This window comes from Camelus dromedarius, chromosome 2 (genome assembly GCF_036321535.1).
Source record: "Camelus dromedarius isolate mCamDro1 chromosome 2, mCamDro1.pat, whole genome shotgun sequence".
Lineage (NCBI taxonomy): Eukaryota > Metazoa > Chordata > Mammalia > Artiodactyla > Camelidae > Camelus > Camelus dromedarius.
In genome coordinates this window covers 106,308,289-106,835,699 of record NC_087437.1, presented here as the reverse complement: position 1 = coordinate 106,835,699, position 527,411 = coordinate 106,308,289, and the positions used below count along the sequence as shown (strand labels likewise).

The 527,411-nt window shown below is 39.5% G+C and overlaps 1 protein-coding gene, 1 long non-coding RNA gene and 2 other non-coding genes across 11 annotated transcripts; 2 read left to right on the top strand and 2 right to left on the bottom strand.

Moving 5' to 3' along the window:
• Positions 1–76,702: 76,702 nt before the first annotated feature.
• On the bottom strand, positions 76,703–76,775 carry TRNAS-AGA (transfer RNA serine (anticodon AGA)). The gene has a single exon. It is a non-coding gene; the product is annotated as a tRNA-Ser (tRNA).
• A 28,323-nt stretch (positions 76,776–105,098) lies between these two features.
• LOC105086806 (uncharacterized) lies at positions 105,099–204,248 on the bottom strand. Of its 3 annotated transcripts, none has more exons than XR_836956.3 (6): positions 204,140–204,248; positions 203,755–203,859; positions 201,864–201,925; positions 173,953–174,036; positions 155,241–155,423; positions 148,437–149,622 (listed from the first exon to the last, which is right to left on the bottom strand). It is a non-coding gene; the product is annotated as an uncharacterized LOC105086806 (long non-coding RNA). The 3 variants fall into 3 exon arrangements; XR_010384875.1 differs by having other exon boundaries at positions 203,755–203,856; XR_010384876.1 differs by lacking the exons at positions 148,437–149,622; positions 155,241–155,423 and adding an exon at positions 105,099–105,505.
• Positions 204,249–204,388: 140 nt separating this feature from the next.
• Positions 204,389–463,665, top strand: APP (amyloid beta precursor protein). Of its 6 annotated transcripts, XM_010977390.3 has the most exons (18): positions 204,419–204,624; positions 260,042–260,209; positions 278,311–278,440; positions 310,189–310,301; positions 312,229–312,422; positions 347,184–347,386; positions 364,437–364,604; positions 366,896–366,952; positions 378,822–378,955; positions 384,919–384,993; positions 385,709–385,867; positions 403,746–403,874; positions 404,749–404,848; positions 437,432–437,653; positions 445,202–445,255; positions 451,883–451,983; positions 454,730–454,876; positions 462,697–463,665. In XM_010977390.3, exons 1-18 carry the CDS (start codon positions 204,568–204,570, stop codon positions 462,796–462,798), a joined length of 2,313 nt encoding a protein of 770 aa, XP_010975692.1. In that variant the 5' UTR covers positions 204,419–204,567; the 3' UTR covers positions 462,799–463,665. The 6 variants fall into 6 exon arrangements, with proteins under 6 accessions (XP_031314131.1, XP_031314139.1, XP_031314152.1 ...); XM_031458271.2 differs by lacking the exon at positions 366,896–366,952 and having other exon boundaries at positions 204,389–204,624; XM_031458262.2 differs by lacking the exon at positions 445,202–445,255.
• On the top strand, positions 413,870–413,975 carry LOC116155890 (U6 spliceosomal RNA). Its single transcript, XR_004139793.1, has one exon. It is a non-coding gene; the product is annotated as a U6 spliceosomal RNA (small nuclear RNA).
• Positions 463,666–527,411: the final 63,746 nt, after the last annotated feature.

Genomic DNA, 527,411 nt, shown 5'->3' with positions numbered 1-527,411 from the left:
GAATAACATAAGGATGACAGCCTCTAGAACTGTGCCGTCCAACACATTAGCCTCCAGCTACATATGGTTATGGAAATTTAAATGAATTTAAGTTAGAATAAATCACAAATTTAATTCCTCAATCTCCCTGGCCACATTTCAAGTGCTACATCGCCTCATGTGGCCAGTGGCTACCTTACCGGGCAAGGCTGCTCTAGAAAAATCCTCATTGAATAGGCAGCAGGCAGGAGTTGAAGAAAAAGGCCAGGAGAAACTGAAGACTTTGTTGGTTAATTGTAACATCCTTCAGAAATGTGTGTGAAGGGGCCATCGCTATGGAAGCAAGGCTGTGATCTCCATGAGAACCCGTGAGCAGTGAGAGGCCCAGCCACGCTCTCATCAGAACCAGGGATGGGGAAGCTATCGCAAGAGTGGATGGGCTGACGGTGGAGGAGAGACCCTGGACCTGGCCTGGGAGTTGGTCAGTCAGGCCCACAGTCTGTTCTGAGTCTAATCAACTTTGCAGCCACCCTACTCAGCTCTAGAAGCCATTCCAGGGACATCCAGAGCCACCCGCATCATCCTAAGATGCAGCACTGAGATGTTCTCCCCCGTTGTTTCAAGCAGCACTCACTGCTCATCCACTTACTCCAACATGTCCTTGTTTAGCCAAACCCATTTTGCCAACTTTTGGCTGTAGCTGAGGTAGCGTCTGGCACACATCAGATGAGACTGAGCCCATCCAATAATGGAACTCTGGGTGCTATTATTTTATTTTTTAACTTAATTTAAACAACCCAACAACAGAACACCAAAATCACATGAGCAACTTGCTCATCACCACTCATCTCTAAGGACGACTAAATCCTCAACCAGAACTTGTCAGAAATGTGCAGGACTTCTTTTCTGATGACAGGCACAAGCTCTAAGGAATGTGGCTAAACTTATAAGTTCTGTGCTCTTCCAGTGCAGCCCACTGTGTGGGATGGTTCAGTCTAAACTGAGTCAGGACCTCCAAAAAGGAAAGTGACATAATGAGCTTTAAAAAGGATTGACAGGTGAATCTGTCTCTGTCCCAGCCACTGCCTCTTATGACTGGTTAATGCAAAGGACAAAACTAAGGCTTCAAAGTAAGTTTTCACAACCTCCATTTTGTGCAAAATATGCAAATGATGCCACCCTTGCCAGGATGTGGCAATGATTAAAAACATACACGTAGAACACCTGTCATAAAGATTCCATCTGGACTGGGGACTCAGAAAGACACCAATGTAAGTACATAATCTCTTACCTACCCTCGTGCCCCCATCCTAAGCTTTACCACTTCTGTAAGCAGATGTACTAGTTAGCTGTTGCTGTGTAACAAATTACCTGAAAACTTAGTGGCTTGAAATACAGTGCTTATTATCTTGGTTTCTGTAGGCCCAGGATCTAGGCCCAGCTTAGCTGGCCCCTCAGCTCAGAGACTCTCACAGGCTGCAGTCATCTCAATGTGCAACTGAGGAGAGACCTGCCTCCAAGCTCACTCACAAGCATGGCCATTGACAGGAGTCTGTTCCTTAAAGGGTTTGGACTGAGGGCTTCCTTTACTCACTGGCTGTTGGCCACTCCCAGTTCCTTACCATATGGTCCTCTCCACAGGGCGACTCAAAATATGTCAGCTTGCTTCCCTAGTGCAAGCCAGCAACAATAGCCACAGAGTGAAAGAGTGTGCTAGCAAAACTTAGCGCTAGCAAGCGGGGGGTCACAGACTCCAAACCCTATCTAGGAAGTGACATCTCATCACTTTAGTCATGTCCCATTCCGTGGAATCAGGTCCCTAGGTCCAATCCTGCACAAAAGAGCTTTCCACCAAGGCACACATACCAGGAAGTGAGAGCATTAGGGGCCATCTTGGTAGCCGGCCCACCACAGCAGGGATATTTGACCTCCGTCCCTTTCAAGTCCAATATTTGGAGTTTAGGCAATCTTCCTTCTAACAGGAGTATACCAACACAACAGCTGAAAGAATCCCAGGGCCACGCTTGGCTGTGATCAAATTGCTTTTAGTGACCTGGCAGGGGCAGGAGGGAGCCAGCCACCCTCAGGGGCCCGTGCCAACTGGCTGAGTGTCACATTCCTAAGGAAAACTGGAAGGAGACTCTGCGTTTGCCTTTCTCATGAACTTCATTTATGAGCTGCACTAAAACCCATCACAGTTGGACAGGCAGTGAAGTAAACCATACCACATTCCTTATGGGCAAGTCTTAACGTAGCCCCGGTTCTAACCTTTGTTTCGACTTTGTTCCAAAATATTTAATCTGCATCAAGGAAAGAATTCCAAGACAAGTTTCCAGATGAGTGTTCCGTGGATCACATTGCTACCTAATCTCACCCTGAATACCTTCACTAAAAACGAGAAACAAACCCCAAGAATGCTGGGAGCTGAAGAAACACATGCTGGGAATGTTTGCCTTCTGTGGATGTGTTCTGGAATAATTGGTTTAAAAACAATTATTCACAATTAGAGTCTTCAGTTCCTATTTCTGCTTGCTCCCCTCCTCATACCCCAGTCGTGAGCAGCTTTTGAGTCTGCGCTGCCTGCCATTTCTTAGTGAAGAGGAGGCAGAGGAATCATTTTCTGAATCACGTCTGGTAGGGCATGGTCCAGGGGATAAGAGACCTCATATTGTTTCCATGGCCGGAAAGATGGATCATTTAATTTTTTCTGACTAAAGTCAAAGAGCACCAAGTGATCGATTTTTTCATTTTTGCATCTTATGGTAAGTTAATATCTTCATTATCATATATCTCATGTATTATTTGCTCTGTTGACTGGAAACAACTTGCAAGAAGTTCAGAAGAATGAAATCATCGAAGTTCAATTCCTTCTGTTTTGCCTGTGAAAATGCATTTGGAGACTCACCCCCTGGGTCTCTCACCGCCACCTGAACACACAGGACAAACTCCCTCATCTCCTTGCTTGGGGGTAGTCTTCTCAGTTCTGTGAAACCCCTGCTCATCCTTCCAGATGTAGCTGAAGGGCTTATACTTGGAGGAGAGGTCTGATAATTCCAGTAGCTGGAATTAATCGATTCTCACCTCTGCCCCTTTTTATACCAATCTTTGTACTCAAGGACTGTCTCTTGCACATCTGTAGTCCCCAGGGGGTATGCATACGATATTTGGAACATGGAATAAAAGACTGAATATATTAGTTCAGCAAATAATATCTGACATTAAAGAAAGTTAAAATAATTAAAGAATTAGAGGAAGAGAGTTTACAGTGAGTAGCACATTCTAAGTGGAGGCCATAAGTCAAGATATGGGTCAGGGAACTGGACAAAAGATTACAGTTTCATGTTTGTTTGTTTTTTTTAACTGAAGTATATAGTTGGTTTACAATGTTGTGTTAATTTCTGGTGTACAGCATAACGTTTCAGTGATACATATATATTCCTTTTCATTATAAGTTATTATAAGATATTGAATATAGTACCCTGTGCTGTACAGTAGGACCTTGTTATTTATATGGTTTTGTGAAGAATTTCCTATAATTCCAACTGTACAAGATCTTCTGCCAAAGCTCAGTAGGTGTTCTGCGAGAATGGTTCCACATGTAGATGTATCTTTGATGCATTTGTGGGAGAGGGCGAGCTCCTCATCCTTCTTCTCCGCCATCTTGAAGCCCCTCCTCCTATAGTTCCGTGGTTTTTAATTGATGATACATGTCAATCCAGCTACAGTCGGGCTGTGTTGTTAAGCACAGTGTTAACACATGTTGGCTCAAGTCAATGAACCTGCTCATCTTGTCTGACTCAGTGGAAACAAGACAACGTGCCAGTTTGGGAGAGGCACTTTCATAATTCTTCAGATTAAAATTGAGCTTCTCATTTTTTACATAAAAAGAATACCAACCAAATTTCAGAAAAGACTTGCCTCATAAATCACATTTCCAAAGAATGGCCTCTAATGTACTTTAGACCTCAGAAGCAGTGTGCAAAGGATTCACTAAGGGCATTTTTACTAACATAAGATGCCACACTTTTCACATCACAGTTTCTTCAAGGTATGCTGAAAAAAAAAACAGTGAATATTCTGAAATGAAACAAACAAACAAAAAACCCCAAAATTACTGGAAACGGATAATAAAATGGCCGCCAGCTTTTGTGCTATTACTATTTAATATATATAGAGAACAGTGGGTTTATCCAAGTTCTGAAAAGCAGTAATACCATTGTAAAAAAAAAAAAAGATTCTCAATGGAATCCTCCCTGAAAATGTTACCTTAAATCATAATAATAACAATACTTTTTTTCTGGGGGGCGGGGGTTGGTGTCAGGCACTGTTGTAAGCACTTTTCATTTAATTACATTTACTTTTCCAGTCCCACAGTGTAGGTATTATTATCTGCATTTTGCAGAAACAATAGATGTATCTTCATAGTCCTAAAAAATATCTTCCAGTGAGAATAAACTTTTAATGCTGCAAAGAAATATATCCATATCTATCCTTTGCTTGTAAGAGCTCCATGTGGTAGCCTTGGAGCTGATCACAGAGGCTGCCTTTTCATGGCTTTGAGTTCCAAGAGGATGACAGTACAAGTCTGAACAATCTTGATGACTCATCTCCTTCACTTTGTCCTTCTGTTGCAAGTCATCACTTAGTCTCCATCAGTTCCAGTGTTTATATACACTGTGGCTGAGAGAGAGAGTGACAGGACCCTTTCATTTCTGATACAACACCTGGTCCCAGCAGACACGTCCACCCAATTATCTCCCAGGTCATGGCTTATTCACCTGCATGGAAACCACAATGAATTTTCTGTGGATGCTCTATATTTCTTTTTGACCAAGACAAAGGCATGAGTCAATATTTATGGAAAAGGGATAAAGGAAGGGGGACATCTGAAAAATGACTTGAACTGTTAACTAATTTGAAGGGATGGTCATGAATATTGGTAAGCATGAATAAAAACTGTAAAAATTAGTGTCTACACTGCATACGTCTCATAGTCCTATGGAATTGGTTGTTGGTTTTCTGTTACACATTTTTTTTAGAAACTCAAGATCTCTGCAGAATTTTAAAAGAAAAAAATACATACAAGCAAGAAAACATTAGACAGTGATGATATGTTTGGATAGTTAGGGAAGGATTTTTAAATGAGAAAAGGCAATAATAACCCTCCAGATCATGCTGCATAAAAAGCAGAGGTCTACAGTAATCAAGAAATAAAACAATTTTTGCCCAGCACATAGCTATATCTGTATGAATGTCAAAATTGAAATATTTATGAAGTTTGTGTTTCTCCAGGCCATAATAATCTAATTAAAGCTATTTCCCCATCTTGGGCCTCATTTGCTACTGTAGGACTTCCAGACTCCTGCAAAGTACAACCTGTAACTATATATGGGAGTCCCCAGAGGATACTTCGTATGGCCTTTCAGTTACCAGGTTGCATCTTCCAGTTTTTCCCCAGCTTCCCTGTACTGTTGTTACTGGCTAGACATCTGCCAGCTGCTAGACTGCAGGAAGGTCACTTGGCACTGCCGTGCTGCTGAGGACCAAGGTTAAGATCTGTAAGTCGGTTCGCTGGGCGCAGCCATCAGAATTTCTATTGTTCCAGGAGCTGCCATGTTGCAACGTCACTACCCACTACTGCAGTGGCAGAGCTATCCTGGGGAAAGACCCTGGTGCTGTGTCTGCCTCTGGATGTGGTTGAAAGCTATCAGCCCCAGGTGCCATCAGAATTAGGACAGACACACATCCTGGGGCTGGGGCCACGGAAAAGGTAGAGTCTCCCGTGTGCCAGAGCTTCCTGTGTTCTCTCCATCCCAAGAAAATTTTGCACTCTGAGCTGAGAGGGAAAACATCTTCTTTTACTGAAGACATGAGGCTCAAAGCAGCCATACTTCATGTTCCCAACATCTCAGGGGCTATTTTGTGAAAATAGTTTTTTTCTGTTTTGATCTCACGTCTTCTCCCCGCCCTCAAACTTAGACCTAGATCTATAAGGAAAGGACAGATTTTAGGACAAATTCTAGTGATAGACATTGTGCTTTTATTATAACAAGAAATCCCACTCTCCTCTGAAGACTGAGACATTTATGGGAACATAACTCTGGCTCTTTCCTCCTTTAAGATGAACTTTACCCAGGAGACTGCATGATCTCTCATAGGAATGAAGTCTTGGTGGACATGCTCTACCACTCATCCTTTCAGACGTGTCAGAGCGAACAGTTTAAGCTCAACATGGGCACCTGCCTTCTGCATTACCTACAAAATACCGTGATTTCCATGACTAGCCCATTTCTCCTTGTAAAGAATAAGCAGCCAGAAAGCAGTTACTTACTAAGGACTCTTTGCATTAAATCTTTCTGTACTGCCTACCCTCCCCCCTACCCCTCTGCATACAGTCTCTACCCTTCTCCCCTCTATCAATGCCCCAGGAGTCTACACTGTGTGGACTGCATCAGTGAGCAGTAGGCAAGTGATTGCCTACTGGGCTTCTGGCTGAGTCTGGCCAATAGGGAGCCCACCAGGATACCAGAAGGAAAACAGAGAATAAGGAGGAGGCATTTACTTGGGGTACTTCTTTGGGCTGTGTCTCTTAAACATGTCTCAATTCCCATGGGATGCCTTGCCCAAACAGCTGTTTCTGTTAGCTCCCCCTTCTGACCCATTCAGGTCTAGGACTGATAAAGTTCCCCAGGGATACCAGCTCAGGGGTACTGCACTGTCCCTTTTAGTTTCCCTATACTTATCTATGCATTTCACTAAACCCTCTTCAAATTATCCAGCTTGAGTGAGCCATTAGTTTCATGTTCTGATTGAAAAACTCATTCTTAAACCAAAAATACCTGCATATGAGTCATTAAATGTGTTAAAATAGACCAGAATCTCTTCTCAACTGCTCTGGGTTTCATTACATATTTATTTGGGAAAGCAAGCAGGAGACCTGGGTCCTGGTCTCAGCTTTACCACTAACCAGCTTCAGGGCAGTGAAGAATTCTCCAGGGTCATTATTTTCTTCAAAACAAAGTGAAGGTGTTAGACTAAATGATTTCTAAGATCATTTCTAGCTTTGTGATCCCATGAGGGACTAATAATGTGGCAGCTTTCAAGAATGAATAAGCCAACAAAAAGAACTGCATAGACTCAGAGATACAAGTCACTACAGGAATATTTTTATGTAACATCCGTATTTCTTAGGTGAGGAAACAAACACAGAAAAGAAAAGAAACTTGTCCAATGTCACTGGTAATGAGCCAACTTGTTGGTGGCAACCAATAGGACCCGAAAGTCCTTTTTTTAATTCATTATAGTATGCCACTTCTCTACATGGTTGCTGGTCCAGGTTCTTATTACTAGCCTCTTTCCAACCTCAGGGCCTTTGCGCATGCTCACCCCAGTTTGTTTGTTTGTTTCATTGTTCAGATCTCAGTTTAAATACCAAAGTATAAGATAAGGCTTCCTTAACAGCCTGATCTGAGTAAGTCTCCAATTATTCCATACCATTAATCTGCATTACTATTTCCTGTATGCTGTCTTCACAGCACTCACTCCAAAATGTATTTAACACTGTTTACTTGTTTCAGTTCTGTCCCCTTTCTCTGCTAGACTGTAAGCTCCCTGAGACCGCGGGCATGTCTGTTTAATGCATAACTCTGTACCTGGCACCCAGTAAAATGCCTGGAGGCATTCAATAAAAAGTATACATTGAATTTATAATTGAATGTCATTTACAAAACTGCAAACTAGGGTACAGAATGTAGTTGCCCAGGTGTTCTCAGAAGAGTAAAGTTAGGTGTAAGTCCAAAGTTCTTAAATTTGAAGGGATCATCTCAAGAAATGACCTCCCTCCCTCAAGTCTCCTTTTCTACACCACCTCCCCAGTGGCCATGAATCATGGTAGGAGAGGAAGCAGCAGACTTGAGGCTCACACCAGTTAACACAGGTGAAGCAGACATGATCTTCACCTAGACATAAGGGCTTACAGGACCAGTAGGAGACAAAACACAGCCATGTACGTGCTTTATCTAAAGTCAGGCTCATAGCTGAAGGCATCACCACCACCCTTGGGGCCCAAGGGGTCTCTGGAACAACATGATAGATAGCATTTCCCTTGACACAGTGCCTAAGGAGATGCTGCTGGCGTTTAGCGTATGCAAAAGGCAATCACGTAAAACAAAGAACTGTCCTGCTCCAAAGGCCACAAGGGCCAACATTTCTCCCCAGATTTTATTTCCTCGGGCACCTCAGGGTCAATCCAAAAGATAAAAAGATACTAACTACTATATATAAAATAGATAAACAACGAGGTGTGTGTATAGCACAGGGAACTATATTCAATACCTTGTATGGCTTATAATGAAAAAGAATATAAAAAGGAATATATACATATATATATATATGTATAAATGAGTCGCTATGCTGTGCACCAGAAATTAACACAACTTTGTAAATTGGCTTTTGAATAAAAAAAGAAAATCTTAAAAAAAATCCACAATTACATGAAGTATCATTAATTTTGAAATGTTTTGGATAGTTATGGCCTCAGCCACATGCCATTAGCAGTGAATTGCTCAGCTGACTGTGCTGGTCTGAGGAACAAGGAAGTATTAATAAATGTTCCACCTCCATTCTCTTTTTCAAACTTCAGAGATGGGTGGTTAAATAGCAGGAACGTCTCAAGTAGTATCTTGGTCTCTCTTGCAGTTTTGCTCTGACAGCTATGTTTCACCCAAGTAGGGGACACGTGTTGCTGCCTCCCAGCGATGGATGCAAATATCTATTGTTCAAGTCAGGAGATATTTTTGCCTGACAGCAAACTGCATTGTATTCAGAGCTAAGCTGCGTTTTATTATTGGTGAAGAGGTAAGTGGTAACTTGAGGAAGTGCAAGTTGTTGGAATGTAAACAAATTGATATCATAGGTGTTCTTTTTATGAACTCCATTTGTTAGGGAAAAATCCAATCAGGCAGCTCCGTTTTCATGTCATCAGGCTTGACGTATGTCTTTGGAAACAGTGACAGTGGCTTTTTACGCGTCCTGGGCATGGATTTAAACAAGTCAGGTCCTGTAACTGTGAGACATGACTGAAATTAAAATATTAGAGGCAACTTCTCTACTTATATAAGGAGAACAAAACAGAAAATTACTAAAATGGGTCAACTGATCTAGTGACATCTCTAGGACTAGATTTAAAAATAAAATAAAATTGGTAGATTTCAAAGGAAACAGATGATAACCTCTTCCTTGCAAGCTGCCAAAAAGTAAGCCTGGTAATCTGTTTTAGAATTATTCATTCATGCATTTGGGTATGTTTTCAATCAACAGATATATTTTTTTTTATTGCAAACCTATTTTGTGCCAGACACTAAATGCTGGGTCGATAGCAATGAAGAAAACGGACAAGGTCCCCTGACTCCTAGGGATTACAGCATTCTCTGTTTACTGTACACGAAAAATACCAGTCACTACAAAATCCATTTATTAAATTCAAATGTAGGAAGTGCTGTGAAGACACATCAGTCCAAGATGCAACCTTAGAAGTCATTAATCTTGAACCCCATTATCTCAAACATGGGAATGCTGAAGCAGAAGGGGAAGTGACTTGGCTGAGTATAGACAGAGGAGGCCCCAGGCCGGTGGCTCGCACCAGGTAACACAGAGGGTGTAGACCGGATTTCCTCTACCCATAAGGCTGACAGGGCCACTGAAAGGGAAATACAGCTGTGTACGTGCTTCAGCTATAGTCAGGCTTAAAGCCCATGTCATCTAAAGATTCTTCCTTAAGGACATTTGTCTCCTAAACCTGAGAGTTTTCCTTTTTTATTATTTTAATGTGACCAACATGGTCTGTTTTCATTTAGTTTTGTTTATTAAACCTACTGGTTATAGATCTGTGATTTGTTTGCTTGTCGGTTAGTTGGTTGGTTGGTTAGCTTTAGCAAGGCTTAATTACTTTACAGTTGTAAAAAGCCCTTTGTAGAAGCCAATCTGAAAAAGTTACCTACTGAATGATTCCAACTATGGGATACTCTGGAAATGGCAAAACTATGGAGACAGTAAAAGGATCAGAGGTTGGCAGGGGTTGTGGGGGAGGGAGGATGAGCCGGCAGAGCACAGAGGATTTTTAGGGCAATGAAACACTCTGTGATACCATAGTGATGGACACATGTCATTACACATTCATCAAAGCCCATAAATGTGCAACATCGAGAGTGACCCCTAATGGAAACTATGGAGTCTGGGTGATAACGACGTGCCCGTATTAGCAGCAACTGCACTGCTTTGGTGTGGGAGCCTGACAGTGGGAAGTCTGTGCGCGTGCAGGGGCAGGGAGTATGTGGGAAATCTCAGTACCATCCCTTAGATTTTGCCGTGAACCTAAAACTATTCTAAAAAATAGTCTATTTTTTTAAGTCCTTTATAAAGACACAAATCATCAGTTCAGTAAACAAGGAGGAGACAAGGAGTGCTCTCTACGTCTACCTTTACTAATATGCCTTCATTCGTTCAACAGACCTTGACGGCACACCTACTATGTGCCAGTCATGATTCTAGGTACTGAGGATTTACCAGGGGACAAAAACTGCATGGAGCTTCACTCTCAGGGGGAGAAAGGATAGAAAATAGAAATAAATAAATAGTGTGTCAACTGTGGAAAAGCTCTAAAGACAATAAGCAAGGTCAAAGGACAGAGAAAGACAGAGTTGGGGAGCAACAGGCTGTTTTTGGTTTTTGTTGTTATTATTGTTGTTTTTTGATGGGAAGATCAGGGGACTCTTGATTCAATGCCATTTAAGTAGAAATTGTAAAGAAGTGAGGGACTGAGGCTTGCAAATATTCAGGGCAAGAGTGTAGCAGGAAGAGAAAGGAGACAAAGCTAAGAATCTGGGATGGGAGAGCACTCAACCTGTTTGAGGAAGAGCCCGGAGGCCACAGTGCCTGGAGCCAGAGAGAGCAAGAGGGAGATAAGGTCACATGAATATCAAAACAGATCCAGTAAAACCTCAGCCATGGGAAAGAGTCTGGATTTCATTCTGCACGAAATGGAAATCACTGGAAGACTCTGAGGCATTAATGTTACTATAATGCAAGTGTTTAATTCAAATGTCAAAATAGTGTAATATATGTTTGCTGTACTATTTAACACTTGTATATTGCTCTTCAGATTCCAGTGCTCTCATCTGAGTAACTGCATTCGTATCCTCCTATGGGTATTTAGTTGGGGGGGGGGGTTGGTGAGGGAGAGACATATGGATTAAGGCAAATATGCAAATACACAGCCTGAGACTATTCCAAATTAAGCCATGGTCATCTGTACCGTTGTAGAATGTATTAATTTATCAGCCCAGCCCTTTACCTAGCACACCCCTAATGGGTATCAGTAGACTGCAGAAGGTAAAGTAAATTTTGGAACTTGGGTCACTGTGGTGGATCTTGAGGGGGCAGAGAGCACAGCTGGGTTGTTGCGGGGGGAGTTGGGAGTGGCTTACAGAGAGGTGGTTCTGGAATAAAATTAGGAGCGGGGTTCCATGACCTTTTTTTTTTTTTTTTTTTTTTTTAAACTCCAGAATGTCCCCTAGTGCCTGGAGAATACTGGTCAGGTTCTACCCAGCCCTTCTTAGCCTGCCCACCAGAGGCACATCCAGAGATAAAAATATCCTAGCACAAGAGTACGTGTCACAAGCCCTTTCCATTTAAAAAGCCCTTAGGTCTTCACTCCAAAATGTCCTGCCACCAGATTAATAGTTTCCTGGACTGGAGAATCCAGTTACTCATGTGGTCCTGTCTTTCTGAATGTTTATTATCTCTATGACACTACACAAAACCACACAGCCAATGCCATCCTTTTTATGGCCAGTAGGTATGGACAAGAAGGGTTGGGTCAGATGACTAGGAGTATGAGGACTTATAAGTCAGTGGTTCTTATGAATGTCCTTATAGACTGTTATACCGGGGGTTTTTTGCCAGAACTGACATGGAACATCTAACTGACATGTACTTCCTAAAGGTATTGTAATTTACAGAGTATATTAATATCCTTTGTGCATGCTTTGGGTAGAGATGAAGTAAAAATGGGAAATATTATTTTACTATACTTCCCTCTAAAATGAATTTAAGATGTGTGTACATTTCCAGAAGTAGAAATTTTTAATTTATTGCTATGAATTTTTAGTAGTCTTTACATTTCCAATGAGTAATTTGGCGTGTGTGTCTGAAGTACATTTAAGTGTTCATAATAGCAGATGGATATGGAAGTGATGTCAAAACCAAGAGAATCCATCATATATTTGTGAATATAAATCACTTTGCATCCCCAAATTAATCCATTACAAAATAATATTTACAAACCAATCAAATATCTCTTATGTCAATTACCAGATTTCAATCCCTGAACTACATTAAGGTGACAGTGTTTTTTATTATAAGATTAGCGCTTTCCTTGAGTCAATAATTCATGACATTTTCCAGCTTCCTCTCAAAGCTCTCTTCATAAGATGAATCAAAGGAATGAAGACAAATGTGGACATTTTAAAGAAAACTGCTATCTCTGCATTCGAACTTCTTTTTTCTAAAATAATAATGCTGCCTCCTAACTCAGAGCCAACACGTGATGAACTATGGATTGAATAACTATATTCTAGTGAAGCAATGCCATTTGATTTCTGACTTTTTAAATTTCCTGTTTTATACTTCTGAGCACCATGAAGGAATGCACGAGCTCTTCAATATATAGAGAATAAAAATTATTTGAACTGAATATTGAAATTACCAGATCACTTAGTTTCCTAAGATGTAGCTGATCAAAACTAGAATATTCTACTTTCCTTGAAAAGACGGAAGAGGTGAGAAGGGAGTTTAAAAAGCTCTAAAATGCTCTGTGTGTATATATATAATTTTATGTATATATATATATATATATATATATATGGAGAAAAAGAGAGAGACATCTTATGGTTCTGTTTTCTGGAGAACACTGACCAACATACTAATACTACCGCACAGTGAAAGGAGAAGTTCCATATGGTGCTAGGATACTGTAAGTGTTCAATAAATTTTGCTTTCTTACCTCATTACCCATCCCTCTCCCATAAAAAATGTTATAGGGAGTCTATTCCCTATAAGGCAAGTTCTGAAAGCCAACTGGCTTTATCCTCTAGGCTAGAATCAGGGATGGAGGCAGAGGGAGAGAAAGTCAAAAGGGAGGGGCTCTCCCACGAGGGCTGGAATTGTCTGGGACAAAACAATTGAAGTCCAGTGTGTCATTAGCTGCCACTTGGCCCAGATCCCAGATCCAGCCCTAGGCTGGGTGTCACTCCACCAGAGGAGAATGCTCTATGCCCGGCGGGAGTCATTTTAAATGAGAGCTGTGGGCCTGGTTTTTGGAAATCATTTCACATCAAACCCAGAACCAAACTGTGTTTCATTTGGGCTCTGGCACCTAAAAAGCATGTGGAGAAAAAAGAATTCAAAAATAACTCCATCAGAGGAAGCACTACAAAATGAGGCTAAGGTTTTTCTCTGTCCCTGGATGTGATTAAAAAAATTATGCAATACCTGAACTGCCATCACCACTCTTTATCAGAATTTCTAAGGGAGAAACTTAAACCAAGGTCAAGTGAGTTGTAAAGTTGACACTGTTCTCAAAAGATAAACTAATAGAGTCTTATTTCTCAATAACCAGACAATACAATTTGCTCTCATCTCTCTCTGGAATCCCTGACAACCTCCTACTATAAGTTAAACTGATTTCACCTGGGAATATGTTGCATTGCATGATCATTGCTTAAGTGGACACAATCACAAACTTCCACAGTCAAGCTAAACCAATTCAAGACTCTAAAATTTTGGTGGTCTTCAAAACGCATTGGAAAGCTATTTCCAAAGATATGTGTCTAGTAAAGATGTGGGGTACAGGTGCACTCATACCCAATCAGAGTGGTAATTGGACAGATCTTCCTGGACAGCAGTTAGGCAATATACACCAAAATGCCAAATGTGCATATCTTTTTTTTAAATTTACTTTATTTTTTTACTGGAGATATTAGACATTGAACCCAGGACCTTGGACATGCTAAACATCCCCTCTACCATGGAGCTATACGTGCCTGCCGCCACACGTGCACATCTTTTGATTTCATGTTTTTACTCTGAGGAAATGGTCTAAAAGAAATAATAGAACAAAATGCAAAGATGTACACATGAGAATCATAACTGCAATGTTGACTAGAACATAAAGCAATATAATTATGAATCAAGAACCTAAATGCAGAATGATCATTCACACAGGAAATACTCTACAAATACCACAAGTGAATCATGCAAAGCTGTTTTCTGTCCACATTATACTGGTAGAAAAAGGAAGATTTAGAGTGTGCTGCCATTTTGCTTTTAACAAAAATACTATCTGCATATAAAATCCAGAAGAATATATACAAAAAAGATTAAAAAGTACTGTCTTTGGATTGTTAGATGTAAGGGTAGTACTATATTTTCTTTCTTCTTATTTTTTACTTTCACGGTAAATAGCCCATTGATTTTTATAATCAGGAAGTGATGATTATTTAAAAATTTACTATATATAAGTTAATATAAAATTTGTTTTCACATATGTTAAGGAAAGTTTTTAATTTTTTGAGATTCAGAAAGTTGGTCAATAATTCTTTTTTTTAAACTTTTTTTATTGAGTTAGAGTCATTTTACAATGTTGTGTTAAATTACAGTGTAGAGCACAATTTTTCAGTTATACATGAACCTTATACACAGAAAACTAGAAAACACTGATTAAGGAAATTAAAGAAGACTTAAAATAATGGAAAGATACCCCATGCTCCTGGATTGGAAGAATCAATAATTCTTAATGTAAGGCATAAGCAGAAGTGGATTTTTTTTCTTGATTCAAACAAAACAGAATTGTCTGAAATCCAAGGAAAACACAATATTTAAATGCTCAAAAATCCTGCAAATTAGAATATGGCTGAGATTCGTGGTAACTATAGAATAAGTATGTTTATCAGTGTCTCTAAATCACTGGAAAAGCATGAGTGGCTTGTCAATGAATGACTTAAGTATCGTGAGGATGGATTCCAAGCTCTGTCTATCACTGCCTCTATTAAGAACAAGTTGACAAAGCTTTCGTTATCCTCTCAGCTGGAGCTATTCCTTCATTGTAATTTTGTGTAGCAGTTTCTCGCTGGGCATTTTTCCACTGATTCTCCAAACAAGCCCATCTTAAAACTACACTCCACCCAGAGTATGGATTAACATGCATTCAGTGATAAAGAGAGATCACTCATTTTTGAGGAGGAATGAGGTGTAGGACAGGGAAACATATAGTATTTATTCTACCAAGACAACAAACTAAAGGGAGTAAACTGATTTTCTGTTCAAGGACTCACATACGTATAGAGAGGTGTGATGAACCCAGTTGCTTCTACGTTGTATGAAGGGGTGACCAGAAAATAAGTATAAATAATAAAATTAATAAATAATCGTAGATAATAAAATTGGACAATAGGTAAGGCTGATGATCCTGGCATCCTCTGGCTGTGCCAGTTTTAATCCTTGAGTTTCTGCATAGGTGGGAGGCGTGGAGGAGGCAGGGCAGGGTGGGAAATGAATCTGGAGGACTCAGAACAAGGGTCTATTTAGCAACTGGTATAAAATTATCCATATTTTAACCCTGCTGCAGCCCTACATAATCTGTGGATGCAGATTTGTAGTACTGAGACTAGCTCTAGAAATGATGCCCTAAATCAGGGTTTCCCTACGTGTATTCCCTTAAGCCAGTGGTCCTAAAATGTGGGTGTTTTTGACACCCTGCCCCTGTGAGGACATTTGGCAATTTCTGGAGACAACCTGAGGAGGCAGCTACCAGCATTTAGCAGGTAGTGGCCACGAATGCTGCTAACCATCTTATAGCCCCACAATAAAGAATTGTCTCACCCAAAATGTCAATCATGCTGAAGCTGAGAAACACTGCTTTAAGCACTGTATATAAAAATTATAATAAAGTTTCTAATAATATTCTTTGACTGAGTTAATCGGATGCAATGACATTTGCCACTTCTGAAAATGATGAGTAAAAGAATGGCCATTTCAAATTACTTTTTCCTCCTGGAAATCTTCAGCCACTTCTGGAGTTCCAAAATTCTGGACATGATACCATCTTTAGGTGATTTTCATCCTGTGGATTTGCAGAAGGCAAACTCACAGAAAGATTTCAAAGTCTTTTGATACAGTAGGGGTCTAAGTGAAAAAATAGAGCATGGAACAGCAACTTTCAACAAGAGCAAAAATTTGAACATTTCTACCATGAATTTCTCCTGCAAAAACTTACTAGGTTGCACAAGTGTGAATGTACTTACTGACATTGAATTGTACACTTAAAAATGGTTAAAATGGATATGATATCACTCATACGTGGAATCTAAAAAAAAGAACACTATGAACTCATCTACAAAACAGAAAGAGACTCGCAGACATAGTAAACAATATTATGGCTATCAGGGAAAGGGGATGGGAGGGGATAAATTTGTGAGTTTGAGATTTACAAATGTTAGCCACTATATGTAAAAATAAATTTAAAAAATTTCTGCTGTGTAGCACAGGGGACTATGTTCAATATCTTGTAATAACCTTAAATGAAAAAAATATGAAAATGAATATATGCATGTATGTATGCCTGACTGGGACACTGTGCTGTACACCAGAAATTGACACATTGTAATTGACAATACTCCAATAAAATTTTTTTTTAATTTCAAAAAATGATTAAAATGATAACTTTTATATTGTGTGTATTTTAACACACACACACGCCCACTAGGAAAGCCTATTAGAAAATCAATTCATGGAGTGAAAATTCTCAAGATGAGTCTCTAGAATTATAGGAATTTATTAAAATCTGAATCCACCCTAGAATCTCAGTATCAACAAATGTTTCTTGACTTTTATTTAAATCAGATGGGCCGTCCATACTCAAACCAAAATGATATGTGTGTTGGACATCTCTTATGCCTTTTCTCTGGTCCTCTTGGCTCAACTGTTTTACTGCGAACTGTGGGTCAGGAACCACCTCAGGGAGCCTGACAGCACCCCTCCCCAGCTGTGCCACCCGCCTGTCTCTCTCTGCCCTGGGGTTCTCTGGGACACCATCAGAAGCCCACTCAGCCATTCTGATGCATGCACAATCTGGGGGTATGAGAGTGTTAACACCACATGGAAAATCAGGCCACTTTGAGGTACATTCTACATAGCTCGTGACAGGGTCCCCAGCATACAGTCTCTCTGTAGCTACAGATGTATATTTTTGTGTATGCAGCGTAGAAGCTATCAGGGAGGAAATGCAAGGAACTAATGACACTGTTGTTTCCGGGAAATGAAACTGGGTGGCTGAAGGGCAGGGGTGAAAAGAGAATTTCCAACAAATATTTTTCTATGCCTTTTGAATTTTAAACCATGTGCATATATTGCTTCTTTAAGAATTAAATAAAATTCAAATTTAAATAAAATTATCCTTCACTCATGGTAGGACATCTTACTTGTTGTGAGAAGACCTAAGTGTTCAGATTATTCCAGTCCTACAGATTAGGGGGAAAAATAGATGAGATGTGCCATGGTTGTCACAGTGAGAAATTACAGATTATCTGCCCAGAAAGGGAGCTTTCTATAGAGAAAATAGCATTCATAGTGCAGAAAGCACTCCTCATATTATCTTGGTCACATTGTAGACAGTACTTGTCAGAAATGTTGGAATGAAATTGTTGGCTAGAAGATACTTCTAGTGACTTCAAATTGGTTATATATCAAAAGTAGTGGAAAGATGTGTATCATACATCAGACTACTAAACTAACTGACAAAGACATTTTACTTTTCTGTGATATTTTAGCAGAAGTCTTGGTCTAGAAGCACATTCAGGTGAATCCAGACAAATTTTGCGAGATCACTTCAGAGGAAGAATTCCTTGATTTTGGTAGACTCCTTCTCAAAATGGCCCCACGTGCTTCTAGCGTCATATCAAACTGTGACTGCAAAGTAGATTTTCATATCACAAAATATGAAACTCTGCATACCTTCCTTAAGTCTATTATAAACTTCCTTTAATAATGGTCTCTGCTGTGCTTTAAATAAGCCTGTTTTCTAGGAAGATTAATCAATGACATTCCAAAAAATCAGCTCGCCTAGTGAATTCAATTTTCTACTCACATAAACTTGATTTACAGTGAAAACTTTCAGTGATCTTTTTTGTGCATAAAACACAATTATCATATTTTATATTACTTTTGATAATTTTCTTGCAAACTACGATTCTTCCACTTTTATACATGGGAATACTGAGGCTAGAAGATGGGTTTGGCTTGCCTACCTCGCACAGTGCAACAGCAAAAGAAAATTTATAAAAGCTTCGAATCTCCATTGTGTCCACACAAAGAAGGCGCTTCTCAGTTGCAAAGGCTAAATCACAAGCTGAGTTTTCCCTCGTTTCTTTTTGGGCTTTACTGACGAGACAGGAATTTATTCTTGGTAAGATTATGAAATCAAATACTAGTTGGATCAAGTTCAGGAAAATGATAAAATTACGATTAAACTAGGCATTCTTCAGCACAACAGAAAAGCTGCAGAAGCACCACACAATGTGGCTACTTTAAAAAATTACACTATTGGTTGCTGTCCCCAGTGTTTGCTCAAAATAATTCATGAGAAATACTATCACAATCTAGGAGAAAAGATAATTAAGGTTGCCTGCTGGCACTGCCTTACATAATATAATCTGTTTATTCAGAAGCTCCACTTTGTCTTCCAAGGGCTGATTCAGGAGCTTCGTAATCTGACAAGATATGTTTTATTATATGTTCCTTTGTAATGAATATTGGAATAGTTAATGTAGGGACTGACTCTTTATTGAAAACAATATATTACAAAGAAAAACTTACTCTGTCTGAGAAAGCAATTTCCCAGTTCCAGCGTGGGCTTATTAACCATCTAAATTTGATCTTCTCATGAAGTTAATTTTTAATTGTCTTCAACAAGTACATGCAAGGTCTTTTATACCAGAAAAAAAGTAGGTGACTATTTTAAGCTAAATACTTATTAAGTAGCAAAAGCAATGACCCTTACTTAGTTTGTACTTAATAGGCCTACTATTTACTGAAGCCTGAAACTCTGGTTATTGCCATATATATAACATTGAACTTGGTGCTTGTGTAAGAGCATGACAGAGGTGACATTAACTAAATTAAAAGAGAGAAAATTCTGCATGAGAGATTATCGACTCATCATCAAGGGACATTTTAGAGCTGCCTGGAGACTTTCAATATTAAGGTTAGCTTCTGGGGTAGTTCCGAACATATTCCCTAGAGTTCTAAGGATGAACCGTTCAGTTTTGAAACATCAGTTTCCCCTCCTATAACTGAGGTTATTATGGGAGAATATATATGTTAGTCCCAGATATGTAGTTTCTGGACCCCTGATAAATATTTTCTTTCTTCACCAATTCTAAAAATCTATAGTTTTCCTGGGAGCAATGAGTGATTTTCTGGACTTGGTTTTGGTTTTTTCCACAAAAATAGTGCCTACTCAACTCCAAAGTAGTCAAGGTATCGTTTGGGCAAATAATTCAGCCAGTTCAACCCAGTTTAAGTCTGTGATGCCAGTAAACAAAACCAGAATCATTGGTGATGATATTTAATGATTTAACCTGTCATTTGGTAATTGTATAGGCTCAAAAGCACAAATATTAATTTACATTTTCAACTTTAACCCAGATCAAATTTAGCCTCAACCCAACCTTGAACAGGGCCAGATGAAACACCGAGGAGCTATTTCAAGGATAATATTCTAGTGTACATTTTAAGGAGTAAAGCATCTGGGCTGATTTTTCTCCAAAACTCACCTGAAGCACCTTTAAAATACGAATTCATCTTATTCATGCACCTGTTCAAAACATTCTTCTGCTAGTGACTCTCAGCAGCAGACAATCTCCCCAGGAGCTCCTCTGGGCATGTTCGACATGACGGACCTGCCAATGAATGGAGTGAAAAATGACAGGCTGACCCTTCAGCTGAAATCGATCTGTTCCTTCAAACTTCGAAGCTTAAAGAGTTATTCATCATTGTCACTCTCTCTGCAGGTATGGAATTCTCTTGTAAGAGTTTACAGGGTCGAAGCTTTGCTCGCTGGGCAGTACTCTGTTTCTTTTCCTATTGCAGGGATGCAAGGCCTGAATATGACTTACAGTCCGGGCAGTAACCCAAATGACAACATGTAGGAAAGACTAAATTGACCCCAGAGCTAAGTATCCATCACAGAGATTTACAGTAGGACCACAAAGATATCCAGTAGCCAAGAAGCACTGCTAGACTCACTGAATTCATTGTGTTCTTCATTTAAACCCACCTAAAAACTTGAGATTAAAACAATGTTTTATACTCCAGGGATGATGGTAATGTTATTCATGCTATTAGTAGTAACAGTAATAATTGTCATAGAAACATTACAACCAATCTCTTCAGAGTTCTATGGTACACCCTACCAGAAGCTTCTGCAGAAGGCTGACTGAATTTAACTGAAGAAAGAACCACTAGCTGATGTATGGTAATGGCTCCTTTTTGGGCATCCAGTTTTATCATGATATAACTGACATACAGTATCGTGTAAGTTTAAGGTGTACAGCATAATGACTTGACTTTCATATATTGTGAAATGATTTCCAAATAAATTTAGTTAACATCTATCATCTCATATAGATACAAAAAAGAAAGAAGAAAAAGAAATTTTTTTCCTTGCACTGAGAACTCTTAGGATCTTTCTTAAAGGCTCTTGATAAGAGGAAAAAAGGAAGAATCTTTAGGTGATGCAGAAAAAAATGATGAGGCCAAGCAAAGAATTTAGACTCAAGAAGATGTTCATAGCAGCACTATTTACAATAGCCAAGACATGAAGCAACCTAAATGTCCATCGACAGATGACTGAATAAAGAAGTTTTGGTACGTATATACAATGGAACACTACTAAGTCATAACAAAGAATAAAATAATGCCATTTGCAGCAACATGGATGGACCTGGAGATTATCATACTAAGTGAAATAAGTCAGAAATGGAAAGAAAAATACCATATGATATCACTTATATGTGTAATCTAAAAAAAATATGACACAAATGAACTTATTTACAAAACAGAAACAGATTCACATATATAGAAAACAAACTTATGGTTACCAGGAGAAAAGAGGAGGTGGAGGGATAAATTGGGAGTTTGGGGTCTGCAGATACTATTGATATAAAATAGATAAACAACAAGGTCCTACTATATAACACGGAACTATATTCAAACTTTGTAATAGCCTATAATGAAAAAGAATATGAAAAGGAATATATATACATATATATAATATATATTACTAAATCATTATGCTGTACACCAGAAATTAACACAACATTGTAAACCGACTATACTTCAATTTAAAAAAAAAAAAAAAGGAAAGAAAAATGTGTGTCCTTAAGTAGCTACACAAACCTGAGTTATTTATCTGATATTCCTGGCTCTCAATTTTATCATTCACAAAGTGAAAGATTAAATGACATCTAATTTCCAACTCAGTTTTGAAATTCTAAGATTCTCTGATGAATATGTCAGGAAAAAGTGAACATTAATTTCTCATCAAAATTACTATAAGCCCACATTTCACATTTTGTATAAGGATATTTTTTTTCATATTTAACCCTAAGCAACATTTTAGGAGGCATTTGACCAAGACTATATCACACACACACATCTTCATAGGGTGACAAGCAGTGAAAAACAGGACTGCTTCAGTTTTACAGTTCAGAGGCCCATGTCCCAGGAATCCCCTCTGTCCCAGGCAAACCGGGAGGGCTTGTCACCCTCAGTCACCACAATACGATACCAGTCACTCCCTCCCGCCACCTCCACAGCTCCCTTCTCCTACAGGAATTAATTCCTTCAATTCTCAGATTCAGTTCCAACTAGTTACTGATTCAATCTCCACCAAGAAAGATTTTGTATAAGGAACTATAGTCTAGAATTGTCTTGGTTCTATTTCTCAGCTGCCATTTAACGAGTCTGGGAAAGCCTTGGCTAGCTGCTTGCCCACGGAGAATTTATTCCTGTATCGGTCTGAAACCCTGCTATAACAACCTGACGTCTTATCTATGGCCTTGACGATTTACCATGCCCTGCTCCCAGTCCCATGTGAGAGCTGTATCTGCTATGTGTATTCCTTAATAAAGGCTAAGAGTCCTTTTCTGAACCAGTTCAACTTTCCACCTGATAGTGAGCTCCACTACTTTGTTCATTTCTATGCAAAACTCTCAGACTGGCTGCCCTCTCACTATTCCAAACACTCCTGAAACAAAACCTAGGCCAGCTCAGATCAAGCTGAGATGGCCGTAATCCTAGGAGCACCATCATTTATACCAATAGTTCCCTGTGCAGCCCTCCCTGGTTCCCCTCCTCAATCCTGGCTTTCCCATTCTCTCACTAGCTTGCATTGCTGGAGGTTCCAGGTTGAGGAAAGGGGCTCCAGTCCAAATTCCAGCTGAGCTCACCCACCGTGGGATATGGCCCTATCACTCTAAACATGGCATTTTTAATATTCCAGTCCTTCAGCTTGAATGTACTGTTGAAGGGACAGCTGATGCTAACGCCGGAGGCTCTGCTCCTCTCCCACGCTGGTATCAGCTCTGTCTCCATGCTGCTAGAGCGCAGCTATGGAAAGGATGAAGTCAGTGAGAGAAGGAGCTTGCTATCCCATCTCAATCTCTTCAAATAATTGATGGCCAACTAGAATTTCATGTAATTTTTAAAATGTACAGAGATTAAATTCTTTCAACACAGAAAAAGTGTTCCTTGGGAAAGTATCAGAGCCCTCAGTTTTAAATGATGTCTTCAAAGGATACTGGCTTGGAATCAGGTCTGCTAGTAGTTATCCGTCAATAATCCAACCAGAAGTGTTGTCTGAATCAAATTCACTCTTCCTGGAGGAGCTCTTCAAAGCTGAGAGGCAAGACCCAGGAATAATGAGCACTGGCTGCGTGGGCAACTAAGGACCCCACCACCACCTCCTACCTAAGGGTTAGGTGGTGGCCATCTGGCACCCCTTAGGAAAATAAGATCCTCACTCTAAGCTGAGACATGGACCTCACAAAAGCACAGCCAGATGTGGGGAGGAGAGAAAAGGCACGGCAGTAAGTTCTTCCCTTCCCCAAGAGCTGTTTCAGAGGATGGGACTCAAGTGTCTCAAAAAGGAGGCAGATCTTAAACAGCACAAAAGACCTGTGCTTGCTGCCTGCTGCACAGGGAAAGTCATACAGATTGGGAAATCTGGGGTGGAACAGGAGGCAGAAACAGGGGCACATGAAGTAGCAAAGAGAGGTGAGCAGTCCTGGGGCAGGAGGCCAAGGGCTGCTGGAGTCAGAAACTGCTGACGGAGCAGGCTTGGCAGCAACCCTGGAAAGGGCAGCGGAGCAGAAGAGAGAGACCAAGGGAACCAACAGAGTCAGAGCAGCCACAGCTGAGTCAGGGCAGAGCTGAGTTCTGTCTGGACAAGATAAAGCCAGACTGGGACCCAAAGAGGTGTCACAGAGGTGACTCACTAATGCGACAGGTGGAGACGGGGACCAGTGGGCCGGCTTGCCCGTGATGACTTTACTCTTCAAACTCTTGACAAAAGGCACGTGGCGTCAAGTTCTCGTTCCAGCTTTCCTTCACCGAGATCACCACTTTTTTAATTGAAGTATAATCAGTTTACAAAGTTGTTGGTTTCTGGTTTACAGAATAATGCTTCAGTCATACAGGTACATACATATATTCCTTTTCATATTTTCATTATAGGTTCTTACAAGATATTGAATAAATTTCCCTGTGCTATACAGTGGAAACTTGTTTATTTTATATATAGTAGTTAGTATCTGCAAATCTTGAACTCTTAATTAATCCCTTTTCCCACCCCTTTTTAAATGCCAGAAAAGTCAGTGTGTAGAACCACGCCAGTGGTCAACCAGATATTTAAGTAGTAAATTAATACACATCTGAAATGTGTACAGTCAGGGATCATGGAGGAAAGAAGTGGTTACAATGACTTGCACCTACTGAAAATTTACACAGCATCTGGGGGTGATGAAATCAGCCAAATTCACCTTGCACAACAGCTCTCACCACTCCCACTGGATTTCAGGTGTGTAAGACAGACAACAGGACAGGCAGTCAGCTTAGAAAGGGACAGAGTGTTTCTCTACTAATCTTCCAATTCTACCCCCTACCCCAAAGGAAAACTACATTGGGATAAGAAAGCCTGAATAAATAGTTAAGAAGCCAAAGGTCAAGATAAGGATGGGCCACCCGTAAATTATAAAATCTTGGACATTGCCTAAATGTTCAGGAACTCAACTTCTGCATGTGTAAAATGAGGGTGATAATGGTGCCTTCTCAGCCATATCATAAATGTGAAACAAAATGGAATTTCACATGAATGGGGTCAGGTATAATAAATGGGCACTACAGTGATGACTTTATAAGATAATAGGAGAGGCATTTTTTATTTCCATTTCATTTCCTCTCTTCCTGGTTTGTCTTTTTAATTTCCCTACCTGAACATACAGGGAATATTCTAATTCCAGACTGAACAGCTTTCTAATTATCATAAAATAAGATGAAGTACAGAGAAGCCAAAAGGAATTTGGAATAGCAGGCTCATCAGAAAAGCTGTTTATTAAAGGAATTGTTAGATAAGGTCTGCATCCTAATCACTGACAGAAGATCAGCATCAGCTTGATGGCACAAGACACTGTCAACAGTCCTTCCTCTGTGTTCGCCTCCCAACCCTTCCCACATTATGCATTTTATTCTGCTCGCCCTCCAAAATGGTATCACTTTCCTGATTTTGAGCCAAGTAAGTCTTCTTGCCCTTGTGTATAGAATTTAAAGTCACTCGATTATACATAGAAACAGCATTAAAATAAACTTTATTTTAAAATGTTTATGTAATACAGTGACAATTCCATTATTTGTCAAAGCCCTCAGGACCTCAGATGGATATTCTATTTCTTCTAAAAAATGTCCAAATTTCCCTCTTTTTATCAGGTTACTAACTATATTGGATGAGAACCTGCCTTACTTATTTCATTTTAATTTGATTCCCTGCGTAAAGACCCCATCTCCAAATAAGGAGATACGGAGGGTTAGGACTCTGATACATCTTTTTGCGGAGGGGGGATATAATTTAACCCAAAGCACGTGGCTTATACATCTGCCACAACTCACAGAAGTCTACACTTAAAGCATGCATTATATTGTATATAAATTATACTTCTATAAAGTCAAGTTTAGAGAAGTTTGACATCTATGAACATTTTGACATGTAAAATGCATATTATGGAATAGAACACGCTCTCTTCTCTGAGTACAACAGTGTATACTATTTTCTGACAGCTTAACCCATACCTTTTCTGAGCTCTGGCTCTCCTCACACTCAGTTCTTATTATGCTCTGTGTAAAACGCAGAGAAGAAGAAGAGTTGAACACAATCACCACAGAAAGGGAAGGACAGAATTTCACGTCCAAGAAAGTCAAACTCCAATTTCTTTGTATGATAAAAACACAAGAATGGAAAAGTACAATACTCCAAAATTGAATAAATCCTATTACTCATATCTATATATGTCTTTGTTGTGGATATGTAGATTTTCCAGAAATTTCTGTCATGTGGAGTTGACGTGTAAAGCTTGAAAAACACAGATAATTTTGTCTTAAATGACTCTCCACCTAGAATTTAAATATATTTGTAAAAGTTCATATCTTTGGTTAATTAAACTACACTCACATTGTTCTTTCAATTATGGAAAGTTCTTTTGCTTTAAACCTAGCTAAGTCATAGAGAAAGAATGTCAAAATCATTTTAACCTCACATAAAGCAAAGTAAAATTATTTTGCCTCATGAAATAATATTTTTAACATTAGAGGCATAGTTGTTGCAAAATTAAAAAATTATATGAAGACTGAGTAATTGGAAATATGATCTCAGTCTATCTCGTATACATACAAATATATTTGTCTTCACTCTTTCATTTATTCATTCATTTATTTGACAAAAATTTGTTGAGCATTTATTATGGGCCTGGCTCACTCCTACGAGGTTTCAAACCTAAAAATATAAGATGTTCTTTCCATTTCCTTATCAGAAATAGTCACTTAGACGGTAACAACTGTTAGAACAAGATAACTCCAGGCCATCTGTCAGATACTCATCATCACCAGAACTCTCCCTGAAGGGAGTGCAACTTTGGTTCACCCCACCAGCAGTAATTTGATTTTTCCTAGGTTCAAAGTGTTGTCCCAGACACAGCAAAGAAACAAAATAAGGTCTCTGACTCCAGGAAGCTTACATTCCACTGGAATTAAAAAATAAACAAATTAAATATGGGATGTGAGGCAGTATGGGGTTCAAAGAAGAACAATCAAGTGAAGTAGAAAGATAGCAAGTAACAGGGTGGGGGGAGTTGCTATTCAAACAAGATGGTCCCGGTAGTCCTCTCTGAATAGCTGACATTTGCACAGAGACCCGAATAAAACAATAAACAAGCCTGTGTGTATCCTGGGGGAAAGCCGCATAGCCAAAGGAAATGGCAAGGGCAAACATGTAGGTGGAAACATAGTTAGTATGTCCAAGGAACAGCAAGGAGACCAGTGTGGCCAGGGGAGCGTGACAGAAAATGAATCCAAAGGAAATGTAGAATCTCGTCTTTGTGTTTTATAGTCACAATGATGCAAAGTGTCTTGGAGGATTCTGAAATAAGAAGGGACACAATCTGACTGGCATTTCTAAAAGATCACTTTGTTTTCTGCATGCAAATTAGGCTCTGGGAGAACAACAGTAGAAAACGAGTTACAAGACTTTTGGTGGTGGTCCAAGTGAAAGCTTTGACAAGGGTGATAATGACAAAGAACTTGGAGGTGGTTGGGTTTTTGGCATATTTCAGAGAGAGAGCCAAAGGATTTACTAGTGTATTTTGGGTATAAGGAAAAGGACTGTGATGGCTGGGGCTGAGCCAGCAGGCAGAGTCTTTCACTGAAATGGGGAAGACTAGAGAGAGAAAGAAATTAGGGTTCAGCTTGAGGGCACTGTTAAGTTTGAGATGCTCAACAGACATCTAAATGGAGACATAAAATAGTTGAATACTTGAGTTGAGTTCAGGGAGAACTTGTAGCTGAAAATAAAGATTTGGGAAACACCATCCTATTGATGATTGCTAAAACCACAGGATTGCGTGAGAGCAACTGAGAAATATGAGTGTCAGCTAGAAAAGGGGAGGACCAAAGCCTGTGTCCTCAGAGTCTTATGGACCTGCAAAAGGAGGAGGAGCAGCAAAGGAGTCTGATAAGGAACGGCCATGGGAGAGGCAAAAACCCTGGAGAATGTGGGATTCAAGAAGGCAATAGAAGAAAATACATCAAGATGGAAAAAATTACCAACTGAGTCAAAAGTGGGGAGAAAACAAGGTGAGGACTAAACACTGAGGGCATGGAGATCAAGATGGTGGCTAAAAACTTGTCAATCCAGAGAGCGTTAGTGGCCTCCAGGAACAGTCTAGAGGCAACACCTGAACAGAGGAGGTGCGAGAGAGTGTGGAAGGTCATGGTAACGTAGTAACAAGTATTAGAAAACATTTTCCAAGAGTTTTGCTATAAAGAACAGAGATATGTGGCAGCAGCTGGAGGAGAAAGCTGTTCACATATTCTAGATTTTCTAATTGTAACTATAAAATAGTTTCTGTTTTACAGTCAATTTAATGTTGGTGGAGGTTTCTAAATGCACAAGTTGCTCAAATTATAAATTTTAATTTTAATAGTGGCCATAATAAAACAAATTTAAGTTTAGGTTGCACCTGTGTGGAATTGCTCATCAGGAAAAGATGCTGAGAAAGGCAAAGCAATAGTTAGTTTCATTGAAGCTCCCCAGCTCCTCAGAGTCCTTCTGCATCTCCCAGAGGACATAACCAAACACCATGCACACCGAAACTCAACAGATAGTAGTTGGACTGAATTTTACGCCACCAAATCCAGAGAAATTAAGGTTTAAAGAAATAATAAAACAAAATATCTGAGGTTTCCTGCTGCTCAGGGTTCTGCCAAGACATCTTAATGGTCATGTTCATAAAGTGTAGTACAAAGTCAAAGCAACTATGTGGGCAATTTGGATTTTTAAAAAAAATCTGTGCAAGTTAGAAAAAGGAAAGCAAATTAACCAACTAAGTAAGGGATAGATGGGGTGGGGAGGATCTCTCTACATTTTTATTTCATCATTTGTGTTCTACATACTGGAAAGGAGGAGTGAGCCCTTTCCAAACTGTGACGTTAATTCTCTGTGTAATCATTTGAGTTTCTTCTCTCTGAATGTGGCAACATTTACAAGATCATTTCCTTTAATTAAAATATTTTGGCTGTGTGCTCTGAGTTAAACAGCATCTCTCTATTCACTCAGGACTCCATCCTCAGGAAATGAGAGAGCCTCATGTCCCCAGAGTTAGGTCACCCCTCCCTGGCCTCCACACATCACTCAGAAGCCCTGAAGGGGGTATCCCAGGCCCCCACTCCTCACGACCTCTCAACATGCAGAGACTCATCACCACTCTCTGCCTTGAGGGCATCAAGATTCATCTAATTACGCTCCTTCCCACTAATTACATGCGTTATTCCAAGAAGCTCCAACTTCTAGGTGACCTTCATCTCCTGTATCCCCCACATCTCACCGTATCCCTGGGTCTTTTCCAACCCTGACTCTGCCCCTGGACCTCTTCCACTGTGCCCTCTGGAACTTGAGCCAGACAGCCTCAAAAACATCCAATTGCCTCAACTCTCCTCTGGATCTTCATTGTCCTTCTTATTCTAACAGATACCTGGATCTCCCTAAGGGCTTGCTGCCTCTCAAATCCTCTCAAGGTGGTTACTTTCTCCCACTGCCTTATACCCTCAGTGGGGAGCTTGGGAAATGTCTTCCTTGATTCTCACTTCTACACAATTCTACCCTTCCTAAAACCCCCAGCTTTGAATTCCTCTTGCATCTCAAAAACCTTAGCATCCAGCTCACTGTCATTCCCTCTTCTAAAGGACCTCTGTCTTGAATCCTAGTGATTTCATTACTCATATGAATGATGTTCCCAACATCCTGGACTCTCGACTCATCAAACACCTCTCCTCCATAATCTTGATCTGAACAGTTCCTCAACCACAGATCCCCACGGTCATAACCCAGGCCTTGTCATAATAAATAAATGCAACCCTCCTTAATTTCAATTTCAAAAATTCTGTTCTCTGACATCCAACCATCCTGCTCCAATAAAACCTTCATTCCTTTAATCCTGCCCTCTTTCCACTCATTCTCCTGGTGTCTGCCTTCTCCTCTTGACCCAAACTTAAATTCTATCTCAATCACCCTTGTGAACATGCTCAGTCTCTTTCTCCTCCTCACTTTGTAACACATTTTTAGCAAAACTTAAACCCTGGTCAAGTTCACTTCTCTACCTTCTTGACACTTGCATCTCTGAGACTAAATGTGGCGAGAGTAAAATGGGAAAAAACATGCTGGTTGGTCTCATTTTAAACTCATGACTTCCAACCCCAAGTGGGCTCTACTGCTGCCCCCAAATTATGCTCCCCTTCGTTGGACCACTCACACTCTCATTTAGTGAGTGACTAAAAGATACCTTCTCCTCTCTCCTGAATTGTTGACATTGTCCCACCCTTCTGCACTCTGAAATGATGAACTTTCTTTTCACTTCACTGAGAATATTTAAGCCATCAGAAGAGAACTTCCTGAAGTTCCCACCACCACTACGTTGACCCATCTACCATCATTGGCCCCACACACTGTAAATTTGCTCCTGACACTCTGATCTGTAATCCTTAAAGAGTGGTCCATAGGCTAGCAACACCAGTATCACCAGGGATATTAGATATGGAAATTCTCATATAGATTCAGGCTTACTGAATCAGAAACTTGGGGGTGGAGCCCAGCATTCTACCAAGTTCTAGAAATGATTCTGACACATGCTAAAACTTAGGAACCATCTGGGAAACGTCCTTTTTTACATTTTAAAAAAAGTCTTCTCCCAGAGACTCTTTAAATTTTTTGGCAGGGGGAGGAATAAAAGGTGGACATTAGGAGTTTTAAAAGCTCTTTCAAGTAGTTCTAATATGCAATTTTGAAAACCACTGCTATGAAAAACTGTCATCTGTAAGGACAGCCTCTTAATTTGATCAGTAGCGTCCACTCCTCTTGCTTCCTCAAAGACCTTTCTCTAGCAATTCTCCTCTCCTCTCTCTCTTGCATCTTTACTTTTTCTCCTCTGCTAGATCATTCCTATTTCCCTAAAACATGCTGTTCTCACTCGTTAGAAATTTTTTTTTTCTCTTGACTCCACCTGTCTCCAGTTACCGCCCTACTTTTCTACTTACCTTTACAGCAAAACACTTTTTATGAGTAGTATCTTTTTTGGTACTGTTTTGGATATAAAACTCTCTTAAGAGAACTCTATACTAATTATATCCAGTGCAGATCTTTCCATTTCCATTCTCATTGAACCCACTCGAATCTGCTTTTCCTCCCACTACTCTAGGACATCTGGACTGTCAAGAATACTAATGGCCTCCATGCAACTCGAGCCAATGGTTACGTATTAATCCTCACTGCATTTGACTTAGCCGCAGCAGCTCACGCTGCTGATCCCTCCCTCCCCCTGGAAACACTTTCCTCACTTTCTCCCTGCTGTGCTGGCAGCTCCTTCTCTGTCTCCTTTGTCAACTTCTCCGTAGTGTTGGGATGCTCCAGACCCCAGGCTTTGGTCCCTCCCTCATTTCTCTCCACACTCACTCCCTTGGTGAGCACATCTCATTTAATGAATTTAAAGGACATCTAACAATAACATCTACCAAATTTCTATCTCCTGGTAAGATATTCCTCCTAAACTCAAGACGCATAAAGCCATCTGTCTGTTCACCAAGTCCTAACAGACACCTGAAGCTCAACATGAGCAAAACCGGTCGCCGAGCCTCCCTCCAAAAACAGGGCTCCTCCTACATTCTTCACCAAATCAATCAGTGGCAACTCTGCCTTTCCAGCTTGGCATCATCGTTAGTTCACACACACACACACACATCCCATTCAGTCCATCAACCCCACTGGCTCTACTTTTAAAATGTATTTGGAAACCCACCATCCACTGCATCCACCTGTAAACAACCATCTTTCTTGCCTGAATGAGGCAGCAGCACCCTCGTTGGTCTCTCAGTTCCACCCTTGTCTCACCAGTGTCTATTCTTAACTCACCATCCAGAGAGATACCTCTAAGATGTGCCAGCTCACGTCACCTTTTCACACAGAACTCTCCAATAGTTCCTCACTTCGCTCCCGGCAAGAGCTAAGGACGTTACAATCCCCAACAGTGCCGACCAATTCCGGTCGGCTGTGTCTCGGACTCGTTTCCTGGTGCTCCTCAGTCACTGCTCTGTACTCACGGTGACGCCCTTGCTATGCCTCCTCCTCGGAGCTTGTGCGCTCTGTCTTCAGTCCGCCCCTGCGGACCCCTCTCCTCCCTTCTCAGCCCAGCTCTGTGTGTGCTCTTTAAGGATGAACTCCGTGACTGACCGCCACCATCTCCCTCGTGCTCTGCTTCCAGGTGGATTCAGCCTGTGGAGGTCACGGCAGAAGATCTGAAGGAAGGACGAGAGTGAGGCTGGAGTCTCCCCTGTTCTCTCCTTCCCGGTGCTTCCTCCCTGCAGGGCTCGCGCAGGCGCTGCATCCCTCCGCCTAAGGTCACAGCTCCCGTCAGGCGGATGTCCTCTCTCCAGGTGCCCAAACCACTCCCAGTAATCTCTCAGGCCTCGTGATGATGAAGGCGCCCCTCCATCTCCAGCTCCTGAAATCTATACTGTCCCTTGTCATTCCCTTACAGCCGGCCCACATTTTTAAAAATAATCGCTTTTTTTCAACTCTTCTCGAAACATCCAGTTTGACTGTATCATCAGTCCTCTATTCTGACTGATCCAGGGCCTTTGCACTTGCTGCTTCCTCCGCCTGCAGCGCTCTTTTCCAAGATATGTACAGCACGCACCCTCCAGCCTCTTACAAGTCTTCACTTGAATATCACCTTCTCACAATGAAATATCTCCTCGCATCTGTTAGAATGGCTATTGTCAAAAAGACAAGAAACAGGAAGTGGTGGCAGGATGTGGAGAAAGGAGAACCCTTGTGCACTGTTGGCAGGAATGTAAACTGGCCAATATGGAAAACAGTATGGAGATTCCTCAAAAAAATTTAAATACTATCATATGATCCAGCAATTCCACTCCTGAGTATTTACCCAAAGCAAAACTGAAAACATTAATTTAAAAAGATACATGCACTCCTATGTTCACTGAAGCATAATTTAAAATACCCAAGATGAAGAAGCAACCTAAGTGCCCATCAATAGATAAATGGATAAAGATGTGGAGTGTATACACACACACACACACATATACATATATATATGCATATACATGTACATACATACATATACACATATATATGCATATACATGTACATACATACATATACAATGTAAGATTACCCAGTCATAAAAAAGAATGAAATCTTTCCATTTGCAACAACATGGGTGGACCTAGAGGGTATCATATTAAGTGAAATCAGTCAGACGGAGAAAGACAAATACTGTATGATCTCACTTATGTGTGGAAACTAAGAGACAAGATGAAAGAATAAACATAAGTAAACAGAAACAGAGTCATAGCTACAAAGAACAAATAGGTAGTTGCCAGAGGGGAGGGGGCTGGGATGAGGAGAGAAATAGGTGAGAGAGATTAAAAGGTACAAGTTCCAGCTATGGAAAAATTTTTTTTCTGTTTCTTTAATATATTTATATGAGGTGATAGATGTTCACTAAACTCACTGTAAGAATCATTTCATGATGAATGTAAGTCAAATCATTATGCTGTATACCTGAAACTTATACAGTGCTGTATGCCAATTATATCTCAATACAACTGGAAGAAAAATAATAAATAAATAAATAAATAAATAAATAAATAAATAAATATAAAATTACAAAATAAAACAGAAGAAAGGAATTTCGGGGGTTTTTTTGTTTGTTTGGTTGGTTGGTTTTTAGTTTCTTCCATTTATTGCACATTTACTGGTACTAAGTTTACTGCCTGGGACTAAACACATAATGTAGTTTTTTTAAGGAATTTCAGTATTTTGAGTTAGAAGCCTGAGAATTCTGACCACACGTCGATCACATCCCTAATGGAAGGTTCTCTAAACTTCCATTTCCTTAACTCTAGAATGAGCCTAATAATACTTCTTTTGGAGGTTTGTTAGGAGAATTAAATGAGATACTGTGTAAGTAGCTCTTAAACTTTGCCTGGCACATAAAAATCATCAATAAATAAGGAAACTTTCTCTTTATTAGTATTACCTTACCATAACAATATTACGATTATTTTACCTTCTTGGTTATAATCCTAAAATTACATTCCAGAGCACCCAGAATAAGAATCCTCATTTTAGTTTCTATAAACTTCATAATCTGGCTTCTACCTACATTTAGCTTCACCTCCTTAACCACTTTCACATGCCATGTCTTCCCTAGACACACGGGACAATTGTAGTACCCAAAATATACCCTGTTGTGTCCTCAGCATACCCACATTACTGTCATCTGTATCTTGAATACCTTTATCCTTTTTATCAGCTAGAAGATTTCTATTCATTCTTTAAAACTCAGATCAAATCTCAAAATCTGCTAGGAAATGTCCCCTTTCCCCAGAGTCTCATTTATTCATGTGTATGGGAATAACCTCTTTGGTGTACCTACATCTTTGTGTAACCACATCAACATTTTATTATCTTGTTCTATTTGTGCTTCTTAGCGTGACTCTCTCTCCCCAGTCCCCTAGTCTCATATCATAAACTCCATCCATACAAGGGTCTTGTCTGTGTCTTCATCTGTTTATATGCCCTGCATAGAGCAAGTGCTCAAAACCAGTAGATGAAGGAAAGGAAGAAAGGAGGAAAGAAAAAAAAGAAAAAGGGAGGGAAGGAGAGAGGAAGGAAAGAGCAAACAGGAAAATAAGAATAAGTAGACGAAAAAAAGAAACCAAAGCTATTTCTTACTATGCTGAAGTCCCATAGTATTAGTTCTTTAGCTTCTGAAAGCTCATAGACCCCCATTTTCCTGCAGCAAGAGATGTTTTACTCTCCCAGGTGGAGGGTTCATGACGTCAGCTCCCTGCAAACAATCTCCCAGGTAGCTTTGCTTCTGTGCTCCCTATTCAATCAAATCCCTGCCTGTTTTAATCCACTGTGATCTGCAGATCTTCATCCTCACAAATGATCCTTTATTAATTCTGGAGAGATTTATCCCTTTGACTTTTTTGTAGGGCCCTTTCAATGAAGGGAACAAAAGGATAACCTGTGAAAAGAGCCAGAGAGAGGAATTTGTGTTTCACTTGCATTATTCCCCAGAAACTCAGGGATTCATTGAACAAATACATTTTGAGCACCTGCTCTTTGCCTGATAGTGCAGTACACACAGGAAATAGAAACATCAATAAGTTAAAGTCCTAGTTTGGCAAGAGCACACAGATTGGTGGATTCTTTCAACTAACATTGCTTTGAGTACCTATTGTGTGCCAGGCATTGGACTAGGTGCTGGGGAAACAGCGGTGAACAAAACAGAAGAAGTCCCTGATCTCATGGCAGTGACACCCTAGTAAAGAAAGCAAACAATAAACACTTGGGTTGCTCTGAGGATGAAAGAATGAAGAGGAACAAAAGTGAGCACAGGGAGATCAATTACCCACTTGAGGTTGATCAATCAAGAGGTGATTGTACATTTCTTGGAGTAGCGTGGGAATAATGGTAAAAAGAAAAAAAAACTATTCAATTCTGTAGTCAACTGAATCTGCTGACAGATTAAACATGAGTTATTAAAGAGAAAAATGAGTCACCCTGACATCAAGTGTACTTGGATTATGTACTTGAGAGAAGAGAGCTGCCTTGACTTGAGTTGGAAAAGTCATCAAGAGGAGTAGGTTTTTTTTTCAGTGAAATAACAACAGCAAACATTTATGCATAATCACTATACAATGTAATTGGAAAAGATGCATTGGTGTAACACCAATACAGGATGTGCTGTATTGGTGGAACTGTAACAGCGATGTAACTTACCACAGTAAGTGTTCAGAACTTCATTTTCTCCTGCATCGGAGTTAAGACAGAAGAACATTATGTATCTGAGAAAAGAACTGCTTTATTCTTCATGGATTAAGATAAAGGAACACCAATTCTTTAAGAGTATGATGCTTCTTCATGGCAGCAGAAGTTGTAGATCATGAATAATGGCTTATGTCATGGAAGTAAATGAATATTCTCCGATAGCAGAGAAAAGCATGATTAATTCCTCTCTGAAGGGACACTGGCTTATTACACATCCACCTTCATTAAATATTTAGCCTCAGTTGTAAAAACTGTGGAAAGCAAAACCCTCAGTTCATATATCAGAAGAATCAGAATGTTTCTCAAAGTTTATCATTTGTGTTTTGACCAAGGAACATTTGGTGGATTTTAGTAGTGCTTTATGTAGAATGTGTTGAGTCCTTATATTTCAATAAATAAAAATTAGCCCTTGTTTACATGGTAAAAAAAAAAGTGTTTTAAGAGGATGAACTGTGACAAATGTTACTGATGTAAAATTAAGACTGAGATTTACCTTTGAACTTGACAATTTTAAGGCACTGGTGACCATGACAAGAGCAGTTTTTAAGAAGGAATAGGGTAGAGAGCCTGACAGAAGGATGTTCAGAGAGAACACAAGGACAATAATGGGAAACATAGAATATAGAGAACTCCTAAGGTGTTTCTCCAAAAGGAGCAGTGAGATGGAGTCACAGCTGGAGGAATAGCCGGGTTGAGGGAGGGTTGTTTAGGTGGAAGATTTATAGTTCCTTTGCAAGCTAACAGAAAAGACACAAGGTGAGTAGAAATTGATGATGGAGGAGGAAAGAAGTCCTGGAGAAGTAGAAAAAAAATGGAAACTAATGATGGAATAGAGAAGTTGGATTTAGATAAAATGAGAGAGGACAGAACCACCATGGTTACTGGAGATTAAGGCATGAAAAGATGTGTTATATTTACTAATGGAACGTGTCCAATTCTCTTTTGATTGTTTTTTTTTTTTCAGTGAAATAAAAAGAAGAGATGAGACAGAAATGGGGAGGTGATGGTGGAGGCTTGGGAGAAAGCAGAATGTATGAACCAGTTAGTCACCTGGGACAGTTTTTAATTACCTCTCTATGGAATGCTTACTGCCAAAGTCCCCCATCGAAATCATGTGAACCTATGTCGTGACCACAGATCATCACTGAGAGGTGAGCTCTTGTTCTAAATTTGGTTAATTCTGCCTTCTCTATGACCACCACCTTCTAGATAGGCCTAGGAGGGAGAATCTCATACAAGATGGGCAAATACTGATTCCTTCCGTGGGAATTTTGGACCTAGATATGAGAGAGTCAATCCCTCTCTTGAAAGGCTTGGTTGGTGGAAACATAAGTCCTTATTTCATGCCATGGGAAAACACGAAGCAATATTGGTGAAGGGTGGGGGGAGGGGAAGAATAAAGTGCATAAATAACGAAGTGAGAGAGTCCTGAGTGTGTTGTTAACTCTAATTCTAGGCATTCCTGAATCCTAGACCTGGGATTGCAAGAGAATCCTTATTTACTATCCCATGTCCCTTTTAGTGCTTAACATCACTTGACTTTGGGTCTATCCTATGCAGCTGTAAGATTCCAAAATAAGCCACCTCCACCATGGCTGGCCTTGTGAATAGGCAGAATAGGTACTAAGGGTATATATAATATAAGGGATTCAGTAAAGTGTATCTTTTATTTGCAGGGGTTGGGGGGGTAATTAGGTTTATTTATTTATTTTATGTATTAATGGAGGTATTGGGGATTGAACCCAGGACCTTGTGTATGCTAGGCATACACTCTACCACTGAGCTAGACCCTCCCTCTCAAAAGTGAACCTTCTTGAGCAAAGCATCTTCCCTAATTCACCAGCTGTGGTTTACGAAATTCCACAGTGAGGGTGGAAGGGAATCGCCATTTACAGAGTTCCTTCTAGAAGTCACACCCTAAGCTGAGTGTCTTAAAAATATTATCTCATTGAGAAAGTCAGTCCTTTGGTACTGGAGAAAAGCTTATTCTTCCAGAGCCCACGGAAGAAATAGCTGTTCCTAAAACAGATCCGTACATGTCCAAAATATTATTATATATGTCACTCATTGCTCCGGCTTTAGGTGGGAATAACATTAATTATGGTGTTTAGAAATGTTAAAAAAAATTAAGATTTAATGAGAAGAAATCAGTGAGGCCAAAAAATGTGACCACTTGAACTGGAGACCAAGACATTAGGACAGAGGGCTAGGAGTGAAGTGGCAGCCACCAAGAGTACAACAGCAGACAGAGGTAAATAGGATATTTAAAGAAGAAGGAAAAAAAAAAAAGCTCTAGGCAGCTGCTAAAAGAAACACATCCAGATGGATAAAAATGTGTCTGGGAAGGAGAGAGATTGGTGCATGAAAATGCCTATTAAGGGCATCAGTTGTTGCTCAATACGTCAGCTGGGCATTCTCCACTGGATGATAAGGTTTGAAGGGATTACACGAAAACTAATGTCCTTAGTTATCAGACGTTCAAAACAGAAAGATCTGCCTGGCTTCAGCTTAGACGTCAGGGTAGAAGACAAATGTGACATGGAAAATAAACATCCATGAAAGTCAACTCTCAATCCCATGAAAAGCCTTTTATTTTCAGCTAGAATAAATAACAGGAGGCTGTATTTACTGTAATTTGGCTACCAAAACAGATATCTAATGCATATATATTTATATAATATACATATATATACAAGATACATATTGGATATCTCTTTGATTTGGTAGCTAAATTATACATATATATATATATATATATATATATATATACACTCTACCAAACATATTACTAAGGAAAAATTATGGGGAGAATTCAAGGCCAAAGTGGCAAGGTTATCATCTGGGGTGGGGAAATCCTTAGCAATGAGTTCTCTGCACGGAAAAGGATCAACAGTAGAATCCTTACTCACGCCCACCCACTTTCGGAACCAGGAACTCTACCCAATACTTAGTTTAAATCTTAGTTCTAGAATTTTTTGTTTCCCAGCAATCAGGGCCTGCTGAAGGAGAGCTGTTTACAATCTGGGAAGTGTTCATACAATTATTTGAAGCTCAGTTCTCCCTTTTCTCCCCTTTTCTTTCCCCATCTGAGTCTCATTTGAGAGATCTTTCCTCAAGCAATTCTCAATCAAGGTGTAGAAAAAAAATATTTCTGAACAGAAGGAATTGTAAGGCTTTTCAAAACAGCACATTGAAACGTGATTTGAAATGTATAACCCAAAGTTTAAAATATTGCCCTTTATTCCAGACACATAGAATGCTAGACCTGGAAATTTAAGAATCATTTCGTACAAAATGCTCATTGTGTTCATAAATAAACTAGGGCCCAGACAGCCAAAAAGATGGGGCCACAGCCACCCTGACTGGATTGCACAATTGGAAGGAAATCAGAGGGGTTCTACTCCCAGCCACAATTTCTTCTGAAATATACTTACTGAGGTTTGTGAAGAACTTTTATAAACTCCTGACAGCATTTGAATCCAGACATTAATAACTAATCTGAAGAAGATTGCTAAAAAGATGATTAATTCAAGAATCTCAACAGCACATAATCTTTATGAATGAAACTAAGTCATTCATTAAAAACTGGAAGGGGAGAGAAAATTGTAAATATCCAAAATAATGCTCTAAAGTTATCCATGTAACACATAGATGATTACCATAAAAGTTACCCCAAAATTCTATTTTTTATAGATTCATCAAAAATGACTCTGGGAAAAAAAAAAATAGTAGAACCTAGAAGAAGTGGTTCCTGACAGAGCGTATCCAACTGGTGGTCCTTTTCCATCCAAAGTGTTAGCAGAGTGCAACAGGTCTTCACCCAAGAAGACAGCTGAGAAAATACTAGACTAGCTGGACAGGTACAGCAGAACTGTGAACTTTCTCCAGTAAATTCAGGAACTGTTTTAAACAGAAAAGGCTTACTAAAACGTAAGAATAAAGGCATTGATTAAATAATAAAATGAAGTCGGTTCACTGAAGTCACTAAAGATTTGGGGGGACACTCACTCTAGTCCAGCTCCAGTGCCCCCTTCCCCACGATGGAGCAAGGCTCAGAGATGGAAGATGTCAGCTGACTGGACTGAGGTCCAGGAACTCAGGCCCGGTCTTTTCCTGAGCAATCAAGGAAGGGTGGGAAGACAGGAAACTCACTGCAGGAAGAAAGGTAAGAAATGTATGGGGGAAATGGGAATAAAGTTGCGTCAGGCACCAACAGAGAGCGCAACAAGGACACAAGTTGGGTGAGTAGGCTAGTGGGTCATCAGCAGTCCCACCCATTGGACAAGAGACCCAGTGAGGCTCAGCTGACCAGCTTGGTTCTGTCTTAAAGGCTCCTCTGATGGGGCAGCTTGGGGGCCTTAGCTTGATCCAGTGACTGTGAATCATGGGTTTCAACACAAAGCCACTTTTAACATAATGCCAAATGAAAGTAAAGAAAATGGGGTGCCTGCCCAAAGGAGCAGAAATAATGGGCCTGCTCTCCCTTCAGTGTATTAACCTTCAGGGGAGAAAAGAGCTTTAAGGACAGAGGAAGCAGCAGCTTCTCAGGCATTAAGAAGACTGAGGGAAATGGTACTGGACTGGAGCAGAGAGGAAATTATTTACCTGCCTCAGAGAGGACATTCCTGTTGTTATTGCCCCTATAAACCATCTTCACCCTTGGTTCCAAATCAGGCAGGGCTGATGGGATTTGTTGAGGCAATATATCAAATTAGTCCTGTTGAGGAAACTCTGGAGGGAGGCCTGGGGCCAAGGAGTGAAATTTATCTGAAATTTACCCTGAAATTTATCTAAGTGGCAGGATACTGAGAAGAGCAAATGGAGCTCCTAGCTGCCACTTGGACTTCAAAGCCAAAATAATGACAATTAGGAGGCTTGTGCCTTAACTTCTGGGGAAGAAAGGAAGATCCAAAGAGCAAACCAATGTCTACCCAAAGTCTTTATTCCCAGGCTTGAACTTGGGTGAAAATGGGAAAAAAAAAGTCATGAACACAATCAGAAGTTCAGAGAGTTCCAGCACCATTAGGAAACCACGTGAGGGCTATAATGATGCACACCTACACCATGCATTGGATTAAGAACACTCAAGATGAGGGGAGACCAATAGCTCAGTGGTAGAGTGCATGCTTAGCAATGCACAAGGTCCTGGGTTCAATCACCAGTACCTCCACTAAAAAAAAAAAGAGTCAAGAGTGCTCAAGACGACATAGATATAAAAGCGAATACGTTGTCTATTTAGCATCCAGGGAAAGATATTTGGCAACTTAGCGAACCCTGAAAGGCACTCAAGGGGCCCTGAGGAGCCCCCTGCAGCCTGGGTGGCTTCCCTTTCACCACCCTCAGTGTGTAGGAGGCATAAATGGTGCTTAGCAAAGCCACACAAGTCATCCAAACTTCTCAGGGTAATGCACAGTCAGCTTCAACAGACCACAGCCAAACACAGTCTACTGATTTATGTTCTTGACGGTTCACAGCGAGTTCATCTTCTTCACGTGGACTAGCTAAGTCCTCCCTCCCGCCCCATCCCCCACCAATCTCCTCTGTCTTGGGTTCCTCAGAAGGCAGACTCTAAGAGTTTAATGTGCAGAATGTTTACTCAGGAGAGCCCTGCGTTTCAACACCTGAGGAAAGAAGGAAAAGGAAGCAAGATTTGGCAGAAGTTGAGTCATGATGCAGACTCATGACAGCCTCAAGCAACCTCATGGGCAGCTCTGATGCAAGATGCCCGTTCAGAGTTGTCCTGAGCTGGGCCAAGACAGCCAGGACTTTAAACCCTTCACTGATCAGTCTTGGGATGTGGGCCATTCTGGGAATGAGGAATGGGTGTAACCCTTGGGCAGGGCAGTCCCCTGAAGGGGCTGACAGCTGAAGGCATCCTGACAGCTGGAGAAGCAAATCCTGCCTTAAAGGCAGACCAGGACAGCACGTCACAGTGTATACCACACGCTCTCCATGTGTTTTCTAAATTCGCACGGAATTCCAGGAAGCAAACACGGTATTGAAGTTGGAACCTCCCAACCTTTTCAATGCAGAAACCACAGCAGGAAAAGAAAAACTGCTAGGCATAAAAAAATACTTTGATGCCAAGCACCCTGAAGAAGTAAAGTAACAGCCTCCAGTACTGCAATTAGGAGACAAAGATTGAAAAGTTGCTCTGCTTTAAAATGATGTCTTCCCTTTGTTCCCTCCTGAGAAATGTTTACAGAGTTTCATTCAATCGGTGACTTCTTGTTGTTCTGCTATGTGCTCAGCATTGCACTAGATCTCGTGGTGGGAGATGCCACAGAGAAACACAACATGGTCTCTGTTGTGAGGATGTTATAGGTCTAGGAAGGAAAATAAACACACAAGAGTAGAGAAAGGATTCTTTTTTCTTTTAGGAGCAAAAAGCTCTAAACTACAAGCTCTTAGGAGGTCAAGGCAGCACAGCATAGCATTTCAGAGCAAATTTTTACTTAATTACAGTATGAACTTGGGCACATTATTGATGTAAGGTTGGTCAAAACATCTACATAGCTAAGGATGAGTTTCCCCATTTTTTTTACAATGGATCTACCATGCCTAGCTTATAGGTGTGTTGTGAACAGTAAATAAGGCAGGGGCTGTGAGCATATTTGGTAAGTTATGAGAAACAATGCAAATATTTGCTGCTCCTTTCATTCCTGACTTTTAGCGTATCAGAGAAGGGAGAGAAACGTTGATGAGCTGGAGAAGTTAGAGATTTCAGAGAAGGGGTCTGGAAACTTTGAGTAAGGGCTGAGAGCTGGCAGCTGTGCTGGCCCAACCTGCCCACAGCCTCTGTAATCTGTCCTGCACTATGTTGCATTTTGTTTATTTTGAATACCTTTATGGGAGGCGGGGGGCATGTCGTTCTAAACACATTCTAGGTGACGGCCAGCACACCATTCCCACTGTCTGTAGAGCCACTGATGAAAGAACACTGGGGATGGAGCTGGGACAAAAAGTCTGTCATTGAACCTGCCGCAGCATGGAGCACACCCTGGAGGAACTGAGGGCCATCGGGAGGAGGTGGGGGGAGTTTCTTGGATGGGAGGAGTCAGGGGGACTGAAGGAAGCCGGACCCAGGGGTGGACTGGAGGCTGTCAGGAGGTGGGGCTTTTCATGACTGATTAACTTATTAAGTTTTATCTAGGAGTCAGGAGGGTTAAACTGAGGTTTAGAGCTATTGTGGGTAAAGAAGTAAACAGAAGACGGGGAGGATTAGTCAGTTTTGCATTTGTTGCATGGCCCTGCCTGTCTCGTCCCCAACACGGCTGCAGTGTAGCGCTGCCTGAACAGTGTTATATGCTGTGGACATGTTTACGATCTGCTGGGAAAGTCACAACCTTGCCGCCAGCAAGGCCGTTTTTCATTTCTCATGTCTGCTGCCTCACCACATGCACACAGTGGCATCACTCTCTGGGTCTCTTTAGATACCTGAATTTGCTACTGTCACGGGCTGAACTGCGTCCCTCTAAAATTTGTATGTTGAAGCCCTAACCCAGCACCTTAGAATGGGACTGTATTTGGAGACTGGGCCTTTAGAGAGGTGAATAGGTTATGTGAGGCCTTTAGGGTGGGCCCTAATCCAATCTGACCACATCCTTATGGGAAGAGGAGATTAGGACACACAGAGAGACAACAGGGACTTGCGCCACAGGGGAGGGACCCACTGAGGACACACTGAGGCCAAGCAGAGAGGCCTCAGAAGAAACCAAATCTGCCAACACTCTGATCTTGGACTCCCAGCCTCCAGACCTGTGAGACAATAACAATGTCTGTTGTTGAAGCTCTGCCAAGTGTGGTACTTTGTTATGGTAGCTCTAGAAAAGTGACACAGCGACCCTCCCTTAACTGAGGGAGGACAACTCGTGAGGTCCGGGCTGAGAGAAGCCTGACTCTGCGGGGGGGGGGGGGGAGCCTTCGGGGAGACAATGTGAAGAGGCGTCTTGGAGGATGAGTTAGGATGTGGCAGGCAGAGGAGGAGGAAAGGGCATTCCCTACAGCGGAGACTCTGGAAGTGTGGTCCCGGGAGCAGCGGCATCTGCCTCACCTGGGAACTTGTTAGAATGCAAATCCTCAGCCCGCTTTTCACGGGGACTGAATCAGAAGCTCTGGGGTGGGGCTCAGCCATTTGTATTTAACAAGCCCTCCAAGTGACACTGATGCCGCTGGAGTGTGAAAACCACAGCCCTACAGCGGGCGTGAAGGCTCCCAAGTGTGATCATGCTTAGCTCAGTGTAGCTCATAAATACTAGTGTGACTTGGGAAGGTTTAAAAGGAGCAGTGGGAGTTGAGTTGGGTCTTGAAAGAGAAAGGGGGAGTGGTTATGAGGAGGAGGAGAAGCAGTCAAGATACAGAAGTTAATGAGTGGAAGCTCCTGCCCCTGGCTTAATCCTCAGCTTGGCACTTGAGTTCTAAACACTGCACTGCTCTAAGGTCAAAATGACCCTAAACTTAAGATGCTTAGGACCAAAAGCACATTATCCTGGATTTTCTACCAAAACAAAGCCTTAATGAAGAACTTCCTCAACATTAATCTGAAGTGGTGAAAAACACATAAAACCGTCCATCCGGAAAAGTTAAAAGTTATCAGGCAGAGAATTATGGTCATTGAAAGTGATATTTTAGAGCCAAATTAAAGAGGATGTAAAAGTTGCATTAATCGTCCAGAAGGCATCCTTTGTGTGGAATGCAGCCTCAGCTATAGGCTTTTAGTGAAATTAAATCTCTTCACACCTCGCCAAACTTGTGACTTTCCCGTAGGAGGGACTGGAGCCCACCTTCCGGAAAAAGGATGCTGCAACACTCACCTGCCAATGACTTGTGGGGGGTGGATGGGAGTGTGATGCAGAAGCTGAAGAAGAGCAAAAACCATGAACCCAGTGAAGAAAAGACAATTTCCATCGTCATACTTTGGACTTAATGAAATTTGCTGTTAGCAAGTTGAGTCATTCCAAGCTAAGATTGGAAAGTTTTAATTAGTCTTTCATTCATGCTGGGCAGTTTTTGTTCTTTGTTCTTACAGAATTGATTGAGCTGCTTTTGCTTTCCCATGCCGCATGAAAGCACCTGATTCGTGCTTTCTGCCCCCTTGACAGGGATGAGTTTGTGTCCTGTAAATCATCATCCCATTCAGTTTATTTGCTGCGACTTGGACTTCTGTGTTGACAGTGTGTGACTAACTTGCATGCTTCTGTCTCCTCCCTTCTCCATACCTTGCACAGATGTTTTCATTTATGCTTTAGCTTTTTTGGATCCCTTTATAGCATGAACTAGTTTCTTCATGTTCATTTAACTGCACCCTGAGATACTATGTATCCACATACTCAGTGGCAAAAGGCAATAGCAGATGGCTCTAAAACTGAAATAGGAGTTCTTCTGGAAACTTAAAGGGAGAGACTGTGTTCAGGGACTGGATTATGTGCATGTCACATTTTTAGTTCCCATAAGAAAAAAAGTTGACTTCCTCAAATCAGACATAGATTTGACAAAACCATTTATTCAGCAATGGCTTCCTTGCTCTTCTTCAACAGTGACATGTGATATCTGAGCATTCTCTTTCCTCACTGATAAGAAAACTATTCAAATGCCAAATATTGATTTAATTAGTTAGGTGAATTTCTATGGAGAAATAAATGCAGCTTTTTGCTCTTTCCTTTTCAGACCTATGAAATGAAGCTGACTTCTAGTGCTACAATATTTTAGTGTGATTTGAGTCTTTCAAAGATGAAACCTGGAAAATACAAATTTAAAAGAAGCCTGGTATAAACTATAGTGTTTTTTTAATCAGCACTTCTATTCACTTCCATTTTTTTTTTCATTTGCCAGCTTTCTTTCTGATTGTATCATAATAACTGTCTAGACTCTGTTCTCAACTGTGATGTATTTTAAGAGACTGTACAAATGAGGCCAGAAAAAAATAAATTAGCAGTACTGTGCATTAAAGTGCCACAGCTTAAAAACCTATGAGTAGAAGAAAAATCACTGACTACTTACATATCAGCTAAGATAGCCTGCTATCTATTCATTTCCCTCAAGGCTATAGCTTTTGATTAGAAGGTTCTTATTCACTTCGCTGTCAAAAGGCATAATAAATGATGACCTAGAACAGCATGTTCCTATGTTCCCATTTAACTTTTTGTTTTACACTAGATGCAAAAGTCTCACGGGAGTCTTGATTTGGGGTTAAGTTACAGCCATGACTATGATGGTATTAGAGAATGGTCTTAGGCATTTCTGACTTCTTTTGTGATTTGCAGGACTGCCTTAAGGCTCAAAGCCACAGTTATTAAGGTTTTACTTAAACCAACACACAGTACAATGACAACAAATAATATCAGAGACAATTCTCCCAGTCTGATGCTTAGCCAGTAGGAACCTGTATAACCATAATAAAACACTTTCCAGTGGGTTGAAAATCAGTTTATGTCCTAAGCTTCCCCCGACCCAGGGCTCCACCACTCCACCTCCAATGCCTCAGCCCCTTCTCCAGGACCTCCATCTCTTAATAACCTGACAACTAACATCTGGCCCAGTAGTGACACTCCATTCATAGTATGTTCTAATTGGCTACAATTGAGCGATAAGCAAATATGCTATACATATTCTTAATGTCATTCCTGATTAAATCTGATCAATAACCATCTCAGCTAACACATTAGTATCCAGTAAAGCCAGGTTTAAAAAATGGGGCTCAGAACAACTCTTGGATTTGTGAAATGAAAAGGAAGGAGGTAGGGGAAGCCAGCAAGGGGAATAAGAGAGGACGTATGGGGACAGGGATTCTGATGGGAAGCTTTAAAAGACTCTTAAAATTGCAAGCAAACCTCTATTTCAGCATTTTTTTTTTCAGGTCACTTTATCTATGTCAATTACCTAATTGCTCTATAGGATTTTCTGAGACAAGATGACTTACTGTGTCCTGCAATGTGATAAAAGATATATTCAGCCCCTCAAGTTAGAATTTGGGAATATTTGTGGGTGGGAAGGATTCTGCCTAAAAGCTTACTGTATTCAGTAAATGGCACCCCACCCAGATCTCCTTTGCTGGGCTGATGCACCCATCCCCCAGCAGCTGGTGTTAGTTGCCAGATGCCTCACAGATGCACCTTCTTTGGATATTCTGAGTCAGCCAAGGAGATCACCGTCGCCTGGAGATGCCTGGCAGGTTTGGTTCCACCCTCACCAGAACAGCTTGCTCCTAAGGACAGATTCTGTCCTTGCAGAACGGTTTTGTGGTACCATTCACACTCCAGAACCCCTTGTGGCATCAGGCTGAGCTAGGAGATAACCACATCTTTGCTCAGCTTCTTCGCCTGCACTATCCTGCTTTCCTTGGGTCCAAGAAGACTTCTCCTGAAAGCACTCCCTTTAAGAATCCCCATATGTCCCCACTTTGAGATAACCCAACACATTTTTTTCTTGAGGACAAACCTGAAGACTTTTTTTCCTAATTATAAATGACAAAAAAGTTATATAGACAATTTTTAGACTTTTGTCAAACAAATGTAAGGGGCATTAATAATGTTTAATTTGATCTTCTACAAATTACGCCATGAGAAATCTAAAATAGGATGTAGTTATAGTTTTTTTTTTCTGCTGCAGTGTTTTTTTTCTTTCTATTGGTCTTTCATATTTGAAATTTATGTTTTCCATTATGTTTTCCCTGTTTCTAATTATCCTGCACATACAGAGATACAAAGGAAAGTGTCAATACTTTTGTAGACCACAACTAGCCACCTTAGCTAATAGAGAAGGGATCTGGGTATGTTTGGTTTGCCCATCTAGGTCCACCCTTCTCCACCCTGTGCTAAGCCTCAAGACTTCAACTTCTGGGGACTGCACCAACACATCTCCTTGCCCTTCAATTTTCAGTTCAGCCAATGGGAGCCATGTGCCAAGGAATCGAAGGCTTAGTGAAGAATGTGGCATGAATTTTTATTCCAACAGCAACCTCCCTGCCAGGTCATTATAATTTGGTTCTGACCCCTCAACCCAAAGCCCTAATTCCTACTGGGCAGCCCTTTCCATCCAACTGCTCACTCTATGTTCCAGTAACTAACTGCTTCCCACCCCAGCCCCCTCAGAACCCCTGCTTTTGCTAGCTCTAGGGTACCACACTAACCCTGCCCACATCATTGTAAATACCCCCTTCATTACAGTCTTTTCAGTGGTCCCTTTGAGCATATGATCTTCAGACTGGACACTGGGTGAAACAATAGAGTGAAACACTGGGTGAATCCTAAGTTGGCTAACACCGGAATGAAAAACATCTTTTATTTGGGAAAAAATGCAATCTGGTTAAAAAAAAAAAAAGTAATTCCTATGGTATCTGATTACTTAAGAACTCCTACAGTCATCATTACCCATTGATTTTTTGGGGGTTATAATCATTTAATCATTCCTCTTTTCACTTATTCCATAACCAGTTGTTGATCACCAACTAAGATTGATGGCCTGTGAGCTATAGTAACCATGCAAGGCACAGAACTCTAGAGTCACGCACTCCATCATACGTTTCTCCCTGTGAACGACTTCCAGGTTACCTTTGAACAGTGACTACAGGTAATGAAAATGCTAAGGACTGGAAGGAAACATTCTGACCTCTGTTTGGGACTGAAATGAGAAAGCCTATGAATTTAAGGAGTGAAAGTGACTTGTAAGACAATTTCTCTTACAATAAGCAATTGAAGTACCACTCTGGACAGGGTTCAATGGATGAAGAGGTGATCAGCCTTTTGTATGGAAAAGTCTGTGCCCTAAAATATGCCTAGTAGCTAAGTGGATGGTCTTAAAGCTGTGCTGAAAACTGGGGTGAAAAAAAGCTGTGAGTCCCAAATGCTCTGGAAACCATTTCCCAGGCTGTCTAACCTAAGGGGCATATCATTCAACAGTGACTAAATAGTCAATTTAGTGAAAGTCAGTCAAATAAACTGTCTGATATTCTCAAGACTAAAAAAGCCAATTGTGTGACTGAATTTTTCATTTTGCAAGGCAGTCATTGCAGAAAGAATCTAAATTTTTCATATGATTGCTTTTAGAATAACACTGATATTTAATCTCTGATTTGTTCTTTCTGCTGCAGACATCTTGAAGCAGGGAAATAAATGCTGCAGGGGAAAAAAATGTCTTCAGAGCAAAAGCCTGGTTTGGGGTACCACTTACAAAATATTTCTATATTCTGCTCTGCATTCTGTATTGCTGAATTATAACTAAATACCCACTCCCAAATGTTTTCCTTTAAATAAAAGGAGCTAGGAAAATGCTTATTTCATCAAGAAAAGGTATTGAACTTAACAAAAGTATGGTGGGTGGCCATCATCCTTAACCCCTACCACCTGGCCCAGTTCGTGGCACTTCTGATTATGCTCTGCAAATTGTTAAATGACTGTAAAAGAGCAGAAGTTATTTGTAGATGGCAATAATTTCATCTATGTTTAAGAAGATGAAGAGACATTTGACAAAGATGTTGATCAGTGTAGCAAATATTTGAGAGCTGGCAGATCCATGTTACATAAATTTACTTGTAATCATATTATGTGGAGATATGTAAGCCCACATTGAAATATAAATATTTGCTGATATTTTTTGTGAAAGATGGGCTTATTTCTAGCCTATTCTTATATTCATCACACCTGCTATATGCATTCTGTAAACATCGATGGGGAATGGGAAAGCTTTATATGCTCTAGGTGCAAATTGATCTTCAAGAAGAGTAGGGGAGAGAAATAGGTCAGTGATAGAGCTCATGTTTAGCATGCATGAGGTCCTGGGTTCAATTCCTAGTACCTCTGCTGAAAGGAAGGAAGGAACGAAGAAAGAAACTTGGGAGTGAAGCAGATTGTCAGCACAGGGTCTCTGAATGCCTTGGGAGCTGAACCGTATGCCATTTATCTTGATATTCCAAACCCAGGTCAGTGCTTGGTATACACTAGACACAGTGTGCATAAACACCCATCATAAACCTTCCTGGAGTGAAGCAGTGTGTTTTGAGTTTTAGCAAAGAGTAACATTCACTGCATCTCTCTAGGGAAATAAAGTGTCAAAACAACAAATGACCTCATTTGGCAGAGTAGGAAACGGATATACTATGTGCACAATTTGACATGAAGTAACTTTGTGAGAGATAAACATAATAAGCCTGATGTATTTATCTTCCTAGAAAACCAATAGCTGCTATTTATATTCAAGACAAAAGGTTCAGTTCTTTACAGATAATCCTCAGTGGTCATCCGTGATACAGATGAATTTAGTCCACACTAAGTAGGAGAAATATCGCATCTTTATTTCTTTAAATCCACTTAATTCAACTGTGACCCATCCTACTGGAGTTCCCCCTCATGCTTGACCCCAGCCTCCAACCCTGACCCCCATGTGTACATGAGTGTGGGAACACAAACACATACGCACACACACACCCACATTTGTGTATGAGGCTCTGATGAGGCACAAATAAGAATAAAACAGAGTTCTGGGCTTTGGAAAGGTCCTTCTAAGATTCTTCAATTCTCACTCTACTTCTGCATATGCTTATCAAGGTCTCTGCAACCCGCCCCTCCGTCACACTTGGGGCACAGGGATTTGGGTGCGTCTGAGAATCAGAGGCACTCCTTTCTCGGGAGTCCTCACTTTCTCTGGTGCTCTCAGAGTGCAAGGCTTAAGTCCACAACACCAGCAGCCCATGGTCCTTTCTCCCCTTTCCATTCTGACTTAGCTCTTTCCCTGCTTCCAAAACCTCTCCCTTGTTCCTCACCAACTCCGGCACTCCATCACTTCTAAACAGCTGAGATTTTAATAGAAAACAAAAAAGAAGTTGTGGGTTTAGGAGTGCTTGTGTTTTCTGCCAGGCTAACATCATCCATGCAGCAAGAAATTTCAAAGCCTGGATCTGCCTTGAAATAGAGCAAGGGAAAAGCAGGAGTAGAACAAATACAACTGAATGTCTTAAACTGCTGCAGAACAAAGTCAAAGTGTTTGGTGAAATTCAAGGAGGCTGTAGATGGGTATTTGTAATCCCACAGTGGGCTAAAAATACAAGTTCATGAAAGATGAATTGTTAAATCCTATTTTAGAAGTTGTTTGTTAATTAATCATTATGATTTCAAAAAAATCACTTTATTTCTACTCTAAAATTCTTACAGACAATTAAGTGGTAGATTCGTGGTGAAATTGTACTCATTGTGATTTGTGAGGGTTTATCTGTGCGTGCTTCCTTATAAACTCTTACCCTGCAGTATAATTTCTCTCCAAAGGGCTTAGCTGCTTTGAGAAATAAATTTAGAACTCAGATGGGGTGTCTGTTAGATAAAACCACAGAAAGCCTAGAAAACAATTTTTTCCTAATATTTGGAATCTACCTCCAATTGGCATGATTTACCATAATTCTATTTTGAACTTGATTCAACCTCTCCGTATGTATTTCTCATGTGTGGCATATTTTGTCAAATATTTTATTTTAAATATAAAGAAAAGTTTTCTGTGAAAAAAAATTAAATCTTTTTCCCAACTCAGATGTTGGTCTAAAGCAATTTTTTAATTAATGTATAATTTTAAAATTCTTTTTACAAGATCACTAAGATTCTTTGCCTAAAAAATAAAAAAGGACCATTTGTAGTAGTTAGTAAATCACATGTATAGATGTACTTTACATTTGGAAAGAGTAATAAATACTTAAGACTGACAGGCATATCACTGTGCCATGCTACATGAGTTTGTGTGGAGTAAATTCTTCTAACATTTTGACCACCTACTATTTTTTGAGGAAAAAAAAATGCCCAAATGTAGTCACGAAGCAACCTGTTAGATACCTGTTTTCAAGGACAATTACACATACAGTATGTTTGCACATATTTACCGAGTGTTTCCAAAATGCTTTGAAACCCAAACACACTCTAGGAATTAGCACTACTCTCAAATACATCAAGGATTCTGCAGTTTCCAGGCTAATCTGGAAGGACTGGATCAACTTGACCTGTGTTTTAATGCTCCTGTGTTTAACGTGATCTGTATTTAAACTCTTTGCTGACTCTGTACACTTTGCTTTGTAGTTCCTGACCAATACTGAAGAGAAAAGGTATGGGAGGATCCCTTTTGTAAAAATTTTTTGTATGTCTTATTTGGTTAACAGATGAAGTTTGATAAAGAGTAGGAAGTCTCTACCTACATTGTTGGTAGAAATGTAATTTGGTGCAGCCATTATGAAAAACAGTATGGAGAGTCTTTAAAAAACTAAAAATAGTTACCATGTGATCCAGAAATCCCACTCCTGGGCATATACTCAGAAGAAACTATAATTCAAAAAGATACATGCACCCCAATGTTCACAGCAGCACTGTTTACAATAGCCAAGACATGGAAGCAACCTAAATGTCCATCAACAATGACTGGATAAAGAAGTTATGGTGAGATATATCTATATATTATATATATATGATGGAATATTACTCACCCATAAAAAAGAATGAAATAATGTCATTTTCAGCAATGTGGATGGACCTGGAGATCATCATACTAAGTGAAGTTAGCCAGAAAAAGAAAGAAAAATATCCTATGATGTCACTTAATATGTGGAATCTAAAAAAATGGCACAAGTGAACTTCTTTACAAAACAGAAATAGACTCACGGACATAGAAAACAAACTTACAGCTACCAGGAGGGAAAGGGTGGAGGAGGGGTAAATTAGGAGTCTAGGACAAGCAGATACAAACTACTATATATAAATAGATAAACAACAAGATCCTACTGTTTAGTACAGGAAACTATATTCAATATCTTGTAATAACTTATAATAATAAAGAGTATGAAAAAGAATATATATATATATATATATATATATATATATATATATAACTGAATCAATATGCTGTAACCCAGAAATTAACACAACATTGTAAATCAACGATACTGCAATTTAAAAAAATAGTAAGAAGTCTTCACAGGTGAGAAGGGTCTCAGTTGTGGACTCTTTCCTTGACTCTGTAACTTTTATTACTGTTTCTGAAATGGACTTCCAACCTGTTATAGATAAATCTATTTCACTGCATGACTTATAGAAGTGTTGGTCATCTTCAGGGCTTATACTGGCTGGTATGACTGGTTATTAAAATAGAAATCCTTAGAATTATCCTAAAACTCCATCCTCCACCACCCCTTCTACCACCCTTGAGTCCCACTGACCTCCCTGTACAAGCTCTATGACTGTGTCTGCTCTGATTCTTCATGGCCATCCCAACTAGTTGGTAAATATTTTTCACATTATCTAAGTTCTTTTAATTATATTTGTTCTTCTGTGCTTAGAGATAGTAAGCCAGATTTTTGGTAGGGTTACCAGAATATTTTTTGTTGAGTGAGGTGTTTTCCATTATGAAGTGAATCTTTTAATTCAAGAAAGGCATTACTTTGGAGACCCTCCTAATGTTATCAGCAGGGCAGACAGTAATTAGAAATTAGATCATGTACCTGGTGCCCTTCCACCCACAGATTCTTATGATGACCGTGGAGCTGGCGTGCTCTGCTCCGTTGTGTAACGTGTACATCTTCCCATCCCACCCTCATATACCCCACATTCAAGCTGGTTTTCTTCATTCAACTTGCCCTATCTGGGACATTCCATGTTCACTTTCACAAATTCCTCCCATCCTTTTTAGACACCCCCTCCATCCATATGGTTCTGTGCTCATCTTAAGAACTCTGCTTTTGGCATTCAAAGGAATCAACTAGCTAAACACTTCACTGCTGTTGTGATCTTTACTACTGTAATGAGAAGAAAGGACTTGCACCTGGTGAACTGTGTTTTGACTGAGACACACTGGAGGCAGGGTCCTCCCCCAAAGACACCCTCAGTCAGTGAGTCCTACAGGCCTGGGCGGGATGCTGACTCATAAAAAGCTGGCTGAACCCTGTGGGGCTTCCATTACTCATGTCTCCTTCCCATCTGTGCAGCCCTTCCTGGGAGATGAAGGCTTTTCCAAAATTGTACTTACACAGCCTGAAGGAAGCAGAAGTTTTTTCATCATTATTTAGTAAGTTTAAGAGACTGTTCACATTGCCTGCTTGCATGGGGCAAGTAAGGAAGAATAAATCAGTCTGAATGGCTGGATCAGGTCCCAGATCATTAAGTTGTGCTGGCATCTTCATTTTGCTTGGGCTCTGAAGTCACTGTTGGGGAATATTCTTTAACTCAATTAAGCTCACTCTCAAGTCCTCTTGTGTTCAATAAGATTAAACATTACTCAATGGCATATTCCTTTTGAAAAAGATTTCAAACCCCATGAACGTTAGACTCCATTTCTTCTAGCACAGTCCACCAGCCACATCACACTGCCTGATACTTCATACCTCAAATATTTAAAATCTGCTCACTATCTGCTCACTCTAATGCATCTAAGGACCCATCATGCCAAACACCATTTATCTCAGTTTATGGATTTCCTGTGAGAGAGCCCTAATATTCTGCCTCTGTCTGTATTCTAGAAGGGCATTGCTGTAGTATACTTTTCCTATTCTGATATTTAAGAAAAATCATCAGAATATACACATTTGCTAAAAATGACCCAAACCACTTGAAGGAGAAACAGTAGCCAAGAGTGTGGGGGTGGAAATGGCAAAGATGCTGCTGGTTTTCAGAAATATCAAGACCATCTGCTGTGTCAACAACATTTCTGCCACAGTCAAAACCAGCTGGGGAGAATGAAGTCTCAACGGGATGGCAGCCCCTGAGACGAGAGAAGCCAGCTGCCCACCCCCCAACCCCACGACAGAGGGAAGCTTGTTTTGGAAAGGGTTTGACAGTTAGATGAGACAGCCAGTGGGGAGCTGCAGGCCCCAACAAGGTCTGTGTCTGCAAACAAAATGTAGATCATACCACTGATGAGGGTCGTTTTGTCCTGGATATGTCTCAAGAACACATGAGTCACACATACGGCATTTATAGAAGAGAGGTGCCAAATTACTCACTGGAACATCATGTCCACACCTTGACTGGAGATGTTATGGAGCATCAATACATCTGATCTTCTGCTCTTTCTGTACTTGTCCTGGGAACGCATGAGAAAGCAGTAAAAGAGGACTGGGCACTGTGGGGTGGGGGGTTGTCTTAAGACTATTCTGAGTCATGGTACATTTGCCTACATGAAGAAGTAGTGGGTCAGATGACTCCCTAGGGGAAGTGAAGAATGCTCTCTCAAGAAAACAGTCCCCTAAGCTATGTCTCCACAGAAAACAAGTCATTTTTGTCACCATTTATTTCCTCCTGGCCACAAACGTCCATCCATCTGTCACCAAAAACTCATGATTTGGGTTTAATCCAATGGCCTCATAAAGAATGTCATAATCAAAAAAAAAAAAAAAAAAGAATGTCATCATCATTTCAAGGTAGACAAATGTAATGTGATTTAAAAAAAAAAAGTATAACAAAGACCTGCGTTAAAATCAAGTGCATCACTGAGGTCTGATAAATAAAGTAGAAAAGACATGATTCAATTTTATTTTAGTTTCAATTTTGTAGAATGCTACAGTTGGTAAGGTCTTGCCATTTATAGGTCTAATCTTTTACATTATAATAGTAGTTGCCTTTAGCTTCTTTCGAATCTGTAAAAATATAATAATAAGGACTATGTTGGAAAGCGTGTGTGTGTGTGTGAATGTTCCTCTGGCATTCAATCCAACTACTGACCAGTGTTGTTTTATTGTACTGTCCTATGGCAATGGTTTTTCAAGAAAATAAGCAAAGTGATGATCTCCATTTTAGTATATCTTAGATAAGTGCCTAAAAACTAAAATGACTTTTCCTGTGTCAAGACAGGATGGTCCACCCCCTCAATTTGACTTTATTTATACAGGTAATTCTTAGAATCACCATGGTAGCCAGTTCCCAAGACAGCTCCCTTCAATAATCCATAAGATCATTTTTATCACACTGTAGTCCAAATGTGAATCTTGCAGAGTGTTTTTTTCATGGCAGTTCATAAACATTCTATTTAATTTTTAGCTAGACTTGTCACTAACAAAGCATTTACAGTCAACGTTTGTGAGGTGGCTATCAAAACCGAATTTTGCCGCTCCATGGTGAAGATATTTATGTACTTATAAAAACAACTACTCAGATTCATTAAGTACAGCTATAAATCTTTCTCCTGCAATGGTGACTCTGCTACCTTCAAGTCTCTGTGGAAGCATAGCACTAACTCTGCCACAGGATGACTTCAGCCTGCAGGTAGACTGCTACCGAGACAGCATGATCTGGTAGCTAGAGTGTGAACAGAACCCACTCCCCTATCCTGCCCTGAGGTCCTAGGCAACCTTGAGGAAGTCATTTGAGCTTTTCTTTGCATTTTAGAGTTTCTTTCTACAACAGTGGAAAACTCCTGGCATCTACTCTCTTTGCAGGGATCATTCCAATATTGCCTTCATTTCTTCCTATTATATACATTTTTATTATTGTTTTCCTATTTAATATCCCATATGACATGACCATCCAACATTCCTGGGTAACTGTGTGATTACATCAGAGAATCAGAGGAAATTTTCACTTTGGGCAGGAAGCTGGGTTAGAAGGATTAGGCAAACCATCAAGGCCTATGAGTCTCTTTCATTTCCTGTTCTTCATTGACATTTTATCTACCATGAACTCTATTTTCTTCATAGCTTTCTTTTTTTTCCTATCTGCTCTGTGCCCCTTCATCTGTCATCTTTTAGATAGTCCACATTTGTTTTAATATTTCAAACCTCCTAAACAAAAGAAAGGGCTGCATGTTACTGAGTTCTATCATGCAGGAGATGATTTAGTCATTCAGCAAGCATGTACCAATAGCAAAGCTAGAGGACTCTCAGACAAAAGAAGGACAAAGTTGGGAGAGTTTCAAAGAGACAAATTTTGACTCAACGTAAATGTTCTTCTACTTGCTTGAATGTGAGACAGGTAGGGCAGAGAGCACTGCATTGCTAGGAAAAGGCCATATGCTGAAAAGGGGGTATTCTGGTCACCACCACCAGCTGTATACAACTACCCGAGCTGCCTGGGCTGGGCCAGCAGAATCACTGGCTTGTCCAGCAGGGTTGTCAGAACAGGCCTGATAGAATGAAGAGGTGATACCAGTAGACCCTGTTCAGCTATTGGGAAGGAGGTTCCCAGGCTACGATGTGAAGTCAGATTTCAAGGTTTCAGAACATTCTCCTGTCCTCAGCACCTCAGAAGCAGTGGCTGGAGAACCACCACATCACCACCACCACCATCACACTCACTTACAGTAAAAAGGACTGCCTAGAAATGGGGATAGTATTAGCCCCAGCGTACCTGGGTTCTGGCCCTAGAAACTGAGGTTCCAGGCAGAATAACCATGCAGACTACTGAGAAAAGAAAAAGGGGGAAAAAAGTAGCCCCTGACATCCAGCAAGTGGCCTTGCACATACAGCCAGGTCATGTTGTTTTCCTATTGGACATCAACGACCTCACAGAATACCTACACCAGACAAGGTTTACTCTGAGACCAAGATAAAGTGAGAGAAAACAATCCTACTTCATAATCTTGTCTAAGCACAGATAAAACCGAGGTCACTGTATCAACCGTAAAATCCCAAACACCCCCTCTGTTGGCCACCATGAGTGCCTCCTACTTCTTTACTAGACTGCCTTCTCTACAGAAAAGATTTCTTGATACCCGATTGTAGAATTGCCCCTGCTTTCCGACAGCATCCAATCTAGAGTGAACTTCTGCTTTCTTAGGCCCTCCCCCATATCACACAACCAAAGCCCAGGTCCTCTAAGATCCTCTAAATACCCTCTTACAGAGACACTCCCTGGTTTCCGATGGTGTGTGTTCTCCCTCACCAAAACAAGTGAAGAACCTAATTTGTCCAGTTATAGATGTGTTCCTGGTGGTCTTTGGCTGGAGAGATTGACACTGCAAAGATGGAGTCAAGACAGTTCTGAGGAATGGGCCAACATTTAGAGGATGAACATTTATTATTAAAATGGTAACATATTTCGAGTTACACAAGCAGCTGAGGTTTGCCCCAGGGTCCCGGATCTTGGAACTAGTTCTCACTATAACTGAATTCCAAACCACTCCAGAAAGTAGAGCTGATGTCACAATTCTGGCTGAAAGTGAGATCTTTAGGGAAACAGGAAACATACCTGAGCCTGCAGTGGGGAGTCAGGGGAAGAAGGAGGACAGAGGGAAGGGAGCAGAAGTTAGTGAGCTGAGCTGCTTTTTAATATTCTAAAAGTTCTGAAATGTTATAGATCAGGATCTTTACAATCAGGACTGTTAAATCTGTCAATCACTCAAAGACACATTAAAGAAAACTAAAAATAATAACATAGTTGCTTGAATCTAGGAAAACCTTAAAGAAGTCCAGTGATGGGGCCATTAATACCATACCTTTTTTATTTAGTTTATGCTCTCTTGCTTTCAGTTTGTCTCTCTTTCACACACACACCTTGTTATCAATGTATCTTGATTTTTTTCTATTTTCAAGCCTTTTATATATTTATTCCCAAGGTTAGATGTTCTAACTCATTTTATTCTCTGCTTAAAGCAGTAGTTCTCAACTTTGGTGGCTGCACATTAAAATCTCCTGGGAGCATTAAAAAAAAAATTTTGTCCAGAACATATCCCCAGATCATTTGAATTAGAATCTCTGGAGTAAAACTCTGATATCAGTTTGGTGTTTTGTTTCATTTTGTTCTTTTTCTTATGTGCAGGTGACTCCAATGTAGTCAAGATTGAGACCCACTTAGCTTTGCTAAGAGTCTCAATATTTAACTGGTGAATTCCTCTCCAAAGAAAAGGCCATTCCCTTCAACTATGTTCCTTTAGCACAACTGTTCTTAACCTGCCTGCAGACCCCACATGGAGGGGGTGGGTATTCTGACAGTGCTGGGGTAGGTTTAGTCACCTGTATTGATTCTGAAGAATAATGGAAGTTTAAGAACCACTGATCTTCCACCAGGTGCCCAGGGAGGATATTTAAAATAAGAACAGTTAACATCAACCAATCAGAATGAGCGATAGAAGTTGGGCTGGGGGTATCCAGGGAAAGAGGGTCGGAGAGACCTCCAAATGTGCCAAATATCAAATCTTAATTGCTGGATGAGGGAGAGGCACAGGGGATCCCATGAAGGGGTCTGGAAAGCCAGGACACCGAAGGGTCATTTGGGGGAGCTGTGACAGTAAACATCAACCAGTTAAGAAGCATTTTCATGTTTTAACATTTGGTGAGGGTTTCCTGTGAGTGTTACTAGGAAATCAGCCCTCCAGGGGGCTGCAGCTAGAGAAGCACCTGTCACTCTTCTATAGCAAGTATGTATATATTTGCATATTTGCTACTTGAGAACACATATCATGTGCTCAACAGATGTCTGATAAATGAATGAATGGATGAACTTTGTCCAATGCAGAGAGCCCTTTTATTCTTTCTCACAACCTTTAAAAATATTTTCTCTTTTAGGCCATAGCCACCGTCTTAGTGTCTTTATAACTGTAAAGACCATGAAGAGTTTCATGACTGCATTTTTTCATGTTGAGTATTCTGTACACTTATCATAGTTTTAGGTATTATAAGGAAGAGCAGAAAGCATAAGAGGAGGTTTCTGAGTTCCAGGTGCTTATGGATACCTGTGCCTCCAGGTTAGACCCTGCTGCCATTTCACCTTGTGGTCCTACCAGACCCTATGGAATCAGCACACAGAGGTAACATCTCCCCTGACAGCATCTCAGGTCCCATGGCTGGCTACTGGGGAAGGACATTTGGGGGCATGAAGACACTTCCTTTATCCCATTCCTTATAAATAAGTTCTTATTCATAGACACAGGAGATGAAATTTCCTGATCTATATCAAGCTGTGTTGCTTGATGTGTATTATTTTAAGAGATACCTCTTGGTCCAATTACTTAAAATAACAGTAGAAGTCAAGATCAAAACATTCAAGCATCCTAACTCCCGAATGTCATTGGTTCACATTATTCTTCTTGTCTCTCTCTTGAAGAAAATTAAACCATAAGCCACCCATAGCTAAAAAAAGCAGAAAGAAGAAATGCATTTTATTCCACAGACAGAGCCCATAGTGTGCATACATTTATACAATGAGCACACATTTTAACATTTCAGAAGTCTTATAACAGCTTATGAATTCCAAAAATGCCTTAATTTTTAAGAATCTAGGCAAACAGATTTTCATTATATTTTAAAATACGGTTTATAATATTTTATTTGGATTAAATATTTTGTATCCCCACAATGATTTATATGATACATGCATTTTAATCAGTCTTTAGGATTAATCATGATTATATTTGTTATTGTGAAATATCCACCCAAAACATGCTCTCATGGCCATACAGTGTCCAAAACAAGTGTGGCCCTGGGCTGAGACCCTAACTTTAAGGATTATTTTCTTGGTCTTTCTCCAAACCATGCTTCTGTAGATAGAATGAATATCTTGCTTTTTGTACAATGCACCCTCTCTTTAGAGGTTGTAATGCTCTTTGCTATAGTGGCATTAGATTTTTTAAATAATTAGCTAATATTTAATATAGATCCCTGAAGATAAACACTGTCCTACCTTATCAATGACCAAAATAAATCATTCGGTTTTCCACTGCACAGGAAAAGCCCATTTTCCTGTTGGTATTGGGAAACACACTGAATGACCATCATTTAATCATATCACTACAGGGTGTTATTGTATGAAGCTCTTATCATTCAGGGACTTAATTTGATGGTTCACATTCTTTATGACATATGTCTGCATAATATTAGGCTTTACTCCAGTCATTTGAATGCCCAATGGAAGCTTAATATTTTATTAAGGTCAATCCTCTGAAAATAAGATGTGAGTATAAATTTTTTTTAATGTATTCGATCTTTGGTATCTCTCTGTATTTGATTTTTGTGGACACTTGTTTCCACAGGACATGGTCGGATGAATTTGTGGCTGGAATAATACGTAAGCAGGATAATACGCTGAGAATTCTTATGAAGAGATGAAAGTTGGAATGCAAGGCCCAGCCAGCACCGACGTAGGTGAAGTTGAAAAATACTAACTCACAGAAGAGAACTGGTTCCAGGCAGAAGGAGAAAGGCATTTAAATAAAAAGAATGGAGGGTAAACTCAAGTCCAGTCCTGGCCAGCCCCACTGTGGAAGGGGCCTACATTGAGAAATCAGGACGGAATGAGGCACTGGGACTCATCCAGAATTCTAGGTGTCAACTAGTCATGTGAGACAAGAGGATCTGCCATTGGAGGCAAGGCACAGCGGGCCAAGAGCCAACAGCCAGAAGCCTGGGGCATGGACTAGAATGACATGGCAGAAGCAGACCCCCCAGCTCACCAGCTGAGATATCAGAGTAAGTCCTGCAGCCCACACCCCACCTGAACCCCAGCTGGGTCACACAAGGAAGGAAGTTACTGATGGGATTGCAGAGAGATGCTCTCATCTAGCATGTAAGGTTCCATTTATCTCTGGGCACTGGAACATCAAAAATGGCAGCCTGAGGAATATTTCCGGAACCTCTTGGCTACTCACGGAGGGAACAGCCAAGAGACATATATGAGAAATAAGTTAGAAAGGAGAATGAGAAGGATGGCCACAAGAATAATGCCAGGTCTCAGGACTCAGACTGTTGTGTACTGTTAGTAAGTCAGATCAGCTTGAGAGCACATTCACACTCTGGCAAGACCAAGTTTTCAAACGCAAATTAGCTTTCAATAAGGTTGAACCAGACTCAAAATAAATCAGTCTTAAGAAGACAAAATTTTTAATTAAAAAAAAAATAATGATAAAACCAGATGCAATGCCATTGCAGCTCACAGCTCTCAGATGCATTAACTCATTAATTTATTCATTAAGCAAACATTTGCTAGGCAAATAACATGTGGTAGGCATTGTTCTAAGCACTGGTGGACAAGATGCACAGAGCTATTCTAATGAAGTGGGGACAAAAGAACATTAACAAGAAAAATACACGATAATTCCAGATATTGATTGTCACAGGAGGAATATAGTGGGTTCATGTGATTGACATTGACTATAGAGAGGAAGTGAGAGGACTTCTTTAAACAGAAGAAATGGCCTTTTCCAGGAGGGGTAGCTTTTGACTGAGATCTGAATGGTAGAAAGGAGCTGGCAGAGGAAAGAACTTCTTCCAAGCAGAGTGAAGCAGAATTTGCTGCTTAGAGTTCAAGCACATCTAGGCATATTTGATAAACTGGTTTTCAGGTCCAAGAGATCTCAGGGTCTATAATTTCATTTGCTCATAACCTTGATGTTTGGCTCAAAGAAAGAGGAGCAATGGCCTAGAAAAATGCAATGGAAGTGTAGAGGAGGACCAAGCAGTGTCTGTTATCCAGCCTGGTCCATAGACCACCCACCATCTGAGACAAATGAACAGACCTGCTGCAGGTCAGTGATGGAGGAAGACGTTGTTTTCACAAGAGGCTCATGAGATACAAAGGAACAGGATCTAGGGGACAGAGCACATTCCAGAGTAGAGGAGGGGCATACCTCCCATTTGCAGGGGAAGCCTGGTATATTTCAGGCTCATTGTGGACAAAAGTGGAAACACCATTCTGACACCTTGAGGGATGCAGAAAGTGCAGATATCAGCATACTTATTAAAGGCACCGCTATTGCGCTGGGTGGGGAACTGCTACTCTCAAGTAACTCTGGGGAAAGGATGCTTGCCTTGGTGATTTCTATAACTATGTTCATGATCCTTCCAACACCTTGGCCTTTCAGTTCCTTGTTCCTCTTTCTGGCCCAGCCACCCACTCCCATGGTCATATCATAGATCAGCTGCCCTCACAGAGGCTGAGAAGTGGGTGAGCCTCCAATGCCCTCAGCCGATCACTTCTGGCCTCAGGACAGATTACTGAACAGTTAAGCTATAAACTGTTACCATTTTCTATGTGTATGACAACAGAAAAAAAGCTAGAAGGCAATGCCCAAGATCTTATCACTACTAATAACAGCACCCCATTCACAATCTCACCGTAACAATGACCTTTTTCCAAATCACTACCTCCCCTGGGTCCAGCCTCCTTTCTATAGTTACCTAAATCTAGAATTTTTTAAACCCCATTAGGACCTAAATGCCATTGAACCTTCCAAAATTAGTATTTGTTCAATAAATGAATGAATAGATGATGTTTTAAGCATCATCCCACCTTTCTCTGTAATCTTTCTTCTTCCCCAAGTTCATGAAATTAGGATGGGGCTATTTGTATTTTTTCACTGAGGAAAATGTGACTTTCCTGATACACATGGGACAAGAAAATTAATCTCAAATTAGAATCATAGCCTGTGGGACACAGCTTGGGAGCCAGGAAGCCCTCATAATAGCCCCACTCCACTTCTCCTACTGCTCATTATGGTTTTCAAGAAGGCATCAGGACTTGTTTTAAGGGCTCTGAGATTTTTTAAGATGTTGTTCATCACAGCTGTCAACAAAAGCAAGTATTGATGTGCTTGACTTCAAGGACAATGTGCAGCAACTGCTGATATTCTGCAAAGAGCTGTCTATGTTTTTTTTTAAAGATAAGATGTGACAGTATATTTGGGGTAAAAATCCACTCAACACGGATAGGGAAAAGTTCAGTAGTCTAGAGAATATGTTGTAATCTGCTCAGATGTCCCATTATTCCCTATCTATTATCTTCAGAAATGTATAAGTTGTTTCTTCTAAAGGTTTACATATGTATCTTCAAACTCTCCTGCTCAACTAATTTCACTGAGCTATGAAATTATAACTCTTGGCAAGACCACCAGACTTCACAACGACTGCAGCTTCCCTGCCAAGATCAATGGTCTCTGTCTGTCACCTGCCATTGACCAGAAAGCTTTCACTTCATCGCCACTTAAACGTCTGTCACTTTACCCTCATCATACCCCCACCTCTTCCGAATTACAGAGACTCCCCTCATTCTCATCACTATTTTACTTTTAATGTAGAGTCTAGACAATATATGCCTGTGGAGACAAGATGTTCTAGAAAATATTAAAAGGCATTATTGTATATCATGTGCAGCTAACTAGAATTTTTTTAAAAAGAATTTAATATATATTCATATCTCAGAGAGATATTTATATAGAGCTAAAACTATGTAAGTCTTTATGGCTGTTACTAGTGCTTTGTTCACACTTTACAACACTTATTATTGTATATTATTGTCAACCATTTAGGTGTCTGTTTCCCAACTAAACAATAAGTTCTCCAAGGGAAAGTGCCAGGTCTTATCCATATTTATATCCACAAGAATCTTGCCTAGGGCCAAACACCTAGAACAAATTGAATAACTATTTTTGAGGGGAAAAAGCTACATGAAGTTATTTAATTTTGTGTGCATGTTAATAAAAAAAAAAGAACTGGCTGTTGAGTTCTACCTTCAAGGAAGTCAATAGATGAACAGGATAAAATTCTATTTTAGGAATTTTTGAAAGAGACCTATATTTCATTGCAGAAATAGAGAAGCAGTCACAAACATGTGAATCAGTCACTCTAGAAGTGGCTTTGGAAGCTGGGCTTTGATATCGGTGGAAAAACTGTACTATCACCAAGAATAGAACAAGAGACCAGAAGTTGCCCAAAAAGCACCATGTGTAATTTATATTTGAACCACTAATCTTAATGTCAAAACATTTCTCTTCTAGTTTACAATACATATATATGTGTCCTATGTGAATGCTTCACACACACAGACACATACACACAGTCTCCCAATTCCAAGTCTAGACTTCATGTCCATTACAAAAATTATATCCAACTATACCAAGTCACCTTGAGAAGAAAAATAATTGATTACACTAGTAGAAAAAAAACTGACCATTTTAATAGCCAACTGAACCTAGTCAAATTGATAAGAACCAATTATAGGTAAACCTTGGAAATTTTGCAGGGTCTGTTCCCAACCACCACAATAAATCAAATATAGCAATAAAGCAAGTCATGTGAACTTTGTGCATATAAAAGTTATGTTTACACTATATTGTATTCTGTTAACTGTGCAATAGCATTATGTCTAAAAAGTGTACATATCTTAATTTGTCAACACTTCATTGCTAGAAAATGCTAACCATTATCTGAGCTCCAGTGAGTTACAATCTTCCCTCATGAAGGGTCTTACCTCTGTGTGATGGCTGCTAACTGATCAGGGTGGTGGTTGCTGAAGCTTGGAGTGGCTGTGGCCATTTCTCAAAATAAGACAACAATGAAATTTGCTGCATCAATGACTCTTCCTTTCAGGAGTGATTTCTCTGAAGCATGCAATGACAGTGTTTTACCCCCAGTGGAACTTCTTTTAAAATTGGAATCAATCCCTTCAAGTCCTGCCTCTAGTTTATCAATGTTTATGTAATATTCTAAATCCTTTGCTGTCATTTCAACAATCTTTACAGGATCTTCACCAGGAGTAGATTCCATCTCATGAAACCACTTTCTTTGCTCATCCGTAAGAACTAACTCTTCACCTGCTAAACATTTATCATGAGATTGCAGCAATTCAATCACATCTTCAAGCTCCACTTCCAATTCTAATTTTCCTGCTATTTCTACCACATCTGTAGTTACTTCCTCCACCAAAGTCTTGAACCCCTCAAAGTCATCCATGAGGGTGGAATCAGCTTCTTCCAAACTCCTCATAATGTTCATACTTTGACCTCTTCCCATGAATCATAAAATGTTCTTTGTGGCATCTAGAGTGGTGAGTCCTTTCCAGAAGGTTTTAAATCGACTTTGCCCATATCCAACAGAGGAATCACTATCTGCGTCAGCTATAGCCTTAAGAAATGTATTTCCATTTTTTCATTATTGACATATAATTGTATTCAATATTATGTCTCTTTCAGATGCACTACAGAGCAATTTGACATTTGCACACATTGTGAAATGATCATCACAACAAGTCTAGTAACTATCTGTCCCCATAACACAGTAGTTGCAATATTATTGACCGTATTCCTTATGCTGTATATTACATCCCTGTGGTTTATTTATTTTATAACTAAAGATTTGTACCTTTCTTTTTTTTTTAACCATTTTATTCATTTTATTCTTTTTTTTTTAAATGAAGTATAGTCAGTTACAATGTATCAATTTCTTATCTTACCCCTACACTCCTTTCCTCTGGCAAACACTGTTTTCTTTATCTATGAGTCTTTTTTCATTTTGTTTTGTTAGTTTGTTTTGGTTTTTTTAGATTCCACATATAAATGACATCATATGGTATTTGTCTTTCTCTGTTTGATTTATTTCTTTTAGCATAACAACCTCTAGAGCCATGCATGTTGTCACAACAGAAAGATTTCCTTTCTCTGGCTGAATAATATTCCATTGTGTGTGTGTGTGTCTGTGTCTGTGTGTGTGTGTGTGTGTGTATCTCGCATCTTCTATATCCATGTATACCACGAACATGGAAAATCTTTCTACTTGTTTATGTACTTTGAGAAGGATCAGTATTAACTCCTCTTTAAATGTTTGGCAGAATTCACCTGTCAAGCCATCTGGACTTTTGTTTGTTGAGAGTTTGTTTTTTTTTTTTTTAATTGCCAATTCTATTTCACATCTAGTAATTGGTCTGTTCAAATTACCTGTTTCTTCTAGACTCGGTGTTGGCATGCTGCTACGTTTCTAGAAATGTGTCCATTTCTTCTAGGTTGTCCGGTTTGTTGTCATATACAATGCTCGTAGTAGTCATTCATGATCCTTTGTATTCCTGTGCTGTTGGTTGTTGGCTTCTCTTCCATTTCTGATTCTATTTATTTGGAGTCTCTCTCTTTTTTCTTGATAAATCTGGCTAAAGGTTTATCGATTTTGTTTAGCTTTCAAAGAAGCAGCTTTTAATGTCATTGATCTTTTCTATTTATTTATTTAATTTTTAGTCTCTATTTCATTAATTCCACTCTGGCCCATTACTTTCATCCTTCTACAGACTTTAAGCTTTTTTTGCTTTTTCTACTTCCTTTAGTTGAAAGCTTGGATTGTTTATTTGAGATTTTTCTTGCTTCCTAAGTTAGGCCTGTATTGCTATAAACTTCCCTTCAGAACTGCTTTTGCTGTGCCCCATAGATTTTGAAATGTGTTTGATTCTCATTTCACTCAAGGTTTTTTTTTTAATTTCCTCTTTGACTTATTCATTGACCCACTGGTTGTGTAGTGCAAGTTGTTTACCCTCCATGTGATTATGATTTTTCCGTTTTTCTTCTTGTAATTGATTTCTAGTTTCATAATGTTTTGGTTGGAAAAGTGATTGATATGATTTCAGTCTTCTTAAATTTACTGATATTTGTTCTGTGGTGTAATGTGATATATCATGGAGAACTGTTCATGCACACTTGAAAAGAAGGTGTGTTCTGCGTTTTGGCATTGAATGTTCTGAATTTATCTACTAAGTTCCTCTGGTTTAATGTGTCATTGAAGGCCCATGTTTCCTTATTGATTTTCTTGTCTGAATGATCTGCCCATTGATGTAAGTGGGGTGTTAAAGTCCCCTGCTATTATTATTATTACTGTCCATAGCCCTCTTTATTTTTGTGAATATTTGCTTTATGTATTTAGGTGCTCCTATGTTGGGTGCATAGATATTTACAAGTGTTGGATTGATCCTTTTATCATTATGTAATGCCCTTCTTTGTTTCTTATTGCAGTCTTTGTTTAAATTCTATTTTGTCTGATATGGGCATGGTTAGCCCAGCTTTCTTTTCATTTCCATTTTCATGAAATGTCTTTTTCCATCCCTTTACTTTCAGTCTGTGTCTTAAAATCCGAAGTGAGACTCCTGGGCAGCATATATTTGGTCTTTTTTTTTCTTTGGATCCATTCAGCCACTCTATGTCTTTTGACTGGAACACTCCTTATTCCCAAAGAATCACTGATACCTGTGCATTTTGGGTCAATATGTAGGCCTTCCATCCTGAATATACTTTTCTTTTATAGTCTGCTTAGTGAAACTTGAGCAAAGCATAGTGCTACCTTCAGACTTGTTTTATCCCTCATGTCTTTTGCTAGAATAAATCACTGAGGCAATTGAAAGTTAGCAAGAACGTTTGCATTTTGGTGTTTGGGCCCCTTCATAGGTTTATGGCTTATTCTATTGCTTTTGAACTGATATTCTTACTTCTCTATTTTCTAAGTGGTGGTTATGTTCAATGCATTCATTTTGTGAGAGAATTTTCCTCCCTTCCAGAACACTTTTTGCTTCTAGCAACTTTCCTGGAAGCCAGAGAATTCCTAAAAAGTAGGTTTTTCTTAGTAGCCTAATCACAGCCAGGAAAGAAATATGCTAATGTTTTCACCATTCTTCATCTACCTCACACAATACTACACAGATTGATTTCAGTAGGAAAATCACCCCAAAAATGGAGTTGGAAATGGGGTTAGGAAAATAAGCAGCTTTTTTCTTCATTGTTTAATGTCTTCATTGATATGAAGAACAAAAATTAAACATTAAACTCCATCTTTATACTTAGCAAATACTCCTGATTTGAAATAATTCTGGTATTCATATTTTGGAATTTTATTAGTAACTAATAGTATTATAGTTTATAAAGTACATTGTATTATTCCAATCGATTATCTTGACTGATTCTTATAACAACATGCTGATTATCTTGACTGATTCTCATAACAGCATACTGAAAAGACTAAGTCAAATATTTATATTTATGTTTATAAGTTATAAGTTTAAACAACTCCTCAAGTTCCCTCACGTGCTTACTAGAGTAAAACGACAATCTGAGCCATGGTCTTTGAAATGTTTATTCTACACCACCAAGATTCATTGTTATTTGGACAAATATTCAACTAATATTAACTTATCATCTCCAAAGAAACCCACAGGCAATGTGGTAACTGTAAACACAAAGTATTTTGAAAATATACACATTCATATATGTATTCATATTTCTTCTGTAATACCTTTCAAGTCTTAGAGATTCATCCTTCCAGTGTGACATAAAATCAACCATCAAGGCATAAAGATGGTGAGCATACTTTTTTGAGGATTGCATAACGCTTCATGAAAATATTATCATACATAATTATAGATATCCTCAAAAAATATATAACACATCTTAAGAGAAGAAATGCAGAGAAATGTATTCTATTAAGTTCTAATGGTAGTACTAATAGCAGAATTTGAACTGGAAGGCGATAAGGGAAAAAGAGGAAGGAAAGAGGGAGAATATCTAACCCACTGAATTTTTCCTAAATTCTACACTTAGGGAAAGTTGAGCTCTGAATTCAACCCAGTCTGTAATGGATGGATTAAAGAGTGCGTTGGTTAAATGTATTTGGCTGTGAATAGGAAAAAAAATACAGTAGTTTAAATAATTTATTTTCATCTCACAGGAAAAAAAAATTGAAAAGGAGATGGTCCAGGGCTAGTGTATTTGTAAAATTATGTTTTCAAGGAACGAGGCTCCTTTCATATGATAGCTCTGCCATCTTTAGTATGTGACTGTTGTCTTCAGGGTCAAAAAATGACTTCTGGACTTACTGGTATCATTTGCACAATCCAAGAAGGAAAAAGGAGTGGGAAGAGAAGGCAGATGGCATCTCATAGTGAGACTGTTCTCTGTATTTCACTAGTTCTCACTTTATCACATGGCCACTTCTAGATGCAAGGGAAACTGGCCAGTCAAGTGTTCCTCTTTGAAGCCTCTATGGTATGGAAAGGCAGGGCAGGAGGGTGCTGTTGAATGAGCACCCACAGTATCTGCCATAGAATGTTAGATTTCAAGATCTTTCTAGAAGAGGAGAGCTTTAAAACAAATCCTGAAAAATAAGTCTAGAAAACAGTGAGAGAAGGGAAATCAAGACAGAGAAAAGTACAAAATGAAAATTCTGCAGGGTGAGTGTTGTTTTTCTTCCTGACATTGTAAAGCATTATATGTCAAAATGAACCCAAGTCACATTCAAGGTCGGGAAATCTCTAACAAATCCATCTGAGTGCATATTGTGTCCTTGATAAATAAATGGATGAATTGTGTGTAGCCTTGCTTCTTCTTTTGCAAATGTCAATTGCTTATTGAAGTTAAGGCTTTTGTTTCATGTTCATGTTTGAAAGTAAATTTTTGGCATTTAGCTCACTATGGTGAAAGGTAAAAGCTTGATATTATGCTCTCAATACTGATCACTAGATTTAAATCTGAAACCTATTCTTACATAAGCCATTAGTTTTAGCATTTGAAGTCTAGAGAGAAACATATTATTTGCTTGTTTTACTCCTTAATGAAGTGTTTCTAAAAAAACTTGGCCTCAAAATCTCCATTAGTTGCATCTTTCTTCACTTTACTTTTAATCTCCTTCAAAACAAATGAAATAGTAACTTAAATGTATCAAGTAAAAAAACAAGATTGAGATTTTGCAATGAACTGAACAAAACAGTTGTTTCTGTGGGATGAACCTCACCCAAATGATCTCACTTGATCTGTAGGAAATGAAGGCAGGCAATAAAAAGTTCATGACAAAGATTCACTCTCTTTCACAGGAAAAAAAATTATAGATTTGGGATCAAGTAATAATCTGAACAAGATGGAAAACTGTCTTGCTAAAAAATAAGAAAGAGAAACTGTGAGTACATAATATGCTTTAGTTCTCAACATGAAGAAAATAACACCAACTACATAATGTTCTCCATTTCAAGAAACTATAGTCCTAGAAGGTAGGTTCTGAATGCTGAACAGGAAAATGTAATGATTAAATTCCATGCAGTCTGCATCAATTGGGGCTACCACAAAGCCCCACTTTGTGGCTAGACATTTTCATAGGTATAAGACTATTATCAACAAGTATGTGTTAACAAAATGGATAACCTACAAGAAATGGATAAATTCCTAGAAACATACAACCTACCAAGACAGAGTTAAGAGTAAATAGAAAGCCTGAACAGACCAATAACAAGGAGATTGAATCTGTAATAAAAATCCTTTCAACAAAGAAAAATTCAGAGCCAGATGTCTTCATTGGTGAATTATACCAAACAGTCAGATATACCAACCCTTTTAAAATTATTCCAAAAGAAAGAACAGAACTTCCAAACTCGTTTAATAAAGCCAGCACCACCCTTATACCAAAGCCAAAGAGACCACAAGAAAAAAAAAAAAAAAAAAACTACAGGCCAATATCCCTAGTGATCATAGATGCAAAGATCTTCAATAAAATACTAAAAAACCAAATTCAACATTACATTAAAAGAATTATAGACCATGATCAAGTGGGATGTATCCCTGGGATGCAAGGATGTTTCAATATATGCAAATCAATCAATGTGATACAGCACATAACAAAATGAAAGACAAAAGTCACATGACCTTACTTCACTTAATATGATAATCTCTAGGTCCATACAAGTTGCTGCAAATGGCATTAGTTCATTTTTTATGGCTGAGTTATATTCCATTATATATATATACTATATATAATATAGTATATATAAACACACACACCACAATTCCATTGTGTATATATATAGATATATGATGGATAAAGAAGATGTGGTGTATATATTTCTGTATATGTGGCACAGATATAGATATAGATATAGATATGTATGTGTGGTGGAGATATATATATATATATATATATATATACATTTATCCATTCATCTTGTCAATGGACATTATGTTGCTTTCAAGTCTTGGCTATTGTAAATAGTGCTTTTACAAACACTGGGGTGCATATATCTTTTTGAGTTAGAGTTTTCTCCAGATACATGCACAGGAGTGGGATTGCTGGATCATATGGCAACTCTATTTTTAGTATACAGCAACATGGATGGACCTAGAGATTATCATATTAAATGAATTAAGTCAGACAAGTATCATATGATAGCATTTATATATGGAATATTTTTAAAAATGATGGAAATGAACTTATTTACAAACCAGAAATAGACTCACAGACATAGAAAATGAACTATGGTTACCAAAGGGAAAAGGATGAGGGAGGGATAAATTAGGAGTTTAGGATTAACATATACACATTACTATATATTAAATAGATACACAACAAGGACCTACTGTATAGCACAGGAAACTATATTCAATATCTTATAATAACCTATAATGGAAAAGAACTGAAAAAGAATATATATATGTATGTATAACTGAATCACTTTGCTGTACACCTGAAACTAACACATTGTAAATCAACTGTACTTCAATTAAAAACATTTTTAAATCACATGATTATCTCAATAGACACAGAAAAAGCACTTGACAAAATTTAATATCCATTCATGAAAAAAGATCTCTCAACAAAATAAGTACAGACGGAACTGTGCTTAACACAATAAAGGACATACACAAAATGGCCCACCACTAATATCATAATCAATGGTGAAACACTGGAAGCTTTTTCTCTAATATCTGGTATAAGGCAAGGCTCTCACTCACAATTCTATTCAACACATAGTTCTGGAAGTCTTGGCCAGAGGAATGAGATAAGAAAAAATAAATAAATAAAAGGCATCCAAATGAGAAAGGAAGAAGTAAGTTTATCCCTGCAGATATGATTTTATATACTGGAAACCCTAAAGACTCAACAACAATAACCAAAAAAAAAAAAAATCTGTTAGAGCTAACAAATGAATTCAGCAAACTTGCAGAATACAAAATCAGCATGCAAAAGAGAACAGTGATGTTTCTATATATGAACAACAAACTATCCAGAAAGGAAATTTAGAAAACAATTTGTAATATCAACAAAAAACAATAAAATAGTTAGGAATGAACTTAACGAAAGAAGTGAAAGATTTGTACATTTAAAACTATAAAATACTGATGAACAAAATTAAAGACATGGATAAATAGAAATATATCACACACTCTTGAACTGGAAAAATTAATATTGTTAAAAGATCTATACTACAAAAAGTGATCTACAGATTTATGGCTATCAAAATCCCAATGGCACTATTTAAAGAACAAATAAGCAAAGCAATCTTGAGCAAGAAGAACAAAGCTGGAAGCATCACACTTCCTGATTTCAAAATATATTGCAAAGCTACAAAAATCAAAACAGCATAGTACCAGCATAAAAACAAACATATAGACTAATGGAATAGAACAAAGAACCCAGAAATAAAATCTACATACTTATGATTACTGGGTCTTTGATAAGGGTGCCAAGAACACACAATGGAGAGAGAATAGTCTCTTCAATAAATGATGTCTGGAAAACTGCAACTCCATATGCAGAAGAACTAAATCGGACCTTTATCACACAACATAAAGAAAAATCAACTCAAAATGGATTAAAAACTTAAAGATAAGGCCTAAAAATATAAAACTACTAGAAGAAAACATAGAGGGAAAGCTTCTTGATACTGGACTTGGCAATGAGTTTCCAGTTATAGCACCAAAAGCACAGACAACAAAAGCAAAAATAAGCCAGTGGGATTACATTAAACTAAAAAGCTTCTGCATAGCAAAGAAAAGAATCAACAAAATAAAAAGGGAACCTACTGAATGAGAGAAAATATTTGCAGCCATATATCTGATAAGAAGTTAAAAAGCAAAATATATAATTCATACAACTCAACAGCAAAAAAAAAAAAAAAACTAATTAAAAACTAGGCAAAAAACTTGAATAAACATGTCTCAAAAGAAGACATACAAGTGACCAAAAGTACCTGAAAATCACTAATTCCTACTTAACATCACTAGTCATAAGGGAAATGCAAATCAAAACCACAATGACATATCACTCACACCTATTAAAATGTCCATTATCAGAAAGAAAAAATATAACAAGTGTGGTGAGGATGTGGATAAAAGGGAACCCTTCTACCCTGTTGGTGGAAATGTAAATTGATGCAGCCACTATGTTAAGAGGTTCCTAAAAAATTAAAAATGAAACTACTATATGATCCAGCAATTCCACTTCTGGGTATTTACCTGAAATAAGAAGAAACACTAACTCAAAAAGATATCTGCACCTCCATTTTTATTGTAGAATTATTTACAATAGCCAAGACACGAAAACAACCTAAGCATCCATTGATGAATGACTGGATAAAGAAACTGTGATATCTTTATGCAATTTAATATTATTTAGCCATTAAAAAGAGAAAAAGCCTGCCATTTGCAAGAATGTGGATGGACCTTGAAATCATGATGCTAAGTAAAATGAGTCAGACAGAGGAAGAGAAATACTGTTTGATCCCACTTATAGGTGGAATCTTGAAGGAAAAAGAAAAAAAAAAGAACTCATGGAAACAGAGAATAGATTGGTGGTTGCCAGAGCTAGGGGTGGGGGATAGTTGAAAGGGGTAAAGTAATCAAAAGGTACAAACTTTCAGTAACAAAATAACTAAGTCCTGGAGATATAATGTACAGTATAGTGACTATATTAATAATACTGTATCATATATTTGAAAGTTGCTAAGAGTAAATCTTAAAAGTTTGCATCACAGGAAAAATAACTGTAACTGTGTGGTGATGAATGTTGACTAGACTTTACTATGGTGATCATTTAGTGATATATACATATATCAAATCATTATGTGGTACACATAAAGCTAACATATTGTTGTGTCAATTATATGTTAATTTAAAAAGATAAGTATTGGTGAAGATATAAAGAAAAGGAACCCCTTGTGCACTGTCGATGGGAATATAAACTGGTGCAGCCACTATAGAAAACAGCATTGAGTTCCTCAAAAAATTAAAAATAGAACTACCATATCATCTAGCAACTACACTTCAGGATATATATCCAAAGAAAACGAAATGTGCATTTAGAAATGATACTTGCATTCCCATGTTCATTGCTGTATTACTTTAAGTAGCCAAGATATGGAAACAAACTAAGTGGTCGTGGACGGATAAACAAAGAAAGAAAATGTAGTATCTATATATGGAGGCAATACTTTTCAGTCATAAAAAAGAAGGAAATCCTGCCATTTGAGACAGCATGGATGAAACTGGAGAACATTATCCTAAGTGAAGCAAGCCAGGGACAAAAAGACAAAAACTCGATGATCTCCCTTACATGTGGAATCTAAAATAGTTGAGCTCATAAAAGCAGAGATAGAATGGTGGTTTTCAGGGGCAGGGGGTGGAGGGGGAAATGGAGAATGGAAAGATACTGATTAAAGGATATCGTTTCATTTATGCAAATGAATGAGTTCACAAGAGCTATTGTACAGCATGGTGACTACAGTTAATACTGCCACTGATTACTTGAAAATTGCTAAAAGGGTAGATTTGAAGTATTCGCAGCATAAAAAGATAGACAAAGAAACAGAGATGCAAGGAAGGTAGGAGGGAGGAGGAAATGAAGGAGAAAGGAAGGAAGGAAAGAGTTGGTAACTATGCGGGGTTATAGATATCTTAATTAGTTTGATTGTGGTGATCATTGCACAACGTATACATATATCAAAACACCAAGTTGTACTCCTTAATATACACAATTCCTGTGTGTCAATTATACCTCAATAAAGGTGAAAAAAAAAATACTACGTTCTTAAAACCAAGCTGTGTGTTAGGATAGAGTTCCCTGCCCACATCACTCTTACAGTCAGTTTGGTAGGGGAAAATCAACTGGTAGAAAAGTAGGATTAAATATTAAATGCAGAATAACCACAAGTAAAACAGGTAAACCTTTTGGTAGTAAAGCTGAGATCCAAACTGGAGGTGCACCACTTACCGAAATGCTGAATGATAATTGCAAATACTTCCTGAAGGTTTGCTGTTATTGTAGTAAGTGATGAATGTGTCCACAGCCAGCAGTCACTGTATGAAAAATGTGGTTGAGCACAAGAAGACACGTCCCTCAAGGATAATTTTTAGGGTAGCTATAAAATGATCATATCACTTCACTTCTATTTTCCACAGATTCTCAGGGGAAACTCCCTCTCTAAAAGAAGGTTATGATTTTTTGTCACCTTCCCACTGGGGATTCTCAGTATCCTGATTTGTATTTCACAAGATGCTTTAAACTAGGCAGAAAAGGTGTTGTGCAATTACTATTATTATTCCACTTCTGTTTTCATCTGTACTTATTTCTCTGTTAAGTCCATTCATGGTTTCTGTAAAAGCCAAAAGCAAAATGGTACTTAGGGGTGTTAACGAACCATTAAAAAATCACACAGAATTGCTTCTGAAGTGAAAGTAAAGTGCAACAAAAAGAAAAGACAACCTAGAAAAGAAAATCAGAATGAATACACTGATTATTTAAAGGTAAACATTCCTTTAACAGTCTCCCAAGGCGTTCTTAAATAATCGACTAGTGACCTAATTTATCAGCTTGATAGTGAGGTCTCATCAAAACCCACTTTATTTTGGTCACATCATCTTGTAGAAAAAAATATGAATAGAGCTAGCACTAGTCCCTTGAGGTACCCTGGATCTCAACAAGGGTTATTATCATTTTAAGTTCTTCACTTCCCCCTCCACTCCCCCCACACTGTTGCATACCTCATTATAGCACTCACAATTTTGCATCATGAGTGATTACGCTCTTTTCTGTTTTACCTGTTTTTCCTAAAATTCAACTGAGTAACTAACTACATCTTATTAACTTTGAATCTCTACTGTGCCTAGCAGAGTTCACAGTAAAAGAGAAGCCAATGTTCTTACACTAAATTACTCAATCGATCAAGTCTACACTAAGATGAGTGCAATTGCTTAACCAATGTCAGCTCTATCTTTCATTTAGAACCAGCTTTCTAAAATATGAAAGGCAGAAGTCAAAACTGAGGTAAAAATAAGTGCTAAATAGAAAACAGACTGAATGAGTAGCCCCTGGAATGTGTTACAGGGAGCCTGAAACCCACTGGTGGGTCAGAGAGCTCCTTCCCGTCATTACCTCTATGTTAGCACAGGCCACGTCATGTCAAGTTTGTTGATTTATGCAGCACTATATTGAAAGTTTCTTGGGCCTTATTCATCTTTGTACCCCCAGTGCCTAGCACAGTGCCTGACATAAGGTAAGTGTCCAATAAAATTAAACTACTAACATTTCCAGTCCTGGATCTTAACTTTCTGACAAAAATTAACTGCTTATTCCTAAAATAGATGAAATTTACATATTTTGACCAAGCTTTAAAAAATAGCTCTCCTTCTCTGCTCTTCTTTTGAGCGTAATGAACCCATTCAAGTTCCTATTCAATTCTCACCTCTCCCAAAAGGGATTCCTTTGAGTACTTTTTCTACTATTTTTCTCCCCCTCAGTACCTTTCTATAATTTCCCTCTATTTCTACCTGGTGAAATTAACACTATATGAATTCATCTTGTCCATCCATTTATGGTCCTCCTTTTTCACACCAGAACTTAAGTTTCCTGTGAGCGAGGTCATCATCTTCACGGTTTTCCATCGTATCCAGTATCTAGAACAACTGTGCTCAGACCTGCTCCATGTTGGAAACACAGGGAGTTTTTAAATATATTTGGTGGGGGCAGTAATTAGGTTTGTTTGTTTGTTTACTTTTTAATGGAGGCACTGGGGATTGAACCCAGGACCTCGTGCATTCTGGGAATGCACTCTACCACTGAGCTATGCCCTCCCCTCTGGAAACACAGGAAGCTTTTAAATAGATAGATGCTCAGTCCCTATTCAGAAAAATTAAACCAGATTCTCAAGAGCAAGAAACTCAAGCATCACTATTTCATCTTGGTTTAAGATTAACAAGTAATTGTAATTTGCAGCCAAGTCAGAGAACCACTGACCTAGAACATAAGGGCTTATTACTAAGTATAAGCTAAATGAGTGAGTGAATTGACTAGAACTCCATCCTCAGTGTTCAGTATCTGATGTTTATATAGGAGACGCCCTTTGCTTAATTTCAGAGCCACAGCTGGAACCTGACAAGTTGTCACGGATATGATGGATTTTAATTTAAGAATCATCCCTTTACTGCCGCTAGAAAAGCTGCTCGTAATGAGTCAGTAGCAGATTCTGTTTATTCAAGGCATTGTGTTCTGGAACCAGAATAAGTAAAGGGAATCCTCAAAAAAAAAAAAAAAATCCAAGGATAAACAATCCTGAACATGATAAATGGATGGGTGTGATAAGGGAGTTGATTAGTACAAACCAACCCATACACAGATTTTGAAAAATGGGAGATGTCAGCTACCCAGACAAAGCAAATATACAATATCCAAACACCATAACATGAAATCTTTTGAAAATATTCTTGAAAATATTTATTTTATTCTGCCTTCTCTCAATCACTAAACTCCTCTTGCAGTTCTCAGAGGAGGAAATATTTGCGATTATATCTTGCACTCTGGTGAGCTTCTCGGACTAGACAGATTTATTCCTGCATTTTGCAAGTTACTCCATCACCCATTCATACTCTGCTTCAGTCAACAGTACAGAAAACATTAAAAGTCCTATTAGCTCTGATATTTTAAAATACAGTCATGAATCTCCCTTTGGATAATTCACATTTTTCTTTAGTCCTTCCCATCAGCCATAGAATAGCCAAAATAAGAAGCTAGTGGGAAAGTTTTACCCAATGTATTGAAGGGGAACCTTTTTTTTTCTTCACAAAATTCTTGCTCCCTTCATCCTGGCTACAAATGCCTGATGCTAGATCATACGGAATTTGACAAGAATCATTTTATCCAATTTCTAAATTAAGATGCTACAAGTAATAACTAGGAACACTAGTTATTTAATAAGAACCAAAAATTCTTCAGGGTGAGTACAAACATGGAATTAACTTTGGGTAAATATTATTGGCTAAACTATTTCTTTCTAAAGTGAGAATGATTTATATGACTCTACGTAATACTCGAGAAAATAAAAGAGATAGAAAGGAATTCTATAGTTTAGATGAGATACCAACTAATTGCAATGGGTGGGTCTTATTTGGAACGCAATTTAAATAAACTGAAAACTAATTTTTAAATTCTATAAGGCAGTTGGGGAAATGTGAACTCTGATAAGGTATTTGATGATAGTAAAGAAATATCAAATTTTTGGATAATGGTATTATGTTGTATTATACTTAAGAGTCCTTTTCATACAGAGATACATATTGAAATACTGAAATATTTACCATGAGATATGTCTGAGAATTGCTTTCAAACAATATGGAAGTGGAAATGGATGAAGGTATTGATGAAATGAGGGGGGAGGGTAGAGCTCAAGTGGTAGGGCACATGCTTAGCATTTTCAAGGTCCTGGGTTCGATACCCTGTACCTCCTCTAAAAATAAATAAATAAATTACTCCCCCGCCCAAAAGTTATTGATGAAACAAGAATGGCCATATATTAATAAGTGCTGAAGTTAGATAATTGGTATATAGGGTTTATTTTACTCCTGTCTCTATATATAGACAGATATGTAAAGATATGTATATCTATCTATACTTTTTTATTATGATTGTCAAATATACATATGTATGCACAAATATGTATGTATATATTTGAAAATTCCCATAATAAAAAGTTATTTTATGGGAATTTATGGGAATTTTCAAATATATATATATTTGAATATATGTATATATGAAAATATATGTATATTTGAAAATTCCCATAATAAAAAAGTAAACAACCAAAACCAAATTAGATAATAGGAAAGACAATGATGACAACAATCAGATATTTCTTGGTGTGGCAGTGCCAGAAAAAAAACAGTAAGTAGAAAAATATGTACAACAAACTTTGATATACTTAGATTCCTTTTCCTATCACTGAGTGAAGAAGAGATTTCAGTCCAGAACCCTAGGACTCTACCCAAAGATGTTTAATTCTGAAAGTGACAAAGTCTTACTATATAGGACAGTCCCCCACATGGACTACAGAGTAAGGAAAGTAGTCCAAAGTATTCTATTTAAATGCCGTGCTATCCTGTTTAAATAGATTTCCCTTTATCAGTTACTCCTTCAGTGAATATTCTCCATCGTCTACTATGTCTCAGAGACCGTTCTAGGTGCTGGAGAGGCAACAACGAGTTAACTGTATGGTCTCTGTCCTGGGGGAGCTTACAGACTATGGCATCACAGCCACTGAATAGATAATCAAACAAATATGCAACTGGATTTGTGGTAAGTGCTGTAAAGTCACAAGATATTTATTTTATGGGGATATCTGTTATACAGAAATATAGCAAGGCCACCTGATCTCCTCTGGACGGTGGTGATGACAAGGCTTCATAGAAGAAGACTTTCCTGAGTAACATGGGAAGCCCTTGCAGGGTGTTAAGTATGTGTGACATGATCAGTTTTTCATTTTTATAAACAACTACAGCGTATCAGTAGAATACAGAAATACATAAGTCTCAGTTTTGCCCTTACTAGCTATGTCTCCTTCAACGTCCACACCTTTAAAGCGATAAAACAGTAATTTCTCAATGAGGATTGTACTGAAGATTAAATGAGATAATCCATAGGAAGTTCTCAAAAATATTACCAATTTTTAAAACAAGAGAAAGAAGATGGGAACTTGGACCAGTCTGTGAAATTCCAAACTAAAGAAAAAACACATTTTCTATTAAGTATGCCTTTTAAAAAAATCAATACTTGACTTTTAGAGGTCTGTAAAGTTATAACCAATTTTTCAAAATAAAAACAGTCAATTTTCAAACTGATGATTAATGTAAAACATTCCTATGTTAAAAGATTAGTAACACTTCTAAAAAATCTATTTTATGTTCATATGCCATGCTCATTTCTCATTTACAGGACTATCAATTCATCTCACGCTCAGTAATAACATCAAAGTATCAATCACAGCCAACATTCTCCTGATTTTATCATCAGGTTCTGTCACGTCCAGAGTCATGACAACTACAGTTTGGCCAAGTTAGGAATTCGCCTGCATTCTGACTCCTACTTAAATATCTCATCATGTAACATTCAAACAATGTTTATAATCTGCAGATTTTTTATTCTATCCTCATTACCACTGTAAAAAAATAAAATAAAACAAAACCCCCACAAGCCTACTATTCTTTGCTAACCAGTTTTAGCTACAGTGAACTTCATGGCAAGATAAAGAATTATGTTGCTCCTTTGTTTCTTAAAAATATTTGACAAAGATTACAATTGCTCCTGTAATAGCTATGTTTAGAGTTCTGTTCCCTTAATTTTTTTCCTGTGTGGTAAGTTTCAGTGTTGGTTTGTTCACACAGATCTAAAACTGAAGAGCAAAGATGGGCTGTCCTGGTCACTACTGTCCGTCACATTCACTGATACAGCGTCGCACCCACAGCACAGGCTACTTAGAAAGGAGAGAGTGTTGTCTGGAAGTGGAGGCAGTCAGCTTCTGGGGCCTGACTTTGCAGTTGATGGTTGTGTGGCTTTGGTAAACCTTTCACCGATGATGGGACTCGGATCCTATTATCAGCAAAAAATAAAGGAAGCTGACTGGACTAGGGGTTACAAATTTGGCATCTGGGGGCCAGATTTCATTGTAAGCCAAATCCATTGTTTTTTCAGCCTGCAAAATGCCAGGTGGGCAGAGCATTCACTTTGCAGTACATCACAGCCCTACTCTTTCCCTTTAATCATTTTTAAAGTAATAGACTTCGTTTTTTGAATAGTCCCATATTTACAGAAACATTGACCAGATAATAGTTAAATATTCCCTGCACACAGTTTCTCCTGTTACTACCTTCTTGCTTATGTTTCTTTTCTCTTTCTTTTTTTGAAGTATAGTTGATTGATACTGTTGTGACAGTTTCGGCTGTACAGCAGTGATATACATGTACTTTTTCAGATTCTTTTATTTACATTTCACCCTAGTCGGATCTACCTCACCTCCACAGAACTTTCCAGTGCAGGATTTAACCTTAACACCACTGACATTTTGAGCTGGCCCATTCTGTGTTGTGAGAGGCTATCCCGTGCAGTGTCGTGTGAGCATCCGTGATGTCTACTTACTAGATACCAGTAGCTACACTTCCCATTTTGGTGTGACAACCCAAATGATTTCCAGACATTGCCAAACGCTCCCTAGGAGGCCAAATCGCCCTGGGTTGAGAACCACTGCCCTAAAATGGAAAATTAAACTTTCAGAACATACAGCTAAATCCTTCTGACACCCTAGTTCGCCTGCCTGCCTGGAAAAACGTGTCGCTTTGGGAATGAAGCCTGTCCCACAATGAGCACCATGCTACACTGGCTCCAGCTGCCTGCCTTGCCCCTGTGATCTCTGGTTTCTTATTTTTCTACACTACCTCGGCCAACTACTGACAGAGCCCTGGCTATGAGCAGCTCATTGTCTTTATCCTCTTGGTATTTGTATTTGATATTTGGTATTATCTCTTCACGTGAGTTCTTTTATCTCTACTTTTAACCTGCAAGCACTTCAAAGTCAATGACTATAATTTGAGTTCCTCTTTATCTCAGACACGTCTAGAAATGGCTACAATGTAGAATTGTTGGTTCACTGATCATTTTTCAACTCACTACATTAAGGAATCTCAGTACATCAAAAGAGTTTTTGAAAAAAATCAATAATAATTGGGAACAAGAGTAAAGCAAGTTGAAGTTACCATCTTTGCCAAGTTAACAATATCACTTTAATGGAATCATAAGCTTTTATTATTCTGGATCCCTATTTAAAGGTTTATAAGGAACACCTGAGGAATTAATGTGGGGAATTATTGTTTCCCCAAAATTGATTTTTGAGTTCTCTGTAACCTTTACCCCTTGATTGTGGCAAAGATTTTTGTGTAACTACAGGACTAAGGAGGTAAATTTAAATGAAGATGGAAAATTTCACCTTTTTATATTGTTTCTTTATATTCTGGCTTACCACATTTCAGTAATGTCATCTCTGTGCACAGTGGGCATCTTTTCTGGTCTTCCCAGCACCTGTACTTGCTTCTAGCAACAGCATCCCCTGTCCTCCTTTAGGGAAGTACCCCTCCCTTATCCAAGACATGATTATGGACAAGCTGGAATTTCAGTGCTCCACTTTTAACCACATAGAGTGGACACATGGCCAAACAGCCATATTATTGTAAACTGAAAGCTCCTTCTGACAAAGCAGCCCATGAGGGAGGTTCAGAACTAATTCCTACAGACAAGTCCTTCTCCTTTTTGTTGCTAATAAGAGGAATGTAAACTTAGGACTGCTCTTGATTTCATCCAACATTATAGTTGGAAAGAATATAGCTAAGACAGAAAGAAGCAGAGATGGTTACAATTCTGCCCCCAGTTCTAGATCTGTCTCAGTGTTCAGTGACTCATCTCAACATCTGTGGTAGATTCTATTAATGTTCACCATGATCTGCTGCCCTCTCTGTAAGAGGACTCTGTCCCGTCCTCGGTCATGTCACTTGCAGTATCTCCCTGTGGGAGGTGATACTTCCCTCCCCCATTCCATTGCCTTGGCCATGTGGCTTGCTTTAACTGGCAAAATATGAGCAGAAGTAACTTATGATACATCCAAGCAGACACATTAAGAGCCACCACCTCATTCTACAATTATCTCTTTCTTCTTCCATAAGATTGAAATCAGGGCTGCTCCTTCAGTCCAGGCCCTAGAATGAGAAGGTGTGTGAAACAGAGCCACACCCAGAATGTAATATAAACAAGGAGCAAACCTTTGTTACTGTACAACAAATATTCCTTCTAATAAATCAATATTTCTCTCTCTCTCCCCCCCTCTCTCTTTCTCTTCCTCTTAGAAGATGGTTCTACCAGCTTTTTATCCCTGTATCTGGAAGCATTCTGACTAATGGGCCTATGACTAATATCTATTCATTATTCCATGACAAATACATACAATTTAGCAACGCATTTACGAAGCAAATTACCAAGGTCTCAACATGTGTGAGCAACTATACACTTAGTAAGTCTATCCTAGAAATGGTTATTCTGTCTAAAAAAGAAATTATCTTCAACATTAAACATATGCTCAGAGATGCTAAACAACTTTTCACAGTAACACTAATTTGTCTTAACACTCATATTTACATTATAGCTAATTTTAAGTCTCACATCAAATACAATAATTATAATTTCAACTCATTTTAATAATTCTTTCAATGTATTTTCACTGTTTTTAATAGTTTAGTAAATATTTAATAAGCACTTAAGAATTGTTACATTTACTTTGAACATGCAGTATTACTTGTTCCATGTTGAAATTGAAACATATTAACGTTGTCATATACGTTTAGATACATAATAAAACTTTGAAATTTCTCTATTTCCATGAGCTAATGTATTACAGACCACCAGTGCATGTCCACGTCTGGTTCTCCTTTCTTTCCTATAAACACAAGACCATTTTTCTCAACAATCCTGCAGTTAGAGCTAAATGACTAGTTCTAGTTCAATGGTTTATAACCAAGAGCAATTTTCTCCCTTACCCCCCAACCCACTTGGCCAGGGGACACTCAGTACTACTGTCTGGAGACATCTTTGGTTATCACAGCTTTAGGTGGTGTTACTGGCATCTCATGTAAGGAGCTGGGATGCTGCTACACATCCCACTAAGAACAAGACAGCCCTCCAACAACAAAAGATTATTCAGCCCCGAATGCCAATAGTGTTCTAGGTGATGAAATTTAATTGGAAGTAATTTAGGTCACTTCCAAACTGTGGCCCTCAAAAGCATCTTTTCTCTTTAGGAAGCAACTGTAGAAACCATATGTTGAAACAGAAGAACCACAAGAAGCAAATGAACTGGGTTCCTGAGTCATCAGTCACATAGATAGGAGCTGCCCTGGAGAGTTGCCTGAACCTTAGCAGTCTTGGTGTAATCATTACATAAATCTCTTTCCATCTTTAACCTTTGTTGTGTATCTGAAACAGATTTCAGAGCTCATTTGTTACTGCAGCATAATCCATCCTATCCTTACAAATGCAGCTAGTTTCACAAATTTTCACTTATGTGCATATAAATGTACCACATTTTAAAAATACCAGCTCATACCATATGCACACATCAAGTAGCCTTCAAATATAACTTATTTTCAGGCAAATACCTTTTATTATTTCAGTCATTAATAATGCTGAGGATTGAAATGACATTATTCAAGAAAGATCAGGATTTAAAGGATGTATTTTAAAGACCAGTTGGCAGTACATGAAATAATCTTCAGAATGCAGAACATAATTGTATCAGTGTGAGAAAAAGAGATCTCCTGGGTCTGAAAATGAAACTGAGAAACTATAACTTCCAGGGAGTATAGAATGTTTTTGTGCAAAAGTCATAAGAATATAAAATAAGAGGTCTGAAAACAATTTTTTTCCCTCAGCAGAGTAGACACTATGCTGCATTTCACAGTTGCCTCGCTACGGCAAGTGATGTATGTTCATAACACAGTGGACAGTGGCTTGGGAAGGGAATTCAATAAAATCTATGCTGGAGCCAAGAATACAATCCTAGGAAAATGCCTCTAGTTAATCACCTTAATCACTCCCCCTGTGTGCCAGAGAAGGGCTCGCTTGGTAACTCAGTCTTATTGTAGATTATTTGAATTAGCCAGAAGCAGTGCTACAAAGCTAAGGCTCCCAAAAATAGTTACCTGTTTTTTTCCACACTTTCCACTTTTTTCCTTTCTCAGTTAAAAGCATAATAATAATTTGTAAGGTCTTCAATTCATGCTTCAAAGCCCATAACAACCATCTTATCATGAGACAGGAAGTTGTTTAAAAAGGAACAACAAAAGGAATAAGAAATGTGAGTCCTACCGTGATGACGCCAGCGTGCAACATATTGACAAGTTCCAAAATGGCGATACTTGTAGCAACTGTGTATCCAACCTCAGATTTTCCCAATGGAGACATGTTATTGCCAAGAAGGCCATTAAAACCAAGACACATTTTTTTTTCATTCTAAAATTAATTCTATAGCATATTTCATGGATGGCTGGAGATCATTTTGATGTAAACAAGGGAAAAAATAATTTTTTCTAATAATTATTTTTCCTCTCAAATAAATTTGACCTTGTGATGATGCTTATTTTTCTAATACAGTCCAGTGGAAGTGAGACTATATGATATTCTGGGAGGCGCACTTGGCTGGTAGTTCTGGGATTCAAATTCTGATACTAAAGAACTTTCAAAACTCTAGACTGTTATGCAAATATTGCCGAGTCTCTGCCTCCACTGCAAAACACTAGGACCTCACTATCACCTAGAGAGGGAGAGAAGAAAAGTCCACAGTTGAAACACTGGATATGCAACTTTGTTGTAGGAGTAACCAACAAATTAATATATTTTGTTTAGGGTCATGTAGCGAAGAAAGCCTGGTTCACACAGAATGACTGCTTCAGAAATCCAGTCCAAAGGACGGGATGGACCAACAGGGGCATAAGTGGTGACAAGACTAGCTCCTGATGATGTTCAAGGAGGGATGACAGTCAAGTAGCTGACAGTCCAGGAAGGACGCTACAGCATCATGAAGGCAGCATCGGGGACTTGGCCTCACAGACTGGAATTCGGACTGGTTGCCAAGCACCACAGGAAACTGGAGGGCTAAAGACACAGGTTACAGACCCAACCCCACGACCTGGGCTACCTCAACAGAGGGATACACAAGCTGTCCAAACACAAAGATTACCAGGACAGGGTCTGTAATAATTATATCACATTCTACTTCCAGGTAGAACTAAAATTCTCAATCTACTCCTCACCCTAGTCAAGACCGGAAGGGATGTTTGTTGCTACTCACTTTAGAGTCAGGAAAAAGGCAATGACCGAGAAAAAATGATAACTGTATTTAGCTCCTGATATTTTTTTATCTTACATTTACAACGTGCTTGTATACTTTCCTTGGAACTTCTAATGTAACCTCTTAATCTAAATGTTATTCAATATGTAAGCACTCCAGCACTGAGCATAATTGGAGTCAGTATTATAATTTCACATTGACAGTGCATAAGAAATTAGAAATGCAAGGGTTAAAACTGAGAGAAAATATTTAGTTTTTTAGAATTGTCACCTAGTTAGAAACCAAATTAAATACTGAAATCAGTCTGTCCAAAGTACAATGTAATTACTGTATGAAACATGTTAAATTATATGACCTTTCTTTCCTGACTGCATTTAAATTGTATCCACTGGTACTAGAATTTGAAGATGGATAATGCATATTATTCATCTTTGTAATTCTTCCAGTTTTGTGACTCATAGTAGGTACTCCTTCAATTAATGTTCTCCAAAGGAATACATTTGAACCAAGGCTATGATATCAGCTTTACGACCTCAACTTTGACAGTAGGTATAACTGTACCGAAAAACGTGGCTAGTCTACCCACATGGTTGATCAATAAAGCAATAACACTTTTAACAAGTACAACACCCTCCTGGGGTTTCACAAATTCGGTTCTAATTTTATCCATTGTGAAAGTCATGGTGATTTTATTTCTAAAATACAATTATCAAACTGCAACAATAGACCTTCATGCAATTGACTGGAGTTGGATAATTCCTGCCCTTTAAGCAAGCATGAGCTCTCTGGTTTCTTCTTGACTCTGAGATCTGTGTTATTTGCTACTTGTCACTCAGTTTGAGTTGGTAGACTCAGCCTGCCCCATCCCTGTAAGGCATTTGAGTTTGCCCCAGCTATTCAGCCTGGACCAAAGAACCATCCTGCTTTATCTTGCAAGGGTCCTCTCATATAGCTCTTGATACCTCTTGCAAAGCTTTGGGAAGGACACGTGGGGCTATGACAGAGGCAGAAGACACTCACACACCCACCAGACCAACTGCCTCAACCCATGCTATCACTAGGAACAACCATTACACTGAAGATTATTCTTTTTTCATGTTTGACATGCACATATCCATGAGGTCGATATGTCACTTTTAAATACCTCGTTAGAGTGATTTCCACTAACTGTGTATTTTCACAATGCCAAATATATCAAAGATGAGTTTTTCTATTGTTCTATATCCCAACATTTTCCAAAGGTAAAAATTAGGAAAGTTTTCTTGGTATCATGATGTTATCATCATTTATCATAACTTCACAGGCTGGGTAGGTATATAGTTGCCCAACAAAACTCAAAGATAAGGTCCTTATAATAGAGAGAGATAACAGACCACTGAGAATATATTATTTTGCTGAAAGTCCTTAGTCATTCGCTAGGTTCCTTTTTCTGAATGTCCACTTTTCTCCTTCAGTGGCTTTGATTAAAATTCTGGGAATAGATGCAACTCTCTGGTAATATAGCAGGCAAAATGTAAAGCAGACCACATTAATCTGTCACTAAGCTTTAAATATTCCTTCTCTTTTCTCATACAAAATGAGCCCCATCTACCATGTGTTTTCATTCCTCCAGCTCCTTTCAGGTTATTGATCTTTGTGTTATTTCTGCAAGCACATGGAAAGGTTTTATCATGTGTCTGAGTTAAATCTATGATGCATAGAGGCTGCTCTACTCAGCTGAATGTATCTTTAATACTCTTCAAAGTGAATCTTTTAAAAAAAAATCTTCATTAAGAACTGTTTCCCGTTATAACTTCTAAAGTTACTTGATAGCCTTGCGCAGTTTTACAACATGCACTAAATATAAATGAAGAGCAAATAAAAATAAATATTACACATCAGGAGTGCTCATAAAACCACTGTGTAATTGTTCTGTCCTCTAACCAAGCCCAAGAAAGTAGAACCTAAAATACTATTTTTAATGTTCTACACTTTCTATTAAAATCTTATGACTGTTTCCAAGATAAGGCCATCTGCTTAAACCAACGTTGGGCAATTTCTCTTTTTCTCCCATTAAAACAACAAAACAACACCAGAAATCCAGAAGCTAAGCAATTTGGCTTTTTAGTAACAACATTTTTAATTAGGAAGATGAAGCATTTTAATCTTAAAAGAAAATTATTTATTCCTCAGAGGTTTATTTTTCTATAATACATAACATTGAATGTTGTGAACACATTATTTTCAACAGTCGATGGGTCTCTTGGCTCCAGGGCAGAAATACACACCATGATATTCTCACATCAAGAAACAGTTTATTCTCTTAATTACTTACAATGTTTTTTTTTTCTCTAATAACATTTATGGTGTGTTAAGAAAATAAATCAAGAACAATTTGAAAGTAGAAAAATATGAAACATTCTCTACAGAGGTCACAAAATACAACTGAATGAAAAATGGAAATCTGAGTGGCTGGGGGACTCTACCACTAATCTTGGGTGTCCAACTGCAATATAAATTATTTATTCTATTCTCTCATTATTATAATATTATTGCTATAATATTAATTATTAAATAATATAAGTATATTAATGTAAATTAATATTTAATTAATAACTGACCTACAGGAATATATAATTTATATACCCATCCAAAAGACTGTGCATTCTGATAAAAAACTATATAACAATAAGCATTTGGGGGACTAAAATTAAGATAGGAAAACTGAAGAACCGGAGTCAAAATCCACAGTGTGTATAAAGTTGAACACAAAGTATATACACAGTGTGTATGAAGTGCAGCAAGGTTTAAAGCTCTCTAGGAATAAATCAATACACAAAAAATTAAATTCTGTCCATGAAAGAGTGACTTTTCTGCCCCTAACTTGACCAAATACAGATAGAAAAAAAATTTTTTAATTCAAAAAAGGGAGGCAAATTTAAAGGGCAAAAACTTTGAAAGGTGTTTCATGAAAAAGGCTATCAAAACTGACAACAAGCATATGCTCAGCATCATTACTCAACAGGGAAGTGCAAATTAAAACCCTAAACGAGATACCACCAACCCCCTACCAGAATGACAACAACGAAAAAGGCTAACAATTGTTACGTGTTGGCAAGGACAGGGAGCAAGTGCACTGCACTCTCATAGATTGTTAGTAAGAGTGTGAATTGATACAATAAATTTGCTTCGAAATAGTACTTGATAGTATCTATTAAAACTATATGCCTACTATGACCAAATAATTCCAGTCTTACATATATATCCAAGAGAAATGAATGCATATGCCCACTAAAAAACAAAACAAAACAAGAATTCTTAGCAACTTTCTTCATTGTTACCAAAACCTAACAACACAAATGTCCATCAGCAGTAGAATAAATACATAGCAGTTAAAAGGAAAAAGAACTATTGCTTAATACAATGAATATGAAGGATGTTTAACGACAATAGTCACGAGGAAAACGACAGAATTGAGTACAACCTACGTTCTTAGAAGGTTTTTATAAAACATCTTTCTTTAAAACATTTTTAGAGTTTAATAACTGGTAAAACAAATTAGTCTTGAAAAAGTCAGAATATTTATTTTGGGAGGGAATTGTGGATAGGTGGGTTTTGATAGGATGGGACACAAGGGATCCTTCTGGTTTGCTGGACGCGTTCTGTATCTTCTTCTGGGTAGTGGTTACAGTTACACAATTTGTGTGTGTGTAGAAATTCAAAGCACATTAATATATAAACATACATGTAAAAATATATTACTTGACATTGCGATATCTTATAGGGTGTATGCTGTATACCTCAATAAAAATTAACAACTGAGGATTTTACATCTTGGTGGCAGAGGTAGGTGAAAGACTTACCAGAGTCCTCTTTTCAGTGGAGAATGCAAGAGATGAACTTCCTAATGGCTTATTTCCCTCCTCATGGTCCAGCATGAAGAACCAACAATGGAGCATTTTTATTTTCCTTAGCCTATTGGTCTCTGCTTATATGATGTGTGTATGGGTTTCCTGGGGCTGTCATAATAAACTGTCACAAATTTGATGGCTCAAAACAACAGAAATTTATTCTCTCAAAGTTCTGGAGACCGGAAGTCAGAAATCCAGGGTTGTATTCCCTCAGAAAGCTCTAGGGGAGACTCCTTCCTTGCCTCTTCCAACTTCTAGTGGCTCCAGGTGGTCCTTAACTTGTGGCTGCATCTCTCCAATCTCTACCACTGTCCTCACATGGCCTTCTCTGAGTCCTGTGTCTTTTCTTCTGATACAAGGATGTTTGTCTGTGGCCATACCATCCTGAACATGCCCCAATCCCGTCAGATACAAGGACACTTGTCATGGATTTGGGGCACACCCAGATAATCTCATCTAGATCCAGAGTGATCTAGAGACCATTAACTTAATTACATCTGCAAACATCCTCTTTCTAGATAAGGCCACATTCACAGGTTCTCGGTTTTAGGACATGGATATATCTTTTGGAGGCTACCTCAAAATTCAACCCACTAAAATGTATATAGACTAAAATGAATGCAAATTCCCATTATAATGAAGTTAAGATAATATAACATATACTCTCTAATCAGTTAAGAACAACAAAAGTGTATGTTTGCTTTGTGTTTTCCAGATACAAAAGAAGTTTTAATTTTTTTACCTGATTTGACCTTCATAATCAGACTCCATATAATAAAAAAGATTTGCTGTGGTAACAAGACTATACAGTTGACAACTGAATTTTTGCAGGGGTTGAAAATCTCCATATAACTTCTAAGTTATAGTCAGCCTTATGTATTTGCAGTTCCTCCATCTCTGCAATTCAACAAACCACAGATCATGGATACTGTAGTGCTTACTCTAGAAAAAAAAGCCATTTCAAACCTGTGCTGTTCAAGGACCAACTGTATTTATCACCTCTTCCTTTATTTAACCAACTAGAACCCTACTAGTGGGATACAGTGTTGAAAGTTTTAGTCTTAGTTCAAAACATTTAGTCTAAGCCCATTTCAAAGAAAGGGAATAGGACATTAAACTTCTAACTCATGAAGGAAAGGGTTCAAAATCACTTAAACAGTAACACCAATGTAATATGATGGCATGTGATAGAAGACAAAATTCTTCAGGTCAAACTTCCTAAGAAACAAGTTGAAACTTCTGAAGAAATAAGTTGAACAAACATAGAAATGTTTGACTGAAAATATAAAATTGGTCCCTAGCTAAAGCTAAGAAACACTGTTTTCTGTTTTCATCTTTTATGGTTGCTGACTTTGGTCCACCGTAAGCCATAATAATATATTATTTTTAAGAATTCAATACATTCACTTTTTGAATACCAAACATTCTGTCTACAAGTTTAGAAATAAGAGTGTCTTTTAGAAACATGCATTGTTTCTTTTCTTCCCCAAATTATGTTATAAATTAGCATACTTTATAGGTACTTTATATGTGCGTGATACATGTTTCTTTGTAAAACAAATTCACTACTGTAATTAAGTATCCGAATTTATATTGGTGAATATTGAGCCATTATTTACATAAAACAAATATTCTACTAACAGAGAAAAAAAAAAACCTCCTATAAGTAATTATGGGCATTGTGTATTTCAAACGTAATTCCACTTACAAAAATTTGATTTTCACACCACTATTTTTCTATGCATAGAATGGGATGCGTTTGTAGTTACTGCATAAGAAACAACTTGGCTTTCAACAACAGGGTAGGAGATATTTCCCAAACCAAATATCCTAAACTGCTCTTTTATCCTCTCAGACTTAAAAAGGGAATTTCAATTTGTTAAATAGACGCATGGAAATGGAGAACTGCCTTTTATTGTTGTGCAAAAGACAAGATTTTATGAAAATTGGTAAGAAGCATTTTCCCGCAATAGCATATTATGAGGTGTGGACTTAAAAAGGTTTTTCTATGACCAGTACTGTAATTGGGCAGATTTTGGGCTACAAATACCATGTCTGCATTAAGAGCCAGATTTTCCTAAGAGTTGACTATTGGGAGCACTTTAGATTATAGCACAAAATACTCATTGATTATTTTGCCAATGAAAATTTTAGTTCTCTTGACAATCTGATCGGTGTTTTAGAAGATGGCGTTTAAAATGGAAAGGACAGGCAGTGGGACAAGACGCAGTGAAGCAGATGCAAGGACGTAAAGGGGGAAAGCAGGCTGAGGGCGGGAACTTTCACAGAGGCCAGCAGCTGTGTCCTATCACGAGGCATTTTCCTCAAGACATCCTGGGATTCCAAATGGTCTCGCAAAATGGGGAAGGCGGCCAGAAACCAGCCTACCCGAGTTAAGAGACTACTGGTTATAGATGTAAGTTTGGAGTGAAAAGCTAACAGTATAGCAAAGTGTGCTCAAGTTTCAGGCATAACCAAGTTCAAGTGCTATGCCAACCATTTACTAGTTGTGTGACTAGTGAATAATCTGCTCCGGCATCCTGAGACTTAGTTTCCTTATCTGAGAAGCAGGGATAGAAGTGATATCTACCTGGTTAGAGTTATGCTTGGAATTTAGTGAATAGTCAATAAATGGTATTATCATTATTATTTTATTATTGCTTAGGGAGGTGATAAAGTAAGATTCAATTGATGTTTTTTGTTTGTTTTACTGGAAATATACCTGTTCTTTTTCCTCTTTATGGAAGAAGCTCTAGAAGTGAAGAACGGTGAAGTGATTCTGATGATCCCCTGGTGAGAGCCTCCACCCAAAGGAAAGAAGGTTGTCAAGAGCTAAGCAGAATATCCAGTCACCACCCGTGCAGACGAAGATATAGGGCAACTGGATGTGCATTCAGGAACCAACTGGAAGGACCAGATAAGCAGATTTGGGAAACTCAGCAGGGTTTTGAGAAGATCCTGTCTCTGTGAACTCGTAGGACTTAGAGTCTCAGCCCGGATCCACTTGCTTAGATGAACTCCTCATGCTGATGGGGCCATGGCCCTGATGCTCTGTGGCCCTGGTTCCACGATATCAAGAGGGATGACTCTGCTGGAGACCGGCTGTCATGGGCTGAATTGTGTTTTCCCCAAAACTCATACACTGAAGTCCTAACCCCAGTACCTCAGAATGGGACTGTATATGGAAATAGTCTTTAAAGAGATAATTCAATTGAAATAAGGCCATGCAGGTGGGCCTTAATTCAATATGACCAGTGTCCTTATAAGAAGAGGAATCTAAACACAGAGACAGGTAGAGGGAAGGAGATGTAAAGACAAGGGCAGAAGACCATCTAAGAGTCAAGGAGAGAAGCCTGGGACAGATCCTTCCCTCATGGCTCTCAGAAGAAACCAAACTTGCAGACACCTTGATCAAACTTCTAGCCTCCAGAAATGTGAGAAATAATTTCTATGTTTAAGCCACTCAGCTTGTGACCTTTTCATCTCTCTTCACATAATCTTAATCACACAAATACACCCATACAAACACATCCCCACAAGTTAGCCTATACAGCGGAGCAATATTTTATTGAGCAGATTCCAAGTTACAGATTTCCTTCAGAATCAGGAAAGTTTGTCATGCCTGTACACCAGTGCCCATGAGTCCCAGACAGTTGGTTCATCGTGAATGTTTTAGAGTCATCTGTACTTCTGTTCTGACACTATAACCACTGTCACTACCAAAAAGTTGGGGTCACTTCTAATTAACTAGGTGTATGTTGAAAGTACTTTTGATGGGGCCTCTAGAAGGAATGCAGTAACAGTCTGTTTTTAGCAAGAAAGAAAAAACAGTGTCACTTGTTTCTTTTATCTTACAACCAAGGTTTAAAAAAGTATGAGTTGGGTAATTAACACATATGGTTCTTAATGTAAATGTTTAAATTATAATGGTGCTTCCTTCAAATAATACACATGTCATTCCAGGCACTGTGCTGGGCATGAGGAGGGCCACTAGGCACAGGACAAGTATGATCCCTGCTTACATTAAGGAGCTTACATTCAGGTGAAGTAGACAGAAAAACAAACCAACAAAATGTCAAATAATTAGATAACTATGAATGGTGGTAGTTGTGTGAAAGAACTATGAAGAGGGAGCTAGAGAATGATAGATAGCAGAGAGTAGACATTTTAGAGGATAATCTGGAAGATCTCTCTGATGAGGTGGCCTTTCTTTCAAACTTGATAATTGGACCAACGTCATGGTAAATTCTGTTCCACGACCAGAGTCTGAACATTTCAGTTATAAGGTACAGTGCAAAAATGACAAACTTCTTCAACTAAACCCAAATTACACGCCTCGTGCCCTTCCATAAACATGATGATCTCTTGGACACTAAAAAGTTGATGTAAAAAGAAGATAAATGAGTAAAATCTGGTGCTTTGTCTTCTAGTTTTATGGAATTCCAAACTAACTGTGAACAGCTTACAGAAACAGACAAGTTCATTGGGTTCAGTCCCTGGCAAGACAGCACACAGCACTTAATCCTAGCCAGAGTATTACCTGTACATTCAAATCTACAAGAGAAATAAATTTCAGCATTCAATTGTCAGCTCTAGCCACAGAGAATGGAAACAGGGAAAGATGTACTTATCCAATGTGAGAATAACCTGAGCTCCCAAGCAGGTCAGCTGCTTTGGTAAATTTTAATAAATTACTATGTAATTTAGCCAATGGAACAGCCAAAGGTATATAATACAGAGAATTATTTCTAAGTTTTCATCAATTTCAATCTGCTCTAGTTTGGAAAATTTTCTGCATTAAACCAGCTGCGTTTTGTTTTGTTTTGTTTTGTTTTGTTTTGTAGAAAAATCATAAAATGCAGAAAAGCAGGAAGGAAAGAAAAAGCTACCCTTGTGGTAGCTCAAAGGTAATAAGGGCCCTATTTTGTCATTCCTCCCTGTGTCTACAACCTTTGTAACTCAAAGTGATCTCCCATTCTGTGCTTAGCCATTTGACCTGCTTAGGTCAACAAGATTATGATGAGTGTGACACAGACAAAGACATGAAAGGTCCTTGCATGACTGAGCTTACTTCTGCCACTACTATTAGTAGGACATGCCCCGATCAGCCCTCTTGTATCAGGAGGAGAATGAGAGACAAAAGGACCAGACTTGAGCTGCCCAGTCTTGCTACTCAAGGCCATCACAGAAGCCACCCAGACTTGGAAGAGAGCCTAGCCAAGGTCAGCAAAGCCCTTCTCAACCTACAGCTGACAGTAAACACATGAGATGAGCCCAAGCCAAGCCTGACTGGCTGACCCTGCAGACCTGGAAGCTGAATAAACACTTGTCGTATCCCACTTGTCGGACTGTTGCTGTTTATTAGGGAGAATTACTGTGACAATCAATTTTTGATACACCACCCTGAAACCGAACAATTTAACATTGCTCTAATTTTTCTTTAGCTTTTTGCATAATTTATGGGTTTACTAAAGGTTAAAGACAGCCATCTACATCAGCATAGAGCATGGTGAGTTCTGGTTTCCTAGATTTAATCATCACATCGGGCTAGCAGAGATACCAGGAGAGAAGAATCTAACTATAGCTCTGATGTTGAAAGTTCACTGTGGTAAATTAGAGCAATTTCTGATTTTCCAACCAGCAACCAGCAAGGAACAGCTCTAAGGGGTAAAAAGCAGACCATCTCATCAAGTCAAGAAAGTAAAATGGGCTAGATGTAGGGAGTGAAGCTGGAAATAGAGTTGGGTGGGGGGAAGGCATTCCAAATGGAAAGAACCGTGTGACACTTAAGGCTCTTTCCTTATAAGCATCTCTGGCCACCTTAGGTAAACAAAAGAACTTATTGGAAAGATTCTGGGTAGCTCGCAGATTCAAAAAAAAGCCAGCCTTGCAAGATTAAGTAAGGACAGGAAAGGTCACCCCGAGAGAGCTCAGTAGCAGTAACAGGTCTCTTTCGGATGCGCCCTCTAGGCCAAGTCAGTTTCAGTTACCTTTGGCTTAAGCTGCTATTCTGCTCAGAGCTGAAGACCTGGCAAAGATCATCCAAATGTGTGAGGGTTACATATGCTCCCTTTCCCCATTATTAAAATCACTTATATTAGATTGGACTCCAGCTGAGTAGAGAAATGGTCCGTTCGCATCAAGAAACAGATGTCTCCAAGAAGGTCTCTCCATCTTAGTGAGGGCTGCTCCTGGATTACCCTCAAGGAGCTCAGCAGCTGGGAGGTCTGTCTCACCATGACAACATGACTGCTTCCGAGCACGGCTCCCACCGGCCCGCAGGGCACTGGACAACGACTCAGTAAAATAGCTACTCCAAAGCACGTGGGTCTGAACAAAGGCAATGGGGACAGGATGACTGACTTGGAGAGGTGAAATGAATACGACCGTAATTCCCAAGGGGAAATTCTGTATGCCCCATTATCTTTTCCTAAAAGAGGTAAACTAAAATATAACACAAAAAGTTAAATTTAAGGATTTCAGTTTGTGTGCCAGTTCACAAGGTGCGCCAAAGTGACCCTTGTGCCATGCGAAGTTCCACGGCTGAATGTATCCGGAAATGATCCAATAGGGATAGGTGGTCAGCTAAAGCCCCCCACCACATTTGCAGGGCTCAGGGCAAGAGTACAAACAGAGGTCCCTGTTCCATCTATTTAAAGATTTTAAATCAAGTTAATAAACTGTTAAATCAAATAGGTTCTATTCTTCTGCCTTGACAAATACTCCTGCATTACAACCTGGGAGGCCAGGTTCAAATTTATAATTTTCCAGCCCTATGGGGTACTTTGCCAGAACACGGCACTTGGGAAGAGCCAGCCCCCAATCATTGGTTGCCCTGAGGCCTGCTCCGTTTTCCTTCCTACCCCAGCTCCATCCCACATGTCAAAGGCCTTCATGAGCATGCATGCAGAAATCCCAGTTCATGAATGTAAACGCATCCGCAATACACCACACCCTGCAATCAGCCTCCCCTTGGCCACACTTGGGAGCAGGGGTTTGTGTGCCAGTGTAGTTACCTCCTCCTATGATGACAGACTCTGGGGAGGCGTCTACTGAAGTGGGCCCTGTGACATGACACCAAGACCCCCTTCAATGAAAGACTCCTTTCCCCATCTTCCAGGACTGCTGCAGGCAGATAAATCATTTTTAGTTAATAGCCTCTTCAGGATCACTCAGCTACAAAAATATGCCTCCACCAAGGTCATGCTCATTCCAGGGATGACTCACATTCAACGGCGGACTGATGTGGGAGTATACAGGCCTGCCCAGCCTGGCCCGGTTCTAGCTGCAAGGCTCCCATGCAGTCAGCTAAGGCTTTTGCTAGCCCTGCAACAGAGCTCAATTTCTTCCTCTGTCCAGTCCTGCTTCCTTTCCTGAGCTTCCCCAAGGTTCCACCTCAAGGCCACTTCTTTCTAAACAAGCTGCCTGCTAAACCCTTTGGAGGGAGTCTGCTTCCTTCCCGGGGAACCCAACTTGAGCTCTGGCAGAGACAGCAGAACTAAGTTCAGTGCTGTATGAGCAGTAATTCCAGGATGCTGTGGTCCAAAAAGGCAGGGCACAGGCTCAGATGGGCACATTCCCTTCGGCCCATGAACCCTTCATCTTGTGGTGGGAGGTCCTCCAGAGCGGAGTTCTCTGAAGAACATGGCCTCGTGTAGTGGTCCTCTTGACTGGATCTAAGGGCAGCACTAATCAGCTATATCGCTTTTTAAAGGTCCTCAAATTCCCACTAACTTAATGACTTCACACAAATTTTATTCTCTTACAATTCTGGAGGTCAGAATTTCAAAACTGGTTTTATGGTGCTAAAGTCAAGGTGTTGGCAGGGCTACACTCCTGGAAACTTGAGGGGAGAACTGTTTCCTTGTCTTTTCCAACCTAGAGGTGTTGCCCTCCTCGGCTCATGGCCCCTTCCTCCAACTTCGAAAGCAGCAATGTAAGATCTCCAGATCTCTCTCTGACCCTGACACTCCTACCATGGAAACAACCCAAATGTCCACTGACAGATGACTGGATAAAGAAGATGTGGTGTATAGATATATACACAAAGGAATACTACTCAGCCATAAAAATAATAAAATAATGCCCTTTGCAGCAACATGGATGGACCTGGAGAACATCATTTTAAATGAAGTAAACCAGAAAGAAAAAGAAATCACTTATATGAGGAATCTTAAAAAAAAAAGGACACAAATGAACTTATCTACAAAACAGAAACAGACTCACAGACATAGAGAACTAACTTATGGTTACCAGGGGGTAAAGGAGGTGGGAAGGGATAAATTGGGAATTCGAAAATTGCACCTCTTGGGGAGTGATGGAAATATTAGCTACCATGATTGTGGTAGCAGTTTCATGGGTGTACACATCTATCAAAATTCATCAAATTGTACATCTGAAACATGTGTAGTGTACTGTACAGGAATCATACCATAATAAGGTGTTTTTTAAAAAAAAGGACACCTGTGATTACATTTAGGGTTCTCCCAAACAATCCAAGATAATCTTCCTATTTCAAGATCCTTAATTTAATCACACCTGCAAACTCCCTTTTGCCATGAACTATTCCATAGTCACAGGTTTAGGATTAAGATGCAGACATTTAGAAGAGAATATTATTCTGCCTACCACACTATCTTAGAGCAGGAAGTCTAAATTTTAGCTAAGTCTGCGAAGTTTACTTGTTTCAGCCACACTGGCCTCACAAAAATCCTCCACGCTCCAGGCATGCCCCCATCTTAGGGTCCATGTGGATGGAATATTTTTCCTGCAGATGTGGCTTACTTGGGTCCATGTGGATGGAATATTTTTCCTGCAGATGTGGCTTACTTCCTCACCTTCTTCCAATCTTTACTCAGATGAGACCTCCTCAATAAGGTCTCCCCTGGGAACACTATCTAAAATGACAGCCCACCCCTTCCCCTGGACATTTCCCATCTCTCTTGCTTTTTTCTCCTTGGAAGTTATGAAGACGACTCATCTGTTGTGTTCCTTTGCTGCCCACCCCATGGAACGTAGCTCCACGATGGTGGAATCTGAGTCTGTATCTCCAGCCCTCACACAGTGCTGCCTGGCATGTGGTCGCACTGAGTACAGGGCGGCTGGGTTAGTTAACGGAAGGTTCTACTGTGGAAGCGGGAAAGCCCAGCATTACTCGGGAAGAAGGGAAAGAGATGATGCCTTAGTCAGGGTTCCCCTAAGAGGACAGCCTAGGATAAGGACTGGTCACAGTTAGTTTATTTGGAAGCAGAACTTAGGAAGCAGAAATGAAGAAACAAAAGTGAGGAAAACCATCAGGTAGATGGTGCTTACTGAGGTCTCTTCTATAGGCAGCGAGAGTGGGATTCTGCCATGACCTCTGGGATGCGCTCATGAAACGCCCCCCAGAACTGATTACCTAAAAGGTAAGAGACTGGAACATTTTTCCACCTGCTGCCGTCTCCCACTGGACATGAAGCCCTCCTCTGCTCCTGGAACCTTGAGTTTCCCAACGTGAGCCAGCTGGGGGACCCGTGCACTGAAGAAGGCTCTGGGGAAGATGGCAAAGAGACAGATGCAGGTGCTTGCAGCAAGATCGGGGCAGGAACAGAAAAGTCTGAGCTTCCATGGTCTGTCCACCACAGCCGTGGTTAAAATCAGAAGAGAGCTGAGTAAATGAACACAGGCATCCAGGGCCTCTGTTTCCGATGAGGAAAACAAGCATGGGGCATGTTATTTACCACTGACTTTCGCTTAATGATGATTTCTCACTCTTGCCATATGGCTTAAAAACAATAATAATTACTAATATGTATATAGCATGCTCATACATACGTGTATATCCCAATTTCCTCATGAGGCAACTATTCTCATTAGTTTTCGAGGCTTGGAAAAAGGAAAGGAAAAAATATATCTGATGGAGCTCCCGATGTGGCAATCAGGGATAAAAAGATACAAATCATTAAAACAATCAGAGACAGTTTTGCCCAGCAAATTGATGAAGATGTTCTTAGCACTCTATTCCCCAGTGTCAACGAGAATACAATGAGATGGCACCCTAGTACTATAAAGGGAGAAACTGATACATCCCTTCTGGAGGGCAATTTGAAAGCATGCACCGAACATCATTTAAAAATATTCATTCATACGGAACACTACTCAGCCATAAAAAAAATGAAATTTTGCCATGTGCAGCAACATGGATGGACTTGGAGGGCATTATGCTAAGTGAAGTCAGTCAGACAGAAAAGGGCAAATACAGTATGATATCACTTATATGCAGAATCTTAAAAATACAACAGACTAGTGAATATAACAAAAAAGAAGCAGATTCACAGATATAAAGAGAACAAATTAGTGTTCACCAGTGGGAAGAGGGAAGGGGGCAGGGGCCATGTAGGGGTAGGGGATTAAGAGGTACAAACTATTAGGAATAAAATAAGCTACAAGGATATATATGTGTGTGTGTGTGTGTGTGTGTATACATATATATGTATATATATATATATATATGGGAACATAGCCAATATTTTATAAAACTATAAATGGAGTATAACCTTTAAACATTGTGAACCACTATATTGTACACATGTAACATTCAATATTGTACATCAACTATATTTCAATAAAAGGACAAAAAAATAGTTGTTCATGACCTCTGGTGCAGTAATTTCTTCAAAAGTGAGTAGAAAATTTTTGTGCAAAAATATCCTCTGTAGCCTTATTTTTAAGAACAAATAACTGGAAACAACTGGAATGCCACAAAACATAGGATGGTGAAATAAAATATGGTGCATCCAATGTTCTTATCCCCTGGATGCCTCAAAATTCGTGGTTTTGAACATTATCAATGACAAATTGTTAGGTGACAAAGCATCATTTAAAACTATTTATGCAGCATATGACAAATTGGTTTAGGCATAAACATATATGCATATACCATGGACAAGTATAGTCGTATGTATAGTTTTATATGCACTAATATGACTGAATAGAAAAAGCACTAGAAGGAAGTAGAACAATACATTAATAATTCTGGATAATTCTGAGTAGTTAGCAGCATAGTTACCTGAGTAGTAGTAGTTAATTCAAGGCATTTTTTTATTTTGTTATTTTTTTTTTACTTTTCAGTATGCTTTAAATTTTTAGACATAAATTCAGAAATGATTGTTTTTCTTTAAATAAATAAAAAAATTCAGTACTAGCTTTCCCCAAATTTACACCCTAATGGGAAAATCAAGACAGAATTACCATAACTTTAAAATCCTAAAAGCAGTATCAGAAATTTAGACATAAATTACATCTTAATGATTCTTTGTTTAAAGAAAGAGGATTGCTAAATGTTCTGAAGATAAATAAGATACCAAATAACGTGTATTCCTATCATTTGAACTCCTTACATTTTTTATTAACTGGTTTTTTTTTTTTTTCTGTTTTGGGGAAGACTAAGGACTAACCTTCTCTTCTAAAACTAGAATTTTAAGTAAATCAATATCAAGGAGGTAGAGTGATCAACTGAGTCCTTTTGGGGAGAAAAACTATAGATTACAGTGATTATGAAAATTCATAAGGGCAAATGAACAGCAAGGCAGCAGACTTCACATTTAGCACAGATTCCTGCCTCTAGCTACAGCATAGAGTTAACCAAGCTTCTTCACTTTGGCAAGATCACAGGGCAGTCTGTCTGCAAAATACCTCCAAGGTCAGGTGGGGTCACTGAATCAGTCAGAGTTACAGAATAAGAAGAGCCAGCCTTAAGCAAAATTGGAAAGCCAGCAAATTTTTGTCTTCTGCACTGTGCATAACACACACATGTGCAAAAATCTAACCTTCTTTGGAATTCCTCCTTCTACTCTCTGCTGCAAAGCCCCCTGCCCAGTATCTGAATACACTCTCACTCTCATCCCAGCTTTCCAGGTTAACTCAAAATAGATCGTACTGCCTTCCTAGAAGTAGCTCGAGCTGTGTGACCCTCCCACTCCTCTCCTTGTCTGTCCTCAGTCTTCAACCAATTTGGAGAACTACATTGCTCTTTAAAATAAAAAATGTAATGGCTGATGAGGCATGAAAATTGGTTATGGGGTTTTCTTCTTTCAGGCAACAGACTCAGATTAACAAAGCCCTTGCAGAGGTCATGAGTAAGAAAAAAGAATGCTGAAATGGTGAGGACTGCAAATGCTCTTGTCTGAGCGGTAACAGAAATACTCTGGGGCAGGCAAGCCTTTTGAGTCACATCATCCCAGCAATCACCCGCCCTGGTAGTGCCAAGCCTGACTGACAGTAACGTTGGCAAGCATTTTTGCAGCATTTTGTTGGAGTTAGTGGGAGCAGTAGAAAAGGACGAAGAGAACAGAGACAAGAAATGGTGCAAAAGCTTAGAATCTGAGTTGATGGAAATGCCCGAGAGACTCCACAGAAACAGAAAGTTGAATATTCAACTCCACAGATAATCAGCTGTAAAAAGCTGAGGTGTAACCTCCCTTTCCATTACCTGTGTCTTCAGTAAAGTTGGTGACTCACACAAATGCCTGTGTGCTTAAGGGTTCTCACTGGGAAAAGCTAGATGAGGAGAAGGATCAGAATTCTCTAAATGATAAAATTAGCCATTTTCTGAATTTCTTCAGCAAAATCGGTCTCTGAGACAAAAAAAGATAGGGGAAAATGTTAGTCATGCTTCTCCCTAGGAGCCTTATGTGCTAGTCAGTCTCCTTGTCTTCAGCCACCATTGGGAAGGGGAGTCTAGACAATTTCATCTGATTCAAGTTCAAGCTATCTCAAACGACAGAGAGCTACAGAAGCTAAGTTGAAACATAAGTGACATCAATGCCATCCCATAGTCGCAGAACATGGCCAAATAATGTGTCCTGACTGGGCCAGGCGTTTCCTATCAAGTCATGAGTTTCTTTGCTATGTGCTATTTTGCTTAGGTCTTCCTTGACTGTCAGTTCTACCAAAATGTATCTGAGCAAAAGTCTCTCCGAAATGGTGAACTCGGGGCAAGCTGTACCTGTTGTCATGGATATCGTCAGACAGTTTAAATATATGACTGGTCATTATGTTGTTTCTTTGTGGTCTTAACGAAGCTACAGAAAACAATTACTCAACCTGCCTACTGCTTGGCTGGTTCAAACAAACAGCACCAGCTGGTAGCACGCCAATTTTTTTTTTTTTGAGTTACAGTCATTTTATAGTGTTGTGTCAATTTCCAGTGCAGAGCACAATTTTTCAGCTATACATGAACATACATATACTCATTGTCACATTTTTTTTTGCTGTGAGCTACCACAAGATCTTGTATACACTTCCCTGTGCTATGCAGTATAATCTTGTTTATCTATTCTACATATGCCTGTCAGTATCTACAGATTTCGAAATCCCAGTCTGTCCCTTCCCACCCACCTCCCCCTTGGCAACCACAAGTTTGTATTCTATGTCTATGAATCTGTTTCTGTTTTGCATTTATGTTTTTTTTTTTTTTTAGATTCCACATATGAGCGATCTCATATGGTATTTTTCTTTCTCTTTCTGGCTTACCTCACTTAGAATGACATTCTTCAGGGACATCCATGTTGCTGCACATGGTGTTATGTTGTCGTTTTATGGCTGAATAGTATTCCATTGTAGAAATATACTACATCTTCTTTATCCAGTCATCTGTTGATGGACATTTAGGCTGTAAATATTTTTAACTCTTTCCTAGTTGGCTGCCTTTCCTCTCTCCCCTTAATCCAGATAAAATGTATCATTTTCCTGTACCTCTCAGTCCAACTGTCACCCTCTTAACTCACCAATGACTCACTTAAACCTAAGTAATAGAATGTATACATGTGTCTCCTCTACTTCTCCAAAATGCCTTGTTAGGTCAAGGACATGAATTTTACATTTGACATTGAGCTTGGCATTTAGAAAATGCTCATAATATATACTGAATAAATGAAAGGTCCTTTCCCCTTCAGGGGCTTTGCCCTTGCCCTGGAATTCTTCTCCTAAGGGCTTTTTAGATGTCTAGCACAGTCTCATCCTTAGGTCTTTGACTCAGCTGTAACTTTTTACTGACTCCTCACTACTTTCTCTAAAGCAGCCTCTGCCCTGATTACTTTCTTAATCATCACTTTGTTGATTTTCTTCATAGCAATAGTCACAATCTGTAATTACCTTATTTCTTTCTGTACAATTTCATTAATGTCTCTTATAAATTATCTGAGGGAAGGAGCCTTGTGTGTGCTGTTTACAGCTTTTTCCTCAACACCCAAAGCACAGAAGGCACCAAATTGTTGTTGAAAGGAAGGTTACCAGGTCTGGGTTGACAGTGGAGTTCTGTAGTGAAGCTTTCTGCCCAGGACACAAACTAAGACAGACCAGATACCTAGGAAGTAGTTTCTGAGTGTGATTGTGTTTTATTTCCGTGCGAGGCTTGCACTTACTTGCTGGGTGCGTGAGGTGTGACCCTTGATGTAACAGTCAATGAATCCTACCCATCGGCACACATGTCTAAACACAGAGCACCACTGCCGATGGCAAGCACATTGGCAAAGGTCCAAATTCATATTAGCGCTCCTTACAGCTGCAAAAAGAATGCTGAAGATTTTCCTTTTATACATAAATCTTTGTGGTCTTTGACTTTACTTTGTTCTGATATATTGAACATTTTTCTTCTCCCTCCCACCATCTTTTTTTTTTTTTTAAAGGAGAGAGGATTTGGTTGTTCAATCAAAATATTTCTGTCTTAAATTAAAATGTACTTAATCTTGTTCCAAACTGCCACAAGAACAGTGATGTTTTTTGGAATGAAACATATTTTCATGGGAGGATTACTTACCACTTTAAGTATTTGAATAAATTTCCCTCTAAAGCTTGGCCTGTGCACACAAGAGTTTTCAAATATCTAGGAAAGCACTTTTTTTTTTTTTCTTTCTGGAAACTTCACAGTTTATCTTGTTCTAAATTCTCTCATGTTTCCTAATCATGGGAAATCTTTTAATGAAGTAGTTAAAATTATGGATAACTTCATTATGGAAAAATTGACATTCTTCAAATTCTCTTTAGGACGAAGTTATGGTTTTGGAACATTAGTTCATTTCCCTTAAGAGCTTAACATTTCTTGATAAAGAGACTTTTTTCCCCATGAATATCTTGCTGCCTCAACTTTGTATATAATTGTTGAATAATCCATGTCAATTTCCTATCAAAAGCTAAATGTGGAAAAAATATTTTGTTGTGGCCAAACATTTTATTTCATTTCACTTTTCATGTGCAAATGTCACAAAACTGGTCAGTCAGGAAAAGTAAATTTGTTAGTATTTTTTAAATAAACCTTTATCTTCTTGAAAGTAGAAAGTAAATTATTCTGCAGGGGTTGGGGGTAAATAATGAAAAGCCATGTAGTCCAGTATAAAACAAGATTTAATGTAAACATTTGTCAGTAAATATTTCATATCAAGTAGATATTTTTGACTAATGTATTTTTGTTAATCAAATTCAGTATTTTTATCAAAACCAATTTATAAGTCTACTCACCAGTGAGAGAGAGCTTCAGTGATAAATTTTCTTGACCACTTTTCTTTTTACGTCTTATCCTTTCCATAAAGCAAGGACCCCTGAGCCTGGCCTCCAGGGTCTTCACAGTTCATCACTTGGGTCTTCATCCATCTCTCTTTTCCACACGCTATTTTGCAGGCAGGCACACTGGATGATTTGCCATCCTCAGATCAACAATATAAAACATGCAGACTTCTGTGCTTTTCAGTATGATGCTTCTTCTTTCTCCTTCCCAGCTATCCAGCCTGGATAAACAATTAATTCCTCTGTGTTTCCACGCAACTTGATACATCTACAGTTATCAAATTAATTGCTTATATATCTGTCTTCCCATATCCCCACCTCCCCAACTCCTCTGGAACAGAAATCTTTCCTTAGTCATTTTTGTGTTTCTAGTATAGAGCATAATGTTAGCATACTCTGACCTACGTAAGCATGCAAAGGTTGCCTCAACTTTGTTCATTGTTTAAATCTGCATGTATATGATTCTACTTTGTTCTGATTTTTCCAACCACTGCCAGAAAACAAGTTATTAGAGAGAGAAAGAGAGAGGGAGAATTAAAATACTTTCAGTTAATAATTGGTGATTTAAAACCGGTCAATGGAAATGATAGAATTTGTACTCCTATGTATTTTTTTTAAAACCTTATTGACTGACTCTCCTGTAACATTATCTGGGTGAGCTGTTCAATTGAATAACCACATCTTCCATCTTCTCTTTAAAACAGGGGGACATTATGTGTATTATTCTGAGAACTAAGGGAAAATATCAAGGTGGCTTACTCCTTAATAATTCTTACTAATTTAAATAATTCATATTATGTGAGGAAGCCACTGAACCAGAGTATCCTGGGAAATCAAGTGAAGAAGAGCATGTTTGCTGAAAGCCCTGATGAAAACATTAGAAAGAGGATAAATCTACACTAAGAAATGATGTGTCTATTATTAGCAACCTACGATTTATATTAAAACAGAACTGTAGACCAGATAAGCTGTCTCTCTCAGTCACCTATCATTACTTTCCACCTTTGTCTCTTTGGTACAAATGGAAAATTACATAGAATCCAGCTATTTTTATTGTAGTCAGATCTATCAATATATATATAGGCGTGATTTTTTTTATGGTTATAACTTCATCTTTGACTTCACTGGATTATAATGACACTGAGGAAAACACTGGGGCTCAGGGTTTAGCAGTGGTGTGGTAGGTAAGAGAGGTTCTTTGAGGCCATGCAAACAGACTGTCCTTGCAGCCAGTGTAGTTATGATGGAAGGTCACTCTAACTGGGACTACCATTGTTATCCATTTTCCAGCATTATTATATTTACTGAACACATAAAATATTAGAACTCCTATTTTGTGTACATATGAATGTGTACCAAGATTTCTTTTCCTAAATGTCTATTAAAATAATAAGCTGCATAACTCAAACAATCTCTCAAAACTCTCCTACCATGACATTGTATGTCTTTAAACTAAAGCAACTCTTTAAAATTCCAACAAATAATACAATAAAATAGTTTAAGAGAGAGTTAGAAGAATAGGTATAAAACACACACTAAAGTTCAGATGATGGAAAAAATTCTGTCTCAGAAATCTTAATCTTTATTCAAAAAGAAAATAAAACGTCAAAGCAATATAAATGCTACAAAGGAGCTAGCTATCATTTTTTTGTTTGTCAATATCTAGAAAGGAACAGGAATTCTACAAGGAATGATTGAAGAATATCTACCTTTTGTGAGCACACTTTCCCCGAAACATTTACCTATCCAAAGTTTTAATCCTTCCTTAAGACATTTCACATCATGTATTAAAAGAGTAGAATTTTCAAGTTATTTGAAGAATACAAAATTGAAAATATTTCAGGTTTTTTTACTGCAGAATAAGAAAATCATACTTCTATAATGGGAAATACCTTTTGTACATTCTATAACCAGCAAAGTTAGTTTCAATTTTCAGAATATTACAACACTCAACAATTTGATTTGCCTAACCTTCTTTTCAGACCAGTTTTACAGAAGACAACATTTGAAGAAGAGTGGGAAAGAAATAAGGCATGAAAGAATAAAATAATAATTTTGACTACTGGTGTACAATAGTTCTTAAGCTCAAAAAGATGCAATATTGTGCAAAGAAAGATCCACTTTACAAAGAGATCATAATGAAAGGAAAATGTTGCTAGCTTAGAGTGTGCTTATTAAAATCATAAGACTATAATCTTGTGACCTTTCTCAGAGGTGGCATTCAACACATGATGGTTGCCTCATGCTTCTTGTACACTCATCTATGTGCAAAGAGATCAAAGTGAAGCCTAAAAGTAAACAGCAAAGTGTTAGAATGTCCTAATGTGTGACGGGATCTTTTTCCCATTATGGAACCATCAAAAAGTCCTTAACCAAATTCTGGAGTTGCTCTGAGCAAAAATTATGGGATATGTGCATATACAAACACATACACCACGTAATATATTGGCCTTCATTTTCACAATGGTTTTATATTCTAAGGATTCTCAAGGTAAGAATACTATAATATTACTGCCCTGTCCTCTAGGGACCAGATGATATGGCAGTTCTGTGGGTTCTGAAACCAAAATACTCAGGTTTAAATCCTGCCTCTCCCATTCAAGGTGTATGAACTTGAAAAACTTACTTAACTCCATTTAGCAGTTTGGTCATGTATAAAATGAGGATAATACCTACTTTGTATAGTTGTTAAAATAGCACTTTAAAGAAAAACTGACAGAACTGAAAGAAGAAACAGACAAATCTGCAGGTATATTTGGAAATTTCAAAACTCCTCTCTTAAGCAGAATGGTAGTTGCCAGGGGCTGGAGGATGGGGACATGGGGTGGTATTAGTCAAAGAGTAAAAACTTTCAGTTATAAGATGAGTAAGTTGTGGAGATCTAAGGTATAGCATGGTGCCTATAGAGAACAGTACTGTATTATATTCTTGAAAATTGCTAAGAGAGTAAGTCTTAAGTGTTCTTATCACCAAAAGAAGAAAAAAGTAATTATGTGAGGTGATGGAGATTATTTCACAATATACAAGTGTATCAGATTATCACATTGTACACCTTAAACTTACACAATATGTCAGTTATATCTCAATAAAGGTAAAAAAATAACTGCTTTCTCAGCAAGCAACAGAATTAGTAGAAAGTCAGCAAGATTATAAAAGAACTGTTCAACATCAACCAACTGTCATTAAGTGACATTTATAAAACAGTCCACCCCAAAAGACCAGAATAGACATTGTTTCAAGTGCACCTGGGACAGATACAAAAATAGACTATATACTGAGTTAGAAAAGAAGCCTTAACAAATTCAAAGAATTTAAATCATACAAAGTATGTTCTCTGAAAATAATGGAATTAAACTAGAAATCAAAAACAGAACTGTACCAGGAAAAACTCCACACACTTAGAAATTAAACAACAGCAATTTAAAGTGAACAAAAATGAAAACACAATATATCAAAATTTGTGGAATGCAGCTAAAGCAGTGCTCAGAGGGAAATTTATAGCAATAAATGCTTATGTGGGCAGCCCTAGCTTTGAGTAATTCCAATATACATGAATTTCAGTTACCACAGTTTAACTAAGTAATATCAGTTCCTCAACAACACTGTTCAAACTTCAGTTACTAAAAACTAAAGATTTTTAGAATATATTTACTGTGAATAATTGCATAAAGTACAAACTTTGTTTCTAGCCCTTCAGTCCACAAATCACTATGTAAATAACAGATGAGCATTGTGATCAATGACCATTACTCCTTTCAAAGTCTGTCAATAGTTGGGGGAATCTATTATTTAGTTCATGCACAGACAGCAAAAGGTGTAGTTGTGTCAAAACCTCATTTCTCAGTTTTAAAAATCCATCTGACATTTTTAAATGTATAATTAAAAGAGGAAACTGGCCACCAAAGAAGAATGTGCAGCAAAGAAGAGAAATTAAATTTGAATCCGACATAAACAGAGTTATAGAAGAAACAGCTGGCCATGCAAATGTGGGTGGTGTTGCCCTTCAGGAGGCTCTAGACATGGAGCCAGAGGAACTCAGTGCAGGTGATCTTATTGGCAGAAACAAGGAAAGTGGTAGCAACCAAAAAGATGAAGACGTCCCAAAGGAAATGACAGTGACAAAACTTCACATTAAAGGAACAGCTGGAAATAGTTCACAACATTAGGAGCACAAAGGATAAACTGTTGGAAACCAATCCATACTTAGAAAGCAGTAAGACAAATTGTATAGATAAGATGCTTGCTCCACACAATGTAAAGTTCAAAGTACTTTCATTAAGTTTGTATAAACAAATAAAACGTTTCATGTCTCAAAAGCTATAATGTTTTAAATTACAATATATTATATGTGTTATTTTCATGGGTTACTTTTCTGATTTGCCAAATACTTATAACCAACAGTAAGAGAGTTGTTAATGTATTTACAAAAATTGTTAGCAGTCATGGAAAAATCAAACTTTTCCTCTGACTATTAAGGCTATTTTGCACCATTTCAGCTTACTTGGTCATTTCTGCAGTCCAGCTCTACCAGGCAAAGCAAGAACTGCCTGTATTACAAAAGAAGGAAAGTTACAGCTTAATAATATAATCTTCCAATTTAAGAAATTAGAGAAAGAAAAGCAAAACAAATTCAAAGCAAGCAAAGGACAAAAAAAAAAAAAAAATGTGAGAGCAGAAACAGATGAAACAGAAAAAAAAGAGAGAAAAAAAAACCCCAATGAAACCAAAAGCTTAATTTTCAAAAAGACCTCTAGCCAGAATGACAAACCAAAGAGAGAGAGAGAAATTACCAATACAAGTAATGGAAGCGAACATATCATTATATCATTACTGACCCTGAAGATACTAAAAGTATCCAAGACTGTACTACAAAACAACTCTATGCACCTAAATGCAATAACTTAGATAAAATAGAACAATTCTTGAGAAACGTAGTCAAAATGAAATACACAACCTAAATAATCTTGTATCTCTTAAAGAAATTGAATTTCTATATAAAATCCTTTTGAAAATAAAATCTACAAGCCCACATGGCTTAACTAGTAAATTATATCAAAAGTTTCAAGAAAAAAATAACAGCAATTTAATATAATCTCTTCCAGAAAATAGGAGAGAGGAGAGGACATCTCTCAACTCATTTTAGAGGCCAGTACTACCCTGATAACAAAACCAAATAAAGACAATAAGAAAACCACAGACTACTAATAACCCTCATGAAATAGACACAAAAAGATCCTCAACAAAATATTAGCAAATCAAATCCCGCAAAATATAAAACAAATAATATACACTAACCAAATGGAGTTTATGTCAGGAAAGAAAGACTGGATCAACATTCGAAAATCGATCAAGGGGGGAGGGTATAGCTCAATTGGTAGAGCACATGCTTAGCATGCACGAGGTCCTGGGCAGTACTTCCATTAAGTAAGTAAGTAAGTAAGTAAGTAAGTAAATAAATAAATAAATAAATAAAATAAAACTACCTCCCCCCTCAAAAAAATATATATAAAGAAAATCAATCAATGCAATCTACCACATTAATAGCGTAAAGAAAAAAACACATGATCATATCAATTGATCCAGAAAAAAAGACACTTGATAAAATTCAACATTCATTCATGATAAAAACCATCAGCAAACTTAGAATAGAATGAAACTTCCTCAGTCTGATAAAGGGCATCAGTGAAAAACCTACATCCACATAATATTTAATGGTGAAAGATTGAAAGCTTTCATCCTAATAGGAACAATGCAAGGTTGCCCACTCTCATCACTCCTATTCAGTATTACACTGTCAGTCCTAAGCAGAATAATAAGAGGAGAAAAAGTCGTATAGACTATAAGGAAAAAAAAAAAAACGATCTCTACTCACAGACAACATGGTATTTCCCTACATAGACAATCTCAAGGAATCTACAAAAAAAAAAGAACAAAAAACAAAAACAAAACAAAATAAAACACCTCCTAGAACTAATAAGTGAATTTAGCAAGGTCACAAGATACAAGGTGAACTTTCAAAACTCAATCACATAGTCCCATCTACTAACAATAAACAATAAGCAATCCAGAACAATATTGAAATATACACAGCTACAACAGCTGCAAAAAAAATTAAAATCTATGTTCACAGATTGCAAGGCTCAACATAGTAAAAGATGCCAACTCTTCCAAGTGGATCTACAGATAAAACACAATTACAATCAAAATCCCAGCAGGATTGTTTTGTAAATGTAGACAAGCTGATTCTAAAATTCATATGGACAAGCAAAGCCAAAGTAATTTTGAAAAAGAATAAAACTAGAAGTATCATGAATTTTAGACCTACTATAATGTTATAGTATGGTACTGGTGAAGAGATAGACACACAAGTCAGTGGAACAGAATGGAGTCCAGCTAAACCTCCACATAAATGGCCCATTAATTTTTTCTCTTTTTTCCCTATAAAAATCCTCTGTGTTCCACCTATTCATCCTTCCCTCCTCATAACTCCTAGGAACCACTGATATTTTTATTATCTCTATAGTTATAACTTTTCTAGAATGTCATATAATGGGGCTCATACAGTAAATAACATTTTCAGATTGCCTCTTTCACTTGGTAATATGCACTTGAGATTCTTCCATGTCTTTTCATGGTTTGATAGCTCATTTCATTTTAGTATCAAATAACTTTCCTTTCTATAAGTACCATAATTTATGTAACCATTCACCTTCTGAAGGATATCCTGGTTGCTTCCAAGTTTTGGCAATTATGAATGAAGCTGCTATAAACATCTACAGACATGTTTTTGAGTGGACATAAGTTTTTAACTCATTTGGGTAAATACCAAAGAGCATAGCTGCTAGATTGTAATAGTAAGAGTATTTTTAGTTTTGTAAGAAACTACCAAAATGTCTTTCCAAATGGCTGTATCATTCCACATTTCTACCAGCAATGAATGAGAGTTTCTGTTGCTCTACATCCTTTCCAACATTTAGTGTTTACAGTGTTTTTGATTTTGGTATGTAGTGGTATCTCAGTGTTGGTAGAATTTGCAACTCCCTAATAACATATGATATTGAGCATCTTTTCATATGCATATTTGCCATCTATACATCTTCTTTGATAAGGTGTCTGTTCAAGTCTTTGGTCCATTTTTTAAACCAGATTCTTCACTTTCTTATTGTTAAGTTTTAAGAGTTCTTTGTATATTTTGGATAAGAGTCCTTTATCAAATATGTCTATTGCAAATATTCTCTCCCACTCTGTGAATTTTGTTCTCATTCTCTTGAACCAGCTGATTTTTTACACAAGTGCAAAGGCAATTACATTGGGAAAAAATAGCCTTTTCAAAATGGTTGATATAATTGGACATATATATGCAAAAAAAAGTGAACCTCAATTTAAACCTCGTACCTCACACAAAAATTAACTCAAAATGAATCACAGATTTCCATAGAAATGTAAAACTATAAAACTTTTAAATAATTTTCTTCATAACTTCAATTAGGCAAAGAACCAAAAGCATGAATGCTGCCAAAAAAAAATCATAAATCAGACCTCATCAAATTAAAAAATGTTCACTCTGTGAGAGACACTATTAAGAAAATGAAAAGATAATCCATAGTCCAGGAGAAGATATTAGCAAATCATATATCTGACAAGGCTTTGTATCTAGAATATATAAAGAAATCTCTAAACTGACAAATAAGGAAACAATCTAACTTTAAAATAGTCAAAAGACTTGAATAAAGATTTCACTAAGGAGGATATACAGATGATTTGTAAGCACAAGAAAAGATGATAATTAGCCACTAGGGAAATGTAAATTAAAACCACTAGAAGGTATTGCCATACACTTGTTAGAATGGCTAAAATAAACAACACTGACAATACCAAGTGCTGACAAGGATACAGAACATCTATAACTCTTGTATACTGTTGGAGTGAAAAATGGTAAACAGCTTGGCAGTTCTTATAAAGTTATATATACTTACCATGTGCTCAAGCAGTTTCATTCCTGGGAATTTACACAAGAGAAATCAAAACTTATGTTCACACAAAAATCTGTATATGAATATTTACAGCAGACCTTCTGGTAGTCAACCAAAAACTGAGAACAATCCAAATGTCCTTCAACAGATAGATGAATAAACAAACTGTGAAACATCCACAGAATGGAAAACTACTCAGCAATAAACATTATCAATGTATGTATATCACACAACTTGGATGACTCTCAAAGACATTATGACTAGTGAAAAAAGTCAGTCCCAAAAGTTTATATATACTGTATGATTCTATTTATATGACTTTCTTTAAAACTAGATAAATTATAGTGACATAAAAGAGATCAATATTTACTAAGGATTGGGAGGAAGCAAGGGAGGGAAGGGTATAAAGGGATACCAAAAGGGAGTTTTTTAGGATGGTGAAACTGGTCTTATCTTGATTATGTTGTGATAAGACAAATCTATCATGTGTTAAAATTTATAAACCTGTACACCAAAAACAGTCAATTTTATTGTATGCTAATTTTAAATTTTAAATTAAATTTTTTTAGAAATAGCAATATATCTAGGTGAACTCATTCTAAGATGATTTTATCTTGAGATGTTGAATAGTAATTTTTTTTGTATTCTTATACATTTCTTTTCCAGTTTTATCCTGTACTATCTCTTTTGTCTCATTGCTTTTTCTTTTATTAGTACTTGTGGTGTCATTCATTCTTGTGTTACTTTAGAACTCTTTATGTTTTTATTTTAAGGAGAGTAGATATTTGGCACCAGGGAGGCATTCTTCAACTCTTATGTACATAGGAATCTGATGAGATAGATGTAAAAAAGCATATTTATTGCCCATCTCCCTCAGAAATCATTTAGAAATCTAGATTAGGTCCTTGAAAATCACCATGTGACATCAGCGTGGGAGGGTTCTACTGACCACGCTTTGAGAAGCACTGAGTTACAGGCACATGAAGCAAAAACATGAGACCATCTTTAGTTTGTTGAGTCTCTTCATGAAAAGACTCAGTTATCCTGCAAACCAGTAGAACATAAGCTCAATCTGAAGAGCTTCAGTCATTGTTACCTAGGAGTACACTTATCTTTGCCTATGGGAGTGTAAACACCAGGACTGGTATTTTAGTAATGCACCTGGCAATTTGCTAGAGATTTGATGTCTGATATAAACACTTCCCACAACTTTCACGAAAAATGGATCAAGTTTTTTCACAAGAAAAACATAATCATGGCTTGTATTTTCTCCAAAGTTATGGATTCAAATAAATTACAGATGTGCTTAACAATATGTCAAAAAACAAAGCTACACCTATAACAACATATTTGTTTAAATATTTAAATAATACACTGAACCCTATAAATGGATATACTTCTCTGTGAATGTACATATTGATATACATATATACACATACATATATATGGCATATATGCATGCAACATATACGTATGTATATGTATATACACATACATATATCTATACATAAGTGATATTGATAATAATAATAGATTCTATCAGGTATTAAGTACCTGCTGTGTACTAAGCATTGAGCTAATTGCTTTCTACTCATTTTCTTATTTCATCTTGAAGGGAGCATATTATTGTATTACCCACTTTACAGATGATAAAATCCAGGAGCCAAGAGAAGTCTCGTCTGAGGTCACACAGAAAGTCCTATGACAAGCATGTAGAAACTAAATAAATATAACTATATTGCATCATGCATTTAACCTACTAAAATGAATATACCAGCTACAGTAACAATGCACCATTTAGTTACCAATAACTCAGCTTTCCTTTAAACTTGTAAGAATTTTCTTATAATGGTTTGGAAGGCTCATATCAACAAAGTTATGCAGTAAAGTTGCAAACAATAATTTATTTGAGTTTTCCAGAAAAACTCTCTGAGGCAAGAGAACTTAAAAGCTTCTCTCAAGGTAAAAAAAATAAATAAACATTGTTCGGTTATGTGTTAACTTACATCAATTTTCTTGTTTTAATAATGTTCTACAGTTATATAAGATTTCACTCACCATAGGAAGCTGGGTGAAGGGTTGAAAGGATTCTATGCACTATTTTTACAACTTCCTAGAAGCCTATAATCATTTCAAAATAAAAAGTTAAAGTAAATAAACTTTGTGGATCCAAATATTTGAAGGCTTTCCAAAGCTAAGATATCTAAGTATGGAGAACTTACCTCATCCTTATATTAATCCTCTTTAAATCCCAAACCACAAGTTAGACACAGCTTTGGAAAAGTAAGAAGTATCTGATAGGTGTTTGTGTGTGGGGAAGAGCAGATCCAAGACCGCTAAGAGTCCTTGGCCTTGGTGCTGCTGAGTTGTTGGATCTCTTGGGATAATTGCATTTGCGAGTAACAGAGGAGCCAACACAAACTGGCTTAAACTGAAATGTACTGGCTTAGTCCAGAGAACGTTTAGGCTCCTGGTAAGGTTTGATAAGGACTCCAGTCCACAAACATACCTCTTTATTGCACCTCACTTCATTGCACTTTACAGGTACTATGTTTTTACAATTGAAAGTTGGCGGCCAACCATGCATTGAGCAAGTTTATCAGCACTATTTTTCCAACAGCATTTTCTTACTTCATGTCTCTGGGTCACATTTTGGTAATTCTCACAAGAGTTCAAACTTTTTCATTGTTGTATTTGTTGTGGTAATCTGTGATCAGTGATCTTTGATCACTATTGCAAAAAGATTGCAATTCATTGAAGGCTCAGACGATGGTTAGCTTTTTTTTTTAGCAATATAATATTTTTAATTAAGGCATGTTCATTGTTTTTAGACATAATGCTATTGCACATTTAATAAACTACAGTATAATATAAACATAACTTTTCTATGCACTGGGGAACCAAAAATTTATGTGCCTTGAATTATCATGATATTTGCTTCATTGTGGTGATCTGGAACTGAATCCACACTGTCTCCAAGGTATGCTTATAGTTGTCTGTAATTCATGGATATTTACCACCCTGGTGTGTCAGCTTTATCCTGAAACCGGCTTTCCTCATGGTAGCAAAGTATCTATAACAGCTCCAGGCCTCACATCAAGACACTACACCACTCAGAAGGAGAGAGAACTTCTGTTCTCCCAAGCTTTGAATAAATGCCATGGGCTTCACTCTGATTGGAACAACTCATCTCATGTGAACCAATCTGAACCAATCTGGGCCAATCATTGTAAACAGGGAGACGGAACTGCACTATGGGCCAGGCCAATCAGAGTCCGGTTCTAAAGCTAGAGCTCATGCCATTTATCTGGATTAGTGGCTCCTCTATCATTAAGAAGGGATGAACTGATGCTGGAGAAGCAACAATATCATCCACTGGAGATATAGTCACATTTAAACAATAGAGGCTTGCCTGCCTAATAATCACTTGAATAGTATTAACCGGAAAAATCCGTTCCTTCATTCAAATAACAGATCCATTTAATCAAGTATGCAGCGTGGAAGATATATTTTACTTAATTGGTCAGTCAATCATTTTTAAAAAACGATTAGAGAATTGAATCATTATTTCACTCTTTTAACAAGACACCTTGATAGAATGGGTATCAAAATATTGGTTAAATTTTGTATGTGTGTGTATTCAAACTATTTTTATATAGGTCTATTATTTTTCAAGGATTTTACTGGCAGTTTTCAAAGTCAATTTAAGTCACAAGTAACTTGCTCTTTTTAACAGGATTAATCAATAATCAAGTACTAATACCATCACGTTTTCTCTGCACAATGTAAATTCAACCAGTTGAAAAGCTGAGGAGAGTTGGGGAGTAAGAAAATAGTTTATTTCCTCTGCATGTTGATATATAACTGACTTATTACTACTTTCTCCCCCACCCCCAAATTTACTTGTAATTTTATCAGATCAACTGGTTATTTTGGCACCATAAAGCCACAATATATATTCAAGCTCTTGGCCCAGTAAATGAACTACAATATTATGGAAGCATTTTTCATGTGCAAATGTGCACTGTGAAGCACACCAACCTGAAAACCAACAGCAGTTTCCTCTAAAACTTGCAAATCAGCTCTTAAAATTGATCTTCTTTAACCATCTGGTCATAGTGCTAAACAACTTAGAAGAAAAACTGTCTCACATTTTTATTGGCTTGAGAAAGGGTAAAGTTTTGTTTGCAATGTTTTCCATTAATCTTGTTTTCAAAGGAACCACTAGAGAGACACTGCTATCATTACACCTGCCATGGAAAGCTCAGACACCTACTGTGCGTATATACTATTTTTGATCTAGAATTGTTCTTTTCCACATACTCCCACTTAATGTTTCACTGTTTTTCTCTTCTAGTCACATAGTTCTTTTTAAAAAGGGTTATATATACACAAAAAGACCTTTTCATTTCTTTCTTCTTTTGATTTATCATCTTATCCTGATTGATTCATGGTTATTTCCCTCCTGTATTTTAATTATAATGTGTCATCTTCTACTTGATTTTCTTCAGTTTATTTAAAGCAAAGACCATGCATATCCACTAAGTCGCTTTAACTTTTAAAATACAACATACATTTTATTTTTTTCATGATTTCTAGATCAGTATATTTTTAAATAATTGAGTGCTCTTCTTCACAAATTCACAAAAAGAAATTTTGCTCCTCTTTCTTTCAAGATTTAGTCCTCAGGGATAGCTTTGAGCTTTCCTGGAACAGAAGAAAGATCACAAGCCAATTTACTTATAGAAAAAAAAAGTATGTTAACTGAACAACTGTAAGAAGAATTGTTCAAATGTAAGATTTTAGAAATTTCAAAACCACATACCACATATTTCTCTTACCGTCTGATCTAAATGTGGCTCTGTTCCAAATTATAGTTTTTAAAAATGCAAAACTAATTTCTTAAATCAACATAATATTCTGTAGCATAAAAAAATTAGAAACAGGCCTTCAAGAAGACAATTTTCACCATCAAAGTTATTTTCCTTTAGCTATTTCCTCTTCCCTCTCCAAATATCCATGACCAAACTACAATGCGAGTTGTCTTGAAATAAAAATATATTGATTCCCAGTGACCTCTGGCAAACATTAACATCTTTTTCTTGCTTATATAATTTAACCTTTAACCAGGAAAGAAAAGAAAGGAAGAAAGGAAGGAAGAAAGGAAGGAAGAAAGGAAGGAAGGAAGGAAGGAAGGAAGGAAGGAAGGAAGGAAGGAAGGAAGGAAGGAAGGAAGGAAGGAAGAAAGGAAGAAAGGAAGAAAGGAAGAAAGGAAAGGAAGAAAGGAAGAAAGAAAGGAAGAAAGAAAGGAAGAAAGAAAGAAAGAAAGAAAGAAAGAAAGAAAGAAAGAAAGAAAGAAAGAAAGAAAGAAAGAAAGAAAGAAAGAAAATAAAGGAAATAAAGAAAGAAAGAAAGAAAGAGAAGAAAGAAGGAAGGAAGGAAGAAAGGAAGGAAGAAAGAAAGAGACGGAGGAAGGGAGGGAGGGAGGGAAAGAAAGAAAAGAAAGCTACCATTTTGCAAGGATACCTTTGTCTTATATTCTCAGGAAGACATATGCCAAATAATTTAGTAATTATATGAGTCTTCATGCTTTTTGCTCTACTGAAATAACTGTGTAGCCCAAAGACAAATGGTCTCAGAGAAGGCAAAGCTAATGGTTCTGCTGTTATGAATTCACCTCACGAGATACACCTTTACATCTGGTCACAGTGAGGAAAGGACTCTAACCATCTGTGTTCTGCACACACCATCCAACCTCAGTTGCATCTCAGGGAGAAACCACCCCACCGGACCCGCGCCCCAGCCCTGCAATGGCATCACACTGACTTGCTTTCATCCCAAACTCTGCTCCTGTTTCTACACATAACCTCTTGTTTTCCTCCAGATGTAGAAAGGAGGAAATTACAGCACCAACCTCACAGGGTTGGTATGAAGATTCAGTGAGATAATATACCAAAGATGCATGACACATAGATTTTTCTTAAAAATAAATTCCCAGTATCACTCTCTTTAAAAGATCTAGAGTAAGATTGCTTTTCTTTTAAGTCTTTTCATAATCTATATGGAGAGAGTTGAGGAGAATCTTCAAATGTCAACCATAAGGTAATTCAAAGATACTGACTCATTACAATCAACATTATTTGATTTGTTCTTTTCCATACAGCAAAGGTACACCCCTGGTGTAATAATTTAATACAGAAAAAAGCTCATGTTTTTCTTAAAAAAAAAAAAAAACCCAACTGAATACTACAATAGAAACACCTATAAAAACTTACTACCAGCCATGCATACATATTAGTCATTTAATCTTTAGAACTCTAGTACTATTATTATTATACCCATTTTAGAGATGGGAAAACTGAGTAACACAGAACTTAATTTCCCCAAGAGAACCAAGCAAAAGAATGGTAGAGCTGTGTTCTGAACCCAGCAGAATCTATGTGTTTTAACTACTATATAATGCCTCCCCATGGATGAGATTCTATAATTGGGCCATGCTATCATTAATGCCCAGCTAGTGTTTGGTTCCCACAGGATGTGAACCAGTCCTTTCCTAGGAGACACCTGCAAGGCCCCTCTTGAGATGGCAGGTTGCAGTTTCCTATCCAGATGTAAAACAGTACACTTACAACCCCGCCATTCAGCTCTAGTCCCTAAGGATTTGGCCTTGAAAACAAACATGTTTGATGATTTGAACTATCTTTATGGTTATTAATAAAAATCATCCAGAATGCATTCATGTTCCTCTTGTGCTCACAATTAAGTATGAGAACTGTTGCAAATCTGCAGAAACTTGGAGCACCTTACTCAGAAACTTCTGGCTAATGTACAAATCTACCATTTCATTGTGATGTAATTAATCAGTATCACCTGGGGATGAGAACTAGTATGCTGGATCTTGGGCTTGATTATGTTGGATTTTGAATGGCAGTTTATTCCCTAAAATCAAGTTTCCCTCATCACCTACATTTGACAGGTTTTGCGGTGATCATGGTGTGTCCCTCAGTAGCTCAAATTATGCTGTACCTCAGAAACTTACACAACATTGTAAACTGACTATATTTCAATAAAAATATATATATTCAAAAATTTAAAAATAGAATAAATTAAATTAATTAAAATTAAAATTTTATGGCAGATGCCATGGAGCGCCCCCTCCAGAACTGAGACAAGTATTCCCCAGCCGCTGCAGGTAGTGACTGCTGAGAGTTTTCAGCTGAGCCTCTCTGCAGGGGTTGTTTGTATATAAAGAGTCACCTTACCCAAATTTCTGCCGCCTCCTCTGGGTCGGTGCACATCCAATGATGCTTAATATTGAGATCTAAGGCCCCGACCTCTTTGCCTCTATCTGGGACACTCTGGGACCATCCCAGCTCCACTGCACCCCATGGGATCAGCTGAGGCCTTTGTTGGAACTGCATTAAAGTTCAACCTCACCCCCTGCTCAGTCCTCTTTCCTTCATTCTCCCAGAATTATTGATCCCAAGAACACCCGCCAGTAAATCTCCTACCACAAACCTCTGCTTCAGAATCTGCTTTCTGGGAACCTGACCTTCAACAGTTGTTTAACAAGAAAAAACCTCCAGGTCATCTGGAAAAAACATTTCCTACCTTCTGCAGACCACACTGGCCTCGTCCCCAGCCTTCCCATGATGAAAAATATTTGTATTCTGTGCCATACTGGCAGTGTCTCTGACAAGGACATTTTCTCAGGTCAATATAATTATGAAAATTGCTTCAGTCAAGGGCTGTCACTGAAGAACTTTACTATAAACTCAACACATAAGTCAACCCCATAACATCATCTAAGAAACGTCTACAATTTAATGTTGAAAAAGATAGCACGGTCTGCAAAATAAGCAGTAATAATTTTACTGGACTATTGGCTCAACCTCTGAAATTCTAATTTCTTAAGAGTGGGCAACAGTTCAATTGAAAATTATGATTTTAATGATCATAAAGTTTCATAAACCACTGATCTCAGGTAAAATACAGAGTATATTCTTCTAGAATATGCTGCTTTCCCTCCAATTCTTCAAGAGAATCCATGCAGCTCTCCAGAACCCTCCACTTTGTTTGCTCAAGATTAAGAAGTTTTCATTCCCATAAATGGAGAGATGACATCAAAGCAAGGTGTGCTCCACAGCAGAGAGCTTTGTCAATGACCGACCAATACCATAGTGTCTTTTTATATATACTAATCTTGGGCAGCTTTTTTCCCAACAGAAATAGACTTTTCTAACAAGAAAAAAAGTTCTGTTGGACAAGAGCTTAAGAACAGGCACATGCACACACACATACAAAACACAGCATCTCTTCAGCAACAAAACCTTTAGTTTTTACAAAACTACTCCAGTCTTAAAGCATTTTACTGGTAACTATGAGATGTCAAGTGGACCTATATATATGGGGCCTACATGGACCTAAACAATTTTCCAAAGAATCTAAAATATGAACCTAAGACTAAGATTAATAAATTATTATTGCATTTACCAGCCAAGCTTCCTAGAATCTATCACTTTTCACTCACTGATCACTTTTTATTGATTTAACTTTACATTTGGAGCTTCCTTTATATGAGCTCTAGATTTCTTTAGTTTTATCTCCTGTTCAAAAAAGACAAGTGATTTAAACCGAAATTGGTACTGATTTCCTCTTGTTTTACTTACAGCCAGCTGTATTTTCCAAAGATGACTGCAACAGCATCCCCCATCTTTCTCGCTTTTCTTATCATATGATCATGCCATCGCTCACATGAAGTCGGAGTGCCTATGTCACCCTTTCTTTGAAACTGGCTGCATCCTTGTGACTGTCTTATCCAAGAGTATGGCAGAAGTGACGCAATGTGACTTGTAAGGTTAGACGATAAAACTCGTGCACTTCAGCCTTGGTCTCTGGGGGTCTGCTCTTAGACCCAGTTGCCATGCTGTAAGGAAGTCCAGGCAGCCTGAGCGAGGGCACCCCTCCATCAGGGACGACTCTCTTTGAAGGCCAAAACTGGGTTAGGATCTCCCTTACATATTTTCATAATACTGTGTATCTTCTCCTACAGATCCATTCAAACAATAGCAATTAGTTACTTGAATATTTATTCATTTATAGTCAACTTCTCCCACTAGAATTTAATTTCAGGGAGACCTCAGCTGAGTCTGTCTTATTCCTGTCTCCCTTATGTCTAGAATGCCTGCCACGTAAGGTTCAGTCAACAAATGCTGATGAATTTAAAAAGGAACGAAACGGCCGAGCACCTGGCAACGTTTCACATCATCGGGTATTTGTGAATTTCAGGATAAGGTACAGCTCTTTAGAAGCTTACAAAAGGGACCGTGACTATTGCACTAAAAATTAGATGCTAATAAAGTTTAAATCTGAACAAAGCTGGGCATGCAGGAGGTGTTTATATGCACCGGCATGTTTTCAGTTATTTGGTTCCACACCCCTCTTTTTGGGAAGAACTGTCCCTTTGCAGCCTCTCACAAAGCTCCAGGGTCCCCATCGGGATGTTTCAGATGTGTCTGTGGAATGGATCACCTCATTTGCCCAGAAATGCCTCCATGTTTCTCCTTTCTTGCTCAAACCCACTATAGTGATATAGTTGTAAATGAGAGTTAGTCATGGATTTTGGTGCTACTGACATTTTGAACTGGATAATTCCTTGTTTTGCAGGGGAGGCAGGGACTGTCCTGAGTATTGTGGGATGCAGAGCAACATCCCTGGCCTCCACCCGCCAGACAGCAATAGCAACACTCCCTTATCCCCCATCACGTCCTCCCAAGTTGCAATAACTAAAAAAGGTCTCTGGACTATGCCGGATGTCCCCAGCAGGAAAAACTGCCACTAGCTGAGAATCGCTGGTTATAGACAAAACACAGAAAAGCTGCCTGGCAGCCACGCAGCCCCTGTCTAAGGAGCACAGTGCTGTTCACGGCGACACCAAGGGTGTCAGTGCCCACACAGTGTGGCTGCTGGCCTTCCCAGTTTCCCTTATAGCCAGGTCCAGGCAGGTCTGGCCTGATGCTCCATCATCTCATTTTGTTCTGTGTTGGGACTGTGTGTCTGCTGACCCCTCCACGTCACGTACTCTTTACCCTCCTCTCAGGCTTACTCTGCAATAAAATCCTCAAAGCAATGCTTTTGTGCATTAAATACCTTCTGGAGGTTTTAGACAGTTCTTTTACCCATATTCTCTCTTTTACTGTAATCCTTCTCATAGGGTCTGGGATAAGGACAACTGGCCCATCCAGAGTACCCGTCACAGAGACATGCGACACTGGGATTCTACTACCCACAAAGGGTCCTTCAGGATTCAAGACATTCCCAAATATAGAGGAATCCTAGGATGAGCACGGCTTAGGTTCAGCCTGGGACCTTCACCATAATCAGGTGTGAAATAAGTAATGCACATAGCAGGACAGAGCAATGAATAACAATACTGAGCTCCTGGTCACGTTTCTATTCCCAATTCTTGCTGGAAACATTTGTTAAAAACCAATAGCTAACATTGCTCAGGGGGATGCCAGGCAAGTAAGTGTCATGAAATGGGTATCTCTCCACATCCCTTAAAGAAACCCAGGCTTTTCCAATGGTCATGTACCAAATGGCATTCCCTCAAAGACATCTCCCCATTTCAGTTCATTAAAATTGATGTTGTCTCCCAAGTCCCAGGCAGGAGAGATTCAGTCAGCCACACGGCTTTCTGCTTTCCTGCTGGTCTGTTTATAGAGGAGGCAGCCTGCTTACAAATTACTGAAACAGAAAAGCCAGATAATGATGTGTTTTGAGAACAGCCTCAGAAGCATTGCTCGTGCTCACTCCCTCTTGTGTTTTAGGTGCCGGTATTCCCTGGCTGTGAGAGTTCTGGTCTAATGAGAGTGATGCAGCTGTGGCCCAGCCCCCACATAGCTCCCTTTAAAAAGCAGGGATTCCTGTGCAAAGAGCTAGACGGAGACACGTGGTGGCCACTGTCTGTGACTTTAAGGCTTGCGATCGCAAATACCCTCACCTCACATTGAAAAGTTAGAATGAGGAGAATCTGTCTTCTTTCTCAATATTGCTCTGGAGATAAATTAAAGGGTGTCTTCCAAGACTAACTGAATCACCTCCTCTTGCTTCCGTTGCTATGTGGAATGTTTGTAGATTATTTTCTGTTGTTTAAAAGTTCAGATAACTCTTTACCTTCTGTGGAGTGATCGACATTGGAAATCATTTTTCGGCAACAAGAATGATGGGAGTGTGATGTGAGGTTATTTTCTCCCACAGCAAAATAGGTATATGTGTTGTTCTTATTGCATTTGTGAGTAGGAAGGTTCTAGAATCTCAAATAGTGCAGGACATGAATATTCAGGTTATGATGAAATAGACTCATCAGTCACACAGATGCCGATGACTCTGACCCGCCTGCCCTGTATAATAAGGAACCTGTCGGTGATGCACTCGGGATGCAGAGCATGTGCTTCAAAGGAAGATGCAGCTGAGCAGAGCAAAGAGGAGCACCCTCTTCCTTCCCAAAGGGGACAAGTGCCTGAAGAGTCACAGGTCACCAGCCAGTGGTGCTTAACAATCACCTGAATCATAAACAGTATCAGGCTCACCAGCTTTGAGCGAGAAAAGAATGTTCTTTCATCTTAAGCAAGGATTTCTGTCAGCCAATTAAATCTCAGTTCAATGGAAAACGATCTCAGGCAATCGTTCTTTGATTTGTAAGAAGAAAAAAAAATAGAATATTAAAAATAAAAGTTCATGACTGACCATAACCTTAATAAAACTTTGAAGGGAAGAAAAAAGCAATACAATATTATCAAAATTCCATCACCAATCTGCAAAGCAGATTCCAAATCAGCTCAACTGAAGCTTTCCTTTAGAGTGAAGCTTAACAGCTTCTCTGTCTTACCTATTAGACTCTCTATGTGCTTGACAGTGGATATCAGTTTTTGTTTCAAGCCTCTCTAGGGCAAGAATTGCTGAATTTTTTTCACATAGACTCTTTCCTAAGAACCAAAGCAGGTAAGCATCATTAGGAGTCAAAAGGGGAGAAAGTGTAATGCAGAAGTCATGGCATTTGAAATTACTAAGCCTGCTCGGGGTAGCATTCGGGGTAGACTTCTGAGCTCTTCTGCTTCTCTTTACATTGTCAGCTAACTGCAGAAAAGTAAATGTGGTGGAACAAATGAAGTAAAAATGGCAGAGAAAGGATATTAAATAAGCATATTCTGAAATGCTCTCAGGAACAACAGGAGCTGTGCCAAATAATAAGCATAAACAAAATGTTAAGCTAAATGTAGTTCAAACTGTCAAAACTTTCAATATTTATTTAAATGCCCGTTTACCATTGCCGTGACCACTGCTGGAATGGCTTTGCCGCTGTATTGGAAGTATCGAGTCTGTGAACTGAACATAGACATGCAGGAGAAGAAAATGTGTTCAAATTCTAGTGTTCAGATGTGTCTATTCTAGTTCATCATGTGAATTCCCAGTAGGACGTTATTATCTGGACTGCAATTTGGCTACAGTGCAGTGATGCTCTGTCCAGATCCTCTGCTGATGGTGGGTACCCCCAATTCCCACATGCTGAGGGCTCACAGCTGCATCCCACACTGGGAATTGCCTCGGCCACAGAGAACTGCTTCACGCAAGGTCACATCTCCCAGGGAGGGTGGTCCCACAGCTAGTGACTAGCTGCTGTGGGGGTCTAAGGCCAAGCTCCCCTGCCTCAATGTACGAGAACCTGAAGGATCAGCCCTGCTCTAGTGCTCCCTCTGGGATGTGGGAGCCTCACTTGCAACTGTATGGAGGTCAACTTCTTGGTCTCCTCATCTAATCACCCTGACTTCCTTGCCAGTGTATTTCCCAAGAACCCTCCCCAACAAGCCCTCTCCTTCTGTCTGCAACTCCTTGTCTCAGAATCTTTTCCAGGGACCCAGTTTAAGCAGGTTGATGCAGTTTTAGGAAGAAGACCCTAAACTGGGATTTGGGAGCCAGCTCACCAGCTGGCCACGAGGACAGTAGATGGCAGAAAGTGGTAAGTAGGATGCAGCACGCAAGTTGTTAAAACTTTCACTGGTGGTCCCATGGGTGAGACAGCAGCAGAAGGGGAAGCACTAGCCAAGGCAACGCCTCTTGCATTTGAGGGACAGGAGGAAAGATGCAACTCCAAGAATGGAACTGGGTGGCTGTTGAATGCCATTGATTTATGAAAAGAAGTAATAACTAACTGAGGGTGATCAAGCACTGATTCAAGGCAGAAGTGAAAGCAACGATGGCGCTGCAGGACCTGGCTAACAGATACCACTAGAAACTCAAAAAGTATGACTGTGTCTGTGGATTCTAAGAGAATGTCAGATCAAGGGGAAAAGGAGAGGATGTGAAGTTGGATTAGGGAGAGTTTATTAATACTCTTTCAGAATACAGATTTAATACTTTGGCAAGGACCCCGGGACACAATGCTTATACACTGCTAGGCTGGCTCTTGGAAACTGAGAGAAAGCAAGAGCCCACGCTAAGTGAAGCAGAAATGTCAGAACAGTGGACAAGATAAGGAATCAGAAGACTCAGAAAGGTGGGCATGGTAAAGTAGATATATTACAGAAAGCCGACTCTTTTCTGCAAGTCGGCACACAGAACACTCCCTTTGCCGACGCAGTAAGAATGCACTGGTGAGAAAGGCACCAGCATTAATGAAAAGCTCAGCCGTGGCCATATTCTGAAGTGCAGGACCAGGACTGGCAACAGCATTTGCAAGGCCCGGTACAAAATGCAAATGTGGGATCTCTTGCTTAAAAGGAATTTCAAGACTGCAACAGCAGAGCATTGAACAAAGTGTGGGGCCCTTCCAAATGGAGGGCTATGTGCAAGTGCACAGGGGACAGTCACAGTGTCAGTCATGAGTGGGGCTAATGGGAAAACCTGTCATTACAGAACTGGGATCCCACAGGACAATGAAGATGACAGAATTCTGAAAGAACAGAGACCAAGTGGCAGCACTTAACCCTCAGAAGCAAGTGAGCACAATCATCACAATAAGAAGCAAGGCTGGTGGAGCAGCCAGGGGAGCCTGACTCAGAGAACAATGGGGATGGTCAAGAGAAGGCCGTGTTCGTGGTGGCAACATAGAGAGGCAGCAGATGAGAGTTGTCCTGTACATCAATCATCAAGATGATCAGGAAGCTGAGAGTGTAATAGAAAAGAACAAATTTGATTCCCTATTAGATCTGTTCCTTTGGCTTTAACTCTGTGCCGTTTTCTAGGCTTAGTCTTCCTGGCTCTGCACCTTTTGTAAAACAATGTTGTCTAGAGCCTGAAATATACAGGATAGCCTATTCTCAAGGCTCTGATCTTTAAGGATATTAACACTTCTGCACTCATATAAAGACAACAAGTTGCAGAATAGAAAATAACATTTGTTTTGTTGAAGGTTTTACAGGGGCACCATGACCTGACCTACACGGACAGCCGCAAGAACAAAGGATTCCAGGAACAAAGAATTCCTGCACCAAGAAGTTTGCAACAACCAACCATGCCCACTCCCCTTTTTAGTACAAAAGGAGCCTGAATTCTGACTTGGGGAAGATGGTTCTCCAGGACATTAGTTTGCCATCTTCTCGGTTTGCTGGCTTTCCAAATAAAGTCACTATTCCTTGCCCCAACATCTCCTCTCCCGATTTATTGGCCTGTCACGCAGCAAGCAGAACGAGTTTGGACTTGGTAACAGGAGCAGCCACCTCAATAAAAACTGAGTCTCTCTTGCCCAATGTCCAGATATGAGCTTGCTCTCAGGCCCAGAATCCATGGACTAAAGAAAGGCCAGTTTCCTCTGAAGAGAGAGTCTGAAGCTCAGCAGTAAGTATACTTAGTAGTAAGTTCCCAAGTGCTTCTTCAAAGGGACTAATGCCATTTACTTAAGTAACTGTATGTTGAGGACAAAGGAATGCCCAGACCTTTCCAGAATTGAAAGAGTCTAAATTGGCATTGATACTCAGGACCCAAAGCATCACCATGGTCCCCCTTTTGGGGCACAGAGAGGCCAGTAATATATGGAGTCTCAGCGTAGGTCCATCTCACAGTTCATTCACTGGGTCCATGAATCTATCCAGTGGTCATTTCTACCAGACTCCAAATATATCATGGAATGGCCATGAGAGTTGACAAAATCCTCACATTGGTGCCTTAATATGTGGTGTAAGAGCAATCAGAGTGGAGAAAGCCAAGAGAAAGCTCTGAAACAGCTCCCTCCTTGACCAAGATGGTAAATCAAAGCACAGGTTCATAGGGGTGGGGTGGCACTGCCACCTTCATAGTTTAAAGAAAGCAGGGATGGTGGTCTCCATGAGTTCTCAGTCTAATCAGAGTCAGGTTCCTCAAACACCACATGAATTATGGTGGAGGAAAAGGAGCTGCCACCAAATTAAACGAGTATTAGTCCAAGGGCAGCTGCTCTGCTGGATGTGGATTTGCTGTAACAGGTTAACACAGCTCATAGCATGGCGAGGCTACCTTTAATCTGGTAATCTTTCATTCTTTTCTCTCCCCATCATGAAGGGGGTCAGAAGCATTTTGCATTTCAATAGAACAGAAAATAGTATACATCTATGGTATGCATCTAATAATAGTATCTGATACGCCCCAGGGCTGTATTATCTCTCTCGCCCTTGTTAAAATATGGTCTGGGCTGTCATTTTGCACAACGTCACATTGGTTCACTATATTAATGACATTAGGCTAATCAAACCAGATGAACAAGAAGTGGCACAGACAACAGAAGCCTTGGTTAAGACACAGGTGACAGAGTATGGGACATAAATCCCATGGAAATCTTAGGAAGCCATCACATCAGTGATGTTTCCAGGAGTCTGGGGTTTGCCAGAAAAATCTCTTCTGAAGTTAAGGACAAATGAGTGCTTATTGAACCTCCTAAGACAGAAGCATGTTGCCTTATAAGACTTGTCAGTTCTAGAGGCATCTCATTTCCCTACTCAGGAATACTATTTGGACCTATTTGGCAGGTAGCAAGGAAAGCTGGTGGCTTTGAGAGAAGCCAAGAGCAGGTCCAGTCTGGGATCTACACAGCCCTACCTCTCAGGTCATACAACCTGGCGGACCCTATGGTGCCAGAGGTGTGCATCGTGGGAAAAGGCACCATGTGGAGTTTCTGACTGTTTCTAATAGGACAATCACAATGTGGCCCACAGGGTTCCAGAGCGAGGCCACGCAGTCCACAGAAAAGAACTGTACACCACTCGAAAAACAGCTCCTAGCATTGCCCTTCTATTGTCTGACTGTGGGATCCCAAGTGATCACAGAGTTGGACCATCAAGAGCTGGGTCTTTCGTGCCCACTAAGTTAAAAGGTTGGGCAGGTCCAGCAGCAGTCCAGTGTATAATAGAAAGTTCTGGATTAGATGCAAACTCAGCCAGCGAACAAAGTAAGCTGCCTAATCAGGTGACCTAGACTCATACCTGAGCCACACCTGTTGTTTCATCACCTCTCGCTCAGCTCACATCTTTGGCCAGATGCAGGGGGCCTTTATGACCAGCTGACAGGGGAGGAAAAAAAGGCCAAACTTGTTTCTTGGATGAGTTAACTCAGTAAATAGGTACCAGGCTTGTCCTCGTTTCATGTGATCTCACTCAATCCTTATGGCTAGGCTGAAAAAAGGCTTCATGAGGTCAGAAAGTTTGTCTTATTCACCATTTAATCACCAGGGCCCAGTACAGTGTCTATATAATAGGTATTCTTCCAACAAATATTTATTGATCCCATAATATCTTCCGAGTCCTGTGCTATGCAGCAGGGATACAACAGTAAACACAATGGAACTTACTAAGTTATAGTAGATTTAAAAAATATTTGTTGAAGAATGTAAGAACAACAATATTTCATCATCCAGGATCTCATCAGGAATCAGAATCCAATTCAAATGGCTAAAAATTCTTTCTCATGATATGGTCGGAGACCAGAAATAGTGGGAATCCTTTACCACCCCTAGACCTACAGGCATGAGAGGTGGGGAAGGTGTTAGAGGGTCAGATTTGGAAGTATGAAGCCAGGACCATCAACAGAAGCAATAGTTGAGGGACCTAGCCATTGCATAAAATATGGTCCACAGCAGGAAGAGAGCCAGGAAGAAACAGATCACCTCTCTCTTCTTACCATCCAATCTATATCAGTCTCTGTCTTTGGCAACAACTGGAAGCCAGCTCACTTGCATGGAAAAACCCTAGTGATGTGGTCTGCAGGGATCTCCTTCCCAAAGAACTAATCAGTGCAGAGAAGATGAAACAGCAGATGTGGGAGTTGGGAAAGAGGGTAAATGGAGAAAAGAGAATAGACTCCTTTTCTCCATTTTAACATATGAGAAAACTGAAGCTATCCTGCATCACACAAATGAACTGCAGAGACAGTATTCAAACTCAGGGCAAACAATCCCAAAGTCATTGCTTTTAACCAGTACCTTATTTTGACTCACGATATTCTGATTTCTGGAAAACCTGAAACTGTAGATTGCATAAATTATATCTTATATTCCCATAAGCACCTATAAATTAGTCTCAGTGAATATCAGTTGATAAGGTGACAATGCCCTAATGACACACCTGGAAATTTGATCATAGAAAGTCATGTAATGGCCAACTCACTTCAAAGGGGAGTACGCACCATGTCTGAGGGTTGCTGACCTTTACAAAGGACAGTCTTTGCCATATTGGCCCTAGTGATAAGCTGGCATGAAATAACAAGGGAAGGTGTCATACTCCCTGCCCCTCCTCTGCACATCTAGGCTTTATACTCCTTGGCAGGGGGACGTGAAGGCTTCCCGGCAGGTATGCACCATGGTAGTTTTAAATGAATCCATTTCCAGATCCTCAACTTCCATCTGTATCCCCTAAATCTGCCCAATACTGTGTCTGCAGGCTGCTAGTTCTCCATTTCCACTTCTTATCTCATAATCACTGTTCCCTCACTTTGTAAAAGAAAGGCGTACTCTCACTCACTCTGAGACCTATCATGATATCTTGCCCCATAGTTTACTAGCTTGCCTGACACCAAACAAAAGAACACTTGGAGGCCATATTGCTCTTGAGGGTCAGTCTTTTACATGCAAATGAAGAAATACTCAGGGCAACGTGCTCTTCTTTAGCTAGCTAGCTAACTAGTGTTCTGAGTATCTATTTAATTATCTTAGAATTAGTGTTCTATACTACTCAGCCGAAAAAAAAAAAAAAGAATAAAATAATGCCATTTGCAGCAACATGGATGTACCTAGAGATAGTCATTCTAAGTGAAGTAAGCCAGCATGAGAGAAGAATACCATACAATATCATTCATATGTGGAAGCTAAAAAAAGAGAAAAAGAGGACACTAATGAACTCATCTACAAAACAGAAACAGACTCGCAGACATAGTAAACAATCCTATGGTTACTGGGGGGAAGGGGGTGGGAAGGGATAAATTTGGGAGTTTGAGATTTGCAAATGTTAGCCACTATATATAAACAGATTTAAAAAAACAACAAATTACTTCTGTATAGCACAGGGAACTATATTCAATATTTTGCAATAACCTTTAATGAAAAAGAATAGGAAAACGAATATATGTATGTGTGTGTGTGTGTGTGCATATATATATATACATATAGTGAACGAAAATACTGCAATGTGAGTGAAAACACTGCAACCATATCAGTAAACAAAGAATGCTGAAACCAAGTCATCCGCGGCTGCCGCCACCCCCCAGTGGGGACAGGCCTGCAGCCCAGCCTCTGCAGCCACTCACAATGGTGCACTCTGTGCGGACTCAGAATAAGAAAGGACAGGATACTGGCCCTAGAGAGCTAGGTGCTTGTCAAAGGAATGAATTCAATGAGCCCAAATGTTTGCTTCCTCCCATACATAGAAAAGCACTAAATTCTTTAACTTGAGATGCCTGGTTTTCTTTAGATAACAAGTAATCTTTTATTGTTCCAACTACCTGGTCTTTGTTGTAAAGCGTCTATATATCCTAGCTCCTCCCCTACCTCTTCAGAGCAGTTCCTCGGAGTGATCTTGAGGCTGTCATCCCGGCTCGAGTCCTCCCGCCAAATAAAACATAACTCTCAACTTTTAGGCTGCGCGTTTATTTCAGTCAACAATATATATATATGCATGACTGGGACATTGTGCTGTACACCAGAAATTGACACACTGTAACTGACTATACTTCAATTTAAAAAAACAAAATAATTAAAGTATTAAACAAAAAAGAATTAGTATTCTAAAATGAGATGGCTGTCACCAGGATGTATGTTAATAAATGTATTTAAATGAAAAAATAAACTCAGATGTTTCTAATGAAAAATAAGTCTGATTTGGTTGAATGATTTGACAATAAGAACTGGCTTTGTTAATTAGATGAGGTGGCAACATGTACCATAAACTGAATAAGTTAAATCCATAGGTCCACAGTTTTGATAAAAATACATTAAAAATCCTCATGCAACATAGAATATGTTGGAAACTACATCCTTTGTAACTAAACTCATGACACGTGGACTGAAAAATATGGGGGGTACACATCTTTTTAAAATTCTTTTAGGCAGTATAAGAGCGAAACAGTTGGAGGGCATTGTTCTAGATCTAGTAGAACAAATTTTAGATCTGGAAGGGATATAGCTATTTGGTACAACTTTATTTATAGAAAAACAAACAAACGCAAAGAAGTTAAACACCCTGCAGCCAATCCGTGACAGATCTGGGATTAAATCCTGAGCCTCCTGGTCCCTTAGGAATGACTCCGCTGGATCTACTTCTCTCCTAGAGTTCTGCCATCTATCCAGCCATCGGGGAGCCTCTTAATGCAGAAAGCAGACATTACTTAAATAAATACACAATTCTCTTCAGAATAGAAGTGCCAAAGTAGGCAGAATCTGCTTGATTGCTTGTCCTTAATGGACTTTAGCTGTGACACCAATGAGAAGAAGTGGGATGAAATCCTTGGAGCCTGAAGAATTAGACTGAGTCACAAAAATACTTTGATGGGCCACAGGTTCTGTCACAGTCCTGGGACAGCTACTGAACTGGAAGTTCAATTTCTCCCAACCTCACACAGTGATCACATCTGTCTTCTGAAATGTGTTCCTTGAGCTTACCCAACTCTTCTCACTCCACTGCCAGACTTCAGCCTGACACCTGGTCGCTTCCCAAGATGCCCCCCTTTCAGATTTAATTAGCATGACGCTCCAGGAGAGCCCCTCACAGAGGTACAGTATCCCGTATCCCAGGGCACATTTGGTCATGGTTTTGCCTCACAGGCGATGAAATTATACCCTCCATTCATCCAGTCATAACTTCCCTATGATAGAGTTTATGTTGTTTTATTTTCCTGGTTTGGGGTTTTTGTTCTGTTGTGTTGATATTCCAGAGAATTTCTGTTTTTTTCTGTTCAGCTTAACAGAAGATGTTTACCTGCTCTGGGCTGAAAGGAATGAGGGCACGTAAAAACTACCTCTGAAAGCAGGTAAGGGAAAGCATTCAAGTTTGTAAGATTCCACTGACTTTCATCTGCAATGACTAATAGTGCTAACTAGACTAAAATCCGAAAACTATATATTAATAGTGAAGGAATCATCCATATTAATTGGGCATACAATTACAGTGGAACATTTAATAAGCACAGTATAAGGGCCAAGAGCGCTCAGAATAAAAATCATTGAAAGAAGTCCAGTGACCACTGATTCTGAATGGATGGCACTAATTTATAAGCAATCAATACTCTTTTAATTGGACTTTTGCTGTCTCTGGGTACATACATAGCACAGTCTATTAAGGCAAAACGTAAGTTCTCTTTGTTTTAGAGCTTACCACAGGGAATTGGAGATAAGATCTTGGATTAGGACATTTATTCCACTCACTACTGTCATTTAGGTATGAAATAAAATCAAAGAAGCGGCTCTATTTACATCAGAGACTCCAGATGTAAAAAGATATTCTCTTCTTCTGTATGCACAAATTCTGTCGCCAACCACCTCCACCCTGCTTCCTTGCTATCCACTGTTTCAGAGAAGGCAAGGCCAGGTGCTTTATAGGTAGATTTTTTTTTTCTGCTTAGTAAATTAGATACTAAAAAACACCGATTGGCCAGAGTGAGGGCTCCAGATTTCATTCAGATGCCATACCTTATCACTCATCGCGTGTGTGAATTCCCTGACCTTAGGGTGCATCACCTATAAAATAGATAATAATATTTACTTCCTCAAGTGGTAAAGATTAAAGGTTAGAAGCAATATACACTGTAAGTCAGTACGATGGCGTCGGCAAATGAAGCCTTCTGGATGAATATTTCACTTGCTCACTCACTCTTCAAAACAAAAAGGCCCCCGAGATTCTAGGAGACCAGGTAGTTCCATGGACAGTACATCACGGTCTCATTCACATCTCATTTCCTTGCCTTCTCTGTACCTTCAAAATTCACGTGATTCCACAGGCCACTCCCAGAAACAGCTAAGTGTCCTCGGAGCTAGCCTGACCCAAGCTTGTCTAACAAGGCCAAATGCTCTTCTAATGTCAGACAAACTGAGGAACGTAGGATGTAGTCCTCAAAACTAGTGAGGGAAGGTTCTAGAGAGGCTGGCTGTCCAAACTGGCCTGGTTCTAAACGAATCAGTCCTGAGCAGACACTTTGACATAAGCTCTCCCCGCTCAGGATGAATGTTCAGTGCAGAAACGTGTGAGAGAAAACCTCTTAAAAGGATGAGTTGCAGCAAAATTCCGAAAGCCTTGAAAACGGGGAAGAAGAAGTGCCAGAAGCAGATCCTCAGAGCGTGTTATATCCAAATGCATCATCTGTTCTGACAGGCGGATTTCACAGGGAGCCAAGCCTTGACAATTCTCCTCCCCTGGTTTCTAAAACCTGCTCCCCTAGCAACCCATCACTAAGCGGTGCAGTGACACTACACTGCAGGTGTGCTCTTTGCTGTCACGTCCCTCTCGGGGAGGCTAATTTATTCAGATGGATGGTGCAGGTGGAGAGGGAGGGTTGAGCAGAAGATGGGAGCAGCTGCACACCTCCACCGTCCCCCCGATATATACTCAGTGCATCTCCCCTTTATGCTCCAGCTCTTAAAATTAATAAAATTTCCACCTTGGAAACGCTATTGAGGAGTAATGAGTTAGATTATTTGCTTGGGCGGGGTGGGTGGGGCATTTGTTTCATTTCTTTGATAGTAAGTAGGGTAGCAAAACAATGCCAGTCTACTATAGGGTGTTGACATACTGGAACAACATCAGAGAAAAGCTAGTAACATAATGGTCGAATCTCGCGCAGTGAGAGCTTTGTATATTTTAATTCTGATTGTGGAAGGGAATAAGGAGGAAGCTTATAAATAAATAAACAAAAACTACATTAAAAGTGTTGTGGAGATGATTATATAAGATTCTAAGTATATACACACACACACACAACTAAGTTTAGTAAATATTAGACCAGGGTTGAACAGGGACCCTACCCTTAATATCTACCATATTAGCAGATGAAGAGATAGAGCTCTAAGATATTTTAATAAATATTTACATAATATGGCTATCCTAGGTCAATAGAGGTTAAAGCAACAGAAAGTTTGCCTTTAGGCTGAAATACGACAGGCTGATGCTAGTTCCATTTTCCTGTATGTTTGCAGCAATTCTAGAAGATATACCTCTCCACTGACCCATGTGTTTCTATTTTGAGCTCTAAACCATCCCTACTGTCTTGGCCCAGAGGTGATTTGGAAGTCAAACCGGAATATCCCACAGTGTGAACTTCTTAAACAGCTTGCTATTTGTCTCAAATGGTAACTCCTTTCCTAAAAGGACAAATGCTAGATTGATGTTGATTTCCTGATAAATTTAAATAAGTTACATCTTTTGGTCCAAATCCTAATTCCTCTCCCCACTATGGCTCACTTGCTCAAACATTTATTTACTATTCCAGACCCAGGTGGTGACCTAGGAGGTGCCTGATTTTCCCTTCTCCCACAGATGCACCAAATGTACAGCCACACACAGAGCGATTCCCTCTAAGAGATTCAGGAACTAGACAAGGGCCTGCTACACATCAGATGACTGAGAAAATCCATCAAAAGAGATAGGAAAGGCTGATACACATTCGTGCCATCATTTGCCCGGCACAGCAACACACAATCCTCCAAACTCCCAGCATCTCCCTGAAGAAAGAGGGGTTTGGACCCCACATCCGGCTCCCCAACCTTTAAGACTCCCCCAGAGAGACTGCCCCCAAGTCCTTAGCTCTGATAGCCAGTGGGGCTTCTGTTCACAAGTCCCACAGGACTGTAGCAAACAAAGAAAAGGTTGTTAACCGAGCACATGTGAACTCAACGCAGTGCGGAGAGAGCGTTTGCTTACTTTACAAGCTGCTGCTGGAGAGTCTGGCTTCTAATGAGTACGCATTTCAGTGATGACTTCGATCCTCCCCAGAGCCCGAATGAGCTGGTGGGTACTTCCTGCCTCCCCGCTCTGGCTCATCCCAACAATAAAAACAAGTGTCCAGTATCTGCCTGGAAGGTCTATGTCCACATACCTAGTGCTCCAAGTTTTACAGCTGCCACCTAAAGCCTCAAAATGACCCAGCTCTGATGGCCAACAGGGTTGGCATTCACAAGTCCCACAGGACTACAGCAGTTGTTCAACAGGTGCCGGAGCGCAAACACACACACACACACACACACACACCCTGCAGCTCTACACCCGGACTCAGTGGGAAGGGAGCAGGCAAAAGTGCCCATCTCCCAGTTTCTCCCAGGAAGGAGACTGCCAGCTCCCTTTCCCAGTTCCTGCCTGAGGGTCCAGCCTGCCCCAGGGAAATGCAAATCAAAACCACAGTAAGATATCACCTCACACCTGTTAGGATTTCTGTTATCAAACAGACAAGAAAGAACAAGTGTTGATGAGAAGGTACAGAAAGGGGACTCTTGAGCACACACGGTGGGAGTGTAAATTGGTGCAGCCACTACGGAAAACAGCATGGACATTTCTCAACAAGTTAAAAGCAGGTCTGCCATGTGACCCAGTAACCCCACTCCTGGGTATACACGCAGACCTCGTTTCACTGCACTTCTCTTCACTGTGCTTCCCAGATACTGTGTTTTTCACAAACTGAAGGTTTGTGGCAATCTTGCATCCAGCAAGTCTGTTGGTGCCATTTCCCCAACAGCATTGGCTCATTCCGTGTCTGTGTCACACGTTGGTAATTCCTTCAGTAGTTCAAGCTTTTTCATCATTGTTTTATTTGTTATGATGATCTGTGATCAGCTATCTTTGATGTCACTACTATAGCTTGCAGAAAGCTCAGATGATGGTTAGCATATTTTTAGCAATAAAGTAGTTTTTAATTAAGGTATGTACATTTTTTAGACATAATGCTATCACACACTTAACAGGTTACAGTATAATGTAACATAACTCTTATATGCACTGGAACACCAAAAAATTCACGTTAACTATCTTTATTGTGATGTTCACTTTATTTTGGTGGTCTGGAACTAAAGCTGCAATATTATTAAGGTGTTTCTGAATATCCAAAGGAAACAGAAATCACCATCTCAAAGAGATATCTGTTTTCCTATGTTCATTGTGGCATTTTTCACAATAGATAAATTATGGAAACAATTTAAGCATCCTTTGACAGATGAACAGATAAAGAAAATGTGATAGATACAGATATAGATACAGATATAGACACAATGGAATACTATTCAGCCTTAAAAAGAAAACACTTGCAACAACATGAATGAATCTGGAAGGCATTATGCTAAGTGAAATAAGCCAGACAGAGAAAGACAAATACCATATGTTGTCACTTTTATTTGGAATCTAAAAAAAAAAACAGTTGAACTCACAGAAGCAGAGTAGAAAGGTGGTTGCCAGGGGTTGGGGTGTGGGGGAAATAGGGAGAGGCTGGTAAAAGGGTACAAACTTTCAGTTATATGATAAGGTCTGAGTATCTAATATACAACATGATGACTATAGTTAATAATACTATTTTGTGTAATTGAAATTAGCTGAAATGGATAAAGAAGATGTGGTATATTTACACAATGGAATACTATTCAGCCATAAAAACCGACAACATAACACCATGTGCAGCAACATGGATGTTCCTGGAGAATGTCATTCTAAGTGAAGTAAGCCAGAAAGAGAAAGAAAAATACCATATGAGATCGCTCATGTGTGGAATCTAAAAAAAAAAATTGATAAATACAAAACAGAAACAGACTCATAGACATAGAATACAAACTTGTGGTTGCCAAGGGGGCGGGGAGTGGGAAGGGACAGATTGGGATTTCAAAATGTAGAACAGATAAACAAGATTATACTGTATATCACAAGGAAATATATACAAGATCTTATGGTAGCTCACAGCGAAAAAAAATGTGACAATGAATATATGTATGTTCATGTATAACTGAAAAATTGTGTTCTACACTGGAAATTGACACAACATTGTAAAATGACTATAACTCAATAAAAAAATTGTTAAAAAAAAAAAAGAAATTAGCTGAGCGTAAAACCTAGGTACTTAAGTATTCTCACCCCTCAAAAAAGGTAAAAATGCAAGGTGACGGATGAGTTAGTTAACTCAATGGTGGGAACCCTCTCACAATGCATATGTATATGTTGGTTCCCAAACTTAGAGCTCCCCCACTCATCAATACACAGAGGGCAAGGAGAGACCAAAGAAAGAGGGAGACCGCTCCCAGATTAGCAGGTGGCAGTTTTAACAAGTAAGAGTACTTACATACAAGACTTGTCTTGGGCGGCTACAAGAAGAACATATCTCCACACCCTTTAGCCAGAATCTTAAAAGTTTACACAGAGGCCTTAATGGGGTTCAGTCACATACACAGTCCAGATGGTCTCAACACCTTGCTTTCTCAAGGCTGCCCTTGAGAACGATTCCTACTGTGGGAACAGTAGATGGATGTACCTTCCAAAGACTCAGGGAGGAGGTAAGGAGCCTCTGATTGCCAGGTCCAGCTCACAGGTAAACCAGCTGTCATACCCTCTAGATGATCTCCTCCAATAGTATATCAAATCACCATATTGTATACTTTAAATATATTATAATTTCATTTGTCAGTTACACCTCAGCAAACCTGGAAAAGTTAACATTTATCTCCTGAGCTTCTGTTATTGCACAAGGCATTGAAAACATATATGAAAATTTTAAAACCCTGAAACTTGCCCTTAAGGAAATTTCTATCAAAATAAAAATATTAATACAGTCAATGAATTGTTATAATTCCAGATTGAAAACAATTCATAAAACAGAAATGTAATAATAAAGTACTATAATGATTCAGAAAGGAGAGAGTATTTTTATGGGGATTAACAGAAAAAATAGTGTGAAAGAAATGACATTTTAACTGGAAATGACATTTAAACTGGATTTTGAAGGAAAGATGGAAAGATGAAATTTGGATATTTAAATCATGGAGGAATAAAAAGCACTCCAGAAAAGGCAAGAACTTGAATAAAGCAGAGAACAATAAAAAAAAGTTGTGTGAGGATAACAACTGGTTTAGTCTGGCTGGAATACAGACATCACGAAAAAAAAAATAGAGCGAAATAAAGCTGGAAGACTGTGGAAGGCCTGAAATGCCAGGAGAAGATTTTGAGTGGAGACTCTTGAAGATATTTTGAGCAGTGGTGCAGCATTGTCAAGCGCTTTGGGATGACTGATTGGGCAGCCATGTCTCAGACAGTTTTGTTAGGGAGAAAGGAACTGACTGCAACTGCTTAATAAGTGGTTGTGAAGGGTCAACACAAGGCCATGAGAATGGAAATGGAAGGAGGCAAAGGGGTCAGAAAGCAGAATGGACAGGAGCTGGCATCAGTTGGAGCAAGAGCAAAGTTAACCGGGGCTGATGAGTTTCAGAGCCTACGTGATTAGAAGCACCGTGTCTCTTTGAAAGAAGAGAGAAGAGCTGAGACCTGGCTCCATCAGGAAGACGCTGGCATGAAGAAGTGGTGACACTGATAACCACTGCCAGGCGACAGGGAGGGTTGCCCGTGTGGAGTGTCATAAAGCCACTGGAAGCAGAAATAGCAATTTTTTATACATATATATGCACACATATGCACACAGAGCCATGATCGGACGGGAGTGGGTAGTATCATGATAGAGTCACAATTTATTTTCAGAAAGAAACGGTGGAGCTCTCCTGCTGGGGGCTCATCGAAACGTGTCAAAGGAATCGCAGAGAAAGTGCTGAATAATGTTGGCACCCTCCACGGCCAGGTGGGAACGGATATGAACCCACCTTTTGGAAAGCATTTGGGTAAAATGTCCATTAAAATTTTCATAAAATAAGGCCACATTATTTCACTTCCAGGAGCAGAATCTAAGTAAATTATCCAAATATAGGGAAGCTTCTTATAGGCAATCATCACTGCATTATTAAAATGAGTCAAGTAAATATTCTATACCTGGTTGGGATTAAGGGTACTTGAATGTAAACATTTATCAGAACTCATCAAATTATTCTCTTAGGATCGGTACATTCACTATAAATTTTATCTCAAAAATTAAATAATAAGTATATATAAACACAATTTCCTTCTTACAAATAAAAGAGCCAAATACCAAATTAACCCAAATGGCCCAACACAGAGAACTATTACCCTTGGAGGATCCATTTGATTCTATCCCATGATGTTATTAAAGTAAAGATTTAATCTTGAGTGTTCTTAATAATATAGGAAACATATGTTAAGACATAGGTTAAAAAATAAATACAAAATGCTATAGAGAATATAATCATAAGAGTGTTAAAATATGCACCAGAGACAGACTGAAGTTTAGTATGTCTAAATATTAACAGTAATTGTCATGATGGGATTATGAATGTTTTTCTTCCTTTTTTTTCTGTATTTTCTATATGTTATATAATGAGCCTTATTAGAGCAAGAAAATTTCTTTTATTATCTTCAATATTGAATCAGGCGCAGCTCCCAGTCACTTCCCACCCCCTCTCCATGTGCTTCTCAAGCAAATTAGCAGCCTGGATGGCACCACTCCTAATCAAGGATAAGAATTAATCCAAAAGGATCTAACATAAATACAATCCAAAATGGAAATTCCTTCCATAAATCAAGTTAGCAAATTCATAACCACATTGGAAATAAGGTTTAACAGCAGGCTAGAAAAATAAGAGATTTCTAGAAGTAACAGAGCAACAGAAAATAGACTGGCAAAATTACCCAGAAGAGCTGAGGAACCACTCTCGGTAGACACATAAAACATCCCCCAGTGGTGCTCTTTCCTGGAGAACTCCAGAATAACGCCGCAGTCAGAGGCAGTGGAGGCAGGGAGGACAGTGTGCCAGTGTACGAGGTAATTCACTGAAGAGTGGCACAGATAAGGCAGCAGCTCGCACTCCCCCGTCTATTGCGTTTGTCCCCAGCTTAGAGCTACGACTGGCCCTCCTAAGAACTCTGACGTGTGAGACGACCAGGGTGGCTACTGAGCAGAAGAAAGGGACAGTTCCCTCCTGCCAGGAGGTACCAGCAGCCTCATTCCCAGAAGTCCAGCCTCCTTCACACTTTCCCAGCCTCCCTTTGGTCCTCTTCTCCCGTAGACACACCAGAGGTAATTAGAGTTTGCATCAGTGGCCAGACAAACAGGGATGCTCATCTGGGCTGAGAAGATACACCCGAAAGCAACGAACTGTTCCATCTAGAACCTCAACCATAAATAAGAGCAAACAAGAAACACTAAGCATTTATGGAAGTTAACACCACAAAAGAGACACTCTGAACTCAATAAATACCTATTACAGGAAAAATGTGTTTTTACTGGAAAAAAACTTTATTATAATAAAAAATTAAGTATAAATATTGGGCAAAAAGCCAGAACAACTATTATTATCAAACAATGTGAGTGTCCATCTAGAATACTTGAAAGATTCTACTAATAAATTTTTAGGACAAAGGATTTAGTTAGGTGAATACATGATCAACATATGAGAATTAATAGTAGCTTTTTTTATACCTAAAATAACTAATTAGAATGTACTTAAAGATTCTATTATAATAGCAAAGAAAAACATTACATATTATAATTAAGTCCAAGAAGAGATATATAATACATTTATGGAGAATGTTGTAAAATTTTGCTGAAGAAAGAAAAAGAAGCTCTAAATTAACAGAAGGGTAACCAAGGTTCTGGATGGAAAGACTCAATATTAAAAATATCAGATCTGTCCAAGTTTATATATGAATTTGATATAATTCCCAATCAGAATTCTAAAAGGCTGTTTTACAAAATAAATGAAATGACACAGATAGTAAAACCTGGAAAAACAGAATGATGAGGGGGACCTTACACAACCATTCTAAATATGAAAAATAGCGTGGCATTGGTCCAAGAATAGATAAAGAGATCAATATGAAAAGATAAAGCAGGTGATATTTCAAATCAGGAGAGAAAATAATTCAATACATACTGTTGGAATAATGGGCTAATCTTTTACAGACAGATTAAAAACTAAGCTCAATGAAACATTAAAAGCATTAAAAATGATATAAGTATTAGAAAAAATATAGAACTTTATGTCTTAAAGGGGGAAATTCTCTCATAAGCAAAGACAACAAAAGCCATAAAGTTAAAAGATTTGGCTATATAAAAACTCAAATATTTTGAATAATGTAAAGCTTATAAAATTGAAAGATGAGATACCAACTGGGGGAAAATATTTTCAACATTTGTAATAGATAAGTATTAATAACCAATGTAAATGGCCCCTAGAAATTAATAAAAAGTGAAAAAAAGCTTACTAAAAATAGACGAATTCACAAAGAAATATGTGTCTACGGAGTATTTTTATAAAATGCTGAAGCTCCATTGTAATTTGAAATATGCAAATTTTTTAAATAATGAGTTAATATTTTTAACTTACAGTCAAAAATGAAAAAGCAGGATAATATTCCATTTTGACAAGGGTGAATATAGGGAAACAGACTCTAGTCTTTGGAACAGTAAATTGGAACAGACTTTTTGAAGTACAATTTTTTGATACTTTTCAAAATTTTATTTGTGTATTTTCTTATATCTACAAAGTCCCCTTCTAGGAGTATATGTGATAAGTAACTCACAGTATCCACACCGAGGACTGTTCACTGAAACCTGGAAGACATTATGCTAAGTGAAATAAGCCAGACAGGGAAAGACAAATATTGCATGACCTCACTTCAATGTGGAATCTGAAAAAAATCAAACTCAAAGAAACAGAGAGTTGAATGGTGGTTACCAGGAGCTGGGGGATAAGGGAAGTGGGGAGATGTTGGTCAAACAGCATAAACTTCCAGTTATAAGATGAATAAGTTCCAGAGATCTAATGTACAGCATGGTGACTGTAGTTAATAATGTATTGTTTACTTGAAATTTGCAGAGGGTAGGTCTTAAGTATTCTCACCACACACAAGAAAAGGGAACTATATGAGCTGGTGGATACATTAACTAGCTTGACTGTAATTATTTCACAATGTCTACGTACACCAAAGATCGCATTGTACATCTTAAATATATACAATTTTGATTTGTAAATCACACCTCAGGAATTCTGGGGGGAAAAAGAACTATTCACTGCAACATTTTACGGTATGCGGCCAAGAACAGTAGGTGGTTAAAGAATCAATATTATAGTCATAGTGTACAGTGCTATGAAAGTCATTTTGTGGGAGAAAAGGAAGTAACAGCATAAAAAGATCACTGAGATACATTAGTGAAAACAAAATTCTTATGTATAAGCATACACAGGAAAAGGTCAAAAAATTGACAACGCAAAGCATTACACAGTAGTCACTTATTTGACAGGGATGGGGTGAAGGACTGAGAGGAAGTAAAAGCTAACTTTCACTTTTGCTATCTATATTTTTTATTGTTTGACTTTTTTAAATGACCATATGTGGAGACCAGCAGGAATGATACACTCAGGAAAGTTTTTACAGTCATGACAAATGTTTACTCAACCAAGGTAAAATACCTCGGCCATTTAAATAAAACAAAGGTATACCTGATGGTGGTGTGAGCATGGCTCCCTACAGCTTTCCTTGTGTGGGTCAGCTTCTTCAGGCAAGCCAGGTGAGGGTCTTGCCACATAGACTAGCCTTGTTCCTCTCTTCAAACTAGGGCTCTCTTTCCTCTGTTTCCTTCAGCCCAGGAAGTCACATCCTAGAGTCAGCCCCTGCCTTACACAGTGATGCTCCGCCCTGTGGATGGTCTCTCCCACCATCTAAATCCAGTCTCCCCATTCCTGATGCCAGATTTCTAACTCTCCCATCTAGGGAATGCTCTCAACTGGCAATGGTCTAATTGTTTAACACTTGTAAAATTCTTTCAAACCAAGGGGTAAAAAATTAGAATATACATGAAAAGAAGTACCACAGGGGAAATGGCGGCGGGGAGGGGAAAGACTTAGACAAATAATTCTCTACACTCCCAATGAAATTAAAGAGGGGCAAGAATTAACTGAAAAGAATTCTGAGGAGGGATATGAAATTAAAAAGGAAATAATAAAAGTGGTAAACGTGAACTGGCTGAGTTTACAAAAGATATCAAAATTAACATTACAAACACCACAGAAATGAAAATGATAATAGAAACACAAAAACAATACAAAAGGTGCTATTTTTAAAGAGAATTGGAACATGGAAGAAAGACTTATAAAAATCCCAAAACTTAAATGGCAAAGAACAAAGAGACAAAGATAATTAGAAAGATATATATGGAGAGAGATCAAATAGAGCCAACGTGGGCTTGACCAGAAAAGGGAGTCAAGCAAATGAATCTGGAAATAACATTCAAATCTTAAATAGAACACATTTCTGAAGTAAAGGGAGGCCTGAATGTGAGGACCAAAGGGCATACCATGTCCCAGAGAAAAGCAATTCATTCTAGTAATCAATATAATATTTTCTGGGGAGGCTGCTTATCTTTAAGAACAAAAATAAAATTATAGAAGCATTCAATCAGAAAAGTAATGCACCTACCAAGGAGGAAAATCAGAGTGAACTCAGATTTCTTCACAGCAACATTTAGTATCCCAAAAACTGTGAGCCAAGAAGTTTACAGATAGCCCCTCTTGTGGAACAAAACACTACTTGATGATAAATTCTCATCAAACAAGAGCTACAGTGAAAATAACTGAGAAAGGAAGAATTCATGGCACAAAAGTATTTGTGATTTGCATTGAGTTGATTAGAATATAGAAGTAGAGCTGAACAATTATGCAAACTTACAAACATTGAAATGTGCAAGTAAGAATATAACTAAGAAAAAATGGGCAATGGTGGAAAAAAGAGATGGAAGAAAGTATGAATATGCTAATTTCTTAATCTTTCAAATCCGGAGTTAAAATACATTATTTATTCCTGATGGTCCAAATTTCCCTCTGATTTCTCCCCTCTGTCTGAAGAAAAAATTCCTTTAGCAATTCTTTAGCTGTAATGTCAGGCCTAACATTAGAAAAAATATGAATCATCATATATTAATAGACTAAAATTGAACAACCACATGATCATCTCAATAGATGCAGGAAAAAAATGTACAGACTTCAACACCCATTTGTGATAGAATCACTTGTAGCAAACTAGGAATAAAATAAAACCTCCTCAATCCAATAAAAAGATATTCATTTTTAAAAAACCCTAAAAACAAAAAAAGACTACTGAAAGTTACTGACAGGAATTAAAGACTACTAGGTAAATGGAGAGATATACTGTGCTCAGGAATTAGAAAATGTAAATTTGTAAAATAAGATATCTGTTATCCTCAAATTAATCTATAGATTTGACACAATTCCCAAATCCCAATAGTGACTTTTGTAGAAATTTCATGCAGATTCTAAAATTTATATAGAAATTCAAAATACCCAGAATAACCAAAAGAAAAATAAAGTTGGAAGTCTTTTGAAAAAGAAAAACAAAATTGAAGTCTTAAACTCCTACTTAGTATAAAGCTTACACTTAGATTTAGTATAAAGCTGTAGTAATCAAGTTAGTTTGGTATTGGCATATAAATCAATGGAACAGAATAGTGAGTCCAGAAACAAACCTACACATACATAGTTCATTGATTACCAATAAAGGGGCCAATGTATTTCACTGTGAAAAAGGTATTCTTTTTGCATACAGAGCTGGAAATTTGGATATTCACATACAAAAACAAAAGAAAGAACATCAACCCTCATCTTTACATTATATCCAAAATTTAACTCAAAAAATGATCATAGACCTTAGATCACAAACCTGTAAGAATTAAAGCTTTAAAACTTCTAGAAGAAAATAAAGGAGAAAAATTTTATTACCTTTAGTTACACTAGATTTCTATAAAAACACACACTATAAAAGCAAAAAAATTAATAACTTGGACTTTAAAAATTAAAAAGTTTTCCAAATGTATATAATAAAACAGAAATAGACTTACAGATATCGAGAACAAAATAGTGGTTACCAGTGGCAGAGGGACAGGAGGGACAAGATAAAGGTATGGGATTAAGAGATACAAACTACTATGTATAAAGTAAATAAGCTACAAAGATAAATTGTACAGCACAGGGAAATGTAGCCATTATTCTGTAATAACTTTAAATGGAGTGTAATTATAAAAATATTGAACCACTATGTTGTAACCTGAAACTAATATTGTAAATCAAACATACTTCAATAAAATAAAAACATTAAGTCTGCTCTTCAAAAGACACTGTTAAGAAAATAAAAAGACAAGTTGTAGACTGGGATAAAATATCTACAAAGCATATAGCTGATAAAATATTTGCTTTAAGAATATATAAAGAACTCTTACAACTCAATAAGACAAAGAATCCAATTTAAAAACTGGGAAAATTTTTTGAAAAGACACTTCATCAAATCAGGTTGATAAATGGTAAGGGAGCATATGCAAAGATACTCACCATCATTAGTCATTAGGGAAGCACAAGTTAATTGCGTTACACGTACACACTGATATACCACAAAACACTCATTAGAATTAAAAACAAAAACAAAAACAAATTTAAAAGCCACCTAACTTAAAATACCAAATGATAATGAGAATGTGGAGCACCTGAATCACTCATATGTCGCTGATGAAAATACAAAATAGTACATCCACATGAAAAAAGTTTGGCAGTTTCTTATTAAGTGAAATATACTCTTACCATGCAACTCAGCAATCTCACTCCTAATTATTTACCCAAGAGAAACATATGTCCAAAGACATGTATTTGAATGTTCATAGCCATGTTTTTCATTAATAACCAAAACATAGCAAGCAACCTAAATGTCCATCAACTAGTGAATATATACAAACTGTTGTATATCCACGTAATGGAATACTAAGTGAAAAAATCCAGACACACAAAAAACCCTGCATATTCTATGACTCCATGTACACAAAATTCTAGAAAGGACAAAACTACGATGACAAAAGCCATTTAGCGGTTGCCGGGGGGGAACACAGGGAAAGGCCATTGACTAAAAAGGACCAGGAGGGAACTTTATGGAGTGTTAGATATGTTTTAGATCATAATTGTGGTGTTTATTACACAATTGTAATGTAAGCTATATTTTTGTGTAACTATACAAAAATGCAACTTATAAACTGTGTTTTTGTGTAACTACACAAAATATCACTATACATTTGTCAAAATTCAGACAAGTTGGCAAAATTTGTTGCATATATATTTACTTCATTAAAGGTGATATTTTTAAAAGGAGGAAATTAGAAAGAAGGTTATATTCTACAATGAAATGCATTTTATAATAAAAATATAATCTCATAGGTAGGATGCTTTATATTATTTGTAGATGATCATTGTAACCTTGAAAAGCCCAGAGGAATCCTCCAACAATGAACTTAAATAATATGAGAATTCAGTAAGATGACTGGCTAGGAAACCAATACACAAAGATACTGAGCTTTCCTACATGTAAATGATTAGTAAAAACAAATTGTAACATGTAAACATCACATTTAGAAATTCACAAATACATAAAAATTTAAATAACTCCTGAGGAAAAAAGAAAAAATGAGCAAGTATAAAGATGTGCTCTATTCTTGATTAGGAAAACTTCATATTAAAAGTTTTCTTTTCCCTAAATTGAGCTACAAATTAAATGCAATCTCAATGAATGCAATAAACCAAACATAACCCCAAGTATACATTCTGATTTTGAATATGATTAATAAGCTACTTTAAATCATTGGAGATAAGACAAATTAATAAATGAAACTGGAATAACTTTTAAGCTTTAGGGAAATATGCTTACGTGTATACTTTACTCCTTAAGTAACAATAAGTTCTGTTTACATCAAAGATGAATATGCTGAAAATGAAACCATACAATTTAGAGTAAGATGTGAGTATTTTTTAATTATCTTAGGGTTGGGAAGATGCACCTAAGCTTATATAAAATTCAACATTCAGAAAAATACAAACTAATGTGCATGAAAACTTTAACTATCTGTGATGCAAAAATTTACTGAGTTCAAGTGACAAATTGGGTGAAAAAAAACTGGCAACACAATGACAAAGACAAATTTCTTTAAAATTAAAATTGCTCTTACAAGTTCATTAAGAGACAACCAGTCAGTAGAAAATACGGCCAAGAACATAAAAAGGTAACAGTAAAGCGGAAAAAAGTGCAATGGCCCATAAAATGAAAAGATGCTCATCTCATTTCACTTATAATTAAAGAAATTAATATTAAATAGGGATAAGGTGCCATTTTTCAGATAGACAGGAAGCCAAAATTTTGTTAACATTTGGCCACGTCCACTGCACGCCTCCTAATGCAGTAAGAAGCAGGACAGACACCGAGCTTTATAACTATGGGGCAGCAGGAATTGCTGTTTATGGAAGTAATTACTCCACTGAGTGCCAGCGTGGCCCGTTCTCCACCCAGATGGTATGAGATGCAGAGAGTATGCAGCCCGGGGCACCTTCAGCCTGAACCAGAGAATCCCAGGTTCACCATGAAGAGAGCTCTGGGCAAGCTCCACAGCAGTGGTCCTCAAATTTCAGTGAGCGGATGAATCACAGGCAGGCCTTGTTCAAACTCAGACTGCTGGTCCTTGGCATGGGAATTTATGATTCAGGAGGTCTAGGGTGGGGCCTGAGAACCTGTATTTATAACAAGTTCCTAGGCGGTGCCCATGCTCCTGGGCCAGGGACGACACTTGGAGAACCTCTGATCTAGTGAATCCCTTTGCCCCGCTTGCTTGCCTTTTCAGGGGTAAACTGAAATAAAATCAATATTAATCAGAGTCCCATTCTTCTTTGCCAGTCTTCAAAGCTAGACCAGCCCTCTGAGGTTTGGCTTAGTTTACCAATCGGTAAAGACCTGGATTAAAAAAAAAAAAAAGCTTTAGCACAGTATTAGTGAAAATGTAAACATATGCAGCCCTTTTCAATTTGGCAGAATTTCTCAAAGTTCATATGCATATAGCCTTGGCCCAGAAATTCCATTTCTAGGTATTTATCTTGCACATATGCTCCTCCCCTCCACAAAATGCACAAAGATGTTTATTGCATCATATGGGCAATAGCTAAAAACTGGAAACAACTTAAATGTCAGCCCAATGGGAATTGTTTAGATAAATTAGGGTACATCTCAAGGGAATACTTTGCGGCTATTAGGATGAATGTGGTAGATGGATTGTAGTGAGCTGGAAATATGCCAACAATGTATAATAATTAAGTGCAAGAGAGGAACTGCAGAATAGCACATGGAGTGAGATCCATTTTTTGTCAAAATTAAAAAGATATACTAATACAGAAAACATGACATAGGATATGTATAATGTTTTAAATGGATACATATGCACAGTGTATACAGGTATGTGTGTGTATGCAAAGGTTTCTGAAAAGCTTCTTACAGGCGTAGCCCAGGAAAAGGGCACTGGAGCTTCAAAGACAGCAGCATGGCAAGGGGAGGGGAAAAGCAAGTATGACTCTGAAAGACAATTACTTTGAAACGTTCCTGTTTGAATTATTTTACAGGGAGCACATAGACCCTGTCCTGTCTCATTTATTTGTAAACTATTTTTTTAAAAGTCAAAGCCAGGGCAACAACTTAATACCTCCAATGCCTCAGCATTAAACAAGTTTTATCTATTGATTATAGGTGGGTCTTCGGGCCCTTGAGTTGGAAACAATATTTTGCCTAGTTTTTAATCACTGTGTACACATGAGATTAATAAAACAGTGACTCATTTAAAAAAAAGATAAAAATAAGATAGGAAATAAATAAGGTGTTCACCACAAAGGGAGAGGGACCCAGTGGGCCCTGTCCTTTGTCGTATTTTAATTCTCTCTCCAAAATCTTGAGGAAAATTTAGCATCCTATCATTGAAAATGTAAATGGTTATCTTACGTATCTGCAGTTTCTCTGTTGACTTAATAGTTGCTTCAATAACCATGAACTGAGTTGGTATGACTCCTGCCTACTTCATGTGACCACCATTTCTATGAGTTCTGCAAAAGGGACAGAATGACAGTATATGATGCCAGTCTATGATGATAATACATATGTCAGGTGATGCTAAAAACCCTGAGGACCCAGAATTCCCTAGTGGCAAGGGTGTACCTGAAATTAGCATTACTTAGGAGAGTAACAGGAAATTCCCAACTTGCAGTGAGAAATTAATGAACTCTGTTGTGGGCCTGACATTCCAGACTTTCAGGCAGCTAGGTCAGGCTGGCATTTCGATATGCAAACCTACTGCTCCAAGGTATAAGGCCAGCTCTCAGGGGAGACAGAGCAGGACTAAAGGTACAATTCAATATTAAACTTCTCTTTAGAGTCATGAAAGCTTAAGCCATGAGATAAATATTTATATGCTCTGGAATTTTTTAAATTAAAAAAAAAATTCCAAAAAGCCATAATAGGGCAATATCCTCTATTACTCCTCAATCCGAAAAAATAAAATAGGACTGAGATTTCCAAAGAACCACGTATTTTCTCATTCTCCCAAAAGCCTGTGGAGGAGGCCCTGCCTCTTAGTTATCCCATAAAGAGGTGCTGATATTATCTGTAAAGGTTTTATCCTTTAGTGGAAAATTCCGTAAAACTGGATCACCAACATCAAAACAGACTCAAACCTTTACATGTCAAACAATAAGAACTCAGAAGATTCTGTCGTCCTGGAACCAGTTGTTCTTTCCCCTTAGCAGGCCAGAAACATCATGCGTTGTATGTCATACGTCATGTACCAAAGGACATAACATTTCAGTTATGTAACTGATTGATTTGGGTCACTCACTGATAACTTTTCTCCACTCAAACCACCTTAAGTGTTTTCCCTAGTCACCTTAAGACAGGCTCAAAATCCTCAAACTTTTCTAATTTTTCACATCTACCTGAATGCGTTAATTTGATTATAGCATCATCATTTGGGACACAGGATAGGACATCGTTGCACCCTTGAAATTGTGTAAAGGAAACTTGGCTGGATTTGGGAAAGCCACAGAAAAGCAGATGAACTACAAAGGACTCAGAGCCTTGACTAATGCAGGAAGACTTTCTAATTAATAATCTCCAATAAATCTTGTGATCCTGGCTTTCTCTAAGGGACTCAAAGTGCTTTACAACAATTATCAAATGAATCTCCCAAACATCCTTGCTCATCAGCAGGAAGAATGTACTATAATAGTCACCTAATGGATTGGAAAAACTGGCACCGCAGAAAGGTTAAGTGATTTACCAAATACTACAAAATGAGTCAGGACTAGAAGAGAAAATAGTCCTCAGTGACCCTGATCTGGTCACTGGACCTAGCTGAATAAGCACTTTTGTTTGTCTCTTTTAACTTTCTCCAGGTAAAAGCGACTAACAAAGGATTCAGTCTTCTCCTCCCCATTGACTGCTCTCTGTTGGTTCTCTTTTGTTCCTCCTTATTTTAACTCCGTAATAATACTATGTAATATCTGAATAGCACTGTATCTAACAAAGTGCTTTTTTACTGTCATGACCTCCTCTAATTAAACAAAACCCATCTCTGCATTCTGCATTTCTCCTCTCCCTGACTCAAGCTGACCTGACATTGTCAAAAGGTACCGTGTATGAAATGCAGTAGGGAGAATGGGATTTCCTTTCAGCCATTATTTTCATTATAGACACTGAATATAAGTGAGCACGCCACTTTCTGTCCTTCATGACTCAGCAAGCATTCATTGGGCACCACTGTGTGTGAGACAAAGCTACGAACTAAGGATATGAAGACAATTAAGACAGAGCTTAAATGAAGGAGCTTATCGTCTAAACATGGGAACAAATCACAAATGTATCACAGGTGCCTGGGCTGAAGTATGAACAAAACGTTCCTGGACTATCAATGAGGACGAAATGAGTTCAGCTCGGGGGACTCAGGAAAAGCTACTGTGCTGAACTGCCTTCATCTGCCCCTTCCACCCCAGATCCTCTCTCCACCTGCTCTGGACCCCAGGGAGCTAATCACTGTGGACCGCATCACCAAGTCCCCCTGCTTGCCCTCCAGCTTTTGGCGGGGTTTGGCAATGGCTGGTTCCAGCAGGAGAGCAGAGGGCATGCAGAGGCAGGTTGGGGTGTTTATTTTCCCAGATCCCTCCCTGCCCAGTAGTGACTATATTCCTCTATCAAAATCCAGCATGCCTGTCCTAAAGTCCCAAGTTCACTCTGGGTTGCTGTTCCCTTATTTACTTCCTCAGGCCCAGGGGTGGCAGGACTGCCTTTCTTTCTCTCCCTAGAGAGCGTCCCATCTTTGTATTATCGTAACCCTTTGTAACTCATTTATCCATTAAGATTTTCAAGCAGGAGAATGACTGAATGAGTTCAGAGTGGGGAGGTATAAAGTCAGGAAGACCTTGGAAGCAGGGGTCCTAATTAGAAGCTTGGCCTCCTGAATTCATGCTAGAACATGAATGAAGGCAATGGTGGCTCAGGATGGAAAAGAAATAACTGACCACCAAGATATTCTTGGAAGTTGAATTGCTAGGCTCAACTGAACATTGTGGAGGGAGAGGGAAGATGAGTGAAGCTGAAGGTAACTTCTAGTCTATTTAAAAATATTTTTATTTAAAAAAACTAAAGCTATATTGGTAGGTGTGATATATTTTTAATTAAAGATAATTCAGCAAAAAAATCCTACTGTTTATTAAGTGACCTGCCTGTCCATTTGGCCGGAAATCAATAGTCACCTTCAAGAGGGTTTGCACTGCAAACTGTGCCACCTGATCCCAGGTGTCGTCAGGTGCAGTCCTCCCGTCATTGCCACGTATCCAACTGCCAGAGCCTCTCGTGGAGGACGTTCAACCACATAAAGCCACGTGGGACAGCAGAGAAGAGCACACAACTTTGGAGTCCCATCTTGTGCCATACTTTAAAGTCAATGTTTTTTCACAGTCTGGATGCTGAAATTATCTATCATTCAGTCTAAATATACTGGAACACGGATAAGTGCATGCCACATTCCAGTATTTATGAGAATGGCGATAAACCTGGTGTTATCATGCCAAATGCAATAAATCAGACAGAGAAAGACAAATACTGTATGATCTGATTTATACGTGGAATCTAAAAAAAGCCAAACTTACAGAAACAGAGATCAGATTTGTGGTTGGGGGTTGGGGTTGGGTGAAGCTGGTCAAAAAGTCCAAACTTCTCGCTTTAAGTTGAATTAGGTCTGAGGATGTAATGGACACAGTGATGCCTAGAGTTAATACCGTATTGTACATTTGAAAGTTGCAAGGAGAGTAAATCTTAAAAGTTCTTATCACAAGGAAAAACGCGGTAACTAGGTGAGGTGATGGATGTTAACTAAACTTGTTGTGGTGATCAGTTCACCATACATAAATATGTATCAAATCATTATGTTGTATATCTGAAATGTGTGCAATGTTGGATGTCAGTTATATCTCAATAAAACTGGGGAGGGAGAGTCCTGTTATTGTTGCTTTCTCTCTAGGGCTCTGCTGCTCTTGGGGGAGGTCATCAAGAGGATGTGACTGCCAGCTGACCCAAGAGCTGGATTTGGGCACTCTGAGTCTCCTCACCCCCTCTCCTGCCTTTGGAATACACATTCTGCCCACTGTTCCCATAGCTGGGACCATTTCAAGGATTTAGCCTTGAGAGAGTAATGTCTTATGGAGACTTTCTGCACTGTCGTGTGACTGAACCCCATTAAAACCTCTGTATAAACCTTTAAGATTCTGGTGGGCAGGTGCAGAGATCTACTTGTCTTGCTGGTCACCCAAGACGTGGCTTATATGTAAGCCGCTTTGCTTATTAAAATTGCCACCTGCCAATCTCAAGTGGTCCTGCCTCTTTCTGAATGGCCTTTCCTTGCCCTCTGGGTATGGGGGCCAATTCCAGATTTCACCCAGGAAGCTCCCAAGGGTGCAAACCAACAGCTGCCCACTTCACATTTCTATTAACCTTAAAAACACATAGTGCAAACAAAGGCTTCTTGAATTTCATCATCAGACTACTTCCACGTGGCTGAAATTCCTAGAGAAGTGTTTGTAAATATATACTTATAAATAGATATGGACCTGGGTGAAAATGAAATCTCAGAGGTCATAAAAAATATATCCTTTTTCTGGAATATTAATAATTAGGTATTACAACTATATAATAACTGCCTTCCATTTCCATCAAAAAAGGAAATTGAACCTTAACAAATATTCATACTCAAATGAAAACAGAGGCTCAAATGACCTTAATATTTCTTCCATTTATGAAATCAGAGAGAAAGAATTTTTTAGGTCTTTATGAGAAAACCTGTTTCTTGAAATAAAAGTGCACTAAGTCGGAGGAAGCAGCAACTCCTCTGGAGGTACTCTGGCACAACACAATGTGTAAAATGTGAAAAAAACAAAGAATAACATGTGCAAAAGTGTATGTAGAAGGATATTGATGACATTACTCATAATAGCTGAAAACCACATGCATTCACGTTCAACAATAGAAAACTGGTTTGGTACCTATTCTTGGGTGCCAAGGAGACGGTTCTTTTTTGTTCAGCCTCACGTAGCTGACCCTCATCCCAGCAGCACAGGTACGTCACCGGGTCACTAGGACAGTCTACTCTTTTCTCAAGGTGAACCTCTGTCTGGAGTGCTTGCTGTTCTTTCTTGTCTGCAGCCCTTGATCGCTGTAAAGGTTTCCTTAACGTTGAATTTTGAAAAGAAAGATCAGTATCTCTTCCAGAAGGCACTGGGGCTTTTTATGCAAATGATCCCCCACCATTGCCATCTAATTCTGCATACCAAGAGAAAGGGCAAACTTGAAAAGTGACGCAGCTTTTTAAATGTGGCTGAGTGAAAACATGTGTTTACATCTTCTGTTCTCTCTTAAAATACTGCTAAAATGATGTGTTGGGTTTTTTTTTTTTTTAATTCACCTGGAGAAGAAAAGGAGCTGAGGAGAGGAGACATCAGCAATCAAGCTGGATGCCAAAAAGTAGACAGTAAAGCTGTGCCTGGGACAGAAAAAAAACAGGTCATATGCACAGGTTAGGAATTAGAAGTGTAATAGAGGAGGACCAATCTGACTCTATATTGGATCTGTTCCTTTAGTTTTAACCACTGTGCCCTGTTTCCTAGTCCTGTTAGCTCTGCACTCACGTAAAGATAACAAGTTGCAGAATAGAGAATACTGTTTGTTTTGTTGGAGGTTTTGCAGGAGCACCATGAGCTGACCCATGTGGACAGCTGCAGGAACAAAGAATTCCTACAGCAAGAAGTTTGCAACAACCAACCACACCTCCTCCCCTGTTTTTGTTTTGCTTTGTTTTGTTTTGTTTTGTTTTGTTTTGTATAAAAGGAGCCTGTATTCTGACTGGAGCAGGATGGTTCTCCAAGACATTAGTCTGCCATCCTCTCGGTCTGCTGGCTTTCCGAATAAAGTTGCTATTCCTTGCCCCAAAACCTCATCTCCCAATTTATTGGCCGTCACGCAATGAGCAGCATGAGTTTGGACTCGGTGACAGAAGGGTATCTGCCTTCTTAACAGAAGTACTGGACACTAGAAGAAAACAAAGCAATGCCTTCAAAACCCTGAGGGAAAAATGAATTCCAACCGGGAATTCTACGTTGAGCTGTTGCGGAAAAATGTGTTACAGCTCAGTTGTGACAGCAACCTGGATCCGGGAGAGAGACCAAGCAGCACTTGGAGAGTTGGAGAACTCAGGTTTATTATGCCAGCGGGCCCAGAGGAGTTAACACTCCAAGCTCTGGACCCTGTCTGTAGGTTTACACAGGTCTTTATAGGCCGCCAGTTTTACACTTTGCAACATCATAGGCAAGTAAAGTATAACAGAAGTTGACCAACCAGGAACAAGCTTTGTAGAAATAGACCAATCAGGAGTGAGAGAAATAACCAATCAGGAGTGAGCTCCATGCAAATGAAGTACTACAAATGGACCAATCATAAGTTAGGGAAGTGGGCCAATCAGAAGTGAAAGTAATAACCAATCAGGAGTGAAGGAAATAACCAATCAGAAGTGAGCTCAGGGAACCAATAGAATTTTAGGGATAAGTAAGCCATTTCAGAGGCAAAAAATGAGATAGAGCCTCTGGGCCAGGGAACCGGATGGTGCCAGCAGAAGAGCAGTGGCCCTGCTTGGGGGCCCTGCCGGTTTTTTATGGGGCTTCCCACCTCAGAGCCACACTTTTACTAAAATATGAGAGTGAAATAAAGACTTTTCCAGATATGCAAAATTTCCCCAAAAAAGTTACTTCCTATTAAGCTTTACTCAGGAAGCTACCAGAGTTGGGGCTCCCCACGTAAGAGGGTTTACCAAGAACCAAAACAGGAACTTGGGGTCCATTTCAGAACCAGATACATGATTTGCAGGATGGGACCCAATATAAAATGAAAACTCTGGGCCCCTTGTTCAAGATTTATTAAGAATTTCAAGATGAGGACAGCAGAGCACTAAATCCAATGCAGGATCCTTCTAACTGCACAGGACGCAGAGCCCATGAAATCAGCCCTGGGTCCAGAGCAGGAGAGGAAAGAGAGAATTCCTAGGATGATGTTGAAAAGAGATCTCAGCACAACAGATGTGACGCTAGTCTAGCCAATTACCAGTCCACACTGGAGCCAGAAAATGGAGTGCTTCCAGAAGGGTACCTTCAAAGAAAAGAATGAAATACAGAGATGGTGCACTGTGTTGTAAGGGATTGAGAGGCCGTGTCCACTTCTTGGGGAAAGTACATGGAAGAATTAATGATGGATATGGTTAAAGCAACTTTCCAGACAAATCCATCACTGGCAAGTGTCAATATTTTATGACAAGCTGGCCACTAGAGTAAAGCTACTATGCTCTGGAGCTGTGAAGAAGCAAGAAACTCATCTTCAGGCATAACTACCCAGTCTTGGGAGACATAGGTGTGAATCAGAGCCCATCTTGGTAGAGCAGTGGGGCTTTTCGAAGAATCTGAGATGGAGAGAGACCTTCTGGCAAAATACAGAACAACATATACAAAGGCATGACAGAGAGCAAACAATTCTGAACAAGCCTGGATGAACCGAACTCTTGATTGATGAGGAGTAGGGAAATGGTCTAGATTTTCCCCTCACCATCCGCCACAAATTTCCATTCAAAGAGAGATGTGTTAGAAATACATGCGAGTGAATGGTTCCTGGTCGAGATCCTATTAGGACCTGTAACACAAGCACATTTTGTTTTGTGTTCATTGACTCCAGTATATCGATTTTCATTTATTTGCTGTAATTAAACTTGTGTAATTATTGCAAGGAAATTCAAAAACAGGCTCAGACCTTTCTGTTACACCAGCCCTCTGCACTGCTATGGTTTACTGGGATTCTTTTGTGGCTCGAAGATAGGACTTCAAGACTGAAGTGGAATGTTCCCCAATAGTAAGGAGAGTAAGGGGCACAATTCAGAGCAGAGTTACTTATCCTTAGAAAGTTTGTTCTTGTGGTATATGCCGATTTTTTTTGAAAGTTCTAACAGTAAAGACAATCTCAAAGGATAAACAAAGAAGCAACCTCAAACCCCACCACTAAGAGGTAAGCACGGTTCACTTTTACCAGTCATCCTGCTGGACGTCTCCCTAGGCACACAGATACCAAGAGAAGGTGAACACTAACTCTACTCTGTGATCCACTTTCTTCGTTCAACAGTATGTCATAGGTTTTTTATATGTCAAAATACTTATTTCCGTATCATCACTTTAATTGCTCCATAGTCTACCATCTTATCTATGCAATAATTTATTTTAAAAACTTCTATTGCTGAATGTATTTCCAATTTTTCTTTAATGTAAAAATAACTGCAATAACTTAAGTACACATCATACTTCTCTAAGTATTTCCTTCAGGTAAATTCCTGTAAGTGGGTTTGTTGTCTCCGAGAAAACTAAATTGCCATCTGTCCTCCAAAGTTGTTTTTGGTTTTGTTTGGTTTTGTTTCAGTTTTTTGGTTTTGTTTTTTTTTTTTTTTTTTTGCGGGGGGGATTGGGTTTATCTATTTAATTTTTTTTAAATGGAGGTACTGGGGATTGAACCCAGGACTGCATGCATGCTAAGCACGTGCTCTACCACTTGAGCTATACCCTCCTCCCAAAGTTTTTTCTAATCAATTTACACTTCCACTAGCAGTATAAGAATATACACGTGCCAATAAGTACATGAAAAGATACTCAGCATCATTAGCCATCAGGGAAATGCAAGTCAAAACCACAATGAGCTATTACTTCATACTTACTAGCACGGCTATAATCAAAAAGACAGATGATAACAAGTATTGCTAATAAGCTATGGAGAAATCGGAACCCTCATACACTACTGGTGGGAATGTAAATTGATGCAGCCACTTAGGAAAATTGTCTGGCAGTTTCTTAAAAAGAATTATCTTATGACTCAGCAATTGCATTCCTAAGTATATGCTCCAAAAAACTGAAATCAGGGACTCAGACAGATATTCGTACACCAATGTTCACTGCAGCATTAATTGCAATAGCCAAAAAGTAGAAACAATCCAATTCTTCATCAACAGATGAATGGATAAACAAAATGTGGTGTTGAGTATTATTCATCCATAAGTTCTGATACATGCTGCAACACGGATGAACCCTGAAAACATCATGCTAAGTAAACTAAGCCACACACAAAAGGATAAACATTGCATGAATCCACTTACATGTAATATCTAGAATAGGCAAATTGATAGAGACAGAAAGGAGATTAGAGGTGATTGGGGGCTGAGGAGAGGGGGAGATGGGGAGTTACTACTTAGTGGTTATATTTCTACTTGGAGTGATGAAGAGTCTTGGAAATAGATACCGGAGATTGTTGCACAACCTTGTGAGTGTAATTAATGCCACTGAATTATATGTTTAGAAGTGGTAATGGCAAATTTTGTGTTACATATGTTTTACCACAATAAAATAATAAAAAATACATAAGTTCTAAAATTTTTAACAAAGGAATTCAGTATGGATACTTGCTGCAATACGGATAAACCTTGAAAAGATTTTGCAAAATGAAATCAGCTGGTCACGAAAGGCAACATACTGTATGATTCCAACCTATTTCAAATGTCCAGAATTAGCAAATCTATAGAGATAGAAAGTAGATTAGAGGTTACCTAGTGCTGGAGGCTGGGGGTCAGGTGAGGTGACAAGAAGAGTGACTACTAATGGGTATACTGTTTTTATGGGAGAGGGGCTGCAGTGATGGTTGTACAACTCTGTGAATATACTAAAAACCATTGAAATATACATTAAAAATGGTGAATTACATGGTAAGTGAAATATACCTCATGAAAGCTGTTGAATTTTTTAATTGTGGATTTCTCTGTGATGGATATCTTGGATCATTTTTTTTCATATTTATTGGCCATTTGTGTTTATTCTGTTGTAATTGGCTTGTTCTTTGTTCTGGTATTTTTTTTAATGATGAAAAGTTCCATTCAGAGTCTACATTGACATGTATTTTTAAAGTACATTATGAATAAAAGGAAGAATAGACAAATGGGACCTAATTAAACTTACAAGCTTTTTGCACAGCAAAGGAAACCATAAGCAAAACAAAACGACAACCTATGGAATGGGAGAAAATATTTGCAAAAGATGAAAATGACAAGGGCTTGATTTCCAGAATTTATTAACAGCTCATACGACTTTATAAGAAAAAAAACAAACAACCCAATCCAAAAATGGTCAGACCTAAATAAGCAATACTCCAATGAAGATATATGAATGATCAATAGGTACATGAAAAAATGCTCAGTATCACTAATTATCAGAGAAATGCAAATCAAAACTACAGTGAGATATCACCTCACACCTCACACATCAAATGCAAATCAAAACTACAGAGGTATCACCTCTGAATGATGGTCAGAATGGCCATCATTCAGAAGTCCATAAATGACAAATGCTGGAGAGGCTGTGGAGAAAAGGGAACCCTCCTACACTGCTGGTGGGAATGCAGTTTGGTGCAGCCATTGTGGAAAACAGTATGGAGAGTCCTCAAAAGACTAGGAATAGACTTACCATATGACCCAGGAATCCCACTCCTGGGAATCCTAATTAAAAAAGACACCAGCACCCCAATGTTCATAGCAGCACTGTTTACAGTAGCTAAGTCATGGAAACAGCCTAAATGTCCACCGACAGATGACTGGATAAAGAAAATGTGGTATATTTACACAATGGAATACTATTTGGCCATAAAAATGACAACGTAATGCCATTTGCAGCAACATGGATGTCCCTGGAGAATGTCATTCTAGTGAAGTAAGCCAGAAAAATACCACATGGTATCACTCATATGTGGAATCTAAAAAAAAGAAGAATACAAAAGAACTTAAATATAAAATAGAAACAGACTCATAGGCATAGAATATGAACTTGTGGTTGCCAGCAGGGAGAGGGGTGGGAAGGGACAGAATGGGAGTTCAAAATTTGTAGACACTGACAGGTATATATAGAATATATAAACAAGTTTATACTGTACAGCACAGGGAAATATATACAAGATCTTGTAGCAGCTCATGGTGAAAAAGAATGTGAAAATGAATATATGTATATTCATGTATGACTGAAAAATTGTGCTGTACACCAGAAATTGACACAACATTGTAAACTGACTATAGTGCAATTTTTTAAAAAAGTACATTATGTTCTTGAAATTGGTGGAAATACTGCAGGTGGCATGCCTCAAGCCAGAAGAGAAGGCCAGTTCTGAAGATGATGACAGTCTAACAGGTTGAACTGATTTTATCTGTCACATAATGAACACAGCATGGAACGGCAGCACAAAGAGAATACGCCTTGAATTCTTCAGTACCATGGAAGATGCCTTACAAATATGACCTCGTGTAATGCATCACACCCACTGACAAAGGAGAGAGGTTCCCAAGGTTATACAGTCAGCTGTTGCAACTGGGATTTGAGCCTATTTCTCTCTGCCTTCAAAGCGCTAGTCCCATCTTAAATGCCCTCTGTAGAGTGCTGATCACATATGCATGACCAAGAATAGGAAGCAGTGATGGTGCCCTTTGTACTGTCTGAGTTCCAGACACCTAAGGCTGGAACAATGCTGAGTAGCCACTGGCAATATAAAGTTCGAGCTGTCAGAATATACATTTCCTTCACTGCTCCCAGGGAGACCGTGTGGAGAAATTTACCAATAAATTCTTCAAGGTCCTTTGAATGTCCCTGAGGGAATTATGAGACTCCCTGGGTCATAAGGATTGCAGTGGGACTATCTTTGCTCAGCCAAAGCTCTGATTCAGGAGGTAGCAGTAATAGGTCAGATGTCACAGAGACCAGGAAAAAAAGTCACACGAAGAACGACACACAGCCATCAAAAGAGAAAATGAATACCATACTTGGGAAATTAATTTGTAGATTAATTTCCATGGGGATTAGATTATACATCTGTACAATTAAAAGTAGTATCATACAAGGATCACATTTCTTATTTGAAAGGAACCTTAGAATTTATCTCCTCAAGGCTTTTATTTTACAGATGTCAAAGCTGAGACCTTGAGGTTTTAATTAACTATTTTACTTAGAAAAATCTAAATCTCAGTGAAGAGATGACAGCATGATTTCTGCAGACTCCAAACTCCTAGATTGATTGCCCTTCCTCCTCACTCTGAAAAACCTCCAAAGTCAGTTTTCAATGGCAAAACCGTACCCTGTGAATTTAATATTTTCTAGCTGTCCGTGATGCACTGGGAATTGTTCAGCTCTAACTCCCTTTAGCTATTCACTGGAAGAGAATATAATTCTTACCACTGCTCATGTTTTCAAGCTACATGTCCTCAGGTAGCTAAAAAGTTCCAGTCTGTGAAACACAAAATGAAATGCCAGGATGCTATTTTTGATTGACATCGAAAGCAAGGAAGCAGATTAATATCCACTGGCAAAAATTGTATGCTGATAGAGAGAAATTGCTAGCGATAAGCTATAAATGTTAGCCCACTGCACTGACGAAGAATCCACTCTCCGTGTTGACTAAGATGACAGTGCTTTCCTTTGGTTTCCACTTTCTACGATTCTAAAATTAGACATTTAATTTTATTTTTAATTTAATTATAAATGTAATTGTATCATAAGTGCGATTCAGCAAAGAAGAGAGAAAAGAACCACAAATGGAGGTCAGGAAACACCTGCTTTTTTATCACCTTCCATTTCATGTACATTTTCCTTGGAATTTAATTGTCTTCATATAACTTAATTTTTTAAAATACTTTTACAAATAGATATGCTCAGAAAATGTATATGAATTAATTTTTCAAGCAATATTACAAGGGGCAAAACCTAGTTTAATAGCTATAAATGTACTTTTTAATCCTTATGTATAATCTAGGACAATAGAACAGCTTGCTCTAAAAGAGACAAAGTGCTCATTTAACTTTTAAAAAATATATTTCACATTTATTCTGGTATCAGGCAATCCTGTGCCACAGTAGCAGGCAATTCAAGATAAGCCCAGTTAAAATGTAAGAAAAGTACTTTAAATGTCAAAGCCTGTGGCACATTTACATAGCAATATAGAATTTTGCTTCACTCCTTGGTTAATGAACATAATGGCCAGGCTTAAAAATAAATATTTAATATGTTTGTATATCTAACATATTTTATAATATATAATATTAGATAATACATATACTTGTATTTAATATATATTAAATTAAATAACTATTTGAGGATATAATGCAATTGGGATCAATTAGAAAGTCAAAATATAATTGTGTATATATAGATATATATTGAACTAAATATACACTCAGATACGTATCAATATAAGATATATACAGCAGATAAAAAGCCTGACATCTTTTTTCCCATTCAATGAACTGATTGGTCATTTTCACAATCATGTAGATAAAAATACGAACAAGAATATGCACTTACATAGCCAAGAAACAACCTATAGCATTGTCTTTTTATCTGCTTTTATTGGTCTTCATTTTCTAAGGGATTAGATTACTTCTAGACTTCAGTGTTTTTATGTTAGTTTGTTATTTTCCAAGTTGATTTTGTTTTGCTCTTTGAACATTCCATTGTTTCATGCCATTGTTTGCTGACATAGTGAAATGTGACTCACAGCACAAAACCCAGCCGACGGGAGGACATAGTATCTGGAAACTGGGGATGCAGGCAGTAAAGGATGTCAGGATCCACTAAAAATAGAAGGTTTTATACTTTCAGTTTAGTCATCTTTGTTTGGGATAAAAATCTCTTACTTCAGCTCAGCATGAAGTTTGTTTTTTTGTTTTTTGTTTGTTTGTTTTTTTTTTTTTAAGCATAGTAGAGGGAACAATTCAATGTGAAAGTTATTTTTTTAAAGGTGTTTTTTTAGCCCATCAAATTTCAGTGAACATGGTTAATAACCACTTCAAATTGCTGTGCCAGGAGAAACTGCTCTTACCTAATTGCCTGCCAAGGATCATAAAGCACCTCTGTGTCACTGGCAATTCATCGGTCTACTGATATCATAACTCACATTGATTAGTTTCTGGCTCTCATTTTTCACATTCACTGATGCTCACTTCCTTTGATTTTTTTTTTTTTTATGTCCAGTAGTCCCCAAATTAAGGGCTATGCCTTGGCTCTACAATTTTTAGTAGTTTCTGTACAAGTTCTCCTAAGTGGATGTTCTTTTCTTCCACATCACACACATACACATGTGCACGCGTGCATGTACACATAGACACAGAGACCTTAAATGGCCAAATATATTCTCCTCTGAGTGCAATTGTTTCATTCGATGTAAAGCATTTCATTTTCATATTGATCTACAGCGCCTTTTAAAGCCACTCCAAAGCCTCATTATGTGACATGCTGGTGATCAAACCACTTTATCTGAGAATGCCAGAATCTTTACCAGATCACAGCTAATGAGTTGGCTTCCAGCATGGTGTCATAAGGCTCAGTTCCCAGAACCAAATCGTATCTGTCAGTTCTTTTCACAGGCACACACGTCTTCTCTGTTGGTATAGCATGTCGTGCAGTGGCCAGCACTGAGCAGCGGGAAGCAGCTCATATGAGGACGCCTCCATCATCCTCTCCTGGATAACTCTGCACGATGTGAAGAAAGAATGTTCACACCTGCCAATCCTGCTGAATCTCATTGTTTTTCGTGCTGCAAACCAATTAGTTTTACATTCTCTCGAGGAAGGCAAGAGCGTGAAAAGCTGTCTTTTGGCCACAACATGATGGCTCTCTACTCCCTCAAAGGAGGGTAGAATTCATGTTGGCCAGCAGAATGGAGAAGGGTTTGAGACATGATGGGAAATCGTTCCTGTAGGGACAAACATCTCCTTGGAGGTGTCAATTCGCTGTGAGCTCAGTAAACGTGGTGACCCAGCTCCAGGGGGGTCAAACTCCTCATTCCTCTCACCACCACCTCCTGGGACATGAAATGACCCAAGCAAAGGGTGGATACTTGATCACTGGGGGCAGTGTAACCTGGCTGGCCAGGTTAAATGCCACAAAGAAATGAGTTACATAGAAATCCGTCCACTTCAGGTATAGGGCTGCCACATCTAATGCAGCTGACAATTCTGTTTGAAAAATACACATTCAGATCATTTTCCAGAAAGTGGCTAAGACATTACACTACACCTTTATTGCATTTGCCTTTGAAAAAAATTAATACAATATTTTGTCAAACTGTACAGCTTACAATGATAAGCTATTGAATTTACTGCCTCATCAGCCTCACAGATTTTAAACTCAGGAGAGTCATCCAAATGACTAAACAGTAATCAAGGAACTGTGTATAAAATCATTTTCTACACCAAAGATCACCTCGCCGACATCCTCAGGCCAACCAGGTCCTCCCTGGGTTTTTAAGCCAGGATTGCTACTACTTATGCCACAATTTTTTCTGATGATGGTATGAAGTTTTAAATTTTTCTAGTTGTTGCTTCATTAAGGAGCATATGCCTGAAAAATTCAAAAGAAATGTTATCACTGTCAAGTCAGCACTCAGCATTCATGTAAATGATGTGATATTTTGATTCATAATAAGAAATATATTTTTTGGTCTTGGTCCCTGTTTCTGGCACAGAGCTCCTAAAACTCTTCAGCATTTCCTAAAGGTGTTTTGTTATATTAATGAGGTGACTTGTGCAAAGCACTTGAGGATGGAGGCTGGTTGCCAAGGGAACCAACCATGTGATTGGAGCATTGGAACTTTCAGGCTCAGCCCCCAGATCTCCAGGGAGTAGAGAGGGGCTGGAGACTGAGTTCAGTCACCAATGGTCAATGAAAATGAACCTCCATATAAACCCCAAAGGGCAGGGTTAGGAGAGCTTCTGGGTTGGTGAACATGTGGAGATTCGGGTAGAGTGGAAGTCAGAGAAGGCATGGAAGCTTCTTACCCTTTCCCTTTTCCTTGCCCTCTGCATCTCTTCCATCTGCCTCTTCCTGAGTTATATCCTTTTATAATAAACAGGTATTCTACTAAGTAAAATGTGTCCCTGAGTTCTGTGAGCTGCTCTAGTAACTTAATCAAACCCAAGGAGGAGGTCACTGGAACCTCCAATGTATAGCTGATCAGTCCAAAGCATGGGTGATAAACTGGACTTGAAACTGGCATCTGAAGCTGGAACGAGCGGCAGTCTTGCAGGACTGAACCTTAATCCGTGAAACCTGACGCTATCTCCACGGAGACAGCATCAAAATTGAGTTGAATTGCAGGACACTCAGCTGCTGTTGGAGACTTGCTCGGTGGTGTGGGGAAACCCACACACACGTATGCCACGGAACATGGAATCAGAGATTCCTAAAAGTTGTGAGTTCTATGTGCAGGTGAATCGTGGAGGATGGATAGAAGGATAGTGGGAGGGCTAAGGGGAAAAGAAAGGATAAATGGGCATAAAAACAATCTGTGATGAAGGGCCAATCCTTCTTCCAATTTGTATTTAAAAACAAAATAAAATAAAAATAAACTCTTCAGCGTCCAAGACACACACAGCATACGCCCAGGGATTCCACACTTGGCTGTCGCCGCTATGTCAAGCTGCTATCGAGTTCTCTCCACGTTTACTCCGAATTTCTCACTTAGGACGTAAGAAGCAATTCACAGGCTGCCTGCTTCACCTCACGCTGGTCTGCTGACACGATGGGTCTGGTAGAATTTTAGAACCTGCGTTTTCAGTCTTTTCTCCAGCTGTGCCCCCAGGGAGCAGCCCCTTCGCTCTGGGTTGCTGCATGTCAGCCCCGCGGCTGCTCTGGCCTCTGGAGAGTCCCTGAACGCTGATTCTCAGGAGAGAAAAGCCTTTCCCAATCTTTACCAACCTCTGTCCCTCATCTAGAGATCTCTGTGGTCCTGGGGTCTGGGGTGGCGTTCTTACCTCCTGGCTAGCACTGCTTTCTAACATACGTGCTTTCTCTGTTAACCACTGGTTCAACTGCTTGGAAAAGCGTCTTTCTCTGTGCTTTTGGACCTGATGAAATGTCCTTTTTATGAGGGCTAGGATGATGGGCCCCACGATCTTGTTCTTCCCTCTTCCCTCATCCTTTGGATGGATTGCAGTGCTTGTTCCCGAGCCACTTTGATCCTCCTGCTCATCTTGGGTTTGCAGTCTGAGAGATGCCACCTATCCACAGCTCATCCGAAGAGCTCAGGTGATTGACATCCCCCTGACATATTAATGCTGTCCTTTATCCATCCAAATCTCATTCTGCTTCTAACTGCAGGATGCTAACTCTTGCCACTCTCCAACTTGGCGCAAAAATTTGACATCCAAAACCCTCCGCACGCATTCAGGAATGCTGTCATACGTAAAGACAGGAGAGCAACTTTTTCACATCCCTTCAGGAAGGAGGATGGAAGATTTGTGGACTTTCAGTGGGATTGTTCCTGACTCTTGATGACTGGCTAGACAGAAACAGGGCAGATTTATTTTCTGACCGGCCCTTGGATATGCATGCTCAATCGTCTGCAACCCAGCTAATTAGAAAGGTCAGTGAGCAAAGCAGAGAAAGAGACCTGAGCCAAACTGCAAATGTACATGTTACTGATGACTGTGCCGCACGGAAGCAGGGAGAAGACTTAAGAAGAGTGCTCGCGCCCAGTAAAGAACCTTGGTGAGAAATTTTGGAAGGCAAAGGAGTGAATGCTACTGCTGGACAGGTCACTGTCAGCAGGCTCTGTGCAAAATTAATAATACGGTGTGGCTGGGGCCGTGTTCCCTTGTTCCTGCAGAAGGGAATGGCTGCACGATGAATAAAGGAAAAGCATAAGAATAAGAAAGAAAAGATGAAGTATGAACTACGCCTTAATAACAGACCATCACTGAGCACACAGAAGCTACAAAATGCCACCTAACTCCTTCCTGTAGTGCAAGGAAAGGCACCTTATTTCTTGAGCATTTGGTAGGTTCCAGATACTGCAGTAAGGTAATTTTCTATACTATACAAGTGATAGACTACTGTCCTCTTTTTATAGTTGAGAAAGTGGAGACTCAGAGAAGTTAAATATGATGTCTCATTTTACACAACCAACAAATGGAAAAGCTGGGGCCAATGTCTGTTTGAATCCAATGCCCATTCTCTGTGTACCAACTGCCACCCCGAAGAAGACAGGTACAAAGTCTTTGACATCAGATCACTAGATATACTGTTGCTACTTCAATTCTACTCTTCAATCAAAGTTAAATTATACTATGAATTAACAGCAATTGGATTAAAGCTCTAGGAGAGTGCCTAGTCCATGTTTGTTAAATAACACAATGTACAAATATGCGAAACTTGAACTTATGTAACTGCACAGGCACAAATCCATTTGTCCTACTATGTTATCCAAACATAGCTCTGTGAGATTTTACTCTATGAGATTACATTCCAACGCAAGAACTGCAAGTACGCCCAGGGCCTCAGCACATTTACTTAGCTGAGAGAACCTGATGAAAGAATGAAACTTCTCGAGAATATATCAGGATTTGAGAACAACAGGAAATGATGCTACCCACAGAGACTGGAATGTTTTATGAAGCTCTTTGCTGGCGATGTGACAGTTGTTTTATCTATAATAGAAGCTTTGCCAAAAATATCCCAGCCCATTTGAGCTGCGGGCTCAAAGTACCGCGTTCATTCTCAAGTGGTGGGTTTGCTATATCCCCAGGGATAAATATCTGTCCTGGGTATGAATAAGAGGTTTCTAGCATGTGAACAGGCAAATTCTTAGACCTCCCCTCATAGAACCTTTGTTCCAGTCGGTCTGAGGTGGGGTCCAGAAATCTGTACTTTAGCATCCATCAATTTCCAACACAGGTGGTCTAATGCTTACTGATTAAGAATCAGTGGACTAGAGGATCCTCTACTTCAGTTTGGAATGAATCCCTCAGGTTCATGCTTGTACTCACAATATGGCCATCACAGGCTTTCCAGCTGGGTCTACAGTGGTTGAGGTTTTCCTGGGTTCTCAAATTGCTAGAGCATTGCTTAAATTGAATCAAGTCTACTTATGATAAATCCCAAGGACATACCTACATGAGACCAGCCTTTACAACGGGAGTGCTGAAGTTCTGTTCTGATGAGAATTTGCTTCCTTTGGTGTGCTCTGGGCTGCTCTCAAAACAAAGCTGTGAACTGGAAGAATCTGGTTTGTATCCTACCTGCTAAGCCTTTATCACTTCCAGCTTCAGTGTCCAAACCACATGTGGGAAGCTAAAGCTTCCTGGCTCCTGAGGATCAACTGAGGTACCCAGTTGAAGCAGCCTAACCCTCCTTCCCCTGCTCTGGATTTCTCTCCATTTCCTCCATCAAAATGTGCCTCATCCATTTGCCACCTGGTCCGAATCTTAGCTAGACCCAGCACAGTGATAAGACTTTGATATGATATCTTAGAATGAACTAACAGACTATTTTATTTGGAAGCCAAACTAGGGCTAAGAGAGGTAGATTTTGTCTTGGGTCTCACATATTGCAAAATAACGTTCATGAATAAAGTCAGAATGATGATGTCAGGTGGTGTGGACATGCAAAGTATGGTCCTTCCTCCACTTTTCTGTTAGAGAGACTAAAAACATATTTATCAGTCATCCACTGCCTCTGTTGACAATTCAACAAGATCATAGAAAGACTTAGCCAACAGATAGGATTTAGAACTCAACATGGCAAAACCTGGACCCTAAATATGTTTTAATTTTTGGAAGGAAAAAACCAGGATAATATGCTAGAATACAAAATACAATCAAAATCAAAGATAAGGATCGTATACCAAAAATATCATTTGGTTAAACATGAGGTTCCATGGCACTTTTCCAACCTGAGACCAACAACTGGAACATCGGAACAGACACAACAGCCAAGCAAAATTCTCAGGGGAAAGCAAAGAAAACCAGTTCTCCCATTAAAGCTCTAAAAAGGCAGCAGAGACTTACTATTTTTAGAATATCTTTGATGGCCTCAGTATCTGACATGATCAACACTTAAATATATCATGAAATAGTAGCAGCTTAGGATAAGATAAAGAGGAGGAGGGGAAGATCCCATAATTTATTGATACTTTTGTATCCTTAGAATCACTCAGACTTAAGCTCTATCCTTGGAATCAGACATCTAGAAGCCTTTGGCTTCTTAGTAATAAATCATTCAGCCATAACCTTCAAACTTCATGGTTATAATTAACACGTAAGGCTTAATGGATGCTAATGAGTTACTTTTTTAAGGTAGCATGCTATTTTGACAGAGGCTTTTTATACACAAGGCCTTACAAATTCCAAGGAATAACTCTTAGAGTTAGAAACTGAATGCATTCTAATAAGATAGGAAGAAAGATACCAAGAAGGAGGTTAAGTGGTCGAAAGCAGCTCCCAGTGTCTCCACAAAGACCATGCACTGTGTAATGCTTTCCATTCATTGTAAATCAAACGCGTTAAAAAAAAAAATAAAACTTTAAAGCATACTGCTAAGTGAAAGAAGCCAGCCTGAAAAGGCTACATACCGTCTGCTTCCAGCTATATGACATTTTGGAAAAGGCAGAACTATAGAGACAGTAAAATGACCAGTGGCTGCCTGAGGCTTGGGGAGAGGGACAGAGTGATAAATAGGTGAAGCCCAGGGGATTTTAGGATGCTATAATTTTTCTGTTTGAAACTGATTTGTGGATACATGACATCACGCATTTGTCAAAACCCAGAACACATACAATGCAAAGAGTGAGCCCTACTGGAAATGCAAGACTGTAGTTGCCAATAATGTATCAGTATTGGTTCACAGATTGTAGCAAAGGAAACACATACATGCAAGATACTAATAATGGGACAATAATGGAGAAAATGGGAAGGCGGGTGGGTATATGGAACTGCTAAGTACTATCTATTCAATCACTCTGTAAATCTAAAACTGTAGTTTTTTGAACGTGTAAGAAAATGAAACGTACTCAAAAAATGATGATGGGGGTGGAGCACCACGGCAGTCACCACACTCACATTTACTCAGTGCCCACTGTGTGGGAGCACCCAGCTAAGACCCCCAACATCACCTCATTTACCCCCAACAACATAGCTCGACGGCAGCTCATAAGAGCATCACACTCACTTGAGGGTTAGGGAACCGAGAGTAAGTGCAGGTAAGTCCTTGCCCCAAAGAACACAGCCAGCCCTTGTCACTCAGTTTCAAACCTCGGGTCCAGGCTGCCCCTAAACCCACACATCTCCCCTCTGTGGGAACCCGCTTTGATTTGCTGACTTGTAGTCGCTTTGGCCTGTGCACCAACAAGTGGGTTACTACAAAGTTCCACGAGTGACTACGGGCCAAAATGATCAGGATATTGTAACACAGGGTCAGATGGAAAGCTTCTCACCGTGAGGCAGTGCCTACTGATAAGCCAGGGACACCCACAGAATGAAACAAACACGGCCCTCCAGGAGCGTGGGATGGCGGGAAAGCAGGTCTGGTGGGCACCAGCATTGATGGCTTCGGGACGAAGTCAAGTTTCAAGACGGAACCATTCCCGCCCCGGGTGCCATATCAGCAAACTGAAACTCAGAGAACTTCTGTGCCCCTGTAAATGCTTTACTGTTCCAGAAACACGGACCATCCAGTCATTCTATCCTCAAATGCCAAGCCAACTCCAGGCCTTCTCGCCCCAAACTGGGCTGACTATGTGGCCCCAGCCAGCCAGGTGTTTTCTCTCTGTCCCTTTCCTGTTCTTTGCTCCTTGTCCTCTACAAGCTTCCTGCCTTCTGCTCCGTTTAGCAGTTCTCCACAAGGAGACTGTCAGCTTCATGACGTGCTTAAAATAAAGTTTGTTTATATCACCTAAATTGTCTTCTTGAATCATTTTTTAACACAAATAAACCAATCATAGTAACATTGACGTGTAAGCTTAAATGACAATGTTTTGCCTTAAAACCAAACTGTTTTTTTTTTAATAACAATAACAACAACAATAAAAATAAGCCAGAAAAAGAACAGAAAGAGAGACTGGGAACCAGTGGAGATGAAAAGAGACTTAAGTGCCATACCAGCCCCGTGCCATGTGTAGGTCTCCTAAGGGTCTTTACGTAAACAAACTGACATACAGAAATCAGCAAATTTTGAATACAGATTGGACATTATGTGATGCTAACAAATTATTAAATTCTGGGTATGGTAGTTTTATTAGCATTAAGTCTTTTTAAAAAAAAACTGTCAAGACTACTAACAGAGATGAAGTATTACATCTGGGATTTGCTTCAACACGATTCGGGACAAGATGGAGAGTGGGTATAGGTCAAATAAAACTGGCCACGCCCTGATAATTGTATAATTGCTGGAGAGAAGGGATGGGTACATGGGGTTCATTTTGTTCCTCTCTCTCCCTTTGAATATGTTTGAAATTTTCTATTACGAAAGGGTTTTTCTTAAAGCTTATTATCCAGCATGAGTTCCAGCACTAATCTGACCGTGTACGTTGCTCTTATTCTGTAAATATGGATATGAACATTAATCATAAAAATAACCATTGTAGTTAAAACATAGGAGTACCATATACAAGCATTTTCACTCTGACTGTTTCAATAAATCACACCCTATAGTTTCTGTTAACCTTTTCAGGAAAGAGCCCCCATCAATTCACTGCTTCTGTCGTCCCTCTGGCCTGGGTCTCTCATTATTCATTCCCCTCAAGAGCCTGCGGCCAGGAAAGGGCATCCCTGGCAGAAGCCCGGAGTCCGAGGAGCATGTTCCCTGTTGACGTCTCCCCTGCAAGTGGAGGCCGGACTGAACCCTCAGGGCTGCTTGTGGCTGCTCTGAATAGAGCGACAGATCTCCTTCGCCCCAGGCATCACCCGCTGCCACGGACGCCCACATCTGGATCCCAGTGATCCAAGCACCGTAGAGTTGGTATCACCCCCCCTTCCCTGAGTCTGGGTTAGTTCTTCACTTGCGATGCTTTGGAAGGACAATTCCAAGGACCCTGAGTGAGTCATGGTAGGTGTATAACAGAAAACGAGGTTCCACCTCCTTCCCAAACAGAGCAGGGCTAGCCCTTGGCTAGCCACAGGGGGGATATCGGCTGGGGGGTGGGGGGGCTGGTGCCAAACAGGAGGAAACAGTGGAAATTTCATTTCCCTAGCAACAAAAGTATAAGCCAAATTCATGAAGTGCCTTCATGAAATCCCAACTTCAGAAGCTGGTACGTTATTTCGTTGCAGAAATTTCTTTGATAGTAAAGCCCCAGGCCTGCCCAGACACGGGAAGATCCCAGCGGTCTGAATTCCACACCATGAGCCTCCCTGGATTATAAAGTTTAGTTTTGTGTTACGTTATCTCTAGTGCACATGAATAACTACGCAGCTCACTCCAATTCCCGAGGTGGCGAGAGGTGGAAGTGCTTACCTATTACCCTCTTTCCCCCAAGGATTCTCTCACTCCCAAGAAGAAAACTTCCACAGGCAAGTGAACATTTCAAGTTTGGTTGATTTATTCAGCCAGCTGTTAAGGTATTCTTTTTAAACCCTTGTCATTTACATGTGCAGTTTGGGCTTTTGGTATTCAAAACACTCCAAAAGCCTGCATTCATTTTCCTTTCCACAGGTTCTTAAAGGTGTCTGGGGAATTTCACTAAGCCCAGAGATTTAAAATTCTAAAGGCCAGGAAGTGTATCACTGCTTACTTAAACAGTGACCCTGCGTGGCACAAAAGTGAAAGACTGACTATGCAAATTGACAAGTGCGTATTATCTAAGATGCTGTGGCAGAATACTGACCTGAATTCCAAGAGGGACAGGTTCTAGTCCCAGTCTGCCCATTCACAAACGGATGTCAAATAAATTGTGAAACTCCTATGACCCCTGTAAGATAAGGGATGGAGATTAGATGATGGTTGTGCAAAATCTCAGATTCAATGAAATGCTTACAACCTAATAACCCTTCAATTCACAACTATTTGGTTTTCTCCAGGATGAGAAGAGCTCAAAACATGATAATAAGCCCCCAAGAGGCTTTCTCAAACCAGAACTCCAGTATGGTACTCCATGTGTTGGGAGCTTTCTCTGAAAAATGTCCATTTGCACAGGACGCTCCCTTTCTGAGGGTAGGTCCCCCAGGACACCAAATCACAGATCAGACGTTGCTTAACTAACTGAGGATCAGAACATATGACACTGTGTTTCTGAAAACGTGTTCCCTGCAAACTAAAAGAGCTTGTAAGACTTCAGCCATTACAGAAATACATCAATTTAGACACTCAACATTAATCATTAGAATCACAGCATTCTCTCTTCTGACGAATCCTAGAGAAATGACTTTAATGTTCATTTTCCACTCCGTGCAGCCTGTGATCCTACAATTACAATGTTATCTCACCTTTGTAATAAATAATTAGATATTGGCTTCTCTTACACTATCTGTTTTCTCTTCCTTGTAGCAGACACACTTGGCCACATCACCTGGTGCCCCAGATTTCAGCACAGCAGTGAAGAACAATACTGTGCAAGTGACCAGCATCCCATTTCAGGATGTGCCTTGGCCCCCTCTCAGATTTGAGACTTTCTCTGAAGTCACTTGAGGCAGCTCATCTCGCAAGTCCTCCACATAGGCACAGCTTGGAAGTGCGTGATGCAAAAGCACCTCTGGGGCGGTCCCCAACCAATGGGAGACAGGAATCAATGGATAGTTGAGTCAGCCACCCTGTACTCGCTGGAGCATCTCTAAGGTGAATTCTAAAAGGGCTCCAATAGAATTGAGCACGACTTGTCTGTGAGGCAGCCAGCTCAGTAGCCCGCCCTTTACCCACTGGGTGTCTCACCCCCCACTCCCTCCTTCTGCCTCCTGGGATTAACTCCCAAGTAAACTAGGGTGCCCACATAGTAGCTTCAAGCTCTGCTTTCAGGGAGACTCAAATTAAGTTGGTCTTCTTGATGACAACTGGAAATCATGAGCAGGACACTCTAAGTTCATGGTCTCCTTTATGACAATGATAATCAAAATACTTCCTTTTGTCTAATACCCCAGGTTTGTTCAGGGAGATAAATGTCTTCCAGTCTGCTGGAGCCAATACAGTTCCAAAGATGGAGAATTTTAATGCATTCGTAAGTTAATATTGGCTGAAAGAGTTACAAGGATTGGCTTATTTTACGCTACCATCTGACTGCGTCTCCTGGAGTCTCTAAGTCACTGTTCCTCATTTTCACTGTCTTAGAATACGTGCCAGCTGACTAGGAATCAGCTGTTCAATTCATTCTGAGTAAGACTAACACCTCCCCTTACATTAATAGATTCTTCGACTTATTGCCCAGAGATGATTTGGGGAAAGAACAGGTATATTGTCCTTGAAATTAAACTTGCTTTCAAAGTAAGGCAAAGATTTTTTGAAACAAACATTTTTGAAACTTTTTTAGAACGTACTAGTTAAACACTAAAAGAGTAAGTGTGTTTGCATTTATTAAACCGGAAAACAAATTTACATTTCCAAAACCAAAGTTCTCTCAACAGTTCTCAAGGTAATTTTATGTATTACTTTGCTTTCATTTGGATTTTTTCTTAATGAATTGTTTTTTTCACCTCTAAAGTAATGACTTTTTACAAAATACTAATAATGCCTTACATTTGCATGGTGCTTTCAAGTCTTGAAATGACTTTAACTTGAATTTTTTTAATTGAGGCTTAGAAAAAACGTTGTGAGATAATGATAATACCTGGCTTTACAAATAAGGAAACTGAGTCCATGTTGCTAATAAGCAGCACTGTCAGCATTCAAATGTAGGTCTTCCAGCTCCAAGTTCAATAATAAGCCATTTGTCTCCTAAGTATTAAGACTTCCAGGAAGAAAGCCTCAAAAATCACTTCAAGCATTCCACAGAGTGAAATGGAAGCGCATTTCTCAGCAATAATATTCAGAAAATAAGACAAAAAGTGAAGTCTCTACTTCATGGAATGAATGACAGAAACAAGTAACTTCATTAGTTCATCAAGAAAAGACACTGGTTACTTCCTAGGTGTCCAGACTCAAGGAGGGACAGTTTCATTGAGCATGCAATACTGATAAGACTACCAACCTGATAAAACATGAGAGCTTTAAAGGACCCATTTTGATTTATCCAATCAATGATCCATAAAGTCAAAAAATCTCTCTAAAATAGAACTTGACATGATAGACTGCAATAATTCTGTGGGGGCTCCGGGGCTCTATCACATTAATGGCGCCCTGCATTTGCCTGATCGACTACAGCAAATCTTAGAGACGTGCTGATTCTCAGAAAAGAAGTGCCGTTGATCAAGGACATGACATGGTAAGGTGTTAACACTAGGGCCCCGGACAATATCCCCTGTGGTTCCACACAGTCACCTTATGACCTGCTTGTGTGTGATGATGCTAACTTTGTTATGCTCTTGTCTTGCTCACTAGCAGTTATATTTTATGTGAGTGGCTCCCCATCCCTCATATAAAATGTGTTTGGTCCTCTGTGACCTAGTGAAGTAAAAAATGATTTACATGACTTACTACATTCAAGAAAATATTATTTAAAAGCATTAACATTGATGGTACAGAAAAGTAAGTCCTTTGCAATCACAAAATCCAGGACCATTTCTCAGTAATGAAGAAATGAAAAAGTAACCATTGCAAAGAAAAAAAAAGTATGATTAAGTGAACTTTGCTGAAGGAAGGGAAATAAGTCCTAAAGCTTTGTCTTTGGTGGAAATTATATTGGTCACTCACCTTTACCACCTCTAAGCTAACGATCAAGGCTTTCTTCTCCATGGTGCAGAAATTAACTTTGCAAGCAAAACTTTGTCTTTATCCAGCACTCTTTATAAACTAACAGTGGGAAAAAAAAAAAAAGCCCAAGTTTTCAGAAATACACCCCATCATTCTCTTTTAATAATACACTGAGTTGCTTAAATATTTTAGAAGTTTGACCTTTCATTTTAAAATCTAATGAGTTGTTTTCCCTTTTTCTTACCTTCTTGAACAATTTAATCATAAATCCAATAAGTAGGGCATAGGGTGCAGCAAAGCAACCAACAGGCCAGCAGGGATTGCGGCGTGGGAAGCTGAACAGCCCAGCTCAGGGTGCCAGAAATTGAAGTGAGTAAGAAAGTCATGCATGTAGGAAGCTTACCCAGAGTACAGTGCCAGCCTAGAAGAGCGAAGGAGCATCCTCATAGATGCGTGACCTGGCACAGGATGTCAGAGGCCAAGCAGAGTGATGAGAGCTTCCATGCGAGCAGGGAATAGCAGGGGAAATGGGAGCTTGGTTACATACAGGGGAGCAATCAAATAAGTACATGTACATTCAGTATAAATGGAGCCATTCACTGTTGGAGAAGGAAGATACAAATACTGAAATGGAAAAAAATAGAAAGAATTCAATGGTGTTGGATTGAAATTGAAAGTGTTGGTATGAACTCATGGATGTTGATATATATATTGATAGATAGATAGATAAAGTAAGAAATAAACATATGTGTGTATGTGTGCATATTATATATATTTTAGTTTTCCCCTCTGAGACACTCTGAAAGCAGTGGCACCCCAATAACCATGAACACACTCAGTATCCAAATCTTGGCTTCTAAATACTACTCTCACTACAAAGGAAACAGGTCTCCTTAGAAAAATGACCAACTCTAGAATGGGACAGAGAAAGTGTAAGATGAACCTAGAATGTGTTGCAGTGCCAGAAAGTAAAGAAATGCCCAAGGAATAATGGAGACACATCAAAAGAATATAAGAACAATCAAAGTGGCTCCCACAACAATAATTTTAGCATCAAAATTAAAAAATGATAGTAGTGGATTTTAGTCCACAAAATGAAATAGTTGACCATGAGTTCATAAAGACATAAACAAATAAAGAAATAACGGGAAAGTCTGAAGAGGCCCGAGATGTTTGCATTGTTTTAAATTACCTCACCATGGGACAGTTACTACTCACAGAGGAAGAAAGAGTAACTTCGCTGTGATGAAACCTAGCAGATAACCACCTTAACCTAGTTATCAAAGTGAACATCACCAGTGATCGGACAAGTCACAATCCTGTACCACAGGATGCAGTGAGAAGAAAGCAGCATCACTTTTGTGATATTCCTTCCAAAGATGCATGAATTTAAATGAAAGGTAAAATTAGAAAAATTGGAATTGAAGAACATTCCATGAAATAACTCGCCCATAAGCTTCAAAAGTGTCAAGTTCATGAAATTCAAGATTGAGGACTTTGCCAAATCTACAGAGTTAAAGAGACATGCCAGCTAAATGCAGCACATCATTCTCAACTGGATCTTTGTGCTATAAAGGACGTAACTGGAACAACTGGTGAAACTTAAATGGGACTGAGGATTACATGATAGTAAGACACCAAAGTTAAGCTCTGATTATAAAGCCTGATTTTGATGGCTGTACTGTGGTTCAGGGGTAGAGAGTCTTAGACTGTAAGTCTGTTAAAGTATTCTTGGGTCAGGGGGCATCATGTTGGCAACTTGCTTTCAAATGGATTGGCAGGAGTCAAAAATTCTTTGTATTATTTTTTCAACTTCCTATAATTTTATGATTGTTTCAAAAAATTTTAAGCTTATCAAGTTGTTATAGTTGGTATAAATTTATGAGGGTAAGAAATACATGAATTTTAATTCCCATAAAATAAAACAAATGTGTATAATCTACACGAGACCCCACACCTTCAGTGATGTTCTTATTCTAAACCCTATCCCAAGCTTTGATTAAAACAAATAAAAATGGATTAACTTATTATATGATATAAATAATACAGAAAACGGGGAGAAATTAAAAATATTAAATGTGACTTAGCTAGTATCTGTCCCTCGACCCACACCTAAGGAGAAGTGGAGGAACTCATTCATCAGAATATAGTTCTATTTAGCACCACAGTATTGTAAAATGAGCTCTCTTAGACTTGGCTTGCCCTCTCTGGCTTGTTTCCATACAGATTTGACTGTCTGACATCAAATCAAAAGGAAGAAGGAGAGAATTTTATGATGGAAGAAAACACAACCTCTTTGCTTTGTGTAAGATTTAAACATATGCATAATTTTTAAAAAATTGATTCAATAATTGATACAATAATTAAATTTCTCTGGCAGCATTTACCTCGTTATACCAGTGATTGATAACCAGTAAAAATCAAGTCGCAGATTGTCATTCCAGCTTGCCAAGTCTGAGGTGGATGTTCCAGAATGCTGTTTCCTCTCCCAAATACTGTTATTTCAGCCCATATGTGATTACAGTTCACCATTTTTCCAATTGATTTTTCTTAAGCAATTACAATTATCTTGCATGTGTCCGCCTATCACAGGAGACAGTGGCATGCAGTGAAAAATGGACTGGAAAAGAAATGGGAGCCGACTCTGCCACAATCTGACCATGACTTTGGATAAAACACTTAACCTCAGTCTGCCTCAGTTTCCACTCCTATAAAATTAGAGTCCCAAGCAAGACAATTTCTAATGTTCCTTTAAACTTGCCTTATGTCTTCTTCATTTTCATTCAAGGCATTATCTTAATTAAATTGCAAGTGACCAGCTTTAATTTGTTTCATTTTCTCACAGTACCTAGTACAGTTTTTTCATTGTGGTTTTTTTGAGGGGGAATGTTTGCTTCTCATAGGGCCTCAAACATGTTAGCAAATGTCAGTATCTTGTCTTAAATTTGTAAAAACTTATACAAAAAAATTTTGTATAAAATAGTGCAGAAATTATCCACTATCAGCAGACTTGTTATTTTGGTGTTGTTTCAATTTATGATTGCAATTTTGCACCTGCTAAGAAAATATATTTTTCATTGGGAGTAATGAAAGCCTGCTCAGTTTCAGCCATCCCTGTGTTTGTTTTCTGATATGCACACCTGAGGACAAATTCCAGATATATGAATTGTGTTAAAAATTTAAGCTATTTATAGGATACCAATCAATCAATAAACATAATAGAAATGTATCTATTGTAGAAACAGTAAATGGAATCTATAAAATATAGAATTTCTATAAGACATACCTTTAGTATTTCAAGATACTCCTAAAGAAAATTAAAATTTATTAAGGCTTCTCTTCTCAATTAACAATTTACTTAGAAATTCATTTTCTTATAAACTAACAATCTAGGCATTGAGTTGAATAGGTAATAACCATTTGAATTTTTAATGTTTCTTAATGTATATAATTGATGCCCGTTGTTTCATTCTGTGAATTATTTGCAGAATATAAGCTTTAACAATGTGGTGAAATGAATAGAAGGTTGCTAAGTAATGTAATTTATTCCTCATAAGTTAACTTTGTCAGAGATTGAGTGTCAAAAATGAAGAGCTCTTTGTAACATCAGATAAAGTATTGCTTTTCTTTTTAACTAGGTATCTACTCTTCTATAGAAAATCCACTTGCTTCAAATGGATTTTTAAAAGTCCCCAAACCCATAAATCCCGAGTCTCTATAAGCATTCCGTGGACACAAGCACAAACACACTAGTCAGATTCCATCAATAAAGATAACTTACATAAAGAATCTGTTTACACAGTGAATTAAGACACAATCGTGCGAGAGTTCTTCTCAGACAGTGTGGTTTTATGAAAAGGAAGACATTTATGAAGATTCAAAGTACTTGGTTCCCAAAAGTCCAGATTTCATTTACATATTTCTATTTAAAAAGTTAGATACCAAAAAAAGAAAAAATCTTACAATCGTTAAGAGAAAAATAACACTCTTCCATTAACAGATGAAAGAACCATCATAAATAATTTTCTTTAAAGTACTTAGGAAATTTATCCCCATCAGTTCATCTCCTGAATTAGTCAAAGTATTCATCAAAATGTAGCAAGCTATTTAGCACAATAAAACAAACTCCTGCTCTTCAGAAGTTTACATTCTAGTTACGTATTCAGAATCCTAACTGTTGTACTCAGCAAAACTACATACACTGTTAAGATATTTAATTTATCACAATAAAATCTTCAGAGTAGTTACAAATCAGATGTGATGAAAAGATATCTACAAATACTAGTTGCTATGATTATTGAAATACAGATGGGTCAGGGACAGAACAGAATAAATAAATGAGACAATAAACTCTAATGCGTAACACAAAATAGATCAATCTCTCACACATAGTAGTTCTTGGGTCCAAAAATCTTGGGGAATTTTACGCTTGGAGGCCAACATCCAAATTAAGACTCCCAGAAACGTAAGTAGCATTTTCAATTTTTCAGAGAAAACAGTCAGGATAGAGAATATTTAATGAAGACTATTCACCCATTAAAATGTCATAATTGCGGGGCTGGAGTTTGGGGAGAGGGGATATCCATTTGCTCCTGTATCAATTTTGGAATATGAATTAACTGAAGAGTTTAGGACAATTGGGAAAAGCTTAGACACTGTTAAATATTTGAAAACCCTAGGAAACCACACAAATGTAGAGAGAGCCTATGAACTCCAGAAATCATTTACAAAAAGCATGGAAGTCAGTCCAGGGATGATTACAATATAGCAAACTTGGCTTGGGAGCTCATTTCTGCCTTTTCCTGTCTGTAACCATAGCAACAAGCACAGAACCCCAGCACAGAAGAGGTGCTCTCTAAATATTGGCTGAATCAATAAATGAATGAGCCTCTCAATCTCAAATCTATGGTCTTTGTCTTTTGAAAAATCAGAACAGAACTTCTTGTCCAGTGTCTGACTCAGCATTTGGCATTTCCCTTCTTGCTCATTCCCCAGTATTGTGCTTTTCTGGACTGACGTAAACCCCTCTGGCCATACTGGCCGCATAAACACAATACAACAGGGGAGATGGGCATTCCATCCCCTGATCAATTGGGGCAAAATATGATTGTTTCAATTTCCTTGCCCTTTGGGAACCCAATTTGAAACATTTGTAATCTTTGTCCATGCCAAACCAACTGTTTTTAGTCAACGCTTAAAGAAATGTGTTAAAGATTCTGTTTTTACATGATTCTTAATGCTAATGAGTTCATCCCTCTCATGATCACACATCTTTCTGCAAATGTCAAACAGGAGGTAGCTGACAAGGTCATGGCCATTAAATACAGGTTCACGGACATACACATGGTTCTTGACAGGAGTCATCTATGGCTAACCTTTGACTTTCCCTGCTTCTATTACTTGAATGTCAACAACTGTGCACAATTTTCACATTACTCTGTCAGTATATGTCAAAATTTCCAAACATCAATGCATATCTTGTATATTTAAATGGATATCCTTTATTGCTTTGTAAATGTGATTTTTCTGAAAATGGTGTAGATCCCTTTATTTTAACATTTTTCAATAGTTACCCTCCTTTGGGACTAATGAGCATTTTCACATATAGTCTTAGTTTAAGTTCACAGGAGGCTGAGCCTGAGATAGGGAGCCTTATGTCACTGATTCTTTGAGGGAGTGAGTGTTTCAGGAGAAACCTGCAAGTCAGTGAAGGAAATAGGACAGCGCACGGGGCGAAGCAAAGCAAAGATGTGATTTCCGCTAAGCCTGGTCTCAGCCTGATCCCACAGAGAGTTTTGGAACAAGAGTGACACCACAAATGTTGTCCCAACTTAAGGCAAAGGAGCAAGACTTTCCTATTTCTTTATCAGCCAAGCGGGTGTGTGCTGCCCCTGCTTGGGGGTGAGGGGTGTTTCCCCCAGGCAACTTCCAGTTAGATGGCCTCCATCTGTGGAAGTCAGTTCTCTAGCAACTGGGGCAGCTGTGGCCTTTCAAAGCTAACACACACCAAGTAGCTGGGGGTGGGGAGGGTGAAGGGGACAGGCAGGATGCTAGCCTCCCAGAGGATATTTTTTTCTGATATTTAATTTGACCAAAAAAAAAAAAAAAAAAGCTAAAGTGGTACTCGTAATAAAATCTTAAAATCCAAGTGCAGCCTACCCTAGGAATTCAGTTCTGGACATTGCATCCCATGAGCAATAGACACTGTGTAAGTCGCTTATGCCAAGTTTTATTTCATAAAAGAAAAAAAAATTCAAATGACTTTCAAATGTGTATTCACCAATGGCAGTAATTTAGGAAGCTTCTGTACCACGTAAGTCAGAGCAGATTTACGAGCACAGGCAGAGGTTTTCCTTTCACGAGGGTAGGATCTCCCCTCATTAAGGGCAGTGGGCCGGCTTTAGCCAGGGCCCTTCCCAAGGAGCACTGAACGGGAGAGGGCATGACTGTACGATCCCACAGCAACTTGGGAACATAGGCCCTAGTCCCTTCACTGAAGCCTGTTCTCTGATATCACAGTGTGTCTCCATCCTTTCCTTCTCTGCCCCTTACATTTAGCGTCTTGCAGGATTCATCACCCCCTTTTCCTTGTTCATTTTTTTCCCATGCCATAGACTGCTTGTTCTTCATTCACTGGACTGACTATTAAAGAAGCAAGACTAGCTCTCAGGTGGACCCAGTGAGTGGAAGAGTCAGAAGCAGCCCCTTCTCCTTCCCTCTTGTGTTTGCGTACACTGATGACTGAGCCCGTGATGAGGGATAGTTCTGTACAGGCATCAGGACTACTGCCCAGTCTTCCTTGTTGCTTTATCAGGACAGAGGAATGGCTGACAGCACAGGCTCCGGATGCTGGCTTGTGCCCAGCTGAGAGGGCTGCTGCGGCACTTGGAATGTCAGGCTCTTTCTCTTCTATTTGCTTGTTGTCTGGCTGCCTTAAGCGAGAGGCAGTAAATGAAGGTCAAAGATAAAGACATGTAGCTTTCAAAGAGGAAGGGGGAACCAGTGACTGCTACTACTATACATCTAAGAGTAAAATGTGAGGCAGGCCCTGATGGAGCCTGGTATATATATGATTTTGAGGACCTAGAAATACCCAAATTTTACAGGAGAACACAGCAACCACCTTACCTGGGAAGAAATGAGTACTGTGAAGACTATGGGATGGCTACAAAGGCTTGCAATCCACATCTGCAGAGATGCGCCAAGGGTTCCAGAACAACCATTAGGAGAGGATGTGAGGTCAGATATAAGGAGTGCCCTTCTCATGAGTCATGGAGGGCGGAGTCTGGAAAGGATAAGCGCAGACTCGCATTTGGGGTTGGGAAGTTTCTTCTCTAGGCAGTCAGCGCTCCTGGAGCACCAAGCCAGATTTGAAACTCATGTTTCCTTTTTTCAGAGTTTTTCACTTCAATTGGTTTAATCTGAAATCTCACCTATGACATATCTCCCTCATCTCATATAGTTTTATCTGTCCAAGTCTTGGCTATATTGGGGACAATATCAGAAAGTTCTTTAGGACTTTTTTTTTTTTTAGCAATTTATGTGTCACTTTAGAAAGGAGATACTCACAAAATCTATTTCCCACTCAACATTTGATGACAAATGAGGCACAGAGAGGTTAACAGCTTATCTGATGTCACACAGCTATTTAGTGAGCTATTATAAATTACTGCACAATCATTTTTCTCTCATTACTTCTCACTGGCAGGCTACATATTAAGTAATTATATTTCCCCTTTGAAGATTCTTTATCTCAGAGGCACTTTATGACCCAGAACTACTACACCACAATGATAATTTCTTATTTCTGTAGCTTGCACTGTTCCCTCTTCCTGGAAAGTTCCCCACCTCAGCCTAGCCTGTCTCTATATCCACGCTGTACAGTTTTACAGCCTTCTTCAGGGACCCCAAGATGGGTTAGGAACATCTCATCAATACCATATTGTATTATTATAACAACTTATTTACGTACCTTCTCTCCAACAAGAGGTGCCTGTCTTATCTTTAAATCCACTAAGTCTGGTATAGTGATTGACAGTGTGTAGGTGCTTAATAAATTTGTACTGAGTGAATGGAGGAGCAGATTAATGAATACAGATATGGATGTACAGATAAGCGGAGGTATAAGAGGTTATAAGAAGAGCTAAGAAACGATGATAGTTTATTTAGATAACCAAGGAAGATGCAGGTCGGCTGCTATTTTTGTTTTCCTGCACAAGGCAGTCTACAACTACGTCTGCCGATAAATGCCGTTACCCTACTGCCAGGTTCCATCTAGATCTTGAAGAATCTAGAACTTAAAGAGCCCATCAAAAAGTTGCCCAGTGCCTAAAACATTGCCTGATTTGCAGTAATTGCTCAGTGATTATTAATTAAGTGAATAAAATGCAGAATATGTAGGATTATCACAAGGAAATGTTTTAGGGAGATGAGGATAGAATCACTAACTCTTAACCTTCCCAGTGATAGGAGTACCAGAGAAGGCTGGAATCCAGCCATTCCAGCCCTGGGTATATACGTGAGAGAAATAAAAACCTAAGTCCTCACACAAAAAGTTGTACGTTAATGTTAACAGCAGCAGAATTCATAATGGCCAAAAGGCAGGAGACAACCCAAACGTCCACCAACTGACACGTGGATAAACAAAATGTGGTGTGTGTATATAGATACAGATACAGATATAGATATAGATATAGATATATAGATACATACAATGGAGAATGATTTGGCCATAAAGGACTGATAGATGCTACCACATAGATAAACCTTGAAAACATTACGCTAAGTGAAAGAAACCAGTTACAAAAGATCACACGTCATATGATTCCATTCATATGAAATGTCCAGAACAGGGAAATCTATAGAGGTAGAAAGTAGATCTGCAGCTGCTTAGTGCTGTGGGGAGGGGAGGCAGGATGGGAGGTGTGACAGGTAAAGGATATGGGGTTTCTTTTAGAGGTGATGCAGTGTTCTAAAATGGACTGTGGTGATGGCTGCACGTATCTGTGAATATACTAATAATCACTGAGTTACATTTCGAGGTGAATTGTATGGTATGTGAATTATACCTCAATTAAGAGAGAGAGAGAGAGAGAAACATCTCAGACTAAAGGCGGTCCATGAGAATTCTCTCAGTATGCTAAAGAGATTCATTTCATTTCAGGCATTTGCTGAAGATGTCCCAGACTGAGGACCTCATTTCTACCCAGCCAACTTCCAAGGCCCCAGTCAGAGCTCATTATTACTCAGCCTGTGTTAGCCAGCTTTTACATTGTGAAATCTTCTTTTTTGCGGTTGTATATACTAACCAGCTGAACCATATTAAAAAGTCCTTGTCCAAGCCACACGGACAGTTTCAATACCAAACTAGCATTTATTGCATGCCCATTACGCGCCAAGTGCTTCGCATATGTCATCTCTAAGCCCCATCGTAACTCCAGGAAGTAGGCTGTATTACTTCATTTTATAGAGGATGATATGGGACTGAGCTTAGCTAATTGCCACGTTGTCACTATGTGGGAATTGACAGGCCCAGGTTTAAGGTATGTGTGTGATTTACAAGATCTGTACTCTGTTCACCAATTTGTGTCCTCAGGGTCTAGCGTGGTGGACAGAAACGCATAAAACCAGAATAAGAGAATAAGGAAGGAAAGTATGGCCTGTCTGATAAAGACAAACAACCTGATCTGGCGTTCCAGTGTGGGAACAGGGATGCGAGACTGTTTAAAATCCTGCCCTAATGACCTGCGCGACGACACAGCTCTCCTGGGTCTAGGACCACTCAAGCTGTCTGCTTGAAGGCGGAGCTTTTAAATCTTGTTCTAGCCGAGCAAGCGCCAGCATCCTCCCAGGTCAGTTCCTTTTGAAAACAACCCATGCTTTTGTTCCTAATTCTATTTGTCAGTCCTATGCCACCAACACCAACACCTCTAAAGCCATATTTACTTCCCTGTGTTAAGGTAGCAGACTTCTTATGTCCTACACTATGAGCATTGGTACCCAGATATCAATGGCATCACTTGTGGTTTATTCCCTAATCTTCATCCTTGTTTTTGTCACGTGAGGATGTCTGAGGACACTCTTTCTCGCTTCTTTTCCATTTTTCTTGGTGCCCTTCTATCTAGACGCTGTCCTCCATCCGTCCCTCTTTGGTAGTTTTGGAAGTAGACTGTCCAGTTTCTTGTCATTTGATCCTCCATGAAATGCAGGCTCCTTCTTGCTTATAATACCCTAGAATACTAAGTTCAAGTCCAATAAGTCAAAGCCAGCTTTACTACCATCTCTATCTTCACTTTCTCCTCCAAAGTCAGGAACATCAACACCAGAAAATAAGAAAAGATCACCTCCACATAAATGAGGGTAAGGGTATAGTCCAGGTTATTAAAAAATTGGCATGAGAACCCACAGGAAAAGAAGCAGGAATCTCTGGAAGCTGAAGTTGGCACAGATTCACTGGGAAATGCATGCCAGACTAACCTCTATTAGATTAGCGTGGCTGGCCTGGCAGTTTTGGACTTTAACAGAACATATGACTAAGAGTCTCGTGACACTTTTATGGACAAGCTATATTGGGTTAGATAAGAACATAATTAGATATAGTCATGCCTGGCTGGACATCCTTAATAAAAACCTTCTAACTGATGGGTCCTTAGTAGCTCTGTCTTCACAAACTTACATAAAGCTGCCCAAGGCAAGCATATCAAATTTTGAGGTGACCCCAAGGAATACTGTATATGAAGTGAGATTTTTAAATTATCTCTGTATTAAGAAACAATCATCTGCATCACCTAACAGCCAGTAAGAGATCAGTGTCTCAGCATGTGGCTTATAGATGGAACACAGAGAACCTCTTCCACATTTACTTTTCATCCAAATAAAATGCATAGTGCACCAGAAGTTTAAGGTCAGGTATGAGCGTTTGGGCAAGCTAATAACACTAATGCTTTACAATCATGTAACCTATTACGGTGTGGAATTCTTTGGAATGCTATTCCAACTTGGAGCAGGCTCAGGGGTTTCCATTGCCTTTATTATTTTTATAAATCTGTTAAAAAAAATTCTGTAACATCGAGGCTCCAGTGTGGGGAGTGAGAGGTCAATAAGATGATTATTGATAGTCTGATTTTCTGCCGTTTGCAGGGGAGTCTTACATGTGTTGGGGCTTCACAGACAGTAAGCGTTGCAAAGTACCAGCTGTATGAAAAGCTGGAGAATGCAATGACATAGAGTTTCACCAGCTTCACGTTCACAGTGGAAAGTCTTATCACACAGTAGCAGAAATAGGTTATTTTTATTTGTTGCTTGTACAGTCGTGCCCTCCGAATCCGTGGGTTCCACGTCCATGGATTAAACTAAGGGAGGACTGAAAATATTTGGGGAAAATAATGTTCCAGAAAGTTCCAAAATGCAAAACTTGAATTTGCGAAGTATTTACATTGCATTTACAACTATTTACATAGCACTTACATTGTATCAGATACTCAAAGTAATCTTGTAGGTTACATGCAAATACTATGCTATTTGAAATAACTGACTTGAGTATCTGAGGATTTTGGTATCCTGGAGGGGAGGGATGTTCCTGGAACCAGTCCCCTGTGGATACTGAGGGATGACTGCATTTTAACTCAAATTAAATTGTAGATGTAAGGTAATAAATAAAATCCATCCAAAAAATTATCTCAATAGAAGAGACAATAAAACAATTTTACCAAAATAATTTTTAAATTACCTATATTCTATTCTTAGATATACAAATGACAATAATATAATCACAAAATTACAATCTTAAAATAAAGTAATCAATTATTAAATAAATAATGCTAAGGTTTTGAATTTGGGTTTTCTAAAAATAATCATTAAAGTATATAGAATGAGAAAGACATGGCTTGAAATGAAAGGTTAATTTGGGGGGAAAAAAAACTTGGAATCTTTTAAACCATTCTATGAACCAAAAGAACTTTACTAAAAGAGTTGATGCAAACTTGGCGCACAAAAAAACTTGGAATCTTTTAAACCATTCTATGAACCAAAAGAACTTTACTAAAAGAGTTGATGCAAACTTGGCGCACATAAACTGTAGTCTGTGATTGATCCTGCGCACCCTAGGAGGACAGTCCATGCCCTGACCTCCAAATCTCCGTCAAAAGGCCTCCAGAGCTCTTAGTGTTCCTGGGAACGCCACCCAGGATGGGATTTAGCCATACAGATATCACAGTGATGACTCCGACAAAGACTTTCAGGGCATGGTGAAGACAGAGTTGATGGAAGTGAATTCAAGAGAGATTAGGAGGAGAGGAATATAAGTAGGCGAATATAGAAAACTCTTTTGAGGATTTTGTGATAGTGAGAGGGGAATGTCGAGTTAAAAAAGGGCTATATATACCTATATATATGTACAAATAGATATTTAATATGGTATTTATTACAGTATGTTTGTATTATGAAAAGGATGTCCCATAGAAATCACCCAAAATTTACAGCCTCATCACCCCACCCAGACCCACAAGTTCTGCTGGGTAGCCACTAGCCACAAGTGGCTACTGAGTACTTGACATGTGTCTGCTCTGACTTGAGATGTACTGGAAGTATGAAATATACACCAAAATCTGAAGACAAAGTATTTTAAAAAGGATGCCATGTATCTCACTCGTACATTTTATAATGATTCATGTTACAATAATATTGTACATATAGTGAGTAACAAACATGTATTACTGAAGTTAAGTTCTCTTTTCTAAATGTGGCTACAAAAAAAAGTTTTAAATTATCTATGTGGTTTGCATGGTATTTCTGCTGACTGCACTGATTCAGACCAGAGTGGCAAATCCTATTGTTTGATTTTTACCTGGTTTATTTTAGTCACCCCATAAGCTCATCCCTCATCTCCCATCAGCCTTGAATACCCTCAACCTGATCCCAACTCCTGTCCTCCACAAATCCTGACCCCTTTCATTGTGGAACCCATGGCCCCAAATTCCCTATTCCTCAACTCTTCTTCACATATTTCCTTCACCTTCTTGCTCTAAATCAGTGGTTCTCAAACACATCCGTGCACAAGAATCACCTTGGGAGCTTTAAATAGATAAGTGCCCAGTTCTTATTTTCAGAATGTTCAGTCAGATCATCTGCTGTGGGGATAAGGCATCTGAACTTTTTAATAGCTCACTCAGGTGATTCTAACGTGCAGCTGGGATTGATAACCACTCATTAAGCCAGATCCAGCCTTCCACCTACTCCAACGCTGCACCCGTGTTAGCAAACATGGCCGGGGAAAAACACAGTGTGCTGGCTGGTCTCCTCAAGGACTATCTAGAGTGGACTTAAAGCTGCCCAGCAATCCTACCATTTTCCCCTTGTCCATCACTATCTTTATCTGCTAGAGAAACATCTTTCTCCTCCATCCTCTCTCTGACTTTGCTTCCTGTTTAAGCAAGAAAATAGAAGACATTAATGCAGACCTTGCACAAAGCTCCCTCCACCCCACCCACCCACCTGCCTGCATATGTAGCTATATATACGTCCACCTTCCCTCATTACTGCAGCTCAGGCTGTCCAACAGAACTTTCTGATCAAAATGCTCTATGTTGGGGCTGTAAACTACCGCAGCCACTAGCCACCTGTGGCTATCATGCACTTGCTCTCAGGGTAGCACAACTAAGGAACTACATGTATAATTTTATTTAATTTTAAATTAATTTAAATGGAAATAGCCATGTAGCTAATGGCTACTGTACGGGGCAAAACAGGCCTAGATGATGGTACCCCACCTGAGACCAGATCCTCCACTTTATTCCGTGTGCCGTTCCCTCTTACCTACTCCAGGATGCTGCTTCAGCGATCAGCCCCTCTCTGTTGTTCTGTCAATTTTCCGTTGTTACTGGATCATTCCCCTCAGCAAAATCATACATTGTAGTATCTTCCATTAAAAACAAAACCCTTTCTTGGTATTCCCCTTTAGTTATCAGTTTCTTTGCCCCTTTTACAACCAAAAGCCTCAGAAGAATATTTTTATAATTACTGATTCAAATTCCTCTCTCCGTCTGTCTCTTAAACTCCTGCCAGTCATACTGTCTCCCCCATCCCCTAAACCAGCTCAAGTCAGCATCACCAGTGACCTCTCCATCACCACTGGGCTGCACCCTAGGGAGCTTCCTGAGTGAAATCTGAAACTAGCCCCCACACATGGAGGGCAGGGAGAGGCCAAAGAAAGAGACAGAACACTCCGGATTGGCAGGGGGCAGATTTAACAAGCAAGAGATCTTACATGAGGCTTGTCTTCGGTCAAGAAATGAGTAGGTTTCTGCACCTGCCCACCAGAATCTTCAAAGGTTATATATAGGGCTTGACGGGGTTCAGTCACATACACGGACGAAATGGTCTCAACAGCACCTTGCTCTCTCAAGGCTGTGCCCTTGGAACAGCTCCTGCTGTGGGAACAGTGGGTGGAACGTACACTCCAAAGACACGGAGCGGGTAAGGAGCCCTATTTCCCCGGGTCCAGCTTACGGGTCAACCTGCAGTCGCGTCCTCTCAATGACCTCCTCCAGCAATCACCAGATCCGTAAGGTCCTTATCACATTGGGTGTACCTGCAGCTGGTACCCCAGTAATCCCTCTCTCCTCATGAAACACTTTCCTGACACTTCCTTCACTTGGCTTTTTGGAAACCACTCTCCCAGCCTCCTCTGACTTCCCCTCCTCTTCCTTCTCTGCTTGCTTTCCTAATTCCTGCTCATCTTACCAACCTTGAAATTTCCAAGCACACCAGGGCTCAATCCGAAGTCTTCTCTTTTTGCCGGATCACATCCTAAATGAGCTCATTCAGTACCATCTGTATCTTTACCCTGACCACAACTTTTAATTCTAAATTCGCACGTTCAACAAGCTAGTCAGTATTTCAAGCTCAAAGGTGAGTAGGCACCTTAAGTTTCTTTTTAGTTTGAAGTACACTGATTCACAGTGGTGTGCTAGTTTCCAGTGTACAGCATAGTGATTCTGTCATATACATATAGATATTCCTTTTCATATTCTTTTTCATTATAGGTTATTACAAGATATTGAATAGAGTTCCCTGTGCTATACAGTAGGACCCTGTTGTTTATCTATTATATATAGAGTAACATCTGTAAATTCTGAACTCCCAATTTACCCCTCTCCCCTTTCTTTCCGCCCAGTAACCATAAGTTTCTTTTCTATGACTGTAAATCTGTTTTCCCCATTAACACCTGTCCTCCCCTCTAGAACTCGCCACTGCTACAGGGTTTCCTACCTCCGTGCATGTTAACTCCATTCTTCCAGTTGCTATGGCCAAAAGCTTTGGGTCATCCTTGAGTCCTTTCTCTTTCACATCACAAATCCAATCCATGAGAAAGTCATTTGGGCTCAAACTTCAAAATACATTCCAAAACTTTTCTCGTCTCACCACCTCCCACTCTCATGTAAATTTTTGCAATAGTCTCCTGCCTGACTTTCCTCCTTCTTTCCTGGCCTCCTTATGGACTCCTTTCTATACTGAAGCCAGAGTGATCCCTTTGAAACATGAACCAAATCACGCTCTTACTCTGCTGGGAGCCCCGCACTGGCTCCTACGGCACTCAAAGGACTCACGGTGGTTTTCAAGGTCCTGCACTGTCTGGTCCTTTTCACCTCTGCGTTAGTCTGCTAGAGCTGCCATAACACGGTACCACAGTGTGAGTGGCTTAAACAACAGAGATGTATTTTCTCACAGTTCTTGAGGCTAGAAGTCCAAGATCAAAGTGTCCCCAGGGTTGGATTCTTCTGAGGTCTCTCTCCTGGGCTTGTACACGGTCGTCTTTCCCATGTCTTCACATGGCCTCCCGTCTGTGTGTGTCTGTGTCTTAACCTCTTCTTACAAGGACACCAGTCACACTGGATTAGAACCCACTCTGAAGATCTCATTTTAACTTAATGACCTCTGTAAAGCCCCTATCTCCAAACACAGTCATATTCTGAGGTACTGGGCATTAAGACTTCAATATATGAATCTGGGGGTGGGGGAGGTAAGGACACAGCTCAGCCGCTAACAACCTCCCGATCTCACCTCCTATCGCGATCCCCCTCCTTCCCTCCCCTAGCGCCTCAAGCACCATATTGCTGCTCTTCAAACAGGCAGGCTCGCTCCTGCTTCGGGAGCTATTCTCTGTGTTGGAATCCCCTTGCCCCAAGACAGTTGCAAGCCCTTCTCTCATTTCCTTTATATGTTTGCACGAACATCACCTTCAGTGAGGTTATTCCTCTACCAAGCCTCAGACCTCCTAACCAAACACATATTCTCCATCTCCCCTTAATTCTGCTTAATTTTTTTCCATAGCCTGTATCACTATGTACCACACTCTATATTTTCTTGTTACTTACTAGTTTTTCTTTTATCTTCTTCCACTTAGTAGGTACTCATTAACTATTTGTTGAATGAATAGATAAATAGAATACATTCATTTGCAGAAAGAAATACATCTGAAGGTCATCATAAGGGATCTGGCAATGATATCCTGTAAGCCACCGCTTAGAAAATCAGATTTTTAGGTTAGAAAAGAGAAGAGAGGCCTAAGGGAACACTGGGAATAACTGATTGAAAACTTCTGAAGGCTTGTCCTGTGGATGACAACAGAGTCACTCTGTGCATGTGTCATTACTCTATATGGCAGAGCTGGACTAAAGGACAGCATTGAAGAGAAGGTGAATTTTAGCTCAAAACAACAAAAAAGTTCCAGTGAAATGTTTATGTTTCCAGAAGATGGCTCCCAATAACAGAAAATAAAGAAGCAGAAGCCAAATAATTCTCTCAGGAATACTGCAGGCAAGACACCTGTGCTCATGAGAGGATCAAACGTGAGTTTTGAGTTGGGTTCTGACTCCAAGTTTCTAGAAGGATAAACTGACATTATTTATTTATTAATGGTGGTACTGGGGATTGAACCCAGGAGGTGGTGCATGCTAAGCATGCACTCCACCACTGAGACTCTCCTCCAATCAACTGATTTCAGATGAGGAAAAATATCACAAAGTATGGCCGGTCTCAGTGCCCCACTGTTTCCGTGAGTCAGGCCTGGTGAGACTGGCAGGTCTGGGAAGCATCACAAGCTGAAATGAGAATGGGAAATCAGGGAGACGAGGGTCAAGGTTGGCCAATAAATAGTCACGTGACTGTAGGCAAGTCACTTCCCTTCTCTGGGTCACCAGGGAGTCCTCGTTAAGTTAAAGGCTTGGCAGAGATGGGCACCACATCCCTTCAGTTCTAAACACTGCAATTCTAGGTTCTTTTTCAAGTCATAGGAACTGGAAGAGGACTGGAGATGAAAGAGTTTAGGCAGTCACGGGGTATTATGGGATGGGGGAGGAGGCACCCGGGCAAGTTCAGACTGAAGGAGAATCATGTTAAATGGAATTCTTCCTCTGCAGAGGGATTCAGAAATGAGAGAAATGGCTCCCCTGGGCCAGCCGTCCAGTATCTTCTCTTCAAGTGTGAAAAGGTGAGAGGGCTCCAAGCTTGAAAAATCAGAAGAAACTGCTACTTACACAGAGAACCACTTCTCACTCCGGAGGGACTAGCTAAGCTGCGGGGTGTGCTGCGCTGTGGTTCAAGGAGACCCGGCATGACTGTCACCGAAGAGTCATTCCAAAGGGGAGTGTGAGCAAACGCACATCACTGTGCTTGCCTGAGCTTCTTCCTCTTGACTGAAAAGACATCTCTCATGGATGTTTCCTAGGCGCTGAATTATCAGGACTAACGAGGCAGCATTAAGGACTTGAGTTACGCCAGCTCAGTTTCTAACGTCTTGGTCAACCCTCTCCGAGGCATGGCCTGCACAGGGCTTTGGGGGCTGTTTAGAAATTTTAGTGGAAAAGTGTCAAACAATGTTGACTGAATCTGATTTTTTAACAAAAATTCCCAGTAGATTCCAAGCAGTTGAGACTGAAATGGTCTGATCGACTTGAAGCAAATCCATGACTTGTTTTCGTAGGTGGGCCTAAAATCAGTACTGATTTTGATACTTTCCAAGATTTAAGCCAGGTTGATGCTAGGATTCTAGAATTTTCTGACAACCAGAATTTTGTTTTCACCATCTTCCCTGTTTATTTCCATTTCATTTTACTCTTCCTCTGAGAACAGAAGTGGGCCTGCATGGTTCCCCTGTTTATTTCCTCAGAATCTCTTACTAGGCTTCGCAAACTCACCAGAACAAGGTGGTTATTTGGACTCTTGGTCCCATGAGGTGAGACAACAGAACCTGTTTTCACTGATAGTTGGAAAACAGAAATGACAATGATCCTTTTCAGGCTGGGCTCCCTAATTTTCCCTTGTTTTCCTTTGGTGCAATAATGAGGGCTGACAGGGCCCCTTGACGCCATTAGCAGTAAATGAATTTTTCAGCGAGGACTAACAGAGAAAAACTATGGAAATTTCGGATTTATTTTTTTTGACCCAAGAGAGCTTTCTGTATCTCCTTATGCCTTTGCTTTCCATGCGTACTTTACAAAAAATTTCAGTAAAAGCTTCTAAAGTTAATCCTTAGCTGTCTCCTTCAATTCTCCTCCCCGGAACTCTTCGTTCATCTGTTTAGAGATCCTGGCCACTTCTTTAGGGTCCCTATCCCAAAAAATTAAAGGCAGTGCAGTAAACTCAAGTCTTATCCTGAGGCTTATCTTTGTAAAGTTAGCAATACTTCCTCCTTTTTACACAAGAAAATTTAAAGAGAAGCAGTCTCAGACGTGAACTGGATTCTGTCCCATTTCTCCTCCAAACTGGGAAAAAGCTGGTCATATAGTTTTACATTGTTAGTATAAATATTCAAAGACTCTAATCCGGTATCTTCCACATAACACACATTTTAACTCCTACTTTAAACTTTCAGAATGCTTTTTACGGTATCTGTTATGCCCTACTTTAAAATGTTTGTCGGTCTAATATTTCTACTTTCTTCCTTTATTAATTTATCTTCAAGGTCATGCGTGGAAACACCTTTCAGTGGAAAGAACCCATCTGCTTTGGCAAAAATGCACGCTATAAACCTTCACTTCTGCAAGGGCCTTAAAAAAAAAAATTTAAAAGCCAAGAGTCTGTTAAAATGCTTCCAAAGCAGAGTTCCCTCAAGCTTGCTCTGGTGCAACCCTGGTGCCAGGCGTTGATGTGGTAAATAAAACAAAAACTGGGGAGAGGGAGGGATGCCATATTAAGGAGCCACTCTCTTTAAAATTCAAAATGTACAGAAGCATCTTAAAGGGCTGGAGGCATTCTTAAAAACATACATATATTTGTTTTGTTTTATTTAACCACTTATTTCTCAAACTTATTTGATCACAGAACTCTTTTCACGTGTGTATGCAATACTTAGTAACATACTACTCTATTAGGGTTCCAAGGTACATGGTTTGGAAATTGTGCTAGAAGACATTATTCTTCATTTTTAAATAAGTATTATTTCAATGCATTCATACACTGGAAAATAATCTTGAGATAGAAATATAACACTTCATTCTAATACTGTATTTACAGAGGTATCTAGGGTTCATTTGACAAATAGTTAATCTCCAAGTGCCTACTTGGTTCCTATAAGTCAACACAAAAACGGATCTTCCTTTTTGTAATATCACGTTAAACTTCATCGGAATCGTCCACTAGTCATCTTTTAGGGGTAAATCATCAATTATCACAGACAACGACCACAGCCACGTCTCCGACTTTCATCTCTCACCTGCCTTCCCTTCAGTTTGTATTGGCCATATTTAAGGTACTTCTTATTGTATGTATTTCTGATTCTTAAATAAAAACAAACTAAAAATCTCATTTATTATTTCCCTCAATTTAAAAACAGCATAATCAATGACGTCCAAGTGAGACAGAAGTGGGAACAAACTCTCCCTCCTCCATCCCTATCTGGCTGAGTTAACCTCTTCAGCCTCCTCGTTGGTGACACGGAGGGGCACCCCAACACAACTCACAAGTATTCAGTGAGACCCTGTGTGTAAAGTCCTCAGCTTGGCACACGGCGATCCTTACGCCGGATTAGTCAGAAGGGTCCCACCATGACGTCTTCACAAATGTTCTGTTTGTACCTGGAATCTCTGGCATTCCTTTCTCTCCGCTCTTCCTCATCCCAACTTTTTCATCCTCCAAATTTCCCTACAGCTCCCGCACTGACAGATTTTTCTCTCGAAATGTTAGAATGAGTCAGATGGGTCAGGAAACCCATGGTGAGCTACTACTGCCCGCTCCATCCGCCCTAACTTCCTCAGCTCCTCAAACCTAACACGTGCCCCACAGCTAACTCCCGCTTACCAGCCCCACCATGAACATCACTGCTGTGTTTACGCGGTCCTTCCTTAAACATTCTCATTTTCGCCCCCCTTTTCTTTTCATGGTTACTGTCAAATTCCCTGCGGGGGGAAAAAAAAATCTTTTCCTGGTGTCCCCAGTTACCTCTTTCTAGTGCTCCAGGTCTGTGATTCTAATTTCCTTCTGATGAATTCACATATATACACACAAATACTTTATACCAAGTTGTACTTACTGATGTATAGTTTTTACTATGCCTTTTAAAAAACTTTAATTGATATAATTGACATATAAAATTGCATTAGTTTTAAGTATACAACATCATGATTCAACATATGTATATATTGTGAAGTGATCACCATAATAAGTTTAGTTAACATCTTTCACCACCATAGCTACAACATGTTAATCTTGTGATGAGAACTTTCAAGATCTCCTCTCTCAGCAAATTTCAAGTAACGATATTCACCATTCACTATACTTTCCTCCCCAGACAGCTTTCTCATGTAAACACAAGCTCTTTCAGGGAGTGAACGTATCAGTTTTTCACTCTGCCCGCAGTGGAAGTGTAAAAACTTCTGACTGATCCACTAATACTAAACACTTTCATTCCTAGGAGTTCTATTTACTTTAACCAGAATAAACTACACATAGGACAGAAAACGTTAATTGAGGGAGAGAGCAAAGTTGGATATAGCAAAGTTGAATGCTATTTAAGGACAAGGTTGTATACCAGATGACTGTGAAGTTTTTGTTTATTTGGTAGCTGATTTGTGTGTTAGTTTTGTCACCCAAGATGCTGTTTATTTATAAAACGTGCTCATGAATTCTTCGGGCTCGTCTGCCTGGAATTTCCCCCCAATCGTTTAAGGTTTAGGTAACACATCTCTGGCTACAGCCTTCACTAGGATTCTGAAAGTTGAGTTACTCATCCGAGAGTGTAGAACTTCGCTCTTTTTAAAGAGAAGGCAGAGGACAGCCCCTCGGTATGGTCTATGTGGAGACAAAGAGGTCTGGCCATCTTGGAGCACAACCTCTCTCAGCCTCATTGTTATCAGTGTTGAGCACTGGCAATGGCCCCAGGCCATGCAGTCCCGGTGAGAGCTGCACCTTCCCGCCCTGGGAGTGAGTCTTCCCCACCAGGTGATGTGGTCGGTCCTCCCATCTACAGGAGGTGGCCAGCCCCGTGTAATCCTCTCAGCACCTCTGTCAAGCAGCCTTTTCAAGCACTGTGACATCTGCAGACAGGATGCCTGTCTTTCACATACCAGACACATGTCCTTGGGAGTGGTGGGGGCTCTTCCTAATTCTTAGCCTGTTGCCTAATTCTACATTACTGGACTCCAAAGGAGTAGCCTGATAAAAGGGTAACCTTGAGTCTGGTCTTATTGATGTGTCAAAAAAGCTAATCACTCACAAATCGGGAACTTTTGTTAGCAACTCATTACCTGGGGACCCACCAAAGTAACGCTGGGTTGAGAGTCACTGTGCTCAGGGACAGCTCCTGGCAAAATCAACACATGGTCAAAGTCAGGCCTATCCTGGTCACTCAGGTGACAGCTATTGTGAATTTCTGTTCTCTCAAGAAGAGAGGACTAAGCTAAGTACTGTGCTAGGTACCTTCTCAGTTTGTCATACCACCTGTGACATGAGGGGACGCATTTTCAGAAATGAAGGCGCTGGTAGGTTTCACAAGTACATCCAAAGCTGGTATGTAGTGGCCAAGGTTTCCCAAGGCCTGAGTCCTTTACCACCATGGCACGACGCTGCCTTATCATCAAAGTTCTCTGAAGAAGCAAATGTGTGCATGGCCTTCTTTAAACCTCCCTGCTGCTGGGTTGGTTTTCACACTTCCTACCTCTGGGGTTGGCATGCATGGTCTATTTTTTTCTCCCTCCTTTTCATTCCATAAAATATAAGAATATTCTTTTAAATTAGTCTTTGCGGTGACCTTGGAATTACCAACGTTCTTCAAACAAGTTATGTAAACCAGCTACCAAAAGTGGTCTGTGGCTTAACATTCAATATTATTGTCCCACGGACTGACTGCACTAAGCTCATTGGCACACTGTCTGTTACTTGAACTGAAGGGTGTCTCTGAAGTAGTTTTGTGCAGTGATTGCAGAGGAATAATTTTAAAGCCCTTGTATTGTTTGAAGATAAATGAACACTTCACAGATGCACCACTGAAGTAAAGACTCATAAATGAAGCGGTAACTTAAGAAACAGGGAGAACAAAATGCCACATCCTTTGTTTACAGGAAGGTCCGTTAGATGTGTACAGTTAAACGTAAGTACATTAAGTGCTAACTATTCATTTATAATTTTCCTTATGTTTATTCATCAAGAAGAAAGAAGGAAACCTTATCATGTGAAAATCTGCATGCACCATTGGAAGAAAGAATTTTATTATGAAAACTTGAATGCTATTTACAGTTTAGACTTCCCGTAGATACTGAAGGCTGCAGTCAAGATGAAGAAATATACGATGCCCTCTGTCTTAGAAAAGGTAAAAAGAGATGAGAGTGAAAGCAACTCAAGATCTACTTCTGGTCTACAAAGAGGAATCGGCACGTGGCTCAAGAAGAGAACGCAGCTGAGAAGCATGTGAAACTCTCAAAAATGTCACAGTGTCTGTCATCACAGCTACTACTCGGCAAGGCAGCACCTCTATGGAAGGTACCACAATTTACAACATGATTGGAAGTCTGGAGTAGCCAAGTTACCCAAACATTCAACCAGGAGGCAGCTAAAGAAATCACGCTGGTTACCTAGGACTTGCGCTGGTTTCAAAAGGATGTGAATAAAAGGTGGAAGGAATCCACTCTCAAGGATGGATTGGAGGGTAGCTTAAATGTGAAAATAATAATTTTAGGGGTCCTGTTATGGACTGAATTGCATTCAACCCAAATTTATATGTTGAAGCCTAGTTCTCAGAACCTCAGGATGTGACTGTATTTGGGGATGGAGCTTTTAAAGGGGGTAATTAGGTCAAAATGAGGTCTTTAGGGTGGGCCTTAATCCAATACCACTGGCGCCCTTGGAGGAGAGGATGAGGACACAGACTCACATAGAGGGAAGACCATGTGAAGACACAGGGAGAAAATGGCCATGTACAAGCCAAAGAGAGAGGCCACAGAAATCAACCCCATGGACACCCTGATCATGGACTTCTAGCTTCCAAAATCGTTAGAAAATAAATTTCTGTTGTTTAAACCACCCAGACGGTGGTATTTGGTTATCGTATCCCTAGCAGAAGAACACAGAGCTCACCTTCTGGCCTAGACTAAGACTGCTTTTGGTGGAAATCAGAAAACTCATAGAAAAAAACATATGTGGAATACTCTTTGACATAAATTGTAGCAATATTTTTTTTTGGATCTGTCTTCTAAAGCAAAGGAAATAAAAGCAAAAATAAACAAATTGGACCTAATTAAACTTAGAAGCTTTTGCACAGCAAAGGAAACCATTAACGAGATAAAAAGATAACCTACTAAATGGGAGAAAACATTTGCAAATGATATGACAGATAAGGGGTTAATATTCAAAATATATAAACAGCTCATACAACTCAACGTCAAAAAAAAAATCTGATTAAAAAATGGGCAGAAGACCTGTATAGACATTTTTCCTAAGAAGATATACAGATGGCCAACAGGCATATGAAAAGATGCTCAACATGGTTACTCATCAGAGAAATGAGAATTAAATCTACCAGGAGATACACCCTCACGACTATCAGAATGGCTGCCATCAAAAAGAATACAAATAAATGTTGAGAAGGATGCAGAGAAAAGGGAACCCGCGTACTGCTGGTGGGAATGTAAATTGGTGTAGCCACTGTGGAAAACAGTATGGAGGTTTCTCAAAAAACCAAAAATAAAACTACCATATAAGCTAACAACATCATACCTGAGTGTATACCCCCAAAAATGAAAACACTAATTCAAAAAGATACAGGCACCCCAATGTTCATAGCAGCATTATTTACAATTACAAACACACGGAAGCCACGTAAGTGTCCATCAACAGATGAACGGATAAAGAAGATGTGATGTATATATTCAATGGAATACTACTCAGTCATAAAAAGAATGAAATTTTGCCATTTCAACAACATGGATAGACTCGGAGGATAGTATGCTAAGTGAAATAAGTCAGATGGAGAAAGATAAATTCTGTATGATATCATTTATATGGGGAATCTAAAAAAATAAAACAACCCAATGAATATAACAAAAAAGAAACAGACTCCCAGATATAGAGAACAAACAAGCGGTTACCAGTGGGGAGAGGGGAGGGAGGAAGGGCAAGGTAGGGGAAGGAGATTAAGAGGTACCAACTAATATGTATAAAGTAAATAAGCTATATGGATGTATTGCACAACACAGGGAATGCAGCCAATATTTTATAACAATTATAAATGGAATATAACTTTTACCAATTATGAATCACTATATTGTACTTCTAAAACTTATATAATATTGCACATCAACTATACCTCAACAAAAAATAAGACTGCTTTTGGTGATATTTGCATGGCACAGACAACACCTTAAACACAAGATGACAAGAGATGTGGCTCAGCAGTACTCTGCATCAAATAGAGGGGAGATTCAGCAGCAAATGTGACCAACCTGAACCCATCCAATCCAATGCAACACTAACCTGCAGAGTGAGGTGGACAAGAGACTCCTCCATGCTGCAGTGGCCACAGCACTCTTGGAGGACTGTAAAACACACACACACACACACAGACAAATCAGAATGCATTTAGAGAACAGCCAGGGTGTGGCAGGAACCAGAAACAGGTTCCACTGTGCCACGTGTGCACCTGTTGAATGACGTGCCTGTGTTACTGTGCAAAAAGAGGACTCTGGAGGCAGGAGCAGCGTGAAAGCTGTTGGCAAATATGTGAAGATCTGTGACGTGGAAAAGACTTGTTTGGCTTGGCCACAGATGTACAACAAGGACCTCTGGGTGCGAGGTGAAAGGGACGGGATGTGGGCTTTCAGTGGGGTAAGAGCTTTCTAGTAACCAGAACAGCCAGAAGACAGAATGCACTGTCTGAGGAGTTAGGGGATGCCTCCCAAGCCGAGGCATTTAGGTCTAGGCTGGGAATGTTGTGGAGATTCCAGCCAATGGGTGCTCAGTCCCCTCTCCAGTGCTGAGTTCCAACTAGAGATGTTCTCCTATTTACTGCTCAGAGGATCCTGAAGACACCTCGGGGCAGGAAATGGCATTAAACACAGAACAGCGATAGTGGCTGAAAATTAAACACCATCAGGCTCTCTGAGTGGTGATGAAACAGGAGAAAATGTAAAGAACGTCCATCACTCTGACACAGTCAGCAACTCATCACCCCCACGGAACATCTTCTCCAGGGATGGTGACTGCGGTGCGTTTCAACAGGGGGAAGGGAAAGTGCCAAATCTAAGAACTTTTATTTTCATAGATTATAACCTCACCTCTGTATTTCCGAATTCTGTGCTCAGTAAAAGTCCCTTACTCTTAAAAATTGCTTCCTCCCTCCCAGGACTGACTTCATGGGCACACAATCGGTGTGGTCACAGAGTCCTGTTGTGCTCAGAAGGACCCTATTCTTGGTTAAATATTCTTAATTTTGGAACAAAAGGTCCCATCTTTTCATTTTGCACTGGACCCTGTAAAATTTAAGAGTTGGTCCTGCTCCTTTCCCGTCTTTGAGTCAAACTCCTCTCTGCATTCAATTGCTCCTACAAACCTTGGGCAGAGGGAATTGTGGTGGTGCCTAAATGTTTGGAAGCAACTGGGTTTTGCTGTCACTTGGGCATTTCTCTGCAGTCCCAACCGCTGTCAGCTTTGCGAGAAGTTCCCTCTCGGCAGCTTCCTCACTTCTCAACGTAAATAGTAACAGTAGGGGCCTCATTGGTTTTGGTAGGAAGTAAATGACTTAAAGCATGTTAAACAAATAATTCGCGGTAAAAAGTATTTGTCATTATTTGTTGAGGACATTCAAAGGTCATTCAGGGGAAAAAGCAACCCAGGGATCAGGCTTGGATGCTTAGAGGGGGTAAAGGCAGGAGACATCTAGAGAAGCTGGCAGAGAAACGCTGACATCTCGGGAAGGAAGTCTGCATCCTCCTTGGCCGAGCCATGAGCCCAGGGCCAGAGTCTGTGGCTTCATTCCATCCCACCAGGCCCACTGTGGACTGTGGCTCAGAGACACCTGCTCCTTCAGATCAACAGCAGGGGATACATCTGGGCAGTTCTAGACCATTCTAGACTCACTGGGCACTAACTCGGCATTGGACGGTGTGTGTTTAGGAGAAGGTGGCTTCCCAGAAGTTTCACTTCTGTAATTTAGGACAGACACAAGGAAGCACAAGGACGGAGTTGGAGGTCACAAGTTCTGAGGTATGGGGGTCGGTCATCTTTCCAGACCCCTTCCCTCTTAACTTTTACTTCACCCGCATCTCAGATTACATTCCTGTCTGATAAAAAAATCCCTGATGACATCCCCTTCTCAAAACAAAAACAAAAAAGACAACAAATAAACAAAAATTTAAAAGAAAACAACCTTTTTTTCAAGGAGAAGTAAATAGGTCGCCGCTTCTTCTCCGGGTCCGGCGCCCTGCTCCTTCGGTTCGGTCTAAAGATAGAAATTCCAGGTTGCTCGTGGCTGCTTTTGACGGAAAAAAAAAAATGAGGTTTTTTTGCTCTCCCAACGAGCAAAGGGATCCTATTTCCTTTAAGCTTGCCTTGTTCCCATTCTCTTCCAGAAACACCTCCCCCCACCTCTCCAAACCGAGACAAAAAACGGAATGCGGATAAAAACGCACCCCGCAGCAGCGCTTTATAAAAAGGCACCCCCGCGAGGCCTGCGGGGTCGGATGAGTCAAGCTCACGGGAACGAGCGGGGAGCGCTCCCGACTTTTCTGGAGCTCAAACGTCCTACGACTCACCTTCCCCTGATACTGCACCGTCCCTCTCCGGGCCCCAGACTCTCCGTCCCACCGCTCGCGGGGCCAGGCGGCCGGCGGCGGGCGAGGCGCGCGGGGAGCGGAGGGGAGCCGGGGCGCCGCACCTGTGGGCGCCGGGGACGCAGGCCCCTCCCCGGCGGAGCGGGCGCAGCTCACCGGCGGCGCCGCTAGGGGTCTCTCTCGGGTGCCGAGCGGGGTGGGCCGGATCAGCTGACTCGCCGGGCTCCGAGCCCCGCCGCCTCGCTGCTGCTCCGTCAGTTTCTTCGGCAGCCGTAGGAGAGAGCACCAGGAGCTGCGTGAGCGCGGGGCCATCGGAGACGGCGGCGGCGGCGGCGGCGACACCGGCAGAGCAAGGGCGCGGCGGATCCCACTCGCACAGCAGTGCACTCGGTGCCCCGCGCAGGGTCGCGATGCTGCCCGGTTTGGCACTGGTCCTGCTGGCCGCCTGGACAGCTCGGGCGCTGGAGGTGGGTACCGCGCCTTGGAATGGGGGTGGGGGTACGGTGGGGACCCGATCCCTCTAAGTCTTTCGTCCAGAGAAGCTGGGGGCAGTTGAGGGGCCCCCTCTCCCCTCCGTGCCCTACGTCCCCGCTTGCGGGCACCCTGCGCATCCCCGCCTCTGGCCCAGCCCTGCCCCGGGGACGCGCGCTCTGGCCCGCGGAGAGTGAGCGGGCTAGGCTTCGGGCGCCTGGGTCCGGGCCAGTTGGGGGCGAGAAGAAGAGGCGATCCTGAGCTCAGACCCCGACTCAGTCCCTGCCTGGGGGCCGGGGGAGGCGAGAGACATCCAGAGGGGAGCTAGGGGAAGAGAGCACGTGGGGAAAACCGAAAACGCAGAGTCCCTGGATCCTATCCCCAAGTCTTGACCTCTGCCCTTCCCTTTCTCTCTGGCCCTGGGAAGGAGGAGTCGGGACAACTGGGCACCCCCGTCCCACTTCCCTTTGCCTTTCCGCCCGGGTTCACCTTCCCTTCGCATCCCCAACACCCCTTCCTTGCCCGACCTCCTCCTCCTTCCTCTTAGCGGCTGCTCGGGCTGCCGCCTGAGTGCGACCACAAGCAGGGTCGCGCACCACCCTCCTCAGGCAAACTTTGTACATTTCTGCGTCTCCCTTTTGTGTTAAGTTGCGAGAGATGGGAGGGGTCAGAGACCCACAGCCACCTCGTACCTTCCGCAAGCCAAGACATCCCCGGCGTTCGCTCGCACCCTCAGATTGGCCTGGAGAGGCAGAAGGTCCCCGGGAACAAAAGCCGCGACACCCCGCCCTCGCCAGCCCGGGGCGCGGTAGGCTGAGCCGCGTTAGTCTGTGCGCCACCGAGGCTTCCGCCTGCCTCCCTTCCCCGCGCTGCGCCGTCTGTCCCGGAGGGGGTTGGGGCGGCTCTAGGGAGCCTCAAGGCCCCTCTACTTCCCACCCACCCCCATCACCTCCGAGCCTTGCTAATTCGTTCTTGGTTGTAAAGTCCTTGGGGAGAAATACGCGGAGAGTGGGGTGTGCGTCTGGAAACGCAGTTGCGGGCGGTGGGGAGGCACGAGCTCTCCCCTCCCGTGCATCAAAGGAGGTGTTTGTGCGATTAAGGCGCGGCTTCTTCCCGGGCAGCGCTGGGCACTATGGTTTAGCTCCTCTGGGGGCGTGGGCTGCTGGGAGGGTCCTCAGGGTCTTTTTTTTTAGGGTGCAGATAAAAAGGATTGAATTGAGTGAAGATTAAGACGGAGAAGATGGCGCCTCTGCAGTGCAGCAAAGAAAAGCTGTGTGGAGGCTGCAGCCTGGTAAAATCCACCCACCACTAGGTGTATAACAAGTCTTCCCCATTCAGCCAACTCTCGAACATTCAGCTCACGCCTGTGCAAAATGACTATTTTCCTTTTTATCTGAAGATGCCTAGAAATTGTTTGCGTGGATAGTTGGGGCAGAAAAGGTTGTATTTAACATCGTTTGGGTTTTCATTCGGTATCTTACCCTTTGTAGCCCCACCTTTCCCCATTTTTTCCCCCTTCCTTTTCCCTACCTCATGGTAATTTTCCAAAAGAGCAATTTCTGGACAATTGTTTTCCTGTAATTCCACTGAGGCTACTGACTATCACAGCCTAGTGAAACCACACTGTGGCTTTTTAGTCCCTAATTTACAAGGTCATTGAACTTTTTCCCCTTCTGTGTTTTACCTACAAGTGGCTCAGGAAACTCCTCGGAGCTAGTTATGGCAGTTTGTTTTAAGAGTTGAAGAATTTGGTTGACCATTAAAAAATGCATTTAATTAAGGAAACTGGTTTTTCCCATATTTAAATTTACTCCTACAATTATTTCAGTTTTCCTGATTGTCTTACACACAATTAAAAAACACAAGTAATTAAAAGCATATCATATTCTTTATATTTGAAGCTTTTGCCAAAATGTAAATTTTTAACTTTTGGAACAACATTTTTTCCATGTGAAAGAAGGCAGAGTGCAGGCAGGTATGATTCAGACTTCTTTTTTAGCTGGTTTGATTGCATGTTTTGCTCCTTCTGCCATCGTTTTGGACATTTTCACTGGTTACTGTCACCTCCTTCAAAGGGTGGAGATCAGATTCACATTGGTTCATTTGCAAAGCATTAATGGAAGGGTAGGCAATTCACTCTAACGAGGTTTGAGGGGGATTTATCCAGCTAAATCTCTGTCCTCTGAAAAGATGTAATTATGAGTTGCCTGTCTCTTGCAGGGCTTAGAAAATAGGTCTACTGCAGATGGCTCGAAAAAAGAAATGAATAAGGGCAGTGATAATGGGGCCTCGGCTTCTTCTGGGGGAAATGTGATTACCTGAGCGGATGATTTTCCCTGGCATAGTGAAAGAAGAGGCGTTAAAAGGGCCCGGATGTTTGTTGATTTAAACTTGCTTCCTCTTAAGTTTTATTTTCCTGTGTTGTGGGGTTTAACCTAGTCACAATTATCTGCTTTGATAGCGGTGCTAATTCACAGATTCCAGATCCCTACTCACACTGACTAGGACTGTGCTAACAGTAGGTGCCTTGGCACAACACAGGGATGCTCAGATTTGATGGTGGGCTGTAAGGAGTCCTGGTCCTTGCTGATCCGTGGGAAGCCACAATAACCACAGGGCACCAGAGCTGCTCCCTTGTCACCCCAACCAGCAGAGGCGCCTGATGGGCACTTGGGAGGCCATTAGTACTGCAGAGAAGGACTCCAGGCAGACTGATGATCCCTGGTGCTGATTGGGAGAGTGAAGAGGCACGTGTAACTAAGGATCACAGGGTTAAATTAGGAATGACTGATTGTAAAAAGAAAAAAAGGAAAAAAAAGAATGTGATCCACTAAATATTGGGTCAAAGAAAAAAATGGAGAGGTTTTCTTTGTGGAAAAGGCTTTCTCCCTGTTGGTGGAGGAGCCCTGATTTTTATTACTGTTTATGGCTTACTAGAGACTTCTAGACAGATACTGGTATGAAGATGAAGGTTGTCGATCATTCTAGAAAGAAGCAGAGCTATCATGTGCCTTTTAGGTGGCTGTTAAACTGCCACTAAGGAATGTGGTAAAATTCAGTAGAAATGTAATTCTAACCTAGGTGGGGACATGTGTTACCTTAAGAGACTAAAAAACATCTTTCATTAATGCACTTCTTTGACTCTGCCTCGTTATGTCAATTACAAATGCAAAGATAAACCTTATAAATGTACTTTAAAAGTTAAGCTCCAGGACGTAAGGTTTAATTTGGCTTGCATACACCTTATTTCTCCCCACCCTCGTTCCCTGATCCCCAGGAAGTTTGCAGAGTAAATAAGACAGGCACATGATTACAAAAGAAAACACAAAGTGTTAAGCACCAAGAGGAAAGTACAAATTAAGCCATATCCTGAGTAAAACTATTAGCAGTTTAAACATCTATATTTAAGGAATGAAGAAACAGGAGGATGAGATAATCCTGGAGAATTGCCTGGTGGTTCATTTTCAGCCAGGTTTGTATCTCAGGTCCTGGGAAGGGTGATTAAGTCTTTGCAGTTACAGTATTTGTTTACCTACCTCTGTCCACTTTTCCACTCTGAGACACACACACACACACACACACACACACACACACACACCCCCTGAGGGTGCGGGTGGAACAAGTGTGGGATTTGATTTTCTTAGTCTCTCCATCTATTCATTTGGAACATTTTTTATTGCTTCTCATTTTGAGCCAAGCTCTGTCCTGCAGCCCTGAAGATAGTGTGGTGAACCAAACAGTCTTTTGCTTCAGGAAGCTTCCAGTCATGGAGGGAAGACAGAGAATAAAAGAATCATTATAAACGTGTGTTCATGAGCAGTGACAGATGCCTTGACGGAAAGGGAGAGTGCAGGGTACACTGTGGAGAGGAGCAGGGAAGTCCCAGTGGGGAGCTGAGGGGCTAAAGGCAGCATCTTCAGTAGGACCTTGGCTGAGGGAGTGAGTCCGAGAGGAAAGACATGATTCACTGAGCAGCAACAAGGAGGGTGGGGAAAATAAAGTACTTCACTCATTTTCTGTTTTGTTTTGTTTTGTTTTTCCTGGTAGTTTTCTACCTCTCTGGGTTCTACTTGACTATAAAATGGTTTCCTTTTCCTAGTGGGACCTCACATACAAATGTATGGAGTGGGAATTGCTCACCCAATCTTCTGCACATCCTTGGGAGCACTGTCACCCTGTGTCTCTCAGCCAGTATCCAGTTACACCCTCATGAGTGGCTGGAGGAAGACAGAGGTGGCAGGTGGAGGTGGCCAAAGTGAAGCACTGAGCAGACCTGAATGAGTAGCACGTTTAAGCAAGAAAATATCTATTTCTTAATTTTTATTATTGTTGTTAATGAAAAGCAAAGAGTATCTGAACCCTCAAACTAGGTTTGGAAATGGAAACCATAGTGAAGAGGACAATGTTATGTAACTATGCCTGCAGTTTAATGTGGATAGTTTAAGAAATAACCGTTTCAGTGAGGTCACTATCTGGTAAATAAGATAACCTGGTGAATTTTTTTTCTTTGGAAAAGATACCTGGTGAATTTTCTTCTTCAGATTAATGGTTAATAGATATGCCTTACTGGTACCTTTTTAGAAGTAGAAATCTACCCCAAACTGGATTCGAATGACTCTAGGAATAAAGTAATTCATTAAAAAAAAAAACAGCCTGGACACGTTCATGAACTAATACTTCTCTGAAAAACAGATGCCTGATAGGTTAGTTAGCTGACTTCAACGTGGAATACAGAGAATTCAGTATGAAATCTTAGCTGAGATGGAGAACTCAGGGGCCATTTTATTTAGACTTTGTGGGGCTATATTTGGAAGAAACATGCAGTAGAGATTTAGCTTGAGCATTGCTAGGATTATAGTATTTTATGAAAGAAGGTAGTGGTTGAAATGGGGAAAATGAGAGGCTTTTAAAAGCCAGCTCTCTGGAAAGTGGAATTGTTCCTACATTTATAGCCTTGGTTTCGACATCAATGTGATGTCAGGCCAGCAGCCAAGTTGTGGGGTTTCTCACGTGTTCAGGGAAGGTAGCATCCCGCAGTGATCAAGAGCCTGGACCGAGCCAGGAATGACTGGGCATAAATCCTGGCTCCGGCCCTTTTGAGCTATTGACTGTGGGCCTGCTCGTGTCTCAGTTTTTCCCTTTGTAAAATGGGGATAATATTGCGTATGGTTGTTGAAGATAGAGTTAATGTATGTGTAAATTGCTTGGAGTAGTATATGAGTTTATATATATACACGCACATATATATATGTGTATATATATATATATATATAAAACATGACACATTATGAAAACTCCATGTTAGTTACAATTACTGTTTATGATGATGTGAAATAGATATATTGAATCTCATACGCTGTTGAAAGTTAAAAAAAGGGTATATGATGTTTCACTTATTGACTGATGCACTTGCTAACCAGTTAAGATTATTGCAGGCATTTGGCAGTATGTTCATGAAAAGAATGAGTGAATTTGATTGAAATTTTAAAAAAGACATTGCAGATAAGATTTTTACCACATATAAAATTTTTTAAATACATGTTATAAAATTTCATTGATGAAATATTCATAGGTATTTTATATTTCATTTGGCTTTTTGGAAAACCATTAAAACAATTCATGCTCGTAGAAAAACTTGAACAGTACAGAAATGTGTAAAAAGTGTAAGCACTCATTACGCAAATGGGAAAGACCTGTTTTAAATGTTTGCACACCCTGGCAGCTTGCTACACATGTCTGATATTGGGCAAGTTTATATTCTGGCTCAATTATTAACTCAGCTATTGGTTGACTATCAGCTATGTGCAGAGCTGTGAATAACTTGGTTTAGTTTTAAGCAAAGCCTATTCTAGAAAAATGAATAAACATGTTTTGCCAATCTAGGCAGAAATAGAAGATTTCAAATGCCAGCAAAAGAATTTTGATCTTACCTAAATGCTTGAAATGATCTTCATCAGAGGGCGAGGAAACCAAAAAGCAGACTGCTTGAGAAGATAGCCTTTATGTAAGAAATCAGTTTACAAAATAAAATGAATTATATTACTAGCCAGATGATGGTAAGCTCTGAAACTTTATCCTGATCTACTGCTTAATTAAAAGGCATCCTTTTTTAAATCAGCATACTTTCCTCATTATAAAATAAAAGGTTTTTCAATCTCAGTTTCAAAATTAGGCTAACGATATTTGAGAATACCCTAAATTAGTAATACTGTGGTTAAGGTATGATTAACACATTGAAGAATCAATAAGCCAAGTCCCAAGGAATCTATATGGGTTTTTTTTTTTTTAACTCACACCAGCTCAGGTATTTATCCTTGTCCTGCTCAATCAAAATAAGTGGATTCAAGTAGGAGGAGATAATTAATGTAGCTGTGTTTGAACGTCGTACACAGAGTAGATACAGTGAGGAATGAAGGTACCACAACCACATAGTAGGGTCAATGCGCAGGGGCAAGGAATAAGCAAGATAAACATTTCAGAAAAGGAAATAGAACAGTAAGCTTGTTTTGTAGATGAACAAGTTCTAGAATTCTTAAGGTCTGAGTAGTGATGCACCCCAGTGTTGGTATCTTCTAATTTCCAGAGGGTCTCTCTGTCTCTTTTTATTTTTCCTTCCCAAGTTGAGATGATTTTTAGCTGAGAAATTTCAGTACGAAAAAAATTTTGAGTGATTTTTTTTTCTTGCTGCTATGAGATTGTTCTTTGCCTTATTCTCGTTTGTAGAGAATCTAATTTGTCCTATGTGCTCAGTTCGCTTCCATAGAAATCTGCATACTATCTTCACTAGAGGATGTTAGGCATCCTAGATGATTAAGACAAATTACTTTCAGCCTCAAAGAATGCTTAGGAGAATAAGAGGTCTGCTCTATCAAGAAAAGTCATTTTGTATTAGATGAAGAAATGCATTATTACTCTTGTTGCTTTGTTAAATTTCAGAGCCTTAATGGCTGTGATATGTTTTGACCCCATGGAGACATTTTACAGGAATAAAGACAGGTTTAATTCTACTTTTGAGATGCAGTTATACACTTTAGACCTGACCTCTTACCCCCTCAGTGACCACAAACTCGTTTGTTGTTTCTCTTGTCTGCACATGCTTGATTACAGTAAAATTAACAAGACAACATAATTTTTATTTTTAGTCAAAAATGAAGACAATAGTATGGTCTATTGAGGCTTGGTTACTTCAAAAAAGGACTTTTTATGTTTGCTCTTTCTATGGGATGGCTTTTCAAAAACATAATTATTGTTTTTATAAATAGCACGACTCAGTCATTTTGTAATGGAATTAACAGGCACACATGATACAGATAGCTAAGTACTACTTTGTAACCATATTTATTGATTTTTTTGTCTTTCAAAAAAAGAGTCCTTTTCTACTTTGAAGGTTGAGCCTTAAAACTGATGCAAATTTTTCGAAATCTTAGCCTAACTCTTCAGAGACTAACATAAATCTTACCATACGAGAAATGATATTTGAGAGCAAATATTCCTCATGTTGATGCTCTTAATTGCTTGTTACGGTTTATTTAAAACAAATACAGGCTTATCATTGCGGTATATTGGTTTTAAGATATGTGATGAGTTCTTAAAGAACTCCCATAGAAACTTGCAAATATGCAGACTGATCATTCTAAGAATAATTTATTCAGATACTTACATATGAAATGAATTAGCAGTTTAAAATTAAAATCAAATTTCTATAGAAAAGTGTTAACAGAAACCTAGATTTTTATGGGCACACCCAGAAAAGGAAAATTCACTCCTTTGTTTAACCAATACTTTTTAGGTCCTTCCCCTCAGAGGAACTTACAATCTAATGAGAGGCAGACAGAATAAACAGCAAATAGTAGGGGACTTGGGAAAAATTAAGTTGGGTAAGGGGGTAGGGGTTTGCTAGATGGCAGTTGGCTGTGAGTGTGGTATTTTATGTGATATTATCAGAAAAGTTCTCTGATCTAGGCACCACCCAAATGTTAACTTAGATACCTGGAGGAGAGAGCTATTTAGTCACTGTGATGTAAAACAATACCTGGGGACAAGGGATCTACTTTGGTGGTTAGATATTAAAAACAAAAATGGTGGAGCAGAGAAGTTGATATTGCCTGTGATCCCAAACTGTTTCCTATAATTTGTTTCCCCACTCAACGACAATGCCTAGTAGTATTTACTAAGTGTTTGTTAAATGTTTTAAATGAATACTCTAGGAATTTTATACTTTAGTGATGAAAAATTATGTACTTGATTCTTGGCAGTTGAATTAACTTCTCTTATGTTTAAAAAGATTGTGAATGACACCTAACTACATGTGTACAGAAAAAAATAAAAGCCTCTTTAGTAAGATTCATTTTTCAGCCTTTTCTAGAGCATTTTATTGTGAAAAGATTTCATAAATGCTCAATAACTTCATTGGCAACTCTTCATTTCAGAAATTCAGCTCACTCAGCAAAAAAGGCCTTGTTTTTGAAATATTCCACCAGCCCTCTGGCTGGCACACTTTCAGTTGAGGGTAACTAGAAATGATTTTCTTTGAAGAAGAGGGTGGAATTCAGAAAGAATACATTGTGTGTTAGAATGAAATTGAGTGGCTATCAAAATGAAAATTTCATTATCATTGTGTTTTTTCAGTTTGCTGCTTTTGGCCATTTTTCAGCTAACATCCACTTGTTAATTCAGTGTGAACCAGGATAGAAATTGGCCCTTTAAGAAAAAATTGAAATTCTGTTACTCATATTCTCTTAAAGAACTCTTCAAATTCAAGGCCTGAAACCAGTGCCACTATGTGCTATTAACTAGACGGGCACTGAAAATCTAATTGAGGTCATTATAATTAGCCTTGTGTCTTGCCAGTGTTTTCTCAGACTTGTTTTTAATGTTTTGTGTCAAGTGTCAAATCCTCTTAAATCACAGAACCCAGAAATTTTAAATCCATTGAAAGTAAACTAAATTTTAGAATCCTGTGGTGGTTTTGTGTGGGACAGGTCCTTGGCTGGTAGGATGACTGAACAGGAAGGCAGCTTACATATTGCTGTTAGTTTAAGGAATTGTGAAGGGCTCCTTTCAAGAGTACATTTGTGACCAAATTATAATTTTGGAATCACTGCATACTTGTTCAGTGAAGTATGATCAGAGGGAATCCTCTGAGCATGGCCATGTGACTGGATGGCTGAGACAGCCTGCTAGATGGAGCGATCTTAAGACAGTGTAAGTCCTGGGAACTTGCAACTGAGTAATTAACCAACATGCCTTTGGAGATATCCAGGACAAAGATAACGACGAGTAATGACAGGGAGGACACACTTAAGTAAACAAATAGGAAGCAGACCCACCCAATTCCTAGGTAATTTCGTCCTTTGTCTTTACTTGCCATTTGAATATTTCACTTCACTTTTGTGAGCCTGGATTCGAAGGTTAAGTTTGTATCTTTGTGAATTTTCTAGGTGGTGTTTATAAGGACACAGCTGGGAAGTACTCTGTTTGTTGGCAGTTTCTGTGTGTGTGTTTTTAGTTGTATTTATTGATTTCATAAATAGCCAATAAAGAGAAAAACATTTTAGCATTTTTTTTTCCTGGAGGAAAACAAAAGACATTGGTTAAAATATCATTCTAAGGGTTTATTACCATTGTTAAATTATTTATACGTAAAAAAAATCTGACATGTACCTTCATGGTCTTTTGCTCATTCATCTCAGAAATGTAGCATGTGAGACACAAACCCAAACCCATCGATCAATTCTTCTGTTAGCAGATGAGGGGGAAGTTTAATGCAGGATGTTTAATTGGCTGTTTGTATAATGTGTTCACCTGTTTTGTCTCTAGTCCAAATTTTCTCAGGGCATTTGTGATTGCCTTCTGTGATACTGACACTGATTTGGAGTTATGATTTTTCATTATTATTAATTTTTTATCTCACTGCATTTTTCTCCTACTTTCCTTGAATTTTTAAAAATATCATTCATTTTTTGGACGCATACTGGATGCCTTCTGTGTTTCTGGGTGACAGGAGCCGTAGAATCTTCTTGGGACTGTGAGTAAACAGAGAAGGGACTCAGTCTGTTCCTTGAAGAATTCGCAGCCTGACAGGGGAAGAAAGAGATGGAGAAGTAATTAGGTACAGTGGGCCAAAGGCCACAATGGCCGAAGGTACAAAGTCTTCATAGAGAAGGCTGGCAGCATTTGAACTGAGTTTTAAGGATGAGTGGAGGTTAACTGGGGCATGGTAGAGCTTTACAGATAGAAGGAACAGCAAGGGTGTAGATGGGATAAAAGAGGAAGCCATGGAAATGTAGATGGAGGAGATGGTATGGAGGTTAAGAGCTTTGGATGCCTTGATGAGTTTGAATTTCATTTTCTCAGCAATGGGGCACTTTTAGATGTTCCTAAAATGGGGGTAACCATTGATGGCTATGGATCAGTTAGGTTTAAGAGACATTGTCAATGTCTGCTTCATCTTGTAGCCAGATGTTCCTAAAATGGGGGTAGCCATTGATGGCTGTGGTCTGGTACATGCGGTCTGTTAGCTGGGAGTATTGCCACCAGGAGTACGTTCCAGGTTTTCTTCTGATAAAGGAACGGTAGGGTATTGGGTAATAATTGGCATTCTGGGATGCAGAGGGAATACAATACAAAAGGATACAGAGGGAAGTGGGTAGATTAATAAACTTGTTGAACCAAACCAAAGGAAAGATTCTTCATAAACAATTAGAGAAGGTTTTTGGCTTTTGCCCACTTCTCCTTATCTGCTCAGGAAGCATATCTTTGGGGAGTGATGGAGGAGGAGATGGGGAATGCTATTTTATTTTTATGGCAGGAACACCCAAGAGCTAAGCCTTCACACTGGTGGATTGTACCAAGGTGGTTTAGACTCCTGTTCCTGGAGATCCTTCCAATCAGAGTGATGGAAACAGGGCTAATTCCAGTGGCTCGGTGGGTAGTGATGGCAGTGTCAGTTTACTCTCTCCGCTGGTGAAGCATCTTTGATGTTTTCTAGAGACTTGCCTAAAGCACCTTTGTTGTTGTGCTTGTTCTTTGAAAGGAACAGCAGATAAAACAAACTTTGAAGTTTTTAGAAAAGAGGGTGATCCTGAGAATCTTTTTTGAGCTAGATTTCTCTACCTTTTCTGTTGCTATACAGCCTTTCAGGTCTGTTTATGTGCACCTATTATTAAAACAGAATGGAAACATCTATGGAAAAGAGGAAATTAAGCCTTAATATACTTACATCAGTAAAAATGGGACTGCCGTTTTAAAATTCATCTTATTACTTATCTATTTTCTTACTCACTTCAGTTTTCTAGATGTGGACAAATGAAGATACTTACCCAAAAGTATGTGATGAAATAAGATATGGGAGAAAAACTTGGAGCCTTGACCAGGCTTGATATAACCAGCCACATTAGGGGGTGTTTGAGGTTTATAGTAAACATTTTATCAGCATCTGAAGATTTATTTACATATTGTACATGGCTCCGTCTTAAGGAAATGTCTACAGTATCATGGTTCCTCGTGAACTACTTTTGGTTTTATTTTCTTCGTTTCTTTTTGAACCCTTGGTTCTCTTTAAGAGTAGTCAAAAGCATAGTTCAAGTTTGATCATCTTAAGTCTTGACATTTCTTTCCTTTTTTATTTTGAAGTGTTCGTCAAAGAAAATATTTTATCTTATCATTTCAAAGACTGCCTTCAGAAAAACAGTTGACAGTTTGTTGTTGACCGATCATGACAAACAGAAAGAGTAGCCAGTATGTGTTTGAGTATATATTTCTCACACATTACCCTGGTCATATTTTGAAATTCTTTTTTTTCCCCATCAAAAGAGTGGGTGGTAATTTATATCATGTAAGTTTGAAAATTTGTTTTAATTATATTAGCTAGAACTTGAAAATGTAAGAAAATCTTGTTCTTTAAGTTGGGCATAGTTTTCTAAGGGTCATGTAGTTTATATAATTTGAGAAACTTTATTTTAAAAATTTACTTATTATTATTGTTAATTTAATTTAATTTAATTTAATTTTTTTACAATTTCCCCAAAGGACATACTTTCTTCTGAATTCTGTTCTGCTTTCATATATCTGAAAATACTTGACTTAATTACTGAGTTTAAGCCCAGTCTGAAATGGTTGTGCCTTTAGTTGGTTCTGGATTGCAGTTAGTCTGTTGCCTACTTTATTGACTTTAAATAATTGGTAGTTGATTTTGCAGGGAATTAGATGAGTATCTTTGTTTAAGATCTTCTAATTGAAAAGTTGACAGTCCAAGAAAACGTTCTGAGAAGAACATTCATTCTCAGCTTACCTGAATCTTGTAAATATTTTATTGGCTGTGTTCATAGTATGTTGTATTTCTAAGTAAACAAGCTCTCTAGAAACAATCTCTGCTTCTCTGATCATTTAAAATACATTAAATTAATTGATACAGATTGCAAAAATAGTGGAAAAGTTTCTAGTTCGATATCAATGAAATGTGTTCCCTCCATGCAAGTTCACTGTAGCTGTTCCTATTGAATTCAAATGTGAGTTTTAAAAAAAGAAGGTTGTGATCATCTTTATGAAGTAAACTCAATTATTACTTTAAATATATATTCAATTCAAAGGAAACTGAAAACATGTTGTGCCTGTGTGAAGGTGCCATCCATCTAGGGTTATGTTTAAAGCCTACGGTTGATAGTTAAGATTAAGCCTTACAGTAAATGAAATGATATTGATTATTTTTAGGCCCAATGTTATTTTCTATTGATTCGTTGGTGAGCAGAATTAGAGAACAAAATCATGGCTTTAAGACAGCCTTTTTTAAGTACTACATGGGAATGATAAGCCCTGAATCCTAACAGTGAATAGCCAGGGAATGGCAGCATTCCATTCAGGTGTCCTCTTGATGTCACTTGCTCTCAGAGTTCCTCTGACCCTCACATAAAGCCCAGGCTTAACTCTAAAGCAGGGCTATCCAATAAAAGTGTAATGAGACCACAGATAGAATCTAAAATTTCCTAGTAGCCACATTAAAGAAAACAAACTGGCCAAATTAGTATGTTTTATTGGCTCCAATAAATGAAAAATATCATTTCAACATGTAGTTAGTCTAAACATTACTAATGAAATAGATGACATTCTTTTTTTTTTTTTTTTCATTTTATATCTTCAAAATTTTACCCATAGAGCATATCTGAATTCGGACCAACCACATTTCATGTAGTCAATAAGCCATATATGGCTCGTAGCCGCCATATTGGACAGTGCAGCTGTAGAAGGGCCAACTCAACCTTCTACTTTCTAGGAAAAGAATCAGGTTTTGGAGCAGGTAGTATCCGTAAGACCTCCTTTCTGTGCCCCCTCATTTTACAGATGAAGAAACTTGGATCTGGAAATGTTGCCCAATATCACTTCAGATATTAAGGGTCAAAGCCCAATCCTTGTCCTCTGGCTTCTAATCTTTCTTCATCACTGATTCTTCCTTCTTTCCCGTGTTGCTGTGTCTGCTTGAATATGTACTGACGTTAGGTGGTTGCTATCAGTTAAATATTGAGCCAGGAGCTTTGAGAAAATCTGGCCCACTTGATGAAGGCATGGTCTGATCCAGACAAAACTCTTTTTAGGGGCAGGATAAAAAAAATTATAGGCATATCTAGAATCTTTCAGTGGAATAGTAATGGGAGATGATTCTGGGTCCAGTGGTTAGTTTTGTCTTTTTCTGGAGTGGGCACTGTTGGAGTAGGAGGTGGATGGACCCTTTGGGACCCAGAGTATGTGACTGGAACATTGGTTGAAATGTCAACTGCCCACTGAAAGCAAAGGAGATCAGCAAGGCATTATGTACTATACACAACTTGTTGTGTGTGTGAGGTCTGTTCCTGGAAACAGTGGGTTAAGCTTGCTTTCTTTTTCTTTTTTCTTCCAATTTTTGGAAGGCTGCCCGTGTGTGTGCCCATAGTTCTTACTCAGTTATACTCAGAGTATGATATTTTTTGACAACTTAAGCCCAGTGCACTCCTGGCATGTAAGGTGGTTATTTTCCGAGTGCAAGCAAATGTGGAAAGCTTACCGCCCAGCATTGTGGGCTGGTGAAGGCAGGGGTTTGATATACTCCTGGGGTTACTGCTATAAAGTATTTGTTTTACAATATGAAGATGCCCAGTGAGTGAAGTTGGAAGTTATTGTAAAATATTTATCAGTCTGGAATATTGTAGACTATATGAGTGCTTTGAAGAGAGTTTAAGTTTATTCTATGACTTAGGTTTAGTGATTTTAGACTTTAAGTGTTAAACTTGACAATTTTTCTATGTGAAACTTAGGACTTCTCATCTGTGGTTAGACTTTACCCACAAGGAGCATTAGATCTTTAAGTTAAGCATGCACCATATTTTCTTTAATATTCTATGATGAAAATAATTGCATTTTGCAAATGCAGGTGTGGGACGATGCTTAGAGGATTCATGGCTTGCAGGAAAAAATAAAAGTATAGAGATATCTGAATCTCCTCTGGCAGTAGTGTATTAAACTTAAAAAAAACATGTCTTCCATCCTAAAAAAAGACCACCTTTTTTTTTTTTTAAAGCAGTTTTCCATATATTTTTCATAGTACATATAACCAAGAAGAACAGAAGTTTAGAGCTTTCAACTGTTTGAGGGAAGTCATATTTTCTAAATTAGGTTTCAGTTAGTTTTTTTGAATTAGAAAAGTCTTACAAATTCATTGTAGGTAACTTAGAGAGAGTGTAAAAACATGCATAATCCTGCCATTCCCAGGTGTCTGTTTTATATCATTTTTGAGATCATGGTATAGATTCCATTTTATATCCTGCATTTTATTTCTTAACATTAACTCTCATGCCATTACCAGTTCTTTGTAAATATAATGTTTAATGGGTGTGTGAATCAGTTTAGGGCAGTGGAAGCTAGTGCTTGTGGGCATGTGCTTTTTTTTTTCCTTTTTTAATTGAAGTATAGTTGATTTACAGTGTTTCAGATGTACAGCAAAGTGATTCAGTTATACACGTATATATATTCTTTTCCAGATTCTTTCCCATTATGGGTTATTACAAGATATTGAATATAATTCTCTGTGCTATACAGTAGGTCCCTGTTTACCTATTTTATATATAGTTGTGTGTATCTGTTAACCCCAAATTCCTAATTTATCCCATCCTCCTTTTCCTCTTTGGTAATCATAAGTTTGGTTTCTACATCTGTGAGTCTATTTCTGGTTTATAAGTACGTTCATTTGTATCATTTTTTTTTATAGATTCCACATATAAGTGGTATCATATATTTGTCTTTCTCTGTATGATTTACTTCGCTTAATATGATAATCTAGATTCATCCATGTTGCTGCAAATGAAATATTTCATTCTATTTTGTGAGTGAGTAATATTCCATTGTGCATATATATATATATATGTATCTGTCTATCTCTCTCTCTCTCTATATATATAGAGATATCCATTTTTATCCATTAATCTGTCAATGGACACTTAGATTGCATCTATGTCTTGGTTATTGTAAATAGTGCTGCTGTGAACATTGGGCTGCATGTATCTTTTTGAATTAGAGTTTTCATCTTTTCCGGATGCATGCCCAGGAATGGGATTGCAGGATCATATAGTAACTCAATTTTTAGTTTTTTAAGGAACCTCCATACTGTTTTCCATAGTGGCTGCACCAACTTACATCCCTACCAACAGTGTAGGAGGGCTTCCTTTTCTCCATATCCTCTCCAGCATTTATTATTTATAGACTTTTTGATGATGGCCATTCTGATGGGTTTCAGGTGATACCTCCTTATAGTTTTGATTTGCACTTCTCTAATAGTTAGCGATGTGGGGCATCTTTTCATGTACCTGTTTATCATCTTTATTCTTCTTTGGAGAAATGTCTGTTTAGTTCTTCGACATGTGATTTTTTTATTTGGCATTTCCAACCTGAGGTTAAGACGAAAGTAGTGATGTAGGGAAGGACCCTATGCCAAATGCCTGTTACTATTTTAAGCATTTATGGAGTGATCTTAAATTGCTGCTCTCAAGTAGGGTTCAACATGGTGGCTCTTCAACTATAATATACTATTAAAGAAAATGAGATGAACAGAAACTGGAGAGATGAACAAAAATAAAGAAATAATGGAAACCTGACCTAGTAACTCAAACAAGCAATCCTCCTGCTCAATAGTTCCATGACCACTTTTGTAGGAAGTTTTTAGACCTGACAGGCAAGTATAGCCAGGGGTGGAACGTAGGCATGAGTGACATTGTGATTTCAGTTTACTAGAGCCACACGGTGGGAGCAAGAATTAAGTAACGTGATTACACAGATGTAAATAAAGCATCAGCCTTCCATTTCCCTGCTGTTAAAGTCTCTCCTGATGTTAAAGTCAGAAACATTTATTCTCTGAAGTTCCCAAAGTTTAGAATCTTTAGCCACAAAAGAGAAGTAGATTTATCTATAAATTTAGCAAAGTGTGATGTGGTGCCACTTCCACAGAACCTGTGTAGAGTTACAGAGCCTGTTCAACCAGACCCGTATAATCTTTGATTATTAACTGCTATCACATGGACACTTAAGCAGTTATATATTACTGTATTCCATATCAGGTTTTTGGAGCAAGCACTATGTTCTTTACTTAATACTTATTTAAAATAAATAGACTACTATAAATATATAGTAAAAAATGTCACCCATAGAAGCCCAAACCTCTTTTCTTTTGTCTTGTCATGTCTCCATAGTTAACTGCTCTTTGCTATGATGGCATATATCCTCTCAGACCTAATTGCTCCCTTAGGACTGTCATTTCTTTTCTGTGAACCTCTTCTTACCCTCCCTCTCTCCTACCCCATGTGAAAATGTTAACATCAAATAAAGTTTGTATGTCTTTTCTCCGTTAATCTGCCCTTTATCAGTGTAATTTGCACAACTCCAGGAACTGAACCTAAGAGGGTTGAGGAGAAAACTGTTTTTCCTCTCCTACAAGTATGCAAGCTTCAGGGAAAAGTAAATGAGAAGGCTGAGGTGTCTGAGGACATATATGAACTGCTACAAACATCCCATGAATTATAGTGGACATAATTTACTAAAGATGGTTCATATTGATGAATCATTTATGGAAACTAATAGTAGGTGTCCTCCATAGTGAATTTACTCAGTCTTGGAGAAGAATGTATGTTTTAATCAAGAGGAATTTATAGAAGACATTCTGTATTCTAAACATTTAAGAGTTCTTAGAGTATATAATACGTCTTTGCCTCTAGTTAAAAATTTAAGTCAGGAAGAAATAGTCTTACAATTATTTCAGAGTTTTTTTGTTTTTGTTTTTGTTTGCAGTGTGCATTAGAAATTTGGCAGTCAATCATGTCTTACTAGTTCTGGAATAAACACTTCTATTTCTGACATATGTAAAAATGGATGCCTCCTTGGCTTTTGCAATAATAGTAATAACAAATATATAACTCTTTCTATTGGAAGCACTTCTCATGTATTTCTCAACAGCAGCCTGTGAGGTAGCTACTGGTCAGTTACGCCCAAGTCTCTGTATCAAGCCATTAAGGTATCAGCAGGGGAGGAGCTTGAAAAAGGACCAAGGTCAAGCTGTGTATTCTTAACCACTTATCTCTTCTGCCTCTGGCAAAATGGAGTCATGGGTGGAGCTCAGCCAGTGTTTCCTCTTGGACTAGGCAATTAGCTCCTTGAGGAAGCAAGCCCTGATTACAGTCTCTGCTTGTTTAGAAACAAGACTAATCTGTTACACCTTCAGTTCCTGGTGGCTCCCCCTCCCTGCAGCCTCACCTGCAGGAACTTCTGAGCACTGATGTCTCTACATGGTGGCTTCTGCAACACTCCTTCCATCCCAGCCCCATTCCTTCCCCTTCTCCCAAGCCCTAATAAGATTGTCCAGAGTGTAGATGTTAGAGTCATTCAGACCTTGGATTTGAGTCACAACTCCTTCAGTTACTAGAGTTATAACCAGCAGGAAAACGATTTAACTTCCTTAAACCTAAATTTCCACATCTACAGAGTATCTATAAATAGGTTGGTCAAGAGGGGAAGTAAATTAAAAATAAGGTACATCCACTAAAAAAAAATACTCCCCCAAAACCAAAAGAAGAACTTCTTGGGTAGGTGGGGTATAGTTCAGTGGTAGAGCCCTTGCTTTGCATGCACAAGGTCTTGGGTTCAATCCCCAGTACCTCCACTAAAAAAAAACCAAAAAAACAAAAAATGAGGTACAAAGCATAGAGCCTGACCAATAGGAGGCCCTGTATGAATAATGGCTCTGGTTTTCATTCTGAGTCTCTTTGTAACGTCTCCTCTTCTTGGATCCATCACAACTATCCTTGATGTTCAAGTCAGCCCCACTCCACCCCTCTGTAAACACAGAGACGGGAGAGGAAGCCCAGGTGCCAGTGACACTGCGCGCACTTTCAGGGCTATCAAATAGCTGGAAGGCTGGAGTATCTCAACATTTTATTGATAACATTTTCGAGATCTGAAAACAGAAATGACCTGTTTAAAATCCTGCATAAACTCTGGTTAAGGTGTTAGAATTTGAAGTGTCTGTCTGTGAACCCAGAAGAAAAGCCACTTGGTAAGGAATGTAAAGCATGCGTGTCCAGGCCGCGGCTCTCTTCCGGTCACTCTCCTGCCTTCCTTGCCCTGCCCCTCCTTGGCATGTTTAGCAATGACCCTGGACAAGTGACAGCCTTGGCTGCTGGGAACAGCTGGAATTTGCCACAAAATTCCTGGCTGCTCTCTTTCCGAGATTTCTGCTAACCCTTTTGAAAATAAAGAGATCGCTACATGTCAAAGGGGACTGGGAAGGAGATAACAGAGATCTTTCTGATGGGACCTGTGGCTTCTGGCACCTTCAGAAGCTTCTGAAAATGGTAGTGCTCATGCCTTAGGTAGACTCAGCTTAAATCCCTGGAGACGTGCTCACACGTTGCTCCAACACTGACTGTATCTTAGAATTCTGCTTTTTTTTTTCCCCTGTTTTCTTATGTTTATTTTTTTTATTTTTTAACACCTTTATTATGGTATGATTCCTGTACAGTACACTACACATATTTCAGATGTACAGTTTGATGAATTTTGATGGATGTGTACACCCATAAAACCACCACCACAATCAAAATAGCTAGCATTTCCATCACTCCCCAAGAAGTACAAATTTTGAATTCCCAATTTATCCCTTCCCACCCCCTTTACTCCCTGGTAACCATGAATTTGTTCTCTATGTCTGTGAATCTGTTTCTGTTTGTAGATAAGTTCATTTGTGAACTTTTTTTAGATCCCACACATAAGCAATATAATATGGCATTTTTCTTTCTCTTTCTGACTTATTTCTCTTAGAATGACAATCTCCAGGTCCATCCATGTTGCTGAAAATGGCATTATTTTATTCTTTTTATGGCTGAGTAGTATTCCATTGTGTGTGTGTGTTTATATATATATCTCTCACATCTTTTATCCAGTCATCTGTTGATGGACATTTGGGTTGTTTCCATGTCTTGGCTATTGTAAATAGTGCTGCTCTGCACATTGGGGTACATGTGGCTTTTCAAATTATATTTTACTCCAGATATATGCCCCAGAGTGAGATTGCTGGATCACATGGTAAGTCTATTTTTAGATTTTTGAGGAATCCCCATTCTGTCCTTCATTGTGGCTGTACCAGTTTACATCCCCACCAGCAGTGTAGGAGGCTTCCTTTTTCTCCACGCCCTCTCCAGCATTTCTCATTTGTAGACTTTTTAATGATGGCCATTCTGACTGATGTGAGGTGGTATCCATTGTAGTTTTGATTTGTATTTCTGTAACAGTTAATGATGTTGAGCATCCACGTGCTTGTTGGCCATCTGGATGTCTTCTTTGGAGAAATGTCTATTTAGGTCTTCTGCCCATTTTTTAATTAGGTGGTTTGTTGTTTTGATATTAAGGTGTGTGAGCTGTTCGTATATTTTGGAGATTAGTCCCTTGTTGGTCACGTCATTTGCAAATATTCTCTCCCATTTTGTAGGCTGTCTTTTCATTTTGTTGGTGGTATCCTTAGCTGTGCAAAAGCTTTTAAGCTTAATTAGGTCTCATTTGTTTATTTTTGCCTTTATTTCCATTACTCTAGGAGCTAGTTTGAAGAACTGTGTATTTCTATTCACATTTTATCAAGTGTACTTCTGTTCTCGTGTCATGCAGACATTAGATTCAGGGACAAAATCACCATGTACCTTTGGTGGTCTCAGGTGACTCTTAAGCTTCACTTATTCACAAAATGTGAATTGAATGGGGCAGTCTGTTTTTGTTCTGGGAGGGGTTGTTTTCGAGTGGGGAGTTAATCTAGACTGAGGAGGGATTGAATTTTTTTCAAGACGGACCCAAGAGACTGTGGGATATTTGATATTTTGAGTCTAGAAGGATATACATTCCCTCTTCTTCATTTCTTCCTTCTGACCTAGCAAGTGTCAGACCCGATCAGGTGTTAGTCTGTGCGATCCTGTTACACCCACATCCTGCAGCTGCATCCAGGCGCTTTGAGGCCGACTTAACACAGATTAATTTAACAGTTGCTGTGTGGGAACAGATGCTCTCTGCTCCTTATTTCTAAAAAGTTGATCAAGCTGTATAAAAAAGATTTTTCCTCTTTAAGAAGTCACAGCTTCCTATGAAGCTCTAGACCAATAAAGTATAACTGAAATGCTCAGGACCCAAAATTGGTGTATTATATTTATAGCTCTTGGCCTCACACTGATTATGACAAGCTCCTTTTTTGAATTTCTGGTCAGGTGCTTATTCATAAAAATAAGGCTGATATAAATGGCGGTGTTCAAATGTTATACCAGTCTGTTTTTGCAGTTTGACCTTTCACAGTAGCTGAGTAAATATTTTTTATACTGAGAAAAGAATTATTTAACATTTGTGTTGTAGCAGGATGTCAAGTGAATTCAGAGTCTGAACGCAGTGGACGGGACCGCAGGTAAAGACACGAAAACATCCTGATGTCAAAGAGAAAAGCAAGCTGCACTGTGTTAGAGAAGCAGCTCTAGAGAGAGAGATGTTTGTAAGCATGATGGACACATAGGAAAATGGACACAATCATTGTAAAAGTCATCTGGGAAAATCATTTGGTAAGAATAGCCAGAAAAAAAAAAATCTCAGGAAAAATGCAAAGATACAGAAATTACAACCGCATGGTACACGCAGAGACAAGTCAAAAGGACAAAATGTAAGTCTAGAAATAAACTTGTCTATATATGGGAAATTAATGCAGGATAAAGGTAGGTTTCTAGAGGGAAAAGAGATTATTCAGTAAACGGTGGTGTTGGTATCTGACCATAGAGAGAAAGAAGCTAAGTTTTTTTAATTTACAGTTTCTGTAACAAAAGGGCAAATTTCTTTATTCTACAAAGTGTCCTTGCAAATCAATTAAGAATACTACATGTATTTACAAAACAGAAGCGGACTCACAGACATAGAAAATAAACTTATGGTTACCGGGAGGGGAAGGGGATGGAAAGGGATAAATTGGTTGTTTGAGATTTGCAGATACTAACTAATATATATAAAATAGATAAACAACAAGTTCATACTGCATAGCACAGGGAACTATATTCAATATCTTGCAGTAACTTATGGTGAAAACATGAAAATGAATATACGTAGGTTCATGTATGACTGAAGCATTATGCTGTACACCAGAAATTGACACCTCTTGTAAACTGACTATACTTCAATAAAAATATTTTTTAAAAATAAAAAAAGAATACTACACATGAATACTGTAAGAGAAAAATGAATGAAGCACTTTATAAAGCTTTTATTATCAAAAAAATTAAAACATGCAAAAGGGAATAGTGTCATGAGTCCCCAGGTCCCTGTCACCCAGCCTCAGAAATTATAAACTTACTGCCAACTTTGTTATCTATTATTATTTTGTTTTACCTATAAACATCTCTGCTTTTGATTCTCCTTTTCCTCACTGGGTTATTTTGAAATAAATTCAGTTGTATAATTGTAGCCATACATATTTCATTATGAACCTCTGAAAGAATTGAAAAGAAATTGACCAAAAAAAAAAAAAAACCCAAAAAACAAAGAATTTTAACAGTGTCATTTGGGTAAAAAATAGATATAGCCCATAAACCTATAAAGATATGCTCAATCTCATTAGTAATCAAGGACATGCAAATTAAAACAGTGAGATAAGGTTTTTTTTAACCATCTGATTGATTGACAGAAACCAGTCTTGCCAGAGTTGGGAAGAATGTGAAGAAACACATTTTCTGTCAAAGCTACAAGAGCAGTCATTCAGAACTTTATGTACACACCCCTTGATTTAGCAATTCTAAAAATTAGAACTGTAGTATATTGTATAAGTTCCCATAGATGAGGACATTATTGGAGCACTATTTGTATCAACTAAGCAAACCTGTTTTTTCACTGTGTTGCACCAAACTGTAATATTAAGCCACCATAAATGAAAATAATGTTAAGTCAAAAGAGAAATGTTCAGAAAGTAGGCATAATAAATTACATTAAGGAAAGTTTTATATATGAAACAGAACATTTCTGTGCATAGAACATATCTGAAAGATTCAGGTACATCTAACAAAATTTGCCCCTGGATGGTGAGATGGTGGAATGGAGGAGAGGGTAGTACACACTACTTTTATCATTGGCACCTTCTGTGGTATTTGAATCTCTTTTAACTGTAAGCTGACATTTTAGAGGTGTCCCACCAAGATGTCTCACCACATCTTGGATGGACAACTCCTTGGTTCTCTCATTCCTGGTAGGTAGTCAACTGGCTTCTGACAGTTGTTCCCGAAGACGTCTTTCCACCAACGAGCCATCCCATTCTATTTAAAACATCTCTAACTTCAGGAAGACAGGCATTTTGATGGGATATCTAGAGTCCTCCCAGGTGTTCTTCTCAGGAACATCATTTTTATATCATTTTTATAAAGTTGAAAATAGCAAGTTTTATTGTATCATAAAACTTGGTCATTTCAGTGAATTTCATCTATTTATTTTAATGGGTGACTGATTCTTATATCAAAAGTTGCTTTTAAAAGTATTGGAAATGTCATTTATTACTTCAGGCTTATTTGCCCTTCATGGGACATCGAGAAGTAACTCCTTCAATTCAGAGTTTCTAGTGTTGATGCTTGTACTGTCCTTTCTCAAGTTGATAGTAACAGTAGTGATAGAAGTCTCATCTGTTTAATGGAAGTATTCTTTCCCCACTGAACTTCATACTGAGAGTTTCTACATTTTAACCCAGAAAGTTATTGAAAAGGCTTGACTATGATAAAATCTTTGTCTTTATTTTATTTTATACTTTCTTAACAGACGGGAATTACAACTTTCTTTTTAATTTAAGGTTGAATATTGACACTCCTAAGTTAACAACAAATGTTTTAATGACTATTTGGATATGGAGAAATATAAACAAATACACATTGTTTCGGATAGAAAATATTTGTGCAGTATTATGCTGAATTAAGACCGTAAATTGAGACTGTATTACAGATAAATGTAAACCAGATTTGAAACATGGAGAACAATCTTTCCAATTTACAAAGATGTTTGTAATATAAAGATTCACTTACTAATTTGATATTCTTTATGGCTTCATAAGAAAGGCAGGGCAAATACCATCTCAACAGAAAATATGAACTAAAGTAAGTTCAGCGGGACTGCATCATTTGCCTCAAACTGTGGCAGACACTTGAGCTGAGGTTGGAACCCAGGCTCCTGATACTTAATAAGCGACCTAACCAGGGCACCTTTCTAACTCCTATGGTAAAGTCTAAAAGAACAATAACCGATAACTTTTGATTTTCAAGACTTCATTATTTTTGAAGGCCTATTTCTTATTTATCCTTTTTTTTGGTTTAGATATTAAATATTTAACATTTTAGCATTTTTTCCATTGTACAATTGATTTTCCCACTCATTTTATCAAACTATTATCAGAACTGATTCCCATTCCACATTGTTTATAAAAGTTGGAGGTTCCAGCAATTAAAGTAAAGCTGAACTTTTTTCTAAAGCCGTCTTTGACCTTGAATGAAGATTTTTAAATTGCTCATAACTTCATTGATTAAAAACAACTCACCCTCTTTAGTAAAAATCTAATGTTGACTATTTCACCATAAATTTTGCCTATTACTGAGATACAGGTAGAATTTATTTTTACTAATTTTCTTAATAGATGCTAAGTGACATTATCTTAATTCTGAACAGGGAAACATCTAATAGGGTTGAAATGGGACCAGGGAAAAACGGGTATGAAGCTGGGTGAAAATAAGCACGCGATACGCCCATCTCAGACACGTGTTAGTTACTGCAGTCAACAAACCAGCTGTGACGTTCCTGGCAAAGCTCATCGGCAAAGCTCATCGGGAGGAGACGGCAGGCTAGGCACGTCCGGGAGTACAGCTTCTTGAGTTTTCCTAGTTTCTCAACGTTCACAGCGTGGTTGCGAAGGCATTTCACCTGTCCTAGATGGGTCGCCGGCTTTAAGGAAGCCCCAGTGGATATTTACCAAGCCACTGACATCCATGTTTTATGCTACAATGAAACCGCAGCATAATCATTTTAATGGCTATAAAAACTCCTTTTACAATCCTTTGGAACTAGCATCTGGCGTCTGGATACCATTTATTTTCCTTCGTCTTGCAGCCTTGTCCATAGTGTTACCAGGTAGCCCACGTGGGCTCTTTGCAGCCCTGCAGAGGTGACCTAAGTGGCCTGCGCGGTTGGTTATCTCTGAGGTGCCTGCCGCCGGTGCAGGTCAGGGGCCTTCCACAGGTCCATCAAAGCAGCTCACTGCCTTTCTAAATTCCTTTCTTTTTTTTTCAATTTTTTTCAATTGTCTTTTTGTTTTGAGCATTTTTTTTTACATTTCATATTATTATTTTTATTTATTTTTTATTCTTTTTGGAGGGGGGGTAATTAGATTATTTATTTTAATGGAGGTACCAGGGATTGAACCCAGGACCTTTTGCATGCTGGGCATGCGCTCTGCCACTGAGCTATACCCTCCCCCCACACCTTGCCTTTCTAAATTCTTGAATGCTTTTTACCTGTATGAATCTCTTTGTAATAACTGTTTGTTACCACTCCTTTTTGAAAACTCACTTTACACATCTCAGTGTCTTTATTTGTACAGTAGGAATAATTAGAAAAGTACCTAACTTCTTGAGTTACTGTGAGGATTAAAAGAAATAAAATAGCCCATAGGACACAGTATATGTTCAGTAAATATTTATTATTACTGCTCTGTAAGCCAGCATTGATGATTGGCTTATAACGTTATAAGCCACATTTTCAGGTGGCTGTGTACACACCCACCTGTATAAGTGACAGCATGTAACCTTCTTAACTCTGCCTTCAGTGTCAGCTCTTATCCCCCAAAGAACTCAGTCATCTATGACCCTGCCTTGCAGTTCTGTTTTTCAGTACAAGATTAAAAACAGTTTATTATCTTTCCTTTGGTTTTGTTGTTTTCTTTTCTCTTGTAATGTGGCCACACCCAAAGTGTAGGTGAAATCAGGAAATTATGAAATATACTGTCAGGCTATTCATATTAAATATAAAACATTTACATAAAATTCAAGTTAATTTGTGGCTTGTGAAAACTTCAAGGCTCATAAAATGGGCAAGTGGTGTAATTTTCTGAAAATTTTAGGCTTTGTGTTGGTATTTGTGACTTCAGAGTTACATGTCATCATTAGCATCCTTATTTTTGCTCCTTAAGCAATTTACATGCTCATTTAATTCTCACACTGTTTCTATGAGATAGGTATCCCCAAATTTACAGGTGAGGAGCCCAAATCATAGCCTTTTGTCTACAATCACAGTGAGGTATTAGAATTTAAGCCTGTAAAGTCTGACTTCAATCCTCTATTTTTCCTACTCTAGACAGTCTATAAATGAATTGTTTTCTTAGACTTATAAGGCTAAAGCTAGAAAGAAACTTGAGAACCTTTAGCCCAAACACACTCATAATGTTGGTAATATTCACTGTCATTCTTCCAATAGAAAATTTGAATTTAAATTAAGGGAAAGCCCATGAATTGACACCAGCAGCAAAACCTGGTAAGAAGTAATACAGGCTACTACTTAAAAAAAAATTTTTTTCTAAAGGTGTTAATATATCTTCTACCTAACAGGGTTATTTAAAAATTTTTTTTTCCCTTTTTAAATTTTTATAAATAACTTTATTCCATTTTTTAATTGAAGTATAGTCAGTTTACAGTGTTGTGTCAATTTCTCATGTACAGCATAATATTTCAGTCATACATATATATACATATATTTCTTTTCATTATAGGTTATTACAAGATATTGAATGTAGTCTCCTGTGCTATACAGTATAAACTAATTGTTCATCTATTTTATATATAGTAGTCAGTATTTGCAAATCTCGAACTCCTAATTTATCCTTTCCCATCCCCTTTCCCTCCTGGTAACCGTAAGTTTGTTTTCTATGTCTGTGATTCTGTTTCTGTTTTCATTTGTGTCTTTTTTTTTTTTTTTAAGTTTTTTTTTATTGATTAACTTACACTGTTCTCATTTTGATACAGACTTTGAATTTGCTGAAATCTGGATTTCATCTTGAATTGTTATCTTGACTGCAGCTGCTTTTTCAGAAGCTTGATTTAGAGGTGGGAGTTAGTGGAAATTAAATCACTGGTAAACCTTAGATGGAATTTTGGCCAAAGGTTCTTTAGGATTCTGTTCTTCCTCTCTCACCCCAGACACTGGGCTTTGTGTTAAGAAGTTTACAAAAGGAAATTTATTTAGGATACTCGGGCTGTATTGTCCATTGTTGGCGCTCATCACCTCTTAGCTCGTCCCCAGTGCCTGTGATCCATGCCATGCTGTGCCTGGTGGAAGCTGAGTTAGTTCTGATGCTCTGTTGACTTACCTTGTCAAGGAGGGAAGCTCTGATGTGGATCATTTGTGGTCACTGCAGCAGCGGTATGTTGATTGCAGGGAGTATTCCACAGCCGCTGATGTAACTGAAGGTGATTGGGGCCAGCTCACCCTCAGATTCAAACAGACCAGTGACAAGACTTGGCACTCAGTTTATCAACTATTTAAGTGAGTTCTGTGAAGGAGGAATTCTTTTAAGTCTGTGTTTGTGTGAAGTGAAACTCTGTTCCCAGGTAGTATTATCTTTTTGTAAATTACAATATTATAAAAATTTGTAACGACCAAAGTAGGATTGGGATTGACAAATTACTTGGTACCTGTTTAATTTGTTAGTCCGTGAAATGTTAGTCCAAGAATTACATTAATTCTCTTTGTAATACTCTCCTGCTCTGCTTGAAAATTCTGTTTAATGAAATGCTTTTCATTGATTGTATATTGAGTTTTCAGAAGTTGTGGCTGCTTTTAAAATCTGGTAATTTGCAGGAATTAATCATGGACTATCCCACAGTTCTCAAGAGTCTGGGGGTGGGCTGAGCAATCTATTTAACAGTCCCTCTCATTGATTTTGATGGAAGCTAAAGTTTGAGAATCACTAATGTAAATTTACCTGTAGAGTTACAATCAGTTGACAATTGAGCTTCTAGAAGAAATAACCCTTTGTATCCTTCCCAAGGTGAAGGATGATTTTTTTTTTACATAATCATTTGATATTGAGTTACCTTTGAAATTAAGGTATGTCCACATGATAAAATACATTCCTCTCAAGGTCATGGGGGGGTGCACCTTTGGCTTTTCTGTCCTTTATCTTTCCAGTTATTTGGTTTTGTGCATTGACACACCTTCTTCCCTTACTTATTTCTCATCTCTTATTTACGTTGCATCATGGTGTTTCTTACAGCCCCCGCAGTTCAAGATATTGATCAGCCTTTTCTACCATATTAAAATGTACAGACTCCATCTAAAATCACCACAAAAAATACCTATCGGACAGCTCTCACTTCTGGGGAAGATAAGTTCCCTAGGGAGCCCTTTGTTTATAGAACAAATATGTATTTTGCTTCATCAGTAGAGTCCTAGGGACAGCCATGACTCATATCCACTAAATGAACAAACAGAAATAGGATACCCTCTGTATTTTTAATTTATCCCTGGGATGGGTGACTAGAATACTTTTATGTTATTGCTAGGTTTTTTTTTTTTTAAGTTTGACTTATTTTATTTGAATTTTAGAAATATGTACTTTTTAGTTTTAGTTCTATCTAGAGTTTTGAAGTGAGAGATTATAGCTCCAAAAATTTGTCTGGTTTTGGCAATCCACTTTCTGCTTTCGCTCTCTGCAGTTTTCTGTAATTCCCAATAGAGAAGTGGTCCTGCTGTGAGTTTTCCCTTGCACCAGCCCATCCCTCCCAACAAACCTCAGCTTGTTTTGTGACAGTGAAAATTCTTGGAGTGTGAGTTCTACTTTTTTTTTAAGATATAATTGATGTACAACATACTAGTTTCAGGTATACAGCATAATAGTTAGATACCTGTATATATTACAAAATGATCACAGTAAGTCTAGTTAACATCCATCATCGTAGATAGTTACAAAAATTCTACTTCTGATTGTGACATGGGTAGAGGGCATGGGTTTTCACTTGGGTTTAAACACAAGGCAATGTAACTAATTCTGTCAAACAAAAAATAGATTGGGTAGGACCCCAATTTATAAAATACGTTAAAAAAAATCTGCGTCCATTGAAACCTTAAAAACCCTTTCTTTTATTTGGCCTCTTTCAAATACTGAAGCACCTCTAAGGAACCCCAGGGTTCCTGAGAGCACAGTTTGAAAACCAATGATCTACAGGGACCAGATTGTGGTTTCTCGAGGGAAGGGTCTTTCCAGTTTAGCAACAGAAGACAGATTTTCCTTGGAGTCAGGCCCAGGACTTGAACCTAGGTTAGAAAATAGCTTTATTTTTTAAGAAAACAACCAGCCTATGTTCTGGGTCCATTGTCTGCCTTATAGGTTGCTCAAAGCTTAGATACAAAGCGATCAGCACAAATTTTTACAAAGCATCCCTGAAAAAATAGACAAGGTAGACCGAGTTAAATAAACTGTTCTTTAAAAATCCACATTTTGAAAATTCTTTATGCATCACATTGCTGTAGATGTCAAAGATGAAATGAAGGTCAACTTCTGTCTTAAATTCAAGTTTCAGTTTTCCTAAGGGGGCAAAACATTACAGTAACTTACTAAACAAGCTTGTACACATTAAAAAATAACATTCCCTTGAGCCCAGTTGCTCCGGGATGGAGTAGAATCGTGGAATCATCTATTTATTTATTGTTGAAAGGTTTATCATGATAGTTTGGTGATTGCATATTGCCCATGTGTATGTAATGTGGTGTGTGCATGTGTGGGTTGTGTGTTGGGGGGTTTCTACAGGGTGAGGAGATGTGTCATGTGATTGTATGTGGGGGTGGTGGGGGTATATGGGAGAGTTGTGTATGGTGGGTGTGGTATGTGTATGGTGTGGTGCTGTTTTTATGTGGGTGTGTGTCGTGTGTGGTGGGGTGAGAAAGTTGTGTGCAGGGAGGGAGTGTGGTATGTGGGAAGTGTGGGTGAGAGGGTGTGTGTATACATATGTGTACACGTGTTTGTGTGTACAAGTCTAGTGTTCGGAGAGGCAGTAGGGTGCAATATGAGAGGATTACAGATGTGTATGTGGCTAAGTTTCTAAAAGACAGTTCCACATACTCCTACCTCTGTTCTCTCTACTTCTTCCTCCTGAGTAATATGCAAAGCACTCCTGGTTTGGTGAAGTTGAGAAGATGGAAGTCTAAGGTGAGAAAGAGCGAAAAGGCAGGCAGGGCTCTTATAGTTCCAGTATCTTCTAGGTAAGAATTTCATTTAGCCTCTGATGGAAGACTCACCATTTGGCAAATGAAAATATTTACCCAAGAAGGAGTTTGACAAGGTCCTGGGTTCAATCCCCAGTGCCTGTGTTAAGGGGTGAGGGGTAGAGGATGAGTTTGAGATAATAGACAAGTATATTGACCTCTCTAAGTAGTTTGCATTCTTCCTGATACATGAACAGGGAGATTAAAAATGAAAATTTGTGTGGTAATTTCTCATTTGGGGTCATTTTACTATGGTTATGTAGAAGATGTTAACATTAGAGGAAGTTGAGGCAGAGGGATATGGAAACGGTACTATCATTGCAACTTTTCTGTAAGTCTAAAATTAATTCAAAATATAAAGTCTTTTTAAATGTGCGATAAAACTTTTTAAAAAGAAAAAATAAAAATAAAAAAATGAAAATTTGTGATGGTAAAAAGGAAAGAGAGGTCTACATGAAGTAATTAGATTGAGTTTGCATTAAATTAACCAGAAATCTCCTCTGGATTTTGCATGGATTTTCGTGGTTCCATGATTACTAGTTAGGAAGTTGTATACAATTAAATTATATATATTGATATTGTTAGGTAGTTAGATAAGTGGGGGCACCGGGCAGATAGGTGGAGGAGAGGGAAGATGGTCTGGAATATGGCGTTATGCCCGCCTCCAGCATAAAGGGGCTTTACTTCCAAATGAGCGCCAGCAAGAAACGGGTTAGAACCCGACAGCTTGACTGCGTGGTAGCAGAAAGGACTTAACTGGACATGACCCGATGTTCATTGTATTATAATTAACACTGCGGTTTAGGCCCTCCCACACCATGGGCTTTTCTGTGTACGCCCTGGGTAAGGACATGCGCAAAAAGGGCCAAACTTGGCTAAGCATTCCGGGGACTAGAGCCGTCAATCAATCAAGAGACCACCTCTAAGCCGGGTAATAAGAGAAAGGGGAGGGAAAAAACGTCTCTTTTCCTCCCTTGGATTAGCTCCCCTCCCGTTCCTGGAGGTGTACTTTTCCTTTTCTAAATTAATCTTCTGAAATCTTTCACTACACAATGCACCATCTCCCGATTATAAACTTATCTTTCAGGTATGACAAGAACTGGGGGCTTTACCTTTTGGGGTAACAAGATGTACTTGCACTGTCGCACGTTCTGAGGTATGGAAGTTGTGTCTAACGTGGCTGTTTTCAATCGCTACCGGCTTTCAGATAGACGGGGGAAGGTCTTGGCTTCCTGGATGAGAAACTCTGGTGCTTCTGTAGAGGTAATCATCCGTATTCGCCAGCTCTACTTTCTTGATAAGCTAAGGAATTTAAGAAGGTAATTCTAATCCTGGCTTTATCTTTGGCTTGCTATCTGATTATGCGCAGAGCATCCTTACCTTGCTGCCTATTCCCCAGCGGTAGTGTGGATACAAAGCTCTAAAAATACCAGGAGGTGGGCACTGCTGTATTTACAGAGAGATGTGTTTAAATTAATTATGTACTCTTTTAATCTGACTTTTGATTTGCAGCCCAGGCTCTTTTTGCAGATATTAATAATAGTGATGGTTTCATATTTGTTATTGTCAGTAATTTTCTGGAAGAGCATGTTAAAATTATGCTTCCAAGAATATGTAAAGTATGGACTAAAAACTGGAACAAATATATACATAATTGCAAACAGGCAAACATTGCTTTTCTTTTAAATGCTAAACTGCTTTAACACCTTGAGGAAATTCCTTTAAAGGAATTCCAACATCAAGGAAGTCAGTATAAAATATTGAGGGTCATTTTGCTAGAAATCAAAGTTGTTAACTAAATTTACATTGTAGATTAGAGCCAGAAAGATCTAGTCATTTAAAACAGAGCTCTGTTTCCATGGAGGAAAATTTTCTTAGACTAGTCTTGATTGATTTCATATTGAAAGGGGAGTGTTTTCCTTTATTCTCATTGTTCATCAGTTAGCAGCCAGAAAGATGTAGAACAAGATTTATGGCTAATCCACAGTCTAGTGAGTCATTTCCATAGTAATTATAATTAATAAAATTAAGACATTGAAACGTAGTCTGTCCTAAAATCAAAAAGTTGGCAACTGTGTTAGTAATAATTGCATATGTGATATTAATAGGTTCCTTCCAATTACTCTGGAATTATCAGATTTTTAATCTTCTCTTTGACATTAAGTTTCAGCAATGAAGTATATATAGGGAACTCCTAGTACAGAGTGAACTAGGAAGACCACTTTTCCATTCACTCACTTTCTTATCTCAAATCAAGACAGTTCTTTATTCATTTTGACCTTTGGGGTCTTTGCACTTAGAATTTAACATAGGCATACAAGGAAGATTCTGCTGTGAGTCAACACGGAGTATTTTCCTTAGAAATGGTTTTAAATCTCAAAATGCTATAAAATTAACTTTTTTTTTTTTCAAACTAATTTGGAGTAACTAAATATTTGTTTGTCATTTGGGCAAGGCGGCACTGTGTCCTCAGAGGCAGGACTTAAGGAGATAAAGTATACTGTGGATACTAAACAAATATCCAGGCCATAAGGCAGATAATTATAAACTGCATATGGAAATGTCAAGTCCTGGGGTAGTTCCAGAGTAGGAGAGTTTTTTTTTTTTTTTTTTAATGTGAGGAAGAACTAAAATTAATTTCTTAAAGAGGATTAATTTTTATCTTGGACTTCAAAAGTCTAATTCATCACACTGGAGCCTTGTTCTTTGTCGGTTTTGGTTTGAAAGAGCTTTAGTATGCTGAATTATCTATTGGGTACAAGGTGCAGATTTAATTATTATAAGGCTGAGCTAAAATCAGAATTCAGGCATGTGGCTTATATTAGTTTAACTTTTTTCCTCCTTAAACTACATTATTACCAGTGAGCTGCAGGTGGCATGTAAGAGGCATAACTTCTTACCCTGGTAAACCAATTTTATCTTACGTTTGTTTGTTGTTTGTTTTTTTTTTTAACTGTCCCTATTTACAAGATTAATCCTTTATCAGTGGCAGAGCTAGATCCAGCCATTGTCATCTAAAAATTAGGTGGGCAGCTTGGGGGATTTTTTGTAGCTGTTGAACATGGTGAGGAGTTTGTTGTAGTATTTTTCCTTGTTTTAGAAAAGAAGATCTAGTAAAAAAAAAAAAAAAACTAATTAACTATCACCAACTCATGTGAAGTAGACACCCCTCTGTGTAAGTTGGGTGTCAAATTTGAGTTTCATGGTTTATCATTCTGACAATTTGAGACTCCAGACTTAGCTATATTTCAACCATAGTGTGTTATACATCACATGTGTGTTACATAATGGTTCTCACTGATGAGATTAGTTGGATTTCTCAGATGACTTGAACTAGGTATTCAAGTGAGTTGTCAATAAATAAGGCTTCATAATTCAGTGGAGGTTGTTAACAATTGGGTGTTTTTACCGAGATGCTCATTTTGGCTATAAAGTGTCCATCAATGCGGAAATTTTACTTTATGCATTTTCTTATTATTTAAGCATGCTTCCATCTCACAGTTGATGTTTCTGCAAGAGTAATAATTTTTGTTTTGGCTTAGTAAAAGGAGCCAACAAATATTTTGATTGGTTGAGTGTCTTGCTCTAGACTCAATTTTTTTTCTCTTTTTTTATTGCTACAATGTGTCGATTTCTGATGTACACCATAATGTTTCAGTCATGCATGAAAATACATATATTTATTTTCATACTTTTTTTCATTATAGGTTACTACAAGATACTGAATATAGTTCCCTGTGCTATACAGAAGAAATTTGTTTTTTATCTATTTTATATGTAGTAGTTAATATCTGCAAACCTCAAACGCCCAGTTTATCCCTTCCCACCCCCTAGACTCAACTGTTTTTGAAGAAAAAAAAATAGTTAATAGAACCACTGTGAACTATAAAATTTAGGTTACATTTTGCTAGGCAACCTTGGTGCTTCTTGAGTAATAATGAAATATTTGATTTTATGGGCCTTTTCAGTACTTTATTGATAACATAAATTTATACTACCCGGGAATGGGTATACTCAAAGGAAAATATAGAATTTATTCTTAGTAATGAACTCCCATCTAAAAGATGGTGTTGGCTGTTTAACTAAAAACAAAATTTTCCTGCTTTTTTCTTTTCTGTGGTGGTGAGGGAGGAAGGAAAGGAAGACTTACTGCTAAAAATACAAATCGCTAAATAGAAGTAAAGTCTTTGTTTTGGTTTTAAGACTCCCATATTTGTGCTGTCCAGACCTGACACATTTAGAAACAGGAATTTGCCTTTGGCTGTAAAGTTAGGCAAAGAATTGAGTCATTTCTACGCATTTTTATGTTACAGAATGTCTTATGGAATATTCTGAATATCCAAAACAAGTTTTCTGGAGGATGTTATGAGTTTTGTAAATACGGAGAGATGCTTGCTTCCTGAAATTCAAAGGCACTTGTCAGTTGCTGTGCTTGTCAGCTAGAAGCCACTGCTGTCAGGGACAGATTTGTCTCCTTATGAAGAGAGTCCTTGTTCTTTTCTGCAGAGATTTGCTCCTCCCTTGAAAAGTGAATGCAGTGCTACCTCCAGAGAAACACTGAGAAACTTGAGGATCTTCAAACAGGAATTTAAAACCAGAAAAGTTTTCTTTCAGAGATGTTTTAAAACTTTCAGCTAAATCTAATCTGTGACTAAGTTATGAGGGCCTAATTATAGCACTTATTTTTAAAAACGACGATACAAATTCTGCTGTCTTAAACGTTGCACACAGAATGGTGATCTGTGTCTGGTTTTGTTTGTGAATGTAACCCTCGTATGAATTAGAGTCTATTCGTTGCTAATTGGGAGGCTGGCTTTTGTATGATGTTGAACTCTTTCTAGCTTCTTTATAGTGAAAATTAGCATAACTTTTTAATTTTTGATGAAAACATTAAGAAATAGTGAGGTTCTGGTTATTACATTAATTGCCTTCTACTTACCTGGTGCTTTTCTTTTCAAGGTCTTCCCCAATTTAAGAATTGTGCTGACCTCTTTCTCACATGTGTGAAAATGGGAAAATCAGAAGTAATTTGTATCCTCTACTGTTACATCAGTAGTAACTGTCATGCTGTGTATTGTGGAAACAAAAGCACTACTTTTTTCTTCTCTGGGGTATGTGCTTCAGGTCAGAGTTATGGCATCCATGTCTTCTGCCTTTTCTTTTTTTAGTCCTTATTCACCCATTGTTTTTACTTAGCATTACTTTATTGAAATTTACAGATGTGATTTTGGAATCCTGGGATGTGATTTTGATACATGCACCTGTCATCAGCCTTCTCACATTTATTTCTTTAGATGAAAATCTAACTTTTAACAAACACCTTAATTCAACTGACCTGTATAGTTTAAAAGGCAAAAGACCAGGAATCTTATTGGGACCTTATAAAGTTCTTGATTTTCACTTTTTTGCATGTTTCTGCATGCTCATGATTTGCTTTTAAAATATTTTGAGCATTTGGGAATACATCATCTCTCTTATCATCTCTTTCCTTGCTTTGAATTCTACATATCGTGTAATTATTTTGCCGAGAGTCAAATCTGATGGTTTATTATAATGAGTTCTGCAGGCGCCTGGTAACACTCACTGCTCTTGTTCCCTCTAAGACTTCTTTTTGGTTTTATTTATGTTGTTTTACTTAAAATGACATGCTGAATTTTTGCTTAATTATCCATTTCAAGTCTCTTAGAATGTTTTTCAAACTCTGTTCCAGATAATGTTAAATGGGCTGCAATGGAAGGGTTTCATGACCAGATATATTTGGGAAACTTTGGTGTAAAAAAGTTAAACTGGCTTCATTATTACAGAATTTTCCCAAAGCTTCAATGTCCACCCTGAAGGATCCATTTCCCATATTTGTTTGACAGTGGAATCCCCCCTCCAACAGGAAATAACTGTTGACATCTTTTGGAAATGATTTTTGAGAACACTGAGAAATTAAGTGAGGCATATGTTAATACTTTGAAAAACATGTTCTAAACTCCACCAGCCCATTTTGAGTGTGCATTATTACTGATATGTATATGTATATATGTACATGCATACTTAATAATTTATTGATATTCGCTGGCAACAAAAAAAATCTTAATGTAAAAGAACTCTCATAAAAAATGAATTTAATACTGTGGCTAAATAAACCCCAAAATTCTTAACGTCTTGAAATTTGCTACAGCTCCTTCACCCTGTTAAAACTTGTTATGATTCACTGATAGTACACTGAGGGGACTTCATGAACCTTGTATTAGACATTTTGAAATGAGCTAAAATAGCCATTAACCTGCATGAATTAAAATATCATAGATGGTGTAAAAATACCCTGTCGGCTTGGTGAGTCAGATCTGCTACACTGAGCTTGCAGGTCATGGCTGGGAATGAGGACACTTGGCCACAGTGTCATTACTGGTTTGTCTCTCTTAGAAACAACTTGGCAGGCAGACATCTTGCAGATAAATGAGGAAAGATGGTCTATTTCAAGTGGCATTAGGCATTCTCTAAACCCGTGTGTCATATCTGGTTTACAGTCAGCATTTTCTTGAGAGCAGAAAATCCTCTCTCAGAATTCCTGAATAAACAGCAGGCATCCTTGTGGGAGTAACTCTCAGGAGATTTCAAGGGCTCTGTGAGCTGTAGTTCAGTCCCTGCAGATGTCTTGGGAAGTTTCTCATTTTGGAATTCCTTCCTTCCTTTCTTTGCTGGTTACAAGCTGAGTCATTATGGTTAGCTCTTAAAACAAATGGCCTACCATCCATTTGATATATGTTACTGAATTTTAATCCTCATAATGTCCTGTAAGGTGGGGTGTTAATATATCCATTTCAGAGATAAAGAAAGTCAGGAGTCAAAGAGAAGAGGCTCCCCAAACAGCAGCTACATGCTAGACAAGCATCTTTTCCTTTTGATTCCAGGGTTTATCTTGGTACCTTCAGGTGTGGGTTCCCTCAGCCAGTCCCTCCTAAAGGTACCCTGAACCTGTAAGTCCCCCAGGGTCTCCAGAGCTCTTTCAGAAAGTGATGGATTAAGACCAGGTTCATAGTTGCAGATACAGGGCATAAAGAAGTTTCTGGAAACAGGAAACTTCTGGTCATGACTTGTGATTGGGCTTTTTGTGTATGTAACCTGTTAGTGTACACTTGTTATTCCAGTAGAATTATTCAGTTATTTAAAGGGATTCCAGTGGTTTAGCCCTCTCTCCCTTTGTCCAGATCATTCATTCATGATGAAATGATTGGATAGGATTAGAAAGTCTTTACTCAAGGAGAGAAGATCTGGCTGGATTTCCTTAGTCTTGGAACCCTAGTTATGAATGTGTGACCCTGCTTTCATGTGAATTTTGCTCAGAGGCAGTTACCACCCCTTTTGTGTATGTTTGTGTTTGTATGTGTGTGTGTGTATGTAGATTGACTCACAACTTCTTAATTGACAGAATACTGTTATACACTGACCCAGAGGGAGTTTATACAATAAAGTTAATTTTTCATTATTTATACAAAATAACTACGGATCAGTCTTGAACCAGAGGGGTCATTTTACTTAATGTTGATCACTTTTGATCTCCTAAGTACCTTTAAAACTGTATGCATATATATATTTTGCACCTGTGGAAGGCAAGCTGTATTTTTGTCACATTTACATAGTTATAATTTATATTATTTCAGCTGGATTATTCCAGTATGTTCTGGAAGGAAATCTATTTGGTTCAACCAATATTTGAGTGCCAGTATTGTTCTGAGTATTTTCCTAGAAATACAGAGATGAGTAAGACATGATTCTTTCCTCCTAAGGAAAAAGCTTAGGTCAGAGTTTTCAACCTAGGCACTATTGACATTTTGGGTTAGATAATTCTTTTTTGGGGAGAGGGAGAGGGGAGACTGTTCTGTGCAGTGTAGGATGTTTAGTAACATCCCTCCCCTCCACCTACCAGTAGTATCACCTAGGTAGTGACAATCAGCTTTCCTAAAAACCTTGGGCCTCCTCCACTGGAAATAATTCATGGGGCTTGAAAAGCAAGATGGCTTATGATCTGCGTGGGTAACAAGCTTTCCCTGGTGGAGAACCATCGGCACAGCTGGACAACACGGGGGAGACTAGTGCCAGGGTAAAGCACTTTACCGAAAATTGGTTGTGCTTATAAAAGAAAGTAGGTGCATGTAGATATTTGAGAGTTTCCCTTCATTAAGCCAGAAGAGCTTAGTGTTAAGGGTACACCCACATAATTCCCTCTTTAGAAAAGTGCCGTGCCTATAAAACACCTTGGAGCAAATCTGAAAAGTTACTTCCATTCCAATTGCTTAAAAATTCTCATTATTTGGAATTATATACCATGAGGAATTGCAGTAAAGTAAGACATCTTAATCCATATGCTGTCTCCTCTGTGTGTGTGTGTGTGTGTCTGTGTGTCTGTGTGTCTGTGTGTGTGTGATCACAGCTGTACACCTTCTTGGTTTATTTTAACCAATTTGTTTAAAAAGTCTTGCTTACATAAACAGTCCATTTCTTGGTAGAACTTGAATCTCTCTAACACAACGTAATGCTTCTCTCCCTCAAGGGCAGGATGTAGATTGTATTGCAAGTTCTTCCTCTATTTTAGGGTTTGTTTTTCTGTAGACATGTCAGAAAGACATCCCTATGGTTTGGGAATGGATTAGCAATGCAAGATTCCAGCTCATTCTGTCCCCAGGTTACACAGGCACAGTTTTCCATGACAGAGCAGTAGCACTGCACAGCTCCATTAAACATCTGCTAGTTCAGAAAATTATAATAATTTCCTATCACTCAAGGCAAGGAAATGTAGATGGATTGAGGTGCCAGATTGTCTATAAGAACTCCTGGTGTGATCTGGGGCGCGCGGCAGTCGTGACAGAATAGGTTGTTTGTTAATGAATCAGGGAAGTGGTGACTAGTGCGACAGTTGCCTCCTTCTTCCACCCCATTGGGATGAACTCGAATCTTCTAGCAGGAGGCCTATTGTTAGCTGGGAAGGCATTGCAAACTCATACTCCGCCAGCACCTCCCCTTGTGTTCCCATCCTGAAGCTGACAAGTCTCAGATTCTCCACCTCCACTTCCATTTTCTGCCCTTACTGCTGTTGCTCTGCTTCTGGTACTTAAGTTCCTGCTGTGGTCTTGGCTGTACACATCTCCCTTTCCCTGCACCCCATGGCGACTTCGCCATTATGCATAGTTGGCACAGTGCCTTGGACCTACCTTTAGGAGCCCACGAAAATGTTTCAATGTTCATTTATTTTAAAATCATAAGAAAAGATAGCTATGAAAATGGATAGATACTAAGGAATACAGCTTGAATTACACTCATATTTATGCCAACACAGTGTAATTTTTAATAATTTTTTTAGAGAGGAAGGGACCCAGGAAAGATGCCATGAGCCCCTGCATCCCCCGCATACAGAGATAGGATGGCGCCCCTGCTCTCTGAAATGTGGCAGTTGCTCCCTGTGGCTTTGGATATTTCTTACAAATTCAAGGTCATTCACAACTAACACTGTCCCACCTTTCACGCCTCCTCTTCTATGTGCATTTTCTGCTCTAGTCATTGGTCTGCCTACGCTATGCAAACTCCATCCTCTTCCTTCTCCAAATCACCCCAGTCAACGCTTTATCACGTGAGCATCTTTTACTAGCGGGTGGGGCCTCCTCGTTTTTGTCTCCACCATTGTATGTCCTTTGAAGTCAAGGATATTCGGGTCATCCCTCCATCCCCAGCCTTGAATGTGTTCGGTTCCAGGGAAGTGTTTATCTTAATATATGGCTTCAAGCCAGAACTTCCCTGAAACTCAACCCAGGAATCCAACAACTCTGAAACCTTGTCTGTTTGAAATGCAAGGGCATGTGTTTGATAATCAAAGGCATATGCTGTTTGGCTGAGCTGTTCAACAAATAGTTTCTGTCTCTTCTCGGTCATATTTTCAGGTGTTTTTTTTTTTTAACACGAGCCTTCACTGTAGGTGTTAAGTTACACCGAAATCTCTGGATTTGAGAATCTGTTCTGTGCAGCTGAGGGCTTTCAGCTGCAGGAATGTTTTAAACAGCTGATGGGATGCTTTATTAAAGGAGTCTGGCTGCCCACGCTATTTGTGCAATTCTTTGGAGTCGAGTGAGATAATCTGATTTTTTTTAATGCTGCCTGAGTTGCAAAATGATGCTTCTTTCAGGAATGTGTTCTCAGAGTCAGAAAATTAACACCGAAACTGACAGAGGGATAATACTTCTTGTGCCCTATTTTTTTTTTTTCCTAAGAGAAGCCTGAGGGTCTTGAACAAATTGAGCTGTAGCTGGTATTTGGACGTTGGCAAAGACAGGGAGGGTGTGGGCATGCATTTTCTTTTCCCTGCGTGAGGAAATTACTCTCTTGGTGCCGCAAGAAAAAACAAAACAAACAAACTCACAGGTATTTAAGTTGGAATTATTGTTCCACTTCTTCATCAATAATTACATTTTCTACATTCTAGTTTATTATTGTTGTTACTTTTCATGCCAGGCATTCCTTAATGCTTTCCATAAATATTTATTGAGTGCTTTATATGTGTGGGAGTGAGAGAGAGAGGAAGGTGAGTAGTAATTACCTAACTTAGTGAATTCATCCTCATCTTGTTTGCATTTACGTATTAAAAAAAAAATGAGGGCTGGGAATCTTTGTTCCACACACTTGAATTGTTTCAACATTCCCTTTACTCTGACAGATAAAACTTAGATGAATACTTACAGTTGGCACCGTCGACTACACCCTCCTAGGACTAGTGCCCCCACAATACTCTCATTGTCACTTTCAAATTGCCTCCTTGTAGATCATACCTGGACCCCTAAGCAGCCCTCCAGGTTCTATCCTCACTTAGAGATAAAGAAACTAAGACTCAGATGTTGTGTCACTGAAACTGACATTAGATGTAAGTGGAAAAGTAAGACTTCAATATGGTCTTTTTTTTTTTTTTTTTTTTTGGCTCCTGGTCTTCTGTTATATCTGCAATGATTTTTTTTTTTTAATGTAGCTGAGCATGTAGAAATAAAACCTTCACTGCCTTTCTTCTGAATAATTTCTTCCTAGTGTTGTCATTCCCAGTAGGTCTTTATTCTGATAGGAAAGGCAGTCTGAATCACTCCTATTGTGAGTTTTAGGGCTTTAGAAATGGAAAGCTTCTTTGAAAAGTGCCTTGATGCCTTATTTAAGGAGGATAATCTACCCATGCTTATCAAGCAAATAGCCTGAAACTTGAACCTTGAGAATTCAGTGTTATAACCCAGGAGGAAAAGAAATAATCTTGGTTTTCACTAAAAGTGGTAAGTTAACAGTAAACACTTTGAACAATGAGCAGGAATGCTGTTTGAAAGTTATCACAGATTTTTTCGAATCAACTTATTATCTCTCTGATTTCCATTATGTTTGCAAAGTCCTATTCTCCTGCACCGAAAATCGTAGTAATAAAAACACAATGGTTTGAGAGTGATAAGCAGCTGGGAAAGGTAGATAAGTAAATATTATGCAACTTTGAAAGGAAATAAACCGAAGGACAGAATGTAAATATCCTTTGTGCTTATCAAAAATAAGATACTGTATGTTCCCTCCCTGAAATAGTTCTATCAATATTTTAAAAATAGAAAGGTAGAGTGGTCCTAAGACCATGAATTCTTTGATGCTACTTCACCATATTGATAATTGAACTCTTATCCTATATAACGTACTTATTTATCTTCTCTCTTATTCCAACAGGCTTCTTCCTGTCTATACGTACATGTGAAAGTGTGTGCATATGTGTGTTTGTGTGAAGGCATAAGAACAGAAGTAAATGGTGAAGAAGGGAGGCTATAACTCAGTAGAGTGCCTGCTTAGTTTAGCATGCACAAGGTCCTGGGTTCGATCCCCAGTATTTCCATTAATGAATAAATAAATAAATAAACCTAATTTCCTTCCCCTCCAAGTTTATTCAGAAGTTAAAATAGGAAAAAAAAAATATATATATATACACACATAAACACACACAAAGAAATAAATGGTAAATATCTCAATTCCTCTATCTCAATCAGCCTCCAGAGTAAATTATTTTATTCCTTCTTCATTCTCTTCCTGCTTGCCTGATTTACTCTAATGTGACTTGCTTTAAAGACTTTTCAGAAGGTTGTTAATTGCCATTCTTCCACTTATGATCTTCTTCACGCTGTTAACTGAAAACAGCGTGCTGATGGCGAGGACTGGTTGGTGTCATCTTAGAAAACACGATCCCCTGTATGTGTTGGGCCCACGCTAAAACATACAAGTACCTTAAATGTGGCACTTCTAACAGCATGCCCACTGTTTCTCCCGGTGTTCTCTGCCACTCCACCCCAGGCTAGTAGGAAATCAGATGGAAATGACTTCTTAGAGGGTTTAGCAAGGTCCTGGGGTTGTGTGTGCTCCTCATCCCTGCTGAGAGCTGCTCTGAGATTTTAATGTACATTGAAGGACAACATTATGATTTAATCTACCTGGGAAATGAGCATCTTTGTAAGGGTCTTCAACCTTATTAGTATTTTCATACCATTTTAGTACTAGAAATTATAAAGATATTAAGGGATACAGACAGTCTGGAATGTACCAGGTCCAGATATGAGTACTGGCTGTCTCATGGCAGCCTAAGACTAGGCATTCCACTAACCACCTCTCCCCATTTTAGTCCTCATTGCCTGTCCCCCTATGTCAGTTTCACAGTGGCCTGAAGCCTTAAACCTAGTAGAAGCTATAAAGGAAAACGGGAATGAATTTCTGGGCTGACAAAGGGTAGAGAAGTATGCTCTTTTTTCCGCTTGCCCAAGTAAAATGGGTAACTCTAAGACGCAAATACTGGAATATGGCCCTACTCTCCCATGTGCTCATTATGTAATGATCTGGGTCCATTTATAAATCCACTTCTTCTGGAAGCACGTTCTCCATTTATTTCCCACCTGCAGCTTGTCCAAAGACTTTGTTCTCTCCTCCTCTCCATCTCATGATTCCTTGGGGCTCTGTTTCTTCTATGCTCTACATCACGAATGGGTCAACATTGTGGTGGGTAAGTTTAAGAAATAAAGAGGGGGAAAAACAAAGAACTAAAAATTTGCACTCATTTGTACCTTAAGAGTAAGCTTTATGCTCTAGAAAATCCATTGTAGTGCTATAGATAAAGTGCTGTTGATAAAGGAAAGGTCCATTTCAGAACTGTGTCATTAGATAGTGAGGAATATGATACTGTGTAAAAGATAAAGGCGAAGTGCACCTGCCAGGTGATGGGCGAGGTATCATGAATACCATGTCAACATCCAAAGTCTCATATTATGAAGTAAGAGAACCACCCCAGGACAGACAAAACAATTTAGCCTGCAAATTATGTGGGGATAGTAGACTCCAAGGCAATAAAATGAATTGTATCTAGAGCTCCCGACTATTCATTTACTTGGCTACTTCTATGCACTCAACTCAGGTAATAGTGAGTTTGGTACTTGTTTGGTGCCACATAGGTGAAATCTGGTATCATCTCAATGTGAGGTGTCAAATGACGGAGAGACTTGACCCACCATTTCAGAACTTCATGTGCCCTCATTTCTCACCCCACCCTCTTCTCCGCAGACACATCTACCTCTCAGAGAGGGCTGGGCCTGGGCTATATGCGGCAAGAACCCTCACTGCTGGTGTTCCACATATTTCAACAAGCACATACCAGTTGGTGGAGTGTGACCTTAGCAGCTTAAGCATTTGGTAGTGAAATTTGCATGTCCTTTGCTGGAAGATGTATAATTAGAATAAGATGTATTCATGCAGGCACATGTAAAATGTGAGCAGGAGCATGGTCTGTTTAATAGCATTAACTCTTTTTTATTAAAATATTTCCTTTTGAAAACATATTGAGTGACACAGATATAGTGGTTACCAGTGAGGAGAGGAAACTGGGGAGGGGCAATAAAAGGTAGGGAATTAAGAGGTACAAACTATTATGTACAAAATAAGCTTCAAGGATATATTGTACACCATGGGGGTTTAGCCAATATTTAACAATAACTGTAAGTGGACTACAACCTTTAAAAATTGTGAATCACTATGTTGTACACCTGTAACATATAATATTGTACAGCAACTATTCTTCAATTAAAAAATTGAGAGAGAGTGAAAACAAAATATATTTCAAAAACCTGTACATTTAAACAAAGTGTTTATCATTTATAGAGGTATAAAGAAAAAGAAAGAAAAGCCCATAAAAATCAGTCAATTTAAAGATGGCAATTGATTATCATCTTCTTGAAAGCTTTAGTACGTGTGTTGGAACATCATCTTATTTCCCCTCACTCAGTCCTTTGTTTCCAGTTCTAGGAAATAAAACTAAAAGAGTACAGCTCAGATGCCCTAGCTGAGCCATTTTCTGATGCCTGTCTCATAGAATACTGAAATATTTGTCAGATTTCTGAATATCAATGTGCTGGTTTATGCCATTTGAACTAATTGAAGTCCTCACTTTCCAAGAGTTGATAAAAAAAGGCTGTGCAATAAGATTAATGAAAGACATGGGTAATATGGGTACTATGTTGACATGAATGTAATTTATTATTGTGTTGTAAATTTTGTGCTGCCTTGTCTGACATCTTTAAGACAGCGTAGTCCAACAGAAATATAACACAGGCCCCATTTGTCATTAAAATTTTTCTCAGAAATTGACACAACATTGTAAACTGACTATAAGTCAATTAAAAAATTTTTCTAAGAGCCACATTTTAAAAAGTATAAAGAAAATTAATGTATTTTAATTTTAATAATGTATTTTATTTAACCCAATTATCATTTCAGCATATAAAATTATTAATGAGGTATTTTGCAACACAGCTTTCACATTAAGTCATCAGACTCAATTGGGACACTACAGTTTCGTTTGAAAAATTGGATACAGGGTATAAAATTTACAGTAAAAAAGTAGGTGTGCTTACCCAAGTTGTTCTAAACATGCCTTGAAGTTTTTTAATAATAGGATTGAATAGTAGGATTTTAAATTTAAATTTAGAATAATTACAGTGAACTCAAAGGAACAATTCAGTTCCTCAGTTGAACTAGCTAGTGCTCACCCTCCTTGGACAGTACATTCAGGGTGCTAGGCTGTATCGTCCACCCTGGGTATCGGGGGTTCCACAGGCATCCAAGTCCACTGGAGGCTGACTGTACCACATCATTTTATACAAAGGACTTGCGCATCCGGGAATTTTGTTCTTTTATTTTTGTTTTAGGTCTGTCTGAGAAAGTTTCCTTTGTTTTTTTTTTTTTTTTCTTTTTCTATTCTTTTTTTTTTTTTTTTCCCAATCCAGGGATTTTGGTACCCACTGTACCACGTCATTTTGTATAAAGCACTTGAGGATCCCAGTATTTTGATATGGAGGTTGGAGCAGGGGGAGGACCTGGAACAAATCCGCCATGGATACCGAGGGACTGGAGTGTCATTTTCTTGAGATCTATGTAAGACCGATAGGCTAACAATAGAAGAAATAGTAGAAAAGCCAATTTTCTGGGAGACCAGTGCCTCCACAAGCTGGGTGGGGTTGACATCCAGGTTCTGAGGGAGGAAGTGCCCAACTCGGAGGGTTTCACAGAAAATAGGATTTGAGCTTAAGTCCTACTGCTTAAAAACTTTTGAAAACTGTTAACCCCATCTACCTTCCCAGCCAGCTGAACAGCCCCTTCCGAAACCATGATGGCTGGTTACCCAACCATATAAGAAGCTCCTTGGTGAGGCACTCACCGTTTGCTGGTGTTCCTCCCAAACCCTCTCCATCACTGTTTTCCTATTTATAGGCTCTTGTGAATTTCCTTCACATGTCATTTTCTGCCCTTAATTTTTTTCCTGTTTTCCTTAAAGTGTTCTGATACAATTTTGTTTTCCTCCAAGGTAGCCTTTCTTTAATTTTTTAGTGTTTATCTAAAAATGTGAGAATATCCTCCTAGATGTGATCTAACACAGCAACTATTCCCATGATACCTGGGGCCCTGTATTTGTAACGTGTGGAAGACTGCGTTAGCTTTTTTCTGTTGTCCTTTCATTTTCATTTCTTAAAACCTTTGGAACTTTTTCTTACGGACCAGCTACATAGCTGTGCCTTTCCTGTCCTGTACTCCTTCAAAGAATTGTTTCAAGCAAACTATAGGATCTCATATATACTTTAAAAATTCAGCTTGAAAAAGTTTCTACCTTCTGAAATAATTTTGAGCCTGATTCTGTCCCTTAGGACTTTATTTATGCCTATCAAATACATGCCTGTATTAGCTTCTCTTGCTACAATAATGCTGCAAAGCCACAACCCACCCCAAAATTCAGAGGTTTAAAATAATAACCATTTATTATACTTCACAGGCCTAAGGGTCAGCTGATCTTAGCGGAGCTTGGCCAAATTTGATAGAAAACAGTAAAACTTAAAGTGAACACATATAAATTATCTCTTGTATCTGAAGTGGAGAGGAGTAGCAGAATTTGACTTTTCTGTGTTGCATGGTGTGCTGAGCCCTTCTCTGCCCGAGCTGTCAGCACTAGTGGGGATCACACTGGAGAGCGGTTCATCTGTTACCATCAAATTTCTTTGTAGTGAATGCCATTCAAACCAGCATCCCCAAGGAACCCAGTTTCCAAGTCCTTCAGCTTGTTAGCAACGTGACTTAAGTGCAGTCACTCTAGAGTGAGATTTTAGCAAAACACTGTCGTTTGAGATTTGCTCTAATTGCTCCCCAGCTGTAAACTTTTGTGTGGGTGTGCTGTGTGTTTATTACTGCCCTGGGTACCACCACTACGTACTATACAGGTGGCCGCATAGTTGGTACATGTGTAGAGATATGCATATGTATTATATGCTCATTGTTTAGAAATTAGTAGGTAGAGATTAAATAAAGTAAGCCATGAAGACCGTGTATTCACAGTTTGGGATTTTGGAGATTCTGGACCTCTACTTTGCTGATTCAATTGACTGTTCTGATTGAAGGAAAAAACTAATTAAGGGGGAAAGTTTTGCCTTTTCATTTCAGGGGAGGTCTCTTAAAGCAGCAGCTACCAAAAGTTACTAGATGTTAACATCTAGGGATTTAAATTTAAGAAATGCAGGTTAAATAAACATTTAGACTTTCAGACTTCTTTTTTTTTTTTAAACTGGATTTGCTTCTCCTTTACTTGGTCTAAAAATAATTTTTTGAGAAAGCTAGTAACAAAGAACTGCAAAATACTACTGCCATCAGAGGAAAAATTTATTTGAAAATAATATTCAAGATTTGAAAATAAAAAGGCTTGAGAACTAGTAGCAGGAATGCCAACTGGCACATTGTGGAAAAAAGTAAGCATGGACTTTGGAGTAAACGGCCTTGATTAGACTCTTAGGTTTTGAGCCTTTCTGATTATCTAAGTAGGTGTGGAAGTGACTTATCTGGGTTCTTCTGAGAGTCAAATGAGATAACGAAGGGAAAGGACTAAGTAGATGCTTCAGTTTTTGCCCTTAACTCTCTTCTTATCTCTGCGTTCATTCATAAGATCAAGACTGATGAGCTATAGTAATATCGAGAGTCAAAATAGTATAAAGATCATGATACTGTATGTTTTTGAATGTGAAATATGCCAATAAAACGAACTAAAAAGAAAATTAAAGAGATAACCATCAAACTAAGGTTGAAAAGAATTTGTTACCAGTGTCAGAGCATAATAAAGACAGTTATACAGGGTCTGGTGTATATACGATGTATGTGTGTATGATGTATGTGTGCAGTTGAAATGTAGAACATTTACTGTTTAGGACTAAATGGGCATTAATTGGATTGAAAACTGTTGTTTAGACAAAGAGTTGGATTGTCACATATAAGGCTCTTTTTTTTTTCTTTTTTTAATTAATAGACTTTATTTTTTAGAGCAGCTTTAGATTCACAACAAAAATCAAGGGGTAAGTACAGAGGGTTCCCCCATGACCCCTCCTCCCAAACACACACACACCCTCCCCCACCATCAGCATCGCCCACTGGAGTGTTACATTTGTCATAACTGGCGAACCAACATTGACAAAGCCATTATCAACTACAGTCCATAGTCTACATTATGGTTCATTCTTGGTGTTGAACAGTCTATGGATTTAGACAGTGATATGATGATACGTATCCATCATTATAGGATATTTTCATACAGAGTATTTTCACTGCCCTAAACATCCCTAAACTCTGCTCTGCCTATAAGGCTCTATTTTTAAAAATTCCAGTTTTATGTCTGTTCTAGGTACTGGGCATCCTCCTTTCTTGGGCCTTCTAAAATTCATGCTTTCAACATTGGTAATTAATTCCCTGGGTGTTGAATAACAGAGGTTTCTATTGAGAGAACTCTTGATTTCTTACTGGGCACCAGCAGCGAGAATTATTCACTGGCCTTGTTATGAGTTGGGAGGAATTTGGGGTCAGCATTAGAATATCCTTTAGGCAGAAAGAAAAGCTTGCTATTGTCAAATGACAAAACTAGAACAATTTAGTAATGAGTTTGATGTCCTTCATTCAAAGGAAGACAAACGATACCCTACAAGCAGCACAGGTTCCTGAGGGATCTGGGGCAAGAGCGAGTTTACAGAGCCTTAGGGAGACAGCACAGAAATGGCGCTATTGTCTAGGAGATCGGGAAGCGGGGCTCCTCATAAGGCTGGCACATCCTGTTTTCTAGGGTAAGTCAAGCTCACTGAAGCTGAGCTGGAGGACTGTGATCGGTGTGCTAGGATTCCTTCACAGGTGTTTCACCACGTGCAAGCTGACGCTGGTCTAGATTTGTGATGTGGGCCACACCACTGGGACAGCCTCCATTTTGTGGGTCCCCAGATAAGTTATTAACTTTATCAATATCAACAGAGGCTATGGTTTCATCAAGGAGCTTTAATTTGTCCTTTGAAGCCAGGTCAGCAGTATCCCAAGAAGAACGTCAGTAGTCAAGGGGTGAAAAATGTGGATTCGTCCTCTGAAAGGAATGTTTTCTCTCCTCACTCGTCTTTGTGGCAAATCATTTTTAGCCTGAAACTCGAGCTCTGAAATAACTGTATGGTGACTGATGGATGTGAGGAATGTGGCCGCCTCTCCACACGGGTAAATTGAAGCTGTGTACGGTTTCTGTGATCACATTTCATTTTTCTGTATGCTTTGATTAGCTCCTCCAGCCTCTCTCACTACAGATACATTCACACACACACACACAGGGGCAAAACCTTGGAAAATTGCAATTTTCCGTTTTAATTTGAGAGTCAGGCAGGTCACGTCAACAAAACCCTTGATGGAGTAGGTCCAGCTCCCACCTCTGCCTCTTCGTGATTCTGTGGCCTTGGACGAATCTTTCAGAGCCTTTTCCTTCTCCTTAGAGTTGGGTGATTTTACAGATTGTTTCAGTTTTGTGATTCTGATTTTAATTTCGGTTCCCCTCTGTTAGCGATGAAATGGGCAATTGTAGATGTTCTGGTTCTGCTTAAGATTTTTTTGCGGGGGGAGGGGGTGCACTTCAAGGGAAGCCTTACAAATAAGATAGTCTTTTCCTTCAGCGAATGAAAATTTGTTTACGTGAAGGATTAAGTGAGGTTCTTTATTCATCCTTGAAAGGAGTTCACGCTCAAATCTTCTCGATTGTGATTCTACAGAATAATTACATTGAAGATGGAAAATCTGAATGTCTTAAAAGCATTTCGGTGGAGTATAATTGTATTATGCCCAGGGTGAGAGAAAACTATTTATGTGAGGAAACCACGACTGTAATAGAAATAGCATCATGTGTGCTTTTTAAGAGATACTTACTATACAAGAACCTGACCCTGAGGAGATTGTGAACTGATTAAACAGTACCAAATACTCTTTTGGTCTGCTATTCAGACTGGTGAGAAGTTCATTTAAATGCAGAAACCAGATGGTTTTCATTAGCCACAAACTTTAAAATTACATAAATCCACCGATGTACTACGCTATGGGTCTCTGCCCTCTCCTCGCTGAGGAAACACAGGATAGCTTGTTCCCTGTCCCTTGTAGTTGGGACTGTGTGCAGAGGAATGCTGCCAAGCCGGCTCCATAAGGAATTTTGATCTCCTTGATGATAATAAAGATCAACTTTGGGGGGAAAGGGAACACCCAGTTTGAAAGACAGCAGGAGAACTTGCTCGAGAAGCTGCTTTTGCACTTGTAAATTGCATGGATTCTAGGTGTAAGTTTACAGGTTCACCTCTGTAGACTGGCCCAGGTTAGGTATATATATTTCTATTTATTTTCAATTCCCCTTAAGCCCTTTTAAAGCCGTTTTCTAGCTAACTTGCTTTGGGAAAGTCCATTTGCACTTTGGTACCTTGTTTATATATTATGATTCTTAAAATTCTAGAAGCTAAGGGCTGGGTTTTTTTTTTTTTTTTAAAGATTGACAGCATTGTTAAGTGTAATATTTGGACCCCAGTAGTTCAGAGCATTCTGTAAATAGCCTGTTGCTCCTGAAGCACTGTGTGCAGGCGCCATTGTCTTAGCCAGTTATTTTGTTCATTGTCGCTGAGCACTGTTTTCCCATGGGAAAGCATCTCTGGTCTTATGATGTCAGTGGAAAGTCATTCAGTGTACAAGAATTATCTTCATCTTCAGTCTCCCAGAAATGCATGGACCGTGAATGGCCATTTATGCCAGGGTGCCAATCTCTTAGATGTCTTGGATTTCTGCAAAGTAACCTTAAGTTACCTTAGATCTTGTTAATATGAAAATGAAATTAAAATGTAATAGTTGTTTAAGTAGTTGTATTTCCCATCCACTAAAGCTTTTGTATTTCTTTTCTATTAAAATGAGGAATGTTTTTCAAACTCGAGGAATAATTATCTTTAGTATGACTTTGACAGAGTATCTGTTTTCATTGACAGCAAGTAGGACCAAAAGGTTGTAGTTTTAAGAGTGTCCATATTAACAGATCGTGACTAGGATCCTGTATATGATTTATTAAACCGTTTTTTGAGGCTTCATTCAGAAAAGGGGATTGGAGTAAACCTGTCGGGCCCTTGAAAGGCTAAGTATTATCTCCCGTGTGACCATCTTGGCTGGTGACGGTTTCCTTCTGGCTAAATGCCAGGGAGTGAGTGGGCTGCTCCTAGCAACCAGGCTTTTTTTCTTAAATGAATTGTTTGATGCCAGTCAGGATCCTGTGGGTTGTTTGTCTTGTTTTAATTCACTGAGCCAGGAATATGTTACTTACAACATGATATTCCTTGCAGGTGGGCTTCATTAAGAATAGAAAAGCTTTTGGTTCAATTTGTGATCACCCAGCCAGATACTCTGATCTTACACACAGCTGGTGTTGATTTGGGAAAGAATTTTTGCCTGAGAAACATGTCTTTGTGATTTAAGTATTTATTCGTGAAGGGCCTCTTGTGATGTCAAATGTAACAGATGTACACATACAGCCAACTTTATAATTCCTAGCATAATAGATGGCCCTAAGTATTGAGAAATCAGTTTGAACTATTCAACAGTCTCCATTCTAGGAAAACAGGGCTTGACTCTCTGGACTTATTTTTTAAAGTTAATATTAGATTTCATCTGGTAGGAAATCCAGAAGGAACTGAAGCATCTATTTTCCTTAACTGCCATTGTTAAAAGGAAGAGATCATAAGGCAATTAACGATGTTTTCCAGTAATATGATAGGGACAAAATCAGTTCATTTGAAGAGAGTGAGAGAAAGATTACCACCGTTTGGTAGTTGGCATATCCAAACGTACAAACACATAGCATCAAAACAACCAGAAATTCGAAAAGAAGGAAGGAGAACAAAATGAAGACGGGAAGGAATAGAAAGATATTGAGAACTCAAGGTAGGAAAAATGAAACATTTGATGTGTTTGTTAGGTAGGGTGACCAGTTATCTCAACTTGCTAGGGACTTTCTTAACTTTTAGCTCTAAAAGTCTCACATCCTGGAAAGCCCTCAGTCCCAAGCAAACTAGGAGGGTTGGTCATCTTATTGTCAAGGTAAGGACTTGTCAGATTTACTGCTTTGTCCCCCAGACTACATCAGTGCCTAGCATGTGTTATATTCTCAGGCTTACTGAGTGAAGAAATGTGAACTTCTGTCATTTATCTTTGCTGTTACTGTTATCATGGAGTTGCCTCTCTGCAGCTGGGAGGTAAAAGAGTGTCATCACCACAACTTCTTAAAGTAGGTAAAGAAGAAGCAATGGCCTCATCTTTAGGAATGTCTTATGCTGTGGAATTGAAGGACTTTGAGTTAGTAATGAGGTCATCAGAAAAGTAGAGAGAGCTGGGATGGTTCATTGAGACTGAGCCAACGTAAAAGACTTCCAAGGAAGTCTTCATGTATGGCAAAGAAATTGAAAAGTGACAGGTATTGAAGAAAAAAGCCTATTTTCTTTCTCAGGAGGTCATACGTAACCTTTGAGAAAAGTGTTTGAGTGGGGTGGGTATATAAACCAGACTACAGGGGTCTTAAGAAGAAGGTGAGAAGGTGGTATCAGTGAGTGTTTTAATCACCACCTGGGATCTTAGCACAATTTGTTGTAAGAAGTGGGAAGGCGATAGTTCCTCTAGAGCAGAGATAGGCAAATGATGGGCCACTGGCAACATCTGGCCTCCTGCCTGTTTCATAAAGAACATTTTATTGTAAAACAGCCACACCCATTTTGCACGTTGTCCGAGGCTGCTTTTGTATGACAACAACGGAGTTGAGTAGTCACAAGAAACCGTGTGTTTCCCAAAACCTAAAATATTATAATCTGGCCCTTTACATAGAAAATCTGCTGACCCCCTGTTCTAGAGGATAATAGAATTTTTTGTGTGTTTCCTTTTTTCAGTAGAGGATCTCAAAGGCTGTTGGTAGATGTATTGTGGAGCTGGGGGAAAGGAAGAGCTTATTGGGTATCTCTTGCTGTGTAACAGGTTACCTCAAACCTAATAATTTAAAATAATAATTGTTTATTATCTCAGTTTCGATGGGTCAGGAATTTGGGAGCATCTTCTGGGTGGTTCTGGCTCCAAGTCTGTCTTGAGGTTTCAATCAGGTCAGCCAGGGCTGCAGTCAAATGAAGGCTTGATGAGGCTGGAGGATGTTTCCAAGCTCACTCGCGTTGCTGTTGACAGGAGTCTTCAGCTCCTTATCATGCGGGCCTCTCCACGGGGCTGCTCAAGTGTCCGCACAACATGGCAGCCAACGTTCCCCCCACGGCATGTGATCCCAGAGAGCAAGGAAGAAACCCGGGAACCCTTTACGATCTTGCCTGGGAAATCACACGTCATTTTTGCTACATTCTATTTGTTGCAACGGACAGACCCTGATGTACTCTGGATTGGCCCTGACAAAAGCATGAAGCCAGCAAGTAGGGACGATCAGGGGTCTTCTTGGAAGCCAGCCACCATGGGGGAAGAAATTGGTACCTCAGTGTTCATTGAGGGAAAGCTATGGAATGAGGGGCTTTTGCATTGACAAGGAGGTAGAAACTGTAATAAACACATTGTGGAGAATCAGAGGTATAGAGAAATGTTGAGATTGAGAACGGGGGCATTCATTCAGCCAAATCATGACCAACTGTGGTAAAGGATCATTAGTCTCTCTGTTCAGTTAGCGGGGGTGAGGTACCGAGATTCTACTAAGACTGGAAATCTTTGGGACAGGAATGAATTTGAGGAGAATAAAATACCGTGGGGAATACAATGGTGATTGCATTACTAGATGGTAAATTTCTTGATAATGGAATTTAACATATGGGCAAAGCTCATATTTTATAAATAAATACATGAATAAATTTTATGCATTGATCTATATTTTAAATCTATTTTATGTCCTTCATTGCATCTGCTAATAGGGCCTTATCTATGGGATTATTATTTGACTTTTTTGCAATGCTATTGTCTTACTCCTTTAATGACATTGACAGAATCTGTGCTCTGATTTTTTAGGATCGAGGCATTGAATTTCCTCTTCCCTCAGGAAAGCTGTGAAACTCAAGTGACTGGTGTATTCCGCTTAGGCTGCTTCTTTGCATCTGTTGGAGAAAGAGCTTCTCAGTTTCTGGCTTAGAAATTGTAGGTTTTGGGCAAGACCCCAAACTGGGGAGTAAAGGGGTCCCAGCTATTTGCTGACCATCTGACACTCTGGCCTCAGCTGCTGTTTGTTACATCTGGCAGGGTGGCGGCAGAATTTTATTAAATGTACCTTACACAGTAGAACTAGAAATGTAGAAAATGTTGCCTGCAACGTGGTTGGAGAGACTCTTGCCAGAAGCTTTTGCACTCAGGTCTGTGATAGGTCTCCCCGGGTTCAGTGCAAGATTTTTTTTTTAAAGGGCATAAATCTCTAACGGATGTATGGACAAAATATATATGACGATGACTAGAGTGGACAGTTGTTTGATCTATTTTTACATTTCTGTGCAAAGAAATGTCAGGAAGCTGTTTCTTTAACTGAAGTCTCTCTATGTAATTTTAGCATTGTTGTTGTTGTTGTTGTTTTCTGTCCTGCGAACAGTTTTTAGAAACGATCCAAGTGATTATAGAATCACCCAGTTCTCAGCTGTGTGAATGGCTTTTGTCGGAAGTTAACTCTTCTTGGCACGGATGTCACACGTTTTCTCAGCAGCTGGATTTAACAAGGGAGAAGTACTCGGCTACCGTGTCTTCTGATTCCTCGATTGCAGATAGCACTTTAACTCCTGTGGATTTAGTTTTCAGCTCTTGCTGACTTTATTTTTGTCTTCCTGAGCTGTCAGAACCTATTAAGTGAGGTAGTATGGATATTTCAGAACTTCCATTTTCCCTTTTAAAAATATTTGTCTGATGGAAATACCTGTGGGCAGAAGGGTTTGGAAATACAGAAGGGCACCCATTTCAAAGTTATTCTGGTGAAATGGTGTTGCCCGCAGGGGTGATAGGTAAGAACTGTAGAGAGCTTACAACAGACACAGCTTGTACTGGGCTCTAAATGAGACTTGTCGCCTCCTGTAGGGTGGCTGGGGAGATGGGACACCAGCATCCTTACTCTTAAGAGCTGAGAGAGTGATAACCAGAGAATGTCCTGGAGGAAACTGGTGGGATGGCCAATATATTCATTCACATCTGTGCAGAGTAAATTCTGTAATAATTTTTTGGTTGCAGAAATCACAGTGTCACTTGCTAACCAGTAATGCACACCAAGACAGTGCCTTCAGCTCTGGGAGGTGTGTGACACACACTTCCAGACCTGGTCACCAGGCGGGGACTTGGCATTCTTTGTGTGAGTCAGTTGGAGTTTATTATGAAAATACGGTTTCCTCTTTTTTTGTGTGATTATATTTATTTCAGAAAAACATCTTATTTTATTGTCAGGACCTTTCAGTCTACAAAACGTATAAGCTTTTTCATGAAATCTGCCCTTGCGGAAATGTATAAACTTTTCAGTGAATAAATTCTTCTCCATATTACTAATTTTTTCATTTCAATATTAACAACAACACTATATCATAGGTGGTTGGAGATGTCTGTAGCAAAGGAATTCGTAACTGACATTTCGCAAGAATGGAACTGTTTTTGGTGTGGCTCCATGCCGGGTTCCTCTTTGCAGCCCTTCCCCAGCCTCTACCCCCCGAGCTATGGACTTCGGTAACTGACCCAGACTTATTTTTCCAGGTGCCCACAGACGGCAGTGCTGGCCTGCTTGCAGAGCCCCAGGTCGCCATGTTCTGTGGCAAACTGAACATGCACATGAACGTGCAGAATGGGAAGTGGGAGCCAGACCCATCAGGGACCAGAACCTGCGCCGGCACCAAGGAGGGCATCCTTCAGTACTGCCAAGAAGTAAGTCTCCGCCGGGGACCAGCCGCTCGTGTTGGACCCCGTGCGGCTTTTTTAAAATTCAGCTTCTTTTATGTTTGTATTTTATCTCTTGCAGTAAACATCTCGGTTCCTAATGATTCACCATTCCCTTAATATAAATACTTGCTTTACCCTGCAGTATGGAAAAATATGTTTGTAATTATGTCCTGTAACAACCATCATTAAACCAACTGCAATAGAATATTGTATGGCAAATATCCTTCATTTAAAAGAGCTATAAAAGATCCCAACTGAGTAAAGTTTAAGATATCTTGGCCCTTACTTTTCTCTTTAGAGTAGATCCCACTGTGGCTGTGCAGTCAAGGTATTGTGTTTAAAAGTAACTGGAATTAATTTTCTCTCTGTTACCAATTTGATATATTTTAGTACATACATTTGTTTATATTGAATTTTAGTTTTTCTCTCATTTTTACTATTCGAAAATGTAAGACATTTACATTGTTAAAGTATTGAAAATAAGTTGCACTCAAGAATCTCACTCGCCACCCACCCTCTGTTACTAAACATTTTTCATTGTTCTTGATTAATCCTTCTTGCAAAAGAGAGGATGTTATGTTTTCCCTTGTTTTTCTCATAAAAAATGTGGCTTACTTTAAGCACTGTTCTGCACTTTGCTTTTTTAACGTAACTTTTAGATCCTGGAAATCATACCCTTACCCTTTGTAGAGATCTTCAGCCTTTGTATAACTTTTCCTAGTTTTCTTGCTATTATTGTATATGGTATGGTATATTGTTATTTTTAAAATTAATTTTTAAAATTAATTCAGTTTAAAATAGCTGGAGTCCACGGCATTTTGGCCCATATTTCTAGACAATTATCTATTCCTAGGATATGCGACTCTTTGTGTTTTAAGAACATTTAAAGGAATTATTCTTATACCTCTTGGCAAAGCAAAATCCTTTACCTTCCATAAACAACCTATAACCTGGCAACATTTTCTTTGTTGTAATCTTTTATGTACTAAAAAAGTACTAAAAATTTTCATTAGCCTTTTTTGATCCAAGCTGAGTGTTTAATGAAATATATATATGTATACATATTTTAAACACACACACACATATATATACGATTTTTTATTAGTAGCACAATAAGAAAGGACAATCTCTAAATTTTAATTCTTGTGTTTTGAGAATCAAAAAAGCATCTACAGTTGTCACAATATCAAGTAATTTTTATCTTGAAGGAGTCCTATGATGTGAAAAAATAATTCTTTATATTTAGGTAGAAATCACTAATATCTGTGCCCTTTATATTTTTCTTAAAAGCATTGATTAAATAGAAATTGATAATAAATTCACTTTTGCCCAGATATGACATTTCTAAAATATACATTTTGGAAATAATACTCACATTCAACTGAAGAGTTCCTCCAGTACAATTTCATAGATGAGTTATGAGTTTGGAAGTTGAAACTCTGTGTGTGCACGCTTACAGGCTTTTGATACCATTTTACTTTTCTGGATATACATGCGTATTAGGCATTCTGAATGTTAAATAAACTTTATTTAGAGACTGGAACTCAAATTTAGTAAGTGACATTGACCACATCATTATTTTTTGTTGAATGTCTGTTTCAATACATGTGTCATGGTTTGCATCAAAGTTTTTCCTCCGTGTCAGTTATAAATAATCAGATGTCTTTACAGTTGTATGATGACTCTATAAAAAATACTCTTCATGGCTCTGAGAACAACCCTCCTTCCTTTCCCACTTAGAGAGCCCACTGATGCCTGGGCAGCTTCACTTCCTGTTCTAGTCTGTTGTTTGTCCCAGGGCTAAGCCACAGAGTGGTTGTTCCTAGACCCAGACTTTGCCGGATTGTTGGTGGCCACGAGGTGGGGGCAGGGAGGGTGAGCCCTTTCGTTGTTTCTCCTTTGTCTTGCAATTGTGGTTATATCTGCCTGTCTCAGCTCCCCAGCTACAGAGGCCTTGTAGGATGAAGCACACAGGTCAGAATCTTAAGATGGATTAGACAAACATTATACTGAAGAAGTAAGAAAGGGCCAGGATATCAGGCCTTGTGAGCCCTTTTAATGAATTTGGTCTTTATTCTGTAACAACAGGAAGTGTCATTGAAGGTTTTTTTTTTTTTTTTTTTTAAAGGAAGGAGAATTGGGGGCTGTCTGTAGAGAGGGTATCTCTCGGTGCTAAGGATGCAATTATGAGTGGAACACAGGACCTATTCTTAAAGGAGGGACCTAAAGGGAGAGAAAAGCCTATAAAATAACGTTAGCAACATAAGAACCGGTGATGATGATGATGTTGGCACATGTCTGTGATGTCGATGATGCTAGTACCAACTAACTTTTATTGAACATTTAAAAAATGCCAAGCTACCTCGTCAAGTGTTTGCCTTCGGTTTACGCTAATGGTGCCTCTGGGGGAGAATCTTGGGAAAGAAACTTGGTGAATTGCAACATTTAAGGGGAACAAAGGGAAAGAATCAATGGAGGAGGAGCAGTGGCTAAAAACCTAGGATCAGAACTAGGTGCTGTTAGGTTCTGGAAGTCAAACTCGGTTAATATCTAACCAAGGGAAATGACAAGAGTGCAGGTGTGATGCCTACCAGAAATGATTGAAGTGTAATTTTTCACAACGCAAATTGTGACTCCCTTGCAAAGTGAACGCACGTCAAAGATTTTACTCAGTTCATTAATTAATCAGGTAACCTGTAAGATGTAAACCAGTCTGACTTGAAGAGATTTAAATTCTTTTTCCAACAAACTTCATTCACGTGGCTGTGAACAGGAATCATCTGGTCTGCGTTGTGTGGGACAGGAAACATTTACATTGGCAATGCAAGTAGTTTATATGTAAAATAGCCTATAGCAAGTCCTGATAGAATCAGGAGAAGATATAGAATAATCTTCTCCCCTACCACTCCCAGACTCTGAAAGACAACACCTACATTTTACTGCTAGAACACTCAGTTTATAATCTCTTTTGCCCATTTCTAAGTCACGGACTTAGAAATGTTTTATAATAAAACATTCTTCTAATTTGGCAAATCAAAGTTCATTGTTGATCTTTGAGAGAGCAATTTCAAGGGAATAGCATGGGAAGAAGTCAAATTGCAGTAGGTTACAGGAAGAAAAACATGAATGGGTGGTGAAACCATCTCTGGACTCTTTGAGGAAAGACCTAGAGGCAAAGAGCCTGTGGGCAATTCACAGAAAAGGGAAAGGCTTTGTTTTTTTTGTTGGGCTTTGTTTTTAAAGGGAACGAACTTCAGCTGAGGGAAGCTTAAACTAAACTCTGAAGAGTAGATGTCTATCATAAGGAGACTGGGCTCAAGCAGCTGGAAGACTAGGGAGAAATGAGATCCAGTGGATAAGTGTTTGGCTGAGTCTTAGGAGAATAAGGGATGGGGAAATAGTCAGGGGGGTTACTTAGGCAGTGTCTGTTGCCAGGTGATCAAAACCCACTAAACAACTGTACATGGAGGATATTTTCTCCCATGGGTGGGGAGGGTCATGGGGTGAGGATAACTCACAAAAAAGGCATCCAGAAATCAGGTCCTCAGATATCAGCACACTCAGTGCTGCCTGGAATGTCTCCGTTGGGGTCTCTTATTTTCTACTTATCTTTTCTCCTTCACATTCACCTTGTTTTCTCCTGCAAAGATGGGTTCTTCTTGGAGGCCAGGGAAGGTGGCAGCCAGTACCTCTGGGAGTGTGTCGTTCCAGCTTGGACCCCCAACTCTTTTTGGCCAGCGTGCACTCTAATTCCCAGGAGGAGTTCTCTCTGATCCTGCTTTTGTTCACACAGCTATCTTTGGACCAGTGACCATATCCACAAGGACTCAGTACTGGGACTGGCCCACCTTGGTCGTGAGGGTGTGTGTCTTGTCTGGCAGCTCAATCAGAGCCACGTGTTGTGGGGAGAGGAGCTCTGGCCAGAAAAAAAAGGATGAAGAATGGCATGGGAGCCAAATAGAAAAATGACCACAGCCCAACACAATGGGCTTAGAAACACGCAGTGCCTTTTAAAAGTGGTATAGGTTGGAGAGTGGGTAGCTGAGGGAATTCATAGTGCATCATGACTTTAACCGGCTTTTGGGAAGATGTTGGGGAGGTGGGTGTTGGAGAGGGGCTCACTCAGAATCTTTGGTGCTTCCTAAACTATGTAGAACATTTGATATTGATATTTTGGGGTCTTCCTATCGCCTCTCACTTTGTACACATTCTGATATTGTCCTTTTGTAATTGGAAATAATGAATAGTTTTCATTTGTAGGATTGAATTATGGGGGAGTTTGTATGCCTTTGTTTGTTTGTTTGTTTTTAGCTTCATGTTTTTCAGACAGTTGATTGATTCCCTGCTAAGAAAGTCAAGGAAAATAATGCTCATAATTTTTCTACCTCCCCTTCTCACAGGTTTTGTAAGTTAATATTGTTTTTATATTCTCAGAGTTTACTATTATAGTCTGTTCTGTTGCTATAATTCCCACAGTCGTCAGTTCCTTCACTGGATTCATTGTTTACAACCGATTCTTTCACCAAAGCATTTCTATTCCTATATTATTTATTTTGATTCCTCTATGTTTTGGGATCCCTGTCATCTTACTTAGTTATTTCCAGAAGCTGTTCTTACTGAACAATAGCTTAGTTACGTATAGAATTCCAGGTTGACAGGTATTTGCTTCAGCACCATGAAGACACTTACCACTATATTCTGACACCTATCATTGTGCAAATTCCTTTTTAAAAAATCTACAGAAACCATCACTGTTACTATTTACAGTGCTCTTCACTGACTGATTATTTTCTCCCAATAGTGATAAATAATTTTTTTCCTTATGTGCTCCATCCCTCTCGTGACCAAAACACAGATATTGTAGAGACAGCTGGCTGAGTCACAGAGGCAGCTGTTAGCAGTCTGTGGTCCTAGGACAGAATCAAACCAACTAAATTCATCACCGTGACCTCATTTTGACCTTGTTAATTTAACTCACTTGTGAAATTTGTTTTTCCAGAGGATTGCCTGTATAGCTGCACATCGTATCTGTTGGTGCTGGTGCTTAGCTTAATATGATGTGTCAGATATTACTGCTTTGATGATGGATTGTCTAGTCAATGTCCTTCATAGTATCAGGTTCCTCTTGATTTGTATTCCCTGATGTTGGTGGTTTTGCTGTTATTTATTGTCAATGTGGTCATTTTTGCCTCCTGATTGCTTTGGTCCTATCGTTGATAAGGGGCAAGATTAGGGAGAAAAAAGTAAAAATTGAGTCTTTTACCTTTGTTCTTGATTGTAAGCCCTTATAAAGTTTGATTGGGATGACAGTTTGAAACTTAGGGTTTAAATTGTGTATTTGTTCAAGCAGTGTTTTATCCCATATCATCCAAATTCTTGGTACCTGTAAATTCTCTCTTGTTCCCCAATCATAATAATTATGCTTCTGCCCTGTCATCATTCAAATATTTGCATTTTCGAAATGTGAAAATTTTCTTTACATATTTTTTATTAGCATAGTCGGCGCTATTCTTTCTTTCTTTCTTTCTTTTTTAATCAAATGTGCCTTGAGGACTTCTGTAGACTGAATGTTTGTGTCTTCTCCAAAATTCATACAGTGAAGCACTAAGGTCCAATGTGATGATATTTGGAGGTAGAGCTTTTGATAGGTAATCAAGGTTAGATGAGGTCATGAGGGTGGGGCCTTCATGAGAGGATTAGTGCCCTTATAAGAAGAGACACGACACCAGAGAGCTTGCAGAGAGTTTGCCCTCTCCTCCTGCTCACACAAAAAGGTAATGTGAGGCCACAGGGAGAAGATGTCAATCTGCAAACCAGGAAGAGACTTCTCCAGGACCTGCCTGTGCTGGCACCCTGATCTCAGACTGCCAGCTCTCAGACCTGTGAGAAAATAAATCCCTGTTATTTAAGCCACCCAGTCTATGGTAATTTGTTATGGCAGCCTGAGCTAAGACTGGGACTTATACTGGGGATCCCTGGGCAAAGGGATTCTGGAGATCATGCTTTACAAAGCATTTTCTCCAACGTTTAACTTTGATCCAGAGCACATGAGCTGTCATTCAGTAACTGCTTGTGGACGGCCTATTGCCGGCACAAGGATGGAAACTGGATGAGGCAGGTGCTCCACATCACTCTTGGCACTGGAAAGCCTCCCCTGAGATGGCCTTGTGGGCTCCTCCTGCAGAGACTGCTTCTTTCCATTGACAGAATTCCAAAGAAATGTTTAAGCAAGAATTGGGGTTCTTGGTCCATAGTCCAGATTTGCCCTCAGTTTATTTTCACCCAGTTAAACACAGTGTCATGATAACCCTCAGTAAGAGAGTAATACACATAGAGTATGGCTTGATATATTCAGTCAAATGTACCAAATGATCATAAAGTCTGCTTCCTGAAAACAGGAAGGAAACCTTACGTTGTTCTTTGTGTCACCCTGTGTTAATATGTTGTCACTGACTCTTGATGAATCACATCTTCCAGTAGTTAACTTCAGTCTTGGTTGGACATGAGACTTGCTTTAGCCAGTAGAATGGAGTGGTTTAGTTCTGGGTCTAACCCTTAAGAAGGCCTGGAAGTTTCTCCTTTTGTGCTCTGAGAAGGCAACCATGGGAGAAGCCCAAGTGGAAGAAAATGGAGGCTGTCATTCACTAGTCCTCGCTGCCCTCCCAGCCAGCTGCCGGCACCAACCAGCAGCCACGTATGCAAGGCCAGGTTGGACCCAGCAGCCTTCCTTGCAGTCCTCCCGCTGACAACACCATGTGAAGAAGGACAGTTGCTCAGCTGACTCACGGAATTGTGAGAAATTCTAAATTATTGTGTGTTAGCTGGCCTTCAAGATGGCTCCCAGCAGCACTGGACTCCCTTCTCGTATTTACATCCACATGTAGTGTCTTCCCACTGTGCACAGGGCTGACATTTGTAACCAACAGGATTTCAGAAAAATCACAGTGTGTGACTTTTGAGGCTGGATCATAAAAGATGTGTGGCTTCTGTCTTGCGCTACGTCTTTTGCCGTGGTGGGAGCTAGCTGCCATGGCATGAGGACACTCAAGCAGCACCATGGAGCCGTGCACTTGCTGCAGAACTGAGCGCTCCTGCCAACAGCCGGCACTGACTTGTGCCCACTCAGCCACGTGGAAGTGGATCCTGTGGCCCAGCCAAGCCTTCATTTGACCGCAGCCCCTGCTGACATCTTGACTGCACCCATGTAAGAGTCAGGGTCCCTCAGCTAAGCCTCTTACGGATTCCTGACCCACAGAAACTGTGTGAGGAAAGAAATGCTTACTGTTTGAAGTTACTAAGTTTGGAGATACTTTGTGTGCAGTAATAGATGACCACAACAGACACTCCTTTAATGATTATTTTCCTCTGTGGTCCCTTTGATGGAAAAAAAATTTCCTTTTCTTCATTCTATAGGAGATGCGGAAACATCATGGGAGCAATTTGAAAATTACCATATAAATGAGTCATCATGTGACAGCCTGAAGTGGCCACTCGCCTTCACGAGCTGTTATATAATCCAGACGTTGGCCTAAGGCACCTAAGAGTCTTACACATAGATCAAAATTAAGATACTCTTACCCTTGAAACATACATTATCAGGTCTAGGGAGAAAAATTAGAATTTCTAGATTTTGTTATCCCTTTTCTTTTGAATGAAATGAAATTTCAAAACAAAACAAAACATTGTTTTATTTAAATCAAAGGCTTTAGGTTAGGAAAAGAAAAAATTGCGAGTGTACTTCAGTTCTTCATCTGAAGAACCCTGTTCCATTCCCAAATTTAATTTAGGCAAATTGAGCAGGTATTTACTGGTTCAGGAGAGGATTTTGTGTCGCGTGTTGCTGAGTGGCCATTCTTGCACAGAAGGAGCTTATACATATACGATTAGATAAATTGAGAAAAGAATTTAGGAGATTGAAAAGGTGGAATGAAGACGTAAAGTAAAGGATCTTGATTGTAATCTGGGGTTTGGGATCTAATTTTAGAGATGACTAAAGGCTAAGGGACTGTTCTTAACAGGAGTGTTTTCTGATTGAGACACTTCTGGAAAAATTAGCCTGTATCCAAGTGTAAGTTGGACTTGGGAGAGAAGGGAATTCAAGTCTTAAGGTGCTGGTGGGAAAGGGGTGGGAAAGATCACTCTGCCCATCCTTGTTGTGTAGATGAGCAGGTATGCCAGGCCCCAAGATGCTGCTATAAGGAAGCCTTAGGGTTAAGTGTAGAAAAGAGGGGGCATGGGCTTCCCTATCAGACCTCCATTCACATGCAGCCTTTGCTCTTTGACACCTGAGCAGTCCAGGAAAGTTGCCCAACCAAACTTAGACCATGGCTTCCTTTTATGATAGGAGGATAGAGGTACCGTTGTAAAAGTTAAACATTGTTGATTAAACAAGAAACTGTATAAGTCCCAGTACTGTTCTTCCTCCTCTTTCAGGGAGAGAACTTAAAACACAGGCTCCCTGACATGCAGAGCACCTCCTGCGAGGTAGGGGCTTAGAGCAGGTGACCATGGCTCTGCTAACTCACACTGGGAGCAGGTCTCTAAGAGAGAGTTTTGAACAAGTTAAGCCTCAATCCCTGGAACAGATGTCCAACTGGGAAACCTAGACAGGTGAATGTGGCTTTGCTTACAGTCTCTTCCATTAGATTGTGAGTATACTTTCTTTTTCCAAAGTGTTTTCTTTCCACAGTTCACAATATGTATTCTGTTTCTTTAACCTTCTTGCTCTAAATGAACTGTTGTTTTGTCTATAAATTAGCGGGATCACCAAACAAAGCATACCACTGCTTGAACCAAACAAAGATGGCCTGTTGGATGAGTGAACAAAGCCATGTCCTTTGCCCAACTAACTCTCTCCTCTAAAATATATAACTCAGCAGGGACTCCCAGATAAAACTTGTTTGTCTTCCTTGATGTTTTCATTCTATAGTAATGTGAAGTTAAAATTAATTTAAAAAAACCCAGCATATGTGATTGTTTTAATCTGACCAGCTTTGAGGACATTTTGTAGACACACCTGTATGGTAGATGCTGTGGTACCTTCTTGGCCATTATTATTTTGCTATATGGACTGTCCACTTTTATGGGCTTAAAACTGACCCACGCATGACAGGCACCTATGCATTGTGGTTTGATTCTTGAAAGATCCAAAAATTCTTATTAAGTGAAATAGTTTTTGAGTAGAGGTATCCAGCTACCTCTACATGAGGATAGATATATTTTGCATGTTATTGGTCTTGTGCATTTATAAAGATTGCTTGCACAAACCATAGGATTCAGAAGTAAAAGAGATGAAACCAGTTTGGTTCTCCCCCCGCCCCATTATCATTTAATCAAATTAATGTTTGATTTGACATTTATCCTGGTTCCTGTCTAGCTCTTTGCTAAATGCATCCTCAATTATAACATATTTGCAGTAATACTATAGACTTCTAGATTTGGCATGTTTATTTTTTATGCTTATTATGTATTTATTTTATATTTATTTATCAAAAGTGTTTTTCCTGCAGTATATTTTTTTCTTTTTTCCTTTTAGCTTTATTGAGGTACCAATAACAAATAACCTTGTATAGTTTGGACATTTTAAAAATAAGGAAGTCAGCCATAAATTGACAGAGAGCATGAGCATCTTGGCTACATGTGGACACAGCTGTTTGTGTTTCCACATTCTTGTCTTGTCTTGTTTATTTTGGTGTCCCCTCCTCCCTCATTTGTTTTTCCATTCAGCACACTAGCGTAGGAGTAACTTACATATCCAACAAGGTTCTTGGACAATATTTTCCAACTCTGAGAATGAATGTATGTATATGAGAATATATTTGTATCCAGTGTGAGAAACAGACTTGGGCCAGATTATTGGGAAATAGGCTAGCGCCCTGCGGCATTTTGTGTCCCTTACTCCTACGTAAGGTCATCATTGTGAAACCCCAGCGCTGTTCAGACCTCCCAGTATTGCAGTGGTGTTTCATCAGCTCTACTGTACTTCCCAGCACCTCATGAAATTGTAATCAGAGAATGTTTTTGGTTTCCAGTTCTCTTTCTCAATTAAATTAGATACTGTTTCCAGTATCTCCCATTATTCCAAGAATTTGTGTTGCGAAGCAGTTTCAGGTATGATTTTTCTTCGTATTCCAGAAAACCTTAGAGGAAAGAGTATGTTATTTTCATTCAGAAACAGAGATATATGCTCTAGGACATGCTTTGTTTCGGTTTGGACACTGGAGTGGAAGTCATTTAAAACTTAGAAATTAATACACTCTTTGAGTGCTCAGAGATGTCACTTACTTTTGTTGTTCTGGCTTCATCAATTCCATCTTTGATGAAATGGAGCGATTACCAACTGATAGAGGTTTACAGGACCTGCTACACATAAAACATTTGTAATGATTCAGGCATATAGTAAACCCTCAATTATATATTTTTCTTATTGGCCTCTTGGCTGTATTCTTTGAGCAAGAAATTGATACGTAAAAACTTTCACAGGATGAAAATATCCCATGATCCATCGGCTAGCTCTATGCCATTTTACTATAGTTTGATTTTTTTGTTTCATGCGTATGTTAAGACATGCTAGCTAGCTGACATCATGCGTTTACAGTTAAGTTCTTGGTTTCGTTTGTTTGCGTTTTGTTTTTTCACTTGTAATGTAAATTTAGAAATCTGACTTTGTTTCCACTGGGCTAGTTTTTTTTTTTTTTAACTGTTAGTTCTTTGTAATTCAAAATTTCAAGCATATGTGAAAGTAGAAAGAATAGTATAACGAAAGCCCCGTGTGCTTATCATTTCCAATAGTTACTCTTATTCTAGGATGTCTGGAATCCAAGTTCTCTACCTTACCTCCTTCAGAGTCTGCATTATTTCTCGCAAGCCCATGTGCAGACAGATGTGTTGCTTGTCCCTTTTGCAGTCTGTAAATTGATGAAGATGAATTAAACAACACATGTTATTTACTGACTTCTGACTTACGTGTTTAAAATACCATTTTATTAACACTGCATGGTTTCCAGCATGTTTTTTCAAGAAAGAAATATCCTGGAGAACCCGATCAAAAATCGATTTCAAAAGTTGAAAGACTAGAAAGAACAGTAAGCAAATTATTTTCAGAATTAGTAGCAATTCCCATTCCCTGACCACAAACTCTGTTTTTAGCCTTTTATTGGCCACATTTGATTTTGTGTTCTTGGAACCTGCTTGGTCATTTAGAACCTAATTGTGTGTAAATATGACGTTGGGCATTAATTAATCCTTTGTTCCAGGTGGCCAGATGCAAAAGGATGCTCTGAGGGTTCTCCTATTTGTCCTTAATATTGGGAATAAAGGAGAGTTTTTGTAGCACTCTAACAGCATATGTCTTAGAGAAATATTTTTATATTTCTGTATATATAACTATATGTTCTTGACTTTCTTAAATATCATCAGTGTCTTTTTTTTGCTTTGGGTATTTAACAACTTAAATGTCATCTTGTCTGAGATTAATATAGCTCCCATTTGGATAGACAGAGAGAGAGAGAGAGAGAGACTCTTTAGATTTTTTAAATTCAGAATGAAAATGTTCTGATGGTGACCAAGTTTTAAGGTGTTTTCTGTAGTGAGGAAAACCAGTTAGTTTTCCAACTACAGCCTCCTAATATGGATTTAAGATTGTTTCTACTCTACCTTTCCTGGCTCTTAGTATTTGAAATTTCTTCGGCTCGTTTTAAAAATAAAGTTAATTTATGTACTGGTAGGTTTGCTTTCAGAGATAAAACATGTTCCTGTGGCCAGAATAGTAGGCTGCTTGTGACAGATGCCTGGACCAGCCAGATGGGCCCCCTTAGCTTGAGAGCCTGGCTTCTAATTCTTCTTCCTCAGCGTGTATTTATTAACATTTATTAGCAGTAATCTACTGCTTTTTATACAGGATGCTATTATTGGTCTAAATTGCTACATCATACTTGGAAGAACAGTATTGGAAGGCACTGAGATGCTTACTTTTCTCAAAAGCTTATAATCCAACTATAATACCATACTCTTTAGATAATCTTATTTAAGAGATGCATTGATAATACCCAATGGGAGCTTTGTATCTACTGAATTTCCCTACATCTAGTGGATTCTGAACTTAAGCATTACATATTGATCACGCACTTACTGTGCTGTCACCAAGTTGACCCCTGTGGAGGGAACACAGAAATGAATCACATTGTTCCTGCTTTCAAGGAGTGTGTGTCCTAATGGGCAGGAAGCCACATAAGAGCAATAGGAGGTAGAAAGTGGTCAGTGATCAGATAAAAGCAATCGGACAAAATGCTTTGGATGCAGAGATCGAAGGGAACGTTAGTGAACCATCTTTGGAGCTGGGCATTTTTCTTGAGTTTTGTTCATTTGGAAGGAAAATAAAGCTACCAGAGCAGCTTATTTTAAGTGGGGGCTTATTAAAGGAGACGTGGCACACCTCCCTGGAGTTACAGGTCATCAGGTGGTCCGGGTCTCATCTGCTGTCTGTCTCTGTCTCGGGTACACAGTTGTCTCATCTTAGCATCTCATCTCCGTGCATCTTCTTATTTTCCTCCCTAGACCAGCTGCCTCTTCCAGATTCCTGGTTCCCGCCCACCCCTGGGTTTTGACAGCACCATCCCTGGCTGCGACTTCCCCTCCTGCTAGTCTTGTATCCATCCCCTGTCATCTAACTAGAGCCTGTATGTGCTCGTTCAAAACGCTTGAGGAAGAGAATGCAGTCTACAGTTTGCTTTCCTCTGGCTATAATGAGCTACGGGGCCGGAACTGCAGAGTTAAAATATGGTCCCTAATGAGTACCCTTCCAGGGGACCGGGGGCTGGAGCGCTGGCTGCAGGGAGGGGCAGGGAACTTGGCAGCCTCCCGATAGCCTCGAACCAACGTTCATAAATGTGGAGCGCCACGGGGAGGCTGCGGGCGGGTGCCAAATTGTGTTTCCTGCCTTTGGAAAGTGTATTTTCACCGGGGAGGCGGTACACAGATGTACTTAACCCAAATGTGAGGCACACTGCGATAAATACCATAAAGCGTTCCTGCAGTGGGAGAGAGGGACTAGCATTCTGTTACACTGTGGGTGGAGGAGGTTTGTCTACGTGAGAGGACCCTAATGGGCCTGGGCGTTTGAAGTGGGGTGTGAGGGTCTTAGGAAGAGTGTGTTGGGAGCACAGTGTGTGTATTTATTCAGTGGCTGCCCTGTGTGGTTCAGGAAGGTTTGTTGGAACTGAGGACGGTTTGCTTTTCAAGTAACTGACATAAGCCTGGGTCTGCTTCTGCTTTAAGTATTTATTAATAGCTGTAGTCATCTACATTTTTTTTAATAATCAAAAAATAGTTACTCCTCATTGGGATTCACACAGGAAGCATTTTAGAAAAGGAAGGGGGCCACATAGAAGTCGGCTTTTGCTAATGCCTGCTGTTATAGCAAATTGTTAGCGATGCTTGTGTTAGCAATGCATGCCCTGCATGTGTTGAAAAACCTACCAATTAAAAAGCTTAGGGATCTCAGATGTCTTTTGTTTCCTATGTTAAGGTGTGAGATGACACAAAGAAAATAAAAAACATTGAGCTGATGCTTGTAATCAATTATGATGAAAAGTCAGGGACTTATTAACTAGCCATAAGCACATTTGTGTGTCTAATTAATTTTTATTCTTGCCTGAAACTATGAACCATGCTCTTTTTTCAACATATAATGCTTATTTGTCTCACCACATAAAAATGCTTGTCTGTCTCTGGTCATACACTGGAACTGCCTAATAGAAAGTGAGATGTAGTACTTGGAATTTTTGTCTGAAACTTGAGTATTTTTTTTTCACTGGGAGTGCATGTGGTTATCACTGTGACTGGGACTAGGTATGTTTCAGAAGCACTTTTGTTATTTTAATGTTTGATGTTCCTCCCCCGACCTTTTAAAATAAACCTCCTGAATTTAGAACAGCAGATTTGTATTCTCTTTGGCAAATTCAAATTCGTAACTCCCCATCTCAGAGCAAAAATGGGGTGGACGAGATTGAAGTTAGCACTTCCGTTTTCATTTCGGGGCAGTAGGCAAATTGTGCATGGGATTCACGTGGTTCAAATTTTACAATCTCATCCAACTGCCTGTAAACAATTGTCATTGTCCAAATTCTGGAGGGTGAAATCGAAGCACAGGAAATCACATGTATGCCCTAGATTTCGTGGTGGGAACTAGAAGTGGATTCTGTGTTTGACTCATTGCTTTGTGAAGCTAGTGACCTTTAGGGGAGGAATCCTGTCTCCTCTGATCTTAACTGGTCAGTATGCAATTCTGTCTGCTGGAAAGTGACCCACTGAATACGTTACGGCTTTTTTGCACCAGATATTACCTTAGGAAACTAAAGATGGAATGCAACGTGAACAAGAGATTTTTTTTTCGCTTGTCAATCTGTTCCCTACAAATAGGTTTTTTGGTTTGGAATTAAGAAGGAAATGACTTGACTGTGCCTCCTACACAGTCCTTCTTTATAGAAAACGGAGAGTTCCTGAAAAAACCCTCAGCAGGGTAGTATTTCTATGAAGTGACAGCTAGAACCTTTTAGAAAAATGCAGTAGCTCACACTTACTGCATGGGATTTCACGTCCCTCGGGGCGAGCTCTCTAGTGTCATAGAGTTTATGACTTGTGAATGCTGTACTTTTGTGGTACCATAAACCAGGAGAGGTGGTGTGAGCATTCTATTCCTGTATGAAAAGCCACTTCATCTTTCATTATATAGGAAAGAGCCATGGGGATGTTAAATTTTAGTGGCATTTTCAAGTTGAGCCTTATCTGCTACTGAAATGCACGTGTTGAAGAGTTAAGATACTCAAGAACAAAATGAAATATAGGAAAGGCGCTGTTTCCTTTAGAGCTGAGTTACTGGCAAGTGGTTTTGAAGAATAACTTTCTCAATACCCACCCCCGCCCCGCCCCGCCAGGATATCCATTTTGTGTGTTTTTATAGCATGTACCTTCCTCACTGAACTTATCTCGCACTCCACAGATCAGTGCTGTATTTTTTAGAGCAGTTTTAGATTCGTAACAAAATCAGGAGGAAGGTGCAGAGATTTCCCATATAACTCCCCACCCCAACTCATGCAGAGTTTCTCCCTTATTATCAACATCCCCTAGCAAAATAGTAAATTTGTTACAACTGATGATTCTACATTGACACATCATTGTCACCCAAAGTCCATAGTTTACCTTAGGGTCCACTCTTGGTGTTGTACATTCTGTGGGTTTGGACAAATGTCTAATGACATGTATTCACCATTATAGTATCATATAGAATAATTTCACTGCCCCTGAATCCTTTACGTACCTCCTGTTCACCTCACCTTCCCCCTAACTCCTGGTAACCACTGGTCTTTTTATTGTCTCCTTAGTTTTCCTTTTCCAGAATGTCATGTGGTTGGAATCACACATGTATCTTCACATTGGCATCTTTCACTTAGTAATAGGCAATAAGATTCCTCTGTATCTTTTCATGGTTTCATAGCTCCTTTCTTTTTGGTGCTGGATAATCCATTGTCTGGTTGTACCACAGTTTTTGTTCATTCCTGGTGCCTTAATTTTTTTAACTGATTTATCTCAGGGTTGGGAGTAGAGTGAGGTGAGCGAGGCACTCAGGAATCAAGATAAGTAATATTTTAATGCAAGGTTTAAAAAATCAAAATTAATCCAAAAAATCCTCAACGAACAAAATATCAACATTGTAAATGAAGATGGGATGATGGTGAGCTTTCACTGAATGTCAGCAACAACCATAGCAAAATTCCTTGTGTCCATGACCCACAGTGTGGACAGTATCTTCTTGCTCTGAATCCTGGTTCCTCCCCAAAGGCACTGTTTCCCCGGGAGCTTTCTCAGGTGTTCTTTTCTTGCGGTCCTCCTCGCATCGTGCCTGGAGGTGGGGAGGTCCTCCTTCTTCCTCATTTTCACTTCCAGACCATTCTTTCCCTCTCCTCCCTAAAACACCCCCAGCCCAAACTGTGAGGTGCACGCTCTTGAACTAGATCATCCCTCTCCTCTACTGTTGGAGAGCTCTGTCTACTGCAGTGGAATGCCCCCACAGTCTTTGAAGGTTTTAGGTCCTGGCTTTCTGTCATTCCATCAACTGCATCCTTTGTAATTCTTTTTTTTTTTTAATTGAAGTCTAGTTGATTTACAATATTATGTTAGTTTCAGGTGTATAGCACAGTGGTTCAGTTATACATTTATATATTCTTTCCCATTATAGATTATTACAAGATACTGAATATAGTTCCCTGTGCTATACAGCAGGTCCTTGTTTATCTACTTTATATGTAATAATGTGTATATGTTAACCCCAGTCTCCTAATTTATCCCTCCCCACCACCTCTTTCCCCTTTGGTAACCATAGTTTGTTTTCTATGTCTGAGAGTCTGTTTCCAGTTTGTAAATAAATTCATTTGTATCATTTTTTTTAAGATTCCACGTATAAATGATATCATATATTTGTCTTTCTCTGTCTGACTTACTTCACTTAGTATGATACTCTTTGGGTCCATCCATGTGACAAGATTTCATTCTTTTTTATGGCTGAGTAATATGTTCCACTGTGTATATGTATCACATCTTATTTATCCATTTATCTGTCGGTGGACATTTAGGTTGCGTCCATGGCTTGGCTACTGTAAATAATTTCATAATTCTTAAGTAATTTTAATATCAACTTCAATGATCCTTACAAGACTCTAGTTTCTCTGTTCTTTGATTTTCATTCCTCCAAGTGGTCTTGCCTTCATCATTCTTCTTCAGTCATTCCTTATGATACTCATATTATACTCCTTGCAATTACCAATAACTGTAACTGCTCCAAAAATATTAATTTCAACTTTCTGACTCTCTTCAGTACTGCTTCTAACCACTCCATTGTCTTTGGTACCTTAATATCAAAATTCTGTAGCACACACCAGGATTTATTGGTACTACAGCCTTTTAACTGTGTCTCCCACCCCCATATCCCCACCTTAGATTTCATGGCCCATCGTTATAACCATTCCCTTGCTTACACCCTCAGTTCTCTTATGCTTTTCTCTCTTCATTGTATTTATCTGACAAAACAGCAACCCTGACAAAATGTATGATTCATGCAAGGAAAAGCCCATTTTAGAATTAAATTTTTATGTTTCTATTTTTCTTTCAAATCTCTGCTCATTATTATTAATAAATAGGAGTGATTTGATATTTTCACAGATACATTTTGGTTCATCAAGTTTCACACTTCATTCCAAGTGCTCAGTAAACACCATGATTTATTGAGAACAATAATCAAAGCAAAGGGCTATAGTTAGTTATGAAGGAAAGAGATTAGGAAATGCAATTCTTTATCTAAATGACACCTATCATAACTTTTTGATAAATTATTCTTACGTAAATTACTTCAAATAAAGAGAAGCATTTTTATATAAAAGCTTGCTCTGTGTCATATCCTGTACTTGAAATGTTTGCTTAATTGAGAAGACAAGGGTGGGTTGTGAATATAAGTAATGGTAATATTACCAGATTACTACTGTAACATCTATTCAGGGCATTGCAGAATATCATCCTCACACCAGTTTACTTTGCATTGAAAATAACCCCATGCTTGTAAGAGGGCCCCCTCCTTCTTTTCTATTTTATCTCCCTTGGAAAAATAATATTTTAAGCCTGAATGGGTGAGATTAACAACAAGGTCCTACTGTATAGCACAGGGACCTATATTCAATACCTTGTAATAATCTGTAATGAAAAAGAATATATATGCATATGTAACTGAATCACTATACTGTATACCAGAAATTAGCACAACATTGTAAATCAACTATACTTCAATTAAAAAAAAAATAGCCTGAATGGGTGTAGTAAAATCAAATCAAAGTTGCATTGCTTACTGTTTTGAACGGGTTGGTTAGGTTCTTGATCTTTTTCTTTATCCTAAATTCCCTTAGCTTGACCACACCGAGAGCAGGCTAAAATCTCAGGGGTTAGCAATACCTTACTTAGGAGGATAGCAGGGTTGACCAGATGCTTATGTGTGCCAACCTCCGCCTCAGGTAACAATTTACCCTTTTTGTGTGTTTTCCCAGGTCTACCCTGAACTGCAGATCACCAATGTGGTGGAAGCCAACCAACCAGTGACCATCCAGAACTGGTGCAAGAGGGGCCGGAAGCAGTGCAAGACCCACGCCCACATTGTGATTCCCTACCGCTGCCTCGGTGAGCCGGCCGGCCGTGGAGCTGGTGTTGACTGGCCATGGGCTTTGGGGATGAGAAAGAAGGATGCTCTCATGAGTTCAGATATGCAGGCTCTTCCTTCAGCATAGTGCCGCTGTGTGTTGGACAATGAAGGAGCAGTATTTATGAGCTTTCCGCCTCAGAATGAATTTATCCCATGTGTTTATTATAATTACAAACCTGTGGACCGATTCCGCAACTGCTAAATGAAAAGGCCTATTGGTGGGGTCCAGGAATCCAAATTTTGCCAAATTCTGGACGTGATTCTCATGTACACTAATTATCTAGATTTAATAGATTTAGGGCCTTGTGTGTTTCCTCACATAGACATCCTAGACAAGACACCCTAATGTGCTTGTTGCTAATTTCTTAAAAATCTCTTTCCTGCAACAACTGACCACTCCTCCTGTTTGGTGATGATTGAAGAATGAGAGCTGGGATTTTTTGTTTTTGGTTTTGGGGTTTTTCTGATTACATCAAACTAGAGGAAAGTTTGATCACTAAGGTTTAAATGCCTGTTTCTCTCACCGACCTCAAATTTCACTTTAACTCGTTATTTATAAAATTGAGTTGTTTTACTTCGTATCATATGTTTTTCCTCTGGAAACACTGTCATACTCCGTATTTAATCTGACTCAGTTCTTAGTCTCTTCCTAGTTGACTTTTTTAGGTAACCAGTATTGGGGAAATCAGCGATCTTTGATCTGATGGCTAGCACCTACACATTTCCCAGAAGTTTATTTATCAGTAGGATGGCTGTATATAAGGACATAGAGGTTTATCTGCAGAGGATGTAGACAAATATTGATATACATTCCAATTTGTAAAGACTAAAAAAGGTTTTTTTCTAAAAAAAAGTACCAACAGCAAACTTAGAAAGTCCGGATGACCAAGATTCTGGAGGTCTATTTAATACTTTGTTCAAACATGAATGTCCTAAGAGCGTACTGATTACTGTTCATGCACGCACAAAATTTGAAATATGAATAGAAAACACCAAGCATTCGAATATGGAAGTTTCTTCTGGTGGATTTACGATAAAGAAAATGGGAAAATCAGATTCTTAAACACTTGGCAATTCAAGAGTTTCCTTGTTTCTCCTTATTCCTTGTTCCTAAATATTTCATAAGGCTTCTAACCCATTTCTGCCTGACTAGTCAAGAAATGAGGTTTCAATAAGATGAAAATAAGTGATGTTTAAATACAAGGGACAGAACTCCAGTGTTGAGAAAATATAGAGGTCAGCTGTCTTCAGGAACTGTGTGTTTCAGTCTAATTTAGTCATTAAACCTACAGACCATTTAATCCAGGGTAAGTTAGGAAGTAGATCAGGAACCGGTTATTAGGTGGGCCACGTCTTGTTAATAGTTTGTTTCTTTTCGTTGTCACTTACCCATTCTATGAAATGTTTCAGATACATTTTCTTTAGGATGTAAGCTCCCTGGGAACAGGTTCTAGGTCTCTGGATGAGGACCCCTGATCTGACACTGACAGCTGTAGTTGTGTGTAAGAAGTAAACTCATACCATTTTGCTTAGATCTTCCTGCTTCATAATTCTATTCAGAATTATTAGAGTTAACTAAAAGGTGGAATCCACATTCACTATCATTGTGCCACTAATTGTGGCAAATTTCCTTTGATCCCAAATCAACTGTATACCCACGACCAGCCACTTTCCCTGCCCCTCCTCTGCACACACCTCCCCAACTCTGAAAAGCTCTGTTCCTACGGCAGGAATGAATTGAAACTCCAAGGGAAAACACACTGAAAAGGAACACAAGATATATAGGATGTGTTTTGATCTAAATATAAAGTCAGGAGACTTTATGATAATGCTATGATTGCTATCAAATATATGTTTTTTGTCGTCATAAACTGAATTGTGTGCCATTTGGGGAAATGCCATCCTAAGTAATTTGGTTTTTGATAATTAATCTTATCTAGCAAACATCTGTTTGATAGCAATGTTAATGACCTGTCCTCATCCTATTTTGTTAACCACTGTGGAGAGAGGGCCATTTCAGAATGTATCACTGCGGTGACAGGTTATTTCCAGAGCTCTGATGTGCAGGGTGAAGATGGACGGAGGAAATGGAGAAGCTGAGAAAATAATTCTTTCCCTGAAACGCTCTGCAAAAGAATAGAAAGGAGCTGATTCCTGCTAAGGCTTTGGCATCAGTGTGTGTTGGATTTCTTTTTCATCATTTTCAGTACAATTTTTAAAGGGTACATTCCATTTACAGTCATTACAAAATATTGGCTATATTCCTCATGTTTTACATTACATCCTTGTAGCCTGTCTTACACCCAGTAGTTTGTACCTCCTACTCCTGGAGCCCTACGTTGCCCCTCTCCACCCCACTGGTAACCACTAGTTTGTTCTCTATGTATGTGAGTCAGCTTTGTTCTTTTTATATTCACTAGTTTCTTGTATTTTTTTAGATACCATGTATAAAGGGGGTGTACAGTATTTGTCTTTCTCTGTCTGACTTATTTCACTTAGCACAATGCCCTCCCAAGTCCATCCATGTTGCTGCAAATGGTAAAATTTCATTCTTTTTTATGGCCGAGTAGTATTCCATTATGTGTATGTATATATATACCACATCTTCTTTATCTTCTTTATCATTCATCTGTTGATGGACACTTAGGTGGCTTCCACGTCTTGGCAGTTATAAATAATGCTTGATGTGAACAATGGGATGCATGTATTTTTCAAATTAGTGTTTTGGGGGTTTTTTTGCATATATATCCAGGAGTGGAATTGCTGGGTCATATGGTAGTTCTGTTTTTATTTTTTTGAGAAACCTCCGTACTGTTTTCCACAGTGGCTGCACCAATTTACATCCTCCTCAATAGTGTAGAAGTTCCCTTTTCTCCACATCCTCACCAGTATTTCTTATTTTGAACAGATTGCATAATTGCAGAAGACAGGTCACTTGTGATGTGTTTAGCCAGTTTCCCAGGTCTGGTATAGTATCTGGTATGAAATTAGCACGTTGACACTGCCTCTTCTTGACTGCTAAGGGGGACTAGGTAATCATTAGATATTTCCAGTAGGTACCTGGCCTGTATGAGTTTTTTTATCATATTTTTCTATGTTACGAATCCTTGCTATTTTTCCATTGGACTAAAATTCAGACCCTAATATGACAAGTAAATCATAAAATGTCTCCTACTTTGTTTTGGAGCTTAGTTTAGAATTAAGGAATGTGGGTACTGCTTGTTCCCTTGCTAGTGGCAAATCTTCCAAAAGTCTCTAACTAAAAGTATTACAAGAGGTAATGTATAATATAATAACCCCACTGAATATGCACATTGTGTCTTATTTTCAGGAAAAGGAATGGGAAAAAGGTGTATAATTTATGTATTTTTTAATTCCATTAATACTGCGTGGTCCCGATAACTTTAACATTGTTTTTCCCATTGTCCTCCTTTCCCTATTGGTCCTTTCTTCTTTCCTCCCTTCCCTCTTTTTTCCCCTAGATTTTTAGGTCTGTTGTACATAGTGATACCAAGCTCTTTATAATTACACAGGGCGCCCATTGAAATCTTTCCTCTGTGAGGCAGGCAGTGTTGGTTTTATTAGTCTCACTTCACAGGCATAAATACTGAGAGTCAGCAAGACTGGATTTCTAACTCACACAGCTATTGACTGGTAGAATCAGGACCAAAGCCTAAGATCTTTCCGTTCTCAATCCAGTGTTCCTCACAGTATTAGCCAAAAATTATATTAGAGCCAGTAAACACCTGATTTACAGAATCAAATCATAGAGGACAGGCTGTGAATTGGAGGCAATATGTAACACTTTGAAAAAAAAAAATCTCACAGTGGATGTCTCATAAAGGACACAGCCATGTCACTGGAACCTCCGTGGTTCCAGGATAAATCTCCACGTGACAATGTTTTCCACTTTATGGTAACAATAGGTAACGTTCTTGTATATTACTTGCTGCAGGAACAAAGAATTACTGTTTAGTATCACCATAAGTACCCTCTAAAGTTTCTGCGTGTATCTAAATAAATGCTTTAGACAAAAGAAATTATTTTACTGAAGTTAATTCTCAGAAAGCTGCTACCTAGAAAACAGAATAAGATTGTCTTAAACATTAAGCATATTGAAATTCAGAACAAAGCTGGCAGAGAGAAAAATGCCTGTTATGTTCTGCATGCAGTCTCCTTGACTTTTTTTTATCAGATGCAGGATCCAGTGCTGATTGGGTTATTTTTCTCTAAACCATGTATTTGCCTTGGGCACACTTGCAGTGTCTTGCATTCTTTGTCTAGATGTAGAAAGTGTATTAGGCATTGCCACTCTCCTCCCATGGAGTGGATGATTTCCCTTGGGAGTGAACTGGCTTTCTCATTTCACTCTTTGCCTTTAGTTTTGCCTCTGGCACCAGAGGGTAAGATCTGCCCTTAGTCATTTGAACATTTTATTAATTATCTCTTGCAGGATTCAAGCATATCATTATGACTCAAGGAGAATGTTTTCTTTGCAAAGCATTCAACTCCTTTCCATTTGAATGGCTACTCTTTATGGTGTAATAGATCCACTATTGAAATTCATGCTCTTCTGCATTTGCCTCTGTCCAGTAGAGGCAGGTAGCATTGCATCGGGAAAGTTGTCATTGACTTATGGGGCAAAGTACGGTTAACAGCTTAATTCAAAAGAATTAGAAATTAAAGAATTACTACCTTCAGTGTCATTTTGTTTCATTTCACATTCGAGACTTTCCAAACATACAAATAGGAATGACGTGAAAGCTATTCAGATATGGTCAGATGAGAAATTGAAGTTATTTAATTCATTTCCATTTTGCATTTTATCGTTTTAATGAAACTTTAGGACAAGCAAACTTTGTTTTCTAGGTGACTGCTTTTGTGTGAATTCTCTAAAGCTATCTTAATCTTTAGCGTGAAAAGCAGGCATTTGGATACTTGAAAAGATACTGCACCAGGATAGTTTTTTGGATTTGTGCTATACGCTGTTCTCTTGAGACACAGCATACTGCAGAATTCAAGGTTGCTACTTAAGACTTTACCTAATTTTCAGGATGGGGTGGGGATGGTAGAACATTTTTATTGTGGACTGTAAAGCTCTTTGAACGCCCAGATCTCAGCACGGTAATCCACTACGATAGCTAGCCAGTGCCTCCGGCTCCTCCAGTCCTGGGACCTCTGAGCTCTGTAGATCCCACCCCTTATGAAGTCCTGGGAGATGTATAAACACCATGGGAATGATGCTTGATGAGTCTGGCCTCTGCACATGAGATGGAGACAGATTCTCGAATGTTCTCTGTTTTTAAGCATTGCCTATGTTGTCCTCTCGTAAGGAAGGACCAGAATCTCTGGGCATTTCTTTATCAGGGAAGGCTAATCGCCCACTTTGGAGGGACATCAGACTCCTTTTTATGTGGTCTTCCACCTTTGAATATTAGTCATACTCCAAAATCAGTAAGTAGAGTCTGGTTCTCCACTATGGAAAAAAAAATGCATGGAAAAAAAATCTCACCAGTGTTAATCTTCAAACAGTGGAATTACAGGCGATTTTTATTTTATTTAGGCCTTTTTAAAATTTCTATAATAAATGAGTAGTTTTTTTCTTCAGAAAAAGCTAAACTATGAAATCAGCACATAAAATTTTGTATCTACCTTCGGTTAGTGATGGTTGAAAAAAAAATCAAAAGGCTTAAAAGGACACACAGGATGATTCTTAATTTGTTTTATCTATTGGTAGTTATGTTTTATGAGGTTTATACAGTAGGAATAACTTCTTCTGGGAAAATATATTTTAGAAATATGATGCTGCCAGAAGAAAAGTAATCTCCCTTCTTACCTTCAGCCAAGCTTAGGCAGCATTAATCATCAGTAGTTCTTCAGAAAAATCCTTGTCTTGCTTAAAATTTTTTCTCAAAAAATTGCATCTGGGAACCACATTTGTTTTGGGGTGTGTTATTGAATGGGAAGAAATCACATTTATCCTGTAGATTCCTTTGGGGTGGGGGAGGACTTAGAAAGTGAAGCCCCCTCCCATTTGGTTGAGCAGGAAAACCTGTAAAAATGATTTCCTTCCAATTTGACCATCTGCCAAGACCAGTGATCCACATTGGTCCCAGCTTTGTTGGCTCCAGCTTCATTTGCTTTCTAAAATTTCAATATCTTGTAATAACCTATAATGAAAAAGAATATGAAAACAAATATATGTATATATATGCATGACTGAAACATTATTCTGAACACCAGAAATCGACACATTGTAACTGTGTATGTTGATAAATTAAAAAATAAAAAATAAAATAAATAAAACTTATGAAGGGAAATGAGTTAAAAGACCGATTTAAAAAAAATAAAAATTGGAAAGAAAAATTTAGTGGTTCTTGTTAGCTCTAATTCCACTTTAGTTTCATCTTCTCATCTTAATCACTGTACTTGTTATTATGTCATTATTCTGGGACATTGTTATTATTTTAACAGCTTCACGTTCTATCCGGGTTAAGAGCTATGATAGCATTAGTGACTTATTTAGGTGAAATCTTTGATTTTGTCTTTTTTCCACTGGAGATATATTTGGAGTCATTACATAATATGAGTCATTAGGAATTAAAAAACAACTTCCGAAATTTTGCTACTATACACTATGGGTGTGGTCTGTTGTCAGCAGTGTCCTCAACACACAGTGCATCCGGGGGTTCTAGGTGATAGGCCAGAAGAGGAAGCGTCACTTTATTTGCCCTGCTCTTGTCCCAGTGCGTCTCAGTGATGCATGGTGTTTAGTGAAATTAATAGGCATCTTGGTTAATACGAGCTAAGAACTGCAATTGTGTACTTGAAATTCTCTGACTTTAAAAGTAATACATGTTCATTTTACAAAGTTTAGAAAATGTGACCGCTACCAGGAAATAATAGCCGAGACCGTTTGACATCCTTTCAGCCTATTTTGTCTGCATTTTTTTGCATATATGTTTTACTTAGTATTTTTAACAGTGTATACTCCTGTGTTTTCTACTTTGTGACCTGCCTTTTTACACCTGACATTTTTATGACACATGATTTATGAAATCAAATTTTCTTTGAAAGCTCATTTTTTAATCTAGCATTACCTCAGACACTAAAATGTATTTATTCTTTATTTTTGGCAGTTAGGTTGCTTCATTTGTTTTGTTGGGGTGGTTGTTAATGATGCTGTGGTTAACATCGTGGTAGATGTATTTGCATTTGTTTGACTTTTTTGCAAACAATTATTACCTGAAAGGCTTTACAAATCTTACAGTTGCTTTCATAAAATAGATGTGCCGTTGACTTGTATATATTTAAACATGGAGATCCTGAGTTTAAAGTAAGTATACAAGGGGAGGGTGTAGCTCAGTGGTAGAGTGCCTGCTTAGTGGACATGAGCTCCTGGGTTCAATCCCCAGTGCCTCCCTAATAAACAAACAAACAAACAAGTATACGAATTCCTCTACATTCAGCTCTAATATTACTTACTGATGAGTTAAAAAGCATTCATAATTTCTATTATTTGTTAATAATAAAGGAACTTTTAAATAATTTTTTCTCTAAATTTCCAACTTGAGAAACCGTCAGTTGACTATTCATAGAGAAGTAAATCCTAAGAAAAATGACTAGTAAGAGTTATAATTTATATATTTGTTGTTTGAATTTTTATTGACTACCTGCATGTGCTTGACCCTGGAGATAGGTGAAATGTGGTCTCTTTTTTAGAATTTGTAATCTAGGAGTAGAGGGATCTAGCTAAGGACTTTAAGAATACTTGGCAAGAAGTAGCATTGAGCCAAGATTTCAAGGATGAGGGGGCAAGAATGGAGATACATTTTGGGTATTTAGACAAAGATGAGCAAAGTCCTGAAGGTAGCCTTAAACGCTATGCACCATTTTCAAACGTAAGAGGTCATTGGTTCTGATAAGAGTGGCAGTTTTTAAAAAGCATCAGTATTGTCATTTATTTATAATAGATACTATTGTTATAATTTTTTCATTTAAATTTATATCTAAATACTTATTTTCAGGTTGGCTTCAAGTATGTACCTCTTCCTTTTGTGTATCCACATGGTGACTTAACTTTTGTCTTTTGGCAACTGAGGTTAGAATTTTTGAGAGTAGGAAACATTTTTTAAGCTAGTAATTCAATCATCAAAAGATGAATAGAAACTTGGGAATCACCTGCTGCTCTGGGTGCCATTTGTATAAAATACTGGCACTGTTTGAGTTGTATGTATGTATTAGGGCTCTCTCCAAGAGATCCTGGGATATGAAAATTTTTTTTAATTGAGATTATTATGGATTCTCCAAATAAGTTAGTTATGACCCCTATTATTTACTGTTTGCTTTCATAAAGAGCAGATAAACTCATGAAAAGCCTAGTCTGTGTTTATTTTTTATATTGCTTTTAGATAGTTTCCATATTTAGAGACAGACAGACAGACAGACAAATGCTGGCATCCAAAAAAAAAAAAAGTCATGTGTAACTTAAAATTTCACATGGTCACATTTTCACCTACTTAATTTTTTTTTTTAAATAAAGGGCAAAATTGCCTTTAGATTTAATAACACATCAGCTACATAGTGAACGTATTTTGTTTGGAGTTTTAATTTCACTCTCTGTATTTGGAGTTGGTGCTGTCATATCAGATCTGCTGGTCTTGAAACATTTACTTTTCTGGGCCAGCCAGTAAACAGCTGCTTCCTGGTTACCTCTGCATAATTCAGTCTTGGAAGTCATTAGCTTGCTGTTTAACCTAAATTTAATACAAAGAACCACAGTGTTTCCACCTAATCTCAAGCTATGTCTTTTGTCGTGGAATTTCCTGTTTTCTGATGTGAATGATTAAACATGATTATGGTAGGGAATCAAGAAATAAATTGACTTTCATCAGAGTTCTCTTTTTACTCTGGTAACTTCTTTTTTAGATGATGTATTGCTTGCCATCACTTCCTACCTCCAACGGAGGAAGGAAATTGATTTTTTCCTATGTGTTTAGAGCTCAATTCTCATCATATTATTTCCTAAAACAAATAACACACTTGAGACGTTTTCTTGATTTTTGTTTACTGTTCTAGCCAGTAAATAACTTTCCAAAGGGCTATGGTAGAAAATACAACTTGTGAATGACAGCTATACCAGACTTTTCTGGATTTAGGGCAAGATGTTTTATGCCACATGAATAATTGTAACTAGATAAAGAATATGAAATGTAAGAAAAACTTTAGAGTGATACAGACAACCATTATTATGGTTCTTAGGACAGGAAAGTGGCTTAAACCCAACATAAAAAAAAAATGGAATTCAATGAATTAAATTAGACTCTTACCACAAAACCCTAGTATTCATTATATTTTACTTAGTAAACTACATTTTAAAAGTTATGTAAATGATATGTAAAATATATTAGACATAGACTTAATGCCATCACCAATGACAGGAAATTTTTGATGTACTTCTTTCTTAGGAAAAGAGATGAGAAATGCTTTTTTGTGGGCTTAAAGAATTTTAGCTTTATATTGTGATTTAGGTACAGCATATCTTTGTAGTATCTCCAAATAGTGCCCATTAATGTATAAGTGTATTTATTATGAGAAGAGCTAATTAAATCAAACATATTGAAGAGAAATTTGGGGAAACAATTTTTCTCAGGTATTTTAATATAAACTATAGATATACAATGTAAATATAAAAGTAATTTGATATTTGTAGGTCATGAAAGAATTGACCAAAAAGCCCTGAGGCAAAAAAGTATGCACAGTAAAAGCATCATGAATGTCAGAAATGACATGAAGATGACAGCAGATATGAAGGCTAGATGTATTTCAACTTCAGTATCAAAGGATGTTATGAAATGTTTGAATTTTAGTACTTGGCACAGCCAGCGCTCTCAGTTTGTTTTGCTGTAGAGTCTAAGGATAAATTCTGTTATCTTTCTTTTTTATCACAGGAGTCACTTCATTACACTTTCCCTCTCTTCCAGATCCCTTGATAAATTTCAGTTCTTGCTGGTGATGTGGTGTGTCCCAGGAGTCCTTTTTTTTTTTTTTTTTTTTCTCCCCTCCTATCAAGGAGTCTCAGGCTTTAGCTTTGAAACCTGATGGTGAAGGGACGTCCCAAGGCAACAGCTGTGCAGCAGGCTGGAGAGCAGTCAGTCCAGATTGGAGGAGAACGGGGAGGCTCCCAGGAGGGAGGTCTCCAGAAAAAATTAGCGCTGGTTCCTTACTGGTGGACCTGCCTGTACTTAGAGTGGTTACAGAATTCTGTTGCAGAGTTCAGGAAAGAAGGACCGATGAGTGCCTGGAAAATGAAGCAAATGTGAAAATGGGGTGATTGTTAACTTTAGAAAAAGCAAAAGCAAAAATTAAATACAAACAGTTGTAAGATGAAAAGAAAGACTGCACCATTGCCCAGGTCAGAGCAGCACTGAGCCAGTCACAGCGCAGGTGATATATACATGATGGAACTACTGGAAAGGTGAGGGGGCGGGGCGGACTCACCTTCACAGTAAGAACCGAAAGTGGAAAAATCAAGAAAATAGCTATTTAAGTACAGAGTTTAGAAATATGGTGGTGTGTAGCAGAGAGACGACTAATGAGTGATTTTTATCACTTCTTTCTGCTACAGAGAAATTTATCAAGTAGGTCTACGGCAGGATGAAGTTGAGTTTAGGCTTCCGGGCATTTTTTTAAATCCAGAAAATTTCTTTGAGATTACAAGTTGTAAGTGAAACTAGTGTTAGAGGTGTCTGTATTTAGCTAACTTTGAGCTGGAGAAAGCTGAACTGCAGATTCACAGCTGAGCTTGTGTCTTGTGTATCAGCTGTACAGGATGTTTGCTTCACCGTGGGTATACTGTGTAACTACACATATATACAATTACCTCTATACCCACTTTATAGAATTCAGGGCAGAATTTCTCTGTTTTCAATGTTGTAGCGGTTTGTCGTTATGATCATTTTTACTATAGAAACATGCTGATCTTCTCTGCTAATCTAGTGACAGGTATTTGTTTAGGGCCTCAAACTCAAAATAATCAAAACTAGACTCCTTTTTCCCTGGAAGCTCTCTCCTAACCACAAATCTGTTGAAATCTCCAATCGTAATTAATAATCCACTTTATGGCCAGAGGGTATGCACTTTCTCTGTAAGATGAAGGGTCGCTGTAAGAATATGAGATAAGGCTGGAGCATTCAGTAGAAGTTTCTTAAAGGAGAGTGAGGCCTGGTATGAAGTCTAAGGTGTATGTAGAGAAAATGAAGAGCTTGAATGAGAAAACATGTTCCAGGGACAGTCGTTTGTGTTAGTAGTACTGGTACCTGATGTTGTTTGGAATAGTGTAGAAATCACATTTTTTTTATTTGCGTAAACAGTATATTCGTTTGTTTCTTTTATGTGGTGGGAAAAACTATCTGAACAGTCTGGGAAAAAATCTGAACAGTCAATGCAGTTTTAATCCTTTAATTATGTCAATTCTTCTAATAGATGGTACCGTTGGATTAGAGAAAAAACTCCTCGTACTTTGGAGTAATATTTCCATAAACTGTAGTAGTAACCTGGCAGTAGAGCACCTCAGCACCTTCTGATTTTAAATATCAAACCCATTAAGAGGGTAATAGGTTGGGAGAAAATTTGACAATCAGGGGATTTGAGGGTCTAATGAGGGGAAAGAATAATCATAGAGCTGTATTGAGAATGACCAGTACATGGTGCTGAAGACTACGACAGCTTTTCTGCAATGCCTGTAAATCTGTAAATAATTGTTTTTTATCTGAAATGTAAGCACTATGAAAACTGGGACTTTTGTTTCGTTCGCTAAAATATATTCCTAGAGCTTTAAGCATGTCATGGCACATAGTAGGTACTTAATAAGTGCATGTTGAATGAGTGAATTGAGGAGTTCAGTTGAATCTTGTAAAAGGAAGGAAAACTAAAAGAAGGAATAGGGTAAACAGTAGGAAGGCAAAGGGCATAAAGCAGCAATTTCACATGCCTAAAGGGACCTCTGAGATGACAGAAATAAATGTCGTTTACTTACGCCAGAAGTGATCAACAGAGGAAGGGCAGGTTTATTCAACAACCAAGAAATAACATAAGGATCTCAGATTAGGGAAGAAACCAAGGGTTTTTGGATCTGGATAAAAGAACATTAAATTCTTATCTCTAGGAAATAGGGTCTAACCTACACATGTCTAGTTTAAAGCCAGAGTGGAAATTAATAAAGAGAACCTCATTTAAAGTAGAGTCAGGCGTCCCTGAAGTGGGAGCCCTCACGCACACACCACTCATCGCAGCTTTACATTTCTAATTAGGAAGATCTCTACTTTGCTACCCATGCAGGAGGAGGGAAGGTTTTCTCTTTGCCCAACAACAAGCTCAGCCAATGGAAAACTCCGCAACTCAGCCAATGAGAAGCTGCCACCACCCTGAACTCTCCCTTTCCCTCCAGTGTACTTTCATTCAAACCAGCCCCTCCCAGCTTTCTCCTTTTTCTCTATAAAGTAACATTCCTTTCCTTCATTTGCTGGGCTGGCCTGTGATTTTTGCTATAACTCAGTTGTCCCGAAATGCAGTTCCTCTGCAACTCCTGAATAAACTCATTTTGCTGGTAAAATAACTGGCTGTTTTATTTTAAAGATTGACACCATTGTTACCAGAGGCATCTATATTCAGAAATAAAACATACCATGAAATTAGTTTATGACAGTTTCATTATCTTTAGCTTTTAATTCTAATGGTAAAGGATTGTTTTAACAGAGACCCATTTCTAAATATCATTTGTAATGGTAATAGAGTCTAAAAACTTATTTGGATTCTTATGTTGTACCTTGTTAGGATAATATATTAATTAACTCCTAACCATTAGTTCCTGTCATCTGTAAATGCCTTTATTAAATGATGAGGTGAATGTGGTGCTTAGTAGGTTCTTGATGTGTGGATGTTAATTACTCGCCTTCTAGAGGTTTAAATCTTCTTAGGACATTAAAATGTGGGCCATCCTATTGACTTATTGATTAAGGGTACCTGTATTTTCAAGAACGTTACCCAGCAGGCATCCCCTAAACCTTCCTCTTCAGTCTTAACTACACCTCTGGAATCTGGTACAACCTGGTGGATTTGTTTGTTTTGTTTTTCTAAGAAAATTTTAAAGTTTCGCCTGTCACCGAAGATCTCTGTTGTATGTTATCTTCAGCAGCTCCAGGCTGCTGGATCTCTATGAGTTGGCCATGCAACTCCTTCCTCTTGTTTATCAAAAACTTAGAATGAATTGTCAGTTAAAGTCTTATGATATTCTGTGTTCTCTAAACATATTTAATACAGTAGGCTTATGTTCAGTATGCCAGGAAGTTATCCTGTGTTTTGCCATTTAAATAGTATTACCTTATTTTTCCTTTTCTACTTTTTGTTCTCATGTTAAGGTTTTAGTCAAAATTCTCATCTGAGTCCTGGGTACCTGCACACGTATTTCCTTCAGTAGATTCTTTAACTTCATTGCATCTGATCTTTGACTTCAGAAGGACCTTTGGTCAGTAGACCCTTCATTTCATTTCATATGTCGGCAGTTTTTAGGCTTCTCAGATTTCCCTGTGGATCAGAGACCCCTGGGTCCTCATGTCAATCACTGAACCCCGTAGCTTTAACTTCGACCCCTGCCCTCCCATTCACAGCTGTGCTTCTTGACATGCTCGTCAGCCGGTCCTGTTTTATCTTGACAGCCTCCACCTCCCTCCCGTCAGCTGTCATCGGGCATCCATCCCCTCACTGCCACTTGAATGAACACTGCTTTGTCCTCCTTAACCTCTCAGTGGTCCCTCACCCTGTTGATCACTGCCTTCTCCCCGCACCACTAGGATGCTCCGCCCTTTGTTTTTCTCTCTGCTGCCCCCCCTTCTTCTCCTGGCTTATTTATGTGCAGCCTTCTCACTACTGGTGTTTTATAGGCGTCCTCCTGGGTCGTTGGCTTCCTCACAATACACATACTCGGAAGCCTCATCAGTGCATTAGTTTCCCAAAGGCCTGACCTGATGAATCCTGAGGGACTAGTCCCAGTCTCCAAGTACTTACTGGTCATCAGACTTGATATGACTCACAGAGTCTTGATAATTAGTCTTGTCCCTGCAGGGTCAGAGTGCTCAGGCTACTGCAAATAGTGCACACTATTGGCTTTTAGCTTTCATGGCCATTTTATCGAAGATATATGCCAGTTTTCCTTACCAAGAAATGGTGAATTGGGACTTCTCAGGTTAAATACGGAACACGCGAGCATAAGTTGCACCTATTCCATTTTTCCCTGTTGGTTTATTGTACCATTTGGGATAGGATTTTTTTCAGCGTTTATTAACATCTCTTGGACTCATGATTTCACGTGAAGGAATTAATTGGATTTGAATGAGTTTAATGTAGAAATCCTGCTATGGATGCAAAAATACACCTCATGCTGGGCTGTCACCATCATCAAGGACTTTTGTTGTTGTTTTGTTTTATTTTGCTTTCTCTGTGGGTTAATGACAACTAGCATGCAAGAATACAGTGAATCAAACTTAAGTCCCTAGGAGATATTCATGTATTCATTTTTCACATTTTTTTTTAAATGAAGATACACAGGCATAATCCTCTCTTAAAATTTGACATCAAAAAAGACTTTTAGATATTTCAAATATAAATTTCTAACAAATATATCTTTATATAGATGTGATCTCAGTGTTGGAATTAGCATGTTGCACTGTGAGGAGATCTTTCCTTTGTACTGAGGTTTATAACTGGGAAGACGAAAATTAGATCATCTGGCAGCAAAACATAGAAAACTGCCCTAATGTAGGAATGCCAATGAAACCGCTGCCTAAGTGGCTTAAGAATGATAAGATGGTCTTACCGAGTGCTCAGAAGTGCAAGAAAACACCCAGACTTATTACTTACTGTTACAGTTGGCATATGTCCCTTTGCACGTGAGAACTCTCATCAAAGATGTCTTCTGTACTTCCTTGGTATGCAGTTGGCTTTTCAATACATCAGTCCTGTCTTCCCGAAGAGATGTCCTTCTATATAGATGGTCTTTGAAATACGCATTTGTTAAGGATTTATATAAATAGCCAACTCCTCTGTTACAGAAATTTAAAAGCTAAGGCTTTGAGATAGCTGGACAGTTTGAACACCAATTGAAAATGAAACACCACGAGTTACCATGGAAGGCCTGAGTGGGAAGCCTGTCAGGGCAGGAGAGGGAACTGATCTTACGCCTCTTTTGACTGGGAGAAAGGCGGACATGCCTGCCTTGTATAGTGGTGACCTTTAGCAGACACTACATTAAACCATTAAATGGGTCACCTTAAGCTTACGTAATGTAGATCGTGTGGCTTATTAGTCTAATTGCATTGTTAGAAAGTCTGCTTTGGGCCAGAAAATAGCAAATCACACCTTTCTTAGACAATTCTGATAACCAGATAGTCTTAGCCAGAAATCAAAAGTCTTTCCTCAGGATTTTCCCCAAATCACAGCATTTCTATGTTAAAAAACTGGGACTCTAAGTATAATTTTTCCTTTAATCTGCATTTTAGTCATGTTTATAATTTTAAGTGAAAGGCAGAACCTGTATTATTTGGAATGAGGGATACCCTAGAACTACCTCTGTATTTGAAAGCCATAATCATCCATGATTTCTTCATTTATAAATGTTAAATCTAAAATGATAGATTTGCCTTTTTCAAACACTTTTGTGTGCCTGCTCTGTGCAACAGGACCTTCCTTTGAAAAACTAGTTAAGATGTAGTTTGATTTAAAGGCTGAGTTTCTGCGTGCCTGGAATTCTTGCTCTTCAAAATATTTGCTCCCTGGAGACGTTGACTGGATGGAGTTGTCATGTGACTTCGGACCATTGACCCGGAAGACGTTGGGTAATGGAATGGGCTTTGGTAGAATTCCACTGCTTTCTGGTCGAGCGGAGCCAAGGAAGAAGGGCAGGGCTGGCCCTGTTTAGACGGAAAAAAACTAGTCTGAAGACGTTTGAAGCCTGGCTGCACCTTCATTTGATGCCTTTGCTTTACTGCCTAAGAGAATTTTAAAGTGCAGCATCTGTAAGTGGGCTGTAACTTGTATTGATGCATATTTAAATGATTTTGCATCTAAACAAGTGCATTCACTCTCTGCCTGGTGTGTAAAATTTGAATGATGCCTGTACTCTCTTGGAAAGGAACAGACGTTTTCATTACAAAATTCAGTCAAGCAGAAAAGTAGCAAAGTGAGCAGAAATTTTCATTTACATCCATGATTGAAGTTGCAGTGATAAAAGAAAATTGCTAGGTTCGAGAATAACCTTGTTCGCATTCTGTTATACGACATGGGATTTTGTCAATACGGAAATAGCTTTTAATACTTGTGTTATTGAGGAAGGCTCTGATCAATAGATTCAAATTGTGCATATATCTTAACTTATCTTAGATTTTTCTAGGGTTTTTTGAGTGTCTTTAAACAGATTCCACTATTCCTGTTACTATCCTGTCCATTATTTATTTGTTAAAATGTGAGCTTTGTATTCTGTTACCACAGAGATTTGCAGTCATTTCTGTGCTTTTCTTGTGAGTGTCCAGAGGTGTAGACGGTTAACTCAGTTGGTCTAAACCTAGAAGCCATCATAAGGCACTGGGTTAGAGAAGTAGGATTAGAATTTTCCGGAGAGAATCCTCTGCTAAGTAGTTTGTGATACACCTTTTGGTACATATATAAGCTTTAATGTAGTAATTTCCAGCCTCAAACCCTCTTCCTTAGAAGTCTAGAAATTCAATTATCTGATTTCTCTCAGGAGCAGTAAGCCCTGGCAAATCAATTTACAGTAATGAAGCTAAGCCTTATTTACAAATCCAACTGGCAGTTTCTAAGTCCACAGTGGAGTGGTAACAGAGGGAGAAAGTCTAATTTAGCCAGATCATCCCCACTGAAAAGACCATGTGATTTTTGAAACATGACTCAAAGTGGAACTGGGTAATTTCTTTTTTTTTTTTCAGTTGAAATATAGTTGATTTACAATGTTGTGTTAGTTTTTGATGCAGCATAGTGGTTCAGTTACACACATATATATATATATATACTTTTTCATTTTGGATTATTACAAGTGATTGAGTATAGTTCCCTGTGCAGTAGAGTAGGACCTTGGTGTTTATCTATTCTGTGTATATATAGCAGTTTGTGTATGCTAATTCTAAACTCCTAATTTATCCATCCCCCCTTTCCCCTTTGGTAACCATAGTTTGTTTTCTGTGTCTGTGAATCTATTTCCAGTTTGTAAGTTAGTTCATTTGTATCATTTTTTTTAAGATTGCACATATAAGGCATATTATATGATACTTGTCTTTCTATGCCTTAGTTCACATAGTTCGACAGGACCTGGGTAATTTCTAAAACTTTTTTCCGAAGAGTTTGATGAATCTTATCTACTCGTATTTTTTATTCTGTTAGATAATGTGTCCCTCTTTCCCTGATAGTGTTTCGGGTACAGTGGCAGAACTCTAATTCTTTTTTCTATGTTTCAACAAAGCCTTGGGAATTTAGAGCAGTGTCCTAATGCCAGTAAAAGGTTGTGCTGATTCCAAATCCCATTTCCTAGGTATTTCCTGGCTAGCTCTTTTGTTAAATGCTGTGATATCTTTTGTTCTGCGTCATTCCCTCTTTATCTACTTCCTTTTGCCGTAAATAGTTTTGCATCTTTTAGGATACAATTTTTTTTTCTAGGAAGTTTTGAATTAGAAAATCCCTGAAAAACAGAGCAATATTTATTCCTCTGATTGTTAGGAGACAACTCCCTTGTCTCTTAAAGCTAGACATCTCACGTCTGGGCTATCCACAAGAGAATCCAGGAGGGACATTTAATAAGCTCTTAAGATGCACGATGTGGCAGTTGGTGTCAGGGGTCTCCCATTTAGGAGAGAGGTGGAACAGAGGTGGAACAACCGAGTCTGGGCATCAGGAACACATAGTAGAAGCTGGTTATAAGCAAAGATGGTGAGTGTACGTGTTGATGGTCCTCGGCCAGACGTGCCAGGAAGTGGAATGGAGGCATTGAAACTCCTCTGCTAACCTTAATGAGTGATGCAGAGACCAGGGACATGGGGTCATGATGAGTAGCTGTAGTAGATGAAAAGCAGAGGGGAGACCTAGATGGATAATTCTTTTTTTTTAACTCAGGAAATGGTTCACTGGAGTTCAGAATTTTGGAACACTTCTACATGGGACATAATCTGAGATCCACCCTCAGGAATATGGATAGTTTGAGTGGAGTAGAGGAAGAGCCCATGGGGATAGGGACACGAATCAGTGATAAATATTTATGAGCAAAATAGAAGCATAGTATAGTGGGAACGGAGACCTGAGTTTAGCAACCAAGTAAGTTTGTTCCGCAGGCACCACCATTTTCGACTTCCTCAAAATGCTGAGTGCTGTGGTGGTGTGATGCACAGTCTGAGACATCCCCCGAGCCTTCCCCAGAAAGCAGGGGAAAGGGAGAGGAGCAGATGTCAGTGGGGGTAGGAACCCAGATGAAGACAAAGAGATAGAGCAAGCATAATAGCTACCCCAGGGGGTGCGCCCCCCCCTCCTCGGCTGGTCCAGGTCAACAAAGTGGATGAGGCCATCCAGTGTGTTAGGAGCTGGTGTGGTCCGAACAATACACCTCCTGAGCAAATGCCCTCCATAGAGGGAGAGTCATCCCCAGACTGCAAAACCAGCGAATCATGAGAAAAACCAAAAAAAAAAAAAAAAAAAAAAATGATCATAAGTAATGAGACTGAGGAGATATATAACGAGAACTTTAAAACTGCAAAGATTAATTTAAAGACTGTAAAAGGCAGGAAGCTAGAAGACCTGAGCAACGTCTCAAATGTTAGGACAGTCTATTAGTTGAGGAAGAACATGGCCTTGAGCATGGTGCTTCCTGAGGATTCAGAGGACTCTGAGTTGGAAGGGAAGGTTGATGGAATGTGTGAGATGACGAAGTGTCTCCTTGAAGAAGTTAGCCCACAGAAGTCTGACATCTTCCAAAGAAGATGTCGTCTTCCAAAGAAGTCTGACATCTTCCAAAGGAAGGTTTTATCTCAAGATGGGCAGGATAATCAGGCTGCCACCTGAGCACTCTCTCCCTCTCCAGCTTATTGTCTGGCTGCCAGAAATAAGTACAAGTGAAAGCATGGTGAGCACCAGGGCACCCCTGTGGTTTACAAGGTGAGGGGACAGGATGACTGTCAAGTCACTGTGGGGTCTGAAGGGGAACATACCACGGCCAAGCAAGAGGGATTGGAGTCCAAGAGTGCCTCTCATAAATCACTGGGATGTAACTGTGAGAGATCAAAACCCAAGCCACCTTACAAAGTAACAGATTCAAGAAAGAGGATATAAAGTTTAGGAAATACCCAGCAGACCTAGAGGAAACAAATTGCCGAGTTCCGGCTACAAGAAGAACTACCTACATATTGCGTTGGCAGAATGGATTAGAACATGTGACCTTCCTTGATTGGAACCACTAAAGTTATACCAACAAACAAGTTAAAAAATGTGATATTGTAAAGCCTTTGGAATTATAAGTTGTAAAACAGCAGTAAATTGTATATGGAAAAAAAAAAGTTCAATGTTGATTCTATTCCCTTCTCTTGCTTCCACGTAAGATAGATTTGGACCCAATGAGGAATTGCTTCTTGTTCTTTGGGTACAGTTCCAGGAGTGGAGGGTCAGTGGGTACTTGATTCTAATGTAGTACATTTGCTAAAAGTGATGCCCTCTCTGTGGGTGTCCAGCAAGGGAATGGAAATGTAGGCTGAAAGGTCCACACTGAGGGGAGAGGAGAGGAGACTGTGGACGCCTTTGGCATGAATGATACATCGGAGTGAGGGAGGAAGAGCAGAGGGTAGAGGACAGAGTCTTACTTCATAATCAGGATTGTTAAAAGGTGAGTCGGCGAGAGGGAAAGAAAGATTAGCTTAAGATAGAGGATGGGAGACCAAGTGTTCCTAGGAAAGACTGAACTTAAGAAAGAAAGTGATACGGTAGAGAGAGTGGACAACTGACTTGAGGGCTGAGAAGAGCATTTGTTGCTACTGATCTTGAAAGAAGCATTGCAGAAGGCTGTTGAAGCAAGGCTGGATGGTGATGGGTTGGAAAGAGCAAGTCGGGGGCTTGAAAGTGATGGTCCACGACTCTGTTGAGAAGTTTATCTGTGGAAATGCCTTTCCCTGTTTTGATGGTAGCCTACCTCACGCATGGGTTTCTGAGTATGGTATGTGGAAAAAAAACACTGTATATTTTTACCTCTCTGTATAATTTAAGGCTTTGGTAATAACTGGTGGTTCTCTTGCCTCCTCATACATCAGCCTGATTGGTATTTTGTTCGCAATTATGTGGCTTTTTGAAAGCCCCACACTTAACCCTAATTAATTGCATCTTTAAAACCCATCAGGCTTTGAATTTTTTAATAAGTCAGAAAGAAAAGAAAGTATCAGGAGAAAGCAGCCAGTGAGGATGTTTGCATTTCCAAGAGACGAAAAAGAGAATTTAGTGGGTTATCTCTGTGATATCGGCTCTTCACCTCATCTCCCAGTGTACAGAAGACAGAACTAGGCTAAAGATAAGTAGGTCTGAAGGAAACCTGACTTAGATTTCTGCATGTGAATCAATCACACACTCATAAATACAAATTATAGTGTGAGAACTACAAAAAGAGAAATGAGGGAAGAAGTGGCATTTGCCGGTAATAGGGTTAACGGTCGTAACAAATTGAATAGCCCTCCCAGTGATTAGACGTAAGGTATTGTGATGGCATATAGAACTGGGTATACAATCTTCTTAGTGTCTTCAGTCTTAGGTTTATTTCTCTGTTTAGACATGTATCTTTGGATTCAGTTTCCCCCATCACCTCAGCCTGTCTACATTCAACTTATTACTCCTTGAACAATAGTACTGATCTTTAAAATTTGATGCTAAGCTGGTATTGCCCAATGGTGACCACTAGCCCTTGTGTGGCTAATGAGCACTTGGAACATTCCAAAGTGGTGTGTGCTGTAAGTGGAATACACACATCAGATATTGGAGAGTTAGTCTGTAGGGGAAAGGAATGTAGACTGTCTTAGTGATAACTCTTTACGTGAATTGCACATTGAAATGCTAAAATTAGGATACAGTGGGTTAAAAAAAGTATGATATAAAATTTACCCATTTCTTTTTAAAGTGGCTGCTAGAAATTTAAAACTACAGATGTGGATCGTGTTATATTTCTGTTGGAAGGGGCTGCTCTAGGCCCTTGGCTGCAGGACTGTGTCTCAGTTCTTTTGTAACCTTAGTGGAACTGGGTACATAGGGGTGTTCAGAATTACTCAGTGGGAGTAGAGATCATTTCTTCAAGCTCAACCAAATTGTGTTAGGTTTTCATTTTTATACTTGTCTCTCATCCTATTTGAACCTCTTTGGCTGGGAGGCATTCCTCGCCTCACCTTTTCGTGTGTGGAAATAACTCCATTTCTTGAGTCATTGTGTTGTCTTCTCCCCTTCTGGCCCCAAATCTAGAATTCTATCTTATTTTGTGATACCTTCTGTGATTAAAGAAGCAAAGACAAAATAGAAGCAACTTGACTTTTAGGGATGTGTGAAAAGGTGGCAGTGCCACCATCACAGGCTTATGGAAGGAAGGCATGAAAGGTTTGATTATTTTTTCAAAAAAAAAAAAAAAGGGACAAACCAAGCCATTCACAAAAAGACAAGTGTAGTATATGATTTCACTCCCAGGAGGTACCTAGAATGGTCAAGTTCATGAAGACAGGAAGTAGAATGGTGGTGCCAGGGCGACGGAGTTCCAGTTTTGCAAGATGAGAAGAGTTCTAGGGATGGATTTCAGCACAGTGTGAACACACTTAACGTTTCTGAACTGTACACTTCAAAATGATTCAGATGGTAAATTTTATGTTGTATGTATTTTACCACAATTAAAAAGAAAAAGACAAACCATCCTAAAAAGTGTTTCATAATGCAATAACCTGTAACTTAAAAAAAACCTTAATAAGACTAGTAATAATGGATTATCTTAAGTAGACCCTTGCTACCTGAAGGAACAGCTGAATCCAATCACTTGGGAGCTTGTTAGAAAAGCAGCATCAGTCCCACCCTAGACTCGTCCAATCAGAAACTGCATTTTAACAAGATCCCCAGGTGATTCAGATGCATGTTAAAGCTTGAGGAGCCCTGCCCCAAGCGTCATTTCTGAAAGTGTGGTCCGTGAACCACCTGAATCCGAGTCCCTCTGGGGAGGTGTGTTTTCATGCCCATCCCAGCACACATAGGTCAGGTCCAGGTCTTGGGGCCAGAAGGGGATGGATCTGCAGTCTGATCAAGCATCCCTGGTGACTCCGAAGCACACGTTAGCGTTTGAGAACCTCCTGACCTAGAAAGATTTAATAGCTTTTATTTTCCTAATTCCATCTTTTAACTGATGTTGAAATAATTACAAATAGAAGTAATTAAAAAGGTCCATTATTAATGCAATCAATATGAGTAATAACACAATAAAAAAAGAGGCAACAGAAAAAGCATGTAAAACTTAACTAATCTTGGGTTGGTTGGTGAGGAAGGCATGATTCAGAATATGTGGACTGTTGTAACACTTTGCTGAACTAGTGAGCGTTACAGCAGAGTCAGGAAAGTCCAACCCGCTTCCGTTATTAGCTAGGCAGAAATCAGGCCTAATCTGTAAAGAGGAATTGAATTCTGTGATCAGTGACTGTTACATTTCTAAGACAAGGTTAACGTTGGAAAGCAAAGAATTTCGTTTAGTGTTGACGTATGTGGGATTATTCTGAAATTCTGTAAGGTTTTAAAAGAATTTGTATGCCACACATTACACAAATTATTGACAAGGAGAAGATTTGATAAGAAAATCTAAAACCAAGCTTTGTCTAAAATAGGGTGTATTTTACGTGCCATAGACAAGCCCACGTTCGTGAAGATCTTTTTAATGCTGGTTCTTTTCAGTTGACAGTAATTTGATGGAGAGTGTTTGAATGCCAGAATGTTAATGTGGAAGCAGAAAGGTGTGTTCCTATTAAAATGTACTCGCAGACAGTACCTTAAGTTTGAGATTTACAAGAAAATTGAGAGGATAGCCCAGAGCGTTCCCATATAACCCCTCACTCAGTTTCCCGTAATATCAACATCTTATGTTAATGTGGTACATTTGTTACAATTAATAAACCGATCTTGATGCATTATTATTAATAAAGCCTGTACTTTATTCATACTTTATTTGTGTCCTTAGTTTTGACCCACGGTCCTTTCTCTGTTCCAAGAGCCCCTCCGGAACACCACGTGGCATTTACCTGTCAGGTCTCCTCAGCCTCCTCTCGGCCATGACAGTTTCTCACACTTTCCTTTTTGATGACCTTGTCAGTTTGGGGGAGCACTGGTCAAGCATTTTGTTGGATACCCCTCTGTTGGAATTTTCTCATGCACAGCCTGGGGTTCGGTGTTTTCTGAAGGAAGAGCACAGAGGTAAAGTGCCCTTTACAGCCCGTCACCTCAAGGGCACGTCGCATCATTGTGACATGTCACTGTTGTTGGTGACTTTGATCACTGGCTGGGGTGGTGCTGATCTCTTTGAAAGCGAGTCACTATGTGTAGCCTGCATTTCTCCTCAAGGGCAGAGCATCTACAGAGATTATCTGGAATTCTGCCCAGGTTTGCCTCTTTCTGCCCATTTACTTATGTATTCAGTCATTTTGATTCATAGATATTTATTTTATATTTTGTGTTTTAATCTAATACTACTTTGTTAATTATTTGTATATATTATTGCTCAAGTTGTTCCAGTTTTGGCCATGGGGAGCTCTTTCCATTGGCTTCTGTGCTTATTTGAAACCCCCTCTCCTTTATTTTTTTCTCCACAAGATGCTCCAGACTCATCTCATATATTTTCTGCCCCAGTTCTGGAGTTCACTATTTCTCGAAGGAGCTCTGGTTCCTTTTATTGGAGAATAATATTAAAAACTGCAATCTGGGCACCAGGTGTGCTCATTGCTACTGGAATGCCTTTGCTTTTAGGCAGAAAAAAAGCAGAGCCAGCACAGTGAGGCACAGTATTTGTGCGCAGTGCCCACTGTATTGTTTGTATCTATAAATATTTCTATAGCTAATCATCTGTATCTACATTAAGCTAAATACAAGTTCATCCCAATGTCTCCAACCCTCATCTGTTACCATCTGGATCATTCTACCTCCGCCCCTTGCTTATGTGTAAATTCTCAGTCTATCAGTGAGAAACCTGGTGCCACCATCCACCTTCTGTTCACACAGTTGTTCAGTTGTGCACTTGCCTGGCAGCCTCAGAATGGTCACTTCGCACCATTGGGAGGCTTTGGAAAAGCGGCAATCTTGCTAACAAATGCTTCTTTTGTTCCTATCTTTTCATCATGTGTTTTTTGCACTTTTTTCATCATTTTGAGAGCAGTGTTAGTCCGAGTCTGGGTCAAACTCTTTCTGTCTTGTACTCAATCTGCCATTTGTGAATATATGTGAGACTGGGCCCCATTCACTTGAAAAAAATCAGACAGAGGGTTTAGGGGAAACTTGTTCTTTTCACTTCTTTTACCTTTTCTTATCTTGATCCATGTAGTTTCTGCCATCTGGCAAATGGTTCTGATCTCAAAGAGTGCCATCTGTCAGTTCTCACTGCTGAGAGTTACTGTGAAATGTTGGATTGATGGCAACAGTCACTTTTTGAAGCAACAATAAGCTCAGGTACCTTAGTGTCCTCCTTGAGAACCCGGTAACTAACTACCTACTCTCTGGAGCAAAAACCATAACAGTTCTATCACCTGAAAAGTTTGTTAAGAAGTATTTTGGTCTCTTCTCTAAGAATCCTTCCCATCTCTCGAACACAAATGCCTCCCAGAAAACTTTCCCAGCCTATTTGTTAACTTGTGAAAATTACAGAATATCAGTGTGTCATGAGCAAATTCAAGAAAAAATGTAGAGGAGGAGTCTGAAATGATAACATTAAAAATTGAGTAACACTTGTCTCCAATTCTCATTCTGATGCGCGTGTCTGTAGCACTGTAGTAAAAAGTTAATAAGCACATGATCTCCTCGTCTGCACGTGCATGAGGAAAGATTAGGAGCATCTTGCCTAATTGTTTTCTGTCCTCTTCAGTGTAAAGCATCTTCAGGCTGTTGGAGTGGAACCAATAAGATCCTTGACCTTCCTTCCTTATGCCCCTCATTTAATCCTTTTGATTCTACCTTCAGACTATACCCAGAATCTTCCTATGCCCACCAGCTTTGCTGCTGTCATCCTGGTCTAAGCCTTGTCATCTCCCAGCTGGATCATTGCAACAGCTCACTCCCTGGTCTTCCTCCTTTCAATCTTGGCTCCTCAGGCAAGAATAAGTCACACAGAAGACTACTCGGAGTCTTCACGTGTTACTCAGAGCACTGGCCAGGGTGTGGGCGATGTTTAAGGCTCCGTGCAGTTCATTCTCACTCCGTCACTCGCTCAATGACTTCCTCTCCATCATTTGTCTCTGACAACACTGGTCCCCGTGCTGTTCTGTACACTCACAAAGTGCGCTCTTGCCTCAGGACCTTTGTACTTGTTCCTTCCGCAAGATCTGGATGGCCTGTTCTCTCACTTCCTCAGGTCTTCACTCACATGTCGTATTTTCAGTGATGCTTTCCCTGACCACTGTTTAAAATTTCACCCCTTCCACCAGAGTCCGCCATCCCTTCATCTGTTTATTACCATCTGACATTCACTTTTACTTTTTTTCTTTATTTTTACCCACTAGCAGCTGATTTCATTTCTTCTCTTTAGTCCACTGCTGTATTCTCAGCAGTAAGGAAAAATGGAAGGTAAGCAGTGAAGAGTTAGTACATGAAGGATGGTGAGCATCAAAGGGGTTCAGGAAACTCCCTCACAGCCACGGCCCAAGCCCACTGCAAAAAGTGAGAGCGCTGGTCTCTCACATCCCCGACTTCTACATTCCTGGGGGCTCCGCCCCACCACAGTGAGCATCATTTTTTACTCCCACGTCATAAGCAATACCCAAATGCCATTTTATCTATAGAACTGTAACTGGCTGGTGATAACATAATGAAAATAAAACCCCACTGCCTTCAGTAGGCGCATAGTAGGTGATCAGTAAACAATAAAGAGTCGCTGTTACAGTTCTCAGTAACTCTGATTATTATTAATAGGAGAAGCATATATGGTTGATGACATGGGTATAGGGGAAAAGATAATAGTAATAATAATAACAGAATAGTTTATTGAGCACCTGTGTTGTGGGCACTGAGTTGAGTGCTTTATGAGTACTAACTCATTTCAGTCTCCCAACTCCACCACTGACTACCTGTGTGACCTACGCTGATTGTGGAACGTCTCAGTCTCACCGCCTTCTCTTACAAAGTGACATCACTGTAGCTGCTTCGGTGTGTGGTTCTGAGTACCACCTGAGAGGGTGTGCCCAAAGCATTAAGGGCAGTGCCAGGCCCAGAGTTCAGAATTACCGGAACTGTTGACATCTGATCTTCAAGAGCCAGACCTGGGTTGCGTCTCATTTCTCACAGTTGGGCAGAGTACAAAGGAGGAGACTGAGGCCATTTTTGCCATTTTCCAGGAACTCCATTGCCAGAACATTCTCCCGCCCCCTTTCCTTTAACGCTTGAGAAACAAGGAAGGGCGGTTACACCTTGGACAGAAATCCAAAGACTTCAGATGTTTCTAGCCAACACTGTGTCGGTCTTTGTGAATTCGCAGAAACATTTATTCATCTGAGATCTGTGTCTTGAAGAACATACGGATGGTTCTGGAATCTCTTAATTCATCTCTTCAAGCCAATGCCGACCCTCAAAAATTCAGCAGTCTCAGTTTTGAGAAGTTCTGCTCTTACGTCTGACTTCCTTTCCTCCCATTTCTATGCCGTGAAGTCACAGACCCTTTGGTTTTAGCTGTTACATTTTCTCCTCTTAATTCTTCTTTTTCCTGAAAGTATCTGTCTTTTGAAAAGGAATGTAAAGAAACAGCTGAAAATTGAAAAACAGATTCCTATCTTCAAATTTCATAGTGTGGGAGACTCTGCACCTTGTCTGTTTAACATCCATTCCCAATTCTTCCTTTTGAAAAGAATTCTAGATTTTTTAAATTCATGGTGACAGTGGGCTCAGCCAAAAATACTTACTGCAGATTCTCTTGCAGCTCAGTGTGGCCAAATAACACAGCTCTGGCTTATAGGATGTAGACAGTGGGGAGAGTGTTCCTCCCGTGTAAAACGGCAAAGCTGTCATAGGGATAAAACAAACAGAAAACCTTCTTCCCTTAGTCTGTTCCTCCTGTTTCCCATCTGGAACTTCGATATGAAGTCTTAAGTTTCTGTGGTCATTTTCTGACCGCAGAATGTGATGACAAAAGCCAAGGTGCTATGTGGGAAGTGCGGGCAGACAGGAATCACCTAGTCCCTGAGGGTGTCATTGAACAGCTGCAGCTCAGTACCAGACTTCTTCGGGGGAGAGAAGTAAGACGCGTCTTCAAGCTCCTGTTTGTCATGCGTTCTCCTCTGTGTTTATCATGTGTTCTGTTCAGTGCAGCGGAATTCATTTTTAACTGTTTTATATGGTTTGATAGCTAATTTAAGTCCAGTTTTATTGTCAAATTGACCACATTGTAGATCCTAATGTTAAAAGTATTTTATATCTATAAGTGAGTCTACTTTTATAAAAAGCCAAAGGGAATTAGCCAAATAACCCATTTCGACTGGACTTTTGATGACAGCGAGTTGAGTTCCTGTACTTGGATTGAGAGCCCGGAGACCCAGACTTTCAGGCTAGTTCTGCTGCCAGTTGGCTCCCTGGGTAGGCCCCTTGACCTGGGTGCTTTTCTTCCCATCTGCAAAAGGAGGTAATTTGAGCAAGACAATCCTCTCGAAGACCACCAAAGAGCCGGTGGATTGCTGCCCGCAGAGTCCCGACTGAACTCAGCATTATTCTTCACCTTGCCAAGACTTTTTAGTAGGAAGCCAAGCATGGCTCTTGTTCATTAGCTTTGAAGATTTCCTTTCAATCGGAGTGTGTGTGTATAATATAAATTGTGAATTTTTAAAACAAGAAGCCAGGTTAAATGATTATCAATAAATATGCACAGTGTATATTGAATTTAACCACTAGGTTTAAATGGTGCCAAATTTCCTAAAGTTCAGCATAAACATGAACAGGATTTCTCATTATGATACTTAATTTATTTTGGTCTCTTTCACTTGAATTCTGTTAATTATTTTTTTTTTAACCTGAGGATCAAACCGAATAGACAGAAGGCTTGTTTTAAAAATTAAAATATGCATGCTTCTATATGGAAACTCCAAGTATATACTGTCAGATTTTTTAAATTAAAAATCTATTTCTTGGAGCAATTTTAGGTTCATAGCAAAATTGTTTGGAAAGTACAGAGTTCCCTCATGTCCCCTGCCATAGCATAGATTTTTAAGAATAATGATTTAGAATTAAAAAGAGAAAATATAAACCATGTTTGTTTTATTTTTAACCATTCCTCTTGAATTCCTTATCAAAGAAATTTTAAAGATTTTTGTGGTTTCATTGCTTAGAATTTCTGATGTGTAACATGCTAATATGTTCCATCAGTTTTGAAAATAATATAAGCAGGGTTACAAAACCACAGAGTCTTTGCTGAATTTTATTTTAATGTTGGAGAACAATGAGTCTTCTATTTTGCCATTAGTCCTGAGGGACTATTAAATAACCAGTATTATTCCTTTAAAAAAGGAATTCCATTTTAGGGACATACATTTCCTGGCCATGTGCAATGTTACAAACCTAAGAGCATCTTCACACTACTAAATGAAATGTTATTTTCCAAATTAAACAAAAAATCAAATATCCTTTTATAAATTAACACACAAGAACGCAAGAACTCTTTCAGGACAAAATTGAGAGTATCCGATAGCTTCTCCTGACTGTCTCATAAACTGACTAATAACTTTGGGCCAGGCATTTAATCTTTCCAAATAACTACTTGTAAAATAGAAACACATTTCGTAGTATTTCAGACATTTGTAAATATGGCTTGACTGACCAGAGCTAATAAATCAGGCAGGCGTGTTCAGGCCACTGGTCACTTCTGGCCTCCTGTGGCCTTGAAACTTGGGACGCCTCAGGTGTCAGGTGTTCCTGCTCAGACTGATTGCCTGCCCTGAAAAACCATGAAGAGTCCACTTGGAAAAAGGTGTGTCAGTTTTGGGTGAGGTTACTTTTTTATTTTCCATTCTCCCAACTCATCTGGGTTGTAGTTCAGGTTTTTTGGTAGTTCTATTTTTTGTTCTGTTTTGTAGTATTCTACATAAAAGAAAAAGGAGAATGTAACATCACTTGCGTTGTTATGTTATTTCTTTCCTTATAATTTATATCATACTGTTTCTCTCTGGGGCTAGGTTATAATCTCCTGAAGGTAGGTGGCCTTAGACCTGTTTCTTGGCAGGCATTTCTCACCTGAGAAATGAGGTTTATGTTATAAGAAATGAATCACCCAGCTGTCATGGAGATGAGATGCAGTGATGCACATGGAGCCAGTCACTCCGTGGAGGAGGTACCAGGACCCATGGGTTCCTTCCCCACCAAGCACCATCTGCAGCCCTCGGGGCACCGTGTCTCATAATTCTTGTATTCTCTGTAACTCACAGTACAATGCTGTGGGTACCAAGTGTCTCAGAGACTCAAGGAATGACAAGATGAGAGGCTCTTTATCCCCTGCGATTTGCTTAGATTTTTATCTAAATATTATTTATTAAAGTAAATGCTTATAAAAACAAAAACAGGCCAAAAAATAAAATAAACACTTAAATATCATGAGACATCGTGCATGTTTGTGTTAGAAACAGACTAAAGTGTGAACACCTCTATAGAAAGAGAGTTTTAAAGACCCTTTTCTATAAAGGGAATGAAATTTTTTTTTTGTCTTTTCCTTCTTAGGACCATTATCTCTTTCTGTAGCATTTCAGAAAATTTCACGTAGCATACTATGAAAGAAAAAAAGTGTTCTTTGCCAGTGTGTATAAACAACTTGTATTCCTTGCTTATTTGGAGTCGTTGGTTTAAATCTGTTCTTGCATGTCTTGCTTGAAGGATGGCAGTGCCTTACCCAGTGGTCTCCTTGCTTTCATGATCTCATGACGCCGGTCCATCCTTCACTTGATTACAGAGTGTATCTGAAAATCAGACTTGAGAATGTCATTTCAGTTTCAAATATCCTTTGGCCTATCTTGCCTGCAAAGTAGTATCAAAAACCATAGACTCTAAAACTGGAGCCCAACATATTTCTCCAGTCATATTTACTTTTGGACTTTTTTCCTCCGCTTACCTTGTGTTCCAGCCACAATGGATTTTTACTTCTTCTACAGATAGGATATGCTTTATCCTTTCTTTATTTCTCTCTTTGCACAGAAGTCTCCCTCAGTTTGGAGTGCCTTGCCATCCGTCCATCCATCCATCTATCCATCCATCCATCCAGCCAGCATGGTTACGTTTGCCAGAACTGGGCCAAGAATTAGAGTACAATGTTAAACAAGATAGATACTGTCCTTATATCTTTTATTTAAATTTTTTTGGGGGGAGGGTAATTAGGTTATTTATTTATGATGTATTTCAGTGGAGGTACTGGGGATTGAACCTTGGACCTCATGCACCTGCTAAGCACACACTACCACTGAGGTATATCTTCCTCCTTGTCCTTACATTGAAATTCCCATTCACCTCCCCCATGGCACCTTGTGCTCATCCATTTAGACTCATCTCTAGTGTTATTGCTACTTTGAGGTCTTTCCCAGGGCACTCAGGCAGATTTGGTCACTCTGTTGGTCTAGCGCTTTCTTTATCTCTCTTAACAGAAATTTAATTTTTTCATTCATCAAGATACTTATTGCCTACTGTGTGCAGAATCCATGCTGAAAGCTGAGGATACAGTGGTGAGCAAAGTAAATAAAAATTAAGCTCAGAGCTTACACCTTATATTGTAATTATCCAACTTTCACCCTCACAAGAGAGTGCGTTCTTATAGGACTTTATGTAATACTGTTCTACCTACAGTACCAGCAGTGCTAGAAATAACTTACATGATAGTCAGTTTTTTTAAATAGCAGATACCTAAGGAGCAGTTTTCATAATTTAATTGAATTAAACTCTATGTGTATTTGTGTATTATGTATAAATATATAATACACATATGTGCGTATGTAGATTTTGTTTGTTAAGGAAGTAAAAAAAAAATGCTAAATTTTCTACTAGTTTACGAAAATTTTCTACTAGTTTTCTACTAGTAGATTAAAATGTCCAAGAAGGAGGAATGGACAATTATTTGTATTGATTCTTCTCAAATGATCACCCAGGTATGTCAGTCTGTATTTTTTTAACCCTTGTTGCAGTTGAATGGCAGTTTTTTGTAACATTAATTTGCATTCAGAGAGTCATGTTAGTTAAATAACAATTTCATTTAAAACACTTAGGAAATATTTTAACCATCAAGGTAATGTGACAAGGAACTTAAGGAAGCAGGACTCAGTATTCTCAAGGTCCTAGTCTTTCCTGGACTGATTACTTCATCCTTCTCAAAGCTGTACCACTTCTCGGAAGTTCTTTCAGCCCATCTTTCCTTGGGATAAGACCCTGTGATGCAGACGGAATGACATGAAGCTGTTTTCCTCTCTTGCAGTTGGCGAGTTCGTAAGCGATGCCCTCCTCGTTCCCGACAAGTGCAAATTCTTACACCAGGAGAGGATGGATGTTTGTGAAACCCATCTTCACTGGCACACCGTTGCCAAAGAGGTACTAGCCCCTACGTTCTTTCTCCTTTTAAAGTGAAGATTTCCGAGGGACTGTGCACAGTGACATTTTAGAGGATATTTGGCAGCAACAGCTGTGTTGACAAATACTATTTTGAAATTAACATTATTAAAAATAAAAAACTTCATGAATATTTTAAGAGGGTATTTTGAGGCAACAGCTGTGTTGATAAATAAGTTATTATTATTGTCATAATTTAAAAAACCATCCATGAGTATTAGATTCATTATCTCTGTATTATGTTTTATAAATTAGAAACTATAATCTTATACTCTAGAAACCTTAAAACGTACCTTTTTTCAAATTCTTAATTTACCTCTGGTTTTCTTTTGTCATATACCAAGTTTTTAGAATTTAACCATTTCCCCTATTATCTGTTGGAAAATTATGGTAGGAGAACAGGAAGTAGCTTGTCCAGTACCAACATGAAGTCTACAGTTAGACTCAGTTTCTAAGGTGTGCCATCCAATTTTGTGCTCACCGTGTGGTGCTCCCACCTCAAGTGTTCTACAGTGGGTGAGTCTGTGGCACCAATTCTAATCTTTGCAAACCTCTGCTTTTGGCAAAGCTGATGAGAAACATAAGACAATGAGCATAAAATGTTATTTATTTTGAAATTTGCTATTTTCAAAACTGCTTTGTCCCTTTGATATATTGCAAAGTTTTCCTAGTAAATTTGAATAATTTTCTATGATGAGAGCAGTTTCCTACAATTTGGCTCCCTTATCTAGCTGAGTGGTTCACAAATGGGGTCAGTTTTGCTCCCCACTCCCTTCCCAGGGACATATGCCAATGTCTGGAGACGTTGTTGGCTGTCACATTTGGAAGGGATGGTGTACTGGCATTTGGTGGCTAGAGGTCAAAGGTTCTGCTGAACATTCTTCAGTGTACAGGACTGGTTTTCCTCTCCCCTCGCTCTCAAGAATGATCTGGTTCAAAATGTCAATAGTCCTGAGGTTGAGAACCCCTGATCTAGCTCAATTTAACCATTGTATCATAGCCCAAAGCTGTTAGGCAGAAAACACCACTTAAGATTCAGAATTCATTTTTGCCGTTTATAGAATAATACGTTTTAATTTGCTGTAAAACATTTTCTTTACATAAAAATGTGTTTTGGAGGTTTAAGAGCTTATTGATCTTAAGAAAATGAACTAGATAATTTAAAATCCAGTACCCATCTGATATCCTCATTTTCCATTTTCTCTTGAGTTAAAAAAAATTTTTTTCATTACTCATAGTCAAAATGTCTCTAATTCGTATGAGGTCAATCTACACTCTGTAAAATTTCATTGTTTACCTGTATGCATTGAATTATTAATCATTCCTCTGTCAGTACTGGATGCTTTCAAAACTTTATGTTAGTCAGGATTTGTGGGAATTTAGCAAATCTCAGGAAAGCAAAATGATAATGACTATATGTTTGGATGCATAGCAGAGGATAATTTCTTCTCTTCCCAGGATTGTTATTTTGTTAGTGAGCCAAGAGAGTTAAAATTTCTAAGATAGGTTCAAGTCAGGGAAGTGGAAGTGAGTTGGGGATACATACATGGAACCATCACTACTTCCCAATATGCTAATGAAGCCAGAAAGCATTGCTTCTCTGATGACTGTTCACACTTCAAGTTTCTTCTACTTCTTAGCTCCCAATTATTTTCTATTCCTATTGTTTTTCTGTTGATTTCTACAGTATAACAACATATTCTTATTAAGTAACAAAGTTAAAAATTAAGGTTACCAAAGTAGTCTGTGCTAAAGAAACTGCTGTCAGTCCACTCAAAAAGCAAATTGATTCTTTCCATTGTGAAGTTGGTTCTTGATATGTTGGGCCTGTGTGTTGTTTAATTGGGGTTTTCTTAAAACGAACACGTCTACTCCAGTACTCTCACTGTCTTCTCCGTATCTTTTGTAGACCTGCAGTGAGAAGAGTACCAACCTGCATGACTATGGCATGCTGCTGCCCTGTGGAATTGACAAGTTCCGGGGGGTGGAGTTTGTATGTTGCCCGCTGGCTGAGGAAAATGACAATATCGATTCAGCAGATGCAGAGGAGGATGACTCGGACGTCTGGTGGGGTGGAGCAGATACCGACTATGCAGATGGAAGGTAAGGTGGCCTTTGTGTTTGCTGTCTTGTAGATGCTGGAACATCTAGCACATAGTTCTGGTTCTTCTCTGAATGTGTCTTTGTAGTTCTCATTTAAAGGATCTCTGCCCACTCCCATCAAAGTTTGATTTTTTGGAAAAAAAAAAAATCTAACTGTGAAGTCCTGTTCTGGTTATGACCTACCATTTAATTTTAGTATAATTGATCAGCCATCACAGAGTTAATTTTAACTATTTTATTTTAATCTCAAGAGTTGGGATCAAAATTCTACTGATAATGTAGTAGGTCACTGGTAGTTCTACAGAGACCTGAGGTCTCAGTGAGTAACATGGTCTTCTGTTTTGGTCTGTAATTTAGAAAATTTGGGGGGATTTGGGAGTTACTTCATCAGTCATTAGCTAAATCTGATTTTTCATTCAGAAAGGTTTTATTTTGGTTTTTGTGGGTTTTGGGGTTTCGTTTTTGTGGGGATTTTTGTCTTTTGTCATCTTTCCCTTCGTGAGTAAAGTCAGAGGCATTCAGAAATGTTTGCTAGTTTTTTTAACTGTCTTTGGTTTTGTGGTTGTTAAGAAATACATTTTCACCTCTTTTTCTTCGGAATCTTAATCCAAAATAATTTATATATATAATAATTTATAGATTCTTATTTTTAATTAAAGGCAAACATTTATATTCAGGTCATAAAATTATAAAATCAGAATCTTTGGGTTAGAAAGGCCCATCTGATTCAGCCATCAGTTTCCTGCTATCTCATTCCCCAGAGGTGATGACAATGTATCACTTCACTTTTTCCTTCCGTATTGTCTCAGATGTTCCCTAGTGTGACAGATTTCCAAATAGAACATTAACTATGAATTATAAGACTTAGAGATATTATATCAAGTTTTCTGATTTTTACATAGTCAAACACAGATATTTTAATACTATATTTTGTAGAATTTTAAAAATAATTTTACAAAAATACATATATATTTTACAGACATATAAGAATTGATGTACACTGAGGTATCCTTGTCATTTACCAGTTAATAATGCAGGCTTCTCTTTAGTGGCTCTTCCCCAATTTTATCACAACTCTCTTGTTAGCTAAGCTCTTTTGTGCTTCCTCTTAACTCGGTTTAGAAAAATTGGATTCAATGTAGCAGAACATAAAGCTAAACAAACAAATTCTAAAAAAAAAAAAAAAACAAGAGAAAGAAATAAGGGAAAAGTCAACAGTATGCTTACAATATTCCTTTATGCTTCTAAGAGTTGAAAGTTAAATAGTATAAACTCTCCCTTTCCCAGGGCAGGACACATCAGTAAGAGCAGGATTTGCCTCACTAGGAAAGCTTCTGAGCATTGCGTCCTGGGCCATGGCTGGTCCCCTCACCTGTGTTCCATGTGCCAGGTGTGGAAACGTCCACTGGCGTGGGTTTAATTACCACCTGGTCTAAAAGTTCGAGTTGCCTCGTTCCTGTTGTTTCTATGGCTTTTTCATATTCTTCCTCAATCATATCTGGATTTGAAAGTTTCAGGCTGCCTTCCTGAAAAAATTCTTGTCACCAGAGCTCTTACTACGTGATCCCAGGTATAATCGGCATGAAAAAGGGAAATGTGAGGTTGGGCAGCCAGTTCCTTTCTCCCTGGTCTGTTGGATGCTTGATCACCTCCCATCACTGAATTGACTCCATGTTGAGTAAACAACCCAAATAATGGCAAGAGAACCAAGGAAGTTCCATGGCTGCTGTTAAAATCGTACAGAACTGGCTGTGGACTTGTAATCAAGGTTGGTGACTGGCCACTCATGATTCTGCATATACGAGAGACTTCTGTAGTGAAAAAAATGGGTATTTTTGCTTTACTTGAGTGTGACAGGCTTTTGCCAGGTCCTCTTCCCCATTTAACGTATTTTTTGATGTCTTGAAGCACCTACTTTTTATTGAGGGTAGATTTTGATGTGTCTTGATCTTTTCCTCCTACACTCCTTCCAATTTACTGACCTAGTCGAAACCATTATCAACATCATATGGTATGAGACCCTCTCAGTGGCCCTTTCTTCTCCTGCATCCCTTCTCACCAATCCCGGAACAAGATCCACGGGGCTTCCCGCCCCTGCCTCAAGCCCTTCATTTATCACTGTCAGTCAGTAACTCGACCTTCTTTGATATCCATCTCTCTGGTAATACCACTACTATGTGTCTTCTTTGTTACCATCACTAAACTATAGCACACTAGTGTACTGTTCTTTCACTTTTTTTTTTTTTAATTTACTGCTTTACCTATTACTAGCCAACTACACAATTTATCATCCAGACCAGATTTGACACTAGGACCACAGTCATTAACTAAAAGACTCAGACAAACCAGGTCATACAATCACCTTACTTATTTCTGTGTTTAGTTACATCACCGTCCAAGATGACATTCAGCTGAAATGCTAGCTGGCTCCCTCCTAGTCGCCTTCATTTATGTGCCACTTCTGCTGTCTGCCACAGCGTCTTCCCTTGGACTCTGTCATCACTTAGAAATACTGCGCCTGTGTGGTTACCAGCTTTGACATTACTCTGTGAATATGATCTTCTGATCTTAGACCTAAAACACTAGTCAGGTCCAACTGACTTCACCCTTCCCTCATAATAATCGCCTCCCCTAAGTAAATAAATAAACTTAATTACCTAATAGTCACCTCCCCAATTCAGGTTTTAGTCCATTATTCCATTGGTGGGGGGGAATGGTCCTTTCTGACCAGGATGGACCCAAGGATAACCATTTTTATGTATCCATTTGAATTTCTTGGATTTACTGATACCCTTCACATTTTCTAAAGATATTTTCATCAGTCCTCCCTATTTGGGAAAAATTGATTTCTCCCTTGAATTGCTTCTGAATATTCTAAGGTTGATGTAGCATGTCATATCACCCCACCAGTTAATTCCATTTCTTATTCATGCTGTAACATCAGCTGGGAGCACGGTGTTACTAGATACACCTAATTATCACTATTTGATGCCCTGTCACCTTCCACATAGCAGTTGATCCAAGTCAGCTCCATTCTCTTGGTTCCTAGCGTCACTCTCCTTAATGCTCTGTAAGTGACCCCTTCAGTCATCAGTCATCCACTGTGAATTTCTGCATATGGTACCTGGGAGTTGGTAGGTGCTTGGTACATGATTTCTGAATAAATTAATGAATTTTCTTCTCTACCTCAACATCTCTCTTTACCTTCTTCCATTCCTTGGCTTCCCATATTCCCTTTATGATTATGCACTATCTGAATACTTGATCACCTCCACTTCCTTTCTTGAATTTTTAAAAATGTATTCAAGATTATTTTTTAGAGTAGTTTTGGATTTACAGCAAAACTGGACAGCACGTACAGAGATTTTTCATATACCCCTTCTCTCCCACACATGCATAGCCTTCCCCGTCATCAGCATCCCCCACCGGAGTGGTGTATCTGTTTCAGCTGATTAACCTGCATTAACACATCTTTACCATCCACAGTCCATAGTTTACATTGGGGTTCACTTCTGATGTATATTCTGTGAGTTTGGACAAACATATAATGACATCTATCCATCGTTACAAATGTCATACAGAGTGTTTTCACTAAAACTCCTCTGTGTTCCTCCTATTCATTTCTCCCACCCTCCCAACTCCTGGCAACCACTCATCTTTTTGTTGTCTTCATAGTTTTGCCTTTTCCAGATTATCATATAGTTGGACTCATACAGTGTGTAGTGTTGTCTGTTTGGGTTCTTCTACTTACTAATATGCATTTAAGGTTCTTCCATGTCTTTTCAGGCTTGACAGCTTGTTTCTTTTTAGTGATGAGTAATATTTCATTGTCTAGGTATAAAAAGTTTATTTATCCATTCACCTACTGAGGGACATCTTGGTTGTTGCTGAGTTTTGGCAATTATGAGTGAACATCTGTGTGCAGGGTTTTGTGTGAATCTAAATTTTCAGTTCCTTTAGGTAAATAGAAGGGGCTCAGTTGCTGAAGCACATGGTAACAGTATGTTTAGTTTTATAAGAAACCAACAGACTATCTTCCAAGTGGCTGTACCATTTTGCCTTCCCGCCAACAGTGAATGAGAGTTCCTGTTGCTCCATTTCACCCCTAGTATTTGGCGTTATCAGTGTTCTGGATCTTGGCCATTCTAGCAGATGTGTAACGGTATCTCATTGTTTTGATTTGCATTTCCCTGATGACATATAATGTGGAGTATCTCTTCATGTGCTTATTCTCCCACCCACACAACCCATCCTTTTATTTTCAGTCTCCCTTGTCTTTCGCTCCTTCACCTCTACCTGCTGCTGTTTTGCTGAACTGCCACCACCTGAGTTCAGATCATCATTTACCTCCTGCTTGACTAACTTCTTAACTCCCGACTACATCAGTGCCTCACGTTCTTCTGTTACCCTGGGCATTTTGTGTTCTTAAAGGATTCATTCATACCTTGACTTCTATTCCCATGACTTGGAATTCATTCTACCTGCCCACAAGTCTTTGTTGCTCTCTTCCCAGAGAATTCTCCACGCCTTAGTAATGTTTCTGTTGTGCATTTTCAATCCTGTTGACACTGGTGGGAAATAGTTGATGGTTCCTGCAGCCTATAGAAAAGTCCAGATTCCTAGGCAGGGCATTTAGAACTCTTATTCCATGGCCCTAGCCTGCATTTCAGCCTTGCACATATGCCTCACCTTGTCTACTGAAACCCCCAAACCCTTGGCCATTTCTTTCTCTCTTTTGTTCTCACCTCTCTGCCCGTTTTGAAAATGTATTTCCATTTTTGTCAAATGGTGTTAAGGAACCACCAAGATATTTGTCAGTTCTAAAGTGCTGTATCTTGTCAGGACCTGTAAAATCTTATGTAATTTTTACCGTTCACCAGAAAAGGTACGTCTTTTACAAGTCTTCTCTGACTACCCCTTGAAATACTTCACTTTCCTCTCCTGCCCTTGCTTTTCGTCTGTATTCTTTTATTTATACTATGACTTATTTTCCAATTAACTGTAGCCATTTCTCCTTTTATGTGCTAGAATTCAAACTAGCATGGATATGTTTCATTAGTCTTCAAGAAATATTGGCCAAATTGAATTTTTTATTTGAGAAAAAAATTTTAAAGCTTTTGGTAAAGACTATGTGATCCATAAATGGATGTTACAGAATCTCTTGTGTTTTAGCTCAGATCTATCCCATAGAAATAAAATGTGAGCCACATAATGTATTTTGTAATTCTTTTTGTTTGTTTGTTTGTTTTGTTTTGTTGGGTTTTTTTAGGGGCTGCAGGGAGCAGGGTAGTGATTAGGTTTACTTATTTATTTAATGGAGATACTGGGGATGAACCCAGGACCTCGTGCCTGCTACGTATGCAGTCTACCACTGAACTATACCCTCCCCCACGTAATGTATTTTTTTACACTTTCTAATAGCCACTTTTAAAATAGTAGAAAGAAACAGGTGAATTAATTTTAACAACATTTTTATTTAATTGATTTAATTAAAATAACAAGTGTTTTAATTAAAATTTAATTTACTTAATATATTCAAGGTATTATTATTTCAATGTGTAACCAATATGAAAAGTTACCAGTGACATATTTCGCAATCTTTCATTTGTTTCTTTCATCCAAGGCCTTCAGAGCTAGCACATACTTTACACTTACGGGCAGCTCATTCTCACTTGCCACATTTCAAGTGCTCAGTAGTCACACGTGGCTGGTCATGGTATTAGACACTGTAGATACTTAAATTTTCTAATCACTTTATTTTCCATTCAAATGAAAGGTTTATGTATGTAGTAATATATTCTAAGGTTGAGCTCTGAATTTTTACTGTTTTTGTAAAAAGTGTTGATGTTTTTAAGATTTAAAAGAATTGTTTTGAACTCATTGTAACTAGGATATCAGGTCACTTGCATCACTTCATTTTGGACCGTGTTTTTCTGTCAGCCCTGCAGGCAGGCATGCCTTCACGCTCGTCTGGCAAAGCCCGGGGGGCAAAGGGAGAGAGGTAATGCATCACTGACCCACACACTGGCTGGGCTTCTACCAGCTGGCGGCTGCCTAGTTCCGGGCTCCAGCCCTCCTGTGATACTTGAAATGCAGAACAGGAATAGGAATTAAATACATCCTACTTGAAAAGTCCTTAGGGGACACTATATGACAGTTATTGAAGAGAAGAAAAGGAAGGAGAACTCTGGTCCTCCAAAAGAAATTTGATCCACAGTTTAATGTACTTTGCTGATTGGTAGGTAGTGAGATTTGTTTTGGTAGAAGGGGAGTGTTCTCCTATTGCTTAATGAGGCATTTAGAGAAACATTCTTTGTGGGATGAGCTCTGTTTTGTGACCTTATTGAAAAAGAGGTAAGTCTTTCAAAAGATTAAATATAAACAAATCAGTTATTGTTCCCCAAATTTATTTGTAAGTGACTCAGTATTTATTTCTCCAGTGTTGTAGTGATTAAGTTCTCAGGCCACCTCAAAATACCTATTTATGGGGTCGGTAATGCGGCTTACTTACGTTAACAGTATACATATTTCCAGCCATCTTGGGTAAGAATTTTTCGATGGGAAAATTCACTTGGAAAACTAACATGTAAGACCAACCTCATACCCAGTCTGATCCTGAGAGGGAGGATCTGGAGCATGAAGTTTGCTTTCACCTGGAACTATAGAATCTGACCGAAACCATGGAGTCCACAGGGGTTGGTGAATTTGTAGAGCAAATTACTTGAAGGAAGACCTTCTAATTCATTTGTAACAGCTTTCCTCTTGGGAGAATGTCCTTAGATTTTGTTTTTCAAACCAGAATCTCAAATGATATAGTTTCTTATTTTTAGAGCTGCTGACATGAGTGAGAATGTGCTGACAGATAACCTCATATATCTTCCTGGATAATTAGATGATTTTTTTTTCTTTTTCCGTTTAATTAAAAAAAAAAGCCATTAAGTTAGAGCCAGATGAGTGATTGCTTGTGACTGCGTCTCACCAGGCCCTTCTCTAAGGCTATATTTTGAAGCTCAGGAGTCTTCTTTAGTTGATAAAAGTTTCCTCAGCAGTTTGTGTGTGTGTGTGTGTGCACCCACGTGGGCACATGTACATGCATGTGTGTGCACGAGGGAACACATATACCTTCCCATCCTCACTGAGCCCAGTCGGTGGAATCCGTTCTGGTGATCGCCTTGCCCTGCTCTGTATTAGAAAAGTCAGTGCAACACCATTGACTATCTGGGTATAGCGGTCCCTTATTATAATTATAATTTTTATATTTTAAAATTATTTTACAAATGATTTACAAAAGCGAGAATAAAGGGATAGTGAGAAATAACTTCATTTAGACATTTTAGTAAGAATTAATATAGTAATTATTTACTTTGAATTAAAATGTAAATACAGTAGAGCCAGATTTTTATTTCAGCTTTTCCTGGTTTTGAAGGTAAAGATTTCTGAAATGGGCAGAATCCTTTGACTAAAACTGGCGGCTGATCACCTGCCATGCATGAACCTGACCTGTATCCATCTTGTAAATAGTGATTCCAGGTTCAGATACATCTCTGTTCGGGTCTAGCCTGTTGTACTTCTTGGTTGTTTTCTTACACTTGCATTTTCACTGGATAATTATTTTTTAAAAATCAATACTTCTAAAACTTAAAGAGCTCATAATTTTGTTGCAGAGAGAACAGCCAACTTCTGTCCATAATTGCAAAATATTTTCAAGTTTGGGTTAATAAACACCCATGAGAATCATCCATCCAGTCCTTTTTTAAGTTCACTTTACATTGGTTCTTAACCCCTCATCCCATTTGGGATTTGTCTACTTCTGAGCTGTATCAAAAATATCCTGCTGTACAAACATCATACAATGTGTTGCACACATTACAAAGGACAAAGAATACTGTCACACATTTTTTTAAGCAATTTTAGCAATAATTTCTGTTTCTGTTGCAAAATACTGGATAATGCCGTCCTTCCTGTAAAATGACTAAGTGGATGAGAAGACCATGTTTTCTTTTTGTCCTTAGAAATACATTGCTCACTTTGCAGTTCTTGAGCTTGAGAAAATTCATCTGGGACAGCATCATCTGAAGAGTCATGGTCTAAGGTTTCGCTGATGGGGGCAATTTCATTCATTTTTCTGATTTGTTTAATAATTGTGAAATATCTCCTGTCAATTTTCTCCTATTTGCCAATGTGGAAAAATGAACATTTTTGATTTTCACTTGTATTCAGTGAAAGTCTCTAGACTTCTTTTTTCCTTCTTGAAAAATGATGCAATATTTTGGAAACACAGTAATAAAACTGTGATAATTCCCCTATTGCATCATCCTTCTAGGCAATTCTTTTGTTCTTTTATTTTCCTGTATTTGGTCTTCCTTAGCACAGTTGGCAATAGTTAATGAGTAATGATGAAATAATTATTGGGATGATAAAAATAGGAAAATTGCAGAAAAATGTCTTAGGTATAAAAAAAATTCCAGTTACTGATATGGTATTTATAAGGCACAATGATTTTTATTCCATTTTTTAAAAATGAAATAAGAAACTTTTAAGAAAGTGTAAAAATCAGAAGTATTGATCCTTATAAGTAGACAGAGCTGCTCAAAAGTGAGAAAAAAATGTAAAATCGTGTCCAGGGGATCCTGGTGGTATTCTAAGGGTTAATAGCCCATCCTGCTTATCAGGAATTTACGTTTGTTATGAGGCCTGTGTGACTTGGTTAAATACTTGACCTAATTTTCTACAAGCTAGGTGGTCAGCAAATATTTGAGTTAATTGAATTGGCATTCATGTTAAATGCACACGCAGACGTAATTGGTAACTCAAGATTAAGCTAATCAGGCTTTAAAGCAAAATCTACTAAAGAATATCATTCCAGGCATGCAGTGATTAAGAGAAATTGCATCAGGAGTCTCTAAGGCTGGAAATATTGGGGGAAAAAATGCTAGGGCCTTAGGAATATTTATAACAGCCAGCAAACACCTTTACTGTGGTTACTACTTGAATATCTTTCCATTGCTTCAAAAAACAAAATAAAATAGAATACAGTGAAATTAAATTGGAGTTATCAATGAAGGTAAGATTCATCTTTATTTGAACTTTTGGATAAAAATCCATTCTTAGAGTGGCTTTCTTATTTGAACCAGCAAGCATTTTTTGTTCCCTAGTGTCAAATTAGAGCTCTTTATTAAAAATAACAGTAGGCAGAAATTTCAGGAAGTACCAGTTACAGTCATGAGACCAGCTCAGCTCCATTAGCTGTTGGCAAGCATTGTGTGATTTTTAAAATGAGTAAACAAAGATCAGTTTAGAGCAGTGGTTCTCAACTGGGGGCAATCTTGGTGCCCAAGGGACCTTTGGAAATGTCCACAGACATTTTTAATTGTTGCAATTAGGGGGATGGATGCGCCTGGCATTTGGTGGGTAGAGACCAGGGACAGTGCCAAACATCCCGTAATACATAGGACAGCCACGACAAAGAAACAACAGTAGAGCCGAGGTTGAGAAAGTGGTTTGGAGTACTGGAAAGCTAGGGAAATTATTATTATTATTATTTTTTAATTTCCATTCCAAGCTGTTGTCTCGCCCTGATCTCCTGTGGACAGAAAAGCAAACACACCAGGAGGAGTCTGCCTCTTGAACGCAGCTTTTGTGCAGATGGAAATGTTTGAGATCAAAATAAACCTTCCAATCATAACTGCATCCAGAGCTTAAAATGTGCTCAAATACAGTGGATGATTAAGAATTAACGTCTAATTCTTATGTCGATTATGTTTTTCCTTCCATTAGTATCACTACTGTCCATTTTTACTACACTAAAAATTAGCGTATTTTCTGGGGCAAAATGACCATGTAGTGAAATATTTGATGTATGTGGAGGCCTGGAAAACCATCTTCACTTAAAATATTTTTTCCTTACATCTAATTAGAAAAATATTTAAAGTATAATAATTTTTCAGAAGAATTTGGGTCAAGGAAAATCACCTGTAATTTGACCTTATTGTAAGTTTTATGTTTCGATTTGTTCTTACTTTTGTTTTTATTTAGCTGTGTTTGTTTAAATGATAATGTTTTCATTTTTAAAACAATATTTTAAATATGTAAAAATATATTCATAATTTCCATATTTGTCCCCTTTAATTATGCATATTTCTTCAAAATTTGTTCATCTGTGTCATCATGTCAGACTTTTTTGGCTCCGTTTTTTTTACATTATAGAAGCTAAGCTTCTGAATTCCTTACTGAGTCTAGATTTTCCCCCCCGTGTTATATAATAATTGCTTTAAAGCAGTTTTCCAGAAATAGGACAGCTGGGTTAAAAGATATGAATGTTTTGACAGCACTTAAAATGTATCTAAAAATGCTTATGCCCATTTGCAGTGAGGTGTTGACAGTGGGTGAATTTATTTTGTCATAGCATACTCACCAGTACTGGATTTTTATTGTTATTAATAACTTGTCCCCTTCCTCAGACCATCAAGCTTTCAGGCTTTTCTAGACTATGAGTGTCATGAGGACATGGTCTCAATTTTATTGCCTTCTTGTATCCTAGTCTGTGCATGAGTAGTAATAATAGATATGATGTAATCTTGCCACACACAATCCACTGTCCAGACACCTTGCATGTTAACGTGTTTAATGTTCACAGCTTTTTAACATTAGTTTTTTTATACAGTGATTTAATGAACCTTACTTTGGCTTTTTCAAAACTAGGAATAGATTCGTGTTGATATATCTATACTTGAGGGTTTAGCTTTTTTTTCTTCTTCTTCTGCAAAGTAAATATTACAGGTATTTCAAGTGTCAGATTCAGCAGAACCCTTGCGTAGATACTCATTCCATTAATTCCACATTAATGAAATGTGATTAATAATCAGCACTTTTCTCATTCAACCACATTTCTTCCATTCCATCTGATGAGCACATATAAATCACAACTTTAAAATGATTAATTTATTTACTTTTGATCAAAAAAAGTTTCAGAGCAATAAATAATTTTGATTGAATAACTCATATATATTTGAGAGAAGTTAAAAATGTTTGACTTTTACTGATAGTATCGTGTAAGTTGATCCCGTGTTGTTTAATCTGCCCTAGTTGTGAGCCATCGGTGGGGAAAGTCAGGTGGAGATAGAGTCTAAAGCTTTAGATTAGTTTAATACTGATAGGAAATGTGAGAAAAAAAATATATATATGCATTGTGACGCATGCTTAAAAAAAAGGCCAACATCTGCAGAGGGCTAACTTATTCTACTTGAGAAACATCACTTTGACCTAGGTTACCTAAAAAGAGCAAGCTATTTCTCTTCAAGTTCTTGCCTTTTATTTATTTTTTAGGGGGATTGGTGAGATGAGTGGAGGGACAGAGAATTTATAGACCCTACTCTTATGTTAGTACAGGTCTGTTCAATCTGATTCTCCTAAAAAGGAAAGAAAAGCAACTTATTCTTATTTCTCCGTAAAATGTCCCACAGTGATACATCTTTTTTTGTAAAGGATGGGATTGTTGTGAGCAGAGAGAAATATACATGAAAATTGCATCTCCCTTTAGTCAATAGCTAGGGCATTTTAATGTTGTTATTGTTGTTTTTGGTTGAGTTGGTCACATTATTCAAATCAAATAAGATAGAGATGGAGCTAATAATACAGCTTGTGAGCCCATCATGTTAAAAGCTAACTATTTATGGAGAGGAAATGATAATCCAGTAACCAACCCCAACCCAACATAACATGTCAAAGTATAAAACATAATGACGGTAAGCTGACTCTGAATTGAGGACAGTTGTGTCCATGGCTTCATTTAACGCTATTGATGGAGTTCTAGTGTAAGTAACACAAATCTGGTTTTATGGTGTCTTGATCAACATTTTCGATAAGAACTTGTGGCATAATGAATACGTTGACATGGCCACAACTATTGAGAGCGTTTTTTGGTACCCTTTACATGAGCACGATTATGAGCTTTTTAAAATCCATTTATTAAGCCTTCTAGAAAAGTGGGGCTCACCTTTGTCCCAGAAACAAAGGGCTGCAAAAATACTGGATGTAGCCCATTTCCAGTCATTCCTCAGAAATTTGAGCAGAGACCAACACAAGCTGATGCTTAACATAAGAGATAAAGTCTTGATCGTGATCACAACTGCAGTCTACATGAAAAGCTTCTGTTAAGGCTCAATTTATGGGTGACTCAGTGCTGGGTATAGTTGAAGGTCAATTTAATTATTATGGTCTGTGTGCTCCAAGAACTTTTTTCAGAAAATAATCACCAGATGGTAGTGTGGAGGGTACATTTCACAAACACATTATTTGTGGTTTGTGAAAACTTGTCATTGAATCATGCAGCAAGTTATGCCCCTGTTGTCTTCCAGTTAGCCCAGGATGCGGAAACATACATAGCCCTACCTCATCTCAGGCTGGTGTGAGAATTTGCGTCTATTGGTGGGTCTCTGCCTTTAAAATTGATTCTGAGAGAGGAGGTGGGGGGCTTCCTTTGGTTTTATATCCTGTTTGGACCTCTGGAGTTAAAATTCTTTGAATATGTAATCTTTCAGCTGCTCTTCTGCCTTGCATTTTGAAAAAAGAGATAATAAATCCTTAAAGGGGAAAACTAACAACCACGGAGGAGGGTTACAAAGTGAATCATGCAAATGATAAATTACAGCCTGAAATCTTTGCCAGTGGATGAGTCAAGAAAGACCAGATTTGATGAAACAGTTTATGGCTTTGAGAAATAACTGTCACAGCACTGGGTTGGCAGCATCCAGCCCTGTTTTAGGCTGTAACTGTATCACTGAGTCTTGTACTGAATTACGGGAACTAATTTGAAAATGATGAATAGGAGAGAAGCAGAAGCTTGCATTTTCTCTTGAGGGAACTGGCTGCCAGCTCTGAGGTCTTATTAAAAATGCTGAATCTCTGTATTTAATAAGCTTGGACCACATGTATGTCAAAAAGAAAAACAAAACACTGTAATAGCCTTAACCAGATTATAGATGTGTGGCCAGACCAGTGAGGTTTGTTTTGGTTTCTAAGCAGGTGATGGCTGGAAGAGGAGATGGCTTTGAAGTTCAGGGTTGGGTTGCTGCCATCCCAGCTACATCTGGCAGTGATCACTGTGCTTACTGGGACTTAATGGTGCCAGCTGCCCTAGTAACCGGATATCGCTGAATGAGAAGTACTGGGGAATGATTCATTTGTAAAAGTTATTTGGATGGTGGGATTATTCTGTGCTGAGAATGTACACCATTGGGGCATGGAAGGTCTCTCTTTATCCTCTCCAATGTCTTTTTTTAAGATTTAATTTTTTTAATTTTTATACAATTTTTAAAAGTTGCTCTCCACTTACAGTTATTACAAAATATTGGCTGTCTTCCCCATGTTGTAAAACACATCCTTGAGCCTATTTTACACCCAGTAGTTTGTGCCTCCCACTCCTGGACCCCTGTAATGCCTCTCCCCACCAAACTGGTAACCACTAGTTTGTTCTTTATATCTGTAGGTCTGCTTCTTTTTTGTTATATTCACTAGATTGTTGTATTTTCCACATATAAGTGAGATCATACAGTATTTGTCTTTCTCCATCTGACTTTCTTCACGTTCATCCATGTTGCTGCAAATGGCAAAATTTCATTCTTTTCTATGGCTGAGTAATATTCCATTGTATATATATATACCACATCTGCTTTATCCCTTCATCTGTTGAAGGACACTTAAGTTGTTTCCATATCTTGGCAATTGTAAATAATACTGCTGTGAACATTCGGGTGCATGTATCTTTTCATATTGGTGATCAAAACAGTATGATACCGGCACAAAAACAGGCAGATAGATCAATGGAAAAGAATAGGCAGCCCAGACATAAACCCACTCACTTAGGGTCAGTTCATCTACGACAAAGGAGACAAAAATACATGATGGAGAAAAGATAGTCTCTTTAATAAGTGGTGCTGGGAAGACTGGACAGCTACCTGCAAAAGAATGAAACCAGAACATTCTCTAACACCATGTACAAAAATAAACTGAAAATGGATTAAAGATCTAAATGTAAGACCAGATACAATGAAAATCCTAGAGGAACACATAGAATACTCTTTGATATAAATCACAGCAATGTTTTTTTTTTTTTTGGATCTATCTCCTAAAGTAAAGAAAATAAAAGCAAAAATAAACAGAAGGGACCTAATTAAACTTAAAAGCTTTTGCATAGCAAAGGGAACCATCAACAAAATGAAAAGCCAACCTACTGAATGGGAGAAAATATTTGCAAATGATATGGACTGATAAGGGATTAATATCCAACATTTGTAAACATCTCGTACAACTCAACTTCAGAAAACAAACAACTTGATTAAAAAACAGACAGAAGAACGGAATAGACATTTTTCCAAAGAGGAGATGCAGATGACCTGTAGGCACATGAAACATACTCAACATTGCTAACCTTCTGGGAAATATAAATCAAAACCACAATGAGGTTTCAGCTCACACCTGTCAGAATGGTTAGCACCAAAAAGAACACAAATAACAAATGTTGTCGAGGATACGATAAAAAGGGAACCCTCGTACACTGTTGATGGGAATGTAAGTCGGTGCAGCCACTGTGGAAAACAGTATAGAGGTTTCTCAAAAAACCAAAAAGAAAGCTACCATATGACCCAGCAGTTCCACTCCTGGGTATGTATCTCCCCAATGTGTTTTAATTAAACTGTCCAAATCTCCTGGATTATAAAATAGTAGGAGAAGAGGAAGAAAATACAGGTCCTTATGATTATAACAGGTTTCTGGCGGTGGTAACCCTTAACATAAATTCTTTGTTGAACCCAACATCGGGATATTGTTATCTTCAATGCAGAACCCCCTAGTTTTGAAGGGATTCACCATTGTTCACGTCTAGGTGGCCCTTAAAATTATGTATTTATTTTTTTGTTTTTCCTTTTGGCCTCAAGACCCACTTAACAGCGTATTATGCACAAAAAGGTCTCTGTACTTGAGCCGTGTGGCCTATTAAATCCCTGGTGACAATAAATTGTCATGCTGGAACTTTATTTTGAAGTTAGTTATGTGTAAGTTGGCTTCTAGGAGCCCCGAAATAGGAGTACATGAGGTTTTTCCCTCTCAGTCTAAATTAATACCAAGACCCTATCACAAAGAACTTAGCAAAATTTTAATAGCCCGGTGTTTGTTTCAGAAAAAAGTCAATCATATAGAAAATAATTTCCAAATGCAGTTGGCCCTCCATTCCACGGATTCTGCCTCCAATGATTCAACTAACCACAAATCGAAAACATTCACATAAAGGTTTTATTTTTAAAGAAAGTTCCAAAATAAGAACAAAATTTTGAGTTTGCTGTGCACCAGCAACTATCTGCATAACATTTGCGTGTGTTTACAGCTATTTACATGGTATTAGGTATTATAAGAAATCTGGAGATGATTTAAAGAATACTAGAGGATGTGCGCAGGTTATGTGCAAATACAGTAGACCCTTGAACAACTTGGCGGTGGGTGGTAGGGGCTAGAGGCACAGACCGTCTGTGCAGTGGAAAATCCCAGTATCTCTTTATACTCGGTTCCAACCAACCTTGGATCATGTAGTATGCATTTAATGAAAGAAACCCGCTTATTCGTGGACCCTTGCTGTTCAAATCCCTGATGTTCGAGGGTCAATCCAACAATGTCATTTTACATAAGGGACTTGAGCATCCACAGATTTTGGTATCCTAGTGGGGGGGATGTCCTGGAGCTGATCCCTTGCAGATACTGAGGGGTGACTGTACTCAGAGCTATTTCTTTTGATTAGAGATAGAGGGTAAACAAAATCTTTCCCAAGTAAGAACTAACTTCGGCTTCCTTTTTCACCTTCCATGTTTACATAGTAATATTTTCAATGTTTTCTATGTTTATGTGTAAATGGAAAAGGGTGGAATTATTCCACTGAGCTGAAGCCTCTGTGTGTGTGTGTGTGTGTGTGTGTGTGTGTGTGTGTTCAGTCTTCATGATCTATTGATGCTAAATTTATTTTGAAATGATCCTAAAGGAACAGTATCTTTTCCTTCCTTCAAAACAGCCTCACTCATTTGAAAATGAAGTTGTAGCAAATTTCCTGTATGGAGTAAAACATTAGAAGAACAATCTTAATTAGTTAAAACTCCAGAATACACAGTATTTTAAAGAAATGAACTTATTACTACCAGATAAATATAGTAGCTCAAATGATTGATTTTGTATTCACATTATTAGTGGTCGTATTTTCATCTACCATTTCTATTATTATTTTTGTATATATATTTGTTGTATACTATATATATTTATTTATACACATAAATTATTATTTGTTTGTAACTGGCCAAAACAGTGTGAACACGTTATACATACCCTTGGTGTTGATGACAATATTGACTTAAAACACACACACACATTGCGTGAAGATAGGCATTTTTTTTTAAGATAGGCACATTTTTACCTCTTGTAAAATTGTACTGCTGATCATATTCAAGCAACTTTAAATGGGTATGATTTTACTTTCATTAGATGTTTTGGTTATCTTTAACAATAAGATTCCTGAAGGAAATAAAAACATTATACGTATAATATTTTATTGACCCCAACCACTCTCCTTAATTTCTTAATTATTTACATAGTCTTTTATCGTAGTATTTAATAGCATCTTCATAAACGTTTTGAAGGTAGCTAAAGTGCAAATTATGAATGTTTATATGTTTTAGAATAATCCTACCATAGTAGCTCCTTCAGCTGTACGTTTTATTAACCTCTACTCATGTGTCATCAGATTAAAAATAAGGACACACAGACCATCTATCTGGTTATGGTATCTTTACACATTTGAAGATGCAACAGATGGATATTCATTGTTGTCATTAAGTCCTGTTTTGCCAGACACATTGTGCCACATAAATAGTCATAAAGGAATTGAATATTGAGTGCATAATGGGCTGTAAATGCTTGTGTATTGACTGAATTGTTTTACTAATGTCTAATGTGTAATTCCAGAAAAGACTTGCCCATGGATGTTCCAAAGTATAGCATGGTGTTAGAAGTCACTTGAAAATATATTCATAGAAGAGCGCCATTATTATTGAGAGCAATAGTAATTCAAACTGTGTAAATGAGTCGCTATTGTAAGTATCTCCTTGTCACATATAATGAAGTTTTCTTTTGTATTTGAAACCATTGTTGACCATTGGTTGAATTTGGCCTTCCAAAGTGTTCTGCTTTCAACCTGTTGCCAGGCTGATGAGAAGAGCTCTTACTGTGGCTATAGAAGTTGCAGTAGAGATTTGCTACCTCGTTTATGTCAGCTGTTCCAATACCAGTAGTCATGAGATTAATGTTGTTAGGTACTAAAAATGTTAATACATGTTAGCTATCAACCTAGGAAAGAGATTGCCATCATGAAGGAAAGGGCAGTATTGCATTCATGGTCATTTAATGATGGTAGAACTAATCTGCATTTAAAAAAAAAATGTGTGGAGACAGAAATCCAGTGGAATAGATGTACTGAAGTTTAGGAAAGAAAGGACTTGCTAGTGAGTAAGATACTCTTTCTTCAGGCTTGTCTTTGAAGGTTTATGAAAATTTTTTTTTGGTGGAGGAGGATACTTAGGTTTACTTATTTTTTTAAATTTTTTAATTTATTTCTTAATCTTTTTAATGGAGGTACTGAGGATTGAACCCAGGACCAACTGCATGCTCAGCATGCACTCTGCCACTGAGCTATTTCCCTCCCCTCTGGAAGGGTTAAAGTGTGCTTTGATCCTAACATATTTTTCTTAAGCCTGTTTCTTTACATCTAACATGGGAAAGATTGGAATAACCTGTACATAGTATCTACCTTCAGAACTGAGTTAAAGAATAGATATGGATTCATGTTGAACTATGTACAGCTGACTGGTTTATAATGCATCAGTCGAATTGTAAGTGAGGGCCAGCCAGTGTGAGGCTGATGTTTCCTTAATCAATTCACTTTGCCACCCTTGATCTCACACTGTCAAGTAAAAAAGTTCTCCTTAAAGTGTAATGACTGACTTCTCACCTCTGGTTTGATAATCATGGCTATTATAACGTGTTCCTTTTAAATTAGATCTTCAGAAAGTACTGTAGGCCTTGTAATTATTATAATCAATAATAATAGATGATGACTTAAGCACTTTCTGTCCCAGATGATATTGAGAACATTATTAAAATAGGGGTTTTGGTGGGGAGAATATAGCTCAGTGGTAGAGCACGTGCTTAGCATGCACAAGGTCCAATTCAGGTATCTCCTGTTAAATAAACAAACAAACAAACAAACAAACCTAATTACCTCCTCCCTTCAAAATAAAGTAAAATAGGTTTTGGTAGTAAGCAACCAATGATATTTAATGACTTTAAATACACAGGAATTCTTTTTATTTTTAAGGAAGCAAAAAATACTAGAAAATACGATTTCCTAGGATTGGACAATGACTGTAAAAATGTGAATTGATTTGGACTCTTTTGGATTTTAAATAGAAATTGAATAGGTGTTCAAATAGCAGTGAAGTCATTCTACTTTCAACTTCTATATATTTGAAGACCTTCAGTTTTATATTTAAATTGTGTCTCAGAAACAGTTTTAGAAGAATTATGTTATCTTAAACTTTAACTACCAATAAGTGAAGGAAAATCTGTATCACAGTTTTAATCCTTTACCTCCTGGAACATGCTGTTCATGTGTGTCCATTTAAGTGTTTGTACATCCTTTGAGTGTTGGCTGGTTAGCCTCATGTAGTTCCTGGGAGAATTTTATAGTTGAAATTATTAGAAAACTGGAGCCAAGGAGTCGCACACATGTCGAAGTGGTAATGAGGCACTTTGGTTTATGAAAATGTTTATTCAACATTGCATTTAAAGTCATTTCACGATGGTAGAACCAGTCACCGAGGATCAGGAGCTGAGGCCACACTTTTATAGCATCTCGATGTACCTTAATCCACATAGAGTCCAGCCTCGAATGCAGCTCATTATTGGTGCTGAAGCACACTTGGCAACACTTGTGCAAAGGCCATTCTTACAAGATAGACTTTCCACTTCCTTCCATTTGGAAATGTTCTTTCCCAACACGCACATTGGTAAATTGACTCTGTAGTCCCATCACTGTCTCGAATGCCAGTAAAATATCTGTGACCTTTGGCCATGACTCCTACATAGGACTGAGTATGTTTTTGTTCCGTCATTGGTATTAGTTAACAGAGTAGGACTCTTCCTCATCTGCCTTACCAAGGTGCTGTACAGACAGGCCCAGGTGGCCTCTGGGTTCAGGATTCTAAATATACACAGGGTAGAAATTTCCATATAAAGCACCTTAGTGTTAATAAGCCCTTAGAACTGATTATCTTTTTTTTCCCTTTTTTAAAATGAAACATAGTCAGTTCACAGTGTTGGGTCAATTTCTGGTGTACAGCGTAATGTATCAGTCATACATACACATACACATCTTTGTTTTCATATTCTGTTTCATTATAGATTACTACAAGACATTGACTGTAGTTCCCTGTGCTAAACAGTAGAGACTTGCTGTTTATTTTAGATATAGTAGTTAGTATCTGCAAGTCTCAAACCCCAGTTTATCCCTTCCCACTCCCTTTCCCCTACCCGGTGACCTTAAGTTTGTTTTCTATGTCTGTGAGTCTCTTTCTGTTTTGTAAATAAGTTCATTTGTGTAGTTTTTTTAGATTCCTCATACGAGTGATGTCATATGGTATGCTTTCTCTTTCTGGCTTACTTTACTTAATAACCAGTTATCTTTGCTATTTCTCAGAAACCCTTTCTCGTACATAATTTGTCTGTCATTGTCATTTCCAATCTGTTTTTCCTATACCTCCTTTGCACAAAGCTTTGGAGGGTTTTTATTCTTTTGTTTTCAACCATCCTGCCATCACTGTTTTTGTTGTTGTTTCTTAAATATTGTTCTTTAGTTTCCTGACTATGGTTATTTCTTGTGGCTTATTAGAGTATTTCCCTTATTGGCCCTTTGTCCCTGGTTGCTGTGATCGATGCCCTTGACTTTAAATACCAGTTGTTTTCTGTTTTGTAGATGAGTTCATTAGTGTCCTCTTTCTTTTTTTGTGTTTAGATTCCACAAATGTGTGATATCACATGGTATTTTTCTTTCTCTTTCCGGTTTATTTCACTTAGAATGGCAATCTCCAGGTCCATCCATGTTGCTGCAAATGGCATTATTTTGTTCTTTTTTATCACTGCATAGTATTCCATTGTGTAAATATACCACAACTTCTTGATCCAGTCATCTGTCGATGGACATTTTGGTTGCTTCCATGGCTTGCAGACATAGTAAACAATCTTATGGTTACCAGGGGAAAGGGGGGGTGTGGGAAGGGATAAACTTGGGAGTTTGAGTTTTGTAAACCACTATATGTAAAAAATAGATTTAAAAAAACAAATTTCTCTGTATAGCACAGTGAACTATATTCACTGTTTTGTAATAACTTTCAATGAAAAGGAATATGAAAGCAAAAAACAAAAAACAGTTGTAAGTCCAGTAGGTCATGGTTTATTTCTCCAGCTCAAACTCTACTTGGATATTTCATAGACATTTGAATTCTATCATGTCCAAAAGAGAGTTCTTAATTCCCACCCTCCCTCACCCACCATGGTTCTCTCAGAGCTGTTCTAAGTCAGTAATGGCTCCTAGAAATTAAAGCTAAGAACCTGGGCTCCTGTTTTCCCTTGCACAAATCCTTTCAGTTCTGGATTCATGCACTTCTTTCCATTTTTTCCAGTATAATCCTAGTCTAAACTACCATTATTTTTTGTTGGTGTCACTGTACTAACTTCTGCTCCCACTGTCTCTTCCCTGTGGACCCGCCCTTTCCACACACACACACCTTGAGCCATTCTCTGTACAGCAGCCAGGATGTGGAGTGTGCAGAGGGTACATGAAGCCGATCATGGAACTCCCCAGATGAAGGCGTGAGAGTGGCTTTCCAGTACACTTCAAAAACACAAATACACACAGAAAATATAATGAGGCCTTTTGTGGCGATGCTGAGTTTGATGTTAATGGGTCACAGTTACTGAACATGTTCTTTGTGCCAGACCCTGGTCCACATTCTTCTTAGTATTAAGCTGTTTCACCCGGCTTCTCTCTAGCTCTTCAACAGCACCCCATACCTCCCTCCCCACTGCTGACTCTGCGTCACACGACTCAGCACGGTAGGCTTCCCTCACCCCAAGACTGCTGAGTCTCTCTCTGTAATGGTTTTTTCCCCACTTGTCTGGGTTTCTCTTCACCTTCAGCCTCAGCTTCTCGAAATGAGTTCCCCAGATCAATCTTTTCAAAACACCCCCCTCCCAATAGTCTCAACCTTAGCAGCTTACTTATTTGGCCTTGACACTAAGTGCACCTTTTCTATTTTATTTTCTTATGCTCTTTCTCTCCCCCGGTGGAGTGTAAGCTCCCTAAGAGCAAGGACCTTATCTGTTTCTCTTTTAGAGCCTCAGAGCTAGCGGAAAGCCTGGTCCACGGTCTGTAAGCACCAACGCATTTGACTGAATGGCTTGTTTTACGCTGTAGTTTTAAACGTAGTGGAATGTCCTGATCAGGCCCTTTAATCAGAACTCGAGACCGTCCTCGCAGGGAATTCTTCACATCGATCTCTGTGTTGGGAAGCAGCATGAATTGTGTGTGTAGAGCATGAGGGGAGCAGGGAGGAAGGGCCTAATTAGACTGCAGAAGGCTAGATTCTGTTTCTAGTTACATAAAGTATCGTAACAGGACATCAGCAATGCGGAAAGTGAGCGGCCATCTGGGGTCCTTCAAGAATGGTAGCTCTTCAGTTTTAAAAATCAGCAACAAAAACGTGCAGTGCCGTTTACGTAATGGAAGTGGAAGAACAGTGCCTCCCAGATTTGTGCGTTTGTGTCCCAAGTTTCTCATGCTGCATTTGCAGCTGCCCACTGGAGGCCTCTGCGTCAGGTCCTTACAGCGTCTGAAATCCGTCATGGTCAGAGCTGGGCCCGTCCATTCCGTCCGTGGCCATCCATTCTTCCCGCCGTATCCTCTGTTACCATGAGTGACTCTTCTCCAGCCAGGTTCTCCCTCTTGGGGCATTGGCTTCCCCCTCTCACTAACCCCCTCCATCCAGATGGTCATCGGCTCTGTCATGTTGTTTTCTCGAAGCTCTGATTTCCTGTCTCCTCGACTGGACTCCTCGAGAGCCTTCTCTCCCTCCCACGTGTCACACTCCCCATCCCGATCTGTCCTTCATCCTCTGCCAGCTTATACCTGTGGAAATGCAGCAAATCTTGCCACTCTTCTGTTAAAGCCTTTCTGCCGGGCTCTGCACTGCTGGTAGGTGAGGGCAAACTTGTTAGCCTTTAAAGCGAAGTCCTTCATAATATACCCGGAGTCTGCGTTCTGCTCACTTCCTGGTGTTCAGTCTCAGCCTCCAGCCTCCCTGAGCTGCTCGCTGCGGATGCTGTGTCAGAGCTGCCCCTCCCTCTCTCTGCGGTGCCCTTTGCATCATCTTCTCTGCCGACGTTTTTTCACTCATCAGTTCCCAGTTCGCCTGTTACCTCCTCGTCCTGTCCTTCCCAGGTCCTCTTAACGGCTAATCTGCTGCAGTTGATGTGCACAACTCTTAGAACGCCCCTTTATGCACGTCTCCGTGTCTGTCCCTGCAGGACTCTGAGCCTGCGGTCAGTGATTGGAACTCCACGAGGCATAGGACCCAATAAGTAATAGGTCTTTTTAGATTTTTTTTTTTTCTGAAATAATAAACCCCAAAGAAAACACTGTATATGAAAAACAATACTTTCATTTAGACTATTTTCAAAACCTAGCAACATTAAAAAGGGAAAAAACATTTATATTATAAATAAAAATTACGCCATAGTCTTAATAACAGCAAATAGGTACAGTGTTTGGCTCCCACCATGTGCTTGACATACGTGAACTGCTCACAGCATCTCCTGCGGTGGGGAGTGGTGTCATCCCACATTAAATGAAGGAGCTAAGTCACAGCAGAGTAAGTCACTTGCTCACGGTCACACCAGAGCTGATGGGTGGCTTCCGAAAATAATTATTACCCGGTACCTCCTCTCAACTACCCAGAGAACAAGAACATTCAATTGACCGCAGTATAGTGCAGCATAATTTTTCCTTGAGAAAAGGAGAAGGATTCACAAAAGCAGGTGTTCTTAGCAGTTCTACCTAAGAAGGAATGTGCCTCCACATTCATTCCCTTGCCCTGTGCCTCCTGCATTTGTCGTGTTGAACAAGGAGTGTCGATACTCGGCATTTTGACTCTACACAGTTCTTAGATGTCAGCTACAGGTGCTTTGTAAAGATACACTTACCTACCGAGGCAAGGACATGGCCTTGTTTGTTGAAGGAGGAAGAAAGTAGGCTCACTAATGGAACATGAACTGAAAGTTCCATCTCTTCAAAACGTGCTTTTCCTAAATATTCTGGCTGATCCACGGCTTTCTTGACAGTAACAGGCTACCCTTGTCTTCACCTTTTGTCTTTACCTCCACTGCATAATTTCAAATACTTATTTCAATAAATAGGTGCTAGGGCGGTCATGTAGGACGTGGTAAAGGTCATTAACACTGCTGTATGTTACATGTGAAAGTTGTTAAGAGAGTAAATCGAAGAGTTCTCATCACAAGGAAATATGTGGTTTTTTCCTATTTCTTTAATTTTGTATGCATATGAAATGATGGATGTTTGCTACACTTATTGTGGTAATCATTCCAGAAGTAAAATATATTATGATTACCAAAGGGGAAAAAGAGGGGGATGGATAAATTAGGGGTTTGGAACTAACAGGTACAAACTACTATATATAAAATAGATATACAACGAGGTCCTACTGTATAGCACAAAGAACTGTATTTCAGTATCTTGTAATAATCTATAATGAAAAAGAAAATATATGTGTGTGGACGTGAATCACTGTGCTGTGCACCAGAAACTAGCACAGCATTGTAAATCAACTGTACTTCAATAAAAAATAAATAAGTAAAATAGAATAAAGTACTTATTTTAAGCCCTCAGAACAAAAAGACAAGGGAGCCTTGTGGCTTGCTTTCCCTTAGGGATAAATGGTACTTCGTACCACCTGAGGATGGGTGTAGGTGTGCGGGCGGACCTCGGAGACAGTCGTGGGTTCCGTTCCAGACCACTACATAAAGCAAGTATTACAAAAAAACCGAGTCACACAAATTTTTTGATCTCCCAGGGCATATAACTTAAAAGTTACGTGTATACTATACTGTAGTCTGTTTAAAGTAGGCAGTAGCATTTTGTTGAAAAAGACAGTATGCATACCTTAGTTAACAAGTGCTTTATTGCTAAAAAAAAAAAAAAAATGCTGCCATCTGAGCCTTCAATGAGTTGTAATCTTTTTGCAGTAGTTAACATCAGAGAGCACTAATCGCAGATCACCATAACAAATATAATAATAATGAAAAAGTTTGAAATACTGTGAGAATTACCCAAATGTGATTCAGAGACACAAGGTGAGCTAATGCTGTTGGAAAAACGCTATTGGCGCAGACAGACTTGCTGCCGCAAACCTGCAATTTGTGAAAAGCGCAGTACGAGATATGCCTGTATCTGTTTCTTCCTGGGGATGCACCCCACCCTCGCCCCGAGAATCTGGGACAGGACGAGGGCTCCAGGCGGGTTCTGCATGTGCCGGAGGGAGGAGCAGAGGTGCTTGTTGTTGCTTCCCAAGTAGAATGGCTGATTTTTTCACAGGAGACATGAGGTGGGGACCACCGAAGCAGGGAGCTTCTCTCCTTTCTAAGGAGCAGGTACTTCATAAGGTGTCCCCAAAAGAATGGTCAGGCTGGTGTCTTGCTCTGTGGCCATCTCGTGCGCAAACCACCTACAGCTTTGCGTTAGTCCCTAGGTGTACAGATGCAGTGGAAAAGGATGCTAGTTACGTAGCCTCAGCTGAAAGGGTGCCTGTTTAGGGCGTGTTCTCTTAATCCTCTCTTTAAAACTCTATAACAGTCCTTGAAGAACCGACTCCAGGGTACCTTACCTAGCCTTCTGCTTTCAGCTTCTCCATAGTCATTGTCACCTGTCACCTGTCAGCTGTATATATGATGGTATAATATCTGCTTTGGTTTCTTTTATCTTCACCTCTGCCACCAGTAGAATATAAGTACCAGGAGGGAATTTTGTCTTTTTTATTCTCAGCAATAACTTTAGTGTCTGGAACAGACCCTCTAAAGCCTAGAACCCACTCAAACATGTTAAATGGCCGAAGATCATATATTTCATGATCATTCTCCACCCCAAATGTACACAGATCACCTATACTTTCCAGCAACCAAGTCTTTGGACACGAGGAATCAGCTCATTCAAAGTTTCCTGGCATAGGGTCTGAGTAACCAAGTTTTTGTTTCGCATATCAAGATTTTAAAATGACTCAAAGTTTTTATCACCTTCGGTGCTTCTCTTTAATCCTAGTTGGTTCATGAAGCTGTCAGGAAAACAACCTGCTTTTGATTATATATGACTTTTCTTGCCTCCTAGATAGTCTTTAAAAAAGCAATTTAGCTTCTTACTGTAACTACATTCCAAGCTTGATGTTTCTGTGCTCTTGCTAGAGTATCATTTTCCCTCTTTGAATTTTCATGATTTTAAGTTCAGATACATTGGAACTAATGGTATTTCAATTAAAAAATAAAATAAATTTAAAAATAAGTAAAGTTCAGATAGTAAGTATACTAAATACTTTGGTCTGCATCTCAAAAATCCAAGAACATTTTCTACAGAGCCCAAATTGACACCATCTCACCCACGAAATTAACGATACTTTCAAAATATCGTCAGATAGTTAGATTTTCCCAAAGCCTGAGACATGGGCTTCCCTGCTCACTTTTCCACACCAGATCCCGTGCAGGACCTGGACTAACATCTTATATCCTAAATTCTTCTGTTTCAGAACAGTCCTTTTTGCATCATGACACTGATACACTTAAGTTTCCTAGAACCTGCCCATCCTTGGATTCATCTTATGTCCTAGAGATGTTATTTAGATTGTTTATTCCTGGAATATTCTTCTTACTATGAGTATGTACTGAGAAGGCCGAGAAAAGAGAAATTCTTTTTCAAATGTTCTAAACCAGTGTTGCTGCTTACACTAAACCTTGCTTTAATGCTTCTCTTATCTCTTTCCTTTTCTTATTTTTTTAGACATTCACTGAATTAAACAGGGCAGCATTTAAAAGCTGATATGAAGAAAAGTTGATTTTATGCTAAGTCATCACTTTTATCATCTTCCTTAACTTTTCTTTCATGCCTAGCATCTTCCAATGAATACCATTAGTTTTATTCTTGGAATTGGCAGGAATCTTAGTGGCCAATACACACATGAATTTCACACTGGATTCTGCAGTCTTCTGTTCATATAAGGGTGCCATGTAGTAATAGAATTCTGAAAACATAATCTGTAACATAGGTTTGTGGAGTTTTCTTGGGTTTTGTTTTTGTTTTTTACTTTAATGATTAAGTCCTTTTGTATTCCCTCTCTTAAGATCTTTCCTAGGACTGCCTGACATCTGACTCTTTTATGTTTTCTAATAAGGAAAATCAAGCTGTGCATGTAATTGTCACAGATTCTGAGTGTTCTGGAGGAATATCTCCGTGGGATTCAGTCATGAGGCCATTCATTCTCTTACACACCTGAGTCACATGCTGTGCCGAGCACTGTGCATGTGGTCTTGGTTTTATTTCTCTCTCATGCAGTATTTACTGTGGGTCAGGTGCTGTTCTGAGGGCATGACAAATATTAACCCATTTGTTCCTTATCATACCCCATGAAACTACTGTTATAAATTTGCCATTTACAGATGAGGATAAGGAGGCACAGAGAGGTTAAGCAATTTGCTCATGGTTACACAGCTGAGATTCAAATCCAGGGGGGCTGGCCCCAGAGTTCATACTTCTAATCACTCCACTGTGCTGAAGCGCCCTGCTTCCTTGGAGCCTGTGTTCTGCCCACTCGGAAGAGGGCAGGAGGTAGGGGTCACTGTTGTTTCTGCCATGCAGAACAAGTTTTAGAACTTGGACATCCTAGAGCCCATGAGGCCTCTCACTTTGTTTTCTTGTATCTCTTTGTCCTCAAATCAGGACACAGCCCAGCCTCTCACTCGTCGCATTACCCCACCCCCCACCCCCAGCCCACCTTCTATGCCAGAGGTCAGCAGTCTTTCTATAAAGAGCCAGATAATAAATATTTGAGCCTCTGCAGGCCACATGCAGTCTCTGTTACCTGTTTTTCTTTCTGGTTTTTTTCCCCTTCCTTCAGCACTTTAAAAATATAAATATCACCCTGAGCTCACAACATGTACAGGAACGCGTCCTGGGCTGTGGTTTGTCACCCCCTGCTCCATGCATTGCTCATTTGTCCTTCTTTGAGCACTCTCTGTGCTCTTGTCAGCTGATTCTGTTTCTGGTGCTCAGGTTTCCCTCTTCCCCAGCACAGGGCCTTTGCACATGCTCTACCCACTCTGCCTTGTGGAGAGCTGTCCTTGGCCCCCAGACTTCATTAACTTTGGGTTTTATTTAGGGCACGTTTCAGAGACCTTCCTAGTAGATGCCTTGCTGTACACCCCAGATCTGCTCAGAACTGTTATCTACTCATAATTGTTACAACAATAGAAAGTTAACACTTACATGGGTGATGAGGTCGCTGTCTGTCCTTTTGGCTGTTAGCCCCTGGGAGTTCTCCTTGTCCCCCAGTGTGTCTCCAGCTCCCGACACAATGTCCCTAACCAGATTCCCAGGTTCTACTCCGGTCTCCGCAGAGCCCACTCTCCCTGCTGGTTACCCAGCAACCAGACCCATCTTCGAAACAAATCTGATTGAGTCATTTCCATTGCACATAAGTAAATGTGCTATTTCTTACCATAACCAACATGGCCTTGCAGGGTATTGTCCCACCTGTCTGTCTCCATCACCTTAACTTACACTTCTCCTGCCTTGCTCCCCCAAGCTCACTGGCTCTTTGTCGTGTTTTTTCCTTGATGATGCTGAGCTCACCCTCATGCCAGGACCTTTGCACATGCTCTCACACCTGTCTTAACCATCTGCCCGCCTCGACTCTCTCAGCATTCCAAGTCTCTGTGCCCACAACACTTTCTCAGTGGCCTTCCCCGACCATCCTATTGAAATGCTGCCCCTGACCCCCGGGACACACATCTGTTGTAGCCACTGGTTAACACATAGGGCTTTCTTTTCTCTGCCATACTTGCGAATAGTTTTTTTTCCCCTTATTTAATATTTGCTCATATGGTGCGTCCCCCACTAAAACATATTCCAAGAAAGCAGAAGCTTTATCACGTTCAGCCGTCTACCTCTAGCATCCGGAACAGCACCAGGCACTTGGTTAAAGCACGGTCAGCATCGTTGATTGAATCACTGGTATGTGGCATGGACATGTGCTTAATAGAGTGGCTCGATGGATGAGTGAATTAATGCATTACCACTTTTTTTGCTTATTATCAATTTACATCTCCCTCTCAATCCAAGACTTCACTATTCACTGACTAAAGAAAAAGTATCTGAACAGCTGGTCTCCCCAGTTGCATATCCCTCACTGTCAAGCTCAGAGCCTGTGTGAAAGTCCGGTGTAGTCAAGCCCGTGTACTTGCTGTTCCTGGTTGGGCATTGTCTGGGTATCCCCACCTGGTCCTCACACCCACTTTTTATGTCCCACCTGCTCAGACACCTCTAGCTCACAATGTTCACTTTCCCCTTTGAACTTCTGAAGCATTTAGTACTCAGTGTGTCTGCTACATGGGAATTAGTGTAGATGCTCTTGCCCAGAATAGGCATTTGTTAAATGTCTAAGAAGGATGGTACATCCTAGTTTAGATTAAGGCTGTGACCTGTCTAGCTCACCCTTAATGCCTGAGTCATGAATTTTTGGTCTCTCAGGTTAGTCCTTATCTTCCTACAGCAGGAGTGTGACCTGGGGCGGGCGGGGGGGTAAGCTTGTGACAGTTTACAAGGGAGGCTTTTAGCTACAGATAACCAAAACCCAGTCGTTAACATTTGCAAAATTCAAACCCCCAAATTTATCCTTTCCCACCCCTTTCCTCCTGGTAACCATAACTTCAGTTTTAAAAAAATTAAAAAAAAATAAACAGTCGTTAGTGGTTGGAGCGCTGGGCTGCTGCTGTGATACAGAGATACCACCTTTTTGTATCTTTCCACCCCAGCATCCTAATCAGCTTCTGCAAACTAATGTTTGTCACCTAACAGTTGACAGATGGCTGTCGCCCCTCCAGATGGAGAGAAAGTAGAAGGTAAAAGAACAAAAGCGCTCTGAACATCAGCAGGAACCTTCTCATCTGGAAAGGAAAAGCCCTCCTCAGAGCCCCACCTGGAAGTCCAGGCAGGGGTCTTTTGGCGTCTGTGATGCGGAAGCATGTCAGTCACGTGGCCTTCCCTGCCGGCAAGGGCATGGAGTGTTCGTTTTCTTACTTTCTCTGGTCAAAGAAGCCACGGGGAAAGGAGTTAGGAATGCGTTTGGGGTAGCTTACAAACCGTTTCTGCTGCAGGGCACTTTTCAGGAGAGAAGGTTAATTAAATTCTCAGAGATCGTTTCATTGAAAAATCAATATACCCATTACCTAAGGAATGTCATCAAAACAACTGTGCTGAAACTCAGTGGACTGCTAAAGAGAAAGCTGTGGGGAATCAGTTTTTAAATGATGTTACCTGTAGGTAACAGAGATTCTAAGAGTACAACATTAAAAGTAGATAACTTTTTTTTAGTAATTATCAACATATGGTAGATTGAATTTTCTGAGCATCGAATTCATTTACAAAATATCTAGACTATCTAAATGAATTAATTAATTAATTTAGAGAGTTAGTTACTTAACTAATTCAATGAGGTGATGTTTGAAGGAGCCGTAGATTTATGAATCATAAACTTTCTTTTCTTTCTTTCTTTTTTTCTTTTTTTTTTTTTTTTTTTTTGCATCCAGCTCCTTATAAGGGGGGTGTAGAGTGGAGGTATATTTTTTTCAGATTTGGAGACCCTGAAAATAACGATTTTATTAATTAACACGCTCTTATTCAAGACCAGTGGTGAGGGTATTTACAAAGAGTGAGGCGTCACAGTAGCAGAGTCCTCTCCCTTTTTATGCTTCATGCTGAACTGTGATGCACGTAAAGAGAAATGCACATAAAACACAGGTCTACAGCTCGATGGATTTGCAAAACTCACCACAACCAGATAGCCGACAGCCGGGTCAACACAGAGCCTGACTTCAGCCCCCAGAAGCCTCTCTCCTGTTCCCTCCCAGTCACTAACCTTCCCTTTGCCAAAGTGTAACAACAGCTCCTCTGAGTTCTACCGGTGGTGAGAAGTCATTGTTTTCATAGTTTATATAAATGGAAAAAGACAGTGTATCCTCTTGTATGTCTGGCTTCTAATGGTGCCTTTAAGTGGAAAAGAGACGGGTTTTTTTCTTATTTAGCTGTCCTCCCCTCAAAACATTTGCTCAGAACCATGAAGAATTGACTTCCTTTCCTTTATATTTTCTGACATTTTCTAGCAACTTCTGATTTTCCTAATTCAGCAGCAGTGCTGGGAACTGCTTTCCTCCAGGATAAACTGACTTATCCAGTCATTGTACCTTTCAGGCTAAACTGGCGGCGCTAAGACCTGGGGCAGAAGGGGTGGGAAAGAACTGTCTGTTTACAGTTTTTGTTTTATTTTCTCCCTGTTCCCAACTCTGGGAGACTCCTTCCCCTTTCTAGATCACCACGGAAGTGTCTGAGTAGCTTCCTGTTGAGACTTGTCCGTCTGGTCCCAGGTTGGTCCTTACATTTCAAGAACCGACAGCTGTTCTGTCTGACTCTCCCCCCATCACTGCTGTACAGTCAGGTCTCGTGGTTGTCCAATTCATATAAACCATGGAGACCTGCTTTCTCTCTGCCATTTCCTCTCCTTTGTCCTATGAAGGGGAAGCAAAAAAGACTCAGTCTTAGAGACAATGAAAGAATAAATATAGACTTTTTTTTTTTAGAGAATGCAAATGGTGAATTGAATTGTTTTGCGTGACTTAAACAAAAAGGAATTAAAACTAGTATGGGAGTCAAACACTCTCACTCTCTAAAGGAAATACCAGGGGGTCAAATGGACTCTGTCAAGGTCAGGCTTAAATCCCCTTTGTGATGCAGTGTCTCCTTCACCAAACTGAAGTCTTGTGTGCCAACACGCACGATTTTGTCATCAGTGGTTTATTTCCTCATAATAATGTCCCTTTGACCCTTTACTCTTCTTATTAAATTCAGACACTCCTGAGGGGATGAGCATTTTTAGATAGTTCCTCTTTCTTTAGAAGTGTTTCTTATTACTGGAATTTAAACGCTGTAAAAGGTGTCTACTGTAAATTGACATATGCTGAAATATGTGAATGTGATATGAATGTTCCACCGTGTTACCAGGGGACTGCGTTACTGTAAGTTGTTTGTTTGTTTGTAAGGAAGTTGCTTTATGATTCTCAGCATCTCATTTCCATAAACTTCCTTGCATTTTCTTCTGCTGTGATCAGCTCTCTAAAAACCTACTCACCTTAATCACATCACAGAATGACATTGTCCAGCAGTTAAAAAGGAGGGTAGAAAAGTAATTTTTTCCCCTTTCTGTGTTTCCAGATATTTATGAAAACTGCAGTTAAAAATTGTAATGTTGGTCGGTTGGGCATTCTTTGGGAAGATGCCACATTCATTAAAACATAACTGTGTGCTGCTGTTTTAATAGTGTCCAAATAGATCACTGAATTCATGGACATCTAAATTTAATTCCAGGAATCAAAGCTATGGTAATAAGAACTGGACCCGAGTTCTCTTAGGCGAAGTAATTTAATTCCTCCGCCAGCTGAACCATCATGGATCTCGAGTCCTTGTTATTATGCCAGTAAATTGCTCAGGCAGATGCAGTGATGGGTGATAGGCATCTATTTCACTCTTTCCTGGCCAGACACATACCAGAATGCAGATCACTTAAAACACAGCTGTTTTCATAAGCATGTTTTCTGTTTGGAGTTTTAAATGCAACATGTCAGTCTTAACAGAGACTGTTGGGGGAGGTCCCTGGGGATACCCGGGTCGTGTTTTCACCATCCCACCTGGAAGCACAGTGCTGTCCTAACCCTGGATCACACACCTGGATCCTGTCACTCCACTCCTGCTTCAAGACAGCATGCATTCATCACGGTTTAAGGGGAAGACGCTTTTGATTGGGTTTCCCCCCCTGGTTTAACCTGAATTTTCCCCCAAATTTAGAGAACTATATAGTGTTGGTGCCTACGATCTTGTCTGAATACGAAAGATAGCCCCAACACACTAAACTGGCTGATGGCATAGATTAAGTCATCTTTATTTTATTCACTTCACTTCATTTATTCCATTAATAATGACTTATTTATTGATAGATTATTACTATTAATGTTATTCTGTCTGATAAATTGCACCTCATTCTTATCTTTAGCCACATGCTTCAACTTCTTTGGATAAGTTCATTTATTATCCATTTCTCATATTTAATCTGGATTAGAAAGACGTTCCACTTGGGGTGGGGGGTTATACACATATGCAATAGTCCTTTAAATTCTGAGTTAGTCAGGGAATTCCCTCTTCACATATCTTTCTCTTTTTCACCCTCAGCATTTGTGGCTATCTTATCAGACTTTCAGTATTTGAAAGCCTTCTACCATCTTCCTTTCTGGCTCCCTACACCACTCTTTTCCCTGCCATTTTTGAAATCCGATTTTCTGTACAATGCGGAACTCACACTAGCATCCCAAGGCTTCATGTTGTGGCTGATACCAACCCCCCAGCTTCCTGTCACTTTTCCCAACAGGGAGCTTCTCCGTGTAGGCAGGCATCAGCTCTGGGCTAAAATTTAAATGTCAACAAGGCATAAATAAATCCTTTTCCTTTGGTGCTACTTACCAAATAGGACCTGTGGCAGATGCTCTGGTGAGCTGACATCCTCCAGCACATCTACATCTTTCTCCTGTATGGGTTTTGTGATCTGATCAAGGGTGAAATTTCTATTTCTCCTCTCCAGCCAGATGACACGTGATACGCTTTCACTATTGAACACTTACATTCCAATCTTTATTTGTCATCTTCCACATGCTCTCGACCACGTCTGTACTGGTAGGTACATGACTGCCGCAAGAACATCCTACTAGGACTTAACTGATTTTGTTCCAGATGTGGTCTTCTTTGGCCATCCACATTTGCAGACTTATTACTTACCAGTCTGATTAAGTATGTACATGTTTAATGCCATAAATACTACTCCTGACCCCCTTGCCAATTACGCTGTGACTTACTGCCTGTCTGCTACCATTATTCTCAGTATTGCATATGTCAGAACATTGTCCCCCAGCCATCAGCGTCAGTATCACCTGGGAACTTGTTCGAAATCCCAATTCTCAGCCCTCATCCCAGACCACTGATCAGAAACCTGGGGGTGGTGCCTGGTGATCTCTGTTTTAATAAGATTTTTGGGTGCATCCTTCTGATACTCACTGAAATTTGAGAACCACTGAAATATCTGATATTCTAGAACGTTTACACAACTAGCAAAAAGGAACACGGCTGTAGTTTCAATAGTTTCATACAACACTTCACCATTTTACACTTTTAAGCATATAACTCAGTGATGTTAAGCACATTCAAAATGTTGTGTAACCATCACCTCCATTTCCGAACTTTTTCATCATCCCAGACAAATAAGTGGAATCATTTTATATTTGTCCTTTTAAATTCAGCTTATTTCACCTAGCATAAGGTTTCCAAGGTTCATCCATATTGTAACATGTATCAATACTTCGTCCCTTTTTATGTTGAATAATGTTCCATTAGGTGCACAGACTACATTTTGTTGGTATATTCAGCTGACCATTGAGTATTACAGATTTATTTAAGCCAATTTCTTCTTCCCTCTCCCGTTCCAGTTTAAACTTTCAATAGCCATTTTGAACCAGTTTCCACCTCCCTTTACTGAATATCTACTATGCAAGTGCTGTGTGCTGTCTTCTCATACATTACGAGAGGTCATCCCAGTAATACAGTAAACTCTGTTTTGTTCCCCCTCCCCCACCCCAGCCTTTTTAATAGACTTCATTGTTTAGAGCAGTTTTATGTTTAGAAAAAATTTGAGCAGGAAGTACAGAGTTCCCTCTGCCCCTCCCCCATTATTAACATTTTGCATCAGTATTGTACACTTGAACCAATGTCGATGCATTATTATTCATTGAAGTTCATCGTTTACATTAGAGTTCACTTTTCGTGTCGTATGGTTCTGTGGGTTTTGGCACATGATGTTGTGTATCCACTGATTGAGTATCTTACAGAGCAATTTCACTGCCCTGTGCTCTGCCTTTTCATCCTTTCCTTCCTCACCACAGACTCCTAGCAACCACTGATCTTTTTTATGGTCTCCATAATTTTGCCTTTTCCAGAATGTCCTATAGTTGGAATCATGGTATCCTCGTTTTGCAGCTGCGCAAACTAAAAAGAGCTGTGCTCAAGGGTAAAAAGTTGCAGACCTACTGAGCTGGGATTCATACTCTGACCTGCTGGCTTCGAACCTTGTGTGTGTGTTTAACTTAGCACCACATTCCTTCTTAAATTTCCAAAATTCCTTGTCATTTTTTTTTTCCATTCCTGAAATTTGTTGAAATGACTCTTGTGGTTATTTCTCTTTCCTGCTCCAGTGAAGACAAAGTCGTGGAAGTAGCCGAGGAGGAGGAGGTGGCTGATGTGGAGGAAGAGGAGGCAGAGGATGACGAGGACGATGAGGATGGTGAAGAAGTAGAGGAAGAGGCTGAGGAACCCTACGAAGAGGCCACAGAGAGAACCACCAGCATTGCCACGACCACCACCACCACCACGGAGTCCGTGGAAGAGGTGGTCCGAGGTAACCCACTCTTTTTTTTTGAAATAGACTATTTTTTTAGAGCAGTTTCAGGTTCACAGCTGAACTGAGCAGAAAATACAGAGTTCCCACATAGCCCTCCCCACCCACACATATATACTCCCCTACCCTCAACATCCCTCCACTCTTGAATTTTCCTTCTCAGGGGAAAAGGAAGCCGTCACACCAGAGTTTGAAATTTCTCTCCAACCTACCACCACTGCCGTCCTCAACCACAAGTAAAAATTCCACAATAACAAAGCTATCCTATTCTTGTTGAACTCTTTTTGGTTTAACAAGCAGTCCAACAATTCATTTCAAATCACGTGAAATCCTGCTATTACAGGCTATTCTGTGCCTGTGTGTATGCTTCTTGGCACATTGTTGGGCAGAACCCTACCTAACTGGGCGCCATGTCATTTGACAAAGGCCGAGTTGGGGGACCTCCTTGGCGTTCTCCTGACAGTGGTGTTTATTACACTCCGTTGTCTTTGCCTCTTCCGCCTCCTAGACTATGAGCTCCTTGATGTCAAAGGCTGAATTTTACTTAGTATGGTGCAGAGTGCCTGCCTTAGAGAAAATTTTCAGTATATCTTAGTTGAGTAAGTAATTGCGGTTAGATTTCACTAAAGCAGAAGAAGGGTATTTGGTAAGTATCGCATTATTGTTTGCTGTGAAACTTAACTTGTATGACTTATGTTGTCTTTCCATTATCTTATTGGGGGAAGTGACAGTGCCTTCTCAGAGAGGTAGATGTATCTTTAAGATCTTAGACTTTCTTTTTCTGTTTAGTTAAGCTCTTATTGGAAAGGTTAGAAACTGAATGAACTAAAAGACTTCCTTCTTGTCTCCATGAAATAAAAACAAGCATTCTGTTTACATTAAACAACCAAAACTAGTGAATCTTTGGGTATGCCTTCCTTAAAGGGTGTGCATTTGTTGTGCAAATTGTAAAAGATGGCTCTAGAATCAGATTGAATGAATATATACAGAATTATTGAGTTTTAATGTATTGCAAATACTTTTAAAGTCTATCCACAAATGTTACAACATTGTAAGTCTTGCTTTCACTTTTATTGATTTCAGCTCCATTGTTAAATTGGAGCTTAAAATGGGATACTTTTTTTTTGCCTCAAGTAAGTTATTAATGATCATTGTAGTATCTTCTTCCCTTCACTGCATCTTTTATAACTTTATTAAGGTATAATTTACATGTAAAATTCACTCTTTTTAAGGGTATAGGCATATAATTCAGTGGCATTAATAACTTTATCAAACTGTGAAACCATCACCATAAACCAGTCTTAGCACATTTTCATTATCCAGTAAGAGCCCTCACACCCACTCGGTTAATCCTTGCTCTCACTGCCAGCCCCAAGCAACCACTAATCTACTTTACATCTCTACAGATTTGCCTTTTCTCAACATTTAATACAAGTAGGGTCACACGTGGCCTTTTGTGTCTGGCTGCTTTCGCTTAAGATAGTAGTTAAGGTGAAACTTACTAGGCAGAATAACATTAATAATAACCTATCGATAAATAAGTTCTGCATTTCTTTAACTTGAAGCTTTTAAAACTGAGATTCTGACTTGAACACTCAGAGTTAGCTTAAAAAATCTATTGGGAGTATCACATATACTATAGAAATAAACATATAGTACAAGATAGATTGTTTAACTTTATCATCTACTTAATGGCAACTCCTTACATTTAAGTAAATGCACATTTTGTTTGAGCCACTGTTTTTCAAGTACACAAGATACTCTTTCCCAGGGTCTTTTCCATGCCCCTCCTGGGATCATTGGTGGCAGATCGTCCACATGAACTTGTTAGCTTCTATTTTCCTAGCGTGGAAAGGACAGATTTTTCAGGGCTTCTTTTTCTTGAAACCTAAAAGACGTGTGACTGCATATTACAGCAGCGAATATTCTGCTGCGGGACTCCAGGTCTTGTGATCTCCATCAAGATAGCTGTCTGCATAATCAACATTGCCCACTTGCTCACATTTGTTTTTGGAGTACCTCTTTGGTACAAGCCATTTTGCTGGGCTCAGTGGATCGATCAAACTGAGAATACACAGGGCAGCAGACACTCATGGGCGTTCATGTCTAGTAGGAAGCATAGGTCAAAGAAATGTGACGTCTGTGTTGCAAAACCTACAAGCCCAGAGCCTATTTCAAAGAATAAGAGATTGATCAGAGAAGGGTCTATGAAAGAGATGGCACTTGAAGGAGAACTGGAAAGGCTCGTGGTGGAGCTCCTGATGGGTTTTCTTGTAGCCTCCTTTAGAGTCAGTAGGAAGAGGAAAACCAATGTGGTGCCTTGGCAAAGCACATGGCATGCTTGGGAGACAGGGTCAGTCCAGTTTAAACTGGAGCAGATAAATCTGCCATAAGAAGGTTACAGGATATTAGGTTGGAACTAAATTGTGGAGACCTTCAATGCCAGGCTGGCAAGTGTGGATCTTAACCAAGAGTGGTCAATTCAGGACCTACTGTGTGCTGGGGGTTTTTCTAGTAGAAACAGTGAAGAGATTTTGTTCTCTGTTACTGCTGTTGAGGGGATGGATGAACAGGGAGGACATAATTTATGCAGTGTATGAGAGAATGCCGCATAAATTTATGCCTGTATTTCAGACCAGGACAGAATTCTCTTGGGATAATATGGTCTTGTTAAATTCTGAGTAAATCCAGTTCTTGCTTCAGTTTTTCTCCAAATGTAGCATTGTTAGGTATTAAGATAGAACAGAGGGACAAATATGTTGTAGTATTTTTTTATAGAAAGACAAAGCAATTAAAGGAGAATTTAGGGGAAAAAATCTCAGGCTAAAGATAAAAAAAAAAAGAAAAAGTAGCCTTAAAAGATAAGTTAATAATGCTGATGTCAAGAAGAGCATTAAAAGTTACCTCTATTTGTTTTTGTTTTTTTTTAAGATTCCAAATACAAGTGATATCATATGGTATTTTTCTTTCTCTTTCTGGCTTACTTCACTTAGAATGACGGTCTCCGGGTCCACCCATGTTGCTGCAAATGGCATTATTTTATTCTTTTTTTAATGGCTGATTAGTATTCTATTGTATACATATATATATGTATGTGTGTATGTGTATGTGTATATATATATATACACATACACACACACCACATATTCTTTATCCACAGAGGAAAGAAAGGAGGTGGGAAGGGATAAATTGGGAGTTCAAGATTTGCAGATACTAACTATTATATATAAAACAGATAAATAACAAATTTCTACTATATAGCACAGGGAATTATATTCAATATCTTGTAGTAACCTATAATGAAAAAGAAGATGAAAACGAATATATTTATGTATGTATATGACTGAAACATGCTGTATACCAGAAATTGATGCAACAGTATAAACTGACTATATACTTCAATTTAAAAAAAAGAAAAAAAGGTAACCTTCTAAAAGCAAATAGTTGATCATTTAGCGGTATCAGCTATTAATGCTAGGAATAAAAGAGCCTTTAATGGGAATCCATCCACCCATCTAAGACTCCTGAAATGGACAAAAGCTGTCATTGAGGCAAGTCCTTCTGGGAAAGGAACCTTAAGAGGAGAAACATGTTATGGTATATTGCATCCGTGTCAGAGTTTTCTGTATTCCCAGCTAATTCCGATAAAGAAGTCAAAGCTCTAGATGGTGACAGTAAAGGGGCCAGCTACCTAGAGCCCTTTCCCTCCACACCATTGGTGTGGAAGATGAGTTACAGCTCTTCCCTGGTGAAGAATGATGGCGGTGCCGTAAGTGATGGCTCACCTTGTGAACTCTCACTACAAGTTGCCCGATCCTGGGCTGAAAATAAAACCTGGAAATGACTTGAAGAGAAGAGAGATTGAAAAGAGGCTTACAATCTAGTTTCCAATGTTAATGTTTCAGTGCCCAAGAGGAAGTGTGATTTACAACCGTGCTTAATAAGAAAGTTGTTTCTTCATTACCAACATATTGCTACTAATACGAGTCTTTAATGTGCTTCAATAAAAATATTAAAAAATTTAGAAAACTCTATAGTTTTGTAACCTGTTAAAATTTGAAAGACAGGAGCAGAGGAAGGGAAAACAGGACATTTCAGCATGGTCATAAAACGTTCAGCCATATTGTATTAGAATCATTGATACCAACATGCAAGGTGTTAGTTCCGACTGTGTCACTGATTCCAGAGGAGAGAGGGCTTGTGGGGAAGTGAGCACAACATCCGTTTGGCTTTAGGATCTCTGGTTTTGACCTAGGGGAGTAAGCCAATGCCACTTTGAGTACAACAATAGTATATGAGACACTGGCTCCCAGTTTCCTGTGTTTTGATATAGGATTGCATTTCATGAACCTAAGACATCGGGGTAATCTGTGACTCAACCATGAGTTCTAAACTCTGATTCAATATGGGTATTTTAATAAATGACATAGTCTTTGATTTAATCTAGCCAGTTTTGGCCATCCAGAGTGACCTTTTTTTCCCCTAATGTTCATTGATTCAGCAAATACATATTCTGCCTCTGCTGATGGTCGGGCACTTTCCTCCTGTGGAAGGTATCATGGGGGAGTTGGCTATCACTGTTGTGACAGATGAGGCATCAGGCTGGAATTTCTTGTGTTTTCAGAATCACCACTCCCCTTGCCCTTTGGGGCAGTGATTCCTTTAACCCTTGAATATGCTGCATGGTTGAAATTTTACTTCCCCATTTAAAGCCAAGGTAGCTAAAGCTGAGAGAAATTTTTAAAAAACTGTCCATGGTCACACAGCTGGTCAGTGGTGAAGCCAGGATTTGCAGGATATTTCTACTACCCTAATGTCAAGCTTTTCTTTTTCCTTTTGTTTATGAATACACACTAGTTCAGTTTAACCTGTGTTCCCTCGTAAAAGTGTATTCCTTCACTATAGACATATATTCATCTTACTATTATTTCACTCTGAGCATTTCCTAAATTTTAGAATTCTTATTTAAATAATAATAATTATTATTGTTATTATTATATTATAATCTATTATTATTATATCAAATGATGGCTATGGCTCACAGGTTGGCAAACTCTGGCCATGAGCTGAATCTGGCCTGTCATCTGTTTTCTAATCAAAAGGTTTTATTAGGACACAGCCAATCCTATTTGTTTTCACATTATCGATGGCTGTTTTCCTAGTCCAGAGACAGAGTTGAGTGGTTTGCAAAAGACACCATGGGGCCTGCAAAGCTGAAAATATTTACTATCCAGGCCTTTACAGGAAACCTCTGATACTGATCATTTGAAAAATACTAGAAGGTTTTAATATTTCACATACTACCATAACAAGTTAATTTCATCACGGTAGTTTTCTTAGGGTGAGAGGCAGACGAGTCAAGTGTTTAAAGAGAGAACTTAATAATTTTAGGGCCTTGAGCCAGTTAAGTGAGACTTACCTTGGTAAGTCTGTTTTTTCATGTGTGTTTCATAGATGCTAGGATGATGGTGCATTTTTTTTATATGAATTACTTTAGATGATCCATGTTAAGCACTTAATCGTGTAATGCCTGGCACCTTCTAAATATTCCAATTTGTTTACAAACACAGGCTGTTTAGAGTTGAATCCTGGCTTTACAACCTACTAACTGTGTAGATTTGTGTCAGTGAAATAATCTCCATGGCTCATTGCTTCCCTCTGGAAAATGGGATTTAACAATACCTACCTAATTTTAACCACTTTGTGAGGATTAAGTGAAGTAATCCACGGGAAACACTTAGCACTGTTCCTGTTAGACAGTAAGTGCTCAGTTAACCTAAGCGGCTATGATTGCTGTGGTTACAAGCATCATTTTGATTCTCCAGAAAACTAGTGTTTGCTACTAATTAGAAATGTCAAAGGTAAGCCAACAGAGTATCTTTTTAAAATATAAAAAGCCTAACTGTGAAGTATCCATTTTTATGAGAGAGCTGATATTCATGGACATATGTTAAGGACAAAAACAACGTAAACTTGGTTTCTTGATTAAAATACCTTTTGTGAATGTACTGTATATTTAAATATCTGCAGTTAAATTTTATGTCTGGCTGAAAATTGAACCAAGATAGCATTAAATGCCACTGCATTTCAGGATAGAGTTTCATTTCTTGAAGGTATTTTAAACCCCTTGGAAGTTCTTCTTTTAAATGAACAGAGACACCGATAGAGGTGGCACTTTCAACTTACCAATATGATGATGAAGTTTACAAGTTTGATCTAAATGTTGCTTGCCTTGGGCTAGGTGACCGAACTCCACAGAATTAAATTATTGTTCTTCTCCCTCTGGTAACCATTAATACGTGAGATTTACTGCCATGCATTCCACCACCACCAAGGCACTCCTAGGTACTGGGTGCTACACCCGTTCCTGGGGTGCAGGGGTATGCGGGGGGTGGCTTGCTCAGGTTGCTTCCATAGCTGCACACTCACTCTTGGGGAGAAACCAGTCTCTCTGGCCTGGCTAGGGAGGAACTTTGGAGGCACAGGGGAAGGCAAGTGCTCAGCCTAGAGACAGAAGTTTCAATCAACTACAGCATTGCCAGGAAATTAGCATTTGAGTGATTTTTGAAGGAGAAGGAATTTGCCAGTTAACAGAGCACCAAATAGAACAGATCCAGGAAGTCTCATAAATAAATCAGAGCAGCTTGCATTGATCAAGGGCAGAGCAAACAGAGCTTAGCCTGATTCTCACGTCTCCAGTGTTACCTATTTGTAATGGACGTGCCACTTAGAAGGTATTCCATAATTCACTAACAGGATTCTTGCTTCTCATTCACGTTTAACTTTTTGCAAAATTTGGAGAAAACTGTGAGCTTGACATGCTGTGAACGTGGAAATGTACTCATGTACCTTCGCTGGGGGCCTGGTAGCCGCACACTGGCCCACGATGAAAATAAAGCTCCATGTCGGGTTTGGGAGCCGGGCAAAGAGATAATGGCTGCTCCTATTAGAGGAAGCCTTCACCTCTCCGTGTGTTATGACCACGGGCAAGTAAGATCCACTCCTGTTCCCGGACCAGAATCTAGCATCCTTTCAAATGATGTTGAGAGAACGGGCATCAGCACTGGCCATAGATGTGATTGGTGGCAGCCTATTATTTTGTGCCCCATGGCACCGGTCATTGATTTTGAGATGTTTGATATATGCTTTGGTAGAGGTGGACTAAAGCATGGCTTTGACAAACTTCTTTCCATGTAGTGTAATGGTCTCGATGTAAAAGCCCACTCAGAGAGTTAGCTTAAAATGTGAGAGTGAGAAACAGAGCCATATAAAAAATCACATGTGATGTGTATATGTATATAATTTTCTATGTTTAGTAATAAATTTATTGAAATACAAGTTGCATACCATAGAGTGTAAAGTCAGTGGTTTAGTATATTCAGAAAGATCTGTGTTACCACATAGAAAATTATACTTTTGAACTTGATTTTGCTTGAAATTTTCCGTGGCTAGTAGTGCTTTGTTTCCACCTTCCACACTGTTTTATTTGTGTCAAGCTTCTTCAATTCAATGTTAGAAGAGGAAATAATCAGCTAAAGATACTTATTTTAATAAATTGTGTTTCTTTATTAGGGAATGTTTATTTATGTTTATTTAATAGGGCAAAATTACTAAAATGCGGCATGAATCCTGGTATTTACTTGGGCTGTGGTTGAGTTTCTCGACTCAGTGTTGTTCATGTTTTAGGCTGGACATAATTTATTAAAGGTTTTATTATTAAAAATTGTTTAAATGTATTTATTAAAAATTCAGTAAAATTTTTTTTTTAAATTCCAGCCCAATTCAATTACAGGCCAGAAACCACAGTTTTAAAAAATACTGGTCTTTCTCAGTTGCTGTTCAAAAAATATACAAAGGCCTACAGTTGAATTTCCTCAACACAGAGCTTGCAATTAAGAAAAAAATCAAACCTAGTAAAAGAAATCCAGCACATGAAAAAACAGTTCATTTAAACATGCATGTCATTTTCACAGGCACGCCTTTTTAGCTAATCCACGTGTCCAATTGAGTAGACGTTCTGATTCCTTGGGCAGGTAGCAGCTGTGTGTTTTAGTGGAAATCTTTAGTCCCCTTGAAGAAAAATGCTTTCTGGAGTTTTTAAGCAGGGTGGATTTCAGCCCAAACATCTGTTTTTCTCAGCCTTGAACCATTTTGCCCCACTACAAATTTATCACCTCTTCCAATGTCTGACCTTTTGTGATTCTGTTACTGGAAGAGTAAGAAGTCAAGAGGAATCAAGACTGAATCACAGCTGCCCAAATTTTGAAAATTAGGATACTCTCAGAATGGTACAAGGAGTTTTGAACAGTGCACCTTGTTAAAAGTGCATGGTATTGACTTAATAATGGTAAGACAGTTCAGGTGTTTTAACTGTAAGAGTTATCTCCCTTCCTTAAATTTATTTATGTTCTCATTGGATATAATTTCTGAGAACAGAGGATGGGCACACGTTTCATGCTGTTTGCATGTAATTTTAAGTTCCTGATGTTTCGTGATGGAAGCAATGAGAGACCTTTTGGCCAATTCTCATGATTATATCTGCTCTGGAATTTAACAGCATTTGTTACCCAGGATTTCTGAGGTGTTAGTGACTGCTGCACAGTAGCCTTGGTCTCGTGATTGGGCAAAATTACTAAAATGCAGCATGAATTCTGGTATTTACTTGGGCAGTGGCAGGATTTCTCGACCTCAGTGTTATTCATGTTTTAGGCTGGACAATTCTTTGTTGTGGAGATTGTCCTGTTCATTGCAGGATGTTTGGCAGGATTTATCACCTCTACCCTCTTGATGCCCATAGCACCTCCTAGGTGTGACGACCAAAAAATGTCATTGATCGATGTCCCTTGGCAGAGGGTCGGAAGCAGAATCTCTCTGGTTGCAAAGCACTGGGCTGTGATACTGAGATCCACAGTGATGTCCAACTCCCCACAGTACTGTGTCTCATGTTAACATTAACCGTGACACCTCATTGTGTGCTTTGCACATTGTAGGTAGCAGTGAACATTTTTTCATTTCAGAAGAAAATGTAAAATAAACAAAATATATGTTAAAAAAGTTTATACTCAGTAAGATAAACATATTTGATAAGATGTGTAATGTATAGTCTTATAGCTTAGAGAGATAATCAGCATACAGTTACTATTTTTAAAGAATTATATATGCATACTTGCCACATAGGTAGCGAGAGATGGAGAAAAATTGCCTTCCTGGTTTTGTTGTTTAATGCTTCCAAGAGAAATTCACTCTCCCCTAGTACCCTGTTATAAAATAGCAAATGGTGGTTAGCATCCTTAGAGCAATCAAGGACACTGCTGTTCTGGGCTGGAAGGTGCCCATTTTTTCCCGCTGGGTACCACGACAGAAGCAAGTTAAACATGGCGAGGTGGACATGTTCGGTCTCTCCCAGAAAAGGGCATGGAACTACAGGACCATCCTTTCACCCCCTGACTCTCATATCTAGGCGCATCCTTTTCTTGCAGTAACATACCGTGTAATTCTTCCTTACGGAGAAGTGGTACAAAGGAAATAAATTCCAAGCCCAGTGATCTTTCCTCGACCTTATGTCAGCTTTCTTCATCATTTTTCCCAATAAAAATAAAAGCTTTGATATTTCTAATGTTCTGACATGTTACAAGAACAATATCAATGAAATCTGGGTTTCTGAGAAGTCTGAGTTTTCATAGACTTAAATATGAGTGAGAAAAATATTATATTGGTGTTAGATTTAAGGCAGAAGTATTGAAGCGGCTTTAATTTTGCATAAGACAGAATTTCAGAGTAAACGAAATATGTATAGATAATCTCTTAAAATTAAGTTTTTGGTGTATATGTATATATATATGTATATATATATATGTATGTATATATACATATATATATAAATCTTTCAACTCTACTAAAATATTTATATACCCCACTTCCCAAATAGATGAACACTTCTTTTAATAAGCTAAAACCTGTAGAACTTTTTACTCATCCTTTCCCTCTGGTCGTTTTGGAAAGTGATTGATTGAATCTTACATATATACTTTTGATATTTCAACTGTACATAAAAGATATGGTTGGTCATGGTGCAAACATTAATACCCATACAAGTGACCTGAGGCACTTTCTAAACACAGGTTCTGAGATAGTAGGTCCAGGGTGAGTCCTGAGTCCCAGGTGATGCTGTCTTACTGGTTCATGGACTGACTACACTTGGAGAAATGGGCTCTCGTAGCATTGCATGCCCCCATACTGTGCAGATTTAGATTGAGACAGGGAGTAGGAAACTGCAAAGGAAAACCATTCTTATCTATGGTGTCATTGTTCTTAATATATTTTCAAATGTCACCAAGTGTGAAATAATTCTGTCTACATACTGAGTAATTTTATAAAAATTCAACTAAAAGACCAAGCAAAATAGAAAACCCTCTCAATTTCCTGACCTACTTAATTGTTACTAGTTTCTCTTGTGCCCCTATTTCTTCTCATTGGTGTGGTATGGCCAACTCCTGCTGCCTGTAAAAGCTGATTATTTAAGTATTGAGGATTTTTGTGAGCCGCAGCCATTGGTAGTGTGAAATCCCAATGGTAGGTGTATTTACACCATGGAAGTCAGTAAATACTATAAATCAGAGTTTTGTTTCTTTGTATTTCTGGAGACAATCAGATTTCACAACACACCCTGCCTCTCCATCAAGAAAAACAAAAAATCACTTCCTCTCATTTCCAGCAAAGTATATGACATCTTGTCTTAGAGTTTAGAGCTTTTTGTAATATTTTGTTGTGCTTCGACTAACCACACAGCTTGATGACAAATAAGTTTATTCCCATAGCAAACAGGAAATAGAAGTATTGGGAAAAATAATGGTGCTGTTTTGTGAATACTCACAGCACGACAGTACTGGTTAGTCTAAACACTTTACAAGTAGATCTCTTTCAGGTAGCGTTTTTATAAATAATCTGTCATCACGGAGAGATGTGAGAATTGGGTCAGGTATAATTGGAATGACACATGCCATGGATGGCCCTAGAGAATCAACACAATTCAGTCAAAGGCAAGCCAACTGCAGATACCTTCTAGAGACTTCCATGACAAATTAGCACCGTCATTTCGTACTGAATCAGTGATTTCATTACCGTGCACAGCTGTTCCCATCGTTTGTTTATAGATTTCAACCCATATTTGGGGCTTAAGTGAGATTTGTCCTAAGACTTTAGTTCAAGCTTGCTTGCCTAATTTTACATGCCTCTATTTAGTAAAATACGGTTAGTAGGTAATAAACATCTGATCACCGTCGCCCTTGATCAGAGTCACTTTCTATGGGGCATGTTTTTTTTGATTACTACTTCCTAATATTTGCAAGCACATTATAAATTCTCCTTCCCATTAAAAGTACATATTTCTGTTGTTGCAAAAAATACATTCTTGAAAAAATAATCGATCTTTTAGTATTCGGACTCATGAAAATTTTCACGTCAGAATCAAACAAATTTGCCTACTGGGGGTTCAACAATAAGATGGATTCTAATCACTCAGGCTCTTGAAGTTTCAGTCAGTATATTTAGAATTGTAGGAATAACTTAATCAGGCTGAAAAGTAAACTGTTACAAAGCGACATAGAGGTCACCAACCATTTGCATTATTAATGGATTGAATGATTAGGCAGATAAATCAGCATTTATTTGAAATATTAAAGATAAGCCTATTTGGTAGATTTCAATATTACTGCTTTTTACTTTTCTTTTTTTTTTTTTTTTTTTTTTTTACTGTTAGCATTAATTAAAGTGATCTGTTACAGGCCAAACTGTGTTTGTCTTCATACATTTTCCCTTCCTACTCTAGAATTGCAAGATACGTCATTTTTAACTCAAATGAACTTTAATTGTGTATATATGCTTGCATCATACAGTGGAATTATGGTACTTTGGGGTTTTTTTTTTTTCCACAATATCAGAATATGTAAGTCCTAGATTTCTATAAATAACTCTTTAGTTTAATTGGTTTGATTATTCAAGTGGTTACTTTCTCAACGTTTGTAAATTCAAACTCATACATGCCATGTAATGCAGTTTTATTTTACATGCTTTCCTATAGTTTGAGAATAGAAGAAAGTCAGTTATTAAAATGAAATAATAATAAAAAAGCTTTACAGCATGAAATTATTCTTTACTTAGTGCATTATTGAAATCTAATTGTTTGCACATCTGTCAACTGGGCTTTTTAAGAAGGCATTATAATAACTGTACTCTTGAAAGTGGGGATTTTCTCCCCTTCCTGGTTGCGACTTTCACAGCTGTCTTCATGCTGATTTTTTTTTTTTTTTAGTGTAAAATAGCTTTCTAAGTTTGGTTGACCACAAAATATTTTTGCTCCAATTTGACATCTATTCAGTTACTTTTTATAGTTAAGCACTGTATTTTGAACAGTGAACCGCATAATCATTTTATATAATGCAGGAAGCTCTAACTTTGCTTCTATATTCTGTTTGTATAATACTGATTTTTAGATAATGGAATTTAGTGTTGAAACCAGCACAAATCTCAGCAAGGACCTACCTTACAAAGACAGAAAATGCGTAAGGCTTGTTTTTTTAAGCACATCAACTTTTTCATTCTGCAGCGTGTACACTAGCATTTTGGTTTATTAAATGGTCTTTTGTCTCGAAGGGTGAATAGAGCTATTACAAAAGAAGTGATAAGCCTTCCCTGCCAGCAGAATTCAGCTAGATGAATATTAGGAAATCTATTTGTGATCTTAAAAGTTTAAGGATTAAATTGAATAAACAAAGATTATAGTTCTCTGGATGTGTGTGCCTATGTTTCTGTCTAACTTTAAACATTCATTTTGAAAATTATCTCTGCTTCGATTCTGGGCAGAATTTCTCCTTCGTTATTACACGTAACATTCATTTTGAATAGAAATGAAGGTGGATTGGAATTCAAAAATATAGAATTTAAAATGTGAATCTTTTCATTTATTATTTTAGATTTTGAGGAAAGAATGATGATAAGATAAAGGAGATGCATTTTTAATTTTCAGATGAATTCTGTTTGATGTTACAGTTATGTAAGGTCTCATTTTACAAGCTCTACATTTAGTGGATGATTCTATAAATAATTCCCCACTGAGTGATTATAGCAATTAAGAGAAAACACATTTTTTTCACTGAATTTTTTTCAGGGTTTTCCATAGATTAGTAAGGAAGAAGTTTCTCTGTTCAGAAAAATAATAATGTAAACATAAGCATTTAAAGTGTCCCTTGAGATTTTTTTTGTCTCTGAATCTAGTCTTGGCAGCTCTCAAATTATGTATTTCAAGACTTAATCCTTTAAAATTATTTTACTTTGTCAGAATCTTGATTGGATAGATTTCTTGGTAATTTCTCATTGCTAGAAAGGAATTTAAAGGAAAGGTTCTCAAACTGAAATGTGTAGTCGGGGCAATTAGTCTGAAATGATAAATGATTCAAGGAAAGAGACAAGATTAGAATTCTGAGGCAAACTGAACTACCAACATTCCTCTTAGATGTTTCTTAATGCGATGGGGTTTTTTTGTTTTTGTTCTTGTTTTTTTCACATTTTGGGGGGATAATTGTAGATTCATATGCAGTGAAAGAATTAATAGAACAATATCCTGGATAGTCTTCACCCAGTTTTCCCCCATTTATAGTAATATATCACAACTGTGAACTTGACATTGATCACTTAACACTTCTTCAGCCGAAGTATGTACTCCACCTTCTCTCTTTGGAGGGTCATTGGCCATCTCCTTTATACTTATTAATAAATATCTTGTGCAAAATCATTTGCATAATCCTTCCCCTGTCCTGACCCCATGTCTACCCTCAACCTCTCCCAGACTAAGCAAAAGTTTTCTTTCCAATTACAGGGACAGTGTTTTTGTAATGATGAGGGTTAGAAACAAGGTCAGAGAGAGCAAACACTCGTGTGCCCGCCAGTAGAATGGGACTGTAGTTATAAGTGAGAGGTGAAGAATGATCCCCTGCACTCACGAGTCCCCCTGATACCAACTTTACTGCTCTAAGAAATTGATATTCCAGGGACAGCCAGGAGGAGAGGGATGGGCAATGCCAGGTTGATGGTTGATTGGCGATGCTGGTAACTGGAGGGATTATAACAAGACACCCTTCCTCACCTGCCCACGCTTGCTCTGGTCCAGAGCGCCTGGAACACACTCGCGCCACGTCAGCAGATCGGAGGTTCCAAAGTGACAGAGGCATTCACACTCCTGTTCCTTGAGGCTCACACATGTCTAGTCGTCCATACATTACGCGTTTGGCACTAGATTACCATACACTATTATACCAACTCCTGACCAACTTATCTCAAATATTCTCTGGTATGTGAGGACCATGGGGATGATTGCTGTTCCCCACCATATCCACACACCCCAAAGTCATGAAAATATTTGGGCCATTAAATTCGGGAGTACCAGTAGCCATGACATCAGGAAGAGCCAAAAAACACTCCAAGTGGAGATCGTCACTCTTTTCTTTGCCTTTTGGGGTTGATGGGTCAGGGGTCGATGGGTCAGGGGTCTGAAAAACGGAAACCGCAACAGGAGTTGTTGGTTCATCGTGTCGTTTATTCTGTTTACTTAGTTAACATATAAATGGGATTTTGAGTCCTGGATGCTTTTTCTTGTTGATTAGGGCTCTACCAATTAACTAAGAAAGGGTTTCATAGCCATTGAGAATGAGGCAAAAGAAAAATAAAAATGAATGAAATAAAAAAATGAATGTTTCACTGTAGTATAGGAAAATGGCAATGTATTGTAAATGTTGTTTCATTTCTAGACTGGGAAGTTTCGCTTTTGCAGAAAGTGAGAAACCATTCCTAGGTCACATACAAGGGCAGATATCTAGCATGTATTATCTCCTTTGAGATCCCATGACTTGCACCCACTTGAAATTACACCTACTTTTATTTAGTACGTTGGACATAGCAGAAAGATGCGTTCTGGCCCTGCAGAGCCGTGATGTAGCCTGTGGGCCTGTGGCAGGCAAGTAGCAGGGGACACGTGTTTGGTGCTGTAACAGGTGTGAAATGTGAGGAGCAGCATGAACGGTGGAGACACTGTGAGTTCCGCTGCCTGTGCTCCTGTGACTTACAGTCATGCCATGATGTGGAGGCTTCTGTGCCCCCCACGGTAGCAGAGGCCAGTTGCAACTTCAGTGCCAGCTCCAACCACAGGGTCGACTCAGAAGATACTGTTACCTGGAAGTCTTTGGAATTGGTACAGCTCAAGCAAGCGATTAAGAATGAGTATTGTTATGTGTCAGAAACGAGAAAGCACGTCACGTGGACGTGTACATACAGATTGGTGAGGGCTGTATGGAGAAGATGGGAAAAGCCAACATGGAGACGTTTCTTACAGCTGAGAGAGAAGGTGACATCCAGGACTGGAGACGGCTGACGGCTGTGATTTGCAGGGACCCTTAGCTCTGCAGCCCCAAAGCTGCTTTGTGAGTAACTCAGAGATGATCAGACCCCTGACCCCCAACTGAAACTAACTTACCCTTTGTAAGTTCATTGGGGGATACATCACATTGCCAAGTGGATGAGATACTTGTGTCAACAGGTTGGCAGACTTTTATCATACAGAATTCCATGCAGAAAGCTAGTTAAAAACACATCATAGCTTGGCAAGCACGGACTTTCAAAATAACTGTACCGAATGAGATGACCTTGATGATGGATAACATTGACCTTGATGCTCCTGGAGCCAGATTTTTCCATCCAAAGAGAACCAGAATCTTCCTAGACATCTGTTACACAGGACATTTCTCCTGCAGTGAGTTTGACACTTGCCTTCTGGGCTCGATGCTGACTGTTCCTCTCCCTTCTCTGTTGGCATCAGCTTGATGGCAGCAGCTTCTGGTTTTGCCATCACCACTACCTTGACTGGAAAGAGCAATGGGTGGTATGGACAGCGAAGCGAAACAGCAGATCCCTTTCACGGCAGCACTGTGGATCTTTGTCTTTGAGTGACTGGTTAGGCTCAGTCTATTGAATATTCCTAGTAGGAAGCTCTGGGTTATGCATGGCTTTTATCTTTTAGAAGAAGGGTGCCTTCCCCTGGCACGTTAGTAAAAACTAAGAAGAAGCAAGACATCGGAATGTGTTGAGGCATCGGCAGGGCAGGGCACAAACAGAGTTGGAAAATTATTTTGACTTCTAACAAAAATGGGATATGCATGGGAGGTAGAGTGCTGATTCTAATCGCAATAACTTGATGGATGGAATCAGAAAGGTGGCTACACTTTCAATCAGGGATTATGCAACTGATTTGGGGGAGGGTGGAAGGCACTTGACAGGTAAGCTGTGTTGTAATGGAAAATAATGTGATATGAATTTCCAAACTAGAGCTGTCTGACTGCATTTTATTTTTTGGAACATTTTTGTCCAAGGGACAGATAAATACACAACTAAAACTCTGTCTTTAATAGGAGCTGATGTAATCAACTTTAAGTAACATTCACAGATACAGAATATTTTCAAATATAATCAGTGGACAGGCGGCTGTCTCTGAAAACTGGATCCCATTCAGAATATGTGCAACTACTTTACACTTTGAGTCAAGGCAGTCATTTATTCAGGACAACAGTAAAACGTTTTTGAGAGGCTAAACTTTTCGCATTGTAACGAGACACAATCCTTTTACCTTTAAAGTGGATTTGAATTTATTTTAAAGGAGAAGCTTATTTTTTTATAGTGAAGAAACGTTTTGATGTGCGGACATCTTTAGGCATTTAATATTAATGGAACAGCAGCTAGAAGATCTGTTCACCTCTAGCTGGAATCCTTTTATTACTCCTAAGAGTGACACTCATTAAACAGACGAGCAGGCACTGCTTTGTCTCAGAGGTAATTCTAAAGTCCTGGTAGATAATTGAATTCCTCAGTAAGCGTCTGGCAGATGCTAATAAAGCCAGCGCGGGTTACCGCTGGGAGGACTAAAGGGTAAGAAAAGTAAGCGTGGGTACTGAACAGCGAGCCGTACCTTCTCATGCTAAATGTGGTTCCCCACATCTCCTCTGATTAGAGGTGTGCTCTGAACAAGCCGAGACCGGGCCATGCCGAGCAATGATCTCCCGCTGGTACTTTGATGTGACTGAAGGGAAGTGCGCCCCCTTCTTTTACGGCGGATGTGGCGGCAACCGAAACAACTTTGACACAGAGGAGTACTGCATGGCCGTGTGTGGCAGCGTCAGTAAGTGGACCTCCCTCCAGCCTGGCCACCTTTCATCTTTCTCGCCACTGACTCTGCTCTTTGTAACAGACGGGTCTTCCTGGTTCTTTGGAGTGGGTCTGTTGCTACCACTAACCACGTTTCTGTCAGTTTCTCTAATTGCCGGGCATCTCCTCCAGTACGTTCCATCATGAGCACACATCTCCGTCTTTCTCTAATCAAGCATGGCCATGGGTGTGTTCTTTTACTAGCTGTGGTGCATACGTCTTGCGATCTCTAGGGACTTCTCTTTAAGACAAGCTGAAGCTGCTGTTTTGTCTTCCCAGCTGTTTCTGCAATTGTGTACTTACGTGTTTGTCCGTGTACATATGTGTTGGGGTCTCTGCATGTGCACTCCATGTGCAAATGAGGGTTACCACCGGGAGCCTGGCGGATGGAGCTTTGGTTGCATTGGCAAGACGTATTGCCATGATGGGTACCTTTAAGTCATCTCATAACTTGAGACGTTTATTGCGGTGGCAAGGGAATGAGACTGAGTCGAGCGCAGGCACTTCAGATGCCAGAAGGCAGAAATGCCCCAGTGACACCTGAGCACACTTGTGGACATTTGCAATGTCGAATTTTCATATCTTCTCTTGGAAATAGACAGTAAAAAACTCCTGACTTAGCATTAGAAACCTTCAATGACATAGGTAGGGCTCAGGGGATATAATTTTCCAAGCCTTTTTCTCTTGCATTTTATCGTAGCTTGGGGGGATAAGTAAATGAAGTCACGATGACTTAAATGCAAGTTGAAACTATTTCCGCAGGTGGCTCTCCCAAGGTAACACACCAGACATGCAGGACTTCTGAACAGCCTTCCACATTCAATCCCTTAGTTAGTTAGTTAGTTAGTTAGTTCATGAAGAGGAAGTTTGAATTATGTAAGGAATAATTACTCAACTTGATAAATTAAAGATTAAACTCCATAATGGTATGTTTCTCTTTTGAGAGATTCCTGCCTTTTTTCTTTTGTTCTCGTGAGGGTGACAGCCACCGTTTCCTGCCTAGGATTCCCAGGGATTACATAAATTGCGTTCCAGTGTGATCATAGGATTAAGGGAAACAACAAAGGACCCGCGCCATCAAGACCTTCTATTGTGAAGCACAGTATCTGAGTGGAATCTACTGGAAAAATTCCTGTTGGTCTCTTGTGTAAGAGACGACTCCACATCTGTCCTGTGTGAGAGCAGGTGTAGGGACTGGTAACCCCAAGGGCTTCTTTTCTGGCTCTGATGGGATGATTGTGGCTTCCAGCTCAAAAGCCTCCTTTCTTCAGTTTCAAACAAAAAAGTTAATTAGGTCAGGTAACAGGGAGCACAATGAGGGATTCTGTTTCCTGGAGTCTCTTGAACAAAGAGCTTTTGTTACAGTGATTCTAACTGGTTTCCCTGCGAGGAGAGATTTCCTGGCAGATTTCCAACTTTTTTCTCTCTTCCCTTGAGGTGGATTTATGTTTTGGAACATAAATATGTGTGTGTATATATATAAATATATACACATTTATATGGTAAGAAAGAGGGTTTGAAAAAATTATTAGCCATGATGAATTTGCCTCAAGAATTAAAATTATCCCCACCCAATAAAACCCTAATCTCACCCCAGTGTACAACCTCTCCATTTGATTAGTTTGATTTGACCCAGACTGGGGGCGAGAGCCGTGGGCACCCCAGGTCAGAAGGGGTCTCTGGAGGTGCCCTGAATGCACACACTTTGCCGAGAGATCTGCAGAAGATGAATGCTCTCAACAAAGGTGTGATTGACAAGCAGTCAGTACTTAGTTTCAGGGGAGGTGGGTTAGAAAAGAATGTATCAAGACAGAAAACACAAGAGGCTGAAGATCAGTTAGAAGACGGGACAGGTGTAAGTGGAGAGTAAAAACCTCAACAAACGGGGAGTTGAGGGCCAGGGCTGCCCTCCGAATGGGTGAAATAAATAGAGATGCCACGAAGAAGAGGTGGATGGGAACTGATGATGTTGGCACTGAGGAGGGAGAGAGGGGGCGAGAGATGCTTTCACAGGGACTGGATGTACCATTAGACAGAATATCCAGCATTCTAAGATGTCTTTGTGGAAATATATCCTATGTTTTTGTGTTTACTTGTGTTTTATACTGAAGCCCAAACGCAGGATGTTTGTTAAGTTTTGTTTTTAATTCAGTGTTTTTGTTTTTGTTTTTCCCTTTGGTCAGTAGAATTGTGTGAGTGATTTTCCGCCATCATGCCCATGTTTCTGTTTTTGTTTTTAGTTATGTTCTCTTATTTTCTCCATAGTGTCCCAAAGTTTACTCAAGACTACCCAGGAACCTCTTCCCCAAGATCCTGTTAAACGTATGTTGTAATTCACTCGAGGGAGGGGAGGAGGGAAGGAGGACGTTGCATGGCTGGATGGTGACTCCAGCACCCTCACCTTCTCTGCATGGTTGTGTGTTTCTTGAACACCTGTCTTTTATAAAATGTTTATTTCCATTGCCTTGCTTCTAATTACATCTAATTTTGCCAGATAACTTCAAATGTCGGGCTCAGAGCTTTGACTAAGCTTCTTCTGTTTCTGACGAGTTACCTTTTTAGTTAATGTGTTCTATAAAACATTGTATGTACAACATTACTTTTGTGTTTTATTTGGCATCATTATTTTATTTCCCAAAGCTCCCAAGATGCCACAATTTAACAAGAGTCCATGTGTATAAGTGACTTGTTTCCCAGAAAAATATTTAATATGCATGCATTGTACTAACTACAAACTAATACGTATGCAGAGGCTTCAAGTATGCGTGTTTCAAGACAGCTGTTAATGCTTTAGGAAGTGAACGGTCACTTTTAGAATTCAAGACCGCACGCTAGAAGTGCCTGACTTCTGATTTCATCAAAATGTCGAGAAAGAGCTTCCTAGAAAGAAATGTAATATCAACCTACCTACAATGTCTGTGTTTTGTGATGATTTCGATTGGCCGGTCAGTCTAGCTTTGTTTAAAAATGTGGTGTCCAAAAACTCACACTGATTTTTAAATTTAGATTATATCCAGAAACAGATTCATCCAGCATTAGGTTAGGGATGATACAGACCTATGGTTAGGAAGAGACACCATTTCAGTTGTAGCTTAGATATAATGAAAATTAGCATTTATTGATATTATCCTGAAAAAAAAAACTAGCCTCACAATTGATGACACCAATGATCTTTTCTTATAAAAGATAAGTCAGAGTAGGTAAAGCATAGCTAGTGGGTAGACACAGAAGAATTGGGAAGAACTGTAGGTTTTATGCTGTGGGATGGATAGTACATCTGCATGGCGTGTTGCATTTTAAGAAGCATTTTTCGTAGATCATTTCTTTTGCTTAGGAATATTTTGTGGGCATTTGCCTCATTTTCTTTGTGCATGTGAGAAAACAAGGCTTAAAGGGCTCCGTGACTTGCCCCCTGCCATCACACAGGGCAGGACCAGATTTGACGTCTTAATGATACTGTGGCTTTGCTCCTTGCCCCAAATGGTCAACCATGTGGTTCTAACATTGTTTTCTAAGTTACAAAAATTACATTTGAAGTTCAGAAGCACATTTTAAGAATACAGATAATATTGGAAAGCAGACGACAAATATTAAAAACATTTTTTTCATAAATGCCATGAATATAGCTTGCATCAGTGAATTAAACGTCTTCCCCAGCCTTTTATCGAAACAATAATTATTTTTACTTTAAGTTGCATTCTATATCATTTGAAGCAGAGAATTATCTTTTTCTATTTTTATTAATTACCAGGAATGAACAGCATCGTTTGATAAATTTATTTTCACGACATGCTTGTGTCTTCATCTCTTCCAAACAGACACTGACAATCTCATACGATTTTCTCCTCCCCGGTGATTTTCTCCATCTATGTGTGGTGTGTTTGGGATCCTGACACCTTTCCCTTCTAAGAGGGTGAAGTGATTTTGGCAGCTGTGTTTTCTTGTCTACCCACAGAGACTATTCAACCACAGCAAGTGGCGGGGTTTGCAGGGCCAGGACGGGAGAAAGCATATAATTTCCTGTTATTTACAGCCTGTGCAGCTAGGCTGTCTTATTTATAGCAAAGCTGCACATCTGAATTGAGAAAGTCACGGTCATCTGGAGGTCAAATGTGGATAGCAGCCTGGTGTTGAGAAAATGAGCCAAACTGAGGAAGGTGAGCGAGCCCATTTGATTTGACAGCTGGCGCTTGCCCTTTGACTCCGTGCCCAACCTGGGGCAAATCGAAAGACTCCCCTTTCACAAAGTTGGGTGGTCTTACAGGTTTCTCAGTCTGAGTCGCGTCTGGTCAAATAATAAGTGTGACATGAGCTAGAAAATCTCTTCAGTTCAACTGGTGGTAAGATTGCACGTGTGGAGGAACTGTGTGATGGTTGACATTATAAATACAATAATTTTCCTGTCAAGACTTCTTGTTATTATAATTAGGCATTTTGAGATTTTAAATCTTTGTCATAAAAACTGATCCTGAACATTGCAGTTTTAAGGGACACTTGATTTTTTTTTTTTTGGTTTTGTTGTCACTGATAAGAATCCAGGGATGGTAGTACAGATTTGAGGCTAAGAGTTTTCCTTTTACTCATAAACTTACGGATTTGAATCCCTTTCCCATTTGGGATAAAGAATCTTATGAGACCTGAGTTGCTTTCTAGGTGAATTTTGTGTCTGCCCATTCGGGTTTGGACAATGCAGAAGATTCACATTCAGTCAGCCCAGTGAAGCATTGTGAACAGTAAAATTACTACATAAATATTTATGGACTAGTTTATGTTTCAAACACAAGAATATTTTCTAGTGTTCTTTCCATCAGCTTCCATCTCAAAAGCCAAACAGACCGACACCTTAATGGCACTGCATCTCACGAAGGGCATCATGCCCATTCCTAGTCGGCTGACTGCACCAAGAGGTCTGGTCAAAGAGAATGACCAGTGACCCACCTTTGGCGCCTTCACCTGCAGTCAGCTGTGGCACAAGCCACATCTGACCCAGGGTCTTTCGGTCTCAACACTCTGGACATTTGGGGCCGGAGAATTCATTGTTGCGGTGCCGTCCTGTGCATGGAGGACGTTAAACAGCATCTCTGGCCTCTGTCCATGAGATGCTAGTAGCACCATCCCCGCTGTGGCAACTAAAAATGTCTCTGGACTTTGCCACAGTCCCAGGGAAGACAGAACGACCACCTGTTGAGAACGTCTGATTTAGACATGGGATTCAGACATAGCCAGGCTGGTATGAACAGGTATCCTCTCCATCAACTGGAGGAGTTAAGAACCTTCAGTTCTCAACAGCTGTTTATGAAGCTCAATTGTTAGACTGCAGCCCTAGTGCTCAATATTTGCAAGTTAAGGGAGGAGGTACTGTTGCTTTTCTGACTCCGGTATTAGCTAGAGGTCTGAGAGTTTTTCTGCTCTAATGTAAGCACCGCTAGAGAATAAAGCAGCAAACAAAGCAGCAAGCCCCTGGGCTGGAAGTGCATGTTTACCTCCTCTGTCTGTTTCGTCTTAGTTTCAGAGAACCCCAGCATGTGCTAGAGAAGGGCCATCCGTTGAGAGGCCATGTAGCCTGGCTACGCAGGTCACTTGGCGTCTAAGATGCACTTTGGGGTCATGTTTATGGCCTTGGGCCTCTGCAAATGTGTAGGTCTGGCCTCATGCAGGATTGGGAAGGGGGTAAAGATTGATTTCACCTCACATCAGAACGGCCCAGACAGAGTAGAATAGACTAATATACTTCCAGAGAGTATAAAAAGAATTGGAACACGTCAAATAAGGCCCAAACCACCACCACCACGTTCTAAGATTGTTGCCTCGAAGCTCGCTGTTTGCAAACCATAGACAATTCACTGTGTGGCCTTTGAATAGAATAAAAAATAGTTTTTTATGAAACTGCCAAGCATTATTAAAAACAATTAAAAGCATTAACAGTTGCAGTGGTGCATTAAATTACATGTCACATCAATGCCAATAAAATCTGTTACATTGACAAGTATGAGAAGCCACATCTTTGGTATCCAGAAATGATCAGGATAAAAACAATGTTTTGTTTTATTGTTTTTTTTTTCCACCAAGCTATCATAGTGTGAAACCCTGAGATTGAAAAGAATTGATTTACTCAGCAAACCAGCGTTTAAAAAAAAAAGCTCATTTACTGAGAACAGTAAAAAATTTTCGTTACATATATGCTCTATTCTTTAGCTATTTCCAAAGAAGTGTAAGTAGATAGTTTAACAAAAGAGTTGGCAAAATTTTTCTGTAAAAGGCCAGTTGAGGTTTTGCAGGCCAAAAGATCTCTGTGATAAGTACTTAACCCAGCAGCTGTAGTGTGAAAGCACCTTCAGACAATCGGTAAATGGATGGATACAGCCATGTTCCAACAAAACGTTATCTGTTGGACCAGCAGGCCAGCCCCTGGTTAAATGAAGCTGGTACTTTTGAGCCCGGGATGTGCTAGCACTAAGCGAGATATTTCGAGGGACACCAGCAAAGTAAACCAAATACCCTGCTTTCAATAACTTTCCAGTTTTATCGATGTGATGAGACTCAAGTAGGTACATTAAGTAACAATGTAAAATAAAATACACAAGTGTAGGGAAAGATTACTGTGTAAGGCCAGAGTAGAAAGAAATTGATTTTATCCTTAAGACCACGATAGAGGTTATCAGTTCCATCTGGCTTTTACTGCTACAATTTCTATGCAAGTGGCCGATACTGAAGATTCTGACTTTTTCGATACTGAAGATTCTGACTTTTTGAGCTCATCTGTTGTGGCAGGTCATCCCTTCATGACCCACCATTAACGAAGTGGAGTGCAGCTTCCAACAAATTGACAAAAAACAATAACCAATAGTGAAGACATTCTAGATGCCAGTTACCGTCGCTGTCACTTCACAGATGGTTTTTAGTCAGTTGCTTCTGCATTTTGGTGCATTGTGCTAAATAGGATATAGATATTAATGAAAAAAATCACCAGCATTCATTTGTTCATGCTCATTTCACATATTTGACAAAATTCCCCCATCAGTACTTGTCCATAAGACATTAAAAAGAAATGTAGCTTAACTAGACTGGAGTAAACACAGCATAGATTACATTTTTATCACCGTGTGTCCGCACGATGCGTTGATAGTCTGCCAACAATGACTGTATTGACTATAAAATAAGTGTGATACAAGGGCATGTCGGGGGGAAGTGCCTTTGCCTTTGTTTTTTTTGTTGTTGTTGTTTTTTGTCGAGTCTGGTACCACAATGATCACAAACTTTATTTTCACAGTATAAATGTCTCCTCTAACTTGAACTTGATAAATATTTGAGTTTAGAATTCACTAGGAATTCTAATTATTTTGCAATTGGAGACATGGAGAGAGTTTTCTTTTCTTTTCTTTTCTTTTTTCTTTTTTTAAAATTGGGGTGGCAGTCTGTAAGGTCTGCCAGATTGGGAGATGAAGTTTTCACATCATATCTTTCTTTACAGGTTTATATTCCATATATATAAATTATCCTCATTGCCACCTCTCAGATAAATCACAGCCATTTCGTGTGACAGCATTCTTAGCTGTCTATAAAGTAGGATTTTCCATGACAAGGCAATGGCTGTATAGGTCTTAATTTACTCTTATCTTCTGTTATCAATGCAATAGAGATAAATGGCCTTTTTTTGCAGATGAAAAGAGACCGACCAAATTTTCTTGTTAGAATCTAACATTAGTGTACTGACTAAATGCAAGTCGTGGGCCTCCATTTAGGGAGGCAGTCATATTCGTTACTGTTTGAAAGTGGAGTTACTTCTCCTTTTGCATCTTGAGCCCATTCCAACCTTAAAATTATGTATTATCGTAGAGATTGAGGAAGCAAACAAATATCAAAATAATAGGGGCAATTTTTCATGATGCCTCTACTCTTGACGCCCCGTGCTTACTGCCTTTGGTATTGACTATGAAAGGGAGTACTACAATTACAGAATCAGAGCTAAAATGAGCGTTTGGTGCATTTGCAGTTAAATTTGATGGTGTCACTGATACGGAGGTCCTCTTCGTGCACCAAGAAAGTCATCTCTATTGCCTCTGAAGACAATGGCAGTCTTTACCTTATCTTGAAGTAACGTCCCTTAAAATGATTGAGTTTTCTCAGGGGAGACGCAGGAAGGAAAATGTTTCATTGGTGTCATGTTGCCAAGGATGGTGGCGTATGTTGTGGCAGGGACATTGGGTGCAGCACCAGGCTTTGTTAATAAATGGAAAGCAAATCTGCTTCCCTCCCCCACCATCCCCATCCCCCTCAAGAAATAGAGCTCCAGCTGGTCCTAGGAGAGGAGATGACAATGGGACGTGGAAATGTTGTGACAGGCATTGCTGTGTCATTATCAAAACTGAAATGAACCTTCACTGACACATGAAGACAATTTCTCCCTTCGTATCTGGTTGCCTGTGGTTTAGGAAACAACATTTTGTGGTTGAGAGAAAGGAGCAAATCTGTGCTTTTTCCCGTGTCTCTGTGTGGGGGTGTTGGGGGCTCCTTCCAGGAGAACCTCCCTGCTAGTTTTCCAAGCCATCCTCATCTTCATCTTTCACTCTCAAAAGATCACCTTCCTTCTGTTTTGTCCCTTAGCAGACAGAATGATCCTTTTACAACATGTCACATCCCGTTTTTCCTCTCCTCCAAACAACTTCCCAGTCCTTATCGTGGCTCCAAGACCCTTCGTCATCCGTCCCATTGCCTTTCTCCCTCTCTCACTACTCTCTCCTTCGCTTCCTCAGCTCTGGTCACAGACCTTGCTCTTCCTGGAATTTTCCAGAGACCTCTGTGCTCATTTCTTCATCTGCCTGTTCTTCCGGCAGGTAACTGGGAAGTGAGGCTTCAGTTCAGCTCTTCGTGTAAACGTCACCTTCTCATTGAGACCCAGCCTGGCCACCTACTTCCTGCTGCCATCTCTCCCCCCACTTCCCTGGCAACCCTGTTTCTTCTTAACCCTGCTCGATTTTTCTTTTTCTCCACCATACAGATCACATTTGAGCAATGTGATTTCTTACTGTCTTTGTGTGTGTGCGGTGGTGGTGCTTTGTCTCACTAGCACGTAATTCCACCAGAACAAAGGTCTGTTTCGCTCATCGGTTTCGACCAGACACCAAGTTCCCAGGTCCTTGGGGCTGTAAGATGTGTCGAATGGAGGAATAAAGAAATGAGCAAGTACAATGGAGACAGCAGCGTCTACATCCCAGCTGCTGTGCAGCTCTGCAAATACCTCTGGCCTCCTAGGGTTGCCAGAAAGAAAAAAAAAAAAAAGGACGAGGCTTATATATCGAAAGCATTCATTGTGCAGAAATGCCCCTGAGGTTTTGGAAGCAGTTTGTTCAGCTTGAGGCAGTCATGTGCTGTACCTGGAAACTGCACTTCTGTAGCGTGTTTTTGTTTGGTATTATATTTATATGGTATTTCTTTTAATACTGAGAATGGGTGTATTCTCAGTACTAAAAGGTGTATGTCTTGTTGTTATGAGACTAGACTACGAAAATCAGTTTGAAGTTCATTTCAAAGTTAAAAGCCCATGCATGTGATGCTGGGATGGTTGCTAGTGATTTGGCAGCTGGAGGTCCAAACCCAGAGCTAAAGATGGTTAGCCCTGAGTCTTAAGTCTGGTTTTCTGTGGGAGGATGAACAGACCCAGCGAGCGTGCCTGCAGAAGGCGCGGATGAGCGTGTCTGAGCCAAGGCTGGAGGCTAAAAGACCATTCAGATTCAAGCTGTGTGGGCTCTTTCTCCTGACCCCTGTTTTCATGACCCTCCTGCGGCTGCCGAGTGCTGGTTAGAAGCCATTTACCAGATAGCATTCAAGGCAGGAAAATATTTGGTAGAAAGCAGACTGACGGTTATCATAAGGAAGCATATCTTTTGCCGATACAGGTTGTTCCTTAACAAACCAAACCCTTTCCAGTACCCCAGACATGTCAGTGGATTGGCCCCGACTGCTCTAAATAGTAACTTTATAGCCTCCGCCTGCTGGACCGGGTCCTAAATCCAGACTTCTGTGTGTGTATCTGGGGATGGGAGTGTAGGTCAAATGATAGGCTTTCCTTTCTGCACAGTAAAGGTAATAGGGTAATGTTTTCTTCTCCCACCTGTTAAATGAGAACACCTGTAAAGTGCTTGGTGCAGAGGGCCCTAATGAATGGAGGCTATTCTGATTTGGCCAACCTGGAAACTGGAGCCTGTATCTCTGTTTCTAAGGCACCGCAGAGGTCTCCGAACAGGGTAACTGATCGGTGGTAGTTTCAAAAACACAACTAAGATAAACCTTCCTGTAACACTTTTTTTTTTTTCAGATTCTTTTCCATTCTAGCTTACTACAGTTCAATAAAAAAAATAAAATTTAAATAAATAAATATGCCCTCCTAAGGACAGGTTGGTTCTCCTTTCTAAGTGGTTAGTGTTTTAAGTGACCTGGGAGATACCTGACATTCCTGGTCCTGTGTGCACTGGAACACACCTGACGTTCCCTGAGCTGCTCCTCTCACAAAAGGAAGCACTTGAAGGGCAGGGGCCTTAGGGTACAGGCTTCCCGCCCCTGCCCACCATTCCTGGTTATCAGGTCTCTGGCCTACCATGGACTTGATCACAGAATGGCAGCCAGTCCTGGTATGACCACGTCTATAGGATGTAGGAAAACTGGGGAAATAGAAGCTGAGCTGTCTGTACAAACTCCTACTTGAAATGTTCTCCCCTTAACTCTATTCCACATCTTGTGATAACCTATAATGGAAAACAGTCTGAAAAATGTGTGTGTGTGTGTGTGTGTGTGTGTGTGTGTGTGTGTGTGTGTATAATTCAATCACTTTGCTGTACACCTGAAACTAACACAATATTGTCAATCAGCTGTATTTCAATTAAAAAAACAAGAACTGAATCAACCAGAGCCTTGATCTTGACTTCCAAGTCTCTAGATCAATGAGAAATAAATGTCTGTTGTCCAAGTTCCCCTCCCAAAAGGTTCTCCCCTCTTCTCCTCACCAACTGCGAGCCAGTGATAATAAAATACTAAATTCATTTACAGATATCAAGATGTACCATCATTGTTAGCTCCTTCACTGGACAGTGATCTGGTTTCTGATTGGTATGAATAGAGGAAATTTTCAATTACTTACACTAATTGAGATGGAGGATTTGTATGAATGACTAAAAAGTTTAAAGATTAAGAGAGAGACAGCTTCTCTTAAAGTCCTCAACTAAAGGAAGTCTCAGAGGCCACTAACAAAGATTTACTAAGAAATATTTCTTGGTTAAATGGCATAAATCTGTAATACAGGATTTGTATTCATTTCTTTGTTCCTAAAAAATAAGTTTCAATACTTAAAATATTCTTTTTTTTAAATTGAAGTATAGTCAATTTACAATGTTGTGTCAATTTCTCGTGTACAGCATAATGTTTTAATCATACACATACATACATATATTCGTTTTCATTTTTTTCATTATAGGTTACTGTAGGATATTGAATATAGTTCCCTGTGCTATATGGAAAAAACTTGTTGTTTATCAATTTTTTATATAGTAGTCAGTATCTGCAACTCTCAAACTCCCAATTTATCCCCTTCCCACCCCCTTTCCATCCTGGGTAAAATATTCTTAATCCTGTTAAATATACCTTGCATGCTCATTTCTTTTATTATTCTTTTATTCTTAATAATTCAAAGCTACATTTCAACTTAAACTAATGAGATTATAGTGACTCAGATTTTTCTGTTTCCATAAAACAGTAGATTTGCAAATCGTAAGAACTGGAGAAAATCTTGAGTTGGAGAACCTTCCTACATGTATAAAAACTTTCACATTTTCAGTTTTCCAAAGAGGGCACCATGCTATGGTTATAACAACTTACAGTGGACGGCTATCTTGATCAGTGAATATAGCCCCCCAAATTTATACATTTTCGTTTGTTCAAAATGTGAAATATGGTTTACCTAATTATGTCATCCTGCCAGATTGTACTGTGCCAAAAGGACTTAACTAGTTCTCCCATGAGCTCTACCTGTAAAGATGAGAAAATAATTAAAATCATGGGAAACAAATTTAAAATGGTAAATATCACCTCCATTTCAAGTTGGGAAATGATTAATTTAAAAACATGCATATTGATGGAGTTTATGCAAAAAAATTTACCTTTTTTAACAAACAAAAATTTTAATTGAAAATTTTTTTTTAGTCTTAAAAATGAAGGACACATTTTCAATGATCTCAGCCTTTTATGTGGTTCATACTGAAGATTTCTTAGAAAAATTAATATCACATTTCCTATCCATGGTACTGCATGGTCCTGTGCGTGATTCATTTTCAGTGGATGTGAAATAAAAGTAGCTGGTTTTTCCTATGGTTAGCATAAGCTCGAAGACCTGAACTAGGACATAATAATGAGCAAAGGAGGAGGGAAGGGTCCTAAAATGAATGAAGTGCCGTGTGCCACCCTTTCTGCAGGATGACGAGCACATGATGTGGCATCTCATTTTCCCAGCACTCCTAGTATATTGGCACGTTATCACCCCACTTGATAGATGAATTAATGGGAACACAGAATGCTTAAGTTACTTGCTCTGGGTCAAAGCTAGTCTGAGAAAGACTGAAATCAAGGCAAGATTGAAGTCAACGTGTGCCTGATTACACAGCTCAAGCTCCATCGTTCTTTCTTCCTTGTGCTGGTGAAATATACACTCCCTTGTCTGTTACACAGACGCCCCGGGCAGATGTCTTTCAATATGTCTGTCCTGTGCCCATCCCACATCCGCTGACTCAAAACCCCCTGGTGTTTTGAAAAAACAAATCCAGGAATATGCCTTGCCCTCTTCCTTCCGCTTCAGAGCAATATCTGGATTGACTAATAAAGCTAAACTGCTTTTATTTTTTTTTAAATAATTATCAAAGAATGATTGAAGTAGAAGGGAAGAAATCAGAATGAATATTTCTCTTTAAGATTAAATTCATTACTATGTAACAAGAAAGTCTTCTTGTTTGTGTTCAAGTCTTGGAGCCTTTAGATGGGGAACACTGCAGATATTTTCTTGAAACATGTATAAAAGACATTTATCTTACTATTTAGTTTCAAAATGAGCTAGCAATTAATTCTTCTCATGTAAGTTCTTTTTGGGATATTATATCTCAAATATAATAGTCAAGTAATTAGCTAAGATTAGTGAAGAAGAATACTTAAAACATTGGTGATAGTTGAATTACCTTTTGAATAAAACGCTTAAATTGATTGGACCTGAGAACGTAGTGAAAACACCTAATTTCATTTTTTTGGTTGAACATACTTTCTTATTTAAATCAAAATCTTTTCTTTTCACATTAGCCTTATTTAAATAAGCTCATAAATGCTCTGAATTCTCAGTAGTCATTACTGATCTTTTGTAAAATCTGCTGGTATAGGCATTCTAATTTACTCGGCTCATGCGTTTAAGACATTTTAGCTTTATAGTACACTCTTCAATTTTATGAGTGTTTATTTTTCCACATAATATAGCAGTATATGTTGCAGCTCAGTAATATTGTTCAGCAATATTCGTGGAATTTAAAATAGGAATCACTTTCTTTTTGACATCTAGTATAATGAATTGGTTGACTGTTACCAAATTTGTGAAGGCAGAAAGGTCCTTTTGTGATTCCAAGAATGAATTTATTGACATTTATGAGTTTTTTAATAGTGTTTCAACTACTTTCTCACCAGGTATCTAAAATATGTAGTGTAGGATTTATCTTTACTCTGAGGTGCAGTTATTCTGCAACAGGCTGATTTCCAGATTTCTTTGATTTTTGCAGGAATCTTAAGATGTGATCTTGATACCACCATTTACTTTCAAGATTATTAACAATCCATCAAAGCAGAGGGATTTGATACAACATGTCTATATGAAACACCGACTGTTTTTGTGCTGTGCAAGCTTGTTTTGCAGAGAATTTTAAATATAATACTGTAGTCACAAAATGGACTGTGTTCAAGATTTTCCTTCACCCTCTCTTCGAAAGGGGTGAAAGATATCCCTACTGTGCTGCGAAATGTCTTATGTTCTCCTGAACAGCATTAACATCTTCTGTGTGTGCTGCTTTACTAAATTCTTTGTTCTGGAATAAACGGAAAAAAAAGGGCTTTTCTTGGAAATGACTGGAAATTCTGTCACCCTTCTCAAACCTCCTTTTCTTCTACTTGACAGTTCCTACAACAGCAGCCAGCACCCCTGACGCCGTTGACAAGTATCTCGAGACACCTGGAGATGAGAATGAACACGCCCATTTCCAGAAAGCCAAAGAGAGGCTGGAAGCCAAGCACCGTGAGAGAATGTCCCAGGTAAATGTGACTTTCCATCCTTCAGCACCGATTTGGGGCTTTTTGTCTTGAACATGCCCCCGTGGAGAGATTCAGGAAAGTGAGTAACTAAGATTTTGTAAGCACCAATGAAGCTAGACCTATACCTTTCTTGGTGGTTTGGTCACTCTGTGTTTAGGGTAGTCCTGTAACCATGGTGTTGTAAATTAAAATCTCTTCAAATGTTCCTTAGTAAAGATGATTATTTTTGTATTAAATGCCAGATTATTAAAACTTTGATCCTAACATTTCTTACAAACTTAATTCATGGGGCCGGAGGCACTTAAAACCAAAGTGAACCATCATGATCATTTCAGCTGGTCCCATGAATGACAGGTAATGTAATAAAGGTTTAAGGGTTCGGCTTCCCACTCTAGAAAAAAAGGAATGTAAGGAACACAAAGAGGCGTTTGGAACCCAAGCCTTTCTTGCTCCTAGAACAATGCTCTTTTCACTACATTGTGCTACAAACCCTGTTTTGGGGAGGGGAGGGTAATAAAGTTTTTTAATTTATTTTTATTTTAAAAGAGGTACTGGAGATTGAACCCAGGACCTCATGAATGCTAAGCATGTGCTCTGCCACTGAGCTATACCCTCCCCACCAAATCCTGTTTTGTTTTAATCACGTTCTTTATGAAACAAATTGAAAAATATGTTACGTTGAAAACATGGCTAATTTACATGTAATAATATCAACTCACCTTAAGCTGTGCCTGCTGCGAGGTGCTGCATGTTGTATTAAAGATAGGTCACACTGAGAGTTTTAGCCCTTTGTCAGATTCTTCATTCAGTCATTCATTCAGCAAATATGTATCCAGCGCTTATTTGCCGGTCACCGTTCCAACTCGTCGTTTCTACCCTTAAGAGTGAATGTGAAGAAATAACAGGAAAAGTAAGATTCAAGGACACATACATGAGTGAATGAAGAACGACCTCAGATTAAAGTCAACCACTCCTTTTTGGCGTTAATATTGTGTGTAAACATCAGAGGGTGTAACTAACTTTTGTCATACTTAGCACAGATACTTGAAAGTTCTCATGATTGGCTCTAACCAAGATTCATAAAAGAGTCTGCCATATTTTTTCCAAGATCATAAATAATAATAATAATCATTTAACAGATTGCATTAATGATACCTTTTTATTTTCTGATGATTTGACATCTGAGGCCTCACTAACCCCAGGCAGATTGTCGCTCCCAGGATTGGCCAATTCTTAGAGATATGGAATGACTGGTCTGCAAGCTGACCTTTCATGTACCAACCCACCAATCCAAAGCTCATATGCCCTGAGTACCTTTTTTATCACTCTCTTAAACTTCTGCCTACTATCCACCTGCCCCACTCACCCCAAGGCTAGGTACCAGACAACTAGAGACAACCCTTATACCCCAGAGCCCACCAGAATTTTTCAAACTACTCAATCCTTAAACCCGCTCAGCCTGCTTACCCTGCTTTGCACATTCCTTCTCACAAAACCACAATAAAGGCTCCTGCCCACGGTTTTCCTTCACTCCCTCTTGCCTCCTGACTGACCGTGGTGCTTCCCTGGGTGGCCCCCTCATGGCATGACATGCCACCTCCTCTTGGTAACTGTGAATAATAGTCTTTTCAGTGGCAGCTTCCTCCTGATCTGTTGGTTTCACCATACCTAAATAATAATGAAACCTATATTTAAGCATAGAACTACTACTGTATCTAAAAAGACATAATTCCTTTTTTTTTAAGATGAGTGACCACAATACTTGGAACTACTTAGGAATCATAACACTAAAGGGAATAAAACCTTCTAATTTCAGTACTTTGGCTCTGGAATATAATGTACAGTTCTAGTTGTTGCCCGTGATGAGAACTTAAAAGTTGGACTTCAGAGTTGAACTAGAAAGCTAGCTAGACTGGAATAGTGAGGTTTCACCTGAAGCCAGTTCTTCTGAAAAACAGGAGTTTTCCTCAGGAAAGACACAAGCTGATAGATCGTCACTGTTAAGAAAGCATAATCGGTTTACAATGGTGTGTCAATTTCTGGTCTACAGCACAGTACTTCAGTCATTTAGGAGCATATATATATTCGTTTTCATATTTTTTTAATTACAGGTTATGACAATGTATCGAGTACAGTTCCCTGTGCTGTACAGTATAAATTTGTCGTCTATTTTATATATAGTAGTTCTGCAAATCTTGACCTCCCAATTTATCCCCTCCCACCCTTTACACCCAAACAAACATTGTAAACTGAATATACTTCAATAAAATATATTAAAAATTTAAAAAAAAAAAAGAAAGCATAGGATGACTGTCAGCTGCCATGCTTACCCCTACTGAAAACACATCTTTCAGACTTAAATCCTATTTCACTGCTTGTTTCTGAAGCTTTCAGAACCCTCATTGCCCTCAAAATCCATTTGTGGGGCAATGAAGCCCCCTGAAAGAATAATAACCAAAAAAGCACTGAATGCTCAGCATGGCATTTCTGGTGCCTGCCCCCTCACCCGAACCCCCAACACCCCGACTCCAGGCTCCCTCCTTCCTCTCCCACCTGTGTTGCTGACTACTGACATTGTCATTTGTGCATCGTCACACTCTGCTTAGCGTGTGCTGAACTCATCTTGGACTTCCCTTTGCTCTCAGCCTTGATCTCTGGAAATACCCTCCCACTCTCCTTCACATCGGCAAATCTCAGCCATTCCCTATAGTCACATAGTCCTCAGAACAGGACAAGCAGCCATCACCCTTTGCATTTAACTCTAAATGTTTGCTCACCAGTTTTATCCCTCCAGCTGGATTGTAAGCGTTTCGTCCCTGTAAGTTTATATAAGGCATCTTAACTAACCTTGCATATTTCTATCTTGAACCCACTTAGTCATTATATTTTTAAAAAATATAAAACCTGAATTTTTTTCCAGTATTTATTGGTCGTTTTGATTCTATTAATAAAATTAATTTCAAATACTCTGTTTCATATATTACAGATCTTTCCTAGAATAGTGGCTTAATTTTATTTTAGCACATCTACATAAACCATGACTTAGTTCAGATGTGTTTTGATGGACGTTCTTCATCTTTTTAGTCATTACCTAATATCTGAGATAATTTAAAGGTTGTTGTCCTGGAGCAGAGAATGTTGTCTGTTAGATTCCAGTGATGATAGGAAAGGGAGATGCCTGGGATCAACATTTATCATCATGATCTCTGGTACTGAGTGTTGGAGACCGTTTGACTTTGAACTTGCCTGCCTTTTAAATCTCTCTATATTAATTGTCATATTCTCCACGTGAAACAGCCAAGTCTTTGAAGATCCATAAATCTGGATGATACAGACACTTTTGTGCACGCAGTGGAAAATTGCTTTATCAGACTTTATGGGGCTTCTGCAAAGTCCAGATCCTGAGAGTTTTTTAATTTAAAAATTTTAGTCTTTTAAAATGATTTTTATTGTAGTTTTCGTTATTATTTGTTTTCTTCCAAATACAGAGGATTTGGGATTTTTTTTGGTATTTGGCGTTGTTGGGGCTGGTAATAACTCTTAACTTGTACATTTATGTTGCTCTGTGTTATGAATGGTATCTAGCAAATAAAAGAATCCAACTAATCTTCTATTACATATGGGATTTTAACAGTTTTAACATATCCTTAAAATATGGTTCTTCAGAACGGAGGTTGACCTTTTTCTCTAAACATATCATTTTTAAGAGAAGCGTCAGCATCTTAGGAACAGCCTTTTCTCCTGTCACCAAGTATAAATAAATGTAGCTCACCTGTTGGGTTTGCCATTTTATCCTGGCACATTTGGCCACAGGGGACAAAAGCATGGTCTTTGGAGCCATGGAGATCTCGATTCATATCCTTCCTGCTCCATTTTTTTCCTGCATGACTCTGAGCGGGAAACTTAACCTGGTCCGCAAAGTGGGGACAGATAGTCACGCGGATTCTCACAGGCTGATGTGAGGAATCAATTAAACAAGACAGATTTTGTAAAGCTCTTAATGCTGGAGCTGGTGTTTAGCAGGTCAGCGGTGATCTATTATCTGCTAGGCCTAGTGTGATGGTGTAGGTGAACTGTTTTCTTTGCAAGGCTGTAGGAAATTATTAAATTGCACTGAGAATCGAAATTTTATTTCATTTCTAGAGGATTGCTTATTTTCACTTCATGAGCCAAATCAGTCTCCTTAATTATTCCGTGGATTTCAGCTCAATGCTGAAAGCCCATGTTCTGAATATACAACGGGAGATGGTGAAAGTGTACATGTTATGAGGAAAGTCCGTTTTGCACATTCCAGTAAGACATGTGACTTCTCTCTCAAACTAATTCTGAGACTGCTTGCCTGAAGAATTCATGGTAGAATGCCACCACTGTGAACGTTCTCGAAGCAGGAAATGGAAGTATTCTTCTTGCAAGGCTTATCTCGTGTAGAAAGCAAAAGTAGCTTCAGTAGCCCTCATCTCACAAGCGCCCTTTCTTAACTCCTCGAGCCAGCAAAGCATCGGGGGCAAAATGCTTCTTTACTTCTCTATTCTGTTCTTGTTCATAGCAGCCGGGCATTTTCCCCAATTTTGCTGTAAACGTGTGAGGTTATTTTTTAAATGCTCTTCCCTTGAAATAAAGAATTCATTCCATTCTTTCTCCTCCATAATTTCCTGAAAACAACACGGGGAAGCTTGTCTTTTATGCAACGAATCAATGCTAATAGACGATAAAGTATCTAATTAAAAACTGACATGATGATTCGATATGCATTCTCATAGAATTCTCTATCAATAGTTTTTTTATTCCAAGCCTCTTTTTTTGCGATCTTGAAGGATGTCAGAAAAAAATCTGTTCTTTAGGACTAAACACCTATAAATAACAGGCTCTTTTGGTATAGAAATCAAGTTCTCTTGTGCTTTGTGTGTCCACAAAGTATGTAAGTACACAGCTGTCAACAGACCATTATTTTGCTTACTGGAACTTTCTGTCCTTTACATTACCTAGCTTAGGTACAAGCTGCATTTAAAAAAACTCAATTTGTCAGGGAGTAGTAATGCTTGAAAAGGATGCTGTAGGTGGTAAGAATCTATTTCCTTTCTCAACAACATGCGCAGCTGTGGACTTTTCCTCTTTGCATTCAGATCAGTGAGTAAACTTCTCTAGAGAAATCGTGAGTGAACATCATAGATGAGAGGGGGAGGAAGCCTTATTTTCCTACAAAACGGATGCGCCTGGTTACTGAATTAGTGTTATTTGCCGGGAATGTTTTCGCTACGTTCAGAACATTACAACATGTACTTTCTTGGAATTTCTGAAAGGATTTGGAGTGTTCTTTGCCGTTTGTGATGCGAATTGGCAATCAGAAGCTTCTAATGTGACCAAGTTGGTAATCAAAGGGGTCTTACTGCCCACGGCTCTTCAGTGCAGTGGATCTTGGGATTTCTGACAACAGAAGTCTCCTTTTCCTTCCTCCACTGGTACTTCTTTTTGGCATTGTGTCTACGGTGTGTGTACATATGTATAAAATGTTATATATGATTTTCCCCTCTTCATACTGTTTGAAAAATATACAGTCTGAAATTGTATAACTTGCTTTCACAAAGGACTGAAGCCAGCATATTGAATTTTAATGTTGGAAAACCTTGTTCAGGAAATATATGCCTTTTATGAACCGTTGACATTTGTACACATCAAATAAAATGACTTTCAGCCATTTCTCAGGAAAATAAAAAGACGAACTTTGTTGTAGAGGGCCACATGCCTGCAATAAACGTGAACATGTGTGTTTAACGTACTGCTGTGATAGATTATTTACATCTTGGTGGGAGGTCAAATATTATTGAGATAGGAATGGAATGTGAGCATCTTTAATGTTTAAAATGTCAAGTATAGAAGAAGAACACAGCAATCTATCTCACTAAATCTAGATTTGAAAAAAAGAACTGATGGTTTTAAATTTAAATGAGGTCCTTGTTTTGTAGGTCATGAGAGAATGGGAAGAGGCAGAACGTCAAGCCAAGAACTTGCCTAAAGCTGATAAGAAAGCCGTTATCCAGGTAAATCCGGAGCCCGTCTCCTCTAAGCAGCACACGCCAGCATCCCTTGTTTATCAAGTGCATCCACCTTTTCCAGCATCTGCTGGAACCTCATGCATGATTGTTCTTATTTCCCACAACTTGCACTATAGCTCGTTATTGTCTAGTAATTCCATTGCTTAAACCCCGCCCTCATATTTTGCTCCCAATTAGCTCAAGTTATAACTCATTTAAATAAAACTCATATTTTATGTAAAGTCTACTTTTTATCAGTAATACATCTTTTTTGGCTTTTGTTACCTTCTGCCACTTCTCCCCCGTGGCAAATTTACATGATAATTTGAATTTTTGACTCGAAGCCCTCTCAGAATTCCCTTAAGTAAACCCTGAGATTATCATGGTCATTTTCTTAAAGTGCTTTGAGTAAGAGAGGGACTGTTGAAATATGCTTGTAATTTCGAGTTTGAAGAATACATAAATGCATCCTACGTTGTCGTAGTCCGGGCTGTTTTCAGAGCCTGTATAACATGATTTATATTGAGAAATTTGGTCTGGGGATGGAAAGCAGAGAAGGGAGGGTAACTCATGAAACAGGATGAATTAAGTCAGAAATGTTGGAATGACTAAGTTCTTTGAATAAAGCAAAATATGGTATCCCTTTGAAAAGACTTGAGTTTGCTGCCCCGTCCTGTTTGTCTGGTTCCCGACTGACCTGTGCCTGTGTTTGTGAGGGCAGCATTTCCAGGAGAAGGTGGAATCTCTGGAGCAGGAAGCAGCCAACGAGAGACAGCAGCTGGTGGAGACGCACATGGCGCGGGTGGAGGCCATGCTCAATGACCGCCGCCGGCTGGCCCTGGAGAATTACATCACCGCTCTGCAGGCCGTTCCCCCTCGGGTGAGTCCCGCCAAGGCTTCCCTGCACAGCTCAGGGCACAGCACAGACAGCAGGTGTGGGGGCTCTGGGGACTGAGCCCATGAGAAAGAAATCTGGAGAAATGCCAGGAGCACCGTCACTCACAGGCTCAACCTCAGTCCTTTTTATCTTGAAGGGTCACAGGGCAGCTGCCTCCGGAGGACCGTCTCTGTGCAATAGACAGTCCCACCTTCCCAAGGACTCACAGTGCAAGAGTTGATACACCTGGGGTGGTGACAATTCACGGTACAGTTGAAGTCAGGGAACCACCCAAAGCTGGAAGGACTTTAGCTGTAACCTAGCCCAGCCCTCTCTTCATGTGATGTAAATGAGGTCAAGAAAGCTGAGATCTGGCCAGCTCATAAGGCTTTTTAGTGGAATAACAGGCACTAGACCTCAGGTTTCCTGCTCAGAGCAGGAGCCACATTCTCCAGGGATAGGAGCCCTATTCAGTCATGCTTTAGTCCACAGCAAGGGGGCTTATCTGTGGTGTTAAGTGACAAATGCCCTGAAAGGTGTACCGAGCAGTGCGAGCACGGATCTTCTCAGTGAGGCTTCATGGGAGAGCTTACTTTGGATGTAAGGAACATTCAGAGAGTGTGTACATTATGTCTACTTGTTCTATCCGTTATTGAGTGAAGGGTATTGAAATCTCTGACTGCAATCATGGATTGGTCTCTCTCATGTGATGCCATGAGCTTTGGCTTTGTGTATTTTAAGGCTCTGTTTTTAGGTGCATAAGCATTCAGTCTTGTTATGTCCTTTCTCACCCCCTCCCTCTTATCATTAGGAAATGACCTTCTTGTTATCCCTAGTAATATATTTTGCTCTAAAATTGCTATATCTGATATTAATTAAGCTTTCTTGTGATTAATGTACCATAGTGTATCATGTATCCATCCTTATGCTTTTGTTTCGCTTTTTCATTTTTATACTTGAAGTACATTTCTTGTAGGTAGCATAAACTTGGGTCTTGCCCTTTCATTGAAAAGACCATTTAATGAAGTTATTGATATGATTATGCCTGAATCGATCATCTTGCTGTTTATTTTCTATTTGTCCCATCTGTTCTTTGTTCCCTTTGTTTTCTTTTTATTTCAGCCACCTCTTGGGTTAATTGAATATTTTTTATGATCCTATTTTGTGTCTTTTGTTGGTTCTTAGTGTTAACTCTTTATTATTTTGGTGTAGGAAACATTTTTAACTTCTCACAATGACATCACACCAGTACAAATGATGTTATACTATCTCCCTAATATTACAAGAATCTTACAATACAGTACTTTCATTTCCCCTTTCCTAACCTTTAGGCTCTTTTTGTCATACTTTTTTCCATACTACATTATTGTTATTTTTTAAAATAATTATCTTCTAAAGAGTTTTAAATAATAAAAATATTTATTTGCCTATATAGCTACCATTTCTGGTGTTCTTCATTTTTTATGTAAATCCATCTGGAATCATTTTTCTTCTACCCAGAGGACTTCTTTAAAATTTTTTTAATGCATTCAGAGTAATAAAGAATTCTTTTTGCTTAGCTATGTCTGAAAATATCCTTATTTCACCTTTGTTTTGGAAGACATTTTTACTGGGACAGAATTCTGGGATGAAATTTTTTTCTTCAGCTACTTTAGTGATGATGCTCCATTGTCTTCTTATTTGCATTATTTCCAACAAGAATACTGATATCATCCTTTTCTTTATGTCTCTGTAAATAACGTATCTTTTTTTAATCTGACTGCTTTTAGGGCCTTTTCTGTATCCTTAGTTTTGACCAATTTGATGATGAGGTGCCCTGGTGTATTTCAGTCTGACATTAAGCCCATCTGGCTGTTTTTCAGGTCATACATTATAGTTTTCCTATCTGGAAGTTCAATCTGAATTTTTGTTTGTTTGTTTCCTATCTTCCGTACCTTTACTTAATTTTAAACCTTTGGAATTTTTTGACTGGCTGTCAGACAGTGTTGAGCACTGGATATTGTTGTACATTATACCTGTAACTGTGCTTGAGCTTTGTGCTGTAATGCAGTTAAATAATGTGGAAACAAAGCAGTTACCAGCCTGTGGCTGGTTGTTCCCCAATACTGAAGGAAGATGCTACCGTGAGTGTTGAGTTACTCTGTTTGGATGTTTGAATGGTGGGAACAGGTACTATTCTTGACTCTGTATGAGCACCAGATCCTGTTACCTCAAATCTTTTTGGATAATTTTTTTCTTGTGGCCTAAGTTTCTTTCAGGAGCATGCATTGGTTATTAGCTACACCCTCATAGGGCGTTATCTGAAAATCTCTGGGTTCTCTCTCCAAGCAACTCCTTTCTCTCCAGTACTCTTTCCTGTGACCACCAGCCACCTTCATCTTTCCATATTCTCAAGCCATATCTTCAGCTCTCTGGAATTTACCAGGCTCTCTCTGCCTGGGTTCCTACGCCTGGAGCCACAGCCTGGAGACTCAAGACAGTAAGCTTGGCCAATCATAGAGCTCACTGCATATGTTTCAGTGGTCTCTGTCCTTCGCCTGATGTCTTACATCTTGCAGAAATATATATACATATATATATACAGTTCTATATATGTTGTCCACTTTTTGGTTCTTGCTGGCAGCAAAGTAAATCTGGTTCCCACTGTTCGACATTGGCTGATAGTGGCATCTGTGTGTACATGATATAACTAAATCAAAAAGTCACCCACATGCACTGATTCTCCTCATCACTCTGATTTTTCTTTCTATACTAAGGTTCAGTGCAGAAAGCTCTGAGGAACCATAAAAAAGCTTCTGGTGCTCTTCCAGACAGCGGAATAGTACTGAGCCTATTCTTTTCATGACATCACTGCAATTGAGTGTCTGGTCCAGGGTGACACCACCCGTAATGGGCAGGGTGGAGCTGTGAGTCACAGTTGACCACTGCAGTGCCGTCTTACCAGACCAGGCTTCCTCTCTGAACAAAAAGCTTTTGAAAAAGAATGTTCACATTAGCATTTTGATTTTCTATTCAGAAAAAAATCTCTGTCCCAGCACTGCTCGGTAAAATTCTGTTTATGTCTCTTTGGAGAATGAGTTCCCTGCTTACTCTCTTTTTCTAGAGGATGTGATTTGGGGGGCGGAGCCGTCAGCATCATTTGCCCAGAACGTGGCAGGGTGGTGGGCGTTGAGAATCTTAATAGCTGTCATTTAGTGAAGTGTTCGGCTGAAAGTCCAATCTCTGAAGTAAGATCTTTGCCAAACTGGTCATTGATGGAGCTAAAAATAAGATGAGGACTAAATGGAGTCTTTAACAAATGCACATTCCAGATCTTTCAGTTCAGTCCCATCAGCCATCACGGGAAAGACGGTGACAAGAAGAATGTCTGCCAAAGCTTCACGTGTCACCAAAGGGGTAATTTCAGATTGGTCATAATCGTGCTTGCCCTGAGTCTGTTGATCACTCCATGTAGAGTTAGACAGTATGTTTATTTGAAATAAAAATTAAAAACTGGATTAAGAAGAACGATTTTACTGTCAAAAAAATCAGATTATTGCTGATTTATCCAAGGATTCCTGTTGAATTCTTGCCTAGAAATGAATAAAACTCTCTCATGTAATGAAAACTGGGGCCAGGTAGTCACAGACCTGCAATCTTGGCATGATCTGCCATTTTTGTTGAGTTACTGTCTTTGAGTGTTTTGTTTGAGTTTTAACATACAGCTTGACATGGCACGTAGCTCTGCACTTTGAAAAATGGGCGAAAATTCTAAATCCCTTCTCAAGGGATTTTATTATATATTGCTGTTGAAAGACATAAATCTAGAGCTTGCCTGTAACTGTCTGAGGAAGGTCATGTCTTACACTGGAGCCATAAATAAATATTTCTGAAATCTCCCTCATTCTTAACCCAGGGCCTGGAAAATATGGAATATTTAGTAAATGTTAGTTGAATATAAGAAAATGAATTAGTCAAGTGTTTTTTTTCTACAGATTCTAGCTGATATCACCTTCAGAATAATTACCAACTTAACCCTGACCACGTTCTACCAAAGAGTCCCAGACTTCGCCAGTGGGAATCTGAAATAATGTGGATTGTTTTCACAAAGCTTTGAAGCTTAGGTTTAATCCATACGGTCACTTTTTTTTCAACCTGAGCATGAAAGTATGATGTGATGATGTTTTTGTGCAGCTAGAATTCCTTGCTCTACCATGAATTTCATTTGTGAGTGTCCATGTCTGTATGTGCTCTTGGTTCCAGGTTTCCTTTTTGATTAATTACTTGCCTACTGACTGGTATACTGAATGGCCAGCCTGGAAGTGCAGTGTTTGAATCATACTTAGAATTTATGTGTGTATGTATCTATACATAAATATATTTCAAATATTGCTATAGCTAAAACTGTGCATGTCTGCCTTGCCACCCTTCCCAGGAATAAGAAAAACTATAAGGCAGTTAGGTGTATCTCTTTTCTTTTTAACTGAAGTATAGTCAATTTTCAATGTTGTATCAGTTTCTGGTGTACCGCATAATGTTTCAGTCATACATATACATACACATACTTGTTTTCATATTCTTTTTCATTATAGGTTTCTACAAGATAAATTTGAATATAGTTCTCTGTGCTATACAGAAGAAACTTGTTATTTATGTATTTTTGTTCTTTATTTATTTTATATATAGTAGTTAGTATTTGCAAATCTTGAACCCCAATTTATCCCTTCCCACCCCCTTTCCACCCTGTAACCGTAAGTTTGTTTTCTGTCTGTGAGTCTGTTTCTGTTTTGTTCATTTGTGTCCTTTTTTTTTTTTTTTTTTTAATTCCACATATGAGTGATACCATATGGTATTTTTTCTTTCTCTTTCTGGCTTACTTCACTTAAAATAATGATCTCTACGTCCATCCATGTTGCTACAAATAGCTTTATTTTACTCTTTCTATGGCTGAGTAGTATTCCATTGTATAAATATACCACAACTTCTTTATCCAGTCATCTGTCAATGGACAGTTAGGTTGCTTCCATGTCTTGGCTATTGTAATTAGTGCAGCTATGAACATTGGGATGCATGTATCTTTTTGAGTTAGAACTCCCTTCAGATATATGCCCAGGAATGGGGTTGCTGGATCATATGGTAAGTCTATTTTTAGTTTTTTTGAGGAATCTCCATACTGTTTTCCATAATGGCTATACCAAATTACATTTCCGTCAACAGTGTAAGAGAGTTCCCTTTTCCCCACACCTCTCCAGCATTTATCATTTGTGGACTTTTTAATGGTGGTCATTCTGTCTGGTGTAAGGTAATACCTCATTGCAGTTTTGATTAAGGCAGTTGTATGTTTGCCCTCAGGACAAACTCTTAATCTGTAATCTATAGAGAGCTAGTGACTCTTCTGAGGACAAGCTCTTCAATTTTTTCACTTTTCTCAAAGTTTCCTTGAAAAACGTCAAGGAATTGTACTTTTTTCCCCCAGAAAAGATAAATTCTTCCCCAGAGTTGCAGCACACATGGTTAAAGTTCCCTCACTGTTGGAGGCCTTTAAACTACCAAATACAAGTATTGCTTTTAAACTAAATTATTATCATCAAGCACAGGACTCTGGCTTCCTGCTTTCACAGAGCTCAGATTCAAGCTTCATGAAATAATGAGTTAAATCATATCTGAGCCTTCCCTCTTGTAAATGGCAGGGTCTACGTCATAGATGGAGAAATGATGATGATGTCATGATGATGCTATTGCCCGACTGTTCAGCGTCCTCTATGATCTGAAGAGAAATTAGACCTAAGTGGGATCCTGTACAGAGAAACTGAAGGCTGCAGAGGAATTTCTGTTTAAACTTTCCATTGTAGGCTTAGGTCTGGAAAAACTTAGGAGCCAGTTAGTAAGAACTGAAATGTTTTAAAGATGAGGGATGAAAAACCAAAGCTTTCTTTGCGATTCTAAGATTTTTGGTGTTTTTTTTACAGATACTCTTCCATTAGACACCATCCTAATTATCATCCTGACTTCAACAACTTTTCAGTATTTTCTGTGCAGAAGTCAGAATTTAGAAACATGTTCATGTCTGTCTTTCTCTCTGTCTGTGTGTCTGTGTCCCAGGAGTGTGGTCTTGTGTTTTTTTCTAGTGTCTTAGGAGACATCTTATCCAGACTGAATGTAGATACTGATTACTGAATTGCAGCCATCTTATCAATACCAAAATTAATTTCATGCTTTTATCTGATGCTTCACACAGACTCTCAACATTTAATTGAGTCAAAAAAAAAAGGCAGTTTCTTTAGCACCTGCACCCTTTCCTTTCTCATTTCTTTTTCTTTTTTTTTTTTTTTTTAGTTGACTTTAATATTAGTTTCCGGTCTAAAACATAGTGATTCAATAATTTGATAGATTGCATACCATACAAAGTTATTATAATACTATTGACGACATTTCCCATGTTGTACATTACATCCCTGTGACTTGTTTATTTTATAACTGGAAATTTCTGCCTTTTAATCCCCTCACAGATTTCCCTTCCTTCCCTCCCCTTCCCTTCCTCTGCTAGTGACCATTTGTTTGTTCTCTGTATCTGTGAGTCTGTTTCTTTTTTGTTATATTTGTTCGTTTGTTTTGTTTTTTGGATTCCCCAAGTAAGTGAAAACATACAATGTTTGTCTTTGTCTGATTTATTTCACTAATCATAATACCCGCCAGGTCCATCCATGTTGTCACAAATGACAAAATTTCGTTCTTTTTATGGCTAATATTCCAGCGTGTGTGTGTGTGTGTGTGTACCACATCTTCTCTATCCAATTATCTGCAGTTGACACTTTGGTTGCTTCCATATCTTGACTTTTATAAATAATGCTTTGAACATTGGAATGCATATATCTTTCTGAGTTAGCATCTTTGTTATCTTCAGAGAAATACCCAGGAGTGGAATTCCTGGTTGTATGCTAGTTCTATTTTTAATTTTTTAAGGAACCTCCACGTTGTTTCCCATAGTGGCTGCACCCATTTACATTCCCATGAACAGTGTATTAGATACATTCAGCAGAATGTTATATTTTCTTGATATTCCTGAAAATGTCTTCATTTAATTCGTTAGTAGAATCATTTGTGAGACTTGCCATTAAGGAGTATGATTTTATCCCTAACTTGAGATTTTGCTCAATGCTATTTGGTGAACTTTAACAGCAGGGCAATACATTTTCAATTAGAAGCAGTAATCATTGGAGAAAAATAAAAGACAGCAGTTAATTGGTGTGTTGTGGTAGGCAAACCAGTGACAGCATGAGGAGGTACCAACTAAATCAATCTGTAGCCAACCTGAATATTACCGTAACTATAAGTTTTCTAAAGTAAAAGAAATTGAGATCCTAACCCTGTTTTTGTTTTTATATGGTAGTTGCTAACTGCCCTTCTCCCTGCAACCCTTAATTTTCTGCTAATCACTTTTGGTTGCAAGAAATAAGAAGCATTTGTAGAACATATTTAGATAGCATATATCTCCAAGGTAAATATGCTACAACTCCACCTCAATATAATGGATAGTAAATAAAATAAAAATTATTTGCTGACATCTTAATATGTGATGGCACTGAGAGAGATAAATACTAAGATGTTTAAGACAGTCTACTGTCAAGTTTTGAATATAATCAAAATTTTGTCAAGCCATTTTGGAATGTACTTAAAAGACTGCCAGGTTGAAAATCATCTTTGAGAAATATAAATAATTATTCTGTACCTTATGTTTTTAGTATTCATTCATTCATCATTCATTTAGTTTTATTTGAGCTTTGTAAAAATTGGTGAGCACGAGAGGACTCATTAATCTGAGAGTTTTTAAGGACAGATAGTATCAAACAGTGGGCGGAAAGACAAACGGGAGAATCAGCATTTGTTGAACAAACTAAGCTGTGTGGTTTGCTTGCTATTTCAGAAAAGGCTCTCAGTATTACCTCTTACCTTGCTTTGAATCTTTACCAAGCTGGATAGACAGATCTCACTAAAGACCAGTGGGGTATAAGAAACCAGAGACACTTAGCATTTTCTGTTTTTTATTGAATTAAGTGAAAAGAAGAGTAAGAAGTATATAGGAAAGGCACCAGCTTGAAAGCTGCCCTGTTCCTCTGAGACCATATGCATCAGCCAGATTCCCTCCACGCCGGAGCCCCACTTAGGCACTGTCTTCAAAGTCTAAATAGCCCTTCACCCGATGCTGTCAGACCTACAGCCCTGGCATGTCATATTTCATTCTAGTGAAAGTTGCATATACACATTTGTATGTCAATACCTATTTTCGTTCATTCTTGAAAATGAAAACCCATTATGAAGACATAAATATTTAGTTTTTTAGACAAATGCATAGCACTTTATTTGATGATCCAGTGGTTACTTAACTGTCTGGCCTTACAAAATCTGTCCTACAGAACAGGCAGCAACAAGGGTCTTCTCCCTGGAAACATGTATGCATGTGCAAAGTTACACATGGGCATCAAGGAATTCACTCATTTTATGAAGTTCATCCATGGATCAGTTAAAAGATCCTGGGTTATAATTGAATTTTTGTAAGTGTAGGGGAGCAAAATTTGCCACCCCAAAAATGTCTCCTTGGCTTGAAGATTAATTTAGGCTGATAATTTTTAAGGCCCAAAAGACTCAGAAAGAACTGTTACCCCAAAAGGTAAAGACCTCAGTTCTTAACATACCCAAAAGGTAAGTTTACAGTCGGGAGATGGTGCTGACATTGTGTAGCTAAAGATTTTGAAAGATTTATTTAGAAAAGGAAAAGTACACCTCCAGGAATGGGAGGCTGGCTGATCCAAGGGAGGGAAAGCAGTGGTTTTTTCCTCCCCTTTCTCTTACACTCTCGCTGAGAGTTGGTCTTTTGATTGACAGCTCTTGTCCCTGGAGTGCTTAGTCATGTTTGGCCCCTTTTGCGCATGTCCTTACCCATGGTGTACACAGAAAAACTCCATGGGGGCCTAAACCACAGTGTTAATTATAATACAATGGGCACTGGGTCGTGTCCGGTTAAGTCCTTTCTGCTACTGCGCAGTCGTGCCTGTCGGGTTCTAACCGGTTTCTTGCTGGCCCTCATTTAGAAGTAAAGTCCCTTTATGCTGGAGGCCAGCATAACTCTGTATTCCAGACCATCCTCCCTCTCCTCCACCTATCTGCCCGGTGCCCCCACTTATCTAACTACCTAACTGACAGAACCTTTGGCCTTCCCCATAACTGCCTAAAAGAACATAGAGGACCTGTTCCAGGAAGGGAGCTGTCACCATAGTAACTACAGTATGAACTAGGCATGTAGACAGGGAGGAATCTAGCAAAGTCTGTTAAAATTCCTCTCTGTGTCCCATTGTGTCCATGTGGCCCAGCAAGCATTTCCTTTTCTCTTTCCATGTCAACTGCCTTCCTCCCCTTTGAAGTCCCAAACTGCTACCCCTTAACATCCTCTTTTGTCTTTAGCTGAAGATGGTATTTAAGTTGAGAGTTTCAGCCATTTTGGTGAGTTATTCAGTTTTTCTGGGTCTCTCACATGCATACATATGATTCAACTTTGATTTTCTTCTGTTAATCTGTCTCATGTCAATTTAATCCTTAGACAAGTCAGAGGAACCCGGAAGGGTAGAAGAAAATTTATTCCTTCCCGGCACAAGCTTTATCCTGAGTTTTCTTCTATTAATGTTTCTAGTAGGTCAAGGCACTGTGATTAGGTAGAGTGTGAGAAGCAGGTGAAATTAAAAGAAATATACACGTGCCTATCTTTGAAAATGATGTAGCCACTTAGGGAATTCATGAAGCAAAAATGCCAAAACCTAAGTATGAATATACAAAAGTGAAGCATATTGTTGTAACTCTCTCTTAAGTCAAGAGTATGTCACCGTTGGCATTTGTCAGATGATCAGACCATTTGACAAATCTTTCCAATAGTCTGTGGTATTTTAAAACATCTTTTGTTTACCATTTCTTCCTCATCCCTGTGGGCTTTGCCTTCTGGGTTGCGTTAATAATCCAGTTCATCGTTAAGGACTTCTGTATGTTTCACTGCTTGACTAAACTAGCATTGAAGACATACAAGTGCCAACAATTTCTGGCCCCTCTTTGCTCTCTGGTCAGCAGATCCAAGCTATGTGTCTAACAGATGGTAAAGCTGGTCCAGAAGCATACATCCTGGGGTTTGGGCCAGGTCCAGAGTTCTGCAGGCTGTCTTCACTGATGGATCGCTGTGGTCTTTGTAACTGAAGGAAGAACTATTTCCTCTACTCTGAGTACTCCGACACCAAGTGTATGTAGGGTGTTCCCTCACATTAAACAAATCTGACACTAACTACCTAGAGTTAGCATAGACCCCACCACCACCACTAGTTAAAGGTTCAGTCCCACAAGACTGCCCCCTGCTGTAGAAGCCAGTCAAAAATTATATTTTCTGATGGAACAGCTATAAATCAGGACTTCCCATGACCCCCCTCTTCAGCTTTGATAATTTACTAGAACAACTCACAGGGTGAAGGCTTTACTTACTGTTTATTGTAAAGGATAAAACTGGAGAACAGCCAATGGAAGCCAGATTGTTTTTGGGTTTTTTTATAGAGGTTCCATTAGGTAGCCATGAATGATTAGATCATTGGCCACTGGTGGTGATTAAACTCAGTCTCCAGCCCCTCTCCTCTCCCTGGAGGTCAGATAATGGGGCTGAAAGTTCTAAGCCTCTAATCCCAAAGTTGGTTCCTGTAGCAACCAGTTCCCATCCTCCAAAGTCACCTCGTCAGCATACAAAAAAGATGTTTTCCTTTTTTTTAATTGAAGTATAGTCAGTTACAATATGTCAATTTCTGGTGCACAGCACAATGTCCCAGTCTGCATATACATACATGTATTTGTATTCATATTCTAAAAAAGGATATTCTTATCACTCCAAGGGTCTAATAAGCTCTTGTGTCTGGAACCAAAGACTAAGACCATATATTATAACAACAGATGCTTCTGCCACCGAATTTTACAAGTTTTAGCTCTGTATCAGGGCCTCGGGGCAGAGACCAAACTTGTATCTCTTATTATGTCCCAGTAACCAAAATAAATTGTTTCTGGGAACTAGCAAAATATCTCAGGAAAAAAACTGTGAAACCTACCAGATTTGACAAAAAGTCCAGAGGCCCCTCATTTGTGAATGAAAGGATTAAAACCATTAAGGGTTTTCCTCTATTTTATACCAGTGTGAAAACACCTGTCTGTAATTCGCAGGTTTGCCATCTTGTAACTTGGAACGAGTGATTTAATTAGAAGGATTCTTTCTCGTCCACTTGCAAATTGGGGGTTAATTGTTCTACTCTTTTACAATTAACATTGTTCTAGCTTTTTGTTAGCCATAATTAGAAAAACAAATGGACTAATTGAAGGTTGAGATGAGATTGTGAAATAGGAAGACATCTTTCTCCCAAAGAAGAGAGAGATTGTCAGGATAGACTATATGGAGGCTTTGGTGCCATGTCCCTGTTAGGAGGTCATCTGCTTCCTTGTGGAGGACGGAAGGGATGGGAGATGGCTTTGTCTGGGTACCACTATGTACGGCACAGAGTCAGAGCCATACAGGAATCTGGATATGCTGAGAAGGGCTGTATCTAATGCTTCCATATCCCCAAACCCTGAGAAACACTGAAAAGGGGCCGGCATGTAAATCTCCCCCCATTTCCTCTGTTGCTTCTTCAAGACTTCTGTGTTCAACTTGGCATAGGATTATTTATCATTTGCCTTCTTATACTCATATTAAACTACAAAAATCATTGATGTGCTTTTCCGAAGAAAGGCATATGCGTGAATTTTGCAGTGGACTTTAAAAATGTAGCTCAACTCCTAGCTTTAAAGACCAGCACAGAGGTGATCCAAAGGTTCCATGGAAGCTTCCCCAGATGTTGGGGGTTTGGTTTGTGTGCTTGTTGCAAATTTTTCTTGCAAAGATGAGCATGCATGTGAAATGGTGAGGGAGGTCCACTGTGGAAAAATCAGCTCAACTGAGACCATCTCAAGCAGAAAGAGGTTTCACTCTCTTTAAATTTTTTTTTTTAATCTGCGGACAGAGATTTTTGTACAATTTAAATTGATGTGCTCTAGATTTCTCAAAATCCAAGGTGGAGAACTGTGAATGTAAGGACCCTGAATCTCCTTGTGAAAACAAGAGAATTGCTTTTTCTTGGTGGGTGATTAACTTCCCCAGCCACAGGGTTGGAAACCACTCTGCAATTTACTGCTCCAGGAAAAGGTTTTCTGAATAAATCCCTTGTGACCTGGAAAGGTTAGGGTGCTCCCCCTAAAGTGACTCATTTACTTCTTTCTTCTTGGCAGGATTATGCCATAGGGCTTTTAAAGGCTCTTGACAGATCATTCCATCTCATTAGGAGATGGTTTCAGGCACAGGTGTCTGTTACAAGATGCCAGGTTTCTATGTCAAGCATAAAGCTACGGATGGGGACACACCGGGGCTGAACACTCATGTTTTAATATACCTCCTGCATGACCTGTGGAGTGGAAAGCTACCCATTCAGACATGATTGGCATCCAGTCAGTCACATGGGTGTGGTCGATCCAAAGACACCAAATTTATGAAATTGCATAAAAGAGCCAAGTGAAAAGGACGGTGCAGCTGAGAAGTGGGCACGTGAATTTTGTTTTATTTTTTTGATTACCTTTTATAGAGTAAGGCCAGGAAATTTCCTTCAAAATTACCTTCATCATTCTGACATCAAAACCCAAGTCACAGGAAGACAAGTCATGACATCTTTTGAAATGAATGAATGAACCTTGTCATTGCTAGTCTGAGCCTGCGGTAGAGTCTATTAAATGTTTTCTGGGAAGAGCTCGCCGTTAAAATAGCTCCCTGAAGGACCCCAGCACACTGGGTGGGTAGGTCAGTGGATACCACAAAGACTGGGAATGCGTTTCTTCTTGCTTGAGAGATGCTTGTTTTCAGCTCAGATATCGTGAATGTTATATTTTGCTCCTGGAACTCCTTGTGCAGTTACATTTAACTCTAGATTATTCATTAATTTAATTAACACTTTTGAGCAACCAAATTGTGCCAGGAGCTGTGCCAAGAGCTAGAGAGCTGTTATGCTCTTGTTCCAAGAAAGGGAAATGGTTAATGTTCCAAAATGTAAATCTTCTATTTTCAGGTCAAGTGTAATCCATTTTAGTAGGTCTACTCTTAATCCCTTAAGAAACGTCTCTTTGAAATGACTTTTTTTAAATGCAGTGTGATTGTGAAGTGAATTTAATACAAATTGAAAAGTGCCACATCTGATGCAAATAGATACTTTGTAATTATGGGCTAAACACTCTTTCAGAGACAGTCACGACAATAAAAAAGGATTGGCTATAATTAGTCCCCCTGGGGCAGATCTTTTCCTTTTATTATCTCTGTTCTTTGCTATAAATTTTAATAATAAGATTAGCCATTCAATGACAATATAACCAGACTGCAGTCTTAATACGTAGAATATCTATATTGTGAAATTGGGGGAATTTGGCAGAACAAAAATGTTATTACTAGTTACAGAAGATGTAAAGACTTGAGAATGGTTGAAATTATATGCATAGAGGTTAAAAACACGCTTCTTAAAATCTCTACTTACTGTCAATGTCCTTATGAGCCGCTGAATTCTTAAGCTTGTTTTTCTAAATCAAATGAATAATCCTGTCTTAAATGTAGGGATTATAACAATAGAAATAGCAGTTACTTTAAGAGAATATATTTCTATGGAGATACCAGGTATTTTTTTCAATCATTTCTGTATGAATGTTTCTGTGTTTTTAATTAAAATTTTAAGAAATTCATCTTTCTCCTCGCATAATGAAATAAAATTCCCTAAACAGTTGAGGTTCCTTGTTATTCTGCAATCCAGGAGGTAGCTCTAGGAGTAACTAGTTTTAAGCCTTGGAAATTCTGTGCTCTGGCTAAAAATGATAAAGGCAATTATTTCTGTATTCAAATGAAATATGCATGAATCATATACCAAAGGCAGAACTCCTTTTTTTTTTAACTAAAGCAAATGAAAATATAAAAGTACAGAGAAATGTTATCTATTTTTCTTTCTTAACTAAAATAGCATTTGTTGGTGAAGTGTCGACCTAACTGCCGTTTTATTTGGTATGATTTATCTGCTCCAACATAAAAACTAATCTGATTTTTATATCTTTCATTTCTAAGCATGATTCTTAGAAATACGTTTATACGAATAAATCAACCAAACAGAACCTTGTAATTCATTTAATGAGGGATGGCAGAATGTCTTTCTGAATGTCCTCCTGAATTCTCGTGTCCTGAGGCGCCGGCACTAGGAAGGAAAGGCCGGTGTTTATACGGATGCGCACACAGTGTGTATCTGAGTTCACATGGACAGTGATGAGGTCAGCGCTTAGCCTGGGCTGTTAGGGCTCGTTATTCCTCCAGGAGCTTTGTTCCAGGGGTCTGGGCCATTGTGAAAGGCCAGTGTGCTACCGGGTTCATTGTCAAGCTCTATGGATTTGGGAGTGGGGGATGGGGAGAGTTAGGAATATATTTCTGAATATATTTCTGAGGCATATAAAGAAATGTTGGTATTAAATGAGATAAGCAACTTTAAACATGTGAACACATTCACCATTTAATTATCCATCTTAGTAGAAGATAAGGATGGATTTAGAACGAGAATCCGTGAATGTCACAAAAGCCTAACTTTTTATTAATACCTTTAATCTTTTTCCAGTAATCCCAAGCAGGCTGACCCAGGACCTGCCTATCTTGCTATTTCTACTCCCGACATCTGAGGCATTAGCTAAAGCATCGCGTGATGCCAAAAACCAAGGACAGTATTTCGGAGATTGAGTAAGCTAAATCTGGATGATTTTCAGCACAATTAAAAGAGTGGATATTAGTATGTCCTAGAAGAATATTATCTGAGCTTATAATAACCAGAAATCCAGGCGAGGACTTCTGGAACAGATTCTCGCTGCTAACCATTCTACTGTTCCTCTCCATTTTCAAACTCTGTAGGTTACTTCGTAGAACGAGTCTTTAGCATGGTCCATTTTAGAGTTTGCTTGAAAGGCGGGCTCACATAGTGATCAGGAGAACGGACTGTGGAGCCGGAGTGGGGCTGCTCGTTCCTGCTCTCCCCCTGACCAGCTCTGTAACAAAGCTATGTGACCCTTAACCTCCTTTGTGCCTTGTTTGCTTCACCGCTGAAGTGGGGGAAGCAGCTGTACCTCTGTCATGGGGTTAATAGGAAGATTTGATGGGTTACTATGCAAAAAAGCACCTGAAACACTGTCTCATTCATATAAGCAGTCAATAAGTATTGAATGATTATTGTTTAGAGGACAGGAAAATGAGGAGGGGATGGAGGCAAGGACTGAGTAGAAGAAATAAATGTGTACTAAGTAGCTGCGATGGGCTCAGCATTATGCTGGGTAACTAACACACATTTCTAATCCCCGTGTATGCTATGCAAAAGTTTGTTATCTGAATGGCACAAATGAGGAAACAGGCTTCGATATTTTGAGACTCATGTTTGTTTTTAAATTGACTGGCTTTAACAATTCCAGAGCCAGTTTGGAGCCAATATGTCGCAGCTCACATGCTTGGAGGTGACGGTCCTCTGAGGACAACGTGCCTTGCAGAAACATTTATAGGTGGCCAGCTACAAAAAAAAAAAAAAAAGAGGAAAAAAATTATGATGACAAACAATCCTTATGTTCATTTGAAGTCTTTTTTCTTATATGAGCTCTTAAAGAAAAAGTTCCATTTTCTTCAAAACAGCAAAGCTTTTTCAAGAGGGAAAAAAATGAAATAGTACAATGGAGAAAGCACATGCAGCCCATCAGCTATACAGGTGATCGCACTGGATAAATGCAATTAGCTGCAATCCTTTCTGTCTCTAACCTTGGACGTGTAATTGCAGTAGAATTAGAGGGAGTTTTTTAGGCTTTGGTGTTGAATCAGGCACACGCATCAAGGGTATGTAATACTCTGATTGTGTAATCCTGCATATAAAATACCCATCACATTCAATGACACTTGGCCTTTGGTTTTTTTTCTTTATTTTTTTTATTGAAGTACAGTCATTTACAATGTGTCAAACTCTAGGGTACAGCAGATTGTCCCAGTCATACATATACATGTATTCATTGTCATATTCTTTTCCATTAATTACAAGATACCAAATGTAGTTCCCTGTGCTATACAGAAGAAATTTGGGGTTTTAATCTGTTTTTTTATATAGTAGTTAAATTTGCAAATCTCGAAAGCCTTTGATTTCTGACCCCAAAATTACCTTTTCCAAATGAATTTGTTTAAACTTACTATCTTTTACCTATATATTTAATCGATGGAGTTTGTCAGTTGTTACCTCTCTTACTACTTTTCTCCTGTCAAGATTTAAAAGACCTTTCTCTGATTTGCAAGGTCAACAGGATTTCGCAGTACAAATAGGAGTTGTAATGATGTGCTGCAGAAAGCTATGTTTCAAGCTGTGATGTCTGCCCTTTTGGGGGTTAGGAAGAAGCACGTGCTTTTAGGATAAAAGAAAGAAATAGATGAGCTTAGGTTTACTTGCTTTTCACTGTATGTATTTGTTTGTTTTCTTAAGTATAGGAAGGGGGCCTGTGGAAGACATAAAGGAGGCAAGCACAGAGCACCCTTCGGGAGTCAGGCACTGTGTGTTGTGTGATTTCTGGTAAAGAAGAACCAAATCTGGCCCTTGAGGCTCTCACAGTTGAAGAGGGTGGTCAGAAACATACACAATTTAATAGAATATGTGAAGTGCAGTAATGAGGATTTGCATGGCATTTCAAGGGAGCACAGAGAAATCACACCACTTCCACCTGGGGGTCAGGAAGGTGGCCCCTACATTAAGCAAAAAGAGAAGGGGAGGCACATTCCCTTAAGTATTGGAAAACACACACACCCTCTCTGCAAATAAATTCAGCACCTTCCAACTTGTTTTCAGGGTACCCAGGACTCAAGTTAATAATAACTAGCTAGACCCAAATGGCCAAATTTCTATTCCTGGTATGAACTTGCATAGGTAATTTTTGTTGTTTTAACAAAGAAGAAATGTGTATCTTTGGAAATCTTTTTACATGAATTATATAGTAGAATGCATTTAGCAATAGAATTGTTAAAGACAGAGAAAGGAGACTTTGTCCTTTTTTTATTAGGATGAATGCTTTCAAGTAAGACGAATAAAAATGAAATGAAATTAGAAAAAAAATAGAAGCACTTAAGAAACTTAATTGTTGCTGAAAGAATTCTAATCTGATGGCGTAGAAAGAATTTAATTAAACTCTAAAAAAAAATAAATAACACATTGGCCTTTCTCCTATGAAAATGATATCTCTTGTTGTTTATCAGCTATTCCTTGACCTGCAAATTAGTAGTGGTTAAATGGTCTATTATTTTTCTCACTTTGGTTATTATATGTTGCTGCTGGTGAGATTATTTGTGGAGCAATTACTGGTGAGATAACCATTAAGACTGTGCAGATAGAAATGTGGTCTCATATGTGCCCCTGTTCATTTGGGTGGGAAAACGAGAAGGACCTAACTTAAATCTGACAGATTCAAAATCAGTGCTCCTTCTATAGCAGAATACACTATTCTAAAAGCAAATGTTTAGAAGGACAGTCATCATCATATGTATCAAATGCTAAATGCCCTTATAGAGATGAAAAGTGGCCAATGGGGTAAGGCATTACCTAGGAAGAAGTGGATGGAGAATTGTTTGGAAGGGAGCATTGCAAAAAGATGACCCAATAGTTCTTTCACATCATGCAATGAATTAGCAGGAATGGAATTCTGTTAGCTCTGACCCAAAGCTAACAGAAGACACGATATTTTGGACAAACCTGTACATTTTTTCATGTTTTTTCCCCTCCAGCCCCGTCACGTGTTCAACATGCTAAAGAAATATGTCCGTGCTGAACAGAAAGACAGGCAGCACACCCTAAAGCATTTTGAACATGTTCGCATGGTGGATCCAAAGAAAGCTGCCCAGATCCGGTCCCAGGTAAGCAGAGTGCGGTCATCACGCAGCTTGGAAAAGCTAGTGTTCTTGCTCTTTTCATCTTTAGCTATTCCCAGAGTAGCTATGGTGTTGGACCTCTAAAGTGAGAATTCTTCAGTACCTGGTGAATTCTGAAGGTTAATGTTAGGACACCGTGTGGTTTGGCACTCTCTGAGTTATGAAAATAACAAAGAATATAAAAATCTTAAGTGTCTGCTGCTACTGATTCTTAAGGAGCCATTTCACACTCTGATGACTAAAATGAAGAAAACGAAAATTGTGTAAACCGAAACCGCTAAAATCTGGTTCACACTAAACTGAGGACAACCTATAAACTCTATTTAGATTGTAATGCTTGGATGTAACGTGAGACTAAATGAAGCTTTGTAGTGCTAAGTGTTACACTTCCCCATTTTTAAAGCTTGACAACTGGGATCTATTTCTGAAAATCTGAAATTTTACACTTCCTTAAACAGAAGAATTTTTCAAATATCTCTCATGAAATATCCAGTCAAATTAAGTAAGATGTGATCCTATCTATTGGAAAATTTGCGAAGACATATATTTAGGGCATCAGAGATTATTTAGGAATTTCAATATAAGGAATCAGAGTTGGACAAAAATTACCTTTTCAATTGGTTTTATATTGTATGTTTACAAGCATACAATATAATGGGAAGTTTAAAGCAGCTCCAAAGTTAAAGAACAAAAAATGAGAACACAAGAAAAATAAAGATGCTCTTACAGGTTCAAAGTTCCAGAAGCATTTTGTCAGTTCTATTGGGGAAGTTTGTATCTGTCTTCAGTGCTTGGTAAGGAAAGTAACTATTTCTTACTCCAGAGATGGTTTACTTGGAGCTGTCATCCTTTGCTGCAGGTCATGACACACCTCCGTGTGATTTATGAGCGCATGAACCAGTCTCTCTCCCTGCTCTACAATGTTCCTGCCGTGGCCGAGGAAATTCAGGATGAAGTTGGTGAGTGAGCTCTTCTTTTGATGCTATGTATATAAACATGTCTTCCTCCTGGAGGAAGGTACCAGGGAACTGAGTTCGTCTGCATCAGGATCCACCAGTGTTACCTAATACGTGGAAGGAAAGAGTAGATTACCTTTTACAGTGAAATTCTCGAGGGCAGAACTAGCTTTCATCTTAACTATCACATCAGGTCTTAACTATGCAGACTTACAAAGGCGGGAGAATGTACTTGACTTTTGGTCTGTTTGTGGGATAATGAGCAACTTGTTACTGGATTATACTTGTCAACAATCCTCTAATTTAGACAGTCTTCTAAGTATCACCTTATGATGCTTTCGTACTTTACAGTTTACTAAAAACAACCCTTTCTCCATCTCTTAATTCTTTATTATCACAAGCTTATGAGTGGTATGATAGTCCTATTTTTCAGGTAAAGAAACTCAAGCTTAACAACCTTAGAAACTTGCCTATGTCACATATATCCCGGGGAGCACAGGACTCTCCATAATGAGTCCTGCCCTTTGTTAACTGGCTTGGAGGTAGACGTGGGTTATCTGAAATCAGAACACCCAGGATGGTGTAGATGGGTGTGCTGAGGCAAGAATTCCTGCTTTGAAGTGCCCAAAATACCACTTGGCCTGATTTTTACATTTCATGCCAATACCATTCTGCTCTTTTTTTCCGAACTTAGTAATGCCTTGCAAGTGTTGGTTGTATTACTATCAAGTATTTGGCACTTATCAGATGATAATGGTCTGTTCAGTATTGAGTATTAGTGTATGGAATCATTTCTATAAGAAATGAATGTTCTTGTTAGATGTTTATCGGATAGATATTTGTAAGGAAACTTTAAAAGACTGTGTATTAAATAAGTATAAGAAAGTTCTCCAATAAGTTGTAGAAGAGACAAAATCAAAGAAATCATCACATTATTAGGAACTGAAGCTCACATCTTCTAGCAGAATGTGTTTTTTGCCTTATAGCCATCTTAACAAGCTTATTTTCATAAGCAACTTCAACTGAGGTGTTGCCAGTAATACGAAACTGTAGAGGAGCACGCCATTGCCAAGGACTAGAATATTTCACTCTCACCCAGTAATTACATTCGACTCTAATTAAATTATCAGAACTTTTTATTGAGCAAAATACTGCTGAAAACAGTGGCCACTAATGAGTCACAGTTCCACAGAACAGATGGTGATTCAGATATCCTGAGTATTACAAAATGCCCCAGAATGGGGCCACGCACAAAACATCAAATCTCAGTGACAGGGAGACTATTCAGATAATTAGAGTCACAGTTTTTTCTGTAGAAAAACTATTCAGTCGAATTAAGAGCATGTTACTTTAAAAAATAGGTTGTCATTCTAAATATACTGAACACCAAATCCTGAAAGATAATTTTTACAATTTTTATTTTTTTGCCTCCCTTTTTAAATGGCTGTTTCCTGGGGGAAGAGAAGCTTGCATAAATGAACTTCAATTAAATAGGTCTGTGGAGCATTTGGGACCCTAACATCAAAGCAAAAGAAGAGCACCCCCTAGGGAGAATGGCTTTTCTGGGCTGAGTTTAGTTGTCTTACATAGTTCTTCATTTGAAGGAACATTTTAAAATAATTTACTTTTAAAGTAGGAATCCAGATGAAACAAGATTGGCCATGGGTGCTAATTGTTTAAGCTGAGTGCTGGGGGTTTTTTTTTGTTTTTTTGTTTTTTTGTTCTAATTGAAGTACAGTCAGTTACAATGTGTCAGTTTCTGGTGTACAGCAGTGTCCCAGTCATGCATATACATACATATATTCATTTTTGTTTAAGCTGAGTGGAAGTTCTCTGTGGTATCTTCTACTTTTTTTTAAGCTTCATTTATTTATTAAGTTTTTAAATTGAAGTATAATCAGTTTACAATGCTGTGTCAATTTCTGGTGTACAACATAATATTTCAGTCCTACATATACATACATATATTACTTTCCATATTCTTTTTCAATCCTCTTTACTTTTTCATACACTTGAAATTTTCCATAATAGAAGTTGTTGTTTTCTTAGCTTCCTTTCTATAGAGGCTCTTCACAGACTTCTTCCAGTGTGTATCTGGTACATTTAATGGTTTCTGATGAAATGCTTTGTCATCAGTCTGATTTGCAACATCTGCCTATTCTGTTTGTAATCAGACTTTAGATTTGGAGTTAGTTCAGTGTCAATAAGAAGGATACTAAAATTCAGAGCTGCTGGTAAAAGGACAAGATCCAAAAGAACCTACAGATGTATGTTTTTTATATGAAAGTTTGTGCTTATAAATGCAGGCAACTAGGGTATGTTTAATGCAGTAAACATCTGGAGAGAAATACAATAATTTTGTTAAATAAGGGTAATAGTTGTTCAGGAGAGGAACGGTTTTCACTAGTCCCAAGGAACTGCCAGGATCTTTCATGACACGGGTCTGCTTGCTTCCGTTGATTTATGCTCCCACGAGGGTAGAATTCTCTGTTATGGGTAAAAACCATTAAGAACCTAGCCACACCAGAAAGAAAAGGGTGAATGTGGGAATTGGCATCAAATCTGTTAAGAACCGTGAAGTGTGACTGACTAGAGCCTAGTGGGGCTTTCCTGTAATTCACACAAATGCAGCATATGATCTAGTGACAACTGGTGAATTCAGCAACAGCGCCCCCAAGTTACAGCTGAAGAAACTGAACCTTAGATAGAGGTCACTAACTTGCCCTTAACAGACAGTGAAGTGATGAAAGTGGAATTGGAGCCAGGGTCTGCACGAGTCCAAAATTCATGCTCTCTCTGCTACCCATTCTCCTCTCCCAGGCAGAATTTTCTTCTACTGAACCTCAGGGTCTAAAGCACCATGTATCCACCTCCAGTACTGTACTCTGCTTTGTATTCATTGTTTGTTTACATGTCCACCACCACCCCCTTTCCTGTGAGCTTTTCCAAAACATGTCATGGTCATGCTTGTATCTTCGGGATCCAACAGAGAACCTGGTACTCTGTAGGTGTCAGTGAGCATAGACTAGGTTGAAGCGAATCCCCAGGCTACACGGTAGATGCTCCTTAGGTTAGGTTGATCAGGTGGACTCCTCCAGAACCCTGAAGACCCACCCTGAGCACCCTCCGCAGCACCTAGCGTAGCGTTGCACAGAACAGATCTCTTTCCTCAGTCACAGCATTCTCCAAAGCTGTAATTGATCAAGCCAGCAAAGTGGGTGCAGTTGGCAAAGGTATCAAAATAAAGAAGAAAGCAGAGGTCTCAGGTCCTAATGAATTACATGTTACACTGTTGTCCTCTATGGTTTGCATGCCCCTCTGCTATTTGATGATCTGCCCAATTCAGATACCTTGACACCTGACTAATTATGTATATTGTCTGGTTTGACTCTCCCATCAAGCGGCATCTGAGGCTGTTTGTTTGATGTGCTCCACCAAGAAATATGAATTATCAAAACTACTCTATTAGTTTTATAAAAGTTTGTCTTTTATTACTTTGTAATGATTTTTCAGTTCAGTTTGACTTATTATTATGTCCAGGTTCCTAGGCACAGTCATTTATTACTTAATGTTTTCCTTTAAAAAAAAAAAAGTGTTTGCCTACAAATTTTCTGCAAAGAAAGGCTTAAGGCGTTGTTTGTAGAGGTGGGAAAAAAATCCTCTTATTCATTTTAAATAGCTGTTTAGGATTTTATTTTTTTCCATTCAGCAAATGATAGAATCATTAATTTAAGGAAAATATGCCTCTTTTTCAATGTCCGTATGTGTTTTACTCATCTTCTAACCCTTCAAAAAGGCAGAATGCCTTCATCTCTACTATTGTTCCTTCGCACCTTTGCTTTGGCAATATGCTGTTTAAAATGATTGGGGGTTTTTTTACCCTTTGTAATCTTTCTTAAATCTCTGCTAAAAGGATTCTAGTCTTCTGTCAGCACTGGGGTTATTTATCAAAGTGTTTCATTTTGCAGCTACCTCAAGGCTAAAAATGGCAACTCTCAACTCGGAGACGGCTGTTTCGCAGAATGCTATAATAACCAATTTCTGAGAAAGGCATACTTGTTTCATACCCTGGGGGAGCAGCTCTTTTAGCATTCAGAAAATTAGTCCAAACATGAATTATTATAAACCAGATGTTGGAAGGGTCTCTGGCTGAGCAAATCCAGTGAATGGGGTGGGACTGAAAAATGTGTCCAGAGATCAAAAAACTCAAGTTAATGAAAGAATGCTTATAATTTCTTATTACAATTTGACTGTGTCCTCTTGATAAAATCTTCTCCTCTTTGGGGAAAATATAGCATGTTTATTTCAAGGACAGTGTTTCCATTCTCTGTTCCTAATAAACCTATTAATTTTGGGATTTAATGAATCCAACGTTGTCTAGGTTTAAAATAGAATATTTGTAGCGCTTGCCAGACCAAAAACAAAAAATGGAACATCCATTACTACTGAGAATTTTAAGTATCTTGTGTATAATTGTTAGTCAAGGAAGGGCATCAGGGAGAAAAAAATTGGAAAAGTAAATAAAATGAGAGAACTGTTAACTTTTTCCGTTCTTATTGTTTTTCATAAGAATGACTTAAGTATATGTAGATTTTATATTTTACAGCTGATTTAAGTATTTGGAAATAAGGACATGTATTTGTATCATAAATTTCCAAAATCATGTTCTTCCTTTAATTTTACAATAGTCTTAGAGCTCCTTATTCACATTTTCTCCAATATTATTACCTGAATTACAGGTATGACCAGGGTTTATTTGCCTACCTCTAAGTGTGTATCTTTGTCACTCTCTTAGCAAGACAGTTACTCTTCCAAAATAGAACCACTCATTTTATAAACAAGAAAATGAAAAACGTTGTCAAGTGAACCTACGTATAAGTGTACTAATCCTCAAAATGGGAAAGTATACTATAATGATAGCACCCTGGTTTTCTGACGCTTTGACCGCCATGTTGAAATGTCTTAAAATAGCAAAATATAGGACACGTCAATGCCAGTGAGTTCATACCTTAGACCCAACTGGTCTGTAAAAGCCCTTAAGCATTTAACTCAACCATAGTGGTTAGTTTAGTGCTTTGTAGACATTTAGCTCTCTATACCTCTTTTGAATATGCTATGTAAGTTACCTTTTTCTTAGGAGTTTAATCACATATATATAAATCTAATGTTTGTGTCATTCAGATGATCTACAGAAGTCATTGATAAGGTCCTTTAAAAGCTGACATATGTAACTTGACATATGGAAATTATTGACGTGGAAGTTATTCAGGAAAACAACATCAATTTCACTGAATAATTTTTATAATATTCCCCTCTGGCAAACAGCTATTTTCTGTATTTCTAATCCATAATTTTAAAGGGGAAGCCAATGCTTTAGCAATATTAAAAAAGAATGTACTTCCTAGGAAGAATGAATGTCAAAAGGTTTAATTTAAAACAAATAAACATAATCTCTGCTGTTCTAGCAGATGGATTATAGACACTAATATGTATAATTCAAGATGGTACATTGATCTTGTTTCTTGCAATCCAGGTGGACACTGGCAGTCCTTAGATGACTTAAATACAAACCACATTGTTCACCTCATGCCATTGCACTGGCTTACTCTGGATTATGTTTTCGGTCTGAATAAATAAGTGGTGTCTATTAAAAATCCTTTGCCTAGTTTTGAATTGGGCTGTTTGCCTTTTTATTATGGAGTTGTAAAAGTCCTTTATAGATTCTGGATACTAAGCTATCAAATATATGATTTGAAAATATTATCTCCCTTTCTGTAGGTTTTCTTTCTACTTTCTTGATATCCTCTGAACATGCAAAATTGTAAAACTTTGGTGAAGTCTGTTTTATCAATTTTTTGGTTACTGTTGGTTGTGCTTTAGTATTATATCTATGATCCATTGCCAGTCCAAGGTCAAAATATTTATATCTATGTTTTTTTCTAAGAGTTTTCTAGTTTAGCTCTTACAGTTAGATCTTTGATTCATTTTGAGTTAATTTTTATATAAGGTGAAGTAAGGATCCAACTTCATTCTTTTGCATGTGGATTTCCAGTATCCCAGCACCATTTGCTGAAAAAACTATTCTTTCTGCCTTGAATGGTCTTGAAACCCTTGTAAAATATCAGTTGACCAGAGATATGGGTTTTATTTCTTGCTGTCTGTTCTATCCCTTTGATCTGTATGTCCATCCTTATTACAGCCTCCCACCATTTGATTAGTGTAGCTCTGTAGAAAGTTTTGGAATCAGGAAATGTGAGTCTTCCACCTTTGTTCTTTTTCGAGATTGTTTTGCCTATTCAGAGTCCCTTGCTTTTCCATATGAATTTTAAAGTCTTTTTTCCGCGTATCTGCAAAAAAAAAAAAAGATAGTTGAAATTTTAATAGGGATTTCATTGAGTCTATAGACCAATTCCAGGAGTATTCCTATTGTAATTTATTAAATGAAGTTTTTAAAGCCCTGTCACTACTTGAAGAGATACTCACTACAAGATGATTCCACTTTGACCCCATTCAGGAGTGTCAAGGTTCAAAAACAACAGGAAAATTGATGTAGCACATTGTCACCTTTTACTCCGAATTTTGTGAACTTTACCTTAAATCGTGATTACTGTGACACACTGGTGGTTTGTGTCTGTCTTTATGCCATTCTCTGATGGGTGGGGGCCCGGGGGCATGGAGGCATTGCCCCCGACACCAAGCTCTGCAGGTGCCTGTGAGGCCCCAGTGTGCTTCCAGGTTTCTTCTTAACTCACCAGTTCTTACGCAGGGCCCTGCGATTTGAATCAAAATCCAAAAAGAAGTCCTAACTAAAATGACTGGGGCGTGAAGTCAGACCACAGTGGTGGCTCCTAGACCACTTCTGGCAGGAAACTCTACAGCAGATGTGTCCTGATTTTTTTTTTTTTTTTTTTTTTTTTAGCATAGTCTGGAGAGCAACCAATGATTTTACACTGAATGAGGGTTGGTTATTTTGTTTTTCACAAGCAGCTGCCTTCAAGGTTCATATTTTAAAAGAGGGGGAATAATTGTAGTGATATTTGCCACCTGAATATAGAGATGTGTTCAAATTGAGATTAATTTTGAAATCTGTTTCCACAAAGTCTAACTGGGAAAGAGATGAGTGTGTTTGCACGTGAGAAAGAGTTGGGAAGGAAGGTTCACTTGCCTCTTGCTCTAGTCAGAAACAAATTTTGCAGTGCAGTCCCTGTCGAATAAGCTCCATTACTCTTTGTTAACTTCTCCTGCCATGTGCGCTTAGAGCCTGCTTTAGAAAGGCAGTGCCAGCCAGTGGGCTATCATGTCTCATCCAAAATAGGACATCAGTCTGTGAACCCATTCCAGATTACAAAGCATGTGTCCAAAAGAATGTTGATTCACCTAATCAAAAAATAGATAAAAAACAAATTTCTTCTGTATAGCACACAGAACTATATTCAATATCTTGGAATAACCTTTAATGAAAAAAAATACGAAAATGAATATATGTATATATATATGCATGATGGGACATTGTGCTGTACACTGGAAATTGACACACTGTAACTAACTATATTTCAGTTTAAAAAAAAAAAAAAGCACTATTCAGAAAAAGTCTTTTGGATTTGGGGTGAGAAACATGCTCCAAAAGCCAAGGTTAGGGTGTTGTTTAATTTCAGCCACTGTTGATAGAGCTGTTGACCTAAGGTGGTGAATTTAAAATAGCCTATTTAATGTGTTTACTTCTTTAATAAATATATTTATTTACATGTGCTCATGAAAGCATGAGTTAAATCTTACTTCTTTGAAACCGCAAACGGTGACTACTTGTATTGTCTCCTGCACGTCTCTGTATCTTTGCCTTTGGCCTGGATGGTATTTAGAGAGTCTGCCCATCCCCTGAGAGCAGATAGAGGAACTCTGTGTTCCTCTGCTTCCTCTTTAAACACTGAACTTCATAAAGCTGCCCCTCAGGCCCGTGGAGACCAGGCAGACCTTGCCATGTTAGAGAAGGAAGAAGGGCCAGCTGCAGGCCCCGTGCCTCTCAGAAGCGAGAGCCTGAGCCAGCCTGGCCTTGGCAAACGAGTCACTCCTTCTCCTCCAGAGGCTGGCTTAGTGAAGGGGAGCTCTGAAGCTGCAGCGAGCTGCTTCTGAAGCTTTGCCAAGTTAGAAAGGAACTTCCTGGGGCATGAAGAACGGAGAGCTGGGAGTGCAAAAGGGAACATATCATATTAACATGATTAAGCCTGTTAGCGTTTTACACTATTTTTATTTAAGGAACCCTAGAGGCAAACCAAATTTCACCTTCTAGGTTTTAGGCAGGAGGTAGGAGATGTTGAGAGGAAACTGCTGTTTGAAATTCTAAATTACTCTTGTCAAAACCTGCCTTCATTTTGTTGATGATTACTGAGGCCTGAAATAATTAAAATCGGTTTATGCTCAAATCATAGTGAACATGTTTGATAGAAAGGAAAGTTGCCAATCATGCCCCTTTTGATGTGACATATACCATAAGAAAAGTATCATGTATGTTAGCCAGACTTGAAAGCATAGTCATTCATAATGGGACCTTTATTACATTAAAACTTTTTTTTCACACTACTCTGTATAAAATAAACAACAAGGACCTACTGTATGGCGCAGGGAGCTATATTCAGTATTTTGTAATATCCTATAATGAAAAAGAATATGTATATGTATAACTGAGTCACCTTGCTGTACACCTGAAACTAACACAACATTGTGTATCAACTATACTTCAATTAAAAAAAAAACTTTTTCTTTACCTCATGACTATGACCAGATAACATATGCTTCTTGCTATTTATAAGGTTGCAAAATGATATCAAAAAGCAGTTTTCTGAAGTTTTCATATGTGAAACTTCAGTAAGAGCTATAATTGTTAAATTGTTACAGCTTTCTGATCAAACAGCTTTTGTCAAATAAAAAGAAAACTAACAGATATCACTAGGTAAACGTCTTGGTTCTTAGTCCCCACTCAAATAATTTGAAGGACGTCTTAGAGGGTTTCAAAAGTGTATACATACAGTGCTCACTTCAGCAGCACATACACTAAATTGGAACAATACAGAAAAGGTTAATTTGGCTCCCGTACAAGTATGAGATGCAAATTTGTGAAATGTTCCGTATTTTAATTTGACTTAAGTGTCTAGAGTAATAAATTTATAGAGACTGAAGATAAAATGGTGGTACAAGAACACTCATTTGAATAGATACGTGCACCCCAGTGTTCATAGCAGCATTATTTACGACTGCCAAGATATGGTCAGGGCCTGGGAGGAGAAGGGAATGAAGAGTTAGTCTGTAATGAGAAGACGGTTTCAGTTTTGGAAGATGAAAAAGTTCTAGAGATGGATGATGGTAATGGTTTCACGACAGTGTGAATGTACGTAATGCCCCACTTGAAATGGTTAAAATAGCAACGTTTGTGTTATATATATTTTATCACAATAAAAGAAGAGTATATATGTGTATGTACGTTCGTATCATTTGCCATTGCGAATAGCAAGGGCATTCAGGAATTGACCGAGGATGTTGGATCCTCAATAAGTGTTTGTTATTTTTTCACTGGAGTATAGCTGATTTACAGTGCTGTGTTAGCTTCAGGTGTACAGCAAAGTGATTCAGTTATGCATATATATATGTATATATATATATATATTCTTTTTCAGATTCTTTTCCATTTAGGTAATTGCAAGATATGAATATAGTCCCCTGTGCTATAAAGTAGGTCCTTGTTGTTTCTCTGTTTTCTGTACAGTAGTGTGTGTCTGTTCATTGCCCACCATATTCCAGATTCTGTGCTCATCCCCAGGTATTTTGCAGGTATAGGGCACAGTCTTTCCTACTCAAATAACTTAGAATCTGCTTGGGGAGACTCTGCATAAAAACAGGTGAGAGAGCTGCCGCTCTCATTAAGGTGAGGGACGCTGATCACGGTGTCTCTTGGCATCAGGCCGTATCATCTGGCAGCCATTCCTCACTTCCGCCATCACTCACTGAAGATAATTAGAGGAGAAGGGAACCTAGTTTTCAGCCGGCTCAGCCCCATCATTTCACTGGCTCCAAGAAACTGTGACATGCCCAAGGTCGTGCATCTGATTAGTGAGACCAAAGGCCAAATCTCTTCTGCTGCCTCTGTATCCAGTGGTGTTTGCTCTGCATCCCTGCTGATGCCAAGTTAAACACAGCTGGATTCTGGAAGCTATTTATTCAGCTTCAGCACCTGTTCTTTTAAAATAATACAGGCGCAAGAAATGTCCCTTTTTTCGCGTATATGACTCAGTAATAAGACTCTTCCTAAGGGAAAGACTCAGCACCCTTGAATGCTTAAGACAACGCAAAGGTATTTTTAAGGACGGTAGCGTCAGCAACATTGCACATGTTCCAGGATTTTTGGTTACATTTGTGTTCTGCGTTTACTTAGAAGTCATACGTGAACTCACAAAAAATGACAACAAGTGTGCCTTCTGCATGATTGCCATGAGGTGTTTCTGGGCAGGACAAGCATAAATTCCTCTGAAAACACAAGGCAGTAATCCTCAGCCAGGTCTTACCCATTCGTGAGAGATCAGGCTTTATGAGTTCAGCCCTGTGAATGTCGCTGGCTGAAACCCTTCAAATTGCGCACGTTATTAGGTCATCTCCTGAGCCAGGGGAAGGAGTCGTTTTCATGGCTGTGCAGACACAGTTCGTGTGTTTTCACTCAGATATATTTAGAAAAGAGAATAGAAGAGGAAAGAAAAAGAATTTGATGAAAGGGTTTGTGGATGTTTTTTTCTAAGTTTATATCATTCCTCTGTCGTCTTGATGACTAGCTTTGCTTTATTTCTCTTCTTTCTTCTTTTTTAAGAGTCATTTGATCCTCAGAATGATCCTGGGCAGCCAAAGCAAATGGTTTCTCCCTGTCTTCTCCTTCATGAGCCTAGCTTTCCCAGAAGCTGATCTCACGTCCACAGCCCTGGGTACCTTTATGTGTGTTGTTCCATCTCCCTGCAAGCCCCTGCCCAGTCTCGCCTACTGAGATTTCATTGAGCTTCCAAAACCCCAACTCTCATGTCACCTCTGACTTTAAATTATAAAGCGTACAAATTATAAGCACTTGGAGGGTGTGAATCAAATTTCTTGTGCCTTTGTTTCTCCTGAAACAAATTACTAGGTACAAGTAAGTATTGCAATACCTGTCTTCAAGAGATTCTTCAGTTAGAAGAACTGTGGTTCTTGGACCTGCAGCTCAGTGTCCCCTGGAAACTTGCTAGAAATTCACATTCTCTGGCCCCACCCCTGACCTCCTGAATCAGCAATATTGGGTTGAGAGATCAGTGATCTAGCTTTTAACAAGCTGCCCAAGTGACTCTGATGCGTGCGAAACTTTGAGAATGACTGATTTAGAATGTATTCAACTTCCAAAACGTAAATAAATAGGTGAGGCTCGATTCTAGCATACCAATAAGCCAGTTAGATTTACCCATACTCTTCTGTCCAACATCCACAGGGTAAAAACTATATGCCACCAAAAAAATGGTTAAGGCGAAAACCTTAACCATTTGATTAATAATGTGTTTGATTAATTTGTAAAATACAGCAGTGTTGCTCCACAGAAGAAGATACGTAATTGCAGAATAGTTCAGGTAAAAAGACGCACGATTCTCATGCATGATTAAATAGTACCAATCAAAAGCTTATTTCTCAAACTGTCAAACTGGTAATTTTGAAAATCTATCATACCTTGTCATAACATGGGTAAGTGAAAAGGAGACTCAAAAGCAGTAGAAGGGTGTAACCTTATGAGACTACTTGACTACCAAATACATTAAATGCACAGCCCTTTCTAATTTGACACCATATTCCCCCAGATACCCTGGCCCACCTGTGGAGAGGGGAGGGGCACCTCCCCTGTGACTTGATTTCCCTCAGTACCATTTATATCTTTTGATAAGCATCACTACTTTTAATATCACTGCAAAGAAAGGACAAATGACAGGCAGCAGACTTGGCTTCGTCTTCTCAGACTCTTCAGTTTCTTTTTCTCTCAATTTGAGGTTCAGTGCCCCTAAAATTATAGGGAAATTACATGTGATGTTGGCTGGAGACGGAACGTTTCAAGGAACTTCAGGTGGAAATGGTTTAAGCCCTCAGTCTAAGTGATCAATGGAAGTGTTAGACCATCTCTGGTTTCTTCTTACAAGGTTTTAGAGCCTGTGATAACCCTAGAGCTCTCAATTTCTACGTAATTCTGTTAAAAAAACAAAACAAAACAAAACAAAACTCCTTCCTAATGCACTATTGCTGCCTTCCCTTCCTGTTTTTTAGGATAGTTGTTGTCTGTCAAAACAAGGACTTGGCAACAACAAAAAAATTTTTTAATACCAAAAATGAACACTTGGAGCAAACCAACCCAATTTAAGAGTTTTGAGGGTAATCACAATAATTACAGAAACGATCCCTCCCTTTCCTGCTAAGAGTCAGTCTGAAAAGTTTCCAAACTGCTGTTGGCAGTGTCACTTATCATGAGTAAAACAGCAGAAAGAAGCTGTTACAAGAAAAGGAGGAGTAGGTGGGGTGCGGGGGAGGTGCCTTTTTAGTCCGGTACTCAGGCCCTGCCACGATGTATTTCAAGTTTACGGGCTAAGTCTGCTTTATTTCTCTCACCTTCCTTTTGGCAGGAAACCAATTGCTCAACACTGAGCGCCTTCTCTCCATCTTGAGGGAGAAACTTTCTTATACCTGACGTATCTCTTTTGGGTATAAGAGGAGAAGTCAAGGTGAGACTGTCTACAGAGTTATTACTAAAACAAAATTATCTAGGGGGAAAAAAAAAGACCTAAATATCCTGTCTATTGATTAACACGTGTCCGTTTGTAAGTCAAACATTGTGTGAATATATGCGAGAGATCTTGCTTGCTTTCTAGATCTCTTTGATGTGAAATAAAGAGAGGGGTGCCTCCCCGCATTCAGTGTGCACCTGCACCCATGCTTCTGCCCACACTTCTTCAAGGGAGCAGCAACGTGGAATCAAGCCTCTCCGTTTTCAGATTAAGGGTTCTAGGTGATTAAGTGGTTTGATCAAAATCAGAGACTAAATGTGCAATAAAAGTGGTCAAGGCCCAGGGGGTTCACCATGTCTTGCCAAAGCCCTTCAGAGATCAAAGCGGGTCTTCAGATACTTGGATGTGAAAAAACGAAACCCTTTTTCTTTAAAACAAACAAACAGACAACAGAGAGGGCATAGTAGAGCAGACCTGGGAGCCCTCTGTGGGAGTCTGAGTCTGGCTGCTCTAGTTTTCTGTACGGCCTTGTTAATCTGGACCAGAGGTCCTTGGAACCCACTGAGAAGACAGGCTAGTGCGATGAGCTCATCCCTCAGCCTGAACCTTCTTCACTGCTCTGGGTGATTTCTGTGCCTTTATGCATCAGCCGTGGACAGAGAACAGTCTCTGGCATTTGCTGTCTTCAGTTTGGTTACTGTACGTCCTTGGATGTGAAAGGCACCTGTGAGCTCATCCAACGCCCTTCCTATGGAAATTGTTATTCTGGAAGCCATTGATTCTTAATGTGCTCTTGGGGCCAAGGGAAGCCCAATAATTTGGAGGCATTCTTGTTAAAAAGGCAGATTCCTGGACTCCACCTCTGTTTTGTAGAAATCTTCATTTTCCTGGCCTCCCCAGGTGATTCTTAAATACTCAAAAGTTTAAAAACTCCTGCTTATATGAAATAGCAAAAATACAAGGATTCTTACCCACTTAGATTATATCTATGCTGATCTTGAACATAGAAGAATAGCAGTTGTTGTCATTGAAAACTAACATGCCCTGGTAAATTAGCCCTGTGGATTTCTGGTGGTGCTTATTTCCAAAGCTGTGATTGTGTAATATATTAAAGTGAAGCGTTATTAACTTTCAAGTTCAAATTCATTGAGAATTTGTTTAGATGTGACTGCGTTGATGGCTAATTTTATTTATCCAAGTTAAGACTTCTTATTATGAAAAGGGATTTCATAAACTGCTTATTAACTTCGATTAACTATATCTAAAAGGAGGAATGAGCAGTCCAGGTGTAGGGCAGACTTCAGTCAGAAAAGGGCTATCTTTCCTAACGTTTTCCCCCTTGGCGTTTTTACTTGCCCTTTCAGAAATTGTGCATCCACTCCTCTGCCTGCCAGAGTCTTTTCTTCCCTCTTTAATCTTCACTTTCTAATACTGATACTGACATTTTACTTAAAGAAATGACTCATTTAAGCTCTCTTCAAATCTAAAGTGATATTATTTTAATGAGATGAAGGGGAAAATTGACAAAATACACCTGGACTTGTCAACATGGGGAATGACACACGGTAAAAGCTTGATCTTGGAGGACTGTCAGGGAGCCTAACATTAGCTCAGGAAGTGTGTGTCTTCTTGGAGAATTGGCAGAAAAATTACCAAGACAGGGCACGCTGGCTACCAACTCCAGGTGCTGGACCTGGGAGCAGCTCTCTCTGTTAAGCAGGAGTGAGTGTATTTGGGGATCATACAGGAATGCAAATTATATTCATTTCTCAAAGTCTCTCCTATGGGAACGTGGCATAGAAATCCTACACCGTCTCCTGTTTTTTTGTTTTTGTTTTTGTTCTTGATCCCCAAAGTGAACAGACTACTAACTGGACATGCCCCAGACACATGAGGAAATTGTCATTCGGATTTTTCCCTCTGCCCAGGGTGAAGGCAGGGAGCAAAGGAGAGCACTGAGAACTCTCTTGGCAAGTGGCCATCACAAGGAAAGAAAATCAAAAGCACCAAAGGTCATGTATCCTTTCTACCCTTCAACTGAGTCATAATGGAAGGGGCTCACTTCCTTATCATTTTTATGAAAGGGGCAGGCAGGACACGAAGTTCACTGCAGGTCCCTGGTGACCCACTGGTAATTTACATGCCTTTTCTGATCTTCAGCTATCACCTTTTCCAAAACAAACAAACAAACAATCAAGAAGACGAAGAAAGCAAAATCCCTCAGACAAAGCTGTTCTGCCCTTTGATCTTCCTTTTATCTGGGTTTGACTCGGTGGGTGTTCTGGTCTACTCGGGCTACCGTAATAAAACACCATAGATTGTGGGCTTAAGCAACAGAAATTTTTTTCTCACAGTTTTGGAGGCTGGAAGTCCAGGATCACGTCTCTGCAAGTTTGACTTCTCCCAAGTCCTCTCTCCTTGGCGTGTAGACGGCTGCCTTCTTGCTGTGTCCTCGCATGGCCTTTTCTCTGTGCGCGAGTGAGAAATCTCCGGGGGCCCTTTCTCTTCCAGTCTTGTTGAAATAGATCCCCACCCTGTGACTTCATTGAACCTTAATTACCTCCTTAAAGCTCCCCATCTCCAAATGCAATCATATTGGGGGTTAGGACTTTAACATATGAGTTTGGGGGGAAATAGTTCAGTCCCTAACAGTTGGCTACATCCTGCTTTGGGACAGAGCCAGTGTACCCCGTCTTCCGTGTTTCTCAACCATCATCTGTTCAGTGCGCTTGGGTTCTTTCATCCTCAAAAACTCAAGGGAGGCCATGCAAGACACTTTTCTTGCTTCTCTACCCGAAGTCACTGAAACCAGTTTTCACATCCACCATCTTCCACTCTCTCGATGAATTTCAAATGTAAGACCTCTTTGGTATATAGAAAGCATGCACTTGACATCGGAGAGGTTTGATGGATTCTTAAATGCTGTTCTCTTACTGATTTCTCCACAGTCTTCTCTTTGTCTCTGAGGGACTAAAGCCAAGCATTCCCAGTGTTAAAGCATAAGGACAGACCAGATAATATAACATAGTTTAGCAGGATAAACCAATAAGCAGGTATTGGAGCCATGTCTTCTCATATCTTGAGCCAATAACCTAGAAGTTGTATTAAACATTCATTCTATTAAGTATTCTGTTCTAATCATCCATCTTTCATACAAGAATAAAAAGAAGAATTTTAGGCTCCTGGAGAACTTTTGAGTTAAGATCCAGCTTGTGGAGAGTGAACTCAAGTTAAAATTGATATGCTGAATGTTACGGATGACTCCAGCTGCCCCAACGTCCGTCGCTCAGTTTAGCTGGGCCCACTGACATCCTTCAAAGTCCAATGACCCCATTTCTGGGCTCTCAGATATGCCTGTGATCCCTCAACAGATAAACTACATTCTTTACTGGGTGTGTTTCCCCTAACAAGTGAATAACCCCAGGTAATGCTTAATCTCACAACAGCTCAGGCTGGCTTGTTTCAGCCCACCTTAGCAGAGCCAAACCCTGCCGCCCTTCACGGACCCTAAACCTCTTACCTCACCTACAACCAAGCAGAGACTTGCACACAAGCCGATCAGGCACCTTGAGACCCTACCTTATAAAGACCCCAATAACCGGCCCTTGGTGCTCACGCAGGCACCCCTCGCCTGTGTGGCCCACTGCTGTCTATGACAGCGCACCCTGATAAACTCCTTTCGATTTTTATACTTAACCTCTGGTAAATTCTTTGACCAAGTTTGCCACGCATCGTGCTGCCAGGGACGGCTGAGCTGCTGGCTTCTCAGGAAGGACGTGACGGAACATCTGTGTTTACAGGGTGTTTGGAACTGAGGCCGTGCCCCTGCCTTGCTGAGCTTGTGCCCTCCCTGGTACCCAGAATCCCCATGGTTAAGACCTGCAGCTGGTGATGGGCAAGAAAAGGACATGGACAGTGTTCCCTGTAGAAGGGAGGCGGGGAGCTGAGAGGTGAAGCAGAGAAGCTTTTAGTCTCCACTGAAAGCACCTGCTGGCGCTCAGAGGGGCAACATCTCCGCACTGATGGGGCTAAATTAGACCATTAGATTATAGAACTCTTTTTTCTTCTCTCCAGTCTGTCTATCCCGGCCTTGAACAGAGGGCTCACTAAGAATCCACATTCTACTCCAGTATGTTTGTTAATGGCTAGAAATGGTTATCTTACTAACAAACAGGTAATACTTGCTTATATGTGTAGTCCAGTAGTTTCCTGGGACTGCCGTAACAAATGACCATCAACTGGGTGGCCTAAAACAACAGAAATGTATTCTCTCACCATTCTGGAGGCTAGAAGTCTGAAATGAAGGTGTCCACGGGGCCAGGCTCCCTGCAAAGGCCCCAGGGGAGTATCTGTTTCCTTCCTTTTTCTTGCTTCTGCTGTTGCCAGCAATCCCTGACATTCCTTTGACTTACAGGTGCACCGCTCCAGCCTCTGCCCCTGTCCTCACGTAGTGTTCTCCGCATCGTCTCTGTCCAGTGTGGTCAAGAGCCCGCCTCACTCTAGTAGTGTCCACCCCACTCCATACTAGATTGAGGGCCTGTCTTTATTCTAGTATGATCTCATCTTTACTTGATTGCATCCGTAAATACCCTATTTCCAAATAACGTCATATTCGTAGGTACCAGGGGTTAGGACTTCAGTATATTTTGTGGGGAGGGGACACAATTCAACCCACATCAGTTTTATTTTTAATTTGCCTTAACTTCTGTGGATCCAAAAAATTGTCCAAGTTTCTTTCAAAAATGCTATCAAATTTAAGTCAAAAGACTGCATGCCTTGAATTTATGACCTCTTCCTTTACAAAAAATTAATAAGTTCCATGTTTAATTGGTTCAAATTGTGAAAGGCTTTAAATGCTTTGCATTTGCTTGAAGCAGATTAATGAGTAAATTTGTAAACCACGGTTGTTTTAATTAGCCAGGGTTAATTAATGCTTACTGCACTTGGAAGATGAAAAGACATGTATAAATGCACCATCCTGTGAATCATTTTTTAATTTGTTGTTGAAGCTTAAAGTATATTTGAATTAAGACTGTGTACCTCACACTAAATAAAAGGCTATTGGAGCTCTGTGGTAATTAGTGTAGAAGACTCTAAATTTTGAGGTGAATTAATTACATTATAGAAGATGATCATCTTTTAATACTTTATATTCAGAGAAAGGTAGTTTTTTTTTTAATCTGATTATGTAAAAGAGGGGAAGAGTAGAAATCTCAGAGGAAGTTGCTAACTCTTTTTATAGTGTATCATAATTTGAGATTCTGGTTTTTGTTTTTGTTTTTAATTTCTAAGTTGAGACTTTTCCAGAGCAGAGTGGAGGAGAGAAAAGGGTCACTCGGCTGAGATGAAAATAACATTTTTAAGCAGCTTTTTTTGAGAAAGGAAATCAATAGACTACCATGTGAATTTCTGACAGAAAAGCATTGGGGGCTTGGATGAGGTCCAGTGCAGAGACTGGGAAGGGTGGAGATGAGTTTGGAAGGAAGGACTGGGCTGGATGCCCCTTAGGGGGCGGGAAGCAGTATATGATGGAAGCAGTTGTGTCAGGCAGCAGCATGGGTTCCCCATTCTCGGTGAGGAAGTGGTCATCTGGGCTAATTTTCCAACACATCTCTGGCACCAGGATTCCTGGTTCGCAGGTCATTGTTACACTTTCCCCTTTTTACATGATCAGATTAAAAAATATAACTACCTTTCTCTGACTATGCAGTGTTAAAACATGACCATCTTCTATAATGTATTCAAGCAGAGCTGGCCTCAGTGACACCACCTGCATTTCACTTCGTCGTCTGAAGGGAGAGCATGTTCAAAGGGAAAGTGGAAAAGGGATGGAGGCAACTTTATTTTTTACCTCCTACACAGTTTTCTCGCTTTTCCTTTACAGCATTTAAAAAAAAGGGTTTTTTTGTTTGTTTTAATCATCTCATGGGCGCTCATACTAAAATGATTTGATTAAGGAGTGAATGGAGGGGAAAGACCTGTAGCTCTTGATTTGGAGACAGGATACTTTGCTCCTTGAGGTTAACAGTAACCACCAAGCGCAGGACAGTTAGATGCTGTAAAGAATTTTCAGTGAGGACCTGGCACTTCATTGTGGGCGGAACTACAGTCTGGGTGGAATTATCTAGTAGAATTCAATATACAGTAAATCCCTTTTGGGGAATCTGATGTGGGCTTTTTTTCCCAAAATACCTGGGAAAATGGGAAAACTCCCATTTTCATTCTGGTTCTTCCCTTTGGACTGTTTCAGCATAGACGTGAGCTCTTTGGGCCCATATTTCCAGTGGCTCCAGAGCTCTCCACCACGATGTGTTGGAATTATCACAAACTCAACATGCCTAAATAGAACCTGTCTTTCTCCCTCTCTGCTCTTTTGTTGGACAAAACTGAGGTCAAGAATAAAAATATTACCAGCCACCTGTGCTGTCTCCCATCACACCTGCCCCCACACCTCCCACCACCACCAAAGTAACAGTGTTCTTTGTATCACTTCCTTAAACATCTTTCTGGCTTTCTCATGCTAATGTGCATTCCTTGCCCACTGTCTTCTTCCCCATTTTTTAATGTTGACCTAACTAGTATTTTATAATCCCCAGGTTTCCCCTCTGCCCCTTTTTTCTTTATAATTTACCTATTAATGAACTGCAGGCCACTCAACCCACAGAATCCCCATAGTCTGACTTCTGCTAACGGCATGGACTTCGTGCCGGTCAGCGTCTTCCTCTGCCCTGTGTGTGCCCCACAAATGTAAAGCCCCTGGCTTCTGTCTAAGCTGCTTCCCCTTTCGCCTCCCTTGTGCTCCAACAACGAGAAAAGTCCCAGCGTTTGGGCATCCCGTCTTCTGTGCCTTGTGCATGGCGCGTGCATGTACCAGGGCAGCCGTCTCTCTTCCTTAGCCAATGTGTACTATCACTATCCCCAGCCCCGAAGTCCCAGTGTGTTTCTTCCTCACTCTGCCTATTCCCCTGACCCGAGCATTTACAGGGGAATTACATTTGGGCCCATCTTTCCTCTGGGGCCTTGAGCATTGAGTAGAAAGAAACTGCCTTCATCATTTCCTGCACTGGCCGGCAAGACGGTAGGATTGATTGCTCAACAGTTGAATAAATGAACAAATAAGTGAAAGAGCTCACTAATGGATGATAAAATTATTTTAATTTTCTTGGCTCCAAATTAATTTTCTTAAAGTGAATCCTTTCAGCTTCTCCACTTCTGCTCTGTTAATGCCTCCCCAAAAACAGACACTTCCATCCATCGCCAAGCCCCAGACACCAAGCACCTTCCGTCGCCGGGCTTGGTTCCTACATTGTTAAGGGGTCCTGCAGGTCTGCCAATGCAGAAGAGAAAGGACCATTGCTGTCCTAAAAATGTCCACTGCAGAATGAGTTTTGTGTTAAAGAAAACCCGAATAGGCCAGTGTGCAGAAGAGAAAAGAGGGTTGCTGTGTGTTTTTTAAATCTGTATGAAGAAACATCTCAAACGAGCTGTCACGTCTACAAGCACGATGTGCTGTCTGTAGGAACGGAAGCGTCCTCCCTCCTGATGTGCGTTGATCTTACCCACACTTGCCTATTCCCCGTGTCGACTGAAATAAACGCGCAGCCTGAAAGTTGAGAGTTAAGTTTTATTTGGCAGGAAGACTCAAGCCGGGATGACAGCCTCTCAGATCGCTCTGAGGGACTGCTCCGAAGAGGTGGGGAGGAGCCAGGATATATAGGAGCTTTACAACAAAGACCAGGTAGTTGGAACAATAAAAGATTACTTGTTATCTAAAGAAAACCCGGCATCTCAAGTTAAAGAATTTAGCGCTTTTCTATATATGGGAGGAAGCAGATATTTGGGCTCATTGAATTCATTCCTTTGACAAGCGCCTAGCTATCTAGGGCCAGTATCCTGTCCTTTCTTATTCTGAGTCCCCTCAGGGTGCACCATTGTGAGTGGCTGCAGAGGCCGGGCTGCAGGCTTGTCTTCACTGGGGGGTGGTGGCAGTGGCTGATGACTTGATGCTTTCAGCATTCTTTGTTTGCTAATGTGGTCTGCAGTATTTTTTGTTCATACCTGTATACTTACTAGCATAAATCTCAGTCTCTTTGAGTGCAATCACCTATGTATGGATGTTGAAAATTTTACTTCCTGCCATGAGCTAACCCATCTTGCTAACCAGTGCTTTACGTCCTTCAAGACAGAGGCATACCTACGAGATATTGAGGGTTTGTTTCCAAAATAAAGCAAGTCGCATGAATTTTTTGGTTTCCCAGTGCATGTAAAAGTTTGTTTACACTCTTCTGTAGTCTATTAAGGGTGCAATGGCACTATGTCTCTAAAAACTATGTACACAACCTTAGTTAAAAAATACCTGATTGCTAAAAATGGTAACCATCCTCTGAGCCTTCAGCAAGTTGTAATCTTTTTGCAGTAGTAACAAGAGCACCGATCACATCACCATACAGATATAATACTAATGAAAAAGTTTGAAATATTGCAACAGTTACCAAAATGTAACACAGAGACACAGAGGGAGCAAATGCTTCCGGGAAAATGGTGCCTATATATTTGCTTGACACAGGGTTGCCACAAACCTTCACCTGTAAAAACCGCAGTCTGCAAAGTACAGTAAGGCAAAGCACAATAAAACGAGGTCTGCCTGAATGGATTTCCATCAATTAGGCATTTGTCAGATATGAATCAATTAGCATGCACTGTCTTCATAGCGTAGCAGAGAATGAGGGCAGGCTGCTGGGAGGGGCACTGCTGTCCATTCCTTTGGATTCCTTCTGTCCCCCCAGGGTGTCTCTTACTCAGGTAAGAAAGACCTGTCAGGAGCTTGGGAGAGGGTGTTGCCGAAAAACCGGCCTCTGTACCTGAGAGCCAAGTTGAGAGTGAGAGGCAGAGTTTCAGGAAGACAGAAAAGAACAGCTTTATTGCTTTGCCGGGCAAAGGGAGTCAGAGCCGGCTCATGCCTTAAAGGCTGTGAGCCCATCTTGGGGTTGAGGTCTTGAGGTTTTGTAGAAAAACTGGAGGGAACAGAAAAGGTGACAACAATCAGGGCGTTTTACAGGGTGTTACCTTCTCTTCATCTTGGTAAGAACTTGCTGTTGTTATAAGGAGGTTGTTATGAGGAGGGTCTGCCCGTTTTTCTGAGGTTCAGTCCATGACCTTCTTTCAAGACCTCCAGGGTAAAAAGGGATTAAGTTATTCTAAGAAAAGATAGCACAGGGAGGGGAGCCTGTTAGTCATAAGATCAGTTTAGCTGAAAGCACAGGCCTGAATGACTCAATGGCCACCTTGTTAGTTTTCTACTCCTTCAAGGGTGCTGATCAGACAGGACCACTGCTTCCAGCGTGCAGGTCGGACAGGACCCATCCCGCAGACGCCCTCCCTTGTCAGGTGCAGCTGGGAGTACAAGGTGGAGCTGCAGTCCGTCTGCACACAGCTTGACAAGCCACGTGCCCTGTGTGTGACTCACTCTCCAAAAAGAAAGCCCCCAGTGGGCTGGCATGGGCCTGGCCTTCATCAGAAGTAAAGGTGATGCATTAATGTCTAGCTGCTCTCTCTTGGTTGGTTCAGAGCGCAGGTGGAGAGAAGGGGACGTTGTGGGTTGGTGCCCAGAACACCCCAGCACCAGCAGTGAAGGTTCCCGGGGCATCTGAGCTCAGATTGTATACAGTCGCCGGAATGACTTTGCATTTCTGAAAATGTACGCAAGAGCAGTGAAACTGTCATTCGAGTATTCTTTTTAAAGAGCCTTTCTTATTTTGCTTTCTGCGCTCACTAAAAGCATCAGCAATTTTTAGAGAATGAAACGTGATACTGACTCAGTGCAAACCCAGGACTGATTGCATGTTTCCAATTTACTGTGTATCTCAGAACTTAGAAGTAAAAACAAATGAACAAAAAACTGTACCAACTGTGCAGAACAGTCTATTAGAAAATTGAGAAATACATAGTGTGGAATGGACCTGGGGGGAAATTAATCCTCGTGGTTCCATCTCTATCCTCAAACCTGATAACTCCCGTTCCAGGAGCTTCCTGCGTGCTTCAGTAATCTTGAAAAATTCATTCTCATTGACCACAGTCATAACAGTAACCAGGTGATCGTGGGACGGGATGAAATAATCAGTTCCATAAAGGATAAAACTATTTTTAAAAAATTACTCTTGGTTATCTCTGGTGGTGGGGTGGCAAGTGGATTATCATTTCTTGTGTTTTCTACGTTTTTTGCAACTGAATTTATGTTACTCTCATCATTCATACACAACTACGTTTTTATGTAAAGGAGGAATCACGGTGGAATCCTAGCTCACGCTGCAGGGGTCAAGTTCTTAGACAGGTTTACAGAGAACATTCATTCTACATAATCGTAATTACTTTGAAACTCCTTGAGCTTAGCCATAAAAGTATGTATCGTTTAACTAGCCCAGGACAGCTAGTTTTTCCTCTAGCAACAACTGTTTCCTGGGTGGAAGAGGCCACATGAAATCACTGACCTATATTTAAGGAATACACAACATAAAAATCACATTCATTTTTATGTTGGTTTGCAGAGGACGTGTAGTCTGTATCTGCCAACATTACTAGACATACGTGCATTTTCATTATATATATTAGCCAGATAGATGGGTTAAAACCGGGACTACAGTTTTAGTGTCACAGTACTGAACTTTTTATTTCAGTGTAATTCCAGACTTAGAGGAAGTTCTGAAATTACCACACAAAATGCCTTTTTTTTGAAAGTAACTTGGAGACATACTGGTCTTTACACCTAAATGCTTCACCGTGTTTCCTCAAAACAAAGACGTTTATTTTCATGTGCGCGAATTATAGCCTCAGCACAGCATACCTGGGGGTTCTTTCTGTAATAGGTAAACGTGGTTTGTAGTCTAAACTTCAGAAGATTTTTTTCCCTCGGGATTGCTCAGGCTTCCGATTACCCAGGTGGGACCAGAACTCCTGATGTAGTTGGAAACAAGATCGGGACATGAGCACAAGTTCCACAAGTAAATACGAAGAAGGAACTCTTGACTCTGTTTTTTTTTTTTTAGAAGCCAGGGAGCCTGGCTGAGTTTTATTTGGATTTCTGATGGCCATTGGTAGATCTAAGTTGTTTGATCTACATTGTTTGAAAGTCAAAAGGAAATTCATCTTGAATGAAGAGGCACTTCTTCATGCCCTCAGTCTTAAGCGAGACAAGTGATGCTTCAGGAAAATGTCACACGCAGTAAGGAATGTTCTCCCAAGGGATGTGTAGCCATGTTTGTGTCCCCTCCGGGGGGGAGTTCGTTGCCATAAGTGGACAAAGCGTGTCCCATTTAAAATCCATGTCCGAGAAACTTAGTAAAGAAAAATAAAGCCAGATTCAGACGTGGAGTCTGAATTTTGGGACTGTGAGAGATTTTCGAGATTGATAGTGTTGACGAAAATAAGACGACTGACCCAGTTTCCTGGAGGTCAAGATTAAAACTAGATTTGTGGAACAGTATTGCTTGGTGATAGTATGCCTCATGTTTTCCTCACGTTGGAAAACAGAGCAGCATCATACAGTGCTGTTTCAGTCTTGGTCACTGACGATTCCAGTCCCTGCACCATTGATGAAAAAGGGATATTTGGGGTGACTGCATGTGTAGTCAGTCCACCATTCAGCCTTTTAAATAGCTCATGGCAAAGGGGGTAGAGCTCAGTGGTAGAGCACATGCTTAGCATGCAGGAGGTCCTGGACTCAACCGCCAGGACCTCCATTTAAAAAAATAAATACATACATAAATAGCTCAAAATCCAAAGGAGCCTAAATTATCTTAAATTTGACTCAGAATTTGTGAAACCTGGTAACAGTTCATGTAGCTCTCGTATTTATGCCAGTCTACAAGAAAAAAGGGAAATCTAAGGACATAGGAGACAGGTGTTCAGAGGGGAAACTTCTGTTGAGGGTGGACCATCAAAACGGAAGTGACGGGGAAAGTCTCACTTAGAGAAGGGACCAGTTCCTGGTTGTGCATCTGAGAACCACATGGCCTTCCAGCTCTGCTCCACCATCAGGAAGCTCTGTGACCTTGGGCTCCAGGCAGCTCTGTGATTACCTTGGTTTCTTCATAGGAGAAAAAGATACCATTGAATTCATCACTTACCAAATCTATCACAATGTATGCAAAACAAACAAGATGCTTGTGATGATAGACATGTGTGTATTTTTATAATGTTAGTTACTAAGCAAAGCGAAGTAGCCATGACCTCCATAAAGTGGGTTTTTTCCTGAAACAGAAGGTTGTACCACATATCAGGATCCTTGGGTGTAGAGCCCAGTTCTGGTACTTGATAACCTTAAGTACATTTCTCAGGATGGGTGTCCCTGTTTGCTCAACTGTCAGTGGGAGTAATGATCCCACTTGAAGATTGCCGTGGGTGTCACATGAGCTAATGGACATGTAAAGGATGTCACTGGTGCAGTTGATCTCACGCTATCGAGATATCACAGCATGACACGATGGCATCACAGTCTGGCTGTCCCACGAGTCACACACTGATCAAAACACCCCAACATAGGTTCTCGCCCAAATCAGCATTTCAGACAACTTCTGCTCCATTGAACCATAGGCGGGTCCATGCTTAGAAGGAAATTCACGCTTCACAGGGGAGCACACAGCAGTGAAGTATGTCCTCTGGTGCCCTCTGTATATTTAAGCACATTTTTTTTCTACGGTCTGAAAAACACTGACCTGTTTTCCTGAACACTTTTCCTGCTCTGGCTCCTGTGTAATTTCCTGCCTGACAAATGGTCTGGCACAAAAGGAAATTCATAACTAGTCTTTCCTTTCCTATGGCTTTCTAGTTCAGAAGCCTTATCATGAATAATAGCTTCAAGGCAACAGGGTGGGTTGGGTTCTAAGGACATGCCTTTGAGGTGTTTGGAGCAAAGTTTCTTCTGGCAATACGGTTTCCTGGCCACACTCACCTTTCACACCTTGTTCTGTTTTGAGGCTAGTCTTATGAAGGGGATACCGGAGGCCATGGTGGAGTGATGCCTTTGTACAGCTTGTAGCAGTGGTCAGACTGTCATGTGCTTAAGAATCACCTGCTGGTCGCGGTAAACGTGCAAATTCTGTTTCTCAAGTCTGGGTGGGACCTGAGATTATACATTTCAGCAAGCTCTCAGGGGATGCCCACATAGAAGAGTTATAGACACCAGGATTCAGGGAGGAAGTACAGAGACCGTCCATCCAATTTCCCCTAATTGTATGGATGAAGGCACAAGGCTTAGGGAGCTCCAGAGGCCATGGTGATGTTAAGTATAATGAACAGCGTGGCAGTTACACACGGAGGCGTGAATCCGACACGCACAGAACTGCGATGGAAAAATGAAATCTGATCTCATAGTCCCGCTGTGGACAGCATGCCTAGAATGGATGACAGCTGATTTATGGGAGAACTGCTTGATAGGGAAAAAGGCACATCCCTTTTATAAATAAGTCCAGTGCAGCTGTATCATTTGTGGGGGATGCATTGTTCAGAGATGTAATCCTCAGTATTTTCAGATGCGTAAGTAATTATCTATTAAAATATAAGAATTGGTCATGGGAGAATCTCTTGTTAGACGAAATTGAAAGGAAATTTCCATGTGTATTTTTCCACCAGGAACCAGAAGAATCAGAAAACAGGGAAAAAATGATAATACTAATGCAGGTTCAATTCTATACAAAAAGAAAACCCAGCACATCTAGGCACGTTCCCCAGTCTCCAAATCAGACCTTTAATCGCCGTGTTTTCCGGGGAAAAGACTGAGGGTGGACCTCCTTTATATGAAGGAAGCTTCCTCCCCACCCCAAGTGCATTTATTTACAGGATGGGAGACGTAGTTCAATAATTACAACTGAAGCTTGTAAAAGAACTGATTTAATGTATAAAAACTTAATTTTCTCAAACCCTAAAATGTGGCAGGTAAATTTTTAGAAGTCTGGCTAGTGGATTAATAATCAAAAGAAGAATATTAGATGAATTATCTAGGATTCATCCGTTTCCCATTCAGTAGTCCTTTAATGAGGCCATTTCTCTCAAAATGACTTATGGAAGTCTCTTGCTGCTACAAAAACAAAATATTTTAGTCATTTGAAGATGAAATCACTATTGGGTGTCTCTTTGGATGTTGCTTCCTTTAAAATACTTTAAATATTGTCAATCATAGGAAAACAATGAGATATTTTGTTTTATTTTTCCTATTTACTATAATAGACACCCTCAAGACACTTTTTTATTATAAATACACGTGTTTAAAACATTTTTAAAAGGGCAGTGTACATACAGTGGGGTTCGCTGCATGTTTAATATTTGAAATTAAATATCACTGTTATTGTTTAAACTCCAGGTTAAATATTACCATCATTGAACTCAGTTACTTATTTCCACTTTTAACTTCAAGACTTCCTGTGCTTGGGTATTAGAGAAGATATTTGACTCCAGAGGTAACCACTGCAATTTGGGGCAATAACAAATAGCTTTTAGGAAAATAAAGAGTCTTGGGGGGAAACATGCCTAGTCTTTTAGTTTAATACAGCAGTTGGCAAATGTAGATGCTTAAAAGCTTTGAAATCCCAATATATGCCATCAAAGCATTGTAATGAAATATTAAATTAATTCAGATAAAAAGATAATCCACTAGGGCCACCAATATAGTAGAAGTGTGGTTTCCTGTGTGATGAGTCTGACCACTAAATTCAAAGATGAAATCTCTCTCAGAATGAACGATGAGATAATCACATTTGGCTCTGGGGTTTTGGGGGGTTTTGGGGGGAGGGTTTTGTTGTTGTTTTACTCATAGGAGGAATTGCCTGGTGCCAGTTGTTTTCACAGTTGGTAAAATCCTGAGCCCTTAATAATTTCAAGAAGTAGGTGGCCGCCTTAGACATTTTACGATCACAAAATTGAATCCTCCTCCAGCTAACCGTAATCCACCATTTTCACCCTCTTTTCGTCCCTTAAAAACCATACTGACTTCATTATTCCAAATGAATCTCACCAAAGGTGGTTGTTTCTAAATCTCCAACGTTAAACTGAGACAAGAACGTGGATTTCTGCTTTGGTACCAAAAAAAAATTTTTAAGCCTAATTGCTTTTCACTCTGCTAAAAAGGTAATGTTTCTTGAAAATTTCGTTCTCTCATTTTCTGAAAATGAATATAATAAACCAGGAAAATTAACCACCATGGGACTCCACATTTTAGTGGCCATTTGGAGGAATTTTCCTGCCAACAGTGTAAGAGATAAAAGAGAAAGGGGAGGGAGAGCAGGATATGCTGCAGCCTGACATGTGCTGCATATTTGATGACGTGCAGATGTGAGATTTTCCAGTATGACAGTTCCATAGTCTGTCTTTTTTACTGCCGTGGCTGAGATGGTACAGGATCCCCCCAGCTCCCGTGCCTGGGAAATGCCTATTTGAAGGGACAAAAGCAATAACGATTTCTTAGGGTTAATGATGCGTAGGTGAGCTTACAACCCCATCAATGTGGAAGACATTATGGAACAGTCACGCTTATAGTACGGGCTTTCTCCATTGGCTCTGCACATGAGCTATCCAGCGCTGAAAGAGGGAGCCTGGATAGGGAGGGGTTGAGTCAGGGAGGTTGGGGTGATGCAGCCCAGGACCTGGATTTCAGCACTGATGCTTACTGGCCAGGGAATCTTGAAGGGATCCAGTCATCTCTGCCCACCTCAGTTGCCTGTCCCATAAAGGTAAATCGTGCCTGCCTCGGAAAGTTGTTGAGACGAGAGTCGTAGAGGACGGGTCATTAAAGCTGGGCTCTAAAGAGTTCATATAGCTCAGATAAGCAGAGATGGGCTTCCCAGGGAGCAGGAACAGAGGGAAAAGGCATCCTGAGAGGAACACATGGTCCCCTCTGGGGGTAACCCCACCGATTCAGATGTGGTGTTAATATGTAGGGTGTTCCCCACACCACCACGCTATTCTCCAACCTCAGCAGTGTGTCTTACAGTTCAACCCAGTTCTCATACTACGACCTGAAGGTAGCATTCAGATTCTGCAGCCAATTGCAAGTCCTAGATGTCAGCTGGGCTTCTGATGACCGGCTATAAATCAGAGATTCTAACCACCTCCTCCTTAGGGTCTATTAATTTCCCAGAATGGCTCACAGAACACAGGAAAATATTTTACTTACTACATTGCTGGTTTATTACAAAAGGATGTAACTCAGGACTAAGAGATGGAAGAGCAGGACGGGGCAGGGTACGTGGGAAGGGGCTTGGAGCTCTCATGCCCTCTCCCACATCTCCCTGCCACCTGCTCACCAACCCTGAAGCTCTCCCAACCCTTTTTTTTTTTAACATAGCTTATTTTTTTTAATGTTTATTTTCTAATTGTTTATTGTGAGTATATAACACAGCTGATTTTTTTTATATTGACTGTGTATTCAGAAGCCTTGCTAAATTCACTTTTTTCTTCCCTTTTTGAGGTATAGTTGTACACGATTATGTAAGTTTCAACTGTACAACACAGTGATGCACAATTTATAAAGGTTATACTCCATTTATAGTTATCATAAAGTGTTGGCTATGTTCTTTGTGTTGTACAATATATCCTTGTAGCTTATTAAATAAATTTTATTCATGGTAGTTTGTACCTCTTAATCCAGTTCCCGTCTTATCCCTCCTCTCTTCCCTCTCCCCACTGATAACCATCAGTTTGTTCTCTACATCTGTAAGTCTGTTTCTTTTTTGTTATATTCACTAGTTTGTTTTCTTCTTTAGCTTCCACATGTAAGCGATATTATACAGTATTTGTCTTTCTCTGACTGACTTATTTCACTTAGTATAATACTTTCCAAGTCTATCCCTGTTGTTGCAAATGGCAAGACTTCACTCATTTTCATGGATGAGTAATATTCCATTGTGTATATACACCACATCTTCTTTATTTATTCATCCATTGGTGGGCACTTAGGTTGCTTCCATATCTTGGCTTTTGTAAATAATGCAAACCCTATTCTTTTGGGGTTTTACAGAGGCTTCCTTACATAGGCATGCTTGATTAAATCATTGGCCGTTAGGGTGGGGCTGAAAGTTCCAGCCCTCTAATCATGTGGTTAGTTCCCCTGATCACCAGCGCCTATCCTTAGGTAACCTAGGGGCTTTTCAGAAGTCACCTCATTAATGTAACAAGACACCTTTAAAGCTTTCATCACCTGGGAGGTTCCCAGGGTTTTAATAGCTCTGTGTCTACATGAAAGTCAAATATTTATTATAAATCACCATATCAGAGGTGTATACAGCAAAGAGCTGTGAATCTCATGGCTGGAAAGATGCAGGGCAGGGCAGATCACAGAGGGCCTTTAATATCTAGCAAAGGAGTTTGGGATTAATTCAGTAGAAAATGAGGAACCACCGAAATGGGACAGAGCCATTCCTCAGTATCAGGTAAAGATCTGGGGAACAGAGGGATAAAAATTAAACTAGGGAGAGCAATGAGGAGACAGCTATCACAGTTATCCAGGCTGAAAGTAGTGCTGGCTGAAGGGAGGTGGGCAGTGGGCAGGGGGCGGGAGGGGATAAGAGAGAATCCAAAATGGAATTTAAAAGGAGTTGTCGGTTATTCAAGTACAGGACACAAAGACAGAGTCACAGATGGTTCTGAAGGTTCCAAGCCTGTGGCTGGGAGAACAGTTCTGCCACAGTTAGAAAACAGGACGGCCGGCAGGAGAGCGAGGGGCTCAGTCTGGTACCCACTAAGCTCATGGAAGATCCAAGTTCATGACGGTTCCTGCAGACTGTTAGAAATACATACACTAGAGCAGGAGGGAGAAGTCAGGGCTGGGGAAATACATTTCAGATTCATCCAAAAGTAGGAGGTCCTTCTATAGAGTTTCAAGAGTGGTTGGGATTTCCCGATGAAGAATTGCAGAAAGAGACAGAAAGAGATACAAGAAGAAAATGGTAGGGACCAAGAGAATAGGAAAAAAGGAGCAGAGAGCTATTGAGAGAAGTCACGGGAACAAGCTCAAGTTCTGTGTATGCAAGACAAAGAGAAAATATTTCCCGATGGAGGAGGAGGTTAAGTGACGGTAAATACCGCAAAGACACCAAGAACAGCATGGTGCCAGGTGGGGCCGAGAGCAGATCCCACTTCCCACTGGCAAACGTTATTCCCTCAAGATGAACGAACATGTAAGCACCAATAATTATTCCAGAAGATCCTCTCTTTATATTGTAAGAACTTAACAGTCACAAGCATAAGATTTATATAAAAGAAATGCCCACTTAATTTATTAAAGCAGACATTGCTAAGTTATTAGCCATTACCTATGACTCCGTAAGATGTGAAAAAGTTGGAAGAAATCTAATGGGGGCCTTTTATCTGTACGGGGAAGGTCACTGCAAGCATCAAATAATTGAATCTTAGAATGGTGCTACAGCGAATAGATATATATTATAACTCAAATTAGACTTCAAGAGGACTGATTTGCTTGAGATTTTATCATTTAAAAGAATATCTTGCAATAAAACCAACTCCATGGATGGATATTAATCTCATACTTTAATGCTATTCTGTCAAATTGCTTTAATAGGTATATTTGAACAGAATTTTAACTTTTCAGATAAATTCTGTGTTGTTGAGTTAAAAGAGAATGTGAAGGATGATAGTAACATGTTAGAAATTAAATTTACATCCTGATTTTATTTTTTTCGTTTTCTACATCAATAATACTAACCACCAGTCATTGATTTGAAAGGTATAACACAGTCAGCTCGTGACAGGTGTGATTGGAAAGTGAAAAATTCTGTTGAATATTATTGTTAATAGCACATAGGCTATTTCTGAGTCAGCTTTAAAAAATACATCACACAGAAAAACCCGGTGAGTCTTTGGCAACGTAATAGGAGATTCTCGAATCTTGTGATACTGTTTTTAAAAGGGCAGTTGCACTTGATACAAGCTCTTTTTTCCGGTAAAAAATGCATTTCAGTAATGACAAGTATAATAGGGGAATTTTCACTAGAAGAACTTAAGGTATGTCGATTATGCTCCAGGAAGTTAATTTTGTTTAGTCAGTTTTAAAGAGGAGTGACTGGTAGTATTTTTTGAAAGGAGTCCCAGCAGAGGGGGAGGGCAGGATGCCTGGTCTGAGATCCCAGGAGAAATGTCGGGAGGCGGGGCTGTTTATCCCACAGAAGACCAGGCTGGAGCTGAGCTCAAGGGGCTTTTCTTTGTTGCCTCAGAGCATACATCCTGTAGCACCAGGGGAGCCTTTTGAAGAAGACAGATTTTTTTTTTTCTCAAAGCAAAACGATGAGAACTGTGCAACTGTGGAGCAGGCTGCCCATCACTTACACCTTTCTTGTCCTCACACATGTTTGGGGAGAGACTAAGGATTCGCTGGATGTGCCCTCCAGCCTAGAAGAAACTGTACCTTGTGCACTGCCCCCATTCCACTGCAAATGCCCCATCAAAGCACGTTGCCCATTCCTCTGTGACCGCAGTTTCCTAGGAGAGCCTTGTGGTGAAGGGAATGGCCAGGTACGTCTCCAGGTCTTTCACCACTAGGGGGAGTGGTGCAGCGCTTCAGAGCATCTGCCAAGGTCTAAGCCATTCTCCCTGGGCTCAGATCCCACCAGGGGCACTTGCTAGCTGTGGTTTTGTGCGAGTGACTTGACTACCGTGTGCCTCAGTTTTCACCTCTGTAAGATGGAGCTGATGATGGTACCCACCTGGTGGCTGTAAATAAGATCATGCGTGTTGAGTGGTTGCATTCGTGCCCGCAGACAGCACATGGTACTGTTATGATCGTTGTTACTCATCAAAGACACGGCTTTGTTTTGTTTAGATGAGCTGCTGCAGAAAGAGCAAAACTACTCGGATGACGTCTTGGCCAACATGATCAGTGAGCCAAGGATCAGTTATGGCAATGACGCACTCATGCCGTCTTTGACTGAAACAAAGACCACTGTGGAGCTTCTTCCTGTGAATGGAGAGTTCAGCCTGGATGATCTCCAGCCCTGGCACCCTTTTGGAGTTGACTCTGTGCCTGCCAACACGGAAAACGAAGGTAAGAAGCCCAGGAGGGAACCAGAACGTTCTGGTGTATATTAGCTCTCTCATGCTCTTAAGGAATGACTTTTGTTATGAAGCTTTAAAACTCCTTTCTCACCGAGGGGTATATTGTGGCTTTCATTCCAAAAGCACAATATTCAGTTAGGGTTTATGAGCCCGTGGCCTAGAATTCCCACCTTCAAAGGAAACAGACAGGTGGTGAAATTACGGAAATCACAGTTCACTCAGTGGAGAGAGAAATTTTAATGGGGCCTGCATAAATGGAGGTTTGAAAGGCACCAGAATAATCTGCATTGGTTATTTATTCTAGTGTGTTAAATTTCAGATGGCATTAAATGTTAAAGGCAACGATAGAGAACCACTTATGTAATGAAATGTAATTTTGCTTAAGAGTTACACAATTTTGTGTTTAGAAGGTTAAACACAAGGCAGCTGTCAAAATTAAGAAGCACGTTGATCTAAACGTTTCTTCCTGTGATAATTCAGAAAAGCAAGGTTTTCTTTGTCAACAAATTTGCACAATGGATTATGTACCTTCTTTCATAGGGATTTCTTAGCAGAAACTTCCAAATATCTATTTATAAGAGAGAATTCTTTAGTTTTTCTTATTCCATATCTTTTTACATGTTCAGAAGTATAAATTTTGAAGCATAGGAACACCTTGATTTCTAGACACTAATTAGTATGTTTTTCAAGAGCACATAGGATTTTATCTGTAACTTTCTTTGTTAAAGTAGCAACTTTTGATGGTTGAAAATTTTTGTGTAGACTATTTTCAGAACATGAGTAATCACCACAAATTGGTTCCATTAATTGGAAAAAAAAAGGTACCTTTTAGTAATATCAGATACAAACAGCAGTGTTATTTATGATACAAAAATAATCCAGACTTTTCCATTTATAAAACTAATTCTTACATAGAGGGAAAAATTTAAGGATATTTAGTTATCAAAGACCTGGGTAACTTCCTTATTAAATTGTATTATACTGGAATGCTAGTTGTGTTATTTTTTTAGGTAGATAGATTCTGGTAGATAGATTTAAAATCTTCATCATTTAGCCTCTAATGAGAGTTGTTTGTGAAAAATGTCCAATCTCAGCTTGTAAATGGAATGCTGCGCACAAGATTTCCTCTTTTCCTTTAGGATGCTGTTGTTTAATTGATGGAGGAAAAGGTAACATGTCTGAAGTCTACCAAACTTCGTTTCATAGGAAATTACAGTCCTCACTGCCCTTTTTATACCAAATAATGTTAAGTGTGTAGTTTGTCATTTATGTCCAAATCTTAGCTTTTTATTTAAAAAGTTAAATATATAGATTATACCCTATTTTTTCTTAAAAATTGCCTTTGCCATTGAGAAGTTATCTGCAATATGATTCTAAAATTACAATTTCTAGAGAATTGCCTATCCTTTTCTTATAATTTAAGACCTTTTCACATCTCTTACAAATATATAGTTTCTATAAATGCAGTGTTCTTATTTCATATGTATTATTATTTATTCATTTTGGAAAAGTAGAATAAAACATACTTTAGAGTTTACCTAAGTCATTTTTATGAACACACACACAAATAATAGGGACTACAAATTGTAATTTATGACAAAGTTTATGGAAAGAGATTCCGAGCGTTAACAGCATAAGCTAAGTTAGCAGCAGTGTAAAATTAATTTACAGACCTTAATACGTAGTTTGTTGTAATACTTGGTATTTCTCTTACATGTTATGACTCTTTTAGAAATGTGGACTGTGTGGAATTCACAGACATAAAAGACATTCCAGCCCTGTTCATGTTAACTCTTCACATTTAGTGAATACAGTGAAATGCAATGAGCTTGGTGCCACGGAGCACAAAAGACAATAGGAAAACATTATGTATCTTCCCCAAAGCTGCTGCATTTCCTGAATTTCAAAATTTCCCTTTCTCACTCAATCAAATCTTGAGAGCTTAGCTGCTTTATATATGAATATCAGCGTGCATGTTTCCTTGCTGCCTTTAATGAGGTATATTTAACTTTGCAGTTATCATGTTAATGGTATATATAATACCAACAGTTAAATGAATCTGCCCTTTTATGCCCTAAGCATTTTATCTTGCCTCTGAATTTATTCATATGCATACATATATATATGGTCTCCATTAAATATTATATGCATTCCATTAAACAAGCTGTTTATGTTAGCCAAACAGATCCATTTCGTCTTGGGAAAAAATGGAAGGAATATTGATTGTTTGTTTTATGTAGAAATATAGAAAGAAACGATTTTATTTCACTAAAGCCGCTTCTTGAAATCCAAATCCTGATGCCATCGTCAACAGAACACTGCCCCTGTTTTCTTATCCTTCTGCCCCTTAACAATTCCCCCACATCACTTAAGAAGTAAAGAAGTCTTGGTCCAAGTTAGGAGGCAAGCTGTGATTTTTTTTCCCTCCCCCAACTTGCCAAATAATCCAAAGAAGACTGGATTAACTATATTGTGCTTTCCCCAAAGTCATCTGCTTTTTGAAGGTGAAGAACAAAACCAATTTGGAGAGACCCCACAACACCGTGGACCACCACTTCTGCTCGGAAGTGGGCTCTGAGAGTGTCAGGTGGCTTGTGGCCATTGGGCTCACGTTCCTAACAGCACACATGGTAGAGCTGGTCCTGCGAGACAGTCTGCAGGCAGACACACACACACACACACGCACGCACACACACACATACACACACACACACACACACACACACACACAGGGCCCTTGGGTACAGCCAGGGTAGATGCCCGGTTGGGCAGAGTCCGTGACTGAGCGCCTCTAGATCGTTCACCAGCGTACAGTCATTACATTGACTGAGTCTCATCAAAAGAGCTACTATTCTTGTTTAAAAAAGAATGTTACTGATAAACAGCAAACTCGTACATGACAGTATTGGAGGCAATAATATTTAAGATCTCAGAGAGTTTGAATTCTGGTTTTCACCATTATCAGACCAACACTCCTTTTATCATATTTTGAGAGGACTCCTTAATGATGAATCTTAAAACAAAATGAACTGACACAGTTTAGAGGGGAAAGTCAATATAATGGGCGTGATTTATAGTAAGTGTTTTAACATGTGAGTGTTCAGGCTTGACTCCCATGGAAACAATGGCAGTCGGGTGTCTGCCCCCAAATGGATGTGACAAATACAGGTGCAGACTGCTAAGGGGGCTCTGAATTAAACATCCTTTCTTCATTTTATCCATTGGGGAGCTCCAGGGAGATCCAGCCTACAGTAGGAATTGTTGCAGAAATGCTTGGTGTTTATATATAAAGCTGACTTAAGTTTTGGACTCACATTGTCATAAATACATAAATGTCCAGCAGGAATTTAGGAAGCTGCATAGAGTGTGGAACAATTTTTATTTGTGTGGGACTGCCCCATGCATGTCATCTAGCATCCCAGATCCCCACTAAAAGCCACGAGTGTCTTCCCTCCTTCTCCAGTCATAGTGACAACCAAAGTCACCTCCACTTTCCTCACCATCCCACATTCTGGAATGATGTGGATCAGAGTTTAAATTCCATTTCTGCTGTGTCATTTTGGGCAACTCACAGAGCCTCTCAGGCTATTTCCCAGTCTGTGAAATAAAGCTGATAACAATTCCTAACTTAAAGATAGGATGTGCACATTAGTTGAGATGGTATGAAGACCTCTTAGCAAAGCCCCTGGAACATAGTAAATGTTCAGTGGTAGTTTTGTTTTTTTTTTTTTAATAGAACCAGGATCTCATTAGAGAGGTTTTACCAGCTTGTCTCAAGGAGAGATACTCTGTGCCCCAAACAGTATATCCTTAAAATTAATGTATATAGCAAGCCCTATAATAGTCCCCAAATCTTATCCTTTCTCCCCATCTCCCTCTTCTCCTTGTTTCTCGTGACTTTTACAGACATGTGCTTGCACACAGGGCTACTGAAAATATGTTAAGTTCTCGGCAGGGTGGGTATAGCTCAGTGGTAGAGTGCATGCCTACCATGCATAAGGTCCTGGGTTCAATCCTCTATTGACTCCCTTACAAAATAAATAAATAAACCCAATTACCTCAAAAAAATAAAATAAAATATCTAAAATCCTCAAAGAATTTCCTCTCATTGTTCCTGCAGCCCTTATCATCCGAGCTTCAAGTGCCGACCAAAAACTTTGTTGTTTTTCTCAAGAACAATCAGTCAGATCCACAGAGAGGATCAGACACCCAGACATTCTTTTAATTTACACTGAAAAAATAAGCGTATCAGGAACACAGTTTTCCAGTATTTTTAGGCTCTTTGGCCAGCTGCGATTTGCCTTCAGGCATTTTTATTCTGTGGTTTTTCTGATCCACAAAACTGAAATGGCTAAACTCAAGTGAAGCCGTTGTTTATAAAACGGTTGTTCTCATGGGTGGTGAAATCGTCCAACTGAAAGCTTTTGTGTTGATAGCGTTTTGTTTGTTCTGCATTTTCCTGATCGCCTGAGCAGGCCAGCCCGAAGGGCAACATGGGATGCAGTGGCCACCAGAAACTCGTTGTGGCCAACAGTCAGCTCCCCTATGTGTAAAACATACATAAAATGCTGTAATATTTTTCAAGAGGTGCAGCGGGTCTTGTAAGACTGGACGTGTTTGGTTGCATCGTGAAGTTGCCCTCTGGTAGATTCCCGCTTAGCTGTAAAGCAGCAATGAACAAATCACTTAAATGGGGAAACTGAGATTAATGTCTTTCATCAGACTTGCCAGGCAGTCCTTTTCAGGCCTCTCTTATCTACAGTAAAACCGGTTTCCTGCCGACTCCTCCATCACTAACTTAGGCATGGTGGGGAGGGGAATTTAGGCTAGGCAGCATCTAGCTTAGACTTGGTCTCTCACAGGGAATGCCAGAACTAACAAACTCAAAAGTCCTCGAGTTTCCATCATTCTCTGTCTTTCTTTTCATAAGGGACCATTGATTCAGAGCTGCTGAAGGCAGTGGAATAACACATTCCTGCTTAAGCTTTATTTTACCTCTGTAAGGTGATCTGTTTCTTATTTCCCATTTACTAAACAGCCAAAGTAACATGTTTTGAAGACTATATTCAAGTTTCTTTCCAGTTCAACAAGTAATGGTCCATTTGAAAATTAGGAAGTATTGATTTTGTTTTGGGAAATAATGCACTACTTTATCTTGACAATGTATATTCTTTTTTTTTTTTTTGCGATGATGTAATTATCTTTTTTAAAATGTATGGATGTCCGATCACTGAACACACAAGTTTATTTATTTTTTGAATATTAATTCCTACTAAATCAGCCTCACTCTGTTAAAGCAAACTAAAGTTTAAGTCCCTAAAACTGTTATTCTTTATCTTCCTAAAAAATAAAAAAAGATTTTATTACTGTTTTCAAATAATACATGCACCTTGAAACAAGGAGGCAGAGAAATTCAGAGGAATGATCTTCTGATCCAGAATAAACTGATGATAGCTTTTTGTGGTCATACCTTTCAGACTTTTTCCTAGGCATATTTGATACTTTTCAATATTCTCTTGAATAATGATGGAAGAGGGCTTTATCATTTGTCAGGTTCTTTGGCATATGTGTGCAAATAAGCCCTGGAAAAACCCAGCTTCCCTGTGACAAAACCGAGGCTCAGAAAGAATGTAGTTTTCGCTGAGAGTTTTAGTGGTGGATGGTGATGGCTTTAAAGTCGTCCCTGGGACTGACTACCAAGTCTTCAGCCTACATTGAAACCACAGGTTCAGCTGCTTCTCTGTGAGTCAGAGACCGTGTCTAGTGACTTAACTGTTGAAGGTGATCACCACTTAAAGTTACTTTTTTGCTCTGTGACTTGGCTTTGGTCCATTCTTACCTTCAACTGAAGCACCATTTGGGGCTTTTGTCATCAGAAAGTTCTCCAAAAGTATAATAATCCTCCAGTTAACACATTTTACAAGGAGTAAAAAAGTCCCTCGCGCTGTGTTGTTGTGGACGGGGGAAAAGATGGAATATAAAGAAGCAGTTACTGTTCAGGTGTATTTGGGAGTTGCTGAAGGAAGGATGTCTTAATCTGATACAGGAATAGAGCCTTAGAGATAAGTCATTAGGATATTTCATAAGTGGGATGTTTAATAAATGCAGTTGTATAGTATTTGAGAGTTTCAGAAGTAGGTTTAAAAAAATGTTTGTTCCTCATTACAATTATAAGACACAGTCATTATTATTTCTGTTTTACCCAAGAAGAAACAGCCTTAGAAATGGTCATTTGCCCAACGTCGCTTCCATCATGTATGTTGGGTTTAGTACATGCCTCGGTCTTTCTTTCTCCACCGTGCTGCCAGTCTGCATGATAACGGACCAGCCCACTTTTCTCTTTTGATGCATCCAAATGTCTTGGTATTCTCAGCAACATCGTGTTCTCCTATTTTGAAGACTTGGCTTGCTGCCGCTTGGTTCTCCCTCACTGTTCTGCCAGCGTGTGTCATTCAAAATCGATTTGGACTTATAATCCCATCTTGGAATGCCTGGGCTGTGTGCATCAGTAAGCTGGCTGGTCTTACTGAAATTGCTGATCCAGATGCCATCCCATCCAGCGCCCCTTCTCTTCTTGCGGACACCTCTGCACACTTTTCCCTACCTTCTCACCTCTGTCCTTCCCAGGCCTTCCCCGGGCTTTTTCCCTCCCTCCTGGCTTCACGGGCCACTTGTCCATGTATTAATCCTAAAAGCTTTCTGTGTCTCCCTTGCCTATTTCTTCAAAGACCAGGGTAAGTTCAAGGTAATATTTCCTGAGAACCAGAAGCACTTTGGAAATAATGGAAAACAATGGTGGGCATTCTTGTGCTGCCCGCAGTGTTTTCTTTGGGTCAGACCCAGCACACTCACCAAGGAAAAATTGTGAAAGGTGACCGATGCGGAAGGAAATAGTCACACCTTGCATATTTCAACTGTAAACTGTGTGTCATCTATGAAACAGAAACCAGCCTTTAAAAAATAGAGAGAGAAGAACTTTCTGGTTTACCTCTTCTACCCTCAAAAGAGGAACAAATTTGATTCGCTAAATGGCAGATTATGTGGTGAAACTCTCCTCTCCTGATAAATTCATATTTGCATTTCCCCTGGGGATTTAACGGAGTCCTTTTGTAGTTAATTAACTGTAAAATAAGATAAGCTTGGACAGTTGTAAAGGGAAGTATCTTTAAGATTTTCCACTGGGCTGGGCATAACGTATTTCACTTCTAATCAAAAGCCAAGAAACTATCTCTAAACTCGCTGAGAGGAAACCCACCCGCCCCAGCCCCTCTTCTTTGATGTTGCCGCGTATCCTGGTGAGTGCTTTCATTAGAAGACTGAGGAGCAGGGCTGGCACATCGGTAGCGATAAGCCATTTGAAGTGGTACCCCTCCCATCCTTGGTGCTCGGGATTAACTCACTGTGGTTCTTTTCCAGCTGCTCCGTTTTTATAACTTGTGTATTGCACATGCTTTTCCCTGCACTGTGTTCAGGAGCCACAACTTACCGTCTCGATTTGTCTTGTTTGCTTTCCGTGTATCTTGCTTCCTGTGCCCAGTCGAGCCTGTTGACGCCCGCCCTGCTGCCGACCGAGGACTGACCACTCGACCAGGTACAGCCCGGGTGCCCTCCACCCCTCCGCATCTCGCGCTTGCGCAGACGCAGCCCCTTGCTTCAGGACCAGCCTCTCTGAATCGCAACTATAGACAAGTAGGATTTGAAATGGCCATGGAAACCGCACTTTTTTTTTTAAAGACCCCTTTGCTTTTCCTTACACTTCATTTCCCAAGTTCCTAATTAGGTGATCTGTTTTTTCTTTCCGAGCGTTCCTTTGGAAACAGTAAAAGAGAGCCCGTCCAACTTTTAGTTTTTTCTTTTTTCAAGTGGAGAGGGTTATATAGAGCCTGTCTGGCCTCAAAAATGGAAACCTGCACAGATGCAGACTCTGTCTGGTGGCGACCTGGTTACTGCTGTGAACACACCTTATCCTGCCTTTCTTGTTTGGTGTCTGGATGGTCAGTTTCTAACTGAACTGGGCTCAAACTTCAGTCAGTTCCTCAAGTAGACATGACTCCCTAAAAATATCAGAATTGGAGTATCTCTAGAGCCCAGAACTATTTACATTTTATCTTTTACGGGTTGAATGTATTTATTCTTGATGGGTGGCTAAAACACAACTGATGTACATGCCTAATTTTACAAAGAAGTCCTTTATTTTTTAATGCTACTTAAAATTCCCATTCACACCGGTATGGACGGATGCTTCTTTTTTTGTAGTTTCCCAGGCATTAAGAAGAAATGCATTTTCACCTTTGTTCTGTATTGATCCCATTTCTCAAACTCAGTTTTAAGAATAATGTCAAACCACAGCAGAAGCATATACATGCCTGGTTTTGACTCTGTGCACAACCTCACCCAACTGATAGTTGCTTTCAGTGAATCAAAAAGAGGAGAAAAGTTACTGAATTAAAAATATGTATGTTCTGGGGAGATTTTACTCTTAACAGTGCAAACCTACCCATGTTTGTTTTCCTCTTTATCGTCGTAATGTCCCCGCGCAGTAATCAAGGAACAGGGAGCTAACCTCATTTGGAGATGCTACCACGTGGAGGTCGACCTTTGCTCCCTGGGTCAGATACAGTCAGCAGCGGGGCCCAGCAGACCCTGCCCTTCTCTCTGCCAGCAAAGGCTCATGTTACATCTGCCTCCAACCACAATCACTGGCGAGAAATTCAGAGTCTGCCTTGTGGCGTCTTCATGCCTCTACGCTGTAATTAACAGGGCAGCAGGGACAATGGAGTGACACATCTTGACAGCCGATCTCCTTGATTTTATGTCTCTTTCTGTAGGGCTTTTCAGAAGAGTTTAAATGATAGTAAGTCAGACACAGTCTTAGCTCTCCTAACATCTTCCTTATTGCCAGTGTCACACAAGTGAATTTCAGGGAACCAGCAATTGGCACGTCCCTGTCCTGCTCAGCCCACGGGTGGGGCCCAAGGCTGAAAGTCAGTTACATTCTAACTGCAGCCGAGACCAGCTTGGGCCTTTATTTCATGGTGCTTCCTACTTTATTTTTAAAGGAAGAGATGCTTTTCGTTTGCCAGCATAAAATGTGCATTAGAAGCACTCATTCAACCAATTTTATTATTAAGTTGCTACATTGGGAACACTGGGCTATTATGTTCCTCCTGAAATACCCAGGAAGAGGTAACACCACCAAAGTTGGGGTTTTTTGTTTTTGGGGGTTTTTTGTTCTTTTTTAAAAAAAAAAAAAATCTTAACACAATAAGGACTTTTCCTTACAATGTGCTGAATTATATCATTCGATTTTCCAAACTTAGAAACCCTTTCCAGGATTGTCACATCATGTCATTCAACTGATGGCATTGTTTTTTTTGAATAATCATTGTAGTCACTTTGAAACAAGTAAAGAAAGGGCTTTTTAGGGGAAGAACCAGAGAACAGTTAGAGGTAATATATAGATGGGAAGGAACCCCTTCTAAAAGCTTCGCTGTAACAATAGGAATATCTCATTTCGATACTTCACAAAGACCCTGCAACTGCTCTGGAGGGTTGAAAGAAACTAAGTGAGAAGGTCCCCACTCTCAGGAGTTTGAAGTGTAATAGAAGGGCCACACTTTGCATAATTAGAAAGATGAGAAGGAGTCAGAAAGGCTGGAAAGAGCAAAGCGACGTAAAGTGCAAAGCACCTCGTGGCGTTTGTTTGGGGCGTGAGCAGACGGGGCCGTAACCAAGGTGTGTGTCAGTCAGGGATTTGCTGGGGGTGAGCTTCAGGACAGGTTTTGAGAGGTGCTAGGTCCACCCCATTGGCAAAGATGAGGGGAGCAATTCTATACAGAAGAAAGTATGGCCTGGGCCAAGTTTGCTTTATTACACCATTGTGAGGCTTGGAACCCCCCAGTAGAAAAGGGCCATAGATGGAAAAGAATGCTCAGGTAGGAAGTGAGGGAGATTCTGATTAAATTATGTATATGAATAGCTCTATTTGCTGGATGTGTGTTAAGACATACATGTGCTCTGTATTCTTGTGCTTGTAGTGAGTCTTTCGAGCATTTGGACCAATTCCCCCCCAATTTTCTAGCGTTAGTTTTGATTCTTTGTCATCACACTTTTATGAGACCACCTGCGTGAGTCTAATGTACTGAATTATGTCTTTAGTTTTTCCAAACCTAGAAACCCTTTCCAGAATTGTCAAATCGTGTCACTGAATTGATGGCATTGTTTTTTGAATAATCACTGTTGTCCCTCTGAAACAAGTAAAGAAAGGGCTTTTGTATAATCACAACTGAGGAAGATGACTTCTCCTTGACTTTCATATCTGAAATACCAGGGCTTGGTAACTTCTAGTGTTAAGAAGGGAACACCACACTATCATAGGTGATTTCTGGGGACGGTGGCCATGACAGCTGCTCCCCTAGGCTTATTCCCAGAGAGAAATAGACTCTGAAGGACAAGTTACCAGTTACCATTTGACCAGAATAAGGAAGAAAAATACAGGCATACCTCGTTTTATTGCACTTCCCAGATGCTGCGAGTTTTGCAAATTGAAGGTTTGTGGCAACTCTGAGGCGAGTAAGTCTATCGGTGCCACTTTTCCAAGAGCATTTGCTTACTCATGTCTCTGTGTCACAGTTTGGTGATTGTCTCATGGTTTCACACTTATGTATTATTACTGCTGTATTATGGTGCTCGGTGATCTTTGATGTACTATTGCAAAAAGATTACAACCCACTGAAGGCTTAGATGATGGTTAGCATTTTTTAGCAGTAAACGATTTTTAATTCAGGTCCATATGCTCCTTTTTAAAAACTAGACTACAGTATAGTGCAAATATAACTTTTATGTGCATCCAGAAAGGGAACCCCCAAAATTTGCATGACTTTATTGCAATAGTCACTCTACTGGGTGGTCTGGAACTAAACCCGCAGTATCTCTGAGATGCGTCTGTATGTTAGCAGGCTCTTCACAGGGTAGAAAGCTTACTCTTTCCACTGTACTTTAACCAGCCCTCTCCAGTCCTAATAAAGGAAACCAGATGCTTTGTGAAAGGTTTCCTGAAGGACCTGCTTCCCTTCTTCAAGTGAATAGCAGGCTGTCCTCACTCATCGTGATTTTAACAAAGAGACTCACACCAGAGCTTAGAATGGAATCGGCACAAATCAGAAAAAGCATCTTGTGAAACTGTAAACAAAGGTCCCGGAGGTTTACTTAAATCTTCTCATCACATTTCATTCTAGGCAGTATCAGCTTGTTATCAGGGATGTTTTCTCAGGTGCAAGCTTATTAACTTCCCCCCTTTAATGAGATTTGCTCAATATATAGAAAGTCTTTTCAGTGAATGGCTGAACGTGCTGTACAAAAATGAACCAGCAAGAGCTCTTTTTGCCGAGAATCTTGCGGACAATTGAGCTGTAATTATCTGTTGTTCTGACTTGCTACATGAATTTGACTTTTTTTTTGACCGTCAAAAATACCCTTGGTATCCTTTCAGAAATAGTGTGGGTTTTTAAAATTTTGAGTGGAGAGCTCATTCTTTACTTTTTTTTTTTTTAATGTAATGATTTGGTCCCACAAATCTAAAAGGAAAGACTATTCAGTAGAGTTTTCCTAAAATCTCAGAAATACAATTTCAACTATTGCATTGTTAGATCCTGATGACAGAAAAAGAGGTGAGGTGTAAAGAAATCACTTTGGTTCTATAAGGATCGCAGATTTAAAGGGGCTTGTAGAAAGATAAAAATATATAACTGACGAGAAATGGAAGACTGTTAGTGTCACAGCCCAGTAAAAATCTGTGTCAGGATGATTAGAGGTCAGAATGAGATGACACTTAGGAGAAAATGCTAATAATTTTAAAGGCAGAAAATAATAAGACTAGAGAACCCTGCAGCTCTTGGGGTGGGGTTAGGGAGATCAGGGGACAGTCAATGAGAGGACCAGTTAAAAGAGAAGAGAGAAGGGAAAACTGTCCCATTTTGATTGCGTTTCTGTCTTTCATGTGTATGTTAAAGAGAATGATCTTTAAAGGAAATTAAAGCCCAAGGTAGATCAAGATGAGGAAAGAAAGCACTAGTCCCTTGTGTGTGTTCTCTATTCCTATGTAATAAATAACCCCATAAATCAGCAACTTAAAGCAACAAGCTTTTAGTTTCTTATAGTTGCTGTAATGCTAAGGATTTCAAGCACGGTTTAGCTGGATGCTTCAAGCTCAGGGTCTCTCAGGAGGTTGCAGTCAAGACATCTGCTAGAGCTGCAGTCATCCAAGGGCTTGAAGTTTGGCGTGGGCTGGTGACTCTTTCCAAGATGGCTCAGTCACACGGCTGTTGGCCGGAGACCTCAGTTCCTCACCACGTGAACCTTTTCATAGGAATGCTTGAGTGTCCTCACAACATGGCTGCTGGCTTTCTCCCAACCAAGGGATCCAAGAGACTAAGAATGAAGCTGCCTTCTATGACCCAGCCCCAGCAGTCATACACCATCACTTGTGCCATGTACCTGTAGACTAGAAGCAACTCACTACATCCAGTCTACACCCAAGGAAAGGGAATAAAGTCCCCCCTCTTGAAGGGAGGAGTATATACAAATTTGTGGATATATTTTAAAACTACCACACTTTGTCCAAGTCGAAGTCTTTACGACCCTGGGCTAAGAGAACTTCAGGGTGAAATCGTAGAACCATTCTCTGCCATCTTTGTGGAACCATGCAGAGCTGGGAAGATAGGAAAAGGAAAAAAACAACGTATTTCTGACAAGTAATGGAGAGAAGACAGCTTCACAAGCCACAAGCCAGGTGGAGATTGACATTGATCTTGGGTCCATTTTCAGATAGGTTATTAAATGGAAGCTTTTTGAGCAATTGGCCAAGGAATCAGTGATCTGTCACAACCAGCATGGGTTCCCTGGGTCTTGTGAAATCATCCTCTTTTCTCTTTGTATTGGCTGTGATATACAACTAGCACGTCGTACGCTGTGGACACTGCTTTTCATCGGCAAGATGTGTGGCAAGTTTCACAGCACCTGGTAGACAAGTATGTAAAAGTGACTAAACCAAAAGCAAGGAATGAGGTCCCGTGGGAGCTGAAGGAGCTTGGTAACATGCAGCCTGAGTAGGAGGAGAGTCAGCAGGAGCATTGGTGCCTGATCTGTTCAAGAGTGGAGTGCAGAAGGGACATTTAGGCCTTCTCTGTGCTGAACAGTCGAAGAGTGGAAGTTAATGGGGAAACTGATTTGGGCTTAATGTAAGAAAAGCCGTTCTAGTAGACCAAGCTGTCCATGATGGAGGCAAAATGATACATTCTTCTTTGTTCAGGCAGGAGCTGAGAGTTTGCCCCTGGGTGGGAACACCAGAGAAGAGAGACGTTAAAGGCCTTTCTCATCCTAAAGCTCTGACTTTTGATATTTAAGTGCTGCTGCATGAAAACAGACATCTATACCTTGTACTTCCACTTTTTGTTCTATAAAGTACTTTGTGTTTTGTTTTTAAGCTTCAAATGAGTATCTGAAAAATGAAATTCATTGTAACACTTAGTGTAAGAATCCTGTAACAATTTATGGGGAAAGAAGAGTCAGTGAGTTAGAAATTCTGTGGGTGCCACAGAAGCACTTTCAAAAATTACGTACTTAATTCCGCGGATTCTGTATCTATAACCAGATCACTTAACTAAATAAATGATATGATTTTTACGGTGCTTCACTGCCTAGATGCACAAACATAATTTATCTGCAGTTGGAACAGAGTCCCAAAGTAGCAGTTTTGTTCTGCCAGGTAATTAATGCTCACTTTTAAAGCCTTTTATTATTTTTTTTCTGATGGCAGGAGAGCACATGGAAAAAGACATTAAATAGGCTGAACAATAAGCCCCTAAACCAAGCCAGCATATTCTAGGAACAGATCCTTGCCAGCCTCCCAGCTAGCATTTAATCTCTGTGTTTTCCCATTAAAAAAAAAAAATTTAGCATGTGTTTAAAGGCAATAGAAGCCTGGAGTTCAGATTTCTCTAATCTTTAATTCCTTTTAGTTTAAAATAAGTAGTGGTTAAGGATTTAAATACAGGGTGTCATTTTTCTTGGAGAAAGTCATTAATCTATTTTTCTCTAACTTCAGTCCTGGAAGGAAGTTTCTGGTAGGCTTTGTGCTGTAGCGGTATTGTCTATGGAGAAAACAGATTGACTGTCCTGCATATTTTAATTACAATGTAATGCTTATGGTATAATGCAGGTTCAGGGTTGACAAATATCAAGACGGAAGAGATCTCTGAGGTGAAGATGGATGCAGAGTTCCGACACGATTCAGGATATGAAGTTCATCACCAAAAACTGGTACGTGACATATTCCACCTCTTCCTGCCACTCCATCTTGCAAAGTGACTCTGGCTCCTCCTGGGTCAGAAGTCCAGTTAAGGAAAAGATTGAAACAAAAGTAAAACCCTGGCCTATAGGATCATCACGCCAACATGAAGAAAATACAAAAACAGGTTCTTTATATAGGAGTTCTTTGTGTCTAGAAAGCAGCGAAGCCCACGCAGGGTTTAAAGTGGAATTAATTTGTATTCTAGCAGCCATTTTAATTAACTTCCAGTCTGTTTTTCTAGGCAATCAGGTTTATAATAGGTTTGTGTGAAGGAATCAAAATCTCTAATAAACAGGTGCTAACACTGCTTGGGTTCACAAAACAGCTTTTATGGCCCTTTGGTTAAATTCACATTTGTAACCTTCCCCCTGGGCTTCCTCACCTCTCCCTCGCCCCTCCCTCCCGTCCCCTCCCTGCCTTTTAAATTCCCCCCACAAGGGTGGGATGTTTGGGACTCTCTGGAGGTGGGTGGAAGGCAGTAGGTGAGCTACACTGCAAGATGTTCCCAGCAGTGCTGTTCAGCAGAAGGCTTGGGCAAGAAAGACAGCAGCTTCCTTTTCAGAAACAATCGCCCTTTCTCCCCCCAAATATTAGAATGGGAGTAAATCAAAACGCACCCATCTCCTTAAAGGTAGCTCCAGTAGTTACATAAAATCCTTTACCTAAACCTTCAGATAAAGCAATCCTGCATTATGTTAGGGTAAGTGGCTTAAATCAATAAAGAAGACAATTTTATTGGCACATGGAGTAGTGAACAAAAATGATAACAGAATTCTGAAAGCAGTAATACTTGAGAAGGACTCTCCCGGGCAACTGCTTTGTTTTTATGTGTGTGAACTCCTTTTTCCGGAGGAAACTATTTTTCCAATATTCATAATTAAAATTTATAAATCCAAGTGGTAAACTCCAAAAGAGATTCCTGGAAAGCCTAGTGTATGCCTCTTTTCACTCCAAACAATTGAGGCAAATCCAAAATGGACTTGAGATTCAGATTTGCATTTTAGCCCCCGATAATCTTTTTTGTAAATGCACGTTGAGCTTTTTGAAGCATGGTTTTCACTGGCAAGTTAATCCAGTGTCAGTTATTACAGAATCAAGGGCCCTCTTGATCTGGTTGATGCCAAAGAGGAATAAAAAAAAAAAAAAAAAAAAAAAAAACCTGGGGCATCTGCTGAAGAACTGGGAGCTGGGGGAGCAGAGAGCCCAAGATTAACGTGTGGCTTTGCATTTTCTGGTGCCTGTGTCATAAAAGCCCCATCTCCGCAATTCCACTGACTCCTCTAACGCGACAGTGACTGATGGCAGCGGCAGCAATTAAGAGAATCCGCTCCCTCTACTGAACAAGCTGATAAGATAATGTACTATAATTAGTGCGATGAATATTACAAAATTACAGTATTTTCTTAAAGTCAGAGGAAGATGCCCAGGCTTGCCTTCATTTCTGACTACCTCGTACTTGTGTCATTAGCTGATTAATAATTTGCTTTTTATAAATGCAGTTGAGCTAGCATATTTGTTTAGAATGGGGAGTAATTATGAACAGTTTCTAATTTTGTGGCAGATACCATCGGTAAAAACTCTTTTAGAAATGTGTTTCATTTGCTGTATTTCATCTTGCCTTTTCAGATTGCTAGGATGTTAGTTTTAGCAATGTTAGTCTGTCATTTTACTATCTTGAGATTATATTAAAAGAATTATTTAGAGAGCTATTTGTATTCATTTATACAAACAGATGTGGTCTATGTTCAGTAGTAGTTAGGCCAGATGATCCGGTATAAGATCATCTCCTTACATAACAAGATGATAAAAGTTGCAGTGCACCTTTATAATTCCATTCAACTATTAAGTTGAAAAATAATGACTTGCTTTCATAAACAGTATGAAGGAACATACTGCAATAAATTTATCACTGAATAAATTTCTTCTTTACAGTGTTCTCCAAATTCTTTTCATGTTTAACCCAAATAAACAGTGGGATACAACAACATTTTGAGTTGGGTTTCTAGAAACAAGGTTGTAGAAAAGCATGTGTTAATGTGTGGCTATTAAAATTCTTATCTTGTTGCCTCCTAACTTCTTCTCTTTGAAAGAAGTGCCTTTTAAGCATTATGCTTCTCAAGGTTAATTAGTGTCCTGCTGAATTCATGTGGCTGAAAGTAGGTAACAAGATGCCTTTTTTCTTCTGTTTAATTTTAACTCTTTGTTTCAGGATGCTTGCTACTGTGTATTAAAAATATCCCTCTAAGGAAAGGAGGGCATCTGCAGGCTTGAAAAGCATAGCTGTCATGTGTCAGGTCTCCTTTGAAACCTGCTGCGACCTCCTTTCATAGTCATGATCCATTCCTTTCCAGTTTTTGTTAGACCTGAGAGCTGTGGTCCCCCTCTTACCAAATGTCACACCTGTTAAAGGGTTTCAGGTTCCTGCAGGTTTCTGTTTTGCCTTTCTAGAGATACGAGGGGGGAAAATAGACTTTCTAGAACTGGGGAAGCCACATATTCCACAGAAGCCACGTATTGTGCATCATTCTATAGACTACAAATGTCATTCTTAGTGAGTAGAATGTGGGGTTTTTTTTCAAGTACACACCAGATAATTGAGCGACCAACAACTCAAACATATGGTGTAAAATCTATACTGAATATACTGAAACTTTTCACATACCTCAGTCAGAGATCTCCAGCAATTACAGTTCTTTTTCTTGATTCCTTTTCAAGGTGTTCTTTGCAGAAGATGTGGGTTCAAACAAAGGTGCAATCATTGGACTCATGGTGGGCGGTGTTGTCATAGCAACAGTGATCGTCATCACCTTGGTGATGCTGAAGAAGAAACAGTACACGTCCATCCATCATGGTGTGGTGGAGGTAAGGAAATATGGCTGCATGTTTGCAAGTGGGAATTAAAGACTACGAAGGAAATCTTGCTTGGTGTTAGACTAATCACATACAAATATTTTTTCTTTTAAAAAAACAATCTGTGTTCCTGCATGGTGCTCAAATTGCAGCTGTTTTCTTAGCTTTGGGTTTTTTTTATTCATTCCGACTTATAAATAACTCTGATTAAGGCACTGGAGATATAAGCTGCTGTCTTAACTTCTTATAATTCGTACTGAAATATCAAAATAATACTAATAATAACGCCTGACTTAAAGATACTGTGATCACCATCAAACATTTAAAAGAAAAAACAACAGCAGAAGTTACAAATGGAAAAGGAAGTGGAAGGCTGCTTTTAAAAAAAAAATTTAAACACATTTATTCCTGGACTTTTTTTTTTTTCATCTTAAATAATCTGACTTCTAGCTCCAGCCGGGTAATAATAAACAATTTTCAGTAAAGAGTTTCACAGAAAATCACATTGTGCCAAAGGGCTGAGCCAAACATGCAAGGTTATTCAAGATGTTAAAAGCACAGGGAACTGTATTCAATAGCTTGTAATAACCTAGAATGAAAAATATACTATATATATATATATATAAAAACTGAGTCACTACGCAGTACACCAGAAACTAACACAACATTGTAAGTCAACTGTACTTTCGTTTTTTAAAAAGATGTTTAACCTGTTACCCTGCACTTCCACCTGAAATACCTTAGTTCCAAGTTGTGAGCGCAGTGGCACCGCGGGTGGAGGGAAGACCCGCAGAGTGACGATCACACTTCCTTGAGACTTTCTCCCTGCGGCCCAGCCAGTGAGAAACAGGAGTGTGTACAGCAGAGGGAGTGAGTTACACCAACAGAACAGAGCAAGCAGCAAGATTCAGTGGGACCCCTGAAACCCACGATGCAAAATATTTAAAAATAAAATTAAATGTGCAAATAAGATCCTTACACGCATTTAAAATGAAGCGTTGGTCGTGGGGATCCTCACAGTATATGTAGTTTCCAGGGGACTGTTAGAGGAAGTGAATTAACACATCTTAAGGGGTCTAGAAGTTTGAGAGCTCAGTGATCAATTAATTGCTCTTCTCATTTTGTAGAGGAGAAAACAGACCCAGACAGAAGAAGTGTGCATGTCAAATTCAGTAGCACTGGGGGTCAGAGTTCAGATTCCCCCACCTCCTGTCCATTGCTTTTTTCCATCAGAGAAAAGTTCAGATGTTTCCAGGGAGTTAAACGTCTCACTAGCCCCAAGGAAATGTGCTTCAAACCGTTGTTGGTTATAGAAGGACAGGAACAGTTTAAATAAATTAAATTTGTGGCAAAGCCAGAAACCTGATTTAGTTCCGCACTTAGAACTTCCAGGCTGCTTGATTGCAGGAGCTGCTGGTGGAAATTGGTTTTGAGTCTTATTTCCCATGTCCGTCCTGGTGAGGCTGAGCTTTAGAGCAGTGACAGGAATGAAGCCGGGAAACAGGTGGCAAGATGTGAAAGAAGACGACTGGCAGGCTGGAGGGCTAGCATGTAAATGAGCGGTGACGTCAGCGAGTGTGGGGTATTTGCTTTCGTAATTGTATTTCTGAGCTTCTGTCCTTTCAAGCAATATAAGGTGTATTATTACTACTGTTATCATTCATCTCATTTCTACTCAAAACATTTTTTTTTCATTTGGATGCCGTGTTTGGGCAAATAAAATTGTTTTCAGAATAATTCAGAATAGAAGCCTGTTTCAGGTTCTTTAATATAATCGTGTGTTGTCATTGCCTTGAACTAGTGAATCTACCCAGGAGGCAGCTGCTTTTTTATCAAAGTGCCTGATTTTGGTGCCAAAGGACCAAGAGCTAGTGCTGTTTTGCTGGGGCTGCCGTAACACAGACTGGGTGGCTTCAACCACAGAAATTCATTTCCTCCCAATTCTGAAGTCTGAGACCAAGGTGTCGGTCAGTTTGGTTTCTTCTGAGGCCGCCATTCTCCTTGGCTTCCCTGCCTTCACATCGTCTTACCTCTGCACAGATTTGCATCCTAATCTCCTCTTCTTGTAAGGACCCCAGAATTAACTGGATTAGGGTCTACCCTGATGACCTCATCTAACCTTAATGACCTCTTTAAAGACCCTTTCTCCAAACACTATCGTACTGTGAGGTACACAGATTGGGACTTCAGCAGAGGAATTTGGAGGGGACACAGCTCAGCCCATGACAGAGCCCAGGGAAGCTGGGCCATATAGCAAGGCACCTCGGGGGCTCTCCGCCGGGTCGGTGCCTAAGACTTACCAGGAACTGATTGAAAAGGACCACATCCCTAGTTCCTACCCCACACCCGGGAAACAGAATTTCTGAATAGGAGGCTGGAAAGCTGAGTGTAGAAAATCTTCACAGCAGATTCAGACAAGCAGTCAGTTTTGAGAATCACTGATGTGCAGGGTTAGCGCTCTGTCCCTTCAGTTTTCTGAGCAAACCTTAGGGAGTAGGAAACGGTACCTCTGGTCTCCAAGATAACTTGCCTTTTAAGCCTCCTTGCAGCTGCCTAGGTTCAGTGTTTCTTTTGGTTAGTTAACCAGAAAAGTCCCCTTGGTTCTGGAATATTAGAGAAGTTGACGCTTTAACACACATTCTGAAAAAAAAATGAATAAATAAACTGATTTTTAAGCCAGAAGGCATCCTGGAAGGAGCAAAATTGTAGGGAGGGCAGCTGTCAGTCTATCTCTCTCTCTCTCTTTTTTTTTTTACACCGTCATTGTGGTGTGGTTCCTGTACAGAAAGCTACACATATTTCAGACGTACACTTTGGTGCATTTTGATAGATGTGTACACCCATGAAACCGCCACCACAAACAAGATAGCTCACATTTCCATCACTCCCAGGAGGTGCAGTTTTTGATTTATTTTGTTAGCTACTTGAGAACAACTCGGGACCTGCAGAGTGGCTGCCCCACCAACTTCTGTGTCTCTTTTCTTTATTTCCTCTCACTTCCTTCTTCCTCAAAGTAAGGATGTTACTTTAACCTGGAAGCCATCCCTTTCTCCCGGGAGAGGCCTTCCTCTCTCTCCAGTCAGTAGGTAAAGCTTTGTCAAGCTCCGCGTTGAGCTGTGTTGAGACAGAGCTTCATCTGTGAAGGATTACCGTCACCATCCCTGCCCTCAGGAAGGTTATAGTCTAACTGGGGTGGTCCATCTCGGACCCAAAGAGCTGCAGCCCAGCCTCGGCTGGGTCACCTGGCCTGGAGGATGTAGGGTGTCGCAGGGTTTTAACACCCTTCCTCTCAGAGTCCGTGCTGAGTGCAGGGGCCCCTCCCACACACATCCCTGCTTGTCTCAGCAGGCTCTCACATTCATGGATGTGGAAGTAAGTTTCTTTCCAACTCTGGTGAACCCGCTTCATTCATGAGTCAGTTTATTTCACTAAGAACAAAAATGAGTAAGTGGATATTTCCAGAGGGACTGGCCCGAGTCTTCAGGACAGAATACAGTCATACTTCACACTATCAGTGCATGAAGGAGAACTTACGACCAAAGCTTTGGTCTCCAGGAAGTCTGTCCTTCTTAGAGGGGAAGATTCCTGCAGAAGATCACAGAGATGTGGAAGTGAAAGCAAGCCAGGACTGTTATTGAGAGAACTGTTACCAGCTGGGAATGAGCAGTTGCTAGTTTTTATTTTTAAGAAATAAGCAATACCTATGGATGTAATGCTATGCTTAGTTACAAGGCCAGAGATTCTCTCTGTATGTCATCAGCCACGGCTTCCCAAGAAGACAACGCGGCTTTATTTGTGCCTGAATCAGTGACACGAGGGCCCTTTGTAACTGTTTCCCGCATGTGCCCATCTCTGCCGGCTGAGGGTCCCACCGCCACTGAATTCCCCACCTCTGCTCCTGCGGGAATACGGTTCTGCACAGCCCACTGACCCCAGGTTCTGTTCAGTAGCAGTCAGGCCTTTCCTACACTGATGTCAGTTGACACTATTTGAAAATATATATTGGAGCTCTTTCCACACCTCCTTCCAGCTGGAGACATCACCCTTCATAAGAAGGGGAGGGCACAAATTCTCTTCATTGAAGGATATTAAAAATTTTTCTTTCACAGATATGAGAGCTGGAACACCAGGGGTCTCCCACCCACCCCACCCCACCCCAGTCATCTCATTTATGATCCAAATAAGAAGAGAGTTGCTTGTTTAGCTTTTCATGGAGATAGGGCAGAGGACTCTTTCTAATGAAGATGCTGTCAAGACGGGTGGCATTATGAACATATGTCCTTATGGGTCCTTTCTTCCTCGCAAAAAGTCAGCTTTTAGTGGAGGCACAGCAGGAGGAGAAACTGAAAGGTCCAAGGAGTTCCAGAGCTTGCCTGAAGACTTACTTGGTGGTAGGCAATACATATAACTGAACTATTTATAAAGAGATGGAAATATAATTGAGGAAATGCACACGTGTACAGCAGAGGAGAGAACCAACACCGTGCGCTTACTGGGAGGGGTGGGGGGGTGGCTGGACAACTTCACTGCTGGTCCCTCTGTCAGTACTTTCCGTCCCGTGTCACTGGTGTTTTTGATGTTCTTGCACTCTCAGCTTGTTTTGCATATTTAGTTTATCTTATTCTCCATTCTTTGTCCACTTAAAGGACCTGGATTGGAAAATCTTAGGGGCTGGGATTCAGTTGTGGAGCCTAACTCAGGGCCACGTATAAAGGGACATTCATCAGCACACACCCTGCTGGTTACCATACATCGTAGAATTGAAATGCGGTGTTCAGTGGCCCTGCTGCAAGCCTGAAGTACCCACGCTAGAGACGACATGATGGGGGAGCTAAAAACTGAAAGACCCAAGTAGAATTTTATCTCTGCAGTCTACTGGTTGAGCTGTAAGTTCCTCTGGATGTAGTGAAAGAATGAATGGTTCTGAAGAGTCAAGTTTAGGGAGAAAGGGGTAGGAAGAGGGCATTAGCCAAAGAGGGGTCGAAAGTTCTACTCCAGGCTGTGTTAGGACCAGAGGGACCAGCCCTTTGGGTGTTTTGTTTTGTTTTTAAGCTGTACATTCTTTGAAATCTCAGTGAAGAGGTGGCACAGAATGAAAGATGCCCAAGTTTGAATGCCAGATGGCTGCCCACAGGCTGCTTCTCAAAAGCAAATTTGGAGAGGGAATGAAATTTCTCGTTATCGGCGCCAGTCGTTAATGGTGGCATTTTAACTTATCAGTGCCTGGCTGATGACACAACTGCCAGTTAAAGCAAGGTGACCTCATTTGTTGACAACAGAGTGGATCAAAGGAAGAGGAAGGGATGGGGAGACATCTGTGACTATTCCCCCAGGGACAGCGGTGCTGAGCATCCCTTTGTGCTGTGTCCTCTGAGGACCAACTCTTGGCAAGAGCTTGCTGGTGGCTTTGTTCTATGGGGAAAGGCTCAGGCGTGTCATTGGAATAACCTGAGGACTTGCTGCAGGAGAACGCGGGCAGCTCTGACCAGATGGTGGATGGGGACTTAAGAATCAGGGCATTGAAGGGGGGGTAGAGCTCAGTGGTATAGTGCATGCCTAGCATACACAAGGTCCTGGGTTCAATCCCCAGCACCTCCATTAATAAATAAATATAAACCTAATTACACCCCACTCCCCCCCTAAAAAAAATTGAATCGGCACATAGCAGGCAGCGTGAGGGAATTTTACATCTTCCTATTTCAGCTGCTTTGTAATTAGCCAAGGTGGTCATTCCAATCCACGCCCAGATTCAAAGGAGTCAATCAGTCCATGAGGTGGAGTCATACAAAGTGACCCTAGGGGAACCAGATAATTCTAGTTTCATTGAGGTATAACTGACAGGTAACATTGTATTTGTTTTAAGTTGGCAACATGATGATTTGATATGTTGCAAAATGATCACCATGATAAATTTAGTTAACATTCATCACTTGAGATAATTGCACATTCTTAGTTTTTTTCTCGTTAAGAGAACTTTTAAGATTCATTCTCTTAACAATGTTTAAGTATACAATACAGTATTGCTAACTATAGTCACCCTGCTGTACATGACATCCATGCCAGGACTTACTTGTATTATAGCTGGAAGTTTGTATCTTTTGACCCCCTTCACCCATTTCACCAACCCTGCAACCACCACTCTGCTCTCTGTGTCTGTGAGTTTGGTTTGTTTAGATTCCACATATAAGTGAAATCCTACAGTATTTGTCTTTTTCTACATCTGACTTATTTTACTTAGCACAGTGCCCTCAAGGTTCATCCATGTGTTGTCACAAATGGCAGAATTTTCTTCTTTTTATGGCTGAATAACATTCCAGTGTGTGTATGTGTCTGTGTGTATCGCATTTCCTTTATCCATTCATCTCTTGATGGGCACTTAGGCTGCCTCCATGCCTTGGCCCTTGAACGTAAGGTTGAACTGAACATGGCAGTGCAGGTGTCTTTTCAAGACAGTGATTTTTGTTTCCTTTGGACACATACTCAGGAGTGGAATTTCTGGGTCCTATGGTAACTCTATTTTTAGTTTATTGAGGAACCTCCAGACTGTTTTCCATAGTGACTGCACCAGTCTTTCAGTTTAAATTATTAGCCAGTGTGATCTAGTCCTGGTGTATCAATTGCCCTCCATCCCTGGCCCTGGTGTCTTAGCACCAACACACCTGCTCTCTGGTGTTTTTGCATTGTTGGGTTTGGTGGGGAAAGCTGCTTAAAGAACTGAACGTCACTTTGCAGCACTCAGCAGTGGGGAACAGACCTGCTGTATTCTCCTAGAAATGATGTAGGAAGCCCGATCTCCTCATGTACAGAAGAGAAGACATCCATTTGAAGGAAAAACCATCTTCTGGACAGCACATCTAAACTGCTTTATGGAAAAGATGTGGCTGCATTCTGATTAAATTTGTGTTGATTCTCTTTACTTCCAGTGGTTTTACAGAAGAGAAATCTTACAATAACAAAGCTAAGCTTTCATTTACTCAGCAAAGAATCAAGTACTTCCACTCTTCTGTAGACTGAGGTACAGCAAACATACTAGAAACCTGAATAGCCACTTCCCACCTCCCGGGGGATAAGCTGGGTCCTAGCAGGACCCTCTGGGGGAGAACACAAGTTTCCAACTGCTGCCTGATCTAGGAGCCACCGTATCAGCAGAGGGGGTCTGTTCAAGCCTTTAGCTGGACATACTTCTAGTTTACCTCTTAGTGCTCAGTTTAAAAAAAAAGATAATCTGTAATCTAGAACAGTATATTCTTTCTATATCTTTTAATAATACCCCTTTGATATGGTTATGTCATTATTTTAATTAAAAGAGTCTCTTTAGCATATTTAATGAAAACGAGGACAGACTAAAGCAAGCATGGGAAAACACTCAGTGGTTCAGGTTTGAGTGTCACCCATTCCACTCTGCTGAATCTCTCTCCATGATACTCTGGGATTTTTTTTTTTTTCTATTTTACCACCACACATTCAAGTAAAACAGCCTTCCATGGGAGCCTTTTGTCCTTTTTTGAGCCAACAGGGGAAGAAGAAAATATGTATTGCCCTACCTGTATCCCGGTTACTGTTAAGTTAGGGAAGCAACCAACGAGCCCTTGGCCTGCCCATCCAGCACGGCCAGGTTTTAGGCGCCACCTGGTGGCTGGATGGAGCATCTGCGTAACTGGTGGGCACAGGCGTCCTGCTCGCCGTCGGAGTGGGGAAGAAAGAGGAGAAAATCGTGGGTGTTCTGCAGTCTTGGGAAAAGAAGAGTACAGTGCACCTTATCTTTTTATTGCATCACTCCTAAAAGATTGCTTTTTTTTTAAACTCACATGTCCTCGTTCTTGCTTCTTCAGGTCGACGCCGCTGTGACCCCGGAGGAGCGCCACCTCTCCAAGATGCAGCAGAACGGCTACGAAAACCCGACTTACAAGTTCTTCGAGCAGATGCAGAACTAGACCACCGCCACAGCAGCCTCTGAAGTTGGACAGCAAAACCATTGCTTCACTACCCATCGGTGTTCATTTACAGAATAACGTGGAAAGAAAGCAACCCTTCTGTTTTATTATTTACTCATTATCGCCTTTCGACAGCTGTGCTGTAACACAAGTAGATGCCTGAACTTGAATTAATATACAAATCAGTAATGTATTCTCTCTCTTTACATTTTGGTCTCTACACTACATTATTAATGGGTTTTGTGTCCTGTAAAGAGTTTAGCTGTATCAAACTAGTGCATGAATAGATTCCCTCCTGATTATTTATCACGTAAGCCCTTAGCCAGTTGTATATTATTCTTGTGGTTTGTGACCCAATTCAGTCCTACTTTGAAATATGCTTTAAGACTCCATGGGGGATGCTTCATGTGAACGTGGGACTTTAGCTGCTTCTCTTGCCTAAGTATTCTTTTCTTGATCACTATGCATTTTAAAGTTAAACATTTTTATGTATTCCAAATGAGTTAGAGGATTTTTTTTTCCACGATTGCATTTTACTGTACAAATTGCTGCTTCCGCTATATTTGTGATATAGGAATTATGAGGATACACGTTTATTTCTTTGTGCCTGTTTTATGTGCACACATTAGGCATTGAGAATTGAAACTTTTTTTTGTCCATGTATCTTCGGATCTTTGATAAAGAAAAGAATTCCCTGTTCATTGTAAGCACTTTTACGGGCGGGGGGTGGGGGGAGTGCTCTGCTGGTCTCAAATTAACCAAGAATTCTCCCCAAAAAAACTTTCTTCAGGATGACTGTACAGAATCATTGCTTATGACCATGATAGCTTTCTACACTGTATTCCATAAATAAATTAAATAAAATGACGCTGGGCAAGAGTGTTCTTTGAAAGATGGTTACAGACATGAAATATTCAGTGCAATTTAGGGTGGGGAAACAGAGGCAGACCCAGTTTCTTTTCCAGTTTCAGTCTAAAAAACACTTTATGTGCTGGATATAGCTCAGTGGTAGAGCATGTGCCTGGCATGCATGAGGTCCTGGGTTCAACCCCCAGTGCCTCCAGTAAGGGGGGAAAAGAGAAAAAGAGAGCAATAAAACTCTTTATTTATGATACCAAAAAAGGATGAAAGTGGAAGGGACAAAATCAGGGAATGGGGAAGACAAGCCTGGACAAACCCTTCAAGATTTGACTTCCCTTTGTATAAAATGGTGTTTTCATGTAAATAAAGGCATTGTTGGAGGAGCGCCATTGTGCTGGTGTGCATGATTCCATGGTAACAACCTTCTGATCATTGAGTCATCGAAGATGAGTGAGAACCTTTAACGTACCTAATGTTGAACACCCACACCTATATGGTGTCTCACTTACAAGTTGGGGATGAAATTGGGGCCAACAGTCACCTCCCAGTGCAAGTAGAGTGCTTCATAGACCTAATTCAGTTTTCACTCCATCCAAACTATTTGGCGGCCGTATCTTGGTCCTCAAGTTTGACCCTGTCTTTGTCCATTCTGGTTACGGTAATAAAATGTCTCAGACTGAGTGGCTGATAAACAACAGACATTTACTTCTCACAGTTTTGGAGGCTGGAAGTCTGAGATCGGGGTGCTGGCACAGTCAGGTGGGGGCCCTCTTCTCCTGGTACCCTCACGTGGTGGAAGGGGCCGGGGACCTCTCCGGCACCTCACTGAGGACTGCACTAATCCCGTGTCTGAGGCCTCCACCCTCATGACTGCTCATCACCCAACGGCCCCACCTCCTAGTGCCATTACATTGGGCCTTAGGATTTCAACATGTGAAGTTTGGGGGGACACAGACATACAGACTGTCTAACAGTCCCAGATAAGTACAAAGAGAGAAGTTCCAGAGGAATAAAAATTATGATCAGTGGACAGTCATCAATAAGCAGGGTTTCTCAACCCTGTTGCTGTTTTGTAGGAGTAGTTCCTTGTTTGACGGGCTGTCCCGAGCATTGTAAGGTGTCCCACAGCATCCCTGGTCTCCACCCTTTTCATGCCAATAGTACTCCCCAGTTACGATAAAGACATCGAGACATTGCCTGATGTCCCTTAGAGGGGGCAAAATCATCCCCATTTGAGAACCTTTGCTCTGTATTCCAAAACAGTGTTATGTGTACATGATTTTTAGCTAGAGAAGCCTGGGCATTCCAAAGATCTAAGAACCCCCTGACCCTGGTGTTTCTGCTGTCCTGTGCTAGGTAACAGGTGAACAGGAGAACCGACCAGCACCTTTTAGCCTTAGATCACAACTTTCAAACTAAAACACAAAGCACAGAAAATTCATCAAAATCATTTCTTCAGGTCACTGTGCAGTATGCACAGACTCAATAAAACTCATCTGGATGTGTTATTTTCAAGAGAACAAAATGCTTGTCTCCCTTGCCCTGTTAAGGGCAATTAGACATGACTGCTCTAGGAAGATGCGAAACGTGACAGTTTACGTGTATAAGCAACAGTTCCGTTTGCTTTCACCCAAAGAGAGGTAACTAATGGGGGAAATAAGCCTTCATATAAGTAATGAAATGACTAATGAAATGAAACCAAACCTTCTCACACATACAGGATGTTACTCCCAGGCCAGCCTTTAAGGCCAGGAGCTGCAAGTTTTAGCTTTGATCATTTCAGAACTAATGAAAAAAATTAAACACAGACACATATATATGTAAATTATATATACATATATATAATTATGGGGGGAAAGAATAATGCTTTATAATCGTATTCTAAAATTAAGGTATGATGAAAGAATTCTCCAGATAGTCCAGGGATTGATCAATAAATAATGAACACAAAATTTAAGAATTACCAAATAGAATTATAGTAATAGTACCCAGACCAAAGTTAAACGAGATTTTGAGAGAATTTGGCCTGGCCAACCTCGTGGGTGAGGAATGGCATCCCAGTATAATTTTTTTTTCTTAATTGAAGTACAGTCGGTTTACAATGTTGTGTTCATTTCTGTGTACAGCACAGTGATTCAGTTATACATATATGTATATTCCTTTTCATGTTCTTTTTCATTACAGGATACTATAAGATATTGAATATAGTTCCCTGTGCTGTACAGAGGACCTTGTTGTTTATCTATTTTATTATAATAGTATCTGCAAATCCCAAACTCCCAATTTATCCCTCCCCTCTCTCCTCCCTGGTAACCATAAGTTTGTTTTCTATGCCTGAGACTACGTGTAAGACAAGACACCATAAATCTCCTAGAAGAGAACACAGGCAAAATATTCTCTGATATAAATCTCAGCAATGTTCTCTAAGGGCAGTCTACTGAGGCAACAGAAATAAAAACAAAAATAAATAAATGGGATGTAATTAAATGTATACGCTTTTGCACAGCAAAGGAAACCATATATAAAACGAAAAGACAATGTACTGAATGGGAGAAAATATTTGCAGATGATGCAGTTGACAAGGGCTTAATTTCCAGAATGTACAAACAGCTCATACAACTCAGTAACAACAACACACACAAAAAAAACACAACAAACAACCCAATCCAAAAATGGGCAGAAGACCTAAACAAGCAGTTCTCCACTGAAGACACACAAATGGCCAATAGGCACATGAAAAAATGCTCAATATCGCTAGTTAGCAGAGAAATGCAAATCAAAACTACAATGAGGTATCACCTCACACTGGTCAGAATGGCCATCATTAAAAGGCCAATATAGTTTTAATTCACTTACTTCTTAGTAGTGAAGTTGGAGATTCCTTTATCTGTTCAAGGGTCATTTTACAGCTCTGTGGTTTTTTCTGTTTGTCTTTTGTTTTGGGCTTGAAGTCTACTTTGCTATCAGGACTGCAACCCCTGCTGTCTTACTGTTTCCATTTGCTCAGTAAATCTTTGTCCGAGCTTTTTATTTATAGCTTTTCCAATTGCTGCGTTTTAAGTGTATGTCTCACGTACAGCGCAGAAGTGAGTTTCTGCTATGTGAGCCAATTTGAAAATCTTGTAATAGACAAGTTGGACCCACTCAGTTTTATGATCTGACTGCTACGCTGGCTTTTAGTTCTTCCATATCTCATGTTATGACTGACTGAGTGTATTATATTTACTGTGTCTCTATGAGGGAAGGACTCTTGGCATGCATATGAGGGTGTGTGAGTTTTGTGTGTGAGTGTGCATGTTTCATAGGAAGCTTTGTATTTTTATTCTAGTGGTTACTATTGAACTATTTTTATGTGTGTGGTGCTCTTAATCCCTTTTTTCTTAGCCTCTTGCTATCTGCCTTTTCTAGATGATTTTTTTGCCCACCACCCATCACCTATACAACAATCAACAGTCTTGCTCTTCTTTCCTCCTTTTTTCTCTCTCTTCTCTCATTTTTTCAGTTGCGTTTGTTCTGCGTTATCAGTCCATAATGTTTTTCTTCAACCTACAACTTCACCCTCTCGCGCCTTAGCCCTGCAGTTGAATATGAGGAATCTCTCTGACAGTCCTTTGTTCCCAGACATCTTTGCATTGGGTGAAGCTCACCCTCCAGTAAGTTCCTCAGTAAGAGCATGTGTGCACAGCATCCTGGAGTTCCAGCAGATACAAAACTGGATTTTGATGACCTTGGAACTTGAAATGCAACTTGTTTATCCTTAAGTTTCTTTAAAATGCTGCACCACTCTTTCCTTGTTTTGTATGTTAATTCTGAGAAATACGAGGCCAAATTCAGACTCCGCATTTTGAGTGAGAACTTCCACCCCCACCCCAATGATTACATAAGCCAGGAAAGGTCATACGAAACACTGCTTTGGGTGTTTGTGGACCCCAAGGCTCTGCCTTCAGGTGTCTCCTCTATACACTGTCTCTGTGTAATCTCAGCCACCTGGAAAATTTCAGTATTACTTGTGTACAAAGCAATAGCTTAAACCCAGACCCTTTCCCTGAGTTCCAGACTCAGATTCCTATTTTTGCTTTAATAACAAGCATTGTGACTATAAATGCAATGCATGCTACTTGCAGAAAATACAGAATATAGGAAGAAAAAGGATTCACTCGTAATCCCACCATCCACAGAGAAGTACTGTTAATATTTTGCATATATACTTTTAGTATTTTTAAATAACATGCAATTACCTCCCTTGCCTTTTGCTTTCATAACTTGGAGCCCATTTCCTGCTTTTCCTTGCTTTAATAGGTGCATTGTCTCATGTCGTTTTAAAAACTCTTAAAATAACCATTTTAATGACTGCATAAGGATATTTAATTCATCATCTTCTGGAAATATTTTACTATTATAAATAATCTTTGACTACAAATTAATGTTTTGCTTAGTTTTTGTTTTTAATAAAAGCCAGTTTAGCATCTGCTTCAAGAATGCAGATTTGAGCCAGTCTCTACATTGGTTTCTTCGTTTGTAAAGTAAGATAATAATAGTGCTTCATAGATGGGTCATGAGGATTCGACTTGTTAATAGATGTAAGGTGTTTAAAACTCTGTCTGATATGTAGTAAGTGGCCAAGATTAACTACTCAGGAGAGTGTCCAAGAAGTAGAAGGGGTTTTTTTAATTCTCTCTTTATTCATAATACCAAGTTGCGTGCCAAAAAAAGGAAGTCTTAATGCCGTCTAGCGATATACGTTGAGTGCCTCTGGAAGTACACAGCTGAGGGTCTTGGGTAATATCGTGTATTGCCAATCAAACGAAGAGAGACTAATCTGGACCTCAGTACACATATCAGCTCCCTATGAGGCTGGCTGCTCTGGAATAATTCTCTAGCAGAGGACTCTCTAAAGGTCCCTGAGGAGGAGGGAGGGTATAGCTCAAATGGTAGAGTGCATGCTTAGCATGCACAAGGTCCTGGATTCATTTTTTTAAACTAATAATAAATAATAATTAATAATAAATAAATAGACCTAATGACCTCCCTCCATAAAAATATTTTTTAAAAATAAATGAATAGATTGAGCACAAGGGATTTTTAGGGCAATGAAATTATTCTGTATGATGCTATAGTGGTGGTTATATGTCATTATGCATTTGTCAAAACCCATAGAATGTACAACATCAAGAGTGAACCCGAATGTAAACTATGGACTTTGGTTGACAGTAATGTGTCCATGTTGGTTCATCGATTGTACCAAATACGCCACACTGATGAGGGATGTTGAGGGTAGGGAGTATATACGCGTGAGTGGGGAGGGCTATGTGCGAACTGTCAGTATTTTTTGCTCAATTCTGCTGTGAACCTTCCAACTTCTCTAAAAACTAAAGTCTATTATTTAAAAAACCTTTAAAAAAAAAGAAAGGTCTCTGAAGCCATGCTCTTATTCCCTGCCTCCTGCTCACCAGCACGAAGGCCCTACCATGCTAAGATTTTCTGCATGTAGGAAAAATTGGAGCACAAATCACTAATTTAATCCTTGCTTTGATTATATATATTTACTTTGTAGAATACATTTACAGATCAAGTCAGACTATGATGCTCCACTGTAACTATTAAAGCAACAAAACTTCTTCCTGTAGCCAGCTGGCAATGCCTCATTTCTAATATCACACAGCTTTTAGAGTAATTTCCAAACTAAGTCACGTTAATAGTCAGTAGATTTACTCAGATGGCTAAGCATTCTTGGATAACGTGTTTTACCTACCCCAGAGCTACTATAATCTTTTAACTACGCTGAACTGTGTTTTTCTGAAAGCTGAACTTTGTTTCTCCAAACTGGGAATCTTTCGTAGGGATCCTAAACTGTCCTCCCTTTCTTTTGAGATGGTTATAGCTGCTTCATCTTGGGTCATTCTTTCACGTAAAAGAGTTATTGGATGCCTATTGTGTGCACTTAGCCAATGCCAAAGGGGATACAATGGTTTAAAAATAAAAAAGATGTGGTCCTACTCTCAAGACTGTAATCATTACCACCCCAGACAGTGGCTTGTACACTAACAATTTTTATTTTGCCACAGATCTGCACTTCGGGTAGGGCTCTGCTCCACACGGCATCAACAGGGCCAGCTCAACTGAAGGCTGGACGATCTGCTTCCAAGATGGCGCATTCACATGGCTGGCAAGCTGGTGCTGGCTGTCAGTTCGGAGGTCGACCAGAAGCCTCAGTTAATCTCCACATGTGCCTCTTCAGGTAGCCTGGGCTTTCTCAGAGGCAGGGTTCCAAGGGTGAACAACCAAAATAAGAGAGTAGAAACTGTACTGCATTTTATGCTTTAGTCTCAGAAGTTCCATGACATCAGTTCTGTCACAGCTAATTCATCAAGGCAGTCCCAGGTCCTGCCCAGATCAAGGAGAGGGGAGGTAAACCCGATCTCTTGATGAGAAGTACATTAAAGAACTGTGGACGTGTTTTAAAACCACTACGTTCAAAAAAAAAATTTATATATTCTATTGCAATAAGTAGAGGTAATGCCCATCTTCCTGCTTTGATCTGCCTCGTGTAATTAACTAGCAACAAAAGACTGTTAGGGGCAGAAGAGGATGTGGCTGAATTCCTTCGGGTAGGGCAGCTTTTTATATTTTCCGATCTGGACCTGTCCCCTGAACTCCAGATTCCCTGTTGTCTACTGACATCTCCATTTCAATATTTAACAGACATCTCACACGACACCTTCAACATCAAACTACAGGCATCTTGCTCCTACTTTTGAGTTTCCCTTCTCAGCAGATGACAAGTCCATTGTTCTAATGGCTTAGGTCAAAAGTCACGAGCCACTGGTTAACCATCCATCTTACTTCTTTGTCTCCTTTAGGTCTTTGATCAAATGTCACAGTTTGGATGATGTTGTGCCTAGCCGAGCCAGTTCAGCATAAACTCCCTTGCTGTCTCTAGCATTTCCTTCACCCCTTCCCTCCGCCGTTTTTCTTCTTGGCACGTCCTGGCTCATACGTTTTATGCCTCTATTTGCTTATTGTCCTTTTCTCAGTGTAAACACCCTAAAGGCAGGACTTTTGTCTGTCTTGTTCACTGATGAATCCTTAGTGCCTAGACGAGTGTCTCACACGTGATGATTGTTCAATGAGTATTTATTAAGTAAATGCAGGGATTTGAGTCATCACACTTTGACAACTAACACAGAGGAGGAGAACTGGGAGGAAGGGGAATCACCTCCTCAAATACTATATAGAACTAGAGAGAACAAACAGAGCTGTGTATCTCATTTTCCTTTCTCAAGATCTACTTGTAGACTAAATAGTTTTAAATAGTCTTCATAGTACGTTTGAGACGGGAAGGGGGCAGGGCACAGCCATTCAAGGAACAGCGCAACAATTAACACCAGAATGGCAAAAGATTCAACCCCCAGTAGGCCTTGAGGCCCAAGACGGTGGGAGATTTGACTTCCTTGAGCTCCATTATATGCTCACTGTAACATTAGCATAGTGAATAACGTGCCCACAGGCACCACGGCAGTCCCAAGGCTAGCCACAAAAGGTCAAAGAGTGGGAAATGGCCAGTTTACTGGGAAACCCAGCCCCTTCCCCAGGCTAGTTAGACTGGTCCTTCCACTTATTAGCAGATGAAGCCACCAAGCCCATAAAAACTGGCAACACAGTGTAGCTGCCACTGCCACCCCACCCCCACCCCCTTTCGGAGACAGCCTGCACTCTGTCTATGGAGTGTGTACCTACTTTTACTCTAATCTGAGCACCCAACCCCCCACCTCGTGGCCTTTCTCTTGCCTTTCAATGTGTCTCTCTGGATAAATCTACCTTCACTCAACTGTGGCTCACTCTTGAATTCTTTCCTGCGCGAAGACAAGGACCCACACTTGGGGGGGGGCACATCCCATGGGCTCAACCTAACCCTAGGACATGGCTCTCCTCACGCCCACATCCGTTTTTCCTGCATCATATCGGCTGGGCTTAAATAAAATCTGTATCCTTGTGTCTGTTTCCCGTGGAGGTTTCCTCCCTGAGGGTCTGGGGGACATGGGCTGGGAGGGCCAGGCAGAGAAGATAGGCTTCTCGTCAGCTTGTGAATCAAAAAGCAAGCTCCTTGGCTGCCTCCATCATTTTTATTGGTTTTTCCAAACCAGCAGGTTTTATCTCTGGCCAGCAATTCTCTCACATCAAGTGATAGAACTCCAGCAATAAGAAAAGGAAAGCAATCGTTTGATGAAAATTACACCTATTATTGAAGAATTTTGCTTCAGCTTAGTAATTATTATAAAAGCTTCGGTGAATTGCTCCATGAAATATAACTACTTAATAGGAGAGAGGAAAATGACAAACTCAGAGAAACAGAAACTCCTTGGGAGGATCCAACCAAAGGCACGTACCGTATAGAATCTTTAATAAGCTTTAAGAATTGAGAAAGCAAAATTGTCTACAAGGAAATCAGCCTCAGAATGATGGGTTCCTGGAGACCACACCTGGCCAATTTCAGCGTAGATTTATAATCACATGTCTGGTGTCTCTTGGCTCATTTCAAACTTAGATCACTCATAAAAACTGCATATACGGAAGAAGAATCTTCTGCAAACCCAAAGATAATCCCAAATCTCTGCTGGACTCCCAGCAGAGACGTCAGCACTGTCCCTTCTGGGCATTCCTTGACAGAGGCCAACATGCACGCAGGGCCTGCCCCAGGGAATCTTCCATGAGCTTCTAAAAATGTTTCTGGCTAAAGATTTTGAATCTTTAACTCCAAGAGAAAAGGAATGAATTCCACTCGATTTTCTGGCTGTCTTTAAAAAAACAAATGAAAATCTTGTTCTCAGGTCCCCAAGATATATGTCTTACCCTGGTCACCAAAGTTTTGCCCAAACATAAGACAAAGGAAAAAAAAAAGGTGAGGGATGTTAGAGATTGTTTACATGAACCCCCTTTATTTTTCTGAGCAGGAAACTGAGGCCCAACGATGTGAGGTGACTTACCTGCAGCTCATGGTGAGACAACCAAGACTCTGTCCAGTTCCTCCCACCTCTCACCACCAGCTCTCAAGGACACCCATGTCTTTTTCTCCCTCAAGACTCCATAGTAGAGCTTGTAACATCTTCCCTTCAAAGAAAGTCTGGACACCCCAAACTCTACCCTGTCTCCTGCACACAGCTCCCAGCTGCTGCTTCCCTGCTCCCCCCGCAGGGGTACAGTGCAGAGCATCCCCCGGGGTGGGGGGTCAGGGAACCTCCCCAACAGCACCTAGAGGAGCTCACCAGATGACCCCTGGGGGAGAGGGAGCTGAAAAGCATCATTTGGTTTTGTCCCCAGGTACTGTATGGAATAAGGTGTGCGTTACTCTACACAATGGTTAAGTGTTAGGCTGCCAAGGCCAACTTTATCTTAAATCACCACCAAGTTGCATTAAATACATTATGTGTTATTTTCAAATTATATCAAAAAAGAGTAACTTCAAGGTGCTAATAAGTTTTAAAAAATCACCTCTCAATAGGCCACACGGGTAGGGACTGAGATAATTATCCTATGTTATCTTCACGCTATGAAATTCCCCACTCCATCCCCAATATGCCTGCCCTGGGCCAAGAGAATGAGTTTCTTGTTCCCAGTTTTCACTGTGATGTTTAGCAGAGTGTGAGATTGTTGAAGAGGCCAAGAAGGCCACCTTGGGACTGGAAGTCGCTAATAATACTTTACTGGAAGGAATTTTTTAAAAATACTCTGGCTCTAACTATTTTTTTTGTCTAAAAGGGAAAAACTCAGGAACAAGCAGATAAGGAAAGAAAATATACATTATAGTGAGATTCTCCCTCCACTTTTTTAAAGGAAGAAGTTGTGGTCTCAGTTGAGCTGCAGGTGCACCATGGATCTCAGCGGCTGGCCAGAAGGACGCCGTGGCTGTCCCTGCCTCTCTGAGGTGCGCGCACATTCTCAGTTTAGCTTTTGCGTGTCAGGACTGCAAGCGCGTGCGTCGCAGCAGTTATCTAGAAGGATGGGGACAAAGTCAAGGCAACAGAAGACCTAACGCCTCTGATGGAGGAGCATTTTCCCGCAGCCTTTACTGTTGCAGAGGAGAAACAATTAGAATTCTCTCACTCACTCAAAAGAGAGCTAGAGGGTTTTTTTTTCTTTGCCCTGTAATAGCCAGTAGGCAAAACTTTAACATCAGAAAACTTTGAGGAAAAAACCAAAAAACAAAAAAGTAACAGAACACAGATGTTTTATTAAAAAAAAAAAAGAAAGGCACAATAACCATCTATAAAAGAACCCAGAATTAAAGTCCAAAACAGTTCAGTCCATTATGATGCAAACTGCTCTGACCCCAAGAGTCTCATCATATCTACATTTTACTAAACTAATTTCAATGCTATCACTGTGTCATCTGACCATTCATTTTTTATTGCTTATGCTAATGGGTTTTGTGGGTGGTGGATTACTTGCATTTCAATGCCCAGCGGCAAAAGATGAAAACATTCCCGTGACAGCAGTGGATGAAAAAGCACCTTGCTGTTTGCGGTTTCAGACACAGAACTACATGATTTTTTTGTTTTAATGTATGTTTCCGTTGCTGGTTTAATCATTTTGACAATAATAGACCTCAATTCCACGGAGACTTATCCCGAACAATCTAATGTCTCTTGCATAACATTTTATTCTCTGAACCATCCTCTAAATCTTTCCTAAAATTTCCTAAAATTACAGCTAAGTCTGGCAAATGGTTCGCTAAACAAAAATCCATTTAATGTTCATATGTAAGAGTGGATTCATTTAAAGGAAAGAAAATAGCATAACACTGATACAACTAATTCTTGGTTAAAAGTGGCAAAGTTTTGAGAGGAATAGAATGAAGGTTCTGGACTTACAGACCAAGGCTGGAGAATGTTTCTTCTGGCAGCCCAGTGGGTGAGTCTCCTCACCTTACTGTGATAAACTACTGAAATTTACCCACAACCAATATAATGTTTCCTGTCGTGGAAAGAAAGAGAAACCTGGCAGACACGGATGGCTAGGGTAGTTGTTGTCTTTACTCTCCCTTTGGCAGAGTGGAGTCTTCAGAAAGCTTCACAAACACTATAGGCCTTCCAAAAAGGAATTATCTGTTCTCAACTACCAGCATGGAGTCCTTTCAGATTCAATTCTTTTGTTTTGCTTTGTTTTGTTTTTTGTTGGGGGAGGTAATTAGGTGTATTTATTTATTAATGGTGGTACCGGGGGTTGAACCTAGGACCTTGTGCATGCTGGGCACGCCCTCCACCACTGAGCTATACCCTCCCCCCGCCCCGAGATTCAATTCTGATTGGCCGGAGTCTCACACTGCCCCAGCCATACACGACCCGGTGATTCCCAATCATTTTGCTGGCAGTGGGGCTCCAGTGGGTATCTAAACAACCCAGACATCAGTCTGCAAAGGGTTTCTCTCCTTATTTTTTGGAATGAGGAGAGAGTAGTATGGTAAGATGAGTAGTATGGTAAGATAAGCAGAAAAATCTTAGAGATGCCATAAGTGATGCTTGTAAATAAATCTTTTCCAACCTGAATAGCAAATTGATCCTTGAACTTTTCACCTTAGGTTTTTTCCTTCATTTCTTCAATCAAGAAAACCAAGGCACTTCCTGCCAACAAGCAAGAAAGCTTAACACAAAACTTTTAATGGATTTTTCTTGTACACCGCCCCCCCCCCCCCCCGCGCCGAGTGAAGAACATCCCAGGAGGGACTTGTCTATTGTCGTGGAGAACATGAAACCAGTCTGTTTGCCACTGATTTGGGAGATAGCAGGGATGGATGGCACTGACCCCAAACCGACAGCTCCCTGTAAGATGCCACATACATTCCCAACACACACACACACACACACACACACAGAGCAACACAAAGCTGGAGAATCGACTGACAAGAACTCATGAGCCGGAATGTAACCCTTCAAATGCATCTTCTTGGAATTTTTTCGTTTTATAAAGAAATATTTACATTTCTCATTGCCTTTAGTTTGAAATAGTCACCATATCTATGCATTATGAAAATTGCTGAAACAAACAAGAGACTAGAGTTTGGAACCACCTTGAAATAAATGTCCCAGCTGAACATATTATCTCCATTATATGTGTGTGTGTGTGTGTGTGTGTATTTTTTTTATTATAAAGGAATGGTACTAACTATAAAGGAGGTAAATTTCTTATTTTTTTAAACATTTTTTATTGAGTTTTAGTCATTTTGTTGTGTCAAATTCCAGTGTAGAGCACAATTTTTCAGTTATACATGAACATACACATATTCATTGCCACGTTTTTTCTCTCTGTGAGCTACCACAAGATCTTGTATATATTTCCCTGTGCTATACAGTATAATCTTGTTTATCTATTCTATATATACCTATCAGTATCTACAACTCCCTGTCTGTCCTCTGTCCCTTCCCACCTCCCTCCCCCTTGGCAACCACAAGTTTGTATTCTATGTCTATGAGTCTGTTTCTGTTTTGCATTTATGTTTTTTTTTTTTTTTAGATTCCACATATGAGCCACCATCTCATATTTTTCTTTGTTTTGCTTTTCTTTTTTCTTGTAGGGGAGGTAGTTAGGCTTATTTATTTATTTAATGGACGTACTGGGGATTGAACCCAGGACCTCATGCATGCTAGGCATGCACTCTACCACTGAGCTATACCCTCCCCACTTAAACCTCTTATTAAGTAGAGCATATGCACGGACATGAGATGGAGAGTTAGGTTGATTAACATGAGCCCCCTGATGAGAAGTTTCTCTTAATACAGAAACAGCAAGCCAAGATTCTGAGCTCCGGGCTAAAACAATGGCATTTGGCATCACAGAGCCCAGCGCTAATGAGAAAGCAGAATCCAGCTCAGAGAGCACAGGGTTAGAGACTGAGTCCATCTCCCAAGACTGCCTGTGATGAGTGGCTCCCTCTCCAGAATTTGGTTTTACCTTTTCTGAGGTGGCAAAGTGAAGCTCTAATAAGATGAGAGCGAAAAGCGTAACAATGGCACCACACCATCAGCAGGGATACAGCATTTTAAATCGAAACAGTACTGTATTCCTGATTTTTATAACTGTGCTGTGATTACATGATGTGAGCATTAGGGGAAGCTGGATGAAGGGTGTATGGAGTGCCTTTTCCATTTATGCAGCTTTTTGTAGGTCTGAAATTATTTCAAAGTAAAAGATTAAAAAATAGTGTTAGATGGTACGAGGTTTTTAAAAAGAATTTAGCTGAGATGTGCAAAAGTCCAGAGTCTCTATGCTCTTGTCTTTTTTTTAGATGATTATCAAGATAATCCTTGTGGCCACTGTCACTATTTATAAAAAGCTAAATACTCTCAAGGGGACTCAATAGCTATTGCCAATGATAACCTAAAGGTGTCCCAGTTTGACTCAATTTAGGCTGAAATGACACAAAAACGTAAAGTAAGGAAGAAGCAGTTAATGGAGAACAATGAAATTTACCAGGTAACTCAGAGATTGAGAGAGAAAAGTTAAATTCACTGTCAGCGTGTATTTTATTAGCAGCTTGTAAGGGGGAATAAATGTGGCAAAAATGGAAGGAAATGGATATCTTTGGTCCACTATACTTCTGACAACGAAAAAATGTCATTTACCATTTGGTTCTACAAGAATGAAGTCACAGGCCACTGCAGTCACTGACCTTCAGCACACCCTGAAAAGAGTTCAGGGTGGAGATCAGGAATGAGGTGCTCTGTGCTCTGGGAAAAAACTGGCAGAACAGGCCTTCAGGGAGTTAGATATTTTTGGGAGAAGATTTTATAAACCCCAATTCTTGCATCTTCGCAGACTTAGAAAAGCACTCAAATAATTAAATAAGAGTCTGCTCCTTGTGACTAGCAGTTACCTTCTACCAAAACCCACAGATTTTCTTAGACAACAGGAGCCAATGAATGAAATTAAAAGTAGAGAAAGTGACAGTCAGCCAAGTATTTGCAAAATTAGAGTTTCTAGCTCTTTGAATATTCTGCTTCATTGACCTTAATCAGATCTGGATCACCTGCTCAAATAAAAAAAAAGAAATCAGCAACACTTAACTCTTACTGAATAAACTCTGGTGTTTGTTTAGCTATTTAAGAGAACACTGAGATGTTACCCTGCTTTTGTGTAATTCGTTCCTTCATTTAACATGTATTTATTGAGTGCCTACTATGTTCCAGGAACTGGAGAGACAGCAGTGAACAAAACTGACAGAACGCCTGCTCTCACGGACTTTACATTCTGGTGTTAGGATGGTAAATACGTTACCACATAGATGTTCTGAGCAGGGGCTCTAAATTTCTTTTAATTCATGGACCACTTGAGAATGTGTTGAAAACTATAGGCTTTCTCTTCTTTAAAAAATAAATAAATAAAAAGAAAGAAAAATGTGTGAATGTATACATACAATCTTTCAATATCAACTGTTACTATCGTTACCACAACCTCTGAGATTTCAGAGGTTTTCCTCTGTTGTTTGAACCTGTAATTCATAGATTTATTAGAACAAGATGTGGACGGATAAAAATTGGGCTACGTTTGCTAATTCTAGATTATTTCAAAGAACCACAGAGCCATCTTCTGGGATGTTAATGTTTATGTATGATTTATAATGACAGAAACCCAGTGGCCTTTGTTTTCTTTGAGTCATAGTACTGAATCATTGGGGATTTCCCATCGAACATCCATGCCTTGGCCTTTCAAACTGGGTTAAATTCTATTCTAATACACAAAGCCATGCTTTTTAATGGAAAGCAATTATGAATTGCACCAAGAGAGCACTAGCTTCAACCAAAAGAAGAAAACGCCTCATTAAGTTATTTAGCTTTCAGAGGAACCATGTTTAGAAGGCCTGTCTTCGAGTTACTAAATATGTCATTTTTAGCGTAAGAAATGAGGACAAGCCACATTCAGACGAAAGGACAATTAAGAAACATGCTTGGTTGCTGAGTTGTTGTGTCATGAAATGAGGCTCTCAGATTTCCCTAACCCTGGAGAAAGAAATTTATTTACCACTAAATCAAATTTATTCACCACTAAGCAGCCATTTACATTTTAAAGTGATGCAGAGAAAAACGGGTGATCTGGAAAGACTACGTAACTTAATCCTGAGTCCGTTTCCCTTGATGAGAACACAAGTCCATCCCAGGTGCCAAGGGCAGGTGGGTGGGGATGTGGAGAGGGTGAGGATCCTCAAAGACTAAGCTACTGAATTTTAAACTAGTCTGCAAACCATCTTTTACGGCAGTAGCTGCAAGTATGCTCAACAAAAAAATGGCTTTGCAAAAAAGTCAACCACCCCAATCTCCATTTCTCAGTGGGGTCCCTGACATAAAAGTCACTGCTACTTGGGTCAAGTTTTGAACAGAATAAATAAAGCTTTAGGAAGTGTTGATTAAATTTGTCTTTGAGATCAAGTATCATCTGAACTGTGGTGGTCACGGTTAAAAATAAAGGAAAAAGAAGAAGAAAAATCAGTAGAAAGGAAGATAAGTAAAGAGGAAAGGAGGGGGGAGGGGAGGATGCGTCCTGATGAATATATACTGTCAGTTACAACCTTTTCCCTCCTGAGTAAGAAAAGTAAGGAACTAGCCCGACTAAGCTGGGAACTTTATTACTTTTATAATAACTGTCACTTAAATCTATGATCCTTATAACCAAAACCAAGTCCTTTCATGTCATTTTTTTACAAACTGCCTAATAGTCCATCCATTACATTCCTCATTAGACTGACCAGCCCTTGTTTATGGCGTCCAGTTTCTTTGGCTGGGACGGGCCTTTGGCTCTTGGGAGACCCCTAGCAGCTGTAACGCCAGACTCTTTGGTTTGATCGAATTGTGATGAGTTAATGACTTCAAGAAAACTGACATTGATCCAAGCTTTCCTGGGCATATAGACTTTTCAAACGAAGAATATTTTCATAATTGGAGAAGAATAACAACAACAGAGCTTAAAAACAAATTCCACTTCCTTGCCTGTCGTCCTGGCTGAAAGCCCTCTTCACACTCCATAGACGTTTTAAAGGAAAAAAAGTGTGAATTACCCGCCTGACTAAATTAGCCTTCAGGCACGGAGCGGACTGAAGGTGACCGGCTTTTCTGATTTATATTCTGCGTTCCCCCTGAAGGGGCCAGTGTGCAAAGAGCCAGTGGAGGGGAGCCAGAAAGCCCTGCTGGGCGACCTTGATTAAGCCCTACCTTTGGTTTCAGGTTCCGCATTTCTCAAGTAGGGAAACTCAACTCCCAGGACTCTTCCTGAGAAAGAGGCAGAGAGGTGATGGGGGCACAAGCACAGAATGTCTGCCGAGGCCATTAGGGGCAGGAAGATGCTGATCAAAAGGCACTGCCTGCTCACAGCTAAAGCCAGGCAGAGCTATGGACCCAAAGACATTCGCTTTTTTTCCGACATCCGATGTGATGAGTGAAAGATTGTTAAAAAAACAAAGCTCTGTCATCAAGGTAAATGTAAATTCCAGTTACAGTTTGTCATTGTGAATGTGAAATGTTAATTTGTAAACCCAGCAAATGTAACATTGTTTTTCAAAATAAGGTTATCCACCTTGGTTGAAAATTATTATGGCTGTATTGGTTAAAAAGACAATTTCTTCAACAGCACTGCTGGATTTTGGACCAGATGACTCTATGTTGGAGGTACTGTTCTGGGCACTGTCACATATTACCTTTGTTCCTGGTCTGTTTCCATGAGATGATAATAGCACCCCTTCCCCAGTCTTCAAACACTGGAAAATGTGCCCTGAAGGGCAAAATTGTCCCGGGTTGAAACCACTTTTTTGTTGTTGTTAAGATAAAAAACCACTTAAAAGCACTTAAGTTTTTGTGTGAAAGTTTCAGGTCCAAATTCTTGATGCTTTGACTTAGCTCATGGAGAACATCTGAAGCTTCCCATTTGAGGGCCTATCACTTTATGAGAGCCTTCTTCTGGGAACATGCTCATTACACCAGGCTTGAAGGTTTAGAGAAGAGAGCGTTGTTCCTTGGGACAGAGATTATGAATTTCCTATTTGTGCTAGGTAACAGCTCCTGGCAAGGTGCTGGCATCATGTATAAGTCCTTTAATGAATGGATGGATGAATGGATGAATGGATGGACGGTTGGGTGGGTGGATGAAACACTGAAATAAGAAAGAAATCAATGTAAGGCAATACAGATTTACTGTCTCTGGCTGTCTCTTTACCTACACTACACCAGGGTGCTGCAAAGACCATCCTAGTGACAAAGGAGAGATAAAGTGTGTGACTCTAAAAGAAAATCCCACTGAGCTTCTGGAGTGGTACTTTAAAGGACCAGAACCCCGCTGTGATACTTTGGGTCTTTCATCCATTCTGCAATAAATAATGCTCCCAGGATGAGAATTAAATCAGCCCGGTCAGGGAAAGTAATGCACAAGAGGAGATACATAAATACAACAAGGTGTTAGAGTCCCTTTCACCATCTGCATTACTCTGTTTCTTCCCTCCGCTGTTTGGGAGAAAAGAGCTTAAAGTGGGTCAGCAGTCAGTATTATAAAGATGCAAGCTTCCCAGGGCAAGCTCTCAGCTCAAATAACACTCAAGGTTCCAGGCCTGCCTGAGGTCTATAAACGCAAATTCCTTTTCCACAGCAGTAATTTAATATGCCATCTTCTATTGTGGTTGGCCAAGTTTGTCTAAATTACCCCTTCTGTGACTCTGAAACTTGACCTTGTAGATTTGTTTTTGGAAAATTCTTTTTGCAGTCTGCAATCAGTTGGTTTCCAATTTGAAGTTATCGTCTTTATACTGTATAAATAAACCAACTTCTGACACCATAGCCCCAGTGTCAGTGGGCTCTGACTTTTCTGAAAGAACAAAATTGGAGCCTATGGAAGGCAGAGGATGGGCTGCTCCTACTGTTTCAATTTTGTGGGAGGTATTTTTGTTACCATAGAAGGAAGCAGAATATCCCCACTGGTCCCAATTGCTGTGACCCCTTCATTAAGAAGTCCCTCCACGGCCCATCTCTTCTGTGAGGAAAATGACTTGTTCATGAAGCCATTCATGGAAAGACTGTTTGGCTCCCACAGACAGATGTCTCATAGGGCTCTTCTGCCTCCTGGAAATCACTCTTTTTGTAACTCAAGGGAGAAATTGTTCCTGACTGTTTTAAATGGCACCCTGTGCTCAGCAGGCTAAACAAAGAAGAGCAGTTAATCACCCCTTTTAAGGATCAAACTCGAGCACCTAGGCAGAGATGGCAACAAAAGGAAGAAAGCTTTTAGATCATTGGGAATGCTTAAAAAAAAAAAAAAAAGATTGAACATCTAGTAGTGGATGGAGAGAAAGAAATTTACCTCTTCCTTTTTAGGTTCTTCTGGCTGGGCTAAGGTTTAAATTAGCATGATACAGATCACCAGGAGAAAAATCAAACAAAAGTGTAATAACATGTGTACATGGCAGAGACCCAGGAAAACTGAGTATCTGGCCCAGATGACTGGAGCCATCACCTTAAATACCAGTCATCAGCTAAGGACAAATGAGAATGTGGGGGGGGGGTGGTTTGGGACTTCAAAGGGGAGGAAGGCAATTCACATGGAGATGGAGAAGCAAATGCTTGGTACACTGATGTTGGTTTGCTGGGCCACGCAGAGACACTAGGACAGAGAGAGGAATTCTAACAAACTTTGCCGAGTTCCTCCCGTCTACACACCAAGTTTTCTAACAGGTCCTCTACCTACATCTTTTCAGGCAGTTAGGGGGAAGTGTTGCGGGCACTTAAGTTTCATCGCAGAATTTAGAGATGAGACACGGAGGTCAAAAAGTAAAATGAGAATTTATTAAGGGATAGATAGTACACTCCCAGGATGAGAGCAGGCAGGCTCAGGTGAGCAGCTGCACTGAGTTTCTTTGGCAAGCTGGTTATATAGAGTGTTAAAATGAATGGGTAGAATATTCACCGGGGAAGGAAGGGTTTGGGATCATAGTCCCTGATTTTCATCCCAGCTGCACTTTCCCAAAGGAGGAGGGATTCTTGTCCTTATTTAGTCTGGATCGGGTGTCATGGCAATAGTGCACGATGGGTATTTCTAGTCTGCAAGGCTAATTTTATTGAAATGAGGGCATAATGAGCAAAAGTTACATTCAGACACTGGAGATTCCCACCTTTCTCTGTCAGCCTCCAGAACACTAGTCACCCCCAAATCTGTGATCTCTTATCAGTCTTGAGGTTCCTGTTTTTCTCTGTCTGCCCAAGGACGCTTGTTGTTTACATGATGTATGTTTTCCTGCATTTGGCCTGTGCCCCCACCTTTTGCCAAATTCCTGCCATTTGGCTGGGGTTCCCCTTTCTGGTATTCATATCTAGCTATCTGCCTGCTCTAACAGAAGGTCAAAAATTCTTCCTGAGTCCTTTGGACCTTAAAGATAATCAACCCCAAATTAATCTTCAGGCCAAAGAGACACATTTTGGTGAAGAGGGGGCAAATTTTGCTCCCCTACAGAATGTGGCCTCCCACTTCTGTCCAGAAGCTCAGCATTTTATGACCCAACTGTGTCTCCCATTCTTTACGTGCCTCATGCACCAAAGCTCAAAGATGAGGAAGACCGGAAGGAGATCAGTCCCTGATCCTCAAAGATTTTAAATTCAGATGCTCAATGGTAGAGGAATAAGAAATATGCACTAATAACAACAAAAGAAGGCAGAATCTGATGGCATGAACTCCCCGACAGCCCAAGATCTGATGGAATGAGAAAACACATTCATTTGCAGGGGGATGAAGAATAACTTCATGGCATGTGAACTGATCCTGAAGAATGGATTGAATCTGGACAAGAAGAGATGAATGCACGTGCAGGAAAGGGAGGACTATATTTCATGTGACACAGAAAAATGAGCAAAGCACAAATGTGGAAAAGTCCTCAAAAAAGGGAGGGAATCCATTTCACACTTGGAATTTGGACACTCAGGGTCCATCTAGGAGAAAGAAATCACATCAGCTATTTAAACAGAGAGATGTTAATATCAAGAAGAGTTAACTAATATAGAATTCTGAACTAAGTAAGTAAAAAACAGTGCTGTGCTGAGCTATATTGAAGCCTGAGGCAAGAGGAAATGAAACCTTGTGCACCCTTATACATATGATTTTATGTACTTTTTAAATGGTGAATTTTTCCAGAATAATTGTTGGAAAAAATATTGAAAAATTGAAAAGTCAGTGTACTAATATCCACAACATTAAGTTTCAATGTTTTATTTATACCCAAACCTAATTTGTTATAATTTACATCAGTATAAAAAGCTAATTCAAAATTATTCAATATCATCCCTTGGACAGGGGAAACAGTTAAACATAGTAATTCTCTCAATTAAAAATGAAATAAGCAAAAATAGCATTTTAAAAAAATACTGTTGATGAGTTTGTTTCCATTAAAGCCAGTGGAGCACATTTTTCCTTTTGCCTCAGGCTCTGAGGTGCCTCAGCACGGCAGTGGTCTCTGAAATTCTGATATTTTGTTCATCATGGTTTTGCACATTTAATTTTGATATTTTTAAAAATATTGCATTGGAATATAATTCACCTGGTTGCGGGGGGAACAGTATAGCTCAGTGATAGAGCACATATAGCATGCATGAGGTCCTGGGTTCAATCCCCAGTACCTCCATGAAATAAATGAATAAATAAATGAATGAATGAATAAGCAAACAAACAAAAAAACAAACCTAATTACCTCCCCCTCCAAAGAGAAAAAAAAAAGAAATATAATTAACCTGGATTCCTGAGAATTTTGGTTCCCCTTTGAATTCTATGTCTGAGGCAACTGCCTCAGGAGAATTCTCAGGTCTCACAGCCAAGGTGAAGAAGGGTTGCCGGCTCACAGGAGCAGACAGCCCGAGGGAAGCACCCAAGAAACAAACAGGTAGGAGCCATCCCTTGTTCCTCCTCCAGCCCTGCGGTCTCTCTCATGCGCGCCCCCTAGAGGAAGAGTCCAACAGGGAGCCTGCAGACAAAGCAGAAATGCAGGTGGCAGAGACTGGGACCCAGCATCACAAAGCCAACTTGAGAAGAGAGAGAGTGTGGAGCTAAAAGACTGAGCAAGATAATGGGCAAACAGATGATTTCCCCCGAGTAGGATTTCAGAGGGTAAGGAGGATAATAATCAATTTTCGGTCACCATGCTGAGCTCTTTACAACGTCACACAGTTCATACATGAAGGTGTCCTGAATCCAAACCTAGTTCAATCTCATCCCAAAGCCTGTGCTTTCAACCACTCTGCCGTACATGAGGAAGGAGAGGGCATTTCAGGCAAAAGAAAACAATAGAACAAGACAAAGGGTTGACAAATAACACAGCACATGACAGAGAACAGCAGTCCAGTTATAGAACATCTGTTCTGTACCAGACACATTACCGAGTGTTTTATAAAAATTGTTTTACTTTTTATTTGTAGGTAATCTTTTTATTCCCATTTTACAGATGGGAAACTAAGTCACAGAATATTAATTAAATTTGCCTGGGGTCAGTCAGTTCACAGATGAAGCAACCAGGATACACATACAGACACTTCCCCTCCAGAGCCCCTGCACTTAGTCACTAGCCACACCACCCCCGAAAGAGATATGAAAGGATCAGGTCATGGAGGCCATCTTAAGGTGCAAGACCTTCTTTTTAGTAGGAAGGGGGAACGCTAAAGCATTTTGAACAGTGTCAGTTTTGTATTTTGTATAGTCCACAATGGCCTGAGCCCAGTTTGGAGGATGGATTTTAAATATACAAATAGGAATTGGAGAAACCAACTAGGAAGCTATTACAATAATTTAATGAACTAGTAGAGTTCTGATGAAGTTGAAAATAATGAAAGTATTTAAGAGATTAGAGATATTGTAACCCTAATGACTGGATGTGGATGATGAAGGACAGGGAAGAGTAATGGACTACCAGGGTTTGGGGGGATGGCCAGTAAGTCAGCATGTCATCTGCTGATGGAAATATTTGTCTAATGCAGTAGACTAGTTGATTTCACATTTGAATTCTGGAGCATACGTAGAAGTGTAAGATAAGCCAAGTCCATATTTTCTTGGTTACTGAATGCCAGCTAAGGAATTTTCAATTTTATTGGAAATCAGGATCTCAGAAAAAAAGCTTTTAATAAAAATGCTGTGATTATAATTGCGTTGAAAGAAAATCCCAAATTTGGTCCTCCCTTGGTAGAAACTCGTGGTAGCTCAGGCCTCTAAAATCTCTAACATGTTCCTTAAAAGCAATACATCTTGAGTCCAACTTTAAATATGTTCCAACACACATATCTCCTAAACTGGTGAGCATCAATCTACTGAGAACCTGACCAGAGCTGCGAAGGGTCTGATATTTTAGCCCACTTTTCAGCCACAAGTTATCCAGCTGTCATCTCATAGATGCAGGCAATAGACCCAAGAGTCCTGGGTCAGCGGCAAAGGACTGTTATCACTCAGAGCCACAGCAGCAGCCAGACTATCAGCATTTGCGTCCATCCCCGAGACCCAGTTCCCACAAAGTGAAGACAGCCAGATCATACCTATATAAGCAATGAGTGTATTAAAGGAGAAGAACCCCAAGCAAAGGGAACCTATATATTTTACTATGAGTGTTAAGCAAGACTGTGCTCTGCTCTGGAGAGAGACACTATCTCTAGCTTGCAAGACAAATAACCTTGAAAAGAGAGCCTGGAACAAAGGCAGCTCTTCTCCCAAGACATATAGAAATGTGAGAGCTCTGTGAAGATTTGGCTCCCAACAATTAGATGTTTCTATAATTTTCAGATGACTTTGTAGAACTCTTGGCTTTGGCTTGGCAAATGCATGATACAAAAGCTTTCAAAGTATGCAACATAAGGAGAAAGAAGTAATGTGGTTCAGCAGATAGAATGTGTAGTAATAACTGAAACAAACCAACTAGGTAGATCAAACTCACTGGGAAACAGGGGCATTCACAGATACAGATGCCAACACGCCAACCTTGCAGTGCTTTGGGAAGTGAGAGACTGGGGATCAAGGACAGACCAAGAAACAGATACTACTTATGTACAGAAGAGCGAAAGAATTTAGAGGGTGGTTCATGTGCTTGTTGGGGCTGACGCTTGCAGTTCTGTCTGCAGCAGAAGAATATACCAGAAATTAAAGACCAGTGATTCACATCCTGGCTGCAAAGATAACGCACTAAGGAGTCGGAGATTAGAATAGGACTTAATGAGAGGTAATAATCCAATCTTGTATTCACATTTGACTGTCTGAAAGGATTTTTACTCATATCATCTTACGTGCTTTCAATCAGCCAGAGCTCAACATAATACAACATCATAATACAAGAGGCTTACAGGGAGCGGAGAGAGAAGGGAAGTTCCCTCTCTCCTCTGCTTAGAAAGCCACAAAGTTGTGCTGGGAATGATGTTGCCAGGCAACCACCAACTTCCATAGGCTTTGGGACGAGATGTTCTTGCTCTCCATTAGAATGAAACATCACACTGAAGGCCCAGGACAGAGAAGAATGATTTGTTTGTTGATGGTGGCAAACTCACACCATGAGGGTCATTGCTCATTGGATCAGCTCCAAGGAAAATCATGGGTCCAAGGCATGCCCTATGCATATCAAATTTTGGAGGTGTTTTTTTTTTTTTTAAGCTTATCTAGACAGATGTAAAGTTTATTTTGCCTTTCAGAAATTATCAACCAATCAAACATAATTACAACACAGCCTCTGGAGAAACTTGCGTGGCAACATGGAATAGATACAAGAGAAAAGAGTTCATCTTTCTTTCATGCTGCCAAAGACTTTATTACAATAGAGGAGAACAGGGAGAGAGAGAGAGCCAAAGGTCAGGCCCTCTAGGCCAGGGATAATTTAAGAAAATAAGAAGAGTGAATATTAAAGCAACTCAAATCTCCGTCCACAAATACTATATTTAGCCCAGTTACATGGTTCCCACTACCCCACCCAGGAATATTCAGCAACATGTATGCAGGCAAGGGAAAGAGGAAAGGTTTTCTAGGGCTGTAAATTCATGAAACTGGCTGTACTGGACAGAGGAATAAGTCATATGGGTGTAAATTCAAAGAAGTGATTATCATGATGAATTTAAATATCTAAGCTGAGAAGGGAGGAAAGTAGAACCAGGAAGTGATAAAGACAAAGGGTCGGTGAATTAAAAGGTCCTTATGGTATATAGCAAAGTTGGTCACAATATTTTGCGTCTCCTTCTATCAAGAGGTGGAATTCATTTTCTCACTCCTTAAATCTGAGCTAGGGTTATGACTTGCTTTGATCCAGACAGTATGGTAGATGTGATGAGCAAGTGAGTTCCAAGCCTAGACCGCAAGAGCTTGAAATGCTACTTCTGTTGCTTTTGGAAGTCTTCAAATTACATGTGAACAAGCCCAAGCTAGCCATTACTGGAGGACAGACCACATGGAGGGAGACTTCAGACATCCCAGCAGTCCCACTTTTCCCAGTTGAGATCATCATAAACCAGCCAGCATATAAGAGTACTTGGTGCCTTTGTCCTGAAATCCTGAATATCCTATACATTGTCTTCAGTTGGCTCATGAACCTCCAACTCTGAAACACAGCAGACAGCATTCATCCTCCTTTGGCTTCTTCTATATTTCACTACACTATCAGCCTCATATTTTCCCTATGCAGTATGGTCCCCATGGCCTTGTAGCCACAGCCCACACTCCTGCTGCTCTGGGATCATGTAACTAGTTTCTGCTCCCTGAATTCAAACTATATTACAAAGCTACAGTAATCAAAACAGTGTGGCATTGGTGTAAAAATAAATAAGTAAATCAATAGAGCAAAATAGAAACTCAGAAATAAACCCATGCACATATGGTTAATTAATTTATGACAAAAGAGCCAAGAATAGATGATGAGAAAAGGACCCTCTGTAGTAAACATTGTTGGGAAAATGGCCACATGCAAAAGAATAAAACTCAACCACTATCTTAACACCATACACAAAAATTATCTCAAAATGGATTAAAAACTTGAATGTAAGACCTGAAACCATGAAACTCCTAGGGAAAAAAAAAAAAAAAAACAAGCAGTAAGGTCATTGACATAGGTCTTGGTGATGATTTTTTAATCTGACACCAAAAGCAAAAGTGACAAAAGCAAAAATAAATAAGTTTTTTTCATGCTAAAAAGCATCTGCACAGCTAAGGAAATGAGCAACAAAATGAAAAGGCAACTTACTGAGTGGGAGAAAGTATTTGCAAATCTTATATCTGATAAGAGGCTAATATCCAAAATATACAAAGAACTCATACAACTTTATACCAAAAAACCAAGACAAACAACCCAATTAAAAAATGGACAGAAGGTCTGAACAGACACTTTTCCAAAGAAGACATACAGATGGCCAAAAGGTACATGCAAAGATGCTCAACATCATCAGGGAAATGGAAATCAAAACCACAATGGGATATCACCTCACATCTGTTAGAATGGCTATTACAGAACAAAAACAAATGACGCATGTTGGCGATGATAAGGAAAAAGGGGAAGCTTTGTGCACTGTTTGTGGAACTGTAAATTGGTAAAACCACTATGGAAAACAATATGGAGGTTTCTAAAAAAATTAAAAGTAAAACTACCATATGATCAAGCAGTTCCACTTCTGGGTATTTATCTGAAGAAAACAATAATAACACCAACTGGAAAAGATATATGCCCCCATGTTCATTGCAGCATCATTTACCACAGCCCAGATCTGGAAACAATCTAAGGGTCCACTGATGGATGAATGGATAAAAAAAATTGTGTGTGTATGTATATGTGTGTGTGTGTATATATATATGTATATATATATATATAATGGAATATTATTCAGCCATTAAAAAGAATGAAATCTTGTCATTTGCCATGTGGTTGGATTCTGAGGAAATTATGCTAAATGAAATAAGTCACACAGAGAAAGAACTACATATATATATATATATATATATATATATATATATATATATACACACACACACACACACACACATATATTTATATATATTCTATGATCTCTCTTATATGTGAAACCTAAAGAAAAAAAAGCTTATAGATAGAGAACAGATTGGTGTTTGCCAGAGGCAGAGGGTGTGGGGAGGTGGAGGGAGAAATAAGATTTTTAAATATATACGGAAAGATTTAGCTGTAATTTCCCCCCTAGTATGGACATCTGTAGATACATGTATCTATAGACATATATATATTGACATATATCTATAGATCTTCTATTGGTGTTTTTCTTTGTTAGCTTAAAACAACTCAGTGTTGTGTGTGCTAAATTCTGAGAGTATAAACATGAATAAATGAAGATAATCCTCGCCCTCAAGGAGCACAGAAAATAGTAAAGGAGACATGTGAGCATATAATTACAAGGTCAAAGATTAATTACAAGGTGCAGGGGAGACCTGGAGGAGTTAGGGCGGTTTCCCAGAGGACAAGCCACTTGACAATGGCTTAGATGGATAAACCAAATCTGTGAGGCATGAACAAGCACAGAATCTCCAAGCAAGTCCTTTTGGAAGAGTCAAAGTGGGGACCTCAAATTGTAGCTCTTGATAAATATGGCATATGTGACAGAGCCAAAGACTCCAGGAAAAATTAATCATCTTGGCACTCAGAGGATAGAGAAGGAGTGATTCCTGGAGCCCAGGTCAGATCTTGACGATCAGGTAAAAAAGCATCAACATTAAAACCTAAGCATCATCTCTGATGCTCACTTCTGTCTGGTCTGCCCTCCAACGAATACACCTGTTTATGATCTGTTTCCTCCATCAGAACACCAGGTATATGAGGGCAGAGATCACTGACATGTCCCCCAGAACTAGACTGGTGTGTGGCGTTTAAGAGTTGCTTAACATGATTGGGACATTGTGTTGTACACCAGAAATTGACACATTGGAACTGACTGTACTTCAATTTAAAAAAGAGAGATACTCAACAAATCTTTGTTGAATAAATGAGTAGAAACGCAAATGAATTAAGCAAGTTTTTGAGTGTCTTTATCCATAAGAGACCCCACAAACGAGTTTAGTAAAGACACTGAGATGACTCATGTGAAACTAGTTCTGTCCAGCACTGTGACTACTGCATAGAGATCACTCAACATTACCTATTATTTTCAAGAGTCCTGTCTCACCTGCCATATGCCAGGCACTGAGTTAAGTACTTTACAGTCATTATGGCTTATTCTCTTTTCCCATAACTTTTAAGAACACTGGGAAAAGTAAGTAGCTAGAATTATTTTCATTTTAGAGATCTGAAATTGGGATTTAGAGAGGTTCTCAAATTTACTCTCAAGATCACAGAAAGAGTTGAAGAACCAAGATTGCGACTCCATCTCCGATGCCCACTGTCTCACCCACGGTACTGGGCTACCTCCCCGGGTCCACCTTACCTTTCACAGAAACTGTCAAGTTGTGTGACAGCTAGGTGTGCATTAAACACACAACATTTTCCCCACTCAACTGTGGGCTCCCAAAGGGGACGGAATGTGCAGGCTGCTCATTTTTTTGGTGACTTTCAAAGCAGGTTTCCATCTGCACTCTGCAAGCCCTAGAGGCTGTCTGGGTGTGCCTGAGGGACCCCCACAGGGAAGGAGAGAAATGCAGTGCTCGGAGCTCCTCTCTCCCACCTCAGTTATTTGATCCTCCTTTTAGGTTTCTTTACCATAAATATGAAATATGTATTTTTAAAGAAACCTTAATTAGGTACAATGGTGTCTAATAATTTAGCTTCCTGTCATCTTCCGAACTTGCCCACCTAAATGAAAGAAGGAAAAGCACAGATGCTTGCTTCTTCCTGACCCAAGTATAAAATATCATGGGAGAAATATAATTGAAGAAAGGATTCTGCTGGGAAAAAAAAAGAAGTCAGGCTCTTGCGTCTACCGATGTCAGAACATTCAATGCTGTTAATTCAATAAAGACTAGTTGGAAGTAGAAGCAGAAGACAGTGAGGGGTATGGAAGGAACCAGTGATCTTCACACACTGGTCGTTTCTGTGTTATGTGAATAACTCTAAAGCTGGAGTGTCATCTTCCCACATAAAAGGCAGCAGGATACAGGCAGTGTGGGCACAAGAGGGAAATTAGGTCCCGTATCTCAGTCACGGATGCGAGGCCACCTGCTATACTGGACAACAAAAGGGGGACATGAAAACTGATAAAAATAAAGCCCCCCAAAAGCACACTGAAGCCACTTACACTTGCTGACATAATCGAAAGACTTCTTTTAGGGGGAGCAAATTTAGTGTCATCCTTCAATTTTAGACTAGGAACATGCCTACATGTAATAGAACAAGGAGAAAACACACTTTCTCCATAGCAACGACCTGAAAACTCAGCTAGATTCTCATTGCCGGAGAACATTTGACAGAGAAATCTTGAGAAGCGGTTTTCCCCCAGAGACTGATCAGGCGGCAGAAAGGGAACGTGGAGGAGAAATTGAAGAAGGACCAGCGCCCGAAGACGAAGTTACCAAGGTGTAGGAGGTGCTAAATGGGAGAGAAGCAGGGAAGAAGCCACAAAAAGTATTTTAAGAATTCAACAACACCGATGCCAGGGAGAAGGGTTGATTAACCAGTGCTGACTCACTCAGCCACAAACCCAAACCACTCGGCACCAAAGCAGGGAATCTGAAGAGCAAATTACTCACTCTTGACAAGGAGCCGACAGCCTGTCCCTCAAAGGGGGCAGCGACATTGGACTACTTCGTCCCCTAGATAGGCCGCACATTGATTCCTGCAGATGGGCCCTTGCCAAGGAGGATACAAATCCCAAGGCTACTCGGGGCTCCGTGCAGAGATGCACTGATTTTCTAGAAGCATCTCCAGCACAAAAGAGGACACCAAAATGCCCCGATGGCCACTTTTTATGCCAGCCTGAGCAACTCAACCAAAGCGGGGGTTAAAATTCATTCATTCGTTCAATTCATTTAAGAAGCATTTATTGGCCTGTTAGGCACTGAGATGATCACAGGTGCAAAGATGAGTGATGCAGTCGAGGGGCTCAAGGGCCCCATTTGGGAAGGCACTGGTTGGTGCTCTGCTGGAGGGCTGAACAGAGAATGGGCAACAGGCACCCAGAGTCAGAGAAACCGGAGTTCAATTTCTAGGTCTGCGACTTCCCAGCTGGACGCTCATTGCTTTCATCTCCCTTTCCTCCTTTGCAGAGTTGTTTTCAGGACTTCTGTGCTAGTGAGTACACTGACCTGAAAGCACTGTGATTGCTTTAAAAAAAAAAAGTGAGATTTTATTCAAATGTAATTATTATTCAAATTTATTAAATTTGTACTATTAAATACAGTGCATTGAGAACACAGAAAAAGATCATGTAACTTGTTTCTCTCTCTCCCCGTGGAGATTCTGTTCTTAGTCTGTAGCTAGCAGCTGCCAAGACACACATAGTGAAATGGGATTAAACTACCTTCATGGATTTGAGCAGCACATACGCAGTGGCCAGCACTAGCAATAATACCACAGCATTAAACAACACGCCAGCCAGGGTGACGCCAGAATAAATTGGCCACCACTCTTTCTAACAAGTCTCCGATGTGTGTTAACGTGGCTTTTGCCACACTGTCCAATTGCATCCTAACTCTGGGGCTTAAGGTACCTACAATCAAATTCTGCTTAAATTAAGGCTGTTCGCATCCTTTATCACATCAAAGTGTGAAAGGAACTTCCCGGAGGAAACGTTTCAAAAACACCCTCATTGCAAATCACTCCGGTAGAAGGTAAGAGAAGGTCTCAATTAGCCACTGTAATGAACAGTGGCCTCTGGACATGCTGTCAGAAGTGTCATCTTCTGATGACACTTAGCCCTGTTCACTCTCAGTTCATTATTTCTCAGTCTCCAGTGGTGACAGGATGGAATTGCAAAGGCTCTCTGAACGAGTTGTGTGAGCAGGGAGTGAGTAATGAGATCCCAGGGCACTGGCTCTCTCAGGAGGCGCTAACTCCACTCAGAAGAGAGAGGAGGGAGCCCGGCATGGGGAGTCAAAGAAGCAGGCTCCGGGTGAGCTGCGTGCCTTGGGCAAGCCTCCACTTTGCTTTCTGTCTCGGTTGTGCCATCTACAAAATGGAACCACTTCCACAGCCTTCTCCCCTCTTCCCAGGGGATGCTGGGTCTGCCGGTTGGTTGGTTCCAACAAGCTAACCTAAACTCAGAAAAGGTGAGCGGTTGATAACAGTCACAGGGAACAAATCTGGGCTTCACTAGAGAATAAAACGTAGAAATGGGGAGTGAGGAGCTCAAATGCTTTCTCCCTCCTCTCTGGGAGGCTGACCTCTGCCTCTCTCTTGGTGTTTATCCATTCCGTCCTCCCTCTCCAGACCTCCTTTCTTTGGACCCCCTGCCCCCGCCCCACACGCATAAGCCCAGGAAGACTTATCGTAACGTTCACGAAGCTCAAGCTTCAGGATCTCTCACTCGCGGCGCCTCTTCCAAATAAATATTCTACTTCACACTCCCTTTCGGGTTGGTTGGTTGGTTTTCCCTGAAAAGGACCCTGCGTTGCATGTGCTTCAGAAATTGGATCTGCTCCTGCCCACGAAGCATGTTTTGCTACAGCTGACAGTCTTCATGCTTCTCACACCTTTCATTTGTCACATAGCCCCTAATTTAAGTCACTCCCATACCCGGAGCCTCAAGAGAAGCTGGCTTGACAGTGTTTTTAGGGTTTTTTAATGAATGGATTTTATTTTTTTAAGAGCAGTTGTAGGTTTACAGAGGAATTGAGCAGAAAGTACAGAGAGTTCCCATATCCCTCGCGCACCCCGGCCCCTCCCCCCACATGGTTCCCCCATTACGACCATCTTGCCCTGGCGTGGCGCTCTTGTTACCATTGATGGACATACATTATTATCAACCAAAATCCATAGTTTACGTTAAGGCTTGCTCTTTGTGTTGGATAGACAGAGTTTTTGAATCTCAATTTCAAGTTCCTAAATTGAAAATCTAATGGGCTTCATGGAGTAGGTGTCCACCACCACAGAGGGTGAGACCATGGGGTGTGCGGCCACTTAGCAGGGCTGAGAACGGGTTATGGGAGGTAAGAGTGTGTCCACGGCCACGTACACAACAGGCAGGATATGTGCTGGGCAGGTATGTCTACAGGGGACCTACCACAGAAAGAGAAATCAAATTATATATAAGAAAACAATTGGCGATCTTTACAAAAAGAGTATTACACATACAAAGGATGTGATTACTGCACTCCCATATTCTCCTGCAATGCATTTGAAAGGACTTTTTTTCCACTGTCCGTTTCTATCTGAATGGGTCAAAACTACTTCTAAGAATTAATCAGATTTCCACTTGACACCCTCAATATTTTTAGGTTCGCTAATTAAAATCAAAGCTTGATCAGCTAAAGGAAAAGACTTACAATTCCACACTCAGATTTAGGGGAGGGTGGTGGAGATGAACAATAAGGGGACAACTGTGTACAGCTTGAGATTTGAGTTGTCTCTCACTCCACCTAGCACCAGAATAACTCAGTAAAATGTATTTACTAAGCAGGGCAGTTCTGGACAAAGACTCCTATCTTTTTGATTTGAAGAGGACACATAACTGACCCTGGCATATATTTGCCCCCAAAGATGTCCACGTTCAAATCCCCAGAACCTACGGACATGTTAGGTTAAGTCACAGAAAGGGAATTAAGATGGCAAATGGAATTAAGGTTGCTAAACAGCTGGCCTTAAAATAGAGCTACCCTGGATTACCTGGGTGGGTCCAGGTAATCACAAAAATGGAAGAAGGAGGCAGAAAAAGATGAGACGTGAGAAAGACTTGACCAGCATTTAATGGCTTTGAAGAGGAAAGTCGAACATGAGCCAAGGAATGTGGGGCAGTCAGTCTCCAGAGCTGGAAAGGGCAAGAAAACCAACTCTCCTCTAGAACCTTCCAGAGAGAATCCAGTCATGCCAATCCTCTATTAAAAGCCAATAAGACCCATATCCAGAACTGTAAGATATTTTTTTACTGAAGCATAGTTGATTTACAATAGTGTGTTAGTTTCAGGGGTACAGCAAAGTGATTTAGATATATATGTATTTATATATACCCTTTTATCCTTTTTCAGATTCTTTTCCAATATAGGTCATTACAAGATACTGAATATATTTCCCTGCTATACAGTAAATCCTTGGGGTTTTTTTCTATTTTATATATGATAGTGCATATCTGATAATTAAAGTAATTATTTTTAATCCACCAAATTTGTGGTATTTTTACAGCAGCAAAAGGAAACTAACACACTCCCCAACATTCTGCTGTTCCTGCCACTGGTTTATTCTTGGGAACTGAGATAAGGTCCCTGAGGACAGGACACTTCAGAGCCTAGCTCACTGCTCTGCACACACAGAGCCTTAAGGTAATAGGGACCAAGTCCTAACTTTCATCAGAATACAGATCAGATTGAAAGGGGAACGTGAGAAGCACAATTTAATTCCTTTACTTACCGATTTTCTCTGCTTCCCAAAATGTTTTAATTGGAATTTCTGAGCACAGACATAAGGGGAAAAGACTGATACTGAGAAATCTCCTTTCAAGGGACTGCTCCCCCGATCTGCCAATCTGTTGGAATTTAGGAAATTGAATTTGTTTGTGACAGTTGGTATGGTGAAGATGGTTAGTCCTAGCTAGCTTCAAAACAGGCAGGTCCCCAGTGAGAGAAATTCAGTTCAGGAAAGGGTTCTGTCTGCTGTGACATCTTTGAACTCAAGGAAAATAATAACACAGATACATGATAATGCAAAAATTTAAAAATCATAGAATAAGATGCACCCACAGGAAACCTATAATGCATAACTCTGAGAGCCAAATCATCCTAATTGTGAGGAAAGAAGAAATATTCGGTTTATTTTGAAAGACCTTAATACTCAGAATACTATTCATCATGTAAGTCACACAAATGCAAATTTCCTGAAATAAGCTATACGAAATATAAAGAATCCCAGGTACCATGGGGTTGGGGTGGTCCATTAAGAATACGCCTCTGTAGCCCCAGTGCACATAAAAAATCAGGCAATCTGAGAGCTAGATATTCTGATTCAGGAGATGCTACTCTCTCAAGGTACAGTGTATTGAAAATAGCTACAATTTTGACTTATTTTAAGTGGTCTGTGGAATTTTAAGAGTGATTTCCACTGGGCTTTCCAGTTTCCAGGCCATACTTGCCCAATCTTAAGGGAAAAGTGAGTGCTCTTGGTGCTAGACAAAGGGGGCAAATCTGTTTCCTATCACCAAAAATTTCAGGATTTAAGAAATATGTAGGATTTTTTAATTTTCCCAGAGAGATCCCACCTTTGGCCAAAGCTTGAACGCACAAACGTCATAATTTGTTACTTAGTATGCAGAGTTCATTCTTTGCACGCTAAGTGTGGACGCTCCCGCTGAGCTCATCTAAATACCTACTTCCCGATAGCCGTCTGTTGTTGGTTGTATTGAGTCTCCAAACAAGATATGTCAAAGTCCCAGCCTCTGGTACAAGTGGATGCAAATCTATCTGGAAATAGAGCCTGTACATGTCATCAAGCTGAGATGAGGTCACATTGGATTAAGGTGGGCCCTAATTCCAATGACAGGTCTCCTTATAAGAAGGCCATGTGAAGACACAGAGACACAGAGACACACAGAGACACAGAGACATGCAGGGAGAACACAATGAGATACCATAGGCAGAGTCTGGGGTGATCAAGTTACACGCCAAGGAACACCAGGGCTTGATGGCAACCATCAGAAGCTGGGAGCAAGGCAAGGGATAGATTCTCCTTCAGAGCCTCCAAAGAGAACAACCTTGCTGACATCTTGGTTTTGGACTTCCAGCCTCCATCATTGTAAGAGAAAACATTTCTGTTCCTCTAAGCTACCCCGTCTGTGGTAATTTGTTACAGCATATCTAGCAAACGAATACACTTTCTACTAGGCATTGCTTCAAAATTTGATGTCTGGGTTTTGTTTTTTTGTTTGTTTTTTGTTTGTTTGCTTTTTCCTTTAAGCTGGTTTTCATTCCCATCAGAGTTCTCAGAAGGAATTGTTATTACTCTCATGAAAAGTAGAGCTCTCTTATGTAATTACTGACAAACCAGTAAGCTCATGCATATACCCTCTCTGTTTTTATGCCAACACACACAAAAATGTGGTTGCAGGAGCCCAAAGAAAAAGTGGGGGCCAACCGACCCCTCCAACAGACCGATTTTTACTACACTCACCAGTCCTTCGGCCTCAGGTCACCAGTGAACAATACGTTCTACAGAGACTTCTCTCACCACTATGGATTTGTGAAATTATTATGCACTCATGGCGTACTATGTATCAGTGCATATCAGCAATATTCACTAAAAAGGGTAAGACAGTTATCAAGTTTCAAATTGGATAAGGATATCCAATAGTTTAAAACAAAACAAGGTTCACCCTTTAAAAAATTTTTATTAACCTCCACTCTGATAGTTATTTGAACTTGGTTTGCATATTTATCTTGGAGGATTCTGGGTTACAGCAATCTGTTCGTTCCAAGGATCTTATTTGATCATGCGGCCTGGAGCTTAGAGGGAGGACATAAAAAGAGGAATATATGAGTGTTTGCAAATAATTTAGACACCGTATCTGCAAAATTGGAGAGAGGGATGGGCTCTACCCAGAAACAAAGGGCTCAGGGGTCAGCCCTGCCTCAAAAAACAACAGGAGGGTCCAAAGGCTCTTTGAACACATGTCTCAAAAGAACATTTCCTCAGTAGGATTATTCCACCATCACTGGTGCCAAAGACACAGCAAAGATGCCTCTGTGGACCCAGATTTGCTCAACACTGAGCCTGGAAATGGTCCCCAAGCAGATTGCAGGGGCCTCTGGAGTCGCCCTGACCTCTGCCCTCAGCAACACTTGCTCATTTCCAGTGCTGTTGACATGTCCAAAGAGCTCTCATCTTGAAGGGGAAAAAAAAGTGCAATTTTCTTTCAGCCCAATCTCTCCTTTACTTAGAAAATCTCTCTCCTCCTTTCAAAGAGATTCTTCTTGAAAGAGAAGCCCGTAGTCCCCCATCTCTTGTTTACTCCTCAATCCATGGCAACGTGGCTCTCCAAAAACTCTCATTCACTCATTCCACAAAATCTCCCCTCCCACCAGCATTGACCGAGTCTCTTAGACACCAAACCCAAAGGACAGTGTTAGTTGGGATCTCTCTTGACCTCACTGAGGCATTTTGTCATTTTCCCCTAGACAATTTCTCCTCTCATGCATTCAGAGTCACCACTTCCCTCCATTTTGACCCTCATTCTTAATCTCCTTGCCAAGCCCGTCTTGTATCTTTCTTTGATATTTGTGTCTTGGGCAATTTAATCTTGACTCTCTTATCTTTCTATAAACCCTTCCTTGACGTTCTGTTCTCTAAACTCATGGCTTGAATCAAATCTAATTCAGCTAACTTCATCTTCATTATCTCCAGAGTCATACATCCCATACGTCCTCAGCTGTCAGCAAGGCATGTCCACAGGACTATCCAACAAGCAACTGGAAACTCACCATATTCAAAACTAATATTATCTCCCTTCACTTCCCACCTGATCCTGTTCCTGTGATGCCTACCTCAAGAACTGTTCCAAATCATGGGTTAAAGCAATTAATGAAATAGTCAAAGCTCTGCCCTTACGGAGTTTTGTTCTAGTTGGGAAGGACAAGTAATAAATAAACTACTAAGCACAGGAAACATCAGGGGGGAGGAAGCGCTGGTGGGAGAAAATGGAGCAGATCAAGAGTGACGGAGAGGTGTGCTGTAAAAGGGGGCTGAGGGAAGTCCTTGCTAATAAGATGACATTTGAGCAGAGAACTGAAGCAAGTGAGGACTGGAGCCAGGTGAGGAGCTGGGAGAAGACAGTTCCAGGCAGAGGAAGAAGCCAGGGCAGGGCTGGTGAGGGCGGCACACGTCAGGCTGGCTTGACTTGAAAGACAAAGGAGACCTGAGTGGTTGGACTGAGTACGCCAGGGGAGGATGGTAGAGTGCAAGGTCAGGGAGGGAGCACGAAGGCACACGATGCAGGACCTCGGAGGCTGGAGCAGGGACTCTGAATTTTATTTTTACTGGCACCAGAAGCCATTGTAGATATGATCTGACTTATGTTTTAAAATTATTATTCTGCCTGCCACATGGAGAAGAGACAGCAGAGGTTTTATACATCAGTGTTCAGTCAGGAAATAAAAACCACCCGAGGCATTTCAGGATGATCCTAATTGGAGCAAAAAAAAAAAAGAAAGAAAGAAAAAGGGAGCCTTTTTTCCTTCTCCTCACTTCTCAGTCCTCTTCTAGTGCCCTCATTGTCAGAACTAGCAGGAAGCCAAGGGCAAAGGAGAAGAGCAGTCTGTGCCAAGCAGAAGCCAGAGAGTGGTTTCCATCACTTAGGGATGAAATAAGATGCATGTCAAAGAGAAATCCACCAGCAATGCCTTAAATAAATAAGGATTGATTTTGTTTGTTTGTTTCAATTGAAAGAAATGGAGTGGGGGTTGGTGGCTGTGAGCATTCGTTCAGGTATTTAATGGTGTCAGGGGATGTGTCTTGAAGATTCTCCGGGATGTTACAGTTCTAGGGACTGCATTCAGAGCATCTAGAAGGAAGAAGGGGCAGCACCAGCTTCCAGAGACCCTTGATCATAATTATTCTGACATCTCATGCACCGGAAGAGTGTCAAATCGCCACCTCCAGGGGCAGAGAAGACTAGGAGAGTGAGTGCTTGTCTTCCTGCTTCTCTAGAGGATGTTGGCAAGGGAGAAGGCTGTGGGAGAGAGAGAGAGACAGTAGTGATCGCCATATGCTCTAAGGGGGTCAAGTATTTGAATGTTTCTGAGTAAGAGTAGAGAATGCTTGAATGACTCAGTGAACAAGGTTCCTCAAAGGTGCTTCTTAAATAAGAGAAGCTCCTACTTGGCTCTGTCCAGTGCAGTAGAATCTAGCAGTCACATATGGCTGGTGAGCACTTGAAATATAGCTAGTCTAAAAAAAAAAAAAAAAAGAAATACAGCTAGTCTGCCTTCAGGTGTGCTACACATGTAACGTGCACAGCAGATCCCAAATGTCTTATATGAAGAAAAGAATTTAAAAATCTCATCAAAAATTTCTTACATTGATTACATGTTGAAATGATAATTTAGATATATAATAAAATTGATTTCACCTATTCCTTTTTATTTTAATTCAGCTGCTAAAGAGTTTTAAACTACCTGTGTGCTGCATTATATTTCTATCGGATAGTGTTGCTCTAGATTATTGAATGACCCTTTTTTTTATTTAACATTTTTTATTGATTTATAATCATTTTACAATGTTGTGTCAAATTCCAGTGTAGAGCACAATTTTTCAGTTATACGTGAACATACATATATTCATTGTCACATTTTTTTCGCTGTGAGCTACCATAAGATCATGTATATATTTCCCTGTGCTATACAGTATAATCTTGTTTATCTATTCTACAATTTTGATTGAATGACCCTTTCTTTCTCTAAAGAGAGTCCCTAATTTCCTGCCTCTAACCATCTTTTTTTCTCAGGGTTTGGGGAGGGGAAGTAATTAGGTTTATTTATTTACTTAGTGGAAGTACTAGGAATTGAACCCAGGACCTCCTGCATGCTAAGCATGCACTCTACCACTGAGCTGTACCCTCCCCTCTTAACCACCTTTTCCTCTCCTGAGGGTCATGGTTTTCTAAACCTGGGAAGATCTTACCAGAAGTGTATCTTCCCTAATCTTTTTGGTCTGATAATTCAAAAAAGTATCTTCCAGTAATGGACTGAAAACCCAAATCCTCCTATTAGCCATGACAATTGTATATATTCCAAGCCGAAGTAGAGAAGAAAAAAATTATAGAAATTATTAATTATAAAAAAAAATTAATTCAAGGAAAGATTAAAATGAGGAATCAAATGATTCAACATCAGTAATACCCTGAGGCTATCAGACGAGATGATTTAAATAACATCTGGAAGGGGAATTCCAATTTAACTTAATCCTTTACTTAATTCTGAATCTTTTTTTTTCATCAATGCAAGGGATCATGAAATTCTAATTTGCTACAAGCTTCTCCATGGCTTCACATTAAAAAATTTTTTTCAGTGACACTGGTGAGAAAATGGATAAGACGGACTATGAAATCTGTAGCCAACTTGTGGTAGGCAGAGTAACTCCACCCCCGAAAGACGCCAATGTTCTATTTCCTAGAACCTGTTAATATGTTGCAGTATATGGCAAAGGAATTTTACAGGTATGATTAACTCAATGACTTTGAGGTTAGGAGATTATCCTGCATTATTTGAGTGGGTCCAATATAATCTCATACATCCTTAAGGCAGAGAATTTTTCCCAGCTGGAATTGGAGGGAGCTGTGCCTACAGAATAAAAGGACCAAGTGATGCAACATTACTGCCTTTGAAGATGGAGGAAGGGGCCATAAGCCAAGGAATGTGTGTGGTCTCTTGAATCTGGTAAAATGCAAGGAAATAGATTCTTTCTGAGTGCCACCAAGAAGGAACACAACGCTCTTGACCCCCTCATTTTAGCCCAGTGTGACCTGTGTCACACTTCCAAACCACCAAAACTGTAACAAATTTGGGTTGTTTTAAGCCATAAGAAACTAGTATACAATCCAAAGAGATAAACATTAAAACAGTAATGAAAACATTGAATTTTGAGGATACTGTTATCTATAAAACTTTTACCCTGGCAAAATTCTCACCAGCTTCTGAGACAGGAGGGAGGGGGCAGGGTACAGCCATTCAAGAAATGACGGCAATTAACAACAAAATGGTGGAAGATTCAACTCCCAGAAGGCCTTGAGGATTAAGATGACTTCTAGTAGAAGTTGAGCTTCATTATATGCTTAATGTAACATATTAGAATGATAAATAACATACCCACAGACACCATGACAGTCCCAAGGCTAACCACAGAAGGTCAAAGAGTCGGTGGTGGCCAAATTTCTGGGAATCCCAGCCCCTTTTCCAGGGTAGCTGGAATAGTCCTCCCACTTGTAGGCAGGAAGCTACTGAGCCCATAAAAACTGGCAACATGGCGCCTCGTGGCCGCCTCACTTGCTCCCTTCCCTTTGGAGACGGCCCGCACTCTGTCTACTCAGCCTATACTTTTTCTTTAACCTGAGCACCCAACCTCCACAACTTGTGCCCTTTCTCTTGCCTTACACTCTAGGCAGTAAGTATGTATCTCTCTAAATAAATCTACTTTTACTCAACAGTGGCTCGCTCTTAAATTCTTTCTTGCACAAAGCCAAGGACCTACACTAGGCGGGGCACATCCCAGGGGCTCAACAGAGACCCAGGACACGGCCCTCCTCACGCCCCATGTTTTTTCTGCATCACTTCCTTGTCAGCTATTAAACATTAGAAGTAATAGAGTAACAAGTTTATAAGAAATTATTCTTTTTTTTAAACTTTTTTTTTTATTGAATTATAGTTATTTTACAATGTTGTGTCAAATTCCAGCATAGAGCACAATTTTTCAGTTATACATGAACATACATATATTCATTGTCACATTTTTTTTTTTGCTGAGCTACCACAAGATCTTGTATATATTTTCCTGTGCTATACAGTATAATCCTGTTTATCTAGTCTACATTTTGAAATCCCAATCTGTCCCTTCCCACCCCCGTCCCCTTGGCAAACACAAGTTTGTATTCTATGTCTACAAGTCTGTTTATAAGAAATTATTCTAATGTGATATTCTCCCCACATGCAAACATACACAAAAATTTCCCAAAGGATTAAAAACAAGTTTCCCTCTCCTGCTATTTAATCTGGTCAAATAATATTGTCACTAAGGCTAAGGGAAGAAATATCTTTTTATTTTCACATTTATATCTTATTTTTACTAGCTTGTAGGTTGGTTTCTTCTGCCTTACACTTTATGTTCGTTTCTTACTTATGTTACAGAAGTCACTCTATCTGTCCCTCTCAATTGCGATGTACTTGAACTGCCAGGCCTTGCTCAACATCACTTTTCTGTGTAAGGAAATATGTGCCTGCAAGACAATTTTGCTGGCAGCAACAGAAAAATTCTACCCACTTTGTATTTAGACTAGATGAAGCCGAACAAAGTCATAAATGATGAAATACTATCCACTTCATGACCGAGAGTTTATTTGAAAATTTAGCCCAGTGCTGACAATAAGAATCACAGAGAACTAGGAAAACATAATCGGGGAAAAATGGTAAGGCGATAGTCATCTGTTATCAAAGTTTCCTTCAAGATTCCTCCTTCAGATTTGTAGGAAGACTGGAGAATCTCTAGGGGATCTCTTACTAATGTAACTGCAAGTCCTTAATATTTTTAAGTGTTGCAGTCATCACATGGGTCCACGTCAAAGAACTCAAAGCCCATGTGTAAGTGCGGGGATCCCAGCACACTCAGACTCCTGCTCTTACCTGCTCCTCCATCCTGTCAGGTCCTCTGAATCTATCTCCTAATGCTGCTGTGGGTCTCTCTGATCTGCCTTGTTCCTGAGCCCCAAAAAGGTGACCTACTAACATGAGGCTGTAGAGTCATTTATGCTAAGCCCCATGTCACCAAATCAAGACTTAATTAACATTTCAGCTCTCCCAGAAATGGAATCTTAAACTGGTCCATCAGGAATGGCCTGAACAGCACTAGTTGGTCATTGGCCTGATGGACCCCTGTCATCGTCTGAAGGAACGTGACCTTACAATACCCCACCTGCTTGCTGCCTAGTCAAACCTCCTGGCTCCCTCTCCCTCCTGTCAGCAAACGTCTCTCACTTTGTCCAGCTCCTCGGAGCTCCTTTCTGTCTGCTGCAGTGGATGTTGCCCGATTCGAACTGACTTTTACTCCAACGAACTCTTAAACATTTTCATATGTCTCCATTTATCTTTTATCGGATCAAAAGAGAACAATTTGCAGCAGACAGAATCAGACAGCCTCGATCCTAAAATTGACCCGCCATTCCCTGCCCCAGAGAACCTCTCGCTGACAGTCTTTCTAACCTCCCATTCTTCCATCCTGTCACTGCAGCCCATTCCCTCCCCATCTTCCCTAAGCTCCAGGGATCTGACGTCTGCTCCTTCTGGAAGCCCGCACAGCAGCTGCCATCTTAGGTCCATCTCTCCATCCCCCTGGGGGGGGGGGGGGCGCTTTTTTTTGGTCACAAAAAGCAGTTGTGTCCCCTCTGGTACGTCCTCTCTAGTCCAGACTAGCTCAGGCTTTTTTGTTTTATAACCAAAGGGCCCACTAAGTAGTTTTTCTAAAGAAAAGCACATGATTTTCCATGAAGAGACTTCTGCTCTCCCTACGGAATAAAAATGTGATTAGTCAGTTGAGGTTTTTCTTTAATAATAATATTTTCTTTCCCACTGAAATATAGGATGTATTTCTTCATCTATTTTTGTAGCATAAACCCACAAATAGTTGCATTAACATAGTGGTTTTAACAAAATGCTATCGCAGCATGTTGGAAAGTGGCCCTGCCCATCCAGCGGGGGGTACAAAAGTGCTTTTAAAAGGGGGGAAGCATTGGGTTAGATCCTAATCACATGCTCTGCCCTGGGATGATGCCCAAAAGGGCAACTCAAAATGAAATTTTCCTCTGCTCCAGCATCACAGAAATGGAAGTGGCACCTTCTGAGTATATCTGGAATTTCTTAATTTTCCTTTAGTTTAGGTCTGTTTTCTCAAAGTGTACATAGTCTAGAGACCACTGTATTAGAATAACCCATGTTTGTTACAAATGTGGGTTCCCATCCAAGGCCTCCCTGTCCATGTGAATCAGAATCTTCAGGAAAGGACCCCCCAAATGTGCCTTTTTAAAATAGCAATTCAACTTTCATGGCCAGCTAGGCTTAAAAACCACATCCAGAGTAACGTAGCTTCAATATATGGATTAAACTATTGGACATTCCACATATTATCACCTTTGTAGTCATCATTCCCCAGAATAAAAAATAAGGGTAACTTTACAGTGGAGTAACCTGACAGATACTTCCTCAGCCAGGTGATCAAAGTTAACATCAACAGAGATAAACTATGCTGATAGTATGTACCTTGATGTGATTTGATGAAAAAGGCCCCCAGACAAATCTCAGTTGAGGGACATTCTACAAAATCCTGACCAATACTCCTCAAAACTGTCAAGGTCATCAAAAACAAGGAAAACCTGAGAACTGTCACAGCCAACAGGAGCCTTCATGACTCCTCTTAATCCTAGAGGAGACATGATGACTGAATGTAATGTGGTTTTCTAGTTGGAGTCTTGGGACAGAAAAAAAAAAAAAAAAGGCCTTAGGGAAAAATAAATCAATCTAAAGAAAGTACAGATTTCAGTTAATAATAATATATTAACACTGGGTCACTAATTGCGACAAGTGAACTGTATTAATGTAAAGTGCTAATAACAGAGGAAGCTGGGTGGGGAAATAATGAAAACTCTCTGTTCTACTTGCACAGCTTTTCTGTAAATTCAAACCTCTTCTAACAATATAAATTCATTTTTAAAATGTTTAAAATGGGAGTCAAGACAGCGAAAATTGATCTATGCTATTGTTCTTTGCACTCCCTCTAAAGCCTGACCACCTAGTCTATCAATCAAAACTCTATTCCACACAGGTTAACACCACTTAGATGAGAAAGTTAATCAAATAATTGACACCAAGGTGTATATAATCAATAGGTTTAGTTCTTCTATATTGTCTACACACAGGGCTCCCTTGCTGTACAATTCCAGAGGGTTCTATTCACACAAAGTGGGAACGAAAGAAAATCATTTCTGTAGGACTGTAGGGGAGGAAAGACTTCCCCTCTACTCCTCTAGATCCAATAGTTGGGTCTATGAAATAAATTGACAACAGTAGATTAACAGGAGAAAAGGTTTACAAATTTATTAACTTAGTGTTACATGTATGGAGACATCACAGGAAAAAAAAAAATAAAAAGAATATCCCCAAAAAGAATGATATATGAGAGCTCATACACTATCTCAATAGATGGAGGGAGTGATGTAAGTCACTTCAAGGAAAGTAAATGGTCTTTAGGAAAGAATGAATAGGCCCTTAGAAGAACAGACAGGAGACACAATGGTTTGTGATGAAACTTGTCTAGGCGTGCTGTCCACTTCTAATCTCCCCTCCAGTGGTAAGAGCAGAGCTTCCCTGGTTGAAGAAATTCCCAGAGAGGGGGTTTATGACAACTGCATTCCTTTTGGAGGGTCTGTCTTTACTCAGATAAGGGTTGTTGAGAGAAAGCCTCTACCTGCGTTTGCTGTTTCTTGAGTGTCTGCAGCTCAAAATAATCAATACAGCAAAGAGTCATACTTTGGAGCAGCAGGTGTTGAACTCCTGTGACTATCTCTGGATTTGTTCTAACTGCTGGCCTGTTTACATACTACAAGTAGAAATTATCAACCCAGTTAAGCTTTAAGCAGGTAAAATGTACAGGCGGGATTTAAGTAGGGGGCCACGGTGCACCATGTTTATTTCTCCAGTGAGTCTACCCAGAATAGAATAATAGAATAGAATAACGATGCATCTGCTCCCTCCACCTCTTGTCTTGACTCATGAATGCTTTATTCACCTTCTCAACTGGCAGGACACTGCTGCTCTCCATCCGTAGTTATCCACCTTGCTCTTTCCTCCTCACTGCTTTTTAGAAAACTCAGTCTCCTCCGGCTGAGATTCCACGTCTCACCACTCAGGTCAAAACGTGAAGGGGTAAAAAAAGGGGGTGGGGCGTTAAGGCTCTTTCCCCAACCCCTAGTCCGTCTGTGGTACACTCGAGCAAGTGCTTCTTGGCTTGCTCGCGAGAATTTGTTGTTAAATTTGCATAAATTTTGTAAATTGGTTGTTAAAGTATTAATAACTTTAAATCATCATGATTGGAGTGTTTTATACTCAAAAATTGGCAGACACCATAAAACGGGTTTTCCCCCCTTCTGCTACCCACCACGCTACATTTCATATGTGTATCTATAAACCTCAGAGCCCTGCTCTCCTCCTCAGCTCCTGTAAAGGTTCCCCTGACATGTAGAAGACAGGGCTTGGGTTGGGATTTTTGGTGTGTTTTTTTGTTTTGTTTTGTTTTGCTTTAGTTTTTTGTTTTTATTCTTAAAGATTGTGCTGCATTGTCTCGGTGAAAGGGTTTGGTCTCAAGAAACTGAGTTCCAGTCATGATAGCTCAAAAAAAGAGATAAGAATTGGAGTAGTAACTGAAAAGACACAGAAGAACCTCACGTAAACCAAGGCAGGAAGTACACAGCCTAACGTCAGGGTACCCTGGACCCTAACAGGGCGCCACCACTGGGAGTCACCTGATTGGCCGGTCTGTGGTCCAATCAGCCACAGGCTGGGGAATCTCTTGGTAAATAAGGCTGTTCTTCCCCTTACAGGGGCAAGGTTTGCACAGACTAGCACAGTGAAACGTAGCCAGCGCATCATCGTAGAAGAATAAAGGCTTATTGTCTTTCCCTACAGGGTCTGGATGGAAATAGATGTCCGATTTTTATTTAACGTCTTGCAATGAAATTCACAAGATGTGTCAAAAAAGCTGGGTTCTTACTTGAGTGATAGTAGAATTTGAGTTCTACATGAGACGTAGAGGAGAAACTGTCAGATTATATAGTTCTCCTTAAGGGGTAGGGAATGGAGGGATTTCATTTCAACAATTATATGGCCCTTCATATGTGACAACGTGGTGAGACAGTCACGATTAAGGGTTTATCAAGGATCAATCTTCTATGAACTCATCTTTAATAAGTTGTTGATCTAATTGGAAATAAAGGATGATAATGGCAGAGTTTGTAGCATGTTGTAGATAAAGTCCTGGGAGCTACAGAAAAACCAGGTTGAGTTCAGAGGCTGCCCTGCAGATGGTACATATCTTCCACGGCTCCTTGTTGCCCCCTGACTTCTCAGTCTCATTCTCTGTTTGGTCCAGAGGAGCTACGTCCTGCTTAGATGGAGACCGGAAGTATCATTACTTTCAAAGACAGCAAGTGGAGGGTGGAGAGAAGTGTGGACCCTAATTTCACTTTTAAGAAAGATGCATTTCTGGCTCCTTAAATGGAGAGTCTAAAAAATCCCATGCAGCAATCATTACAAATGGTGGCTGGGTTTTCTAGTCCTATCCATATCAAATTACCCTTCTGGGTAAGATTAATATGGTTCCTTACACTGGTTGTAGAACCTAACACCTAACATTGCCACTCTGAGAAAATACACTGCAAGTTAAACCACTGGCTAGCAGCTGAGCTTTCGGAACCAAGTGCATCCAGCCCAGCAAGGAGAACTGGGACCATTGATCAGGGTGAGAGCTTAGCTCCACCGACCTCTCCTTCCACCTTGCAAGTGTGCCTGATATTTAGGGGAAACAGGAAATTAACTCTGAGAAGGGAATCATAAGTTACGTAACAAATTGAAATCTTAACTGAAGGCTTCTCAAATGTAGAGGGCTTCTTATACCCGTACAGATATATTTCTGGTTTTGTTTTCATTTTTCAGTTGTAAGAGTAGGAAAGGAAATTCTGAAGGACATGGCTGTGAAAATTATGGATTTACAGTCAATCTTTTCAATGTCTAACACTCCAAAAATAACGTAGGCAGTTTTCATTGATGAAAACAGCTGATGTGGAAATAAACTTCCACCATCTAAGCTATGGTGGTTACAAGACCTCGCTGCTCTCCCTCTAAGACCCGCTGAGTACTTTTTGTGTTTGGCTTATGAACATAAGCAACCAGTTGCTCCTAATCCCTAAATTACAGAGTGTAAGGAAAACAAGAAATAAACAGGGCAAGAAGGCAAAGCAAAAGCCTTGTCGCCAGTCACTCTGAGTATTCATTTTAATTGCTATTAAGTCACTCGCAAACATTCACTGAGCCCCACTATTTGCCAGACACTGTAGTTTGGCACTGATGGTCCACAAAAAAGTTATGTTCCCTGCCAACAGTCTTAAAGAAGTAATAGCTAACATTTACTTAGTGCTGATAGCAACAGGGTTGTTCTAAGCATTCTCTTATAGTAAACTTATAAAGTAGGTTCTGTTATTATCTCCAATTTAGAGACGAGGAAACTGAGGCACAGAGAGTTTAAAAGAGGACTTCCAACGTCTCACTATAATTGAATGTGTAACTTCAAACCAATCTGAAGTCTCTGACCGCAAGTTATACCAGTGATTCATTTCAAGCAGTGGGTCCAGGGATTACAGATAATGCCTTGAACAGTTCTTTGGTGAAGGGCAGATCCAAAAGATGCGTTATTAGGCAGGTGGCTTCAGTCCTCAAAAAAGAGTAGTCAATTAAAGATACAGGAATTGTCTCCCAGACTTAGGATGTTAAGAATTCATTCTGTATCTCTTTCTGCCACTGCCCTGTGAGGACATGTCTTTAAGTCTTGGTCTTCCCATTTTGGGGAAGAACGTCTCATACAAGATCGACGACTGAACGAAATTTCAGCCATTTTCAGATGTCATTGTAAAAAATGTTTTCTGCAAGAAAACGAATTTTATACCATCAGAGATTCGAACTGATACACTGAATTTTATTCTGGAGCAATGATGGTGGACGGGTGTGTCTACAGGCTGGTAAAATATTTAGTGGATCAAGAGTTCTTATCTGGACAAGGAGAGGCAGTTTTTCCCTCATTAAAGCTAATCACTACCATTGTGTCATCAGCACTGTGTTCTCATCAACCAAGCTTACTGGACCAATTCAAATGCTATTAGTTTCAATGGCAGAGTCTACCTCTTGGGGGAAATGTGCAAAGTGTTAGGTTACGATTAACATCATTTTCTTATGTTTTTATGATTTCAAAAGATGGAAGCAACAGAAGTGTTCAAAATAGAAAAAACAGCTAATTAAAGTCAAACACAATCATTTGAAATTTAGGCATTCACTAAATGATAATAGAAAACTACCTAAAAATGTTACCATTATAATATATGATAATATATAAAGACCATGGAGAAACATAATTTGTGACTTGAAGAAACTGGGGAAAAAATAGAATTTAAAACTACGTGAACTATAATTAAATGAATATGGGGGCACCAAAGACGAGAAGGTCACAAAAAAATCAAAGGCGGTCCTGACTGTATCAGGGTGAAGAAATTATGACACTTCCTATCTTTCTAGCTGTCTGTAATGGGTTTTGTCTTTTTAAATTGAAAGGGGAAAAATGTAATGTTCATGTGCTATTTTAAAATGTCAAAGGCCTTGGTTTTTTGCTAACTGCCCTTGTCAAAGTTCAGAAATTCAAGCCATACCATGACTAGAGGTATAAATCCATAGTTATTATGTTCCCCTTCATCAAAATAGAAGCCCTCAAAAAAGAAGAAAAAAAAATCCATCTGCCTAGCTTTGGAGCACAGAAAAATCACTCAGTGACTTAGCTTAATAAGACATACACAGCTATCTTTTAGATGGATTCTGAAATAAGGCATATTTGTCTCCAGAGTTAAATACATGTGATGCTGTCTTGTAGAAAAGAAAGATCTTGTGAGCATGTCTCTGTTCTCCCAGGCAAGACCAGTTTCTGCTCGTCCAGCCCTGTGATTCAGGGCTATCTGTTAGGGCATGGATACAGGTTCTACCTCACTGGCTCATCCCCTGTCAATATCTCACCCCCTGGGAAGGGTCTTAAGGAACCAGCAATTGTCAATGTCACACCTACATTTATACACCTGATGCACATAGTTAATGCTATCCCAGTGGTCCACAAAGTGTGGTTCCCCTAACCAGCAGCAGCAGGATCATCTGGAATCTTGCTAGAAATGCACATTTTTCAGGCTCCACCCCAGATCTAGTGAATCAGATCCTCCGGGTGAAGCCCAGTAATCTGTGTTTAAACAAGACCTCCGGGTGATTCTGACGCTCACTACAGAGAACCACTGTGCTGTTCTATAATAAGCCTAATCATAACACTTTTCTACTTAGGTACCAACACAGCAGCAAGAAGATACTACTTTTAATTCTAATGTGCTTTCATAGTCACAAATTGTCTTAACATTTTAATTGTGAAATAATTATAGAACTAGAGAAGAACTGCAGAAAATGGTACAGAGATTCTCCATATACTCTCCACCTAGCTTCCCCTAATGCTAACATCTCACGTAGTGATGGGACATGAATCAAAACCAGGAAATTAACTTGGGTACAAGACTGTAAACTACAGTTCCCATTTGGATTTCACCAGTTTTTCCATCAACGTCCTTTTTCTATTCCAGGATCCATTCCAGGATTCCATGTTGCATTTATGGTCATGCCTCCTTGTCTCTTCTAATCTGTGCCAGTTTCTTGGTCTTCTTTTGCTTTCCACGACCTTGACATTTTTGATGAGGAGTATTAGTAGTAATAGTAGTCAGGAGTAGTGAGTTAGTCGCAGAGTATCCCTCAGTTTGAGTTTGGCTGATATTTTCTCACGGTGAGATTAAAGATCCGCATTTTGGAGAAGTATACCACAGTGGTAGTCTTGTTTCTCACTGCATCATATCAGGTGGTATAGTATGTTGATAATACATCTTATTGCTGGTGGTCCACTTGGTTAACGTGGCCCCAGGGGTATGTCTGATGCCCTCTAGAACATTTCTAAAGGGAATGATTTCCAGCAGGGATTTTCAGAGATGTGCACTGTAAGCTGCTCTGCTCTGGGGTTCAAATGATAAAATGGAGCCCTGTAGTGGGAAGAGAGGCACACTCATTCCTGTGTGGAATGCCAGAGAAAGACTGGTAACTGATGAGAAAACGACAAGGAAGCTTCTAGCAGGAGTGCTGTGTTCTTCCTCAGGGCAGACATGAGTTATACCCTGTGGAGGCTGGGCAGCCAACTTCAGTGAAGATGCCAGAGGCAAAGAAAAGAGTGGGCTTTTTCCAGAGTAAGAGGAGATTTTGTGAGATGGCAGTGAGAAGGGTAAGGTGAAAAAGTCAGAAAATTAGGGTGATGAATGTGACAGCACTCCATTTGTACCCAAAGACTATGATGGAAGCAGAGAGGAAGGGTCTGGGCATAAGACTATACAATCATACGTTCAGTTCTTCACATGACAAGCAACCCAAACTCTATTTTGAGAAAAGCCAATTAGATTATCGTGGGCCGGGCTGGTCATCTCGGTTACCGAGAATTACCAAAGCACAGTCTTGAGGTTTGTGTCAATTTCACCTTACTGTTGGCCTTGAGATATAGTGTGAGTTCTGTTCCCACCCCCTCCACACCCCAGGGAACTTCTCAAACTGAATTTTCTTGGTTTCTACCCCCAACCCTCTGATCACTGGCAGCTGTTGTGCTGAAACCTGTTTTCTAGTCCTTCACTCTAGACCAGCTCTGTAACATCCTCCAACGGTCGCTGTTCCTGAATATCGTCTATGCTTTTCCTTTCAAATGACGCTAGAATGATCTTAGAAGTTGAGACCGAATGATCGAACAAGGCCAAGAAGGAATATCTAGTATCCAATTAGATGTCATTTTAGTTATCTAATAGGAGTTGTGACCTTACAAGATAAGGAAAATTAGGAAGAGGATGCAGAATTCCCTAAAATTCAAAGTGTTTTGAATCTATCTGGGAAAACATCTAAATATTTTTAAGCACCAAGAAATGTAAAATTCAATTAAGTAAAGTACTGTCCTGGGTCTGGCTTGCAATCTTTTATTAAGAGATGGAAGAAAAAGGTAATGACACCAGGCAAGCTCAGGTGTGATGGTTCACTTTATGTGTCACCTTGACTGGATCAGGGATGCCCACATAACTGGCTAAACACTATTTCTGGGTGTGTCTGTGGGAGGGTTTCAGATGAGCTAAGCATTTAAATCGGTAAATTACATTGCCCTACTCAGTGTGGGTGGGCATCTTCCAGTCCATTAGGACCTGAATAGACAAAAGATGGAGAAGGGAGAATTCTTCCCATTTTGGCCTTACTGCTTGATCTCAGACTTCAGTCTTTTCTGTCCTTGGACAGAGACTTACCCTGTTGGCTCTCCTGGTACTCAGGCCTTTGGATTTAAACTGATCTATAGCACAGCTTTCCTGGGTCTCCAGTTTGCATATGGCAGATCATGAGACTTACCCTCCATAACTGCATAGGCCAATTCCTCACGGTAAATAAATATATACACATACATGTATATACATATGTATATTCATATATAAAGATTTATAGATATATATGTATATCTTATTGGTTCTGTGTCTCTGGAGAACTCTAATACACCAGGGAAATGCCAACTGCCTTCTCTAACTTTGGAAACCATGATACAGTGACTGTGCTTGGCTTAGCAGTGGGATTGGGAAAAATCAATCTGGTTGGCATTCTAGTCAATATTTCCACTGGTTACGCCACCTCAATTGGCTGTTTTCTGGGAAGTTTTCGAATTAAGTCAAGATGTTTAAGAGAATCAAACTGATGGTTTTAATATTTTTGTATTGTGCTTAAGAAAAATACATAATATAGCAACTGGTACTTAAAACCTGTCATGATTTAGGAAATTTGGCCTATTACAGAAACAGTTCAGCCTGTGATTTCAACTTGAAACATATTATTGATTAATTGATCCGAACTTATGATTTTACTAGAAAAGAATGAGAAAAATTCTTAATGAATTTATGGCATTGAAATTGTAAGAAGGTTTAGGATATACCATATTAACAAATTTTTTATTTTTAATTTTTTATTGAAGCATAGTTGATGTACAGTCATAAAAGTTACAGGTAGACAATATAGTAATTCACAATTTTTAAAGGTTATACTCCATTTATAGTTTTTATAACTTGTTGGCTATATTCCCCATGTTGTACAATATATCCTTGTAGCTTGTTTTATACTTAATAGTTTGTACCTCTTAATCCCCTACCTTTATGCCCCCTTTACTCAGATAAACAACCAGGTCTTACTGTATAGCACAGCAAACTATATTCAATATTTTGCAATAGCCTATAACAAAAAAGAATATGAAAAGAAATATATATACATATAACTGAATCACAATGCTATATATCGGAAATTAACATAACATTGTAAATCGACTATACTTCAATTAAAAAAATTGCTAGACATATAAGTAGAATAATAAGATTTGTAATCCAAAGCTTACTAAGACCAAGGGCTTTGAAACTGTTTCTTTAACAAACTGATTATTAATTAGAAAAACAAGGTCACCTCTGAATAATCTATTTCGGCACTCAGTTCTCTCTCAAAGTCACCAAACAACTTACAGTAACACAAAAGAATTCTTTTTTTAAAAAGGCTCTGGTCGGGGGCAGGGGTGGGGAGGGTATCGCCCACGTGGTAGAACGCATGGTTAGCATTCATGAGGTCCTGGGTTCAATCCCCAGTACGTCCTCTAAAAATAAGTAAACCTAATTACCTCCCCCCTTGCCAAAATAAAATAATAATACAATAATAAATAAATAAAAATACAAAAAAAAAAAAAAGGCTCTGGCAAGGTGGTATTCCTCATTCTCATTCTGTTCTAAAATTTCACTTTGAAGAGAGCAGCATTTCTGGCTGACGCTCACCTAAACTGACTAACAAGTCCTGGGCAAAATGATCACCTGTCACGATAAAGCAGTTTAAGAATAGGATTCCGTATCAAAGGCCAGAAGAATACCCTAAACACCAGGATGAAGCTGCACTGGAGAACACAGCTGTTAAGATACAGTCTCAGGTAGAGCCCAAAATACTCTTTAGCCAATTAAAGGAAGGTAGACAACAATAAAAACATAATTTGTTAGTTTTTGCTGTTTTTAGAATCTTCAGGAAGCAGAATTATAAGACAGAAAGTATTTTCAGATAAAAACATCTTAGCGAACTCCAGCAAACCTTCCAAAAGTCAACGGTCCTGAATAGAGGTGGACTCCTCCAACTTGTTGGATAATGGCTTTGACCCCACCGCTAGCGCTGAGGGCTCAAGGCAGGGGGCTGCAGGTCCGAGGCCCGCCCATGGAGAACATTTGGCACTTTCATTACTTCCTAGAGACAACCTACAGCAAGAGCCTTGAAGAAATGGTGTGTGAATGTCTGTCTCCAGGGACCGGTCTGCAACAGCACCAGGCAGGTAATGAGGCAGATGCTGTCAGCCAGAGAGATTAGACGTCACACAGAAGCTCCACGCAACTCAGCTTTGCAAATGGTGAGAGAGGCAAGGGCACTGGCAGCAACGATTCCTGGAGGTTGATTTTTCCCAGGGAGGTCTACACAAAGCCGGGTTCGAAGAAAGTAGCCTTCTTTTTTCACGTTCACTATGCTTGACTTTTTAAATGTCCATCTTTTTCAGATAATTATGGTCCTTCTTAAGAAATAACCTCATCTTTAAGAGACTGGATAAACAAATCCTTTGATGTACAGGTGTGGTTCCAAACTCTCTCTTTAGAATGACCATTGTTCTTCAATGACCATTATTGAACAGTCCCAAACCTGAATAATGAAAACTCCTTTGAGAATTCCAATTTACTCTAAACCATAGTTCACAAACTATCAGACTTTTTTAGAAAGAAAAATTTAAAAGTAATTAATGGATACAAATTCCCGGTCAGAAAAATGTGTTGCAATTTCCCCCCACTCTCAACTGTGGCTTGCCTTTTCAATTTCTTAACACAGTTGTTCAAAGAACAGACGTTTTTAATTTTTATTAAGTTCACTGTCTTTTTTCTTCTTTTTTTTTTTTTTGGTTCATTTATGCCTGTTTTGTTTCATAATATTTTCTCTTCCCTTTACTTTTTTTTTTTTTTTTTGAGGAAGATATTTCCCTCCATTTTCTCTTTAAGGATCTTAGAACATTTATTTTAAACTTTTTTTTCAGATGGTCTTAATTATTTTAAATTTATTCTAACCACATTTATTTCATGATTTTGCCAGTTGTCTTTCTTGGCATTGTGTTTCTGTGCGCATTTTGAGTGTTTGGTTTGTACGCTCTTTGGATATTGTGGTTTTTTGTTTTCTCTTTTTTTTTTAATTGAAGTATAATTGATTTACAATATTGTGTTAGTTTCTGGTGTACAGCATGGTGATGCAGTTATACATATATTTATTCTTTTTCATATCCTTTTTCACCATCGGTTATTACAAGATACTGAATATAGTTCCCTGTTGGATGTTGGTTTTGCTTCTGCTTTCTCTCCCTCAGTGGGCTCACCTCGCATTATCTGGTGGTTTGACCACTGCTGAACCCCAAGGCAGAGCCAACTCACTGCAGGGAGGTGCCACTGAAAATACGGCCGTCAGTCACTGAGCGGCTAGGAGGCTTGTTTCAAGCAGCTCTGGCTCACGACTGTGTGTGTGTCCTCTCTCTCTAGGTCTTCAGTGCCACAGAAACCTGAGTGTCAAGTAGCAGTCAGCAGTAGAAATTCTGAATTACATTTCAGAGGCAGAGGTGCTACACTCGCCTTGATTTCAACGATGAACTAACTCTGGCCTCTGTCTTTTGTGGAGCAATTTCCCTCATCAGAGCCAAACTCCTGGTCCTCCCTCCTGGGTCCTCAGCTCACTTACCTCTTGCTGGTTCCTAGTTTATACCAAATTTTTTTTTTTGAGCATAGTAACTATGTCTTTTTATTTCTCTGTTTAATACTTTATCTCCTACTGCTGTACGTTTGGAACAGAAAGGATGTTCCAAAGAGTGAAGAGAAGGCCCCCTTAAACAGGAGTTTCTGTATTAATTCCAGGTCAAAGGACTGAAAAGGAAAAATATGGCTTCAATGGTTAGAATATTTTATTTTAGTTTTTCAGAAGTGTTACAAGACATAGTAACATGTGCCCTGATAAATAAGAGTTTGTAACAATTCTCTTCAGTAGCTATTTGGTGGCATTTTAAAAGACTCTATGTACAAACAACCAACTAAGCATTTTAGTAAATGTCTTCAATTGTTTTTCTTTGTGAAAACTGGCACTTTTTCCAAATTTATGTCCAGGTTTATAGTCTTTATACTTTCTTGAGAATTGCAACAACCACTAAGGAAAATTAGAACCTCAAGGGGCAAATATTTTGCCAAACTAGTAATGGCAGGTACAGAAAGCAGCAGAAAAATAGAGTATCAGAACTCAAAGAGTGACTTTATGTTTCCTAATTCCATTCCCTGTTGGAAGAATGATATTCCTTGGAGGTTGCTAGAATGAATCTAATTTCTGTATAGCAATTGGCTGTAGGGAAAAAAAAATCTATGCCACAGGGAATAAATTTTTTCTAAAGACATACTTTTCATTTTAGCTTCATGCTGTTTTTAATTCTCTCTGGGTATGATGCTTCTGACATTTTCTTCAACAAAATGTATGCCTAAGTGGAAGCTTTTCTAAAAGTATGCATTCCTTACATTGAGTTTAATGAAATGTTAATGTTCTAAATTTCAAAACACGAATACAGTAGAAATGGCTTGTGCGTAACTCAAAGCCTTATATTTGAGGAATTTTCAGGCTGGAGCTCATCATGTTGATTTCTAGTTTATTAGCATATCAGTGGTGGTGATGGTGTGTGAGTTTAGTCTAACTATACTAGACAAGTTACTATTCAAATAACGGGAGACAGGGAATGGTGAATAAAACCATTGCATGGCAATCGGTGTCAATTATTGAAAAGCTGGAATCATCTTAAACTCTTTCATTTTCCTGTAGTGGGTTTAAGAGTTTTATTTCTTCTATAAACAATAGACTGTATGTTTCTATATGTTGCCAATTAGAAAGAACTTTGGTACTTTTTTGAAAGGGAGTTTTGGGGATGTTGTGTGCTTGCATGTGAGTCTAAATATACACACATACACATACATACACGATACATATGTTGCCTTGAGAGAGCCTTGTAAATGAACTTCCTAAGCCCCATCCCTGTTTTTAGCAATTGAATTGCCAATTGTGCAAAGAAAGCTATAAAGTTGCTAGCTTAACATAAAGAGAAGCAGTGAAACCCATAAACCTCTCATATTGAAAGCCGAAGTAGCACTTTGGGAAGGAAGTTGTGAGGGAGAAAGCACTGGATTTGGAGCCAGGTGGATCTAGATTGGACCCTATCTCTGCCACTGACTCACAGTATAAGCTTGACTTTGAACTTCTGTCCATGCATTTCCTTACCTGTAAAGTGGAGATGATTCTGGGCCTGAACACTTGTGTGATGTCAATGCCCTTTGACCAGTGACACATCCAGAACTAGGACCGGGATGCTATTAGAAAAAGATAATACGAAGATGCATGAATATGAAAATAATGTTCCAAAGCAAGTGGCGTGAAATATAAGCGAGAAATCTGAAGGTGCATGGGCTGCAATCTTCCTGTCTAAGAAAAGCAGTCCTATCTGATGGAACTTAGCTTTAGCTGGTGGATACTGGTCATGAAGTTTTGTTTCCTGAACTCTTCCATTGTTTCCCATTTCTCAAGACCTCCTGGATATAAACTACTAAAACTCCTACAAATTATTAATTCTCTATTCAAATACTCTCTGACTTGGCATCAGGGAAGGAGCACTTATTTCAACATTTGTTAGACGGAAGATTAAGAAACATAGGTGGCAAATCAACAAATTTTACAGTGTTAGGATCCCTTTAGCAACTACAGCAAAGCATCCTTTTAGGAGCGATAAGAATAAGCTTCAAATTGAAAGGCTATCTGGAGAGCAGCTCCTAGTGCAGTTACTGCAAAACTTTTCATTAAAAATCTCTGCAAACACTGGCATCGGTAAAAACTCGTAATACACTGAGAACCAGCACTGACATCCAGCCAGTTGCCTGAATCTCAAAGATACACCACAAGTTGTAAGAAAGATGAAGCTGAATTAGGAGAATGAATCAGTGGATGAACCAGTGGTCTGCCCTCTGCCCTAATGTAGGGGGAACTTGTGGTAACTTCCAGAATCACCTCCCAAACTAACTTGCTCTCAAACTTTAACCAGTATCCCAGGACGGGAAGAGCTATAAACCCAATCCTGCTGAGAGTTAATCTGTCCCAGGCCATGAAAGTTGCTTTTGTCACTCACATTTATGCCCAAACCCATTCCCCATTAAAGTCTGAGTAAAAGTTAAAATGTTGATAACAATCATCTCAGCAGCCCATGAACCAGGTACAACTGTCAATTTTACAAACGAGGAAATCAAGCCCTAGTCAATCTGCCTCCAAATTTGATAAGAGAATGAAATGAGCTTTCTGTCTTATTTTAGTTCCTGTTAACTGGGGTGTTCCTGTTCCTAAAGCCAAAACTAGAAGATAAAGCAATATAATACCTCATCTTTTCTAATCTAAGGCTGATTTTACGGAGTCGATGTTCCTCTTTCTTTCAAAATTAGTTTAAAAAGAAAAAAAAAAATGAATAAAGCTGCTCTTGTTAACCTAAGCAGTTTTTGCAAATCTACGGTCATGCTGAATTTTCACTTTTTAAATGCTATTTCCAGAGATAACCTTTCTGTCTTTTCTCTCTGTCCTTGATTTTTTATCCTTTTACATCTGATTTTTTTTTTTAAAAGCTATAGACTTATTTATACCCTGCTGCATTTGGAAATGGGTGAGAGTGACTACTTAGAGATCTTAGACAATTTCATACTCAGGAACCCAAAATATGCCTTGCCTGAGAGCCTTGGCCAGGTCTGAGCTGAGCCATCCCAAATAACGGGTATTCGTGTTTTCTTACAGCTCTTTTAGAAAGCAGATTCTGCCAACTTGCTTAGTCATGAGGCCACCTTCTCAAGCCAGATATTTAATTTTTTAAAATAAACTTAATTATGTTAACAGTTTAGGATTTACAGAATAATTGCCAAGAGAGTACAAGTTACTCCGAGATACATGTGCCCCACACCCAGTTTCCTCTGTTATTAACATATTACATTTGTCATAACTATTGAACCAATAATGAAACAATTTTATTAACAAAAGTTCAGCTTTTTGTTTGTTAGATTCAAATAGCTTTATTCATTTTGCTTATTGATTTCCTGTTTTCAGTTTCCGTGATTCCCATTCTAAATTTTATCTTATTTTTTCTGCTTGCTTTAGCCTTAAATTGTTCTTCTTTCTCTCGTTTCCTAAGATGGGAGCTTATGTCATAGGCTTTAGATCTTTCTTCTTTCTAATGGATGCACTTAATGCTATAAATTTCCCTCTAGGCACTGAGTTCACTGCATCCCAAGAATTTTGATAAACTGTATTTTCATTTTCATTTAGCTCAAATCACTTTCTAAAATATTTATTTATTTATTATTTATTTATCTTTAACGGAGGTACTGGGGATTGAACCCAGGACCTTGTGCATGCTAAGCGTGAGCTCTACCACTGAGCTAGCCTTTTTTTTCCCCAAAACAGTTTTAGCATCTCTTGAGGCTTTATCTCTGATCCATGAGTTATTTAGGATTGTGTTGCTTTATTTCCCAACATTTGGGAGTCTTTCAGCTGTCTTTCTCTTCTTTATTTCTAGTTTAATTCCTTTGTGATTTGAGAACACACTTTGTATGATATCTTTTTAAAAAAAAATGTGTTCAGGTGTGTTCCATGGTCTGTCTTGGTATATGTTCCATGTAGGTCTGAGAAGAATGTGTATTCTGCCATTCTGGGTGAAGAATTATGTCACTGTCAATTAGAGTCTGTTGACTGATGAAGCCATTCAGATCAACTGTATTCTTATATACATCCTTACTGATTGTCACTGAGTTTTGTCTGCTGAACTGCCAATTACTCAAAGAGGGTTGTTAAAGTCTCCAACCACAGTAGTGAGTTTGTCTATTTGTAGTTCTGTTCCTTTTTGCCACATATATTTTGACACTTTCTTGCTAGGTGCATAAATGTTGAAGATTATTTTGTTTCCTTGGAGAATCAGCTCTTTTATTTTTATGTAATGCCCTTCTTTATCCCCGATAATTTTCCTTACTCTGAAGAGTCTGTTTTGTCTGAAATTAATATAGTTACTCCACCTTTTTAAAAATTAATGGTACTATGGTATATTTTTCTTCATCCTTTTACTTTTAATATGAGTCTTTATGTTTAAAGTGGGTTTCTTGTAGACAACATATAACTGAGGCTTGTTTTTTAATCTACTTTGACAGTCTCTGTCTTTTATTTCATATGCTTGGACCATTCACATTGAAAGTCACTATTTATATACTTGGATTAATGTCTACCATGTTTGTAAATGTTTTCTATTTTTTGCTTTTATTCTTTCTTTTTCCTCTCTTTTTCTGCCTCCTTTGGTTTTAATTGATTCCATTCTTTTTCCTTTCTTAGCGTATCAATTATACTTCTAATTTTTTTTAGTGATTGTTCTTGAGTTTGCAATATACATTTTTAACTAATCTAAGTCAGCCTTCAGATAATACTATATACCACTTAATATATAGCACAAATACTTTTAAACAGAGTATTCCCATTCCTCCTCACCTCTTATGACATTTCAGGCATTCAATTCACTTGTCCATATAATCACTCGTGACGTTGTTACTATTATTATTTAAATAAGTTCTTTTAGCTCAAATGAGAATAAGAAAAATAAAAGATTTTATTTTACTTTCATTTATTCCTTCTCCAACAGTCTTCCTTTCTTCATGTAGATCTGAGTTTCTGACCTGTATCATTTTTCTTCTCCTTGAAGAACTTCTTTAAACATTTCTTTCTTAAAAAAATTTATTTAGACGCATTACTGTAAAATGACTATAACTCAATAAAAAGTGTTTAACAAATTTATTTTTGTTGAAGTATAGGTGATTTACAGTTCTGAGCCAGTTTCGGGTGCACAGCAAAGTGATGCAGTTATACACACACACATATATATATCTGCCCCTCCCCTAGACACCCTTGTGTTAGTTGCCGCTACAAAACCCTGACCACACTGTCCATCCATCCCATAGATAGCAGTGTGCATAGCAATCCCAAACTCCCAACCCATCCCCCCCACCTGCAACCACAGTCTGCCTTCCATGTCTGTGAGTCCATTTCCAGCTTGCAAATAAGTTCATTTGTATAATTTTTTTTTAGATTCCACATATAGGTGACATCATATGATATTTGTCTTTCTTGTTGGACATGTCTGCTGCAATGAATCCCCGCAATTATTGTTTGTCTGAGAAAGCCTTTATGTCTCTTTCATTTTTAAAGGATAATTCTGTGGGACATAGAATTCTAGGTTGTGGGGTTTTTCTTTCAATGTTTTAAATATTTCACTTCACTCTCTTCTTGTTTACATGTTTTCTGATGAGATGTCCATTGTAATTCTTTTTATTTCTCTACGTGTAAGGATTTTTTCTTTCCCACTCAAACTTCTTTCCAGATTTTCTGTGTTTGGTTTTCTCCAGTTTGAATATGATATGCTTATGTATAGATCTTCTGGTACTTACCCAGCTGGTGTTCTCTGAGTTTCCTTGATCTGTAGTTTTGTCTGTCATTAAGTTTGGAAAATTCTCAGCTATAAATACTTCAAATATTTCTTCTGCTTTATCCTCTTTCTTCTCCTTCTGGTATTCTAGTTATGGATGTTATATCTTTTGAAGTCGTTCCACTTTTGTTGGATGTTCTGTTCCATTTGATTCATCCTTTTTACTCTTTGTATTTCAGTTTGGGAAACTTTTTATTGACAAATCTTCAAGCTCACTGACTCTTTCCTCAGTATTTTTAGCCTACTAATGAGCACATCAAAAGCATTGTGCTTTTCTGTTATAATTTTTTTGACTTCTAGCATTTCCTGTTGATTCATCCTTAAGGTTTCCATCTCTCTGCCTATATTTCCCATCTGTTATTGCATATTGTCTGCTTTTTCCATTAGAGCCTTTAACATATTAGTCATGGTTATTTTGAATTCCCTATCTGACCATTCCAAAAATTGTGTGATACCTGAGTCTAATTCTGATATCTGTTTTATCTTTTATGCTTTGTGATTTTCTTCTTTTTTCTTCTTTCTTTTTTTCTCTCTTCTTCTTCTTCTTTTTTTTTTTTTTTTTCAGCATGCTTGGAATTTTTTTTTTTTTTTATTTGAAAGCCAAACGTGATGTATCAGGTAACATGAACTGAGGTTATAGGACTCTAGAGTGAGTTTGTATGTTAATCTGACTAGGAATTGGGCTGTGTCTTACTGCAGGTGCCAAAGACTTCAGATTCCTCTAGTGTCTTTTTTGTCTCCCCTGTTGACTTCGGGTATCCTTGAGAACTCCTCAGAATCTGCAGCTCGCATCCGATCAATTTTCTAAGAAAGGAATCAAAGGAAACACTAGGAACGAAGAGCAATGTGACAGCAGCCCACTGTTACCATAATGGAGCAGCACTGTGTGGTGGTGAGGTGCGAGGGAAGGGAAGCAGCCTGTACTCTTGTGATCTAACCCCAGGACTTCTGTGGGCCTGTGCCCCTGGGCTGTGACTTTTGCAGGTGTTTCTCATCTTGCCCGCCTTCTTAAGTGAAGGGGGCTGAAGGGAGAGAAAGGCCCTTCCTCAGTTGAGATAAACTTTCCACTAAAGAGTCTCTTCTGTGATGGAGAGTGCTCTGAGCATGTTTCCCAGGGGTTACTCTTTCTTTATTTCTCTACCAGAGCCAGGAAAGGATCTTTCTTGGCTCTTCATTATGAAATCTGATGAGATTCCTGGAGGTAAAACTTATGAAAGTGTGGGAGTTCCCCTTAGACTGGATCCCAGGAGTTTTTAACTCTCAAGCTAGTCCACACACAGCCTCCAGCAGTTCATCAAAATGACCAGGTAAGAATATGTGTACGTATATGCATGACTGGGACATTGTGCTGTACACCAGAGACTGACACACTGTAACTGGCTATACTGCAATTTGAAAAATTATCCGTTAAGTGTGTTCCTACCAGTGTGTAGCTCCACTAACTTCTATTTGAGTAGCATTGAGCAGATATTGGCTGTGACTCTCTGAACTCAGTTGTCTTCCCGGGTTTCAGATGGCAGTTCATCCTATAACTTCAACTCTCCGACGGGTCCAAGAATAGTCGTAGATTTTCAATTTGTTCAGCTTTTTCTTATTGTGAGGACAACTTCCCACCTCTTTGCATGTCAGAGCTAGAATCAGAAGTCTTCCAGATATTTAAATTTAATCCTTATATTTTTCTAAACTCAAGAAAATGCTGTGACTGTGACATAACATTCCCACAGTAATGATTTATTCCAAGTGTGGGTAGAGATATTTTCAACTTGCCCTAGTGCCACATCCAAAAATAAGCATAAGCTCATCATATCCGAATGCACAGTTTTAGGCCAAGAGTTTTGGCCTAAAGTGCCACCAGTGACTTGTTGATGTGATTGTCACACTGAGACTTGCCACCACTACTCTCAAGGCTACAGTTTCTCCCCTCCTCTCTCTTCATTCTTCCATATCCAATGTCGAATATCATTTACTGAGAAAGTTTATATATATATGTTGACAGCTCTCACAGTCATGAAACACTTTTATGTGTTTTGTCAAGCTTTTCCCTACCGTGACATACAGCCTTATCATTATATTCCCTTGTTTCATTTGCTGTGAACTTGGAAACTTAAAACTCCTTGTCTCATTGTAAAACAGACCCTGGAATTTTAGAGTTGAAAGAATCAGAACTGATACAAAATCTACAGAGGCACCAAAAAACCCAGTGATTAAGGTAAGTAATATTTTAATGCAATATTTTTAAATGTATGCAAAAAATCCATAATGAACAAAATGCAAGTCTTAAATTACATCAGGATCCACATATTATCTTGTCTAAATTCTTCATCCATGGGCCAAACATGGAACCAACTCTTTACTTGCTCACAGCACATCTGAGACAAGTTACCGTCTTTAATAAGGCTTTTTCCTCAAGGTTCAGGGATTGCAGAAAGTAATTTCAATGCAATAGACAAGCAGTTTTATTTTTGCTTTCAGTGGATACTTCTGCTCTCGGAGCTCTTCAGACGAGAGTCATCCTGACTGGTTACCTTGACCTAACCTGCATGAGGATAGGAGATTCCTTACCCTCCACTGAGAGTGCCCTTGAGCTTGTCTGCTAACACTTCTGACCTATCTTACCAGCAGAAGACCTACACAACAGAACCAGGACCCACCCACCTTCTCCCTAAGTTTTCCTCTTGACTGGCTTAGATTCCAAGCCAGTCTCAGGACTGAAGGATCAGTCTTAATTCCGTTTTTTGAATGCATTTGTTCCTGGGATACTTGATGGTGGGAATACCCCTTTTGTTCAACAAAAGACTTGCGCACAGGACTTTGAATGTATCATAGAGCCTCAGTAGGAAACTACATCAGAACACGTTGGTACAACATCAGAACCTTTCTCCAAATATGGATGACTCTGCTTTAATAGACCCACAGCATAGTCCAGGCTGAATTCCACCTGCAGCCTCGTTCCCTCTTCGTGTGAGATGAAAATTCACGTGGTTTCCACAAACATCAAGTCTCAGCTCCAGATCACTTGTGATCAACTTTTCAAGTAACAGAAGCAACAAAAGAAGAAGAAGAACAACAACCACACACACACACACACACACACACACACACACACAGCCATCTCCACTAAAGGGAGTGGCAGATCATAGGCATAGAGCAGTTCACATTCAAACAGAGAAATATGATACCCTCTTCAAGTGCCACCCTGCCTTCACTCCTTGCTCTCTCCCTTTTTCTCTAGATTATTGCTATCTTTCTACCTCTTTCGGATCTCTTCTGGTTTAAGGAATCTGCTTAATATATGCATAGCCAACTAATCTCTTCTGATGGTTTCCCCAGAACAAAAGCTTCAGGATATATTCAGGTGTTAGATTCCTGCAAAATTTCCAGCAGGGTGATTAAGGCTTTGAAAATGTTAGAACCACATTTTGGTTAGGGCATCATGTTACAACAACTTTGTCCTCTTATTTTGGCAGATCAGCCCCCGTCACTAATAAATACTTCAACAAGTCACTGGTCCTAAAAATGAGGACAGGTCTATAAGATGTTTATGAAGCTAAATGCATTTAGTTTAAAGGAAATTCCTTTCCTTGATTATATCATCATCACTCTTTTTTCTGTTAATAAATCATTTCTTTTAGTAAATTATGATGGTGCCATGTGTTGGTTTTTTTATGCTCCTGATTTGGCAAAATAAAAAGTTTGAAACTGCGTGTCATCCACCCAGAGTTGGTTTGTGGCTTTGTTCTTTTGTTGTTTGCTATGAGCTGAATTGGGTCCCCCCATATTCATAGGTTGAAGTCCTAACCCCTGGTGCCTCAGCACAGGGTCTTTAAAAAGGTCATTAAATTAAAATAAGGTCATTAAGGTGGGCTCTGACGCAACGTGACTGGTGTCCTTATAAGAAGAGGAGGTTAGGGCACAGACACACACAGAGTGAAGACCACGTGAAGACACGGGGAGAAGACAGCCAAGGAGAGAGGCTGCAGAAGGAACCAGCTCTGCTGACCTTGGACCGTCAGCATCCAGAACTGTGAGGAAATAACTCTGTGTGGTTTAAGCCCCCTACTCTGTGGTACCTTGTCAATGGCAGCTCTGGGGAAATAATATATTCTTGTTTGGACTGTTTATGTGATTTTACCCTTCCACAAAATCCCCAAATATTAGGAATCTCAACTCCATTTACCATGGGTCAGTTTTCTCCTGCAAAGATCGACAAATGCTTCTTTTGTATCTCCTAGCACAGGGTAGACATTTAATCAATGTTTGTTGAAAACTTGGGGTACAGAAAAAAATCCCAGACAGATCTCTGGGGAAAACTTAGGTTAGGAAAATGCTTCAACCTGCACACTCCAGACAAACCGGCAACTGTCTTGCTGTTAATATGAAACTCAGATTTGAAAAACAAGATTTATTTTGACAGGATTTGCTTCCCAAA

Bases quoted from the DNA above. Each gene is read 5' to 3' on its own strand.
- APP (XM_010977390.3), top strand. From the start codon at position 204,568: ATGCTGCCCGGTTTGGCACTGGTCCTGCTGGCCGCCTGGACAGCTCGG. The intron at 384,994-385,708 runs GTAAATCCGGAG...TTGTGAGGGCAG, and splicing joins ATAAGAAAGCCGTTATCCAG to CATTTCCAGGAGAAGGTGGA. The intron at 403,875-404,748 runs GTAAGCAGAGTG...CCTTTGCTGCAG, and splicing joins CTGCCCAGATCCGGTCCCAG to GTCATGACACACCTCCGTGT.